Source organism: Sus scrofa, chromosome 9, assembly GCF_054392235.1.
Source record: "Sus scrofa isolate SSC_HxYL_T2T_F1_AM1 chromosome 9, Sscrofa_HxYL_maternal_Yorkshire_Landrace_v2.0, whole genome shotgun sequence".
In the NCBI taxonomy this organism is placed as follows: domain Eukaryota; kingdom Metazoa; phylum Chordata; class Mammalia; order Artiodactyla; family Suidae; genus Sus; species Sus scrofa.
In genome coordinates this window covers 5869151-6439097 of record NC_139391.1, presented here as the reverse complement: position 1 = coordinate 6439097, position 569947 = coordinate 5869151, and the positions used below count along the sequence as shown (strand labels likewise).

The following is a 569947-nucleotide window of genomic DNA, read 5'->3' as shown; positions in this document are numbered from 1 at the left end:
AGCAATGCCAGATCCGAGCTGCATCTGCAACCTACACCACAGCTCACAGCAATGCCGGATTCTTAACCCACTGAGCCGGATCCTTAACCCACTGAGTGAGGCCAGGGATCCAACCTGTACCCTCAAGGTTACTAGTCAGATTCGCTTCCCCTGAGCCATGAGGGAACTCCTCTACCTCTTGACTGAGTATATACATATGTCAAAATTCACTGAAATGAAATTCAGGGCCACACCTGCAGCATATGGAGGTTCCCAGGCTAGGGGCTGGACTGGAGCTGTAGCTGCCAGCCTACACCACAGCCACAGCAACGTGAGGTCCGAGTAGTATCTTGGACCTACACCAGAGCTGATGGCAATGCCGGATCCTTAACCCAGGATCGAACCTGCATCCTCATGGATACCAGTCAGATTCCTTTCTCCTAAGCTACGATGGGAACTCCTGAAATGAACACTTGAATTCTGTGCGCTTCACTATATGTAAATTGTACCTCAGTTAAAAAGGGGCAAGAGGGAAAGTAATGACATCTGTCAACACCCAACACAGAAAAAAGGCAAAATTTAAGCATCTGATCGAGATGCTCTACTCTTGTAGTTTATACTAATTATTTCATGGATTAGCTGGGAAGAAATGATCAGTTCAATGTTGGTAACAAACAAGAAAAGCACAGAACTGAGGCGATAAGAACCACAGCGACCACTAACATCTGAATACCACACTGGTTCGGCATGGTGGTCTATATATTAACCTATCAAACCTCCAACCTCATAGGATACTTATCACTATTATTTTAACTAAAAAACTAATAGGCAATCTATGTCAGTTTATAAATCGAGGAAAGGTTATGAGGGTAGTCTCTCTGGCTACAAAATCTGGGATATTTTAACTATACCAAGATAACTAATGAAATGAATTTTAACTACTCCAAAGGTACACAAAAATGTGAATTACAAATCAACCAAAGCATGAGTGAAAGGGTTTAAATGTTCACTTTCATAAAATACAATTAAAAAACACTTAAAAGTTCAAACAGCTGAGTTCTATCATGCTGAAAATCTGGGACAAACGAGGTCTCGAATGACTGGTAGGGGATTACCCATGTGCCAACTGGCATCTGACCTGCAGGATGCATGTGGTAAGCATTATTTTCTAGCTCTTCGCGGTCATCCTGCAGTGACTCCTCATGAAAAGAGGTTTCCTCACTGCTTCCTTCCAGCCCATTTCGCAAGGCAGCACGCATGTTTAACGCAACAATGGTGTCATCCACGCTGTTGCTGCTGTTGTGTTTATTCCCAGCACTCTCTGGGGTTTGAGGAATGGGTTTGGCAACTGGGTTAGTATAAAAACGTGACACCAGAGAATCGTCATCTCCATCCTGCTGATGGTTCTCTTCCACTGGTTTGCTCATAAAATTGAATCTAAAAAGAAGAAAGTAAACAAAATCTCAGCCCCGCGTGCTAAGAGCAAGAGCAACAACGGTAACATTGGTAACCATTACTAAGCCTTTCCTAATGATCTGGCATGGTCTGAGGTAATTATATCTACTAAAACTTCAGTTAGTACTTAAGAGAATCCTGTGAAACAGGCTGCTATCATTTTCCTCTATTTCATGGAAAATTCGGACATAGAAAAATAACTTGCCCGAAGTCACAAAGCTTTAAGTGCTAGAGTTGGGGTTTTAACCCAAAGCATCTGGCTGTAGATTTCATGTCCCCAAATTTTCAATTGGGGCTGCCATACTATGTGGGGTCAAGGAATAAGTGGCGAATTTCAAAATAAGAAACAAAAAATTTTTATTTTTAATACAATCAGTAAGGTATTAGAAAATACTTCATTAATGAAAAATCATACTAAAATTGTATCCAAAGAGGGAAAAAAAAAAAAAAACAAGCAAAGACACATATGTAAAGATTTCCCACTGAAGCATCTTTTTTTTTTTTTTTTTTTGGTCTTTTTAGGGCTGTATCTTCAACACATGGAGGTTCCCAGGCTAGGGGTCAAATTGGAGCTATAGCCATTGGCCTGTACCACAGCCACATGGGATCCAAGCTCCTTCTGCAATGCCGCGTCCTTAACCCATTGAGCAAGGCCAGGTATTGAACCTGCATCCTCATACTAGTCAGATTCATTTCCACTGAGCAACAGGAACTCCCTGAGGCAGTATTTTGAATACAGGAATACCAAAATAATCTAAATGTCCTCCAAGAGAGAACTGATTGAATTATCTCATGGTCTCAGTAACTGTTACAGCATCATTAAAAAAGAGGAGGCAAGGGAGTTCCCATCATGGCGCAGCAGAAACAAATCTGACCAGGAACCTTGGCGTAGGCCGGCGGCTACAGCTCCAATTAGACCCCTAGCCTGGGAACCTCCATGTGCCACTGGTGCGGCCCTAAAAAGACAAAAAAAAAAAAAAAAAAAAAAAAAAAAAAAAGAGGAGGAGGCGGCAAGATGGAGTTCCTGTTGCGGCTCAGTGGGTTAAGGACCCAACATTCTCTCTATGAGGGTATCGGTTCGATCCCTGGCCTTGCTCAGTCCGGTTAAGGATCTTTTGTTGGCATAAGCTGCAGTGTAGATTGCAGATGCAGCTCGGATTCAGTGTTGCTGTGGGTGTGGCACAGGCCCTAGCTACAGCTCTGATTTGACCCCTAGCCCACTTCCATATTCCACAGGTGCGGCTGAAAAAGAAAAGAAAAAACAAAAACAAAAAGAGGAAGCATATTATTCATATAGATATGGAAAGGTGTTTGTAGTAACTGGAAACAAGCAGGTTACAGAATATCATTTGATGCATAATCTCTATGATATATAAGAATATATTTATAGATAAATTTGTAAACTGTAACTATTAAGGATTACTGTATATACATGCATTTCCTCCTTCATAATTTTTTTTGGTTTGGTTACAACTATGTATCACTTTAATAAATATCACAAATAAAATATCCCTTATTTTAAGGGGGGGGGGGAGAGTTGTCATATGCATGCTAACCCTGTCCAAAATAACATACATGGAATACCAAAATAGTTTTGCAGAACTGAATCAGAAAAACAATGAGTTTAGGGTCTAAAGTACTCAAGAAGCAAAAACAACCAAAAATGTGACATAATTTCTAGGTGTACACATGATGCAATACTTCGAATTTCATATATTTTCAGAGGATGATAAATTCTAATTTCAGAATCTCTTCTAAATGAGAACAAAGCTCTCTATTAGAAATAACCCAAAATAGAATTTAGTTTACCTCTCTCCATTTTCTGGGTAATCAGATGGTGAAGCCAGATCTTCTGAATCACGATTAACGGGAGAGAAGAGATTGCTACTGTTAAGGTTTTTCAAAACCAACTTCTTAATGCTCTTCCTATAAACAGAGACCAAAAAGACAAGGAACTCAAGTACGTCAAAGACATTATCTTAAAACCTGGAGTAGAAAAGGGCACTCTTAATTCCCGCTGTATATGTCTGTATGTACATACATATATATGTCTAAAATTGATCAAACAAGTTCAATTCACAAACCCATCCCATAAACATATAACCAGACCACAAGGTCTCAAATATATTACACTCTGCTACTTCTAAGAAGACGCTAATAAGCACCTCAAAACCAAGTAGGAAATCATCTTGAAAACACTCTTTTCTGAACTTCCTGAGCATTTTGTCCAGACACTAGTTTACTCATCACACTGTCATATATTTCAACTCTGTCTCTACAGTTTTTTTTCTCTCTTTAAATATTTTTTCTTTTTTAGCAGTCAGGATTTTTGACTGCTTCTCCACAGAACTTGGCATGCTGCCTTGAAGGAAAATAGGTATTTGTTGATTAAATGAAGATTTCTTTAAAAAAAAGATAAGAAAGAGGGAGTTCTCTGATGGCCTAGTGGGTTGAGGCTCCTGCATTCTCACCGCTGTGGCTCTGGTTGCCACTGTGCGGCGTAGGTTCAATCCCTGGCCCAGGAATTCCCACGTACTGCCTGTGTGGCAAAAAAGAAAAAAAGAAAAAAAAAAAAAATAATAAATAAATAAAACAAGAGAGAGCCTGAAATAAACGTTGCAACTCTCATTAAAAAAAAAAAAAGATAAGAAAGAGAAAGGAGTTTCCTGGTGGCTCAGCAGGTTACAGATTCAGCATTGTCAGGTTTGATACCTGGCCTGGGAAATTCCACATGCCACAGGTGTGGCCAAAAAAAAAAAAAAGGAAAGAAAAGTAAAAGCCCCTGATACCCAATGATGCAAATGATCCCGAACACCTAAAACATTCAAGTTGGTATACAGCAGATTTACTTAAGAATCCCTACAGTATATTGGCCTTAAGTAGAAAAATCATATAAAAGATCTTAATTGTCACTTAAAAAGTCACTGGACTGGAGCTCCCCTTGTGGCTGAGTGGTTAACTATTTCGACTAAGATCCATGAGGATGCGGGTTCGATCCCTGGCCTTGCTCAGTAGGTTAAGGATCCAGTGTTTCTGTGAGCTGTGGTATAAGTAGCAGATGCGGTTTGAATCCCACATTGCTGTGGCTGTGGTGTAGGCCAGCAGCTGGAGCTCTGATTTGACCCCTACCTAGCCTGAGAACTTCCACATGCCACAGGTGTGGCTTTGGGGGGAAAAAAGAGAGAGCGCGAGAATGCAAATTATAAGCATTCACACCCACTAAGACGGCTACAAACCAAGCAAACAATAAGTGCTGAAAAAGACATGGAAAAAATGAAAACACTGCACTGCTGAGGAGCATGTAAAATGGCGCAGTTGCTGCGGAAACAGGCGGGCAGTTCTTTAAAGGGTAAAATTAGAACTGATACGTATGACCAAACAACTCTACTCCTAGGTATGTACCCCCAAGAACTGAAAACAGGGACAAGTGTTTCGGGCAAAGATGACGTGCTCAAGACCTGAGCTCAGGGGCATTCCGGTTGGAGGTATGCCGGGAAGGGCAGGCGCCACCAAGGAAGACACAAGGTGCGCCCTGTACGGTAGGGATGAAGCCGGAAGAGTGTGGGGTTCCTGCAAGCCCACTAACCTCAGCAAGGAAGAGGGAGATTAACTGCGCCAAGTGCTTCGGATACCGTAGGTAAAGACTTTTAAGAGCAACACCACAGCATTAACAGAAAACGAGTGTCTTGCCACTCCAGCAACTGTTTCCATCTGCCTCTCATAACCTTAAACCCGGAAAGTTGGTGATCTGGTGACTGGACTGAAAAGGGTGAATCCAAGCCCTTTTAATCTCCTGTCCACCAGACAATCTGCTAAATGCGGAGACATGAACATGAAGAATACACAGATCCCGGCCTTCAAAATAATCCAAAGATGTTCTAGGAAATGTATAAACTTGGACTCTCCCACCTTTTCTGAAGTAGCTTATCATACTTTGAAGGGGGAAAAAAAAAAGGAGTGAATTATTTTTTTTAAACTATAACATTCACAAAGAACAGCAAATGATGAATTCCCACTTTTCCCTCAAAGCTTTAAAAAAACAAAACTTTCCTGATTAGGAAAATACTTGGTGTTTAAAAAAAACACACAAAAAACCTGTGTGCATGTGTGTATGCATGCAGTTAATACAGCTAGAAAAAAAACTTAGAGATGAAATTACATCGTGCCATATGTTAACTACTGTTAACATTTTGGTTTGTATGTTTCTTCAGTTCTCTTTCCCCTTATCTCTCTCTCTCTTTTTTTTTTTTTTGGCTTTTTAGGGCCACACCCTCGGCCTATGGAGGTTCCCAGGCTAGGGGTCTCATCAGAGCCACAGCTGCTGGCCTACACCACAGCCACAGCAACGCCCGATCCTTAACCCACTGATCAAGGCCAGGGATCAAACCCGTAACCTCAAGGTTCCTAGTCGGATTCATTTCTGCTATGCTACAATGGGAACCCTTCCCCCTTATATCTCAACACCCTAAAACATACTTTTGCTCCAATGCATACTTTACCTGTAATTTTAAATGTTTAACAAAAAATCTTGGAGTTCCCATCGTGGCGCAGTGGTTAACGAATCCGACTAGGAACCTTGAGGTTGTGGGTTCAATCCCTGCCCTTGCTCAGTGGGTTAACGATCCGGCATTACCGTGAGCGGTGGTGTAGGTTGCAGACGCGGCTCGGATCCCATGTTGCTGTGGCTCTGGTGTAGGCTGGCAGCTACAACTCCGATTCGACCCCTAGCCTGGGAACCTCCATAGGCCGCGGGAGCGGCCCAAAGAAATAGCAAAAAGACCAAAAAAAAAAAAAAAAAACCTGCATACTTTCAATTTTCCATGTAATTATTTTTATTAATATCTGTGTTGTAATAATTAAAACAAGTATGTGTGTGTATATATATATATATATATATTCTTAATTGGTTTGGCAAATTTGAGTTGTAAGAAAATAGTGTCTTCTGCTTAAAATAAAATTACGTAAGCACTAACATCTCAAAAACAAAACCGAGTAAGTAACATGCATATACCAAACTAAAAGTGTATTATCCAAACATTTTTATATTAACCATGTTTATCACTGGGACTGATCAAGTCACTTTTCATTTTTCTTTTCTTTTCTTTTCTTTTTGCTATTTTTTAGGGCAGCGCCCACGGCATATAGGGGTTTCCAGGCTAGGGGCCAAACCAGAGCTGTAGCCACTGGCCTACGTCACAGCAATGTGGGGTCCAAGCCAAGTCTGTGACCTACACCACAGCTCATGGCAATGCCGGATCCTTAACCCACTGAGTGAGGCCAGGGATTGAACCCACATCCTCATGAATCCTAGTCAGGTTCGTTAACCACTGAGCCATGAAGGGAACTCCTTTTTTTTTTTTTTTTTTTCTTTTTTTTCTTTTTGCCACTTCTTAGGTCGCTCCTGCGGCATATTTTTCTTCATGATAGACTATATTTCTCAACTTAAAAACAAACAGTAACATTTTCCGCAGAGTCAACAGCTTTATACTTACGTTACATTAGTATTTCACACTTAATTTAACGAAAACTCACTTGGGCATGAATGCTCCATTGGCTAAGGATGGCTCGTCGTCATCCAGCCCATCAAAGAGTTGTGACTTGGCTGTGCCTGTTGTCTGCAAAGCCTTCGGTCGGACTCTGGTGGCAGGGCGGGGAGTCAGTTTATAGTGAGTAGGAGTTGTGAGAGCCTTCTGGGCTGCTGGATTTGTTGGTTTCAATCTCTGAAAAATGACAACAACACAACAAAAAATCAAGGAAAGTTCTAGTCTTACTCAAATGTACGGTTTTGGCCTTAAAAATCCAAAGATCAGAGTTCACACCTCATCTCGCCATTCATCCACGAGACACCTACTGGAGTCTCATTTATTCTCCAACCGCAAGTTTAAAGCTCAGTCTCCCTCACTTCTTTCTTTCCTTCCTCCTCCCACCTCCCTCCCTCTGAAAACTACTTCTTTGTTCTCATACCTACGACCATTTGTTTTGTTTGTTAGATTTCACATATAAGTGAAAAGTAAGTGAGTCTCGGGCATGAGATGCACAGTGTGGGGAAGAGAGTTAACACCTGTGTAAAATCTTAGTGTGGCGACGGATAGGAACTTACTTACTATCACGGTGACCGGTTTTGACACATAGAAATATTGAAATACTATGCTGTGTAACAAGTAGGTCAGTTATACTTCAAAAACGTAACACTCAGAAAAAAAGAGATCAGAGCTGCGGTTGCCCAAGGCAGGCGGTGGAGGGATGGGAATTGAGAGGGAGACCTTCAAAAGGCAGAGACTTGCAGGTGGGAGGTAACTGAGCACTAGGGATGGAACGCGCCCGCGGTAAACGCGATCCCCACTCCGGATGCGGCACGTGAAGGCGCCAGGGAGAACAAATGCTGAGTTCCCACCACAAGGAAACACTTTTTTCTCTTTAACCTTCTATCCGTGAGAGGATAGACAGTCACTAAACTTACGGTGATAATGACTTCATGATGTGTGAAAGTCAAATCATTACGCTACACACCTTAAACTCAGTGCCGGTATGTCCACTACCTATCACTAACACTGATACAGAACCAGCTGAGGGATAAATGAGATGACATAAATAACTGAATAGGAATTCTGCACACTGAGCAACTTAAATTCTCAATACATATATCACTACTCCCATTTTACAAAAGAAACACATTGAGAGAGACAAAGAGAGATGCCCGGCATCTCACAGATTCGAAGTGGTAAAACGAGGGTTAAACAGACAAAAGACTGCTTTAACCCCACGCCACAGCACAGCGAGTGGAAGATCCTCTCTAGAGCATAAGAGATTAAGACAAAGCTATACAGGAATTGAGAGAGGAGTTCCTGCTGTGGCACGGAGGTTAAGGATTCAGTGTTGTCTCTGCAGCAGCTTGGGTTGTTGCTGAGGCACAGGTTTGAACCCTGGCCTGGGAACCTCCATGTGCCACAAGTGCAGCCAAAACAACAACAACAACAACAACAAACCCAGAAAAAGAAATCGTAAGAAAAAAATTTTGATTCGTCACTCAAGTCACGTTGTTAGGAAAATCAGCCTCTGTGCATCTTAGTTTGCTTAATTGTAAAATGGGTATAAAACTGGAGTACCTCATTGCTGTGGCTCTGGCGTAGGCTGGGGGCTACAGCTCCGATTCGACCCCTAGCCTGGGAACCTCCATATGCCACGGGAGCGGCCCAAAGAAATAGCAAAAACAAACAAACAAACAAACAAACAAAAAAACAAAAATAAAATAAAACTGGAGTTCCTGCCATGGCACAAAATCTGACTGCAGTGGCATAGGTCACTGATGGTGTGGGTTCAATCCCTGACCTGGTGCAGTGGGTTAAAGGATCTGGCACAGGTTGAAGCTGTGGCTCAGATTCAATCCCTGACCCAGGAATTTCCACATGCTGTGGGTGTTGCCATAAAAAACAAACAAACATAAAAGGAGGATAATATTTGCCTTATTTCGGGGCTGTTGGAAAGTCTCAACCTTCACTTCCTATCCAGTGCTCGTTAAACTGTCATGCTACCTTCCAGATACAAAAAGAATTCGTCCCCTGGTCTAGTGAAGAGCATCACACATTCCCGAGAACAGAGTTTATAGGAACACCCCCAATTTACCTCTTCCTTCTTCTTAGGGTCTGACATAGGGTTCCGGAAGAGAGGAGAGTCTCCAAAAGGTGAGTATGTCAGACTATTGATGTGCTGCTGGAGGACTGCCTGCTGTGCAGCAGAAGCATTTGGATCCGCTAAAGCTTTTAAAAAAGAAAAGGCAAGATGTCAGTCCAAGGATCCAGTGCCTTAAATCAAGAGAACTCAAGACTCTTTCTGGAGATGGAGTCTTCAAAGTGTTCAGATTCACTCAGTGGCATTATTACTGGTAGAGAGCAGAGAAGCAGACTATGAAGAAATTCAACAATCAAACAAACTAAGATGTCAAAGACATAAGGAGGCATTTCCTAAGAGACAAGACACAAAAAACTCCAGTTAGGTATTCATTACTACAAATAAGAAATCCTGAAGAAATCAAAACAATCTTGAAGAAATATTTTCTATTTATTTACTTCATTATCTATCAATGGCACAGTTGTATAAAAAGCAACACAGGAGTTCCCTATGGCACAGGAGGTTAAAGATCTGGCATTGTCACTGCAGCGGCTTGATCCTCTGCTGTGGCATGACTTAGATCCCTGCCCCAGGAACTTCCCTATGTCACAGGTGTGACCCCAAGAAAAGCAAAAGAGTCTGATTGCTAGAAACACTGCAAATTGGTTTAATCTGTCTAGAAGAAACACTATGATAGTACATAGAGCAAGTACTCTTCCTCTATTTTTTAATCTAATAATTTCAGTCATGAAAACTTAACACAAGGATTTAATTAAAGTAGAAAGAAAATAAAGAAATGCTTGTAAGTGTTCACTGAACATATCTGTAATAGTCGACACTGGGAAACAACTTACGTCCAACAATAAGTTAACAATTGTAAAAATCATGATTCATCAACATGGTGGATTAAGTAGTTATTAAAAATGACAATGTGGGCGTTCCCTGTTAAGGATCCAGCGTTGCTGCTGCTGTAGTGCAGGTTGGGACCTTCCTCACGCCTTGGACACAGACAATTAAGAAAAAAAGTGATAGGAGTTCTCGTCGTGGCTCAGCAGTTAATGAACTGACTAGGAACCATGAGGTTGTGGGTTTGATCCCTGGCCTCGCTCAGTGGGTTAAGGATCCCGCGTTGCTGTGGCTGTGGTGTGGGGCACAGACGCGGCTTGGATCCGGCGTTGCTGTGGCTGTGGTGTGGGCCAGCAACTATAGCTCCTTTCAATCTCTAGCCTGGGAAACTCCATACATATGCTGCAGGTGTGGCCCTTAAAGACAAAAAGACCAAAAACTAAGAAAAGAAAACCTGGGTATTTTCAAAGAACTCTAATATTCACTAGTCAGGCAGTTTGTTAGATGACAGCCAATTATACGTTTAAAAAACAGTGACCAGGAGTTCCCATAGTGGCACAGTGGTTAACGAATCTGACTAGGAACCATGAGGTTGCGGGTTCGGTCCCTGGCCTTGCTCAGTGGGTTAACGATCCGGCGTTGCCGTGAGCTGTGGTGTAGGTTGCAGACGCGGCTCGGATCCCGCGTTGCTGTGGCTCTGGCGTAGGCCAGTGGCTACAGCTCCGAATCGACCCCTAGCCTGGGAACCTCCATATGCCGCAGGAGCGGCCTAAGAAATAGCAAAAAGACAAAAATAAATAAATAAATAAATAAAATAAAAATAAAAAACAGTGACCAGGAGTTACTGGTGCGGCTTAGTGAGAACGAAACTGACTAGTATCCCTGAGGATGTGGGTTCGATCCCTGGCCCTGCTCAGTGGGTTAGGAACCTGGTGTTGTCATGAGCTGTGGTGCCTGCAGTGTAGGTCAAAGATGTGGCTCAGATCCTATGCTGCTGTGGCTGTGGCTGCAGCTGCAGCTTCAATGTGACCCCTAGCCTGAGAACTTCCATATGCTGTGGGTGTGGCCCTAAATAAAAAATAAAGTAAGAAAGAAACACTGAGCAGCACCAGCTGACCCTATCATTAACAAGTACAGGTCACCCCACCTTGGCTTGAGAAAACAAAACCTCCTTCAACAAAGTCAAAGCTAATTAGGAAAGTGTGTGAGGATGTTTTTATGTCTTTTTTTTTAATGTTTAAATATGAAATATTCTGTTAACTGTGTTATTTCAAAATACAGGAGATGCTAAGTTCGAAAAATAAGAGAAAAAGCAAGCATAAACACTAGTTAAGCTACCATTGTGTTATATTTCAGTTCTAGTCGTAATAATTTGAAAACATACTAAAAAAACACATCTGAAGAAATAGAAAAAAAAATTAAAAATCAAGTCTGAGAATGGAAGAAACTGAAGATATTTTATCTGAAAGAAAGGCATTATGGTTAACACAAAGAAGCCGTAGGAGACTGACTTTGCTTGGCTCTAGGAGGTAGAAGGAGAACCACTGGGTGGAAATTCTATAAAGGCAGGTTTTGGTTTCTCAACAACCTTAACAAAACAATGGACTGGACTGACGTGTAAAGAAGCCACCATAACTGAGGGTTTTAAGACAAGTAAGGGACTCCCACAAGCTCTAAAGCATCTTCTAACTAAGATCTTGTGATGCAAAGACGTGCTTTCTCAAAGTCAGTACCGGCTACAGTGTATGCAACTGTAATGTCAAATTCTTGTGTCCAGAACTTCTAATTGGCTTTTGGAAAAGCTGGATTATTAAAATTCATTCAAAAAGCTATCTAGGAGTTCCCGTTGTGGCTCAGGGGTAATGAACCCAACTAGGATCCATGAGGATATGGGTTCGATCCCTGGTCTTGCATCAGTGGGTTGAGGATCTGGTGTTGCTGTGAACTGTGGTGTAAGCCACCAGCTGCAGCTGCAATTCGACCCCTAGCCTGGGAACTTCCGTATGCCGCAGGTACAGCCCTTTAAAAAAAATAAATAAATAAAATAAATAAAATCTATGTAAGTGATAAACAGCCGGTTACAGTATTTATGCTACCTCCTACTGAAATGAAAACTAAGGAAAAGAAAAAATGAAAATATTTTTTATGATAAAACTGATTCTAATTTTCACACAAAAATTAATTAGAATCTAATTCACCTTTGCTATCTCCAACGAGCTAATTAAAATCTATGGTCACAAACAAATTAAAATATACAGATATACCCTACAATGGCAAAGAAAAGGAAGGTATTAAATGACCAGATAGGAGAAAGAAGTGGACAGTGAGAAAGCAGGAGAGATCAAGCAATACCTTAGAGTTCACTCTCAGGGGCTTCGAGCCAAAGCTAAAGGTGGGGGACTAGCTGCCTGAAGCTCAGAAAGGTCAGGGATTCAGGAACTCAAAATGAAGAAAGACAAGAAGAGAAGAACCTGTGAAAAGTACATACACAAAACAACCACTAACCTTGTAATCCTCCTAATCCACCACGTTCAACATATAAGCCAAGAGGGCAGAGTGTGCCTCTGATGGAATCAAGATAACATATGGGAAGAACAAGGGCCCCTATTCTGAGTCCCTGCATCGTCCCAGAGCTAAGAACGTGGCATTCCAACATTCAGAGGGTCCCGGGCTACGAGCTGGTTCTTGGACTATTTATCAAGTGAAACCTACTGATGAAAAAGCTCTACCTAGATACACAAGTTGCCAGTGATGATTTTAACGATTTTATTCTCAAAATATGAATGGAAAGTATCACTGAAGACTAGGAGTAAAACAAAAATTATTCTAAAGAGTTAAAGTGCAGAAGTTCCTGTCATGGCTCAGTGGTAACGAGCCCAACTAGGATCCATGAGGATGCGGGTTCGATCCCTGGCCTTGCTCAGTGGGTTAAGGATCCGGCATTGCTGTAAGCTGTGGTGTAGGTTGCAGACGTGGCTCAGATCTGATGTTGCTTTGGCTGTGGCGCAGGTCGATGACTACAGCAACAATTCCACCCCAAGCCTGGGAATTTCCGTATGCTGCAGGTGTGGCCATTTAAAAAAAAAAAAAAAAAAAAAAAAAAAAAAGTGGGAACAATAAGAATTCCGTCCCCCACCAATTTTTTTTTTTTTAATGTCCATTAACAAATTCACTTTCAAGAAAAAACTGCATCTAAGAACTGGATGCCTGAAAAAAAAAACTTTCAGAGAATGAGAAAGAATTCTTTTAAGGTAAAAATTCCAAAAAGATGGGTTAGAAGCCAATGAAAAGATCTAGACACAATACTGTAGATGAACTCTACTTTAATAAGGAATTTTAAAATAACATAAATATGCTAAATAGTCAAAAAAAGTCCCCTAGAAAGTAAAAACAGACGAAAAATCAAATGTTGAGACAGAAAAGGTCTAAGCAAATCACTAAAATTTCAGAACAAAGGGATAAGCCAAAATGTTTGTTTGGGTGGGGGGACAGTCTCAAGAATGAGAAAGGCATCAGAATTCTCATCAAAAACGGCTCATGCAAGAAGCGATATGGTCAAAAATCTAAGCGTGAATGCTTTCCACACAGAATTCCGCTGCACTGAAGTGTGCGGAATGAATGGAGATGTTCTCAGAACGGTAAGGAGTCCACGTTTACTTTCCAGGTACACTTCACCTGGACAATGAAGAACATTTAAGAACCAGATCAAGAGGAAAACATCACCATTCCCACTGAGCAGACCTGAAGAGAATACCCCAGAGTGACGCTGAAGCCCTAGGAATAATCAGTCCATACTGCTGCAGGCCAGAGACATCAAAGAATGAGCTACCCAGGATAAAAGACTTCTGGTACCACGCGTAAGAATGTGGGCTAGTTTGGGAAGGTGCTGATAATGCAGGGGAAACAAATAGTGAGAAGTTACAGGAGAAAGAAAAAGCTGCCTGACAAAGGTGGACTCTGATAAGTGGCAACGTTTTTTTTTTTTTTTTTTGTCTTTTTTTTGTCTTTTGTTGTTGTTGTTGTTACTGCTATTTCTTGGGCCACTCCCGCGGCATATGGAGGTTCCCAGGCTAGGGGTCGAATCGGAGCTGTAGCCACCAGCCTACGCCAGAGCCACAGCAACTCGGGATCCGAGCCGCGTCTGCAACCTACACCACAGCTCACGGCAACGCCGGATCGTTAACCCACTGAGCAAGGGCAGGGACCGAACCCACAACCTCATGGTTCCTAGTCGGATTCGTTAACCACTGCGCCACGACGGGAACTCCCCGTGGCAACGTTTTCACAGTTACGATAAAACACTCATTTACATTTGCAGATATACATTATTCTTCACCCAAACAAGAGAAGACAGTAATAATGAGCTGAGAGCCCCTTATCAACATTATCCGTACAAAAACATAAAGAGGGCAAAGAAATCAGAGAGAGAGAAGGGTAAGAAAGGACACTTACCGGACAAAGAGGACCCACGAAATACTAGCTCCTAGGAGTTCCCGTCGTGGCTCAGTGGTTAACGAATCCGACTAGGAACCATGAGGTTGCGGGTTCAGTCCCTGGCCTTGCTCAGTGGGTTAAGGATCCGGCGTTGCCATGAGCGGTGGTGGAGGTTGCAGATTCGACTTGGATCCCGTGTTGCTGTGGCTCTGGAATAGGCTGGTGGAGACAGCTCTGATTCGACCCCTAGCCTGGGACCCTCCATATCCCATGGGTGCAGCCCAAGACATGGCAAAAAGACAAAAAAAAAAAAAAAAAAGAAATACTAGCTCCTAGTGGAGAGAGTAAGAAAAAGGATGTAAAGACATGGTTTAAATCTGCAAAGGTTTCTGGAAACGTGGGAGAGCGTGACAGCACCGGAGACGAATTTAATGCTACACAGACCAACTCCTTCCTTCCTCCCTCCCTCCCATCTGTCCATCTCAGTCACTTTATTTCTGCCAGGCGATGGTGACTGTTATTTTTGATAAAATATAATTTTCTTTAAAACTATTTTTTTTTTTTTTTGTCTTTTTGCCATGTCTTGGGCCGCTCCCGCGGCTTATGGAGGTTCCCAGGCTGGGGCTCTAATCGGAGCTGTAGCTGCTGGCCTGCACTAGAGCCACAACAACGCAGGATCTGAGCCGCGTCTACGACCTACACCACAGCTCACGGCAACACCGGATCCTTAACCCACTGAGCAAGGGCAGGGATTGAACCCGCAACCGCATGGTTCTTAGTAGGATTTCGTTAACCACTGCGCCACGATGGGGACTCCTAAAACTATTTTAAAAAGTTAATTTTAAGTTAGAAATAATACTAAAGGTGACAGGTAGATATCACAAAAAATGAATGAAGTATGAAGAGCACTTTAATAGATTAAACTAAACTTAGGGAATTTAGTAAACATAAGCTATGCTGGAGAAGTGAATGAAGAAAAGAGGTGATAACTAAATTCTTATCTACCAATAACAAGTTAAATATACATAGACTAAAGCAAAACACAGCAATATGAGCACATAGAGACATGAACTTACTTATATACCAGATGAATTAAAAGCTGGTTTCTTTGGGGGAGCAGGCCCAGGATCTATGAGAAGCCCTTCTGCACTACGTGACTGCTCAATGACCTGAGTGTGTGCACTGCTGTGGTAGGGACAGGACAGGATGGGGTGGAGAGGGAAATCAAGTATGAGCAAGAAAAAGACGGAGTAAAGCTTTCTAAAGTGACTGACACTTACCTACTGGAGCCTGGGGGGCTCCAAAGCCCAAAGTGGCTGTCGTAGTATTAAATCCAGGGGCCCCAAAGGCTCCTGTACCAAGAGGCCCTCCGAGCTTAGGCTGGTTGTTCCCAAACAAAGATGCCTGTCCAGCACCAAGAGCTATGGAGACAAGAGGAAAGAAAAAGTGCCACAGAAGAGCCTTTGAATGTTATGCCAGAGGTCAGTTACTTACAAATACAGTACATGTGGAAACTTCATAAAAACCATTCATTTCAACACAGAAGCTGATACTGTAAATGCTAACTATAGGTACGGCACCATGCTGAGCACATTGCTGTATCTGCATCATAAGCAAAATACGCAACCTCTGTGCTTCATTTTCCTCCATTATAACACAAGGTAATAATACATAGCTTAGATATGACTCCTAAGATTAAAATGAATAGACAGATATTAATTACTTAGAAGCGGTCTGGTAGGTACTAACACTCATTAAGTATTAGCTAGTATCATCTCATTTAATCTTCACAAGGCTGAAGCCGGAACCATGCTCATTTCATAGAAAATGGAGGGTTGAGTAATTAGCTCAACGTCACACATGTATTAAGTGGTGAAACTGCACTTCAAACCTCAATGCATCCCCACAACACAACCAGGGCTCTTAACTGCTACCCTATAGTAACACATTTCAAAAGAATTTTTAAATTGGCAGTTCTCCTTAAATTTCAGTATGTGCAAATCAAAATACTCAAGTGAACCAATTACCATGTCATCTTTTTGACTAACATATAGGCCATATAAAGTCAAACCCAATGTGTCTTCTTTGAAGAGCAAAAAGTAATATTTTCAAGTATACCATTCTTTGACAACTATCTCAAACGAATATCTAATTTTTTGCTTTAACAAAGCCAAATGTCTTGTGATGATGTTACTAAACAGATTCAAGCTTCAGCGTGAATCAGTGGATGGAATAAGAAATTATTTTCACCAGGGGGAAACCTTTTACAGAAAACGGTTAGGTTTTAAAGCCTAATGAATCTTGTTTTGGACCATGCTGTTGGCAGTGACTTTTAAAGTGTAAAATGATAGGAATTTAGTTTAGAATAGGTTAAATAAGCTATCGGCACAAATTAAAAACATTTTTCCAGAGTTCCTGTCATAGTTCAGTGGTTACCGAAAAACCCGACTATTATCCATGAGGACGTGGGTTTGATCCCTGGCCTCTCTCAGTGGGTTAAGGATCCAGCATTGCTGTGACCTGTGGTGGAGGGTGCAGATGTGGGCATGGGTCCCGCACTGCTGTGGCTGTGGTGGAGGACAGTGGCTACAGCTCAAATTGAAACTCCAGCCTGGGAACTTCCACATGCTGCGGGTGCAGCCCTAAAAAGACAAAAGACAAAACAAACAAACAAAATTTTTCCATCCCTGCTCCTCAAAAATTTACTGGCAGTTTAGAAGATCTGAAGTTCCTTTTAATGAATCAATGCTTCTTGACAGACACATGGTTTACCAGGAAAATCACTTCAAACATAATACTTCCAGGTCAAAAATATCAAATGGGAACTGCTTTGAGATCACAACCAAAAAAAAAAAAAAAAAAAGTACAGAAAGTTTATACTCAGAGAATACACACAATATAAATTAGTGAGGGTATCTGGCTGTATAGCCCAGGGAACCATATCTAATCACTTGTGGAACATGAAGGAAAATAATATGAAAAAAAGAATATATAAGTATATAACTGGGTCGCTCTGCTATACAGCAGAAATTGACAGAACACTGTAAATCAACCATAATAAAAAAATTTAAAAATGAATAAAACACCTCCTTACCCCCAAACAAAAGCTTAGGTGAAACCCAAATATATAAGAAGGACAAAAAATTCTGTTCTGAATGAATGTGAATTTGCATTAGCCCTGAAGGAAGAACCCTGAAACAGTCTAAAAATCACTACATTTCAATAACCTACAAAAGAATAAAAACATGTATTTTTTCTAGTTCTGCCTTATATTATGCACAGATTGCCTTTTTTTTTTTTTTTTTTTGGTCTTTTTGCTATTTCTTGGGCCGCTCTGGCGGCATATGGAGATTCCCAGGCTAGGGGTCGAATCGGAGCCATAGTCACTGGCCTACGCCAGAGCCACAGCAACGCGGGATCCGAGCCGTGTCTGCGACCCACACCACAGCTCACGGCAACGCCAAATCGTCAACCCACTGAACGAGGCCAGGGGTTGAACCCGCAACCTCATGGTTCCTAGTCGGATTCATTTCCACTGTGCCACGAGAAATCCTAAAATTTAATAATTACTAAGTAACTATCAAGAAAAGGACATACTGTTGATAGTACTAGTGATAGTATCACTGAGAAACAAGAAACTGACGCACCCATGATTTAATGAGTGTTCCTAATCTGAGCATATTGAGAGAAAAAAGTATCATTTGCTAAAGAATAGAAAACATTTTATAGTTTGAGTGGTCACTTAAATCTAAGTGTATAATAATTTTATGCGTTTGTACATTTAAGATTCTACAGTTGACTACTCCTGAAGGCCTGTGTTACATGAAAATTTACTTCTACTGAGGTTTGAGTTTGAGTCTCTACCATTCAAAACAAGAAGCTAGACAGGAAAACCCGCTCGGCTAACGCCCTTCCAAAACAAAGTTCAAAGCGACAATGTTATTCTACTTGTGATACCATGACATGTAGAATTCACTAATGCAAGTATTTATACATAATAGTCTCCAGACACACTCCCCTCAAAGCTAAGTCTGCTTAGCAGAGGTGATCATCAAAGGGTGTTAACTGTGTACTAAGTGACTCACGGATTTTCACTTCCCTAGGGAATCTCTTGCTACTAAGGTTAGCGGTGCAAAGTTCTTTATTAATTGTATTTGGCTTTTAGTGTATATCGACAGGGCATGAATTAGGAATATACAACATCAACAAAAAGGAGATTCATTGTCTGTCAGGTACAATTGTTCAAGGAAACCAAAACTATTCAAATAAATAAAAAAAGGCTGAGATATTACATTATTGTGGAACAGAAGACAAAAGCACCAGGAAAAAAGTTACAGACCATTTTATGATATTAGACTAAGAGGAGAAGGCACTGCTAATCGTAACCTGCAAGACCCAAAAGCAAAAAGGGAAAGGATGATAACTCTGCCCACGTGAAAATAAAACTCGTATATGAAGATACCGCAAACAAAATTAAATGATGAGGACTGGGTGGAAATACCTGTAACAGACAGCAGAGTAGTATCTAACCTGGGCTTAGGTCTATGGTTCATAAGCTGTCCACACTCAGAACTACCTTGAAAAAGTCCACACCAAAGCTAACTTTTCTTCTGGGATTAGAAGAAAATACTTATGTCAGATGCTATATTCTGCTTAAATTTAGGGATCACACTTTACAAAAAATGAGAGCTTTTTAGATTTTATTTTTTGAAAAATATATCTGGTAGAATTTGAATAACCTAAAAAGCTCAAAGTCTGCCATGCAACCAAAAAGAATACCCTCAATATATAAAGGATTCTCAAAAATAAACAATGACCAAATATTATGAATAGAAAATTTAAAGATTCACATGGCTGATAAATATATACAAGGCTATCCTTCACCAATAATCAGGGAAGAGCAAATTAAAAAACATACCAACATCTACCATCCTGCACACGAAGATGAAGAAGCCCAAAATATAAAACATATGAAAAAAATGAGCATTTTTATAAAATATAAATGCAGCAGTTCCCTGGTGGCACAATGGGTTAAGGATTTGGCTGTCACTGCTGTGGTTCAGGTTTGATCCCTGGCCCAGGAACTTCAACATGCTGTGGGCACAGCAAAAAAGAAAAAAAAAAAAAAGCAAACTGGCATTCATTTTGGAAGGCAAATTAAAGTTTAGCAAGACTGACCCAAACTCAAAAATTGTGTATCTTCTGAAATCATTTCCAATTCAATCCTACAGAGTGGCCTACCACACACACACTCATGTAACTCTTCACTACTGCATTGCTAGTAATATCGAATAACTCAAACGTCCATCAAAAGCTAAAACAATTATGGTGTATGTAGGTACTCATTTGTTATGTGTGTATATATATACACAATGGAATAGTACACAGGGATTTGTCTTTTTAGGGCCATATCCTCAGCATACGGAGGTTCCCAAGCTAGAAACTGAATTGGAGCTGTAACCGCCAGCCTACGCCACAGCCACAGCAACTCAGAATCTGAGCCGCGTCTGTGACCTACACCACAGCTCATGGCAAAGCTGGATCCTTATCCCACTGAGCGAGGTCAGGGATGGAACCCGAATCCTCATGGATACTATCAGACTCATTTCCACTGAGCCATGAGGGGAACTCCTAAACAGTTATTCCTAAAGAAATGAGTTAGAATTACACACACTGATGTAAGGAAAAAATGTGCCAAAATGTTACGGAAAATGAAAAAATGAAAAGAAGAATACTAAGGCAGGCAGCTACTTTCAGTTTGAAACTTTTTTATTTGGCTGCATCTGCAGCCTGTGGAAGTTTCCGGGCCAGGAATCAAAGCTGAGCCTCAGCTGAGACCTGCACCACAGCTGCAGCAATGCTGGATCCTTAACCCACTGCACCACAAAGGAACTTCCTGAAATATCTGACTATATAGTACATACTATGAAACAGACTGAGAACTATAACATACATATATATAAGTAAAAGTTAAGTAAATTGATACTTAACCTCACAATGAACAATGATTTTTAAAATTCTAGTGTTAGGTTGCGGGTTCAATCCCTGGCCTTGTTTAGTGGGTTAAAGATCTGGCATTGCCATGAGCTGGGTAGGTTGCAGACACGGCTCGGATTTGGTGTTGCTGTGGCTCTGGTGTATGGGGGGCAGCAAGAGCTCCAATTAGACCCCTAGCCTGGGAACCTCCATATGGTGCGGGTAATGGCCATAAAAGGACAAAAGACAAAAGACAAAAAAAAAAAAAAAAAAAAAAAAAAAAAATCCAACTGATATATACCTCAGTCTTTGGTTTAAAAAACATTCATAAATAATATGGCTTCCTTTTAAGACTACCACAAAAATTCTATATAAAAAATACACGTGTACATTTGTATTGTGTATACGTGTATGTGTGTGTGTGTGTATATGTGCATATACACACACACAAACATATAAATATACACACACAAGGAGTTCCCTAGTGGCCCAACAGTTAAGGACCTAACATTGTCAAGGCTGTGGTGTGGGTTTGATACCTGGCCAGAAACTTCCACATGCCATGAGCGCAGCCAAAAAAAAAAAAAGTACATAAGGCGGTCTGACAAGACACATGCCAAACTTTCCATATCTGTTAGTTCACTGCTGAAAAAAATGTGAACTTTTCACGATACTTCCACAAGGCCGAATTTTTTAAAAAGTATCTTTTATCTTAAACATTAAACAAAAGAAATAGCTCACAAAGTACAAAATTAGGTTCTACTAAAAGGAGATGAGAGATAACTGAAGAGTAGAAGCAGAGACATGGAAATAAATGGTTTCCAACCAAATGACTGCACCATGGTCAGGTGAACTGGGATAGCAGGCCAAACAGCAGGCTTAAACCGCCTTATCGAACTGTAAGGCACTCACTCCTTTTATGACCGCCACCCCCTCTAGTTGTTTAAAACAGCTAGGCAGACAGAAGGGACAATGTCTTTAAAGGCCTTTTAAAACAATTATCAACAGCAGAAACAGAGACAAAGGCTTGAGATTTTAGCCCCATAAAAAGGTGAAAAGAACTGAAAAGCTTGCACAGTCCTTGAAAAACACCAGCATATTTGCTAACTACTTCAGCATGTGCTCTTACTGCTGCATTATTATTAGGATAATAAGGCCTTCTTAATTAACAGTTCAGGGTCTCAAATCCCTGTTACAAAGACAACACAGGGGAACCTCAAGTTAATAATGTCATCATACTGACAAGTCTGGCCTTAAGTACTAAAAATTAAAAATCCCAGGTAGGCCAGGACTATCAGAGGACAAACGTTTTGTAGAAAGGGAACAAATATAGCTTCTAAGATAAATGTACCAGTGTTTAAAAAATAGTAAAGCATATGGAAATGTTTTATAAAATCTGTGAAAATGAAAATCAGGGCCTCTTATTTCCATGTATATGGTCGAAGAGCAATCAGAAAGCCAAGATGTATTACTTTCTAAATCTTGTGGTACATACAGTTCCTTACCTGTTCCAAATCCTGCACCAAGCCCAGGTCCCAGAGTTCCAGGTCCTGGTTTACTTCCGAAAATACTATTCCCACTGGTATTTGTGCCGAAACCTAGAAGGACAAAAGTATGAGTGAACCATGCTTTTAACACAACTCTCAATTTCCTGTACAAGGGAATTTAAAACAAAGCAGCCTGACCCTAAGCTTCACATCTCTTCAGTTACTGAGAATCAGAAATCCTCAATGGTAGGCCAACTTAACTTTTTTTTTTTTGGCCACACCTGTGGCGTGCAGAAGTTCTAGGGCTAGGGACTGAACCCACACCACAGCAGTGACCCAAGTCACAGAAGTGACAATACTATGCTGGATCTTTCACCAGCTGAGCCACGAGGAAACGCCTTAACCTTTTTTTTTTTTTTTGGTCTTTTGTCTATTTAGGGCTGCACCCACAGCATATGGGGTTCCCAGGCTAGGAGTCGAATCTGAGCTGTAGCCACCGGCCTACACCACAGCCATAGCAACACAGGATCTGAGCCACATCTGTGACCTACACCACAGCTCATGGCAACGCTGGATCCTTAACCCACTGAGTGAGGCTAGGGATCGAACCTGCAACCTCATAGTTACTTGTCAGATTCGTTAACCACTGCGCCACGACGGGAAAGGAAACTCCTAGCTTAACTTTTTTAAGTTTAATTCTGATTACTGAAAACAGACCCCATGGTGTTTACTTAATTATATTTCAGACATGAAATATCAATTCAGTATAGGGTAATACCCAACATTAAAGCAAAGTGACTATTCTTGAGCTTGGGGACTATCCCCTATGCAAGGCTCAAAGTCTCCATTCCATATTTTGTGTTTAATTATTAGAAGAAAAACTAAGGCCCTCAAACTTTCACTAAAAAAGAAGAATGTCAACAAGATACTCTACTGAACCTGTACGTTCTTGCTAAGACAAAAATTACCTATAAAAATCTCGACAGCCGCTTTTGTTTTGAACAGATGTACCGTGAATGAATATTAATGTGTGTGGATCACACATGAGAAGCTTTCATGGTGTCAGATTTGATCAGCTCAGAGGAGCACTCAAGGACACAGCTAATCGATCAATAACTTTTATTGAGATGACCTGCTTCATTATCAGAGATGATGGAGAACTGAACAAACCATCTTCCTTCGCTGTGACCCACCATTTAGAGAAAATGCTATGGTTTCCCTATAAAATCCACAGGAGTCCCTGCAGACACCTACACATCGCATTACTGCTATTATTTCTCTTCTGTTCAGTTTCTGCACTCCTTTTTTTGAGCTAAATATCAACAAAATAGCTGATGAACATATCATTAATCTCTTGGGTTAAGAAGAAATCAACCAGGGAGTTTCCATCATGGCTCAGCGGAAATGAATCTGACTAGTAACCATGAGGACGCAGGTTTGATCCCTGGCCTCCCTCAGTGGGTTAAGGATCCGGCATTGCCTTGAGCTGTGGTGTAGGTCGAAGACATGGCTCAGATTCTGCGTGGCTGTGGTGTAGGCCAGCCACTATAGTTCCCCAAGCCTAGGAACCCCCACATGCCGCAAGTACAGCCCCAAAAAGACAAAAAAAAAAAAAAAAAAGAAAGAAAGAAAAGAAGACGTCAATCAATCACTGGCTAGCAAATCCTGTTTGTTGAACACCTGAAGTCTTCTTAAAAGGTACCATGAAGGGACACAAGCTCAAAACGTAACAGAGTTAAGGAAGTGTCCTAGAATATATACCATTATTACCAACTAAATATACTGAAGTTCCTGTTGTGGCTCAGCAGGTTAAGAAAGCGATTTGTCTCCATGAGGGTGCCGGTTCAAGCCCTAGCCTTGCTCAGTGCGTTAAGGATCTGGTATTGCCGCAGGCTGTGCCTGTAAGTTACAGATGCAGCTTAGATCTGGTGTTGCCGTGGCTGCGGCACAGGCCTCAGCTGCAGCTCTGATTTGACCCCTAGCCTAGGAACTTCTATATGCCACACATCCTGCCATTAAAAAACTTCCAAGTAAGTAATCTGACTTAAATATGTTTATTTCATGGATTCATTAAATCTTTTATTTTTATTTTTTGGCTGCAGGTGGAAGCAGCAGGTGGAAGTTTTCAGGTCAGGGACTGAACCCACGCCACAGCAGTGACCCGAACCACAGTGGTCAAAAAGTGACAATACCAGATCCTTGTCACCACTGAGCCACACAGGAACTCCTTTTAAATCTTTTCTTGCATTGTGCTAATTAATAGCTATGCCACAAAAATGGAGAACTGCTTACTCAAACACAATCAATTTCCCTAAAAAAAAAAAAAAAAAAAAGAAAAAGAAAGAAAATATTCTTGGATATGTTCTTGGTCTTTCTGAGTGAAAATTTAACCAAAATTAACTTAGCCACATAAACAACAGAAAACACAGTACTTGTGAACTATCTCAAACCCACAGGAGGGAAGTAAGTCCCGCCTTACACTGCTTATACCACACATTTCCTCAGATTCTTATCTGAAAATTTCAGAACAATTTTAAATTAAAATTAAGAAAAACGAATTAACGGTTAATTAATTTATGATAAAGGAGCCTAGAATACACCACGGAGAAAGGACAGTCTCTTCAATCAATGGTGCTGGGAAAACTGGACGGCCACATGCAGAGGAATGAAACTAGACCATTCGCAAAATGGATTAAAAACTGGAACATAAGATCTGAAACTAAAACTCCTAGAAGGAAAGGGTAGGGTAAGCTCATGACATCTATCTTGGTGATGATTTTTGCATCTGACACCAAAAGCAAAGGTGACATGTGGGACTATTACAAAACTAAAAAGCTTCTGCACAATACAGGAAATCAACAAAAAGAAAAGGCAAGGTACTGAAGGGGAAAAAATATTGGCAAATCATGTATTATTTGCAAATCATGTATCTGTTAAGGGGTTAAAATTTAAACTATATAAAGAATTAATAATAATAGCTATTAATAATTTAATAGCAAAAACCCCCCAAACAATGCAATTAAAATATGGAATGAGGATCAGAATAAACATCTTTCTAAAGACGACACACAGGGGTTCCCCTGTGGAGCAGCAGGTTAAGGATCTGGCATTGTTACTGAAGCAGCTTGGGTTACTGCTGTTTGATCCCTGGCCCAGGAATCGCCACCTGCTGTGGGTGTGGCAGAAATAAAGAAATAAGACACACAGATGGCCAGCAGGTACATGAAGATGGCCAACCTCACTCATCATCAGGGAAACGCAAATCAAAACCAAAAGGAAGTATCGGGTCACACTTTTCAGAATGGCTATTATTCAAAAGACAAGTAACAAGTGCTGGGGAGGATGTGGAGAAGAGGGAACCCCTGCACCACTGGTGGGAATGCACAGTGCAGCCACCATGGAAAAGAGTACAGTACGGGACGTCCTCAAAAAATTAAAAACTACCATACACTCCAGCAATTCCACTCTTAGGTATGTATTCCAAAGAAATGAAAACATGAACTTGAAAAGATACATGCACCTCAATGTTCATAGCAGTATTCTATATAATAGCCAAGATACAGAAGCAACCTAAGTGTACATTAATGATTAATGGCTAAAGAAAAACAACGTATATATCCACAACATATACATGTACATATACATATATGTATATCTATGTACAACATGTAATATTTACAATGTATCTAGCTACAAACATAATGAAATTTTTGCATTTGTGCAACATGGATAGACCTTACAGACATTAGTGCTAAGTGAATTAAGTCAGGCAAAGAGAGACAAATATTCTATGACTTCACTTATCTGTGGAACCTAAAAAAAAACCACCAAACAAACAAACAAAAAAACCACCACGAAAAATAATGAGCTCATAAAACAGTTCACCAACAACAATAAAATAAAGAGCTCATAATGGCTCAGTGGGTTAAGGATCTGGCGTCATCACTTCAGTGTCATGGGTTTGATCCCTGGCACAGGGAACTTCCACATGCCGCAGTTGCTGCCAAAAATAAAAAAAAAATTTCTTAAAAAAAAAAAACAAAAAAAAGAGGAGTTCCCATTGTGGCTCATAGAAAATGAGTCTGACTACCTAAAAAAGAAAAAAATAAGTTGCTAACAGTAAATCTTAAAATTTTCATCATGAGGAAAAAAAATTTATCTATTATATATGATGACAGCTATTAACACTTAAGGTGGTTGTCATTTCACAATATATAAAAATATTGGACCATTATGTCAATTCCATCTCCAATTTTTAAAAATCGGCTTCAAAAAAATCAGATTTTTATGTACACAAATTAATGTTACATGTCAATTCTATCCAATTCTTAAAAATTGGCTTAAAAAAACAGATGTTTATGTACGCAAATAGCTCAACTGTCTCCTTCCACGAAGCATGAAGAACCAATAATTTATTACCCAGTACAAGCTTATCAATACCCAAAAGATCTTCAACCTCTTTAAACTGTTGCTCACAAGTGCTGACAACCTGCCTGTAATTTCTCTCCCTAAACAATCCTATTCTATTTCATTCAGAAATTGATACTGTCATACACTCAACCTTAAACTCATTTCTATTAGGAATAATTACTAAGAAAATGAACTGATGATCTAAAAAAATGACCTAAGGATGTGGCAACATCAATTGTAGCAAGTACTCCAACACTTAACTCTATGGATATTCACCACCATTAATGAAACACAATCCCATGCTGCGTGATATGCACCTAACAGTAACATAATGATGCTACAGATTTTTGTGTAACCTTACTCTATTTTCAGATTTGTTATATGACTTATTTCCAAATCAGAAGATTACCCCTGCCCACGACATCAAAGCTGACTGCTTTCCAAGAAAATACAAACATCAAAGACAAAGTCTTAGCAGATTCGGATCCCTCTAGGGTAGTAATGGAATGCTAAGTTCATCCGAGAGTGAAACAAAATTTGCCATTCTGAAACCACTGATTCATCCAGGGCCCCATTTACTCCTTCTTTAATTTATTAATAAACTTTCAGTGAGCAATTACTCTACATTAAAGATTAAAAAAAAAAAGAGACAATTCAAATTCAGCACGTAAGTTAATAAGCCTTATCCAATAAAGATGAGAATTTTCATTTTCTAATCACTCAACATGAGTATAACTATATTTATATAACAAACAAACTCTCTAAACAAATAGAAATCTGAAACCATAGAATAACATCAAATATTATTCCGGTCCAGCAAATTTTATCAAGCACAGCCCATACAAACACCTTGTCAGAATGAAAATATATTTAACTATGAACATGAAGCGTCCACCAAAAAAACATGCATTTTCAAAAGGAGCAAAACTAGCTGTTTGGGGTTTTTTTTGGCCACACCTGCAGCATGTAGAAGTTTTGGGGCCAGAGACTGAACCTGGGCCACAGCAGTGACAATGCCAAATCCTTAAGCTACTAGGCCACCAGGGAACTCCCAAAACTAGTTCTTAAGGGGCAGAAAAAAATCATAGATATAAGATGGTTTATGACTTTCCAAAGGGCCACTCTGCATTAACAGATACACCATATATGTGCAGTATTAAAATCTCATGGGGTGAGAAAATGGAAAGGTCCACAAAGGCTCTCTGGGGAAGAGGGAAGACAGTGATTTAAAAAAAAAAAAAAAACAAGCTGGGGTTCCTGTGGCTCAGGGGTTAACGAACCCGACTAGAATCCATAAGGCCGTGGGTTAAATCCCTGGCCTCAGTGGGTTAAGGATCGGGTATTGCCATGAGCTGTGGTGTAGGTCACAGATGTGGCTTGGATCCTCTGATTGGATCCCTAGCCTGGGAACATCCATAGGCCACAGGTGCGGCCCTAAAAAGACCTAAAAGTTGAAAAACACTGCTTTAACCATTAAGTATCTTTCTCGTCTTATTTCACAAACAAGAAACAAGTGCATGGAGTTTCCCAGTGGCTTAGCAGGTTAAGGATCCAGTGTTGTCACTGCCTGGGTTTAATCCCTGGCCCAGGAACGTTTGCATGCCATGGATGCAGCAAAAAAGAAAGAAACAAGTACACAAAACTGATATCCATGCTGGAGTTCCCATCATGGCTCAGAGGTTAACGAATCCGATTAAGAAGCATGAAGTTGCAGGTTCAATCCCTGGTGGGTTAAGGATCCAGCGTTGCCGTGAGCTGTGGTGTAGGTCACAGACACAGCTCGGATCTGGTGTTGCTGTGGCTCTGGCATAGGCCAAGGGCTACAGCTCCGATTAGACCCTAGCCTGGGAACCTCCATATACCAAGAGTGCAGAGAAAAAAAAAAAAACTTACGGTTTCTCAATTGCTGGTGAGGTAATACAAAGAAAATGATGTTTTCTCATTTCAAAAAAATATTTATCTCCATTAGAGAATCAATATTCTGTAAGGTCCTACTGCATGTGCTAAATGCCCCATTTTATCCAAAGCAGGGAGTCAAGAGAATATAAATCAGGTTAAGGCAATATACATCTCTTCTAAACATCTCAACCCAAGTCCTTGATTTTAAACCTTTCCCTCCAGGACCTCATATCAAGCCACCGCTTACCTGAGAATTTTTAAATATTTCAATCATATGAATCAGGAGGATGATGTGTGGTATAGTCAGTGTAACTGTAAGAGAGTCAAACCTGCTTTTTATATGTACCAAAATTGGAAGTGTTTGTATTGGTTCCTAAAGTCAGGGTTGGTTTGTTACCAAAGAGCCCGCCACTGGTTGTACCAAATGAAGGCGCACTGGTTGTGCTGGTTCCAAAGGACGTAAGCTTGTTGCTGCCAAACAGGGTCTAAAAAGAACACAACACAGGCGAATGTAAGCAGTGTAAAGATACGCTCCCAACACAGGAAACAGAGGCTACCGCAGGTATCCCAGACTGGGTTTGGGCTAAGGAAGAGAAGAGGCCATCATTTTTACGAAAAAGGTATGAAGAAGGATGACTAATGGTCTCAGAAAAATAAACTAATGTAATCAAGATTAACCTTATGGAGAATACTCCTAGCTGGAGAAGTTAATGGTAGCCCCCCAACAAACATAGCTCAGTGAGACAAAGGAAAAAAACAAGGCAAATATTTTTTACCTGGTAAAAGAAATGTTATCATGTATTGAATTTGTCAGTACAAACAGCTACAATAAGAAAAATTTATTTTTTATTTATTTATTTATTTTTATTTTTTGGTCTTTTGTCTTTTTTGTTGTTGTTGTTGCTATTTCTTGGGCCGCTCCTGCGGCATATGGAGGTTCCCAGGCTAGGGGTTGAATCGGAGCTGTAGCCACCGGCCTACGCCAGAGCCACAGCAACGCGGGATCCAAGCCTTGTCTGCAACCTACACCACAGCTCACAGCAACGCCGGATCGTTAACCCACTGAGCAAGGGCAGGGACCGAACCCGCAACCTCATGGTTCCTAGTCGGATTCGTTAACCACTGCGCCACGACGGGAACTCCAGAAAAATTTAAATATGCTACAAAATGGATGAATCTTCAAAGCATCATGCTAAATGAAAGAAATCAGTCACCAAAAATATCATTCCATTTATATGAAACGTCCAGAACAGGTAAATCCATAGGTGGCAGGCCTGTTGTGATTTAAGGGAATGAGAGGTGACTACTGATGGGGATGAGATTTCTTTTTAGGGTGACAAATATGTTCTGAAATTGACAATGGTGATAGCTGTATAATGTGTGACTGCGCTAAAAACTACTGGATTTTAAACTTCAAAAGGGTGAACTATATATATATGGCAAGTCGATTATAGCCCAATAAAACTGTTTAAAAATGAGAACTTTCTGGCGTTCTTGCTGTGGCACAGTGGGTTAAAAATCTGACTGCAGAGCCTCTGGTCACTGCAGAGGCGTGGATTCAATCCCTGGCCTGGCGCAGCAGGTTAAAGGATACAGTGTTGCTGAAGTGGTGGCTAGGATTCAGTCTCTGGCCCCGGGAACTTCCACGTGCCATAGGTAAGGACATTAAAAAAGAGAGAAATTTATGAAGCATCATATAATTTTCTAAATTCTCACCTCAGTTAGCAATCCAAAGTTAAGAAATAATGGAGTTCCCATTGTGGTGCAGCAGAAACAAATCCAACTAGGAACCATGAGGTTGCAGGTTCGATCTCTGGCCTTGCTCAGTGGGTTAAGGATCCGGTGTTGCTGTGAGCTGTGGTGTAGGTCACAGATGCAACTCGGATCCTGCGTTGCTGTGGCTCTGGCGTAGCCTGGCAGCTGTACCTCCAATTTGACCCCTAGCCTGGGAACCTCCATATACTGCAGGTGTGGCCCTAAAAAGCAAAACAAACAAACAAACAAAAACAAAAACAAAGTTAAGAAATAACAGATCTCAATTTCCATGAAAACAGCCACATGACTTAAGGGACTTTTCTTTCTTATGCCAGATCCTTAACTTGCTGCACCACAAGGGAACTTCCCTAAGTAGTAATTTTTTACCTACATGACTTAACAAGGGAAAAAATTCAGTTAAGTCCCAACAGCATGAAAACTGTGAGAACACTAACAGTTTTTTTTTTTTATTTATTTTTTCCATTAACGGTTGGTTTAAACTAACAGTTTTAACAGCTTAATCACCACTAAAAATATTTAATTAACAAATATCATACCAATTTATCACCCAAAATAGAAATAAGAAATTACCTGATTTTAAGAGCAAAACCATCTCAATTCAGATGCAAAATTTAACTAGAGTGATATTTTGCTATCAGAAGTAAACTGATTTGAGGCACACAAGTATTGAGGCAAAGAAGTTTAAAAAAGAACTTACTATTAGAAAATAAACCTATTATAAGTTATCTAATTTTTTTTTTTGTACCAGCTTTCAGTTACTATCAGTATCAACTAATACAGTATACACAATAAAACTATTTGAAGGACAGATGTTTCTTAGAAATTCCTTTAATAAAGTTACACACATCGGTACACCACAGTCAACTGTAAAAACCTACCGAACCAACGGCACCAAATCCAGTACTGGTCTGCCCGAAGAGACCTGTTCCCGTTCCAAACGCTGTCCCAGTGCTGGTGTTCGTTGCTGTCCCAAAAAGTCCTCCTGGCTGCGAAGCCTGGGTTACTCCAAATAGACCCTGCAAAAAAGGTAATCCAGATTATAAGATACCCTATAATCGTCAGTTGTCTTTAAAAAGTCTTAGATGAATAGTTGCCATTTTTTTTTTCACATTTACATGACAGATATTACGCTGAATGCTTTACATGGAACATTCCTTCACAACAACCCAGAAAAGCAAGGCCATTTTCCAAAAGAAAATAAAGCTCAGAGCATTAAACACTTGCCCCAGATGTAATATATACTTTACAGCTCCTGGCAAGATCTGAAATCTGTGTCTATCATCTAAGCCTACTGAGCGCCCAAGCCATGGACACTGATAAAGACTACCCTAACTCTTGTTCTCTAAGAAATAACAAGGTTGCTACAGGAAAAGAAAATGGCATGACAGGTGCTTCATTTTCAGAGTTATGCCAAAAGAACTTATTATTAATACTGAGCTGAAGGGAGTTCCCATCCTGGCTAAGAAGTTAGGAACCCAACTAGTACCCATGAGGAGAGGGGTTCAATCCCTAGCCTTGCTCAGTGGGTTGAGGATTTGGTGTTGCCGTGAGCTGTGGTGTAGGCTGACACAGCACAGATCCCATGTTGTCATGGCTGTGGTGTAGGCTGGCAGCTGCAGCTCTGATTCGACCCCCAGCCTGGGAACCTCCATATGCCGCAGGCACAACCTTAAAAAGACACACACACACACAAATAAAAAACTACATACATTTCAAATACGCAAAATTTGTGTCATCTAATGTTTAAGATTTTAAAATATTTATTTATGTATTCTTTTCTTTTCAGGGATGCAACTGCACCATATGGAAGTTCCCAGGCTAGGAGTTGAATCAGAGCTGCAGCTGCCAGCCTATACACAGCTACAGCAATGCCAGATCCTTGGCCCACTAAGCAAGGTCAGGGATCAAACCCACATTCTCACGGAGACTCTGTCAGGTTTCTTAACCCACTGAACCACAATGGGAACTCCAAGATCTTTTTTTTTAATGCACTCACCAATCAACAGAAGAAAAATATTGCACTGATAAAGATGAATTGAGAATTCACTGCAGTGTTTTAAAGAGCTTTACTGAGACATAATTCACATACCCTAACATCTACCTCAGGTGGACTTTTCAGTGCCTTTTTTCTATGTTCAGTGTTGTGCAACCATCCCCACTCTAAATTTAGACCATTTGTTACTCTGAAAAGAAACCCTGGGCCCATTAGCAGTCACTCTCCACACCTAGGTAACTAACCACTCATCTACCTCGTTTCCACAGACTCGTCCCTTCTCTCACATGAATGGAGTCAGACAAAATGTGGTCTTTCTTTTTGAGTGGCTTCTTTCACAGAGCATGTTTAAAAGTCTATCCACGTTGTAGCATGATCAGCGCGCCCCGCTCCATTTTATGGAGGAATAACAGTCCATTGTGTGGATGTACCACATTTGTTTATACATTCAACACTGATGAACGTTTGGGCTGTTTCCACCTTTTGGTTATTGTGATCAGTTGTATAAAAGTCCCTGTATTTTCATTTCTCTTGAAGAAATGCCAACGTGGGCAACTGCTGGGTCAAATGGAAACTCCATTAATTTTGAAGAATCGCCGAACTGTTTCCCAAAGTGGCTGCACTATTTATACTCCTACCAGCAATGTATGAGGCTTCCAATTTCTCCAAATACTGTTTTTTCGGGGGGGGGGGGGGCAGGGGGAACACCTGCAGCATGTGGAGGTTCTCAGGCCAAGAATCAAACCTGCACCATAGCAGGGACCCAAGTCACTGCAGTGACAATGCCAGATTCTTAACCCACTGTGCCACAGGGGAGCGCCTCCAAATTTTTGAAAACACTCATTACTGTCTATGTTTTGTTTACAGCCTTCCTAGTATGGATATAAATGATCTCACTGTGGTATCGATATGCCTTCTCTGATGCCTAATGATACTGAGTACCTTCTCATGTGATTAGTAGCTATTTATGCATCTTTGGGAAAATGTCTATTCAAGTGTTTGGTCCATTTTTGTAATGTGTTATCTTATTACTGAATTATAACAGCTCTTTACTGTTCTAGATACAAGTCCTCCACGAGATGTATGACTTGAAAATATTTTCTCCCATCTGTAGGTATTCTTTTGGATTTCTTTCTTCTTTTTTTCTTTTTAGGGCCACACCTGAGGCATGTGGAAGTTCCCAGGCCAGGGGCTGAATCAGAGCTGCAGCTGCCAGCCTAGGCTAGAGCCACACGGGATCCAAGCCACGTCTGTGACCTATGCTACAGCTCACAGCAACGCTGAATCCCTGATCCACTAAGGGAGGCCAGGGATAAAACCCACATCCTCATGGCTATTAGTCGGACTCCTTTCTGCTGGGCCACAACAGGAACTCCCCATTTTGGATTAACTTTTATAGTTATCACAACTGTGAGGAAAGGGTCAACCTCATTCTTTGGCATGTGGAAAATCATCAACCCAGCACTATTTGCTGAAAACATTACTCTTCCCCTACTGAATTGTTTTAGTACTCTTGTTGAAAATCAATCAACCTCAAGGATTTGTTTCTGGATTCTCAATTCTATTCCCCTGATTTGCATGACATTAATATGAAAATATGTTGAACCAACTTTCCTAGGATAAACTCCACTGGTCAAAGTGCATAATCTTTTTTACTTTTCTAAATGTTCTTTTGTCTTTTTAGGGCCACAACTGCAGCATATGGAGGTTCCCAGGCTAGGGACTGAATTGGAGCTGTAGCTGCTGGCCTACACCAGTCACTCTAACACCAGACCTGAGCCACATCTGTGGATTACACTGCAGCTCACACCAACACTGGACCCTTAAGCCACTGAGTGAGGCCAGAAATCAAACCCGCATCCTCATGGATACTAGTTACGTTCGTTACCAGAAAGCCACAATGAGAACTCCTGTATAATACTCTTTATACGTTGCTGAATTCAGTTTGCCAGGGTTTTTTTTGGGGGGAGGGAGGCATGCCTTTGGCATGTGGAAGTTCTTGGGCCAGAGATCGAACCCATGCCACAGCAGTAAGCAGCCACAGTAGTGACAATGCCAGATCCTTAACCCGATGAGCCACCAGGAAACTCCTAGTGTGCCATTAGTTTTTGTGGGATTTTTTTACTTTTCAGGGCTGCACCCAAGGCATATGGAGGTTCCCAGGCTAGGGGTCAAATCGGAGCTGTAGCCACTGGCCTATGCTAGAGCCACAGCAACGAGGGATCTGAGCTGCATCTGCAACCTACACCATAGCTCACGGCAATGCTGGATCCTTAACCCACTGAGCGAGGCCAGGGGTCGAACACGCAACCTCATGGTTCCTAGTCGGACTTGTTAACCACTGCACCACGGCGGGAACTCCAGTTTCATTTTTTTTAAATCAAAGACAGGGTATCTAATTTTAAGACCAGGTAAATTTCAAGGATTCTAATCAATAAATCATACCTCAAATTAACCTTTAATTTTATACTTTCCTACAAGAATCGCTAGAAAAAAGCTGTTAACGACTGTTAAGGACTTTCTTACTATCTGGACAGAAGCAGCAACTATCCAATATGGCTCTGAACTGTAGTTCTCCCTCTATATTTTAATGAACTAAACTTCTTTGCCTGACTCTGCTTAAGGGAATGAGCTGAAAGAACATTCTGAAATACAGCCAGCAGTTAATATTTTCTCCCATATTCTACAGATTGGTTGGAGCCGATGTCCTAAGGTACAACTTCAGTACAGCCAATTCCGACACACTAAGCAACTCCTAGTGGTAAGAAAACATGCTCAGAAAAAGGTTAAGTGACTTACTCAATAGCTTCTCATCAAATACAGAGTCGAGCCTAGACTGGAATCTATGTCTTAATTATTCAAAACTTCCCTCTCTTCCCTTTACTACATATACCCGTCAACCCTTAAGAACTGCAGTAGGGACGAACTTTCTAGTTGGACATAATTAAGAGCCTCGTTGCTTAGCTCTACAAATAAGACCTGTTTCCTTACCATGGTGTTGGTGCTCGGCTGTCCTAGTGTGCTGGTATTACCAAAGGAGAAGCCGGTGGTCTGAGTGGTTATGGCCTGGGCAAATGGTTTGCTAAAGAGGCTGGTGTTCTGCTGATTCTGTTGGCCGAAGAGACCCCCTGGATTTGTCCCAAATCCAGTTGTACCTTTCGGGAAAATAAAGAAAAGAAAAATAAATGAGGGAAAAAAGAAAAACAAAAACCCTCCAAACCTCATATTACCTTGTTACTGCAACAGTCTATGTTAGAGATTACATATCTAAATTACCCAACATTCATTCACTATTCAAACTAATAACCATTTCATTTTCCATCTTTTTTCACCTAACTCCAGATTTGGTTCAGACTTTAATCCCTTCGGCAACACTCTGACCTCAAGAATCTGGGCTGGAAAAGAAACAAACTCATGGACATGAAAACAGACTTGTGGTTGGTGAGGGAGGAGGAGGATTGGGAGTTTGGGGTTAGTAGATGCAAACCACTGCATTTGGAGTGGAAAAGCAATGAGAGCCTGCTGACTAGCACAGGGAACTGTATGCAATCACTTGTGATGGAACATGATAAAGAATAACGTGAGAAAGAGAATGTATATGTATGTATAACTGTCACTCTGCTGTACAGCAGAAACTGACAGAATACTGTAAATCAACTGTAATTAAAATTTTTAAAAAATCATTAAAACAATTGAAAAGCTTTTACGATTATAAAAAAAAAAAAAAAAAGACTCTTGGCTGGGCTAAGTAAGCTTCCTTTGCAAGCCCACACCTTTTGTCTATTTTACAAGACATCATACTACACTTAAATTCTACGTGTGTGTTTTAACCTTGTTAGACTAAGGTTTCTTGAAAATGGGGCTTTCTCTTTAAAACCGTATATCCAGCCAAGGGTGTGACAAAATAATAGTACTTAATAATGAATATGTAGCTAAACTAAATCACAGAAGACCAAAATTGAGAAGAATGTAAATGCCATTTAAACATGAATCAATTTATGTATTTGTGTGTGTGTGTATATATCTCTATAAGGCAACAAAAAAAAATCTAACTTTTGCTTGTTTCTACAGAGGCAAACTGGTGGCTAGGGCTAAAAAAGAAAAGACTTTTGCACTTTTTTGCATTTCCTAAACTTTATATCATATATGTAGTATCTTTGCAAAAGCAGTATTTTTACAAGGTAATTTAGTAACCATCCTAGAGTCCCCTCATGCAAATCCCACATCAGGAGTTCCCGTTGTGGCGCAGTGGAAACAAATATAACTAGGAGCCATGAGGTTGTGAGTTTGATCCCTGGCCTCGCTCAGTGGGTTAAGGATCCGGCGTTGCCATGAGCTGTGGTGTAGGTCACAGACACGGCTCAGATCCTGCATTGCTGTGGCTGTGGCGTAGGCCAGCAGCTATAGCTCTGATTCGACCTCTAGCCTGGGAACCTCCACATGCCGCTAATGCGGCCCTAAAAATCAAAACAACAACAGCAACAAAAAACAAACCCACATCAATTCAATCCATCAATAAATCCCATCAACTACATTCAAACTGGGTCCAGATTCTGACATTTTTATCATCTCCATAGCACCACCGTTCTCTCTAAAGCACCACCATCTCTCATGTGGACAGGGACAGCTGTTTTTCTAACTGATTTGCTTCCATCCCTGCCCCTTACAATCTACTCCTAATACAGCACGCTTTAGAAAGATCCTTTCTTCATAATCGCATGACTTCTCTTTCTAAACCCACTAATGGTTTCCCATCTCAAATAAAAACTCACATCTTGACACCAGCCCTACAAGATAAGTATTATAGTCCCCACATCCTCCAGTACATCCCTTCGTCCTCTTCACTTTGGCAGAAACTCAGGATTTTTAGGCTTCTAGTTCCCTCTAGCTGGACTGTCCTCCCCCTCAGAAATCTGCACAGCCTCACTTTCCTCAGTTTACAGCACAGATGCCACCTATCGGTGAAGCCCTTCCTAACCATCTACACTTAACACTACATTTCTACACACACACACACACACACACACACACACACACACACTCCTTATTCCTCCAGCATCCCCACATCATTTTTCTCCAAAGCACTTAATCACCAAATGACAGTTATATTTCACTCTCAGGTGTCTCTCCCTCCTTGATACGGCCCAATATGATGCCAAGTGCTTACTGGTTCCAAAGGCTGTTTTGTTCTGACCATACGCAAAGCTTGAATTTGTGGTCGAAGAGCTGAAGAGTCCTGCCGCACTGGAGGTGGCCGGCGAAGACCCAAACAAGCCAGTCGCAGTACCTGCTCCCACCTGGTTCTGTGGGCCCTTCCGGTTGGCTTGATAGTCCTCCAAGCGAAGTTCCTGGAGGGAGAGAAAACGTGGCCCAAATTAACGCACAGCCAAGAAACATTCAGGAGATTAAATACTTGCATTTAGTCTTCGATCTCTATGTTCCCACAGCAACTATGACTAAAAAACAAAAAACGGCTAAATGGTTAACTTAGTATCCTTACAGAAAAGTATTTTCAATAGTGTAGAATGGACATTTAAATCTATGCTACAACTACTGCAAGACTACAACTACAGGCCAAGGGATATCTCAATTTCAATTTTTTTTTTACAGACAATAATACTTTCCTTTAGACAATAATTTTGCCCAGTCTTACTCCAAATGTGAATATTAGCTGATTGCAACATGGAAGATTCTGTAGAATTCAGAAAACTTAGGAAAAGAAGGGACAAAATCTTTTAATTAACAATTTTGTCTCACAAGTTAGGGTGTTTCTATATACTCCATTGAAGCAGGCACATTTGGGGATACAGAAGAAGCAACAGCAGCAACAACCTGACAGTCAAAATGTACAATGACATCAGCAATGATAATGCACAACCTATAACTTCATGCAACATGGATAAACCAATGTTGACAGACAGACTTCAGAGTATGTAACGTAAGACTGCATCTACACAAAGTTAAAAAACGGGCAAAACATGAGCAGCCAGGACACCTTGGCTACCTTTGGAAAGTGAGGACGGTGACTATGGGGCAGAAGCCAAAGAGGATATCGGGGATGCCGGGGATGCTTTCTGTTTTTGATCTAGATCCTGATTACACGGCTGTGTTATCTTAGCAAAAACTTACTATGTTGCATACTCATGACTTTACTAAAAACACATGCACGAGCACACACTGCCCAGTCGTACGAGCAAGAGCCCATCAGGACAGATCATTAACAGAACTGTACTGGTACACGCAAGCTGAATATCAGCGCCAGCTAAAACAACAGATACCTACAAATAATACACTAATTTTATTTTTTCTATTTTTTTACATTAATTTTTAAAAATAATTTGACATTTTTGACATAAATCCTAAAAAATAGTTAAATATTTTAAAAGCTGCTTTCCAACAGAATCACGTTAGGGTGACACCCTGCATTTTACTGACCTCTAGTGACTTGCTTTCATACTCCTTCATAGCAGTAATGCACTGGTGCTTGGTACTGATGTTAGTGCTAACTCCAGCCTTAACCATAGTATCTGTACCAGTTGGAGGCTGCAAAAGATAAAGGCAAATCTGAAAGGCTAAAGCAAAAATGCAAATTCAAGCTTTATACCCCTAGAGTTCCCTGGTGGCCCAGTGAGTTAAGGATCCAGGGCTGTGGCACAGGTTCCATCCCTGGCCTGGGAACTTCTGCAAGTGCAGCCAAAAAAACCAAGGCTTTACATCTCTTCTCTTATAGACACAATTCTTCAACCCACTCAACGCTATAAGCAGTCCGCCAAGTCTTTTACTAAAGAGACGGTGTCAAGAGTATTTAATTAGGAGTTCCCACTGTGGCTCAGTGGTAACGAACCCGATTAGTATCCATGAGGACACAGGCTCGATCCCTGGCCTTGCTCAGTGGGTTAAGGACCCAGGGTTGCCATGAGCTCTAGTGTAGGTCAAAGACGAGGCTTGGATCTGGTGTTGCTGTGGCTGTGGTGCAGACTGGCAGTTGTACCTCTGATTAGACCCCCTAGCCTGGGAACTTCCATATGATGCAAGTGTGGCTCTAAAAAGCAAAAAAGAGTACTTGATTAAATACACTTCATTTCTGATCTCTTCTTACATCAAGGTTATATGCCTAAGTCAATCTCAGCAATAACAGGCATCAAAAACCTAGAAATTAATCCCATAACCAAGCCATCCAATTATCTATTAAAATACACTTTATATGCCCAATATATACATTTAAACCTCCACTTCTGAGTTCTACCTCCTACTCCGCTCCGAAGTGTTTACTTTATGACTACTGTTGCATTTAAGTAATATGGGAGCCAGGTTTTCATCCCTTATAAGCATAGGAGGCAAAAGGCACTGGTAACTGGAGATTCCTACTTGTATTGTTGGTTTTCTCAACTGTTGTACATTCTAAGAAACAAGACATGGTATTTTTCATTACAATTACATTTAACCTTATTTTAAATTCATGATTCTAAATTCAGTAAAATGAATTCACCACCTTGCCTAAGAAATTCTTCACTGTCTGGAGTAAACTTTAACAAGTTTCGTCAATTCCTATTTTTGCAGATTTCCATTACACCAACTGCACTGCCAGCCTATCCTAGAGTAACTCCCAAACAATCATATCAGGTGTATCTTACATCAAATGGTTATCCATACATTTTCACAAACTCTTCCATTCTAACCCTCTATCCAACTTCTCAAAAAAGCTACAGAACGAGTTCCCCTGTGGCTCAGTGGGTTAAGGATCTGGCACTGGCACTGCTGTGGCTCTAGTTACAGCTGTGTTGCAGATTTGATCCCTGGCCTGGGAACTTCCACATGCCAAAGGAGTGGGGGGAAAAAAGGTGCAGAAAACATAAAGCTTTATTTATTTTTCCATTTCACCAACAAATGTTTTATTTCTTTTTTTTTTTTTGTCTTTTTTTGCTATTTCTTGGGCCGCTCCCGCGGCATATAGAGGTTCCCAGGCTATGGGTCGAATCGAAGCTGTAGCCGCCGGCCTACGCCAGAGCTGCAGCAACGCGGGATCCGAGCCGAGTCTGCAACCTACACCACAGCTCATGGCAACGCTGGATCGTTAACCCACTGAGCAAGGGCAGAGACCGAACCCGAAACCTCATGGTTCCTAGTTGGATTCGTTAACCCCTGTGCCACGACGGGAACTCCAAAAGTTTTATTTCTAACTGGCACACAGAACATTGACTGAGTTATTCCATTTATCTCCTTAAAGAGGCCCTGTTTTCAATGATTTTTATACAGTTTACCCCATACAATTCTATGGCTTGACCATTCAGAGGCCATTTACTATGAAAATAGTAAATACAAGCTCAACCTTATACTAGCTGTTGTAATCAAACACTGTGAATACAAATATAAGTAATTTGAGCATAATTCAAATATACATTATCATCGAGATTTATGATTCATGCCTTTACTTATCTACTGTACAACTATTCACAGATTTTGTTCTTAACACATCTTTCAGGAAGAGTAAGACTAAGCTGTGCAGAACTGTAAAGAGGAGAAATTTTATGATTCATTCTGCAAAGAAATATATAGGAGGGAAACATACTCCACAAAGACTTAAAAGAAAATACTTACGTTAAATTTAATAGTAGTCCCAGTAGGAGCCGCTGTAAAACTACTTGGCCCAAAGAGGGAGCCAGATGTGCTACCAAAAGGATTGGAGGTGGTATTTGTAGTTCCAAAAAGGCCCCCACTGCTAGTACTTGTTCCAAAATCTAAATATTAGAAAGAAAAATGGGATGGTAGGAGAATTTAAAAATTCGTAAGTGATCTCAGGATTGGGCTGTGGCCCTAGAGTACATTACTTTCACATCCTCAAACTTTCTATCTTTCAAATCTCCCTAGCAAGTACCTTCAACCAGATAGTTCCTACAGACATACACATAGTTCTAGGCTCACAACGCTGAAGTCAAACACAATCTCAATCCTGTAGTCAGCTCAGTGTCCATGAAGTCCCCCTTCTTGGGCATATTTAGAATACGAGTTAAAACAGAGCCCTCTTTCATCATCTGTTTTATCTCATTTTTCTTGGTAAGACTAGATGCTGAACATGTCTTTCTGAAAATATCACAACGGACTTAGATAAAGATCACAGTATCTTTTATTTACATGTTACTAGAAAACCCACATATAACCAAGTTTAAAACATACAAATGGTCCCATTAGCACAACCAAACATAGGTTAATATGAAATTTCACCCAGAAAAATAAGTGAGAAAAATTAGTAGGGGAGTTCCCTGGTGACCTAGAGGGTTAAGGATCTAGCAGTGTCACTGCTGTGGCTCGGGTCACTCACTGCTGTGGCATAAGTTTGATCCCTGGCCTGGGAACTTCCACATGCTGTGGGTGAACCCCTCCCTCCCAAATAAAAATATGAGTAGGCATGTTGATCATTTTATAAAAATAAATTTATTTTCCAAAAAGTTGATTTTTTTTTTTTTTTGCTGTTGTTTTATCTTTTTAGGGATGCACCCATGACATGTGGAAGTTCCCAGGCTAGGGGTCAAATCAGAGCTGCAGCTGTAGGCCTTCACCAGACCACAGCAATGTCAGATCCAAGCTACATCTAAGACCTACACCACAGCTCACAGCAACGCCAGATCCTCGACCCACTGAGCAAGATCAGGGATTGAACCCGCATCCTCATGGACACTAGTTGGATTTGTTTCTGCTGAGCCACAACAGGAACTCCCAGTAAGCAATGAAAAGTTACCTGCCAATATTTAATATTAAGCAACATCCTAATTACTAAGAGGAACTGATTTCTCACTGACAGTCAAACTATTTCTTTTCTTATTTCTCTGTTTCAACATCTCCTCAAACAACTTTCCCTTTGTAGAATACTGAGAGCTGTCTATCGTCCTCATTCTGCCATACTCTTGCAGGGAATGGTATCAACTGACAAGGCACACCTGTGCAAACTTCAGTGGTTGCTCAAAGAACTGTGTGGAGAACTATCCCCAGGCCACATTTAAAGAGAAAGAGGCCATAGATTAAACACCTGCCATCCAACAGAAATAAAAACAAAAATAAAAAAATAAAGTGAAATAAAAATAAAATAAACCAAACCAATGGGACCTAACCAAACTTCCAAGCTTTTGCACAGCAAAGGAGACCAAAAAAAAGTGAAAAGACAACCTAAGCAATGGGAGAAAAATAGATGCAAACGATGCAACTGACAAGGGCTCCAAAATACACAAAGAACTCGTACAACTCAGCAAAAAAAAAAAAAAAAAAAACCAACCCAATGGGAAAATGGGCAGAAGACCTGAATAGACATTTCTCCAAAGAAGATATATGGATGGCCAACAGGCACATTAAAAAAAACGCTATAAAACCACTATTAGAGAAATGCAAATCAAAACTACAATGAGGTACCAACTCACACCGGTCAGGATGGCCATCATTAATGAGTCTACAAATAAAAGCTGGAGAAGATGTGGAGAAAAGGGAACCCTGCTACACTGTTGGTGGGAATGTAAACTGACACAACCGCTGGGGAAAATAGTATGGAGGTGCCTCAGAAAACTAAATATAAAACTACCACATGATCCAGCAATCCCACTCCTGGGCATATATCCAGACAAAACTTTCATTCATGCACCCATATGTTCACTGCAGCACTATTCACAATAGCCAAGACGTGGTGGAAACAGCCTAAATGTCCATCGACAGATGAATGGATTAAGAAGATGTGGTACATATAGGAGTTCCCATCATGGCGCAGTGGAAGGGAATCCGACTAGGAACCGTGTGGTTTTGGGTTCTATCCGTGGCCTCGCTCAGTGTTAAGGATCCAGCGATACTATGAGCTGTGGTGTAGGTCACAGATGCAGCTCGGATCCAGCATTGCTGTGGCCGTGGCATAGGTCGACAGCCATAGCTTCAATCTGACCCCTAGCCTGGGAACTTCCATATGCCACAAATGCGGTCCTGAAAAGACAAAAGACAAAAAAAAAAAAAGAAAAGAAAGATGTGGTACATACATACACAATGGAATACTTCTCGTCCATAAAAAAACAAAAATAATGTCATTTGCAGCAACATGGATGGAACTAGAGACTCTCATACTGAGTGAAGTAAGTGAGAAAGAGACAAATACCATATGATATCACTTCTATCTGGAATCTAATATATGACACAAAAAAAACCCTTCCACAGGAAAAAAAAATCATGGACTTGGAGAACAGACTTATGGCTGCCAAGGCAGAGGGGGAGAGAGTGAGATAGACTGGGATCTGGGGTTAACAGGTGCAAACTATTGCCTTTGGAGTGGATCAGCAATGAGATCCTGCTGTGTGTATAGCGCTGGGAACTATGCCTACTCACTTACGATGGAACACGATGGAGGATAATGTGAGAAAAAGAATGCATGTGTGTATGTGTGACTGGGTCACTTTGCTGTACTGCAGAAAACTGACAGAACACTGTAAATCAACTATAATGGAAAAAATAAAAATCATTTTAAAAAGGAGTTCCTGTCATGGATCAGTGGTTAATGAACCCAATTAGCATCCATGAGGACATGGGTTCGATCGCTGGCCTCACTCAGTGGGTTAAGGCGCCAGCGTTGCCATGAGCTGTGGTGTAGGTTGCAGACACGGCTCAGATCCCAAGTTGCTATGGCCGTGGCGTAGGCCGGTGGCTACAGCTCAGATTAGACCCCTAGCCTGGGAACCTCCACATGCCTTGGGTGCAGCCCTAGAAAAGACAAAAGACAAAAACAAAACAAAACAAAAAAACCACCATTAAACCAACCAACCACCTGCCATGGACGAAGAGTGAAGGAGTCGCCCTGTCACATCCAGTATTTCTCATTCCTGTTTCAGTCTCTCCAAACCGAAAGTGAAACAGAGGCAGGGAGGTGCCCCTGTAGGCTTCAGTTAACCGCCCACAGTCCTCCCTGAAACTCTCCTACCCTGACACCCATGACACTACTGGGACCTGGCTCTCATCCTATTCTCTAGTCCTTCTCTGTCAGGTGCTTCTTTCTCTGCCTGTCCCACTAACACCTGTGCTCCTCAGATTTCCATTCTTGGAGAAATGTACATACCCTCTCCTTTCCAGTCTACTAAACTTTCTGACACCTCCTGAAGTTCCCCTCTCCCCATGTCTTAGCTCTCTGGTGGGAAAAGGAGACGGGAGAACACACTCAACAAGCAAATCACATTGTTAGATGCAGAAGCCCAATGATTTACTACTTACTCCCAAAGCCTGTTGGTTTATTTTGTGCAAAGGCATTGTTTTGGGATGAGAAAAGACTGGTCCCTGTGCTTGCAGTTCCAAACAAGCTGTTTGATGTTCCTGTTGATGTGCCAAACCCAAAGCCAGTGCTTGTGGAGGTGGCTGGCTGGCTAAAGGAATTGGTACCAAATAATCCTCCTGGAAAGATGGAAAGGGGGGAAAAAAATAAACAGTTAAATGAACAGATTGGAGCCACTAAGTGAAGTCCTATACCAGCGACAAATAAATCAACTGTGTTCTATACAAAACCCCTACCTGGTTTGGTCTGTGAATTTCCAAAAAGGCTTCCAGTATTGTTGCTGGAACCAAATGCAGATGTTCCAAATGCCCCTCCACTAGTAGTGCCAAATCCAGTATCTGATAAAGCAAAATCCAAGGTCAGAGTAAAATCTAAACCAGGTGACCCAATAAAAAAGGATTTTAATTTTTTTTTTTTAACATTTACCATTTGAACAGAACCACTAGTCTAATCCAAAAATTTTTTTTTCAAAATTCCATCAGACTACTCACTACAGAATTAATATTAAGCCACAGATATTTTAGTCGCTGTCCTGGTAAAGTAAGGAAACAAAGTAAAAAAGGTTATGACTTTTCAATGAGTTAAAAATGTTGGTAGATTTTTTTTAAAAGAGTGCCAATGTAATTAGCTACTATGAGCTACAGACAAAAGTAAAATTATCAAAATAAAAGTGTTAAAATTTTCTCCAGACTCCGTACACTCCATAATCACTGGGATGAATGATCCTTAATTAGAGGAGCGCATCCGAATGATCTGGGAAGTTTTTCAAAACACACATGTTCAAATTCTCATCCCAGAGATTCTAATTCCCTAGTTCTAGGATAGGACGTATGTACTTCAGGAAAAAACCTCCGAAAGTGACTCTGAGATAAACAAGGTCCTACTGTAGAGCACAGTGAACTGCATTCAATGATATGGCAATAAATTATAATGGAAAAGAATCTGAAAAAGAATATATTTATGTATAATGAATCGCTTTGCTTTATACTAGAAACTAACACAACATTGTAAATAACTATACTTCAATAATTTTTTCTTTTAAAAAGTGACTCTGGAGTTCCCGTCGTGGCGCAGGATTTAACGAATCCGACTAGGAACCATGAGGTTGTGGGTTCGATCCCTGGCCTTGCTCAGTGGGTTAAGGATCCAGCGTTGCCGTGAGCTGTGGTGAAGGTTGCAGACGCGGCTCGGATCCCGAGTTGCTGTGGCTCTGGCGTAGGCCGGTGGCTACAGCTCCTATTCGACCCCTAGCCTGGGACCCTCCATATGCCGCGGGAGCGGCCCAAAGAAATAGCAAAAAGACAAAAATAAAAAAAAGTGACTCTGACATCTACACTGCAGCTCACGGCAATGATGGATCCTGCCAGGGACTGAACCCACGTCCTCATGGATATTAGTTGGGTCCGTTAACGCTGAGCCACAGTGGGAACTCCCCAGGATGTGGGTTTGATCCCTGACCTCATTCAGTGGGGTAAGGATCCGGTGTTGCCACAAGCTGCAGAGTAGGTTGCAGATGTGGCTCGGATCCAGTGTTGCAATGGCTGTGGTGTAGGTCTGCAACTGCAGCTCTGATTTGACCCCTAGCCAGGGAACTTCCATATGCTGCAGGTGTGGCCATAAAAAGAAAAGAAAAATTCCCCCTATTATTCTTGTTAGGAATGTCTGAAGTTTGGTAGTTACGCTTTTTTGCGGGGGGGGGGGGGGGCAATTTCAGTTCCTGAGCCAGAGATTCAACCCATGCCACAGCAGTGACAATGCTGGATCCTTAACCCACTGTCCCACCATGGACCTCCAATAGTTATGCTTTTAAAAACTTTCCTATGTTAGAGAAAGTTTCTGTTCTGAGATTTCCATTAAAATATTCTTCAGGAATTTCTGCTGTGGTGCAACAGGGACTGGTGGAATCTTAGAAGTGCTGGGATGCAGGTTCAATCCCTGGCCTGGCACAGCGGGTTAAGAATCCTGTGTTGCTGCAGCTGTGCTTAGGTTGTGACAGCAGCTCGCATCTGATCCCTGGCCCGGGGAACTCCATATGCCGTGGGAAGGCCAAAAGTGGAAGAAAAAAAACCTCTTCAGATGCTTCTCTCCCTTAAGAGAGGGATAAAAACAAGACAGGGAAAATGCTGATTGCTGAAGCTGAGAAATAAGTACATGAAAGTTCTTTCTGCTTATGCGCCAAGTGTAAATTTTTAACAGAAAGTTTAAAAATGAGTGAATAAGGGTTGCTACAGGCAACTAGTGTCATGTATAATACTGAGTGCAAGGGGAAATCTCAGGAGGGCTGGTGGGCTTAGGGACTGATATTTTAACAGCTATGTTCCTTATTCACAGAGCAAATCTCAGAGCTGTTATTCAATAAGTGCATTTTAGACTTATATTTAAAAAGGTATTTCTTGGAGTTCCCATCTTGGCTCAGTGGTTCCCGACCAGGAACCACGAGGTTTCTTTTGGGTTTGATCCCTGGCCTTGCTAAGCAGGTTAAGGATCCAGCATTGCCATGAGCTGTGGTGTAGGTCGCAGAAGCGGCTCGGGTCCCTCGTTGCTGTGGCTGTGGTTTAGGCCGGCAGCTACTGATCCAATTAAACCCCTAGCCCGGGACTCTCCACATGCTGCGGTGCAGCTCTAGAAAAGACAAAAAAAAAAAAGACAAAAAATAAAAAATAAACAAAAAGGTATTTCCTGGTCTGAAAATTAGTAGCTTTATAACTTTCTGCTAAAAGAACCAATTAATAAAAACACTTTAAGTACTTTCTACTGATAACTAAAAAACCATGAAAACTCAGAACTTCTATATTTTTAGGAAACTTTTAACAAGATCTTCTTCTTAGATGGCCATTTTTCAAAGAGACTTTATTATAAAGACCAAAGTATGAATTAATTTCTATCTAAAACTATCAGAGTGGATTTGTTCTTAAGAATAGCTTTTTTCTTCCTCTCGTTATTTTTTAAACTTACTCTGCCCAAATGTTGAAGTTGTGCCAAAGCCACCTGTGCCACCCCCAAAGGGGGTTCCAAATGACTTATTAAACATCTTCAAAATGAGTCTGCTTCAGAAAGCTGAAAAGAAGGAAAAAAATTATCACTTTTTAAAGACCACAGAATACAATGGAATCTTTTTTCAGAAAATGCATCATTCTACAATTTAGTTAGCGGGCTCAACCTAGGGTGTAATGTTCACACTCATTCAACATCCTCAAACTCTATATAATAAATCAGACTTTGTAAAATTGTGCTGAATTGAGTTAGTACCATAACTTGAAGTTAAACTTCAGATTATACTCACAACCACCCCTTTAAAAACAATGTTTTTTGACCTTTTTTTTAAAACCTAAGCCCCCTTTTAATAAAGACTTCAGGTCTATTATGCCAGATTTTGGCATTCCTATGTAGGAAGTTTATGCCTAACACACTAAAAATTACAATGATATTCTGTTCTCCCAACCAATCTAAGAAGCTAAAATTTTTGTCGGCTTTTCTTTTTCGGCTTTTTTTTTTTTGGCTTTTTAAGGCCACACTGGTGGCATATGGAGGTTCCTAGGGGTCAATTCGCAGCTACAGCTGCCAGCCTACACTACAGCCACAGCAACGCAGGATCTGAGCTGCATCTGTGACCTACATACACCACAGCTCACAGCATCACCAGATCCCTGACCTGCTGAGCAAGGCTAGGGATTGAACCTGCATCCTCATGGATACTAATCAGATTCATTTTCGCTGCACCACAGTGGGAACTCCCAGCTTTTATTTTCTATAGTTTGCACAGTAAAAAGTTTACCCCTTATTTTTTGTATACAAAATGTTATAATACTCTTCTTCGAATTATGCACACCCTCTCCACCCATCTCTAAACCCCGGAGATTCGGTGCCCTGACATCCTTTTTAAGATTACTTTCTAAACACTATGCTCTATGTTCCCCTAATCCATCTTCTACTACTTCTGGGAACATTATAGAAAACCTTTGGTCAAAACCCCCACCTCATATGAATGAGTCCCCTCCAGTATCTAAACAATGCACCAAAGTTCCACCAAGTACAAAAGTCAATCTCCATTCTTCCCCTCTAGATTTGAATGAAAACAAGGTAAAGGTAGAGTTTTCTAAGAATTAAGACTCCCCCAATAAATGTTTCTTAAACTTAAGACAGTCTGCTACCACTTACCTGCCGGCAGACAAGAAAATGAGTAAACTACTTCCAACATGAGAACTCAGTCAATCATGCTTGTTTAGATTTTACGGCAGATATGACAGTTTTTCTATTATTTATACATAACAAGCAGTTTTTTCTTAGAGTAAAATCATACACCTCATTCATATAAGAGAAATTACTGTAACACGCTGAAGTGTGCCCCACAAGAACCAGTGTCCCATTAGCACTTTGGTATTCTAACACTCAACACATTTTGTGTAACATAGGAAGAGATGAAATACAAAACGCTTTTACAGAAAGCAACACTCTGCCCCTCTGAACTCTCCTAGAAAAAAAATTCCAACATTGAGTTCTTTATCCCAACAATAAAATTAATAAAGCCTTCAGTGAAACAAAGCTCAATGAAACCAGTGATTCAAGAGGGCCACATCAGAAATAGATGGCAAGTTTTTCAAAATATAAACCCCTGGGCCCCATTCTGGAATTAAGACACCAAAATGTCCAGGGTTGGGATGCAGACATTTCTATTTGGAAAGGATCCTCAAGTGGCTCTCACGCATCCCCTTGGAACTGGAGGCTGGCTGTATTTCAAGTAATCATCATTTCTCTTTCAGTTATGAGATCTGCTTGAAGTGTCCTGCCTTCCCAATTTATCAGATGTCGCAAAGTGACAGACTGGACTTTTACCGTATTAACTGGTGACTCTCCCTTCCAGGGAAATATTCTAAGTATTTAGCACAAGTCTAGATCTCTTTGGGTTTATCAATGTATTTGCTTTTCAACAGTTCATTGAGAACTGACAGCTGTGCTAGGGGTCAGATGTCTGGACCAATTTATTGGATTGTACCCCCTCTCACACCGCAGTCTTGAGTCACAGCCTCTATTAAATCTACTTCCCTGCACCTGTCGACTAAATTTTTTGATCCTTCACTAGCAACGCAAAAGTATAGTTGAGTTATAATAGTTACCATGCTAAATTTGCCATTCACTTTTTTTTTTTCTCCACTTTTCTAGGGCCGCACCCGCAGCACATGGATGTTCCCAGGCTAGGGGTCTAATCAGAGCCAAGCTGCATCTGCGGCCTACACCACAGCCCACAGCAACGCTGGATCCTTAACCCACTGATCGAGGCTACAGATCGAACCTGAAACCTCACAGTTCCTAGTTGGATTCATTTTCGCTGCGCCACTACCAGAAATTCCCCATTCATTTTCTTATTCATCCCCACAAATAGCAACCTATGTACTCATGGAAATCTGACATCTCCTATACAGCACATGTCAGGATTCAAAAGCCAAATAAAACAGTTTTCTCTATGAAACTTGTCCTCATATAGAAGATTTGTGTTAATTCAAGTTTTAGTGGCACTACGTTCCAGAGACAATATCCAGAGCTTCTAACAAGCAAAATTTGATTTTTCATAATCTTATTCTAACACAGAAAACCAGCATCACATGTACATTCCACAAAGGGATTTTAAGTAGTAAAAAAAATATTCTGAGAAACATCTCAATGTTTATAAGCACTTAGATGTTTTGTTTGTCTTTTTGTAATTTCTTGGGCTGCTCCTGTGGCATATGGAGGTTCCCAGGCTAGGGGTCAAATTGGAGCTGTAGCCACTGGCCTATGCCAGAGCCACAGCAACTCGGGATCCGAGCTGCGTCTACAACCTACACCACAGCCCATGGCAATGCCGGATCCTTAACCCACTGAGCAAGGCCAGGGATCGAACCCGAAACCTCATGGTTTCTAGTCAGATTTGCTAACCACTGAGCCACGACGGGAACTCCAATAAGCACTTATATGTTATCTCAACAATCTTAAAAGGATGGTATTATGCACCACCACCTAGACTTTACAGATGAGACAAGATCAAATCTTCAGTAAGTTTCCCAATGTCAAAGTAGTGATAAGCAGTGGAGCCCCAGTTTAACCTCTGGCTTTGCACGGACACGCTCAATCCTAGAATGAAGGATACTAAGCGACAAGCAAGGACATATGCAGTATATTAAGGAAATCCATGTGTTCCAGATCCAAGGACAAGATCTATTACAGAGGCCAAATGCAATTTAGACTCCCTGGGCGGTAAGGGGTGGGAGCTTCTCACTCAAGCTCAGCCTATCTTTTTGATTCTGGCAAGGATGAACTTGCTTTGGCTCAAACCTGGGATTCTGGGTTTTTGTTTTTGTTTTTTAAATATCACCGTGGAAGTGAACCAAAATTGTGGAAACAGTCTCATGATTTTTTATCATGATTTTCAGAAATTAAATAATGGATAATACACAAAACCCTTTGTTCTTCAAAAAAATCAATTTCCTGACTATGCTATGAAGTGTCAGTGATTTGACCAAAAATGCCCCTCTCTCTACTCTTGCCCCCTACCAAACAATCTACAAATTCATTCTTCAAAACCCAGCTCACAGAGTTCCTGTTGTGGCTCAGTGGTTAACGAACCCAACTAGCATCCATGAAAACGTGGGTTCGATCCCTGGCCTCACTCAGTGGGTTAAGGATCTGGCGTTGCCGTGAGCTGTGTGTAGATTGCAGACGTGGCTCAGATCCCAAGTTGCTATGGCTGTGGTGTAGGCCAGCAACTGCAGCTCTGATTCGAAACCCTAGCCTGGGAACGTCCATATGCCGCCAGTGCGGCCCTAAAAGACCAAAAAAAACCACACAAAAAACCACAGAAATGGAGTTCCCGTCGTGGCGCAGTGGTTAACGAATCCGACTAGGAACCATGAGGTTGCGGGTTCGGTCCCTGCCCTTGCTCAGTGGGTTGACGATCCGGCGTTGCCATGAGCTGTGGTGTAGGTTGCAGACGCGGCTCGGATCCCGCGTTGCTGTGGCTCTGGTGTAGGCCGGTGGCTACAGCTCCAATTCAACCCCTAGCCTGGGAACCTCCGTGTGCCGCGGGGGCGGCCCAAGAAATAGCAACAACAACAAAAGACAAAAAAAAAAAAAAACCACAGAAAACACCTCGCTCAGATATCATCTCTTCTATAAGCCCTCCCTAAGGCCCTCTATCAGTGAGTGGTCACTCCTTTGGGCTTCCACAGAACACTGCATGTTTACTCGTACCCATCTCGACTCCCTCTACCCTGCGCCCTGTGATAACATCAACTACACAGATTTCCCTTTAGGACCGGGGAGCTGTCAGCCCGATGCTGCGAAGTTCTGCCGAGAGGCCTTAGCTGTCCGTCCCCTCAGCACGGTCCCCGCACTGCCCCCAATGAAGAGAGCGACCTCATCCAGGCTCTTATCCACAGCCAGGCCCCTCCGAGTCAACTGAGGGTAACTCTCGGTAACCCCAGCTTCACATTCCCCATGGACTGGCTGGGACGTTATCACAACTCCGCTTCTCCCCCAGCCCATTTCCCCTCCTCCACAGGCGGTGATCCCAAGTGCTCTTCAGTAAAACTCATGCAGGACCTTCTCCAACTCGGAGGCGGCTTCCCAAGGAAATCAACCTCTCAAGCTCCCCAGCGCTCTCCCCCCACTTCGTCAACTGTCCAGGGTGGAGACGGTACCCTTTGTTTACTATCCTGGAACCTAACCAAGGGTCCACGTTCTAAATTAATGACAATCATCACGAGTGTGTTTTAAAGCAGTCTGAATGACCAGGTTACTTGACCAGTAACTTCAACTGGAAAATAAAATTATGCTAGATTAATTCTAACAACAAAGGAAGCCATGAAAGGGAAAGATTCTTGGTAGAATTTATCATCTAATTCAGAAACGATCACAATGGCGGATACGACCAGCAGACACTGCTTTGCCGAGCCTTTACATACATATATAAAATCGGATTCTCAACCTGCTGAACCAACCGCACAGGAACTCCCCATATGTATGAATGCTGAAATGTTTAGGTGTATGTATATATTGCCTTAAACTAGCTGACAATATTTAAAATAGGGATATGGGAGAGTTCCCGTCGTGGTGCAATGGAAACGAATCCGACCAGTATCCATGAGAATGTGGGTTCAATCCCTGGCCTTACTCAGTGGGTAGGGGATCTGGCGTTGCCATGAGCTGTGGTGTAGGTCACAGACATGGCTTGGATCCCACACTGCTGTGGCAAAGGCCCACAGTTGCAGCTCTGATTTGACCCCTCACCTGGGAACTTCTATATGCCACCGGTGCGGCCCTAAAAAGCAAAAATAAATAAGTAAATAAATAAAACAGGGATATGTCAGAGTTTCTGGATGGCCTAGCAGGTTAAGGACCTGGCATTGGGGAGTTCCCATTACGGCTCAGCGTGTTAAGAATCTGACTAGTATCCATGCGGGTTTGAATCCCTGGCCTTGCTCAGTGGGTTAAGGATCCAGCATTGCTGTGAGTTGTGACATACGTTACAGATGTAGCTGGGATCCTGCATTGCTGTGGCTGTGGCACAGGCTGGCAGCTACAGCTCTGAGTTGACCCCTAGGCTGGGAACTTCCATATACTGTGGGTGCAGCCCTAAAAAGCAAACAAACAAACAAACAACTGTCACCACTGTAGCTGGGGTCAGTACTATAGTGTGGATCTGATCCCTTGCCCAGGAACTTCCTCATGCCACGAGCAGAGTCAAAAAAACAAAAAAACAAAAAAAACAAAAACAAAAAAACAAAAAAAGGATAGCTCCTACCGAGCCCCAGACTGTTACTGACATGAAATGATTACAGTCCTAGGCTGCATAATCATTAGGTTTTTCATGTGAACCCGTTCCTACCGCACGCAGAAGTTCCCGGGCTAGGGAATTGAACCCACGCCTCAGCAGTGACCCAAGTCACAGTAGTGACAATAAAAAATCCTTAACACTAGGACACCATGGAACTCCAGGAACTGCTCCTTTTGGTCAGAGTCATATTCTCCAATGTGCTACAATACCCACCCATTATCACTTATCACCATCAGTTGCCTCGCCCTAACAGGTTGAGTTTGTAACTTCTGATATAATCAGAGAAAGGAGCCATACATTAAAAACTCAAAGAGCATGTACGTGACAAGAAACAGGAAGTCAAAGTTAGGTCAACAAATGAGCAAGGAGTTCCTGTTGTGGCTCGGCGGTAATGAACCGGAATAGGACCCATGAGGATGTGGGTTCAATCCCTGGCATTGCTCATCAGGTTAAGGATCCAGTGTTACCATGAGCTGTGGTGCAGGTCGCAGACGAGGCTACACCAAGTTGCTGGGGCCTCTCTGCAGTTCGATCCCTCACCCAGCACAGTGGGTTAAAGGATCCGGTGTTGCCTAGGTGGTGGGAACTCCATATGCTGCAGAGTGGCACCCCACCCCCAAAAAGTGAACCAGGCCTTGAGGAATTAGAAAGTGAAGAGAGGGAAAGCCTAAGAAAGGAACACATGGAAGTTCCTGTGTGGCACAGTAGGTTAAGGACCCTGTGGGGCAGGTCACTACTGCAGCACAGGTTCAAACCCTGGCCCAGGAACTTCCACATGCCAAGGGTTTGGCAAAAAAAAAAAAAAGAAAGAAAGAAAGAAAAGAAAGGTATACAAGTTAGAATGGGTTATTTGTGCACCATCTTGTCTGGCCTTGTATCTAAACACCAAGTCCAGTTTTGCTCACGTGATAAGCATATAATAAATGTACTTATCGGTTTATGACGTAGTGATATTGACCTTAAACTGCCCAATTAAAGGAATGGCTCAGAGCACTCTAAGTCTGTACCCAGGATATCATATCAAGAACAAGGCATTACCACAACTTTTACACAAAGTTACCCTAAGGGAACTATTTCAAGTAAAAGATGTTTAGGGAGTTCCTGTTGTGGCTCAGTGGGTTAAGAACCCAACTAACATCCATGAGGATGTGCGTCTGATCTCTGGCCTCACTCAGTGAGTTAAGGATCTGGCTCTGCCCACAAGCGTGGGTCACAAATAAATGCAGCTCAGATCCGGCATTGCTGCGGCTGTGGCAGAGACCAACAGCGACAGCTCTGATTCGACCCCTAGCCTGGGAACCTCCATATGCCACTGAAGTGGCCCTAAAAAGACAAAAAAAAAAAAAGATGTTTGATGAAAAAAAGCAAGTTACAAAAAGATATACTTGGCGGATTCTTTATATAAAATAGAAAAGATAACACTGTTTTTTATGGATACATACATAATAAAAGTAAAGAGGGAGAGGAGTAAAATACATGAAAGTGGTTGCCTCTGGAGAGGAAGGGAAATGACAGAGGGGCAGAGAATCAGAGGACCCAAACACTTCTGTAGTGTTTAATTCCTCTACTAACAGCAAAAGATTTAGGATGCAGATATTTGCACTAACTCTATTTCACTTAAAAAATCTATTCAAAAAAGAGGACAAAGGAAGTTCCCATTGTGGCTCAGTGGTAACAAATCCAACTAGTAACGTGAGGATGCAGGTTCCATCCCCGGTCTTGCTCAGTGGGTTAAGGATCCGGTGTTGCCATGAGCTATGGTGTAGGTTGCAGACACAGCTCAGAGCTGGCTTTGCTGTGGTTGTGGTGTAGGCCGGCAGCTGCAGCTCTGATTCGACCCCTAGTCTGGGAACTGCTATATGCCTCAAGTGTGGCCTATACAGACATTTAAAAAAAAAAAGGGGAGTTCCCGTCGTGGCGCAGTGGTTAACGAATCCGAATAGGAACCATGAGGTTGCGGGTTCGATCCCTGCCCTTGCTCAGTGGGTTAACAATCCGGCGTTGCTGTGAGCTGTGGTGTAGGTTGCAGACGCGGCTTGGATCCTGCGTTGCTGTGGCTCTGGCGTAGGCCGGTGGCTACAGCTCCGATTCAACCCCTAGCCTGGGAACCTCCATATGCCGCGGGAGCGGCCCAAGAAATAGCAACAACAACAAAAAGACAAAAGACAGAAAAAAAAAAAAAAAAAAAAAAAAGGAAGACAAAGTCTTCCTGGAGACTGAAATGTACATGACTTCTGAATCTGTTGAAGTTTATAAAGGCTTATCATACACACATTCAAGTCTATCCTTTTATATATAGTAACCTGGCCCCAAATGAAACCCTCCTAGAGTAAATAATACTAGCTAACAGTTGAGTTCTTATTTTGTCCCAACCACTGTTTTAAGTGCTTTTTATGAATTATCTCATATAAACCTCCCAAGAATCCAATGAGGTAAGTATTTTTATCCCTATTTCACAAATGGTGAAATTGAGACTGAAGTAACATGACCAAGATCACAAAGTTACTATGGACTCTCGAGATTACGCTCGAGTCTGGAGTCCAGACCTCCTCAGGAACAAACACTGACAACTAAAGGGAAATGACTCTGCATTCACTTTCAACAGGAAACCTATAAACCCAAAATCTGGCAGTATTGATCCAGCACTATCAGGAGAGAGAGAAACGTCTCCGGCAAACAGGGGAGTTCAAGTTCCCAGAAAGATAATCTCTCCTGCCAGATGACAGACAATTTACATGGTTTCACCCAGCCTGGAGGAACTTTCCTACCAAAGTTAACCACTTCCTTTATGGACGGACTGATTTACACTTGCTGCAATTTGGGGGGAGGGTATAAGACATACTTAGGAAAAACAAAAAAGAAATAGTGTTATACAGAAAGAGACAATGCCCTTAAATTTACTCTGCGCTCTATGCTTCGCTCCTAATTGATAATTCAAACTGTCAAATACAAAAAAAGAGGTAGCTGTAATAACACACCAGTAGCCCAGCAGCCCCTGCTGTCCAGACTCGAGCGCGACAAACTGAGGTCCAATTTTTGTGAGCTTTATGAACCCTGTGAAAAATGACAAAACTCAGTTTTCTCCCAGAAAAGTGGACAGACCCTGAAACACCCAGTCAACTGCCAACTTTAAGTGCTATCTGAATGACTAAGCAAGCTTGCTACTCTCTGACAACAGAAAGTTACACAAATGGCACGTTTTTCATTTCACTTCACCAAGTTCCTCTGTATCAAACTCAGTAAAGAGCAAAAAACACTAAATATTTGTTAGATGAATGGAACAGTACAGTTAGTTACTTTCCAGCTTACAAAGTACTTTTTTTATATGCTCTCTTTTCTCATCTTCACAAAAGTACTAGGGAAGGCAGGAAATATCACCCACAGTTCAACTCAAGAGAAAAATGACTGCTAATTTTTGCCGTAGGTGGGAAGAGTGGTATGGGAGCTGGGGAGAATCCCAGGTGAAAAACATTGGCCTGATCTTCACACCTAGTAACATACCCAGCAAATCATCCACTCCCCTCTTGTTTCACAGTATCCTTGTGACTGACCCCCAGATCAAGTCATTCCCTTTGTTAGAACTTTCTTTTCTCCTAAAAAAAACCCGTCCTCCTTTCTAAAAAGTGCTGCTCAAGTCTCACCTGCTTCTCATCGGTCCCAGATTAGACCCTTCACTCTTATCAGTATAAAAATACTTCTCCTTCCCCTCCCCCTTTCCAAGCCCTATTACATAAACCAATGCCACCCAGCTGTTTTCAGTTACGCAATGTATCTGCCACAGTACCTGCTGCTTGAGTTTATGAGCTGTGTGCTGCCCTGGTAAACACCATCTTGGTTGTGCTCAATTCCTCCCACTAGTGTGTAAATTAATTTGACATAATCCACAGTATCTAATACAGCTCCCTCCTCATAGCACTGCATGGCATTTCCTTATCCCCTTAAACCTAACAGTCATTTTACAAACTCAAGGAGTGAAAAGAGCACATGAGTTTTAGAGTGAGACAAATCTGTGTTTAAAACTCTCTGCCATTTAGTATCTCTGTATTTCTGTCAATCTAAAATTAATTCAAAATAGTTAAAAGATGAATAAAAAACTGTGTAACTGTAGTAAAGTCATGAATCCAACTTTAGACCTCAATTTCTGACAATAGGGTTTATACAGCCTATACCAAAGGACTGCTAGGACAAAGATGCCTCAAACTAGAGCTCTTCAAAAGCGGGTTTTGATTTAGTTTTACAGTATTTTTTTTTTTAGAAAAATGTATTTCCCCTTACTCTCAACCTTGATTGATCAACGCCTAGCTAGAACTCCATACATAATAGGACTTATTTTCCAATACTTCAGTGTCACCTGACTATTTAACACAGCCATAAAGCACCACTGCAAACAATAAAAACAAATATCCCTTCCTCACACACACACTGTACTAAGGTCACTCTGACCCTTCCCTCACTTCTGCTCATCTCACATCTCTAGCCTCATCCCCAACTACTCACCTTTTTCACAAACCCTTGTGCCTGTTTCTCAAGAAGTTTATTCCAGCAAGAAGGGTTAGGTATGCAGATCCTAGCAATCTTTATATAAAAGCAGCACATGGATGTAGAACTGAACAAAAGTGTGAAGTGATGAGTGACTCCAACACATGCCCATGGAGAGGGCTGAACAGACTAATTCAGGCATTCCATTATCTTCCCCCGATCAGTGGCTGTCAAATAGTTATAGCTATGGAAACCTATATATAAAACAGACATAAAGCACGAGCTGCTCTGGCTGAAGGAAAGAAGGGTGAGGGGCACAGCACCACCAGCTGAGACCTTTCAAAGCAGCTTATGGCTGTAGGAAGGAGTGTGAAATTCATTGTCCGAGATCAGTGGTTCTCAAAGTGTGGTCCAAAGGCTCCTAGAAGCCCCCAAGACCTTTTTCGATAAAGTCTAAACTGTTTTCAAAATATCCTAAGACATTATTTGCCACTCCCCCCCCCTCTTTTATTTTAACTGTGCTGACCTCTGCATGGCTCAGCAGAAACAAAATCTGACTAGCAACCTTGAGGACGCAGGTTTGATCTCTGGCCTTGCTCAGTGGGTTAAGGATCTGGCGTTGCCCTGAGCCGTGGTCTAAGTCCCAGACGTAGTTCAGATCCGGCATTGCTGTGGCTGTGGTGTAGGCCGGTGGCTACAGCTCCGATTCGACCCCTAGCCTGGGAACTTCTATATGCTGCAGGTGCGGCCCTAAAAAGACAAAAATAAATAAATAAATAAATTTAAAACCACTAGAATCTGAGCAAGAAAACACCCAAACTGTATATTCACTGACTTCTTCACTGCCACCCACTTTCATGTGAATGTCCTTGATAAAGTAGTAAAAATTATTCCTGTTACTGATGAAGTAGTAAAAATTATTCCTGTTATTAATTCTTGACATTTCAGTACAAAGCTTTTTAATACTGTGTAAAGAATAATGATTCTTTGGGATGAAATAGGAAGTACTCAAAAGAACTTCTACATATTGAAAACATGAAGGTTGTCCCAAGGAAAAACACTTGTGTCACAACAGTCAAGGAGAAAGGTAAAGAAACTCGGCTCAGATCTGACATTGTTGTGCCTGTGGTGTAGGCGGGGAGCTGCGGCTCCCATTCGACCCCTAGCCTGGGAATTTCCATATGCTGCAGGTGGGGCCCTCAAAAGACATTAAAAAAAAAAAAAGAAAAAAAGATAAAGCAACTGATTTTGTTTTCATGGAGCACCATTTTTATCTCAAAGGATAAATGACAAACTATGGTTACTTAGATTTGAAGTGAAAATTGGAATCTTGAAAATCTGTGTATGCTGCCAGGAGCTTGTGAGTTTCCCAATTCTTTTTTTTTTTTCTTTTTAGGACTGTACCAGCGGCATATGGAGGTTCCCAGGCTAGGGGTCAAAGTGGAGATACAGCTGCTGGCCTACATCACAGCCACAGCAATGCAGGATCTGAGCCGTGTCTGCAACCTACACCACAAGCTCAAGGCAATGCCAGATCCTTTACCCACTGACCGAGGCCAGGGATCGAACCTGCAGTTTCCCAGTTCTTAAAAAGACTTATCTGATGAAACAGGCAGAAATATTAGCAACTGCTAATTTGTCAACTTTTGGAAGAGCTGCGTAAGTCAGTGAACCAGTGATTTCTAAATGACCAATGTATGATGTCATGAAGTCATGCACGGGTAAATACCCAAAGTGCAAGACCAATGAATTTTAATGCAACCTTGTAACAAAGTTCAATGATATGCTTTCAGATTCCATGTTGCAACAAAACTTTAAAAAGGTGTGAGCAGTGTTGAAGGAAAACAACTGCCATTATTTGAAAAGGCTTTCATTAAAACACTGCTTCCAGAGTTCCCGCTGTGGCGCAGGGGAAAAGAGTCCAACTAGGAACCATGAGGTTGTGGGTTTGATCCCTGGCCTTATTCAGTGGGTCAAGGATCCCGCGTTGCTCGGCTGTGGTGTAGGCTGGCAGCTGTAACTTCGACTGGACCCCTAGCCTGGGAACCTCCACATGCCGTGGGTGCGGCCCTTAAAAGCAAAAAAAGAAAAAAAAACCACTGCTTCCTTTTCCAACTACTATATATCTGTATGAGGCTGGATTTTCTTCACATATTTCAACCAAAACAACATACTAACCATGCGGATGCAAAAGATCTGCGAATCCAGTGGTTTTCTAGTAAGCCAAACATTTAATTTGCACAAATGTAAAGCAATGCCACTCTTTTCATTAAACTTTTTACATAATTTTTCCTAGTTATCTTTATATTAACAAACTTATTTTTTTAAATCAATAAATCTTTTAAAAGTTGGTTTCAGTTTCTAGTGCAGTAAAAATGAGTAAATATAACCCACATAAGCAAAAGCTGCTTGTAGCCTTCAGTAATTCCTAAAGGTATAAAGGAGTTACAAGGCCTCAAACTGAAAACTTTGAGACCATCGCTATAGCCTCCCTCTAATTTGTCTGACCAGTATCACACTTCCAATTTACTCCATTCCCTTCTCAGCCTAAAATCACCCAGCATCAGAGTTAGCTAATTAGACCTATGTTTTAAGAAATAATTTTTATCTCTCTACTAAAAAATTACAGTTACTTCACATTGCATTGAATTAAGTAAAAATGCTTCAATGTGACAAATAATTTTCAGTGTTTATTAAATTCTCAAGAGTCAGGAGTTCCCATCGTGGCTCAGTGGTTAACGAACCTGACTAGTATTCATGAGGATTCAGGATAGATCCCTGGCCTAACTAAGTGGGTTAAGGATCTAGCATTGCCATGAGCTGTGGTGAAGGTCAAAGACGCAGCTTGGACCCTGCTTTTCTGTGGCTGTAGTGTAGGCCATCAGCTTCAGCAAAGACTGGACCCCTAGCTGGGAACCTCCATATGCCTCAAGCGGGGCCCTAAAAAGAACAACAACAACAAAAAATCTCAGAGTCAGTACAACTGGCCAAGGCCTCTGATTCACGTGGTATCAAGTACATCAGTGAAACGGAGAGATAATGGAATCAACAGCATCACATTTAATTACATCAATTCAACTACAAGCTCTTTCGCCCTCTTCCACAAAACTTCAATAGATGTTGCTCTATTTACCCAATGGCCTATCCCCTTTCCAACACGACTTTGATTTCTCCTATCCCAGAGGAAGGGAGGCTACCACAGAAATGAAAGAAGAAACTAAAAGTGATTCTAGGACTCTTAGCTTTTCCGCTTCCCACACCAGATTTCAAGGACAAGGGTTTTCAAGGACAATCTTAACCAAATGTACCTTATTAGCTGACTCCACAAGCACTGACCAGGCAAGATAAAGATAAAAAGATTTTTTTTTTTTTTTAAGCTAAAATACTGGGAACATTTTCTCTAGAACACTGGTCTCATTCAGAGGCAGTTCTGCCTCCCAGAACACCTGACAATGCTCAGAGACATTCCTGATTATTACAACTTGGGGGGGAGTGTGTTCAGAGTATCTAATGGGTAAAATACTGTTAAATATCCTACAATACACAAATGCCAAATACTTAGGTTTTCTTTTTTTTTTTAAGTGAGGCAAATAAACTGTCAAAAGAGAAGAAGGCAAGGGCTGGCTCAGGTGAGGTGGGGCCAGGGGAGAAAGAGACTAGGTTCAATTCTAAACGCAAAGAATGCAGGAATTCCCCCTGTGGCACAGTGGGGTAAGAATTCAACTGCAGCAGCTCGGGTCTCTGAGAAGTACTGGTTTGATCCCTGGCCCAGGAACTTCCAAACACCTTGGGTGTAGCCATTAAAACAAACACACACACACAAAGAATGGGCCAAATTCTCAAGAAACAATGGTTAGAGGCATACCTTGTCTCTAATACCTATTGTTAAATCTCTAAACTTCTTAGTCTCCTAAGCTTTCAACAAATTGCATAATTACAGATGTGCTCTTTACTGGAAATTAAACATCAGTACTACCACCCTCTACTTTCTAAAGTTAATTGCTATTATGAAAATAATATCCCAGGAGTTTCTGTTGTGGCTCAGGGGTAACAACCCCAACTGTATCCGTGAGGATGTGGGTTCAGTCCCTGGCCTCGCTCAGGTGTTGATCTGGTGTTGCTGTGGCTGTGGTGTAGGCCGGCAGCTGCAGCCCCGATTCAACCCTGTCTGGGAATTTCCATATGCCTTAAAAAACAAGAATAATAATAACAGTATTACAGTAAAGTATATCTTTTCCAAGCTATGAATGTTTCCCTAATATTTGTGCCTATTCTTACCTACCTAAGAGCAAGTGGACATGAAATAAAGTCTGGTATCAAAGAACTGTGTAACCGTGAGCAGTATGGGTTCTCTTATCTGGGACCCGTATTTCAGGAGTACACAAATACTCAGCTACTTTATAGACTATTTTTAAGCTTAACTCCTCCATATTTGTTTATTCAGACAGGCAAGCACACTTACAGGGGGCCTGCTATGCGCCAAGTTATCTGAATATAAAGGTAAGACCACAAATATTTCACCACAATTTAATAAAAAGACACATCTAAAATACAAAATGATTTGTGCTATAAATAGAAGTATCAAACAAGTGTCATGGAAGCTTGCAGTGGAGAGAATGCCAAGAAAGACTTCCCCAGGAGAGGGTGATGTTTGTTGAGAAAATGTCACAGAAGACACCCCATTCACCTCTTAAGAGTTAGGACTACAGTTCTGCGCTCACTTACACACTACTGTTTTTCAGTTTTTGCTTCGTCATCAAAACAAGAGTAAAGTGACAGTCTGACTGATGTGAACAGACCCAAGTGTCAACTAATTCGATTTCAATAAATCTCAATGAAGAGTCAAAAAATAATTCTATCAAAGTATTTCCCAGCACCTCCTTCCTATCCACCTCCTGGTTTTGTTTTTTAAAGATCCAAACTTCTTTCACCAAGAATCCAAACATGCCATCTGTCATGTTAACAAGTGTTTCTTTCTGAATTTATAAGACTCTTACAGGGAATGATCACTGCTCTTTTTCTTTCTTCCAGTTAGATTCTCCTCCGAAAAGTTTAATTTTCTCACCTTTATCTACTACAATTTTCAAATTCAGTAAAAGCTGAGTTCCAAGGTACCAGAAGCACAAAATGACTGCAGTGTACCTTTCTAAATCTTGTCCATATTTCCTGTTTTCTATTCCAATACTGTTGCAGGTCACTAAACTGGACTCTCTTCCGAGTCCCCAGAAGCTGATACTAATAAAAATTTAAGATCTGGAACAGGAAACCAGTCAATAACACGTAGTTTTATTGATTCATTTCCAACATGACATCAGTGACGTTCTTTTTTTGTGTGTGTGTCCTTTTTCGTGTTTTCATGGCCTCAGGGTTGGCATATGGAGGTTCCCAGGCCAGGGGTCTAATCAGAGCTGTAGCTGCCGGCCTACGCCACAGCCACACCAACATGGGATCTGAGCCGTGTCTGCGACCTACACCACTGGTTACAGCAACACCGATCCTTAACCCACTGAGCAAGGCCAGGGATCGAACCTGCATCCTCATGGTTCCTAGTCGGATTCGTTAACCACTGAGGCACGACGGGAACTCCATAACAAGTGGCCGCACCTGCGGCATACTCTAGGTCCTGAGCTAGAGGTGGAGCCACAGCCACTGTAGAAGCAACGCTGAGTAGTTATGTTGTGAGCCACAGGGGAAGTCCTTTATTTTTTATTTTTGTCATCACTGACATTCTTTAACCAACTTTTTTTCCCCTGCATCTGCGACATGCAGAAGTCCCTGGGCCAGGGATCCAACCCCACAGCAGCATCCTCTGGAGCCACAGCAGTAATAATGCCGGATCCTTCAGCATGTGCCTTACCATGAACAGAGCTGGTAGCAACTCAATCAGAAACGCTACTGAAGACTATGTCTGCTTCTAACTACCCAGGGTCCCCACCTTAACCCCCTCCACCATTCCAAAGGGAGTCCTCAGTACTGGTAGGCTAGAACCCAGGAAGGGTGGTGCAGGAGAAAAATTTCTAGACTGAGTCAGACCTGATAATTGGTTAACTCTGTTTCTTCTCTGAGCCTCAGTTTCTCCACCTAAAAAACTTGCACGTGACTTACGGTAAGGGGATTGGCTTAATTTCTAATGTCCTTATGTCCATAGTAATCCAGACACCTCAGATGTCTCCTCGTCAAGCTTCACAGGGAACACGTGGGAGAACAGAAAATAAGCTTTCACACCATTAAGCCGACCTTAGTTCTCATTGTTTGAAAAAGCTAGAAACTCCCGACCCACTCATCCTCCCCTAGAGCTGCAAATTTCCCCTCGGAGGAACCAAGGCAAATAAAGTCCATCCCTCGCGAGGGTCAGGGAAGTGCTGGGGGAGCCGTATTCAGCGTTTCAGGGCGCTGCCCTCCCAAAGGGCCGGCCCACCTAAACACCGCCGGGCCAATGAATGAGTACAACCAACTGCAGGTTCGTCCCCTCCACGCAGGCTGCAGCGCGGGACCCCTGGGCCCAGACCCCACCGACAGCGACTCCCTCCCGGAGCCCCGAGCGCGGACCTCGGGGCCCCGCCCCCTCCCTCGGGGCCGAAGGTGCGCGCAGGGGCGCGAGACTTCAGCGCAGCGAGGGCCTGGGACGCCCCGCGCACCGGCCCGCCCTGAGGGGAGGAGGAGCCTGCGGGTCCCGGCCACCACCGCCACCCCGGCTCCCGACTTACCGCGGTGCTGTGGGGGAGGGGAAGTGTCAGGAGTGAGGGCCTAGGCCCGTCCGCCACCCGCCGCTCCGAGAGCAGCGCGCGGCCGCCACGAAACCGTCGCCGCCTCCGCCGCCACCACCGACACCGACCGCCGCTCGGGGCGCAGCGCGCAGAGGGCCCGACTGCGTCACACGCCGCCCGCCGTCAGAGGCTCGCTGCGACCGCTCCGCCCCCGCTGTCTTCCCATTGGTAGATGCCGCCGCCACTCTAGGGCCTCCCTGTTACTCATTGGACCACGGGCCTTTTGAAACCGAACGTGAGGGCTGTCTTCGGGAAACTGGGAGAGGGGGAAGAGGAGGGACACAGGAACTAGGGGGAGGAAAGGGGAGGGGCGGTGGGAGGGACCCAGAGTCCCGCCCCTCGTCGCTGTGGTTGGCTGGGAGCGAGTCGTGACGTCACACAGGGCTCCTCGAAGTGGGCTGGTGAGTGGCTACATCGGGCGGGGTTGGGAGAAGAGTGATGACGTTATACCAAGGCTCCGCCCCCTCCTTTGGAGCAGAGAGACTCCGGCGGCTGAGGCTGGGGCCAATCAGAGTGAAGACTCCAGGATGGCATGGTAACTATTCTACCCTTTCCCTGCCCCAGTCAGCCGGAGGTGATGGGAAAGCACCCCAGTCGTCCTGCCCTCATTTCCTGGCCAGACCACGTGCGCAGATGGAGGGCTCTCCTAGGAGGTCTGTCGCGCGTAGTTCACCTGCAGCTGCTCCGAGGCCCCGAAACCGGGCCTCCTTGTCTGCTGACCCATGCTAACCCCAACACTACCGTCCCCTCCTTGTTTCCCTAGAATAGACGTTAGCATTAGAGATGCCATAGGGCATGGCTCAACTTAAGGTTTGGTACAAAGAACAGTTCTGGTACTTGTTTCCCACCTGCACTTTAGGAAGCTCTACTTATTCATAAAGTCCTGGTTGAAATGTTCCCACCTTCTCTGGGATACATTTGCCTATCTCTCCCAGTGAGTTGGGGGTAACGCTTGGGCAGGCCTCTGTTACAGCCTTGTTACTTTGTATTCTGTTATTTACTTTCCTATCTTTTGTGCAGGGCTCTTGAAGGTCAGTTTTATTTTCACACTGGTGTTCCTTTCCTCCAGGGCCTAACTTGCAGCAGAAGCCTGCAAGAGGGTGGGTAGAGTCTGTTCTAGAAAGTAGATCTAGTGACTAAGGGTCCCACATAAAATAGCCGAGACTGTGCTCAGAAAGCAAAACCTTGAGATTTACCACGCGGCCACCCCCTTCTGGGACATTAATAGATTGAAATAGGCGCTGCCCAAAACATACATAAATCACTCTGTGTTTTCAGTGGTGGCAAGGGATTAGTCAAAAAGTGGCGTGGTCCTAAAGATAAAATAATGGGTAAGAGAAACGAAATAAATGTTCAGTAGATGCTTGAGGGGACAGAGAAAGAAATCTATGGATGGTCAAATAGTAAAGCTGAACCTCTGACTCCAGACACCTTCCCCCAACTCCTCCAGCTCCTCCATTCAAACCTCAGTCCCTACCCTCCACCCTCTCTTGCCTGTGCTCTGCATCAGAAAGTCATAAGCTCTCCTCCCTGCCCTCATGGACTCTTGTTTTCTCACCTTCCCCGCCTCAATCCTCAGTCCTTTCAATCCTATGTTTGAGCTTTTCCTCTCCTTATTTATTCCGATGTTCCTAGGCGCGCAGCATAGCTGCACATTAAATGTTTCATGCATGAGTGAGTGAATTTCTCTCTCTCTCTCTTTTTTTTTTTTTTTTTTTTGTCTTTTTGCCATTTCTTGAGCCTCTCCCGCAGCACATGGAGGTTCCCAGGATAGGGGTCTAATAAGAGCTGTAGCTTCCAGCCTACGCCAGAGTCACAGCAACGCGGGATCCAAGCCTCATCTGCGACCTACACCACAGCTCACAGCAACGCCGGATCGCCAACCCACTTAGCAAGGGCAGGGATGGAACCCCCAACCTCATGGTTCCTAGTCGGATTTGTCAACCACTGCACCACGACGGGAACTCCTGAATTACTTTCTTAAGTAGAAGAGAAATATGGGACTTTTGAGTCAGAGGACCCTGGGTTTTAAATCTGAGCCCAATCATGTATTAGCTATATGAGCGTGAGTAAAGTTCTTAACCCCCCTGAACCTTAGTTTCCTTGTCTGTAAAATGGGAGTAATAACTGTACTTGCCTCACAGAGCTGTGAGGATTAAGTGGATAAGGCCCTTGATGTGGTATCTGGTGCACAGCCCTCAGTAAATGCTAGAGAGTGTTTGTATTCCTTAACGATGTTAAGGAATTCCCATTCTAAATATTCTAAGACATGGATTCTGTCCCAGAAAATGAGCTCAGAAATGTGTCAGTCCAGAGTAGTAGTGGCAGGTGTGCAGGAGCCAGTCTTCTTAAGTAGTGTATACCAATGGGCCAGCTGGAGGGGGAGACATCGGACAAGGCGTGCTCCAGGGAGAAATGTCTTGTGACCACGGTGATTTCTAAGTCGAAGGACCTCTTATGAGGTACTCTGGTAGGCATGCGGCCCACGAAAGATTTCTCTGTGGGCCAGGGCTTCCTGGGCCTGCACACTCTTACTCTGCCTAATTCTCATAAGCCCCTTGGATTGCCATCGTCTTCCTTCTTCCCCTCTAAAGCCAAGGAGTTGGGTGCATATTCACAAAAGCTTGATGAGCCAAACACTCTCCGGACATCAGGAGCCCAGAGATGTCCACAGCTCAGTTTTCTGCCCGAGACAGAGCTAAGTGAAATCCAGTTCTGTCCTGGGAGCTCCCAGTCTCTCTCACACATGGCCTGAGATCTCAGTTTGTGCAGCTCTGGAGAACCGATGCCCAGGGAAGAGACTGACCTCTAAGTACTACAGAATCATCAAAGGAATAGATGATTCTAGATTTGTTTTTCTTTGCTTTTTTTTGCTTTTTGGGGCCACGTATGGAGGTTCCCAGGCTAGGGGGGTTGAATTAGAGCTATAGCTGCTGGCTTATACCACAGCCACAGCAATGCCAGATCAGAGCCACATCTGCGAGCTACACCATAGCTCACAGCAACACCGCATCCTTAACCCACTGAGCAAGGCCAGGGATTGAACCTGCAGCCCCATGGTTCCTAGTCAGATTTGTTTTTGCTGCACCACGAGTTGCTGTGGCTCTGGCGTAGGCTGGTGGCTACAGCTCCGATTCAACCCCTAGCCTGGGAACCTCCATATGCCGCAGGAGTGGCCCAAAAAATGGCAAAAAGACAAAAAAAAAAAAAAAAAAAGAAGCTTCTGTTTTTCAGTAATAATAATAATTACCATTTATTGAGGCCTAGCTCTTTGTCAGATCTTTTTTTTTTTTTGGCTTTTTAGGGCTGCATCCGCGGCATATGGGGGTTCCCAGGCTAGGGGTCTAATCAGAGCTGTAGCTGCCGGCCTACACCACAGCCACAGCAATGTAGGATCCGAGCCATGTCTGTGATCTACTCCACAGCTCGCAGCAACACTGGATCCTTAATCCACTGAGCGAACCTGCAACCTCATGGTCCTTGTTGGATTCATTTCCACTGCACCACGACGGGAACTCCTCTTTGTCAGGTTTTTTAAAAAATTGGGATATAATTCATATAATATAACATTCATCCATTTAAAAGTACCATTCAGAGGGTTTTAGTATATTCACAAGGTTGTGCAACCATCACTACTGTACAATTCCAGAACATTTTCATAATCCCAAAAGAAACCCCAGCCCATTAGCAGTCGTACCCCATCTCCCCTTCCACCAGCTCCTGGCAACTGCTGATCTACTTTCTCTCTCAGTGGATTTGCCTAATCTGGACATTTCATATAAAGGGAATCATACAACATGTGGCCTTTGTGTCTGACTTCTTTCACTTAGCGTAATGTTTTCAAGGTTCATCCATGTTGCAGCATGTATCAGTACTTTATTCCTTTTTATAGTAGAATAATATTCCACTTTGTGAGTATACCATATTTTGTTTATTTATATCTTCATGAGCTGGATGGCATTTGCGTTGTTTCCACCATGAATAATGATTGTTCCATAGTTCCGCTATGAATAAGACTGCTGTGTACCAGTTTTTTGGTGGACATGAGTTTTCAGTTCTCTTGTATTTATACCGAGGAGTGGATTGGCAGGGTCGTGTGGTGACACTGTGTGAACTTCTGGAGGAGCTGCCAAACTGTTTTCCAAAGTGGCTGCACCACTTTACATTCCCACCAGCAGTGTGTAAGGGATCCAGTTTCTCCACATCTTTGCCAATGCTTTTCATTTTCTTTCTTTCTTTCTTTTTTAATCATAGCCATGCTAGAGCATGTGAAGTGGCATCTCTTTGTGGGTTTTTCTTATACATTTCCCTAGTGACGAAGGATGTTGACTGTCTTTGCTCATGCTTATTGGCCATTTAAATCTCCTTTCTTGCAATCTTTTGAATTACTTCATTTTTCCTCCTGTGTCAGTTTGGAAATTAAATTATTTCTCTGTTTTTTGGTGATCTCCGTAGAAATTACCACATGCATTCCTAACTTACTAAAGTGTCACGTGCTAACGAAATACCATTGTAGGAAGGGTGGAGTTTGCTGAGACAAGGAGAAGATGTGAGCAAGGAAAACAAAGATATGAAGCCAGGGAAGAGCTCAGTGTAGCCATGGGTGCAAACTGGGACTTCATCTGGAAGAGACAGGGGAGCAAAGGATATTCTAAAGAACAATGAAGATGTAATTGCTATTTGAGGCTGAGTGGAGCCAGAGCAAGATGGGTGAGCCTGGGGTGAGAGTTTAATGCCATCCAAGAAGGGGGTCTCTGCCACGAAAAAGATCTCTGGGAAGAACAAAGAACACTCCTTAATCCAGAAAGACTTTCCTGAGGCTGCCCAGGAGGCAGGGCAGAGTTTGGCCCCAAGCTGGATGCTTTTAGCACTGTTTCTGTCCCTGCCACTTTACCTACTCCCTCTGACCCCACCTCCACCCCCAGCAATCATTCTTCAAAGGCTTTTCTTGCATTGCTAAATCTCTTCTTGATATATCTAAATCCTGCCCATCTTGCAAAACCCAGTTCAATTAAATCAATCCAGCAAATGTTTCTGGGCTCCTACTGTATGCCTGCCCCTGGGCTAAGGTGAGATATTCAGAAATTAATGGCACAGGGGAGTTCCCATCGTGGCTAATGAATCCGACTAAGAACCATGAGAGGTTGCGTGTTCGATCCCTGGCCTCACTCAGTGGGTTAAGGATGTGGCATTGCCATGAGCTGTGGTGTAGGTTGCAGACGTGGCTCGGATCCTGCATTGCTGTGGCTGGGGTGTAGGCCGGCGGCTATAGCTCTGATTAGACCCCTAGCCTGGGAACCTCCATATGCCTTGGGTGCGGCCCTAAAAAGACAAAAGACAAAAGACAAAAAAAAAAAGAAAAAAAAAAAAAAGAAAGAAAGAAAGGAATGTCACGGGTAGAGGCTCTGTCCTTAAATGAGCTCCCAGGGAGGTGGGGAAAACGGGCAAAAAAGTATTTTGCTTCATCGTGGTCAGAGCCCTAATACGGGTGTGACGGAAGGCCCTCCGAGGCTGCCTGTGGGGTGCGGAGGGGGCAGATCTTGGAGGATAGGGAGAGAGAAGGAGAAAGTTAAGCGACCCTCCGTGGAAAAGTGTGGATAACCAGACGGCAAAATATGTGGTTGCTGGAGGAGTAGAGGATGGCCAGATGATGAGAGGTTTTGAATACCACACTGAGGAATTTGCTCTTGATCCTGGAAGCCATGAGGAGTTATGAAATAATTTGGCACGAGGGCAAGATATGATCAAAATGCCTTGTAAGAAGAACCAGTATGGCCATAACGGGGAAGGATGGCGAGACAGGAGGGCAGCGAGGGAGACCTCCCCCGGGAGCCTTCCTTGGCAGGTACATCCCCCCTTCACTGCCCCCTTCTTCCCCTCACGTCTCTGCTGCGTTCATGCTCCTAGAACACCCCTGAAAACACCTGCTCTGTCAGCTTGGACGATCTGGAATGTGTATGTGGAGAGGGGAGGGAGCAGTGGTGGCTCAAGCTGGAAGGTGGAAGGGCACAGGCCTCTCGGGGGGGAGGGGGTACGACCAGGGTCCAGGCAAACTAACTGGGACGGAGGAGACCTGGAGGGCTTCAGCAGCAGCAGCCGCTCGGACAGTGGACAAAGGCCAGTGCAGCAAGCCCTGGGCACCTCCTGAATAAGGGCGAGACTAAATACTCAGATGCTTGTTCAGTGTCTTATCTATAAAATGGCTTTCATCAAATTTACCTCATCGGATTATTAAGAGGATGAAGGAAATAAATGTGCATAGTCCCTGGCACGTGGCAGGAACCCATTCTTCTTTTGCACTTTTCCTCACAGGAGTAACTGATAGTCTTTCCACCTGACGGTGGAGGGAACAGACTCGGGGGGGCCAGTGACAGCGGAGGTCAGACCGTTCAGAAGAGGCTCCGTCAGGATGAGTTCAGCCGGTAGCGGATACATGGCGTTGTGATCAGTGTGGTGTAGTGAGTACTTTCCTCACGCCCTGGCACACTGCTGTGTCACCTCATCTCACCCTCACCACCCCCATTGCGTGGGTGTTCCCCAAACCATTTTACAGATGAGGAAACTGAGGTCCAGGACTGGAGGGTGAAGAACTGCCCAAATTACCAAAGAATTAAAGGCCAGTTAGAGGAGTTCCCGTCATGGCTCAGGGGTAATGAACCTGACTAGCATCCATGAGGATGTGGGTTCGATCCCTGGCCCCACTCAGTGGGTTAAGGATCTGGCAGTGCCATGAGCTGTGGTGTATGTCCCAGATGCGGCTCAGATCCTGTGTTGCTGTGGCTGTGGCGTAGGCTGGCGGCTACAGCTCCAATTAGACCCCTAACCTGGAACCTCCAGATGCCACATGAGCGGCTCAAGAAAAGGCAAAAAAAACAAAAAAATAAAAATAAAGGCCAGTTAGAGCACCTCAGGTGTGAGGCATTGGAGGTGGTATAGAGGCAGGGAGAAGGGCCTCAGACTCAGGAAATGGTATTTAGGGCCAAAGGAGCAGACAAGGGGTTAAGACAGGGAACAGGGGAGTTGCAGTTGTGGCTCAGCAGGTTAAGAATCTGATTTGTATCCATGAGGATTCAGGTGTGATCCCTGATCTTGCTCAGTGGGTTAAAGGATCCAGTGTGGCCGTGAGTTAAGGCATAGATCAAAGACGAGGCTCAGATCTGGGGTGGCTGCGACGAAGGCCGGCAGCTGCAGCTCCGATTTGACCAGGGAACTTCCTTGTCAAAAAAAAAAAAAAAAAAAAAAAAAAAGTAGTTTTTAGAGTAAGACACCTTCCCTGCAGACTTGGAGCCCCCAGGAATGAGCAAAATAGCTCTGGGTCCTCCATCATTGCCTACCACAGAGGGGGCCTAGGTTGGATGCATGCAAAAGGGTTCTGACAAATAATCCGTTTGGGGCCTCTGTTTCCCCATCTGCAAAGCGGTGATTAGAAGTGCCTTGGGGGATTAACAGTATATAGTGGTTGAGGGAATGACCGCCAGTGCCAGACCTGGATCCCGATTCTGACACTTACTAGCTGTGTACGTAGGTAAATTTATCTTTGTTTTCCATTGGTGAAATGGGGATATTAATGGTACTATCCCACAGTAAAAGCATTTTAATAGGGCTTTTGTGAGGATTAAATGGTAAAACATAAAAAGTAGAAAAGTGCTAAATGTGCTAATTATTACTGTAGGGGTTTAAATGCAAAAAATGTGACTGGTAAAGTGTCTGGCTCCTAGGTCCTCCACCTGCTGCGGGCACCAACCCCGCACATAACTGTAGGAGGGATTCCGGATCCCTTCATTCTTTTCGTTTGTTTGTTTTGTTTTGTTTTGTTTTTTGTCTTTTTAGGGCCACACCCGAGGCATAGGGACTCGAGGCATAGGGATGCGAGGCATAGGGCCACTCCCAGGCTAGGGGTCTAATCCCAGGCTAGGGGTCTAATCAGAGCTGTAGCTGCCGGCCTACGCCAGAGCCACTGATCCCTTCATTCTTCTTCCCTCTTGAGGTAGGACGGTCTTTACTAAGTCGCCAAGAGTCCCCTCCCCTCCTTTATGGGTCGGTCAGGGAGGGGAAGGAACCCTGGCTGGGGGCTGGTTTCTGGAGATGATGGCGAAGAGGGACCCAGGGCGCGGGGCAGGAGATCCGCTCCCTGTGCTGCGACAGTCGGGACAGGGCGCCCTCTCCTGATCAAAGGCCGGAATAGCTCTGGCCCAGAGTTTCTGGGTGGGCCCCACCGGATTTCACTGCCTGGAAGGAGCTCTTGCCTTTGCTGAAATGCCCCGATTCGGCTCTAGGGAGCAAAGTTTGGGGGAGGATCGCCAAGGCTGGGGCCACACTGAATTAATGTTTCAGAAGTCCTCTAGATTAGAGGTAGGAGGAGGGGTAGAGACTGCGGTCTGGCAATGAGAGAATTCGGGGCCCTGTTGTATTAATTCTGTGTTCTTTCAACAGGTGATGGAACGCCGCTGAGAGGTAAGGTGACAAAGTGGCTTATCCAAAGTGTCAAATCCCGGTGTCCAGGGCTCTTTCGCCCGCCCCCACGCAGCTGGCATTAGTGGGGGAGACCAGGGCTGGATCGGCGAAGGCCTGAGGGGGGACGCTCAGTTAAGGGGTCAGAAGCGGGGCGGGGCCAGTGGAGAATTTGTGCGCAGTTTCCTCCCCGAGTCCCGCCCCCAGCGCGCCGGCCCCGCCCCCGCCGTTCCCGCTCCGACCGGCCCCCCGCCGCTCGCCCCCGGGGCCGGCCTGGGCCTCCCTCGGGCTCCCCCCCCCCGCTGGCCTGCGCCCGCACGCCCGCACGCCCTCCTCGCCGCCACAGCTTGGGTGAGTATGGGCATGGGTGTGCGGGACTGTCGGGCAGCCCCACTCGGGGGCGCTCGGCCTGGCGGTCTGGCCGAGCCCCGCCCCAAGCCGTGGGGCTCCGGGTGCGGGCCCTGGAGCTGCTGCTGTCCTGACCTGCGGACCTGACCCCTTTGCCCTCTGCTCCCTGACATGGGCCGGGTGTTGGGCGGGAGCGCGCCCTTCACTCCGCAGGGACTCCTGGTCCAGATTCTCCCTCAGGTGCCCGAGGATGGAGGTGTGAGTGGCCTTGGGACCCTAGAGATTAGGTTCAAATCCCAGCTCTGCCAGCTATTAGTTTGTGATGTTGAACAAGTGTCTTTAACTTCCCTGAGCCTCCCTTTCCTCTTCTGTAAAATGGAAATAAAATGGAAATATACTGGCTTTGGCCCCTACCTCCCAGAATTACAGTGAGGATTAAAAGAGACAGGTATTTCTAGTGCTAAACAGGGTGCCTGGTCCTCAGAAGGCACCCAGTAGGTGTGGATTTGGGGTGGAGGCTGAGAAGATCTTTAGGGATCTTCAGAAATAAGGTAGGGATACTCCTAAGAAAGCATTTTTGAGTTAAGCGGTACCTGGGCGGAAGTTCACGTTGGCTGGGGCTGCACAGCTGCCCTTCCGATAGTGAGCTCCCTGTCCCCAGGCCTGGGAGGGCAGAATGGCCAAGTTGGAATGGCCTTCTTAGTAATCCACACCACGTGGGCACCATGTTGTGCCGCTGTGAAAACAGGTCCAGAGTGGTTAGGTGACTTGCCCAAGGTCACACAGCTAAAAGGGAAATTAGGCGTACTTCCAAGAAATGGAGCAGACGGTTCCCTCACACCTCCTTATCAGCCCCTGCCTTGGGCACTGCCTGTCCATTCCTGAGGATCTGGTCTTCGAAGTGAGGATCCCAGGGATTCCTGAGGGATCCAGAGCAGCTGGCTTTAGGGAGGGATGCTGGAAGGGACGACGGATACCATTACAACCACAGAATCTGGGTTTGGGCTGCCTGGGGGAGGTGTTTGGAGATATCCAAGGAGTGCAGGACTGTGCTTGGTTTGAGAGGGCCGCCAGAGCCACTCCCACCTCCCCTGGGAAGCCCTGGCCCCCAGAGGGAGAAAGGAGCTTGAGCAGTTGGCCCGGCTGCGTGATGGAGCCTGCAGAGAGGCGGGTGAAGACCTTGGAGAGACACAGCCTCCTGACTTGTTCCGGATTCCAGGAGGCCAGCCTCCCAGAGGACAGGGTTCCTCCTGAGGGCGGGACCAGGAAGAGCCGGGACTTGGTTTGCCGAGGCCCTGGAGTCCAGAGGGCAGGTTCTTTGTGTGTCTGGAGCCAGAGCTCTTTTGGCAACAGGAAGCCTGAACTCGGAGGATGGCTTTCTCTCTGGCTCAGCATGTGGCTTTCAGGAGGAACCTTCCTCTCTCTGTGTCTTGGTTTCTCTGTCTTTCAAATGGGCACAGGGCTGAGTGACGCATCTCTCGAGGACTTGTTTTTTTAGCTTTTTTCCTTCTGCAGACAGGTTCCCCCGACTTTCCCCTCCTAACCTGACCTAACCTAACCTTTCTGCCCAGAGAGGAAGGGGCCAGGAAGGCCAGAACTGCAGTCTGTGACCTGTGAGCCCCACACCTCCCGCACTGCTGGCCCTCCCTCCTATGGGCTGTGCGGCCCCGAGCAGGGTCCTGCCCCTTTCTTGGCCTCAACGTCCCCTCCTGCACACTGAGGGGTTGGGCTGGGATTGCTGGGATATGTGGCTATTGCCGTACCTGACCTTGGATAGCCTCACCTGTGCAGGCCTGCGGAGCCCTTACCTAGTATCTGGAAGGGGGGGTGGGTAGACCCCTGGGCACAGGGAAGCTTCCAGAAGCTGACCAGGCAGCTCTCTCCAGCAAACAGCAAGCCCAGGCTAGCCCTAGGCCTGATTTTGCAAAGCCTTTTACTCTCAGAGCACGTGAGGCAGCAGGCCTGGACAAGCAGGGTTTGGAGGCTCTGCTGGCTTCCATGGAATCCCTTCTGGAATGTGGTGCAGGCACACAGAGCCTGGGAAGGGACCAAAGGTGCAGAAGGGCCCTGGGCCGGTGGGTGAAGCAGTGAGAGCTGGTGGGAGGTTCTGCTCCGAGGCCTGGCGGCGGAGATGGGCCATTCTGTCTGTTGAGAGGTTTTAGGATTCAGTCCTAAAACAAGAGAGACTCGTTCTACCAGCTCCTGGAGTCCTAGGCCTGTCAGGGCAGGCCTAGGCTGAGGATCTTTCCCAGTGTCTTCAAGCTTCATCTTATCACCGATTTGGCTCATTGTCTTTCCTCTGAAATTGAGGGTGAATGTCTCCTGGGATGCTGAGTCCATCTTCCTTGTCCGGGGCAGTGGCTGCCTGGGCTTAGGGGCTGGATGGCCTCCTTCTCAGACTCCCCACCCCCGTAGTAGAGCCAAGCTGAGGACTGAGCACGCAAGCCGCCTTCGCTGCGTGCCAGCCCTGCTCCCTTTGGCCCTGACATCACACCCCTCCATCCCCAGGTCTGACAAGATGTACCAGGTCCCACTGCCGCTGGACCGGGATGGGACCCTGGTCCGGCTTCGCTTCACCCTGGTGGCCGTGGTCATGGTCTGCTGTCCACTTATCGCCTTCTTCTTCTGCATCCTCTGGTCCCTGCTCTTCCACTTCAAGGAGACTACGGCCACACACTGCGGGGTAGGGCTCGGGGGAGGGGGGGGTGGCACCAGTACCTCTGAGTCAGGCCCAGTCAGATCATTTTTAGGTCCTGATTCTATTGTAACAGGATTAGCCAGCAAACATACTGGGCTGCTGGAGGGGCGGGGGGGCGGGGGTGCCTGCAAATTGAGGTCCCAAGGACTTGTCTCCCTGTTCCTGCCCTGGAGGTCACTGGAGGGGGGCAGGGTTCCAGAAGCTGGGCAACCCCAGAACCCAGAACCCAAACCTTCCTTCGCAGAGGGGCATATTCAGCAGCCCCAGGGCCTTCTGGGGTTAAAGAGAAGACCAAGACTAGGCTGGCAGACACTTGGGCTGCTTAGTGCGGCGCAGGGGCTCTGCCTGTCTCTGTGGGGATGTGAGTGTGAGTGTGTGTGAGAGAGAGAGACCGTGAGGGACGTGACTCTACTGGCTGTGAGTTTGGAAGAGAGACTGCCTCTGTGCCCGCCCAGCTGGGGACCTGACTGTGTGTGCGTGCACGTGTTTTCTAGGGTAGAACCCACGACCTCTGAGGTTCCATAGGTGGATCCTAGCTCTGGACAGGATGCTGGGCCGGAACGACATTTGTGCGAGTTCTCTATTGGAATGCGGCCTGCTTGGGCCTTTGTTACTACCCTCCTGGTCCATCCTCTGACTGTATGGCCTGAGACTCAGAGACTGAGCTGCAGTTTCCCCAAATCTAAGACAGGGCCGATAATTCCCATCCTCCTCCTCCTCCTCCTCAGGGTTCGCGTCGAAGTCCAGGTAGAGGAAGTAAGAGGACGGTCTGGGAGTGTGAAGGGTGGGGAGCAGGAGGAGGAAGAGGACTTTCAGACTGGAAGGCAGGCCAGCAGAGGAACGTGGCCTAGGGTCTCGGGGCGGGGCGGGGGGCAGAGCCTGGATGCGGGCCCTTGGACCAGCCTCGCAGAGAGCTCTGAAGGTCCCCAGTCAGCTGGGCGGCCCGCCTGCCTATAAAGAGCATCTGCTCCAGGAAAAGGGGTGCAACTAGGTGTGGGATCCGAGTGGCACGGGCGAGGGTGCGCTTCTTTGGTTCCTATGACTTGAAGTTCTCCGTCGTCTCCATTTATCAGTGCCTAGATGTGGGCCTTGAGTTGTGGGCAGCCAGTTTGATGAGACCCAGGGCTGGGAGCTGTCAGAGAGAACAGGACTGGAAGAGAAGGACAGACTGGTGACCAGGTGATCTGAAGGGAGGAATCAGAAAGGGTCCATGCAACAGCCTCTCCTGACCTAGCTCTCACCTTGGAAGTGCACCAAGTGTTCCATTACCCTGGCCAGCTCCTCTTCATACCTGCATCCTGCAAAGTATTGCTCATGTGTCTCCTCCTTCAAAAAGCCTTCTCCAGCCGCCTTAGAGCAAGCTTAATTACTCCCTCCTCTGGGGTGCCCACAATTCCCTAGGTTCTCTCTTGTGCAGTTTTTTTTTTTTTTTTTTTTTTGCCTTTTTGCCTTTTCTAGGGCCCCACTAGTGGCATATGGAGGTTCCCAGGCTAGGGGTCGAATTGGAGCTGTAGCCACCAGCCGACGCCAGAGCCACAGCAACACAGGATCCGAGCTGCATCTGCAACCTACACCACAGCTCACGGCCATGCCGGATCCTTAACCCACTGAGCGAGGCCAGGGATTGAACCTGCAACCTCATGGTAACTAGTTGGATTCGTTAACCACTGAGCCATGATGGGAACTCCCTGTTTTTGTTGTGTTCTTGTTTGTCTTTTCTAGGGCCGCACCCACAGCATATGGAGGGTCCCAGGCTAGGGGTCTAATTGGAGCTGTAGCCGCCGGCCTGCACCAGAGCCACAGCAACTCGGGATCCGAGCCGTGTCTGCAACCTACATCACAGCTCACGGCAACGCTGGATCCCTAACCCACTGAGCAAGGCCAGGGATCGAACCCGAAACCTCATGGTTCCTAGTCGGATTCGTTAACCACTGAGCCACGACAGGAACTCCTGTTGTTGTTGTTTTTTTAGTACTCTTTTTTTTTCTGTCTGCACCAGGGATGGACCCTGTACTGCAGCATCACAGGATCCTTAACACACCATGCTCCGCCGGAACTTCCTCTCTCACAGGGTTCTATCACATCGTACTTGTGTCTCTTCCCTGCTAGACTGGGAGTTCTTCACGGTGGGCATTGCATTTAAATAAAGCACGTATTTGCCGAATAGATGGATAGGAACCCCGCCCCCCCACCCCCGCCACACACACACACCAGCCCAGAGCCTTAGGAAAAAGGAAAGCACGACGTGATGCAGTCATAGCCCATACAGAAAATTATAACATTTGTAAGGCATATGGAGTTGGATGGAGCAGGCTCTAGCCTTCGTGGCTGGCTCCAAGGGCTAATGGAATCAATAACCTCAGCATACTTGTAACCCATTCTTAGTCCGCTACTTAGGGGCTAAGGCAAAGGTAGTTGCTGGAGGTGTACCTGGCCCCTCTGGGGCAGGGTTAAGTCCCTAGTGATCCCAGGAGTTTTTTGTCCGCACTCCCTGGGACTGTTATGATGAATCACCTGGGCAATTTCATATATGCTTTGAATTTCTTACCCAGAGTATCCCAGGAATGGCCAACCTCAGAAATAAAAAAAGTAGCCTTAGTCTAATATCTCTATAATTAGATGATGTTGGCTCTGCCTGCATGTCCCCAGGATGGGGGCCACCTTTTCTCCCCAGGCAGCCTATTCTTTTTTTTTTTTTCAGGGCCACAGGTGTGGCATATGGAGGTTCCCAGACTAGGGGTGGAATCAGAGTTGCAGCCACCAGCCTACGCCACAGCCACAGCAATGCTGGATCCTTGACCCACTGAGTGAGGCCAGGCATCAAACCTGCATCCTCATGGATACTAATAGGGCTTAAGCCCCCTGAGCCATGACAGGAACTCCACTTAGGCAGCCTGTCCTGAGGATACCTAATAACTAACAGATAGCAAGGTCTTTTTCTTTCTTTCTTTCTTTCTTTTTTTTTTTTTCGGCTGCCCCGCGGCACATGGAGTTCCCAGGCCAGAGATCAGATCAGATCTGCACACAGGTGTAGCAACGCCAGGTCCTTAACCCACTGTCCCAGGCCGGGGATCAAACCTGCATCCCAGCACTCACAAGACATGGCCGATCCTGCTGTGCCACATCGGGAACTCCAGCAAGCTCTTTCGTACAGTGAGCATACACTCTCTTTCTGGTGAAGCTCTGTCTTGGCTCTGGCTCTGCTTCGAGACCCCTGGAGCTTCCCATCTGGCTTCCAGCCAGCCCTGCAGAGATGGGAAGGCAGTCGGGGTGGGGGAAGGGAGTCCCCGGCCTTTACTCTTCTCAGGTAGCATAGTTGCAATTCCTTCAGCATAATTCCAAGCTGGCTTGGCCCAGCTGATCACTGTTCTCTCCTAGGCTCTGATAGGGTACAGGACTTCCTATGGCCTGGGCGGTACAGCCAAAAAGCAGGACCATTCCTAGCACTAGCCTTTAGACCTCTGTTAATCAGCCTGAGCTGCTCCCAGCTGTTTCTGCGCAGATATAAGCTGGACACCGATACCTCACATTCAGGTCTGTCTAGATCTCTTTTGGATCCTGCATCTATTGTCTAAGCTAATTCTGAATCTAAGATTAGCTAGCTCTCTATTAGCTAGCTCTCTAACGGGGCCCAGCGAACATGCTCGATCCTGCTCCAACAAAAAGGGGCTAAATCCTATTCTGCTATCTCGCTTTCCCTTCTAGAAACCTGCCTATATCACTGGATTCAAGCCTCAGAAAGGTCCCCACCCCCGTCTCTGGCAAGGAAGCTGCTGGAGGCTGACCGCAGCCACTACTGCTTCTTACCTTTGCAGACTGTTCTGGGATTATGACATGACCTTTTTGGTCCTGGGAAGGCTGTGTGCCTGAGCAGGCGTGGAGATCTGGGCTCTGTGGGCGGGAGGCAGGCACTAGGGAACTGGGGGTGGGACCCTCATTTTAGAACAGTCTCAGTCTGACCAGAGCCCTCAACCCGAGCCCGGGATCCTTCAGCACCCAGTGTGAGTGTCGCGTAGTGCAGCCCCCCCTCCCCGATTCCTTGATGCTGAGCTCAGCCGGTGGACTAGGTTCCCTTAATGGAGGGAGGTCTGAGTACCAAGGGGAGCTTGGGTCCTAGGCCTTTTAGCATAAAGCCGTCTCTATCTGTCCTCCAGAAGGGAGCCCAGCTTGATGTGTCGTGGTGGTCGGGGCGGTGGGGGTGCGGAGGGAGTTCTCTGCCTTGGGGGCCGGGGGGGAGAGGGAGCAGAAGAAGCCACCTCCTTAGTCTAGGTCTGTCATTCCTCGGTCCGGCCCAGCACATAAGGCTCAACCTGGGTGGAGAAGGTTCCCATGACCCTCTGATGCCCGAAAAGCTTGGACTGGGTGACGTGGTCTTAGGAAGGCGCGAGAGGTCTGGGCTTCTTGGAGGGACCCTGGTATCTTAAGGTCAGGGTACTGCTGGCCTGAGGCTTGGATCATTCTGAGCCTGGGGCTGAGACGGCTGGCAGCCTGCGGTCCCACTGAAATCGATTTGGGGGTTCTCCCACTGTTCCTCGTCAACCTTGGGTGAGGAGCAGGAATGCGGTCAGACAGGGTCCGCGGGAGGGCTTGGGCTCGTCTGAGCCAAGCGTCGTTTGTCTGGGTTTCTTGGCCTGAAGAAAGCCTGATGTGGAGCCTTAAGCTGTTAGGCAGCAGGCCTGAGGCCCGATGTTTGATCCTGGCAAAGTTCTGGGCCTTCATCTTCTCTTCCGTGGAATGGGAATAACACCCCTTCCACCTCTGACCCTTCTCCTGCGCGGGTATCAGGGTGAGGGGAAGGAGGAGGGCCGTCGGAGCCCCCATGTCCAGGCCACCGGGAGCCTCTTTTCTGCAGACTCCGAGAGATGCACCTAAAGGACCAGTGCGCCCAGGGGGCGCCTGTGAGCGACCCCGCCGCCCTCTGCTGTCCCTGCCCGGTTCCCTCCGCACCTCCTGCTCCTCTGCGTCGTCGCTGTCCTTTCTCTCTTAGGCCCTTCCTTCGCCTTCTGCACTGGCTCTTCCCTAACCCGAGAAGCCAGCTCTGGAAAAGGCCCGCTTTCCGAGGCCACGGTCTCCCGCCAGGCCTCAAGTCACGTCCCTCGCCCGCCTGGGCACCACTCCCTGCAGGATGTTCTCTGCGGCCTCCCAGCCCTTGGACCCCGATGGGACCGTGTTCCGGCTCCGCTTCACCGCCATGATCTGGTGGGTCATCACTTTCCCCGTGTTCGGCTTCTTCTTCTGCATCATCTGGTCCCTGGTGTTCCACTTTGAGTACACGGTGGCCACTGACTGTGGGGTGAGTGCCAGGCTCCCCAGCACCTGGGTCAAGGCCAGGTCAGGAGATGGTGATAAGCTGGAATCAGAGAATAGGAGGAGAAAGTTGGGGGATGGAAAGAGGGGAGAGGGGTGGGGGGGTAGTCAGAGGTCGGGGGGACTTGGGAAAGTCGGTCCCAGTCTTCCAAGAGTAGCAGAGGGTCGGAGAGGGTGCAGGGAGCCGAGGGGGTGTGGCAGACGGGAAGGGTGAGAACAGGCAGGCAAGATTGGGAGAGGGAGAAGGGGCTGAAGAAGGCCCAGACTGGGCGGGAGGCCAAGGCTGAGGAGAAGGATGAGGCCAGGAGCCGGGAGAAGTAACAGATGGCTTTGCCCAGACGAGGGGCCTGACCTGAGAGGACCCCTAGCTCTGCGCCGGGTTCTTCCAGCTTCGCTTCTCCTCCAGCAGCCTCAGGCCCCATGACCGTGCCCACTCAGGGCTCTGCCAGCTAGAAGCCTAGGAGGAGTTCCTGCCTCTAGCAACTCTGCTTCTCCTAAGGGCCCAGGGCTGGAGGTTCTGGGTCAGGGGCATGGAATTGGACACGGACAACTAGCGTCTTATTCTTTTTTTTTTTTTAGTTGAAGTGTAGTTCATTTGCAGTGTTGTGTTAGTTTCAGGTGACAGCAAAGTGATTCAGTTATACATGCATATCGATCTATTCTTTTTGCAGAGCCTCTTCCTTTTTAGGTTATTACAAAATATTGGTGTAGTTCCCAGCGTCTTATTCCTACAAGAGACAGACCTAGGCACAGATAGTCACAGTACTGTGAGATGAGATTCCTTTCGTGATAAAAGGGAGCAAAGAGGTGGCGGGGCCCAGGAGAAGCACTTAACCCAGCTTGGCTTCCTGGAGGAGGGAGAATTGTTGCTGTGGAGGCGAAGAAGGATCTTTGTGTCCTCATTTATTTTTTATTTTTTTTATTATCTTTTTCAGCCGTGCCTGGGGCATATGGAAGTTCCCAGGCCAGGGACCAGATCTTAGTCTCAGCTGCAACCTAAGCCACATCTTCAGCAACACTGGATCCTTAACCCACTGCACCCAGCCAGGATCGAACCAGCGCTGCTGCAGAGACAAGCCAGATTATTAACCCACTGTGGCACAGTGGGAACTCCACAGAAGGATCTTTATGAATTCCATGCTGACAACTTCTGATTTTATCTAGAGGGCAATAGTGAGCTTTGGAAAGATTGTAAGCAGGACAGGGCCATGATCAGATTTGAGCTTTAGAAGACGGTTTTGGCTCCTGAGTGGAGAACAGATTTAAGGGCAGGGGGTGAAGTTCCTTTGTGGTGCGGTGGGTTAAGGATCCAGCACTGTCACTGCGGCAGCTCGGTCAGTGCTGCAGCATGGGTTCGATCCCTGGCCCAGAAACTTCCACATGTCCCAAACAAACAAACATACTCCCCAAGAGTAGGGAGACCAGTAAGGAGGTTAGTGTAATAGCTCGCGGTACAGGGGGGACCGGAGCCAGGATGGCGACCATGAGGATGGAGAAGAGGGCATGGAGCCCCGAAGCCAGGAGCCAGTAAGACTGATAGGAATGGCAGTTTTTGTCCAGTTGGCAAGGGGCCGGGGTGGATGGGGTCGGGGGGCGGGTGGGCAGTAAGTTATAAAGAAAAGTGATCCATAATTTTAGGGGACTTTCATCTGAGGCCCAAAGAAGGGGTCTCTAATGGTGAAATGGGAGGAGCTAAGATAACAAGTAGAGAGGATCCCTGCCTTTAGACCGTGTGCGTTGCTAACCCACTGCCCTGCCCTGTCCTCCAGGCCAGAGTTTCCGGTCTTGGGGAAAAGGGTTGTGTTCCGGTCTCTCCGTACTCTTAGCCCTGGGCTTGTGGAGAGTTTTGGGGTGAGCTGTGTACCTGGGCTCTGACAGCTCCTGATGTTGCTTTTTTTTGGTATAGTTGGTGAGTGTGGAACCTATGTACTTGGGATGGCAGGGGTTGTGTGTGTGTGTGTGTGTGTGTGTGTGTGTGAGAGAGAGAGAGAGAGAGAGAGAGAGAGAGGGAGAGAGGGAGAGAGAGAGAGATGAGGGAGACAATTCCTGCTCTTATTTTTTTTAAATTTTATTTATTTATTTATTTATTTATTTGCTTTTTAGGGCCATACTCGTGGCACCTGGAGGTTCCCAGGCTAGGGGTTGAATCAGGGCTGCAGCTGCTGGCCTACGCCAGAGCCACAGCAACGCAGGATCCAAGCCGCGTCGGCAACCTACACCACAGCTGACAGCCCTGCTGGGTCCTTGACCCACTGATCGAGGCCAGGACTCAAACCCCCGTCCTCCTGGTTTCTAGTCAGATTCGTGTCCGCTGCACCACGACGGGAACTCCCCCATCTCTACTCTTTACCTGTTTCCCAGCATTGGTCTGGGCTCTCCCAGCCACGCTTTAGATGCTGGTACTCTTCCCCCTAAGGCAGCTGAGACTGGGGCTGGATTTTTCAGAATGAACATTCCAGGAAGTGGCGGCAACATTCCTGCTGCTAACTACTCAGGGACGTACTCAGAGGGGCAGAAAAGCTCAGTAAGGAGGCTCGGAAGTCTCAGAAGTGTCCAGTGAAGATAGGATTTGCACCTCTCGCCCCTATGTTAGCCTTCCCACGTTACAGCCACCTAGCTACGGCCGATTTGCAGGCTTTTCAGGGAAGTTTGTCTTCTGAAAGCCCTCTGTACCCGCTGCGTACCAAAAACGGTAGATGCCTTGTACACATTATATTCGGGATTCACCATCACCCTGCAAGGTAGGTGATATCATCCTTACTTTGCCAATGAACACATTAAAGCTCAGAGAGGTGCAGTGACTTGCCCAAGGTCACCCAGCTGATAAAAGCAGAGCTGGGACGCAGACCCAGGTCTGTGTGGCTCCAAAGCCTCCAGGCTGCCTCTTCACTGATTGCTCAGAGCCAATGTCTGAGCCTGGTCTCAAGGTACCACATCTTAAGCCATGGCCTTGAGAGCATCGCCCTCTCTCCGAGAGCTCTGCACTTAGCTTCCTCTGACAGGGCTGAGGGGGAACGCATCTCCTTTTCTGTGAGGCTGTGAAGGCCCTGGCTGGTCCTGCCTCCATCACTGCCTGTCTCCCCAGTCACTGCTGGGACCCATTCAGCAGCCCCACTGGGAGAAAGGGATCTTCCAGAAGTCCGTCTCTGAGGACTGGCCCTGCCGTGGTCACAGCAGGCTCATCCCCTCTCTGCGTTGCTGGGTTCTGGCGCTGTTCTGGCTCTTGCTGAAAATCTAAAAAGTCCATAGAAAGTGGGGCCACAGACCGGTAGCTTCCGCAATCATAGAATCTTTTAGAAATGCAGATTCTCAGACTCCACACCTGCATTCTCTCACAACCCAAGGTGAGTCGTATGCATATTAGTTTGAGAAGCACTGCTGTAGGCCCCCCAGTCTAAGAGATTCCTGGCTTCCCTGCCCCATTGAAACTACTGTTCACCCATCCCCAATTCTTGCACCTTCCCATATAAGCAGCACACCAGTCCTGCAGCTGTGTGATATTATCTTACTTCCTCTGCTTTAAAGAATGATATTCCAGGAGTTTCCGCCATGGCTCAGCAGAAACGAATCTGACGGAACCATGAGGTTGCAGGTTCAATCCCTGGCCTCGCCTAGTGGGTTAAGGATCTGGTGGTGCCATGAGCTGTGGTGTAGGTCATAGTCGTGGCTCAGATCCTGTGTTGTGGCTGTGGTGTAGACCAGCAGCTGTAGCTCCAATTCGGCCCCTAGCCTGAGAACTTCCATATGCTGTGGGTGTGGCCCTACCACACACACACACACACACACACACACACACACACACACACACACTCCAGTTCCTAGAAGAATAAGGAGAGATGGATGAGAGAGATGCATAAGAACAGGGTTGGAGGTCCCTCATGGCTCAGCCTTTTTAGGGATCCAGCATTGTCACTGCTGTGGCTCTGGTTACAGCTGTGGTGTGGGTTCCATTCCTGGCCCAGGAACTTCTGCTTGCCACAGGTGCAGCCAAAGAAAAAAAAAGAAAACGATCACTTTCTTAGATGACCTCAGATTAGAAGCACCCTTCTTTCTTAAACATGATCAGAGTGGGGGTACCTTCTGGCCCAGCCCCCCCAGCGTCTCACAGCACCCTCTGCTGCCTTGGCGCCCCTGAGCAGAACAGGTGCAGCTGGGAGCAGTCAGGAACAGCTCAGCTGGGCAGTGAATCCAGTGACCTCCCAGGGAAGTTCAGATGGTCTGTGACTCTTTTCTGTCCTTGGGACTGAATCTGGGGTGCTGGCCTCCTGAAACCAACTGCAGGGCGTTATGCAGGGCCCAGCCCTGAGCAGTGGCTGGGAGAGCATCTGCACCTGTCTCCAGCTTTCCCCGCCCCTGTAGGGAGATGGAGCCGGTTCCACTGTGCCCCGCAGGCACCCCGGGCTGGCTGGGGAATGAGAACCAGGCACCTTGGGGGCCCAGAACCTGGAGGGAGGGGTGGGAGCCGGGCCTTCTGAAGGTCAAGGGGATACAGGGGTGGAAGGACTCACGGTGGGCGGGCCAGCAGGGGGCCGGCACCCAGATGGCTCACACCTCTCTAGGTGCCCAATTACCTGCCCTCCGTGAGCTCGGCCATAGGCGGGGAGGTGCCCCAGCGCTACGTGTGGCGCTTCTGCATCGGTCTGCACTCGGCGCCCCGCTTCCTGGTGGCCTTCGCCTACTGGAACTACTACCTCAGCTGTGCCTTCCCGGGTCCCTGCTACCGCCAGCTTTGCCGCCTCAACTTCGGCCTCAACGTCGTGGAGAACCTGGCGCTGCTCGTGCTCACCTACGTCTCCTCTTCCGAGGACTTCAGTGGGTGCCCAGAGGCGGGCCGGGAAGGGCGGGGGGGGGGGGGGGACCTCCCCGCCCTCCCCCCTTCCCCTCCCCCCCGCAACCCCCCTTCCCCCTCCCCCTCCCCCCCACTGCTCTCCCCCCGCGGGGCCCTGGTGGCCCCAACCGCCCTCTCTCCCCGCAGCCATCCATGAAAACGCCTTCATTGTGTTCATCGCCTCATCTCTCAGTCACATGCTGCTCACCTGCATCCTCTGGCGCCTGACCAAGAAGCACACAGTAAGTCCGGAGGTACGGTCTACCCCTGGCGGGGGGGGGGGCCCGGGCGGCCCCGAGGAAACTCAGGGACGCTGGTCCCAGGGATGCCGGTCCTGGTGAGGCGGGAGCGCGGGTTCTACTGGACCGAGCGCTGGGGCGGGGCTTGGGGCCACGGGGAGGGGGGCTGGTCCGAATCCAGGGCTGCGTTTGGGTGGCAGCCTGGAGAAGAGCAGAGATGGAAGCTGCGGGGGCGGGGGGGGGGGGGGGGGAGAAGGAGGGGTCGCCCCCAGGCAGCGCCGGGTTAGGGACCCCGAGTCAGGGGGCTGTGGTCTGTCATAACTCCAGTCCCCCCCCCCACACGCTCTCCCCACAGTATCTAGAGGTGGAGGGATGGTGGGAAACTCCAAGTAACGTTCATACTCATCCCTCTGCAGTGGGAGGGACAGGGACCCCCTGCCCCTGGGCCTTATTACACCCCCAAGTGTAGGGATATGAAACGCCCATCACTCCTGCTGCCCCCGCCTGTGCCCCCTTCCAAAACCAAGGGAGGTCAGACTCGGCCCTTAGGAGTTGGGGCCGAAAGGGGAGGCTGCCCACAGGGACCCACAGGCTGCAGGGTGATCAGAGGGCCCCTCCCGCAGGACCGCAAGTCCTACAACTGGAAACAGCGGCTCTTCATCATCAACTTCGTCTCCTTCTTCACGGCGCTGGCTGTCTACTTTCGGCACAATATGTACTGTGAGGCTGGAGGTGAGAGCGCGCTAGGACCTGTAGGTGGCCCCAGGGGCTCTGGGGCAGTTGTGGTGTTCCTGCCGTGTAGACAGTGGTCTCGGGGTTTGCTGCCGCTGTGTTCTCTGTGTGGCGATGCAGTGGGGGTGACGCACGGAGGCCCCTGACGGGCGGGGAAGGAGGCTGAGCATGCCCTGTCCCTGTGTCCTTGCCACAGTGTATACCATCTTTGCCATCTTGGAGTACACTGTTGTCCTGACCAACATGGCATTCCACATGACGGCCTGGTGGGACTTTGGAAACAAGGAGCTGCTCATCGCCTCCCAGCCTGAGGAAAAACGGTTCTAAACCCTTCTCTCCTGCTGGGCGAGAGGCCCACTGCCCCGACACCAGGAACAAGATACCACTCTGGCCGTCCTCTACCCCCTGTGTCCTCTCGGGGCCCTCCTGAAGCTGGGCAGAGGGGAAGGGTGGGCGGGCACAGGACACGGCTTTACCCGGCCCTGCTGGGGTCTCCTCTCCCCCGCCCACTGGAAGGCACCAGGGCCTTCAGACAGCACCACCTGTACTTGGGAAGCCCTGAGAAGCCGAGTTGGCAGGAGAGCTTCACCGTCTGGTGCTAAAAAAGTCCTGAGGTTCTAACCACCATCCGGTTCTTGGCCTTTACAGAGCCACCTCGCGCTGAGGTCAGGGACCACTGAGCAGCGGCTGCTACCAGAAAACCACAGCCATCTCGCCCCGTGAGGTCATTCACTTGACTAATGTGTCTAAGAATTTCCTCTGCACAGTCAGGCCCACGGCCACGGTCCCGCTAAGGCTGCCCAGGTGTCCTAGGCCTGACCTCACCTCTGACTGGTGTGCGCCCTTCTCTGTCTGGGCCTCCGCGTGTCCGTGTGGATGGTGGCGGGTGGGGGATCTATGATTTCCAAGGGCTCTGCCAGCCTGTGCGTCTCCCGGTGGAGGTGGGGGGGTTCTGCCTTCTGCCCCCCAGGGATAAGATCCAGAAAAAACACTGGCACAGCTCGTCTTTCCCTCCCCTTCCGAAATCTCTGGCTTACAGACGCTTCCTCCTTGGCACAGGTGTCAGGTAGAGGGGTCAGAGGCACAGGTTCCCACCCAGAACGGGCTCTCTGGTGTCCCCCCACCCCATCCCATCCTCCCCACTGCCTCAGGCCCTCTGCTCTTGGGGTTGTACATTTTATTTCAAAGGAAAATAAAATTTTTTTTTTTTTTTTTCCCAACAGTCTGCGCTAGGCTTGTTTGGGGGCTCATCTCTGTTTAATGGAACTGAGGTGAGGGACAGGCCCCTGGGATGGAGGGAGGAAGTCCATGCAGCGTGCGATTCCATGTGGCAGCCTCCTGACCCCCTTAGGCTGGGCGTCTCCGAAGGCTGGTCCAGGCCTGGATTCTGATGAGCAGGAGTGACGGAGCTAGCCCTGTAGTGACTCCAGGCCTGGAAGCTGGGATGCCTGGGGGTCTTGGGTTGAGGCAAAGGCCTGAGTTCCAGACCCAACTCCGTCAGTGAAGGGTTTTTCCCCTTTGGCGTATAAGGGGACCGCTCTCAGATGCACGTCGGAGAGCACCTGCCTGCAGGCTGCTGGCTCTCAACCTCTCCCTTGCTGAGGCCTGGATCAGGGTTTTCCCTCATGCTTTGTATCCCAGTCTGCTCCGCTCAACGGGCCCCTCTGAGGGAGCCCAGCGCTTTGTTAGGGAAATTGGGGGGTCGGGACCACAATGAAGCCTATTGTCTCCTGTACCCTCTTGCGGGAAACAAAAGGCTCCCAGTCTCTGGGGAGCCCTAGCTCAGGCCCAGCCCCTGCCCAACCCCCAATGCCTAGCACACAGGGAGGAGCCAGGGCCACTGGAGACAGGAGGTTTTATTGATGCTGATGGGGGTAGGAGAGGCCCCCAGGAGCCCGGAGGGGGTGGGGTGGGGGCCAAGTCAGTCAGCGGGCGCAGAAGGCCTGGGCACAGGGGCGTAGGGTAGGGCACATGGATCTTCTCAGGATTCCGTGGCTCCTTCTTGGGAAGGGAGAGCATCTTGAGGGGAGCGATTCCAAGAGCAGCGGGGAGAGGTCGGGGACGGCCAGAGCTCCAATCTGAGAAAGCACCACAACTGGCAGCGACATCTGCGTGGACAGCGGGATCAGCTGCTCAGAAGGGAGGGGGCGCTGGGTTGGCTTCTTGGGGAGGGGTCCGACCTCGGCCTGGGGGAGCTCTCAAGAATACCTGGTGCTCCCAGACGGAGTGGGGTGGGGCCCAAAGCCCCTCTCCCCATGGGCCTCCTTAAGGAGCGAAAGGCATTCGGGGAGCCCCCTGGCAAGGGGTGCCAGGATTAGTCCTTAAGGCACAGCTGGGGGCAGACAAGGCGCCAAGGCACAAAGGCACAACTGGTGGGGGGCAGGGGCAGCCTCCAAGCTGAGTGCCAGGGTCACAAGAGGACGCAGGACCGCCCACGCTTGATGGGCGTGGGGTTGAGCACGGCCCGGACGGCCTCAGCAAACACTTCCTTGACGCCGTCCTGCTGCAGGGCCGAGCACTCGAGGTAGCGCACAGCGTGGATCTGCTTGGCCAGCGCCTGGCCCTGCTGCGGCGTGATGGGCGCCTGGCCCTGCTCCTTGAGGCGCCGTAGGGTGTCAGGCTGGGATCTCAGGTCCTTCTTGGTGCCCACCAGGAGGATGGGCACGTCGGGGCAGTGGTGGCACACCTCTGGATGCCACTTGTGCCGCACATTCTCATAGGAGGGCGGACTGGCGATGGAGAAACAGATGACGAAGACGTTGGTCTGAGGGTAGGAGAGTGTGCGGAGGCGGTCGTACTCCTCCTGGCCCGCTGTGTCCCACAGGTTCAGGTTCACGGTGCGCCCGTCGACTGCGCTCTGGGCGCTGTAATTGTCGAACACTGTGGGGATGTACTCCTTGGGGAAGGCGTTGGTCGTGTAGCAGATGAGCAGGCACGTCTTGCCCACGGCGCCATCGCCCACCACCACGCACTTGATGCTCTGCATCGCGGGTGCGGCTGCTGCAGCGGAGGCTGTGCCTCCCTCCCCTTCTGGCCTAGGGACAGACGAGAGGGACTCGTGGTTAGGGAGTCCGCCATCCACGGGCAAGAAAAGATGGCATACAGAGGGAAACCAGGCGTTCCTGTCGTGGCGCAGTGGTTAACGAATCTGACTAGGAACCAGGAGGTTGCAGCTTCGATCCCTGGCCTTGCTCAGTGGGCGAAGGATCTGGCGTTGCTGTGGCTCTGGCGTCGGCCAGCGGCTACAGCTCCAATTCGACCCCCAGCCTGGGAACCTCCATATGCCCCAGGAGCGGCCCTAGAAAAGGCAAAAAAAAAAAAAGAGGGAAACCCATTCTTTTTAACCTGACACCATCCCGAAATCCTATCAAGAGAGACTCAGAGAGACAGACACATGATGGGAGAGAGTCGTCTGAGACCAAGCGGAGATGCTCGGAGGTACGGCGGCTGGGGCTGGGGCGTGTGATAGAGCAGGTGAAGCATCTGAGTTCTGAGGCCAGACCGCGAAGGGCAAAATCTGGTTCTGCTGTCTCCTAGCTGTATGACCCCAGACAAGCTGCTTCACCTCTTTATGCCTCATTGTTCTAATCTGTAAAACGGGAGTAAAATAATAGCTCCCCCAGTGGGTTGCTGGGAGGAGTGTGTAAGTCTATATATATAAGTCAGCACATGCAGAGCATTTGGAACAGGCCGGGTCATAACAAGCCGTCAGTGATCATGCGCTGCTTTTCTTTTTCCTGCTTTTTATCTAAGTGTAGATAAAAAGGAGGGGGATAAGCGTAGAGACCGGCCAGATCCTCCGTCAGCCGCGGAGCCCCCGTGCTGAGCAGACTGGGGAGGGCTTCCGGCACAGGACAGCCGTCCGGGTCCCTAGGAGATGCAGCCATGGATGGAGCCCCTCTCAACTCAGGGCCAGCCCCGCCTAACACGCTGATGTTTCAGTTCTAAATCTGACACCCTGGCAACTGAGGGCAACCCAAATGGTGCAGGGAGAAACCTGTTGAGTAGGAAGCACAATTCTCTAGACAGCGGCCGTATCTCATCCCGGGTACCCTGCGCGTGGGGAAAAGGAGGAAGAATTCACCCCCTCGTTCCTGGAAGCACAGGAAACCCCATCTGGCCACACACAGCCAGCCTGGCAACTCAGGGCCGGAGACCACTGGCGACTGAGCCGGGGCTGGGACTGGGTCTGGAACCTTGTACATCACGATGGAAGGAGGCAGAGGCTGTGGCTCCCCGATGTCTGCATCCCGTCTCAAGGTGGAGTGAGGCCGACCTTCGATTTTCCCCTTAATTCCCTTTTCTGAGACCACGGCCTCTGCCTCTGAAGAATCCGAGGGGCTGGCAGACTCGTGGGTAGAGAATGAAGTACCACAAAGCACGAGTGCTGAGAACACACACAGGCTGGAACAGACTGGCTTGGGACTCGAACCACAGCTCCCCCAGCCGGTCCTGTATGGTCTCAGGCAACGTGTTTATGTTTCCTGAGCCTCAAATCTTCTCCTCCGTAGGACACGGATAAGCTTGCCTTCGGGGCTGGGGTTGGTCGGAATAAAACACGTAGGAAGGGTCTGCCGGGAGGCGTGGTGCGCGGGAAGTGCCCCGTAAACGGGCTGCTGTCATTGTCAGTGGGGCAGGTGGAGAGGAGTCCAGCCCCAGCCATCGCCCTGGTCCCCCCTGCATCTCACAGGGCCTGGAGGTGAGGCACCCTCTTCCGAGTTCGGGAACAGATCAGCACTTCCGGAAACCTGTGACTATTTATACGGCTGTGGCAAGGGTCCTCGAATTGGCTACTTCCTCTCAGCCATGGGGGACTTTTTCTGGCTAGAATGTGACTTCCTTTCCCTGACGCTCTCTCACAGCCAGGTCCCTGCTCCGGGGAGGGCGCAGCCCTGTTTCAGACACACCCAGATCTCGGAGTACCCCGGTGTCACACAGCTAGAGAGCCTGGGAGGTGGGATGCAAACCCCAGGCACCGTCACCACGGACACAGGTCCTCCGTTTCACTTCATACTCGGCCAGACTGCACCCTGCTCTGACCACCTCTCACCCCTCCGCCTGACCTCTCCACCACGGGCTCCAAAGCCTCAAAAGATCAAATTTGGAGGCGGTAGGGGGGCGGGGGGGAATCCACCCCTGGGAAGCGGAAAAGGAACCCTGGTGGCGTGGAACCCGCATAGGGCCCAGGGCTCGGTCCCAGCTCCCTCCCAGGCCCCAGCTTCCCCTCGGGCCAGCTGGGAGGGAAACGGGTTCCTTCTATGAGACTGCCTCTCTGTTTCACATTAAAAATATTTCCATCTTATTTGCATGAGTAAGTGTGTGTATTCAATCTCAGGAGAGGGCTTCGGGTATGGGTCCAGGAAGATAAGGACCCTCTAGGGCAGCAGAGAATTTCAGACTGGAGGTCAAGAAACCTAACAAGTCTAAGCCCCAGCTCTGCTCTGCTGCTGACGCCGCAACCAAGCAGGGGACACTTGGCCTCTCAGGGCCTTGGCTCCTAACCACGCCATGGAGAGCAAAAAGCCTGTGCAGGGCCCACTGGCTGAAAGGAGCCCTGAAGAGCCCGGGAAGCTGAGGGTAGTAGCCTAGGCCCCCGGGAGTATGGGCTGGGGGAGGTGAGTGAATTGGCAAATGCACAAGACTAGGCACGTGGGGGCAAGTCAGGGGCGTCCATCCTCCCAGGGCTGTGCGGCCTCCCCCTTGGGGAGAAGGAGGGGGTCTTGGGGGGAAGGTGTTGCTGCCATTACTTCTGACCACTGGATTCACCGGGGACCCCCAGCATCTCCAGAGCAGAACTCTGAGGCCTATACACGCTCAGTTCCACACACAGCAGGGGAGTGGGCAGGACAGAGTGGCTGGGCGCTCTTCCCCCTCAAGCCCAGCACCAGGTTGGTCCAGGCGGGAAGGCGAGCGGGGAAGGCTGGCCGGCAGTCACAAGGCCCAAGAGACTGGAAGCACAGCTGGCTCCAAGGAGCTCTCCAGGGTGGGGTTATCAACGGGCAGTCAGTAGACCAGCCCTCGAAGGAGCGAGAGGGAGAGGGGAGCTTCTGGGCTGCCAAGGGAACAGGGACCGACACCAGAAAAGGACCCTGAGTGAGGCTGTGTCCAGAAAGAGTCCGGGCAGAAGCAGTGTCGCATCAGGCAAGGGCACTAGATACCCGAATCTGGCCTCCTGGGTTCACCTGCTGACTCTGCCCCTTGATTAGAAGCCCTCACGACGTACCACCCTTTAGCGATCACATGCTGTTACATTATTCGATCCTCCCAACAGCCTGATGGTACGATTCCCATTTCCAGATGAGGAGACAAACTCAGAGCAGTGACAGTAACCCAGTGTCACACAGCCAGACAGCCTGGGAGGCAGGACGCAAACCCCAGTTTTGTGATCCAAAGTCCCTTGTTTTCCTCAACGTGTCACACAGCCTCCAAGTTACCTCGTACCAACTGACGGTGTGACCTTAAGCAAGTAAGTCATTGTCCTTCCTGGAACCTCAGTTTCTTCATCTGCACAGCAGGCGTGATAAAGCTCACCCTCCCGACCGCGAAGGGCAGCGAGGAGGATCCGAAGCCTGAGAATACACGTGCTTTGCAAACTGGGAAGTGCTGTGCACACACAGGAGGTGGCGAGAGCAAAGCTTTTCACGGCAGGAGGCAGGAAGCACTGGGTGCGCGGGCGTCAGAGTGGTGCAGCAGCCCGATCCTCCTCCCCCTTCGGCTCTAATTCAGACCCTTACCCTCTGTCCCAGGACAACGCTTGTCTCTGAAATCCCACAGCCTGAACCCGGTCAAATAAGCTGCCACAGCGCACTTAAGGAGGCTGCTCAAAGGTGGGGCCAGCCTGTACCCCATAGGACGAAGGGAGTCAGTGAGGCAGGCGGTCAAACAAGGAGTGTGGCTGCCTGGGGTTGGGGGTCAACTGTGACCTATTCACTATATCACTTAAAAAAAAAAAAAGAATATTTGTTGAGTAAATAAATTAATGTTTGCAGATCAGTATAGTATTAGCCGTAATAAAACGACTTGATGAGGCTTTCTCTTCCCAGCTTAATAAGTGATCACGCCTGGTCCCTCATCTTGGCATTCAGAGTTCATCGTAATCTGACAGGGGTTCTGCAGTCAGATAGACCTGGGCTGAAATTCTAGCTCTGCCACTGGGAGCTGGGTAACAGGCCCAACCTTAGAAGGCGGTCACACGAATGAAGTGTGGTGATGGGCAACGCACGCGCCCACAGCAGGTACCCCTGCTCCAGAGGGGTCTCCGCGGTCCTTTGTAGGCATCAGGATGATTCTCGCCTCTGAACTTTCACTCTTGTTCTTCTCTCTGCTGCGTTCCCGCTCCCTTTTTGGAATCTTCCTCACTCGAGGCCAGGCTGAAGTCTCACAGTCCCACGAGGCTACGGAATTCTCCTTCCTTTGAACTTCCACAGCAAGGCCACCCTTTCAGTCCTTCTCTGGCTCTGTGACTCCTTCTCCATGGCCATCCGTAAGTTCCTCAGCTTGCAGGTGGCCCCCTCCCCATGAGAAGCTTGTGCCTCTGGACCCCCCCTACAAAAAAGCTGACTATGGGGCCAGGCAAGCAGGCGTGTGCCCCCACGGCCTTCTGGTTTGCCGGCTTCTGTCCCTGTTTCTGGGATCCAGGGAGACAGGTCAGAAGGCCATACATAGCTGGACCCACACCCCCACAGCCAACAGTGCAATGCTGAATCTTTCTGGACAGCAGTGACAGCCAAAAGCTTTGCCTGGGATGGGGAAAACAAACAAAAAAAAACCCTCTCTTCTCAGGACCAGCTTGACCTGGTTCCTGCAGGGAGCACAAGCCACGGGGCTCACCCCGTCTGAGTGTGCTTCCGAAGTCCAGCTTGTCCCCAGTGGGGACTGGTCTTGGGGTGTGGCCCAGGCAGGCCCAGAATGGGGGAGGGAAAGGAAGCAGCAGATTGCCTGATTGCCAGCTCGCTGTGGCCGTTATAGCAGGGGAAGTGTCCCAACTGGGAGTGGGGGTGGGGGTGGGGAGGAATAGCCCTCAGAGATGGGGGAGTGTGGAGGCAATGGGAACTTTCTATAGCCTTCCAACCTGCTTCCCTGAGATGAGGGCTCCCCCTCTGCAGCCCTCCCTGAAACTCATTCCCACTATAGTCCATCCCTCTGGCCATTCTGAGGCTAAGCTCTGGCCACATCGTCCTGATCCCTTCTAGAGGCAGCCTCACGTGCTCTTCTCCAAAACACATCAAGCAGCGCTATTTGCTGTCCTGGAGGGAATCCAGCATTTCTCCCCCATTTCCATCCTTCACCCCCCTGCCCCCCGACCCAGCAGCTCCAGCACCACTGCCACCTCCTCCAGGCAAGTTTCTGTAAATCACCCAAGTGACAAGTGACTTATCCCATCCAAGGTCTGGCCCCCGACTCTCTCCCAGGTGCGGTCTATCTTAGTCACGTGGCAACTGATCTGAATCTTATCTCTTGTCAGCAGACCAGGAGGTCCTAGAGGGCAAGGTCCCGGCTGATCCGTCTCCCCGGGCTGAGCACAGCACACAGTGGCCGTCACAAAGTAGCCGAGTGAACTCAACTTGTCCTTCAGCGCCGTGGCACATGGGAGGTGCTCTCCCTGGAACTCTGCTTCCCTACCTCAGCCCCAGCCCAGAGCCCCCTAGTCCTTCACAGCTCAGCTCTGTCCCCAGCAACTCTAGGACACCACAGCCACCCCTTCTTCTGCCCTCCCTTCCCCAGCACTGCTGTTACTGTTCATTGTGCTGAACTGACTGGACGTCCCATGAGCAGGGCACTCTGTCCTGCTTACGTGCAGAAACCCAGCAGAGGGCTGAGCAAAAGCTGCAGCCTGACACACGTCTTCCCCCATTGATGCACAGACCTTAATTCTGGGAACAAGGAGGGCCTCCAGGCCCAGAAGACACCGGACAAGGGCAACCAACTTCCTCTCCCCGAGGTGTGCAGTTTAGGGTAAAGAACACGCAGACGGGACTGCCCTGTCCTCAGCCGGCAGGGCACGAGAGGTGCAGCAGGCCCAGCCGGCCCAGTGGTGACGAGGTAGCTGGGAGGACAAGTGGTCCTGAGGAGGCCAAGGACTGGGAATGTCTGGAGACTGGGACTGCTCAAGGATGAGGCCAGGGTCAGGGTCAGGAGGAGGGGTCAGAAGCTCTGCCCATGGATCTGCCTGTTTTGCAGGGAGGGGTGAGGAGCGCTGGTACCAAGAGGCTCAGGGGGCTGCAGCTGGGCGAGGAGGAGGAAGCTGGGGGAGACATGCGGTCAGCGTGGGGCTGGGACCAGGCCAAGGGCTGAGTCTCTCTCTTTCTTCCCCTTCTCCGATCAGCAGGGACAGAACCCAAGAGAACCCCGTTCCCAGCCTTAAAAAAACTCATCCATGCTGGCGGCTTCTCCGCCCTTCAGCCCCTGGACAGGATCCCGCCCTCTGCAGGCAGGGTAAGAGGCACAGCAAGCTGACTCTACCCACGAGGGGCCGGAGAGCAGGAGCAGACAGGACAGCTGAGCCCGGGGACCCGCTCCCTCAGGCCCGCGGCCGTCCTCCTCTAGGCGGCCCAGCACGTGGGGTGCTCCACGAACCCCAGGGCGGGGCAGCTCTGGCCGGGGGAGCCAAGGAGGCTGCCCTCCCCCACCAGGCGGCCCAGAGGAAGGCTCAACACTGGCTTCCTCCTGCCTTCCTCCTCCCCGCCTACCAGCAGCTCAGCAGTCCCAGGGCCCCACGAAAGGCCCGACAAGTGGCACTTCCTTTGCCGTGGCTCATCCTGCACGAGGCTGTACAGAAGTGCCATCCTCCCGATCCTGCCTCCCCCAGCTGAAAATACCCACAGAGGCCCAGGGCTGCCCGGGCACTCCGGCCCCGCCCTGGCCCCCGGGGGGTTTCCACAAGGGAAAAACACATCAGGGAGGAAAGTCCGGCATCTATTTTCCACCGCCAGTGGGGCAGAGCTGGAGCCGGCACGGTCTCCTCCCCATATGGCCGCCCCCCCCGGGAAACTTCCCGACGCTCTGCCCTCTTCCCTTGTGCTCTGGGGCAAGGGCCACAGCTCGTGGCCCTCAACAGATACTCGGACGGTTCAACGCTGGGCCCGGGGTCAGGGGGTCCCGCTGCGTGGAGCCGCTGGGGGAAGGCGAGTCAGAGACAGCAGTGTTCTGGGCGATCTCCGGCGGCACCGACGGGCACCTTCTCAATGCTGAAGCTGAGCCCAGGACACAGAGCTGCCTTGGGTTATACTGAGGGCTGGGCGCAGATCAGGGACAAGGAACCAGGCCTCCTAACCTCCACCCTGGGGATGGGCCTGTCTCCGTGACCTCTTTCAAGACGACCCTCCCCTGATTTATCCCTTCAGGAAATGGGCCACATGGATCAGGCTGGTGTCTGAAACCTTTTTGCTTCTGGGCCATGACGCCTAGCCCACAGCGGGCAGCCATGATGGAGAAGTGACATTACTGGACTGACGGCCACCCCGTCCCAGCTGAGGAGTGACTGGGCAGAGGCCTTTCCCCCAATGCATGAGGACAAAAGAGGAAGCTGGACCCTGGACAGGAAAACCGGTCTGTTCTGGGGAGGTGGCCCAGGCTTTGTCTTCGGTTTCCCTCCTCCCGGACCCCTTCAAGCCTCACCTCTAGTGGGTCTACACTGGATGAAGGAGGGGTCTTCAGCCTGGACCTGGGCTTCCGTCTTCTTCCCACTTGCCTAGCTACTCTCATTCTAGTATCTTCCCAACTGTGTCCCTCCGGCCACAACCTTTCCGACCTTCCTGCTGAGGACCCCCCAAAAGCTTGCACCAGTCGCCTCATTTGCCCCAACGCTGTGCCAGAAACAACTCTCCACATCCTCGACTCGCCCCCAGGATCTGTGACCACATCACATTAGCTGCTTCTGTTCATGTCAAGTCCTTGACCGTATTTCTTTAGCCAAGACCTCAACGGCCGCCTCCTACAGTAGCAGACAGACACATCTCCCTTGCCCCCCTTCCTATTTCCCCACTTAAATTCCTCCTATTCTGGTCATATTTTTCCAGTAGTGGCTTTCACGCAATTAGCGCAAACCTGTAGGAGGCCCAGATCTTAGGGGGGAGGAACCCCTGGGTCTCATCCATCCTGTCTTCACTCAGAGCCGTGTGAGTTCCTCAGTTATCTAAGGTAAGTACTAGTTTGGCAGGTGGGAAGTCGGGGCTCCTGGGTGGTTTTTACCGAGCCCTGATGCTGGGAACGTGTCTTGACTACTCAGCTTCCCTGAGCTGGGATTTTTATGCTGGTCCCCTGGGATTTCCTCCTGGGGCCAAACTCCCCACATCTCCCGGAATGAAAGGAGGAGAGACAGGAGCACAGCGAAAGGGACAACAATTCATGGGCGAGGGACAACTGTGAGAAGGAAGACGACAGAGTGGGGGATGGTGCTAGACTTGAAACCTACTCTGCTTCGAACCCCACAAAACCTGCACTTGGCTCCGCTCCACTTCTTTTTTCCTCCAGTGGAGAGAAGTAAACAGAGCAGACCTGAGGAGGTGGACAGAGGCGGGATTTCTCAGGATGCATCCCAAAGGCTTGAGGAAGGAGCTCTAGAATGGGGACAACAAGAGCTTATAAAGCCAGGCTGAACTGCAATTAGACTCGGGAGAAATTCCCCAACAGAGGGAGGAGGGGCTAGGAGAGCCGGGGAGTACCAAGGATGCCTGAAGGCTGGGGGGTGGGCAGAACTCCAGAGGGCTACCCACTCCAGGGAACGTGGGCACTGAGCTTGGGCAGGCCCTGAGAGGCAGCAGGGGGGAAGGGGCTCATACCCCTCCTCTTTCTCGGAACTGGAACGAAAACGCTTAAAGCTGAAGTTAGACCAGCTGTGGTCTTCCCTCCAGAATCCTGCCTTGACTGCTCCCTTTCCTTCCATCACACTTAGCTGGCCTGGGCCCATTCTCCCCACCAGGTGGTACTGGAACCACTGAGCCCTGCAGTCAGGGACCTGGAGGCTGTCCCTGAGCCTCCAGGCCTGGCCTCTTGATCAAGCAGCCAAGGGTCTGGGCGATTTTGATTTCCCACGGCCTCTTTCACCAGTCCTGTTCCTGTGTCACTCTCCACCCTGATACCCTGACTGCTACAAACTGCTTCCTCCTACTAAACCACAACCTCACCCACTGCAGGTTCCCTTCATTCTGCTGGCTTCCCCTGCTCTGGGTCTTCTGAAGGCTGAAGGCAGTTATTTTGGCTTCAAAAGATAAAGATGTAGACACGCAGACACTTGCACGGGCACACACACACACACACACGCACACACACACACAGGTTTTCCAGCCCTTTCATCATCTCTGTCACAGGGAGCCTGCAACCTGCCTCTCTGAACTAGGGAGGTCTGAAAAGGCTCTCACACTCACCAAAGATCCTGACCCCAAAGCTGGAGATAAGTGGCTGAAAGAAAAGAGGACAGAAAGTGATCCAGGGGAGTGGGGGAGATGGAAGGAGCAAGACGGTGGATCTGTGCAGAAGCTGGGCAAGGACGTGGAGGGGCAGGGAGAGGACAGAGATGGCCAGAGAGGCAGGGCAGGCGAGAGGTCAGGGGCCGGGAATGACTGCATTTTGGGAAGGGAGGATACAGGAGAGGGTGATGGAAGGTCTGTGGGTAGAGACTGAGGAAGGAACCGAGGAAGGCAGAATGAGCACATGCAGAATTCAGGGACTAACAATGGGGGGGGGGGGTGGTTAGGGGATTAGGAGCCTCTCTGCTGCCTCCCAGAAGCCCTATTCTCTCCATCTCCTGAATACAGTACTGCTCTTGTGATGCCATCTCACCAAGGACTCTCAGTGCCTCTGAATAAGAGTCCTACCACTTCTACTCATAGGGCAGGACCAGGCCCCTGCCGTCCTCAGTTCACCCCACAAAGGGCAAAGCCAGGCACAGGTCAACGAGCACAACCCAGGTCTGCTCACTAAAATACCTGTTGCTCCGTCCCAGGGATGAAGAAGCCGGGCCTCGGGAAAACAGACTTCCAGCGAGGGCTGGGGTCGGCGGGGCTCCCCCACCCTCCTCCTGAGCGCCGAGGACCCTTGGGCTGCAGGCGGCGAGTCTGGGTCTGGACGGGCCCGATCTTCCTGGGAAAGAGCTCTTCCTCCCCAGCCCAGAGCTTCAGAGGCAACACACACGGCCCCTTTCACAACCTCACAGGTGTCACAACTGCCAGGGCACAGGCAGCGCCTTCTCCCGCTCAGAGCCCCCTCCCCGCACACGCTTCGGAACAGCCCCCACCTCCGAGTCCCCCCTCTGAGCTCTTCCACTCGGAGACTTTTCCCTCGGAGCAAGAGCCCCTCCGACCTCGGGAGTCCCTCGCGGCTCCCGGGAGCCGGGAGCGCCGCGGTCCGTCCGGAACCCGCCCGGCCCGAGCCGCCGCCGGCTCGCAGGGGCCCGTCCCCGCCCCGCCCGGCCGGCCGCGCCCGCCCAACTTGGAGCGAGAGGAGCACCTCCCGCTGGGGCCTCCTGCAGCCAAACTTGCCGGGCCCGCGCCCGCGCCCACTCCCGGGCCGGCCGGGCTCCCCTTCCCCGGACCCCCAGCCCGCCGGCCCGCGCCGGGCCTCACCTGGTGCCCTCCCCGCTGCGGGGGAGCTGGGGGCGGCGGCAGCGGCTCGGGGCTCGAGAAGGAAGTGAGAGCGGGAGGCCGGAGGAAGTGGGGGGGGCGGGCCGGCCGGCGGGGCGGGGCGGGGCGCGGGGGCGGGGCGGGCCGGGGCGGGGCCCGACGAGGAAGTCGGCGGGTCGGTGCCCCCACCCTCGGCGGCCCCCCGGCGGGGTGCGGGGCCCTCCCGACCCCGGCCCTGTGCCTCGGAGGCACTGAAGGTCGGGCCTCGGAAGGGCAGTCCTCCCAGTCTCCTTCTTGTCATCCCCGCCCCAGCAGAGGCCCCGGCCTAGGCGCTCGGCTGTTGTACCCCTCCCCGTATCTCGCCCCCACCCATCCCCGCGGGAAGATGCTGAGAAACGGCGCCTCGAGGCCTGGTGCCTTCCGTCAAGCCCAGGGATCGAGTGATGGCCTGGGCTGGGGGTTGGCCAGAATGGGTCCGCCTGGGACAGTCCCCACCCCTGCCCCAAGTCCCGGGGGAGCGCAGGGTGGCGGTGATTCAGCAGCGGGAAGGCCCCAGACCCCTGGGAAGGGTGCGGAGACGGGGGGAAGGGGAGCTAGCGTCAGCACCCGGGGAAAGACAAGATCAGCAGAGGCGCAGGCGGAGCCGCGGGCCCCCAAAACAGGATGTCGTGTCGTCGTTCCGCACCCAGCGGCTCCGCGCGCCCGGGCTCTGGGGAGGGGGCGGGGCGGAGCCAAGTCGTGGGGCTCCCTTCGGCCCCTTTCCTCGCCGGGGCGCGCAACTGCTTGGGACTCAGGGACCGCACCCAGTCCTGAATCCTGCCGGGGCCCTGGGTTCAGGCGGGTGGGTGGACTCGTGGGCGCCCTCTGGTGCGTCCGCGCCCCGGCTTTGGAGCTCTGACAAAGATATTCTTGGTGGGACCCAAACTTTCTGAGCACCTACCACGTGGAGAGCTGCGTGCTAAGCGCTGTGAAGGAAAGCAGAGGCGTTTACGAATGGCTCCCTGTCCCCAAGAGGCTTTCCAGATAAAGAGGAAGAACAACTCCAAGACTAAATAGTTGAGTCTCTCTGAGCTTCGGTGCTGTCTTTGGCAAAATGGAACAGCCTCCCCTTCCTCTAGTAGTTGTGAGGACAACACGGGAATGGATGTGAAAGACCTGCCGCCAATGCCTGACTCAAACACTCAACAAATGCTTCTTTTCGTCTTTTTTAGAAATTATGCTACTGGAAGAATGACTTCCCTAAACACCGTGTGCCTGCCTCCAGCTTCGGGTCTCTGCTCATTCTCGTCCCTTGGCCTGACGTCTTTCCTGTCTTGGCTGCCAGGCCAAACCCACTCCGTTACGATCTGGCCCTAATAGACTCTTCCATACCTGACTGCCTCCAGCAATACACACACACACACACACACACACACACACACACACGCCTCTGCCACGCACTTTATAGTCTTTTCCAGAGCTGTCCAGTGGAAATATAATGTGAATCACATATGTAACTCAAAATTTTCTAGTGATGACTTTTTTTTTTTTTTTTTTTTTTGTCTTTTTGCCATTTCTTGGGCCGCTCCCGCGGCATATGGAGGTTCCCAGGCTAGGGGTCGAATCAGAGCTGTAGCCACCGGCCTATGCCAGAGCCACAGCAACGCGGGATCCGAGCCGCGTCTGCAACCTACACCACAGCTCACGGCAACGCCGGATCCTTAACCCACTGAGCAAGGGCAGGGACCGAACCCGCAACCTCATGGTTCCTAGTCGGATTCACTAACCACTGCGCCACAACGGGAACTCCTAGCGATGACATTTTTTAAAAAGTAAAAAGCAGGTAAAAGTAATTTTCGTAATCTTTTTTACATAGCCTAACATATCCAAAATATTATCATTCAACATATGATTGATATAAAATTATTGATTATAAAAACAAATAGAATATTTTACATTCTTTTTTTCTTTCCTCTTTTTAGGGCCACACCTGCGGCGTATGGAGGTTCCTAGGCTAGGGGTCCAATCGGAGCTACCGCTGCTGGCCTACACCACAGCCACAGCCACAGCCACAGCCACGCCAGATCTGAGCCGCCTCTTCAACCTACACCACAGCTCACGGTGACGCCGGATCCTTAACCCGCTGAGCAAGGCCAGGGATCGAACCCACAACCTCATGGTTCCTAGTCGGATTCGTTAACTGCTGCGCCACGACAGGAATGCCTTTCTTTTTTTTCTTTTTCTTTTTTTTTAATGGCAGCTTCTGTGGCGTATGGAAGTTCTCAGGCTAGAAGTCTAATTGCAGCTTCAGCTGAGGCCTATGCCACAGCCACGGCAACACCAGATCCAAGCTGCACCTGTGACCTAGGCTGCATGATGACAATGCAGGATCCTTAACCTGCTGAGCGAGGGTAGGGATTGAACCTGTATCTTCAAGGACACAGGTTCAATGTCAGATTCTTAACCCACTGAGCCACAATGGGAACACTTTCTTTTTCTTTCTTCCATTCCTTCTCTTTCTTTCTTTCACACCCATGGCATTCAGAAACTCCCAAGCCAGTGATTGAATCCAGTGCCCAGCTGCAATAACACCATATCCTTGAACTCACTGTGTTGGCCAAAGATCAAACCCTTGAGCCTCTGCAGTTGGATTCTTAACTCACTGCACTGCAGTGGGAATGCCATGATATTATACATTCTTTTTGTACTAAGTCTTTGAAATCTGGTGTATTTTTTTTTTTTTTTTTTTTTTTTTTTGTCTTTTTGCCATTTCTTGGGCCGCTCTGCTCTCATGGCACATGGAGGTTCCCAGGCTAGGGGTCTAATCAGAGCTGTAGCTGCCAGCCTACGCCAGAACCACAGCAACACAGGATCCGAGCCGTGTCTGTGACCTACACCACAGCTCACGGCAAAGCCAGTTCGTTAATCCACTGAGCAAGGGCAGGGATGGAACCCGAAACCTCATGGTTCCTAGTCGGATTCGTTAACCACTGCACCACGACGGGAACTCCTGGTGTATGTTTTACACTTAGGATACGTCTGAATTTTGGCTAGACCGAGTTCAGAATCTCAGTGGTACATGCAGTTAGTGGGTATGGTACGAGCCAGAGATGTTAAAGCCTCCTCCATCAGATTCCAGCTGGTAAAACTGAGTAGATGAATGCATTCCCCATGATCCTTCTGCACAAGCTTCCCCTGATCCTCCAGAGTCTGAGCCTCTTTCCTCCCTCCGCATAGCACTTGGGACCTACTCCTCTCTGTGGAGGAGAGGAAGCCAGGAAAGACGTGGGGAAATAGGATCCCTCCATACTTTGCTGGGAGATTGGCATCTGATGACGAAGAAAGGATTGCGAGTTTCCATTAAAGACAGGGTTCAATGGAGGATCATATACTAAAATGGCTTCTATGAAGCCATTAAAAATTGTGGGCTAGGAGTTCCCTTGTGGCTCAGAGGGTTAAGGATCCAGTTTTGTCACTGCTGTGGTGTGGGTTGCCTCCCCGGACCAGGAACTTCCACATGCCACAGACGTGGCCAACAAAACAAACGAAGACACTATTGAGTTCTAGAACAAAGATTTTTTTTTTAATAATTTTTTTTATATTCTCACTGTACATCAAGGGGGTCAGGTTATCCTTACATGTACACATTACAATTACATTTTTCCCCCACCCTTTCTTCTGTTGCAACATGAGTATCTAGACAAAGTTCTCAATGCTATTCAGCAGGATCTCCTTGTAAATCTATTCTAGGTTGTGTCTGATAAGCCCAAGCTCCCGATCCCTCCCACTCCCTCCCCCTCCCATCAGGCAGCCACAAGTCTCTTCTCCAAGTCCATGATTTTCTTTTCTGAGGAGATGTTCATTTGTGCTGGATATTAGATTCCAGTTATAAGTGATATCATATGGTATTTGCCTTTGTCTTTCTGGCTCATTTCACTCAGGATGAGATTTTCTAGTTCCATCCCTGTTGCTGCAAATGGCATTATGTCATTCGTTTTTATGGCTGAGTAGTATTCCATTGTGTACATATACCACATCTTCCGAATCCAATCATCTGTCGATGGACATCTGGGTTGTTTCCATGTCCTGGCTATTGTGAATAGTGCTGCAATGAACATGCAGGTGCACGTGTCTCTTTTAAGTAGAGCTTTGTCCGGATAGATGCCCAAGAGTGGGATTGCAGGGTCATATGGAAGTTCTATGTATAGATTTCTAAGGTATCTCCAAACTGTTCTCCATAGTGGCGGTACCAGTTTACATTCCCACCAGCAGTGCAGGAGGGTTCCCTTTTCTCCACAGCCCCTCCAGCACTTGTTATTTGGGGATTTATTAATGATGGCCATTCTGACTGGTGTGAGGTGGTATCTCATGGTAGTTTTGATTTGCATTTCTCTTATAATCAGTGATGTTGAGCATTTTTTCATGTGTTTGTTGGCCATCTGTATATCTTCTTTGGAGAAATGTCTATTCAGGTCTTTTGCCCATTTTTCCATTGATTGATTGGTTTTTTTGCTGTTGGGTTGTATAAGTTGTTTATATATTCTAGAGATTAAGCCCTTGTCAGTTGCATCATTTGAAACTATTTTCTCCCATTCTGTAAGTTGTCTTTTTGTTTTCTTTTTGGTTTCCTTTGCTGTGCAAAAGCTTTTCAGTTTGATGAGGTCCCATGGGTTTATTTTTGCTCTAATTTCTATTGCTTTGGGAGACTGACCTGAGAAAATATTCATGATGTTGATGTCAGAGAGTGTTTTGCCTATGTTTTCTTCTAGGAGTTTGATGGTGTCCTGTCGTATATTTAAGTCTTTCAGCCATTTGGAGTTTATTTTTGTGCATGGTGTGAGGGTGTTAGAACAAAGATTTTTGAACTGTGTTCTTAGATTTCCTACCCCAGAACTAGACGGCGGAATAGAGTAGGGCTTTGGCCTTTCTTCCCTTCACATGGAGTTGATTTGCTTTTATTTGATTTATATACTAGTATTCTAGATAAAGGGCTCATTTTTTTAAAAGTTATCTGCAACCATATTTGAAAAGTTGGTTTTATTTTAGTTTATATATTTATATATTTATTTATTTATTTTTGTCTTTTGTCTTTTTGAGGGCCGCACTTGCAGCACATGGAGGTTCCCAGGCTAGGGGTCTAATCGGAGCTGTAGTTGCTGGCCTACACCACAGCCACAGCAACACCAGATCTGAGCCACATTTGCGACCTACACCACAGCTCATGGCAATACCAGGTCCTTGACCCACCGAGCGAGGCCAGGGATCGAACCTGCGACTCATGGTTCCTAGTTGGATTCGTTTCAGCTGCGCCACAATGGGAACCCCTGGAAATCAGTTTTAGAAGCATAGTGGTAAAAGTAGGTGCAAAAGACCAAAAGGCTGCATTGGCAGTCTGGGGTCAGACCATATTTCCCGAGCCCTTAGTCTCGGGTATGTCTGGTCCTGGTTCAGCTTGCTTAGGTGGGAGAAACTGACTTGGTCTTGAGAAGGTCATGGTCTGATGGGGATGGGACTGCTGCATGTGGCGCTACCAGCAGAGGAGGAAAGGGCTGGGCTTCTGAACACCTGAAGCCTTGTCTTGGTTCAGCCAGACCGGCCCATGAGACTTTAGAAGAGGCCTCGCCCTCCTCTGGGTCTCAGACTCCACGGAAAAACAAGGGCTTGAGCCAGCTGAAACCTTTGAGCTCTGACCGTCTATGACACACTCTTCAGAATAATCATTAAGTAATTACGGTTCATGCATGTAGCATATTGCTCATAGTTTTTAATACCAGTTAGGTCATCTCGCTTTGTGCCCCAGTTAATCGTATCTGTGCCTCATGTCTGTCTCTGCCGCTGAGTATCAGTCCTTTGAGGTTGGTCTGATTCACCTCTGTGTCCCCCGTTGGGCCTGGCACAGGCAGGTCTGACCACACGTTTGCCTTCAGTATACATCTGTGGAATTGAACTGCCTTCAGAGATCCCGAATGTGTGTACGATTATCAGAGGTCAGGTGACTTGGAGCCACTTTTATGGCACAGATATAGGAAAGACCAATCGGGCCAGAGGCGAGGGAGAGAGGGAGAGAGGTGGGGCTGTCTGCAAAGGCTTCTTGGAGGGGAAGATGCTGAGCTGCAGCGGGTAGGAAGAAGGCATAACCCTGATGGGTTGTTTCTTCTTCCTACTCGTTCATTTGCTGTCCTGGAATTGGTGGGTTCTTGGCAGGTGGTGTCCGTAAGCGGCGGAGACAAAAGGTCACTGAGAAAGGACGTTTAGACGTGAGACAACGGGTGCACACACTCAGTGGGGGTAGAAGAGAGAGACCGGAGGTGAGTTCTAGAGCCAGGCGGTCCAGCATTCAAACCTGGTTGTACAGCTTACACTGGGACCTTTGACAGGTCACGTGAACTTTCTTATTTATTCCTTGAACGCGTACTTATTGAAAACCTCTGGGCCAGGTGGAGTGTCATAGGCCGGTGATGCAGCAGTGAAAACAAACACAAGCCCCTATCCTGACGCAACTAGCCAGGGAGATAAATCTTAAACAGGTTGTCATACAAAAGTACAGAGCGCTCTAAGAGCATGTAACAGAGTCATTTAGTGTCATTTTAAAATTGGAATGACAGTACCGTGTGCTTTGTGGGATCGTGAGCATTAAGTGAGATAAGCAAGCCAAGAGTCTAGAAGATTGCCAGGGTACAGCACGTAAACATTAGTTAACGTCGCCAAACACTCAGGTTGTTTTCAGGTTTTTCACCCTGACAATTCCTCTCTCTTTCCCAAGGTCGAAATGCTACAGCTGACTCAGTTCATCTCAAAGAGCAGGATGGGGACAGAGAGGCGGAGAAAAGCCCTGAACGGATCTCACCCCTGCCCTGGTGTTTTCCAGGTGGGTCCTCCCAGCCTCATTCTCGCTGAGCTCCAGCTCCCATGGCTCACCAGTGGTCCACAGGGGCTTCTGCTCGGTCCCAGCCCCAGCCTCTTCGAGCTAACCCTAAATCTGAGTTCTCCTTTGTCTCTGGCTCAGCCTTCCCGGGTCTCCCCTTGAGTCCCCGGGGTCCCCTCGCTCAGCTTGCCTGAGTAGAAGTAGGAGTCTCCCCCTCACTATTGCCCTTGTAGCCACCCTCAGCCACAAGCCCCATGGACCATTTTGTGACCTGGGAAGGTGATGGGCAATATAGGAGACAGCAGAAAGAGTGAGCAGGGGAAGTGACAAAGTTCTGGAGTTTTCGTCCTTGGATCCATTATTCCTGATTCCCTCTGAGGAAATAATGGGATTGGGGCGTGGTGGGGGGCGGGGGTGGGGGGGGACCAAGCACCTGCCCAGTCCCTCAGGAGGGCCCCCTCCTCCCAGTCCCACAGAACAATACGTGTCCTGTTGGCCTCCAGGACACATTTGCTGCTGCTGCTGCTGCTGCTTCTTTTGCTTTTTAGGGCTGCATCTGTGGCATATGGAAGTTCCCAGACCCAGGGTTGAATTGGAGCTACAGCTGCCTACCTACACCACAGCCACAGTGACGCGGGATCCGAGCTGCATCTGCAACCTACACCACAGCTCACGGCCATGCCGGATCCTTAACCCACTGAGCGAGGCCAGGGACTGAACCTGCGTCCCCATGGATCCTAGGGGGGTTCGTTAACTGCTGAGCCACGAAGGGAACCCCCACCTCTGCATCTTTGAGGTTCTCTGAACTGAGTGGACGCCAGGTCATCTGGCTTGCTCTCCTCTGGGAAATTCCTCTCTCGTCAACTCTAATGCATTTCAGGAGCATCTCAGCTTACCCAGAGTCACGCAGCAGAGCCAGGAAGCGAATCCAGGGAGCCTGATTCCAGAGCCCCTCCTCCATCCCCCGTCCGTCCGTGTCCATGTGCACCACCTCTCTGACTGCTCTAGGCAGGTACTTGCCCCTCCTCTGTGTTCCCTCACCTGCCCCTCCACCAGTTCTTCTCAAGACATTACCAAGTACTAAGTACTGTTCATCTATGTATTTCTCCTAAGAACCAAGCTCTTGGAGGGTAGGAACTGGGTTGTTACAAACTGGGGCTAAAGTGGATGGGAAATGAATGAGTGAACTTTGGCAGTAAGATTCCAGAACTGAATCTGGGAAGGGAGCTGATTCTCTTTGTGACACTAGCCTGGGGAGAATCGTTAGAAACCAAGATTTCTCTCCTCATTCCCTGCCCAGCCGGACCTTATTCTTAGCGATAGCTGTATTTGCCATTTTTGGACACCAGGGAGCACCACTGGTAACACAGCCTCAATTTTTCGGAGCAGATTTCCCATTCTTCCCTACAATTCTACCCAAGAGTCTCTCACTTTCCAAAGGAAAGCTATTGGCAGTCCCGAACTGTGTGGTGTAGAGAATGGATGGCTAGGCTACTCTACAGAGTGCCTAGCATTCACTCATTCTTTTTTTTTTTTTTTTTTTTTTTTTGGCTTTTTAGGGCCTCACCTGTGGCATATGGAGGTTCCCAGGCTAAGGGTCCAATTGGAGCTGCAGCTTCTGGCCTACACCACAGCCACAGCAACATCAGAGCCGAAGCGCATCTGCAATCTACACCACAGCTCATGGCAACTCTGGATCCCTAACCCACTGATCGAGGCCAGGGATCAAACCTGCCACCTCATGGTTCCTAGTCGGATTCGTTTCCGCTGTGCCACGAAGGAAACTGCTCATTCACTTTTATTGAGTACCAGCTCTGTACTGGGTAAAGTCCTAGCCCAGGAAAATACAAAGATGAATGAAATGAAGTCCTTGATGAGCTCACAGGCTAATGGGGAAGAGAAATACTTATTAGATAATCACAACCCAGTTATATAAGTAGTCCAAGGTGTAGCAGAAGACCCGGGAGAAAGAGTAAGTCAGAGAAGATGCCAAAGGAAGGAACAGGTGACTTTTGAGCTGGGTCTTTCATTTATTTATTTATTTTTAAACCAATTGTAACTTTCGGTTCACGCTGTGCTGTCATCACGTGTCAAGACCTGGCTGGATTTATTTCACTTGAACTGAGACTTGAAGGATGAGGAAGAAATCCCAAAGGAGAAAGACAGCTTGCTGTGGTTGTCACTTCATCACCTCAGACTCAGTTTCCTCATCTGTAAAATGAGTAGAGTCTCTGACTTACTTAGCAGAGCTCTGGAGAGCGAGAGAGGAGATAATAGATGTGAAAGCGCTCGCAAATAGTGGAATAGAGGCATACGAATTTTTGATCCAATTTAATTTAACCAACATCTGCAGAATATCTATTAAGAGCGAGGCCCTAAGTGTGATGCAAGGCGCATGGTAAAGGCTTGGTGTATCGGTTTGAAAGAGATACAGAGATGAAAGAAAGCTCTCTGTTTTCTCCTGGGACTCACGGTGTTGTGAGGGGTTCTTGCTGAGGCTGCGTTTAGACAAGGACCCAACCCAGGGTTTATCGGGGTGAGGCACAGCTTCTGATCTAGGAAGATCCTGAAGTCTGAGGATTTTCCTATCTTATAGAGTAGCTACCCATTCTGCAGTGGGGAAGACTGGATCCAGAGGGGAAATGGCTTTTCTTTTCTTCTTCTTTTTTCTTTTTCGGGCTGCACCCGAGGCATATGAAGGTTCCCAGGCTAGGGGTTAGGTTGGAGCTGTAGCTGCTGACCTACGCCACAGCCACAGCAACGTGGGATCTGAGCCACATCTGTGACCTACACCACAGCTCACGGCAACGCCGGATCTTTAACCCACTGAGCAAAGCCGGGGATCGACCTACATCCTTGGGGATACTAGTCGGGTTTGTTACCACTGCACCATCATGTGAACTCCGGAACCGGCTTTTCTGAGGTGACACCACAATCTTAGAGTCACAGAAGAGACCAGAATGTGTCTTCTATTGTCCAGACCATAGCTTTGGCTCCCAGACACCATTTATTTTTATTTTTAAGTGTGGTAAAATACACATAACATAAAATGTACTTTTTTTTTTTTGGCTTTTTAGGGCTGCACCTGCGGCATATGGAGGTTCCCAAGCTGGGGTTGAATCGGAGCTAGAGCTGCCAGCCTACGCCAGAGCCACAGCAACTTGGGATCCGAGCTGTGTCTGCGACCTACACCACAGCTCACGGCAACGCCAGATCCTCAACCCACTGAGCGAGGCCAGGGATCGAACCCGCAACCTCATGATTCCTAGTCGGATTCATTTCTGATGCGCCGTGACGGGAACTCCAAAGTTTACATTTTTAAAGTGTGTTCAGTACACTCACATTTTTTTTTTCCTCTCACACTCGTGGCATGAGGAAGTTCTCGGGGGCCGGGGATCAAACCCGAGCCACAGCAGTGACAACACTGGATCCTTAACCTGCTGCGCTACAAGAGAACTTTGTATTGACATTTTTTTTTGGCCAGAACTCTTTTCATCTTGCAAAGGGGAAACAATATTCATTACACAACAATCCCCTATCCTCCCGACCCCAGGCCCTGATGACCGCTATCCTACGCTCTGTCTCTGTGAGTGTCCCTACTCTAGGAACCTTATAAAAGTGGAATCATAGTAGTTGTCCTATTGTGACCAGCTTATTTCACTTAGCATAATGTCCTTAAGGTTCATTCGTATTGTAGCCTGTGGAAGTTTTCTTCCTTTTTAAGGCTGAATAATATTTTACTGCATGTATATGTGCCACATTTCGTTTATCCAGGCATCCATCCATCCACGGACACTTGGGTTGCTTCCACCTTTTGCAGTTGTGAATGGTGCTATGTCCATGGGTCTACAAATATCTCTTTGAGAACCTGCTTTCAATTTTAGGGAGCAGGTGCCCAGAAGTGAAATTGCTACAGCATATGGTAATTCTATTTTTAGTTCCCAGACACCATTTTAGCCTCACAGGAAATGCAACAGGCTCTGAGAGATTCAAGGCCTTGGTGTGAATTGGTAACATACCCTTGCTTCCTGCCTCCAAGACCCAGGCTCTTTTGGACCAAATGCGTTTTGCACCCATACCCCCAAAGAAATAGCATGGGGGCGAAGAAGAGAAATGATGCACTCGAGCTGAAAGGAGGTTGTTTTAAGCGTGCTTTCCTTTCCTTTTGTCTTGTGTGTTCTCTCAGACAAATGAGTGCACCAGCAGGTGGACTGGCTTAGGCAGAAAGGATAAACTAGTAGTCTGAGTTATCAATGTAGGCTGCAAATGTGTTTTATGTGGCCTATATAGGGTTTTATACCTTTAAAGGGCTATGTCTTTTTTTTTTTATATTTAATTTTTTGTCTTTTTAGGGCTGCACCTGCGGCATATGGAGGTTCCCAGGCTAGGGGTCTAATCAGAGCTGTAGCCGCCGGCCTATACCACAGCCACAGCAACGCAGGATCCGAGCCATGTCTGTGACCTACACCACGGCTCATGGCAATGCCAGATCCTTAACCCACTGAGCAAGGCCAGGGATCAAACCTGCATCCTCACGGATGGTAGTCAGGTTTGTTACGCCTGAGCCATGATGGGAACTCCCAAAGGGCTATATCATTTAAAAGTTCAGATTTTCATCTTCTCCTAAAAGTGATCCAACAATACTGAGTCCACCTTCCTGCCTACTCACCAGTGTGCCACTGTCCCCACCACTCCCTCTTACTTCCACCTACTTCTCTCGGTAATATTGGCTATTTCCCCATTTTGCTGTTTGAGCTTAAGACTCCTGGCTCAGAGTGTAGGTCTAGGAGAACCTAGATCAGGGGCTTATCTTCTGTTAGGGCCAGCTTCTCAGCACACCACTGTTACTTGAGAAAAGAGTCATCAGAGGAATTAACTTCTGCCAACCAGCTTTTATTGAACCCTGACTATGTATAGGGCCCATGACTGGATGGTTGTTTCCTAGACATGAGTAAGGCACAGCCTCTGATCTCTGAAAAGCCACAATCTGATGGAGAAGGCAGACGTGTGTACGGTCTGATTCTGGACCAGAGGTGTGTGTGTGTGGGGGGGGGTCAGAGCAGCAGTTTCTGAGAAGATCTGGAAGTGTATCTGGAAGGAGAGGCCAGCTATATGAAGAGGTGGTGGCACCGGGGCAGAGGAGAGTATTTCATGCAGACACAATGCCCTAGTGGGGCGGGGGGGGGGGGGCAGCTGAGGTTCCGTGCGTTTGAGGAACTTAAAGAGGGCCAGGGTGACTGGAGTTTAATGAGTGGGGTGAGTGGTAGTAGGTGATGTCAGATGTGTATTTTTATATCAACAGCCTAACCCTTAAGCCGGGCAGCTGTTGGGCAAATCCATGTTGCCGGTCTCCAGAAGCCTTGCTCAGGACAGGTAGCTGGCTTAGCAGTGTCAGAGGAGGGACCAGGCCTAATCCCTTCTCCTGCCTCTGATGCCAAGGACAGGGTAGGGCACAGAGCAGGTTTCAGTAAAGATCTGCTGACAGCATACTTGAGACGAGAACAGGAAGTGCAGGCTCTGTTGAAGGCGGCCCAGGGCGGCTCCCTCTTTATGGGGGCAGGTCGCTAACGCCCCTAAGCCACAGAGGGCTGGGAGAGTAAGATGCAGGGAGCAACGAGCCACAGGCCCTACCCGCGAAAATCTCGGAGGGGAGGGGACCTGAGGAGGGGACCAGGTGGGAAAACGCGCTGTGAGAGTTGAGGGAGGGCATCCGTTTTAGCTTAAATGAGTGTGTGGCGGGCGGTCAGGAAGGCAGATGGGGGCCCTTGAGCTGAGACTTAGGGGAGGGGTAGGGCAGTTTTACCTACAGTGGCTTGGACGCTTCATTTTGTTTTCTGGCATCATTTCCTCTTAAAACACCAACAGGCCCTAATGGGCCTCCGGCGGGGCGGGTCCTCGCTCCACTCCCCAACCCTCCGCAAAGGGGCAGGGCCACCCAAGGAGCCCGGGTCCCGACTGCAGCACCCAGATCTGCCCGCCAGGGGCCGCTGCGCACGGGGGTGACGAAGCGCGCGGGTTCCTAAGCTGCAGAGAGGAGGAAGCCGATTGGCTGCGAGGCGCGGCGGGAGGGCGGAGCTTCGGTTGCCTGTCCGGAGTGGGGGGCTGGGAGCGCGCCCCCGGCCGCAGCAGGCCCGGCGGTTGTCGCCGCCGCAGCCCCGGGCGGCAGTAGTGGTGCTGAGGGCTTCTGTCCAGCCTGGCTCTAGAGCTGAGGCGAGTGGAGCCAGAGATCCGGGCCGGGCTGCTACTGTCATCCTCGCAGCTGTCGCCGCGGGCCTGGGTTACCTGAGCGACTGCGTGCCGGGGGCCCGCCGGTCCCTCCGCCGGCGGTTGGCGCGGGGGAGACGCTCGCGGGGGACGGGGAGGCCGGGACCCGAGCCTTGGCGGGGGAGAGCGGTCCTGGCCGAGACCCGCGCGGGCCAGCGGCCGGGAGCGCCCGCGGGGGTCCGGGGGCGCCGGGCGGCTGCCTTGCCCAGGTTATTCCGGGAGAAGCCCGGCGCTGGGGCGGGCCCGGGCTTCGCTGGGGGCCGGGCGGCGCGGGGCGGGCCTGCCGGAGAGCACGCCCCCGCCCGCCCCGGGCCCGCCCCGCGCCGCCCGCCCGCCCGCTCCCGAGCCTCTGTCCCGGGCCTGGCCCGTGCGCGTCCGCCTGCTGAACCTGGGCACTGCCGGGCGCCTGGGCACGGGACTGGGCGGGGGCGCTGACCTCGGCCTAGGAGGCCTGGGATCCCCGAGCCACCCGCGGGGGCCTGGGAGTCGCACGCCCTCCTCGAACCTGTGCTGCTCGCTGCTGCTCGGCGGGGCGCGGCCAGGTGCCCCCCTCTCTCCCTCTCTTGTCTCCCTCCCCCACCCCGGTGCCCGCAGGTCGTCCTGTCCGCCCGCCCCGTCTCGCAGGGGTGTAGCCCGCTGCGGAGCTGACAGCCGCTCCGCGGCCACCCAGCCCAAACTCTCCGGAAGCGGCCCGAGCCGACAGGGCGCTCAGGCCGTCGCAGCTCCGGCGGACCCACTATTGGACCAGAGGCGCCGGCCCTCCTCCTGCGCCCAAACTTGGAGCACTTGACCTTTGGCTGCCAGAGGAGGCCAACTCGCGGGTGGCTGGACAGCTGCGGCACCTTGAGGGCATCTTGCCTGGGGTTCCAGGACCGTCGGCTGCACTCCGGGGCTCCCGGCTTTGCCTCTGGGATCCCGAGGTGGCCAGAGCCGGCGCATGGTGACTGAGACCGGGAGTCATGGATGTGTGCGCCCGTCTCGCCCTGTGGCTCCTCTGGGGGCTCCTCCTGCATCACGGCCAGAGCCTCAGCCAAAGCCACGGCGAGAAGGCGACCGGAACTGGCTCAGGGGCCGGTTCTGAGGAGTCCACTGCAGCAGGTAAGGCCTTGCCACGGGCAAGAACTGAGTTGCCCAAGTGGGGAAGTTGAACCCTGGGTCTCTGCATGTGCAGTGGATGGAGGCCCCACACATGGCACTGGCTGTTCTTAGTAGTCCAAGGAGTTCTTTCTGTTCAGGAGCCGTGACTACTGTCTCTCTGTCTCTCCGACAACTTCACTCATCCCTCCTCAGGGTGTCCTTTGTTGGCAGTGAAAGGAGGTCTGCCTTTGGGGTAGCTTGGCCTTGCAGGTCAGCAGGCCAAGACCCCTTCTCAGGACGACTTGACTGCGAGGGTGGCCTGCGCGGATGATAAGGCTGTTGCTCTTGGCCAGTTTCAGCACTTGGCAGCACAGGGAGGTTGAGGCTGCTTGGGTTGGTCAGGGAGAGCCAGGACCGGGCCAGCTCTGTTACTCCATAACGTAGTGTTGAGGTGTGCCGGGCTATTCCAGTAAGTGTGGGAAGCCAAGTCCCTCCCTTCCCCTAGGTGATCCGCTGTCTCCTAGCTGTGCCCCTTTGAAATAGCAAAGCAGCTCGTTCCTTAGATGGTTTCTGACTTACCGCCGTGGAGTTCAATGGCCTTTTCCTGAAACGGGCGTGATAAAATTCCTGGGACCACTTGTTGGCTTATTCTCTCTCTTCTGACTGATGAGGGTAGGAATTCTACGGTATTTTCGATCTGTCCTGGTTTTCCCTGTGCACCCAGGGAGCCTTGTCAAACAGCAGGAGCCCTGGAGTGCTGTGGCAGGAGAGCAGAGCACGTTTAAAATCCAGTTGTCGTATATGTGTGTGTGTGACTGGGTCACTTTGCTGTTCAGTAGAAAGTTGACAGAACACTGTAAACCAGCTATCATGGAAAAAATAAAAACCATTTGAAAAAAAAAATAAAACTGACTTGTTGTACATAAGGCTGAGAAGGAATTCAGTTTCGTATTCCCATGTCTCTCACCCTGTCACTGGGATTTGCCAGAAGCAGTGAACTCAGAGTGAGGAGAGTTTATAGCTGGGTTCTTTCTGTGGGTGGGCGAGCTGGAGTCAGTATCTGTTGATGACAGGGAGGAAAAGGAAGTGGAGGTCGTGGTGGCTAGGAAGTTTCGTGGACGGATGCAGAGGCTGGCTTTGGCCATAGACCCTTTCTTAGGAACCCCCCTTTTAAATTCCTTGACTGGGCTGGATATGATTGCAGGTACCCCAGGTGCTGGCTTCCAAGTGAGCCCAGCATTGCCCAATGTACCAGCATGGTACCTCGGCTGTTGCTTTGAAGATGGGCCCTTCTTGCCTGTGAATCCTGTTTCTCCAAACAGTGTCTCCTTGGCCCCTGACACCCAGCTCAATGCTTGGAAGGGGAGGACTGGTAGGCAGATGTAGGTCAAACTTTGAAAAAGACTAAAGGAGCATCTCTGCTGTTCCAGTGACATCCTTGTTTGTAATTGATAATATGTCCCTTTTTCACCCTGTAATATGAGCGCCTGACATAAAATGTGCATATATATACATATATTTTTTTTGGGGGGGGGAATGTGTTCTATATTTTAGACACACGCTGAAAAGGAAGACGTTTTGAAGTTAGATGTTGGCTAGCTATCAGGAAGATTTGTTCGTGTGTGTTCGTGTGCCTTCCGTAGGTCCTTCCAGCATCCCTTACAACGCTCCTGATTCGAGCTTATGGAAATAGCCCTCCATGTGTTGTAGGGGCCTGGCTGTGTGGATTATCCTACTTAGCCTTCTTTTTTTTTTTTTTTTTCTTTCTTCCTCTCAGTTCAGAAATTAGTTTGTCACCACCGTATACTGAATCCCAGGAAGTCTCAGAGACCCTGGTGCTGGAAGTGACTATGGTTTGGGGTAACCTGGAGGCCCCAGTTGCAGCTATTTGGTAGACTGTCCCCTTAGGACTGTCTGGGGCTTTGCCTGTGACTCAGATAGGAACTCATTTTTGCAAAGAGGTGGCCTAGGCTCATGAACTGGGCTCTGCTAAAGGGTTTGGTGAAGAGCTTCCTGTGCAGCCAGGAACTCTTGTAGCCTTTCCTGTCCCTCTGGAGCCTCAGAACACAGGTGTTTTACTTACCCTTAAAGCTGCCACCTTTTGGAATCAGATTCAACATATTTAGTCAATTTGTGTGTTCTCTAAAGTTTGTGTTTTACAGTCTCTCAGCTGGTTTTCCTACAAAAGTCTCAAAATTGTCCTTTTAGAATGAGGGGCAAGTGATGCCATCACCATTTTTGCTGGTGAAGAAACTGGATCCCGTGCTCATTTTTCCGATTCTTAAGTCCTAGACCTCTTCCATCTTCCATCTTCTTAGGGCCCCCCTCCTCCCCCATTAGAGGTGCACTGGGCAAGCCCAAGAGAACGTTGCTTCCTTCTGGCGAGTTAGGTAGGCCCCGGTGACTCTGCAGCAGAGATGCGAGAAAAGGGCGGGCTTTCTCTCCTCTGCAGAGTCTTCTGGGAGGGGGGGGTCCAGAGAATTTTTCTCTCTTTGGAGAGGTATATGCATTTTTTTCTCTCCTTGCATGTATATGCCTATTTTAAAGGTCTGCCCCTCCAGTGAAGGCAGATGCTCTGCGAGGAGACCCTCTCATTAGGCTGTGGAGAGGCCACTCCTGGCTCTTTGATGCCTGTACATGTAGCTGTGCTCAGTTACTTTCTCAGAAAAGATCTGTGCCTGACTGTGCTACCCTGAAGTCTGCACTTGTGAAACTGGCCTGGAATTGATGCTCGGAACTTCCCTTAGACGCTGGACTCACTGCCTGCAGAAACTCCACGTGTGTCCCGCAGAACGTGTGTGAGGGGTCGCAGGTGTGTCTGGAGTGGTGACTGCCAGAGCTGCTTGCGGGCCTCTCATCAGGAACTCTGCTTTGACTCAGCATAGCTCAAGCCGGGGCTCGGACGATAGATATGCTGGCAGTTTGCGGAGCGCGGCCGGACTTCTCATCAACCCCTCGTGGAGTGGGAGGCCGGAGTCCCGCCTGCCCACCCAGCTGGTTGCTCCTGCCTCCAGGGCTATAAATGGCCTGGCCATCTTGGTGGCTATGCTAATTTTAGCTGAGGGTGGCTCCCGGAACTGGACTGGGGCCAAGGGCAGGTGGGTGGGGCTTGGCCCAGGCTGGCATTGGGGGATGGGCAGAGGGGCCCACTAATCGTAGAGCAGCTAGGACAGCCTCTGCAGCCACACCCCAGCTTGGCCAGTCACCCTTAAGGTGGTTTCAGCATCGAATGGTGGACATCAGTTTCCTCATACGTCAAAGTAAGTGGGTTGGGAGGTCTGCTGTGGCACAGTGGGTTAAGGATCTGGCTTCATCACTGCAGCGGCTCGGGCTGGTGATGTCACCAGCTCCTGTGGTGTTTATTCAGCAAATATTTGAGTGCCTCCTCTGGGCCAGGCACTGTGTTTGGTGTTGGGAATTTAAGGATGAACCAAACAGTGACGTCCCCTGCCCTCATGAAGTTTACAGTCTAGTGGGAGCTCGACAAGCCACCAATCAATACCCCGTGGTAAGCGCTACGGAGGAAACAGAGGGTGGGGTGGGGGGTGATGGGAGGAGCGCAGGGACCCCCCTGCTAAGACGCTACTGACACCAGTGACATCAGCAGTCGTAACAACGTGCGTTTTTCCGTGCTTACCGTGTGGCCGGCACGATTCCAAACATTTTATTCCTTTTCATTCTTAGAACCATCCTGTGTGCTGGGTTGTACCCCTGGTTTATAAGCACGGAAATGGTCTTAGCGCAGTCAGGTGACTGCCCAAGGCTGTACAGACAGCAGGGATGAGCCCCAGAATTAGACCCCAGGCAGTCTGAGCCTTCTCCCACCTCCACCTCAGCCACTAGGCTGTACACTCTTTCAGAAGGGTGTGGTAAGCGCCGTAGTAGCGGTAGGATCCGTACATACAGAAGGCTGGGGAGGCCCAGAGCAGCAAGTGACTAACCCTGCCTGGGAGAGCTGGGGGAGGCCTTTCCGTTTCCCCCATAATTTTTCTCAGATCTGGAGGAGATCAAAAGTGGTTGCCTCGTTCAGAAATTGAGCAGTGGAAACATGAGTTAGTTTAACTTACTTTTTTGGGGGGGTCGCACCCTCAGCATGTGGAAGTTTCCAGGCCAAGAATCACATCTGCGCCACAGCAGCGGCCCGAGCTGCTGCAGTGATGATGCCAGATCCTTAACCCACTGTGCCACAGCAGACCTCCCAACCCACTTACTTTGACGTATGAGGAAACTGATGTCCAGAGAGGCTTCACAGAAGTTCCATAGTGGGTCACTGGTGGACCTAGGCAAGGACATTTGAGTCAGGGACCCTGACTTGGTTGGTTGTTCAACCCACAAGTCCAGTGAGGTGCTTGCTGCTTGCTACGTACTATGGAAGAACTTAAGGCTACCAAAGAAGTCTAGTCTGGGCGTGGGGGCGGGGATATATATTTAGAGAATATGAAATAAAACGTAATGGACAAGCTTAATGAAGCACAAAACCAAGCAGGGTGGATCCTGTGGGTTAAGGATTAAAAGAGCTCTGTGTGGGCAAAGCTAGGCTAAGGTGGCTGGAGAGGGCTTCCAAGAAGGAGGGCCTGGGGGGAGGCAGAGAGAGCTGGGTGGGGAGAGGTCTGACCTGAGAATTGTGGGAGGAAAGGGGGCACCAGAGATCCGAATTGCCCCTGTGAGCACAGGGGGACTGGCTCTTGGGCAGCTGAACAGTTACAGGGCTGAGTTGCTTCAGAGTTGGCCAGCTACCTTGCACGAGGGCCTGTAGACAGGAAGGATGCCCTCACGGGTGATCTGCAGCAGGTCTGACAACTACTATTACTCTAATTTTAAATTAATGATGAATGTAAATAATATTTGTAGACATCTGTCCTAATGTGACATGAAAATGCCTGTAATTTCTGTTGGTGAAAAAATCATATGATGGTGGGTTAGAATATATAATGAAAGGAAATGCTGACTTTCCGTGAGCGGTATTGAAAGTGTAAATGTAAATGAAAGAAAAGGTATAATTTCTTCCCCACCCAAATTCATAGGCCTCCCTGAATTCTTCTCATGGGTCCCTTAGGAATGAGGGGCCTTCATGTTAAGAATTGCTGTTCTTGGATTTCCCGTTGTGGTTCAGGGGTAATGAACCTGACTAGTATTCATGAGGTTGCGGGTTTGATCCCTGGGCCCACTCAGTGGGTTAAGGATCTGGTGTTGCCTTGGAACCTCCATATGCCATGGGTGTGGGCATAAAAGGCAAAAAAAAAAAAAAAAAAAAAAAAAAAAAAAAAAAAGGATTCCTGTCTCTGATAAGGAAGGATGAGGGCTTGAGGGGAGGCTTTCCTAGGTCTCCACAGGCCTTGGGGTTGAGCCCAGAGGCCCCTCATTTCCTGCTGGGTAGCTTTGAGATCCATTGCTGAGTGACTTGATGGGCATGCTGTGGTTTATTTCCCTTTGAGGGAAATGATTCTCCAGGAAACGCAGCCGCTCTGGCTGTCAGACTTTTTGGGAGAGAGAAAGATACCAAACTGGGTCTCCAACAGAACTTTTTTTTTTTGGTTACTGCTGGTAAAAAAAAGTGAACTCGTAAGATACATAACTAAGTATAAAGAATAATACAATGAATACCCAGTGTGCCCACAAGACAGTTTAAGAAATCAAGTAATAACAATACAGAGCTTTCTTTATTACCCCGGATACTTTGTATCAATTGCTAATGGAACACAGAGCACATTGTGCATAGGCTTTTGCTCTCTTGCAAGTGTAAGCTCCTGCTGAAAGAAGGGAGGAAGGGTTGTACTTTATTAATCTCTGCTTTTATGGTGCCCAGCCTCAAACCTCTGTTAAGGTTTGTTGGAAAAGCTGGAATCAGGGCCTGTTTGAATGGATTATATTTTCTCTCTTGCTTTCAAACCTTCTCATACATCTTGGTACACCTTCTGGGCTTTTCATCAACCCTTGGAGGTCTTGCTCACTGAGGGCGCTTTCGTATTTTCATTCAAGCTCAGATCTGCTTATCCGTTTTCAGTCTATTCTTTTATCCTTAACTTTGGAAGTAGGTAGAGCAGGTTTTTTTTTTTTTTTTTCCTCTATGTCCATTTTATTGTATTATTATTATTATTTTTTGCCTTTTTACCATTTCTTGGGCCGCTCCTGCGGCACATGGAGGTTCCAGGCTAGGGGTTGAATCGGAGCTGTAGCTGCCGGGCTATACCACAGCCACAGCAACTCGGGATCCGAGCCGTGTCTGCAGCCTACACCACAGCTCATGGCAATGCCGGATCCTTAACCCACTGAGCAAGGCCAGGGCTCGAACCCGTAACTTCATGGTTCCTAGTTGGATTTGTTAACCACTGCGCCACGATAGGAACTCCTCTATGTCCATTTTAAAGGTGAAGAATTTATAGCTGAGAAATTTGTGTTCTTGGTCACAAAAGCTAAAAAAAAAAATGTGGCAGGATCAGAACCATAACTCTGGGGATCTGTATATCAAGCCTATGCTATTTTTTTTCTTTCTCATTTTTTTTTTGGCATGTGGGAGTTCCCTGGCCCAGGGATGGAACCTGTGCCTCAGCAGTGACAACGCTGGCCAGCAGGACCTCCTTTCTCTCTTTTATTTATTTTTTATTTTATTTTATTTTATTTTATTTTATTTTTTGCCTTTTCTAGGGCCTTTCCTGCGGCACATGGAGGTGCCCAAGCTAGGGGTCTAATCGGAGCTGTAGCCTCCAGCCTATGCCAGAGCCACAGCAATGCAGGATCTGAGCCATGTCTGCAACCTACACCACAGCTCATGGCAACACCAGATCCTCAACCCACTGAGCAAGGCCAGGGATCGAACCCGAAACCTCATGGTTCCTAGTCGGATTTGTTAACCACTGAGCTATGACGGGAACTCCCCTTTCTCTCTTTTAAAACTTGAAGTATAAGTCCTTGATTTTGTGTGTGTGTGTGTGTGCCTCACCCTTGGCATATGTAAGTTCCCAGGCCAGGGGTTGAATCAGAGCTGTAGCTGCTGGCCTATGCCACGGCCATAGCAACGCCAGATCTGAGCTGTGTCTGCATCCTACACCACAGCTCATGGCAACTCCGGATCCTTAACCCACTGAGCGGGGCCAGGGATCGAACCTGTGTCCTCATGGATACTAGTGGAGTTCCTATTCAATGAGCCACAATGGGAACTCTTTTTTTTTTTTTTTTAATAATTTTCCTATCCCCCCCAGGGCTGATTAGTTTATTTTGCTTTTTAGGGCTACATGTGAGGCATATGGGAGCTCCCAGGCTAGGAGTCAAATCGGGGCTGCAGCTACCAGCCTATACCACAGCCACAGCAATGTAGGACCTAAGCCGCGTCTGAGACCTACACTGCCGCTCACAGCAATGCCAGATCCTTAACCCACTGAGCGAGGCCCAGGATTGAACCCGCGTCCTCTGAATGCTCGGTGGGTTTGTTACTGCTGAGCCACAGCGGGACCTCCCCCTTGATGTTATTTTATCAGCACATTCATTACCTGTCCGTGATTCCCTCACCAGGCTGGCGTGCAGCGCCTCAGCCCCAGTGGTCCTGCTCTAGCCCTTGTTAACGAAGGTGTTTAAATAGTCTAGTCCCCTGCCGCAAAGAGCTGCCCTGGAGGATGGTGGAGTTACCAGTATATGTGCCTGCCTGCCTGTCTTGATAGAAACTCCTCAAGGGTTAGGACAGCAAGCTCCCAGCACAAACTTGGCTTGTGGTCTACTTTACATACTGTAGAGTTTGTAAAAGTGAATCGAAGGGGATTTATTGTCTGGTTTTGATCCTACTGTAGTTTACTAGGCCCTTGTTTAGAAGTTGAAAAAAATTTTCCTTCGAAAGGGCTAGGTAAAGTAGAAGAAGTTAAGTTTCACTTATTTAGAAAGGTCCTTGCTTGTTTGTTTTATTTATTTACTTACTTTGCTTTTTAGGGCGACACCTGTGGCATATGGAAGTTCCCAAGCTAGGCGTCGAATTGGAACTGCAGCTACTGGCCTACACCACGGCCACTGCAGCTGCTGGCCTACACCATCATCCTGGATGCAGGATCCGAACTGGTCTGCAGTACACCAGAGCTCACCGCAACGCCAGATCCTTAACCCAGTGGAACCCAGATTCGTTTCCACTGCGCCTTGATGGGAACTCTTAGAAAGTTCACTGTTTTAGAATTTCTCATGTTTTTTGTTTGTGTTAAAAAATTCGCCCAGAACAGTTTGAGTCCAACAGCCTCACTTCACTTGGAAGAAGTTTGTCTAGGATTTTAAGGAAACCAAACTCGTCTTGTTGCAGGCCCTATCAGGAGAACGCAGGTAAGAGTACCTGGAGGAGGTCGCATAGTGGCACAGCGGAAATGAAACCGACTAGGAACCATGAGGCTGTGGGTTCGAACCCTGGCCTCGCTCAGTGGGTTAAGGATCCGGTGTTGTCGTGAGCTGTGGTGTAGGTCCCAGATGAGATTCGTATCTGGAGTTGCTGTGGCTCTGGCCTATGCTGGCAGCTACAGCTCTGATTAGACCCCTGGCCTGGGAACCTGCATATGCTGCAGGTGTGGCCCTAAAAAGCCCCCCAAAAAAGGCAAAAAAAAAAAAAAAAGGAGCTGGGAGACTATCTAATCCCACAAAGAACCTGTGTGCGGTGGGGAGGAGAGTTGAGCAATGAGTGGGTGGGGCTGGGTGGAAGCTGTGATGAGATGATTGGTTTTGGTTGGCAGAAGGGTTTGAGTTGGCCACAGCCACAGACGTAAATATCCGGATCTGGGGGGGCTGAAGAGTTCCAGCTCCTTTTCTCACTCTCAGTGCACCCTTTGGAGGGTAAGTCACCGCATCTCTCGGCCTCGGTGTTTCATTTGTAGAGCGGGCATGACACTCACGCCTGTCTGCAGCGAGGATGACGTGAGACAACTGATGCGGGGCAGGGGCTTTATAAACTCCGAGGTTCAGCACCGCTGGGGAGAGTTGGGTCCTCTCAACCTTTGCTCTCGTGGACCTGAAAAGCCTCGGTCCAAATCTCAGCCTCTCCTTGTGGCAGCACCTTTCCAACGGAAGTTGCTTCTTGAACCTGCTACCCTTGCGTTGTTTTACTTCAGGGGGCCCCATGGGGCTTACGTGGGACTCTGGGTGTGTTCAGGCTGGGCTTTTCCTCATGGCTGACTCTAGGCTGCAGGGAAGCTGTTGGCGAAGGCTGGGTGCTGCTGTTTCACTTGATTTCTGGTCCATATCCCCTTCCTTTTACTGGGTATCACCACTTCCCTGGCCCCACCTGCAGACCTGAAACGGCTACCAGAGGGGCCTGGTTCCCACCTGCATTGGTGCGTAACAAAGTATCCCCCAGTTAGTGGCTGCAAATAGCAAACACTTACTATTTTCAGTTTTTGTGGGTTGGGAATCTGGGTGCTGCTTAGTGGGGTGCCTCTAGCTCAAGGTCTCTCGTGGAGTTGAAGTCAGGCTCTTGGGCTAGGGCTCCAAGGCTTAGTTGGGGGGTATTTGACACACTCTCTATTTTTTTTTGGCCATGCCTGTGGCATGTGGAAGTTCCTGAGCCAGGGATCAAACCCGTGCCACAGCAACAGTCTGAGCTGCTGCAGTGGCAACGCCAGATCCCTGGCCCACTGTGCTGTAAGGGAACTCCTGGGGGAGGGTATTTGCTTTCAAGCTCATATATGTGGTTGTTGGGAGGCCTTGGTCCCTTGGCACATGGGCCTCCTCACTGGGTGGCCTCATGACCTGGCAGTTGGCTTCCCCCAGGACAAGTGAGCCAGGAGCGCACAACGGGGAAGCCGCATCTTTTTACTGCCTAATCGTGTAGTTTGGATGCCACAAATGCTGCCACCTTCTGTTTGTTAGAAGCAAGTCAAGGGAGTTCCCTGGTAGCCTAGTGGTTAAGGATTTGGCATGGTCACTGCCGTGCTTCAGGTTTGGTCCCTGGCTCAGGAACTTTTGCATGCTGTGGGTGTGGCCAAAAAAAAATTAGTCTAGCCCCCACTCAAGGGAAGGGATGACTCACAGGCATGACCTGCAGGCGGGCAGGGGTCACTGGGGGCCCCCGTAGAGGACGCCTAGGATAGGATAGCATTCTAGGGCCACGATCTTGGGAGCGATGGCTGCTAGGTGCTACATCCTCTTAGCTTTTCTCCAATTTCCTTTGCTTGCCTCCTGGAGTCTGGTGGAGTCTGTCTTCCCTCTGGTATTGTGTCCTCTGGTTCAGTTCACGTGTGACTTCATTGCTTTGACATGGAGAGTTGATGGCCCTTCCTTCTGTACTCCTCCCCTGTTTTAGACCCAGTCTGAAACTAGCTTTTTAGCCTGGGTTCTGGTCCTGTCTCCCAGCTCCTTGTTGGTACCTTCCATGCTGGAGCACAGTGTGTAGCCAGTGACCTTGGAGTTGCTACGCACCGGTTTGGCTAATGAGAGCCAGACTTACAAGGGGCCCTGGGACTTACACATGGACAGTTGAAAAACTTACTCTGAGCTTTTGGGCTCTTGGTGCTGGCTGCTAGGGCTTAGCATCCTGGTAGGTCAGAGCTAAGAGGGCGTTCAAGTACCATCTCTCCTCAACTCCTCCATTTGCACACGACAGGAACACATTTGTCCAAGGTCTCTGTTGAGGCCAGAATCTCATTTTGTCTGATTATCATTCACATGCTGTTCCCACACTGTCATGGAGCCTCTTTCCCCTAAAGTAGCCGGTGTGGGTTGTTAGGGGATCTGAGGCCTGCACAGAGGACGACCAGAAAGCAGTCAACAATACCGTCTTGTGTTCACAGCCCTGGGCTGGGCCGAATGGGAAGTATGCAAAGTCAGTGTCAAGGGGTGCCCAGCGAGGGAGCCTTTGCATGAGGCACCGGAAAAGACGCCCAGGACTGTCTGTGGCGTATGGTGGCCCACATCTGTATTCTGTGCTCCCTTGGCAATTTCATTTCAAGCAAGGAGAGGCCTGTTTGTTGGCATGCACAGAGCAGGCTTCCTGCAGAGCTGCGTCAGAGCGTTGTACTGCTGTCTCACTGGTGTTCGGCTCAGCTGGTTGCATGATGTCTAGATTTGGGGGCCTCTATAGGCGGGTAGATGTGTCTGAAGCCCTGTAGGGTTACTCATGGCTGCCCGAAAGGTGCCAAGGGGAAGCTTTACTGGACACTGAGAATTTGACAAAGCCTTGCTTGTGTTGGCACAACTTGCTAGAGCAGGGCTTGAATAGGGACGGCTCTGGCCCTGTCATGCTAATCAGAGTGGAGTAGATTTTTTCAGTGAGAAGCCATGCGAAGAAAAACCTGACGTGAGCCTGCAGCACTGTACTTTTGTTTTCCGCTGGGGAGCTTGGAATAGAGATGCTGAGGCTCTAAAGCCCTTTGTGGGTAGGAATTTCCTCCCTGACCCAGGGTTCTGGCCCCGGACCACTTTGCCCACTTCGTCTTCCTCTGTCCCCCTCTCTGTGTCTTGGCCCAGCCAGGCTTTTTTTCTTTGTCCTGGTCTGCAGAACATACTGTATTCGGCTTCTCTTTTGTCTTTCTTGCCTCCCAGAGTGTCCTCCCTTCTCTTCCTTCCTTCCTACCTGGCCTCTCCATCCTCTGCGAAGTGTTCGTGATGTCAGTGCTAGCTGCAGGTTCTTCTCGTCTCTGATCAGACGCCAGTAGCACTTGCTGCACCTGCAGTACCCTGTGCCCAGCACACCCTGCTCATGCCTCGTAAAGCAAGAGGTGGCTTGATGGGCCTGAGCCCTTACTGACAGTATGACCCAACCTACATTTTCCTCACTTGAAGATGGGATTAAAATTTCTCTGAAAGGGGAGTTCCCATGTGCCTCAGCGGTAATGAACCTATTATCTGTGAGGACACAGGTTCGATCCCTGGCCTTGCTCTGTGGGTTAAGGATCTGGCATTGCCGTGAGCTGGGGTGTAGGTCGCCAGAGGGGCTGGGACCTGGCGTTGCTGTGGCTGTGGTGTAGGCTGGGGGCTGCAGCTCCAGTTTGACCCCTAGCCTGGGAACCTCCATGTGCTGCGGGTGCGGCCCTAAAAAGACTAAAGAAAAGTTATTTGAAAGGGTTGTACAGCTTTTCAAGCCTTTTCCTCCGCATGCTTTCCTCTCTCCCGAGGGCAAGAGCCACGTCTGTTTTCTGACCATAGCACCATCCTTGGTTATCGATCCCGGTGCTGGTCCAAGAGCACATGCCTGGTGGGTATTTGTTGGATACAGAGATGAGTAATAATGCGTTGCCCCTGGATTGAGGAGTCATGGGGGTGGGTGCCAAGTAAATTGATGCCAGTTCCTATGAAAAGCTTTGGGCGGAGGGGTGGAGTTCACGTTGCAGGTGATTTCTGAGGCATCCTGTGGGCACTATTTTTTCTGCTGCCTGGTACTTCGTCCCTATTGATTGGGTACCCGCTGAAGCTGCGCTCAGAGACAGTTGTCCTCACTGGGGGATGGTTCGGCCCTGGCCTCTGGCCGGCAGTCTTTGTTTGCCACAGTGGCTGGCTGCGGTAGGAATGGGGTAGGGCTGTGCTGGCGGAGGCCTGACATGAGACTGGAGGCAAGGCTTCCTTGGGTCCTGCTGCTCCCTGCCTTTGGTTCCGTGGCCCACACGGGTTCCCCGGAGGTCAGATTTGAGGCAGCCGGTTGAGCAGCACCGTGTCCCTTAGCCTGGCTTGTGGGATGGCGGAGGGGCTTGGTGTGCAGCAGGGAGAGAGGACAGTCCAGAGTGGGGATCGCTGGCGTTCCGAGTGTTGTCTCGGATGCTGAGCCTCCCTGGGCCGCAGGGACCTCTAGCCTGGCAGACGTCACACCAGCTCTCCTTCAAGGCGTTAGGGAGACGCAGCAGGGAGACTGGGTGAAGGGGGCAAAGGTATCAGACAGCGGTGACAGCATGGCCCACCTGGGACAAACCCGTCCTTTTCCACTGTGAGCCACACTTGGAGAGCTCCTGGCTGCCTAGTGTTGTGTTCTGGCCTAGGTAATGGCCAGAAACCTCACCCACAGCCGGGCAGGCGGGCAGGCGGGCGGGCTTCCAGGTCTCACACGCTTCTCATTTCTCCAGTGAGATTCAGTAGCTCAGCTCCTGATTGGCCTCTCTGGGTTATCTTAGCGCTCTCAGAAAGCTCTTAGAACTCTCATCACTACAATGTACATTAAAACAAATGTGCCTGTGTTTGCCAAGTTCCCAGAGCCAGCATCTGGAATGTAGGACCAGGGGAGCTGGGTGCCCTTCGAGTGTAACACATACACGGGTTAGGAAGCAGCTTGTGTCTGTGTGTTTGTGCCTGTGTGTTGCTGGGTACTCAGACCTGTGGAGGTCTTGCTGCAAGAAACTTTTGCTGACAAGAGCAAAGTTCACTGGAACTCATACTGCGTATCGCTAAAGAGATCAATATGTAATTAAGACAACTCACACGACTGTAATGATAAGAGTGACATGAGAGCTACCATTTATTGAGCACCTGTATCTTCTAGGCACTGGGCTAGGAGCTTTGCATCTGTGTAACAACCCTTAAAGGCGGACATTTTTTTCTCATTTTATAGATGGGGAAGCTGTAACTCTGAGAATTGGAGTCATTGTCCCAAGGTGACTAAGCCTGGATTTGAATTTAGGTTCATCTGACCCAGAGGCCAGTGCTGTTCCTATTTTTGTTTAATAACGTTGAGAGGGAGGAAACAGCTCTGTGGACTTCAGTATAGATGTGCATTTGGGTTAAAAAGCAGGCACCTTGTCAGACTGTTAGCGGCATTAGTTTGTTCTGTCACCTCAGTGGCCTGGAATCAGCTGGGATTAGAACTTGGGGCTTGGGGAGGGGAATGGGAGAGCGCATTCCCCTAGGAACTCTGCGTGGGAGTGCCATGTGTCCCCACGGCATCTTCCACAAGCAGCGTACGGCTGAGCGCTCGTGGGTACGGGCTTTGGGATAAAGTGAATCCACGCGGCGTTTTACCCTTCATTTAACCTGTTCGTCGGGTGAACACCGAGGTCCTGCTGCAGAGCACGGGGAACGGTGTTCAGTACCCTGTGCTAAACCAGAAGGGAAAACAGTATGAAAAAGTACGTATGTGTATAACTGAGTCGCTTTGCCGTGTAGCACAAGTGAAGCTGTGCTCCCCTTCCCCTGCCCGGGGAAGCACTGAGTGGGATTGGGAAGCCAGGGCGCGTACTGACATTGTCCTTGATTGTGAGGCCCTGTTTATTGAGCACCTGCTGCACGTGAGGACTGAGCTAGCTCCTCTGACATACACGGTCTGGTTTCATCCTCGCAGTGGGTCTCCCGTTTTATAGCTTCTCGCGCAAGGCAATCTAAGGTCTGTGCCCTGTGACTGGTAACCTGCGGTCCTGTTGGAAAACGAGGCCACCTCTGCCCGGAGAGATCAGGGAAGCTTTATGGAGGAGGAAGCAGCTTAATAGGTCTTCAGAAATAGAAGGTAGATTGCAGGAAGCTTCCCAGTCAGAGGACGTGCCTTGGATAAAGGCATGGAGTAGGACAATGTGAAGAGTCTTTAGGGGACATTAGGTGGCCCAGGTCGGCTGGAGAGGGGCCTCTCTGAAGGAGAGAACTCTAAATAAGGCAAAAAAAGAAAAAAAGATGAATTGAGGACAGATAATGGAGGGCCTCAGTGTCAGGCGAAAGAGTTTGGACTTGCCTTTGTAGGCCGTGAGTAGTCCCTGCAGGTCTTGAGCAGGGGAGAGTCGTGACCTGACCTTTCCTTCGGGAGATAATCTCACGGAATGTGCATGATGCCTTGGTAGGGAGCTTGGAGGCAGGGAGTCTAGGCAGGGGCCTGCGGTTTTTCACGAGCAGAGCTCAGGTCTGCATGGTGGAGGCAGCATCAGAAGGACCTAAGCGTTTAAGTGTAGGGAGGGAAGGAAAGAGACACCCATGTTTTGGGTGTGGGGAACGAGGAGCCTGGGGTGCCCTCAACAGAAAATCCGTGGCACTCAGAAGGAGGCCAGGCTGGGGCTGATGCCTAGAGGGTGGCTGACTTCTTCGGAAGGGCCGGGCAGGGACTGCTCTCACGGCACTCTCTCTAGGAGCCCATCAAGTCTCTTCTTTCCCTGCCCGTTTGGCGTCTCTCCATTCCGGATGAGTTTTCTGATGCCAGTGAAGGGAAAGGATTGGCCTGAGGTCGCACGGGAGATCCTTGGTGGATTCCGAGTCTGAGAGTCCAGGTCTCTTGCTTTTAGTTATTAAGCTTTCTATCAAAGTTGGGCCTTCACTGTAGGAAATTCAGAGGATCTCGGAGGTAGGAGAACCTGGGATCAGCTCCAGGCTTTGCCATGTTCCGTTCATGAGGTCTCGAGCAGATGGCTTGTTCTCTCTGAGCCTTTCGTTTCCAGCTTTGCAGCGGCTGGACTCTTAATCTCTACCTCTCGGAGGCAGCGGAGGCCAGGGCGTTTTGTGAAGCGCGCCACAGCTGTGCGGGGTGTTACTCCGCGATCACGGCTTGGGTTGGGGCCGTATGTATAGTGAATATTTTGGCCCAATAAGAGCGGACTTAAACTCACAGTTTTGCATGGAAGAGCTTTCTCTTTAGGCCACGCAGTCACCTGCAGTTGGGGCTTCAGGTCTGGGAACACACGCCGTTTTCCACAGTCACACATGTCTGATTGTCTGTGCTGGAACAGAGGTGCCGAAGGAAGCCCGAGCGATGCTACCCTGTCAGGTGTCCTTGGCTGAGAGAAGGTGATTCCCATCCCTCTCCCCCGGGGCTTCCTCCAGCCCCAGCTGGCTCGAGGTGGCGAGCAGAGTGGTAGCCGGTTTAGGCTGTGCTTTGGGGGGAAGCTCCTGCTAGGCTAGAGTAGCTGTGTCTCGGGACAGAGGCACCAGGGCGCCCTGCTGGTCACAGCTGGTGCCTGGAGTCCTCCTGTGGTCCCTCTTCGGTTTAGCGTCCATGTTCCTGAGCCCTCCTGACCGGGGAGGAGGCTGCTCATGTATTGTCACGTAGCAGGTCTGGGGTTGTCTCAGCTCATTGTCGAGGGGCAGCCTGAAACTGCTGTCGGGTCTGATGTCTTGTCACACACCCTCTGAGAGAGTGGGAGGGTGATTGCAAGAAGGTTTTTTTTTTTTTGGTCGTTTTTAGGTCGGCACACAGAGGTTCCCAGGCTAGGGGCTGAATTGGAGCTGTAGCTGCTGGCCTACACCACAGCCACAGCAACCTGGGATCCAGGCTGAGTCTGTGACCTACACCACAGCTGATGGCAGTGCCAGATCTTTAACTCACTGAGCGAGGCCAGGGATTGAACCCGTGTCCTCATGGATACTAGTTGGTTTCGTTACCGCTGAGCCACAATGGGAACGCTGCAAGATTTTCTTTTCATTTTTTGCCGCCCCTTGGCATATGGAGTTCAGGGCCAGGGATCAGATTCGAACACAGTTGCGACCCAAGCCTACAGGAACACTGTGCTGGGCCGGGGATAGAACCTGCGTCCCAGTGCTTCCAAGATGCCACCGATCCCATTGTGCCACAGAGGGAGCTCTATAAGAAGATTTTCTGATTAATAAAATAGCTGCTTACTGTTTTGTAGCTTCTGTCTTTTTTTTATTGTCTTTTTGCCGTTTCTTGGGCCACTCCCGCTGCATATGGAGGTTCCCAGGCTAGGGGTCGAATCAGAGCTGTAGCCACCGGCCTACGCCAGGGCCACAGCAACTTGGGATCCGAGCCGCGTCTGCAACCTACACCACAGCTCACGGCAACGCCGGATCCTTAACCCACTGAGCAATGGCAGGGATCGAACCCGCAACCTCATGGTTCCTAGTTGGATTCGTTAACCACTGCGCCACGACGGGAACTCCTGTAGCTTCTGTCTTAATGCATTTTCTTTCCACTGTTTCTCTTGAACCTTTCTCCCCCCTTTTTCTTCCCTCTTTCCAGCTTAGTTCTCTTGAGTCTTCATGGCTTTCTTTCTGAAATAGCTAGTTTTTAAAAAAAGAACACTAAATACCCTGGTTCTTCCCCTCTCTTTACTATCTTATGTCTCCCCTCTCTTTACTCTCTTGGGTCTCCTAGGTTCTCGCTTTTTCTTACAACCTTGTTTTTCACCTCTCAGTGACAACTGGAGAAGTGTGGCTACCCCTGGAACAGTTGTCAGGCAGAGGACTGAGCCTTAGGAAACATGATGTTTGTTGGCTTTTAAGATCTTTTTTTTTTTTTTTGGTCCAGATCCATGGCGTGTGGAAATTCCCGGGCCAGAGATTGAACCTGTGTGGCAGCAGCAACCCAAGCTGCTGCAGTGACAATGCCGGGTCCTCAACCCACTGTGCCGTAGGAGAACTCCTGTGTATAATATCTTGTCATTAACTTGAACAAGGCTCCTTCCCCCTTCATGCCTCAGTTTTCACGTTTGCCCCCTGGTGTACCATGCAGCTCAATTCTTACGAGCCCCGAAGTCATTTTCACTTTGGAAAACCCCCCTTTAAAATACAAGCATTACTGGGTTGAGGGTACTCTGGACTGGGAATCAGAACTAGCCTTCGGGAGTTCCTGCTGTGTCACAGAGGGTTAAGGATCCAGCATTGCTGGATAGGTCACAGCTGCGGCTCAGATTCTATCCCTGGCCTGGGAACTCCATGTGCCTTGGGGGTGGGGGTGGCGGTGGCGGGCGGGGAGAAGAACTAGCCTTTGCTAGCTTTTCAATGTGGATTTGGTGGTTAGGGTTCAGCCCCGGGAGGGTAGGTCCCAGTAGGACACTGGGGAGGGGCTAGGACCCGGCAAGAGGGGAGTTCTTGGTTTACTGATGTAGCGGAGGTGTCGGGGTCTCATGCTTGACGCTGCCTCTCTAGCAGCCCGCACCCAGCTGCTCTTCCTGAGCTGAGCACGTGCCTGTGCTCTCAGCCAGAAGTCAGAGCTTGGCGAGGCCGGACTCCCCCCGGAATTCGGTGATGAAAATTAGGGCACTTGAGCAGATCTAATTGGCTGAACTGAGTGGAGGGCAGAGGCTTTCCCTGGGGGCTCCTTTTAATCTCCGTGGTTGCACACTTTTAAGGTTGGACTAATTAAAATCCTGGCAGCTGGACCCAGTGGTTTCCTTGCACTAGGTCCCGCTCCAGCCTCCTAGAGACCCGAAGTCAGCATAGGGCTGTCTTTCCCGAGGAGCTGAGGTGGGGGCTTCCATTTCCTCATCTAAGTCCATGATGATGTACTGTTTGTCTAGAATGAGCTGCCACACAGTTCATGCTGGAGAGAGATGTAGGCTGAGACCTGGATCCAGATGTATGCCTGGATTTCCTACTCTCCAGACTCTGCAGGTACCCTTTCGGGTCCGTTGTCTGTTTTATTAGCCCCCAAAGGGCTCTGCTCTGTTAGCTGGCAGGTGATTCCCATTGCCCTGGGGTATCCTTCCCGGATGCGTGTTCCTGTTCTCAGCAGAGAAAGGGATGTTGGTTAAGTCCCATCATGTGTCCAGGTGGGACCAGGGTTTTATATAGTTGTTTTTTGAGATATGGCTGCATCTTTTCACAATGCCTGTTTTATAGAGGAGAAAATGCTCATAAAAGGAAAATAATTTGCCTGATTATCATTACAGCCTATAAGCAACTGAACCAGAATTCAAGTATGGGTCTCTCGAAATGTATGGTTACATTCCTAGAGAGGCAGTACAAATGATTTCATATTCTCCTGCCTTTCTAAGCTGAGCTAATTCCCTGACTCCAGAAAGACCTCTTCAATTCCTACAGCCAGAATTCTTTTCCTTTTTTTTTTAATTTTTTTTTTTTTTTTTTTTTTGGTCTTTTTAGGGCCATGGTCACAGCATATAGAGGTTCCCAGGCTAGGGGGCTAATTGGAGCTGTAGCCGCCAGCCTACACCACAGCCACAGCAAAGCAGGATCCGAGCTGTGTCTGCGACCTACACCACAGCTCATGGCAACACCAGATCCTTAACCCACTGAGCAAAGCCAGGGATTGAACCCCTGACCTCATGGTTCCTAGTCGGATTCGTTAACCACTGAGCCACGACGGGAACTCCCTCTTTTTTTTTTTTTTTTTTTTTAATGATTTTTTTTTTTCCCCATTAGAGTTGGTTTACAGTGTCCTGTCAGTTTTCTAAGTGACCCAGTCACACACACATGTAACATTCTTCTTCTCCCATTATCCTCCCAGAATTATCCTCTGACCCGCCTTTCCAGAGCGCTCTGCCCCCTCCAGTCTGCCGGACACCCACCGAGGCTGGCTCTTCCTCTGGCGCTCGATCTCCCCGCACTCCTGCAGGGTGTGGCACTTAGGACGGATTCACTCACTAAGGACCCGAGGGAAGTCATGGTGCTGGAATTTCAGGCATCATGACGGGCTGGTCCTGGAACGGTTTGGGGCGTTGTCTCTGCTGGTTCCCCGCCGAAAGCCTGGCCTGGGTTTGCTTGGTTTGCCGCGTGTGCTGTGCTGTCCTGGAGGCAGCAGGGGTTTCTAGGCAAGAGGACCTTTGGGTTCCCGGCCTCTCTCCCCTCAAGTCATTTTCCTTGCATCTGGCTTTACAATTAAAAAAAAAAAAATAGCCCTCCTGTGATTAAAAGAGTTAGATCAGGGATCCCTGGAGTAGAGCGGTGTGACAGAGCCCTCAGCCTGGCCCTGGTTGCTGGAATATTCCGGATGACTGCAGGTGCTTGGGTTATTTTTGCAAAGAGCATGCTTGGTTATTAACTCTAAGTTATTAGCCCTGCATTTGGGTGTTAGGCTTTCCGCAGCCTCTGCCTGTTGGTGTGCCTTACTTCACAGGATGAAGGCTTCCCTGGAAATGGGAGGCCTGTGAAAGTATTTTTATAAGTTGAATTATCTTTCTCATTGACTTGAAAAAAATCGTTAAGTATTTTCGTGGCTTTTTCTATGACTATAGCATATTCACTTAGTGTTTTTAACATCAAAAGTTTGTTCCTTTGGTAGGAGGTCCCTGCTGGCCGAGTGGTTAAGGATCGAGTGTTGTCGCTGCTGTGGTACCAGTTTGTTCCCTGGCTCATGTTCAGGTGTGGCAAAAAAAAAAAAAAAAAAAAAAAAAAAAAAGACAGGAGTTGTTGTTTGTCTTATACACTGCTGTGTATTCACTCAAGATTAGTGCTTGAGGGAGTTCCCTTGTGGTACAGTGGGTTAAGGATCTAGCATTGTCACTGCAGTGGCTCAGGTTGCTGCTGTAGTGAGGGTTTGATCCCTGGCTCTAGAACTTCTACTTGCCATGAGTGTAGCCAGAAAAAAAAAAAAAAAAAAAAAAAAGATTAGTGCCTGACACATAGTAGGCACTCAGTAAATATTTGTGGAAAGAAGAGGCCCAGTTGTGGAATTTGATAGACTGAGTTCAGATCCAGGCTCTGCCGCTTACCAGCCCCTTTTCTGAGTAAATTGCTTAATCTCTCTGCTGCTCAGACTCCTCATTTTTAAAGGGAGACTAGCTTCAGGGTTGTTGAGCATGAGCCACCTATTTCTCTTTGCTTGGCCCTGCAATACATCTTTCTCTGCTCCAAGGTAAAATGAAATAAAAAAATAAATAAAAGTGGGACTAGGATTAGCTATCATATAGAATTATTGGGAGGATTTTTTTTTTTTGGCCATACCCATGGCATGCAGGAGTTCCCCAGGCAGGGATCAAACCTGCGCCACAGCTGTAACTAGGGCCACAGCAGAGATAACACTGGGTTCTTAAGCCACTGAGCCATGAGGGAACTTCTGGGAGGATTTTCTGTTTTTTATTTTTGTTGGTCTTTTTAGGGCTGCACCTGCGGCATCTGGAGTTTCCCAGGCTAGGGGGTGAATCAGGAGCTGTAGCCGCCAGCCTACGCCACAGCCACACCAGATCCTAGCCGCCGCGTCTGTGACCTCTGCCAGAGCTCACGGCAATGCCGGATCCTTTAACCCTCTGAGCAAGGCCAGGGATTGAACCTGCGTCCTCATGGATGCCAGTCAGATTTGTTTCTACAGAACCATGGCAGGAACTCCCTGGGAGGGTTTTTTAAAAAAGGAAAAGTTTAAAAAATTTTGTACCAGTCTCGGTAAAAGATGGTTCCTTTTGTTTTCCCTTCCTGGTTTGCAGAGTGTGATGGAGTTAGCAAGGGTGAAGCAGACCTGCTTGGGGCAGCCTGGCCAACGGCTTCACGGGTTTGATCGGACTGTGCCTTCCTAATTTGCGAGACTAGAATTCCTGGTATTATTTCCTCACAAACGGAAGCTCCAGGGATTGAGCAAGAGTGTTGGAATGAACACGCGCCGCTTCCCTGCGTCCCCCGTGTCTTTGCGGGGGGCTGGCTCTTGTCTTGGAGGGCAAGATGACGTTTGCACTGCAGGTCTGTGCAGAGGTTGTTCCCCGAAAGAGCAGCGTCCCCTGGAGGGACGACCCACCTGCTCAGGAGTGGGCTTTTTTAGCCAGCTGTCGCCCCCACCGCAGGCACGCCCCTCGGTAGTGGTCAGTTACAGCTTTGAACGGCCCTCGCCGCTTGACTTGTGTCCCGAATCCGTTGTAAATTCTAACAGAACATGAAGCAGAGTGTGTTCGCATGGGTTAATCAGGTATGTATGAGCTGCCCTTTGCTAGTGAAAACCTAATTATCCCTCCTGCCTGGGTGACTCCAGCAGGCTGGGGGCCTCGTTCCGAGACATTCCTGCAACTGTTGGAAGTGGCAGCAGCTTTGCCTGCCCTTGTCCTGAGTGCACAAGACCAGTGGGATCTTAAGACCCTGAAACACCACTCTCCTTGCTTTTGTTGACATTTAGACTTCGGGCCTTTCTCTTCTGGTGCAGTTTCTTGGAGGATGGGTCCGCAGGGGAGCTGCCTGGCGGTCAGATGGTAACATTGAAGCCGCCTGGCAAGCAGTGTGCAAAGGACACCTTCCTGGGTGGGGGTGTTGGGCCTTGGGGTAAGTTAGGGTGAGTCTGGGGGTTGGGGGCTGGTGCCTTCTCGAAGCAGAGAGGGTAGATGCTCTTGTGGGCTCGGTCCCCGCCTTTGGGAGCTCGCATCGCTACCAGGGAGACCCCAGATGCGGGCTTAAGCAAGGAGACAGAGGGGAGGGAGGGAGTTCTGCTGAGCTGTCGCTTCACGCCAGGTGCTTTCGAACAGTTATTCCCTTTAATTTTTACAACAACCTTTTGACGTTTACAGATGATGAAACCAAAGCCCAGAGAAGTTAAGCAGCCTTCCCAAGGTCGCAAAGCTGGTGAATAATGATAATAGTTATTATTTGTTGTGTGTTGAGCTGGCACACGCCAATTTGCTTTTTTAACTGCTTTATATAATTTCCTACTCAACACCGTTCCTATGAAAGATTATCATCGCTTCTGCTTTGCAAAGGAGGAAACTGCTAATCAGAGAGCTTTGGTTCCTTGATGAAGGTCATTTATGTAGCAGTGGTGGCGCAGGGACCTGAATCCAGAATTCTGTGGTTATAAATAAAGCTTGTACTTTGATGTCTGTGTCACCGCAGGCGGAAGAGTAGGATTCAGACAGAGTCCCGAGGTGCGTGTCTCATTCCATCTCTGGCTCCTCATAACCTGTGACAGCGCCTGCCACATCATTAGTGCTCAGTCCATGTTTGCTGTGAAATCCAGCTCTGCCCACCCCACGCACGGCCCCCTGTGGCCACCTGCATCCTTTTCTAGCTCCTTGGCTGACCGGCCTCTCCGCGATCTGGCCTTACCCCACCTGCGCCTCCCGGCCTCCCTGACCTTGGCCTCCCACCACCCGGCGTCTGATCCCGCCCCGCTATGCTCCTATTGCGAGGCCGCCCTTTGCCCTCCCTGGCTACAAGCTTTTGCTGCCGTGTTGCTCTGTATCCCCTTCAGCCCTGGCCTTCTTTCTATGCAGTGTCTCTGACCAATCCCAGAGACGACCCCTCTCCTGACCGTAATCTTCTTAGTTTGTGCCATGTAACCGGGCACTGAATTAACTACTCTTTCCCCTTCTAATTGTTTCATGGGCATGAATCTTCTCTCCAGCCAGCCTGTGGTAGTCATGTCATAATGACCCCTCAGATTAATTTGTGCTTTGCACTTTTCAAAGCACTCTCACCTTCAAGACCTGTTTTGTGCTTCTTATGTCCATAGCAAACCTGTGAGGTATGATGGGAGGGAATTGTTATTTGCATATTATAGCAGAGAAAACAGATTCAAAGAAGGCAGATGACCTCCCAGGGTCATATAAGTAATTAGGGGCAGAACTGAGACTGGGTCTCAGGTTTATTGATTTTCTTTTTTTTCTTTTTTTTCGGGCAGCACCCGCGGCACTTGGAGGTTCCCAGGCTAGGGGTCGAATCTGAGCTGCAGCTGCTGGCCTACACCACAGCCACAGCGACCTGGGATCTGAGCTGCATCCTCGACCTACCCCACAGCACACGGCAACACCAGATTCTTAACCCACTGAGTGGGGCCAGGGATCGAACCCATACCCTCATGGATACTAGTTGGGTTCGTTTCCGCTGCGCCACGACAGGAACTCCTGGCATGGTGTTTTGTTTGCCATGCCTTCCGCAATTGTGTTTCTCCTGGGCGTTTCTCCTCTTGCCTTCAAGGGCTATCCAAGGCAGAGCACAGATGGTTGGGTTTTCAGGAAGCTAGATCGGTGACCTGGAGAAGGGTGGAGTGGCCCGGATAGCACTCTCAGGTGCCTCTCGGGGTGTCGGTACTCTGGGTTGTTACTGCCTGTTACTGTCTCTGAGAATTACTGTTAAATTAATGTTAAACTAGAAGCATTGATTTATTTTGAGTGATCAGAGCATTTTCTCCTGGACACACGGACCTGTTGGGGCGGGATTCGTGGTGCTGGCCTGTGCGATGGCGTGACGTTTGGAAGCACGCAGACCAGAGTTTAAAATCTGGCCTTGCCTTTGTGTGTTGGCCTCGTGGCCCCGGGCAAGTCCTTATCAAGCTTAGGGCTCTGGCAAGAATGTGCTTAAGGGCCACATAATGGCCCTGGGTGAAAGGAAGTACCTGTGGGTGGACTTTATTGTCAGTGTGGCTCTAAGGCATGAGGAGCCTGTGGAGGAGGTGCCTGTGGCCCTGGCAGGTCACTCCCTGTGGCGTGAGTGAGCTCGGGGCTTCAGTGATGATGTGTCTGCTGTATCGGAGCCTTATGGCTGAGCGTGAAAGCTGGGCCCAAAGACTCTGGCCTCCAGGTCTGCCTCCCAAGGGCAATGAAAACAGCATGTGGGCTGCTGAGGCCTGGCCTCCGTGTCAAACTTGGGGAGTAAAGTCTTTTATGTTCTTCTGAAAGACGTGGGCATCAGAATTGTTGCTTCTGAAAGGTCAAGAACCCAGTTATTATTGAGGGAGTTTAGTTAGTTCGGAAACCAGATATTGCTTCCGAGTTGTTTGTTAAATACTTCTCTGTTTCTCTTGAACCCCCACCCTTTCCCCAAGGAAAAATAAATCTGATTCAGGCCTTGTGTGAGGCGTGTGTCTTTGGTCTCCCTGGCCACTCAGACTCTGACTCCCTACGCAGACAGCTCCAACCTGCTGCTTCAAGGGAAGGCGTGCATCCTGCTCTCTGCCTGTGACCTGCTCTAGGGGAAAGGGAACAGGTACACATGGACCTGTTTCAAAGGGAGTTTGCTTTCTCATTAGCGACTTTACATGGCCTGACCTAGGAAACGATTTGAAAATGAGAGCAAGGCAACATCCCTGTTGCTGTGATGGCAGGACGGGAGGACAGGCTCCCCGGAAGGTCAAGAAGGAGCAGGTGGATAGGGAAACGCCAGGTCGCTTTGAGTTTTTCCTTTCAGAGTATAATGCCTGAGACAGTCATCTTTTGAAAAAAAAATTGATGTGAAATTCACATAACATTGACCATTCACACGCATGATTCAGTGGTTTTTAGTGCCTTCACAGTGCTTTACAACCACCGTCTCTATCCGATTCCAAACCATGTCCAAAGGAAACCAATACCTTAAGCAGTGGTTCCTGTTGCCCCCAGCCCCATCCCCGTCTCCTTGCAGCTACCAAGCTGCGTTCTGTCTCTGCGGATTTACCTATTCTGGATATTTCTTATGAATGGAATCCCATATTTGTGTCTGGCCTTTTTTACTTAGCATAATATTTTAGAGGTTCATCCATGTTGTAGCATGTAGCATGTAGAATAAAGCAGTATTTCATTCCTTTTTATTGGCAATGTATTTATCCACTCATCTGTTAATGGACATTTGGGCTGATTCTGCCTTTTGGTTATTGTCAGGAGTGCTGCTGTGAACATGTGGGAACATGTACTTGTTTGAGTATCTGTTTTCACTTCTTGGGGGGTAGATACCAGGGGTAGAATTGCTGGGCCATATGGTAATTCTATGTTTAAATTTTTGAGGAACTGTCAAACTGTTTCCCATTAGGGCTGAACAATTTTTTACTTGTACCAGCAATACACAGGGAGTTCAGTTTCTCTGCATTCTTCCCAACGTTTGTTTTTTTTTTGTTTTTTTTTTAATTTATTTTTTTAATGATTTTTATTGTTTCTATTATAGTTGGTTTACAGTGTTCTGTCAATTTTCTACTATACACCAAAGTGACCCAGTCACACTTTTTTTTAGTTTTTTGATTATAGCCATCCTAGTGGGTATGAAATGATATCTCACTGTGGTTTTAATTTGCATTTCCCTGATGACTAATGATGTTGAGCATCTTTTCCTGGACTTGTTGGCCATTTGTGTATCATCCAGAGAGAAATATTTAAATGTCCTTTGTCCATTTTTATTTTTATTTTTATTATTTTTTATTTTTTTATTTTTTATTTTTTTGTCTTTTGTCTTATTGTTGTTGTTGTTGCTATTTCTTGGGCCGCTCCTGCGGCATATGGAGGTTCCCAGGCTAGGGGTCCAATCAGAGCTGTAGCCACCGGCCTACACCAGAGCCACAGCAACGCGGGATCCGAGCCGCGTCTGCAACCTACACCACAGCTCACGGCAACGCCGGATCGTTAACCCACTGAGCAAGGCCAGGGACCGAACCTGCAACCTCATGGTTCCTAGTTGGATTCGTTAACCACTGCGCCACGACGGGAACTCCATTTGTCCATTTTTAAAATGGGTTTCGTCTTTTTGTTTTTGAATTGTGTGATGGTTAATTTTATATGTCAACTTGGCTAGCCCATGGGATGCCTAGATAGCTGAGCACTCGTGATTTCTGGAAATGTCTGTGAGGGTGTCTCTGCCTCAGTAACTGATTGGAGAAGATCACCCTCACCCGTGGTGGTAGGTGCCATTCAGTCTGCAGAATATGCCTGAACGGGGCAAAGAGGGGCGGACGGGGCGAGTCTGTTGTCACTGTTTGCGATGGGACACCCGCCTCCCCCCACACTCACGCTGGAGCTGCTGGTTCTCAGGCTTTGGGACTCAGAGTGGGACCTGTGCCATCACTACTCACACTCCCTCACCCCACCCCGTTCTCAGCCTTGGACTTGGTCTGAATTAACCACCAGCAGTCCTGGTTCTGGAGATTGCAAATGGCCGACTGGGGGACTTTTTGGCTCATGTTCCATAATCGTGTGAGCCAGTGTCCATAATGAATCTCCTTTTTAATATGTCTACGTATCTACGTGTTATATTGGTTCTGTCTCTCTGGAGACCCCTAATACAAAACTTGGAGTGTGTATATATATGTATATAAATATATATACATATATATATATGTATGTATCCCCCCCCCTTTGGCTGCACCTGCAGCATATGAGCATTCTGGGCCCAGGGATCAAATTGAGCAGGAGCTCTGACCTACGTTAATACCTGCAGCAAAGCGGATTTCTTAACCCAGCGTACCATAGTGGGAACTCCGTCTGTATGTGTTTTGGATACTAGCTCTTTTATAAAAACATAAATTTGGGAGTTCCTGCTGTGGCCCAATGGGATCGGCGGCATCTTGAGAGTCCTGGGATGCAGGTTTGATTCCCAGCCTGGCACAGCGGGTTAAGGATCCGGTGTTGCCACAGCTGCAGCTTAGGTTGTAACTTCAGCTTGGATCTGATCTCTGGCCTGGGAACTCCCTATGCCCCAGGGTGGCAAAAAGCAAACAAAACCAAAACTAAAACAAAACGTGATTTTGGGCCAACCTTCCTTGACTTAAAAATTACTCACTAATTGCAGGTATAGAGAACAAACTTTTGGTTACCAAAGGGGAAGGGGCAGGGGGAGGGATAAATTGAGAATTTGGGATTAACATACACATTACTGTATATAAAATAATAGGAGTTTCCCAGTGGCTCAGTGGGTTAAGGACCTGGCATTTTCACTGCTATGGCTTGGGTCACTGCTGTGGTGGAGGTTTAATCCCTGGTTGGGAACTTTTGCATGCTGTAGGTGTGACCAAATAAAACAACAACAGGGTAAACAAAAAGACCTATTGTATAGCACAGGAAGCTATATTCAGTATCTTATAATAATAACCTATAATACAGAAAAATCTGAAAAAATGTGTACATTGAATCATTTTGCTGTACACCTGAAATACTGTAAATCAACTACATTTTTTATTTTATTTTATTTTATTTTATTTTATTTTATTTTTTTTAATCCTTTTTTGTTTTTTCTAGGGCCGCACCCACGGCATATGGAGGTTCCCAGGCTAGGGGTTGAATTGGAGCTGCAGCTGCCAGCCTACACCACAGCCACAGCAATGCAGGATCTGAGCCGCATCTGTGACCTATACCACGGTACAGGTCACGGTAATGCCAGATCCTTAACCCGCTGAGCGAGGCCAGGGATCGAACCTGCAACCTCATGGTTCCTAGTTTTATTCGGTAACCACTGAGCCACGTTTGGAGCTCCTCAGCTATACTTAAATAAAAAAAAAATCACTTATTAATCTTTCAGTATTCCTAGATCTTTGATGTCTTTCAGAAAGCTTGTGGTTTTCTTTTTGTCTAGAATATCCCTGTCTTCTTCTCTGGTGGCTAAGATTGTGATTGTTTTCCCAGGTCAGGTCAAATGTCAGCTGCCCTGCAAAGGTCCCTCAACCCCCTTCTCCTTCTTCCATTAATTAGGCCCTCCCTCCCAGGGACATCACTGTCACCACTGTCACTTCTTCATTGTCTATGTGCTTCGAACCACGAGGTCGTATTTCTGGAGTCGGGGATCGTGTTTGGATTCCTTTCTGTCTGTGTTGTCCAGCGTACTGCCTGCCATGTAGTGGATGTTAATAAGTGCTGAGTGAGACAGACATAGATGGGAATTTTGACTGTAGACTGGAGGCTTACTCGGCAGAAATGATGTAGAGGGGATCCATGGGGGGCTGCACTGTATTTGTTTATTCATATAATAAATATTAAGGCCTTATTGTGCACTAGGAACTCTGCAAGGCATTTGACATGCCGCAGATAATAAGAATAACAGTCCCAGAGTTCCCATCATGACTCAGTGGTTAACAAACCCAACTAGTATCCGTGAGGATTCGGGTTTGATCCCTGGCCTCGCTCAGTAGGTTAAGGATCCAGTGTTGCCGTGAGCTGTAGTGTAGGTTGCAGATGCGGCTCCCATCCAGCGTTGCTATGGCTGTGGTGTAGGCCAGCAGCTACAGCTCCGATTCAACCCCTAGCCTGGGAACCTCCATATGCCACAGGTGGTGTAGCCCTGAAAAAAACAAAACAAAACAAAGAATAACAGTCCCTATTGTCTTGTTTATTTTTTTTGGCTGTGCCTGCGGCATGTGGACGTTCTGAATCTAGGGATCAAACCCACACCACAGCAGTGACCCAAACCACAGCGGTGACAATGCTGGGTCCTTAACCTGCTGAGCCACCAGGAAACTCTGTCCCTGTTGTCTTATATTCAAGTAGAAAGATAGTTAGTTAACAAGTAGTCATTTAATATAATTTTAGGCAGTAATAAATTCTATTTTTTTATATTTTTTTCCATTTTTTTATTACTCAGATGAATTTATCACATCTGTAGTTTTAAAATGATCATAACAATCTGATTTCACAGGATTTCCATCCCACAGCCCAAGCACATCCCCCACCCCCCCAAACTGTCTCCTCTGGAGACCATAAGTTTTTCAATGTCTGTGAGTCAGCATCTGTTCTGCAAAGAAGTTCCGTCTGTCCTTTTTGCAGATTCCACATGTCAGTGAAAGCATTTGATGTTGGTGTCTCATTGTATGGCTGACTTCACTTAGCATGATAGTTTCTAGGTCCATCCATGTTGCAAAAAATGCTGGTATTTCGTTCCTTTTAATGGCTGAGTAATATTCCATTGTGTATATGTACCCCATCTTCTTCTTCTTTTTTTTTTTTTTTTTTGTCTTTTGTTGTTGTTGTTGTTGTTGTTGTTGTTGCTATTTCTTGGGCCGCTCCTGCGGCATATGGAGGTTCCCAGGCTAGGGGTTGAATCGGAGCTGTAGCCACCGGCCTACGCCAGAGCCACAGCAACGCGGGATCCGAGCCGCATCTGCAACCTACACCACAGCTCACGGCAACGCAGGATCGTTAACCCACTGAGCAAGGGCAGGGACCGAACCCGCAACCTCATGGTTCCTAGTCGGATTCGTTAACCACTGTGCCATGACGGGAACTCCTACCCCATCTTCTTGATCCACTCCTCTGTTGATTTTCATTTAGGTTGTTTCCATGTCTTGGCTATTGTAAATAGTGCTGCAATGAACATTGGAGTACATGTGTCATTGCGAGTTGTGGTTTTCTCTGGATAGATGCCCAGGAGTGGGATTACTGGATCAAATGGTAGTTCTATGTTTAGTTTTCTGAGGAATCTGCATACTGCTTTCCACAATGGTTGCACCAATTTACAATCCCACCAACAGTGTACTAGGGTTCCTTTTTCTCCACACCCTCTCCAGCACTTATTGTTTATAGACTTTTGGATGATGGCCATTCTGGCTGGTGTAAGGTGGTACCTCAGAGTGGTTTTGATTTGCATTTCTCTAATAATGAGTGACGTTGAACATCTTTTCATGTGTTTCTTGGCCATCTGTATGTCTTCTTTAGAGAATTTTCTGTTTAGATCTTCTGCCCGTTTTTGGATGGAGTTGTTTGTTTTTTTGGTATGGAGCTGCAGAAGTTGTTTATAAATTTTGGAGATTAATCCCTTGTCCGTCGATTCACTTGCAAAGATTTTCTCCCATTCAGTGGGTTGTCTTTTTTTGTTGTTTAGGGTTTCCTTTGCTGTGCAGAAACTTTGAAGTTTGATTAGGTCCCATTTGTTTATTTTTCATTTTATCATCAATACTCTGATAGGTGGATCTGAGAAGATGTTGCTGTTGTTTATGTCAGAGAGTATTTGGCCTGTGTTTTCCTCTAGGAGTTTGATAGTGTCTGGTCTTATATCTAGGTCTTTAATCCATTTGGAGTTTATTTTTGTGTATGGTGTTAGGGAGTGTTCTAATTTCCTTCTTTTCCATGTGGCTGTCCAGTTTTCCCAGCACCACTTATTGAACAAGCTGTCCTTTCTCCATTGTATATTCTTGCCTCCTTTGTCATAGATGAGTTGGCTGTAGGTGCGTGGGTTTAATTCTGGGCTTTCTATCCTGCTCTACTGATCTATATTTCTGTCTTTGTGTCAGTACCATGCAGTTTTGATGACTGGAGCTTTGTAGTATAGTTTGAAGCCTGATTCCTCCAGCTCCATTTTTCGTTTTCAGGATGTCTTTGGCTATTCTGGGTCTTTTGTGCTTCCAAACAAACTTTAGAATATTGTGTTCGAGTTCTGTGAAAAATGTCCTTGGTAATTTGATAGGGATTGCATTGAATCTGTAGATTGCCTTAGGTAGTATAGTCATTTTGATAATATTAACTCTTCCAATCCATGAGCATGGTATATCTTTCCATCTATTTGTGGCAGTAATAAATTCTAGAAAAGATGAAAAACCAGTACAAAGGGTTAGAGTGATGAGAGTGCTATCTTAGGTAGAGTGGTCAGAGAAAGCCTCTCATTGGATGGCTCCATAGTGTCACTCCACCAGGGTCTGGACCAAGAATCAGAAGACCTAGGTTCTTCTGTTTCTGTACTTAAATTTTAAGGTTGGAGTTTCTTTGTGTATAAAATGTAGGCAGGAATCCCTGTTTTGAGATTATGGGGTGTTGTAAAGATTCAGTGAGTTAATAATGGACATTGAAAATGCTTTCTTAAATGGTCACAGCGTGGTGCCTGGCTCTCCCTTTCCTAAGTCAGGAGGTTGAGTGAGCAGGGTGGGGGCCCTCCGGATGTTTTCAGCACCTCAAAGACCAAGGAACTGGCTTTTACTAGAAGCTGCCTTGTCACCTGATCTGGACACTGACTGATGCAGCCCTGATTCAGGTGTTGAGAATGAAACCCATGCTCCAAGTGCGGCTCCGTGTAAACTGGCAAAAGGGAAGAGCCTGGGGGAATTTGGAGCCTGTTTATTAGCTCGGCCCCCAGGAGGAAGAGTGCGATTAGCCTCCTGTGCAGTGAGGCGCTCATGTTTGTTTGCTCACTGTCTCTCGTTCTCGCTCTCTCTCTCATTTTGGCTTTATTTCCTGCTATGTCTGAGTCCAACATGAAGGATTAATAGTAATCAGCAGCCCTCCAGAAACCTGAAGATTTAGTACTTTGAGTTCTGCTCTTTGTTACACTGAAGAGAGGAGACTAAAACGTGGTCTCTATTCTTGTCTTTGGGGAACTTGCATGTCAGATAATTTCTTAACTAGTTAGAGATCAGCGAAATATAAAACAGAGCAGGAGGAATAGTGTGGCCTGCAGTAATCCAAGGAGACTTTCTTTTTTTTTTTTTTTCCCACTGTACAGCAAGGGGGTCAGGTTATCCCAAGGAGACTTTCTGAAGGAGATGGTGCTTGGATGGGCCAGCCCGGAGTATAGAAAGAGTAGATTTAGATTAGTGCTTCTTTTTCATGCTTCTTTAACGAAGTCTTTTTCTTTCTTTTTATTTTATTTTTAATTTTTTAAAGTGATTTTTATTTTTTCCGTCATAGTTGATTTACAGTGTTCTCTCAATTTCTACTCTACAGCAACGTGACCCAGTCTCTTTGGAACCTTTTCCTCTATCCTGTTCCATCACAAGTGACTGGATATGGTTCCCTGTGCTGTACAGCTGGATCTCATTGCTTATCCACTGCAAGTGCAATAGTTTGCATCTGTTAACCCCAGACTCCCAGACCATCCCACTCCCTCCCCCTTGGCAACCACAAGTCTGTTCTCCAGGTCCGTGATTTTCTTTTCATTGGAAGGGTTCATTTGTGCCGTATATTAGATTCCAGATATAAGTGCTTTCATATGGTATTTTTGTCTTTCTCTTTCTGACTTACTTCCCTTAGTATGAGAGTCTCTAGTTCCATCCATGTTGCTGCAAATGGCATTATTTCATTCTTGTGATGGCTGCGTAGTATTCCATTGTGTGTATATACCACATCTTCTTTATCCATTCATCTGTTGATGGACATTTAGGTTGTTTCCATGTCTTAGCTTTTGTGAATAGTGCTGCAGTGAACATATGGGTGCATGTGTCTTTTTGAATGAAAGTTTTGTCTGGATGTATACTTGAGTGGGATAGCTGGGTCGTATGGTCTTTCTTTCTTTTTCTAAATCCTAATGTGACTTCTATTCTTTGGAAATCCCTTACCTCTCTCTCTCTCTATTTTTTTTTTTGTTGTTGTTGTTGTTGTTGTTGTTTTTGGCCACCCGTGGCATAGGGAGCTCCTGGGCCAGGGATCAGATCCAAGCTGCAGTCGAGACCTAAGCTGCAGCTGCAGCAGTGCCAGATCCTCAACTCACTGTGCTGGGCTGGGGATCGAACCCTGGGCCCAGTGCTCCCAAGATGCTGCCAATCCCGTTGCACCACAGTGGGAGCTCCTGAAGTCCCTTAGCTCGTTATCTGAATCTCATTTGTGCCATTAGCTCATCTTGCCGTATTATAATCATTTGTGTGTAATATAGCAGTTAAGAAGACACACATTGGGAGTTCCTGTAGTGGCTCAGTGGTAATGAGCCTGACTAGTATCCATAGGGATGCGGGTTTGATCCCTGGCCTCACTCGGTGGGTTAAGGATATGGCGTTGGTGTGAGCTGTGGTGTGGGTCGCAGATGTGGCTTGGATCCCGTGTTGCTGTGTGGCTGTGGTGTAGGCCGGCAGTTGTAGCTCTGATTTGACCCCTAGCCTGGGAACGTCCATATGCCGAGAGCGGGGCCCTAAAAAGAAAAAGAAAAAAAAAAAAAAAGATAAGCTTTGGAGTCAGATTTTGTGGGTTTAAACCGTGGCTCTATTTACTAGCTGTGCACCTTGAGGCAAGTTGTTTAACTCCTAAAAGCTTTGATTTTCCCACTGTATCATGGGAATGGTACCTGGGGTTGTTGCGATGATTAGAGGCTAATCGCTGTGTAGGTCTTGGCGCCGCGTCTGACCTGTTGTAAACATCCGTCATGTGTTAGCTGTCGCTGCTCCGTGTCAGCACTGTCCAGCAGGACGCTCTGCGGTGGTGGGACTGTTCCGTATCTGTGCTGTCCAGGCCGGCAGCCGCTAGCTAAGTGGCAGCTACTGGGCTTCTGCACGTGTGCTGGAGAATGGGCCTGATCACGGAAGGTCTTGACACGGAGGGAGGCAGAGGAGTGAGTATTATAATTGGGGAGTTCCCTGGTGGCCTAATGGGTTAGGGATCTGACATTGCCACTACTGTGGCTTGGGTCACTGCTGTGGTGTTTGTTTGATATCCCTGGCCTGGGAATTTCTGCATGCTGTGGGCACAACCAAAAAAAGAAAAAAAAAAAAAAAAGAAAGAAAAAAGAAGTAATTTGGCCTTTAGGTTAAACAGAATTACCCAGTAATTCCACTTTTAGGTATATACTCCTAAGAACTGAAAACATACTTAGGCAAAAACTTGTACATCTATATACATAGTAGCATTATTCATAACAGCTAAAAAATGGAGATGACCCAAATGTTTATCAACTGATGAATAAATAAACAAAATGTGAAGTTCCCGCTGTGGTGCAGTGGATCAAGAATCCGACTGGGGGGAGTTCCCGTCGTGGCTTAGTGGTTAACAAATCCAACTGGGAACCATGACGTTGTGGGTTCGATCCCTGGCCTTGCTCACTGGGTTAAGGATCCGGCGTTGCCGTGAGCTGTGGTGCAGGTCGCAGACATGGCTTGGATCCTGCGTTGCTGTGGTTCTGGCATAGGCGGGGGCTACAGCTGCAATTAGACCCCTAGCCTGGGAACCTCCGTATGCCGCAGGTGTGGCCCTAAAAAGCGAAAAAAAAAAAGAATCTGACTGGAGCAGCTCGGATGGCTGTAGAGGCATGAGTTCGTTCCCTGCCTGGCACATTGGGTTGGGCATCTGGCATTGCTCCAGCTGTGGCGTGGGTCACAGCTGCAGCTTGGATTTGATCCCTGGCCTGGGAATTTCCATGTGCTGCAGGTGTGGCCAAAAAAAAAAAATGTGATAGACGCATATAATTGAATATTATTCAGCCATAAAATGGAATGAGGTACTGATACATGCTACGATGTGGATGAACCTTGAAAACGGGCTAGGTGAAAAGGCCACATATTAAATGCTTCCATTTATGTGAAGTGTCTGGAATAGGCCAATCTATAGCGAAGGAAAGCAGATTAGTGATTGCTGTGGGCTACCAAGTGGGGATAATGCAGAGTGACTGCTAAGGGGCATAGGGTTTCTTTTTGGGGTGATAAAGATATTCCAAAAGTAGATTGTGGTGATGCCTGCACAATTTTGTGAGTATGCTGAAAACCATTGAATTTCTGTACTTTAAATGGGTGAATTGTATGGTATGGGAATTATATCTCAATACAAAGATAATTTGGGTTTGCTAAAAACGACTGGCTTTCACACAGTTGTAGAAAGTTGTGACTTCTTGTCTTTTCTGATTGGAAGTCTGCCCCTGGGACTTCAGCCCTCAAAGGTGAGGACTTAGGGGCCCATTCCCTGTTTGAGAAGTGAGCCTGGACATGCTGTTGGGCTCCCCGGTAGGTGGGCAGGCTGGAGGACGCAGCACTGTCCTGCTTTGGTTCAGGGGACGTCCCCTGCCTTTGGCTGGGATTGGCACAGATGAGTCACCCCTGTAGCGGGAGGGATGTGGGATGTGAAGAATGAGCTGTCATCTCTGTTCTGATGACATCTTGAGTATCACAGTCGTAGGCCAAATATAGGTGCTGAACCATTTGGCCTGAATTCTTCATAGAGAATCCCCTGGGAATCAGCTGAGGCCATGGAGAGAGAGAGAAGCTAAGCCTGTGGGAGCAACCAGGTGAGACCAGGTGAGACCAGGTGAGAGATGCTGGTGCAGATGTTTTTTTTACCTTTTCACAGATGAGCAGTTGAAAGCTCAAGGGAAGTAGACTTTCTTTTTCTTCATTCTGTAAACATTTATTGGAGGATTACCCCCTGGCTGGTCCTTGGGCCAGGTCTTCAAGGAATTCCCAAACACACCCAGAGGATGAAACAGACTTCTAGGATGTTAGGAACCATCCAGGGGGTGGTTCACTAGGATGGTGCACAGCCGAAGGAGGGAGAGATGGCTGGGGGCTTGGTGATGAGAGAGGGAGCCTGGAAACCCCACTGAAGCCCAGGGCCAGAGGGCAGCAGGCACTGGGCAGGGGCTTCAGGGAGGGTAAGGCAAGGTCCGTTCCTGTCCTTACGCTTCCTGTCCTGTTTCTGTGCCTGCTCACTCTTGCTCCATAAAAAGCAGGCCTTCGTGCTCCTCGTCTCGCATGTCCCTGTTCTGGGCAAAACTGGAGACACAGGCATTGGGAGACCTGGGCCCTGCCTCTAGAAGTGCTTAATGTGTTGGGGAGACAGACGTGGAGACAGGTGGCTAATGGCACGGACCAGAGTGTGTAACAGACAGGGACGGACTTGGCGTGTCAGACCGCAGACGGACCGACTCTGACTTGGGATTACCAGGCTGCTCTTTAACAGGCATCGAGACAGGGCCTTGACAGAGAAACTTCTCGTGGTCATTGCCAAGAGATGAAGCAGGGGTGCAGAATGCTGCTTTCTTTGGGTGTGGGCTGCTTTGGGGCTTCTTGCTGTGGCCTCAGATTTGATGAAGGACTAGAGGGTCTGTGTCTAGAAGGAGCTTTCTCTCCCGGCCACCCCTTCACGCAGTGCTGGGCTGACTGCTGAAGGCCTTGCCTATCCTGCACTTGTTCTCTCGCTGTTTTGGAAAGCTGAAGCCTGAGAGGTGCCAGAGCAATGCCAGTTGCCATGGGGCCGGAAACAGGTGAGGCTTCTAGGCCTGCTTGAGTTGAGGAGTGAGGGGTTTGTTCTCTTCAGCCAGCCCAGGGCCTGCCTTTGCAGTGAAACTGGATAAGTAGTCCACACAGCTTGTTTTTCATTTGGGGCTATTTTCAGCCCTGGAGCCCAGCAAGGTGGAATGACTGAGATGCTTTTGTGGGGTTCAAGCTTTTGCCAGATCCTTTTTGCCAGGGTATGGGCCCAGCCATTTCCCAGGAGATGAGCTTTTCTAAACAAACAGTGCAGGAAGGAAGCAGAGTTTCTCCCCCTTCTCAGTGGGGAGTGTGGGAAGTGTAGTGGTGTGTGTTCAGTTTAATCTTCCAGCCCAGGTCCTGAATGGAGAGGCTGTGTCTTTTGGAAGGTTGTCCTTGGTCTTTCTAGCAGTTTCGAGGACTTCATCTGGTGAACTCAGTGGCCAGGCCCTCCTACGGGAGGGGCTCGGTACACCTGCAGGCTGGGGACCTGAGCTCTTCTGTGTCTGTGTGTCTCTAAGGCTAGCAGAGCAGATGGCCTGGCCTCGCTGCCCTGACAAGCGACCCATCAGTGGTCTGTGTGCAGTCGTCTTCCCGGGAGCTCCCTGTTTAGCAAGTGCTTACTGGGTGCCAGGCATCCGTGGAGGGCACTGTGCTAGATGCCGAGGTCCCATCAGAGACACCTGAGATCATTGCCTTGCTCCTGATAAGATAGTAGATATCTGTTTGTCCCATAGAGAAATACGTGTGATTTAATAGATGTTGGTGTTTTTTTGATAGGAATTCACACAGAGTTTATATGCGAAGGGCGCTGGCAGTCAGTGCGTGCCTGCTATGGTCAGGGATTGGGTTAAGTGCTTTCACAGACATTTACTTTTAATTTAATTTAATTTAGTTAGTCTTTTTCTTTTTTTTTTTTTTAGGACCGAGCCTATAGCATATGGAAGTATCCAGGCTAGGGGTTGAATAGGAGCTGCAGCTGCCGGCCTATACCACAGCCACAGCAACACTGGATCCAGCCAGTGTCTGAGAACTAGACTGCAGCTCACGGCAACTCTGGATGTTAAAACCGACTGAGCGGGGCCAGAGATTGAACCCGCGTCCTCATGGATGCTAGTTGGGTTCGTTATCGCCGAGCCACTGCGGGAACTCTGACTTTTGCTTTTTAATACAGTCTTCCTAGATGGTGATTGCTCTCAGTATCTTACAGATGAACAGTTAGGAGGTTAAATTAGGAGCTCCCTTGTGGCTTCGTGGGTTAGAGATCTGGTGTCATCTCTGCTCTGGCGTCGGTTGGATCCCTGGCCTGGGAACTTCCACATGCTGTGGCATGGCCAAAAAGAAAAAAAAAAGAGGTTTAATTACTTGGCCTAAGAAACTTCCTTTTAGCTTCTTTCTTGAGGGTCGGGCTTCTTCCTCTGGTAGACACCTGGTAGGATATACCTGCCATGTTTTTAGTGTTGTGGGGGTGAGTAGGGCTGGGGTGAGTCTTCTCAAAGTCATCCGGAGGTGCGGCTGTATGCTTGGCCTGGGTGTTGATAATATAGATAAAGATAATAAAATGTGGGGAGTTCCAGTTGTGGTGCAGTGGAAATGAATCCCACTAGCATCCATGAGGATGGGAGTTCGATCCCTGGCCTCATTCAGTGGGTTGGAGATCCAGTGTTGCCATGAGCTGTGGTGTAGGTCGCAGATGCAGCTCAGATCCTGCGTTGCTGTGGCTGTGGTGCAGGCCAGCAGCTGTAGATCCGATTCAACCCCTAGCCTGGGAACTTCCGTATGTCCCAAGTGTGGCCCTAAAAAGAAAAAAAAAAGATAATTAAATGTGTATAACCTTGGGGAACGACCATCTAATGGGAGAGATGGGTAAACAGATATTATAGGTAGCAAGTATTATAGAACCGGCGCGGCCAAAAAGAAGAAAAAGATTGTCCTTGAGATTCGGTGCCTTTTTTTTTCTTATCCTCTTAGATATCTAACCAGGGCTTTGTCACTTACCCTCTCTGGACCTCAGTTGCTTTATCTGTAAAATGGGGCTAATGACAGGTGGGTCTCTTACAGTCTGAAAGTCCAGGTGGGGGTCTCCAGCCACCACCTCCTTCTCCCACTGCTAAGATTTCGGTGACCTCACCCTTCTGGTCCTGATAGAGGGCTGGGCATCCAGGAGGCTTTGAGTAAAGTCTGTCACAGAGATGGCCGAGAGTGTTTTATGGCATCTCAAAAGTCTAAGACTTCTCTCCATCACCCCTGCGGTGCTGACGGGAGCTCTTGGCCCGTCTCTCTTGGACTGAGTCAGCCCTTCTAGGCTGGGGGTTAAGGTCTCACTTGGATTTTAAGCTCATGGGGATATTGTATTTAAATGTGTTTTCTGGTGTGGTTTCTTTCATTATCCGCCGGGTCAACTAGAGGTAGTGGTTTCCTGATTTTGCTTCTGGAAGTCATGGCTTAAGCAGGGGTGGGGGGTGGGGACCCCACCCGTGGGGACCCCACCCTTAGGACTTTGACTTCTCCAGGCTGTGGGCCAGAAGTCTAGAAACACTCACTTTATGGACAGTCCCCACTTGAACTCTGAACTTGGTAAAACTTGGGAAGGGTGGTGGGGGCCCCAAGGGGTCAGGGGGAGTTCCGGGAACAGTGAGCTCTAGCCAAGTCCACCACGGACCCAGCAGTGAGTAATAATAAAAATAATGCTCTTCATTGTTAGGAGAGGAACCACATGTGTATCGAGTACATATGTGTCAGGTACAATTATGTATTTATTTAGTTCTCACAGCGGCCGGTAGGATAGATACTGGTACTCTCATTTCGTAAAAAGGAATCTAGGGTCGCATATCTGGTAACTGGTGGAAGTGGGACTCAGCCTAATTAGAAATTGCATGTTCTAATTCCAAAAGTCTGTGCTTTTAACCATTTCCCTGTGCTGCCTCCCCAGTGGTCTGGATGTATGCTGCTGTTTCTGTGGGCTGGGCTGCCTCTTTGGGAGGAAGGAGGTGTGGTCACAGGCTGTCTCTTCCTTAGCTCTTGAGTCACTTATTTTTAGAATGTCTTCTTAGTACCAGGCACTATTTAGATACCAGGGGTACTAATTTTATTAATTCACATTTTTATTCAATAAAAAAGGTAGTGTAGGACTTCCTATGGTGGCTCAGTGGATTCAGGACCCGACATCGTCTCCGGAGGATTCGGGTTTGATCTCTAGCCTCTCTCGGTGGGTTAAGGATCCAGCATTGCTGCAAGCAGTGGTGTAGATTGCAGATGAGGCCTGGATCCGTTGTTGCCGTGACCGTGGTGTAGGTTGGCAGCCGCAGCTCTGATTCCAGCCCTAGCCTGGGAACCTCTCTATGCCACAGGTGCGGCCCTAGAGAGAAGGAAAAAAGGTCGTATGGCGTTGAGCTAGATCCAGAGTCCTGGCTCCACTTCTTACTGGCTTTGCAACCTTAGACATGCTATTCAGTTTCTTTTCAATTGGCTAGAGTGTTTAAAGCTCTTAGAATAGTAGGAGTGAGTGGTCGATAAATGTTAGCTATTATTAATATGATTTCTAAATTGAGGGCTAATAACTGTACAGGATGTGGGAATACAGTGGTAAAAAGATAATCTCAACTCTGTCTGTGAAGAGTTTATAATCTAGTGAGGCAGATGGGTTTTTAAACAAACCATTAGAACTCTGAGGAGCGCTGTGAAGAAGAGTCAAGTGCTCTGAGTCCCTGTACAGAGGGGCCTCATTCCTACGGGGCCCAGGATTCTCCGAGTCATGGGTTGGGGAACAGCACAAACTCTGCCGGGATTCAAATACTGGCTCTCTTCTTAGCTGTGTTACTTTGGGCAAGTTACTTAATTAGCCTGTGCCTTTTATCTGAATAATGAGGGTAATAATAGCATCTATCTCACAAGGCAGTTATAAGGTTGAAGAATATTTGCAAAGTGCTTAGGCAGTGTTTGGCCCATAACTGCTCTGTGTCTATGTTAAATGAATAGATGAAGTACACTGTACATACATTTTATTGGAGTATAGTTCACTTAGAAAGGGGTGTTAGTTTCAGGTGTATAGCAAAGTAAATCAGTTGTACATTCACACACAGCCGTTCCTTTTCAGATCCTCTTCTCATGTAGGTGATTACACAGTATCGAGACAGTTACCCTGTGCTGTGCAGCGGGTCCTGGTTACCTACCGGTTTTATGTATAGTAGTGTGTGTGTGCCAGTCCCAACCCCCTAATTTATCCTCCCTGCCCTCCCGTGTTTCCTCTTGGCAATCATGAGTTTGATTTCAAAATCCTTGAGTCTGTTTCTGTTTTGTAATTTGTTTTGTATCATTTTTCATTAGATTCCACATATTAGTGATCTCATATGATATTTGTCGTTGTCTAACTTACTTCATGTAGTGTGATAATTTCTAGGTCTATCCATGGTTCATCCTTTTTTATGGCTGAGTAATATTCTACAATACAGTACAATACAATACAATATTCTATTGTACACATGTACCATATTTTCTTTTTTTTTCTTTTTTATGGCTATACCTGTGGCATATGGAAGTTCCCCGGCCAGGGGTCAAATGAGAGCTGCAGCTGTGGCCTGTGTCACAAACACAGCAACACCAGATCTGAGCTGCATCTGCAACCTACACTGCAATTTGCAGCATTGCTGGATCCTTAACCCACTGAGTGAGGCCAGGGATCAAACCCGAATCCTCACAGAGACAACGTGTTGGGTCCCTGACCTGCTGAGCCACAAGGGAAGCTCCTGTACCTCATCTTCTTTCTCCTCTCCTCTGTCTGTGGACATTTCGGTTGCTTCCATGTCTTGGCTATTGTAAGTAGTGCTGCAGTGAATATTGGGGTACATGTATCTTTTCGAATTATGTTTTTCTCCAGATAAATGCCCGGCAGTGGGATTGCTGGATCATATGGTAGTTATATATTTATTTAGTTTTCTGAGGAACCTCTATACTGGCCTCCACAGTGGTTGCACCAGCTTACATGCCCAGCAACAGTGTAGGAGGGTTCCCTTTTCCCCACACCCAAAGTACCCACGAGGTACTTCTTAAAGCAGGCTGCCTGTTCATAAGTCATTGGTAGTCACAAGGGAATAAAAATGTCATCCTTCCAACACAGTTTTGGTGGCTTGTGGTCTGTGGAAATTTAGAGATCTGTGAAGGCAGTAAAGGAGTTTATTTGTGTGAATCCCTCATGGTCCCTTGAGGCCATGGGCTAGTGCCTAGCTGGTATAAGGTCTTAGGGATGCTTAGTACGTATTTGTTTTTGGATTAATAATTTGACTTCAGCATTTCAGTAAACCTCATGGAAATTGTGTATTTACCTACAGTTAAAGTGTCTCTGCTTTTGGTTTTAATTGTGCCAGTGCCATGTGGTAGCTCTCGTTTGCTCGTGCTGATTGGTGCTTTGGCTGGCAGTGGATGGCATCACAGGACAGAAACCTGTCCAGCGAGTGAATGACCTTGGACACGAGCACGGAGCCCAAATAAGCAGCCGGTTGAGTGTCTGCTTGTTTACTTTCACTTTCTCGCTCATTTAGCATCAAAGCCGCCTTGGAGAGGTGTCTCATTGCTCAGTATTGTTAGGAAGTTCTAAAGCTTGTATATGCTTGGTTAAAATCTGGATCAGCGTTTTGAAAAGAAAACCTGGTGATAATAAACACAGCTGAGAATGTCGAGTTATTTCTCAATAAATGACCTTTATTTATAGGCAGAATCATCCAGAACATGAGGAACTGTGAAAAGAAGATAAAGTGTTGATGAAAAGGGAGAGGTCCTGTTATTTCTGAGTCAGGATTAGGCGGTCACACTCTGTCATTAACAGAGTTTTCCCGGTAATGGGCAGCCTTCATCACAAGGAGCTTTTTTTTTTTTTTTTTTTTTTTTGGTCACTTGGGACTTATAGTTAAGAGACCTAGATCCCAGGCTGAGGATGAATTTGCCATAATCTCTAGGGCACTTTCCCAGCAGCTGTCCCCCTCACATCCCCCTCCCCAAGCTGGTGGGGCACACAGCGGTTGCCCACCGAGAGAACCTTACGTCCTGCTGCCTCTCATGTCTTCATAGAATTTTCCGTGTATTTGCTGAGGATTGGAAGAGACTGGCTTAAAGACTCTGGTGGGCTGAGGGTGGAGCGACTGCCGTCAAGAATAAAGGGCACGTTGTCTCCATCACGGTCCCGATAATAACGGTCCTGTGTACTTTTAGAATATAAGGGATTTCAACCCCGTTTTTTCTCTGATCCTCGTCGCTATCCTGAGAGGTAGTCCTGTCTGCGCAAGAGTGAGCTGGAGCTCAGAGGGCAACTTTTTTAAGGTGTCACACTGCTATTAAGGCAGTCAAGATGTGAAGCCAGGTCCTCTTAACATCAGGTGTCTGTATTCCTTGTCATTCAGGAGTGGTTTTCAGACTGTTTCCAGGTGTCCCAGGGTTGATCTGTTCATTCAGATACTTCCCATCCGCTTTTTGCCTAATGATTTTAGGAGCCACTGATGTTTACCACCTAGATCCATTGTTAGAGATTAGACCTAATTAGACACCAAGACTCCTCTTTAGGTTTCACTTGAGCTGCCTTTGGAGAAGAGGGTTACATTGTTTAAAATGTAAAAGTTCGGGAGCTGTTGGACCGTAGCTATTCTCTAAGCGCAGCAGTTACAGCAGGAACCGGGAACTGGGAAGCGGGAACTTGTGACTGTAACTAACTTGTAAGACTTTTTAAACTTCGTTACTTCCTCCTGGGTATTGTTTAAGGACTGTAGTCCTTCCCCACCCAGCAGTTCAACCCTTACAACAAAAAGGGCCCGTGTGTTTGACCTGTTGAGGAGCGAGGTGGATGGAGTGACAGTTTAACTCTAGGCGCAGGCGTGGGGGCGGTCGCCCCGAGGGCCGGGTGAGAGTTCTGCTTCCGTGAGCAAAGGAAGTGGTGAAGTCCCTGGGGCCTTTGCAGCCCGAAGAGCCTGAAAACGGCCTTGGGAGCCTCTATGACTGAAAACGGCCTTGGGAGCCTCTACGACTGAACGCTTCCAGCTGCGAATGGGAAGACCCGTTTCTTCGCCTTTGCCCTGTTCTCCAGCATCCGGAGACACCCTCGTCTGCACAGAGGGCCTGGCTGCACTGGCTTCAGTTGTGACACATGGGACGTGGTCCAGACCCAGGGTCCTGGTAGCCGTGTTTATTAGGGCTGCTCTTAGGAATCCTAAACTCATAACCCCAGGACAGGCCGAGGGCTCTTTGCTAGGCCTTTAAGGAAGGCCAAGGGCAGGAACCTCTTAGCAGAAGCTTTGGCTGGTCCTTAGCTGGCAATACCTGGTCACTCTGGCCAGGAGAAGCGCGTCCGCGGAGGACTTGGTGTTCTCTAGCCTTTGCAGAGGTCACAGGCAGACAGGCAGGGGGTGAGGCCTTAATTAGCTGGGGACTGCTGGAGCAAAGCCACTTGGCAGCGTCTTCCCTCGGCTCCTCGGTGCAGCTGGCTGCTTCCCCTGGTGACAGTGCAGATACGCCCTCCTTTTATGGTTTTAGGTCTCTGAGAGCTCACGCCTCTGTGGGCTTCGGGACCCTCGTATGCAGTGGGGCTGGTTAAACGCTGGGCGGCTGGAGTGACCGAAAGCCCTCCTGTCTGTGAGTGCTTTTTAACCCTGAGGCACATTTTATTTCATCTGTTCCGAACCAGCAGTTCTGTGCACTGTGGATGAGGAAAGTGAAGCTCAGAAAGAAGTAACTAAGACGATAGCTAATTAGAGTCTATATTCCCAGACTAGGGCTCTTTCTCCAACACACGGAGGCCAGCGGGAAGGAGGATGATGGTAAATGGAACGGAGTGACTTTTATGTGCAAAAGGCACTAAGGGGCTTAACTTAGTTTTCTCTGAAAGTTTTTCGGAAAGAAAATTTTACCAGTCTGAGTCTGAGAGCGGTCAAGTGATAGCTAAGACCACATAGCTCGGAAGTAGCTGTGCCTGAATTCCCATCTAAGTCTGTTTGACCTTGAAGTCTGTTTCTTTCCTTCCATCATTACTATATTCTTTGACAGTTGTTTCTTTCTTTCTTTATTTTTGGTCATTTTGTCTTTTTAGGGCTGCACCTGCAGCATGTGGAGAGTCCCAGGGCAACGCCGGATCCTTAACCCACTGAGCGGGGCCAGGGATTGAACCCGAGTCCTTATGGATGCTAGTGGGGTTCGCTAACCGCCGAGCCATGACGGGAACTCTGGCAGTTGTTTATTCTTAAAAAAATCATTATTGAGCTGCAGATGCAGTGCTAGGTACCAGGGATGTAAGGAAGCTTAAGATTTAGTAACCTCTGTTTTCCCGAAACCCATAGTTTGGTGATGTTCGCAGCTATGATAGAGGGAGTGGGGACAGAGGGTAGGGGGATGGGGCGGTAGGAGCTGGGCGCCCTGATTTTTGGTGGTAGGGCGAGTTGTCGGGGGAGGCTTCCTGGAGAAGTGGTTTGTTACCTTGGCTAGTCTAGCGATGAAGGACCTGAGCCCTGGGTCCCATCACATGCTGGTCATACTTGGGTAAGTCAGTAGCCTTGCTGAGCCTACTTCCTTGTGTCGGGCAGAGATAATCGTATTCTCCACCCCACAGGGCTGCTGTGAAGGTTAAGATGAGATAATTCCTGTTGAACATTTAGCTCCTTGCCTGACTGATAATAAACTCGCATTAATTGTCAGCCATGATAATTGTCATTGTCTAACTCGTGTTTCTTCCATATTCAGCTTGTATGGACAAATGAAGCCAGGCGCTTTCAGGGTCTCTTATCATCAGGGAAGTTTCAAAGTTTTCCTTTCAGGCCTAAGGTTCTGTCAAAGTAAAAACTGCCAGGTTGTTTCCAGGAAGGCAGCCGTCGAGTAACTTGGTCTCTGGAGCACCCCGACCCGGTGGGCTCCCTGAAGCCCCTCTGGCTGGCCCTTGGAAACGCTGAGGCTGATAAACACCCCTCTCTTCTCTGTACATCTTCGTTGGATAGGCTGGGAGGTGTCCTCCTGTAGAAACCGGTCCCCCTTTCTGGAGCAGGTCCTGCAGGTCTTCTTCTTCTTCTTTTTTAATCTTTTTAGGGCCGCACCTGCAGCATGTGGAGGTTCCCAGGCTAGGGGTCAAATTGGAGCCATAGCCGCTGGCCTATGCCACAGCCACAGCAACGCAGGACCCGAGACGTGTCTTTGATCTACACCACAGCTCACGGCAATGCCGGATCCTTAACCCACTGAGCGAGGCCAGGGATTGAACCTGTGTCCTCATGGATGCTAGTCAGATTCGTTTCCGCTGCGCCACCACAGGGATGCCGAGCAGGTCTTCTTCATCACTAGACTAAGGGAGGCACCAACTTCTCTGAGAAGCCTTCCCTAACAGTTTCCCCTTCCGAAATGACTGGGGGGGGGGCCCCCTGAGCTCCCGAGGCTCCCCCACCCCCTCTCTGTTCCTGCTTCCCCATTCCCTCTGTCAGGTAGTGAGTATCACCAAATACTGCGTCCGTGGAGGCAGAGATGACTAAATCTCATGCTTCCTTGTATTGCTTGGGCCGCACATGCACCTGCAGCTCCACAGAGGCGTTGTGAGTGAGCAGCTGTCGAGGGACGAGGTGTAATAATGGATGGAGACTCACAGGCTTCAAGTCAGGCAGACTCAGATCCGAATCCAGGCTGACCTGCCCGCAAGTTTACTCTGATGGAGAAAACAGTGTCATTTCCGTAGTTCACGTAGCCCTGCATTCTCTCCTACTTCAGGGTCCTGTCTATTTTGGGGTAGCAGTAACTTTATGTATTTTATAGTGTACTCTCTTTTTTTTTGGTCTTTTTAGGTCCCCCCCACCCGTGGCACATGGAGGTTCCCAGGCTAGGGGTCTAATCGGAGCTGCAGCTGCCAGCCTGCACCACAGCCATGCAATGCCGAATCCAAGCCATGTCTGCGACCTACACTGCAGCTCACGGCAACACCAGATCCTTAACCCACTGAGCAAGGCCAGGGATGGAACCCGCGTCCTCATGGATGCTAGTTGGGTTTGTTTTTGCTGAGCCTCAACGGGAACGCAAGTGCACTCTTTTAAAATAAGTGTTCTGGAATTCCTGCTTTGGGTGCAGTGGGTTAATGACCTGGCTTGTCTCTGTGGAGGTGCTGGTTTGATCCCTGGCCCTGTGCAGTTGTGCTACAGCTGTGGTGTAGGTTGCAGCTCTGGCTTGGATTTGATCTCTGGCCTGGGAGCTTCCATATGCCATGGGTGTGTCTGAAAAAGCAAAGCAAAGCAAAGTGTTCTTTAGAACATTCATTTGAAAAGACAATAGGTATTAGTCTGTAAGAGGCCTTTGAGATCAAGTTTGGAAAAGCTGGGACCATCTAATAGGGTAAGGAAAGGTATGCAGGATTTTCTGCATTTAAAAAAAATGGAAGTATAGTTGATTCTACATTTTTTGATCATGGAAACCTGCCCCCCCCAAACAAAACCCCGTCCATTGATATGTCATAAAACACCAGTGTTCCGTGGGACGCAGTTTGGTAAAAGGAGCACAAAGGGGGTCTCTGGTTTTCTGTTAGTTGGGCTTGAGGAGGTAGGCGGCAGACTCTCCGCTGGCGGCAGAGCCCCTTCAGTGCTCCCCTTCTTTCCACAGACGGGGGGTTGTCGTAGAAGCCGACGGTCTCGGTTCATCCACCGACCGGTCTCTGGTGGTGCTCCCGACTCATCATCCACCAGTCTCTGGTGGTGGTCCCGACTCAGTGGTGGATGTAGCCGGTGGAACCTCTGTAGTCGGCTTCGTCGGCTGCTTCTGGAATGGGGCGGGATGCGTGTGCAAATGCTCTGCTTTGAGAGGAGAGCGTTTAGTCAATCAGAGAACTGTCTGCTGCCTCTCTTGTTAATTGCAGCTGGCCCAGAAGTGGGTCGGGCAGGAGGGATTGTGTTCAATATTTCAGTCTTAAGGAGTTCTGGATTCCAATTCTAGTCCTCGCGTTGCCTTTTTTTTCCCCATCTTTTTAGGGTTGCATCTGTGGCATATGGAGGTTCCCAGGCCAGGGGTCCAATCGGAGCTGCAGCTTCTGGCCTACCCCACAGCCACAGCAGCTCGGGATCCGAGTCGAGTCTGCGGCCTACATCACAGCTCATGGCAATGCTGGATCCCCAAGCCACTGAGCAAGGCTGGGGATTGAACCCAAGTCCTCATGGATGCTCTTTGGGTTTGTTAACCACTGAGCCATGATGGGAACTCCCTCACTTTGCTCTCAGTGAGGTACCTCTATCTTCTGAACCTTGGTTTTCTTATTTAAAGATGCAGAAATTGGGTTTGGGAATTCCCTCCATGGCTCAGTGGTTAATGAACCCAACCAGTATCCATGAGGAGGCGCGTTTGATCCCTGGCCTTGCTCAGTGGGTTAAGGATCCAGTGTTGCCGTGAGCTGTGGTGTAGGTGCAGTGCTAAAAAGACAAAAGACAAAACAAAAGAAAGAAAGAAAGATGCAAAAATTGCCTCAGATTGATTACATTCAATAAATATCTATTAAACATTTAGTATGATCCAGTCACTGTGTTACAGTAGTGGGGATATAGCGATGGAAGCCTAGACTCTGCCTCAGGATCTAAATTCGGCAGAGATGATAGGACGAGATGAGTGTGGACGTGTATGTTATACCTTAGGATTTCAGCGGTTGAGGAAGGCAGCCCTTCGTTGGAGCCCCTGCAGTCCAGCAGGCTTCCTGGAGAGGGCGTGACAGTCTGCAAAGCTTTAAATTCAACACCTTAGGACTGTGCCCATGGCCGGAGTGCAGGTGGGGGTGGATGCGGAAGGCTCAGGAGAAGGCGCTGTCCTGTCCTGCTCCAGGGGGCCTTCTGCCGGGGGGCCGCCCGGCTGGGGCAGTTGAAAGTAGCCCTGCCGGAGAATTTGCAGCTGAGGACCGGGGGAAGGGCTGGGCGTGTGGACGGTCATCGTGGACGAGGGAAGGAACCCTAAGTGAGGAGGACAGAGGGTAAGAGGTTTGGGAGCCTGTGCGCCGACGAACGTGACGTGGGTCAGGGCAGCAGTTCACGTCTCAGGCTGGGAGTGACAGAGGACCTGAAACCCGGCTACGTTCATGTGTCATGTACAGAGTTCTTTCCATGTGCCAGATGCTGCTGTTAGCATTTCGAATGCTAAGCTTATTTAATTCTCCTTAATTCTTCTTCTTAATGTATTTCATCTTTATGCCAACCCTAAGAGGGTTGGGACTGTTAGTTTCCCATTTTAAAGGCGAGAAAACTGGAGTTGCTGTTGTTGCTCAGCGGAAACGAACCTGACTAGAATCCATGAGGATGCAGGTTCAATCCCTGGCCTCGCTTAGTGGGTTAAGGATCCCATGTTGCCATGAGCTGGTGGTGTAGGTTGCAGACGAGGCTTGGATCTGGAGTTGCTGTGGCTGTGGTGTAGGCCCATGGCTACAGCTCTGATTCGACCCCCCAACCTGGGAACCTCCACATGCTGCGAAAGTGCGGCCCTAAAAAGACAAAACATAAAAAAGAAAGTTAAAGGTGAGAAAACTGAGGCCAGAGAACTTCAATAACTTGCTCAAACTCATACGGTTAATAAATGATGACATTAGGATTCGTGCCTGGGCGGTATCTTTCCAGAGTCCTTGCCCTTCACCACCGTTTTACACAGTTTTGGGCCATCATGCGTGTTATGCGGTGCGACGCCACCGCGGATCCCTGGCTAGCGAAGCACCTTGTTGCGCGTAGAGTGATGCAGGGCAGTTTCCCAAGGCGGGGGGCTCGCAGGCGGGAGGAGTCACGGCAGTTGGTTGTGGTAGTCACCTCAGTCCCTTTGAAGGTGTGGCAAGAACTTTAAGTTACTTCACAAATTACTTCCTGAGATAGACTTAATAGTTGCCAGTCCCGTCTGAATCTCAGCCCGTTTTAGACATCATTTTCCAAAGAATTTTAATCTACAGGAAGCTCTCCTGTCCGCTGCCTCTTCCAGGCAGAGGGACCTCAGGAATCAGGTCAGGGCGACCTCCGCTGGGGTCAGAGTCCAGGCAGCCTCTGGAAGCATCTGCAGGAGGGGAAGTTGAACCTTTGAAGACCTCCTGGAGTTCCCGCTGCGGCACAGTGAGTTAATGACCTGGCTTATTTCTGCCAGGGCTCTGGTGTGATTGCCAGCCTGGCGCAGTGGGTTAAAGGTCTGGCATGGCTGCAGCTGTAGGTGGCAGCTCCGGCTTGGATTTGATCCCTGGCCCAGTAACTTCCATATGCCGCGGGTGCAGCCAAAAAAGAAAAGAAAAGAAAAAAAAGAGACTTCCTGTCGTCATTAGAGTTTGTTCTCGTGTGTGTGTGTGGGGGGGGGGGTGCTAGTATCCTGTGTCCTAATTCATAGTGAACCTCGTTGCTTAGCTTGAGAGACTGGGCACGCGGGTCGGGGGACAGACCTGTGACACGGTCCTTGTCCTCGAGCAGTCCACAGATGACTGAGAAGTAAACACACGAGCAAGTACACTCGACATAGTGTCACACACGCGACATTAGAAGAACATAGAAAACATGCTGAGAGGGAAAGGGAGGCAGGTCTAAGTGCTCAGCAAGAGAGTCAGGGAAGGCCCTCGTCAGAGACGTGTACGCTGGGTCTTGCCGGGTGACCAGGAGTGTGCCAGGCAGAGAGGGCCCTGCCCGGTGCTCCGGGCACTGTGAGTGTGGAAGCGCATGGCGTCTTCAGGGCGTGGTGAGCTGTTCCTCGTGCTGGGCTGTTGGGCTGCTTGGGAGGGATTCTGAACCTCCCAGCGAAGCGCTGAAATCCGATTGGAGCTGAGCTTCCCTGTAGCTGTTTAAGATGCAGGGGTGAGGGGGACGGCAGGGTCAGAGTGGCGTTTCAGATGGCTTCCAGGCTTGGGCGCGGGAGACTGGGTCGGTTCAGCTAGAGGCGGGCGGGCCAGCCCGAAGCCGGCTGCCGCAGCAGGTGGTAAAGTGGGAGCAGGGCAGCGGCCACGGGTGTGGATTTCAGTTGTGCGACTGCAGGGAGCGGGGAGAAGCGTTTGGTGTCCGGAGGCTCCTGTGATGCCCTCAACACGGGGCACGTGGGCGGGAGAGGCTGCTGTGGGGAAGCTGGTGTTGATCTTGAAATGTCTACGGGTGACGTGCGGGAGAAAACATCTGGTACCTGGGGGAGAAGTTAGGAGTTCTGGAGCTGCTTGGAGAAGCAGGATCGGCTGCGGGAATGCTGACTTCTAAGCCAGAGTGGGAACCAGAGGAAGAGATGAGGTCGTCAGACTAAAATCCATGACGTGGGGGCTGGAGGGAGGTTGCGGAGAGAGTTCGGGGAACTCTGGTGTGAGTCTCCCGAGAGCGAGGGGCATCTGAGAGGGGCCCCTGGGAGGAGGAGAGCCTCGCAAAGGAGCTGGATGTTTATCGGAGCGGAGAGCAAGGGGGGCAAGCCCCGAAACGAGGCTGCTGACCCACTGGCGACCTGGCGAAGTGGGGTTCTGGGGGGGGGGCAGAGCTCGAGCTCTGTGGCTCGGGGAGGGACGGGGTGAGAACCCCGAGGCAGCAGGTGCAGGCTTCTCTTTGGGGAACAATGGTGGTGAGAGAAGGGAAGAAGAGCGTGTGTTTTGAAGAGGAACCGGGGAGGCAGTTTCAAAGACTGCGTGTTTTACAGTTGGGGGAAGAGAGTGGGGCCTTGAGCTGGTGTGGGTTGAGGGGCGAGAGGTGGAGGAGGGGGGCCAGCAAAGGTGTCCAGCCTCTCCGCCTGCCCCGCGTGCTGGCTGATTCGCAGTGAAGCCAGTTGCAGCCTAGGCCGTGAAACTGCATCGTGCGCTCTCTCTCCTCGGCAGTGGCGTCCTTTCCACGAGGAGTTCGGTGTTGAGACTCTAAAGGGGCCCTGGAAGGGATGGACGGGCCAGAGGGATGGAGGTAGGTTCTGGAGCTGGTCTGATCCTGGAGGAGCATGGCTTAATCTCTGGATGAAGTAGAAGGTCCTGCCTGGCCTGGCCCCGCGCTGCCTTCTCTGCTTAGCCAGTGACTTCGGTGACTGCAGCCTTTCACTTTATTTTTCTCCATCTTTCTGTAACTTCCTACCAGGGCTTCTGAGGTCCCAGATGCTGACTGTTATGGATGGTTTACAGAGAAAAAAGGATCCACCTCTGAGCCCAAAGGGCTTCTCCTTTCTGACAATCCACCTGCGAGGAATTGCTTAGCTGTAGGCCGGTACTCTTTGACATAGGGCATATGGTAGGCTTCTTGCTGATAAGTATTTCTGTTTGAATTGAGTAATTAAGAAAAAAATTTTAAATGAGAGTTGCAATGTTTATTTCAGGTTCTCTCCTGGTTGTTTTTTTTTTTTTTTTTTCACCTTTTTTTGCTACACAGGCAGTATGTGGGAACTCCTGGGCCAGGGATTGAACCTACGCCGCACAGCAGCAACCAGAGCCACAGCGGTGAGAACGCAGGAGCCTCAACCTGCTAGGCCATCGGTGGACTCCCTGAATCGAATAATTTTGTTTCAGTGGAAGGAGCAAAACACTGAAAATTGGAAAACGTGCTTTCCAGCCCAAGTGATCATCCAGGTTCCCTTGGGCAAGTCACTTGCTCCCTGTTTATTTACCTGACGTGAGGTAGGGCCTGTTTCACTCATCCCTGTGTCCCATGTACCTGGTGCATGGCCTGACCGATGAGGTCCTGAGTAAGTCTATTATGGAAGGACTTAATCCTCTCCTCTGTTAAATGAGGGAATTGGACTTTGTGAATTGAAAAGTCATTCAGATTCTAAGTGTGGTGTTTTATGAAGATTTATATGCTTTAATTATAAAACAATAAGTTCTGTCATTTATTTGGCCTCAGATATTTGCCCAGGCGCTGTGAGGCTATTTACATATTTATTTTATTTTGATGATTTATTTTCTTTTTTCTTTTGCTGTACCTGTGATGTGAGGAAGTTCCTGGGGCAGGGGTCGAACCTGTGCCACAGCAGCAACCCAAGACATAGTAGTGACAGCGCCAGATCCTTAACCTGCTGAGCAACAAGAGAACTCCTAGATGATATTTTTATTTATTTTATTTTATTTTTATTTTTATTCTTTGCTTTTTAGGGCTGCACCCATGGCACATGGAGGTTCCCAGGCTGGGGGTCTAATCAGAGCTACCGCTGCCGGCCTACACCTCAGCCACAGCAACACAGAATCTCAGCTCCTTCTGCGACCTACACCACAGCTCACGGCAATGCCAGATCCTTAACCCTCTGAGCGAGGCCAGGCATAGAACCTACAACCTCATGGTTCCTAGCTGGATTCTTTTCTGCTGTGCCACAATGGGAACTCCCTAGATGATGTTTTTAATTTAAAAATTGTGTCTGGTTGTTTGGGAATATCATGGTCCCTTGGGCAGTAAGCTCCATGAGAACAGTATCTGTGCCTGTTTGCTGCTCTAACTCTAGTGCTGAACACGGCCCTGGGCATGTGCTGAATGCTCAGTAAGTATTTGCTGAACAGATGCATGAGGAGATGTCTTATCATTATAACAGTCCTGTAACATAGGTCCTCTTAGCCCCGTCTTATAGATGATAATAAGGAGGTTGAAGTTCAAAGGTCATAGAATTAGTCAGTGGCTGAGATGGAGGGTTTGAACCCCGTTCTAACTCTAAAACCGGTGCCTGGGCCGCTCAGCACCCCAGAGCCTCCACTTACCTAGGGCTTTAACTGAAGGTTTGACAGAGAGGAAGGGAGTTGAGGGAAGGGGGGTGGGGCTGGAGGGAGGTCCCTGAAGTTTATTCACGGAAAGAACTGGCGGTAATTTCTAGCATTTTAAGAAAACAGAGTTACTCTGCACTGGACAGTTCATTTATTGAGTAATAAATAAATGGCATTTAGAAGCCACTTGAATAGTTTTAATTATCACCTGTTCATTGACAACTCACAAATTTATGTGTCTAGCTCAGGTGTCTCTCCTGGACTTCAGACTTTATTTTTTATTTTTATTTTTTTTATTTTTTGTCTTTTTGCCTTTTCTAGGGCCACTTCCCGCAGCATGTGGAGGTTCCCAGGCTAGGGGTCTAATCAGAGCTGTAGCCACCGGCTTACACCACAGCCACAGCCACGCAGGATCCTTAACCCACTGAGCAAGGCCAGGGACCAAACCCGCACTATCATGGTTCCTAGTCGGATTTGTGAACCACTGCACCACAACGGGAACTCCCGGAACTTCAGATTTTATATCCAACCCCCCCCGCCCCTTTTTATGGCCGCATCTATAACATGTGGATTGAACCTGCCCATAGGTGCCACCTGAGCCACAGCTGCAGCAACGCAGGATCCTACCTCTGCCACACAGACACTTCCGTTCAGCCCCGTCATCTAATTGGCATGTTAATTTCACAAGTTCACACTTAACATTCAATTTGTCTGCAGATCCTATTGGTTCCTTTAGAACCCGTCCAAAATTCCAACACTTTTTGTAGCCTCTGCTTCAGCTGCCGGGATCCAAGCTACTACCACTGTCTCTTACCTGGAGAGAGAATGGCCTCTGGATTGGTTTACCTGCTTCTGCCCTTGCCTGCCTTGTTTTAAACAGAGCAGCCAGCGGAGTCCTTTCAAAACCTCAGTCCCCTCATGTAGATCAGAATCATTTGGTACCTTCCCAGCTCTCAGCGCACAAAGCCGGAGTCCTCGGGGGGCGCTTGGCTCCCCGTTCCTGGCTCCCCTCCTCTCCTGTCCACCTGCTCCCCGGCCTGTCACCTTCCTCCCTGTCCTTTGAGCAAGGTGGATGTGCTCGGGCCTCTCTGCATTTGCTCCCCCCGCTTGCTCCTCTGCATGACTCATCTCGTTTCCTTCGGATCCTTTGGTCACGTGTCATCTTCTCAGTGAGGCCTTCTGCAGTCGTTCTGTTTGAAAGTTACAGGAGTTCCCGTTGTGATGCAGTGGAAATGAATCTGACTAGTGTCCATGAGGATGCAGGTTTGGAACCTGGCCTTGCTCAGTGGGTGGGGGTGGGGGGGTCCCGCGTTGTGAGCTGCAGTGTAGATCGCAGATGTGGCTCGGATCCTGCACGGCTGTGGCTGCAGTGCAGGCAAATAGCTGTAGCTCCAGTTCCACCCCTAGCCTGGGCGCTTCTGTATGCCACCGGTGTGGCCCTGAAAAGAAGAAGAAAAAAAATTGCAAACCCTCCGCTAAGCACACCTCAGCCTCTATTCTCTAGTTGATTTTTCTCTATAGCGTTTATCACCCTCTGACGTCTTTATTTGCCCCCTACTCCTTGTTAGTTCTAGAAGAACAGCGATTTTTGGTTATTGTCTAATCCTTAGACTGGCACGTGACGTATGTTAGTAAATATTTGCTGAATGAAATATGTTGGGCCAGGTACACTGGTAGATGTTTATATACATTTATTTGATTTATTTGCTTTTCTTCACAACAACTCTGCAAGATAGTCCCAGTTTACAAATGAAGAGAGTTGTGTGCCCAGGATTGCATGGCTGGAAAGTTATAAATCCTAGGTCTGTTCCACTTAAAACATTGCCAAACTCAAAACATAAAGTTTGGAGTCTAAATATTATTTCTTCGCTTCCGAATGGAGTGTTTTAAGCCACAGGCCTAGAAACAGAGCAAGGCAAAGTCCGAATGCCTCAGTCGGGCACTGTTTATTCACCTCCGTGGAAACACTGGTATCTGTGATGCTGCTGCGTCTGGAAGCCTGAAACACCTGGAAAGAGACAGATGTGACATCTTCCTGTGCGCCGTTGGGAACACCTCTGGCTTGTATATACAGGAAAACCAGAACAGTGTGTGACGACTTGGGTATTTTTTTCCCCCACTCCTCAGGAAAGACCTTCCTTCCCTAATTTGGAATAATATTAAGTTTACTTTGAGGCAGTTGCTTCATGTCGCTTTGGTTTCCTGAAGGTGAACGTCAGCCAAGGTCAGAGTTTAAACCATCTCCTGGGTGTTCAGCGGTGTGACTTCATGGCAGGGTGGTGGGGAAAGGCCTAGATCAGAGCTATTCCCAAAGTAAGGAGGCCGGGGTGTGAGTTATGTCCAGGGGAAAGTGTGGCTGGGCTCGAAATGCCATCCCAGTGGGGGGCATCATTCTTTGAGAAAAGAAGGAGTGGGAGAGTGAGCCCAGGATCCAGCTGCTCAGCTGTCTGGGATGCCCTGTGTCTCTCTCCCAAGTCCCAGGTACCAGTCCCTTCCCCCAGTTAAAAACAATTGTGGTAAAATACACATAACATAAAGTTTACCATCTTAATCATTTTTAAAATCGTGTAGCGATATTAAATATATCCACAATGTGGCACAGCCACCACCACCACCCGTCTCTGTTACTCCTGTCGTCTTATAAACCAGAAACTCTGTACTCATTTATTTATTTACTTTTTAAATTTGTTTTGCTTTTTAGGGCCACACTCTCAGCATATGGAGGTTCCCAGGTTAGGGGTCCAGTTGGAGCTCTAGTCACCGGCCTACGCCACAGCCACAGCAACACAGGATCTGAGCCCCATCTGTGACCTACACCACAGCTCACGGCAGGATTGGACCCTTAACCCACTGAGCGGGGCCAGGGATCGAACCCAAAACCTCATGGTTCCTAGTTGGATTCGTTTCCTCTGCGCCACAACGGGAACTCCTGCACTCATTTAAATAGTAATTCCCCACCCCCGATTCTCCCCAGCCTCGGGCAACCAGCAGTCTTTTTTTTTTACTTTTTAAGGCCACCCCCTTGGCATATGATTGTTCTCCGATTTTGACTCTGCTTTAAACGCACATATCACATACCAATAACTTTGCAGTGAGAGACCTGGTGAACCCCTGGGCTTCGAGGGGGCCCGGATTATTCAGGACCAAGCTCTTCTCGGCAGCGTGACAGCAGTGGAAGAGGGGGAGAAAAAAAGCGTCCTGTGCTGTGACATGGTCCGTGACGTATCCAGAGCACAGTGACTCGCCAGGGGTGGGTCCCCAGGGTAAGATGAGACTGGGGTCAGAGCTGTTCCCAGGGAATCGTGAAAACAGGCTGAGACCTTTCCCCAGGGGAAGATAAGCCTGGGGAAGAGTGTAGGGTGACAACCTCATTCTCAGCGGGAGGGAAAGGGGACTAGCACTGGGAGCGGCCTCCGGGAGCCAGGGAAGCAGAACGAGAGGAGCGAATTTAGGGCCACGCGTTTAGGAGAGGGAGCTGGGGAACAAGCAGATGCCAGGCTGGAGAGAGCCTTGCAGGCCGTGTTAGGGATTTGAAACTTTGTTCTTTGGGCAGTGAAGAGCCACCGAAAAGTTTCAAATAAGAGATAGGCGTGGCCTTGGGAATGAGGTCTTTGTTTAATCAGACAAATAATTTAAAAAAAAAAAGACTATTTGAAGTGGGTGTGACAGAGACTGCCTTTCTCTCTCCTTCTTTAAGGATAGCCTGTCTGAGTGTTAGCAGGGCGCCTCGCTGCCCAGCCTCCTTCGCACGTCTCCCAAGTTCTAACCCGTGGGATCTAAGTGGAAGCAGTGCGTCTCCCACCTCCGGGCCACGTGCTTGAAAGGGGTGGGTGGGGGCTTCTCTTGATGCTCTCTCCTTCCTGCAGCTGGAAGGCGGTGACAGCCCCGTGCCTGTGGCGAACGCAGTAGGCCGGGCGAGGGTGCCAACTTCCACTCTTAACTCCAGCCTGCTCACTGCTAAACCATTATATGAGCGAGAAAGGAACTTCCCTTTGGTTTAATCTGTTCTGGGTGGGGGTCTTTTAGCTTTCGCGGCGTTCCCGGTACCCTCCCTCCCCAGTGCAGGGAGAAATACCAGCGCTGCAGCACCGAGGGGATGCCTGCTGCTCTTTCTGGAGAGCTCTCAGAGGAGCCACTGGGTACCTGGGCTTGCCTTGTCTTGCCCCTAGGCCCTGATTCCTGCTTCCCAGATGATTCCTTGGGTTCTCTCGGGTACTTTTAAAACACGTATTGAAGTGAAAATCACGTAACATAAAACGGGCCACTTTAAATGGAACATTCAGTGGCATTCAGGACATCTATAATGTTCTACACACCCTGCCTTTGTCTCGTTCCAAAACGTTTCCAACACTCCAGAGCGGAACACCTTACCCAGTGTTAGGTCTGCCGAGGGAGGAACGCGCACGGCCAAGTTAGTAGAGCAAAAGAGATTTTTTAAGGCATCCGAGGGGCACGGGCTGAGCTCAGGATGGCGCCGGCTCTGACCGGGAGGAGGTGCTGGGTTGCAGAGGACCTGTGGCGGGAACCTGCAGAAACTGGTGGCAGGAATGAGAAGGAGGAGGGGAAGGTCAAGGGAGGGGTGGGGGTTCAAGTCCCAGGACAGAGGGCACTTCATCCTCGGAGGAGGTTGATCTCTGCAGGCAGTTGTCTTCCGCAGGCTGTTGTTTCTTGCTGCCCAATCTGAGCACCCCCATTCTGGGAGAGGGTGTCCCCAGCAGGTCTCCGCGGTGAACAGCCACGCTTGGGGGGTGGGGGTCTGTCCCCATCCTCCTGAAACCTCTCACCTATTGAGCAGTTTCTCCTCATTTCCCGCTCCTCCTGGCAGCCATCAATCGGTGTTCCGTCTCTGTGTTTTTTCTTTTTTGGACGCCCCACAGCGTTTGGAGTCCCTGGGCCAGGGATCAGATCCCAGCCACAGTCGAGACCTATGCTGCAGCTGCAGTAGCAGCGCCAGATCCTGTAACTCACTGCCCCGGGCTGGGGATTGAACCTGTGTCCCGGCACTGCACAGATGCCGCTGATCCCCTTGTGCTACAGTGGGAACTCCAAGTTCTGTCTCTATGGATTTGCCTATTCTGGGTATTTTATATGAATGGAATCATACAGTATGTGACCTTCTGTGTCTGGCTTCTTTAACTTTGCTTAATACTTTGTAGCATGTGTCAATATATCATGCTTTTTTTTTTAGATTTTTTTTTTTAGTCATGGTAAAACGTATAGCATAACATTAGCCATTTTAACTATTTTTAAGCGTATAATTCTGTGGCAATAATTACATTCTCACTGTTGTGCAACCATCACCACTGTTTCCAGACCTTTTTCATCACCCCAGACAGAAACTCTGTACCTGTGAAGCAATAACCCCCCATTTCCCCTCCTCCTAGATCCTGTTAAACTTTGATCTACCTTCTGTCTCCATGAATTTGCCTCTTCTAGGGATTTCATATAAGTGGAATCTTGAAAAATTTTCCCTTTGGGTCTCCTTATTTCACTAAGCGTCGTGCTCATATAGTGCCTCTGTGTGGTAGTAGGTGCGAGAAAACGCGTTCCGTTCATCTGGTGATGGGCGCTTTGGCTGTTTCCACCTTTTGGCTGTTGTGCGCAGTGCTGCCGTGCCGCTCTGGACATGCAGGGACATGCACTTGTTTGGGTACCAGTTTTCAGTTCTTTTGGCTGTTTACCTAGGAGTGGAATTATGGGCATATATGGTAATTCTCCGCTTAACCTCTGGAGAAACTGCCAAACCGTTTATTGACCACAGCAGCTGCACCATTGTACATTCCTGTCAGAAATATACGAGGGTTCCATTTCTCTACATCTTTGCCAGCACTTATTGTTATTATTATTTTTTCTTTTTTGGCTGCACCCAAGGCATATGGAGGTTCCCGGGCTGCAACCACGACCCATGCTGCAGCTGCAGCAACGCCTGATCTTTGAACCCATTGTGCCACAGCGGGAGCTCCCAGCCCTTGTTACTTTTCAGTTTGTTTGTTTTTTTTTGGCTGCCCGGTGGCATATGGAGTTGCCAGGCCAGGGGTCAGATTTCAGTTGCAGTTGCAGCAGCACCAGATCCCTAACTCACCATGCTGAGCTGGGGATCGAACCTGCATCTCAGTGCTCCAGAAACTTGGATCCCGTTGTGTCACAGCAGGAACTCCTTGTTTGTTTGTTTTAATTAGAGCTATTCTAGTGGGTGTGAAGTGGTATCTTATTTTGGTTTTCATTTGCATTTACCTGGTGGCTAATGATGTTGAGTAGCTTTTCATGTAGTTGTGGGCCATGCATATTTCTTTCTTTTTTTTTTTTTTTGTCTTTTTGCCATTTCTTGGGCGGCTCCCGCTGCATATGGAGGTTCCCAGGCTAGGGGGTGAATCGGAGCTGTAGCCACTGGCCTACGCCAGAGCCACAGCAACGAGGGATCTGAGCCCCTTCTGCAACCTACACCACAGCTCACGGCAACGCCGGATCCTTAACCCACTGAGCAAGGCCAGGGATGGAACCTGCAACCTCATGGTTCCTAGTCGGATTCGTTAACCACTGTGCCACGACGGGAACTCCCTGTATTTCTTCTTTGGAGCAATGTCTGTACAGGTCCACAGCCAAAATATATATTAGATTGTCTTTTTGTTTTCAAATTGTTAGACCTCTATATATATTCTAGATATTGGACCCATATCAGATATATGATTTGTAACTATTCCTTCCCATTCTGTAGGTTGATTTTCTACTTTTTTTTCCTTTTTATGGATGCACCTGTAGCATATGGGTGTTCCCTGGCTAAGGGTGAAATCAGAGCTGCAGCTGCCAGCCTACTCTACAGCCACAGCAAAGACAAGTCCTTAGCTCATTGAGTGGGCAAGGGATCGAACCTGTCTCCTCATGGATACTAGTTGGGCTCATTATTGCTGAGCCACAATGGAAACTTCCTCTTCTTCTTCTTCTTCTTTTTTTTTTTTGACTTCGCCTGCAACATGCGAAAGTTCCCGGGCCAGGGATTGAGCTCGTGCCACAGCAGTGACAATGCTGGATCCTTAACCCGCTGAGCCATGAGCGAACTCCAGTTTTTTACTTTCTTGATAATGTTCTTGATGCTCAGTAGTTTTTAATTTTTACAGAGCCCCATTTATCTATTTTTCTTTTGTTGCTCACACTCTTGGTGTATATGCATCCATTGCTGAATCCGGGGTAGTGAAGATTACCCCCGTGTTTTCTTCAAAGAGTTTTATGGTTGGAGTTCCTGTCGTGGCGCAGGGGTTAACGAATCTGACTAGGAACCATGAGGTTGCGGGTTCGATCCCTGCCCTTGCTCAGTGGGTTAACGATCTGGTGTTGCCGTGGCTGTGGTGTAGGCCGGTGGCTACAGCTCCGATTTGACCCCTAGCCTGGGAATCTCTATGTGCCTTGGGAGTGGCCCTAGAAAAGGCAAAAAGACAAAAAAAAAAAAAAAAAAAAGGAGTTTTATGGTTTTAGCTCTTGGGTTGTCACTCCATTTTGAGTTAATTTTTGTATATAGCTTGACCCTAAAGTGCTGTTATTGAAGTCTTAAATGTATGCTCTTGGGGTTCTCCCTGTCAGTAGTCACTTTTGGACCTTCAGAGTCCAGTAGTTAAAGAGATTGTATTAGTTGCTGTTGGTTGAAGTACAGCTTCTCATCACAGGTACATCTTCTTTATTTATTTTTATTTTTTAAATGTATTCTTCATTTTATGGCTGCACCTGCTGCATATGGAAGTTCCTGGGCCAGAGACTGAATCCTAGCCACAGCCACGACCCATGCCACAGCTGCAGCCACACTAGATCCTTTAACCCACCACACCAGGCTGGGGATCAAACACGTACCTCTGCCATGAACCGAGCTGTTGCAGGTGGATTCCTAACCCGCTGTGCCACTGCAGAAACTCCACCACAGGTGCATCTTAGAAGATGCTTCTTCCTCCTCACATCTTAGCTACTGATGTGCTTTTGGTAGTTCTCGAGCTACTTTGAGGATAAGGCTGTGACATTCAGGGTTGCCAGTCAGCTGAGGGACACAGCCTTATGTGCTGGCACTTGGAATCTGTACCATGGGTTTGTCTATATCTCAGGTTTTGTGGAAAGCGGGAAAGTGAGCAGAGTGAGGCAGAGGTGCCAGGGGTCCAGGGAACAGTGCCGTGAGGGAGCAGGTCTGTACTGAGCCCAGGCAGGGTCTCAGCCTTGTGTGTAGCTTGCTGAGAACAGTGCAAAGCAGTAATAGGTAGTAACAAGGGGTAATTTGGAGGCAGAAGCCTTGATTTCAAATTAGATAACTTATTAGTTACTTCTCTCTGGGGTTCATTCAGTATCTTTAAATATTTGGTATGAATGCTGACCTCACAGGCTTATTTTGTTTTGCGGATCAGGTGAGGTTATCAGTGGACACCAAGGCCCTGTGCCCTTTCGGGAAAGTAACGTGGAATCAAGGAGAAGATGAAGGCTTCTGGGAGGTTTTTTTTAAATTACTCAATGAATTGTATTACATTTATAAGTGTACACCAATCATCACAACCAAATTTTATAGCATTTCCGTCCCAAACCCCCAGCGCCTACCTTCACCCCCCAACCTGTCTCCTTTGGAAACCATAAGTTTTTCAAAGTCTGTGAGTCAGTATCTGCTCTGCAAAGAAGTTCCTTGTGTCCTTTTTTTAGATTCCACGTGTCAGTGACAGCATTTGATGTTGGTGTCTCCCTTTCTGACTGACTTCACTTGGCATGAGAATTTCTAGGTCCATTTTTCTTTTTTCTTTTTTTTTTAGATTCTCTCCCTGACTGCGTAAGGTTTGATGTATATTGCCCAGATAGACGTTTTTCCAGTTTTTTTTTTTTTTCCAAATAATTTTACATTTGTTGTGAGTTCTTTTTTTTGGCCATGTCTGTACAGCATGGAAGTTTCTGGGCCAGGGATCAAGTCCACGCCACAGCAGTGACAACGCCAGATCTCTACCCTTCTAGGCCACCAGGCAGCCCCTGTTGTGATTCTTTTGTAAGAGATAGAAATACAGGTCAGACTGACTTATGAGAGGGACTTATGGCTGAAGTAACTAAAAAACTGAGAAGTCAATTTCCCTTTAGACACAGCAAGATCTAGGAACTTGAATGATACCATTTAGGCCCAATTTCTCTCCTTTCGGCTTTGCTTTTCTTTATTTTGCTGTTAGCCAGGCTCCACCCATGTAGTGGCAAAGATAGTTATCAGCTTTGGGTGTGTGATCTACCAGCTCAGCAACCACTCTTGGGAAGATAATACCTCTTCCTGAGTGTGCTGGCAGTCTTGGGTGTGCCTTTGGCTTGGGTCATGTGCCCACCCTAAAGGAATCACTGTGGCTGTGAGAAGGCTGGACTTGCATTAGCTATATTAGCTTGCATATATAGCCCACTCTTGGAACCCAGGGATAAGGGGGAGCTCCCCTGGAATATGTGAACTTGGGGGGGGGGTGCGGAATCCGTAAGGAAGATCAAGGTGTATGTACTTAAAAGAGGGTTTGGGACGAGGGGGCGTAGTGTTTTTTTTTTTCTTTTTAAGAGTCCACCTGTCTTCTATTCAGACAGACATTGGAGAAATTTGCAGAAATGTAAAATGATGCCACTCTTGTCTTAAACATTTTTTGTTTTGGAAAACAGTTATTTTTCTTTTTTTTCATTTTTCTTTGTTGTATTTTTTTATTACTCAATGAATTTATTACATTTACAGTTGTAAGTGAGCTTCACAATCCAGTTTTATAGGTTTTCTGTCCACAACCCCAGCACATTTCCCCCCCCCCCCCCGCCAGGAACTGTTCCCTTTGGAAACCATAAGTTTTTCAAAGTCTGTGAGTCCGTATCTGTTCTGCAAAGAAGTTCCGTCTGTCCTTTTTTGCAGATTCCACTTCAGTGAAAGCATTTGATGTTGGTGTCTCATTGTATGGCTGACTTCTCTTAGCATGATAATTTCTAGGTTCATCCATGTTGCTAAAAATGCCAGTATTTCGTTCCTTTTAATGGCTGAATAATATTCCGTTGTGTATATGTACCACATCTTCTTGATCCACTCCCCTGTGGATGGACATTTAGGTTGTTTCCATGTCTTACTTAAAAGAGGGTTTGGGACAAGGGAACATAGTATTTTTTGGCTGTACTTGTGGTATGCAGAAGTTCCTGGGCCAGGGATTGAACCCCTGCTGCTGCACTGATAACGCTTAACTTGCTGCGCCACAAGAGAACTCCTAAGGGAATTCATTTTCTTTTCTTTCTTTCTTTCTTTTTTTTTTTTTTTTTTTTTTTTTGTCTTTTTTGGCTGCACCTGTGACATAGGGAAGTTCCTGGGCCTGGGATCAAACCCTTGCCACAGCAGGGACCTAAGCCTTTGCAGCGACAGCTCAGATCCTTAACCTACTGCCTCACAAGAGAATTCTGGGGAGATGGTTGCATCAGCAAAATTCAGGCTACAGAATTGAGCCTTTTTAATTTTTAAAAAATGTGTTTTCACTCTTTAAAGCTCCACAAAGTCAAGCTGCCCTGCTTGAGGAAGTAGATATTGCCAGGGGACCCCGGGGGCGGGGGGGAGGGGTCTGCAGAGCATAATGAACAACTTCTAGACCGTTGGTCCAGTAAATATTTGCCTGAGGCATGATAGTCCCCGAGTCCTTTCTTCCCATCTTTCTGGATTTATGTAGAAGGGATTATATTTTCCTTAAAATATGGGAGTGTGAGATAAGCAGCAGAGCTAGTTATTGCCTGGGGTTAAAGACACCAAGGACCTTGTTTGGTCTGGACACCAAACTGTGCTTTTTTATTATTATTATTATTTTTTTTTTTATAGAAGCCACGGGCCTTTCACATTTAAGTAGAGACTCCTAGAGAACAGGAAGAAATGGCTTTACAATGTATTGGGTAACGTGAGTGGCGCCATATATCTGTATCCTCACGTTTTGCAAGAGCTCCTTATGCTACAATGTATGATGTGCGCTGGACTGTGTATGGTGCATTGAGTGAGGCTGAGAGTTGTTCTCATGCATCAGCCAGCTCATCAGGCAGCCAACAACTCTTTGATTCTCTTTTTGAGATAAAATTCCTGTGACATAAACCTTGCCATTTAAAGGATTCGATTCAGTGGTTCTTAACGATTTTGTGCAACCGTCTCTACTCTCTCCTTCCAGAACATTTTCCTCCTTCCCAGAAGAAGCCCGTTACCCATGAAGCAGTCACTCCCTGTTCTCTAGCTCCTGGCAACCACTCATTCTCTCTGCGGATTTGCCTATTCTAGACGTTTCATATAAATGGAATCATGTCTGGCTTCTTTCACTTTGTACAATCTTCATGGACATGCATCTAATTACTTTCTTACGGTACTTTTTAGGAGTAGAATTATCCCACAGACCGATCCTCAAATGTCTAGCTGGGATGGACAGACTCAACGGTTGGGGTAGCAACCACCTTGAGCCATCAAATAAGAGCTCTCGTAGTGGAGAAGACCACGTGGAAGCTTTTGAAACTGCTGCTTGCTCCCCCAGCCGTGATAGTGAATCAAAACCAATATCCCATTTTGTGAGGGACGGGGGAGGTGAGTGCTGCCGTAGTATCTTAAGAACGCACGGCTGGTGGTCCCTGTTGTGTCTGCATGTGAGCCGGTCGCTTGCCCTCCTTGTAAAAACGGGACGGATTCTGGAGAACGTAGACGTTCGCAGGTTTAAATGCTCAACCCCCGCTGTGACTCCTGAGATGGTGACGTGTCTTTGCTCGAGCAGGTTCACATGGTATCTGGGCACTGATGGGGTGAATGCATTCTTTTCTGTCTCGGTCAGAAAAAAAGTAGCCCAAACTGCAGTCATGTGGAACAGATGGGACCACACCTTCACAGTTTCACCCGCGCCCACCCTTCTCCCCTTGGTCGTGGTGGAGCCGGAAGAGGCCTGGGCCGTCTGGCCATCTCATAGGAGCTCCCTTTGGTCTGTTACATTGACGACCTCGTGCTGGTCCAGGCGGTGTGAGTAAGAGGAGGTGAGCACGTGGGGATGTTGGCAGGTTACATGTGCTCCGGAGTGGGCACTGCCCTATCGTTTGCCCCAGGGAATGTATTTGGCTTTAAGATACGTCCACAGATTGTTTGATGCGCCTCCCATCGAGAGGGGGGACCTCATTCCCTCCCCTGGACCTGGCTAGACCCCGGCCCTCGATTCCAACGAAGAGGAGAAAACAGAGGGACGGTGCAGGACTTCAGAGTAGGGCCCTAAGAGGCGCGGCTGTTGGTCTCACGGTCTCTTGGATCCGTCGCTGTGGTGGAGGAACACGTGCATGTGGTCGGGCCACCCAGGCCGCCTGTGGAAAGGCCACCTGGAGGAGAACCGGGGCTTCCTGACCATGCGGGCACCGACGTGCCAGGAGTGTGAGGGCGCCGTCTTGGAAGCCGATCCTCTGGCCCCGTTTAGGTCTCTCGTGGACGTAGCCCTTCATGAACACTTATGGGGGTCCTGAGCCAGAACCTTCTGATCGCTGACCTTCAGAAACCGCGAGATCATAAATTGTCAAGCAACTTAGCTTTGGGGTGTTTGTTACACAACAGGAGAGACTACTGCACGGTCCCCCAAGCTGGTCCTTCTCCACAGCCAGCACGGCCCTGGTGTGTTATGTTCGCCAGTCTGGCGGGGGCATGGCCTCATCACCCGGGGTTTAATTTCGGTTTCCCCCGTGACTGCGGCAGCGGAGCACCCTTTCATTCAAATCTGCCCCGCTCTGTGAGTGCTGTCTGTGTGTGTAGACACACATGCACACACCCACAGTCTGGGTTGTTTATTTGGTGGAGTGTTCAGGCTTTTTGCCCACTTTTCTGCTGGGTTGCTTGCCATTTCCTAATTGGTTTGTAGGAGTTCTTCATGTGTTCTCGATACACGTCCTTTGTCTTATGCGTATTGTGAATATCTTTTCTCAGTTTATCTCAGTTTATCAATTTTTTTCCTTCGTTTTTAGTCCTTTTGGTGTCCCATTCAAGAAAACGTTGGAGGGGAGTTCCCGTCATGGCTCAGTGGTTAACAAACCCAACTAGGAACCATGCAGTTGAGGGTTTGATCCCTGGCCTCGCTCAGTGGGTTGAGGATCCGGCGTTGCCGTGAGCTGTGGTGTAGGTTGCAGATGTGGCTCAGATCCCGTGTGGCTGTGGCTGTGGTGTAGGCCGGCAGCTGTAGTTCTGATTCCACCCCTAGCCTGGGAACCTCCATATGCCGCAAATGCAGCCCTAAAAAAAAAAGAAAGAAAGAAAGAAAACTTTGGAGTTCCCTTGGGGTGCAGTAGGTTAAGGATCCAGCATTGTCACTACAGCGGCTGGGGTCGTGGCTGTGGTGTGGGTTCCTCCCCTCGCCTGGGAACTTCCATATGCAGTGGGTGTGACTGAAAAAAAAAAAAAAAAGAAAGAAAGAAAAAAGAAAACTTTACCTACTCCAGGATCATGAACCCGTTCTCCTATTTTCTCATTTAAGAGCTTCATTGTTTTACCTGCCATTAGATCTGTAGTCTATCTGAAGTTAATTTTTTTATGTGTGGTGTGAGGTGTACTGTCAGCCCTGTGCGGAAATTGGGTTGATCTAATACTGTCGTTGAAAAGGTCGTTCTTTTCCTTCTCTGCTCTGGTACCTCCCTTGTCATAAGTCAGGTGACCGTTATGCATGGCTCTGTTTCCAGGCTGTGTTATATTCTCTTGGCCATTTTTGTATCCTTGCACTGATACCACATTGTCTTTTATTTAATCTAGTTTATTTTTTGGCTGAGCCCACAGCATGCAGCAGTTCCTGGGCCAGGGATAGAACCCAGGCCACAGCAGTGACCCTGGCCACAGTGTGGACAGTGTTGGAGCCTTAACGGCTAATCCACCAGCGAACTCCCACACTGTCCGTACTATTACAGTAGGTTTTGACGCTGGCAGTGTAGGTCCATCAGCTTATTGTTCTTGAGGCCTTGGCTGTTCTTGGCCTTTTGTATTGCTATGTGGATTGTGGAGTCAGTTTGTCAATTTCTGCAAAGAAAAAAAACCTGTTATGATTTTGTTTGGGTTTGCATTGAGTTTATAGATCAGTTTGGGACAGCTGACATTTAACTACATGTAGTCTTCAGTTAATGAATGTGGTACGTCCCTCTGTTTATTTAAGTCTTTGAAGTTACTTTTCTGTAATAGTCTATAGGTTTCCTTATATTGGTCTATGTATTGTCCATTCATTTTTTTTCCCCCTCTAGATATTTAACATGTTTTGGATGTGATAGTAAATGATACTACTAAATTTAAGGGTCTTTTATAAAAATAAAATCAATGATTTCAATGAAATCTCTTAGTACTCATCACTTCCATCTTTTTTGTATCTTTGCTACAAAAGCTTGCTTATAAATGAGTCAAGAAAAAATTCTGTGTGTAGTGCTGTTTCTTTAATCTCACCAGAATCTTTTCAAAATTGTAATTAAAGCAGTTGCTGGAGTTCCTGTTGTGGCGCAGTGGTTAACGAATCCAACTAGGAACCATGAGGTTTCGGGTTCGGTCCCTGCCCTTGCTCAGTGGGTTAATGATCCGGCGTTGCCGTGAGCTGTGGTGTAGGTTGCAGATGCGGCTCGGATCCCGAGTTGCTGTGGCTCTGGCGTAGGCCGGTGGCTACAGCTCTGATTAGACCCCTAGCCTGGGAACCTCCATATGCCGCGGGAGCAGCCCAAGAAATAGCTACAAAGACAAAAAAAAAAAAAAAGAAAAAAAAAAGCAGTTGCTTTATCAGTGGTTGTACTCAAGTCATTTTCAAAGAAATTTTATTTATTATTATTATTGTTTTGTCCTTTTAGATCTGTACCCGTAGCACATGGAAGTTCCCAGGCTAGGGGTCCAATTGGAGCTGCAGCTGCCAGCCGACACCACAGCCCCAGCAACACCAGATCCGAGCCGTTCTGCGACTTACATACACCACAGCTCACAGCACCACTGGATCCTTACCCCACTGAGTGGGGCCAGGGATCGAACCTGCCCCTCATGGGAACTCCTTTATTATTCTTAAAATGAAAAATGATTTTTATTAAAGAAGTCTTATACTGTAGAGAATAGTTCTCTTCTTGTACATTTTTCCTTTAATGGCCCTTCCAAGGTTGTTCCTTTTGTATTTCAGCATTTAACAGAATGTTGCAACTATGTTTAACTGGCACTTGAAGGAAAACTTACATTCTGCTGTATAGCAGTCGCCCATGCTCCATAATTCGTAATATTTATTTTTTTAATCTTAAGAAATATTTTATATGTATTGTTCAAACCACATTTGCTGACAAATGAGTGCGGTTTTGAAAATATTTCTTTTCATGCACTCCTTAATCTTTTTTTTTTTTATTGCAGCAAGAAGGAAATAGTGTTTTACCAATGATTTGTGCCTTTTATTTTTCCCTACTAAGCAGAAGACCTAAAAAGAAACTTCTTCTTTTTTTTTTTTTTTTTGTCTTTTTGTCTTTTTTGTTGTTGTTGTTGTTGTTATTGTTGCTATTTCTTGGGCCGCTCCCACTGGCATATGGAGGTTCCCAGGCTAGGGGTTGAATCGGAGCTGTAGCTACCAGCCTACACCAGAGCCACAGCAACGCGGGATCCGAGCCGCGTCTGCAACCTACACCACAGCTCACGGCAACGCCGGATCGTTAACCCACTGAGCAAGGGCAGGGACCGAACCCGCAACCTCATGGTTCCTAGTCGGATTCGTTAACCACTGTGCCATGACGGGAACTCCTTTTTTTGTCTTTTTGCCATTTCTTGGGCTGCTCCCACAACATATGGAGGTTCCCAGGCTAGGGGTCGAATTGGAGCTGGAGCCACTGGCCTACGCCAGAGCCACAGCAACGCGGGATCCGAGCCGCATCTGCAACCTACACCACAGCTCACGGCAACGCCGGATCGTTAACCCACTGAGCAAGGCCATGGATTGAACCCGCAACCTCATGGTTCCTAGTCGGATTCGTTAACCACTGCGCCACGACGGGAACTCCCAAAAAAGAAACTTCTTAACTGAATTGAGTATCTCCAGACTATAAACATCACAGAAAATTTATAGAGGTTTAGATTTAATTTTTAGACATATTTTTAATCATGATAGCCTTATATTGTAGTTATTTAATACATCAGTTGGCAAACCACACTAACTCTTTTTTTTTTTTTCCTTCACTTTTTAGGGCCACACCCATGGTATACCGAGGTTGCCAGGCTAGGGGATGAATCAGAGCTACAGCTACCAGCTGACGCCACAGCCACAGCCGTGCAGGATCCGAGCCTCATCAGTGACCTACACAGCAGCTCAGGGCAACACTGGATCCTAACCCTCAGTGGGTTCTGAGCGAGGCCAGGGATCGAACCAGCAACCTCGTGGTTCCTAGTCGGATTTGTTAACCACTGAGCCACGACGGGAACTCCTACACTTGCTTCTATAAATAAAGTCACGTTCATTTGTTTGTGTATTATGTGTGGCTACCTCTGCAGGCTAGTGGCAGAGTTGTGTAGTTACAATAGAACAGGGTGTATGCATGGTCTCTGAGCCCGAGATGTTTACTACCTAACCCTTTATAGAAACGTTTGCTTACCCTTAATCGAATCCAGTCTATCAAGGACTGTATACACTAAGGATGCAGTTCATTGTTAATAATAAATGGATCGGAGTTCCCGTTGTGGCGCAGCAGAAATGAATCCGACTAGGAACCATGGGGTGGTGGGTTCGATCCCTGGCCTCGCTCAGTGGGTTAAGGATCTGGTGTTGCCGTGGGCTGTGATGTAGGGCGCAGATGCGGCTTGGATCCCGTGCTGCTGTGGCTGTGGTGTAGGCCAGCAGCTATAGTTCCGATTTGACCCTCAGCCTGGGAACCTCCATATGCTGCTGGTGTGGCCCTAAAACAAAAGCCAAAAAAAAATGTATAATAAAGCTAAATCAATCTTTCTAGTAGTTTTTTTGATAATTTTGAATTTTGGGGGCTAACTTATTATTATTTGAGCCCGTTAGATTGTGTTTATCCTGAAATGCAGTTGATAGAGAGCTTTTATAAGGAATAGAAAAGTCAACTCTGTCACTTTCTTATTATTTATTTTTGTGTGTAATTTTAATATTATCTTCAACCCATGGGGATTTTTTCCTTGTTATTTACTTACTTGCAAGAATCCTATAAAATCATTTATCTATGTGGTGAGGGTTGGTTTATTTGGGAAAAAATAGAAAGCGTAACTTGTAAGTTTATTTAGTCAGACATGTATTATTTACAGTCTGTCATGCTATCCTGGAAGCAAATGAGCGCCTGCCGACACTGTTGTTCCCCTGCAAATTCTGGGGACCCCCCCACCCTCATTCTCAGGACACCTTTTATGTGGTAAATGGTGTGGAAACATCTGACAGACAGACTCAGAGCGGGCATCATGGTTAGTCTGTACACTTAATACTGGTAAAGCGTAACTCTTGTATTTAAGATTAGAAAAAGGATGGAGTTCTTGTCGTGGCGCAGTGGTTAACGAATCTGACTGGGAACCATGAGGTTGTGGGTTCGATCCCTGGCCTTGCTTAGTGGGTGAAGGATCCGGCGTTGCCATGAGCTGTGGTGTAGGTTGCAGATGCGGCTCGGATCCTGCATTGCTGTGGCCGTGGTGTAGGCTGATTCGACCCCTAGCCTGGGAACCTCCATATGCCACAGGAGCGGCTCAAGAAATGGCAAAAAGACAAAAAAAAAAAAAAAAAAAAAAAAAAAAAGATTAAAAAAAGGATAAAACAAAAAAAAAAAGGATAAAACAAGGGTTTTAACTATTCTTTCTGTCCTTGCATTGGACAGTCTTGTGCCCCCCACTTTGGAGATGACTCTCAGGATATGTGTTGTTTGTGTGAGTCCTTTCTGGATGTCGAGGTGATCCCTGAATGTAAGTAAAAGGCCATGACGGGGTAGGAACTGAGCACGAAGCCTGGCTAATGGCACTGCCTGGTGTAGCAGCTCTGGTTGGACAGTTGGGAAGCCAAACCAAGCCTCACCCAGATGCGTCGTCTGTTGTTGTCCTCTGTGGATGGCCATCTCTCTTTCAGTGAAATTTTGTATCTGTAGCAAATTAAATCAAGAATGGAGCCTTAGAATGGAAGAGAGAAAGTGTTTCTGTAACCCATCAGCAGCAGCTCGTCAGTTAACGGGCTTCCTCAGGTGGGGATTTACTCTGGGTGGTTGACAAAAATACGGAGTCACACTACCTGGGTTCAAATTCTGGACTCCTCAAGTTTATTCGTTGCGTATTCTTAGGCAAGTTTATTAAGCTCGCGGTGTCTCAGTTTCCTCTTGTGTTAAATGGGGAGAATGGTATCCGATTTATAAGGTTGTTATGAAAAATGAATCCATAGAAAGTGCTTAAAATAGTATCTGGCACATATGAAATGCTCAGTGAATTTTTTTGTTAGTGTTTCACTTATTATTGTTATTTTTTAAATGGCTACAGTCTCAGCGTATGGAAGTTCCAAGGCCAGGAATTGAGTCCGAGCCACAGCTGCGACCTATACCACAGCTGCAGCAACACAGGGTTGAACCCATGCCTCTGCAGTGACCTGAGCCTCTGCAGTTAGATTCTTAACCCACTGTGCCACAGAGGGAACTCCAGTGTTTCACTTTTCGAAGGTTTGTATTTTGTCAGTACTCTGAGAATTTTTATCTCTTCGAGCAGAATCTCTTAACCAAGTTCACAAGGCTGATACATAAAAATCTCAAGAATGCCTGTGTTAGTATGACGAGTGCATTTCTGCCTTTTGGCAGTGGGGAACACCAAATCCTAATCATAAAAGTTATGGTGAACAGGGAAACTGAATCAGGAGCATTTGTTAGATGAATCCAGGGTTTTGTGGATAATGCCAGAGCTGCTGAAATGAATATTTATTACCCTTTCCTGTGTTTAGGAATTTTTCCACTTAAAATGCCAGGCATTTACTTTCAGCCTCTTTTGCAGCTCGCCCTGGTTCTTTTGGTCTGATCCACTGACCATGGACTTTGAAGAGCTGGTGATGCGGAAAGCAGGGACTGCGGTTGGTGGTGGAGCCTGTAGCAAGATGGGGTTCCCAGAGCAACAGTGGTAGTGGTATTGCAGTGGCTGGATCGTGGTGGCTGGGGATAGGGGAGGCTGGCAGAGGGAGCAGAGACGTGCTGACCAGAGCAGTTCTGCTACCTGATAGGAGGCGTTGTTCTTGGCATCCGTCCCTGGTTTTCACTTCTCCAGGTGAGTTTGAACTCTCGTACTAAGTTTTTTTTCCCCTGCTTAGATGCTGCAGAATCAGTTTCAGTTGTTGAACGTACAGACCCAGTTGTTTCTGGGACTAAGGACCCTGGCTGCTACGGACGCTGCCGTAGCCTGATGCATTCGTCTCACGGTAGGGATGGAGAGGTCATGGCAAAGCAGCTGGAGGTTTGAGCTTTGTTGACGCCCTTTCTTTTTGAGAGTGTTAGGATCACTCTATTCCTAGGGCCTCGAATTGTGCCTGGTACACAGTAGGTGCTTCGTAAACCTCTATGGGATGAGTGAGTGATGGGTTCGTTCTGCCAGTGAGCTCCGTTGTGTGTCTGCCAATATGCGGTTGGAGAGTCTGCTTTTTCTCAGCTTCTGGGGATGTGAGCAACCCTCCCTGATGAAATGCAGGTGTTTTCTTTAGGGATGTCAATACGTATATAATTCTGTATAATAGTTACATGTTAGGCTTGGAAACTGTTGTCTTTTAAACCTATTTGGCCTATCTGTGCTCTGTGGCTTTTTTAGTTTAGCCCTGGGATGTATGACTGTGTGAGATTGTGTGTGTGTGTTTGTGTGTGTGTATAGAGGGGCACCTCACAGAGCCCCAAAGTGCTGATAAGAACTTAAATCCCTGAGTTCACATTGTGGCTCAGTGGGTTAAGAACCCAACTAGTATCCACGAGGATGCAGGTTCGATCCCTGGCCTCACTCAGTGGGTTAAGAATTTGTCAATGCTGTGAGCTGTGGTATATAGGTCACAGATGTGGCTTGGGTCCTGTGTTACTGTGGCTGTAGCGTAGGCTGGCAGCTGTAGCTCCGATTGGACCCCTAGCCTGGGAACTTCCATATGCTGTAGATGCTGCCCTAAAAAGAAAAAGAAAAAAAAAAAAAAAAAAAAACTTAAATCCTTTCCTGGTGTCAGAGCTTTCCTGGCATTTTGGAAACTCACTTTTTGAGTCTTCTCATGAGGCTTACTGGCGGAATAAAGAAAAGGCCATATACCACAGCCATTTCCGCATATGCACGTGCGCGCGCGCACACACACACACAAATAGAGAACTGTATTTACATCTCAGATCTGCCACCTAATAACTTTATGACTTTATGTAGGTAAGTTTCCTACAGATGTCCTGCTTTCCCCTGATGGTGGTGCTAAAATTGGGAAACACAGAAAATACAGAGCTTTTCCAGGTCTTCCCTTAAAGAAACTTTATGGGAACTGACAGTTTGCACCCAGCTTCTGGTCATTTGCTCGTTCACTGAGCCCCTTCCTGGGTGCCATAGGATGGTGGCCTTCTGGGACTGGAGGTGCCCAGGAGCTGAGAGGTTGAGGTGGCTTGTTCCTGGTTCCATGTTTCTTGCCTCTCTTCCCCGTGGAGTGGCTGAGGCTGCTGGCAGAGGGCGGTACACTGGAGTTCCCCCTCTCTCTCTCCATCTCTAGAACGCAGCGTTTTAGACTTTGGGTTCCCAGAAATCAGGGCCGGGACTTGGAGGTGAAAATTTGCGAGCAGACTCGTCAAGAGGTAGGATCCTTGGCTTCCTTTCCTGAGTTTCGGGTGTGGAGACAAACTGAGAGGGCAGTGGGGTTCCGGGGGATGCAGTTGGCTAGGCTAGAATGAGTATCCAAAGATGTTTCCGAGGGCAGCTGACATCCTGGAAAGGCTGAACCCCCTCTGAGCTCTCCTGGCCCGTCCAGCTTGTGGGCTGGGGCGGAGGGAGGGGTTTGCTCTGCGTTTTCCTTCCCTGCATCTTGTGACGCTTCTGGTGGCTCTGGTTTGCACCCACATTTCATTGCTTAGAGTGGACCCCATGCTGCAGTCTGTGGTCTGGAACATACCTCAGCCCTAAGTTGCCTATCTTGGGCCATCAGTCACCAAGTTTACAGATAACAGTCCTGTGCCTCTGGAGCCACGTGACCGGGCTATTCATAGACCTGAAGTTCTGGGAGAGCCTCAGCTCTTCCCCCACCTCCCGGGTCCCCGCAGCCCGCCTGGTGGTAGTTGCCTCCGGCTCAGCCAGCCCGACAGAGGATGGAAACAGGGCAGTGTGCCCAGCCCGTTTTGGGAGGTAGTGCAGGCCCGAGTCTGTATAAGTAGCCTCTCGCCTCACGAGGCCTCAGGGCTGTGTCAGGTCAAGTGAAAGGGCTTAGTCTTTAGGAGGAAATAATAGCCCTGAGCCTTGAGTGGGATTTTTTTTTTTTTTTTCAAATAACCCTATGCTGGCTTCTCACTCTATGAAAGGCGCTGTGCGAAGCTTCTCCGAGTAGGTGTCTCAATCTGCCCTACAACCTTGTGAGATAGATACTCTTCTTATTTTGTAGCAGCGATGACTAAAATGCAGAAAGTTTGACTGAGTAACTCCTGTCACACAGCTGAACAACCCTTAAATCCAGGCCTTCTGGTCTTGTTTTTTCCAAATGACAGCTTCCCTGTTTGCAGCTTCCTTTAGTAAACTTGGGCGAAGGTAATTTGAACGAATTACCCTTGGGGGCATTTGTGTTACTGGATGATTCCATATGGCTCAGAGAGTTGGAGGTGAACCTGATGGGAGAGGAGGGGCTCTCTCAGTCTGCGGGCAGCAGAGGGAACTCAATGGATGGCTGCAGCAGGACAGTGCTTATTGTAGGCTGTGTGTCCTTGGTAAGCCCAGATCAGCCAGTGGCTGTCCTGCAGGCTGATGCATCATATTTCTTAGCATGGCATTCAGCATGCTCAGAGGTGGGGTTTCTGCTTTATCTCTTCTTACTTCCTATCACACAAACTGTTCTTTGTTCTTTTGTTCATCACATCTGCTGTCATCTTCCATGTGTGGGCACTTGTAGGCTCTTTTCAGATTCTAATCACAAAGTAACATCAGGAGTTCCCCTTGTGGCTTAGTGGTTAATGAACTTGACTAGGATCCATGAGGATGCAGGTTCAATCCCTGGCCTCGCTCAGCGGGTTAAGGATCTGGCGTTGCTGTGAGCTGTGGTGTAGGTCTCAGACACTGCCCAGATCTGGCGTTGCTGTGGCTGTGGCTGTGGCCGGCAGCTACCACTCCGATTTGACCCCTAGCCTGGGAACCTCCATATGCCACATGAGTACAGCCCTAAAATAGCACAAAAAAAAGAGGTAACTATTGAGTTCCCTGGTGGCTCAGCAGGTTAAGGATCTGGCCTTGTCACTGCTGTGGCTCTGGTTACAGCTGTGGCATGGGTTCAGTCCTTGGCCTGGGAACTTACATATGTGTGGGCATGGCCAAAAAAAAAAAAAAAAAAAAAAAAGAGTCACTTGACAGCTCAGGCCTGAAGAGAGTTGTGCATCTGCAGTTGCTCCAGAGTCGTTCTGGATCCACGGTTGCTCCAGAGTCATTCTGGACCGGCGCTGCCTCAATGCTTCATCCCTTCATTCATGTGCTCAGTCGTTCTAAAATATCGGGCATGCCCTCTGTGCCAGGTATTCGTACTAGGCCCTGGGAATCAGCATAGTGAACAAGACAGGGGTGGTTCCTGCTCTCCTCGAGCTTACAGTGTAGCCAGGAAGGTGATCACGGCGACATCTGGTGACTCATGGAGTGGACATGCAGGATGTGATGAGAGCGCAGATTGTCCAGGGTGTCGGGAAGGACCTCACGTTCCCTTGATAGGTGGCATTTAAGGTGAGGCTGGAGAAGTGAGACAAAATAGCTAGGTAGATGGGATTAAGAGAGGTACTTCCAGGCAGCAGGTGGAGCATGTGCCGAGACCTAGAGGCCAGGTGACAGGGATAAGGCCGCACCCTGATGGTTCCTTTATGCGGCCGTTGACAGCTGCTGGGTTATCTCAGGCACATGCTGGGGTCTGGGGGCGTAGAAAACAACCAAAATGTCCCTACCTGCTCTGGAGAAACTCAGGAGCAGTGGCGTTGCTTCTTGGGAGCCCAGGTGCTAAGGTCATCCTAAGTCTTGGACTCGGTCTCCTGGGACCCATGTGACAAGACCTAACACCTTTAGAGACACTGACTGCCCTTGAGTGGCCCACCTGTCAAGTGAGAGGACGTGGACCTCGGCTGGAAACCTGCAGCATTTGCTTTCATCCCTGGCCTAACACCCACCACATCCTTGGTGGATGGGATTCATCTACTGACACGAGGGTGGCGGCGGGCCAGACATGGCTCTTCCTCCAGTAGGAGCGGGTGGAGGCTTTCTTGCTGAGATGGAGTCGCCGTGGTTGTCGGAGCCCTATGTCCCTGGGGTCTCGTGTTTGTTAGTTGGATTGACTGTGTGGTCTCAGACCCATCATACACCTGTGATGGTATTTTCGCTCCGTTTTTCTGAGGTCTGGAACTGCTCATAGGCAGAAGTCTTAGTGGCTACCTGCCGTGGGCTGGGCATCGCCTACCTCCAGGGGGCGCTGTTTACACAGACTATTGCGAATGGGGCCACCCCTCCCTAATTGGGCAGCAGTGCATCTTTGTGCCTCTAGTTGAGGGGAAGGAAGTTCTTTAAACACTGACTGTGTGCCTCAGGCTGGTGGGTTTTATTTACTTCATTTAATCACCCCACTCATGCTCTGAGGTAGATACTCTTATTATTCTTGTTTACAGATGCGAAGTCTGCAGGTTCAGGGAAGCTGGCGAGCAGTGGCTTGGAATTAGAGCTTGGGTCTGACCCAAGTCCGTCTGTTTCCCAGTGTGGCCCCAGACTTCACAGTTTGTGTGTCGTCTTGTTGCCATGGCTTCCTTGGCCTTGTCCACTTTGCCTTATCTTCCCGGCTGCCCTGGGTCCGTGACCCAAGGATCCTCCGTGTGGCTGAGGCTCAGGCCTGTGGCCTGCTCGGGAGATGCGCTATGGAGTCGTTTTTTTCCATCTTACATTTATTTTGTGTTTAGCGTGAAACAATACCGTTAAGTGCTACACAAGTACTTTTAAGGGTAAATCAGCTCTGAGTTTGTGGGGCTCCCTTTAGCCCCCGCGGCGTTCTCAGCGGGAAGGAAGCTGGCTCGCTGCAGATGCGTTTGGGTGAGAAAGGCACTGGCTCTGGGCTGGGGTGACGGGACGGTCCCCTTGGCCTTTCTCGGTTGCGGGGCGGTCAGGCGTGGCTGGCTCTGTGTGTGCTCGTGCTTGATGTGCCTTTTCCAGGGGCCTGTGGCTCTCCTCTCTCTCTCTCTCTCTCTCGGGAGAGGACCTGCCTCTTCTGCAGGGGATTCTGGAACTACTTCCTGGAGCTGTCTGGGGGCGTGTGGGGTGCGGGGGCCGCACAGAGCGGAGTCCAGGGGAGGCGGAGAGGACAGCGCCTGGCCCCGTCTCACCCAGCCCCGCGGTCTCTGCTCCCTTCCTTTCTCCCTGCAGCTCCGCAGCCCCGTTTGAGAAGTAGGGTCTAAAGAACCCCAGACCCCTGCCCTCACCCGGCTCGTGCTCCAGCTCCAGCAGGCTGCTGGCTGGTCCCGAAGCCTCATATCTCAGGTCGCTGTCATTCTGTGCCCCTGTGCCTAGAGAAGAGGGGAGACGTCCTTTCTGGCTTCTCTGCCCCACGGACACCTCCTCATCCTTTCAGGACCCAGCGTAGACGTCCCCTTTTCGGGGACACTGCTTTCCCCCTCCCGTCTGTGAGGCGGGCACGCCCACGTCTGTGCCTCCACGAGCTCCCTGCGGCCCCGGACCCCCGCATCTTGAGCCTCTTGAGAGCAAGGCAGCGAGGGGGTTCCAGCTCCCTTTAGCAGGCACGGGGCCTGAGGGAGGCTGGCGTATGGGGACATGTTGAACTGAGCCACCCCGACGCCCGAGCTAGCAGGCGGTGGGGTGCACCATCCTATAGCTCCGTCAGCTGCAGAGGGCGCGCTCCCCACGCGGCCGCGTCGGGTGTCCTCCAGGTCCCGCAGGCCTTCCCCGCGCCCCGGTAGCTGACTTCCAGAGCACAGGGGGTGCTCCCAGAGGCGGCCTGGGCCTGCTTTGCTGCACCTCGCCCTGCGCCTCACAGGCTCGGCGAGGCCCTTGGGCCCGATACAGGGAGTGAGGAGGGAGGAAATGCCAGAAATGAGCTCGCTTGGCACCCGGGACCCTTCATTTGCAGGTTTGGCCTCGTGGGGCAGTGGAAGGTGAGAACGTGGAAGTGAACGCGTTCCCTGTAACAGCAGCTGGAAGGCCTCCCTCCAGACCAGGCCTGCCATCCTTGTCGCAGCGGCAGCTGCAGGGCGAGGCCCTCCCCTGTCGCGTTCTGGACCGAAGACAATGAGTTCTTCTAAATGAGCTCACTGGGCTCCCCGGGGATTTCTCACAGGGCCCAGAGCTCGAAACACGTCCTATTACACATGTTTTTCGACTGTGAGATTGCTTCTTCTCATCTTTTCACAGGGGAGGGAAGGGAGGTTTGCCGCAGGCCTGTGGCGGGGGAAGTGCCAGGCGAGGCTGGCTGCTGCTCTTGCCCCGATACCATTGCTCATTGCTCCTGCTGCCTGCAATTCCTATAGATTGTGAACGTGGTGAGGGCGAGGGAGCCGGGACTCTTGCTATCTTTTCCTCCTGTCGCCCCTTCCTCCTGCCTGCGCCGGGCCACGAAGGCGTTCAGGGGAGACTTGGCGAAAGACTGAGTAAAACCCCGAGCTGGCCCGGGAAGACCTCATAGGCTAAGCCAGAAGACCAAAGAAAGCAGAGCCCTCCCAGCTTCCCTGCAATATCTTTGGTTTTGATGATGATTCCTGTGGCTTGGCTTTCGTCGTGTCCAATGCCGCCCTGGCTGGAGCATGGACGAGGTGTGGTTTGTGACACTGGTGTTTATCTGGTGAGAGCCAGGTCTGGAATGAAGCATCTCGGCTAGCTGAGGATTCCTTTGGGTTTTCAGCCCCCTCCTTGCTCTGCAGCAGCAAGCACAGGGCACAGAGATTGTGTGCAGCCTCGGAGACGCCATCACAAGTCAACATTTCTTGGACTGTTTTAGGTATTTCAAAATTCTTTTAATCCTCACAGTCCTCTAAGAGTAGTTACTGAAATTTTTGGTTTTTTTTTTTTTTACCTTTCAAATTGATTTTATTGGGATAGAATTTATACACAGTAAAATGCCCTCATTGTAAGTGTGCAGTTTGAGTCCTGACAAGTGTAGACAGCTCTGTGACCTCTCCCCTGCAGTCAGGGCATCGGCATGTCTGTCAGTGGGCACCACTGCATTATCCTCCTTCCACAGAGCGGGAAACTGAGGTACAGAGGAGTTCAGCGACTTGCTCAAGGTCTCATGGTTAGTAAGTCGTAGAACCGGAATTGGAAGCCGGGCGCTTGGACTCCACAGCCCATCTTCTTAACTTCTGGGCTGTCCTGGTTTCGGTCTCTTCTCTGTGGTCCTGCCTTTGCCCACCTGGCCCTGCTGCACAGGTGCGTTAAGGAGCAGGATGACCCAGGCTCACAGTCTAAGCCCTGAAAGAGTCTTGGGGAGCGGGAGGCCCAGAGGTCGGCAGTGGGAAGGGATAACACAGCTCCCAGCGTCCCTAGGATCCCAGGGCCAGAGCGGGCAGAACTGCTTGCCTTAGGCGCAGGCCTTGCCGCTCCAAGCCTATGGAGACTGGGCTGGACCATGAGCCTCCTCGCAGGGTATAATGTCGGATCTGAAAAAGGGCCTGGCTCCTGGCTCACGTAGGGACATACGGAAGTACAGGTGGTGAGAAGACGCAGCAGTCCCCGTGGCAGGCTGCAGCCCGTTCTGGGCGAGGCACCGTAAGGGCATCATGGACAGGCCAGAGCGTAGGTATGCAGAGGAGGCAGGATGGAGAGGGGCCTTGAAATCTAGTCCTTTAAAGAGGGGTTGCAGGAGCCAGGTTGGGAAGCCCTGAAATGTAATCATTGTTTTCCTACTCTTGACAGGCCGTTCTTTGGAAGAGAAACATCAACTTGTTTTTCTTTGTGGCTTCAGAAGACATAATTAGAGCCCTGTGGGTGGGCCGGCATAGAAATTAAAGTGCGGTGGCTATGGCGGCGCTCATCAGATGGTCATTAGCTCGGAGTACAAATAAGGCCAATATCTCCATATGCAGATTAAAATCTCTTGAACGCGTGTGAAATTATTAGGGAATTCCATTTGTCTCTCTTGGGATGTTTCCTCCTCCCTCTTTCTGAAGTACTCAAGAAGTCTAAGCAGTCAGACTTAAATCCAGATAGAGGACTAGAGAATCTTACCCATCGGGTGATCGGTCGTAGATTCCATGTTTTGGATTCTGTTGATGATGACACAGTGTGGCTTTCTAGAAAGAACCTCTTACAGTAGTTTGTTTCCTTATTTCCTGTGGCCGTGAGGACTTGGCTCTGCAAAAGTGACGGGTGTTAGTGTTCCTTCTGTGTCACACGTGGCCTGGGCTCCCCTGTGCTTGAGCTCTCAGGAGATGCTCCTTAGTTTATATATTTACATATCCACATAACCTACATGTCTATATAGTCTATGTAGTTTATACACTTACTCTCTAGGCTCTATATCTGTATAGTTTATGTATCTGTCTAGTCTGTATGTCTGTATAGTTTATATGCTTATATAGTCTGTATATCTACATATGCTCCTTTATGGAGAAGGGAGCCCCTACAATTCCTAGTTGGCTGAGCCCAGAAATGTCTCTAGATTTAGCCGCATTTCAGTTCCAGAGCCAGCCGTCTTGGTAATCGTTTTGGTTGTGGTGTTGAGCTCGGCACACCCCTTCAGACTTTCTCTCTTCTCATCGTAAGCGCTTGCTGTAGGCTCTTACTGTCCCTTCCTACTTTGAACTTATCTTAGTATCTCTGTCAAAGAAATTCTAATAATATTGAACCTCAAAAGAAAGGGGTCTAGGTTTCAGTCTTTGTTCCTGGGAGGGAGTTGGACGCCGGGCGTATTTGCATTCATCTGCCGTAGTAGGTTTTCATACGCAGGGGTACTGGGAGCCAACTTGGCTGAGTCACCGAGGATTACCTTGTATCCTTTCCCCAAGGGGGGGGGGTGTGTGTGTGCCTGCTTGCATCGTATTTAGACAGTTAAAGGGGGTAAAAAGGCCCTCAAGGAAGCTCCTGTGGGGTGCGGAGGCTTAAGAATCCGCGTTGCTAAAGCTGTGGCGCATGCTGCAGCTTTGACTCGAGTTTGGTCCCTGGCCTGGGAACTTTCACACGCCCCGGGTATGGCACCCCCCAAAAAAGGCCCCCTCAATGACATACCTTCCCCAAGAGGACTTGATGTCTCTAAGACAGAGAGGGGCTGACAACTTTTATAATGGTGGTTTTTCTCTAATTAGTTTGAAAAAAAAATTTTTTTTTTGGCCCACCTATAGCATGCAGAAGTTCCTGGGCCAGGAATCGAATCCGAACCACCACCGTAACCTGAGCCACAGCAGTGACAATGCTGGATCCTTAACCAGCTGAGCTACCAGGGAACTCCCTTGAATTGTTATTTAATGTGGTACCCTGCTAATAAATAAGATTTTCATACTGCAGTAACTCTCTGTCACTGGAGCGGGCCACCCAGAGATAGGAGTGCTTTGGCATTACAACAGTTAAACAGAGACTGGCTGCCTAGGGCCACGGGGACGAAATGATAAACCTCCTAGTGAGACCGCCATGCAGACGAGTGAGGGTAGAATTAGCAGAGGTGAGAAGAGGCACCTCTGAACCTGGGTCTTGAAGCCCGTTCCTCTTTCCTCAGTATCTGTACTCCCACCTGCTAGCTTTGTAAAGTACTGCTTTCCCTTATATTTGGGTCTAATTTGGGCACAGGAGCTTTTCTGTATTGTCGAGTAACTAAGCCCTATGCAAAATGTTTACTTGTTTTTTATTTATTGTTTTGTTTTGTTTTCGTCTTTTTCGGGCCACACCCACAGCATATGAAGGTTCCCAGACTAGGGGTTGAATTGGAGCTGTAGCTGCTGGCCTACACCACAGCCATGGCAGTGTGGGATCCAAGCCACATCTGTGACCTGCACCCCAGCTCACAGCAACCCTGGATCCTTAACCCAGTGAGCTGGGCTGTGGTCAAACCCGCATCCTCATGGGTACTAGTCAGATTTGCTGAGCCACAATGACAACTCCCAAAATGTTTATTTTTTTATTAAAAATATTTTTTGCCTCGCCTACAGCATGTGGAGGTTCCTGGGCCAGGGATCAAACCTGCACCACCCCGAGCTGCTGCAATGACAATGCCAGATCCTTAACCTGCTCCGCCACAAGAGAACTTCTAAACAGGATGTTTAGACAGGGATTTTCTAAAGACTCAGAGACGGCATTAAGAAAATAAACAGGGTTGTTGAACGTCAGTAATCTGGCTTACAGAATGCTGTTTGATATGTATATCTCAGCAGGTATCCGTAGGCGGTGCACAGTTATCTGGTGATGAGCTGGAGCATGAGGAGAAACGGGCGGGGGTTAGGATGAGTTTCGTCCACAAGGCCCTTCCAGCTCTGAGACTCCATACGTCTTCTAGGTCCTTCCATCCTGAACATTCTAGAGCTGACTTTGTGCCGTGATTCCTGGAAATCTTGCAGGCCCAACAAGGGTCAGGAGAGTGGGCGACTGTGACGGAGGTAAAGGGACCGCTGCTCTCATTTCTGTATTTCTCCCCGGTGCGGCTCTTCTCTTAGGCCGGAGAGATGCAGACAGCAAACAGGGCCTCTTATATTGACCCCCACGGCCGTATACTTTGGCCGTGATGCTCCATTGCCCTTTCCTCGCTTGGCCCCTCGACGTCTTGTGAGATGGGCAGGAAAGTGCTTATTCAGCTCCTCTTGGAAGCGAGCAGATCGGCGTCCAGAGGAGCTGAGTGCCCTGCTTGTCTGAGTCGCACGCTGGACTGACTCGCGTCCTTAGTTCTCTGGATGAACACCGTGGAAGCGGTGAATGGATCAGAACCGGAGCCCACACTCTCTGTCCCTCGGCCCGTGTCTTGCGTCCGTATTATTCCGAGCCTTCGGGGGCTTTCTGCGAGCCTCCCTGGGACTGGCTGGTTGTGCTGGCCTTCCTCTGGGGCTCCCTGGCTGGGGAGCTGCCACTGCGTGCCCGCGGGAGAGAGCCTCGTCCCGACCGTGCTCCCTGCAGAGAGGGAAGGGCAGACACAGGCCGCCCACTGGAATTCTTTTTTTGTTCCTTGTTTTCTGGGATCTTCATATGATTGCTGACAGGAGTGACTCACAGACTTCACTGTGTGACTTTCTTGGTGGGGAGAACTGTTCCCTCAGCCCTAGAAGAACTCGGTTAAGAGGTGTGTGTGGTTGAGGCACTTGTGCTGAGCAGCTGTACCCAGCACCCAGCAGTTCTCTCTTCCAGCTGAGCCCCACCTACTGCTTTGGTTTGGTGACACGTGTGGCCACCCTGTGCCCAGGCGCGGGTCAGGTGCCGTGGGGAAGCCCTTCTCGAGCGGCTGAGGGTTCCGCTGGGGAGAGAAGGCACATATACCACAAACAGGAAGACAGCCTGAGATGGTTTTGAATAACGTGCCCAGTCACCTAGTGTGGCCGGGTTTAAAGTCCCGACGTGTCGAAGCGAGGGGTGGGGGTCCCGGGGCTGGGAGGTCTGGTGGGGGGCGCTTCCCGGTTGTGGGCCATCGACGAGGTGACCCACTGGACCACCTTTTCCTTGCCTGTGAAACGGGCGCCGGGGAGGAGGCTTACCAAGTTGTGACCACTGAAGGAGCCTCGTGTGCCCAAAGCCCGCCCAGAGGGGCCGATGCCCAGTAGGTGGTGAACCAGTGCCCGTTCTCTCCTTGCCTTTTCCAGGAGTTTTCCCAGAGGAACTCTGCCTGAGAGGGGGGTGAGGATTTGGGGGAAGGAAGAGTAGACGCGGGCGATGGGGAGCGGGAGGTGCAGAGGGGCAGGTCCCGTGAGCGTGGCAGTCTGGTGGGAGTGGAGGAAGAAGCAGTGAGAAGTAAAGCTAACGAGACAGACGTTTAGACTTTATTTAAAAGAGACGTTGGTGTTCCCGTCGTGGCTCAGTGGTTAACGAATTCGACTAGGAGCCATGAGGTGGCGGGTTCGATCCCTGGCCTCGCTCAGTGGGTTAAGGATCTGGTATTGCCGTGAGCTCTGGTGTAGGTTGCAGACTTGGGTCGGATCCCAAGTTGCTGTGGCTGTGGTGTAGGCCGGCGGCTACAGCTCCGATTAGACCCCTAGCCTGGGAACCTCCATATGCTGCAGGAGCGGCCCTAAAAAAAAAGAGAGATGTTATCATGGGAAGTGTGTTTTGAGCTCTGTGTACAGTTGTGCATGTACACATATGCACGCCCTTTTAGTACGCTGCAGGTTAGTGCAGTAGCTACGAGCTCGGACCCTTGAGCTGACTCCTTGTCTCTAAATGCCACCAGTTAGTTTATTTCTCTGCGCCTTAGTTTCCTGATCTGAAAAATGGAGATGAGCATAATGATACCTTGTCAGGCTGTCGTGAGGATGAATGGGACGACAAAAGGGAAGTGCTTAGAGTGGCTCCCGACAGTGCTCCATAAATGTCAGGTGCTGTAACCACTGTAACTGTTCTTTAAATGAAATAAGACCTTTATAAAACAGTGGATGCCCTTACTGGTAAATTCTGGTAATTGGGGAAAAAAAAGCTGATCCATTAACTGAGGGACTGGAATTTGTACTTTGAAGACCTCCGCTGTGGGTGATGAAGAGGCTTCAGTGTGACGAGTGAGGTGTGGCCTGCGTGGAGGGGTGCTGAACATTTTGAGGTTTGATGTGGCGCAGGCTTGATTTAGAGACGGAAGTTGGGCGCTGGGCTCTGGAGATGGGGCGCGTCTGTGCGAAATCATCCAGCGTGATACATTTGTTGCACTTGGAGGCAGTTCCTGGGAGGGTTGGGCAGGAGAAGTGCAGGACTTCGGCAGACTTGTCTGGGAACTTGAGTTCTGGTGAGGGAAATGCAGCAATACCACAGTACATGCTGCCACAGAAGCAGCCTTGCAGGAGTTCCTGTAGTGGCTCAGTGGGTTAAGAATCCGACACTATCTCTGTAAGGATGTGGGTTTGATCCCTGACCTTGCTCAGCAGGTTAAGGATCTGGTGTTGCCCCAGGCTTGGGCGTTGGTCACAGATGTTGGCTGTGGTGCAGGTCTGCAGTTGCAGCTCTGATTTGACCCCTAGCCTGGGAACTTCCATATGCTGCAGGTGAGGCTGTAAAAAGAAAAAGAAGAAAAAGCATTGCTGCATATGTTTTGAGTGAATAAATGATTGTCCAAATAAAATAGGCTGGTCATTGAGCACTGTGGGAGGCAGTACGGGGCTTGGGCTTGAAGGTAGGGTGGGTTTTGATCACAGGGGGACAGCCTGGAGGGGAGAAAGAACATGGTACATGATCACGTTAGTAGCCAAACTCCGACCCAATTTCTCTATCCAGAGCAACATTCCTTAAAAAGCAATTAATATCTAGGCTGCATGTGGCCGTCACGTCATGTGGGCATCACAGCTTTTGAAGCCCCGCAAGGGCCAGGCTGAGCTGGCATTCTCTGCGGTCGGGTGGGGTATGGGAAGGGTGCAGTTACTGCCTTCCAAGTGGATAGTGCTTCAGGAGGATCTGAGCACCTGCTCCCCTACCCTTCTTTCAGCGCTGCTGTGCTGTGTGCCTTGGCTGGGCCCAGCTGGAACGTGGGTTTGGTGCTGGCTGGGTACAGTGGCAGGGACTCCCAAATGTGGGGCTTGCACGGAATGGGCTGTGGTTTGGTATGAGCTATTTGCTTTGCTCTGTGTTGCTGCAGCATTAAAGGAGTTTTGCTTTTATCTTTGGCTCACTCAAGGTTAAACCACTAAAGATTGCCCTTGAACTGAACTGTTTCTCATTTGGGCTGGCTTAAGGTTTAAGTCCGAAGACCATTAATGGTGGTATCCACCAGCAGAGCACTTTGTGAGCTAAGGTGGCTCTGGCCATCCTGGGAGGCTGTGTGCAAGGCAGGAAGCAGAAGTGGTACGGGCACGATACCGAAGTCTCTTGTAGATTCTCAGGCTTATGCTCAAGGCTTTGGGTCTGTGTGAGTGCAAGGTTGAGCTGGGACTGTTGTAGAGTTGTTTTACATTTTTCATTGTTTGCTTTTTAGGGCTGCACCTGCGGCATATGGAAGTTCCCAGGCTAGAGGTAGATCAGAGCTGTAGCCACCTGCCTACACCACAGCCACAGCAGTGCCAGATCCAAGCCACCAGCCTACACCACAGCTGAAGGCAACACCAGATCCCTGACCCACTGAGCCAGGCCAGGGATCAAACCCGCATCCTCAAGGATACTGGTCGGGCTGGTTACCGCTGTGCCACGACAGGAACTTCCGTCCATTATAAAGTTCCCTGGACTTTACCTGGAGCAGATGCCCCAGAGGGGAAACATAATTTTTGAAGCACCCAGGGCTATAGCGTATTTATTTTGTCCAAGGCAACCCCTCTACTAGGAATCTAGGCCTCTCCAGTCTGCCCTGGAGACTTCTCTGTCCTCGTCTGTGCAGCCTTCGTGTTCTAGCATCCACATGGTCCATATTCTCTAAGGCCAAGCCGATGGCCAAGTCGGCCTTCTCTGGGAAGCCTTTCCCTGACCCTTAAAGGAGGATTAGTCATCTTGCTTCCACAGAACTTGGTATACCCCCCTTTTGTCCTTTATAGGGCGCACCTATGGCATATGGAGGTTCCCAGGCTAGGGGTTGACTCGAAGCTGCAGCCAAGGCCTGCGCCACAGCCACAGCAACGCGAGATCCGTGACCCATGCTGCAGCTTGCCACAATGCCGGATCCTTAACCCACTGAGCCACAATGGGAACTCCATATCCCTTTTTTTTTGAATCTTAAAACTTTATTGAAGTATAGTTGATTTACAATGTTGTGTTAATTTCTGCTCGTATATCCCTTGATTATAGCTCTTTGCTTATATCCTGATCACCTGCCTTCTCCACTAGAAGGCAAGGCTTTGTTTTTGTTTTTTTGGTAAAGCTATTGATTTTTTTTTTTTTTTTTTTTTTTGGGCCTATGGAGTTCCTGGGCCAGGGATCAGATCTGAGCCCAAGCTATGACCTAAGCCTCAGCTGCGGCCACATGGGATCCTTAATCCACTATACCAGGCTGTGTATCCAACCTGTGTCACAGGTCTCCGAGACACCGCCAATCCTGTCGCACCACAGCAGGAACTCCAAAGTTATTGATTGCTTTTTAATTAAAAAGATAATTTACTGCTGAGCATAATTTCCCCAAAAGAGCTATTGGCCAACTCAAGGTTCTTAAAAACATCTTGTGGAATAGATGAAAAAATACACCAGAAAATAAATGTAACTTTCATTCTTCCTCTCTGATTCCCACAGTCACATTACTAAGACTTGAAGAACACAAATTATCACTTGTTTATATAAAAATTACGTAAGTGGAGTGTCGGTTGTGGCTCAGCGGGTTAAGAACCAGACATAGTGTCCGTGGGGATGCAGGTTTGACCCCTGGCCTTGCTCAGTGGGTTAAGGATCCAGCATTGCCCCCAAGCTTCAGCATAGGTCATGGATGTGGCTCAGATCCGGCATTACTGTGCCTGTGGTATAGGCCTCAGCTTCAGCTCTGATTTGACTCCTAGCACTGGAACTTCCATATGCTGCAGGTGCGGCCCTAAAAAGAAAAAAAATTCACAGAAGTGATAGAAGCAAATGACTTAGTCCAAAAATGGCGTCATCCATAACAATGAAGCAGAAATGAAAAGTTAAGCTTTTTTTTTTTGTCTTTTTAGGGCCACACCCGCAGCACATGGAGGTTCCCAGGCTAGGGGTTGAATCGGAGCTGTAGCTGCTGGCCCCTACCATAGCCACAGCAACGCGGGATCCAAGCTGCGTCTGCGACCTACACCACAGCTCACCACAGCGGATCCTTAACCCACTGAGTGAGGCCAGGGATCGACCCCGTATCCTCATGGATACTTGTCGCGTTCCTTAACTGCTGAGCCACAATGGGAGCTCCAGAGTTAAGCTTTTTGAAGACAGAGGGGTGTGTGTGTGTATGTGTGTCTCTAGTACCTAAGTTGTATACAGGATAAACATCAATAATGAAGAATGAATGAATAATTTAATGGTGGATTTTTTTTTTAAGTCTTTTTCCTTATTAGGAGCTCAAGAGAGCAACTGAGTTGATTTGGTAGCTGGGCCTCAGGCTGGGGTAACTTTGATTTCTCCTGTGCAGACTGAAGAATCCTTTGAAATATTCCCCCCTCCTAGGGTGTTTCTCCCTGGCCTTTCCTTTTTCGGCCTTCCTCTCTTTTCTTTAATTGCCATTTAAAGCTGTGTCTGCTGAGGAGGAGCTGGTGGAGGGGAATGTTCCCTGAGGACATGGTGTCTAATGGCAGCCAAGGCTTTGCGCTTGATTAACTCATGGGTTGGCTCCCTGACTTTGAGGCATCAAGGGCGGGAGCATGAGAGCGTGTCAGCAGAGTTTCAAGAGTCTGTGTGCGCGCCAGGTCAGGGTGGAGGTGGAGGGAGGAGGTTGGGAGCCGTGCGGGATGGTCAGAGAAATCTGGAGCTGTAGACGCCTCCTCAGGACCGTGTCTTAGATTCTCCTTTGTGTGATCCAGAGTCAGCTCAGTCCAAAGAGCGGAAGTCCAGAGACTTGACGTCCTTCGGCCACCGCTCACATCTGCTACTGCTCCATTGGCCTCATTTTTTCTCACCTGTCAGGTGGGAGTTGGCGGTCTCTGCCCTGCTGGCCTCCTTGGCTGTCGTGAGGATCAGAGCCCTGTTCAGAGCAAGAGAAGAGAGTAATGCCTCCGGCCACTCACCCATCTTTTCTCATCAGAGCCTTCCTGACTCTGGAGGAATCGACTGCTGTGGCCCAGTCCCTCCTGCTCAGGTCCCTCTGACCTTTCTGGCTCTGCAGCCTCCAGATCGTCACTCATTGGTACAGGGGTCCCAGCAAGGCCCTCCGCTGGCTCTGACCGCCTCTGTCAGGGCTGTCGCCTTGCTGTCTTGACCTTGTCTGTTTGCAAGGAGCTATTACAAGAAGAGGCTCCGGCGTCAACCTTCCTGGGTTTGAATCCTTACTTGTACGACTTACTGGCTGTGTACTTTGGGGCAAGTTACTGAATGTCTCTGTGCTTTAGTTTCCTGTCCGTACGTGAGGAGAATGACCATAGCTGCCCCACTGAGTCACCGTGAGAATTAACTGCACCCGTGGATGCAGAGAGCTTAGACCAGCACCTGGCAGATGGCAAGCATTCAGACATGTTATGTATTGTTACGATAACTCTTCCCTAACTCACTAATCCCTGTGTGGAACTCGGGTGGGCTGCTGGCCATGTGTGTTTCCTTTTGTGCCCCCAGCTCTGCTCCACAGCCTCGGAACAGCAAGCTCTCGATAAGAATTTCTTGAATGGGAATTTAAGTTGAATCCTGGATTTGCCGTGGATGGGTCCTCACTTCACACCTGGGACCAAGGGACTTGCCTTCTCAAAGCCCTAGTTTCCACATCTGTTAAATGGCAGTTATAATCCTTGTCTGGCAGGGCTGCTGTGAGGACTGAATAGGCAGGAATTGCCGGGCATTGTCTAAATGTAGGTGCCCTCCATACCTGCCGGCTGCGTGGCGCGTGGGGCCTAGGAGTCTGCGAGGTGCTGAGGGCCCCTCGTGGCTGCTGGGTCCAGGCTGGCTTCCAGGGTGAACCTCTCTGGATCCGGGCCCAGGACAGAGGAAGGAAGCAGAACCCCTGGAATTTCTCTCAGCGTTTCCAGCCTTTTCTGTCTGCCTTCCCTGCGTGTTCTTCTTTGGAGTCTAAGTTCCTAGAATAGCCAGAATATTTTTCTGCCTCTTAGTTTCCCAAAGTGTCTTAAGCAACCAGACCACTTTTGTTTTGGCTTCTCTAAGCTTGCTCTGTTTGCTCCTTGTCATTCGTCATTAGCTGTTAGTAGATCCTGCCTGTTTTCAGTTTCCTGACCTGTTGTACTTTTTCCAAGGCCAAACCAGCAGCCAAATCCCTTTGTCCTGTTCACTCTAGCCAGTGGGAAGCGCCCTGGCCTTGAGGTAGAAGACGCGGTTCCGGGCCGGCTGTCATGGCCTAGCTGTGTGACCTTGGGCAAGCCCTCTCCCTCTCTGGGCCTTGGACACCTCATCATTAAAATGAAGCTTTGGGTGTTCCCATCGTGGCTCAGTGGTTAACGAATCCGACTAGGAACCATGAGGTTGTGGGTTCAATCCCTGGCCTTGCTCAGTGGGTTAATGATCTGGCGTTGCCATGAGCTGTGGTGTAGGTCGCAGACATGGCTCAGATCCCGTGTTGCTGTGGCTCTGGCGTAGGCTGGTGACTGCAGCTCCGATTCGACCCCTAGCCTGGGAATGTCCATATGCCACAGGAGCGGCCTTAGAAAAGTCAAAAAATAAAATAAAATAAAATGAAGCTTTGGAACCAGCTGCGTGATTTCTAAGGGTTCTTAAATTCTGTGTGTGCGTTTGGACAAGTCACTTTTCTTTTTGGGGAGGCGCTGCTTCCTCATCTGTAAACCTAAGCAGGTTGCCCTGAATAACTCAGAGTCAGTTCTCGGCCTGAGTGTTTCTCTTTCCTGTGGGCCTCGTGTTGCTTTCTGGAGCGTTTCTGTGACTGTTCGCGGCTGCAGACAGGAAACTCGAACACCTCTAACTTGGCAAAGGTGGCTGCTCCCTCTGAACCTCATCCCAGCTCGTTTCCTGTGTTTACAGCATCCGGGTTCTGCCCTTGGTGACAGGCCTGACAGGCCATACTCCAGTTCTGCCTCCGTGGCCTGGTGCAGAGGAGGCCAGAAATGAGCAGCAGCTGGGGAGCCGGGAGACAGCGTTTGCGTCTCTGCTCAGCTCTGTGACCCGAGGCAAGTGAGCCCCCCCTGGGGTTCCATGTCCTCATCTGGAAAAGCAGAGGGCTTACCCCGTGCCGTTTTCTGGCTCTGATGCTGTAGGCTATGAATACTTGCCTCTCTTTTCCCCCACCGAAGGGCTCTTTGTTTAGCCTGATTCTTTTACGTACTCCACCCTGGAAGGGACCCAGGGCAGCTCCCTTTGCATTTCCTCCTGGGACACAGTAAGAGGAAGAAAGAATAGCCGCTCTCGGACCCAAATTGGCAGCAGAGAGGAGTTGAGGTGGGGAGCTGGCGTGACTGAATTACCCAACAAATCAGCTGCATGGTTGGTGACCAGGCAGATAGCAGTATGTGCTTAGTCTTTTTTTTTGGTCTTTTTGTCTTTTTGCTTTTTCTAGGGCCGCTTCCTGCGGCATATGGAGGTTCCCAGGCTAGGAGTCTAATCAGAGCTGTAGCCACCAGCCTACGCCAGAGCCACAGCAACGCGGGATCCGAGCCACATCTGCAACCTACACCACAGCTCACGGCAACGCCGGATCCTTAACCCACTGAGCAAGGCCAGGGATCGAACCTGCAACCTCATGGTTCCTAGTCGGATTCGTTAACCACTGTGCCATGATGGGAACTCCAGTATGTGCTTATTCTTATCAAGATTCTGGAGATGAAAAAAAAGATTGTGGAGATAGACAGTATCTGAATGCTAGCCCTGCTTTCCCCATTTATGTGACTTGAGTGGGTCCATTGACCTGGGCCTCGGTCTCCTCATCTCACATCTGGAGTAGTAAAGGTACCACCTTCACAGAGTTGTAAAAGAGACGCTCTCTCTAAAAGTCCCAGCATGGTTCCTGTCGTGTTCATCCTCTCTCTCTCCCTTGGACAGTTGGAATGTGCTTAATTTTGTACCTGAAGAGAGAGCAGAAGGATGCTCAAATCCCATTCCAGAGATGCTAACAGGCCAGCTGGAGACAGAATTAAATTATGACTGGAAGAAACCTTATGAGGTGGTGCCTGGACCAGACTGGGCTCAGTTCTCTGACCTCAGAAGGGAACATTCCCAGGGCCTGGGATGACTCAAGAGGGTTTCCTCCTGGAGAGGACGTTCCCTGAAGGGCCAGCAGTCTTAACCAGGAGGAGCCGGGGGGACAGTGATCCTAGGTACCTGCCTACTGTTGGTCAAGCTGTTGCTTTATGTAAGTCAATTTCACATACATCTCTTCCCTCTCCCTTCAGCTAGGTAGTTATTATCCAAGGGGTAGATTTTTAAATTTTTAAGAGAAAAAATATAAGGCAAGGGGAAAACATAGCTTTTATCCAGCAAACACTTTGATCGATGGGTTAGGTAGTTCGCTTGCATAATCGTAAATGCTTAGGGTATTATGTTATTATGCCACATTTTACAGATGAAGAAGCAGTGCCTCCAAAAGGTTAAGCAACTTTTTCAGTTCAATATTAACAAGTTACAATGACAAATCAAAGGAGTTCTCCATAATAATTGAGTGCCGCCAAAACCAGTTGAGAAGATGCATATAATTGAGCAGCCCTTGTCTGTGTTTAGTTACCCAAGTTCTCAGTGATCCGTGAGCGTCTTTTGCGTTCATCCTTCGGGGATGGCGGCCTTATTCCTGGCTTCCCTTGTACTCGCCTCTGGCTCTTCGCAGTGATTCCCAATTCTCTAGACCCCCAGTTCTACCACTGACTTAAATTCAACCTCCTTACCTCAACCTTAGATCCCTCAATTCTCTTTCCAAATACTGATCAGGCGCCTGCCATATACCAGCCTGGAGATGGATGCAAGTACCAGTTCCTGCTTGGGTCTTTTAGTGTAGTGGTTAGACAGAACAGAAACAACTTGGTAGTAATTGAACACTTGCTGTGTGCCCGGCTCTATTCGAAGGGCTTTAGATATGTTCACTCAGTTAATTTGCACAATTTTATGAGGTAGGTACATACTGTTTTCTCCTTGTTTTAAGACAATGAAATGGGGCAGTGAGAGGTTAAGTGATTGGTCTAAGTGTGATGGGGAAGCACAGGGGCCACGAGAACACAGAAGAGGGGCTCCTAATCAAACCCCAGGAGTTTCAGTGTAGAGAATATTTATTGGGGGAATCAGAAGAAGCCTGAATAGACTCTTAACACTTGAGCAGGAATTAGTCGGGTGTAGAATGGGGCAGGCAGAGGGAACATCATGTACAGAGCCCCAAAGTGAATCTCGCACTGCGATCTTGCGTCTTGAATTGAAAGTAGTTTAGTTCGGTGGGAGTGGGGTGTGTGCGAGTGAACGGCACAGCGGAAGGCTGGAGGACGCGGGGGGACCGCCCTTGAAAAGCCTTGTAAGCTCAGTTACTTTATATTCATTATACAGGCCAAGGGTTTCTGCTCTTGGGAATCTGAAGCCCTGAAAATTCCTTGCGGGATGTCTTGTTTCCACAATCAATTTTCAATTGATGGATATTAAAAGCACAGCTATTATTATTACTGTGTTTTGACCGGGCCTGCAGCAGCTTGATAGGGGATCTCAGTTCCCAGACCAGGGATTGAAGCTGGGCCACAAGGGTGAAAGTGTCAAGTCCTAACCAGTAGACCACCGGGGAACTCCCAAGTACAACTATTATTATATGGAGCTTTTATGAACTACTCATTGAAAAAAGTTAGGAATCCTTGTTATAGGAACTTGGGAGCCCTGGGAAGGATTATTTTTGGGGTTTTTTGTTTGTTTTGTTTTTGTCTTTTAGGGCCATACCTGCGGCTTATGGAGGTTCCCAGGCTAGGGGTCGAATCGGAGCTACAACTGCCGGCCCAGGCCGCAGCCACAGCCACAGCCACGCCAGATTTGAACCGCATCGGCGACCTACACCACAGCTCACGGCAATGCCGGAAGGATTATTTTTAATTACAAATTTTATTGAGATAATTACAGATTTACCTTCAGTGTTAAGAAATATTACAGAGAGGTCACTGGGGAACTTGGTACGGTTTCTCCAGAGGAACATTTTGGAAAACTGTGCTGTGATATCACAACCAGGATATCGACATTAACACTGGCCTTGTTCAGATTTTCTCAGTTTACATCTGCTCGTGTGTGTGCATGTGCGTGTCTCTGTGTGAGGGCGTGTGCACATCTGTGTGTGTGTGTGTCTGAGGGTGTGCGCGCGTGTGCACGTGTGCACCAAGTTCTGTTCCAACGCCGTGAAGCTCATTCGTGTTTTTCTTCTATAATCGCTCCTTCCCTCTCACGTCCATCCCTGTCCCTCACCCTCTATCTTTCATTTCTAAAATTCTGTCCTTTCAAAAAATGTTACATAAATAGAAGCATAGAGTTTGTAACCTTTTGGAATTGGCTTTTTTTTTTTTTTTCTTGCTCAGCAGAATTCCCTGGGAATTCGCCCAAGGCTGTGTATCATCACCTCAGCCCTCCTCACGCAGAGTCGTGCGGAGGGACTGCAGTGCAACCCGCCACCCTTTGGGGGACATGGTGATTGAGTCCCGCTTTTGACGCTGACACAGAGACCTTCTCTCCACAGTCGTGTGCAGCTGTTTAGGTGAACCTGTGGAGGATTTTATTCAGCAGGGGTTGGTCTGGTCGGATTTGAATTTTAGAAAAATTACCCTGCCCGCTTTGGTAGAGGACGCGTTTGAGAGATGCCCGAGCAGGGCCACAGGGAGGTGAGCGGGGCATCTGTCCTCGTGACCCGGCAGGTTACCCCGAGACCTGAACTCGCGTCTCTGAGCTGGACTGTGCTTTGCCGCAGAGGCCTCGCCTCCGAAACCCCGTCGCGCTTGTGCCGATGAGGGAGCGGGGCCGGGGAGCGGGGCCGTCGGGAGGCCCCGGCTCTCCTCCTTCCGGAGGGTCCGCGCCCGCTGGGGAGCCGGCTCTGCCGCCGGAGCTGAGAGCCGCGCCGGGTGCCCAGGGCCTGCGCCCCTGCTTCTCCCGAGGTCGTCCTGACTGCCGGGTGTTTCGCCGACGTTCTTGGTTGCCTTCCGTCAGGAAAAGGAGGCGTGGGGCCCGTGAGCTTCCTCGCGTTGTTTCAGTGGAGGCCTCCAAGGGGCAGAAAGACGGTGAGCAGTTCTCTCCTGGTCCTGGGCTCTTTGGAGCCTCGAGCTGGGTTTGCTGCGAGGCCAGCCAGCCGTGGGCCTGGGAGGCTGGGGGTGACCTCTTGCCGCTTTGGAAACTGGAATCCACGTTGTTTTTACCCCATGCAGTCATGTGCCTGGTCCCTCAGTGTTGATGTCTTCAAGGCATTTCTCTCTGTGCGTGGGGCTGCTATGGGCGACACTGATTGCTGTGGGCAGCCCCCCTTCTGAACCCAGAGGGTGTAAAATCCTAGGGGACGTCTGCCCTGGGCACCGCGCAAAGTCCCTGTCTGGGCAGGTCCTTGGATGCCCACCCCGGCACTTTTAGAAAGCTCTTCCTAGCAGAAAGCTGTTTTGAATTTGTGTGTAATTATTTTTTGGCCATCCCAGACCCTGACAAGTGCTGGCCAGGACCCAGGAATGTTTGGGTTAGGCGCCAGATCAGGGAATTTGGGGTAGTTTTTGAACAAGCGTGTGTTGATGGAATTTTTCTTGGACTGCCACCCTTCTGGGCACAGACGCCTTTAGAATGTAAAGACCTGTGATGTTTGGGACTCCAGAGCTGAGGAAGTGCATCTTCTAAATCTGTGAGCAGCTTTCAGGTGTCACTAGGCCAGGTAGTGCGCTGCCCAGTCCTGGACCAGACATAGAGGACGCCGGAAAAATCAGACTCCTCCTGCTGTCGGTGGGAAGATTAGACTCAGAGGTAAAGCAAAGAAGAGAGAAGTGACAACAAGCAACAGCCCTTTCTATGGGGCCTCACTGTTTTTCAAAGGACTTTACTGATTTTTCGGGTAAGGAAATTAATCCTTAAGAGTAGTCAGGATATAGGAAGGTTGGATTTGAAGACCCACACCTACAGCTTCTGCAGTTCAGTGTGTGTTTTAGTAATTGGGAGGTAAGAGATGGAGGGGGCCCTGGAGGCTGGAGAGGTGTCTTATTTCCCTTTGTATTCCTACTGCCTTTAATTTGCTTACTGTTCAACAAAATAGCTGAAAGTCATAAATGAGTGTTAAAATGGCAGCATGTAAACACTGAACGTGAGGCCACATACTTGTAATTCAGTCAGAAAGGTTTAGGTTTAAAAGGGCAGGCAGGGAGTTCCCGTCGTGGCGTAGGGGAAACGAATCCGACTAGTACCCATGAGGTTGCAGGCTCGATCCCTGGCCTCGCTCAGTGGGTTAAGGATCTGGCATTGCCATGAGCTGTGGTATGGGTCGCAGACATGGCTCAGATCTGGTGTTGCTGTGGCTGTGGTGTAGACCGGCAGCTACAGCTCCAATTAGACCCCTAGCCTGGGAACCTCCATATGCCACAGGTGTGGCCCTAAAAAGATAAAGACAAACAAACAAACAAAATGGCAGGCAAATAGGATGTTAAGCAGGTGGGCCGGAACCCCAGGCTCTGCCGGAGACCAGAAGTGGGCGCCTGGAGCCAGCGCAGCCAGAAGGTGGCTGCACCGGAAGCTATTGAGGAGTTACTGAGGTCACGGCCTGCTTGGTGGGGACCAACTTTAGGGATTCACCATCCCTGAAGGAGGCTTCTTGTGAGGTCGGAGTTGGAAGAAAAGAATACTGACTGGAGGAAGACGGCAGAAATGGGACACAAAGAGGTGACCAAGTGCCCCCTGACTCAGCCCCGGGAGAGGCCTGTGCCCTCTGACTCAGCCCCGGGGGAGAGGCCTGTGCCCCCGACTCAGCCCCGGGAGGAGAGGCCTGTGCCCCCTGACTCAGCCCCAGGGGGAGAGGCCTGTGCCCCCAGACTCAGCCCCGGGGGAGAGGCCTGTGCCCCCCGACTCAGCCCCGGGGGAGAGGCCTGTGCCCCCGACTCAGCCCCGGGAGGAGAGGCCTGTGCCCCCAGACTCAGCCCCGGGGGGAGAGGCCTGAAGATTTCCTCCTCTAGCAGATGATTAAGTTGCATGTGCTGAAACAGTAGCACCTTTTTTGCTCTTTTTGCTCCTTTGTAACCTACACCAGGGACTCAGTGTTCCCCCTGGGTGTCTTTTTAACTTTCAGGACCTAATGAAGAAGCGCCTTTGGCTGGTGCTGGACACTGAAGAAATGAAGGCAAAACCAGGAAGTTGTGTTTCACCCTGCTGGGGAACGGCAGAAGCTCACTTAGCATTTCTGCGTTTTCCCCTAACAGACGAAAGGAATCTGCTGGATTCCTTCCCCGCCCCACCCCATTTGTTGGCCTTGGAGAGTAGGAGTCAGTGGTTGAAGGGCGTCCTCTTGTGCAAGCTCCTCTGGGTCTCCCAGCTACGGCCGTGCTGCAAGACACGGCCCAAGAAGTCAGCGAGGCTGCTGACCTCGTTCTGACGCTGCTCTGCGGGTCCACCTGGGGCCACACACCACCCATTTCACGGCCTCAGTTTCCTTCTCCAGTTGTAAGATGCCTTCCAGAGGGGCCCCCCCCCCGCCAGTTCTGCCGCTGAGAGTCTGAGTCTGATGAGGGATCCCAGGATCCGTCACTCCCATTCCATGCCAGCAGCTTCTGCAAGATTAGCCAGAAGGACCCTTTGCTTTTGGCTCCTTTGGTAAATCGGTCCATGGGAGATGGGCTGGCCTTGCTTGGGTGGCCTCCCCTCCTTCTCTTCTACCCGTCGTTCATGCTGTGCCATCTCCTGCTTCTCTGGTCTCTGGCCTCTAACCACATTCTACCTGTATCTTTGTAACTCATGTACTGTGCTCATTCTCGTGCTTTTTGTGGGCAAAGACTGTATTTGTGTGTCTCTGGATTTGCTCCTTCATGCAACAAGTTCTGGGGATTCATTTGTTTATTCAGCAAGTGTTTATTAAAGCCAAACTGTTGTGCTAAGGACTTGGCTAAGTGCTAGGTGTTGTCTGGAAGCCAGGATTCAGGCGGGAAGAAGCTAGCTAGCCATGGTTCCTGCTGCTGTGGAGCTTATAGTTTGGGGAAGAGACAGGTATTAAGCAATGTATCATACAAAGAATTACAGTTGTGTAGAGTCTTATAAATGAAAAATGTAGGATACTTTGGAGAATATATAATGTGGGCCTAAAGCAGTTTGGGAAAGAAGATGAGTCAAAGAAGATTCTTTGGAGAAAAAGTATTTAAGCTGAGCCCAGCAGTATGAGTCAGAGTTTGCAGGTTAAGAAAGAGAAGAGTCTTTTCATATAAAAGGAATTCTAGGTGGTTCTGCCCCTGGGCTGCACATCAGCATCCCCAAGGATAGGCGAGTATACGCGCATATGTTCACACAAAGACGTATATACAGATATGCATAGAACTTTATTTTTATTTTTATTTTTGGCTTATAAGCAATGGAAATTTATTTCTCATCATTCTGGACATAGCACTTTATTTTAAAAGTTAGAAACTGGTCGGTGGGTAAACCGCGTGGCATCCATTCGGTGGCCTGCTACTCAGCGATGCATCGGAACACACTGCTGCTTTGTGTGACCACATGCTTAAAATCTCAGATCTTGCAGAACAAAAGAAGCCAGACGCAACAGAGAACAGAGTGATGATTGTGTTTACCGGACGTTCTGGAACAGGCAAAACTAATTTCTAGCGATAGGAATCACCTCCGTGGTTGTTTGGGGAGAGAGAGAAAGGTTGGCGGTGAAGCCAAGTGGGGTCATTTTGTGGTGGCGGAAGGGTTCTTGTCTTTATTGGGGTGGTGGTTACGTGAGTGTGAATGTTTGTCAAGTGCACTTTGAACGGGGGCATTTTATTATACCCTAAGAATGTCCATGCTCCATCATTATAAGTGTCCAAAAAAAAGGAAAAAAGCAAAACCTATCTATGGTGGTCACCACTGCCAGGGTACTGCTGCCAGGGTACTGCTGCCAGGGTACCGCTGCCAGGGGAGGAGAGCTGTGGTCGTGGAATATTGACTGGGAAGGAGTGAGGGGAGCGAGTCTTCCGGACGCGCTGGGAATGTTCCCTGGCTGGGTTTTGGTGGTCATTACGCAGTATATGGGTCGGTAAAAGTTAATTGATCCTTATGCTTATTTATGCACTTTCTATGTGTTATTTCTCAATTAAAAAAAAAAAAAAAACCCTCCCCTAACCCAAATCCATACCTAAGTCCCATCCACAGAGATACTGACTTGATTGATCGCGGATGGGGCCTGGGCATCGGTAGTTGGCGAGCTCCTAAGGTGCTTGGGATGTGCAGCTGGAGCTGACAGCCATGGCACCGTGTGGAAAAGCGGGGCAGAACGTGCCATGTTCAAGAAGATCACACGAAGCAGGAGACGTTGCCGGACGCAAGACCAGAAAGGTAGCAGGTGTCAGATGTGGCCTGGCAGGCCGCATGAGCAAATGTGGACTTTATGTTAAGAATAATGAGAGGCTTTTGAAGGGCCTTTCGTAGGGGATGCCTTGGACAGCAGTGCAGCTGGTCTGTACAGCGCTGCGACACCTGCATTGCTGCTGCTGGCTCGTGAGGGCTGAACTATCCCCCTGACAGGGCCGGGCTGGGAACAGAAGAGCCTTGAACTAGGGTCAGTGAGTGATTCAGTGTGAGGAGTGAGGGTGAGTGAGACCCCAAGAGTCCCGACACAAACAACTGGCGAGGTAGGGAGCCTGGGGGGAAGGAAGTGCCTTTAGACTCAGACACGATGGGTTGAGGTGCCTTCTAGACCTCCGTGTCAGGAGGTAGCTGGATCTGGGACTTTCCATAGGCCAAAAGCGAAACTTGAACCAGAGGCATCGTTTTGTTTTTTGGGAGTTGGTAATAGCTAGTAAGTTTTTAAAAATGGGAGTTGAAGCTATGAGGAGATTACGAGAATGCTGTGTGAGATGAGAAGAGAGCCTAGGACTGAATTATTTAAAACTCCAGCATTTAGGGAGTTCCCATTGTGGCTCAGCAGTAACGAATCTGATTAGGATCCATGAGGATGTGAGTTCGATTCCTGGCTTTGCTCAGTGGGTTAAGGATCCACCGTTGCTGTGAGCTGTGGTGTAGGTCACAGATGTGGCTTGGATCTGGCATTGCTGTGGCCTGGGAACTTCCATATGCCGCGGGTGCAGCCCTAAAGAGACAAAAAAAAAAAAAAAGAAAAAAAAAAAAAAAAAAAAAAAGAAAGAAAAAAAAAAGTTATGTAGAGAGGAAAAATCTGCTTTGCACATTAGGGAAGACTCATTCATTCATTCGTTCAACAAATCTATATTGAACCCCTACTATGTGTCAGGCACTGTGTGAATCCCTGGGAATTCTGCAGTGAACACAAAAGTCTCTGTTTATAAACCTTACTTCTGTTGGAGAAAGATAGCAAACAAATCAGTCAACAAATACATCATGTGTGAGGTGGTAGTAGGTGCTGTGAAAAAGTGCACAGGGCTTGAGCTCTGCCCTCAGAAACCATCAAGTAACTGGACTTGTAAGCCGATTGCAGTAAAGCTGGTAAGAGGTACACCATCAGAAATGCCGGTGGAACTCAGCTGTATCTCCTTATGTTGCATACTGGAGGGTCTTTGTTTTTGTTTTTTATCTTTTGTCTTTTTTAGGGCTGCACCCATAGCATATGGAGGTTCCCAGGCTAGGGGTCCAATCAGAGCTGCAGCTGCCGGCCTATGCCACAGCCTCAGCAACGTGGGATCCGAGCCACATCTGCAGCCTACACCATAGGTCACAGAAACGCTGGATCCTTAACCCACTGAGGGAAGCCAGGGATCGTACCTGCAACCTTAAGGTTCCTGGTTGGATTTGTTTCCACGACGGGAACTCTTTTTTTTTTTTTTCCTTTTTTGCCACACAGGCAGTACGTGGGAATTCCTGGGCCAGGGCTTGAACCTACACCACACACTAGTAACCAGAGCCACAGAGATGAGAAGGCAGGAGCCTTAACCCACTAGGCCATCAGAGAACTCCCTCATACTGGAGCTTTATAGCTAGTGCTCTGGATTATTTTTTTTTTTCCACTGATGGTTTTCTTTTTTCTGGCCATGGCCTGCAGCGGCTTGATGTGGGATCTCTGTTCCCAGACCAGGGACTGAACCAGTGGTAAAAGGGCTGAATCCTAACCACTAGACCACCAGGGAACTCTCAGATGACTTTCTTTAATTATATTTAATATAAATTTAAAAAGTTGTTACTAAAGTATTGAGATCATGGAGCGAGAATATAATTATTTTACATTATAATCAACATATATTTTTAATAAGCCAGCTAAGAAGACTTGGAAAAACCTCTATCAGTCATACACATATTGTAGGCTATCCTTTTTTTTTTTTTTTTTTTTTTTTTTTTTTTTTTTTAAGGTTTTGTTTTTTAGAGCAGTGTCAGGCTTCCAACAGAATTGAGAGGCGGGTGCAGAGATTTCCCATATGTCCCCTGCCTCCACATGCATTGCCAACCCCATTATCAGCATTACTCACCAGATGGTATATTATTATTTCAGCCGAGGATGAGTCTGCACTGACACACTGTAATCCCTGTAACGTCTTCGGTTTGCACCAGGATTAACTCTTGGTGCTGTATGGGTTATTTTTTGCTGTGTTCTCCCTTGGAGCAGAAGTGAGTATGGTCAGCAGCCTCTCGGGTCGGTGCTGCTTGAGTAGTTGAAACCAGTGGCAGCTTTGTCCAGAGAGAAGGTTCTTCGGAGTTCCTGTCCCCACGCTGGGAAGGGACGATCCTCTTCCTGGCTCTGAGGGCGTGATGTTCTCACGGGGACGGGAAGGCTGCGTTTCCCGCAGCCCAGGGATCTGACTCCTCTTTCCTCGGTGGCTGGGCCTGCTCTCTGCTAGATTCCAGGGGACCTTTGCTGCCAGTTCCAGGTCCCAAGCCAGTTCCTCTTCTGAGCCTTCACACTTGTGTCTAGAGTGTCTCCTGACCTCCCCACAGCCGCCTTCTCTTTCTAGGTTCCAGGGTTTTTCTGTTTTTGTTTGTTTGTCTTTTTAATCTCTGGAACCTCCTGTTTCTTGGTCAAATCTGAACGTCTTCCCTGGGCTCAAGCTCACAGACCTACAGCCTTTGAGCCCTTTCTAAGGGTGAGGGTGGGTTCTGATCCCATCAGAGTCACTGCAGCGCTGCCAGTCCTGGCTGGGGGTGGAGAGGGAAGGGGAGAAGCCGTTTTCAGAGAGGAGGCCCCTGCTGGTCCAACAGCCCTCTCCTGATCCCCCTCAAGGACCGTCTGAGGGTGCCTTTGTCTCCTCTGTCTTCTTCCTGGATCGCCGCTTCTCTCATGTATTTCCCTCTAGGCTTGTTGCTCGCACCAGGCAGCCCGTCGCCCAGCTCGGCTGCGGCGGCTCTGCTTTGCATGCCTAGATGTGTGTTCTCCGGGATGAACTGATGTTTAGTGACGAGGACTGAGAGTGGCTGGAAGGGGAGAGGTATTAGGCCGACGGCAGATCTTGGTGCTGGGAACTGGTGGGTCGCACTCAGGAAGCACTTGTTTTTTGGGGAGATACGGTTTGGTATGAATCCATTCATTCATTCAGCCAGCATTTGCTGACTTCCTACTTGACCAAGCGGAAATGAGTGATGGTGCCATACTGGGCCCTGGGGGATGGAGTGAGGCAAATTTACTTCCTGCCCTTTTCTGGATGTGGCATGCCAACAGCTCAGAGCATGAGAATTCATCTAACAGAGGTAGGTGCAGAGTGCTTGGGAGCATAGAGCAGTAACTGATCAGCCCCGCCTGGAGAACGGAGAGGAGATTTGGACAGGAGTGAGAGACCTTTGCGGTTTTGTCTGCCAGTGGTTAACTGCAGACCACTGGGGGGGAGTCACCAAGATTTTTTGGGGGATTGTCTAGAAGGTCAAAGTCATTTTAATAAAAAAGGCTAATATGCTATCTGCTTTTCCCGTTGTTTGTACATTTGCACTGGTGGTGCAGAAGAAAATAGCAGATAAAACTGCTGGAATCAAAACAGTGGCCCCAATTTTACCAGTAATCATTGCATTCTTCACCTCCATGCAGTTTCAGATTTTTTTAAAGCTTTTAATAAAGAAATAAAAATTATCCCTTTTTTATTTTGGGGGGGCTTTTTAGGGCCGCACCCCTGCAGAATATGGAGGTTCCCAGGCTAGGGGTCGAATCAGAGCTGTAGCTGCCGGCCTACACCACAGCCACAGCACTGCAAGATCCGAGCTGCCTCTGTGACCTACACCACAGCTCACAGCGAACACCAGATCCTTAACCCACTGAGCAAGGCCAGGGATCAAACCTGCGTGCTCAAGGATGCTGATCAGATTTGTTTTCGCTGAGCCACGATGGGATCTCCAAATTTATTCCTTTTTTTAAGTTGTATGCCGTGAATAAATGTCTCTCTGGTATTCTGTGATAAAACAGGAAGCACGCATAAAGCACTTCGGCCACATTGGAAGGAAGCCTGCTGTTTATGTCAAGGAAAAGCATTTGTGTACTTGAGTTGCAAGCCAAACTACCTCCTTTTTTCAGGGAACACTATTTCGACTTGAAAGTGTAACTGACAAAACTGCCATTATTCAGACTTATGTTTCTGGTGGATATTTTCTTGAAAAACGGATGCCGTGAGGCTGCTACTTTAAGGAAAACCAACTGGTAGCATTTGTCGCCAATGATAAAATTTCAGCTTTTACTTGCAAATTAGCGTTTTTGGAGAACGTGTATTTGCCACTGTGAGCTTGATTTAAAGCTTCCTCAGATTTAAAGCTTTTCGATGAAATCAGTGGTGCTAGTAATTGTTCTGATTATTTCGATACTGAATAAATGATCGGTGTCAAATTTGGGAGCTCTGCTTAACTCATCACATCACTAGTTTACAAATGACTAACTGGTATATCATGTTACAAAATCACCCATGGGTAGAGATCCGTTCAAAGTGCCAGATAGAGGGATGGATTTGACTGTAATAGAGTACACAACGTTCATCTGTATAGTTTCCCATGCCACACAGTAACTCACCTTTCGTAAACCGGCTGCTTGTTGAGTTTTGGTGAAGTAGCTATCAGAGAAGAGTGACTGCAGTTATCTGAAAGGTTATTAAAATACCCCTGCCTTTTCCAACTGCCTCTCTATGTTTTGATCTTCAATCCAAACAACACACTGAATGCAGAAACAGATGATAACAAGGCCGCAACAGCTGTCTTCGATGGAGCCAGACGTTAGAGTTGCAAAAATGTGCAGCAGTCCCACTTGCCTCATGAATTTTTTTTCAGAAATCGATCATTTTTATAAAAACATGTTTATACTGACATATGAGATTTACGGTTTTAAAGTGAATTAATGGATACATGTTAGCATTTATATTTTCATTTCTGACATCATAAATATCACAGAGTGTGGGGATTTTCAACTTTTAAGTGTGAAAAGGGATCCTGAGGCCAAAAATGTAAAACCTGGTCCTATGCTATTCTCTCTACCTAAACTACTTCTCTTTTCTGCCTGCAGAAATCCCACACGTAATTGTGGAGTTGGTGTTTAGTTAGTCATTCAGGAAACACTCGCTGAGCATCTGCTGTTTCTTGTTGCTGAGGACATGGTCCCAAGCCCTCATGGGGACGACACTTAACCAGACAGCTAGAGCACAGTGTGATCAGTGCTACCAGTGACGGAGGCATAAGGGTTGTGAGAGAGGACAGGCTGCAGTCGGAGTCACTTGCCAGCTTACCTGGAACATATGTCCAGCAGTTTAATTGTGTTCCTGTCCGGGGTTCTTGGCCTCCTTAGTCAGTAGAAATTAATGAGGCCAGACAAGAAAATTCAGGCAAGGCGTTCCCACTAGTGTGGTGGGTTAAGAATCCCACTGCAGCAGCTTGGGTTGCTGCAGAGGCACGGGTTCGATCCCTGGCCCGGAGGGGTGGGTTAAAGGATCCCTCGTTGCTGCAGCTGCAGTGTAGGTCGCAGCTGCAGCTTGGATTTAATCCCTGGCCTGGTGGAGTCGTATGAGAAAAGAACATTCAGGCAAGGCTCTAGTGGGAGAGCAAAAACAAGCAACAGTTTCCCTTGCTTGCTGGCTCACTTGCTCCCCAAGTTTCGGGGTGGATGGTGAGCTGGTTCCTTGCATAGGCTGCGGGTGGGAGTGGGCCTGGGGTGCGGGTGGCTAGGGGGCTAGCCGAGGTGGTCTGCCCACTCCTTTGGTGGTGCTGTGTGCAGGGGGCCTGTGAAGTGCCCGGCTTTGCTCCCAACAGCCTGCTTTTGCTCTCAGCTCTTCAGAAGCGGCACTTGATCTTTTAGTGTTTTTTGTATCTTGTTGTCCATAATTTGCCCCAACTGCCCAGTTATTTCTAGTCTGTTGTAGTTTCTTTGTATTTTGTTGCTGGAGGGAGTTGTTTGTTTTGGTACAAGCATTGCAGCAAAGGGTCCCAGGTCCCAGCCTGTCTCAACTGGACTGTACCTCCTGTGTTTGATTCTTTAGGGTCTCCAAGGGCAAGTGGCGAAAGGTAGAAAGAACTGCTCGCTTGCTGCTCTGGGAGGAAAGGAGACTACGGATGTGTTTTATGTTGGCTTCATGCAGACCCTGTGCTAGGTCTTTTAACCAACACGGTCTGTCTTAACTCTCACAAAAACCCCATGCAGCAGAGATAATTATCCTCATTTTGCAAATGTGATATTGGAGGCTCAGGGAGGTTAAACAGCTTGTCCAGTATCACATGGTTGTAACTGATGAAGCTGGGATTTTGACTTATGTGTTCTGACTCCAAGCCCAGGGCTCGTTTCCTGCAGTAATAATGTGTTGCTAAGTGGTTGGATGTCTGAGGTATGTCCAGATGGGTCTGGGAAACCTGGCCAGATTGGACTAAATTAAGAGAATGCAGAAGAGGTCTCAGGAAGGAGAGAGAGACAGCCTAGGAAATGCTTGGTAGAAGGACTTATTTGTGAATTTTGGCTGACGTGATTTTTCTGGAGAGGGTTTGATGGCCATGTGAGACATGAAGATTTTCTGCTCCCTTAGCCTCAATCCCTTTAATCCTTCTCTGTGCCAGGTGATGCCAGCAGCCAAGGTCACCTGTCTGTCCAATCAGGTTACAAACTTAGAGCCTGGTCTTTGAAGCCCCACATCCTTGGATTTGCTGTAGGCCTTTGGGAAAGGGGCTGGCTGACCTCAGGCCAGTTTGACCAGCCTAGAGACCCCCAGTCCCTAGAGCTTGGTAAGCCCTTTCTATCATTTTAAAAAGCCTATTTGAGGTACTTTTCTTAGGATAAACCTGTGTATGGATGCAGACTAATGAAAAGATTACCTTTCTTTGTTTTGGGTCAGGAATCTGTTGATATGATGTGCTTCAGCTGTGCTACCTCTGGTCCTCTAGAACAGGGGTCAGCGAAGTATGGTTTAGGGTCGAAATCCAGCCCACCACCTGCTTTTGTAAATAAAGTTTTATTGGAACACAGCTAAGTTCACTCACTCATGTTTTGTCTATGGCTGCTTTTGTGCTCCGTGACAGAGTCAAGTAGTTGCAATAGAGACAGTGTGGCCCATAAATCCTAAATCGTTACCGGAAGTTTGCTGGCCCCTCACCTACCTTCAGTTCTGTCATGGCACTTAGCACACAGTGTTTAATTGCCTGTCTCTGCCACTTTTCTAATTGAGCTCCTTGAGAGCAAAGGTGAAGTCTCTTTCTGCCCTGTGCTGATTATAGAGCTTGACGTATGAGGAGTGCTCAATAAATGTTCAAGTGGCCCATTGTCTGCTGATCAGAAAGCGCCGATAGGCACTTAGCTCTGACATCAGTACCGTAGAGGCAGGAATGAGGGGGGAGAGGGCTATGTTGCTTATGCTCATCTCAGTCCTTTGTGCTTCATCTGAGAGCCAGTTGTTACTTGTTGCAGTTTGGGGAGACTCTAGAGTTCATGGTAGGCATCCATGAACCAAGCAAGCCATCATGCCAAGAACTCCTGTTGGTGCGGAAGTTGGGAAACAGTGCCTTCATTCTTGGCTGCATTCTCCTCTTTCCCTTCCGTGCCCACCACCCCTTACCCCAGCCTCCAGCTCCCACTCCAGCTCGGCAGGACCAAGGGAGAGGACCATAAGGTTACATGGAGGCATTTATGTCTTCTGTATGCATCCTGCTTACCTTACTGTGTCTTTTAGAAGCAATTTCTTTAAAAAATTTTTTTACTGAAGAATAGTTGATTTACAAGGTTGTGCTAATTTCTGCTGTACAGCAAAGTACTCAGTCGTGCATATATACACATATTCTTTTTAAATATTCTCCAGCACGGTCCATCCCCCGAGATTGGATATAGTTCTCTGTGCCTTACAGCAGGACCCTGTTGTTTATCCATTCTGAATGTAAAACTTTTTTTTTTCCCGTTTTGCTTTTTAGGACCTCACTCGCGGCATGTGGAAGTTCCCAGGCTAAGGGCTGAGTTGGAGCTACAGCTGCCGGCCTGCGCCACAGCCACAGCAACATAGGATCAAAGCCACGTCTGCCACCCTGCACCACAGCTCATGGCAACGCCAGATCCTTAACCCACTGAGCAAGGCTAGGGCTCGAACCCGAGTCCTCATGGTTACTAGTCGGGTTTGTTACCGCTGTGCCACAGTGGGAACTCCCTGCAGTCGAATTCTTAACCCACCGCGCCTTGGTGGGAACTCCTGTACAACCATGTCTTAAGTGTGCTTCCTACTGGTATGAGCGTCGGTGGCTTCTGGAGGATACCTAACCTAAAGCTGCCTGGCTGCCGCGGTATAAAGGCAGTCAGATGAGGTGCTGGCACAGGGTCAGCAGCCCTGGGCTCTCGCTGCCCTTTCCGCAGCCTTTGGCTTTGGGCACCTCTGTGAGCTCATCCAACATTTCTGTGGAATCGCATCTGAGACTTTAAACATTTCCTATTTAAACCCCTCCTCATTTTGAGAAGAATTCAGACAACTAGCAAGTGATAGAGGGGTGGCCTGTGCTTTCTGTCACTGTTTCTGACCAGCAGGCAGGCAAACAACTAGATGGCTCTGGGTGTTTCCGGTCTCTGAGCAGGGCCTTCGAGAAGCCTGCATAGCCTCAGCCTGTCCGCCCTGTCCTTGCGTTCTGTCCTGTGGCTGCTTCTGTTACCTGAGAAGTTGCAGTCTTCCTTCTAGCTTCTTTGGGTGCTATCACAATAGTATTTCATCTGGAAAGTAGTTATCAAGATCCAGGGTCAAATGGAAAGACGAATTTTATACTCTAAGAATTGGAAGAAATACTAGATACTTTTTTTTTTTTTTTTTTTTTTTTTTTGCTTTTTAGGACCAGACCTGTGGCGTATTGAAGTTCCCAAGCTAGGGTCTAATTGGAGCCACAGCTCCTGGCCACAGCCACAGCCACAGCAATGTGGGACCAGAGCTGTGTCTGCGACCTATACCACAGCTCACGGCAGTGCTGGATCCTTACCCCACTGAGCAAGGCCAGGAATGGAACCTGCAACCTTATGGTTCCTAGTCAGGTTCATTAACCACTGAGCCACGAAGGAAACTCCCACTAGAAACTCTAAAATGTCTTTTTCAAATAGTGAACTTGAAGCCTGGGAGAAGGGAAGCAACCTCCTTAGAGCCACATGGTAGAGCTGAGAGTAGATTCCAGGCTTTTTCTGCTGTGGGCCTTGGTCAGGCTAGGTGTTCTCCAGGTGTGTAAGAGGGGATTGGGTGTCGGGAAAGAGCCTGGGTGGGCTTGGCTCTTGTGCAGGTTTTGTTCCTGTTGTGACTGCACGGTGGTGGGCAGAGGAAGCTGCCCTCCAGAGCCCCCAGCTGCTGCGCAGATGTGCTCAGGGCCTGAGGTGTCTGAGAGAGATTTGCCGAGTGAAACTCTGCTTAAGATGTGAAGTTGCCCCAGACAGCCTGTGGCTGGTGGTAGATACACTGGCGGTGACAAAGTGAACAAAAAGAAAAACTGCCTGTCGTTTTGGCGTCGGACTATTTCTAGAAAGGTTGTATTAACTTACATTCATTTCTTGACTGACTAAAAATGACATTTCATTCGAATGTGTAATTCTTTGATTAGGGAGACTTTTTTCCTGTTTTCATTGGCTGTTTGTACTTTCTCCCACTTGTATTTTTCCTTTCCTTGTAAGCGCCTTATTCATGTCCTTTGTGTAGGTTCCAGTATATTCCCAGTCGAATGTTTGACTTCCCTGACGAGGAACTCTGGGGCTAATAAAGCATTGTCCCTCAATGGGGAAGACAGTTAATGCCAACCACTGTGCTAACAGTGCAGATAGGCAGCTCCGTGACCACATGAAGCGTCAGGTGCCATAAGTGGAGGCCAGCGAGACAGGCGTGGGGGTGGAGGCAGAGTGTCAGCCCCCGGTAACGTCGTCTCTTGCTTTTCCCGCGCAGAGTTTTGCCGGATTGACAAGCCCCTGTGCCACAGCGAGGATGAGAAGCTCAGCTTCGATGCCGTCCGCAGCATCCACAAGCTGATGGACGATGATGCCAATGGTGACGTGGACGTGGAAGAAAGCGACGAGGTGAGCTGCCCACCTTGCACGGCTCTCTTCTCCTCCTGTGCCAGCAGGCCCTCAAGTGGTCTACACAGGCAGTTCCCTCTGGGGAGAAGTTTTTTTGGCCACACCTGTGGCATGGGGAAGTTCCTGGGCCAGGGATGGAACCCGCGCCACGGCAGCACCCTGGGCTGCTGCAGTGACCGTGCCGGATCCTTAACCTGCTGAGCTGCATGCGCGCCCCTGGAGAGATGTGCTGGATACCGGTGTGTTCGCTGGCAGCTCGGCCCTGTCGGGGAAGGTGGTTCTCAGCAGACGGCCTCTAGGAGCCGGCCTGACAGCGTGAGGCCTTACGTCTGTGTCTGTGCCTGGACTGGCTCCTGGCTGTGCAGGCTGGAAGCTCAAGGCTGTGCAGGCTGTGCCATTTGAGAGGGAGGAGGAGCCCCGGGGCTGGTCTGTGCAGCTTCCCTGCGTCCTTACTGTGATCCTGCTGGAGGTGGAGGGCACCTGCCTCTCTCGCTCTGTGCTCAGCCCTGTGCTGCCATGTGGAAGAGAAGGCAGGACAGTCAGGTCTCTACACTCCGTCCGTGAGAAAGACACAGAGGTTTCTGGAAGGAGGCTGTAGTTGCTGGGAGCGGTTGGGTGCTCCAGATGGCAAGAGCAAGAGGAGTGTCTAGGCGGAAAAACCCTCTGTTGTTGCTTCCCCTTTTGGCATCGCTGCAGCCCCCGTTCCACCGAGTGAGGAGTACAAAGTCATCCTGAGCGAAAAGACGTAAAAGTTGCAGTTACGTTCAAGCTCAACGTGAGCCAGCAGTGTGGTGAAGCTGCCAAGTCATCGCAGCTCTTTAGCAGTGACGCGGCGCGTGTCGGGAGCGGGGAGGTGGCTCTGGTCTCTCCCTCATGGTTAGCCCCCCTTTGAGTTTTGAATTCAGTCTTGGCTCTCACGTTGTCAGACACATTGGGAACAGTGAAAGCCAGTACAGAGAGGAGGGACACGAGTGATGAAAGGTTTGGAGACTGTGGCATGGAGAGCGTTCAGTGCAGTTCAGTGTTTACGTGTCTAATGCACCTGGGCTGGGCGCTGTTCTAGACGTGGGATGCGGCAGTAAATACATCCAGCTGCGTCCTCGTATGATGTACAGTCTAGTGAGGGAACTTGAGCCTAGAGGAGTTTCAGAGAATATAATTTCTATTTTCAAATATATTAGAAGTGGAGGAATCACACTTAAATGAGGACGCGGATAACGAGGAAAACCGCAGCACTGTGTGTTGAATGCTTACTCTCCGGCCAGCACCGTGGTGAGCTCTTTGCACAGCTACTCTGTTAACTTTCTTAACACCCTTATAAAGTTGGTATCATCACCAAGGACTGGAACGTTGGGCAGGTTCCGCGTTTTGTCCAAGGACACACACGGTGTGAGCACAGATCTGATTTCAGAGCCCATGCTGTTAAGTGCCGCTGAGTCGTTTTTCTTGTTCTAAGGGCAGAACCAGGACCCCTGTGGGGAAAGTAAAATACACGTGAGACATAGGCATATTCTTCTGGAATAAAGAATCGCCTGACAGCACTGCCTCAGCGTAGAAGAGGCTTCCTTGGTGGGAAGGTAGGCAGTCATCTGTGTGTCCCTGAAGATGGGCGGGTGGGTGCAGCCCTCCCCTGTTGGGTCAGCACAGGGGACCTGCTGTCAGGATGCACTGGACAATGCCTGGGGAGTTTATAGGAGGAGAAAAACAGGACCGGGGTGGAGTGGGAGGGGTGGCAGCCTGAGCAGTAGGGACGCAGCGTGAATAGAGATGAGGAGGCAGCAAGAAGCAGGGTCAGACGGAGTGACCGTGCTGGAAAACTGCAGACTGGCCGGGCAGAGGGCTGGGTAACCAGGCTGCGGGGTGCCAGCTTGTTGAACCTGGCAATGGTAGATTCTCAAGCAAGGGCAGCAATGGTGATGAAAGGATCTGAAGGTTTGGTCCCATCCAGAAGTGTCATGACCCTCAAAGAACCCAAATTTTATTTGTGCTGGGGATGGAGCTGAGCTCCCAGTGGTGGGGGAGGCCCGGAGGTTTCCTGACATCTTTCCGGAGGCCTGGCCGCAAGACTGGGAGATGGGTGGCACCGTGGTCAAGAAGGTGACGGGACCCAAGACCCACGAATTCCAGGACATCTTTGTCATCTGCTCCTCCTCCTTTTTCACTTTCTGCTGAATTACTTTGTCAGGGAGGGAGGAAGAAAATGTTCTTTGAAAGGAATGTACCACAGCAAAAGCTCAGCAGCACAGACTGTGCCACAGTAACCCCGACGCTGTCCCCTGCTCTTCCCCGGGCCAGTGGTGAGCTGTTGCTGTTCGGTGTAGCTTCTGCCTGCCTTGGCTTCAGCTGCTCTCTCTGCAGTCCCAGGCCTCTGGAGGGCAGGTGCCTGCTAGCCTGGCGTCTCATGACTAATCACAAGCCACTGTCTTTGAACGAGAAAGGCACGGCAGCGACGTGCGTGTGCTTATGTCAGTGTCAGCACACACGGAGCTCAGGATCTAAGTTGGGGGACAGCTCAGAGCTTAGAATTTTGGAGGACAGATGGTGAGATACCAGAGGTGAACCCCCGTTGTGCTGGCGTCAAGGACCTGAGGTTTTTTGTGGCCCATTTGGAAGCATTGCTGAGTACCCTGGGCCTTAGGAGAAGTCAGAGGGCTACTCTGTTAGGGCCTCATTAATTCAGCCTCATATCAGTAAGTTTCTCAGATCACTGAACTATAACCTCATAATTATGTATTGTAAAATTTTAGCCCCCCCCCCTTTTTGTCTTCTCTAGGGCTACACCCACGGCATATGGAGGTTCCAAGGCTAGGGGTCGAATTGGAACTGCAGCCCCCCGGCCTACGCCAGAGCCACAGCCACACGGGATCCAAGCTGCGTCTGCGACCTACACCACAGCTCACGGCAACGCCAGATCCTTCACCCACTGAGCGAGGCCAGGGATTGAACTCACAACCTCATGGGTCCTAGTCGGATTCGTTAACCATTGAGCCACGACGGGGACTCTGAAATTTTGGCCCTTTTTGAAGTAGGACTTCCTTCCTACAGATGATTGTGAGCAGTGTCAACTTTCTTTGGAGAATCCAAAGCATGTCTTCAGGGCCTCTTGCAACAGTTACCCCCGTACCCAGATTCCTGTATGCATTGTTGTGATTCTTTTTGTCTTTTCCCTGCCTCTTCTTTGGTTCATTCTCATGTCTACTTAGTCTGTCTCTGCCGTGAGCTATGGAATTTGATTGATGGTATTCCGAGACTCAGCAGGAGTTTTATAGAAAATGTATAATCGTTTGCATGTGACAAATGCAGGGACAGCCAACTTGGCTTCTCGGGTGTCATCTTTGCTTGCTTCTCTCCTGGATCGCAGAGGCTGTGGGTTGTGGGACCTTCAGATGAGCAAGAGGGCACTATTGATGCCGGTGTCCTCTTTGCAAAGCTGGCAGGGAGTTCTACCCCCTGGCAGTGTGAGAATTCATGACCTGTGTCCCCTTGAGACCTCTGGTGGGGACACCGACCATGGGCAAATGATGTGCAGCAATGGATGGCACCATCAGCCTGTCCTGACGGTCTGAGGCGGCAGACAACAGCTTCCCTAAAAACCACTGTCCCCTCGACTGGACCAGACACTCTGAGAGCACTTTGATTTTCTTCTGTGGAGCCTATATGGGAAATAAAGGACATTTGCTCATCCATTCAACAAATTCTTATTGAATACCTGTTATGTGCCAAGCACTGTAATAGGGCTTGGACTCCATAGTGATTGAAGCAAGTAACATCCCTGCTTTCACAGAGCTTGCATTCTAGTTGTGTGTATGTCACAGGTGATTAGTGATAAGTAAACTTGAAATTAGGCATAACTGTGAGCAGATTATAGTTGTTTAGTGACTTCCCTTTGGTCTTCTCGGGGTAAGACTGTGGTTAATGATGTCTACCCTTGCAGGGTTGTTGTCAGAATTAAGTGAGAAAAGTGCTGTTAAAAGTTCCCAGTACAAGGAGTTCCCGTCGTGGCTCAGTGGTCAACGAACCCGACTAGGAACCATGAGGTTGTGGGTTCGACCCCTGGCCTTGCTCAGTGGGTCAAGGATCTGGTGTCGCCATGAGCTGTGGTGTAGGTCACAGACTTGGCTCAGATCTGGCGTTGCTGTGGCTGTGGTGTAGGCTGGTGGCTACAGCTCCTATTTGACCCCTAGCCTGGGAACCTCCATATGCCGTGGGTGTGGCCCTAAAAAGACAAAAAGACAAAAAAAAGAAAAAAAAAAGTTCCCAGTACAGGAGTTCTGTTGTCGCTCCGCCGTTAATGAACCCAACTTGGTGGGTTAAGGATCTGGCCTTGAGCCGTGTAGGTCGCAGACGCAGCTCGGATTGCACATGGTTGTGGCTGAGGCATAGGCTGGCAGCTGCAGCTCCAATTTGACACCTAGCCTGGGAAACTCCATATGCCTTGGGTGTGGCCCTAAAAAAAAAAAAAAAAAAAAAAAGACCAAAAAAGAAAAAGTTCTCATGTGACGCAGCAGATTAAAGAGCCAGCATTGCATTGTTGCAGCTGTGGTGCAGGCCTGCAATGGGGTTCAATCCCTAGCCCAGGAATATCGCATGCTGTGGGGAAAAAAAAGTTCCCAGTACAAATAAAAAAACTCTCAAAACTCATCAATACGAAACAGGCAAGTCAGTAAAAAATGGGAAAAGATTTGAACAGATACTTTTATCAACGAAGACATATGCATGACAAATAAGCATATGAAAAAATGCTCACTATCATTAGCCTTTAGGGAAGTTCCAATTAAAACCACTGTGAGATACCACCAAATGCCAATTTGAATGGCTAAAATTAAAAACTGGTCAGTGCCAAGTACCATGTGAGGAGGAAGAGCCCTAGAACCCTTGCTGATGGAGGTTCTTATAAAGTTAAACAATTCACCACATGTCTCAGCAGTTCCACTTCTGGGTATTTACACATGTAGATAAACAAAAATTTATGTTCATACTAAAACCTGTACACAAATGTTTATGGCAGCTTTCTTCATTATTGCCAAAAACTAGACACAAATCAAATGTCCTTCAATGTGCGAGTGGATTAAAACCAACTGGAAAACTACACAGCAATGAAAAGGAATGAACGACTGCTGCACACAGCACATGAATCTCAAAAGGGTTATGCTGAACGCAGGAAACCCTCTCAGATAGTTACAGACTATATGACTGCACCTAAGGACCTTCTGAGAAAGGCAAAACCGTGGGGATGGAGACCAGGTCAGTGGTTTCCAGGAGTTAGGAGAGTGGGGAGGGTTTGATTACAAAGGGGCAACATGAGGGAGTTGGTTTTTGTTTTTTGTTTTGTTTTGTTTTTTTGTAACAGAACTGTCGTGTCTGGATCGTAGGGCAGTTACAAGAATTTGCATATGTACTGAAACTCATAGAACCATATCTCCCCCCCAAATAACTTCATCTTATGTTAATTAATTAAGAAAGATGTTCCCAGCATGGTAATGACACACAAGTGTCATTGAAGGCTGGGTACTGCCCTTTCTATTTCCTCCTTATTTCAAAGAAAGCCGCATGTGTCTGACATTTGTGTTTGAGTGCTTGTGTGGAATGACTGGCCAGTTTCCCCGTAGCAAGCCTGGTGTCGGGCCGAATGGGAGTCTTATGCAAGGGTGTGATCACACACACAGGTGGGGCCTGGAAAGCTGCGGAATGTGCTTCTGGTAGCGTCTGTGGTGTCTGGTGTAGAACAGAGGACGGGGCGAGCGAGAGCTTGTGCTGCAGAGTCACGCAGACTCAGGTTTAAACCTGGCTCTCCCTTTCCGCGTTGTGGAAACTTTAAGTTACTTAATCTCTTTCAGCCTCAATTTCCTTATTAGATGTTTCCTCATTAGAAGAGGCGTAATAGTAGGTACCTCATGAGGTTGTTTTGAAGGTTAACTGAGACAATGCATGTAAAGTGCTTAGTGCAGTGCCTAGAACATAGAATAGGCTCAATACAAGTTAGTTTTTGTCATTATCGTCATCATCAGGAAGAGCTTACGTTTTGATGTAGACAGGCTTGTGTTCAAAACTTGGCTTTGGGGGTTTCTGTTGTGGCTCAGTGGTAACGAATGCAACTAATATCCAGGAGGATGCAGTTCAACCCCTGACCTTGCTCGGTGGGTCGAAGATCCAGCGTTGCCGTGAGCTGTGGTGTAGGTCGCAGACATGGCTTGGAACTGGTGTTGCTGTGGCTGTAGTGTCGGCCGGCATCTGCAGCTCCGATTGGACCCCTACCCTGGGAACTTCCATATGCTGCAGGTGTGCTGCCCCCCCCCCAAAAAAAAAACTGCACGAAAAAACCCTTGGCTTTGCCACTTACTGGCTGTGTGATACTAGGCAAGTAACTTCTCTGAGCCTCAGTTCTTCAGCTGTTTGAGTAGGGTAACTCTTTCTCTGCAGGCTTGTTGTAAGAATGTAATGTGTGCGAAACCCCAAGCACAAGGGCCGGCACGTGGGAAGTTCTAAACTCATGGTTTTCCTCCCTCTGCGTGTTGGTACAGACCGCGAGGGCTGGCCTGCATTGCAGGCGTTCCCCGTCAGCTCGCTCATTGTCCCGGGGCACCGCAGCCTTCTGCTCTGGGAGCCCCCCCCAACTGCCCCCCCCAGCAGCTTGGCTGCCGAGACTGGGGCCGGGATGCTGCAGGAGGCACGTCTCTCTTCATCTGAGATCTGATGTTGAGAGAGGTGGGCATGATAGAGCAGGGCCACACGTTTCTAGAGGCCACAACCACGCTGGCAGCTCACCCAGCCTCCTGCCAATGCCTTGGATTTGAAAAAAAGTTCTAGGTGAGCGAGAACTCCTGATGTTCCCCACCCACCTGGAGGCCTAGAGGGTTTTGAACCACAAAGCTGTATTGTAGTCGTGTCATCAGAACGGCTTGACTGAGTGAGGTGAAAGGTGACTTGTTTTTTTGCCTCTTTGTATTTATTTACTTGTATTTATTGACCTTTTTCCCACTCCAGTTAGACTGGGTTTTGACCAGTCGCCTTTGCTGATTGTCACTCCAGGTGGGAAATACTTGGAATTCATATTTACAAAGGTACACAGATGAGCATCTTTACAGGTAGACATACATACATGTGTACGTGCATATAAATATTGGAATCTACTTGGGCATTTTGGGACAGGGCATAGATGAATGTATTGAAGCTGTTACCTCTGGGGTTTGGGAATAAGGAATCAAGGAGAGAAGAAGGAGAGCTTTTAAATTTCACCCAATATCCTTATATTAATCGCATTAACATGAGTGTCTTAGTTTTTAATAAAGTTTTAATTAATTCATGGCCGTGGCATACAGACGTTCCTGGGCCAGGAATTGAAGGAGAGCCACAGCAGTGACAACACTGAGTCCTGAACTGCTGTTTTGTCTCTCTCCCTCCCTCTCTCTCTCTCTCTCTCTCTCTCTCGTTCTGCCAGAGACATGCTCGGTCCTGGGAGGCTGTCAGGGCCAGGAGGGTGGAATCCGGGCTGGGGAACTAAGCCCAAGGGAGTGGCCGGCACTTCCACTTGCACCGTCCGGGAGGCATTGGGCTGCCTGGGAAGGAGTGTATTGGGCTCTGGGTGCTTCTCCTACGCGGCCGGTGCCAGGGCCAGCATGGGCTGACATGGATGAGGACGAGTAGCTGCGTGAGGCTCAGAAAGTATTATCATGAGGAATAGTGCTTGTTAGTCCCTTCTCGGGCTTTGGGCCTCACTTTGTATCCACCTAACTGTAGGCGCCTCTCAGTTTTACCTTGCCTCTAATTTCTCCTCCAGCAGCACATGCCGTACAGGCTGCCAGTGACTTTCCTAAGTTGTATTTTAGTTTTCTTTTCTTATTCCATCTGACGTCCCATGCCCGGCACTCCATCCCTTCCAACCTGACCTCAGCCTTTCCTTTCTTAAGTCCGTCTAGGCCTCCTACCCCTCTGGCCCGGCTCTCGGTGTGTCATAGTCATTCTCTGTTTATTCTAGTCCCTTTCTAGTCACAGTTCAGGTGGTTCTCCTTCCTGGGAATTAACTTCCCATGTCCCTCCCGCCACCCTGGCTCTGTCTGCGTCAGTCCTCTGAGGCCCCAGCCTCGCTTTTCCTGAACCTGCCCTGCGTCTCACCCTACTCACCTCTCATCTCAGCACCAACTCCTGCATTTGGTGCTTAAGTAGGATGTCTTGCTTTGTACCCCAGTGATTTTGATTGTATTATCTTGCCTATAGTCTTTTTGCACCAGTGCTGGAATTACTAACGCACAGCTCTGATCGTTTGTCCTACCTTGTAAAGGAGGACGGTGCCAGCTGATGACAGAGCCAGTGTCACTTAATTCACAAGCACTTTGGGAACTAAGTGTCATTAACTGTGGTGGAGATGAGGACACTCTAGGAGAGGCTTACCGTTACTTACTAAGCCAATCCAAACTCTGACCTGCCCGTCGGTGCTCCGCAGTCAGACTTCAGTTCCCCTGCCCAGTTCACGCTGCCCTGCGTTCCTTCAGTCGATGCGCGGCCCTCTCAAGCAGGCCTCTGCTATCCCATCCGAGAGCCTTTGCTCCAGATAAGTCCTCCTCCTGGCTGCTCTCTGCCTCCCCCACCCCGCTGTTTTTGGCTGCTCCCTCGGCATGTGGAAGTTCCCAGCCCAGGGACAGAACCCGCGTCACAGCAGTGACCCATATCGCAGCAGTGACCCGAGCCACAGCAGCGACGACACTGGGTCTTTAACCCACGGCACCCCAGGAGACCTCTTCGGCCTCCCCTTTTTGCCTGTAAAAATTCCCCTTGTCCACCAAGGCCTAGATCAGGGCTTCTCAGCCTCAGCATTATGGGCATTTCGGGCGGGACTGTGGGATGTCAGGCAGCCTCCCCAGAGCTAACAGCACCGCGCCCTGCACCCCCCCGCCCAAGCTGTGGCAACCAAATTTTTTCTGTTAGCAATTGTCAGTTGCCCTGGGGGACAGAATTGCTCCTGATGAAAAACTCCTGGCCTGGATTACACGTTGCCTTCAGGAAGTCTTGTTCCCCTGCAGTGGGAAGTACCCCTTCCTCGTCCGTGCTCCCCGATGCTTGGCCTGGAGCTCAAAGGCAGCTGGCTCCTTGGGCCCAGGTTTATTTTTCCTAGATTTGCCTTGTGCTCCTCTGGCGTGTTGCTCGGCTCCGGATTGTGATCAGTGGGGTTCATCTTTGTCTGTCCTCCCAGATTGCGAGTGCCTCCTGGGGGCAGGAACTAGGTCTCAGTCATCACTGCTTCCCCCACAGGGCTTGTTGTAAGGCCTTAGACACAAAGGGGACAAGTTAACGTTGCTTTGAATTTGAAAGCAAAGCCTGGAGTTCCCGGTGGGTCGTGGCACAGTGGTAAACGAATCTGACTAGGAACCATGAGGTTGCCAGTTCAATCCCTGGCCTTGCTCAGTGGGTTAAGCGTTGCTGTGAGCTGTGGTGTAGGTCGCAGACATGGCTTGAATCTGGCGTGGCTGTGGCTGTGGCTGTGGTATAAGCTGGCAGCTATAGCCGATTAGACCCCTAGCCTGGGAACCTCCGTATGCTGCAGGAGCGGCCCTAAAAAGACAGAAGACAAAAAAAAAAAAAAAAAAAAAAAAAAGAAAGAAAAAGGAAGCAAAGCCTGTTTTATCGGTGTGCCCCTTACATTGTTTCTTTGAGCAGAGCAAGAGGGCAGAGTTGGCTGGTCAGTGGTATTGGGGTCGGGGTGCTTTTGTCTGGTGAGTTCCTGGCCAGGAGAGCAGCTGAGCTGGTGGTGGGCTGTTTCGAGGACTTGCTGGGGTCTGGGCTGCAGACGTGTTTGTGTTTGAGAGTGTCCGGTCTGCTCCGGGACCCCTTCCCTACTCCCCTGCCCTGTGCTATGAATCACACACGGAGTCGGGACGGAGATACAATCACTGTAGTGAGAGTCCTAGGAAAGGCTTAGAGCAGAGCATACGAGAGGGGTGTTGACGCAGAAAGGAGGAGGTGCTGAGAGTGCTGGGCGGCCGACTGGCTGAAGGGGTGCGCAGGCTTTGGAGCAAGAGAAGTGAGAGCCTCTCGTGTACTTTCAATCGATGGTTGTATGACCTTGGAAAGTTTCCTCAAGCTCTGTGCGTTTACCTTCATCACTGTCGGTAAGCCTCACCTTGAAGGGCTACGGCAAAGGGGAAATGACACTGTGTGTTGGCTCCTGGCAGTGGTGTTGCCACTTCTCCGTCGTGGTGCTCCGCCGCTGCCAGTGTGGTGTGCGGGGCCTGGGCTGCGGGCTTCACGTGGGGCCGCTCATGTTGTCTCTACAGGCAACCTCTACCGAGGGGTGGGTAGTGCTTTTTCCATGTAACTGATACGGAAACAGACTGAATTAGCCCGTAGTTATCCTTTTGTTTTTTGGTTATTGCAACTCAGATACGCATCAAGCTGATGAGAGTGCGTCAGACTTGTGGCGGTGGTTGTGCATCTCTGCGATTACGCCAAGAACCCTTGAGCTGAACACTCAACTGGTATGTGAATTACATCTCGAAAGAGATCTTAAAAAATAAAAGTGTTCTGCCTTGGTTGGAGCAGCGGTCGCCTCCCACTTGCCGTTCTGTGGCCCTGTCCGGAGGAATCCCAGGGCTGTGCGGAGGATTTGTTGAAAACCGTATTAGTTTCTGTCTCCATTCCCCCCACCACCACCGCTCTGCTTTGACGGGTATGCAGAGGCGCTTCCACGTCCGAATTACCGTGGTTTCTGGAGGCAGAGGTCCCTGGTTCGCTAGCTGACAGCGAGGTTGCCTCTGCTTCTAGCAGGTGGCAGGTGTAGATGGTTTTTGAGGACACCAGCCCGAAGACGCGTGGGGCTTTCTCCTGCGGAGAATTCCTTCCTTCTTCCTGGCTCCCTCCTGCCCTTCCTTCCTTTGTCTTTTTTGGTAGCTGTCACTTCTGGGGAAGCTAAGGGAGAACCTAGTTGGTAATTCCCTGTCACCCACATACCCGTGACCCGAGTCAGATTCTCACCCCTAAGACGGGGAGCTCTGTGGGGAAATGTCAAAGGCAGCTGGCTCCTTGGCCCCAGGTTTATTTTTCCTAGATTTGCCTTGTGCTCAGGGCCTCCCTCTGATGCCACTGCTGCCGCCATCCTGGCCCCTCAGAGGCAGAGTTCTCCCCTTGGTCCCTGACCCAATCCCGAACATACATTTTCCTTGCTTCCTCTTTTTTTTTTTTTTTTTCATTTTTAACTTTATTTATTTATTTATTTTTTTCCCATGCTTCCTCTTCGAACAGCTTTGACAGGGAGCTTAAAAAAAATTTTTTTTTTATGTTTCTTATATGCAAAGTAGAGCAAAAAAGAAATGATCGCTCACAGTTATTCAAATCACCTCAGCATAGGTTTTTCCATGTATACTTTTCTGTTGCTGCAGTAATTCTTCTTTGACCTAAAGGACTGTTAAGAGTTTGGAGGCATCTCGCTGGATTTTTACCTTCTAGCTCCCTGCCTATCTCCTGATGCAATCACCAGCTTATCTCCTGCCTGGCGGAACATTCTGACCTCCTGCCCTTAATCCAGACAAAGCATAGATTGAAGTCTGCTCAGGCCCTTTGGACAGTACAGAGTGACATACCGTGAATGGCATTATTCTTTAGGTAAATTCTGCTCTTGTAGGCAAAGGAAATGACATATCCCCATTTTTCCTTGTAAATACTTAATTTTAGGATGGCTGTAGCATTCACCTACCAGGAGTGGCTCTTAGCTAACAGGCCGCGACCCACACTGAGTCCGAGTTCTGTGGCCTTGCTCATGCCTTCAGCCCTAACTTTTATGAGGGCTTCATGGCATTTTGTGAGTTTCTTAGAATAAAGTTTTTGGACATTGACTTTTGAAGAGTCTAAGCATGGGCTTTGGAGTCTTGACCTGAGCTCAGATGCAGGCTTGGCAGGGTGCTGGGTAATTCAGAGCCTCACTTTCCTCACCTGTAGGGTAGAATAGAGACGAAGATGTGGTACTCTTTGCCATTGACCGGCCCTTGGGCTAGTGAGGGAGGCAGGTATGCAAACTGGTGAGGCCAGCAGTGCATCTTGGGAGCTGTCACGGACAGGCTCCGGGAGTTTCAGGAGGAATAGGGGTGAGGTGCGCTCACATGTGCTGGCGCAGCCGAAGATGCGTTGTCAGCTGGCACTCAGGGGAGGGTACCCGCTGGTAGACAAGCTGAGCACCACATCGGAGGGAGTAGGCTTAGTTTGCACTCTGTCCCAGTGCCTTAGCCAGAGACAGGATGAAGCAGCAGCTCCCCAGATGGTTCCAGGAAGACCCAGACGGTGGTTTGCTTTGACAGAGAGGGGAATTCTTTCTCCCTAAGCAGACTGTTGTTTTCCTTCCTTCCCTCTTTGTTGGTGCGTCTGCTTGGTCTGTTCTGGACGGCAGTCCTGTTGATGATGTACTCGTAAGGTTTTTCTGTGTGTGTGTGTGTGTGTGTGTGCGTGTGTGTCTTTCTAGTATCTATCTATCTGTCTGTCTGTCTATCTAGGCATATGTCTGTCTGCGCCTTTGTGTTTATTTCTTTGTATACATCATTTTGTCCTTCTGGTTTTGTATGTGTCTTTCTGTCTTTAAATGTGTCTGTGTGTATAAGAAATTGAGAAGGGGCTGAACACTGAGCCAAGGAAGCAGGTGCTGAGCGAAGGCCTGCAAACCGGGTTGCAGATGAAGCAGATTAAGAGCAAACGTGTGAGATGAAGTGCAGGGCAGTGTGCAGGACCTGGGGGTAAAAACAGAGCCGGAAGTATAGTCAGGAACCCAAATATGCTGTTAGTCCGGGCAAGATCTGGGCCGTACAAGTAGCAGGCAGAATGCAGGGGGCATCTGTGGTCAGCGATGGTCAAGCCAGTAGAGAGAGATCTGCTTCAGGTATTAGGTAAACGTCTGGATTTTCCTGCCTGAGGAGGGATCAGCCGCTAGCTCCTACGGTCCTGGTTGTCTTCCGACCTGTTTGTGTGTCTGTTTGTGTCCGTCTCTTGTGCGTGTCTGCATCTGCGTGGGCATCGCGTGCAGTGAACGTAATGGCCTGAGAAACACTGGGTTCAGTGCAGTGTCTGATTCACTTAAGGATCAGTGACCCCCCCCCCCCCAATTTGTCCTCGTGTTCCCCGCCCCTTTCTTTCTCTCCTACCCAAACATGTTCAGTGTCTGCTTTGTGCTGGATGCTGGGTAGGCAAAGACTAATAAGGAAGACAGATTTTCTACCCACAGAGAGCTCACGTATTAGGCAGAAAGACGTACATGGGAGTTCCCATCATAGCTCAGCAGGCTCAGAACCCAACTAGTATCCAGGAGGTCTCAGGTTCGATCCCTGGCCTTGCTCTGTGGGTTAAGGATTTGACATTGCTGGGAGCTGCAGCACAGGTCACAGATGCGGCTCGGATCTGTTGTTGCCGTTGCTGTGGCTGTGGTGTAGGCCGGCCGCTGCAGCTTTGATTCGACCCCTAGCCCTGGAACTTCCATATGCCGCAGGTGTGGCCATTAAAAAAAAAGACATACGTGTTCAGTTCTAATAGGTATTGTGATGAGAGACGAGCCGTGCATGCTCTGTAAGTGCAGAAGAGGGAATTTAACCTGCCCTTGGACGTCAGGAAAGGCTGCTCAGAAGAGGTGGTGCCTGGGAGGAGGTCTGACGGGGGAGGCTAGAAGTGAGGTTGGAGAGAGGGGCAGGAACCGGATTCTTGCCGTAGCGAAGCGCTTGGATTTTATCCCAAAGGCGATGAGCCGGACGGCGTGTAAACACAGATGACGGTAATTCTGAATGAAGGTGTGTCAGGAGCAGGCCTTGCAGAGCAGGTAAGACTGGAATTTGGTTTTTAAAGAGGAGCAGAGTTCGCAGTGAAGAAAGAAGGAGGCGCTTTCCCAGAAAGTGGACCTTTGTAAGTAAGGGCCGGAGGCAAAGGTGGGGGCAGGGTTGGGAAGACGTCAAGTAGGGAGGTGTCTAGAGAGTAATTTCTCCCTCTGGAAGATGGGGTACTGGTAATCCAGACCTCTGATGGCTGGTGGGAGGCGCAGCTCAGGTAGCAGGTGTAAAGGATCTTCATAAGCTGGGATGCGTGGGAGCCTTTCCACAGTGGTGGCTGGTATCCAGCTTCTTCTCTCTTCCCCACAGTACCCAGCAGCATCAGGCCCTCCCGGGCGTCGGTCGGGGGAGCTCAGCAGCGTGGCGTCATGGGGGGAGGACCAGGCCCTGTTTCACTTAACTACCCTGCATCTTGCCGCCGGGGCTAAGACTGGAGTTGCTGGGACCCAGAGGCTGAGTGCTGGGACACTCAGGATTCATCGTTTTGCACAGTCTGAGCCCTTTTGCCAAGGGGCCCGGGTTCAGAACAAACATTCACGCAGTGCCTTTGACATATAGGGACTGAGAGGGACCGTGCCTTAAATAATCGCATCTTTTCCACATTGTAACTGTGAGGTAGTCTGCATTTTACAGGCTTCAAGTGATACGGTGAGTAAGTGGCCGAGATGGGATTCCAGGCTGTATCTGTGAGATGCTTTTCCCCACCTGTCCCTTCACAGGCCTTCTGCTATCTCTGGGTGGTGAGCAAGCTCCCTGATCAGTTCAGAGTGGAGAACTCTGTGAGGTCTCAGGCCGTGGGGTTGAGAGGCCTGGAGAGAGTGTTCCGGGCTCTGTCTTCGGGATTGAGCCGAAGCCCTTTCTTCCACAGAGAACAGTGGTTCTTGCCTTTAAGGACTGACTCGCCTCCGTATATCTGACTCACCCGGTGCTCTCAGTGTGTTTGATTAATCTCTGTGTCTTCAGATCCTCGCATAGGGACATGCTGCACAGTCACTGTTGCGTAAATGCCGGCTCGGCAAATGAATCAATGAACCCCTCTGGACAGAGGCTTCTAGGGTCCCTCGTGCCTTCACTACCTCCTTCTGCCCTCTCTTAGGGTACCGTCATGCTCTAATACAAGATTTCATTCTTAAGGACTTTTATTTTTTATTTTATTTTATTTATTTATTTTTTTGTCTTTTCTAGGGATGCACCCAGGGCATATGAAGGTTCCCAGGCTAGGGGTTGAATCGGGATCTGAGCCTCGTCTGCCACCTACACTACAGCTCACGGCAACGCCAGATCCTTAACTCACTGAGCAAGGCCGGGGATGGAACCCGCAACCTCATGGTTCGTCGTCGGATTCGTTAACCTCTGAGCCACGACGGGCACTCCCAGGACTTATAAAATGTTGCTCATTGACACGTAAGCCTGAATTCTCCCTCTTGGAGTTGATTAAGAGCCACAAGGTTCTTAAAGAGGGGGTGCGAGTGTATCTTACTCTCCTATATTCTCTGTTTCCAAGGCTTCTTCTCCACCCACTCAGTGCCCACAGGGGCGTGGCATTGAGAAGGAACACATGGTGAGCCCTCGACTCCTTTATCGAGTTGGTGTAAGTGGTGTTCTGTTTTGAAAGTGGAGCCCAGGAGGTTTTCCTGCGGTTGGGTGCTTGGCTGGGTTTGTGTTTCCTAGGGTCTTGGAAAGCCATGCGTAGGGCTGGTGGCGTGGGGGGAAGGCTGAGAGGGGATCAGAGTTGACTTTTGTTCATGGGGTGGTAAGGGAGAGAGATTTCCTTAGTACTTGAAGCCCTAACGGAGGGAGGATCAGGTGCATTTAGTCCAGGGTCAACAAACTATCACCTCCTCCTGTTTTTTGTACAGTCAGCAAACTAAGAATAGCTTTTATATTTTTAAATAGTAGGAAGAAAAGTCCAAAGAAGAATTTTGTGATATGTGAAATCTGTATGAAATTCAAATTTCGGTATCCATAATTCAGCGGCACAGAGCCACTCTAGCTCATTTGCATATTGTCTATGGCCACGTTCCCCCTGGAGAGCAGAGCCAAGTTGAGTAGTTGTAACAGAGACTGTATGACCCACCAAGCCTAAAATAGTTACTGTGTGGCCCTTTACAGAGAGTTTGCCTGGCCCCTGGTCTAACCCACCATTAAAACACAAACGGCTTTATCGGGATATAATTCACATGCCATGTAATGTGCGCATTAAAGAGTAAAGTCAGTCGTTGCGAGTATATTCACAGATAGGTGCAAACATCACCAGAGTTCATTTTGGAACCTTTTTGTCACCTCAAAGAGAAACCCTCTACACATTAGCTATTAATCCCCGTGTCCTCCTGTCGCCCCAGCCCCTAATCTACTTTCTGCTTCTATTGAGAGGATCATATGGTTTTTATTCTTCAGTTCAGTTAATGTGGGCTAATCTCCTTTCTGTCTCTATGAAGATTTGCTTATTCTAGACATCTCATATTGGAATCATATATAACGTGTGGTCCTTTGTGACTGGCTTATTTTACTTCGCATGTTTTTCATGTTGTAGCATGTATCAGAACCTCATTCCTTTTTTAAAAAAATTCTTAAATTATTATTTTATTATTATTGTTATTATTATGTATAGCTGCACCTGTGGCATATGGAAGTTCCCAGGCTAGGGGCTGAATCAGAGCCAGTTGGCTCCTCAACCCACTGAGCGAGGCCAGGGATCGAACCTACAGGCTCACAGACACTATGCGAGGTTTTTAACCCCCTGAGCCAAAATGGGAACTCCCTCATTCCTTTTTAATGGCTGAATAATATTTTGTCGTGTAGACACTGTATTTTGCTAATTCACTTACCAGCTGTTGGACATTGGGTTGTCTCCACCTTTTGACTGTTGGGAATAATGCTGCTATGGTACAGGTTTTTGCAGGTTTTATTTCTCCTGGTATGTACCTAGGCGTGGAATTGCTGGGTCATGTGGTAACTCACTCTTTACCTTTTGGGTACCTGCCAGATTGTTTTCCAAAGTGTCTGAGCCATTTTACATTCATGCCAGCAGTGCATGAGGGTTCTCGCTATAGTTTTTTGTTTTGTTTTGTTTTGTTTTGATTAAGGGCTGCACCCAAGGCATATGGAAGTTGCCAGGCTAGGGGTTGAATTGGAGCTATAGCTGCTGGCCTACTCCAGAGCCACAGCAATGAGGGATCCAAGCCACATCTGTGACCTATACCACAGCTCACAGCAACGCCAGTTTCTTAACCCGCTGAGCAAGACCAGGGATGGAGCCTGCATCCTCATGGACACTAGTCAGATTCGTTTCCACTGTGCCACAGTGGGGACTCCTTCATTACAGTTTTTTGTTTTGTTTTGCTTTTCAGGGCCGCTCCTGTGGCATATGGAAGTTCCCAGGCTAGGGGTCAAATCGGAGCTGCAGCTGCCAGCCTAAGCCACAGGCATAGCAATGTGGGATCCGAGCTGCATCTGCGACCCGTACCGCAGCTCATGGCAATGCCGGATCCCGATCCACTGAGCGAGGCCAGGGATAGAACCTGCATCCTCATGGATACTGGTTGGATTCATTTCTCCTGTGCCACCATGGGAACCCCCAACTTTTACTTTCTTGATAGTGTCTTTTGAAGTACAAATGTTTTTAATTTTGATGAAATCCAGTTTATCTTTTTTTGTTACTTTGCACGTTTTTGATATCATATCTAAGAATCCATAGCCAGTTCCAAGGTCATGGCAATTTCCCTCACCTTCTCTTCTCAGAATTTTAAAGGCACATGAAGCTTCCTGTGAGCCAGACTGGGTTCTAAATGTCAGCTCATCCAAAACCAGCTCTCCCCATAGCCGGCCTTATCTCAGTTAAAGGCAGCTCCATCGTTGCAGTTGCTTGGGTGGAAAAGATACTCTGATCACCCATAATTCCTCTCATGCCTCTCATCCATTTATCCATTGGTAAATCCAGTGGGTTCTGCCTTCAAAATATGTCCAAATTCTAATCTCTTCTCACCACGGCTCCACTGCAGCCACCGACACTCAACAGCCTCCTAACAAATCACCACGTCTACAGTCTATTCTTAGTGTAGCAGCCAGAGAGCTTTAAAAAACACAACAAAGCCCGAAAACCAGATCATTTCATTCCGCAGCTCAGAACCCTGTTATAGCTTCATTTTTTGTTTAGTTTGAAAGCCAAAGTTAGCACGGGAGTCAGCAAGGTCCTGTGTGGCCTGGCTCTGCTCATCGCGAGGGTCTGTGCTCCTTCATCTGTCTCCCTTGGTGTTTCACCCCAGTCACACGCCACGCAGTTTCGCAGACACAGACACGCTTGTTCCTGTTTTAGGGCCTCGGTTCTAGCTCTCCCCTCTGCCTGGAATATTCTTCCAGATAGCCGCTTTGATAACTCCCTCATGTTTCCAACTCTTTTGTCTTTTCTCATACGTCTCCTCATCCATGAGACCGTTCCCAGCTCATCCTCTTTCATAATGAAATCCGCACGTGTACCCATCATACATCACTTTTTAAACAAAAAAATAATTGAAGGACTTATCACCTCTGGATTCTATTATTTAAGCTCTAAGGGCAAAAGCTCTGTTTGATTCACTACTAAATTTTTGGCTCCTAGGATAGTACCTGGCTCAATGTTGGTACTCAATAAATATTAAGTGAATGAATGAATTTATTTAAAAAGGTACCGATTTAGGAGTTCCCGTTATGGCTCAGTGGATAACAAACCTGACTAGGAACCATGAGGTTGTGGGTTCGATCCCTGGCCTTGCACAGTCGGTTAAGGTGTTGCCGTGAGCTATGGTGTGGTTCAAAGATGTGGCTTGGATCCCGTGTTGCTATGGCTCTGGCATAGGCCAGTGGCTGCAGCTCCAATTAGACCCCTAGCCTGGGAACCTCCATATGCCACAGGAGTGGCCCAAGAAATGGCAAAAAGACAAAAAAAAAAAAAATTACCAATTTATTTTTTTATGGATTCAAATTACTATCTGGTGTTACTTACTATCCTTAAGAACTAGGCGTGTCAGCAAGATTTTTTTTCAGTGTTTATCTTTATTTTGCATTTGCTTTTAAAAGTTAGTTTTGCTGGATGCAAGATTCTTGGTTGACAATTTTTTCCTCAGCACTTAGAGCCAAGGGTTGAACCTGAGCCACAGAAGTACAACATTGAATCTTTAACCCCCAGGCCACCAGGGAACTCCCAGTATCCATTTTTCTTTTTCTTTTTTGGCTGCCCTGTGGCATATGGAGTTACTGGGCCAGGGATCAGATTTGAGCTGCAGCTGTGACCTATGCCACAGTGCCAGATCCTTTAAGCCTCTCTGCTGGGCTGGGGATCACACCTGCATCCTGGTGCTGCAGAGATGCCTCCGATCCTCTGGTGCCACAGCACAAACTCCTAGCATTCATTGTTTTTGATGAGAAGTAGGCTGTTAATTTTATTTGACTTCCTTTGTGTGCAGTGAATCCTTTTTCTCTGGCTGCTTTCAAGATGTTCTCTTTGCTTTTGACTTATTTTCTGTAATGTGTCTGTCTGTAGGTCTCTTCGCATTTATCGTATCTTCTTAGAAGTTTGTTGAACTTTCTGAATGGGTCGATGAATGTTTTTCAGTGACCTTGGGAAATTCTCAGACGTTATTTCTTTGAAAAATTTGTTCTGCCCCTCTCTCTTTATCCTCGTCTTTTACTTCCCCCATTATGCGCACAGGCAAGGTTGTAGTCTACATCTCTTGGAAACTGCATTTTTTTCTCATTCTTCTTTCTCTCTGTTTTTTTGGATTGTGTAATCTCTTTCAGTTTCTCTTCAAGTTTGCTAATTCTATCTTTTTTTTTTTTTTAAAGGCCACACCTCCAGCATATGGAAGTTCCTGGGCCAGGGGTTGAATTCCTGCTACACCTGCAGCCTGAGCTACAGCAGCAATGCCAGATCCTTAACCTGCAGCACCACAAGGGAACTGCCTGCTAATTCTGCCTTTTGCTGGTTCGGAGCTACCATTGAGCTCCTCTTGTAAAATTTTCTTTGCAGTTATTGTACTTTTCAACTCTATGAGATCTATTTGGTTCTTTTTTGTAATTCCTGTCTATTGATTTTCTTTATTTGGTGTGACATTGTCATCACACATTCCTTTCTTCAGTTACTGAATATACTTATGATGGCTACTTTGAAGTCTTTTTCTGCTAAATGTGAAGTTTGGCTGCTCTCACAGACAGTTTCTGCTGTCTGCTTTTTTCCTCATGTCTGGGTCACACTTTCCTGCTAATTTGCATATTATATATACATTTCACTGTTGGTGACTGGATATTTTTGATAGTATTCTGTAGCAATTCTGGCTACTGGTCCAGCACCTCTGGGGTTTGTTTTTATTTGCTTGTTTTTTTGTTTGGTGACTGGAAAGATGATTTCAGTGATCTCTTCCCACCACATCCTTATAGTGGGAAGACTCTGATGTTGCCTCCCAGAGGGTGCGGCTTTGGATGTGCCCACAGTCGCCTTTGGATGACAGTGGTTTTGGCAGGGCTCTTTAATTGTCTTTTCCTGGCCGCACTCAGCCCTCAGGCTCTGTTTGTTGCTGTCTGATTTCTGTCTTATTTTCAACAATGCTCTGGGGTGTAACTTTTCTCCACAGACTGATCCAGTCATCGTGTGGCTCCTTGGACAGGATTGTCTCTGAGGTCCATGTTTGAGGTTTGTTTTTACCCCAGGAGGGCTCTTCTTAGCCGTCTCTTTCCCCAGTTCTCATCAGTAAATTCTTTTTTTTTTTTTTTTTGTCTTTTTTTGCTATTTCTTGGGCCACTCCCGCTGCATATGGAGGTTCCCAGGCTAGGGGTCTAATCGGAGCTGTAGCCACCCGCCTACGCCAGAGCCACAGCAACTCGGGATCCGAGCCACGTCTGCAACCTACACCACAGCTCACGGCAACGCCGGATCGTTAACCCACTGAGCAAGGGCAGGGATCGAACCCGCAACCTCATGGTTCTTAGTCGGATTCGTTAACCACTGCGCCACGATGGGAACTCCTCCTCAGTAAATTCTTTAGCTCACAGTTTATTGTACGTCTCCAATGAATCCGCCACTCTCCTCTCAATTGCATTTTTCCTTGACTTTCACTGCCTTTAAGAGAGCCCCGAGTCTTGACCTTCTTCCCATTCTGTTGCAAATAAAATAATTTCCTGTGGGAAGAGGTTCAAAACTTTCTGTTTAAAGCCTGCTTTTCCCACCAGGCAAAATCTCTGAGCCGTGGTTCTGGAGCTGAAACTGGGACAATGGTGTGCTTCTCTTTGAGTGACACCCCCACTTTAGGAGCTAAGCCCTTGGTGGTGTGGTGGCCACAGTCATGCTGTCTTAGCTTGTCTCTGCCCGAGTGTAATTGCTCTCTTACAAGCTAGGGAAATGGCAGTCAGGGCCCCAGTATCCTCATTGGCGCTGTGTCCAAGGTGATGGCCCTGCCCCAGGAGTGGGGACTGGGCGGAAGTAGAGAGGCCCACTTCTTGGCTGGATTCACCTAGAACTCAGCCTTAGTAACAGGTAACTGCAGACAGGAGACGTGCTGCCATCTGCACCTCTTGGGCAGATAGCCTTCCACCTGGGAGCTTGGGGAAGAGGGAGCCCTGAGTTCTTGGTGGTGCCAGTCTGGAATGGGGTTTCTGTCTTGCTGATCTGGAAGTGGGGAGGCAGAGAGGGAGCATGTGATAATTAAAATACTACAGACTCCCACTGTTCTTACTGAGTGTTAGTAGATCTTCTTGAGCAAATGTTTCTTCACTTGCTGTATGCCCTCGAACCATTCTAGAGACGTTACGTGGAGCTTCTCACACTGTCAAGCCAGAAGTCCCCTCTAACTCATCTGGTTTTTAAAATCTTCTTACCCATAATACATTCTGTGCAGTGAGGTGTATTCATCCTATGCAAATATAGCAGTATTGACCCCAGTTAAAAAGATAATCCTTTATCTCCAGGACGATGTTTTAAAATTAGTGATCCATTTTTGACCCCCTTTTGTAAGATTCCCCAGCCAGTAGTCCTTGGCTCGCTTTGATACTTTGGTCTTGAGAGTTTGCAAGACTGGCAATGTCTAAATTTCCCAGTCTTTGCTACTCTGGCCAGATACAGCTAGCAAGCTGCAACTTTATTTTATTTTTTTATCTTTTTGCCTTTTTAGGGCCACACCTGTGGCACATGGAGGTTCGCAGGCTAGGGGTCGAATTGGAGCTGTACCTGCCGGCCTACACCACAGCTCATGGCAACTCGGGATCCAGGCCGCGTCTGTGACCTACACCACGGCCACAGCAACGCTGGATCCTTAAGCAGAAAGTTGCAACTTTAGATGCTGCCTTGAGGATTTGATCTGTGTCATGTGACCAGTGTCATGGCCTGAGGACATCAAGGGTGATTCCACAATAAGGACTAAGCCTTCTCCTCGGCTCAGAGAGATTCTCGTACCTGCATTATGTGTTGAGTCCTGGATATGCAGGAGGTAAAGGAAAGGCGAAGCTGCTGCCTCAGAAGTTCCTGTAGTGGGAGAAAGAGCCATGTCCACAGATGCGGTTACCACCTTGGGATAAGTGGATGCTGTGATGGCGTCACAGAAGAGGGAGACCTGCGCTTTACCCACGTACCGAGTTGCTGATGTGTCGTTTGTGTCGGAAGAGATGGCCAGGAATAATCAAGACAAGGAGAGTGTTGTCGCTGAGGGACTAGTGCACGCAAAGACTTGAGCCTAGTCAAGAGCCTGGTACTTTCCGGGAACTTCAACTCGTTCGCTGTCATTGCAGATGGCAGGAAGTGGCCGTTGATGTGGCAAAGCAGGCAGGGAGGGTCTTGCCAAGGTTGTGAAATTTCTATTTTAAATGGAGTTAAAATCTTTCAAAGCAAGAATCTCAGCGTTAAATGGAAAGGCCCTCAGAGATCAGGAGACTGCGGTGCCGCGTCTGTTCCTGCTCTCTTGGCCCGTGGCCGTTACGCAGCCAGCACTTAGGAAACCCCTGTCTTCTCCCTCCTCTGTGTGTCTCCCTCGCACAGGGGAGCTGGGCGTCACGGTCGCAGCGGGCCTCGGAATCGCGTGTTCTTAGGGTCTTGATGTTCCCCTTACGGTCTATGAGAGGTGTGAATATTTAGGAGAGCTCAGTTCCTGAGCAGGAGAGCTTGTTTTGTACCAGGTTCTCTTCGAAATTCCTTCTGTGAGTCGATGCGTTTACAGCCCTCCCAATGTGCGGGTGTTAGGAGGTTTTGTACTGTTGTCTCCATTCTGCAAATGATGTGGCCGACACAGTGAAAGTAAGTGGTAGAACCAGGGTTCACACCGAGACAGCCTGGCTCTGGAGTCAAACTCTAAACCGTCATGTTACACCGCATCCAGCCCAGTGTCACCTTTTGGCCTCTAGCTGAATGCCTTTGTTTTAGACAGACTGGCCCTCTGGGGGCCTTTTTCCTTCCTCCGTCTGGCAGACATAATATGCACTGACTACCTGTTGTAAGCTAAGCATTCCTCTGGGTGTTGCAAGGCAAGCTTAAGTAAGAGACACTCCTTCAGTTATTTGATAACCACACACCTGCCCTGTGCCAGGCTCTAGGCTTGGAGGTAGGCTTACGGAGCTAAATGAGTGGTTTATTTAGGTGTTCCAGAGAGTTGGCAAGGTGCTGGGTTAAGAGATAAATGACAAATAAAATGCACTTTCTATATTTGAGTTGCTTGGGGGAGTTAAAGGGGGTAATTAAACAGTGATTAAGGTATCATGGGATAAGCGCTGTCATAGATGTGTATATACCCTGCGATGGAAGAGAACAAATCGTGCGGGGCAGGTGCTTGCTCGGGAGCGGTCTGGAAAGCTTCAGAGAGGCAGGGACTTTCTCTTCAGCAGACAGAGAGAAGGAAAAATATTTTAAAGGGAGCACCTTGTATAAAGGCTTAGAAGTACAAAAGATGGTTTGTTCTAGGAGGCTGGAGTGATCTGATGTGTCCAAAACAGATATTGACACACTTTTTCTAGGAAGGGCCAGATAGAAGATGTTTCAGGCTTTGCTGGCCATATAGTCTCTGTAGTGACTCCACTCTGCCTTTGAAGCATGAAAGCAGCTATCGAAAGTGCATAAATGAAAGAATGTGGCTGAAAACTTTATTTGCAGAAATAAGCAGCAAGCTGGGTTTGGCCCACGGCTGAAGTTTCCCGACCCCTGGCCTGGAGTGTGAGTGTCTGGATGGGAGGGAGATGGCCAGGAAGCTGACTGGGAGATTGGTCTCTGGCCGTAGCGTAAACGGCCCCGAAGGCGAGGCTGGGAAGCCAGGGCTTTATCCTGTGGCTGCTGCGGAGTCATGCGATTTCGAGGAGGTGTATTGGTGTGGTTAGATGTGTGCTTTACCAAGGTCGCTGTGGCGACTAGTGTGGTAGACGGACTGACAGAGCGAGACTGGACGTACAGACGGAAGAAGCGATTGCCTTCTCCCTGACCTTGAGCAGTAGCTGCTGCTGCCGCCGCCTCCTCCTTCTCCTTCGATCCGTGAGGATTCAACCCACGTCCTCGTGGATGCCAGTCGGGTTCGCTTTTGCTGAGCCACAGTGGGAACTCCCTTGAGCAGTAGCTTCTAGCCTCACTGAGGACGGATGCTTCACCCCCGAGATGTCCACATCCCAGCCTCCTGTACAGACGGCACTCAGAGCTCTGGTAGCCAAAATGTGGGTCCTGGCCACGTGTTCAAGGGGCGAGCAAGGGCTGGAAAGCTTCTCAGATCTGGGACGTGCGTGTTGTGTTTCTTTTCTTTTCTTTTTTTTTCTTTTTTTTTTTTTTTTTGGCTTTTTGCTATTTCTTGGGCCGCTCCTGCGGCATATGGAGGTTCCCAGGCTAGGGGTCGAATTGGAGCTGTAGCCGCCGGCCTACGCCAGAGCCACAGCAACGCGGGATCCGAGCCGAGTCTGCAACCTACACCACAGCTCACGGCAACGCCGGATCGTTAACCCACTGAGCAAGGGCAGGGACTGAACCCACAACCTCATGGTTCCTAGTCGGATTCGTCAACCCCTGCGCCACGATGGGAACTCCCGTGTTGTGTTTCTGACTGCTGTCTGTGCAGGGAGGCGAGAGTGGAGCTAGTGCGGACCCGTTTGAGAGACGCGGAAGGTGGGCAGTGGGGAACCAGTGGGAAGGCGAGCGAGGGGCATTGCCCCCAACGAAGAACCCAGGAGACCCGCCCAGAAGATGCACCGCTGCTCTTGCAGCTTAACGTCGGTGATTCTGCTGCCTGTGAAGGTGGCTAGAGCTCTTGGGTTGGGAATTCTAGAGAGGTCTTCCCTCCTGCCTGCTCTCACCCACACCCCATCACTGTGGCTTCACTTGGGATGCGTGTGCATGCTTTGTGTCACCACCAGGGAGATCACTTTTCTGAGCTCATAGAGCTAAATATACCGAGGACAACTGGTGCCTTGGCTCTTCAGAGAGCTGTTGAGCTGCAGCTCCAGCCAATGCCGCCTCTCCCGCGGGTAAGGCCGGGCTTTCAGGGAGCCTCCTTAGAGCTTCCCGAGAGAAGATCTGCTTGTTCTGAGTCTGAAATAGTAAATCTTCGTGGGAGCCAAAACTTGCCTCTTTGAATTTGTTTTGTTTTTGCTTTCTGTTGCTTTTAAACTTTTTCTTAAATCAGACTTGAGCCTTTAGCTGAACGTGGGCCCGTGTTCTGAGCGTGACGTGGAAATGGCTTCCCTCTCGTGTACCGGACTTTGGAGTCTAGTGCAGTGCAGCGTTCTCGTGTGCCATGCTCACGGCTGGGCAACTGGGACCTTCTGTCAAAGGGCCTGTGCTTTGGTCGGGGAGACAGACATACAACAAGACCGACGAGGGTATAGACAGGTGCTGTGGGAGAACGGCAGACTCCTCTTTGGCCAAGAAGCCCTCATCTCGCTCAGCACTAACTCACCCACCTCTAAGAGGCCCCAAACTGCGGCATATGTGTAATACCGTTTGATTTGGACAATTGATTTTTTCTTAGTTTTAAATAAAATATGAACAAAAACATCTTCATAAAATGTTCCATTATAAAATTAATTTTTAATGAACAATCCACATAAAAACAATGTGCCTGGAGTTCCCTGGTGGCCTAGAGGTTAAGGATCTTAACCTTTGTCACTGTCGTGGCTCAGGTTCCTACTGTGGCACGGGTTCGATCCTGACCCAGGAACATCCACATGCTGCAGGCGTGGCAAAAACAAACAACCACCCCCCAAAAGACCAAAAAACACTGTACTTGCTGTGCAAACACAACCTCATGACAAGTCCCTGGCCACCACCCTCCTTTCCAAATCAAATCCTAGTCCTTAAGCCTTTCCTAAATACAATTCTGGGAGTTCCCACTGTGGTGCAACGAGATCATCTGCGTTTGGGGGCCCTGAGACACAGGTTTGATTCCCCAGCCCAGCACAACGGGTTAAGGATCCGCCATTGCCGCACCTGCAGCTAAGGTTGCAACTGCCGCTCGGATCTGCAGTCCCTGGCCTGGGAATCTCATATGCCTCAGGGCAGCCAAAAAGAAAGAAAAAAAGAAAAGAAAATTCTAGAGTTGTCACTGGAGCTCAGTATTCCTAGATCTTTGGGTGAAATTTGATTTTTAAATATAGTTTCTATTTATAAAATGCTCTGTGGGCCATTAAAAGATGTGTGCAAAGCATTTTTATGACTTCTGCCTTCTGCAAACATGACTCATTTCATCCTCATCACACTCAAATGAAGGGGATAATTAGCCCTCCTTCTGAGGAGAAAACAGGCCCAGAGATGCTAAGAAGCTTGCCCAAAAGTCACACAGCAAACGGTCTGTTTCTGTAGGTTCTAAGCTTCTCATGTTTACGGTACGCTCCGTCTCCTGCTCCAACTTAGGCTGGATTGTTGTGGTCTCACTTCTTTGCTTTCTAAAGAACTTCCACTCAGCTCGAGGTCCTTTCTTCCGTAGAGCTTCTGTCAGCCCATGTTCCTGGTTTGGCACCAGCTTCTTGCTGGCCTAGTTTTCTTAATTTTTTTTTTTTTTTTTTTTTTGGTCTTCTTAGGGCCATAACCACGGCATATGGAGGTTCCCAGGCTAGGGGTCCAGTCAGAGCTGCAGCTGCCAGCCTACACCACAACCACAGCAACGCGGGATCCTTAACCCACTGAGCAAGGCCAGGAATCGAACCCGCAACCTCATGGTTCCTAGTTGGACTCGTATCGGCTGTGCCCCCACGGGACCTCCTGGCCTTGTTTTCTGACCACGCTTTCTTCCACGCTTTGTGGCGCCAGCAGAGCCCGAGGAGAGCCCCTGGGCAGAGCCTCCTGGCACTTTCTTCCCTCGTGTTCTCTGCTCTCCACACACCTCAGTGACCAGATTGGCTCTAAAAAGTAGTCGATTTCTTGTTGGCTCCCCGTACGTAGCGGGTCTGTCTCCTCACCTGGTTTCCGGGGGTTTGCAGGTAATGGTAGAAAAACCCCTTCCTAGAGGTTTGGGCACTTCTGCTCCTGCTGCCTGCATGTGACAGGGTTTCTCTAGCCTTAGATTAAGAGTCTGGGTTAGTGCCCGGGAGGGCTAACGTAGGGTATGCTTTAAATAAAGGGGCTGATGAACCAAAACTAAAAAACTATGAGGATGAGAAATTGGATGTCTGTAAAACCTATGCGAGACCTGGCAGCTCCCCGTTCCCTCTGCTCTGCCGCTGGGTCTCAGCCGCCGTGAGCACACACCCTCATCACCGCGGTTGCTGCCTGGTTTCCCTGCACCTGCCCCGTCCACCTGGGGTCTGCTGCTCAGCCCAGCGCCCAGAGAAACTCTCTTTCAAATGTCAGGATGGGAGTTCCCTGGTGGCTCCGTGGGTTAAGGATCACCCAGTGGGTCATTGTCACCGCTGAGGCTCGGGTCACTTGGCCCGGGAACATCCACGTGCTGTGGGCGAGGCCAGAAGAATGTCAGTGCCGTCACGTGGCACCTCTCTTCCAGTTCCTTCAGCAGCTCCCGTCTTCGAGCAGAAGGCAGAGTCCTCCTGATGCCTACGCGGGCCTTCAGGATGGACCCCCGGGGCTTCCCTGAGGTCACCGCCTGCTGGGTGCCACCCTACTCACTCCTCTTTGGCCACACGGGCCTCCTTGCTCTGCCTCGGACGTACTCGTTCTTGGCTCAGGGCCTTTGCGTTTGCCGTTCCCTATTCTCGGGGTCTTCTTTCAGTTATTCTGCTTTCTTTTTTCCAACATCTCCTTCAGATATTTGCCTAAAAGTTACTTTCTTATTGAGCCCTTCCTGACTCCTCCAATGAAGATGTTAAATCACTAATACCACGACTCGGCCTTCTCTGTTGCTCGTCCCTGCTTTATGCAAATTACTGTCTCTCAGCCAAGTTGGATGTTAGCTCAATGAGGACAAAGATTTTTGTCTGTTTTGTTTACTACTTACTGCATTTCTAGTGCCTGGATCTATGCCTGGTACATAGAAATCTTATATTTGTTGGATAAATGAATGAGTGAATTTCTGCCCCCAGACTGGCTGTCTCAGATTGCTTGTAACTGTGTCTTCCCTGAGATGTCCTTATGTCTGGTCTCGTCACTTTGGTCCCCAGGGAGAGCAGTCAGACTCTCAATAAAATTAGCAAAATTGTTTTAAGATTCAGTTTAAAAAATAAGCAACTGAGATTGACAAGAAATATTCTGAAATAAGAGCCATGGAAAAAGGGGATCAAGACATTAGAAAACTTTTAAAAGCATAAAATTAAATTAAACTAAAATTAAAAGTATAATAAGAGTTCCCATTGTGGCTAAGCAGAAACGAATCTGACTAGCATTCATGAGGATGCAGGTTCAATCCCACGCTCATTGGGTTCAGGATCCCATGTTGCTGTGGCTGTGGTGTAGGCCAGCAGCTACAGTTCTTATTCGACCCCTTGCCTGGGAACCTCCATATGCTGTGGTGTGTCCCTAAAAAGACAAAAAAGAAAATGCAATAACATAGTCAAGTGCTCGCACAAAATAGAAGTATGGTTTAGTGCAAAAGAGTGGAGAGCCTAGAAAGTGTACCCGAGTATATGTGAAGTTGTCATTGCTGTACATAATAACTTCTTATTAAATAACGTTTCCCAAAAAGGGATGGAAGACAGATAAATTTCTTTTAAGTCCCAAGGCATTTATTTATTTATCTGTTTAAGTGAAGTATAATTTATTTACAATGTTGTATTATTTTCTGGTGTGTGGCAAAGTGATTTGGTGTTTTTCCTTTTTTTTTTTTTTTTTTAGAGCCACATATGCAGCATGTGGAGGTTCCCAGGCTGGGAGTCAAATTGGTGCTACAGCTGCCAGCCTGCGCCACAGCCATAGTAATGCTGGATCCCAGCTGCGTCTGCGATCTACACCACAGCTCACGGCAACGCTGGATCCTTAACCCACTGAGCAAGGCCAGGGATTGAACCTGTGTCCTCATGGTGCCTAGTCGGGTTTGTTACTGCTGAGCCACAATGGGAACTACCCGGTTTTATATATATATATGTGTGTGTGTGTGTGTGTGTGTGTGTGTGTATTCTTCTTCATATTCTTTTCCATTATAGGTTTTTATAAGATAATGAATATAGTTCCCTGTGCTCTACAGTAGGACCTTGTTTATCTGTTTTATATATAAGTTTCTCTTTGTTAATCCCCAGCTCTTAATTCATCCCTCTCCGCCTTTCCCCTTTGATAACCATGTTTGTTTTCTAAGACTGTCAGTCTGTTTCTGTTTTATAAATAAGTTCATTTGTTATCACTTTTTAGATTCCACATATAAGTGATATCATATGGTATTTGTCTTTCTCTCTCTGATTTAATTCACTTAGTATGATAATCTCTTGGTCTATCTGTATCACTGCAGGTGGCATTATTTCATTCTTTTTTAAGGCTGAGTAGTATTCCATCTTATATACATACCCCTTCTTTTTCCATTCATCTGTCAATGGACATTTAGCTTGCTTCCAAGGGAACAGATAGTTTAATGAATGGAATTGGGATACTAGGTAGTACCTTGGGGAAAAAATGTTGAGAATCACAATATAGCATACAATACACTGGATGTAAGATGGCATAAAGGGCTATTTAAAAATCTGGATATGTAGAATACATTAGTCAGTTTACCTGTCTAAGATCTGATAAAACCTCCTGCTCTGGTCCCTTCACCACGTCACTTACTTAATCCTTATTATAAAGCAGATTTTCAGTTTCCGTTGTGGCTCAGTGGGTTAAGAATCCGACTAGTATCCTTGAGGATGCAGGTTCAATCCCTGGCCTCGATCAGTGGGTTAAGGATCTGGCGTTGCCATGACCTGCAGTGTAGGTCGCAGATGTGGCTTGGATCTGGCGTTGCTGTGGCCGTGGTGTAGGCCAGTAGCTGCAGCTCTGATTTGACCCCTAGCCTGGGAACTTCCATATGCCACAGGTATGGCCCTAAAAAGGAAAAAAAAGAAAAAGTAGATTTTCTCACCAGTTTCAAATGAGATATTGGGGAGCTGGAGAACCTAACTCACAAGTGTCAGAAAGGACCTGGATTTAGTTGTGGCCAGAGGACTGTAAACTTAAACTCAGGCGTGTGAGCCCTGGTCTCACGCCTCGTCTCCCCTGAGGTCTTGACTTCCCCACACCATTCTAGCCTGCGTCGGGGTGGAGCCAAGCATACCTCTACCCCAGGTAGGGAGTAGACTGCACTAAAGCTGCTCTCCAGCAGGTAGCTCTTAGCCACCGGTGGCCATATGAACTTAAATGTAAATTAATTTTTTAAGGATTTCAGTTCTTTAGGCACACTAGCCTCATCATGAGTGCTCCACAGTGGCAGTTGTTTGGACTGGACAGATGTCGAGCCTTTCCATGACTGCAGGAAGGTGTACTGGACGGCGTTGCATTACAGCCGTGGACATGGTCAAGTTGCTTGTGCGCGGCGGCCTGTATACCCTGGCTAGGCTGAGGGCTCCAGTGTGGACTCTCTTCAGACTGGTCTCCTGAGTCGTTAGGCCCAGATGTCTTATTGTCTGGAAAACCCAGGGGAGAAAACCATCCCTTGACCCTGGACATAGGGATCTGGACCCTCTGTCAGCTGTTGATTCGCTTAGTCAACGGCGTTTGCTGACATGACTCTGGGTCAGACGCTGAGGAGAACGAAAGAGGGATGAGACAGTTCCTGAACATTCTGGTAACGCGTGTTCTTGTGAGAGTAGTGGTCAGACAGAGCTCATAGTTCTTTGATGTTGGAGGCTCTGCGGAAAGCGGTGACCCCTGTTCAGTCTTGTGCTTAATAACGTGGTTTAGGATGAGGCTGAATGAATATCTGTGAAACTAATTACCGCGTAAATTTCTAAAAGCTTTGATTTCTTTTGCTTTTCTTTTTTCGTGTAAAGGTATAGTATGAAAAAAATCCGCATAGCTAAAGGACAGCATGTGCAATGCGGGGGATTTTAGACTCTAAGGTCAGATATCTTGGGTTGGAATACTGTCGCTTATCAGCTGTAACCCCAGGCCGATGCGTCAGCTGTTTAATGCTGAATAACCAACTTCCCCCCAACATAGTGGCTCTAAACAGCCGTAACACTTATTTTGTCATGTTTCTGCCATCTGGGCTTGGCTAACTGGCCACAGCTCCTCTGTTTCCCCTTGGCATCAGATGCGATTACTCCAAAGCTGGGGGCTAGAATCACCTGATGTCTCCGTCACTCGCAGGTCCGGCTCCTGGGCTGGAAGACTGACAGCTGGGGCTGCTCAGACACCTCTAACTCCATATGGTCTTTCCACATGATCTGTCCAGCATGATACCTTCCGGGTGGCCAAGCTTCTCACATGCTGGCCCAGAGCTCCCGAGGCATGTGTCCGGAAAGGGAGCGAGCCAGGTGGGAAGTGCGTTGCCTTTTCTGACCTAGCCTTGGAAGTCATCCGCCATCACCCTGCCACATTCTCTTTGTTCGATGCGTCACTGATGGTTGCCTGTGTTCAAGGGGAGGGGAATTCAACTTGTGTGGGAGGATCGTCAAGGAATTGTGGGCACATTTTAAAGTCATCACAGCAAGTAATTTAATCTCTTTAAACTTAACGCTTTGAGTACTTGGGGGCCAATTGTGTTCTTTGAGAGTATTGCTGTTCTCAGTTGTAAAATAGGTGTGATAATTCATTGGTTGTTCAGATTAGGTGAGAAAATTGAAGTTCTTGGAATGCTGCTTGGTGTATAGATAAATGCTCAAAAGTTGTTCATTCTTCCTTCCTTTTCTCTAATTAAAAAATTGGAGTTATCTGGTGGCTCAGTGGGTTATGGATCTGGCATTGTCACTGCTGTGGGCTTGGGTCACCACTGTGGCATGGGTTCAATCGTTGGCCTTGGGAACTTCTGTGTCCTGCAGGTGCAGCCAAAAGAATATGACAAAGGAACTTCTTATTCATGTTTTTTTTTTTTTTCCTTTCCCCAAGTGAAACATAACAAAGAAGAAAAGACAGTCTAGGCGTTCCTGTTGTGGCGCAGCAGAAACAAACCTGACTAGTACCCTTGGGGATGTGGGTTTGATCCCCAGCCTCACTCAGTGGGTTAAGGATCTGCTGTTGCCACAAGCTGCAGTGTAGATAGAAGATGCGGCTCGGATATGGCATGGCTGTGGTTGTGGCGTAGGCTGGCAGCTGCATCTCTGATTCGACCCCTAGCCTGGGAACCTCCATATGCTGCACCTAAAAAAAGGGAAAAAGACAGTCTAGTTGGCGGGTAGGACATAAGTGCGCAGAAGGTGCACGGACGATGGGATGCCCTGTGCGCCAGGCGGATGGGACAGGCTCTGGTGACTAGACGACCTGTGGGGAGACTTGGGCTGGCTCCCAGGCATCTCTTGTGACTTGTGTGCTTTTCCCTTGCAGTTCCTGAGGGAGGACCTCAATTACCACGACCCAACAGTGAAACACAGCACCTTCCATGGTGAGGATAAGCTCATCAGCGTGGAGGACCTGTGGAAGGCATGGAAGTCCTCAGAAGGTAACAGGCAGCCTGGTTGTCCATCCTAGTTGCTGGGAGGTTTAGAGAAGATGGGTAGCAGTTTGGCCTTTAAAGGACCTGAGTATAAGATGCTCGGTAGAGAACAAATTACTAAAATGGATCTACGTACAGTCACTGACTAGAGACTCTGCAGAGACCGAATGAGACGCTGGGCAGAGTCACTGTGCTGGGACTGGGAGAAGATGCTCCAGACGGAGCTGGAGTTGTTCTCCATTGGCATTCTCGCTGGATGCCATCCTATCCCTGCCCCGCCTCCTCACCAGCTCCCCGACTCCCCAAAGGAATCCCTTTGGTTGCTTCATCTCCAGAGAGAGGGAGCTGGCTGGACTTTTGAGGCAGCCCTTTTTTCTGAAGCTCCCCTCTTGGTCCTGGCTCTGCTGAGTCCTAGGTGGTTCAGAGGTTGAGTTGAAGTACAGATGGGCTCTCTCCTGAGTCTCTCTTCCAGGTTAAGTAGCTCTAGTTCTTTGGTGAAAACTTCTTTTCCCCCAGCCTCCTCCTCCTCTTGGTTTCCTGCCTGTGGACACGTGTCCGTGTCTTTCTCGGGTCTTGGGTCATGGCTCCTAGAATTGGGTGCAGACCCCCAGGTGTGGTCAGATGAGCGCAGGGCTGAGCAGGACCGTCCGCTTCTCAGTTCTGGACCCTGTGCGTCTGCTGACGCGCTCTGGTGAGACACCGGTGCCTCCAGCAGTCACGTCACTTTGCCGACTCATTTTGAACTTACTAAATGAAAACTTGAGCTCTTTGGACCTTTGCCATTTGTAAAACTGCCAAACTCTGAGTCCCTCGATCGCCCCTCTTCTTCTGGAGCATTTGCTTCAGAGTTCCGAGTGAAAGAGCAGGTCTCACTGTGTGAGACTTGACAGCGAAGAGAAGAGCAGTGCTTTCGGCTCCTCTCCATTCGTGGCAGCGGCTAGAGCTTCCTTCAACACTCAGAAAAACTGAAGCAGTCTCTCCCCTGGGGTCTCTCAGGATACGTCTTAATGCTAAGACGTGTTCAACATAAGTGACCCTCAGGGTCTCTGGCTTTTCAGATGAGGAACCTCGGGCCTAGATTTATATAAAGTTACTTGTTCTTTGTCATGCCTTTAACACATAGTGGAGCCGGGCCTTCTGCTCTCTAGGCCATTGCTTTTTGTACCACCTTAGTTGAAATCACTAGTCTGGTGGCAGAGAAGACCAGTTTTAGGAGGAATGAGGCAGTTTCTGTTTTTGTTTAAATTCTTACCTAGGATAATAGAATTTTAGTTCTGGAGAATATATCATTCTGTATTTATAGATGGATTTGAACAGGAAGACCTGGATTCTAATCCTGGCTCTGGGATGGACAGGCTGATGCTTCTTGTGGACTCTGTTTTATCAAGTTATTTTATTTTATTTTATTTTGCTTTTTTGAGCCGCACCCACGGCATATGGAAATTCCCAGGTTAGGGGTCGAATCAGAGCTGCAGCTGCTGGCCTACACCACGGCCACAGCAATGCCAGATCCGAGCCTCATCTGCGACCTACCCCACCGCTCACAGCAACGCCGGGGATCGAATCTGCAACCTCGTGGTTCCTAATCGGGTTTGTTTCTGTTGCGCCACGACAGGAACTCTTATTTTATCAATTTAGAAGAAGCATAAGTCAGCTCTACAGATTGCTTTCTGGAAATCTTTCGAAGCTGAGTTCCCTGCAGGGACTTCTGTTTAATAGCTCCTGAGCCACTCAGGCTGTCTGGGAGACCAAGCATAGACATGATCTTCGGAATGATTCCAGCAGTGCCAGGAAAAATCCTCCAACGGTACCATTTTATTTTAGTTTTCTTCTTTTTCTGTAATAACTTGAGGCCGTGGCGCCTGGGTTTTAAGAGTGGTGTCATAAGTAGGAACTTAGAATGAAAGATGGCAGGGAGAGCATTCCTGGGCTTCTCTGAAGGCCAAAGAGCAGTAGCCGGGAAGGGAAAGTGACCAGGAGAAGACAGGAATTGAGGGACTAAATCATGATGTTAGAAAACAGCTCGAGACAATTTTCTGCTTAAGAACTTTATTTTTGGACTCAGCAACGAACTGGAATACTTCCAAGCGTGTTCTAAATGACAGGAAGATGGAAGGCATAGGAGCGAGTTCTGCGGAGTCAGTGTCCATTAGGGATGAGCAGAGGAGAACATTTCAGCGCACAGTGATGTAGCCCTTAGCTACGCTGGAGGTGATGCATGTGCCCCTTTGGGGTTTGCTCACCACGGGTCGTGCCTGATGGTTTGACAGACTAAAAGGGAGAGTTTTTCTGGTGTCCTCTTTCTCCCCGAATCTGCTTCATTATTACAAGGGAGGCCCCTAATCTTTCTGGAGTGATGATTTGCAGAGCTGCGGAAGGCACGCACCACTCTGGCACTGGCTCACACTGCTGGCCTGGATTTTGCTGGATGATGTAGCGATCAGCAGGGGTTGTTTGTATTCAGAACGTGAGCTGACTCATGTCAGTACCATCCATGTGATGGGTGTTGTGAACTTTTCCTGCCTAATGTTGGAGCCAGTCTTTCCTCTGTGTTATTTAGATTTAAGCCGAAAAGCCTGATAATCTCTACATTAGCCAGACGTGGAATTTAATAATAAAAACAACAACAACTAAAAACTGCTCTAATACTTATATCCTATTTAGTATATGCTAAGCAGTGCTCTGAGGGCTTTACATGTATTAAGTCATTTATTTCTCATAAAAATCTTATGACGTATAAATACTATGATAATTTCCATTTACAGAGGAAGAAGATGAGGCAGAGAGAGTGATTACGTGAAATAATATAATGCAGTTCTGTCACTAACTATCCAGGGTTAGTGGAGACTTCATAAGAAGAGGGCACAGTACCCAACAAGGCCACTCTCACTTCAGGCTACAAACTGGCCTTGAGCTTTGGGTGCTCAACCTGTGCTCTGAGCAACTGGCTACAAGATCAGGGGTTCCCACAAGTCCCTCAGGTTTAGTAATTTGCTTTGGTAAATTACATTTATGAGTCTAAGAATTCAGGGAAGTGCTATGCCTGTGATCACAATTTTATTATAAAGGGTAAAAATTAGGACCAGCCAGAGAAGACACCTACGTGGCAAGGTCCTGTAGGGTCCTAAATGCGGAGCTTCTGTGTCTTCTCCCCATGGAGTCAGGACGTATCACCCTCCTGGCACATCAGTCTTCAGTGCAAACACGAAGCTCAACCAAGCGTCATTGTCCAGCCTCGTTTTTATTGGATTTCCTATAACTTAGTCCTGATTGATTGACCCCATGATTGAACTCGATGGCCAGCCCCCTCTTCTTCCCCAAAGGTTGGGCTGATACGACCTGGCTCAAAGCCCCCGTCCTTTCGTCACCTAGCTGGGCTTTCTGGTGACCAGCCCCCATCCAGAGTCATCTCATTAGCGTGAACTCGTGTGATTCAAGGGTCCCACCACGAATAATCATGATTCTTCTATCACCAGGGAACTGACCTGAAGACAAAAACCAGCCAAATTCTTTATTATACAGAACTGAGTGATTAAGGAAGGAATAGCTGAACTCGCAGGGCTGAGAAAGAGTCGAGAACAAGGACAACTCCAGAGGTCCCAGCAGCGGAAACTGGGGATTGGCCTCTTCGAGCTCGTTACTCTCAGACGTCTCAGCCACATTCGGTTTTCATGTCTCAGTGTCTTTGCTCAGGTGCCAAACATCGTGGAGGGAGAATCAGACCACCACAGTTTGGATCACAGGCTTACATAGGGTAGTGACAGTGAGACAGAGTGTGTAGATGGGGGGTGGCAGTTCTTTAAAGGAAGACATGCCAGGTAAATTTTGTAGAATCGCCGAGAAGTAGAATTGTTGTTTGCATATCTGAATCAGTGGAAATAGAAACAGTGGCCTTTGCAGGAAGGGGTGGTGGGAGGCACTAGGGGAGTCCCTTCTAGAGGATGGCTTCCATTCTTCTAACAAAAGGACGTCATTACTGTTTCTTCTCAGCTTCCCTGGATGTGAAATTTATTTATTTAAATTTTGTTGTTGTTTTTTCCATTACAGCTGGTTTACAGTGCTCTGTCAGTTTTCTGCTATACAGCACAGTGGCCCAGTCACACCTACATGTATACATTCTTCTTCTCACATTATCATGCTCCATCGCAGGTGACTAGATAGACGTCCCAGTGCTACACATCAGGATCTCGTTGCTTATCCACTCCAAATAGTTTGCACCCATGAACCCCAAGCTCCCAGGCCATCCCACTCCCTCCCCCTCCCCCTCGGCAACAAGTCTGTCCTCCGCGTCCATGAGTTTCTTTTCTGTGGAGAGGTTCATTTGGGCCTTATATTAGGTTCCAGAGATAGGTGATATCATATGGTATTTGTCTTTCTCTTTCTGACTTACTTCACTCAGGATAAGAGTCTCTAGTTGCATAAAAGCCCCCTTTATTAATTTTGATTCTGACTGAAGCATATGATTCCAGCTGAAAGCAAAAGAACCTGATATTATAGTGTTATTCTGAACGTTGTCTTGAGAAAATGTTTGTTTTCTACTAGGCTCTCAGAAATAATGATATAAGCTGACAGATCTCCTATTCTGTCTGTGCTGTTTTTCGTGGGACAGGAATTTTCACAGGAGCAGCAGAGCAGTACTGGAGAACCAGGAGGAGTTTACAAAGAAAACTCAGCAGAACTGGCCTCTTTGTTGACATAACACAGGGGGTCTAAACCATTTCAAAAATCAGATCAGTTTGGTGGCTTAGCAGTTAAAGATCCAGTGTCACTGCTGTGGCTTGGGTCACTGCTATGGTGTGGGTTCGCTCCCTGGCCCAGGAACTTCTGCATGTCATGGGTGCAACAACAACAACAACAAAAAAACCCCAAAAGTTAGATGAGTATAAAAGAGTTGACTTCCCTTAAAATATAAACAACAACAAGAGAAACCCAGTGAGATACCTGTTTAATCTGTTCTCCTAGTTATTTAAAAATTACTTTGGGAGTTCCTGTTGTGACTCAGTGGTAAGAAACCTGACTGGTATCCGTGAGCACGTGAGTTCAGTGGCACTTTGCCACACAGCAGAAATTCACAGAACTGTGTAAATCAACTGTAATAGAAAAAACCAAACTGTCAGTATGTCTTCAAAGTAGTTGTATCAATTTTACGTGCCCATGAGACTCTCTGTTCCTCCACATCCTTACCAGAACTTGGTATCATCTGTCTTTAAACATTAGCCCTTCTAATAGTGTGGCGTGGTTTTATTTCACATTTACCCGATGACGAATGATGTTGGGCATCTTTTCATGTGTTTAAGTTGTATTCATGTATCTTCTTTGGTGGATTATCTGTCCAAATCTTATGTCTGTCTTTTGTTTTGTTTTTTTTTTTGGCCACACCTGTGACATGTGGAAGTTCCCAGGCCAGGAATTGAACCTGCACAACAGCAGTGACCCAAGTGCTGCAGTGACAACTCTGGATCCTTAACCCACTGTGCCACAAGAGAACTCCTCTTATGTCTATTTTTTTTTTTTTTTTTTTTTTGTCTTTTGTCTCTTTAGGGCTGCACCCGTGGCATATGGAGGTTCCCAGGCCAGGGGTCCAGTCAGAGCTACAGCTGCCGGCCTACACCACAGCCACAGCAATGCCAGATCTGAGCCAGGTCTGCGACCTACACCACAGCTCATGGCAATGCCAGATCCTTAACCCATGAGCGAGGCCAGGGATTGAACCCACAACCTCATGGTTCCTGGTCGGATTCGTTTCCGCTGCGCTATGACAGGAACTCCCCACCTCTTGTGTCCATTTTTTAATTGGGTTGTTTTCTTTCTTATTGTTGAGTTTTGAGAGTTCTTTATATATTCTGGGTATAAATCTTTTATAAGATGTATGCTTTACAAAGATTTTTTCTCTTAATCTATGGCTTGTCTTATCCTCTTAACAATGTCTCTCTCTCTCTTTTTTTGCCTTTTTGGGGCTGCACCTGTGGCATATGAAAGTTCCCAGGCTCGGGGTCGAATCGGAGCTGTAGCTGCCAGCCTACGTCACAGCCACAGCAACACCAGATCCGAGCTGCGTCTGCGACCTATACCACAGCTCACCGCGATACCGTATCCTTAACCCACTGAGTGAGGCCAGAGATCAAACCTGCGTCCTCATGGATGCCAATCAGATTCATTTCCGCTGAGCTATGATGGGAACTCCAACAATATCTTTTTATTTTTATTTTTGGCCACACCTGTGGCATGTGGAAATTCCTGGGCCAAGGATTAAATCCACTCCAGAGCAGCAACCCAAGCCGCTGCAATGGTGATGCTGGCTCCTTAACCCACTGCACTGTTAGAGAATTCCAACAGTGTCTTTTAAAGAACAGAATGTTTTAATTTTTCTGAAGTCCACTTTATCAATTTGTTCTTTTGTGGATCATGCTTTTGGTGTCATTTATAAGAAATCTTTGCCTAACCCTAGCTTACACATTTTCTTCTGTATTTCCTTCTAGAGTTGTGTAGTCTTAGGTTTTACATTTTAGCCTATTATGTGTTTTTTATTAATTTTTCTTTTTGGCTTTTTTTGGGGGGCCAACCTGCGGCATAGGGAAATTCCCAGGCGAGGGGTCGAATCCGAGCTATAGTTGCCAGCCTACACCACAGCCACAGCAACACCAGATCCCTGACTCCCTGAGAAAGGCCAGGGATCGAACCTGCATCTTCATGGAGACTAGTCAGATTCGTTTCCACTGCGCCACAATGGGAACTGCTGTATTCATTTTTTTCTATGGTGTTAGACGTGGATTTTTGTCCTTTTCGTGCTTACGGATGTCCCAGTTGTTCTAGAACCATTTGTTGAAAATCCCGTCTTCTCCACTGCACTGCTTTGCACCTTTTGTCACAAATGATTTGTCCAGGAGTTCCCGTTGTGGTGCAGTGGTTAACAAGTCCGACTAGGAACCATGAGGTTGCAGGTTCGATCCCTGGCCTTGCTCAGTGGGTTAAGGATCCAGCGTTGCCGTGAGCTGTGGTGTAGGTTGCAGATGCAGCTCGGATCTGGCGTTGCTGTGGCTCTGGTGCAGGCCGGCGGCTACAGCTCCGATTCACCCCCTAGCCTGGGAACCTCCATATGCTGCGGGAGCAGCCCAAGAAATGGCAAAAAGACAAAAAAAATTTAAAAATAATAAAAAAATGATTTGTCCATATAAATGCGGGTTTATTTATGGACTTTGTGTTAGGATCTACTGATCTGTTTGCCTGTCTTTACGTCTATACCACGCTGTTTGGGGTGCAGTAGTCTTCTGATTCTTTTTCAGTCAGTGGAGTTAGCCATCGAACTTTGTTTTTCGGAGTCCAGAGTGCTCACCAGTACACAGGAACCTTCGCTAACTTTGTTTTTCATTTCCCAAAGTTGTTTTGGCTGTTTGTCCTTTAGTCACCTAGTGAATTTTTATTTAAAAAAACCTCCTGGGATGTTGACTTCGATTGCATCAGATTTGTAGATCAGTTTGAGGGCACTGACCTCTTAACAATATTTCATTTTCTGACCTATGGACAAGGTGTGTTGCTCCATGTGTTTAGGAGATACACTTTCTCTCAGGAATGTTTTTTGGAGTGTTGGGGGGTGTTTTGGTGTGCTTTGTTTTTCGGCCATGCTCGAGGTGTGCAAAAGTTCCCAGGCCAGGGATTGAACTCTTGCCGCAGCAGTGACAGCACTGGGTCCTTAGCCCTCTAGACCACCAGGGCACCCCTTGTAGTTTTCCGTGTATAGGTCTTTCATATCTTTATCACGTTTATCTCTAAGTATTTCACAGGTATTGATGCTATTGGAAATAGTATTTCTTAAATTGTGGTAAAGTGTACTGTTACTATTAAGTGGTTTTTAAAAAATTACTTCCTAATTGTTGTTTTATATAGAAATATGATCGATTTTTACATATTGTCTTGTATTCTACAACCTTGCTAATCTCGCTTGTTAGTAGGATACCATCGGATTTTCAGATCAGACCATCGTGTGCTAGTAAAGAAAGTTTAACTTTTTCCTTTCTAACCTAGATGCCTTTTTATTTTATTTTTTACATTTAAATTTTTTTTTTTGTTTTTTGCCTGCATCCATGGCATATGGAAGTTCCTGGGCCAGGAATCAAATCTGAGCTGCAGCTTCAGCCTATACTGCAGCTGTGGCAAAGCCAGATCCTTAACCTACTGCACTAGGCCAAGAAACGAACTTGTGCCTCCATAGCAACCTGAGCCGTTGCAGTCAGCCGTTGTATCACAGTGGGAGCTCCTAGATGCCTTTTAAAAATCTTTTTTTGGAAGCTTCTGTCATGGCTCAGTGAAACGAATCTAACTGGTATCCATGAGGATGCAGGTTCAATCCCTGGCCTTGCTCGGTGGATTAAGGATCTGGCATTTCTGTGGCTGTGGCCTAGGCCAGTAACTGTAGCTCTGCCTCAACCCCTCGCCTGGGAACCTCCATGTGCCGTGGATGTGGGTCTAAAAAAGACAGAAAAAAAATCTTTTTCATGTCCTATTGTCCTAGTTCTTATCTGCAACACAGTGTTGAGGAGAAGTGGTAAAGGACAGACATCTTTGTCTTGTCTCTGATATTAGAGGGAAAACATTTCGTCTTTCACCATTAAACTTTAGCTGTGGGTTTTTGTAAAACCTCTTTGTCAGATCAAGGAAACTACCCTCTATTCCTAGTTTGCTAGGAGCTTGGGTCAGGAACGGATGTTGGATTTTATCAAATGTTTTCTGTGTCTATTGAAATGTTGCTTAGTTTTTCTGTTTTGGTTTGCTAAAATAATTCTATTGACCGATTTTTCAGTGTTAAATGAACTCTGCATTCTGAGAGAAACTCCACTTGGTCGTCCTCTTCCTCTGCGGATGTTATTTGCTAAAAAATGTATTTTTATTTTTATTTAAAACTTTTTATTGAAGTGTAGTTGCTTTACAGTATTGTATTAGTTTCAGGTGTCCAGCATAATGATTCACCACTTTTTATAGATTATACTCCATGAAAAGTTATTGCAAGGGAGTGGCTATAATTTCCTGTGCTACACAGTGTATCCTTGTTGCATATCTATTTTTTCCTTTCTTTTAACATTAAAAAAAATTACAGTTGATTTACGCTTGTATATTTTATACAGTGGACTTTGTATCTCTTATTACCATTTCCCAAATTTCCCCTGTCTCCTTCCCGTGTCCCTTTGGTAACCACTAGTTTGGTTGGTATATTTTCTACTTGCTAAGATTTCGTTTCAGACATTGGGCACCTTTGTTAGTGAGGGATACTGGTTTGTTATTTTCTTTTCTTGTAATACCTTTGTTTTTGGTATCAGGATAATGCTGGCCTCATAAAATAGTTGGAAAGTATTCTTCAGTTTTTCATATGACTTCATAGATATATTTTCCCTTGATGCTTTGGTAGAATTCACCAATACAGCCATTTGAGTCTGGCTTTTGACCGGTGGGAAGGTTTTTCTTAAACTACAGTGTTTTCTTTCCTGTGCCTTCAGTGAACTTTTGTAGTTTGTGTCTTTGGGAATTTTTCCATTTCATTAAATTTTCAAATTTACTGGCATACATTTGCTCATAACATTCCCTTATTATTCTTTTAATATGTCTTAAACCTGTAATCATGTCTCATTTCTGATGTTGGTAATTTGTATCTTCTCTCGTGCTTTCTTTCTTTTTTTTTCCGCTAAACAGTCTTGTTAGATTTTATTAATTTTATTGATCTTCTCAAAGAACCAGTATTTTGTTTCAAGGATTTTCTCTCCTGTTACCTGTTTCATTGGCCTTACCTTGTAATTGCTTCCTTTCTGCTGCTTAGTTAGGGTTTGATTTGCTCTTCTTTTCTAATTTGTGAAGGTGGCAGCGCAGGCCATTGATTTGAGACCTTTTTTCCCCCTAATATACGATGCTGTAATGCCTTCAGTACTAATAATAATGCTGTGAGTTTCCCCTAAGCCCTGCTTTATCAGCATTTCAAAAATTCTAGCAAGTTGTGGTTTTTTGCTTTTTTCCAGCTGACTTATTGGTGACATAGACAGAGTGAAAATGTCTAAAAGGAAAACATAACTGCTGGTAAATGCTTATTCTCACCTTTTTTTTTTTTTTTTCCGGTCTGATATAGTCTTTAATAACTTAGCATCCCTAACTGTGTTCCAACTTGAGGGATTATTTTTGCCCTAGAAATGCATACCTCTGAAATCTGTCTTATATTTTCGTATTGGTTCTTCACGATGTTAGATGATATGTTTTATTTTTATTTTCATTCAACTTAAAATATTTTCTATTTCCTCTTTGTTGTCGTCTTTGATTCATGAATAATTGAGAAGCAGGTTGTTTAATTTCCAAATATTGGGGGATTTTTCAGAAGTTTTTCTGTTTTGTTTGTTTGTTTGTTTGCTTTTTGGGGCCGCACTCTCGGCATATGGAGTTTCCCAGGCTAGGGGCTGAATCGGAGCTATAGCCGCCGGCCTGCACCACAGCCACAGCCGATGCCACATTCGAGCCGCATCTGTGACCTACACCACAGCTCATGGCAACGCTGGATCCTTAACCCATTGAGCGAGGCCAGGGATTGAACCTGCAACCTCATGGTTCCTAGTGGATTTCATTTCCACTGCTCCACGACGGGAACTCCTTTTTTCTGTTATTATTTACACTTATATTTTTCATTGTGGTCTGAGGACATGCTTTGTATGGCTTGAATCCATTAAAATATTTTAGACTTTTTTTTAAAGCATACTTGAATATGATCTATCTTGGTAAATGTTCCATATGCCCTTGGCTTTTCTTTTTCTGTTTGTCTTTTTAGGGCCACACCCACAGCATATGGAGGTTCCCAGGCTAGGGGCCCAATCGGAGCTGTAGCTGTTGGCCTACACCATAGCCACAGCTATGCTGGGATCCAAGCTGTGTCTGTCACTTCCACCACAGCTTAAGGCAACACTGGATCCTTAACCCACTGAGCGAGGCCAGGGATTGAACCTGCATCCTCATGGATGCTGGTCCAGTTTGTTAACCGCTGAGCCACCACGGGAACTCCACCCTTGGCTTTTCTTAAGCAAAGTGTTATGTAAATGTCAGTCAGGGAGTTCCCATGGTGGCTCAGCGGTAATGAACCCTCCTAGTATTCATGAGGACTCAGGTTCCATCCCTGGCCTTGCTCAGTGGGTTAAGGATCTGGCGTCGCTGTGACTCTGGTGCAGGCCAGCAGCTACAGCTCTGATTCAACCCCTAGCCTGGGAACTTACGTATGCCTTGGGTGTGGCCCTAAAGAAAAAAAGACAAAAAAATAAATGTCAGTCAGGTTATGCTGGTTGATGATTGTTCACGTCTACTGTGTCTGTGCTGCTTTTCTTCCTCCTTGTTATGTCGTTAATGAGAGAGGAGTGTTTCAGTTTCCAAGTATAATTGTGGATTTGCCTATGTATCCTTGCAGTTAATTCTGTGAATTTTTGCTTCATGTCTTTTGAAAGTCTGTTAGCTAGGTACATACAGATTTAGGATTATTGTGTCTTCTTGATTAACTGACCTCCTCATTATTATGGAATGACCTTCTATATCCCTAGTCAAATTCTTTGCTCTGAAATCTATTTTGATATTACTATAGCTTTCTTTTGAGAATTGCTAGTTTGGTGTATCTTTTTGCATCGATTTATTTTTAACTTATTTGTGTTTTTCTATTTAAGGTGCATTTCTTACAGATAGCCTATGGTTGGGCCTGATTTTTTGCAATCTGACAATCTCTGCCTTTTAATTGGGTTGTTTAGACCATTAACATTTAACACGTTTATTAACATGGTTAGATTTTAGTCCATTACCTTGCTATTGGTTTTTGTTTTCCCTATTTGTTCTTTTTTACTCTTTCTATGTCTTCTTTTGGATTAGTGAGTATTTTTATGAGTCTATTTTATCATCTTTGTTTCCTAAACTTTTTGTTTTGTTCATTTAGTGGTGGCTTTAGGATATAAAGCTTACCACAGTCTATTTCTAAGAGATATTGTTATACCTTGTCGCATGTAGTATGAGACCCTTCCAATAGTGTATTTCCATTTCTGCCCTCCCAGCCTTAGTGTTCACTCTCTGCACAGTGGCCTGGGAATTTTCTCACAGCCGTAAGCTGGGGCAATTGTATGATTCGTGTCATTTGTTTACCGTCTCCCAAGGACCTGTCCATTGTAGACTGATGTCTAGTGTCTTAAAAACTGTTATTTCATACGTTTTGTCTTTTTTTTTTTTTTTTTTTTTTTGTCTTTTTGTCTTTTTAAGGCTGCAGCCGCAGCGTATGGAGGTTCCCAGGCTAGGGGTCAAATCGGAGCTATAGATACTGGCTGCAGGCACAGCTACAGCAACACCAGATCTGAGCCGTGTCTGTGATGCACACCACAGCTCACAGCATTGCCAGATCCTTAACCCACTGAGCAAGAGCAGGGATTTAACCTGTGTCTTCATGGATATTAGTTGAGTTCATTACTGCTGCACTACCATGGGAACTCCTGTCTTTACTTTTTTTTTAAGTTGTTTCAGGAGGGAGGGTAAATTCCATCCTATTTACTTCATCTTGGCCTGAATCAGAAGTCTCAGCTTAATCATCTTTAAAAATTTTTTTTTAACTTTTATTTTTTTTAGAGCTGCACCTGTGGCATATGGAAGTTCCCAGTCTAGGAGTCAACTCAGAACTGCAGCTGCTGGCCTACACTACAGCTACAGCAACTTGAAATCTGAGCCACAGCTCACGGCAACGCTGGATCCTTAACCCACTGAGTGAGGCCAGGGATCGAACTTGCATCCTCATGGATACTAGTCAGATTCATTTCCTCTGAGCCACAATGGGAACTCCAGCAGCTTAATCATCGTTTGCTTTGCTTGAATGCTTTCATACTTTGCTTCTTAGCCTAGTCTAGCTCTACCGCAGTTTGTCCCTCAGGTGGTCCCAGAGAGATCTTTCTAAAATAAATCTGACCAGGTCTCTGCTTACATTTTTAGTGGGTCGCCATTTTTTAACTTTTTTTTAAAATTTTTACTTTTTTGTCTTTTGTCTTTTTAGGGCCACACCCATGGAATTTGAGGTTCCCAGGCTATGGGTCTAATTGGAGCTCTTGCTGCCAGCCTATACCAGATCTGAGCTGTGTCTGTGATTATACCACAGCTCATAGCAATGCCGGATCCTTAACCCACTGAGCAATGCCAGGGATCAAACCCGCAACCTCATAGTTTCTGGTCGGATTCCTTTCCGCTGCGCCATGATGAGACCTCCCCCATTTTTTTTTATAATAATGAAACGGTTATCTAGGACACTAAATTTCGGGATGGAAGAGTTATTATTAAATGGAACCTAGAGAAATGAAGATATTACTAAAAATATCACAGGTAAATTCCTCTGTAATCATATGTAACCATATATTATTTTGAAAAGATAGTGACTTTTCTGTTGGTCAGGCAACACTTAACTCGTGTAGAACTAGCATTTAGTTGACGTCATAGCTGTGACTGAGTCCAAGCAAGTACTGCTCACCACACAGCAAGGCAATGAATTGAGAGACTATTTGTTGGGGCAAAGGAATAGCGACTTTATTCAGAAAGCCAGCAGACTGAGAAGGTGGTGGACCCCTGTCCCAAAAAACCATTTTGCCCGAGTTGGATTCAGTCTGCTCGTATACCAAAGGGGGGTGGGGGTTAACCGTCAGTCGTGTCCTGGCCCCAGTACAGCCCCCGAAGGGGATGCGGTAATTTCTTCCCACCTGCAGCCCTTGACAGGTGGTCAGGATATTTCCTGTGAGCTAAACAAAGGTATTTTAGCTAAATGCTCATTCCTTGGGGAGCAGGGTCCCCAGAGATGGGCCGTTATGTATAATTTAAGGTTATAGGCAACATCCCTTCAGTGATTAACTTGTAACAGAATCAACCTCCTTGCTGCAACTGCCCTCTCATTTGAAAAATCATCAAAATAAAGTATTGAAAGCTTCATTGTTGTTGATGAAAGAAATTATTGTAGAAAATGCCATTGTTTTTTTCATGTTTATCTATGTGGTGTTAGATGCACTGAATTAAATGTCCATTTGTTATCTCAAAATGAATTACCTCAGGAAGAAAAATCAGTATGTGCATGTAAATGAAAATCTGGCTTTCTTTTATATTCTGAGAGTTTCCTCATATTTGGATGCTCTTGTTCCTTACTCACCTCTGTAGCATCGGCCCCCAAAGTTACTGTTTTTCTCCTCCAATTAGTGTAAACATGCCTGCATTTGAAACAAAATTAACCGAATTCCTTCTATATACAAGGCATTGTGCTAGAGTCCTTTTGCATACCAGGCTCGTGCTTATTTCTGTGCTCCACTTGTTTTCATATTTTCTATGGGTCTTTTATTTTATTTTATTTTATTTTGCTTTTTTAGAGCCGCACCTGCGGCATATGGAAGTTCCTAGGCTAGGGGTCGAATCAGAGCTGTAGCCGCCAGCCTACACCACAGCCACAGCAGCGCCAGATCCGAGCTTTGTCTTTGACCTACACCACAGCTCACGGCAACGCCGGATCCTTAATCCACTGAGCGAGGCCAGGGATGGAACCTGCAGCCTCATGGTTCCTAGTCGGATTTGTTTCTGCTGCGCCGCGATGGGAGCTCCTCTGTGAGTTTTTATTATCTTTTCCATGGCCCTTTCTCTGTAGCTGCACTGGTTCACCTGCAGTTACTAGGATATCCACTTGCCGTTCTCTTCCATCCTTTGATGCTCTCACACATACTGTTCCCTGTTCCTTCCTTCTTTGTTGATCTGGTTAAATCCTACTTGATATTAAGACTCAATTTAAATATCTCTTTCTTTAGGAAATCTTCCCTGAAAAACCACAGGCTGGGTTAGTGCGTTCTCTGTTCCTCTAGCCTCTTTGTATTTATCTCATCACAGCACCTAGACACGAATTGCAACTGTCTGTTCCCTCGCCTTTTTATTTCCCCGACAGACTGCTCAAGGGCGTTATCTTATATGATTCTATCTTTTTTTTTTTTTTTTCTTTTTGGCTGCACACACAGCGTGTGGAAGTCCCCAGACCAGGGATCGAACCTGCACAGGAGTTGCCACCTGTGCCACAGCTGCAGCAATGCCAGACCCTTAACCCACTGTGCCACAGCGGAACTTCCTGATTCTATACGTTAAGGCACAGGACCTGGCCCAGAACAGGGATGCGGAAGACAAGAGTTTGTCCTTGAGTCTGCCATTGTGTGTGTTATGGAAGTTGTTTGGCTCAGTCAACATTCCAAACTCCAAGTTGCCCGGCTCCTCTGCAGCCACGCTGCTAGTCTTTCTCTAACCTGGTCTCTGCTTTACAGGTGGTCTTCACTGTATGTCCTTTCGGGCTCTGGCTGACCTGTTTTGTTGCCAGATAGCCTAGTGGGCCTGTCTCGTGGGGCCTGGGTGAAACGGCCAGATTCTTTTTTGCAGTGACAGCTTAGAGCTTGGTATTGATGCCGTGTTGGCACACTGGCATGGTGTCTGCCGCCCTCTAGGTCAGATGACAAACTGCTGCTGAGAGCCGGAAGGAAACCACTCAGAGAAACAAACCACAGGCCTCAGCTGCAAACTGTCCTTGGGGAGTGCTGCTTTGGTAAGACTGTCGGTGTCTTGGAGTGTTCTCTGTCCAGAGTTGCCAGATAAGAGGCTAGGCTTCTTGATGGCTTTTCTGACTCACTCCGGCAGTCCGTCACTCCGTGTCGCCGTACATCCCTCTTACCTAGCCCTTGTCACACGGCGTGGCTCGTGTTTAACTCCCTGTCTCCTCTCCAGAAGAGAGCCTTGGTGCTGGAGGTCATCCAGATTGAGCTGGGTATCTAGAAACGAGTCAAGGATCTGCTAGGCTAGAAGCCCGTGAGAGCTTAGCGAAGGAATGAATGGCGAAAGCAATAGCAGCTAATGTTTGCTTAGCACTTCCTGGGTGCTGGGAGCTTGTCCTCTTTTCACTGCACTCTTGTGATGTGAGAACCCGCCTCTCATCATTTCATAGGTGACAGAACGGGGCACAGAAGGTTAAGTACCTTGTCCACGGTCTTACGTCCAGTAAGTGGCAGGTCTTGAACTCAAGCCAAGGCACTTGGTTCCCAAGTCCAGATTCTTAACCACTGGACTCTGTCTGACCAAAGGCTGACTGTGTGACCAGCTTACTGACAGATGCATGAAAGAGACAGAGAAGGTACTGGTAACCTTTCGGCCAGACGTAGGTCTTTTGGGATGCAAGTTTGAAACGACAAAAGTGAGGGCATTATCTGGAGGCACCACCATTAGGGGAGGGACATACTGATTCAGGAGCCTACTTCTTAACTGCTTATTCTTTCTCTGACAAGAAAAAGAAATGGCCAAGGCCAGGCATCTGTTCTAGCCGATCCCGGGAAGCACCGCTGCAGCTCATGTGCTAGGCAGTCACACCTAATGTTCCATCGCCCAAGTATCCACGTGGCTCATGTCCTCATTTTCTCGGCAGATGTTACCTCGTCAGAGAGGCCTTCCCTGATCTGATCTGACGTAGCACTATTCTTTATCCCCTTACCCTGCTTTATTTTTCTTCCGGTATTTATTACTACCCAACGGATAATTATTTGTTAGAGAGTTTTCATTTGTCTCCCTCTACCAGAATATAGGCACCAGGGATCTGTGACTGTTTTGTGTACTGTTATATTCCTAGATTTTAATTTTTTTTTTTTTCTGGCCACCCCTGTGGCACGCAAAAGTTCTTGAGCCAGGGATTACAGCTGCACCACGGCAGTGACCTGAGCCATAGCAGTGACAACGCCTGATCCTTTACCCACCAGGCCTCCAGGGAACTCCTCTATTCCTAGTTTTTAGAGTGGTGGCCTGGCAAGTAGTAGGTGCTCAATGATGTTGGAATTTCAGGCCACCTGCTTTCAAGGGCTTTTATCATTTGGCCTCAGCATGGCCTCACTCTGCTTGTCCCTATGTGTAACCCTTGGACTCTGGACAATCTGGAGTCAGAGTTCACTGAAAAGGCCCCACACATTCCAGCTCTCTGAATTGCTCATGCTTCTTTCGTTGCTGGAAATCTCTGTCCACCCAGATTCTGACCAGTCCTCAACATCTACCTCATATAAAGAAACAGTTACTACTGAGGTTGTATTAAATCCTAAGCATTTTCAAATATATGGACTCATTTAATTCCACAACTCTTGAGAGAGGTGTTGCTAGATTGTTAGCAACGTGGCTATAGGATCTCTGTCTTGTCCCCAGCGCCTGGCCCAAAGTCGTGTACCATGAATGTTTTGAATAACTGGGTGAGTATTTTATAGAAGGGGAGGTTGAGGATCAGAATGGTTGTGTGATTTACCCAAGCTGGTCCATGACGGAGGCAGCATGCAGGGTAAAGCAGCTCATTTGTGTTGAGCTGAGCTGGACTCTTAGTCCAGTGGTTTCCAACTGCACAAGACAATCCCCTGGAGTGCCACAAGAAAATATAGTAACTTGTATTTATATTGCATTTATTTTTGTCTCATTCTTTAATGTTTATGTATGTTTTACAATATTCCTAATATCAGTACAGAGGTCTAATTTATAAATAGGTGCTTGTATATTGGCAATATGTGCTCTGATTTCTTTTACAGGTAGATGATGTCATTAAAAAGATTGGAGCCTATGAAGTTAGTCAACTTGTGCATTTCCTCCCTCCTCTCCCCTCCCTTCTCCTCTCCTCCCGCCTCATGGCACATGGAGTTCCCAGGCCAGGGATTAGATCCCAGCCATAGCTGCGACCTATGCCGCAGTAGCCAGCAATGCCAGCTCCTTTAACCCACTGTGCCAGGCCAGGGATTGAACCTGCAACCTGGTGCTTTAGAGACACAGCTGATCCCATTGTGCCACAGTGGCAACTCCTTGTGCATTTTTCTTGTAAAGGACTCTTGGTTGCAGAAGACTCCAGGGGTTGCCCTTCTCCAATCCTGTGTAATACTTTTTGTTGTCTTAACACGGAGATGTGGTCTTTGATGTCTCTGGGAGCTATAGGGACAGGCTCAGGGGATGAGGGAATCAAGGCTTTAAAGACTATCTCTTGCTTGAATGTCCTCCTGGGATCTGGTCACGTGAGTCCGTTGGCGCTGTCTCTTCTAAGCTCTCCTGGCCAGATTCTGTGTCTTTTCACTGACAGCCACAGCCCTCTGTACCTGTTACTTTTTCTCTGCTTTGGCCTGGGGATTCTGCCTGTTTTCTCTTTTGGAATGAGGAAGCAGAACAAGACTTTAACTTTTAAGTACTTAGGGACAAGGGGGCCCTGATATCTCACCTTGACTCTGGAGTGAGAGCTTCGTGCTGGAACACAGGGTTGCCGTCTGACAAGGATGCCCCTTATCCTGGCTTACTTTGTTCAGACTGCAGTGCCTCTGAGTGGGCAACGCCAGTGCTGCCAGGCCTTACCTAGGTAGGGCATCTGCCAGGTAACAGAATGATACATGGAGCACAAAACCCAGAAACACCTGCCTTGAGGTTTGCCCTGACATGTGAGCTCATCGTCCTTTTGCCTCTAGCCTAGCCAGGCAGGGACTGACTATGTTCAGAGTCCATCCTCACTGAAGTGCCAGACTGGGTCCCCTCATAGGCCTCAGCCTCACTTAACGTAGTGTTCAGAGCAGTCGTTCTCAGCCAGCGATGGTTTCGTTCCCCGGGGACCGTTTGGAAGTATCTGAAGATATTTTTGATTGTCATGACTGGCAGCATGCTGCTGGCATCTGGTGGGGAGATGCCAGGGATATTGGTAAACGTCCCACAGTGCATGAGACAGTCCCTGCAACAAGGAATTAACCTGTCCAAAACGCCGTGGTGCAGAGACTGAGAACGCCCAGTCTAGAGTGACTCCCCCACGACAGTGGAGGTGCAGCTGGAAGAGTTCCTGCCTGCCCAGGGTCCATGCTCAGGCTTGTGTCAGGGCGTCTTCCCTTCAGACAAAAGGCCCTTGTGACCCGCTGGCCTCAGGCCTTTCGAGCAATGAGACATGACGTGGCCTTTCCACTCCACTCGCCGTGCTGGGTGATGCCAGGCTCCCTCGAGAGTAGGGCAGGAGCGTGTTGTTCTCTCCGCGCTTTGCAGGCTGGCACTTGCACGTCTGCCTTGCATCTCGTGCCCCTCTGCCAGGCCTTCATTACCTGATACTCCAGACCACAGCAAGCGCTCGTGTCTGTAATGTGTGGGGAGATGTGGTCATTTTCAGGCCCGTCCCTTCTGCTTTCCTCGTGCCAGTTCATCCGTCCTTTCCTAAGCCCTAGGATTTGAACGTACCTTTCGGAAATTAATCTCTCTCTTCCCTCTGATGTATTCTAGCCTGGAAATTAAAAACGCAAGCAGGCAGTGACTACGCACCTTCCACCCGGGCGTCTGGGACCCTGTCTTCTGGGATGCGGTCCGAGCGCACGGACCTTCCTCCCTCCTCTCTGGGTCCTTTCCTGGGCCCCCGCAGCTACTCTCTCGGCCTCGGGGCTTCCCTCCCGAGCTCCAGCAGCTTCCTGAGGACATCGAGAGACTAGAGCGTTTTTGCCTTCCATTGTTTCATCCAGGATGTCTTATGAGCGTCTGTCTGCTTTGTACCGTGGGTGGCTCCTCTGTGGGGGAGGCAGGAGGATGAAGGGACAGGGCCCAGCCTTCCACCTTCTCTAGTTCACGTGAGAGTGACAGGAGCAACCCAGGATTTGAGGGGCACTCCTCAGGGGTCAAGCATTGCAGAAGTTAACCTCCACCTGAGCTGCGTATTTGTCTAGGCAGATGGTGGTTGCTGTTTGAAAGCCCCACTTTCAGAGCATGTCTGGAACTCCTCAGTTGGGGTAGTTATTCTCTGAGTACATTCTGATGGATGCCACTGCATACAAAGCACTGTTTTAAAGACAAAGGGATGAGCAGAAATCAGCAGGTCATGGTCCCTGACTTCCGGGCAGCTGACTGTTCAGGGGAAATGAGGCAGCATTCCGATGGAGGTCAGTTCTAGGGAAGGACAGGGGTCTTAGGAGAGGCGGGTAATAAGTCTCACCATTTCATTCTGCTTCAAAACTTTTTTGGCATCTTGCGGCTCACAGCAGTAGTTTTCAAACTTGAGGAATGTTCAAATTCCTTTTAAGGGAAATACTTGATCTTGGACCTGTAAAGCTGACCTAACTTGTTTTTATTATCATGGTGTTTAAATATGTACAAACACAAAATGGAATTCCGGTTGCTATATAAGATGTGTTTATAAGCATAAACAAAACCACGCTGATGCATCAAATCAAAGCATGCTTTGCATCCAGGAAACGACCGCGTGTGGCTGAAACCCAGCTGCTCGCAGGCTCTTTGGGTTCCGCAGGGACTCAGCCCTCCCACCACCTTTCTCTGCTCAAGCTCCTGTGAAACCGTGATTTCTGGAGCACCCCGTGATGTCCTCTGCCCTTTCCCGGCTTGAACACGCTCCTCGTTTATCACGTCTTTATCGTTGACCCTTGACAGAGTACGGAGATACGTTTGCTATCTATGTGCCTAAACACCACACGAATATTAAAATTACTTTAAAGGACTATTTTTATGCTTGTCTGTTTAAGAAAAAAAGTCCCGGGAGTTCCCGTCGTGGCGCAGTGTTTAATGAATCCGACTAGGAACCATGAGGTTGCAGGTTTGATCCCTGGCCTCGCTCAGTGGGTTAAGGATCCCATGTTGCTGTGAGCTGTGGTGTAGGTCGCAGACGTGGCTCGGATCCCGCGTTGCTGTGGCTGTGGTGTAGGCGGGGGGCTACAGCTCCGATTCGACCCCTAGTCTGGGAACCTCCACATGCCGCGGGAGCGGCCCTAGAAAAGGCAAAAAGCCAAAAAAAGAAAAGAAAGTCCTGTTCTCACGGTGCTGAAGAAGATGATGAGGTGCGAGGGCCGCAGATGGTAATGATGCGATTTGCCGGGTGGTGACGGATCATTCCGTCATTGTTTCGGTGAGAACTGGCTCCTGTTGTGACAGAAAATCCTTCAGTCTGATGGGACCAAAGGGGAACATTTAGGAGTTCCCACCGTGGTGCGGCGGGTTCACAATCTGACTGCAGCAGCTTGGGTCGCCTCAGGGATGCGGGTTTGATTCCCAACCCGGCACAGTGGGTGAAAGGACCGGCCCTGCTGGCGCCGCGGCGTAGGCCACAGCTGCAGCTGGGATTCAGCCTCTGGCCGAGGAATTTCCACAGGCCGCGGGTGTGGCCATAACAGGTAAAGGGGGGAGGAGTTTACTCTTTGCCCAAAACTGAGAGATGAAGCAACAGGGCTGTCTACAGCTACGCTCTGACTCGTCTGGATTCATCTCTTGGCTCATACTCGCCTCTGAGTGCAAGTTTCCGGCAGCGTCAGGGAAGATGTTTATGTATGTATGCAATACACACACACATACACTTTGGATAAATTAAAAAACGTGGGGAGTTCCTGATGTTGCTCAGTGGTTAACGAATCCAACTAGGAACCATGAGGTTGCGGGTTCGGTCCCTGGCCTCACTCAGTGGGTTAAGGATCCTGCGTTGCTGTGGCTCTGGCAAAGGCCGGCAGCTATAGCTCCGATTAGACCCCTAGTCTGGGAACCTCCATATGCCTCAGAGTGCAGCCCTAGAAAAGGCAAAAAAAAAAAAAAAAAAAAAAAAGAAAGAAAAAAAAAGAAAAAAAGTTGTATATATGATATTTGTGACATAATGGCTAGGGCAAGGGCTATGGAGCCAGACTTCCTGAGTCCAAATATTGGCTTTACCGATTCTTGGCTGGATACCTTTGGGGAAGTTATATAACTTTTTTGTGTCTCAGTTTCTTCATCTGTAAAATAGGGATACAATGGAATATATCCTTCGCCTGTGGTTGCATGGATTAGTGAGCATTAATATCATAAAAACATTAACATATGGGAGGTGCTTAGCTCAGTACATGGTATATGGTAAGTGCTGTATAAATGATGGCTTCTGTTAGTATCATTTTGTTGTTACAACGTTACAGCTCAGGATTATATCATCGCAGTTACCGGTACAGTAGGAGAAAAAGTCCATCGAACAGAAAGTGCAGTACGTGCTCCCGTCATCCTTGGGCTTTTCTGGGAGAGGGAGCCAATAAGCACATGGCCGTGTGGCGAAGGCGTCGTAGTCGGTGTGACTGTGACAGCAGGGGCACGCAGGGCTTGCCTTCTGGAGTCATGGCTTTGTGTGTCTCTCCCCGCAGTGTACAACTGGACCGTGGATGAGGTGGTGCAGTGGCTGATCACGTACGTGGAGCTGCCTCAGTACGAGGAGACCTTCCGGAAGCTGCAGCTCAGCGGCCATGCCATGCCGAGGTCAGGAGGCAGCTGGCTCCTCTGCCCGGGGCTTCGGGGAGGGGGCCGGGCTTGGCTGGCCTTCAGGTCGCTCTCACCTGCTAAGTGACGTTTCACCCCCTTTAGGGCAGAATCTGTGGGCTTCTCTTCTGACATCTGCTGTGCACTTGCTGTAAAGCGTAATGGGCCCTCCTCATCTATTATTTAATATTTCTGTCAATCCCGGGAGTAGTGCTGAAAGCTGCCATTTATCGAGTGCCGAGTACATGCCAGGCACTCTCCTTAGCACTTTCTGTCCCGTCTCTCATATAATCCTTCCATCAATACTGGAAGGTAGGTGTTATAATATAGAGTTGATGAACCTGGCTAAGTAATTTTTCCAAGGTCACATGGCTGGTTAGAGGCAAACTGTGATTTAAACCTAGATCTGGGAAGACTTCAAATCCTGTGCTGTTTCTCTTTTCTTTTGCTGTCCCCCACCCCCGCCCCCCAGCAGCTACCTCTTTGACTGCCCAGGAATCTCAAGGCTCTTTTAACCTCCCCTGAATGATCCCTATACACTTGAACTCCTCTGAAGACACGGTGCAGAGGTGGGGGCCACCTACCATTGGCCCCAGCCTCCTCTCTGGAATAATTCTTCCAACACCGTTGTGGCCTAACTCTGCCCCCCTTACATAGGGCCCAGTGTGCCAGGGCTTGGGGTGGGCGTGGGGAGGGGTTGGAGTACTGCATTGATTTCTTTTTTTTTTTTTTTTTGTCTTTTTTTTTTTGCTATTTCTTTGGGCCGCTCCCGCGGCACATGGAGGTTCCCAGGCTAGGGGTTGAATCGGAGCTGTAGCCACCAGCCTACGCCAGAGCCACAGCAACGCAGGATCCGAGCTGCGTCTGCAAACTACACCACAGCTCACGGCAACGCTGGATCGTCAACCCACTGAGCAAGGGCAGGGACCGAACCCGCAACCTCATGGTTCTTAGTCGGATTTGTTAACCACTGCGCCACGACAGGAACTCCAAATGAGAAGACTTTTTTTTTTTTTTGTCTTTTTATCATTTCTTGGGCCACTCCTGCAGCATATGGAGATTCCCAGGCTAGGGGTCGAATTGGAGCTGTAGCCACCCACCTACGCCAGAGCCACAGCAACACAGGATCCAAGCTGAATCTGCAACCTAAAACCACAGCTCACGGCAATGCCGGATCCTTAACTCACTGAGCAAGGGCAGGGATCGAACCTGCAACCTCATGGTTCCTAGTCAGATTTGTTAACCACTGAGCCATGATGGGAACTCCTGCATTGATTTCTTGTTATGTCAAACGAGCGCCACATGTCCATCAGTCATCAATCCATTTACTTCTTCCACCGGTAGTTACGGTGCCAAGCACTTGTGCTGGGTGCTGGGGATAAAGATGACAACAGCGTGCCCTTGCCCTCCAAGGGCTTACCGTCTGGTAGTGCTGATTATGAATAATCCGTCATCTTATTATGTGGGTGCATCCAGTTGTGAGCTTCGGCAAAGGGGAGAGGGCAAGGTGCAGCTTTGGGGTGCCCACACCTTGCAGCCCCAGCCAGAGAGCTGCCGGGCACTGCTGTCCAGGCCCAGCTGAGCGGGCTGTCCCCTTCTCTGCTGCCCGCTTGCCCCTCTTCTGGAGAGAGCAGTAATCCTCATGTGTGCGCATCCCTTCGGAGAGTAATTTCCTGCCTGTTCCCTCCGTTGATCCTCACAATTCTGGGCGGAGTTACGCTTCCAGCTTTGTGGGAGCAAACTGAATTTCAAGTATTTTATGATTATCAAGGCTGGTAAGTGGCTGAGCTGGGATCTGAACTCAGGTTCTGAGGGCCTTGCTTTTCCCCCTGCGTTTTCCTTTTGCCCCATGTGGTTGAAAATAGGCTTCCTGGAAATACTCCGTTTAGTTCTATTTAACAAAACTCTACCAAGCACTTACCATGTGCTGTGGTCTCTCTTGGGCCCTGAGGACAAAGAGATGCATTCAACCTGACGTTTGCTTTGTAGAACTCAGTGTTTAGTGGAGGAGCGAGACAGTTAAGCAGGTGACTAAAGAGGTGATTGACCACGACGTTCCAGGATTTAGGTTTCTTTCCCAGGGACCTTGTGAATCCCTGGCCGATTCCATCTCGACAGATGGCTTTGGCTTGGATTAAAACTGTGAAACGTAGGATAAGGAGTCAGTTCTCAGGTAATGAGCTCCCTTGGCCCTTCTGTGACCAGAATTAGATTTAAGACCAGAGCCAACCAGGCAGGGCACAAGAACAGAGGAAGCTGTGGCACCTTAGTGATAGCAGGAAGCACAGAGCCTTCAGAACATGGGGTGTGGGGTGGAGTGGGGTGCTTCTTGGCCCATCACAGGCAGCATGGTTTAATGGGGTGAATCTAGCAGATTTGGGTTGTGTCCTACCTTTGCCACTTACTTGCTATGTGGCTTTGGGCAAGCTCCTTATCTCTAAGTCTGTTTTCTTCTCTGTCAAGTGGAGCTAAGAGCAGACTTGGGTTCTTAAAGCAGGAGGACTGAATAGGTATTACAGGAAAAGTGTCATAGCAGTAGAGATATGCAGCATCTGGTTCAGTGTTAGCTCCCTTCTCGTTGCTTAGAAGCTCACAGGTTTATCTGACAAATAGACTGGAGAAAACATGACACCTATTTCCATCAGTTAGACGAAGGCCAGTATACTTGATAGAAGTGCTCTGAAGAGGAGCCCCAGGAACTCTGGGCTTATAGGAAGCATCCGACGTATATAAGTATACACAGAAGGCCCCTGAGGGCCCAGAAGCAGCTTATGGTCAGACAGGTGAGTCATGGATGGAGCTGGGACCAGAAGCTCCATCCTCTGACATCCCCACCTCCGACCCCCTGTCACAGCGTCTCACCGCCTGTCTCGTGGAGGGCTGCATTGCTTCCCAGGGCTAGGGAGGAAGTGGCTGCTCCTGCATGCCCAGGCGGGAGTAGGAATGACACACGGATGGCAGCAGCTTCTTTCCTAGCTAGGGAAACAAAGCTATGAATCAGGAAGGAGCAGCAATCCTGTGGAGTGGTGTAATAGTTCGTGCTCCTGCAAGACCCACCCCAGTGGTTTTTCAGCCTTTCCTATCTTGTACCCCTTTCATCCTATACCCACTTCGTCCCAGCAGAAGAGAGGCAAAGTCCCGTTTTTCCTACATCATTTCCTTGTTTACAGGTCCTCTCTTATTAAGGTATCATTAACATTATGGTTGGAGAAAATAAATGATGATAATCTGATTGGGAATAAATCCCTGTGACTCAAATACAAGATAACAAGACTAATGCAATGCTTGTTGTCAGCAGATTTCCCTCTCATGACGATGCGTTAGGATTAGGATAATTCAGAGGTCCCCAGAATCACTGAGTCACATGGCCTCATGTTCCGACCCGGGCTGGGCTGGAGAATGCATTTACACATGGTAAAAGTGTGGGGCCAGGTAGCTAGCGGATGATCCCTGGCAGGAGAAGCTCAGCAGAAAAGTTGCAGCTGAGTGTGGGAACCGTCACAGGCGGATAATCCTTAGAGAGCAGAATACTCGGGACACAGTGGACCTGGAGGGAAGGGCGGCCACGTCCTCGGGGAACGTTCCGTGTCCTGCTTACTCGTTGTCGAGATCCACTGGCCCAGAGCCGTGTTCGGGGGTGCAGAGGGGAGCAGTCCCCGGGAGCGAGACGCCACGGAAGTGTCCCCAGAGGGGTGGGTGGTCCTACCCGGATCCGTCCTGCTGTGCTGGGAACTGAGCCCTGCTCTTCACCCCCACAGACTGGCTGTAACCAACACCACCATGACGGGGACCGTGCTGAAGATGACAGACCGCAGCCATCGGCAGAAGCTGCAGCTGAAGGCCCTGGACACGGTGCTCTTCGGGCCTCCTCTCTGTGAGTCCCGTGGAGAGGAGGGCGGCGGACGTGCCTGGACCCCGAGGCTCTCGGAGCGGCTGGACTCAGGTCCCGGCTCTCCGAGGCCCAGCTGCAAGGCAGCGCCTCCGCTTTTGAGATGTGAAGTGGTCTTGCCTTTGAGTCAGCCAGGGGTCAAAATCCATTCGTTAAATGCATGAAGGACATCCCGGCTTTGTGCCAGGGCTGTGCTGGGCCCCCTAGGAAGATCTGGATGACTCGTGTTCCGCACGAAATGTTTAAAATGAATGTTCTAGAGAGGTACACCGTGCTTCTGAGGCAGGGCATCCTGTAGGAGAGGCGGTGTGTGGCTTTGTTCCGTGGAGGTGGCTGGAGAGGGCATTCCAGGTGGGGAAGGAACCTGAGCAACAGTCCAAGGCTCAGACATGCGGGGTGTGTTCAGGAACGCTGAGGGGCTGAGTACCACTTAGCTGCCCCTGCTCTCGCGTGGATGAGCAGAGGGCACGAACCGACCGCTGACCGTCTTTTGTCCTTAGACAACCGAACAGGACTAAGTGGGTTTTTACTGAAGCAGTCAACACACCCAGGCCTCAGGAAGGCTGGTCCCTTGTGCTCAGGGTTAGTGGAGAGAATTAGGTGCTTCAACTCTTGAAGGTCCGTGGGGTGGGAATGGCCAACCTTGCCGTCCCTTTTTGTTCTAAGGGGATTCAGCACAAACGTAGTAGGGTTTCTTAGAAGAGGAACCTCGACCAAACAAGTTCTTCAGGGCCTCCTCTCTGCCCTTCGGCAGCTGTTGGCATCAGCTGCGGATGCCAGCGGCAGAGTGCTTTAGAGCCAAGAACCAGGCCAAGAAGCAGCTGGCAGGCAGGGTCAAGGGCAGGATAACATTCCCTTGCCCGGGCTCTCGGCTTGACAGGTGCCCATGCCGATGTCCCGGGAGCGGTGAACGGGCCTGTGCCTTTTTTGGTTTTAAACGTGTCTAATAGGCTTTATTTTTTAGAGTGGCTTTGGGGTCACATCACGATTGCGTAGCAGGTACAGAGGTCTTCCATGAGCCTCCTGCTGCGTGCCCGCACGGCCTCCCCGTCTTTGGCCTCCCCCGCGGCAGTGGTGTGCTGGTGACGACGGAGGACCCTCCACTGACACGCGGTTGTCACCCGGAGTCCACAGTTTATACTGAGGGTCACTCTTGGTGCTGTGCTGGCTGTGGGTTTGGGCAGCACCACGTGTCCCCCTGTACGGCGTCACACAGAATGGTTCACTGCCCTAGGGGTCCTCTGTGCTCCACCGGTTTCTCTCTCTCTCCTTCTCGAGCCGTGGCAGCCCCTGCTTTTTCTTAAACTTCTCCATCGTTTTGCCCCTTCCAGAAGGTCTGTATCTTTTGAAAGTGTGAAGCGGGGCAACGGGACAAGGCCACTGCCATGTCCTTTGCCGCCTTGTTTTCCCCCGATCCTGGGACATGTGTTTTGCTACCATTTACTTATGTTTTTAGTAAATGACATAGGGAAGGCCCTGCTCTTTATATGAGGCTCCCCCTCTGGACTGAGCACTGGCCTTCCATTCGTCCACTGACGTTTACTGAGCACCTAGTGCGCCGCTCTCAGGGGCAGGGTCCCTGCTCTCGAGAAACCGCCTTTACACGGAGATTGGAATGTTCACAAATGCAGTGAATGGTGAGCAGATGCAGTGGTAGACCTGCCCTGTACGTCTCTCCAGAGTGGGAGTGGGAGCACCGAGTGGGGGGGTGTCCAGTCGGAGGCCAGGAGGCTTAGTGGCCAGGATCAGTCTTGAGCTGGTCCTTGAAAAATGGGACGTGGCCTTTTCAAACGCTCCCTGTTAACGGCTCATCCCCCTCGCTCTGTATACACCAGCAAAGGAACCAGAGCCAGCAGCGAAAGCTAGGCTACTTTTGCGAAGGCTCTCCTCTGTCAGCCCCAAGGAAGGGGAGCCCTGGGCAGGCTGAAAGGCTTCCTTAGTCTGCTGAGAAGTAATGACAGAGACCGGTACATGTTCTGTATCAAAATAGGATTTCCCATATCCAAAAATGTGCGTTTGAAACTGCAGGTTGAAGTGGGCAAAGAGTCTATGTGGAAAAATCAGCTAGGGCAGGACAGCTTGGGAACCAGAAGCCTGGGTCCATGGTAGTCGGTCTTGGAGGTCAGTGCCAACCAGAGGAGCCCTAGTGAAGCAGGTCAGGCTGATACCAGGACAGGAGTATCTTCTAGACGCATTCCAGAGCCTGTAGGTGGCAGGTGACCTAATCTAAGGGAGGTCAGAGGTCCGCAGAAAGCCTGTTTCTGAGATAGGCAGAACAGAAGTACTAGCGCTCAGAAGATTCTTCACACCCGCTAGGATAGCTGCAAGAGAAACAAAAACACAGAAAAGGGAAAGGAAGAGCTGGCAGGGGTGTGGAGAAATCAGAACATTGTACATTTTTAGTGAGAGTGTAAAAATGTTCAGACGTTGTGGAAAATTGTTTGTTGTTCCTTAAAAAGTTAAACATAGTTATTGTGTAACTCAGAAATTCCACACCTAAGAATGTACCCAAAGAATTGAAAACCGGTCCGAAACAAGTCCATGTATGCATGTTTGTAGCAGCATCATTCACAAGAGCCAAAGGATGTGAGCAACCCATACGTCCACGAATGGATGAATGGATAAATAGTTCCGGTAAAGACATGCAATGGAATATTACTCAGCCATAAAAAGGAATGAAGTTCTGATACATGCTACAACATGGGTAAACCTGGGGAAAAAAATGAAGTGCCATAAAAAGGAGAAAGGAGTGAGTGAAAGAAGCCAGTCACCAAAAAGGCCATATGATTCCATTTATATGAAATACTTACAGCAGATAAATCCATGGAGACCAAATGCAGATTGGTGGCTGGCAGGGGCTGGAGGGAGTGGGAAATGGGAAGTGACTGCCAGTTTTTGCTGCCAGACATGGCTACCTTGCCTCATCTTGAGGAAAGTCCTGCCTTTGGTCTGAGGCTCGAGAAATCTCAAACCATAGGTTTGCTGTAGTAGCCAGGAGGGCCCACGGAGTGAGCAGGACCCCCTGCCCACAGCAGCCTCAGAGCTGGGGAGGGAAGAGGAATCGGCTGAATCTGCCCAGGGCCACCTCAGGCTCTGTTTCCTTCCTGCCCGCCTTCCTTCCTCTCTCTCTCTCTCTCTTTCTTTGTCTGTCTGTCTGTCTTTTTAGGGCCGAACCCATGGCATATGGAGGTTCCCAGGCGAGGGGTCAAATTGGAGCTATAGCTGCCCGCCTACACCACAGCCACAGAAACATAGGATCCGAGCCGAGTCTGGGGCCTACATCACAGCGCACGGCAATGCCGGATCCTCAACCCACTGAGCGAGGCCAGGGATCAAACCTGCGTCCTCAAGGACACTAGTGGTGTTCGTTACCGCTGAGCCATGGCGGGAGCTCCTGGGTCCATTTGCTGACAGTGGAAGGCAGCCTGGTCCTCCTCATGCGGCCACAGAGCAGCCCGAGTGCCTTCCGGTCTTTTCCACCTGCAGAGCTGGCTCCAGGCTGGCCCGCCTGGGGCTCTGCTGACAGCACCGGGAGGCAGGGCCCAGGTGTGCTCCGAGCACGGAGGCCCCCAGGCCGTGTTCAGGTTGGGGTCGAAGCTGCTGCCTCCCCGCGGCAGCTGGTGATGTACTGAGGGGCAGACTGAGGCTCAGGTGATGCGGAGGCACCAGAGGTGGAGGTTTTAGAGGTTGTTCACCTTTTAAATAGTGGAGCCCTGACACACTCCTAAGTCTTTAACTTAGATTTCAACGCTCTTTTCTACTGTGTTATCCTGCCCTCCACTCTGGGTAGAGGAGACAAGATATAAGGGTTCCGGCTCCGAAATCAAGCAAACCCACGACCCCATGACCTCAGGCCGGTTCCTGAGGTTCTCTCCGCATTTCCCCTGCGTGCACGGCCGGTCCTGTTGGCATAGGCCCCCTGAGGCCAGTCCCGGGCTGGGCCTGTGTGCACTTTGTGCTTCCAGCAGGGGTGTTGAGAAGGGGTGGAGAGAGGCCTGCACGGTAGTTCTTGGGTGGGGGGCAGTGGTGAAGGGGAAAGGTGGCCACACCTTGTGTTCCTTCCAGGGTGGCTCAGATGTGAGGCAAAGCTCTCAGGACGTAGGAGTGGCTGCCTCTGGCAAGCGGGCTCTGGGCTCTGCCAGCTCTGCCTTCCCTCTTTCTCCCTCTTGTCGTGTTCGTCTGGCCTGCCCTTCAAGCCTTGCCCAGGATGCCGATCTAGCCCCTTCCTGTCCTCGGGGGACCTGCAGCTCTTTGTTGCTGTCGTTTCGGATGCCCCCGCCCCTGGGAAGCAGATGGGCTTATGGGCGTGGTGTTAGTTTCCGGTGCACAGCGAATGATTGTACCTGCTGTCTTTCTAACAATCTGTTTCCCCATCTGTTACTCTTTACACTGGGAACTCCTTGACGGTGGAAATGTCTGATCATCTGTCATCAGCCCTCAGCCCAAGGCCTGGCAGGGAGCAGGTGCCAGGAAATGAATGCTAGAAGTTATCCCGAAGGAGGCTGGGCCTTTCCGGGGCTGCGGGCTTGGGGCAGGTGGGAGAAAAGTGTGGTCCAGCTTGGTTGTGGGGACAACTGCTTCCTATGGAGGGTCGTGGATGGGTGAGGCAGCTAAGGCTTTTTTTTTTTTTTTTTTTTTTTTTTGGCTACAACCGCCAGGGAGTAGAGCCCAGTCTGTTTACAAGTTAAACAGACTTCTCAGCCCAGAAGGCTGTATAAATGACAAAAGCCATTCCTAGCACATACTTTGGCAGTAAGGGGCGCGTGGCTCTATCTGCCGGACCCGCGGTTCTGTGGGCAGTGGAGAGGTGGAGGGACCAGGTCGGAGAGGGCATTCCAGAAAGTGATCATGATTTGGAGGCCAGCTGGCACCCTGCACGTTCTCACCATTACCCCTGACTCTGTTCACACGTCAGCATCTCATTTGTTTACACCCTCCTCCTGCGCCTGAAGCCTGATTGTGCTAACAGTTGACCTCATTTTGCTAAAATCTATTTGTAGCACTCAGGCTGGGAATTCTGCCACCCTCTGGCTTCCCAGGTCCTAACCAGCTTCCCCTGGTTAGCGCTGTTCACCTAGCTAGCCATGTCTGTGTTCATGAGAGCACCGTGGTCTCTGTTACCCTGGCTGTTTTTTTTTTTTCTTTTTGTCTTTTTAGGGCCACACCTGTGACATATGGAGGCTAGGGGTTTAATCGGAGCTGTAGCTACCAGCCTATACCACAGCCGCAGCAACACCGGATCCGAGTTGCGTCTCCAACCTACACCACAGCTCACGGCAACGCCGGATCCTTAACCCGCTGATCGAGGCCAGGGATCGAACCTACAACCTCATGGTTCCTGGTTGGATTTGTTTCCGCTGCACCACAATCAGAACTCCTACCCTGGCCCTCCAGTGGTATGAGGTGGGTTGTGAGAGCCGAGCTGGTGCGGGGGTTGTGCAGGACAGCTAGCTTACTCCTCTTGATCCCAGGGGCTGGTATTTTCCTTCCCCATTCATTTTATATCTTGCCCCCCTTTCCTGCTAAAACCTCCCTTTCCTCTTCCCCTTTCCTCTCCTTTCTACCTTTGCTGAGTACCTGCTCCGGTCAGGCTCTAAGCTAAGGATGAGGCTACAGGGATAAATGAATCTCGTGCCCTGGCACCGAGGAACTCGCAGACTACCAGCAGGTGACGGGCAGGAAAGCTCAGAAACACACAGGGCAGCCCTTGAGAGAGCCTGCGTTTTCAGCTGTCAAAGAGTGACTTAGAGGACCCGGTTCAGAGGAGAAGGAATGGGCGCATCTCTGTAGACGCGGGTAGGCTGCTAGAAACTGAGGAATGGCACCGGGATCACGGCAGCAAGAAGTACATCATGAATAAAGCGTGACCAGCCTCTGAATTCCCTTCCCTCTTTCTTTCTGGCTCAGTAGTTTATACATCCTGAATTAGTCAGGTTCTCCAGAGAATCAGAACCAGTAGGCTGGAGTTCCTGTTGTGGTTCAGTAGAAGCAAATCCGACTAGGATCCATGAGGAGGCAGGTTCGATCCCTGGCCTTGCTCAGTGGGTTAAGGATGCGGTGTTGCTGTAGCTGTGGAGGAGGCCAGCGGTTCAACCCCTAGCCTGGGAACTCCATATGCCGTGTGTGCGGCCCTAAAGAATCAAAAAAACAAAACAAAAACAGAACCCATGGGCTCTGTATATCAATATGCATGAGGAAATGTATCGTGAGAATTGACTCATGCAATTATGGAGGCCAAGAAGTCCCACGACCTTCCGTCTTGAGCGGAAGACCCAGGAGAGCCATCGGCGTAGTTCAGTCCGAGTCCGAAGGCCCGAGAACCAGGGAACTGATATGTGAGCCCAGGTCCGAAGGCCGGAGGGTGCGAGTCCCCGTCTGCATCTGGAGACCCGAGAGCCAGGAGTGCTGGGGGAAGAGGGCAGGAGACGATGCCAGGCTGAGAGCGGATTTGCCCTTCCTGCGCCTTTAGTCGCGTTGTGTCCCGTAGCGGCACGTGGACGGCTGGAGATGCCCCCATCAGTGAAGATGACCTTCTTGTGCAGTCTGCCGAGTCAAATGCAGTCTCTTACGGAGACAGCTTTGTAGACACACCCAGAAACAGCGTTTCACCCGCCGTCTGGACGTCCCTTAGCTTAGTCAAGGTGACACATAAAATTAGCCCTCACGGATTCCCCTAGGACTGTGGGGTTTGGCCCTGAGCCCCACCGAAGGGACCTGACAATTCTCATATCTGCTTCTCCAACTCCTCCCTCTTCCTCAAACCCCGCATCCGCATGCTTCACCACCTGTGGGATATGGCCATCCGAGTATTTCCAGACACCTCAAGGCATGCTCATTTACAGCTATGCTTTTTTTGGGTTCCTTCTGTGGCTCATGGAAATTGCAGGATCAAACCTGAGCCACAGCAGTGACAACACAGTTAAATCCTTAGCTGCTGGGCTACCAGGGAACTCCTACACTATGCATTTGATCTCTGTAGTAATTCTGTCATGATGTGTTTTGCAGCTGAAGAAGCTGAAACGCAGACGGGGGAAGTGAATTGCATAACAGGTTGGGGCAGAGGCAGGTGCAGAACCTAGGCTCCCTAATGGTTGACACAAGATGCTCCCTTTGATGAAACAAGAACGTCTCTTTGTGAAGCCTGTCATGTGACCTCAGAGGCCTGGCCCTTTGGCCTTCGGGTCTTCACTGTCCAGAGGGCAGCACCACAGTCAGCTCGCAGCAGGTTGTTTGGCGGGGACACTCAGGCCTTGGAATTCTTGGAGTCACACTCAGCCTAGATCGGGGATAACAAAGCAGGAACAGTACCTGCTGCCTGAGTATGAGGGAGTGGGGTTCAGCAGGACCATGCAGTCAGGCACATCTGGATTGGAATCCTAGCTCTGCCACTTTGTATGGACTTTGGCAATTCAGTGTCCCTACGAAGCCCCAGTCTTCTGGTCTACAGAATGGGTGTGCTCATGCTTACGGACCAGCATGCCCCCCTTAAGAACTTTGGGGCCTTGGAGGCCACAGGAGGAGGGGGCTGGGTGCCTGGGGTCATGTGCGAACAGAGCGCCTTTGGCATTTGCTGAGAACGTGAGGGGGGGGGTGCTGGACGTGAGAAACCCTGGGAAGCCAACAGTTGTGAGGGTTGTAATGTGAATATACATGCCTGACACATTTTGTATTTTCTCTGTTTCTCTTCCTTACGTGGATTAAGGAGAGGGCGATGTCACGCTTGTGGCTTATCAGTTAAGATTCAGTCCCACAAATAGGTACTGAGGCCCTTCTGTGTGCCGGTCGCTGCAGACAAGTGATGACCAGTCGGGGCACAGAGTAAATCAGCCAGGTTGGACTGACTGCCCTCTCCCCGCAAGCCTGGTAGCTCCTGGGTATCTGAGCTTCAGCTATGAATTTGATGAGGCAGGGGACATATGGGCTGGATTTTTTTTGTTTGTTTTGTTTGTTTGTTTGTTTGTTTGCCTTTTCTAGGGCCGCTCCCGCAGCATATGGAGGTTCCCAGGCTAGGGGTCGAATCGGAGCTGTAGCCGCCGGCCTACGCCAAAGCCACAGCAACGCCAAATATGAGCTGAGTCTGCAACCTACACCACAGCTCACGGCAATGCCAGATCTTTAACCCACTGAGCAAGGCCAGGGACCGAACCTGCAACCTCATGGTTCCTAGTCAGATTCGTTAACCACTGCGCCACGATGGGAACTCCGGGCTGGATGCTTTTATATAAGTGGAGTCAAAACTGGCTGAAGAGCTCCAGAGGGTACTGATAGGTAGAACAGTGTTACCTTAGCGGATGGTGACTGATAGAGCTTTTTCTTGTCCTTGCTCATTGAGTATTTTTATTCATAAATTGGATGGGAATATAAAGCTGGAAAAAAAATATAGGATCTTGTTCCAAATCAGTCTGGACAGGGTAGAACGAGGGACTGAACAGAACAGAGAGGCGCTGATCTGCACACCCCCCCCTTAAGAACGTGGGGCCTTGGAGGCAACAGGAGGGGCTGGTGCCTGGGGTCACGTGTGAACAGAGCACCTTTGACATGTGCTGAGAACCTGAAGCGGGGATGTTGGACGTGAGAAACCCTGGGAAGCCAGGATGAAAAGTCCTTAAACAGGGGAGATGCACTGCACCCCAGCCTTTGGAAGAGGCCGAATAGGAGGGTTCCAGAAGGGAAGGAAGCTGACTGTGCTGCAGAGATACTGCCTCCTGGGACCTAAAGGGCAGGAGAGGGGGACTCGAGTATGGCTGCAAGTGTAGCCTGGCCCGGAGGCTAGAGGACGGCCGCTGGAGGCCCCTCCGTTTTCTCTGATGTACACGTGTCAAGGACACGGCCACACCCTGGACCGGGTAATGCCCCTCCCTCCCCCTTTATTTATTTATTTATTTACTTATTTATTTATTTATTTATTTATTTATTTATTTATTTATTTATTTATTTTCTTATGGCTGCTCCTGCAGCATATGGAAGTTCCCAGGCCAGGGAGAGAACCTAAGACGCAGCTGTGACCTGCATCACAGCTGTGGCAATGCCGGATCCTTTAACTCAATGCTCTGAGCTGGGGATTGAACCCGCGCCTCCGCAGCAAACGAGGCCTCTGCAGTTGGATTCTCAACTCACCATATCGGAGTGGGAACTTGTGCGCTCACCTGTCTTGGGTCGCACCCCATCCCTGCTTCCTGCTGCTCAGCCTTTCGGGGAGGAGCTGTGAAGAGCCTTTCAGTGAGGGCCTTTTTGCCAAACTGGGCCTCGGCTTCATGCAGTGGAATTCCAGTTACCTGTGTCTCTTCCAATTGCCTAGACCCTTTCTCAACCTGCTGGCTCCACGGGGTCCTTTCGGGTTCCTCTCAGCCCCCCTTCCTTTCCAGGCACCAATACCCCGTCAGTGCTGCCAGCTCCCTCCCCAACCCAGGTGAGAGCCGCACTGGGCAGCAGCACATTCCCTCGTTCCCTTGGCGGGGGCTCCACGGAGCCACTGCTGCTCTGTTTCAAGTGCAGGGCTGTGCAGGCAGGGCCTGCGGTACCAGTCTTGTCTGTTCATGGTGTCTCTCCCAGGCTCCTGGGCTGTGGCCCTGGGCCCAATCTCAGGCCCCAGGACTGCCCCTCTTCGGGCTGGCCCGGTTCTTAGCACAAGGCTTTGGCTCGTGTCTGGTGTTACTCCTTGCAGAGCGTCTCAGTTTTGCTCTGGAGCCTGAGCATTGATTTGAACCCCAGTGGTGGCCCGGGCCCTGGCACTTCACCAGATTGCTGCCAGGCTTTCTCTAAAGGTGGATCTGTCCCTAGATTCTGGCACATGTAATTTCTTCTATGTTCCTTCTCTCTCTTTTCCATTTGGCACCGATATTTAAAAACAAAATTTATTAGGGTATAGTTGATTTATAATGTTGTGCCAATTTCTGCTGTACAGGAAAGCAAGCCAGTCCTATGTGAATATACATTCCCTTCCTTATATTATCATCCATCATGATCTATCCCAAGACACTGGATATGGTTCCCTGTGCTGTACAGTAGGACCTCACCGCTTAGCCGTCCTAAATGTAGTAGTTTGCAGCTACTTTCCCCAGACTCCCGGCCCATCCCACTCCTTCGTCCCTCCCCCTTGGCACCCACACGTCTGTTCTCTCTGTCTGTGAGTCTGTTTCTATTTTCTAGGTTGGCTCATGTGTGCAATATTTTAGATTCCACATATAAGTGATATCATATGGTATTTGTCTTTCTCTGTCTGACTGACTTTACTTAGTATATAATCTCTAGTTACACAGATGCTGCAAATGGCATTATTTCGCTCTTTTTTATGGCTGAGTAATACTCCGTTGTGCATACATACCACATCTTCTCAAATCCAATTATCTGTCAATGAACATTTAGGCTGTTTCCATGTCTTGGCTTGGCACCAATATGTTAACATCAGATCTTAAGGGGCCACCAGAGCTACAAGACAGAGAAAGCAATTCTTCAATGGCTAGTGTAGCTGCCATAAGAAGCACTGGTTATTTCTGTGTCTCCTGGTAAATTCGGAGATAGTCTCTCAGTTGTGTACCAGTCTCTTAATGTGCCTTCTGCTCTGCCTGGTCTCTGGGTGGAGCCGCAGCCTGAAGTGCTCTCCATAAATGAGCCTTGCAGACCCTTACCTGCTCTGGGCTTTGTGACACTAATGACACTGCTCTAAGCTCTAATGACACTGCTTTGTACCCTTCTCCCTCCTGGAGCACCTGCCATTGCTTACCTTGTAGGGCAGAGGCCACCACCCTCTGGGCCCATGGCCTCGTCACAGCCCAGTCTGGGCTGTGTTGAGAAGGCACTCGTTCTCTCCACTGCATGTTAGGAAACTGTGTCCAGGAAGCTTTCTGTATGGCTCCGAGGTCTCTGATCATGTCCAGACGGGCCTTGACTTAGCCGAGACAGCGGCACAGGGGTGGCGAGGGTGTATCTGAGAAGAGAAGCACATTCCTCCCGAGGGGGCGGGCTCCATGGAGGGGCGCAGCGGAGGCCCCTCCAGGCACCGGACTCATCGTCGCTCCCTCCCTGACTCGCAGTGACGCGCCACAACCACCTCAAGGACTTCATGCTGGTGGTGTCCATCGTCATTGGCGTGGGCGGCTGCTGGTTTGCCTACATCCAGAACCGATACTCCAAGGAGCACATGAAGAAGATGATGAAGGACCTGGAGGGCTTACACCGAGCCGAGCAGAGTCTGCACGACCTGCAGGAAAGGTAAGGCCCTGCCCTGTCTCCCCAGCCCTGGTGCTGCCAGCTCTTGGGAGCCTCCCGTTTCCACCTGGGCCGTGGGCGGCCCGGCCTCTGAGACTCTGCTGCCTGGCTGCCCGGGCTGTGTCATCCGCACACAACCGCATCTGAGCCTTCGTTCCTGCCATTCCCGGCGCCCAGGCAAGTCTTCCTCCCAGGGCACAAGCGGATTGCTGTCTTCTCTCCCTCAGAGCTTCAGGGGGAGCACAGACGGGGAGCTGTCAGCAGCCTCAAGCTTTCCTGGCTGAATGGCTTGTTCGGGGCCGTTCTGTTCTCCATCTTCCTCTGGCCTGCTTCCTGTGGCCTGCGGAAGTTCCTGGGCCGGGACTGAACCCGAGCCACAGCAGGGACAATATCGGATCCTTAGCTGCTAGGCCACCAGGGAATTCCTTAAGGAACTGTCTTCACTGTTCCCTGAAGAAACCTCCCAAATCTGTCTTCCTGATACCTGCACTGCTTTCTTGTATAGAATCTAAATCTCAAAAGTACTCACTTGTTGTATGACTTTGGGTAAATGCCTATTATTTATTTATTCATTCATTCGTTTATTTTTTTATTCATTTACTTATTTGCTCTTTAGGGCTGCACCTGCGGCACATGGAGGTTCCCAGGCTAGGGGTCGAATCGGAGCTACAGCCACAGCAACGCGGGATCCGAGCCGCATCTGTGACCTACACCACAGCTCACGGCAACACCAGATCCTTAACCCACTGAGCGAGGCCAGGGATCGAACCCACAACCTCGTGGTTCCCAGTCGGATTTGTGTCCACTGTTCACGATGGGAACGCCTCCCTTTCCTTTATAGGACTTATTTCCTCCCCAGTACTGCAAAGGGCTTGAACTAGGTGATTACCGAGGCCTTCTAGCTCTGATGGTTTGAGATTCTGCTTGACTAAAACTGGCTTAAAACAACTATTGTAGAAGATCTTGCTGTGAAGAGAAGGCGCCAGTCAGTCAGCCAAGCTCAGTGCTTCTTGACACCTAGGAACCAGCTCTGCGCAGGGAGCTGTGAGGAAGCCAGGGCTCCTGGGGCCGCAGCGCGCCCCCCTCAGAAGGAGCAGTGACTCAGTGCCAGCTTAGAGGAGACAGGTCCAAGGACGGGACGGGCACACAGGCAGGAGATGAGTAGGTGTGGTGTGTGAGGAGGTGGCCCTGAAAGGTGACTGGGAAAAAGATGGACAGGAAAGATGAAATTTGGTAGTTCAGGTGGATATATAGAGCGAGGCCCGCGCCCTGGGCCCTAAGGCTCACAGAGAGAAGGTGAGTAGGGTGCAAGAGGCATTTGAGAGTCCGAGCAGGTGTTTGGCTTTTTTGCTTTGGTTTGGTTTTGAGAAAAGGAGAGGCCTACTTCAGGACTGTCTTTTAGACAGTGGAGAAGTCTTTTCAGGAGTCCATGTAAGAGGAAATGGGATCTGGCTCTTTTGTGTTCTTTTTAAATGGTAGATACTATTTTCTTTGGAGGGATGGGGAACGGACGTCTTCAGCCAGGTATTGTTGAACGCCTTTGTTTTTCATCACCACGACCCTGTTCGGTAGGTACTGTACCTCGACTGTAGAGCTGAGGAAGTGAAGCCTCAGAGAGGGTGAGTGCCTTCTCTGGGGTCACACATCACGAAGCTAGGAGTGTTGACACCCTCAGCCTGCTGCCTCCGTAAAGGCAGCCCGAGCAGATTCATTTCGGCGGGCTGAGCTTGGGGGGGCCAGAGGAGTTTTATCTTTGAGCCGATTCCTGGCTACTTTGCTGGGCCCCTTATTCCTGGGCCCTCTTCCAGCTGGGGGCTAAATGCTGTTGTGTGGGCCGTCCCCATTCTTCACTTGTCTGAAAAGCATGTACTGTTTTCATTCCAAAGGCAAAGAATCTAGGCAGGAGACATTCCAAGTTTGGGGATAAAACTAAGCTCCCCGCCCTCCCTGCTCCCCAAGGCCTCCAGAGCGAAAGGACCTGTGGCCCTTGGAGAAGTGAATGTACACACCTGCCCAGGGCCAGCCTTGCACCCGTGCACACGCACACCCTCTGACGGACGGTGTCCAGAGCCCACGTGCCTCTTGTCCCTCCTGGCTCAGCAGGCCTACACTGCCGGCCACTATGGTTTTTTTTAATAGAGTTCCTGATATTTCGGATGACTACATATCATGCTACATGTGCATTCCAGCTAGGATTTCATTTGGTTCAAGATAAGTCTTTGAAGCAGGGAGGAATTTTGATTCCCACTTGAAAATGAAGAAATAGGCCTTGTCCAGGGAAGAGACCTGTCCATAGTCACACAGCTCCTTAGAGGCAGGGCTCGCAGTCAGGCCGCCTAGTTTTCTTACTCGTATGTGCCGTCAAGGTGCTCAGTCTTCTGTTGAGGCGGCGGCGCGGGGCAAGCTTTCAGTGTACGTATGTTTGCTCATTTCTGCGCCCAATAGCAGTTACGGATGCTCATCTCTATAGATGCTGTTAAGACTCTAATAAACGTGGGTCAGTTTAGATTCTGCTTTAAAGAGCTCCCGATTGTACAGAGAAGACAGGCATATTATAGGCTTTTTGGAAGAGGCTGCTTTCGGAGGAGACTGTTCGGTGGAGAACTGAATCTGTAATGGTGTAATTTCAAGCAGTCGGGTCAGGGACTGACTGTTCAGTGAGAGAAGGAGATGGGCCTGGAAATGGCGCCTCTGGTTTGTTTTCACTGTGCCTCTAGCGCCACCTGCTGTGCACATATGGGGGGGGGAAGTGGGGGGGTAAAGTCCTTGCGGCTCCAGGGGCCGGAGACTGCGAGTTGTCAGCAGTAAGCTTGCAGCCTAGATGTTTTTCCTCTTGTCACCACATCTTTTGAGGCTTTGGTCACCGACACATCCGGGCTTGGGATTTTTCAGAGGTTTAGTTCAGTTTCTGCCTCTTCTGTTTCACCCACGGGATTAACTCACTCGTCAGTGCTCTTCTTTCTGGACTGCTCTTGTTCTACAGCCTGGCCTTCCTCTTCTGTAGCTCAGGGCGAAGCCGTATGTCACTTGTCTTCCTCATCATCCTTTTCCCTTCCCATCCTGGTCCCCTGGTCGCGTGGTAGTTACGAGGGTAGGAAGAGCTGACAGTGGCTAGGTCCTTTCCCTCTCCTGGAGGAAGGAGCAAACTCACTTTTTCTGCTGAGTCCGCCCAGGCCGTCCTGTGCCCTGAGTCCTTCCAGGCAGAGTCTGTCACCCCATCCTTTGGGCCTATCCAACCCCTTGTGTGTCTCTCTATTATAGAACCTGTCACACTGTGTGCCGCTGACTGTTTACGTGTCTTTATTGGACTAAATCCTGACTACCGGAGTTCCCGTCGTGGTGCAGTGGTTAACGAATCCCACTAGGAACCATGAGGTTGCAGGTTCGATCCCTGGCCTTGCTCAGTGGGTTAAGGATCCAGCATTGCTGTGGCTGTGGTGTAGGTGGCTACAGCTCCGATTGGACCCCTAACCTGGGAACCTCCATATGCTGTGGGAGCGGCCCTAGAAAAGGCAAAACAGACAAAAATAAACAAATAAATAAATCCTGACTACCTCAGTGGCACTGACGGTTTTCTCATTCGCGTCAGTATATCTAGGGCTCAGCCCTGGACTTGTCATTTTGTGAACCCCCTTAAGTACTTGGGAATGAGTGGAAGGATGCCTGACTGAATGAACATAGATGGGTCTGTGGAGGAAGCTTGGTTGGATGCGTTGAGTTTTTTTTTTTTTTTTTTTTTCCAGTGAGCAGAGGGAATGCGTGGGTGGGTACAAGGGTATTTTCGTTATAACTGAGGCCCCTGAGCTCTTGCCCACCATGGAAGATACTTAGGAAGGGAGCTAAGGGCTGGGAGCAACAGGGGGCCCTTCCAAGCCCTGCCCAGCCCCTTTGGCATGAATTTCATTTTTCTGGGCTTCTGAGCACAGGTCCTCAGGAGTCCAAGAGGTACAGCTCAGTCGTTCCTTCCTCCCCTTCCCAAATCTCTCCGCTACTGCCACCCCAGTCGTGTCTCAGCCATTGGGCTTTCTCTGGGCCTTTGGTCTGGCTTGCAGGGTATCCTACATTTATTGCACCTTCCAGATACCTGAGTGTAAGGGGAATGGTTATGAGCTTTGAGGTCGAACGGATGGGAATTCCAGTCTCAGCTCCACCTGCCGTTAATGCCCCTCATGTCCCTACCTGTCCCAGGCTGATAGTGATACAGTCTGTCATTATCTGCAGAGAGGACAAATGTGAAATACCCCCCAAAACTAGTAGTTATGATCTTAGTATGTGAGACACCATAGAAAGAAGGATTCAGATACCCAGGAATCTAGCTTCGTAGCCTTCATTACCGACAAAATGATGGCCAACCTGAGAATTAGGGTAATGGGAGTTCCCATCATGGCTCGGTGGTTAATGAACCTGACTGGCATCATGAGGACTCGGTTTGATCCCTGGCCTCACTCAGTGGGTTAAGGATCCGGCGTTGCTGTGAGCTGTGGTGTAGATCGCTGATGCAGCTCAGATCCCCCATGGCTCAGGCATAGGCCGGTGGCTACAGCTCCAATTGGACCCCTAGCCTGGGAGCCTCCATATGCTGTGGGTGTGGCCCTAAAAGGCCAAAAAAAAAAATTACGGTAATGACGATGGATTCTGAGCGCTGGAGCCCTCGTTTTCCTCTTCAATGCCACGGCTCATGGCGGGGCGGCTGGTGCCCCCTCCCTGGCCTTCTCCAGCTGCCTGCCTCGTCCCCAGGCTGCACAAGGCCCAGGAGGAGCACCGCACAGTGGAGGTGGAGAAGGTGCACCTGGAGAAGAAGCTGCGTGACGAGATCAACCTTGCCAAGCAGGAAGCCCAGCGGCTGAAGGAGCTGCGGGAGGGTACGGAGAACGAGCGGAGCCGCCAGAAGTATGCGGAGGAGGAGCTGGAACAGGTGGGAGAGTGCGGAGCCCCCTGGGGGCGGGGCCACGGGGCGGGGCCAGAGGTCACGTGGGAGGAACGCAGCGGGCTCCGAGAGTACCTTTGGGTCACCAGACTCTTACTCGCAAGCGCGGTGGAAACGTTGCAAAAAACGGTCACCGTGGTTGTCAAAGAACAGCGACTAACAGATGGTACTAGTTATTTTGTCCCTTTTTAGTTGAGGTATTTACATCAAGTATGCAAATCAAAAGTATACAGCCGACAAGCCCTTACCCGTGCGTGTACTTGTGTCGCCACCATCCGGATCAAGAGCCAGGATCTTTTAAGCGCTGAGAAAGCTCACTTTTGCCTCCTCCTCTTTTCAGTATTCTTCCCAGAGGGAAACTATGGTCGGAAACGCTAAGCCAAATTAGTTTACCTGATTTTTTTTTTTTTTTAATCTTCCCATGTGTTTATTTTGGATTTGGGTTTCTTTTTCTTTTTCCTTTTTTTCTTTTTTGCTTTTTAGGGCCTCACCCGCAGCATATGGAGGTTCCCAGACTAGGGGTCAAATCTGAGCTACAGCTGCCAGCCTACACCACAGCCACAGCAACACAGGATCCGAGCCGCGTCTGCAACCTACACCACAGTTTACAGCCACACCAGATCTTTAACCCACTGTTCGAGGCCAGGGATGGAACCCACAACCTCATGGTTCCTAGTCGGATTCATTTCCACTGTGCCACGACAGGAACTCCAAAGAGAAGTTCTTGATTTTAATGAAGTCCAATTAATCTTTTTTTATGGTTGGTGCTTTTTGTGGCCTGTTTAAAAATCTTTCCCTAACTCCAAGATATTTTCCTAACTTTTCTTCTGAAAGTTTTACTCTTTTACTTTTCACATTTAGGGATATGGTTTATTTCAAACTAACGTTTGTGTGTGAGATGAGGTAGGAGATGAAGGTTTTTTCCCCAGGCAGATACTCGATTCTCTTCTCTGGTGTGTCTGTCTGTCTCTTTACCCACGTCTCTCACAACAAGTCTTGGTATGTGATGGTGTTCGCTCCTCCAGCTTTGTTCTTCTGTGAGATGCCCGTGGCCATTCTGGGTTCTTCGCCTTCCCAGGTCGGCTTGTCACCCTGTTACACATGCTCCCCTGGGACTGCTACTATTTTTACATTGAATCTATAGATTAGCGGAGGAGAAAACGAACATTTTCAATAATTATTCTAACTCGGGAGCATTGTTTATCCTGTCATCTAGTTAGGTCTTTTAAAGTTTCTCTCAATAATGTTTTGTAGTATTTAGTGTGGAAGTCTTGCCCTTAAAAAAAATTTTTTTTTTAAAATTGCTCTTATTTTTCTCGTTTCCTGAGATAGAAGATTAGGTTATAGATTTTAAACCTTTAATCTTTTATAATACATACCTTTAGAGCTATAAATTTCCAAGTCAGCACTGCTTTAGCTGCATTGCCTAAGTTTTAATATTTTAATTTTCACTGTCATTCAGTTCACAATGTTTTCTAATTTCTATTGGAATTTCCTTTTTGACCTGTGGTTATTTAGAAGTGTGTTGCCTAATTTTCAAATACTTGGGAACTTTGCTATTTATCTTTCTCATTGATTTCCACTTTAAATTTTTCTGTGGTCAAAGAACATGTGCTGTATGGTTTCAGCCCTTTGTTGAGCCTTGGTCAATGTAAACAAACTGCACAATACAGTTGAAAGGCAAGGAGTGTCTGTGGATAAAAAACAAAACCCAACTATTTGCTGTTTGCAAAAGGTACACTTTAAATAGAAGCATACAAAACGGTTAAAAGTAAAGAATGACAAACTGTTACACTTAGAATGGATAAGCCATGAGGTCCTATTGTATTCCCCGGGGAACTGTATTCAGTCTCTTGGGATAGACCGTGGGTGACGATAATATAAGAAAGGAGATTTTCAGATATATAAGTATGACTGGGTCACTTTGCTGTACAGCAGAAATTGGCACGTTATAAATCAACTACTTTAATTTTAAAAATGGAAGAAAAACGTAAAAGATGAGAAAAGATATACAATAAACACTAAGCAAAATAAAGCAGCGGTAGCAGTATATTAATATCAGACAAAGTAGACTTTAGAGAAATATGTATTAATAGAGATAAAAACAGACGTATATATTGGAGTTCCCGTTGTGGCACAGCAGAAACTAATCTGACTAGCATCCGTGAGGACACAGGGTCGATCCCTGACCTTGCTCAGTGGGTTAAGGACCCGGCGTTTCCTGTGAGCTGTGGTGTAGGTCGCAGACGTGGCTTGGATCTTGCATGGCTGTGGCTGTGGCGTAGGCTGGCAGCTACAGCTCTGATTCCACCCCTAGCCTGGGAACTTCCTTATGCCACAGGTATGACCTAAAAAAAAAAGACAAAACAAAAACAAAAACAAAAAAAACCCCAGTAATATATAACAACCCTTAATTTGGATACACCTAATATTATAGTTAAAAAACACGTGTACATATAAAGCAAAAGTTGAAAAAACTAAAAGGACAGTAAACAAATTCATAATCAAAGTTAAGAGACTTTACGTGCCTCTCTCAATAATAAGCCGCCAAAACTATGGGTAAGGATACAAAGCATTTAAACGTGACTCATCCGTTTGACCTGGTCCATGCACACAGAGCACCCTCCCCGACAGCTCAGCTCGGGACACGCACTCTCTGCGGGGCTCCACGGTGCTTCTGCTCCGTTTCCTCCTCCCCTTCTCGGAATCCAGTGTGTAGGCGAGGCCTTTTAACTCTTTTCCACGTGTCTCTTATGTTTAGTTGTGTTCTTTTTTTTCTCTCTATGCTTTGGTTTGGTCATTATATGTATTTCAGAATAGTAAATTTTGTTTTTTAACAGCAAAGTATAGTGATTTATCTTGGGCATTGTGTTTAATATGCATAGGTAGTTAATAAGGGTGGAGAAGGAAGGAGAAATTGAGCCTGGTGTTGTTTGGTGACTTTATATTGACCTGAGTTCCCTAGTCCTGTGCCCTGCTGTGAACATTGTCCTCGTCAACCCATTCAGGGGAATCCTGCTCTCAGATAATGGATTTTTCTCGAATGCCTATTTCACTCTTTGTAGATTCTTGTCCCCTGTCCAGAGGTTCCCTGTTTTCATGTTTTGTGTCCATCTTTTCTCATATTTTCTTTAACATTTCAATCATAGTTGTTGTAAAGTCAACATCTGGATCATGTGTGGGACTGCTTATTTTTCCTCTTGATTATTGCTTATATTTTCCTGCCTCTTCTCATGTCTAGTAATTTATTTTTTATTTTATTTTTATTTTTGGCCGTGCCCATGGCGTATGGAAGTTCCCAGGCCAGGGGTTGAACCTGTGCCACAGCAGCGACCTGAGCTGCTGCAGTGACAGCACTGGATCCTTAACCCACTCACAAGGGAACTCCTGCAGTAATTTGTTTTTATTAAAAGCTGGACAGTGTGGAGTTCCCGTCATGGTTCGGTGGTTAATGAATCCGACTAGAAACCATGAGGTTGGGGGTTCAATCCCTGGCCTTGCTCAGTGGGTGAAGGATCCGGCGTTGCCGTGAGCTGTGGTGTAGATTGCAGATGTGGCTCGAATCCCGAGTTGCTACAGCTCCGATTCGACCCCTAGCCTGGGAACCTCCACATGCCGTGGGAGCGGCTCTAGAAAAGGTAAAAAGACAAAAATAAAAAATAGTAGAGGCTCCAGATGATTTTATCTCCCATAGATGCAGGGTTCCATGAGGCATGTCATGGCTCTGAGGACCTCAAGCCAACGAGAGACTAAGCTATGTTGGAACTGGGCTGTAGTTTAGTAGGACTTGGTCCAGGGCTCACTTGTCCAAGTTTCTCAGGGCTGCTCTTTCCTTTTTACTGAGCTCTCCTGGGTTTCTTTCTCCTTGGCCCTGAAAGACTATGAGAGATTCATGTCTGCCCCTTGGAGGTTTTTAATTTAGCTCTTTGGCCTTCTCCTCCTCAGAGCTTCAGTGCTTTGCAGCTCTCTTGAGGGTAGCACTGGCCGTGTGTTTGAGTCAGGTCCCCTCCTCCTTGCAGTGCTTTGTCTCCTAGGTGTGGTGACATCATGGGAGATTTCATGCCCCTCTTAGCTACCTATTCTGCACAGCTGCAGGGCGCAGGAAATGCTCCGTAGAGAAAACAAGTGTGTCTGTGTCTGTCTCTGCCTCAGCTCTCCCCCATTCCCTGCTTTGCAGTCGTTTCTGTCCTTCTCACGCAGCTTTTAAGCCTGTTTGGCCAGCCCTCTGCGGGCCGCCCCGACCCCCGCGCTTCTCCGCGGGCTCTCTCTTCGCCTTCTCCCTCCTTCCTCCCCTTCTCAGCCCACCACCCCATTCCTTCAACTGCCTTTAAGGAGAACGAACGATCCTACATTTTCAGACTGGGTGTGTTCGTCTCCGAGGCACCTGCTCCTCATTTTAAGTCTCTAAAGCCAGGAGCGGGCCATTTTATGGTTTCTTTTTCAAGGAGCAGAAACCACGTGGTCCTCTCGTTGGCTCTCAGAGGATGAGTGAAGGTGTTCTGACCTGAGTTGAGGCTGAAGGGAGGACCTCGGGCCTGCTCTGGGTACTTCCCTCTCCTACTGGCTGAAGTTGGCCGGGTGACCGCTTTCAGCCCTTTTTCTCTGGGGCTCTGGCCAGCTGAAGGTCCGCATCCGGCCAGGGGAGGTGGGGAGCATTGGTCCTGGCAGCCTGGGTGAGATCGCAGAGAATCGCTGCATGTAATGGACTCTGTGTGTGTCTTCAGACCTTTCATGCCCAAGTGCTTTGGGATGGTGTGGCTTCCCTGTGTGCTTCTTGCTGAGAAGTCAGCGCAGAGGGGCTGCTTACACATTGGGCCCTCCGTCTGTTGGCCTGTATTGGCAATGCCCACGTTAAGTGTCAGCTCGCTTGCTGTTTTCCTGCCCTGGAGAGAGTTCCTTCACAGCCTGCCTGCCCTGCTCAGTGGGAGAATCACAAAGTCTCTGGGCTAGAGGAGACTTTGGAAAGCATTCAGGCCAACCCCCCTCTGGAGTAGCCGTTGTTTTTAAGGTCCTTCTGACGTGAGGTTTTTATATACCTCCCATGATGGGGAGCTCACGCCCTCTTGAGATCACCCCTTCATTTACAGTGTGGATTTGCGTGAGAGAAAGCCTTTTACTGAAGTGGGATCTTCTGTATGAAGGACGTGGTCGCAGAGCCAGCTGAGTAGTGGACCAAAGACCAGATCAGCTTTCCAGACTCCCAAACAAGTGCTTTTCCTGCCGCATTGTGATGTCTTGAGCCCAAGAATAGGCCCCAACTCTCAGAAAGAACATGGGTCATTGCGGTGACATATACCTCTGGAGAGCAGGGAAGATTTCTGAGATTGGCTCTTTGACCAGGAGAGGCAGCTAAAATGTGGGCAAAGAATGTCCTAGTCTGGCAGAAAAAAAAAACAACAAAAAAACTCCATTTGAGTTCTGGTTGACACTACTGACTGTGTGACCTTGAGTAGGTTACTTTTCTTCTGTGAACTTGCTTTTTCTTTTCTTTTCTTCTTTTTTCATCTTTTTTTTGGGCCACACTCGCGGCATATGGAGGTTCCCAGGCTAGGGGTCAAATCGGAGCTGTAGCCACCGGCCTACACCAGGGCCACGAGGGATCCAAACCGCGTCTGCGACCTACACCACAGCTCACAGCAACGCCGGATCCTTAACCCACCGAGCGAGGCCAGGGATCGAACCCACAACCTCACGGTTCCCAGTCAGATTCGTTTCCCCTGCACCACGACAGGAACTCCTGCTTTTTCATATATAAAGCATAGAGGGTAGTCTTTGCCGTTTCTCCCGCTTGGGGGAGTTGTAGAGCTCACAGGAGATAAGAGAACCCTGAAGCCGCAGACAGAGGCTTTGGAGGGGGTCTTGGTGGTAGTGAGTGCTGCCCGTGCCCTTGGCTGCAGGTCCGGGAGGCCCTGAGGAAAGCGGAGAAGGAGCTGGAGTCTCACAGCGCGTGGTACGCCCCGGAGGCCCTGCAGAAGTGGCTGCAGCTGACGCACGAGGTGGAGGTGCAGTACTACAACATCAAGAAGCAGAACGCCGAGAAGCAGCTGCTGGTGGCCAAGGAGGGGGTGAGCCCTGCCCTTCGGCCGCCCTCCGCCCCGGCCCGCGCCCCGTCCTTCCAGCCACCCTTCTTCCTCGTCGCTGCCTCTCCCGGTCTGAGCCTTCCGGGTGTGGGCTTCTTCCCCTCATGTTGCAGCTCCTAATAATGTCCTCAAGCCCCCGGAGGAGGGGGTGTGGCTGGGGGTCCCTCGCACCTGCTTTCCGGGAAGCAAGTGGAGGCAGGTGGCAGGACGGCCCTGCCGGCCCTGGACGGCCTGGGGGCAGGATCCTCCTGGGGCCAGGGTACGGCCGGGGGCTCCCTTTGCTCGTCTCGTTCCCTCTCTCTTCTGCCTTCTCCTACCTTTTTCTCCTCCCTTTCCCTTTTTCTTCTCCTTTCTCTTGTGCAGCCTAAGCTGTGCTAGGAGCAGGGGACCCAGCCACAGAAAGGCATTTCTCATTTTTCCAACTGTTAATGCCTACTCTTTTGAAGCTGTGGGCCTCATCTTTGCAGGCTGAGAAGATAAAAAAGAAGAGAAACACACTCTTTGGCACCTTCCACGTGGCCCACAGCTCTTCGCTGGACGATGTGGATCATAAAATCCTAACAGCTAAGTAAGTGGCACCTGGGGTCCAGATCGGTGATGTCAGCCCATCTTCAGAGTGTGAGGGTGTCCAGGGCCTCCAGCCCAATCCTGCTTCTTTGCTGGTAGAGGTACAGCTCTGGGCTCCTGCCGCAACCCTTCCCTACCTGCACCTTGTTCTTAAGTTTATGATTTAGTTGCGTTTCTTTCTTTTTCTTTTTTTTCTTTTTCTTTTTTGGTTTGGCTGTGCCTGCAGCATGTGGAAGTTCCGGGGCCAGGAATCAAACCCACACCACTGCAGTGATCAACACTGGATCCCTAACCCCTGCACCACAAGGGAGCCCCTAATCGATCGTGATTCTTACTCACGCATACCCCCCCGCCAGCGTGCTCCTCAGAGAAGAGTCTCGTCCCGTCGGGGCGCACCCCCAGCCCGTGCCGTCATCCTCTTTCCTCTGTCTCCAGGCAAGCTTTGAGCGAGGTGACAGCAGCGCTGCGGGAGCGCCTCCACCGCTGGCAGCAGATAGAGATCCTGTGCGGCTTCCAGATCGTCAATAACCCCGGCATCCACTCCCTGGTGGCTGCCCTGAACATAGACCCCAGCTGGATGGGCAGCACGCGCCCCAGCCCGGCCCACTTCATCATGACGGACGACGTGGACGACATGGATGAGGAGATTGTGTCGCCCTTGTCCATGCAGTGTAGGTGACCCCTCGCGGGGCGGCTGAGGGAGGGGCCCCGGGTGTGCGCCCTTGAGCAGCGTGCGGGGCGGGTCCCAAGGAAGGTGATTCCACTCATGACGCTGGTTGCGAAAGCCCGACTGGCATCAGGACGTGTCTTTACAGTCGTCCTGTCCCGTGGGTGGGTTTCCTGGCCCTACGCTCCGTCTGCCCTGCGGGTCTGCTGTGTTAAGCGTGTCTCTGTGCTTTTTTAATCCCTTTATTCTCCTTGGTCCTCCCGCCCGCCCATCTACCTGTGTACAAATAACCTCCGTGAGTGGCTCGTAATATAAAAATGGCTTCATTTTGACTCCTTGTTGCTTTTGTCTGTGGTAATTTTGCATTCCTTGTTTGTAACTGCTGGAGGGGATGAATGGAGCCATGTCCCCCTCTGCTTGTGTGCGCGAGGCCGCAGGAAGCAGTGTCCCTGGCGGGCGGGCGGGCGTCCTGTCCCGGAGGGTCTCCTGCACAAGCGTATCTGGCTCCAGCTCGACCGCGGGGTCTCCCCACCGTCTGCCCAGGGGCTTCCCTCTCCCTTTTCTCCCTGTGAGTGGCGAGTGGCGGGGCTGAGTGGAGCGGAGTTGAGAGGGCCACTGCTCCGTGGGACTTCCTCGGTGAAGGAAGGGGCCTCGCCCTTACTGGCCCATTTGAATTCTTCTCTGGACCCGAGGCTGTTTTAGAGAAGTAGAATAGCCTTGTATGGAGAAGCTCTTGTCCTGAGCCCGTACCCCCTGAGTGCAGAGGGGATGGCAGGAAGCTGGCCGGGGTTAGGGGCTCACTTCTAGAAAACCAGATTCCTCGGCAGGCTGATTCCAGCTCCGGACAGGATTTATTTGTAAACATCTTCGGGATAGTCTACCCCGGGCCAAGCTGCTTTTTCTCCCCTGGGTGGTATCTGGCAGGGCTTTATCAAAGGTCCAGCAAGGTTCGGATCCCTGGCAGGTGGAGCTTGGTCCCGTGAAGGCTCCTGTGCTCTCCGGGTTGGGAGGGATGGGCATTAGCTCTGAGCCCCCCAGCCCTTGCCCCCCAGCCCTTCCCTCCTCCACCGAGGCGCAGGGTGAAGCCCTTGGTAAATCAGATTCTCTTCTCCTTTTGGCCTGGCTGTTGGACCCTAGATGCTGCCTGGTTGATGGGGCGTAGGTTCAGTGACCGCTCTCTCTGCTCAGCATCCGCCGGCTCGGATGATCAGTCCCTCTGGAAATACCCGGGTTCGAGGAGCCCCTTTGGGGCTTTTGTTTTTCCGACTTTGGGGACTAAACCAGCACTCCCACCCCACGGGCCCTCGTCCTGCCTGCGTCACTCCCTGCCTGCCCCCTCTCTTCTCTCACCATCATCCCTACTAACTTCAGGGAAGGGCCCCGGGGTGAGAAGAATCAGCCCGCACAGCTGAGGCCTGGAGAGAGAACCGCCGTGGTGATGGAAGGCTGGGCTTCTCCTCCGAGCCCAGCTCGAAGGACCAGGATGTCCTGCTGGTCCTTCGAGCGGGGCTGAGACGGAAAGAGGGAAGGAAAGGTCCTGCTCTTTCTCTTTCTGTCCCCTCCTCTCTCCCTCTTCCTTCCCCAGTCCCTGCTTTCTCTTCCATTTCCGCCCCCTTCATGCCTTGGAAGCCCCCAGCCGTGGGGGCCCGCCCTCCCCAGCTCTCCACCACCGTGGAACTGCGCTCTCTCTCCGGTGGCCGTTCCAAGGTTTCTGCCATCCTGGCAACCCGGCCCTTTCTCCCATCTTGAGGGAGAAGGTAGGGAGGCCCACCTGTCAGGGTAGAGGAGAAAAAAACAAAGGTGTGAATGCTGTCTTAGCTGGAGGTGGACGCGAGTCCAAGACGGCTGCTCTGGCCCACTCCTGAGTTAGCCGGTTCCCACGTGCCCCTCTGGGCCTGACGGTCATCGTCTTCCAAGCGCCTGGCTTGTAGCATTGGTCCAGGAGCCAGTTCTTTGCTGGGCACATGCTTATTAAAGGAAATTTGCAAAGGCAAAACAGTAAATAGGAACATCAGAAAGGCACTGTAGTCCCATCATGTTTGAGCACCTTTTCTTTCCGTCTTTTGTCTGCATTTTTAAATAAGTTTTACGTGCTCAGGATGATAACCACTGCCATTCTTTGAGTGCACGAACTGTGTTGGGTACTTGAAAAACATTTTCTTGAAGCCTCCTGACAACCCTACAGGATTTTATAAATTAGGAGTTAAAACAGGGAAGCGAGTTGCTCCAGGTCACAGCTAGAAGTAGGAAGGCCTGGTTTCAGACGCCTCCCGTCCTTTGGATTCCATAGGCTCGAGGCATTTCTTTTACATGAAAGTTCGTAGCCTCTTGTTCACCCCGAGCATTTTTAATAGGCATTTTCCTATGTCTTAAAAACCCGTTCATAATCAGCATTTATAACAACTGTATAACCTTCCAGCAGCTAGCTCTATATTAATTTCCCCTTTGTTTACGTTCATACAATAATTAATGATGTGATGAATTTATCTGTGTGTCAACCCTTGTCTAAATGGTGAATTTTCCCCCGAGTTTGGCTGTCTAAGCTGGCTGGTTCTTCGTGCTCTCCCGGACCTTGGCCCAAACCCTAGCCTCCCTGTCCTGCCTGTGTCTCCCACTAACTGCCTTGCCATCCCCTTGACCGTGGCGTCGGCCCTAGGCCTCCTTCCATTTGAATTGTCCCTAAAGCGGACCTGGGCCCCTCATCTCCACCTTCCCCTTCCTTTCAGGACCCCGGGTGGGAGGTTTCAGGGGAGGGGAGGTGCCCTGTTCCCCAGATTGGGCACTAGAGGCCCAGGAGTGGTCTCCAGCAAACGTTTCTCCGCGGGCGAGGCTGCCTCCTCCCGCCCGGAGCAGGCGGGCCCTCCCTCACCCCCCTCTCTCTCCTTGCAGCCCCCAGCCTGCAGAGCAGCGTCCGGCAGCGCCTGACGGAGCCGCAGCATGGCCTGGGATCTCAGAGGTTGGTGGAGGGGGAGGCTGGCCACCTCTTGACCAGCCGGGTCTCTCTGCGGAGAATGCGCAGCCTTTCCTCCGGACAGTCTTTCAGTTCTGAAGGCCTCGGGACCAGCGCTCCAGCAGCCTCTGCTTCTTCCTCCTGCTCCTCTGCCGCCACCGCCACCACTGCCACCACCACCTCCTCCTCCACCACCTCCACCTCCATCACCTCCATCACCACCGTCCACGTGCACCCTGTCTATCACCACCACAGCACCTCCTATTTCCTCCAGACGGGGCCCTGCCCCGACCTGCCCCATCCTGACAGCGCCGCCGCGATGCCTTGGCACTCAGAGAGCTTGGGGTATCGGCGGTCTCTCTTCTCTGTCTTGCTGCCCTTCCTGGCCTCTCTGCTGCCTCTACCTTGGCCTCTGCCTGCGGGCTGCGCTTGGTCCGCTGTGGGGTGTGCAGCGGGCTGCTCTCCGTGTCCTGCCCCCTCCCAGCCTGGGACGCCTCCTCCCGGAGGTCGGCCTAACTCCGCACCCCGTTCCTCCCTCCCCTGTCTGGGGTTTGCTGACTGTGGAAGCAGTAACACCCGCTCCGTCACCGTCCTCTCGCACCCTGGCCGAAACTCTCCCACGTCCTCCCAGAGGGGGCCTCACTTCCTTTACTCCCTCAACAGACGCTTCCTGGCACCTGCTCTCTGCAGGGCTCTCCTGGGCACAGGGATCCATAGATGATAAGATCAAGAATTAGAGTCTGGTCTGGCAGAAGCACGTAAATAATTCTAGAGCAATCGGAGAAGCGCTCTGGGGCGTTGAAGAGGGAGTGACTCCCAGTGTGAACCTGGGGGGGGAACGCTCACAAGAGGGGTGCCATCTGTGCCAGCACCCCCAGTGCAGGAAACGGAGAAAGGGTCTTCCAAGGCAGAGGAAACGGGCACAGGCGGGTCTGTGGGTGCTTAGAGCATTGGGTGGGTGTTGCTGGGAAGGGAGAGTCGAGGAGGCTACAATGATAGAGGCTCTGAAAGGCTAGCGGCTGCGGCCATTCCCCTTTAGGAGACAGAGAACTGCAAAGGGGCTTCAAAAAGAAAGGGAGTCGGTCAGAGGCGCATTTTAGAAATAACATTTTCCCCTGTATAAGGGAAAGGAGGAGGTTTGGAAGCCGTCACGGGAGGCCAGTTGGGGAGTTAATGAGCAGGGTCTTGGGACAGAAAGAGGAGGATGAATCTGGTAACTGGTTCGAAGGGATAGAGGAGAGGGCGGTGTCTAGGATGATGCCTGGGCCTCTAGCTTGGGTGACTGCGTGGACGTGCTACTCCTCCTGGAATGACTCTCCAGAAGGAGAGGGGACAGATGGAGGGGTGTTGGCCCAGTGAAGCTTATAGGTCGAGCAGGCATTAAAGACTCCTGTTCACAGTGCAAGTTCGGGTTCTGAAAGGTTGAGTGATTTTCCCCGGGTCCCAAAGCTAATTAGCAGCAGAACACAGACTGGACCTTAGCTTTCCGTTCCGGGACACACTGTGGGGTGTTTTTGTCCTCCTCCCACGTGCCAGTAACTGAACTAGAACTGGTGAGAGGCCTTCTCCCACAGCCTGGTCCAGCAGCTGGGGGGCTTTCCCTGCTAATAACTCAAGACAGCAGGCAGGGTCAGAGATAGTGGCCTTGACGTTGCCTGGAACAAGCGTAGAGCACCCTCCGAAAGTCTGACTCCCCTAGAGGGACCTCTCCCCCCTGAGGTTGAGGCCACAGCCGTGCCCTGGCCTCTGGGTTACAGCCTGCTCACCGCGTTGCTTCCTTTTGGTCCTCCTCCCTGTGGGTGCCCATCTCTCTAGCGCTGCCCCTCGAAGCCCTGGATAGTTACCCCTGAGGGCACGAAAGGACAGCCTTGACCAATGCCGTCACTCCGCAGAACTGCTCATCTTCATGCTCATCCTCATCTCATCCAAAAGCCTGGGCAGCAGGACCGCCCTTCCTGACATGGACGGGGAGGCCCGCGGTGGGTGGGGGCACTAGAGATGCTGGAGTCTCCTGTTCCAGGGCCCGGACTGAAGGCAGAGGGGAGGGGGGTGGGGAGGAATCCGCACCCACCTGGGCCGTTCACTGCTCCATTTTCTTTTGCTCCATGCATCAGAGGACCGTCTCTAAAGGCAAACAGGCTCTCTAGTAAGGTTAGTAGCTTGGGGCGGGAGCCCATGGCAGCCCAGCCTTGGGGGAGGGACACCCCCGGCCTGAATTGTCTCCAGGATTCAAAGGGGGAAGGTGAGCCTTTCCCTCCCACGTCCACCCGGGCTTCCTCCCAGGCTCACTTTTTGCTTTAGAAGTCTCAGCTTCTGTTTATGACGGAGGCAGAGAGGGCTGGGACTCCTGACCGAGTGGGGCAGTGGGCCAGGAGGAGTGAGGCTGAGTGGACCCCGACCTCTTCATCTCTCTTGCTCCACTGGCATTAGAAAGGTAGGCTCCCAGGGTCCTCACGTCCCCAGCCCAGCGGGCCCCTCGTCCTGGGGGGCTGCTCCCCAGCACTTCCGTGGCACCTTCCTCAGTGGTTCAGATATGTGTAGGGAAGGCAGGATATGGAGCAGGTTGTCTTGGGTCTTAGAGAAACGAGGTCACATTTAGATAGAAGCAAGGACACCGTCAGAAATAGGAAAGCAAACATGAGACAGAATTGGTCGTCACCAGAGGAGGTGGCTGAAATAGTCTGTGGGATGGAAGCCGGCGCTGAGATTGTTCTCGGCTGTTCCCTGGCTCCAGGAAGGTACTGGCCCATGGCATGGCTGCTTAGTTGATTGTTTGCTACTGAGAATCAGCCCTACAGCAGCTGTGAGCCCGCCGCCTGCTTTTGCCTGTCCTCAGAGCCTGGCGCCTCCCTAACTTGTCACGCACAGCCTCCTCCCTTCCGGGGCCTGCTGCGCTCTCCTCTCCTACCCGTGACCCTTTCTTTTTGGTCTCCTGAAAATTGGCTGTTGAAACATTTCCCTCAGCCCTCTCCTGAGCCTCTGCCATGGGTTCCCAGGCCTCTGGAAAAGCGGAGGAGGATTCAGGGATTGGCAGGGACTCCCGTATCTCCCCTTTGTCGTAGAGGCAGGAGGGTGCCTCCAGAAGGGGTTCATGGTCTTCTTAGCAGCAGCCAGCTCATCGGGGTCTGGGTAAGGACAGTGTGCAGGTCCAGCGTGCAATGCCATGTCTCCAAACTCAGCCTTGCAAAGAAGCCTCTCCTGACTTGGCCCATGACTGGGTCATCTTGCTTCACCGGCCTCATCATCTTCATTCCCACCATACTTGCTGCATTTTCAAGTGCTCTGCCAATACATTTGGTCCCCAAAACAGTCTTGAAAGGTAACGGAATTGGTATTATCTTCATTTGCCCAAAATTGAGGACCACCGGCGTTAGATGACTTGTCCAAGGTCACACAGCAAGCCTCAGGCAGAGACGGAAACTGGAATAGACCCTGGGGCTGCGGGCGCTGCGCTCTTCTGAAGCACCGCTCCTGAAGGCCGCGTCCTGTCTCTCTGCGCCTCCCTTGCCTACGTTCTCCCTGTCCGCAGAGGTCTAAGAGACACCCCGGCCTTCCCGCTGCCAGCCGGCTTTGGTCTGGACTCTGAAGCGCTTCTCTGAGACCCCCTTTGAATCCTGAAGAGGCAGCATCTCAGCCTTTGCCGGTGGGGGAGGGACTGTTTGCAAGGCTGCTGTAGCCTTCTTCCCCCCAGGCTGGGTCAGGCCCCCTTCCCGCATGTGCCCTGTTGCATGTGCCCTGTTCCCGGGGCCTGGCCCAGGCTGGAGGAATCCTGGGCGTGCCCAGAGTCCGTCGGGGAGGAAGGCGGGGAAGGTGGTGATCAGAGCAACGCGCGGGTTCTGTGTTAGCCCAGGGTCGAGTCCTCGGAAATCCAGGCAGCTGTGGAAGCAGAGGTCTTATTGAGGAAGATGCCTGTGGCAGTCGAGTCCCTGGCCGCACCCGTTTAGGGCCTGGCCCTTCCTCGGGGTGGGGCGCAGGCATTGGGAAGCCCTGGCCCGACAGAGAACGGCGCCCTAATGACCAGTGTTTTTGCTTCTTCTCATCTCTCTCCGTCCCCTCCCCCTCTTTCTTTTTCCCTCCCCTTTGTCCTCCTTATTTCTATCTGATTCTCTTTTTGTTTTTCTTCCTCCCCAACGTTGCTCCCTCCTCCTGGCCGCTTCTCCCATCTGCCCTTCCTCCCCATCCTGCCTCCTCTCTAATCCTGTCGGCCTCCTGGGCTTCCGTCCGTCTCTCCTTCTTCCCTCCGGCCTGTTCACCCCGTTCTCTCTCTCCTGCCCCTCCGTCCGTCCCCGCTTTCCTACCCTGGCCTCGTCGTGGGCCCTCTCGCCTCTCCCCCGTCCCCTGCCCCCGTCTCGCTCTCCTCCGTGTGTGCCTGTCTCCCTCTCTGCTGTGTCTCGCAGGGATTTGACCCATTCCGATTCGGAGTCCTCCCTCCACACGAGTGACCGCCAGCGTCTGGCCCCCAAGCCTCCTCCGATGGTCCGTGCTGCAGACGAGGCGTTCAGTGCCATGCCTTCCAACGGCAGCCACCGGCTGATGGAGGGGCTCCACCCTGGCGCGCTGGTGGAGAGACTGCCCGACAGCCCTGCCCTGGCCAAGAAGACACTGCTGGCGCTGAATCACGGGCTGGACAAGGCCCACAGCCTGCTGGAGCTGAGCTCCTCGGCCCCGCCGAGTGGCTCTCCACCTCTGGATTCCTCCCGTTCTCACAGCCCCAGTCCCCTAGACGCAGACACGCCGTCGCCCGCGGGGGACAGCCGGGCCCTGCCAGCCAGCCGCAACACACGCATTCCCCACCTGGCTGGCAAGAAGGCTGCGCCTGAGGAGGATAACGGCTCCACTGGTGAGGAGACAGACTCCAGCCCAGGCCGCAAGAAGTTTCCCCTCAAGATCTTTAAGAAACCTCTTAAGAAATAGGCAGGAGGAGGGTGGCAGTGGCGGGACAGCTCGTCCTTCCCGGGTCTTCTGCCTCCCCTTCCCTCCCTTCCAAGACACCGAGCCCCCAGGTGGGGGCACGGGAGGGGCTGGCCCCGGGGCCTGGGCACTGTACAGACCGCCCCCGCATCCTTGGGGCCTTCCACGTTATTTATTACCCGACCACCGCCGCCTGCCTGCCCTGCCTCCCTCCCAGCCAGAGGCTGCTGCTGTCACCCCCTCTCCACTTCAGTGCATGTCTTAGTTGCTGTCCCCGCAGCTCCCAGCTCCTCCTCGGGGGTCCGGCTTCTGTCTCTGCTGTCCCAGTTTTGAGGTTTGGTTTCTCGTTTCTCTCTGTCTCCTGCTTTCAGGCTCCTCCCTCCCACCCCTCCCCGACTTCCCCCAGCAGCTGGGGGAGGAGAGGGGGCGTAACTTCTGACACCTGTGCCTCAGATCTCTTCCACCCCATCAGGAGGGTTCTGTTTGCCCCAGACCGGGGCCCAGGACCTGATATTTGAGGTTTGTTCTTTGGGAGAGGGGTGGGCCAGAGGGAACCTTGGTCTGGAGTTCACTCAGGCCTCCGGCGGCCCACAGGGGAGCGAAACCAGTTCCCAGACAACAGGCCACTAGAGGGCTTGGAAGAGAGGCCAGGCTAGGGGCCAGGTCAGGAGAGACTTGTAGCTGGAGGATGAGTGGAAGCCAGAGATGTGGGCTACGAGGCAGTCACCTTCTCTCTCTCTCCTCTCACCCACACCTGCCTCTTTCTCATCCCTGCTCCCCACCCTGCAGGATGGTTTGTCTGTCAGAGGTGCTGCCCAAGTGCTCCCTAGGCATCAAGACTCCTGAGGCTCTGGATAGTCGGCTCCCCTAGTCATGGGAGCCTCAGCCACGACTCAGGGGCTGTCACGGGGCCTTGGAGCTGCTGGGCAGCATGTTGTCGCATTTGAACCAAAAGACAGTTTCAAATTGAAAAGTGAAATAATCTGAATTTCCCAAGTGCCTGCACCATGCACTCCCCTTGTCAGAGCCCGTTTTCATGTTACGGCATAGCCTGGGCCAGAGGCTCAGAAGGGACACAGCCAGCTTAGGGAAGGGGTGGCCAAGGAAAATGGTATAGGTCAAGGCGGCTGTGCGACCACCTCCCCCTGCCCTTCCCACCCCCAGACACCTCTCTCCCTCACCTGTTTTTGCTGTGGCTGTAAAGGTATTTCCCCTCTGCCCTACTCCCTGCCATGTCTTTACCCCGGGATCCTGTTTGGGGCCTGGGGTAGGGGTTCCTGGGGCTGGTCTTAGGAGGGTGCTGGCTGCAGACTGCCTTGTACCCCCTGGACACCCTCACATGGGTTTTTCTGTGTTATTTCATAAGACTCTTTGAAGTCCAATAAAGCATGTAGGAGATTTTAATCTCTGCTGGCCTTGATTCTCATTGTGTTTTCTGTGCTCTTTGTGGCATAGCAGACAGGATGAAGAGACATTTTGCCTTTGCCAAGGGAAAATGAAACTAATACACTTACCCAAGAGCCCTCTGGGTAGAGCTGCCAGATGAAATACAGGAAGCTCAGATAAACCTGAATTTCAGACAAGTACCTTTTTTAGTATAATTATGTCCCACGCACTATTTGGGACACGTTATTTTTATTTGCTAAATCTGGCAACCCTATCTCTTGCCTGTCCTATGGCTTCAGCTGTCCCCTGTGACTCTTAGAATTAGGAGCAAACCATTTGACTGTGCTTCCCAGGTACTGCGTTTTTCACACATTGAAGGTTTGTGGCAAGCAATGCAGTTTTTCTATCAGCATTTGTTCACTTCATGTCTCTGTGTCACATTTGGATGCTTCTTGCGACATTTCAAACCCGCCACGGGAACCAAGTTGATGGCTCGCTCAAGGTTCAGATAGTAATTAACATTTTTTAGCAATAAAGTGTTTATTGAGGTGCGTACATCTTTTTAAAGACATAATGCTATCGCACACTTAATAGACGACGGTGTAATGTAAATATAACCTTCCTATGACTTGCAGCATCGTGGCAGTCTCTGTGTTGTGATGGTCTGGAACCAAAATGCTAGTGTCCTCCAGGTATGGCTGTACCTCATAGGAAGCCTGGACCACGTGGAGAGCAGTAAGAAACCGATGAAAGGATCCAGGGAAGGGATGCCACTTCAGATTTCATAGATGGCAGTTTGCCTAGCCCACAGAAACTTGAGCCTCCTGAGTCACGTCTCCTCCATTCTTCCTCCCCACATTCGGTCTCCAAGTCCTGTCCATGCTCCCTCCGCAAGGCCGTACTGCTGACCCTGTCTCTGCCACCATCCACTAGGTAATTCGAAAAGCAGTACTTTTAGTACTTCTGGTAATTCCAAAAAGCAGCACTAAAAAGGTCAGTGCTCCTGCCCCGCTGAAAACCCCGGCAGGGCTCGTTCCTCTTGCCCAACGCCCTTGGCCTAGCAGGGCTCGCTTCCAACACTGCGCGCTAGGCTCCAGGCGACCTCACAAAAGGTCGTGGGGCTCCCGAATGCCTCCGGCTGCGGAGCTCAGGCCCACGGTGGCAGTCTCGGGTTATCCTAGTGTAACAGTCATCAAGCCGAGAAAAAGCCAACCCGAGGGCTTGGTATTTCAAATGTTCCTGAACCGTCTCCACCCACGCAGGGCGTGCCGGCGAGAGGGGCGGGGCCAAGCCTGGCGGGCTCGGCGTGCTACGACCCGCCACAGGGCTCCAATTCGTCTTTGCCCACACTCAACATGGCGGCGACAGAGCGACGTTCCCGCCAGGCGTGCCCACACACGCGCCTTCTCCTGGGCCCTGCCCACACTCAACATGGCGGCTGCGGGACCAGGCCGACTCTTTGGCCGCCGTTACGGGCGGCGTCGCGTAACGTCATCGGAGCTCCGTTGTGCGGCTCCTGCGTCGCGGCTGGCGGGAGCGGGAAGGGGATTCGGATCGCGGTACTCGGCCCTGAGGGGAAAGTGCGCTCTGGCCTGGTTCCTGGCCCTGCACCCGAGCAGCCCCTGGAGCTCGACCTTCCTCCGCGCTCTGCGCCGTCTGGATCCCGCCGACGCTTCGGAGTTGCAGCCGCGTCTCGTATCCGTCAGCACCTCGTCCACCAGCGGCGATGCATGTAATCAAGCGAGGTGAGAGGCCGGCGGATGAGGGACGCGGGCTGCCCGCCCGCCCGCCTCCGCTGTTTCCCGCGCTGCCCGCCCCGGCCGCCGCTCGGCTGCTGCCCTTCCTCGGTTTGCCCCCACGCCACCCGGGCCTCGGCTCTGCGCCCCGCGGCTCTGCCCTCCGGCCGCATTTCCCTGGAGTAACCCCTTCTCTTTAGCAGGCAGGTGGCCGGGCGCGCGCTGCACTTGCTTCCCCAGCGCGGGCCGCCAGGGACGGATTTTAGCTCCTTTCCGCCCGTGAACAGCCTGAAGCGCGGAGGTTGGCGGACCGACATAGCAGCCGCCCGGTTTCAGAGGATAGTGAGGCCGGGGCTCGAACCCATAGCCAGCAACGGAGTTTTATTTGAAAGGCTTGGTCACCCGTCCTGCGCGCCGGGGGAGCTAGGAAAGAGGGGGCTCTGCACCCCGCACGGGCGCCTGCCAGCTCGATCTCTGTCGTGGGGCGAAGAGCGCCAGACGCAGGCCCAGGCGTCTCCATGGGGTTCGCCCTTTGTAGGGGATGTGCTGCCAGCGGCCTGAGTCCCAGACGAGTTTGGGGTCGATACTGGCAGGCCTTCCCCTTGATGGGAAGAGCTATGGCATCAGGAGGGCGGCCCAGACAACCTCTGACAGAGGGGGGCCCTCCCTGTGTTTCCTCAACGCTTATTTCCCGTTATGCTCGCTGAGTGCTTGCTTTGTGCCAGCCTTTTGCTTGCTTCTGTGAAATTCATTCCAAAAGGAGACAGCCCTGCCTGGGGAAAGGTTTAATCAGGTTGAAACAACAAGAGCAAAACACACTTGCAGCAGGGAATCATATGGGACAGGTACGAACAAGTTTTGAGTCGACTCCCTCTGCTTCTGTTAAAGCATTGACGTTCTTGCAAACTTGTAGGCACTTAGGAAGTAAATACGGGCGGTTGAAGTGTTCTGTCCGCTAGGCTGTGAGTGTTTCAAAGTCGGGGACTTTATGCCCACACTTCACGCAGAACCTGCCATGAATAGGTGCTCAAAGAGTGGGTGAGAATAATTATTTTATTTATTTATGTAATGTCTTTTCAGGGCTGCACATGGAGGTTCCCAGGCCAGGGGTCCAGTCGGAGATGTAGCTGCCAGCCTGCGCTGCAGCCGCGTGAGATCTGAGCCCGTCTGGGACCTGCACCACAGCTCAGGGCAACGCAGCTCCTTAACCCACTGAGCGAGGTTAGGGATCCCCCCGGAGTCCTCACGGAGAGCAGTCAGATTCGTTAACCACTGAGCTACGAAGGGAACTCCGGGAATAATTACTTTAAAATACAGGATATAATGAGTGATGTGGAAGGCAGGTAGTTGACTTGGTTGTAGCTGGGTGGTTTACAGATGGAGAGGTGCCCAGTGGGGGCCCTTCTTCCTGGCATTAGCATCTTAGAACATCATTCTCTGAATTTCCTGTCTCCCACTTTAGCTGAGGAGATGAAAGACCAAAATACAGGGTGTATTTTTATCAGGTCATTCCTATGAGCGAGGGAGGCTCATTCAGTTTCGTTTTTGATTTTTCTGTTTTTTTTTTTTTTCTTCATTTTGTGGCTGCAGCCACGGCATATGGACGTTCCCGGGCCAGGGCTTGAATCCCAGCCAGAGCTGCAGCCTACAAATCCCTTAACCCACTGCACTGGGCCAGGGATCAAACCCTGCGCCTCTGCAGCAACCTGAGCCGCTGTAGTTGATTCTTAACCCACTGAGCTGTGGAGGGAACACCAGCATCCAGGTTTTTTAGACCTTAAACATATGGAAGGATGAGGCGCTCTTATGATAAATCTGTAACAGATGATTTGAAAACCTGTAGACATATTTCTGGGGTGAGTAACACCTCTGTGTTGCATTTTTAACCTTTGGGTCCACTTTCAAAGACTGTAGTTTAGGAGGTCCCATCATGCCTCAGTGGAAACAATCAGATTAGCCTCCATGAGTATGCAGGTTTTGTCCCTGGCCTTGCTAAGCGGATTAAGGATCCGGCTTCCCTTGAGCTGTGGTATAAGCTCAGACTCAGCTCCCGTCTTGCTATGGCTGAGGTGTAGGCCAGCAGCTACAGCTCCGGATTCGACTCCTAGCCCGAGAACCGCCATATACCATGGGTGCAGCCCTAAAAAGAAAAAAGAAAGATACTGTAGTTTAAAAAGTACTACCTACAACAAGCTCTAAGAGGCAGATCTTTTTTGTTTTGTCTTTTCTAGGGCTGCACACGCGGCATATGGAGGTTCCCAGGCTAGCGGTCTAATCGGAGCTGCAGCCTCCGCACAGCAACGCCAGATCTGAGCCGCGTCTTCGGCCTACACCACAGCTCACAGCAATGCTGGATCCTTAACCCACTGAGCCAGGCCAGGGATTGAACCCGCAACCTCATGGTTCCTAGTTGGATTCGATTCAACCCCTAGCCTGGGAACCTCCATATGCCGCGGGAGCGGCCCAAGAAATAGCAACAACAACAACAAAAGACAAAAAGACAAAAAAAAAAAAAAAAAAACTTGGCTTCCATACTCTCCTGGAGTAATTAATGGTTTTGAATTTACTTCACCCCATGTAAAGAAGTACTTCTTTCTATGTGAAACTCCAGATAATCTTCCAGAGGCAACCTCTTAGTTTTTATTTGGGGGATATGGAAGCAAATACGTGTAGACCCTACCCGGTTAGTCCTTTTACGATTTTGGACTTAGACCCTATTGCTCTTCATTCTCCCCAACAAGAAGTCCTGGCCACCTGAGGTACGTTCTCAATTGTTTGATGCAGAATCAATGAACAATAAGATACCACTAGTAATCCCTCATCGACCGAAGAAGTTATTTTTTCGTGAACACCGACACATTAACTAAAACAGCCCTTCTCTTTCTGACCATCCCTGGGACCCCTTTTCTAGCCGGACTCACGTGTGCAGTGTTTAACTCTGAACAGAGTTAACTGGCCCACTCTGGGCCTGAGCCCTCAATGGTCTACCAACTGGTTAGGCAGACAGGGGCCACCAAGCAGGATTAACAAACTGAGAATTCTGCAGCTGCCAACTTAATCAGGAAACGGACAAAAAGCACAACAGCAAGTGTCTGGACTCACCCTAGAAAGAGGAGGCACACGTGATCAGTGATCCACTGGTCTCTGGCCTCCCATCATTCCACTTGGTCATTGTGTTCAACCCACACGCTGATTTTATCAAACCACGGATCCCTGCTTCTCACTGCGTACATCCATCTCTCTCGTCATCCTCTTCTCCCAAACAGGCCTTCCTTCACTTGGTCTCACATCTCTTCTACGGTCCCAGGAAATATCCTAAGTCCCAAGAGGACCTTCCATTCCCACCTCCGTATCACTGCTTAGACCTCTCTCTGCCTGAAAGCCCCGCTTCCACCTTCCCAAACGTCTAACTCCTACCCACTCTCCAACTCTCGCACCTCCAGCAACCTGCCCCAGCCACTGCGACTCACGTGGACCTTCCCTTCCGGGAAATCCTAGCACTAACTGTCCGATTTCCTCTCGGTTATTAGCTGCTGTCTTCTTTAATTCCTCTCTTCGGGGAGACTGCTAGCCCTGAGCCACTAAGGACATGTCTCTTTTACAAGACAGGAACCTCCTGTTCCTCTACCGGCAACGTTCGGCCCATTCAGCCCGGGATCTTCACAGAGCTGATTCTTAGCACCCTTCCGGGCTCAGCTCAAACGCCAGCTCCCTCCCTGAGGATCCAACCCAAGATCGTCTTCTCACTCAACTTTATCACATCGCCCTGTTTTACTACCATCATCTCACTAGTCACATCTGACATGATCTGACTCTTACAGTTAATTTACCTGTTTCTTGCATACACTTAAGTTCTCTCACCTACATCAGAATGTAAGCTCCATGGAAAAAGGGATTTAGCTTGTTTGGTTCTCTGCTGAATCCCATTACCTAAAAGAGTTCCTGGCACAAAGAGATGCTGAATATGGGTAGCCCTCTGTACCTGCTGGTTTCACATGCACAGATTCAACCAACTGTGGATTGTGTATTATTTTGGAGCCAAGGCTGGATGAATCCGAGGATGCAGAACCATGAGACAGTGAACCCACAGAGAAAGAGGGCCAGCTCTGGGACGTAGCATACTTGCCATGTGGTAGCCCCAGCAGCTCCTAGAACCAAATGCCCATGGATACCAAGGGATGATTGCAAATAGTTTCTGAATAACTGAACGAATGGGCTTCTATAGCCTGTTCGTTCTAATACCTATGAGAGTATTTTCGTATTTTACTGTATTAACATTTTGGTCTTTCTCAACCGACTCTAAGATCACTGAAAGCAAAAAACCATGCCTGCCTACTCACCACCGTAACCTCAGGGCCCAGCACCGTATCCACGCAGATGTGTAAAGTCATAACAGAGTGGGCTGGAAAGGGAAACACAAAGGATGGGAGGAAGACAGGAAGGCGAAGGAGGAAGGGAAAGAAGACGATCTGGAACAGAAGAGAGTTACCACACCCACACACACACACACACACACACACACACACACACACACGTGTGCACACTCAGTGATGACGTGAAATGTAATTTTCACTGCAGGTACAATGCCAAGTTGTGAAAACACGAAATTCCAGGGCACACTTCACAGCCCGGTTCTGCTGCATTAATTCTAACGGTTCTCGATCTTTTTTTGTGTTTGTTTTTGGCTGCATATGGAAGTTCCCGGGCCAGGGATCAAATCTGAGCGGCAGCTGCGACCTACGCCGAATCTTTAACCCACGGTACCACAGTGGGAACTCCTCAACTTTTATTATTATTTCTTTTAACCTTAATCTCCTTGAGCAACAATACATATTGTCTCATCAAGAAAAAATAGCCCAGGAGTTCCCGTCGTGGCGCAATGGGTGACGAATCCGACTAGGAACCGTGAGGTTGCGGGTTCGGTCCCTGCCCTTGCTCAGTGGGTTAACGATCCGGCGTTGCTGTGAGCTGCGGTGTAGGTTGCAGACGCGGCTCGGATCCCGCGTTGCTGTGGCTCTGGCGTAGGCTGGGGGCTACAGCACCAATTCGACCCCTAGCCTGGGAACCTCCATATGCCGCAGGAGCGGCCCAAAGAAATAGCAAAAAGACAAAAAAAAATAAAAGAAAAAATAGCCCAAGACAGCAGATGAGAAAAACTCATCTACTACTCTAGCATCTAACAATTTGAACTATTCCACGTCCCTGGCAGCCCTAGGGTCCTAGAATGTGGAGATGCCTTCTCCCCCTAAAGTTTTCTCCATAGTGCTTAGCTCACTAAGTGCTTTAGGTTGACTGCTAGTTGTCCTGAATATTACATTAAAGTCAACAAGAACTACAGGAGTTAGTCTGCTACTACACTGTCATGTCAAAGACAAGGGGGTTGGGGGGAATACCCTAAGCACATCACAAATCAAAAATAAAATAAACAAATCTAAGTACAATTTTGTATATTAAGCCTTGCTAAATGCTCACTGGCGGAATCTAGGAGCAAACCATCTGGATTAAATAATGTTCTCTGGCGGAATGAGACACAAAATAAGACCTGCCTTCTAGGAGTTCCTGTCGTGGCTCCTGTGTAGCAACGCGGGATCCGAGCCGCGTCTGCAACCTACACCACAGCTCACGGCAACGCCGGATCGTTAACCCATTGAGCAAGGGCAGGGACCGAACCCGCAACCTCATGGTTCCTAGTCGGATTCGTTAACCACTGCGCCACGACGGGAACTCCGGAAGCCAAGTTTTTGATGAAGGTGTTAGAGTGGAGATAGGTTTCTAAGTAATTTAGCATTCACTACGGTTTGTACTACGTGCTGGGCCTTGGTCCTTGGTATGGGCACTGGGGAGTACATTGGTAAATAAATAAACCATGGCAAAATTGGTTTCCTTTTGGAAGTTACATTCTAGTGGATGGGTGGGGAGAGTCACAATAAACAAATACATACATAAGATACAGAGTACGTCAGATGATCGTAGTGCTATGGAGAAAAATAAAGCATAGAAGGAGGAGGAGGATAAAAGGAGCAAGGCTGTGTTTGGGGCATTGCAATTTAAAATAGGGTGAGGACAATGGAATACTACTCAGCCATAAAAAAGAACAAAATAATGCCATTTGCAGCAACATGGATGGAACTAGAGACTCTCATGCCAGGTGAAGTACGTCAGAAAGAGAAAGACAAATACCATATGATATCACTTATATCTGGAATCTAACGTACGGCACAAATGAACCTTTCCACAGAAAAGAAAATCATGGACTTGGAGAATAGATTTGTGGTTGCTAAGAGGGAGGGAGGTGGGTGGGATGGACGGGGAGCTTGGGGTTAATACATGTAAACTATTGCCTTTGGAATGGATTAGCAATGAGATCCTGCTGTGTAGCACTGGGAACTCTGTCTAGTCACTTACGATGGAGCATGATCATGTGCGAAAATAGAATGTGTACATGCATTTGTAACTGGGTCACCATGCTGTACAGTAGGGAAAAAATATATTGGGGAAATAATTATTAAGAAAATAAATAAAATAGGGTGAGGAGTTCCCAGGGTGGCACAGTGGTTAACGAACCCGACTAGCATTCATGAGGACGCAGGTTCCATCCCTGGCCTTGCTCGGTGGGTTACGGATCCAGCCTTGCCGTGAGCTGTGGTGTAGGTCGCAGATGCGGCTCGGATCCCGCGTTGCTGTGGTTCTGGCGTAGGCCGGAGGCTACAGCTCCAATTTGACCCCTACCTGGGAACCTCCGTGTGCTGCGAGTGCAGCCCTAAGAAGCAAAAAATAAAAAGTTTGTGTGCTGATTACATTAGATTCTTTGACATCGCTGTCTTCGTAAGTACTGACGTGAGTTGTATGGTTTGGATCTTCAGATGGCCGCCAAGAGCGAGTTATGTTCGACAAAATCACATCTCGAATCCAGAAGCTTTGTTATGGGCTGAATATGGACTTTGTTGATCCTGTAAGTAAGTGGGGTTTATAGCTTGGATTCTTTGCTTCATGTAATTCTTTTTACTTGTCTCTTACCTCTGGCCCTTCACTCACTTTTTTTTTTTTTTTTTTTTTTTGCTTTTTAGGGCCGCACTTGCAGTACATGGAGGTTCCCAGGCTAGGAGTCAAATTGGAGCTACAGCTGCTGGCCATAGGCACAGCAGTGCAGGATCCAAGCTGCATCTGCGACCTTACACCACAGCTCACGGCAACACCCAATCCTTAACCCACTGAGCAAGACCAGGAATCGAACCTGTGTCCTCCTGGATGCTAGTCAGATTTGATAACCACTGAGCCACACCGCAAACTCCCCCTTCACTCACTTGAGACATGTTTTGGTTTGATGTTCTGCTTATGACCTTGGATATAAAATGTGAATTCATTGCTTGAAACTTTTTTCCCCTAAATTTTGGTTCTGTGCTGTGAGTTCTGACTTTTCAGAGAAGTGTCAAAGTGAGCAAAGAACAAAACTTGACGTTAACACTTCACATTAGAGACGTTGAGTAAATTATTTTATTCACAAAAGTTGAAAAGCTTTCAGTAAAGCGTGTTTTGGAACTGTGGTCGTTTGAGTAGGTGCTGGTTTGAAATTTACTTTCTTGTTACTGTGTAGAAAGAATATATTAAAGTAGTGTAAAATGGATTTCATGGTCAACAGTTAAGTCGCTGAGAGCCAGCTACTCACAAGCACGCTGCCCTGCTCTTCTCCTTATCTTCTGTAACTCCTCGACTCTAGACACGGCCTCCCTTGTCCAGACTGCTGTCTAGAGCCGGCTCTGAAGTGTCCTCTGGTCTTCTCTCATCTTGTCGTCTTCAAATACATCTTCCATGTGCCTTTCAGGGTGATTTATTAACATGGAGTTTCTAAGAACCTTTTTTAAAATTGTGTTTGTTTTTATTTTTGGCCACACCCACGGCACGTGGAAGTTCCTGGGCCAGGTATCAAACCCACACCATAGCATGCTGCCGTGAAAATGCCGAGTACTTAACCTGCTGAGCCACTCGGGAACTCCCAGAACCTTTTTTTAAAAAACCCACCCGTGTTGCCCCATCCTCATTTAGGTATTTCACTTGTACTACTGTAGCACTTGTGCTGGTCTCATAGCATTAACGTAGAAAGTAATTATATGTCTCTGTCCTCCCCTAGAACTGCTTGGAGGCCTGTGTCTTTTTCTTGTAACATCTGCAGTGTTTGGTGCATATATAATTAGATACTCAATAAATACCGAATTGACCAAAATGGTCACAAGAATATAATTTTATACAGCTTTAAAAGATGCTTATCAATTTCCTTTTACATGTAGAAATCTAGGTAATTAGAAGAGTAGAATATTAGAGGTGGGCGAACCTGGGGGACCATCCCCTTTCATCTTTCTTGTTTTATAGATAGGAAAGGTCCAGAGAGAAGGGGTGTGACTTGTACACGTGAGTGGGAGTGTCGGGGAACCTCGGTATCCCGACGCCTCGTGTTCCGTGGCCTCGTGCAGTACTGAATTTCAGTGTGCACGGGTGCTGGAGCTGACTTGAGCTTTCCAGGGAGACTGAGTTGAAAGAGTCTGTATGCGTTTAGATCTGGCACAGTTAGCACATAGATGTTCTTTTATTCTGAGTTTGATTGCTTTCCATGTAGCACGAGACGTTGTTTCGAAGACTTCACTACTCTACTGACTCTAACTTATCTACTGGATCTGAGAAGAAGCTGATCAGGAGCACTTTGAGCTTAGGTCTTGACTGTAATTGGAACAGGTTTTATATTAATAATTATATAGACAGTTTCTTTTTTGAGGGGGCCATGCTTTGGTCAACTGGGAAGGCACTCATTTTCTATTGGATACTTTTTTTTTTTTTAATAATTCAGTGAACACACACACATATATATACGTAAGCAATTTAGGAATAGTCTTTTTTGGCCACGCCCACAAAATCTGGAGCTTCTGGGCCAGGGATTGAACCTGTGCCACAGCAGTGACCCCTGCTGCTGCAGGTAACAACACCAGATCCTTAACCTGCTGAGCCACAAGGGAACTCCCTAGAATTTGTCTTTCTTAAAAATGTGTGGTGATGATTTGTACATTGTATGTTTTAGAAAGGGGTACCTCAGAGTTCCTGCTGTGGTGCAGTGGGTTAAGGATCTGGCATTGCTGCAGCTGTGATGTCAGTTGCAGCTGTGGCTTGGATTTGATCCCTGGCCTGGGAACTTCCATATGCAGCAGGTGTGGCTGAAAAAGAAAAAAATGTGAGGGGGTACCTGTTACAGTATGGTCTTGTAGACAGTGAAATAAGATTGAATGGGCTGTGGTGCTGAGGACTTAAACATTAACCTTGGGCAGGTCCCAATAACCTGAGCCTCGGTTCCTCATGTGAAGTGACAGTAGCAGTGATACCCATCTCACAGGTCATAGGGAAATGTCAGAAGGTTATCAAAGTTGGAGTATTTCGTAAAGTGTTAAAGAGCAGTCACTAAATTATTTGATGACTCAGCCCCAACTCTAACTTGTACCATTTTCTCCTTTCATTGGAATAATTAAATGAATTTGATTCACTTGCACTCCTTTACTTATGCTGAAGTAGAATTAGAGGAAAATGGGTGAGTACATACTTCAAACCCTGATTTAAATGGGGAGAATTTTAAAGAAAGATGGGGAAATGCTTATGGTATCATTGGTCTCTTTTCAGCTCTTTCCTTGTATGACTGTTAATCTTTGTAAAAGTTAGACTTTAAAACTTTATTTATTGTGGATGCTGCTTCATTGTATACATAGTATGCATTTTCTAGCAGCTCTATTAGCTTAGTAATGCGCATTTCTAAATTTTGCACAGCTTACCATTCTGAAAGGTAATTTTTCATAAAGGAAGTTAACTGTTTTATCTTGATATAAATTTCATTTTCTTCACTACTCTCTTGAGGAAGCTGCTGGTTCTCGGGAAAGCACAAGTAATTCTTGGTTTTGCTCTTATAGGCTCAGATCACCATGAAAGTAATCCAAGGCTTATACAGCGGGGTCACGACGGTGGAACTGGACACTTTGGCGGCTGAAACGGCTGCCACCCTGACGACTAAGCACCCTGACTATGCCATCCTGGCAGCGAGGATTGCTGTCTCCAACTTGCACAAAGAGACAAAGAAAGTGTTCAGTGGTGGGTCTAGAGGGAAAATTTAGAATTAGTAGTCTCAGAAAATTTATAAGAGTACCAGAATGAAACTTAAATGTCAAAAGAAAAGTTACAGCTTGTTTAAAAAAGCGACGTATCCAAGTTAACGGCAGAGAAGGGACTAGAAATTCCTCTTTCTCCATGCTGCTGATGGCTCGCTCTCTCTTTGTTAAGTCCCACCTTTAGGCTCTTAGTGCTGATGTGGTTGGAAAAAAGAATTAATATTTATGGGTAATTTCTGGGCCTAAAAAGTGTTACGGGCAGTCTTTGTCACCAGTAGCAAACCCTGCATTCCGTCGCTCCCATTTTAGGGCTCTGGGAATGTGGGCAAAGGAAGGCTAAGCAATTTGTCAGGAATAAAGAAGTGGTGTTTAACAAGTCAGTCGGTAGACGAGAGGAGCCGTCTTTTGACTTTCACTTCAGCTCTGTTTTGTGGGGCCTTAAACATTACATCTCCCTCTCGAGTAGATTTATCGTAAAGATGTCAGTTCTCCCCACACTGATCTGTGGACTCCAGTCAGTTTTAGTCAGAATGGCAGTTTGTGTGCGTAAGTCTCACACGTAAACGCAGAGGGTCGGATGCTGCTATGGTGTCTGCAAGGAGAACGGCGTGAATTTATTTTCAGTTGCCTTTCTGTTGTGTTAGGATTTAAAGAAAAACTTTGAGATTATAATTTCTATTTTCCATTAATTTCAACCAGTAATTCTCAGTGGATTTACTGGCAGTGGGCCTGTGCTCCCTCCACCTCTGGGAGATTGTCCCCATAAGGGTTTCCTCGTGGAAGGTTCCCCGTATGTATGTATTTAACATTTCTATGTTTGTTAAGCACTGTCTGTGCCAGGCACTGAGGCGAATTGGTTTGAAGAAAAGCACTGAGAACCCGTTTGCACTGTTACCTGAGGTCGAATTAGCTATTGAGCCGTTCTGATGCCTTGCGTTTCTGCTGTGCTGCTCTTAGATGTGATGGAGGACCTCTTCAACTACATAAATCCGCATAACGGCAAACACTCTCCCATGGTCGCCAAGTCAACGCTGGATATTGTTTTGGCCAATAAAGATGTATGTATCATGCTTTTCTGGTGGAAGTTTTTTTTGTAGATTGTATTTTATAAAGCAACAAGCACATTTTAAACAATTTGAACACTGCAAAAAATATAGGTAAAAAATAATTCTCCCTCCTCTGAATCCTCGTTTTCCTCTCTAGATACAATGTTTTATCATTTTAAAGTGTATTTTTCCAGAGCTGTTCTGTAATACACATGTGTGTGTGCGTGCATACATATATTTTTCCATTTAATGTTTGTGTTCTATGTGGACTATTATTGCTGATGCTTTTTCCACTTACAAGTGTATCTTAGAGATACTTCTGTGTTAGCATTTTCTAACTTACCCTGCCCTTTCTAACAGCTGCATAGCATTCCATTCTGTAGCTGTATCGTCATTGTGCATATATATAAGAATTGCTCCAGCGATAAATATTTGTTTTCCGTTTTTTGCTGTAGTGAATATCTGTATGTGGTGGTGTTTCGCTTGTAGATGAGTATATATCGGTAAGATAAATACATTAAGTGGAATTGCTGAGCCAAAGAGTCTGTGCATTCAGAATTTTAGTAGACATTGCCAAACTGACTTCCAAAAAGGTTGCTCAGATAAAATTTTGAAAGATCTTCTTGCTCAGCAACTTAAAAATTATCCACTTGTGTTTCAGTCCCTTTCTTAACTACATCCCAGAGGACAGAAGGGAAAAGATGGGTAGATCCAGCCAGCCCTTTTGTGCACAAAGTTTATTTACCATGGCTATTTGCACAGATTAGAAACCAGTTTTAAGTGTAGGTAATAAAATGATTAGTTGGCTGTCTCTCTAAATATGTATTTGATGTTAAAAGACTGAGTGAAAACTGTGTTGTTCAATATGTATAATCTTGAAGACAAGTGAAAAACAAAAATAAAATAATGGCAGCAAAGAAGTAAATATTGATAATCAGGTATTTCAGTTCCCCATTATTCATGTAAGACTCTACCTGCCTTTGCCTACAAAGATGCCCTTAAAAATTTAATAGAAAGGGAAGAATTTCATATAGACTTTTCACATCCTAGGTCATGGATTATTATACAGAAACACTGATGATATTCTTTGAAAGGCTGGCTCTGTTTTTCTCCGTCCAAAATGATTATTTGTACCTAATTGCTTTTGTTTTCTTCTAAATGGCTCTGTAGCAAGAGCTCTCTCTGTAGCAGTGGCTGATTCTGCTATAAAATCTTATTGTCCCAGCAGTAGTTTGTTTAAAACCTGTTAAAGGACCATGAACTTGACGAGCCTTAGAATTAACGTAATCCTACCATCTGTCATTTTTTTTTAATGTTACATATTGTTATGTGCAGTTTAAAATGGGCTAATGTTAAAACTATGTATTAGTAAGTATGTGGTTCCAGTACTTTTGGGTTAATAGCTAATCTAAAAACATGTTTCAGGATGATGGTATAGTCCCTTTCATGTTCTTTAGAGATGTACTGTAGACGTAACGGAGCAAGTTTGGAAAGTCACATTTACATTTTCACTTCTATACAACTTGACGAGTTTTCTTCTAGTCTTTATTTAATATGCATGTTTTTAAACCTAATCGGGGTACTCAATTTATAGAATTTTTTTTAACATTAGGTATGGATTTCTATTCTACAGCAGTCATGCTTACTGTTTTGTTTTGTTTTTTTGTTTTGTTTTGTTTTTTTAATTTTATTTTCCCACTGTGCAGCAAGGGGATCAAGTTATCCTTACATGTATACATTACAATTACATTTTTCCCCCACTCTTTGTTCTGTTGCAACATGAGTATCTAGACATAGTTCTCAATGCTACTCAGCAGGATCTCCTTGTAAATCTATTCTAAGTTGTGTCTGATAAGCCCAAGCTCCCGATCCCTCCCACTCCCTCCCCCTCCCATCAGGCAGCCACAAGTCTCTTCTCCAAGTCCATGATTTTCTTCTCTGTGGAGATGTTCATTTGTGCTAGATGTTAGATTCCAGTTACATACTTACTGTTTTATCTCTTTTGTATCCTATGTCATTTTAGTTCTGGAGTCAAGGCTGAAAGATTCCAGATTTAGTGAAAATGAGTCTAATTATCTTAAGTTGTCTTTTGTTTTTTTTTTTTTTTTCACTTCACCAGCGCCTGAATTCTGCCATTATCTATGACCGAGATTTCTCTTACAATTACTTTGGCTTTAAGGTAAGTAATGGGTTTCAAGTAAGTGGGAATTCCTTCTTCAATCAGGAAATAGAAATTTGTGTTTATGTTTTAGTGATAGCATTATAAAGGTAGTAACTTGTTGGGAGTTGGGTTGGACCTGAGGGATTAGTGGGGTTGGTAGTTGTTTGAATTAAGGAAGGATAGCTTATTCATTTGCAGTTTTCAAATTTTCCAAATATTACTTCTGGATGTCTGTGGAATGATGCAGGTAAATTGCCAGAATGATCCCGTATGATTCTACTGTGTATTTATGCGGCAGTTATTTATTGAATTCCTACTATGTGTGTGCTTTTCTAGGTACTTTGGTGTTGATAAACAGTATTGTGTAGCGATTGAGAAGATGAGTGTTGATGTCAGACCAGCTGGGTTCACATCTCTGCTCCCTTTCTTATTGGCAACTTACTTAATTGTGCTTCAGTTTTCTCATCTTTAGGATGGGGATAATAATAAAATTTCAGTAACATTCTCTTGAGGATTAAGTGAGTGTGTCTGCTGCTTAGATTAGTGTCTAGCCTATTATAAGCACTTTATAGATGGTAATCATTGTGATAGAATGGTGACTACCACAATTTTTGCTATTAACATACATGTTAATGTAGAGCTAGCTTTTTCCAGAAGTTTTCAGGCAGTCTTTTTCAAAACAAATAACCAGTTGATAATGTTCCAAGCTGAAGCGAGTAAAACTAAATATGCTTTTCTTCTCATTAAAAATTATATTAAAGACTGAGAAGATTTTTTTTTTGTCTTTTTGTTGTTGTTGTTGCTATTTCTTGGGCCGCTCAAGCGGCATATGGATGTTCCCAGGCTAGGGGTCGAACTGGAGCTGTAGCCACTGGCCTACGCCAGAGCCACAGCAACGCGGGATCTGAGCCGCGTCTGCAACCTACACCACAGCTCACGGTAACGCCGGATCGTTAACCCACTGAGCAAGGGCAGGGACCGAACCCACAACCTCATGGTTCCTAGTCGGATTCGTTAACCACTGCGCCACGACGGGAACTCCAGAAGATTTTTTTAATAATGATTTTTATTTTTTCTATTATAGTTGGTTTACAGTGTTCTGTCAATTTTCTACTGTAAAGTGACCCTGTCACACATACATATGTACATGCTTTTTCTCACATTATCTTCCATCATACTCCATCACGAGTGACTAGATACAGTTCCTGGTGCTGTACAGTAGGATCTAATTGCTTATCCATTCTAAAGGCAATAATTTGCATCTATTAACCCCAGACTCCCAGTCCATCCCACCCCCTCCCCCTCCTCCTTGGCAACCACAAGTCTGTTCTCCAAGTCCATGGGTTTCTTTTCTCTGGAAAGGTTCCTTTGTACCTTATATTAGATTCCAGATATAAGTGATATCATATGGTATTTGTCTTTCTCTTTCTGACGTACTTCACCTGGTATGAGAGTCTCTAGTTCCATCCAAGTTGCTGCAAATGGCATTATTTTGTTCTTTTTTATGGCTGAGTGGTATTCCATTGTGTGTATATATACCACATCTTAATCCAGTCATCTGTTGATGGACATTTAGGTTGTTTGCATGTCTTGTCTGTTGTGAATAGTGCTGCAGTGAACATACAGGTGCATGTATCTTTTTCAAGGAAAGCTTTGTCTGGATATATGCCCAAGAGTGGGATTGCTGGGTCATGTGGTAGTTCTATATATAGTTTTCTAAGGTTCCTCCATACTGTTTTCCACAGTGGTTGTACCAGTTTACATTCCCACCAGCAGTGTAGGAGGTTCCCTTTTCTCCACACCCTCTCCAGCATTTGTTATTTGTGGACTTACTAATGATGGCCATTCTGACCGGTGTGAGGTGGCACCTCATAGTACTTTTGATTTGCATTTCTCTAATAATCGGTGATGTTGAGCATTTTTTCATGTGCCTATTGGCCATCTGTATATCTTCTTTGGAGGAATGTCTATTCAGGTCTTTTGTCCATTTTAAAAAGTGAGATTTGAATAGATTGCCTTATTGTGAATGATAAATCCAATGTGTCTTTAAAACTATGCTCTGGAAGTGTTTTGGTTGCTTTGCTTTTTCTAGACGCTGGAGCGGTCCTATTTGTTGAAGATCAGTGGAAAAGGTGAGACATGAATGTGTTCGTGTGTTATGTTTTCTGTACATTATGTTGAAAATAGAACTTTGAGCTATTAGCCCTAACATTTGTCTTTAAACTCTTAAGTGACTTCTTTTTTTGGCTGCACTCATGGCTTATGGAAGTTCCTGGGCCAGGAATTGAACTTGAGCCATAGCAGCCGCCCAAGCTGCTTCAGTGACAATGTCAGATCCTTAACCCTCTGCGTTATAAGAGAACTCCTAAATAACATTTTTTTTTTTTTTTTTTTTTTGTATTTTTAGGTCCTCACCCACGGCATATGGAAGTTCCTGAGCTAGGGGTCGATTCAGAGCTGCAGCTACCAGCCTATGCCATAGCCACAACGGGAACTCCCAATGTAAGATTTTTTTTTAAATTTAATTTAATTTTTTTGCTTTTTGCTTTTTAGGGCCGTGCCCGTGGCATATGGAAGTTCCCAGGCTAGGGGTCTAATTGGAGCTTCAGCTGCCGGCCTACACCACAGCCACAGCAATGCCGGATCCAAGCCATGTCTGTGATCTGCACCACAGCTCATGGCAACGCCAGATCCTCAACCCACTGAGCAAGGCCAGGGATTGAACCTGAATCTTCATGGTTACTAGTCGGCTTTGTTTCTGCTGCGCCACGACAGGGACTCCCCAGTGTAAAATTTTTAAAATTTTCTTTTGGTGTTTCTTTTTTTGACTAAGTACATGTCTCAGCCTAGTTGTTCTGATATATCCCATCATGTGAAAATTCCCTTTGTTTTTAGTGGCCGAAAGACCACAGCATATGTTGATGAGGGTATCTGTGGGGATTCACAAAGAAGATATTGATGCTGCTATTGAAACATACAACCTTCTTTCTGAGAAGTGGTTTACCCATGCCTCGCCCACTCTCTTCAATGCTGGCACCAACCGCCCACAGCTCTCTAGGTATGTGCCATCTATCATTGCTTTTAATGTTCTGAAAGGGTCTTGACTGGGAAATAAACCTTGACCTGAAGAAGCTGGGCAGTTCATCACATTCAAGTTAATTTAATAAACCTTTGACTATTAAATGTAATACTTAATTACGTTATAATCCCACTCTGATTAAATGAGATTTACCTTCTGAAAAGATCTCATACTGCGACGTGGTGAATGAAGAAAAGCAAATGTTGCTGAAGAAATTTTAACCTTGATTGCGGTAATGGTTGTACAACTCTGACTTTACTGAAGGCCATTAATTGTACACTTTAAATGGGGGATCGTATGGTTTGTGAATTATAAAGTTTTTTCAAAAGTACTGATAACAGGACTCTGATCGTAGTCTGTACAAGGGATTATGGTATTTCAGCCTAGGGAGGTGAAAGTAAAGATTGGGGAAAATAGATTCAAGAGATTTGGGGGGTAAAGTTGACAGAATTTGATGATTTGGTTATGAGTCAAGAGTGGTTCCTGGGTTTATGAACAGAGCAGTAGGAATTACGGTGCTATTTTCCGAGAAAGGGAACACTGGAGCGGAATCTGGTTTAGTGTAGTGTTTGCCCTGGGATAGGCAGATAAACCACTGGAATGTAACCGAGCGTAGGAAGAGATTCAGGCCTGTATGGGACCTTGATGAATAGCAGGTGTTGTTGCATTTTGTTAGGAAAACAGTACTTAGGAAAATTGGTTATCCTATGGGGAAAAGTATAACTAAATTCCCCTTCTTTGTGCCTATATGGAAATAAGTTCAAGAAAAAAATTCTAAAAGTGGAACTAAAATCTTTTAGAATATACAGAGAAAATAGGTAAATATCCTGTTTTCCTCCCCAACTTTTTTTTTTTTTTTGTCTTTTTGCTATTTCTTTGGGCCGCTCCCGAGGCATATGGAGGTTCCCAGGCTAGGGGTCTAATCGGAGCTGTAGCCACTGGCCTACGCCAGAGCCACAGCAACGCGGGATCCGAGCCGCGTCTGCAACCTACACCACAGCTCACGGCAACGCCGGATCGTTAACCCACTGAGCAAGGACAGGGACTGAACCCGCAACCTCATGGTTCCTAGTCAGATTCGTTAACCACTGCGCCACGACGGGAACTCCTCCTCCCCAACTTTTTAATATGAATTTCAAACATTCAGAAAAATTTAAAGGACAATGAAATTCACCCATACATCCACCTCTACCAAGATCAAAATATTACTAACATTTTGCTGTGTGTATTTTTATTTTTAGCTTTTTAGGGCCGCACTTGTGGCATATGGAAGTTCCCAGGCTAGGAATCGAATTGGAGCTGTAGTCGCTGGCCTATGCCACAGCCATAGCAACTCGGGATCTGAGCCACGTCTGTGATGTACACCACAGCTCACGGCAACGCCAGAGCCTTAACCCACTGAGCAAGGTCAGGGATCGAACCTGCATCCTCATGGATACTGGTTGGATTTGTTTCCGCTGCTCCACAACAGAAACTCCTATGTATTTTTTTATTTTTATCTTTAACATAAAAAAATTTTTTTTTGGCTGAATCATTTGAAAGTGAGTTACAGACATCATGCCTGTCACCCTACATCTTGATAGAACATATATGATCTTAGAGTAATGAAGATTTTCTTTCTTCCATTTTTTGGGGCCATGCCTGCCACATGTGGAAGTTCCCAGGCCAGGAATTGAGCCTGTGCCACAGCAGCCACCCACCACTGCAGTGACCACACTGGATACTTAAACCTGTTGGGCCTCATGGGAACTCCTAGGATTTCTTAAAATAGATAAAATAAGCAAACAACAGAAAGGAAAAATTGACTACATTAAAATTAAACTTCTGCAAATGAAAAACACAGTGAAAAAATTTCAGACTGGGAGAGGATATTTGCAAGTATGTTAACAGTCAAAGGGTTATAAGAAAAAGATACAAAACCAAATAGAAACATGGCCTTATTTGTAGAAGAAGTTTGACCAAGAAACATGTGAGATTATGTTAAACTTCCTTGGTAGTTAGGAAAGTGAAAGTTAACATCATAATGAGATAGTTCATACCCCCACAATACTTACAGATTGATACAAGTTAAAAGGTTGAGGAGTTCCCGTCGTGGTGCAGCGGAAAGGAATCCACCTAGGAACCATGAGGTTTCGGGTTCAATCCCTGGCCTTGCTCAGTGGGTTAAGGATCTGGTGTTGCTGTCAGCTGTGGTGTAGGTCGCAGACACAGCTCGGATCCTGCATTGCTGTGGCTGTGGCGTGGGCTGGCGGCTACAGCTCCGACTGGACCCCTAGCCTGGGAACCTCCACATGCTGCCACTGTGGCCCTTTAAAAAAAAAAAAAAAAGAAGTTAAAAGGTTGAGAATACCAAGTTTGGTAAAAATGTGGAACACAGGCAAGTCTCATCCATTGGCGGCTAGAACATCCTTGTCCCTTCATTCTGGAGACTCTTTAGGAAAGTAAACACATGCACATCTTTTGACCCAGAAATCCTCTCCTAGGTTGACACCTTAGAGGAGTCCTTAGGCGTACGTGCAGTGAGATCTGTTGAAGACGTTCACAGCGGTGCTGTTTAGACAAATGGGAAATAATCCCGTGCCGCTCGCAGGCCAGTGGGCGAGCGTGCTGGTGCATTCACACTGCGGAGCACCTCACAGTGGTGAAAGTACCGTCGTCCCGTATGCATCAGTGGGACTGAATTTCTAACACACTAGCAAGCGAAATAAACGCAAGTCACAGAGGGGTAAATAAATATGGAACCAGAAAATTTTGAAGTGTAGAACATACGCAGATGCTAAAACAATGTAGAAATGCATGGACGTGGTGTACGATCGTAATTAGGCTGTATTTGTAGTGTCTGGTTCCTCGAGGCAGGTGGTAAGTACGATGTGTATGTTATATTATTCTCTGTACCTTTCTGAATGTCTGAATATTCATGGAAGAGAAGCGTCACCCGATAGAATCCATTCGATTGGCTGAATTTTCAAGATAGCGAAGGGATCGTTGGTGGCGTAAGTTCCTAGGGTCAGAGCATAAGAGCCAAAGCACAGTCTTCAAATGGACTGTACAGGATGTAAATTTTGGTCCATGTGTCAGACTTGGTTCACTCTTGGATAGGTGGCGTTTTTTTCCCATAAATGTTTATTTTTTTCCTGGCTTTCTAATAGCTTGAAAAGATGTTGCATATGCTTAGGAATTTACGTGAGAAAATGTAATAATGGCACATTTGTAGTCTGGTGAACATGTAAGCTAATATTGTAGACTTTAAGACTTCCTTCTAAGCTAAGCATCGAGGGTAAGCAGCAAGGTGATTTTAAAACAGTATATATTGATATGTCTTATTGTGTCATATCCAGTAAAAGTTTTGTTTCTTAAAACTCTTAGGAATTTTGTAAGCTTCAAGTTGTTTATTTGCCTAACTTACTGTCTTTGGATTATACAGTCATTTTTCTGACTCTGCTTTGCTTCATTTCTTTTCTGAATTGTGACTTTTTTCCCCTGTAGCTGTTTCCTTCTGAGTATGAAAGATGATAGCATTGAAGGCATTTATGACACTCTAAAGCAGTGTGCATTGATTTCCAAGTCAGCTGGGGGAATTGGTGTTGCTGTGAGTTGTATTCGAGCTACTGGCAGCTACATTGCTGGGGTAAGCTTCTGTTGTTTGACTGAGAATGTGTAGGCCAGAGGGATTCAAGCCTGCAAGCAACCAGGCTCGTGGTTGAGAGGGTGTGTGCTGGGGCTTAGGAGACCTGGATCTCTGTTAATTACTACTAGGCTGCGTGACTTGGGGTGAGTAATTTCACTACTGCTGGCCTCATTTTCATCTGTTTTGTTGGCAGTTTAGTTGGTCTATAGGGTCCTTTTTTAGCTCAGATTTTAGAATTCTTATTTATTTTATAAATAATAATAGCAGCTATGATTTATTCATTGCTTACTGTGTGCTGAAGCTGTCATAAAAGTTTATGTGAATTACACATTTAACCCTTACTGCCGCCTTAGGAGACAGATATCATTACAGACACAGTAAACGTCACTCCTTGCAGTGACTTAGGAGGATAGACACTCTTTCCTTGTTTTACAAGTGAGGAAGCTGAAGGTAAGAAAGTTAAATTACTTCCAGAGATTGGTTGCTTAATATGTGATAGAGCCAGGATTCAAGCTTTAGACACTGGCATTTTATGAAGTAAATTCCACATTTTTCTAGTTCACTGTTCACTAGGAGTCAAGATAATGGTTTGGGGTGGAATCTAAAAAATAAGACAAATGGATGTATATGCAAAACAGAAACACTCACAGAGAAAACAAACTTGTCATTACCACAGGGGAGAGGGAAGAGGGGATAAATTAGGGGGAAGGATTAGCAGATACAAACTACTAAATATACAATAGATATGCTACAAAGATATACTCTGTAGCACAGGGAATTATACCCATAACCTATAACCTTTAATGGGGTGTAATCTGCAAAAGTATTGAATCACTATGCTCTACACCTGCAGTTAGCATAATACTGTAAATCATGCCTACTTTAAAGAAAAAAAAAGGTAATGATTTTGGGTAAGACCTAGATTTAAATCCGGTATCACTCATTCCCAGTGGTTACTTTACATCTCCGAGTCTGTTTCCTCCTCTGTAAGGGAAGAAAATACCCAGCCCGCTAGAATACAGTTAGCACAGAGGAAACCCATTCCATTATGTGGTGTTCATTGCACAATAGTAGGGGGAGCCATTGCTCACTTATCTTTCTAGGCTGTTTAAAGGTTTGCCTTGGGGATAGAGGGATTATTTTAAAAATTAGATGACGAATCTTCTAAGCAGTTTCTATATTTTATCTTCACTTGAGAAACCGTTTATTGCTGAGAGTCTCCGTTTACCTTATTGCCTTGATTTATCCATTGCATATAATTCTTATTGTAAATTGCCTTGAATTCTTTTGGGAAAAAGATATTTTAGTAGCCTTTTTACTCTACCCAAAGTATTTCTTTATATAATGGCCTTTTGAAGGTGTGGGGTTTAAATTCAGTTATTCTGATTTTGGATTCTTTTGACTTGTAGTTGTCATTTCTCATTGTAAATTAGAGATGCCATGAAATAACTTTGCACATAATTGTAGTTTATTCAACAAAATTCAGAGTTGCCATTGTGGCTCAGTGGGCTAAGAACCCAGCATAGTCTCCATAGGATGCCTGGCTTTGCTCAGTGGGCTAAGGATCTGGCGTTGCCGCAAGCTGTGGTGTAGGTCACAGACGCGGCTCAGATCCAGCATTGCTGTGGCTGGCAGCTGCAGCTCTGATTCGACCCTTTGTATACTGCAGGTGTGGCCTTTGTAAAAAAATGTACTTTTTAATTTGGGCGTAATGTTTTTTAAAGAGGTAGAAATGGAGAAGCAGATAAAACTTTATCGACTGAGAAAGAGTCATTTGTCCACTCTTGAGCCATTTTGTTCTTTTCCTTGCTGAGCCCCCCCTTCCTCCTCCGGATGCCTTTATCCTCGTCTCTCTTTCAGACGAATGGCAATTCCAACGGCCTTGTGCCGATGCTGAGAGTGTATAACAACACAGCTCGATACGTGGATCAGGGTGGAAACAAGGTACGTTCTCGTCCTGAAAGGACTGGGAATCAGAACTGCGGATCTTTTGTCATATACGCTTATCATAAGATAGCTCGGTGTATATGTGTCTAACAAGTCTGCTTTTTTGTTTTTACGATCGATTTAATAGTGTAATTTTTACTTAAAGTATCCACACTTGAGGTGTACAGTTGGATGGTTTTGACAGATGTACACACTTGTGTGATCCCACCTGGCAAGCTTTAGCACATTTCCGTTACCCCATCATGTTTACGGTGCACCTTTGTATGAATCACCGTCAGCCTGACTTGTACGAACTGTACCCCCGGCTCCAGGCAGCCGGTGACCTAGTCAGCTTTCTCACGTGACAGTTCAGTTGCAGAGAATTTCTGAAGTTGTGACTCGTACTGACCCCTAACCTTGAAAGGGGGGTGTAATATGTTTGCTGGGTATCTCTTAAACAGACAGACCAAACTCTGCTTATTTTCCAGAGGAACGTGCAGCTGAGTGTACTGGGTCATTTATCCAGTGTTACCGGCAGGGTAGTTGGCTGCTTGAGCCTGTCTCTCGCGGATATGTAGGCACACTAATCACTTCTGAGTTTATGAATTTCTCTCTGATGTACTTAAAACAGTCTATGGGGACCTCGATAAGACCTCCCACCTTTTTGACCTTTAAAGAGAGCAAACTCATTACTGTCAAAGGTAAAGCGATTTTCTTTGGGCTTTGCACACATACATGTAAAGTGAGCTGGACGCCAACTGAAGAGGAAGTGCCATCTCTAGTTTACTGTGTCGCTTGGCATAAGTATTCAGTCTCTCTTATTCCACGTTTTCTTCATGTTAACTATTCTTTTTTTTTTTCTCACCCCTAGAATTGTAAGAAGAATACTACTACTTTATATTTTTATAGTACTTTTATTTGTATTATCTCATTAAACTTACTAATTGTAGTGAAGATCCAAGGAGATATTATTGAAGTGCTTTGGAAAGTACGAAGTTTCTTTGTTTCATTTTGATTCTGAAAAGAGTGATGATTTATTTACCATTAGCGACCTGGGGCATTTGCTATTTATCTGGAGCCTTGGCATTTAGACATCTTTGAGTTCCTTGATTTAAAGAAGAACACAGGGAAGGAAGAGCAGCGTGCCAGGGACCTCTTCTTTGCCCTTTGGATTCCGGATCTCTTCATGAAGCGAGTGGAGACGAATCAGGTGAGGGATAGGTACTGGGCAGTAGTGGCAGCTTGAGTCGTCCAAGTTTTCAGTCACCTTGGCCATGTTTAGCAGGAGTCCACCTATATGTTCTGCCCGGAAGGGCGTTCTGAGCAGGCTAAGAGACGCCACTCTTGCCTTGTTAGGTTTCCAGTCTCTAAAGTAGATGCTCTGACCTAAATGCTGAAAAGGTCATGAACTAACAGGTAGAACTAGATCTCTGGGTCTGAGCCCAAAATGATTATTTCTAAATGAAATTTTTTTTGTTTTTGTCTTTTTTTAAAGGACTGCACTCAGCACATGGAAATTCTGAGGTGGGGTTGAATCGAAGCTGCAGCTGTCAACCTACAGCCACAGCAATGCCAGATCCAAGCCACATCCGCAGCCTACTCTGTAGCTTGTGGCAGTGCCGGATCCTTAACCCACTGAGTGAGGCCACTGATGGGATCAAACCTGCATCCTCATGGATACTAGTTGGGTTCTTTCTATATTTTTTTTGCTTTTTAGGGCCGCACACCACATTATATGGAGATTCCCAGGCTAGGGGTGGAATCGGAGCTGTAGTTGCTGGCCAGTGCCACAGCCATAGCAACGCCAGATCTGAGCTGCATCTGTGTCCTACACCACAGTTCATGACAAACACCGAATCTTTAGCCCACTGAGCGAGGCCAAGGATCGAACCTTTGTCCTCATGGATGCTAGTTAGATTTGTTTCTGCCGAGCCACAGTGGGAACTCCTAAATCAAATTTTTAAGACAGTCTGTGGAAGCCACTCTATCCCTTGAGTGTTGCTCATGAGCTGTGTGTGATTGGTTATTCGAAGCTTCTTATGGTTGGTACTGTTCTTCCCTTTGCAGGACTGGTCCTTGATGTGTCCAAATGAGTGTCCTGGTCTGGATGAGGTCTGGGGAGAAGAATTTGAGAAGCTATATGAAAGGTATGAAAAAAATAGGAAAGTGATAATGTTTTGACCATGTTCTCTTATTTAGAAGATCCAGGTTTTTATCGGCTTTTTTTTTTTTCTGTCTTTTCTGGGGCCGCACCCGTGGCATATGGAGGTTCCCAGGTTAGGGGTCCAGTCGGAGCTGTGGCCTCCGGCCTACGCCACAGCCACACAGCAATTCGGGATCCCATCTACATCTGCGAACCACACCACAGCTCCCGTCATGCCGGATCCTCAACCCAGTGAGTGAGGCCAGGGATCGAACCCGTAACCTCGTGGTTCCTAGTCGGATTCGCTAACCACTGCACCATGACGGGAACTCCCGGATCCAGGTTTTTAAACGACCTCAGTCATGAGCCAGTTTTGAGGAATCTTCAGAAGCATCTAGAAGATAATGTAACTAATAACTTTATTTTGGTCATATTTTCTTCCTGATTCCTCACTAAAATTTTGGTTTCTGTTTTCTTGAAACTTTGGGACATGTGAATAGGTATTTGGGGTTCTTTAACTGATCCTTTAAAAAATTAATGCAGGGTTATTAATTTGCCCTGGAGTACATTTGATGAAATAAGTTATGCTTTGCATTGTACACAAGCATCAAGAACGACTAGGACACATTTTTTTTTTTTTTTTGTCTTTTTGTTCTTTTAGGGCCACACCAGCGGTATATGGAGGTTCCCAGGCTAGGGTTCTAATCGGAGCTGTAGCTGTTGGCCTGTGCCACAGCCACAGCAACGCCAGATCCTTAACCCACTGAGTGACACCAGGGATCGAACCTGCAACCTCATGGTTCCTAGTTGGATTTGTTTTCGCTATGCCATGACAGGAACTTCCAGGTTTTGTTCCTTTTTATTATGGAAGGTATTGTTGATTTAGTGGGATTGGCTTTAGTCAGAGTGAAATGAATATCATGTTCTTAATTTTATTCTCTTAGCAAAACAGTAAGAAATTTAAAAGTTTTCCTGATTTTATATTTTGGTGTTTCTTTTCATGCTGTCTGCAGTAAAGATTTTCTTAGGGAATATGAAAATGATGTTAGCTTTGCCTTTCAGTTATGAGAGACAGGGTCATGTCCGCAAGGTCGTAAAAGCTCAGCAGCTTTGGTATGCCATCATCGAGTCGCAGACAGAGACAGGAACCCCATACATGCTCTACAAAGATTCCTGTAATCGGAAGAGCAACCAGCAGAACCTGGGAACAATCAAATGCAGCAATCTGTGCACAGAAATAGTGGAGTACACCAGCAAAGATGAGGTAGGTAGAAGAACGTCTGCCTTGAGCACCGAGGCAGGAGTCTTAGGAGTTGGTGACCTGTTTGTGAATCCCTCGCATGCGTTCACTGGAGTCGGAGGAGCGAGCGTTCATAGCTCTCCTCTGTAAGCAGCAGAGCACTAAAATAGAATATAAAGGAAGGAAGAGGTGTGATGTGTGCCCTTCTGTGTCTTTCAGTCCAAGCCATGAAGAGACGGTCAGCTCTTTCCTAGACTCACGTTGTTGTCATGATCCTTACTGAAGAAAAATGGCAGTGTATAGTTACAGTGTTTTAGGACAAACGTGGTAATGTGTTAGGATGCTCCTTCAGTTTAAAGTGTGTAAGCATGTAGAGAGTCCTTTCAGCGGTGAGCCAAAATTCTCATCGTAAATATTTAAGCAATTCCCAGGAGAAGCAAGGCTAGGAATGGGACATAGATTTGGTTATTTTTTAAAAAGAAGTTTATGGAAAAGCTATCCATTTGGGAAGAACAGCCTGTATGAGAGATCAGAGGTCGGGATAGGTTTTGTGCAGTGAGTGTAAGGTCAGTTTGATTTGATGGAGCAAATACATTCAGGCATGTCTCAGAGGAGGGAAAGTCCTCGCAGATTTCTGGAAGAAAATAGCATCAGAATGCTAGGGTGGGAAGCCCAGCTCTTGCTTCTGGTTATAGAATGGCGTAGTGTAGGAAGAGACTAGAGGTACGCTTAGGGAGATTGTTGCATTCGTCAGATGACGGGCTGCTTGGAAATGGGATGTAAACTATGGAAAGGAGGAAGCAGATTCCAAATTCTGGGACCTAAAAAATATGACAAATGAAAAGTTAGAAAGAAATAGTGAGTTGAATAACTGCTAAAGTTGCAGTTGAATTTTAAAAAATTGATTGAGCACCAGCTATGTGTGAGACACAGTACCAAGTACTCTGGGCTATAAATGAGTATGGCTCGGCCCCTGCCCTCTGGAAACTGACATACCCTCAAATGATATAAAGTGAATTACAGAGAGTGAAGTGACTCTTTTTAGAACACAAATCAGATCATAGCATTCCTCTGCGCAGTACTCGTCTTTGACTTTCCAGCCCACCCTGAGTTCATTCATTCTTTTTAAATTGAGATAGAATTCACGTCATAAATCTCCCTTTTCTAAAGTGTACAATTCAGGGTTTTTTTAGTATATTCACAAGATTGTGCGACCGTCACTGATGACTAACTCTGGCGTATTTTCATCACCCAGAAGGAGATTTTGTGTCCATCAGCAGTCACCCCTGTTGCCCTTTACACGCAGTTCCCAGCAACCACTAATCTGTTCTCTCTCTCTGGATCTCGTTTTGTGGGCACTCCGGGTACCAGCGTCATTGTGCCCATGGTCCGTGCTATGGCATGCATTGGCACTTCCTTTCCATCCTTCGGTGCCCTGCGAGAGCCTGCACAGCTGAGCATCTGCACCTCTTCCCACTCTTACGTCCCCCCTTGCTCAGGGTGCTCCAGCCCTGCTGATTCCCTCGCTGTTTCTTGGACATCAGGCATACTCCTGCCTCAAGATTTTTAAATGTTAAAATGCTTTTAGTCCCCCAGAAAGTCACATACTTTCTAACTTCTTCAGTTCTTGGTTCATATGTTACGTTCTCAATGAGTTTTTCTTTGACAGCTCTCTCTCTTTTTTTTTTTTTTTTTAAGGCCGCATTCGAGACATGGAGGTTCCCAGGCTAGGGGTTGAATAGGAGCTGTAGCTACTGGCCTACATCACAGCCACAGCAATGCTAGATCTGAGCTGCATCTGTTGACCTACATCGCAGTTCATGGCAGCTCCAGATCCTTAACCTACTGAGCAAGGCCAGGGATTGAACCCACCTCTTCATGGATACTAGTTGAGTTCATAATATTAGCTGAGCCACAATGGGAACTCCCAGCAACTCTATTTATTTAATTATTTTGGCCATGGCGTGCATGCATGGCTTGACACCTGTTCTCAGTTCCCAGGCCAGGGATTGAACCCAGCAGTGATAGCACTGAATCCTGACCACTAGACCACCAGGGAACTCTTGACAATGCTATTGAAAAATGTCACTCCTGGAGTTCCCTCTGTGGTGTAGCAGGTTAAGGATCTGGTGTTGTCTCTGTGGTGGTGCAGATATGATTGCCTGCCCTGCCTGGTGTAGTGGGTTTCTGGATCTGGTGTTGCCGTAGCTGTGGCGTAGGTTGCAGCCGTGGCTCGGATTCCATCTCTGGCCCAGGAACTTCAGTATGCTGTGGTCACAGCCATCAAAAAAAAAGCACCCCTTTTATCCTTAGTCCCAAGACTCTCTTTTCCTGCTTTATTTTTCTCCCTAGCATTTATCAGAATTTTGTGATTTGAGCTATGTTTTAAAAATGGATACTTTGGCAGGAGCTCCCTGGTGACTTCGTGGTTCAGTATTGGTGCTTTCACCACTGTGTCCTGGGTTCAGTACCTGGTCTGGGAACTGAGATCCCACATCAAGTGGCTGCATGCCATGGCAAAAAAAAAAAAAAAAAAAAAAAAATTAAAAAAGAGTATTTTGGCAGCATAGGTAGAATCGAGTAGATGTGAAGGGCATGAGGGAGTCTAGGTGAGAGGAGTTGAGAGTTTGGACTCGATAATCGTAATCAGAATCGCAAAGAACACGTATTCATCAACGTTGTGAAGTGTTTACTATCTGCCAGATGTGGTGCTAGTACTAAAAACACAAGGATAAGTAAGACATTACCCCTACCTGAAAAAGCTCACCACCTCGAGTAGTATAGCAAGAGAATATCACCTGAAGAAGAGCTTTTTCAATTCACCAACTTGGATCTTGTGTTAAGGGCTTGTCAGGGTCTCCGAGAGGATGCGGTCGGCATGTGTGATTTGGAGGAGCTTTATGCAGTGGTGGAAATGTGTATTGGGTGGCTGCTGAGCACCTAAAGTAGGACCAGGACCATCGAGAAACTGAGTCTTCAGTTTCGTTTAATTGTAATCCAGTGGTTGATGTAGTGGACAGTGCACATCTACTGATAGATATAAATACAAAGTTGTGGCACAGTGGGACACATGTCTGGTGACAGAGCCGGGTACTCCGGGACACGGGGTTCTCATCTTACCTGTTTCACGGGTGAACGTTAACAGGCCACATAGGGGAATAGGAATTGGACTGAGGAATGAACTGGTGAATGATGATGAGGGAGACATCAGAGACAGAAATTTAAAATTTTAATGTCAGAGAGTGTGAGAGGCTGAGAGGTGGTGTCATTGACACAGGGGAAGAAATAAAAATTGTGTGATTCTTGACTCTTTCTTTACATTGCAGGTTGCAGTTTGTAACTTGGCTTCCCTGGCCCTGAATATGTATGTTACATCAGAACACACATATGACTTTACCAAGTTAGCTGAAGTCACCAAAGTTATTGTCCGAAACTTGAATAAAATCATTGATATTAACTACTACCCTATCCCAGAGGTACGGATAGATTTCTCTGCTGATGGATTATTGAAATTAATCATTGGATTAATTATGGAAATCCAAGGTGGAAGGAGTTTATCACAGTCTTCCGGTCATCGTTTAAATGGTTATCATTGGAATCCTATGAGCATCCTGAGATAAAAAGTATCATTTAAATGTTATCATTGGGATTATATGAGCATCATGAGATAAAAAGTATCATCATTTAAATGTTATCATTGGAATTATATGAGCATCCTGGGATAAAAGGTATCACCATTTAAATGTTACCATTGGAATTATATGAGCAACCTGAGATAAAAGGTATCATCATCATTTAAATGTTATCATTGGAATTATATGAGCATCCTGAGATAAAAAGTATCATTTAAATGTTATCATTGGAATTATATGAGCATCCTGAGATAAAAAGTATCATTTAAATGTTATCATTGGAATTATATGAGCATCCTGAGATAAAAGGTATCATCATTTAAATGTTATCATTGGAATTATATGAGCGTCCTGAGATAAAAAGTATCATCATTTAAATGTTATCATTGGAATTATATGAGCAACCTGAGATAAGGAGAGTGTGTCATCGTTTAAATGGTTATCATTGGAATCATGTGACCAGCCTGATACAAAGAGGTATCATCCTTTAAAGGCTGTCGTGTGAGCAACCTGAGATAGATATGTCATCTGGTACAGAATCTTGCTTTTGTTGTTTGTTAATGTTGTCTCCTCTCTAAATCTGTTGGCATGAAGGCAAGTTTATCAAATAAACGCCATCGCCCCATTGGAATTGGGGTACAAGGTCTGGCAGATGCTTTTATTCTGATGAGATACCCTTTTGAGAGTCCAGAGGCCCAGTTATTGAATAAGCAGATCTTTGAAACCATCTATTATGGAGCCTTGGAAGCTAGCTGTGACCTGGCCAAGGAGTATGGCCCCTATGAAACCTATGAGGGCTCTCCAGTCAGCAAAGGAGTAAGTATATGGATGAAGTTTTTTTTTTTTTGCCTGCGAGTGCCTGTGGTAGGCTGAATGGTAGCCTTCAGAAATAGATGTTCACGTCCTAACCTATGAATGTTACTTTATTTGATTTAAAAGGGATCTTTGCAGATGTAGTTAAGGGTTTTGAGATAAGATTATTCAGGCGGGCCCTAAATCCAGTGACACTTGTCCTTACAGCATGACCCTGGAGGCAGAGATTAGAGTGATGCAGACACAACCCAGGGATACTGGTGGCCACTGGAAGCAGGAAGAGGCAAAGCACAGAACCTCCTCCAGAGCCTCTAGAGGGAGTGAGGCCTTCCCAACATATTGATTTGGGATTTCTGGGCTCTGGAACTGTGAGAGAATAAATTATTATTTTGTTTTTTCTTTTTATGGCCACCCCACAAAATGTGAAAGTTCCCAGGCCAGGAATTGGGTCTGAGCCGGACCCTTTAATCCATTGTGCCAGGCCAGGGATCAAACCCTTGGCTCTGCAGTGACCCAGGCCACTGCAGTCAGACTGTGCCATAGTGGAAACTCCCAAATTTTTATTATTTTGAGCCACTAAATTTGTGGTAATTTGTTAAACTGGTCATAGGAAACTCATGTGGTACTTTGGACCTCTGGAGTGAAAAGGATACTCTGTTTTAATCTCTTAAAACAGATTTAATTATTGCTAAAGTGATGGAAGAAGAATGCCAACTGTGTTAGTTTTCTCTTACTAAACTCAGTGCATCAAAACAACATACACTCATTATTTTCTTTTCCATGGCCCAGGAGTCCAGGCTTGATTTAGCTGGGTCTTAGTCTCTGGGTCTCGAGGCCACAGTCAAGATGTTGAGGCTATGGTCTCGTCTGAGGCTTAGGGTCCCTCCTCCAGGCTCACCCGATTGTTGGCAGAATTCACTTCCTTGCAGCTCTAGAACTTATGACATCTTGTTTCTTCAAAGCGAGTAGGTGGGAGAGTCCCCCGTTTCTAGAGGAACCCAGTCCAGTTGCTCTCCTGAGGGTTTTCACTTGTTAAGTCAGGGCCATCCAGGATAATAATCTCCCTTTCAACTAAAAGATGAACTGACCTTCAGCCTTAATTACGTATGCAGAAACCCTTCGCATGTGTCCTAGTGACGTGAGTGGCATTCATCGCATTTCCAGGTCCTGTTCACAGTGAGGAGGAGGAGAGGGAGCTGGGCTCCTGTGCCTGGAGGTGGGAATCCGGGCGCTGTCCTCGGTTCCGCCTCCACGCTGCCTTGATCGTCGCTAGTGTGATTCTCCTCCCTAAATGAAGGTGTTATCTTTAGTTAAGGTAGATCCTGTCATATTTAGGAAATACAAATTATTTGAAAATAGGTGTTGACTAGCTTAGTAGATAGATGGAGGGGGCAGCTCAAGGCATTTGGAAAGATGGGGGCGGGGGAGAAGTGCTTTTACTGTGCAGAAAGAAAATGCATCTCAGCAACAGGCTTTGAGGAGTGTTAATAGGATTTGCTGGTTTGCAGCTGTGATTGGGGTCCTCTGAGAGGACTCACCGGGGATGTGGGAGAGAGATCAGCCTTAATCAGTTGTCTTAGCCTGCTTCTCATCAGTAGGATTACTGAGAAATTGGTCCCAGAAGATCCCTGGTCCTCGTATTCCTTACACAGCCTACGAGAAGGGAGCCCTCGTTAGGGTGTGGGGCCATGCAGTTAGTCATTTGCTTGATTTTTGTCATCGTTTTAAATTGTCATGGAATGTTTTATCATAAATTTGGGTTGTTTATTCCGTAGATCCTTCAGTACGACATGTGGAACGTTACTCCTACAGACCTGTGGGACTGGAAGCTCCTGAAGGAGAAGATTGCGAAGTAAGTAGAGATGGGAAGTAGCTCTGAAGGGAGGAGGGTTCAGGTTTTCATCCTGCCTCTTTTCTGCCAGGATGTGTCTGTCATCTCTGGATTAATGCATGTGCAAAGTGTTTAATGTTTGCAGAAGAAAGCAGTAGCTTTACAGTGTTCTTTAAAAATATTTATATGCCTTCAAATTGTTTTATTACTCACGTAATACATGTTAGAAAATTTAGAAAAACATACATGTGGAAAGGGAGAAAAATGAAAATTATCCCAAGACCACCTCCGCCCTAACTCCTGTCTGTGTCTTTTTGTCTGTCATCCTTCAGATTTCCTTCTGAGTTTGTGTATGTGTGTATATGTAATGCAAATTCAATTTTTACAAAAATGGACCCGTACTATAGTTTAGATGTTTTTATGTAACTTTTAAATTTCAAAATTAACGCATGAAGACACAGTCACTGTTAATAAAGGTCAAATAGAGAAGTAATGTAGCAGGTAAAAGCCTTTGTTTATACCTCTCTAGCAACAACCACCTGTCTCATGAAATGGCCAACTTACTCCTTTTCTCAAGAGATACACTGTGAAGGGTGCATGGGGACCTTTTTCAGTGCTTCTGCAGATACACACACGCAGTTTTATTATGTAAAGGGGATCAGGCTTGCTGTGTTCTGAGACATTTTTACTTAGTGATTTATTTTGGACGTCTTTCTCTTTTAGTACATGCAGATCTACCTGATGTTTTAAATGATGATAGACAATTTCATGGTTTGGGTCTATCACACATATATGACTTTTCAAAACATTTTCTTCCTCAGTAAAGTGTCTGTCCACTTTACTGAGGGGTAAAGACCTGGAGATAGTTGGGGCTTTGCCTGATGCCAACCAAGTGCAAAGTGACAGAGTGAGGTCGAGAGTCAGTTGTACAGACTCCATTAGGACACAAGGCTCTATGCTTAGTAAGGTGTGAATCCAGAGGTGCAGAGTGTAAGAAAGACGAGCTCTCGTATTTACAAAGTATGTATATAAAGGCACGCAGGTCATAGAAAATCGTTGCAGTGCCGCTGTTTGTGTTTGAGTTGTCTGACTGTCAGGAAAGATGGAGTAGATCTCGCAGGCTGAGCTCTGAAGGACATGCTTAGTCGGTGTTCAGATGGTATGTTTTAAGTACTTTCTTCGGCACTGAATCGAGTCAAGAGATGTTAGCATTCCTCCAGGAACTTTCATTGGAGAAATCGGGTATACTTGGGGCAGAATTTTCTCTGTTCACCCTCCTGTTCAGGGTAGTGGAGAAACGTGGATAGAGGTCTGGTTCTGACCACTTTCACATCGTTGTTTCCTGAAAGGGCCTAGCACGGTGATCACCTGGGTGCTTAGAAAAGAGGGAGGGTTGAATGAGTACACCCCGATACCGGCAGAATATCTCCAGTAGCCTTTTGAGTGTTTCCTTGGGCGAGATAGTATCAGGTGCATGATTCCTAAGTGGCCTAAGTCGTGACATGATTAGAATTGCCAGCGGTAAAAACTGCTAATTCTGTTTAGGAATCAGGCATTCAGGAGAGGAGCAAGCTGTATCACTCATACTGTGGAGTTGCATCCTTGTGGGATTAAATTCGAAAGTCAACATATGAGTCTAATGTGTGTATGATGCTGCTCACAGCAGCTGCATTTACTACGGTGACTTAAAGTAGCTGCCTTCCTGGCAGGTAGTCCTAGATCAGCACCTAATGACCTCTTTTTCTTTAGGTATGGCATACGAAACAGCTTACTTATCGCGCCGATGCCTACTGCTTCCACCGCTCAGATTTTGGGAAATAATGAGTCCATTGAACCTTACACCAGTAATATCTACACTCGCAGAGTCTTGTCAGGAGAATTTCAGGTGAGACGGTCACAACCAGGCCTACAGGAAGATCTTTCAAAAGCCTGATGTTGGGAATACATGCTGCTCATATTTAATGCCCCTTTATCTTAGCATGGGGCAGAGCTTCGATAAACTGGGTTGTCATCATCCCTCATATTGTTTATGTTATTTCAGCATATAATGGACATTTAATAAATACCTGCCAAAAGAATGAAGCATTAAGGGTTGAGTATGAAGGCAACTTGCTGATATTAGAGTTTCCATGATATTTAACCATTCTATAATCATAGCGACATACATATGCTGTGACCTTAGATGCTCAAGTTGATGACTCAAGATGTAGAGAAGTATCATTTAAGGAAATTCCTCTTGTGGTGCAATGGGAATGAACCCGATTGGTGTCCATGAGGATGTGAGTTGGATCCCTGGCCTGGCCCAGTGGGTTCAGGATCTGGCATTGAAGTGAGCTGAGGTGTAGGTTGCAAATGCAGCTCAGATCATACGTTGCTATGGCTGTGGTGTAGGCTGGCAGCTACAGCTCTGATTCAACCCCTAACCTGGGAACTTCCATATGCCTTGGGTGCTGCCCTAGAAAAAGGCAAAAAACAAAGAGTATTATTAAGATAGTGGTTCTCAACTTTGGTTACAAATTAGAATTTCTGGAGTTCCTGTCGTGGCGCAGTGGTTAACAAATCTGATTAGGAACCATGAGGTTGCGGGTTCGATCCCTGGCCTTGCTCAGTGGGTTAAGGATCTGGCATTGCCATGAGCTGTGGTGTAGGTTGCAGACGTGGCTTGGATCCCGTGTTGCTGTGGCTCTGGCATAGGCTGGTGGCTACAGCACCAATTCGACCCCTAGCCTGGGAACCTCCATATGCTGCGGGAGTGGCGCTAGAGAAGGCAAAAAGACAAAAAAAAAAAATTAGAATTTCTGATGGGACCAGTGTTTTTTTGTTTTTTTGTTTTTGTTTTTAAAGTTCCCAGGTATTGTTATATGCAGCTATGGTTGAGAACCACTAATTTAAAAAGTTTTTATTTATGGAGTTCCTGCTGTGGTACAGTGGGTTAAATATCCGACTACGGCAGCTTGGGTCACTGTGGAGGCGCGGGTTCAGTCCCCAGCTGGGCCCAGTGGCTTAAAGGATCCAGTGGTGCTGCAGCTGTGGCATAGGTCACAGGCTGAAAAAGGAAAAAAAAAAAGATTTTTATTTGTGAATTTGCAGATATTCTGAAATAAATTTCTAGAAAGTTTAGGGTAGATACGTTTCTAATTTCTCATCTTATGTATTTATTATATCCTTACTTAAAAAAGTATCATTTTGCATGAGTTTACCCAGTTTAGGTAATGTTACTTCTTTTCACTTTTGCAAATACCATACATTATGATTTGAATGATAAATACCAAGATTTTAGAGGAATATAGCTTTCATGTGGTGGATAGGCCTTTCAGTTTCATAAAAAATAGAATTTACGAAGCAATCGAATGTTAAATAATTCTTCAGTGATCTTACTTGAAGCTCCAAGTCTGTGATCTTGTTTAGGCCCTGTCATTGTTTATTCCCTCATATTTTTTCTGCTTTTTCTTTCAGATTGTAAATCCTCACTTACTGAAAGATCTTACGGAGCGGGGCCTGTGGAATGAAGAGATGAAAAACCAGATTATTGCATGCAATGGCTCTATCCAGGTACAGAATGAAAAAAAGGATGTGCTCCCAGGAGCTGAATCGGACATTGACACCCGCTCCCTTTCCCAGGCAGTGTAGAGAATGCGTGGTGGCCACGTGGGCGTACGTAGCTCCGTTCAACTCTGCCTTGTTGTGTGAGGGTTAAAAGGTGTCTTCACGTAGCTAAGCCTTACCCTCTGGTTTGTGCAGTAATACAAAGCAGTGGTTCGCAACTTCTCTGCACATTGGAATCAATGAGCTTTTAAAATCCAGAAGTTTAGGCTCCAGACCAATTAAATGTCTGGAATGAGAGCCCGGCATAACTATTTTTTAAAGACTCCCTTGGTAATTCTAAAGTACCTAAGAGGAGTTCCTGTTGTGGCTCAGCAGTAACAGTCCTGACTAGTATCCATAAGGATGTGGGTTCAATCCCTGGCCTCGATGTGAGCTGTGGTGTGGGTCGCAGATGTAGCTTGGATCCTGCATTGCTGTGGCTGTGGCGTAGGCCGGCAGCTGTAGCTCCAATTGGACCCCTGGCCTGGGGACTTCCACAGGCCTCAAGTGCAGCAGCTCTAAAAAGCCAAAAAAAAAAAAAAAAAAAAAGTGTGCAAGAGTTTGGGGCCACTGATACGTAGCCTGAAGTTGGAGTCAAACCTAAATTTAAAAGTATGATGGAGATTGAAGACTGATAGTCTCAGAGACAGAGCCACGAATAGCGTTTAGCAGTAAAATATTTGCAGCTGAGAATCAAGAAGCATTTATTTATTTGTAGATAGAGGCCTCTGGCTAAACATTGGTCTGCTTGGCAACACAGATAAAGATTCCTATGACATTTCTGTATTTGCTGTTAGAAACTGTAACATTAGCCATACTCTATTTTCTGGGGTTTTTTGTTTGTTTGTTTGTTTGTTTGTCATTTTAGGGCTGTACCTGCAGCATATGGAAGTTCCTAGGCTAGGGGTCAAATCAGCTGTAGCTGCCGGCCTACATCACAGCGACAGCAACACCGGATCCAAGCCGTGTCTGTGACTTAGACCACAGGTCATGGCAATGCTAGATCCTTAACCCACTGAATGAGGCCAGGGTTCGAACCCACGTCCTCATGGATGCTAGTCAGGTTTGTTACCACTGAGCCGTGATGGGAGCGCCTCTCTGTACTATATTTTGATGCAGGCTAACCCTAGACCTAAGGAAACTCATTTCTCTTGACTCCAAATGGATTTTGTGGAGTCCTAGCTTACCTAAAGGATTTTGTCTTGTTGCTTCCTTGGGTCAGGTCCCTGTGAGTTGTGGCCCTGAGTTGTATTTTCTGCAAAACTCAAGAGTTATTGATTGTTGCTTATCTCTGATTTTTCCTGCCTTTATTAAATGCCTCTAGCATAGTGATTGTTTAGGCCATTAATCAATTAAATAGGAATCTTAAATCACTACCTCCACAGTGATGTTTTGTTCATTAAATGGGGTTGTGTTGGACTTTGTAATCCAGAGGTGAGTGGTCTTGGGAAACTCAATATATTGTTTTTAACTGAATTGTTAGGATCAGATCTGGCTGGAAATAGAATCAAGACTGGACCCTTGGGTCATCATGCTGTTAGCCATACTGCTTTCTTCCACTAGGGTACAATAAACATTTGCTTTTCCTTCTTCAGAGCATACCAGAGATTCCTGATGACCTGAAGCAGCTTTATAAGACTGTATGGGAAATCTCCCAGAAAACTGTCCTCAAGATGGCAGCTGAGAGAGGCGCTTTCATTGATCAAAGCCAGTCTTTGAACATACACATTGCTGAGCCCAACTATGGCAAACTCACGAGTATGCACTTCTACGGCTGGAAACAGGTTGGTGGAGGAAGTCTGGGGAGACTTATTACCAACTTGGAACAGAGGTTTAGATTCTAGCTACCTGTTAATGCTGCCGCTTGGTAGTTCTTTAACTTTAAATCCAATATGTTAAAACCAGCCCATGGGTTTTATACCACATTAAGCTCTCACTTTGGATTTTCGTATTTCTTTTAGGTTTATTTTATTCTAAGCTTGAAACCTTGGAGCTCTCTGATCCTCTCTTTAATCTCCATGCAGTCACTGACTGTGTGCTGTTGGTTGTTCCTTTGTACTGTGTCTTGAATGTCTTCCCTTTATTCCACCATCCCTATTCTCAACTTTAACTAATCTCTTCGCTTTTGGCATCTCTGCTCTAGGCCATCTTATGTTTTGCTGCCATTCCTAAAATAAACCTTTACCCATATGTCAACCCACTACTCAGAAATATGCTGTTTCCCCCTTCTATCTACAGGATAAAAGCCAGTCACTTAGCTCGTCACTGCTGCCTGTAAAGACCTGTGATTCTGTATTATATTCTTATTCCCTGGCAACATTCTGGGTATTTAGAAAGAACTATGGGTTTATTTTCTAATTTAATAAACATTTGCTGAATGTATACTGTGTGCCAGGACTGGGGATACTGAATAGATGATGATTCTTATCCTTGAAGCAGTCGTATCTGTTCTTATACAGAGATACAGGCCAGCCCTCTAAATAGTTATAATTGAAGGCAGACATGTTGTCGTAGGCGGTCATCACATGAACACCAAAAACGGGGGCTTGGTGGCTCAGCAGGCTAAGGATCCCACTGTCACTGCTAGGGCGTGGATTCAGTCCCGGGCCCAGGAACTTCTGTATGGCGTGGGCACGCCTAACAAATAAAAGACCAGAGAACCAACAATACTTGACGTTTTCAGAGATAAGCTTGCTTTAGGGTGAAAAGGACAGAGTATACTGTCCGACCGTCTCTCTCTGTCTCTCCTTCCCTAAGCATTTTTGAGAGGGTTTCCTAAAGGAGATAGAATTCCAGGTTTGGAAGGCAGTCCGGCCTGGTTTATGGAAATGTATTTAAATGTTGGTCTTGAGTGGCTGGTGTCCTCACAGTCTCTCCTAATGAGTTGTCTCTACTTCCCTTTTAGGGTTTGAAGACTGGGATGTATTATTTAAGGACAAGACCAGCAGCTAATCCGATCCAGTTCACTCTCAATAAGGAGAAGCTGAAAGATAAGGAAAACGTTTCAAAAGAGGAGGAGAAGGAGAGGAACACGGCGGCCATGGTGTGCTCTTTGGAGAACAGAGATGAATGTCTGATGTGTGGATCCTGAGGTTCGGCTTTCGGGAGACCAGCGTTCCTTCAACAGCCAAACGCTTCTTTAGCATAGTTCTTTGTAGTGGGTTTGCTTGGAGCGGTGAGGCTTTGCTGGACCTTATTGAAGCAAAAGGATCAAATGATTTAAAGTATTGTTTCTATATAAAGCGTGAAAGTAATGATTTTTAAAAGTTGATATATTGGGCATCAAATAGATGTTTTAGGAATGCACCGGAAGCCATCTTGCAGACAGGGAGTGGTTAAGTAGGGCTTCATCACCCACCCAGCACCCCTTTCCTGGTGACTTCAGTTTTGGTAGGGAGACTTAGTTTTGCTGCTCTGACTGGCGTTTCCATAGAAGCAAAACTGAGTCATAACGTGTGAGAAGTGTTGACAGGACCTTTATCTGGATGAGGTCCTATTGGTCATTCTGAAATAAAGATACTCACCTATCCAAGCGATTGTGTGAGACTAATTTTGTCATTTATTTTCACACGAAGGTCAAATTTTCAAAAACATTTTCTGTTCTTGAGTTACTTAGACACCATATAGAATCTGATTTTAAGGTATACCTTTTTCCTCTTTAAAAAAAAAATTGTGGGAGTTCCTGTCGTGGCTCAGCAGAAACGAATCCCACTAGGAACCATGAGGTTACGGGTTCGATCCCTGGCCTTGCTCAGTGGGCTAAGGATCTGGCGTTGCCGTGAGCTGTGGTGTATGTAGGTCGCAGACGCGGCTCCGATTTGGCATTGCTGTGGCTGTGATGTAGGCCAGTGGCTACAGCTCTGATTAGACCCCTAGCCTGGGAACCTCCATATGCTGTGGGTGTGGCCCTAAAAAAGACCAAAAAAAATTTGTGGTAAAATATATATAACATAAATGTTCCCATTTTACCTGTTTAAAAGCATACAGTTAGTGGCATTAAGTACATACACAGTGCACAACCATCACCACAGTGTCTAATTTCTAGAACTTTTTCATCATCTCAAACAAAAAAATCTGTGTATAAAACAATAATTCCTTGTTCCCTTCTCCCATTCATCTCTGGTAACCTGTATTCTACTTTCTGTCTCTGAATTTCATGATTCTAGATTTTTTACATAAAAGGGACCATACAATATGTGTCCTTATCTGTCTGGATTATTTCACTTAGCATAATATTTTCAAAGTTCGTTTATGCATCATGTATCAATTTCTTTTTAAGGCTGAGTAGCACCCCGTGTGTGTGTACGTATCACGTTTTGTTTATTCATGTGTTAATGGGCATTTGGGTTGTTTCCACCTTTTGGAAATAAGAATGCTGTGAACATTGATGCCCAAGTATCCCTTCTGATTCCTGCTTTCAGTTCTTCTGGGTATGTATCTAGAAGTGGGATTATTGGAGTATATGGTGATCTGTTTAATTTGGGGGGAACTACCAAACTTTTCTACAGCGACTGCACCATTTTACATTTCTACCAGCAGTAGCTGGGAGTTCCAGTTATTCCACATCTTTGCCAATACTTGTTAATTTTTTGTATTTATGATAATAACTATCTAATGGCTTTTGACAATTTGATTATAATGTGCCTTGGTGTGGGTCTCTGAATTTGTCCTAATTGGGGTTTGTTGAGCTGCTTGGATTGATAGAGTCACATCTTTTGTTAAATTTGGGAAGTTTTCAGCCATTATTTCTTCAGATAATCTTTTTTGTGCTATTCCCCCTTTTCCTTCTGGAGCTCCCATGACACATCTTTTGGTCTCCTTATCAGTGTCCTATGGGTCTCTTAGACTTTGTTCACTTTTCTTCCTTCTGTTTCTGCGCCTTAGACCCTCTGCTTTCAGTTGTCTTATCTTCAAATTCATTGATCTTTATTCTTGCTCAGTTTTGCTGTTGAGCCCCTTTAGTGAAATTTTCATTTCAGTTATTATTTCCAGCTCCATTTTTGTTTGGCTCCTAATTTTTTCTGTCTCTTTGTTGATACTCTTATTTTGTTTATACATTGTTTTCCTGATTTCCTTTACTTGTTTTCCTTTAGCTCTTGATTTAATGTTTAAGACAGCCGTGGTTTTTGTTTGTTTTTGTTTCTTTTTATAGCCGCACCTGTGGCATGTGGACGTTCCTAAGCTAGGGGTCAAGTTGGAGCTGCAGTTGCCGGCCTAGGCCACAGCCACAGCAGCCACCATATCCGAGCCACATCTGTGACTACACCACAGCTTGCACCAATGCGGGCTCTTTAACCCACTGAGCAAGGCCAGGGATCGAAACTGCATCTTCATGGATACTAGTTGGGTTCTTAATCCACTCAGCCACAACAGGAACGCCAAGACATTTGTTTTAATGACTAGAAAGTCTGATGGCTGGGCTTCCTCAGGGGTGGTTTCTGTTCATTTATCTTGTTCCTTTGATGATCTGTGTTTCCTGTTTCGTTGGAATGCTTGTGATTTTTTGTTGTTGAAATACTCTTGTGACTTTTTCAAACTATTTTTGTAGTGAAATCTGCATTTTAGAGCATGCTCAGCTAATATTTTGACAGCTTCCCTTGATCTTTGCGGATTGGCTTTGTGCTAGGACAGTTTCAGACTTGGTTAGGCTTGGATCTGAGCCTGGGCAGTGTGATGATTTATTTTATGTGTCAGCTGGCAAGATATTTGGTCAGACAGCAAATAGAGCTGTGGAGATTTTTTTTGGATGAAATTAGCATTTAAATCATAGACTTTGAGTAAATTCGATCACCCTCCATAATGTGGGTGGCTCCATCCACTCAGCTGAAGTCCTTGAGAGAAAAAAGGCTGAGGTCCCCTGAGAAAGGAGGACTTCTGCCTCCAGACTGCCTGCCTCCAGACTGCCTTTGGACTTGAGCTACTGTATCAGCTGTTCCCTGGGTCTCCAGCCTGGGGGCCTGCTCTGCCAGTTTTGAATTTGCCACTTCTCCAATTGCGCGAGCCCCTGACTTCATGCCTCTCCCTCCCTCCCTCCTTCTCCCTCTCCTTCTAGATAGGGCAGTACAATATATGGTTGGCTGTCGAACAACGTGAGTTTGAACTGTGTGGCTCCACTCACACATGGATTTTTTTCAGTAAATGCCGCAGTACTAGATAATCTGGTTGGCTGAGTCTGTGGAGTGGAATCACAGATATAGAGGGCTCACTATGGGACTTGAGCTTCTGTGGATTTCAAGATTCTCAGTGTGTCCTAGAACCAATCCCCTGCATTATTCAGGGGTCAGCAGAGTATGTATAGAGTGTGTGTGCGTGTGTGTGTCGGCGTGTATCTGTGCGTATATCTGTGTGTATCTATGTGTATCTGTGCGTGTATCTGTGTATATAGCCACACACGCAACACCTATTGGCTGTTTCTCTGGAGAACGAGAACAGTGACTACAACAGGTTTTGGTACCAAAAATGGTTCTACAGGAATGGAATCTTCAGGATGTGTTTTCTAATTGGTTCTGGAACCTGATGGATTTAAGTGGTAGTAAGGGGGCCCTGGTGGTCCGTGGTGTGGTGTGATGTGGCCGTAGACATGCAGAATACCATCCCTGGATGCTCCTGGTGGAATGCACGGGGCAAGCCCCTGGGGGACCGTGTGTATGTTCTGCCTCAGGAGTTCGTCAGCTCTCCGCCCAAGTGTCATAGTTTAGTTCATCTTGACCGCTTTTCACAAACATTGCAATGCCAGTTGGACTCAGTGAGCAAGAAGCAGCAACTGCCCTAGACTTATGGGTAAGACCTTTGTGTGTCAAGAGGGAGGGAAATAAATCTGACCAAAATTCAAGGACCGCCCATCTCAGTAAATTTCTGAGGTCCAGTGGTGTGGATGAGGTTGAGATTGCTTCTGTGATGAGGGAGAAATTGTTCTATCTGGCTCCTACAACCCAAAGAGAAGCATAAGCCTAGTGGCCTCTGGATTTTAGGGGCGACAGGGCAATACTCTCCTTATTTGGGTGTGCTACTCTGCCCTCTTTACCATGTGACCCTAAAAGCTGCTAGTTTTGAGTGGGGCTGAGAACAAGGACGGCTCTGCGGCGGGTCCGGCGTGCCGTGCCAGCTACCCAAGTGGCAGTGGTGGGTAGGATGCTGTTTGGAGCATTTGAGAGGCCCTTAGGGTTTTGGAGCAAAGCCCTACGTACCATGCTCTCTTGATGACTAGTCACCTTTTGAGAGACAGCTTTTGGCTGCTCCTGGGCCTCATTAGAGATTGCTTGACCACAGTAGAGACTTGCTTCACCAAGTTACCATGCAGCCTGAGCTGCCTGTCATGAACTCGGTGTTGTCTGATGCACTAAGCTTTAAGTTGGGTGCATCAGTGGCTTTGCATCGTCAGATGGGAGTGGTGTATACAGGACGGGGCTCAAGCAGGCCCCGAAAGCACAGGCAATCTGAAGAGGTGGCCCCAATGCCCACAGTTCTCATTCCTGCTATGCCTTTTCTCTCCCAGTCTGCACCTGTCACCTCATGGGATGTTCTTTATGATCAAGTGACAGGAAGAGAAACCTTGGGTGGCTCACAGGTGGTGCTGCACAGTGTGCAGAGACCATAGCTTTTTCTGGGATATCCCTGAAGGACACTCCATTCTATAGATGACAGCTATGGAGGCCTTCCAAGTAGAGGTGACTTTTTATTTTCGATAATTCACAATGGCCATCGCGGAAGCCTTGTGGATCTGGGTCAAGCTCAAGTACAGATACGGGTCTAGACTGATCTTTGGGTGAGATTGTGAGACTGGGTCCCAGGAGAAGACCGGGTTGGGGTCTCTGTCAGACTGGGGGGCCTGGCAGGACCTTACCTGTCTGGGCTAGCCTGGATATCTGGAGTAGGCCTCACCTGCGTGCCTGCGTCCAACCGGGGATGCCCTCACCTGTGTTTGGGACTGAGTGGACTCGAGAACCCAAACTGCTTGGGTTAGACTGGAGGCGTCAAGGCCAGACTGGGCTTTCATGTCAAGTTTTACACTGCATTTGGGAGACTGGGCCCCAGGGAAGAGCCCAGCCTGTTGATTTGTTTCACAATATTTCACTGGGCTCTGCGAACAGTAATCTCAAAGCTTTGACCAGGTGTTTGTATAATTAAGAGCAGATATTTAAAGGTGTGTGATTCAGTATCACTAAATGTGCCCATGCCCAGGAGACCTAAATTCTACTATAATCTAAGTGTATGTTACCAATTGGCTGCCTTTCTCTTTGTCAGTCAGTTGACAATGCATTTTTTTTTTTTTTTTTTGACCATGCCACAGCATGTGGAAGTTCTCAGTCAGGGACTGAACCCACACCAGACCCTTCACCCTCTGAGCATCCTGGGAACTTCTGACAATGAATGTTTGAATTTGTAACTTATTGCTCAAAGTTTGCTAGAGGGACCATGTCTTAAAAATCTTAAATTGCTGGGGTTTATGGGTCAGAAATAATGAATCAGCAGTTTGTCAGAGGGTCAACCTAATACCTCAGTTTAACTGCGGCCCGTTAACCTTGGGCCAAAAGTAAAGCTTTCCTTCAAAAGTGAAGTGACTTCACTGGCAGCTGAAGGCACTCGAGTTGTTTTTAACACATAAAATATCCTTCCTAACTGCTTCATTTCATCTTCTCCCATGGCCAGATACTGAACTACTATTCCTATTAGAAAGGAGTAAGCTTGGAAAGTCCCAAGTGGAAAAATGGTTAAGAGCTCTGATCACGGAGTCAGATAGGTCTGCGCACATCCCTCCTTTTTGCATCATCTCGCCACTGTCCTGCCAGTTACTCAAATTACTCGAGCCTCAGTTTCCTCACCCATGAAGTAGAACATGCATCGTTTACCATCAGAGCTGCTGTGGAGACCACTTGGCACCTGTAGCAGGTGAAATGTTTTTACAAGGCCTATCCTGTCACAGACTGCACTGAATGATATTCTCTCTAAAACGAGAAGATGGGGGATGCAGGGCTGGGCCCACGTCCTCTCCAGGTTCTTGGGGAGCACCACTTGGAGGTGGTCGGGGTGACGACAAGAGGAATTAACACGTGTGCAATGTACGTGACGAAGGTAAAAAGAGCGGACACCTGTTTGGACATTGACCACAGGCCAGGCAGTGCTCTAAATGTTTTCATGTGTTAGCTTTTAAAAACCTTAATGTTACGGATGAAGCGAGGCTTAGAGAGATTAAGCCTCTAAGACCATACGGCTGGTAAATGGCAGAGCTGGATTTGAACTCAGACCGTGGCGTGCATTCTCCTGTCAACTTCAGGAGGATCAACTTGTCCTGGTTCGCCTGAGACGTCCCTGGTGTTAGACCTGAACAAGTCGTGTCCCAGGAAACCTTTCAGGCAAACCGGGTAGTTGATCACTTTACTATTGCTACCAATTACATTGAGGATTAGAGAAGCCTTATAAATTGTGGAGCAGCTAGGAAGAAATACCCTCCTTCCTTTTTTTTTTTTTTTTTTTTTTTAGGGCTGCACCCATGGCATATGGAGGTTCCCAGGCTAGGGGTCGACTCAGAGCTACAGCTGCCGTCCTGCACCACAGCCACAGCAACGTGGGATCTGAGCTGCATCTGCAGCCTACACCCCAGCTCAGGGCAACACTGGATCCCTGACCCACTGAGGAGGCCAGGGATCGAACCTGTGTCCTCATGGATCCCAGTGGGGTTTGTTTCCGCTGCACCACAAGGGGAGCTGCCTCTTCTTCCTCCAGGTTTGCAGGCACTGTCTCTGAAAGCCCTGTTTACACGGATGTTACCACAGCCGCCCCCTGAATCCGCCGCAGAGTAAGAGGGACATCTTGCAGTTCACCGTCGGGCCTCAAGAGTGGACTCGGAATTCCACGTCCCAGTCTGGAATGCGTTTCTGCAACTCTCAGAGCATTCTTTTAGACAGGATGACTCGGATTTGGGGAAATGCACTTTCGTTGCGGTTAGGCGGGGACCCGACAGCCCTCGTGGGGAGCTGGTCAGAATCCTCACAGCGGATGGGCTGCTGGCGGCGTCCACGGAGGAGGGCAGAGTTGAGAGGCTGGAAGAGCGTGAGGGGAGAGGGGAGAGGGGGCAAGGAGGGACCCACGCTCCTCTTTCCCAAATACCACAGGGCGCTCATCCTTGAGGGGCAGAAAAAGCTGGCACGGGCTTCCCCGAACCTCTTAACGTGGCCAGGGCTGGTCTGTCTCCATCACGGGGACTGTCACTTGCTCTCCTGTTGTATTTAGGGTTATCCAGTAAATCACACCACAAGGCTCGCTGCGCCGAGTCGCAGAGGAGCGGGGCAGGCAGGAGGGCCGAGATCAAGAGGCCAGATGTCGCCTGCTCTCGGCAGAAGGAGGCGGCGCCCCTCTGCCCGGCACAAGGGTTCCTCTGACGTCCCCGGCCCCACAGCGTGGCTGCCGTGCTCAGCTTTCGCTCTTCCATTCCCAGTGACAGGCACGTCCCTCCTCTCTCGTCCTCAGAATACTGTCCACTTCTCCCTTCTTAACCCGTCAGCATGTGGAGACGTTCCAGACCCGGTCATTGGTGGAAATAAACTTCCTGGACTTCCTGCAGCCCTCCCGCTTCCAGCCTTCCTCCTCACCGTTAACGCCAAGGCCCTGGACATGTGTTTACATGCAGCAATCACCGGCTTGCTGACCTACTTCCCCGCTCGACGGCAAGCGTTGCTGATGGGGAGACCATGTCTCACTCCTCTCCGCCCCGCTGCCCAGAGCAGAGCCCACTGCAGAGTGTATGTCTGCCCAGTGACGGTCGCGTTGAAGGAATACATGATGCACCAAGGGATCTGAATAAACATTCTCTCTTGCAACTAACTTAGAGTAAGTAGCCTTTTGAGGTGGAATGAATGAGTGAAGGAAGGAAAAACAAACCCCATCAAGGCTCAGAGATACCAAGTGCTTTGCTTAGTCTCACCAGCCAGAAGAGCCAAGCGTCAAATCCTGGTCGTCTTGGGCGCTTCCGTTGACACCACAGCTTCCCCCTCCCACCCCACACACGAGGCCACATCCGACAGGCTCCAAGCCGTCTCAGCAACAAGGCTACGAGTTAGGGTTTATTGAGTACGTACTACACGCCCGGCATGGTTTCAAGGGCTTCTCCATATAGTATCTCTGATATTCACAGCAGCCCTAAGAGATGAACACCGTGTATTAACCCAGTTTATAGATGGAAACACCAAGACTTTAAAAAGATAACTCATTTTCCTAAGGTGTCATAGATACTAAACGGTAGAGCTGGGATGTGAATGCAGGTTCGTCAGCGGTACAGGCGGTGTTCAGTTCCAGTCTCAGCTTTACCTGCCTCCAAATCCCCCATAAAAGTCTGGTCTTCTCATCACGTGGCAGCCTCCAGGGGACCCTCGATGGGTCGTAGCCTGCTGTGGCTTTGGTTTCACTCTGAAGAGGTGAGGCCTGTGGTCAGTGGCCGGCTCCAAGGCGCTGCTCGGTGAGGCCGAGGGGAGGAGGGCTAAGCAGACCCGTGCCCCAGGGCATTCCCAGCGGGGACGTGCCTCCGGGGACTCAGGAGGAAAGCGTGAGAAAGCCAGGAGCACTCGGGGAGGACCCCAGGGAGAGGGGCTGGGTGGAGATGACAGTGTGCTAACACTTCCATTTCTGTGGCTCCCGTATTTTCTCACAAAAGTCGCGTCTGCTGAGGGGTCTCCTCGCTTGAAAGATGCGCCCTTAGCGGCTCAGGGAGAGCAAGTCAGGTTCCTTCCCAGGGGCACTAACAGGCGGAGCTGGGTGTCACCGACTGGGCTGACCCGGGGCTCAGCCGAGGGGAAGGGGATCCTGCAACGTGGGGAGCACCCAGAGGTAGGAAAGAGCGCTGGGGTGACAGCGAAGGAGCCCCGCTGTTGAGACAAAGGCTTATGCACTGTGTGTGCCCGTGTGTGCGTGCGCGTGCGTGCACGTGCGCTTGATGGCACGATGCCTGCAGTGCGTGCGTGCGTGCGCGCGCGTGCACGTGCGCTCGATGTGCGCGGGAGCCCGCATGCGTACGCGCACATTGAGACTGATGGGCATTGGCTTCTCCAGAGTGGGCGCTTTGAGAGCCCGAGAAGGAGGCGGCTTTGGTGCGGACCCCGGGGACGCAGGAGGCAGGGGCCGCCTCCTCCAGGTAGGGAGGCATCACCTACTGGAATTTGAAGGCAGTAGGACCGAATAATTCTTCCTCTTTTTCTGCCTTCTTTGGATTAACTATTTTTTCCTGATTTCATTTCTTTTCTTTGTTGGCTTATAAAAACGGTGCCTCTCAGTGGTTGCTTTCGGACTTGTAGTACATCCGTCATTTTCCGTAGTCTGCTTTGAAGTATTCTACCACTTCAGCGAGGAGGAGAAGATCCTTGCAAGAGGACTCTAACATTTTCCCTCTCTCGTTATGGTGTGGCAAGTTGTATTAACTTGTCATATAATAACAAATTATTATTGTCATGTGCTTTATTTCCTCATAAATTATAAGCCCCACATATTTATACATCTTAGCTTTGTACAGTCGATTCGATTCTAAAATGTTTTAGAAAAATCGTTTGCACAATTCATTCATGTCGTATGTGACTGTAGTTTATTTTATTGCTAGCGTCCTGTGTATAAATGTACCATAATCTACTTACATATTATTTTGCTTTATATCTAGTTTTTCACAATTAGAAGCAATATGCTACCATGAATATTCTTGTACATGTATTTTGATGCCCATGTGCCCGAGGAGATTTGCTGGGTCTAAAGAGATGAGTGTATATCTTGAATTTTGCTGGAAAATGGCAAAATTTCTTCCAAAGTGGTTGTAGCAATCCATAACCTCAGTGGTGATGTATGAGAGTTTCCGTGGCCATCTGCTAGGACGTCGTTGTGATACATGTCAAATCTACCTGTCTACACAGAGGATGGTGTGAGATTGTACAGTGCACAACCTAAACACTGTACAGGAGAGCCTGGAGGGCAAATACCTTTTCAGATGCCTATTTTTTGAAGGGACTGTCAGGTCCTTTGCCGATTTTACCTGTCAATAAAATAAGTTATCTTTTTCTTACTGATTTGTAGTTATGCTTTATATATTCCGGATATATAGTTCTTTCTAAATATCTTTCCCAGTTCTGTGGCTTGCCTGTTCACTCACTTCATGGCACCTTTTGATCGAAGCTGTGTCTAGTGCACAGGATGCCTTTGTAGAAATTATGAAAAACTTCCTCTCCGACAGCTTGGTTCGTGTAGTGTGGGCTGAATTTTGTCTTTCACTTGCTTTTGGCAGATGCCTTTGCACAGGTGACGTCTATAATGTATTACATAAAAGTGGCAGCTCTGCTTTTGAGTACTAAAGATTCTGAATTTTAATGTAGTCAAATTTATCGCTTTTCTCTTCCTTTGTAAAAAAGTTAGTGCTTTTTATGTCTTGTTGAAAAAGACTTTGATTACTCCAACATTGTGAAGATACATTCCTTTATTCTCTTATAAAAGCTTTGTGGTTTGGATTTTAACACTTAGATGTCCCTTTAATAGTTCCAATAAGTAACCGAGTGTAGCGTATACTTTATATCATGTCCCTAGCCTCATCTGAGTTCACTTTGTCCTCATTTTTTTTTTTTTTTTTGGTTGTACCCGCAGCATGTGGAAGTTCCCAGGCCAGGGACTGAACCCATGCCACAGCAGTGACCCAAGTCACAGCAGTGACAAGCAGGATCCTTTAACTGCTAGGCCACCAGGGAACTCCTGTCTTTGCTCTTATGTTTGCTGCTTTCTTCGGTTTCTTTGTGGCCTTGTGATTGCTGTAGCCGTCACTGAGGGGGTTAGAGGGAAGGCCACACCACAGAGCACGCACGCTTTTGTCACGTCCTTTCTCGTCTTCCTTCTCTCTGGGAGCTGATCGCTTCTCTCCTTTTTCACAGAGAGTAGTTCTACTCACTCTTACAATTTTCTTTGTAATTTTCAATTTTGAAATAATTGTAGATTTAAAAAATGTTGCCATGACAATACAAAAAGCTTTCTGTGTACCCTTCACCTGGCTTCGCCAATGTTAGCCTTGTCCAAAACCACAGTACACTTACCTGTATTAAGAAACTAATATTGAGGCGTTCCCGTCGCAGCGCAGCAGAAATGAATCCCTCTAGGAACCATGAGGTTGGGGGTTTGATCCCTGGCCTCGCTCAGTGGGGGGAGGATCTGGTGTTGCCGTGAGCTGTGGTGTAGGTTGCAGACGTGGCTTGGATCTGGCATTGCTGTGGCTGTGGTGTAGGCCGGCAGCTGTAGCTCTCATTAGACCCCTAGCCTGGGAACTTCTGTATGCCGCAGGTTCAGCCCTAAAAAAAGACAAAAAAGCCTCCCAAAAAACCAAAAAAAAAAAAAAAAAAACAACTAATATTGATACAATACTATTGTCTAATTTATAGACATTATCCAAATGCTGCCATATGTCCCACTAATGTCCCTTTTCTGATCTAGGATCCAATCCATCATTGCATGTTTGCCTTTATTTTAAAAAAATTTTTTTATTGCGTTTTGGGGCTACACCTGTGGCACATGGAAGTTCCCAGGCTAGGGGTTGAATTGGAGCTGTAGCTGCCAGCCTATACCACAGCCACAGCAACTAGGAATTGGAGCCATATCTGTGACCTACACCACAACTCACGTCAATGCCAAATCCTTAACCCACTGAGTAAGACCAGGGATTGAACCCACATCCTCATGGATACTAGTCAGGTTCTTAATCAGACTGGTACCTTCTACTTTCAAGCAATTGTCAATGCATTTTCTCTAAGAATGACTTTCCTATTAAAAGAATAGTGTTTTCTCACTGCCCCACTCTGTTATCTTTATTTGTTTTTATTTTTATTTTATTTTTTTGTCTTTTTGCCATTTCTTGGGCTGCTCTCATGGCATATGGAGGTTCCCAGACTAGGCGTCTAATCGGAGCTATAGCTGCCGGCCTACGCCAGAGCCACAGCAACGCAGGATCCGAGCCGCATCTGCAACCTACACCACAGCTCATGGCAACGCTGGATCCTTAACCCACTGAGCGAGGCCAGAGATCGAACCTGCAACCTCATGGTTCCTAGTTGGATTCGTTAACTACTGCGCCACCACGGGAACTCCATCTGTTATCTTTCAAATACAGTTTCTACCCTTGTAGAATGCATCATTAAGCAGTTAAAAAGACATTTATCCAGCATATCTCACTATAATGTGATAAGGTAAAATTACAAATATTGTAGACATAATATGTATAAACCATTGTTTAGTCACTTTGTCAGTTATCTCTTGTCACAAAATTGCTGCAAAAGCAGCAGCCACAGAAAAATCAAGGGCATACACTTATCGTAGACATTTCTCATTTGCACACTGGGGTGTCAGCTAGGTGGCTCGGTGCCTTTGTCTAGGCTTGCTCACCTGTCTAGGGGTTGGCCATCAGCTTATCTAGGTTAGCATTGGGTGGGATGGCTACTCAGCTGTGCAAAATGCATCTTTTGTTCCTCCAGCAGACTAGCCCAGGCATGCTCTCATAGTTGCAGCAGAGATGCAAGAGCATAAGTGAAAAACTATAGACGAAAAACCAGGAGTTTCCTGCTGTGGTATGGGTTTGATACCTGATCCAGGCACAGTCAAAAAAAAAAAAAAAAAAAAAAAAAAGAGGGGGAGTTCCCATTGTGGCTCAGTGGTAAACGAACTTGACTAGTATCCATGGGGACTCAGATTCGATCCCTGGCCTCACTCAGTGGGTTAAGGATCCGACATTGCCTTGAGCTGCGGTGTAGGTCGCAGATGTGTCTTGGATCCCAAGTCACTGTGGCTGTGGTATAGGCCGGCAGCTATAGCTCTGATTCAACCCCCAGCCTGGGAACTTCCATATGCCTCAGGTGTGACCCTAAAATTAAAAAAAAAAAAAAAAAAAGAAAGAAAGAAAGAGAAACCAGAGCTGGACAATGAAGTGGTAAAAACAGTTTTTATTTAAAAAAATACATCAAGGAGTTCCCTGGTGGTGCAGTGGGTTAAGGCTCCAGCATTGTCATTGCTAAGGCTTGGGTCATTGCTCTGGCAAGGGTTCAGTCCTTGGCCCAGGAACTTCCACATACCATGAGTGCAGCCAAAAAAAAAAAAGAAAAAAAAAACCAAACCCAAAACATCGATAGGGGAGAGGAGACCTCAGTATAGAACCAGGCTCAATTACAAATACAATACAGGTGGGAATTTATAGCCAAGGAGCGGGGTGGGGGTGGGGGTGGTGTAGGTCAGTGGACGGAGGATTTACTAAGAGGGGATAACAGAGGCCAGGGGATTCAGGCTAAATCCACCTAACAGGATTCTTTGCTTGAGGACAGGCCAGGTGATCAGATGCTACCTGAGGGATGGTAGGGGATGCGGAACTGGATCAGACACTGAGGCTGGTTAAACTGACTTAGCAGGGTTCTTGTTGAAACTGGATTTTGTAAGGACAGGCCTTGGCGAGAAGGTTCAGGAACTTCACTGGAGTTTGGTCACGCAAAGAATTTTTGCCAATACCCAGGCACCATTTCAAGTCTTTGATTTGTCTCAGCTCTGCTTGCGTCTCTGTGGCCAAAGAAGATGCCGTGGTTTAGCTCAGAATTGGAGTTTCCTCTCTGTTTTTCTTGCCTCGGTCCACAGATCAGTCACATGTTTTAGATGTTTGTTGTCCAGCACCCTGCTCCTGCTAACATTATCTCTTTGACTTACGTATCACCGCAGAATCGCCCTTGACAAACTACTGCAAATCCTCAGTGGCACACATGCAACATCTTATTGGTTGACCAGGTAGCTCAGTGGGTTTTGACCAGCCTTGCTCACGTTATGGCTGGCGGTTGGCTTATCTACGCTGACCTTGGCTGGGATAACTGGGGTGATTTCGCTCTGCCTCATGTATTTTTCATCCTTCTGCAATTTAACCTGAGAATGGCAGATGCGCGAGACGACAGGAAAAAGACGCTTTGTCCAGATGGGCTGATGTCCCCTTCACCAAGGTGAGTTGTCACCGAATTGGTCCACTAGACCGGCGCTGAAGTCCTAGCCCAGGCTGAGACCCTTTGTCTCACCCAGGGTGGGGGGAGGGTCTTTTTCTGGTTGGATTTGCACAGCCAGGAATGAAACCAAGGCTGAGATAGAGCAGCACGAGCTTTACTGAACGGCCAAAGAATGAAGAAGGACCAACCTCAGTTGCAAGTCAACTTCTGAACCCAGTTTGGTGGAAAAGCCAAATATACAGGAGAGTCGAGGTGGGGGGGGGGGATTGGAAACAACGGGAGGCATACTCGTGAGTGATCCAAGAACAGAGGTGTGGTTTGGACCCAGAATTGATACAGTTCTTCCTTTGCATCCTTGTGTGGACTTGTCCTGTTGTCATGGCAGGTGTCACCTGTCATGGTGCTGGTGGGTGTGGCATTGAGCCTGCTAATGGAGACAGCAGCATATAATGAGGTCTACTGGAAGTCAGATCTTCTGCCATCTTCCACCTAGTCAGTGATAACTGGTTCTTGCTCTTTCTCTGTGTAGCTTCTTCCTAAAACTTGGGTGAGAGTAATTGATTTCCAATCAAGGGAGGGGCAGGGGTATATTCTGGGGCAGCAGCCTTGGTAACAAAGTTACCTGCTATAGTTACAGGAGCTATTGTGGGACTCTCCTAGGCAGTGTGCTTATTTTCCTGGCTGAACAAAATGTAAAGGCAGGGGGTGGGGGGTTCCCGCTGTGGCACAACAGGATTGCTGGCATCTGGGGGAATGCTGGGACGTAGGTTCGATACCCGGCCTGGCATAGTGGGTTAAAGATCTAGTGTTGCTGCAACTTCAGCTTAGGTTACAACTGTGGCTCAGATCTGATCCCTGGACTGGGAACTCCAAATGCCACAGGGCAGCCAAAAAAAAAAAAAAAAAAGAAAGTGTAGAGGGGGCCTTTTATGACCCTCTTGCAATATGTATAAAATACATAAGAAATAGGAGTTCCCGTCGTGGTGCAGTGGTTTACGAATCCAAGAACCATGAGGTTGCAGGTTCGATCCCTGGCCTTGCTCAGCAGGTTAAGGATCTGGCGTTGCCATGAGCTGTGGTGTAGGTTGCAGATGCGGATCAGATCCCGCGTTGCTGTGGCTCTGGCATAGGCCAGTGGCTACAGCTCCGATTCAACCCCTAGCCTGGGAACCTCCATATGCCATGGGAGCAGCCCAAGAAATGGCAAACACACACACACACACACACACACACACACACACACACACACAAATATATATAAGAAATAGACAAGAATTCTCTGCTTGCTTACATAATGGTTGGGCCAGCCCCGTGCAATATTCTCATTTTCTGTGAAACATTTTTTGCAACAATTTCAAAGTTTTTAAGCTATCGTGTTTCCCTCCAAACTCAACCTTCTACGCCCAGCTTTGTGGTGGTGGGGTGAGGACTCTACAAACTGCTTCTGTCCTTCTCCACATAGGCGTTGCTCTCTATTCTTCTAATAGTGGATATTCCTGAGGGTTTGGGGAAAGCAGGAGGGAGACAGCAGGGACTCCTCCTTCCTGGTTGCCTGTTGTTGCCACCCGTTTCCCTACCAACAGACCTTCTCTCTGGCAACTGCAGTTCGTGCCAGTTTATAACTTCTCTGGGCTCTCCCAGGTCCAGCCTCATTGTTTCTGCTCAGCAGTACATTCTGGGTAGTCCCCAACCCAATGAGAGGTCTGCCTCCCAGCCTCATGGGCCTTCAAAAGTACAGCACTAGCCAAGAAAGCACCTCCTTCTCTTAGATCCGTGTCCCAGCTCTGCACACCCCTTCCTGTGATTTCCTAAGGTGCCAGCAGCCTGCGGGCAGCGCCTTCTGCTCAGAGGTCTGAGTGTCAGCTTTTCGGGGCTTCTTCTCCAGGCTTCCAGGTTCTGACCATCTCAACCTCTCCCCTCTGTTCCCTGAGCCCCATGGCTGGGAGCTTCTTCCTGCTATCCATGTGTTACCTTTCAAGTCTCTGCCTTCTGTCTAACTAATTCCCCACATTAAATTCTCTGTTGAAATACCCAGTGTGGCTTCTGATTTCCTGAGTGGACCCTGACTGGGAAAAGTAGTTAGGAGACTATTCCTGTCTTCAGGTTGGTTTTCTCTTTAGGGAGATGTTAGGGCCATTTAACTGACACTGCGCAGGTGGAACTGGGAGCGTGAGATAAAATTCCAGGTGTTCATTTTGGTTTGATGCTTCTAGTTCTGTGAAACCTTCCCCTCACCGTAAGAGCAGTGAAGCAGGCTCAGAGAGGGCTTGCTGTGCTAGAATTTTCTTCTGTAGGTCTACTTTTGTTCTTTGTTCGTCCTGCCTACCAAGCAGCTCAACCTCCAGGCACAGCTGGGTGTTAAACCCAGATCTGATGGATCTTTGCTGCAGACCGAGCAGCATCCTCGGGGGCTAGCAGGGAGGGTGAAGGCAGGCCGTGAGGGGCTCAGTGGAGAGCGTGGGGGCAGAGTTGTGCTGTGTTTTGGAGTCATATCTGGATTCTTTGGACAGTCGTGAAGAGAGCAGCGTCTGACTCAGAAAGGAGAAGCCTCCTTAGAATGGAGAGGATTGTCACCCTCTGCCTCTTGAATATCTTCTCTGCGGTCATGACATGTGACCGAATTTAATCCAGAAACATGTATTGGGCTTCCTTGGAAGCTTGCCTGCTTCTGTCTGGTGGAGGAGCCTGGTGGAGCAGTCGCTGGCTAGTAGGGAGCACAGACTTAGATCAAGCGCACCCTGAAGGGGAGGGCTGGTCCCTCCTGCAGGATGCAGGCCAGGCCTCCTCCATCGTTCCTGAAAGGCAGGGACCACGACTCCTCCGTCAGCCCGGGAGCTGCCCCTCTGCGTTTCTCTCCGTGCACACTCCAGCCCGGGAAGGACGACTGCGTGCTCTTGCACTCCTGTTCCCAGGGACATTGTAGACACGCCTGTTTATTCTTCTCATCCGTTCCCCACCCCATGTTCTTCTAAGAAAAATCAAGGCATATGCCCTTCCCCAAATGTCTGCTCTACTTATTACATATTATTGGTTTGAAACAGAACTGATGGAAGCCGGACGGAAGTTGGCCTGAGGGAGACGAGGACAGGTCAGCCCTCATTGCACTCTCGCTACCCACGGGCTTGCACCGTCTCCCCATCCTGTCTGTCCTTTACTGGCCTTGGCGGGAGGTTGTCGGACTCTCCCTGCTATGTGCTGTGAAACAGTTGTCCTCTGCCCTGAAGGGCTCAAGCGCCAAGCCTGACACTCATGAGCAAAGGAAACCTTCCATTCTTCCATTGGATCATGAGCTTTAAGAAATAATCACTTGCAGGAGTTCCCGTCGTGGCACAGTGGTTAACGAATCCGACTAGGAACCATGAGGTTGCAGGTTCGGTCCCTGCCCTTGCTCAGTGGGTTAACGATCCGGCATTGCCGTGAGCTGTGGTGTAGGTTGCAGACGCGGCTCGGATCCCACGTTGCTGTGGCTCTGGCGTAGGCCAGTGGCTACAGCTCCGATTGGACCCCTAGCCTGGGAACCTCCATATGCCGCGGGAGCGGCCCAAGAAATAGCAACAACAACAACAATAACAACAAAAAGACAAAAAAAAAAAAAAAAAAAAAAAAAGAAGAAATCACTTGCAAATCATTCCCCTCTTTAATCTTTCTCTTAGAACCCTGGATAGCCCTAGCTGGACATTTTGGTCATTTTTAGAAAGTACGTCCCTAGTGTTGCGTCAAATGGTTGTTTTTCTACGTTTGTGGCCCTTCCTTCTTCACCGTTGTTACCCAACCGCTTCAAGGTCCTTTTCCCATTTTCATAGAGGACGTCGGCTCAGTCTGTCTTTCCTGCCCAACTCCTGCCGTTCTCCTGGACCGCGGCATCCGTCGTTCGTGGCAGCGGTCTATCTAGCATCCTCGTCCAGTGCTTCCTCGCCTTCTTGAGCACCAGCGACACGTGCTCCCTCCCGCCCAGGCCACACATACGGGACTGTACCCGAGATCGTCACCCGGAAGTGCCCTCCGTCTGAACTCGTCTGTTCTACTGTCTTTCTTTCAAGCCTTCCTATTCCTCCCTCCGTAATCCCTACTTGCGTGTCTCATGATGACCTCTAGGACTTCAGTATTTCTTCAGTTTTCCAGAACCTCCTATCTTCCTTGCCCTTCCCATGAAGCCCGTGGCTGTCAGGCAGCTCCGTGACTCTCTCTCCAGTATTCCTGTCCTGCTGTATGTACCCATCTGACAACTGGGTGAAAACTGTGCCTGGAGTTATCTGGAGAAACAGCGCAGCCTCTTCGCGCCTTCTTTATACATCAGAAGGAGGAGGTTCCTTCCCTAAAGAGTCAGCTTTTCTCTTGTTTCCATACGGCACCTCTTTAATGGATTATCCATTGGCTTTCTCTCAACTAGTCCTCCTCTCCATATTATGGCCTCCGTTTGTAGGTGAGGAAATGGATCCAGAGAGAATTCCAACATGGCCCCATGGTCCTTCCGACCCGTACGTGGCTGAGCCAAGACGCAAACCCAGGTCGTTTCCTCTCCGAGTCTCGCATTGTTTCCTCCCCGGGGAGTTCACCCACGTCCTCTCATCTGCCTTCCCTTCCCCCTACTGCCCTCTATCCCCCCCACCCCAAACTTCTCTCTCTCTGCGCTCAGAATCCCAGTACTTTGTCTCGGTCCCTGCCACTCCAGGGCACTCGTTGACTAATGCCTAGGTCTCCTCTGAACTATAAAGTCCACGAGGGCCAGGACCATATTGTGCTCATCATTGTATCCCCAGGGCCTCAAGAAGGCAGCCACCCTCGCTAAAGCACCATCAGCTGCCTGCGTCTTGCCGAGGCAAACCCCCCTCCTCGACCCGTCAGAGGATTTAACACCTCCGACCACGCCAACCTTCCTAAAACCGTCTCCTCCCTGGGCTTTGGGGAGGCCACTCCCTCCTTGTTCTCCTCCTGCCTCGCTGACTCCCACCCACAGATTCAGCCTTCAGAGGGCCTCTCATATCTCTCCACCTCTTGTCATCCCTGCAGCCACTACTTAGGTCCAGGCTCTCATCCTCTGTAGTGTCGCAGCCTCTGAGCTTGTCTCCCCCAGTCCACATCCTGCTGTGACTGCAGAGTGCTCTGAAACACAGGTACGATCTTGCCGCTTCCTTGCTTTAGATTCTTAAGTGGCTGCTTGGAGTCAAAACTTGATCTGCTCATCATGACCAATGAGGCCTTGTTACCTGCTTCCTCACCAGCCGCATTTCCCGTCAGACCCTCTAATCCCTCCGTGCTAGGGAAACACGGGCTTCCGAAGAGTTTCCAGGTCAGCTGTCTTTACCCAGGTCTCTGTGGCTTTGCCCATGCTGGGCCTTTGGCCTAGAATGCCTCTTCTTCTTTCTGTCTCCTTCCTCTCCACTAAACACCTTACCTTATCCTCAAACACGATCCAGTTTCACCTCCTCTGTGAAGTGTTCTGTGACTGTCCTTCCTCCACGGTTCCACAGAATTTGGTTCATAAAGCTATTATTGAACATTGCATGTCTTTATTGCTTGCTAGATGGGGCCCTCCTTTGGGGAAGACACCAATTTTTTTCTTCCTTTGCAGTTATGGGGCCAACATGAGGTATGCATATATAATAGATGTTTGATGAATGAATGAAAATCACATGCAGAAAGAAGGGGAGAAAGTTTAGAAGCCAGAGACAGAAGCTTACTTTGCATTTGGTTACTGTGTAACTCTGGATGAGGAGCCATTTTTCAGAATAGGCCTGAAAGATTCTGAGAGATGAACACAGAGAGCCAAAGCCAAGATATAGCAGACATGAATAACTTGCACATTTACCCCCTTGATAGTGAGAGTGATTTGTAGGACCTACAAGTCGGAGTCAAGCAGGAAGCTCCCTCTGGGGCTTCTTGCTGGGGACCTGTTGTTGTGGCCTCTGGAACAGCGTTGCCAGGTGCTGCCGGATTTCCTTGGTCCTGGCCCCATAGATGAGGGGGTTGACCAGACATGGAAGCAGCAGGTAGAAGGCGCTGAGCAGATTGTGCACGTCCTGGGAGGCCGTGCGGGCCACACGGTAGACGATGGACGAGGACATGGTGGAGGAGTAGACAGTGAAGATGACCAGCAGGTGGGAGCCGCAGGTGTCCAGGGCCTTGGAGCGGGCCCCAGCCGAGGCCATTCGAAGTGCGGCCTGGATGATGCGGGCGTAGGAGGCTCCGAGTAGCAGCATGTCCAGGACTCGGTTGAAGATGCGGACGGCGAGCCCCACGGTCTTGTTTAGGGAGATGTCCCCGCAGGAGAGCGTCATCAGGGCCATGTGCTCGCAGGCAAAGTGGTGGATCACATCGGAGCGGCAGAAACGAACCCGGGAGGCCAGTGCCACCACGGGAGCAACGATGCAAGTGCCCCTGGCAGCTGCCACCCCCAGCAGGCCAGCCAGCAACCGGCTCGTCACTATCTGTGGGTAGCGGAGCGGGTAGCAGATGGCGACATAGCGGTCCAGGCCCATGACCAGGAGGATATTGCAGTCAAAGACGATGAGGAAGTAGATGCAGAACATCTGGACCAGACAGCGAGCCAGAGAGATGCGGTTGAAGTGGGTGGAGAAGCTGAACAGCATGGCGGGCACCACGGTGGTGGCAGCACAGATGTTGACCGCCAGGAGCAGGGCAATGAGCAGGTACATGGGCTGGTGCAGGCTCCGCTGGGCCACCACCGTGCGGGTGACCAGGGCATTGGCGGAGACGATCACCAGGTAGAGGCTGAGGAAGGGCAGCACCAGGAGGGCCCGGGACTCCTGCAGCCCTGGGAAGCCCAGCAGGAGGAAGCTGGTGTAAGACACGGTGGAGCTGCCGTTGGTCCACCCTGACATGTTCCCTGGGCAGCAGGGTGGCTCTGGGGAGATGAGAAGGACAGGAGGCCCGGTTTCTGTGCCTTGGCCCCCACTAGGGCTGGCCCCAGATTGACCAGGCTTTGATCTTCAAGAGTCTCCAATATCCCTGTAGAAAAAATGAGAGATGAAAGCTCCTTATTGACTGGGAGATGCATCTTTCAGCACATCTTTATCCGGGAGTTCCTGTTGCGGCTCAGCAGGTGGAGGACCTGACGTTTTCTCCATTAGGATGTGGGTTCGATCCCTGGCCTTGCTCAGGGGGTTAAGGATCCTGTGTTCCCATGAGCGGTGGTGTAGGTCGTGGGTGCATCTCGGATCTGGTGTTGCCGCGGCTGTGGCGTAGACCCCAGCTGCAGCTCCAATTCAACCCCTAGCCCGGGCACTTCCATATGCCACAGGTCTGGCTGTAAAAAGAAAAAAAAAAAATCTTAGCATTTCAAACAAATTCTTCAAGGGAGATTTTAGATGTAAAATTATTGGGTCACATTATATGAACATTTTTGAGGGTGTCAAGTAGATGTCTGAGAAAGTTACATCAATCTTGTCACTGAATCACTTGTGCTAGTATTAAATGGCCATGAATAAAAAATTATTTTAGTATGTTGATGGTCGAAGATGCTATTGCATTTTAATTTGCATTCTCTCTTTTGTGACTTTTCGGTTTGTGTACTTTGTCCATATACCCTCAGAGACTATTTCTCCTAGTGGTTTAAGTACTGAGATCATTGTCCCTTTTATACTCATTGAAACAGATTTTCCAAATTTTGTTAGGATATTTATTTATTTATAATATTATTAAGGATAAGTGTTTTAAAATTACAAAATGAAATCTATTGCTATTTCTCTTTGTGAGTTCTTTTCTTGGTTTTTTATTTTATTTTTAAAAATTTTTGGAGTTCTCCTCGTGGCTCAGCAAAAAGGAATCGGACTAGCATCCGTGAGGAGGCAGGTTTGATCCCTGGCCTTGTTCAGCGGGTTAAGGGTCTGGCATTGCCATGAGCTGTGGTGTAGGTTGCAGACATGGCTCAGATCTGGCATTGCTGTGGCTGTGGTGTAGGCCGGCAACTACAGCTCCGATTGGACCCCTAGCCTGGGAACTCCCATATGCCGCGGGTGCGGCCCTAAAAAGACACAAAAAAATTTAAATTAAATTATAGTTGATTTACAATGTTTTGCCAATTTCTGCTGTATGGAAAAGTGACCCAGTCATATATATTATATATACACATATATATACCTATATACACACATATATGTGTATATATTCTTTTTCTCATATCTTTTCTTGGTTTTTAGCTTAGCAAGTCCTTCCTCATTCAAAGATCAAAAAGATAATATACTATATTTTTTCTCTAAAGTACAGCTTAATTTTTTTTTTTGCCCATGCCTGTGCCATGTGGAAATTCCCAGGCCAGGGAGCGAACCTGCACAACAGCAGTGACCCAAGCCATAGCAGTGACGGTGCTGGATCCTTAACCCACTGAGCTACCAGGGAACTCCCAGCTTAATTTTTTATAGTCAGTTTTGATGTACATGAAATTCAATTTGATATGTGACATGAAGTCATGGTCTAACTTGATATTTTTGCCCCAAGTAGCTAAATAGTCCTGCTTGTCCTGTTTTCTCTCTGCTTTGTGTTACTGTCTTTATCCTCAATTTAGCTCTTATATGTGAAGGGGTCATTTTATAGGTAGTGATGTTCTTTTTTGGGGGGCCAATACCATGCTATTTTAAGAACAAAACTGAGATGTAATTCACATACCCTATAGTTTACTTGCTGAAGTGTATAATTCAGTGGTTTTTAGTAAGTTTGCCGAATTGTGCAACCATCACCGCAATCAGCATTGTCAGCACCACAAGTAGAAACCCTGGCCCTTCCCCTCTTTCTCCAATCCCCTTGGCCCTTTGCAACCAATCACGAGTCTGCTTTCTGAATCAATGGATGTGCCTCCTTTGGACAGCTGATGTTAGCGGAATCATACAATGTGTGCTCTTTTATGGCAAGTTCTTTTCTTTTTGTTTCACTTACCATAATGTTTTTAAGGGTCATCCATGTTATAGCATGCACCGGTATGTCATGACTTTTTTTTTTTTTTTTTTTTTTTTTTTTTTTTTTTGGTGCTTTTTTTAGGGCAGAACTCATGGCATATGGAAGTTCCCAGGCTAGGGGTCGAATTGGAGCTGCAGCTGCCAGCCTACACCACAGCCACAGCAATGTGGGGTCTGAGCTGCGTCTGTGACCCACGCCACAGTTCATGGCAACTCCAGATCCTTAAACCACGGAGCTAGGCCAGGAATCAAGCCTGCGTCCTCATGGATACTAGTCAGGTTCATGACCACTGAGCCACAATGGGAACTCCTGCCATTCCTTTTTAATGGCTGAATAATATTCCATATATGACTATACCATATTTTATTGATCCACTCATCAGGTGATGGCCATTTGGGTTGTTTTCACTTTTGAGGTATTACGAATAATGCTTTCTGAACACTCATGTACAAGTTTTTATGTGAACATATGTTTTCTTAGAAATACCTAGAGTGGAATTTTGGGACCACCTCAATTGAGGAATTACCAAATTGTTTTCCAAAGCAGCTGCACCATTTTACGTTCCCACCAACAATGCATGAGGGTTCCGTTTTCTCCACATCCTTGCTAACACATTATTATCTGTCTTTATTATTCAAGATATACTAGGGGTTTTGACTTAGGTCTTTCTGAGGGTTGATGGTGTTGGGAATCTTTTCATGTGCCTGTTGGCCAATTTTTTTGGAGAAATGTCTATTCAAATTATTTGCCCCTTTTTAATTGAGTTGTCTTTCATTACTGAATCATAAGCGAGTACTGTACTGTTTCAATCACTGTAACTTCATCGTTTATTTTGATTTCTAATGAAACATTTCTGCAAGTACTTTTGGTAAAAATTTTGTTGTTATTCTCAAGTTTAATTCTTCCAACCTTTAGAATCGTTTTGACAATTTTCAAAAATAATTCCATTGTGAATTTTAAAAGTGCGGATTTCATTAAACCTGTGACTCAATCTGTGGAGGCCTGACATTTTGACAATATTTAGTCTTTCCATCCAGTACCCAAGTATCGTGTTCGAACTCTTCCCGTCCTGATTTAGATCTTTCAGTGGTTTCTCAGTTTTATTTGTACAGTTCCATGACAGCAGGAATACTGTCCACTGCACTCACATTTATATATCAGGAAACTAATACAGAACCTGATGCCTAGGAGACAGTCAGTATGGGTTGAATAAGGAATAGGTCTCCCACCTTTCTTCTTAAGTTTATTCCTAGGTATTTTGCTCTCCGTTGCTATTGAGAATACAATAATTTTCTATCATTTTTGAGTTGGTAACACTCTTACATAGGAAAATTATTGATTTTATACATCTGGCACATACTGCTGTTTTAAAAAATGGAAATACAGTTAATAAACAATGCTGTGTTGATTTCAAGTGTACAGCAAAGTGAGATATATATATATATATATATAGTTCAGGTTCTTTTCCATTATAGGTTATTGAATATATTTCCCTGTGCTATACAGTAGGTCCTTGTTGCTTACCTGTTTTATATATAGTAGTGTGTATATGTTAGTCCCTAACTCCTAATTTCTCTCTCTCTCTCCCACCTCCCCTGCTATCCCCTTTGGTAACTATATGTTTGCTTTCTATGTCTGGGAGTCTGTTTTTATTTTGTAAATCAGTTCATTTGTATCCTTTTTTAGATTCACCTAAAAGTAATATCATATGATATTTGTCTTTCTCTTTCCGACTTACTTCACTTAGTATGATAATCTCTGGGTTCATCCATGTTGCTGCAAGTGGCATTATTTCATTCCTCTTTATGGCTGAGTAGTATTCCATTGTGTATATATACCACTTCTTCTTTAGCCATTCATCTGTCGATGGACATTTAGATTGCTTCCATGGGTTCCCACTGTGGCACAATGGGATTGGCAGCATCTCTGCAGTGCCAGGATGCAGGTTTGATCCCCGGTCTGGCTGATCCCTGGCCAGGGAACTCCATATGCTGTTGGATGGCCAAAAAAGAAAAAAAAAATTGCTTCCATGTCTTGGCTGTTGTCAGTAGTGCTGAAACGAACACTGGGGTGCATGCATCTTTTCAAATTATTGTTTTGTCTGGATATACACCCAGGAGTAGGATTGCTGGATCATGTGGTTATTCTATATTTCGTTTTTTAAGGAACCTCCATACTGTTTTCCATAGCGGTTGCACCAATTTACATTCCCACCAGCAGTGTAGGAGGGTTCCCTTTTCACCACACCCTCTCTAGCATTTATTATTTGCAGACATTTTAGTGATGGCCATTCTGACTGATGCGAGACGGTACCTCACTGTAATTTTGATTTGCATTTCTCTAAGAATTAGTGATGTTGAGCATCTGTTCACGTTCCTCTTGGCCATCTGTGTGTCTTCTTTGGAGAAATGTCTATTTAGGCCTTCTGCTCATTTTTAGATTGGGTTTTTTTTTATATTAAGCTGTATAAGGTGTTTTACACTGCTACTTTTAAAATCCCTTATTAATTAAAAATACTTTTTTCAAGAGAATTATACTCTTCTGTTTTTCTTAAAAAAACCTAGATTTGCATTTCTAATTTTAATTAATAATCCTTTATTAATTAAAAAGACTTTTTTCAAGAGAATTATACTCTTCTGTTTTTCTTAAAAAAACCTGGATTTGCATTTCTATTTTATATCTTATTTCATAAACAGAACTTAGAATAATGTTATGTTAAAAAGTAGTGATAAGAAAAAGTATATATTTTTCCTCAATTTTATTAGAACTCCTGTTTCTATGTTGTGTATGTTGTTGCTTGTTGGCTTGAGAAAATGTTATTTTTATGTGAATGCTTCCTGCTTCTGGTTTTTAATAATGAAAAAAATCAAGCATTCGTGTCTGATGTTTTCAGATGCTTTTTTGGCATCAGGTAATAATGACCCAATGCTTTTAAAATTTGACCCATTGACAAGTAGATATAATACACAGTGGTTCTATTTTTAGATAGTGTCAAAATTGATTTGCTAGTATTTTATTTAGAATAAGTAGATTTCTAGGTTCCTCTTTTGGAACTACCTTACCTTTTTATGAGGTTATGGTATTGCAGTTATGCCAGCTCATCATGAATCGATTCAGTTCCCCTTTTAAATTCTGTTTTCTGGAATCCTTTGTGTAGCAAAGGAATCCTTGATGTGAGGGGGGGAAAAAAAAACCCTCAGAGATAAATCTGGGCACAGACCTATTTTGGGTGGTAGTTCTTTAGTGACACGTTCTAATTTCCTTCATAATACTTCCTCTACTCAGGTTTTTAGTCTTTTCTTACGTCGTCTTGGAAAAGGACATTCTTCTGGTGATTTGCCTGTTTAAAGTGCATCAGCATAGACTCCGGCAGGGGCGTGGGCATCTCAGTGTGGGGATGAGATACCCTGACCAAAGGATGCGTCTGAACACTGGTCATCTTTGAGTCAGGCTCCATCTAGCTTCTGTCAGATCGCTCTGTGGAGTAAGAGCCGCAGCACCTTAGGGCGCGTGTGGAAACGTGTTACACTGTCACCGAGATCCCGAGGGACTCGCGCTGGGGTGCAGAACCCCGCTTCTTCCGGAGACGCGGTTTCTCCGCAGACCGAATCCACAGCAGCGGCCGGGGGCTGCGCTCGCCGCTCTGGCTGCTCTCGCTGCCGGGCGGTGGCCTCACTCACTCACCGCAGAGCTCGGAAGACGAGGCTCCGGGCCCCAGGGAGGAAGCCCATCCCAGAAGGAGGGTTTGCGGTTTGCACACGAGGGGCCCACGAGGAAGATGGCACCTGCCGACCTCGCAGAATCTGGGGGTGTGGTGGACCCCAACGTCCAGCACCCGGGCAGGACCCCCCGCCCCGGGCCCCTCTGGGCTCCAGGACCGTGAAACACCTCAGAATCATGAATTCACAGCCACACACAGCAGAGGCCGAAGCTGCCATCCTGTCCGGCTGCCTCCCTGATACGCGTGCCCTTGGGCCGCAGAGCTGGGCATCAGGCAGCTCCCTACGGCCCTGCAGGCCATCAGTCCCACGGGCGGGTGGCTTTACCTAGATGTCTCTCCGAGGCCTGAAAGCTCTTTGTTTGGTGCCAGCTCTGTCCTCTGTTAACTCTTGAGGAATCGTAGTCTTCTTGAGGCTGTTTGATAGGAAGGAGCAGAAACAAAACCAGCGCCGTTCTCAAGACCTGCCATGGGCTGGGCTCTGTTATCTGCGTTCCCGTGTAGTGTCCCCGCATCCGCTGGCCTCGGGTCCATGAAGCAGGTGCTACAGCCGAGAGTCAGATACGTGGACTCACCCTTTGTTTGTATGCTCGACTTACTTTTGGACATTTATCCTGTGCCAGGCACCCTGCTAGGCACGGGGGCTTCCCGGGCGCCCAAGGAGCCTGGAGTCAGATGTGGGAAGAACCAGAGTGCCCTGCAGCTCAGGGAGATGCTAACTCAGCTTCAGGGGCCAGTGGGGGCCCCTCAGAGAGGCTGTCTAACCCGAGAGTCGGAGTTGGAGGCAGGGAAGGTGGGGTGCAAGTGGCCTGGCGACAGAGCCCGGAGTTGGTGGCCGTGGGATGACATCTCTAAAGCCCAGGTCCCTCTCACGGTCACCACACCTCACGGGAGACACCTACGCTTGGGGAAAGTCTCATGGAAGAACGTTATCCGAAAAACACGACAGGAGAGCAGAAGTGAAACCCTGCTGGTTTTCCACTGTTGGCGAGACTCAGTTTGAAAAAGGAGGGGTCCAGGTTAGGCCCCCAGAGAAGAGGCTTCCTCTCTGAGACCTGGAGCTGGCGTGGACAGAGAGAGTGGCTGATTGTCCGGAGGGAGGGCTGGCAGCCAGGGTACGAGGTGGATTGCCCTCCCTCCTGGCGCCACCCCATCGTCCCTCACTCCCGCCCATTCCTCCCTGGCAGGAGCTTCCACTGCAGCCCCCAGCGCCCTCCCCGGCTGCCCCCAGAGCTGGTACTCACCCAAGCACAGGCACCGTAGGGCAGGAACAGAGAGAAGCAGTGGGATGCCCTCGGTGCAGCTATATGTCCCCTCCGCCTCCTACGGGGAAGTGGGCAGTGCCCTCTGACTCCTCCCGGGCCTCCCCGAGGGCCTCCCCGGGCCTCCGGGGGACCAGCCTGGAGCCCGGGCTCCTGACGTGCAGGCCAGGCCCTTCCTATTCGTCTGGGCTGCCCAGTGTCCCTGCTCTGGAGCTCCAGGGAATAACTCGGCCCAAACAGGGGGAACGCAGGTCTAGCACCCCAACTCAGGCTGCAGCCCCACCGCCCCCCAAGGGCTGCTCTGCCAGGGCAGGTCAGAGGGTGGACAGCAGAGTGTGGCCCATCCAGCAGGCGGGCTCCGGGTGTCAGTGATGGGGAGTCAAGAGTCTGAGGAGGTGCAGCTTGTGTTGAGCACCTACTGTGTGCTCCTAGAGGATTTCTGAAGCATCGGGGGTACTTAGGCGCTGTTCATGGGGGAAGGGAGGCCTCGGAAGCAAGAAAGAGGTTGTGGGGCTGCCGAGGTGAGGACATTCGACTCCACGTCCAGCAGGACCACCCGGGGTAGGTACTTCAGGGCACCTCCCCGAGGTCGCTCAGCGGATCTGCGGTGCCACTGGCTGTCTTCACCTCACCCCTGTCCCTCGTCACTGCCGTGGGCCCAGTGCTGGAGAGGATGGGGTCGGGGCAGCTTCGTGGAGGAGAGGACATTTGAACCAGGCCTGGACGGTTTGGAAGCAGCCACAGGGGCAGAGAGGAAGAGGGGTCGGCAGCGGTGGTGGGCACATTGGATCCCAAGGCCTCGGCTACGGGGAGAGGGCAGGAACCCCTCGGGCTGTGCAGTCTGGAGCCCAGGAGCACCTCCCCCGCGGAGGGCATCTGGCTTGGGCTCGTTTCGCCCCGCTGGGTTGCGGTGGTGGCTGGGTAGTCAGAGGTGGTGGCAGGGGCCGGAGGGTCTCAGAGGCTTCAGGGGCCCCCAGCCCCAGGCGGGAGGCCTGCCTCCGTCCTCACTTGGGCTCTCTGTCCCTTCTCCCTGGGCCCTGCTGGCGCCCTTCTCAGTGGGATCCCTCCAGTTTGGGTGTGACTGTGCCACAGGGCAGGCCTGGGCCTGGAGGCAGAAGCCCAGGCGAAGGCCACCCTCCCAGGACCGAGGCGCTCCCCCGCAGGACGCGGTGCTCAGTTAGCTCGCGCCGTGGCCAGCACACACCTCTGCCACCTGTTTGCTTGCTGCTCTTAAGCCTCCACGTTAATGTCCCAGGGAAGCCACGCAAGCGGCCACCCACTGGGTGCCTTAAAACCGCAGTGCCAGGAGTTCCCGTTGTGGCGCAGTGGTTAGCGAATCCGACTAGGAACCATGAGGTTGTGGGTTCGGTCCCTGCCCTTGCTCAGTGGGTTAACGATCCGGCGTTGCTGTGAGCTGTGGTGTAGGTTGCAGACGCGGCTCGGATCTGGCGTTGCTGTGGCTCTGGCGTAGGCCGGTGGCTACAGCTCTGATTTGACCCCTAGCCTGGGAACCTCCATATGCCGCGGGAGTGGCTCAAGAAATAGCAAAAAGACAAAAAACAAAAACAAAAACAAAAACCGCAGTGCCAAGTCCTGGTCCGGAGGACAGAGGCCTGAGGTCCCGGCGTCTCAGGGCTGCGCTCCCTCCGAAGCCTCCGAGGAGAGTCCTTGCTCGTCTTGTCCGGCCCCTGGTGGCTCCAGGCACTTTCGTGGCTTGTTCTGCGGACCCCTGGTCTCCGCCTCCACCGTCACATGGTCGTTTCTGCCGTGAGGACTTTTGCCATTGGCTTCGGGGCCCGCGTGGGTGATCTAGCAGGAGCTCACATGAAAATCCTTCAGTGAAAGATGGCTGCAAGGACCCCTTTCCCTAGTAAGGTCCCTTTCACAAGCTCCAAGGTTAGGGTCTAGACATGTTTTGGGGGCCACCATTCAACCCACTGCAACCTCCATATGTGTGGGGTTCAGCAGAATGAGAGAGGAACAGTGAGCGAGGAGGGCCTTGGTCTGGGCAGCTCTGGGTGGAGAGGGGCGCAGTGTGACACCCAGGATGGGGGGCGAGGGGCTGCCCTCAGGGAGCCCGTCTGCTCTGCGTATGACGTCCTCAACTCCAGCTGACTCAGAAGAGCAGGGACTCAGGTCTGCGTGTGGGGCAGGCTACGCCGGGAAGGCTTCCTGGGGGAGGTGAGCTTCCAGCTTTGCCTTAGAAAAGAGAGAAGGGCTGGGGTGCGGCGTGAGCAGTGCAGGCTGAGGAGGTACCAGTCCAGGGGCCTTTTCACTCCAGGAGCTGCCCATCACGCCGCCCTCAGGGATGGGCCCCCCTTGTCCTGGGGCACCTTCCCAAGGGCCAGGGGGATGCCTCTGGGGCCCTGCACAGGGTCACAGGGACGCCCCCCCCTCCACCCCACCTGACTCTCCTCTCAATCCCGATCCCCAGGGAGTCCCCACCCCCACCTCGTGGCCCGGGCCAGGTAGGGGACCCCCCTCTGTCATCCTCGCTCACGCCTCCCATCCGTTTTGGCACCAAGTCCTGCTAACCCTGCTCAGCCTCCCCTCTGGCCTGGCTCCTAAAGCCGTATCCCCGCTCTCCCTGGGCCTCCTGCCTGACCTGGTCCCCCCGCCCTCCAGCTGGCCTTCTCCAGCCCCGCGGCCAGAGGAGCCCTTCGAGAAAGCAGGCCTGGCCCTGTGACCCCTAGGGTAAAACTTCCCTGCAGAGGCTCCCTGCTGCCCACCCCGTGAAGGCCAGGTGCCCCCTGGCCCCTTTGCAGCCCACACCCACCCTCCCCGAGGGTCAGCTGCCCCCAGGCCACACCTGCCCCCTGTGGGGCCGCTCTTCCTCCCCTGGTTGTCCTGGCTGCACCTGGGCTGGGCCGGCCACCTGGGCTGGCGACCTGAGGTGACCCCTCTGCTGGGGGCTCTCTGGCTGCTCTTGCCCTGGCTGCTGGCCCCGCAGCGCGAGGAGTCCCTGCCTCTGGGACTCGCACTGCCTCCCGCTGTGGAGGACACTTTGACCTTGGACCTTCCGGGTCCCCTCCCCCGCACCACCCCCTCCTGGGACTCTGGGGCCCTTGCCCGCTGTCTGTCCCCTCTGCCCTTCTTCCCCCTGGCATCCCTGCCGTAAACTCTCCTCTGCAGGTTTCTCTCCTGGTCAGGGCGCTCACGGTCCCTACATCAGGCAGGGGGGAGCCTAGTGGCGGCTCCAGGGGGCTCCCCGAGGAACGGGGTGGGGGGGCATCCCACGCGTGGAGCCCACGGGGAGGAGTCTCTCTGGACGCAGCACCTACCCTGGCCAGGGCTCCCCAGAGCTTCTCACCTGTGTCTCCTTCTGCCTGACCCCAGCCACGGCACCAGGGCCTGGGCGCCCCGGCGCACGTCCGCCGATGGGGGACGGGAGGCGGCGTGAAGCGAGTCTGAGGCAGGTGCAGGCCGGGCCCGCGGGCCTCCGTTGCCCCTTCCGTGGACGGAGGACACTGGGCCGCGTGGCCTCTCATGGCCTTTCCCTTCCCAGCTCCGACGCCCGTGTCCAGCAAACCGCGTCTAACTCTGGTTCAGAAAGCTTTGCAAAAATCACTTTGCTGAGGGGTGATCAACGCGCAGAGAGCGTATTTGTGGAGTCAACTTGGTGAATTTGGAGACGCGCGTAACTGGCCCTTGAGCCACACAGGCTTTCACCGTGCAGGACGCTGGCCCGTGACTTCTTCTTCTAGTCGTAGATGCCGCACTCTGCACAGGCTGCAGCTGGTTGAATTCATGGGTGCGGAACTGTGGATCTGGAGGCAGATTTATGTGGATTTGCTTTTTTTTTTTTGTCTTTTTGCCTTTTCTAGGACCGCTCCGGTGACATACGGAGGTTCCTAGGCTAGGGGTCTAATTGGAGCTGTAGCCCCTGGCCTATGCCACAGCCAAAGCAACGCCACATCCGAGCCGCGTCTGTGACCTACACCATAGCTCACGGCAACGCCAGATCCCTAACCCACTGAGCAAGGCCAGGGATTGAACCCACAGCCTCATGGTTCCTAGTCGGATTCGCTAACCACTGAGCCACGACGGGAACTCCTATGTGGATTTTCGACTCTGCAGCGGATGTGTGTCCTTCCTTCACTCCCGTCGTTCAAGGGTCGGTTGTATAGACCCGTGACCCCACCACCACCATCGGGGCCTTATTTATTGATTGCAGTTTTGTGATGTAACGTAAGACCTAGCATGAGGTCTGCCCTCTGTCATGATCCTCAGAGGATGTGACTTCCCCATCACGCCTGGGCCGTAGGAGGGACCCCTGTACAGCAGAGGGAGCTGAGCCTTGCAGCCAGCAGTCTTGAGGCCACTTGGTGACATACTGGGGCCTGGGTCTGGTCCCCTGACTTGGGCCCCTGCTATCAGTCGCAGCTGGAGGGCTTCAGCCTCCTCTGGGCATCCTCGGCGCCCCTCCCCTGCCTGGCCAGGGGCTGGAGGGAGGGAGCAGCTCATCCACCTAGCTCCTGCCCTGGCCAGGTCCTGTGCCTGGGCTGTTAACGTGTTGTGTCTTATTTAAAACAACCCTTTGCAAGGCGGTAATCTTTTTTTCGTAGGTTTTTATTTTTTCTATTATAGTTGACTTACATTGTTCTGTCGATTTTTGCTGTACGTCGGAGTGACCCGGTCATTCATATATATGCATTAAACCCATTTTACAGATGAAGAAACACACATATATGAATGACTGGGTCATATATATATATACGTTCTTTTTCTCACATTATCCTCCATCATGTTCCATCACAGGTGACGAGGTACAGTTCCCTGTGCTGTAAAGCAGGACCTCATTGCTTATCCATTCCAAATGCAATAGTTTGCATCTGCTAACCTCAAACTCCCAGTCCCTCCCACTCCCTCCCCCTCCCCCTCGGCAACCACAAGTCTGTCCTCCAGGTCCATGAGTTTGTTTCTTTTCTGTGGAAAGGTTCATTTGTGCCATATATTAGATTCCGTATAGAAGTGCTATCACATGGTATTTGGCTTTCTCTTTCTGACTCTCTTCACTCAGTATGAGAATCTCTAGTTCCATCCATGTTGCTGCAAATGGCATTAATTTGTCTTTTTATGGCTGAGTAGTATTCCGTTGTGCATATGTACCACATCTTCTTAATCCATTCCTCTGTCGATGGACATTTAGGCTGTTTCCATGTCTTAGCTTTTGTGACTAGTGCTGCAGTGAACGTATGGGTGCATGTGTCTTTTTCAAGGAAAGTTTTGTGTGGATATATGCCCAAGAGCTGGGATTGCTGACTCATATGGTATTTAGTTTTCTGAGGAACCTCCATCCTGTTCTCCATAGTGGCTGCACCAGTTTACATTCCCACCAACAGTGTAGGAAGTTCCTTTTTCTCCACACCCTCTCCAGCATTTGTTATTTGTGGACTTACTAAGGATGGCCCTTCTGACTGGTGTGAGGTGGTACCTCAGTAGTGTTGATTTGCTTTTCTCTAATAATCAGTGATGTTGAGCATTTTTTCCTGTGCCTGTTGGCCATCTGTGTATCTTCTTGGGAGAAATGTCTATTCAGGTCTTCTGCCTATTTTTCAGTTGGGTTGTTGGTTTTTTTGCTGTTAAGTTGTGTAAGTTGTTTGTGTATTTTAGAGCTTAAGCCCTTGTCAGTTGCATCATTCGAAACTATTTTCTCCCATTCCATGGGTTGTCTGCAAGGTGGTAATCATTAAACCCATTTTACAGATGAAGAAATGGAGTCTCTGGGAGGTTGCTGTTGGCCAAGCCTCAGCATTAGTAACTGGCAGAGTTGGGACTTGAGGTCAAGCCTGGTTCCGATCCCCAGATCTGTTTAAGGCCTGACCTGGTGGAAGCTCCCGCTTCCTGCAGGAATGGGAAATGTTAAGGGTACTTTGTAGACTGTGGGGCCACGAGGGCAGTCTCAGATTGAATGAATGCGTGTCTGAATCTCGGGACTTGCCCTGCTCTTTGGTTTGCAGGAGAAGGAGCTCCTTACTGAGAATCCACTGGCCTGACAGCCTGGAGGCCTGGGTGCAGGGCTCACCTGGCCAGGAACCATCCCCCTGTGGCCTCACTACACAAGGAAGGAGGTTCTTTCAGGCCGAGCATCCTAGTCCTGAGAAATCAGGCTGCAGGCCCAAAGCTCTCAGGCTGCAGTGGTGGGAAATCTGGCAAGTGGCCTGACAGGGCCCCTGTGTGTGTGGTGTGAGAGGGGCAGGAGGGGCCCTCTGGGGTGGGGACTCTAGAAAGTCCCTGCTGGACATGTGAGCACCCCTGCCCCCGTCTCTGCCTGACCTGCCCGTAAACAAGTTACTTGGCTCTGAGGACCCTCTGGTCTCTGAGAGCAGCTTTTGGAGCAGGCTATCCTTCCCTGTCCACGGCTGGGCTGGAGGCCTTGTCCAGGCTCTGGACCGACAGCTCCCTGCCTGCAGGACCAGCCTTCCTCCGCATCCTCAGAGGCCTCTTGGCCTGGCCAGGTGCAGTCTGCACTTCCCAGAGCTGCCACAAGGTGGCACCCAAGCACCACATCAGGCAGAGGCTGCCTGGCCTCAGGCTGGCGCTGCAGGGTCAGTGCCTGGCGGGGCTGGTTAGAGATGCATCTTTGGACATTCCTGCACACCCCTCCCTTCCCAGGCTGTGAGCCTGAGTCCGAACACACCGAACACACCGGCGTCAGGGCCTGGGACAGGAGACTTGTGTGGTCCTGGCAAGTTGCTTGCTCTCTTGTTGAGCCTCAGTGGGCTCTCCTGAAATATGGGCATAATAATAGCACCAATTCTATCTTCATTCGCTCCTTCATTCAACACATATCTATGAGCACCCATTCTGCTAGGCGTAGTGTAGAGCTGTGAACAAGCAAAGCTTCACAGGGGTGTTCTGAGGATCAAATGGGGCCGTGTCTATAACTTACTGAGCGCAGCTCCTAACGCAGGGTGGACTCTATAAATATCACCGAAGACTTTCTCTCTAATCCTCACGACCCCTGTGTGGTTGGCCCCCACGTTTTTTTTTTTTTTTTTGCCCCCACATTTTATAGATGAGGAAGCAGGCGAAGGCCACACACTTGTCCAAAGCCACGAAACCTGTAGGCAGCAGAGCGGGGACCTGAACTTAGGCTGTCTGACTCCAGGCACCACTGCTGCTGGTTCCCATGTTTAATGGTGTGTGTGTGTGTCCTCTGAGCTCCCTCCAGATCTCTCCCAGGGGACCTTGGACCAACCTGGGTCACCTCCTCGGACCTTCCATCCCGATTCTCAGCCTCCTCCCTCTCCCAGAGTCCTAGACTTCTGCCCGTTTGGTCATTTCTGCCGGGGGAAGTCTGTGGTCCCCGGTGATCCAGGGGCCTGAGAAGGTCCCAGGTCCAGCTCCCTTCTGCTTCCACCTGGGGTCAAGTCCTGTGGGGAGCAGAGGTCAGAGCTGTCGGGTCCCAGCCCTGGTCCCTCGTGATGGTCCATCAGAGCTCAGACCTTGTCAAGGGGCGGAGAACAGAGGGCCCTGCGAATTTCTGTACCTCTGACTGGAAGGGGCTGCGGGGCACATCTTGAAGGTGTGTGTCTGTAGCAAGAGCTTTGCTTCTGCATAAATTGTGGGGTTATTTGGGGGCAAAGGACACAGAGACGAGAGGGTCCTGGGGCTCATAGGTTACATGTTTGAGCAGCGAGAGGTGACAGAGGTGGCAGTCAGCCCCTACTCCGTCTGGACGCTCCGGGCTGTGTCCCCTTTCTGCGTATGTGTTCTGAGCATTTCCTGCTTGTCTTACTGACCCAACACTGTGAGTCTCTGGGAAGGGGCAGTGTCTGTGGCACACATCTCACCGGCTGGCTGGGAGTCCAGCTCTGCCGTGTATCAGTGGCCCTGTGGGCATGACTGCAGGTGGGAGGCTGAGGACGGCTGCGTTCCTGCCAGGGCCACGAGCACGCTCTGGGTTGAAAATCCCTGGGATTCATTCTGGGCTTGGCGGCCACCAGCGGGGTGACCTTAGGCAATGACTGGGGGTCCCCGGACCTCAGCTTCCTCATCTGTGAAACAGTAGGGATATTCCTCAACCATTCTGGAATGTGCCACGCGTGCTGGCTTTTGTCCCGACACCCAGCTCTCACGACGACCTCGCAGGGAAGGCATATATCATTTAACAAATGATGAAGCCGGGCTTGGAGAGGCCAAGGGACATCTCACCCTGACCCCTGACCTGTCACCCCCGACTCATCCTGCTGGGGGCGGGCAGGGAGAGCCTCTAACTGACACTGGAAGCTGCAGGCCTGGGATGGAGGCTGGCACGGATCGAGGGAGAAGACAGATTTTTTGCATTGCTGGCTCAGAGCCTGTGCTCTTCTCATTCCACTGAGCTAGTGGTCATTTAGGGACCGCCCACCTGGGCCAGGACCACGACTGGCATTTCACATCCGTTGTCTTTGACCTCCCAGTGTCACGAAACGGACATAACAACTCACAGATGAGGAAACAGAGGCTGGGAGGTTAAATCATGCGCATCAACTGACACGGCTAGTTCCGTGCAGGCATCTGAGCCCCGCTCATCTCACTCCAGAGCCGGCACGCTCACCCAGGGAGCACTTGTGGGAGGTGGGGAGCTTAACCTCTCAGAGTCTCAGCTTAGTTGTCTGTGAAATGGGGACAATGAGTCCCACCTCCCGAGCTTCTCTGAAGGCTCCGTGGCTGATGCACAGACGGCATCTCGCTCCGAAATAGTAACCTTTAGTTTGTCGCTGTCACCATCGTTACATCACCCGTCCTGCCTGCCCGTTGAGGCCGGTGCCAAGAGGCTCGCGCTCCCGGGGGGACGGCCTCTGTGCACGGCCTCGGGGATGGCGGCCAGGGTCACGTTGGCCACCAGACGTCTTTTCCCCTCCAGGACTGTGGTGCTCAGCCCTGGGGGTGCCCAGACCCTGCTGCCCTGGTGTGGAGGGGCTGCTGCTGCCCCAAGTGTCCCGGGATGGGGTGGGGAGAGGAGGAGGGGCTGGGGTAACTGGGGAGCCGGGAGGCGCCCGGGCGGCCAGGCTACGGCTGAGGGTTGCGCCAGCCCCACTGTGACAGCAGTGTGCCAGTGGTGACCTGGGCCTGGGCATCCCGGAGTAACTAGGCGCCAACAGGGACCTTGGTGCCCCTGGGGCTGGGAAAGTTTGGGCCACTGCGGAGAAAGTTGTGACGGCTCCAACTTTCCTCACTCTGAGCTCATCGCTCTTTGTCCCTGAGGCCCGCTGAGTGATCTGCCGCCAATTAGGCCATAATGAGCTGGACCTCGGTGGCCTGGGAGGCTTCCTGGGGGACAAGGGCTCAGCAGGACACCTGGGGCCCAATTACAGCAGCCCGAGCCTGCCCTGGGTCCGGTGGTGGCCTGAGCCCCGGGGTGCTGAGCCGCCCCCGGGCGCCCACTTTGCTCACTGGCCAAACTTTTAATGAGTGGTTTTAAGGGCTTCCCCCTGGGTCCTGCTTGCCTCCTCCTTAAAGAGCCAGAGCCATTTCTAGAATAGAGTTTGTGGCAGTTGGAACTGATGGGCCCATCAGCAGATGGGTCCTGTGTGACCCTGGGTGGGGCCCGGTCCCCTCTAGGCTTTAGTTCTGGGGCCTAATCATCACAGGTTGGCGTGAGACCAGATGGCCATGCAAACTGTAAAGTACCGGCTACCGGTGGATGGTCATTATTGCCCTCAATCATCGCCTCGCTCTAGCCTGGCCGGGACCTTGACCCTGACGCCCACTCCGAGCTGAACGAAGCCAGCTCTGACCTGGGTGCTGGGTGCTGGGTGCTGGCAGAGGCAGCAGTGGGCCCCGCCTCGCCCTCCCCGCCTCCCTCCTCCCCCCCTCCCCTCTCCGCCCCCCCCCACTCCCACCTTACCCCCAGCTTTAGGCCTGTGGACTCATCAGACTTACTGTGAGCATAAGTGCATTACCGTCAAGTTCAACCCTTGCTTCAAGATGGGGAAGCTGAGGCCTAGGAGCCAAAGGCCCCAAACCCGGGACTCCTTCCCTCTGAGGCTCTGCCTGACCACAAGCCTTTGTGCACACGGAGGGCTGTTAGTGTCTGTTGGCCTCTTCGCAGCCACGAGGCTAGGGAGGCGTCCGTCCGTTCACGAGTTTCCTGTGGCTTCGCCTTGAGGCTCCAGAGCCGGACTGACTGGGTTCGAGGCCTGTCCCCGTATTTACCAGACACATCTCTCGGTTTCCCCAAATGCCAAAACAGTGGTGCTCGCTCCTAGTGAGTTAGAATCTGGGTAAAATATTTGGACCAGGCCTAGTGCACCGTGGGTTCGCAATTCCTATGAGCTGTGTTTCTTGTTATAACTCGGCTCTTCACTCAGCACACATGAAACGGGCTGCTACTAGGTCTGAGCTTGGTGGTCTGGGCCCCGGGGATGTAGCTGAGAACAAGACTGACCTTTGGGGCTCAATTTTGTGAAATAAAACCATAATTTCAAGGACAGGAGGTGTGGCCAGTTGAGGCGGGGATAAGCGGGGGACACAGCAGAGGGGCCCTGACCTTGCCTGGAGGTGGAGGGAGGCACACACAGTCAGGGAAGGCTTCCTGGAGGAGGCGGAAGGGGGCCATCATGTATTGTAGTGGGTTGGGCCCTGTGCTAAGTGCTTTATATCCATTAGCTCAGCCCGTCCTCACACAGCCTGTGAGGGAGACGGAGTCCTCTTCTTTCTGAACAGAAAACTTTCTTGTCCAAGGTCCCTGTCAGTAAGCGCTGAGGCTGGGGTCCGGCCCAGCACCGTCTAACCCGGACTCTTGTCCCGTTTCCTCTCCCACGAGCGAGCGTTGGTGGTGGTTACAACAAGCAGATGGGATGGGCGGGGTGGGGGAGCTGGCCTGGAGAGAGGACACCTGCTGTCGCAGGCACTCCTGGCTTTGCCAGCCGGGGCCCGGATCCTGAGGGAGGCAGAATGTACAGTGGTTTCCCGCATAGACCCTGCCCCAGGCGGCCTGGCTTCCAATCCACTATCAAGGCACTGAATCTTTCTGTGTCTCAGTTTAGGCATCATAATTCTAAGTGCTTTCTTCTAAGAATTTTACACCGACTACTCAATCATTATGCTCTCATGCCGTGTGTGTGTGTGTGTGTGTGTGTGTGTGTGTGTGTGTGTGTGTAAAACACCCGGGTAGTTGCAAGGGAGTCAACACACACAAAGCACTTAGAGCAGCTGCCTGGCATGCAGGAGGGGCTCAGTGTCAGTTATTATTATTATCCAGCATTAACTAGTGGCCAGAAGGCTGCAGAGAGGTCCCTGAAAAATAATGAAGCATGATGATAAGATCAACAGCAAAAATAATAAGCCAGGCTCTCGTAGCTATTCAGCACTTCTCAGCATCACTTGGCAGGCAACTTTCTTTTTTTGGGGGGGGGGTCTTTTTAGGGCCACACCTGTAGCATACGGAGGTTCCCAGGCTAGGAGTGGAATTGGAGCTGTAGCCACTGGCCTACGCTACAGCCACAGCAACACCAGATCCGAGCCGTGTCTGTGACCTACACCACACACAGCTCACAGCAATGTCTGATCCTTAATCCACTGAGCGAGGCCGGGGATTGAACCCGCAACCTCATGGATATTAGATTCATTTCTGCTGAGCCACGCCGGGAACTTCTGCAGGCACTTTCACATCTGTCCTATCATTTGAGACTAGACCAGTGTGTCCCAAAGTGTTTTTCATGGAACACAATTCCGCAGGATGCTAATAAGACTATCTTTGAAAAAAGAGGTTTCCTGTTCACCTTAGTTTGGAAACCCTGAATTAAATCCAGGCCAACAGTTCTTTTCTCTGAGAGACTAACTCACTAAAATGCGTTGTCACCTCCCACAAAGGCAGAGGGACCTTGAGCACCCAGTGTCTCTCCAGATTCTTGGGCGGTGGAAGACCTTCTTGTGAGGGTTGTGAGGCCTGGAAGGCTCTTAGGCAACCGGGAGGGAAGAGGCTTGACTTTGAGTCCCTCACTGGCTGTGTGCCTTCGGGCGAGTCATGTGACCCTAGACCTCAGTGTTCCCATCTGTAGGGTGGAAAGAACGGTACACACATGACAGGTCCCATCAGCATAGGTATGAAGACTCAATGAGCTACCTGGTGCACCAGTGCACGGGGCATACTTCCTGGCTAGTGGGAAATAGACAATATATGCATTGTGGGTACAAATCCGCAGGGCTCAGAGAGGCTGCACGTAGCTCCGGAGCCCGTTCAATTTCATGAGCACGGATGGAGCACACAAAGCCCCGCTGAGGGCGGCACAGGCGGTCCCTCCTAGGGTCAGCGGTTTGGGTGGGGCCCGGGAGGGTGCCCTGTCCTTGCCGGTGGGTGGACTGGGTCCCAGCCCGGTCCTTGGCGGTGTGGGAGGGCTCCCTGTGTACCGCGCGGGGGCGGCCGTGGACGCGCGTGGCGGGAAGCGGGGCAAGGGCGGCCGCCGGGCGTCTGCGTTGCTAGGAGACGGGGCCAGGCCGGTTGCCCAGGCCGAGCCTCCCCGCCGCCGCTCTCCCGCGGGGCTCGTTAGCTCTGCCCGGCCGTCCTCCGCCGCCCGGGCCGCAGGGAGCCCCGCCGCGTCGCACACAGCGGGCTCGCGCGCTGTGACGAGGCCCGGGGGAGGCCGGCGGCGTCTCGAACCGCCCGCCTGGCGGCGCGCCCGCCGGCGCCAGGCCTCGGGGACTCCCCGCGGGGACCGCGGCGTCCGAGGCAGGTGCGCCGCCCGCATGCGGCCGCGCGGGGGCGCCCGAGTCCACGGAATGACGCGGGCGGGGCGGCCGGCGGGGGCTGGAAGCAGCAGGAAGGCCTTTTAGACGTTTGAATGCCTCCTTTCAATTTTTCCACCATATTCCCTGGGAACAGTTTATTTTTCTCAACGACTGTTTTCTGTTCTAGCCTGAAATCCAGTTAATCTTTCTCCTCCCTGACCAAAGGAGAAATGACGGAACCAACCCGGGATGGCTAAGCCGTATTTCAAGCTTGTCTATTCACTCGTTAGATGTATCGGTGGACGAAGCCGGGGTTCCGGGGTTCCGGGGTTCCGCATCAGCTCTCCAAGTAGCCTGACTTTCTCGGGGAGCAGAGCCTGTCCGCCTCGGGGCCAGCGCGGCCTCAGGGTGCATGTGCCCATCACTTGGTCGTCCAGGGCTGTGCTTGTGCTGCTCCGTTTGGGTTCAGAGGGGGGCCCTAGTGCCGCCTGCCTTCCGTTTTTGCTGTATCATTATCCCCTTGGTGCAGAAGGCTGTAATGCTGTCCTTCTGCAAAGCGCTCATCTTTCCGCATTCCCGAGCCCTCACTCTGCACTGTGCTGCCCCTCTGCTCCGTGATCCCTCTGCCTGGCCTGCTCCGCTGCTTTGGCTCGTGCTGGTGTCTGTCTGAGGATGGCCTCCTAACAGCTGCAACCTGTGTGCTCTGCAGGACTCCACTGTCACCATCCCTCGCCCTCAGCCCCACCCCAGACCTCTGCTCTCAGGATCGTGTTTGACACGAGTGGGATAGGGACAGTTTGGCTGCTAGGAAAAGGTTAAGAAAAGCCTTGACTAAAAATGAAATTTGGTCAGGAAGTTGCCTCTTCTGACTCTTTAAAATCACATGTAGGAGTTCCCTTTGTGGCTGAGCGGTTAATGAACTCGACTAATATCCATGAGGACACGGGTTTGATCCCTGGCCTCGCTCAGTGGGGTAAGGATCCGGCGTTGCCGTGAGCTGTGGTGCAGGTCGCAGACGTGGCTCAGTTCCAGCGTTGCTGTGGCTCTGGTAGGCTGGCAGCTACAGCTCCTATTTGACCCCTAGCCTAGGAACCTCCATATGCCGTGGGTGTGGCCCCCAAAAGACAAAAAAATAAAAAAATAAAGAAAATAAAATCTCATATGTATATTTATATTTGGCTGCACCTGCAGCATGTGGAAGTTCCCGGGCCAGGGATCGAACCTGTGCTGCAGTTGCACCTGCACCACAGCTGCAGCAACGCCGGATCCTTAACCTGCTGCGCCCCAAGGGAATTTCCCAAATCCTATATTTTAGAGAATGTTTTCTATTTCCCTTTAGAATGTGCAGGTCCACCTTAAAATGTGAGGTTCATAGATTACAGAGGGACTTCAGCTCCTTTTTAAATACCCACATCCTCACTGAAGATCAAGGCTGGCTGCTTGACGACCCTTCTGAACTGGCGACTAGGGCCGTGACTCTAAAGGGGAGAGTTCTGGAATTCCCATCGTGGCACAGTGGTTAACGAATCCGACAAGGAACCAGGAGGATGCGGGTTCGATCCCTGCCCTTGCTCAGTGGGTTAAGGATCCGGCGTTGCCGTGAGCGGTGGTGTAGGTTGCAGATGCGGCTCGGATCCTGAGTTGCTGTGGCTGCGGCGTAGGCCAGAGGCAACAGCTCCGATTCGACCCCTAGCCTGGGAACCTCCATATGCTGCGGGAGCAGCCCTAGAAAAGGCAAAAAGGCAAAAAGACAATAATAATAATAATAAATAAAGGGGGGAGTTCTTCGGAAAGGCCTGCCTGTGGGAGCAGACTAGCTGTTTTGGAATTCGGGAGTGGCTGCGGTGTGTGAGCAGGGGTGGCCGCCCCATTGTGGCTCCCGGGCAGAGGTTTGCTCTGTGGGGTGGGGGAGGCAGTTCCCTAAGTCCTCGGTTCCCCTTGGCCCCCGGCTCGCCCTGTAAGGTTGCCATCACTGGTACTTTTGATCCAGTTGCAATGAAATTAACTGGCTGTCGCAGCTACTCTGTTCCTGTTGGCACTGAGGAGGCAGTGGAGCCAGGCTGCTGTCTGGAGTCCTGCTCTGACCGCTCGTGCCCATCTGCACACAAAAGAGAACAAAGCCAGCCTCCAGGAGCCTCCAGGTAGCCTGTTGTACGTGCAGTTCTGCCCAGGACGGTCCTGTCTTTATCCTGTACTGTTCGCCAAGGGCTTCAGCTGGCCTCCGCCTGGTCAGGACCCAAGCCCTGGCAGGAGCTGAGGAGAGAGGCCTCCTTCCTGCTCAGAGGGAAGGGGGTCCCTGCTGGGTGGGCAGGCCTACACCCCACCTGTGCCGCAGGGAACACCACCCCAGACGGAGTCAGATGCGGTCCCACCTCTGCTCCCTCACTCACTCCCCAGGGCCTCGGTCAAGTCCGCTCTCTGTCTTACCAGCGTCTGGGGCAGCGTGGCCGGGAGAGATCTTTCAGCCCTTGAGTCTCTTCCGCATCCAGGCCCAGGGGAGGCTCTTCCGCATCCAGGCCCAGGGGAGGCGGGCGGGACCGGGGGCGACGTCTTGGTGTAGATTGTGTCGTGTGCTTCCCGGCGGGGCCTGTGTGCGGAGGCCTTGGACGAGAAGGTCCGAGGGAGAGCCTGGGAGATCCGGTGGGGGGACCGAACAGATAATGACCCGGGGGCCAGAAGAGAACCTTCTATTTTTTTTTTTTCTTTTCTTTTCTTTTCTCTTCTCTTCTCTTTCTCTTCTCTTCTCTTCTCTTCTCTTCTCTTCTCTTCTCTTCTCTTCTCTTCTCTTCTTTTCTTTTCTTTCTACAACTGCATCTGTAGCATATGGGGGTTCCCAGGCTAGGGGTCAAATTGGAGTTACAGCTGCTGCCCACAGCCACAGTCACAGCCACGCCCGATCCGAGCCGTGTCTGCGGCCTGTGCTGTAGCTTGTGGCAAAGGTCGGGTTCTTAACCCACTGGGCAAGGCCGGGGATCCAACTCGCGTCATCATGGACACTGTCGGGTTCGTGACCCGCTGAGCCGCAACGGGAACTCCTTTCAGATCCTCGTAAGGCTTTACAGAGGTGAGAGCTGGAGCTCGGCTGCAGCCGCCCCTCCTGGACTGGGGCTTAGTGTCTCCATTTTCCAGAACTCATCTGGCACCAAATTGGCTGTCGTCACAAGGCTCACGTGAAGTGGTGGCCGTGCATGTATAAAGCTCAGTAGAAGTACAGGAGGCGGCGTCTATCACGGACAAGGCTGCGGTGACGTTGACATGCAGGGGCCTAAGAAGTGGGCTGCAGGGGTGGCGGGTGGGGGGCAGGAAGAGCTTGGGAGGGGGAAGGGCAGGCCAGATGGTCAGCCCCTGCGCCCAGGATGGCAGTCCCAGCTACCACAGTACTGAAACGCTAGGTGTCACTTGGAGATGCCTGGGGCCCTCAGTGCGGGGACCCCCGGCTGCCTCTGCCCCCACGTCATGCTGCCGTTCCCGGGCTGACCCCTGTCTGCAGGTGTCCACTAACCAGGCTGAGCCCCTAGACCCCATGGGAAGAGTACTCCCCCAGGGACCATGCTCGAGTTCCCAGATGTGCTCGTGGGCCTGAGGCTGTGGCTGCAGGATGGTGCCAGCGTCGCTGTTACTAGGCAGCCTGTGGGAACGCCTGCCTCCGCTGCCGCCGTGAACTGTGTCTGTTGCTGAGTATTTTGATGGTGGCTGCCGCATAGGGAAGGGGACAGTGGGGGAGGGATTCTGTTCTGGGCATCTGGGCTGCCCACTGCGGAAGCAGAGTGGCCAGACCTGGCAGGCCGGTGGTCTTCCTTGGCCACGGTGAAGAGGGCTGTGAGCCTCAAATGCCGCCTCTGGGGTTCCCGCAGATGCTGGCATCTCCTCCCACCGGCAGGGCCATCTGTTTGGCACAGCAGACTCCTGTTCATCTGCCCTCCCTCCTCGCCATCCCTGGCACGAGGCCCTGCTTACTCCGGGGACCTGCGTCCCGCGGAGCTGAAGGCCGGGAGCCATTTCTTCTTCTGCCCCCTGCGGGGAGAGCAGGTGGCAGTCCCTGCTTCCCTGGGCCATTTCCTGCCACAGTCAGTCCCTCCCTGGGCCCGCCCCTGGCAGTGAGCCCTCCCTGGCAGAGCCGTCTCAGCCAGGCGGGCCTGCCTCCCTCGCTGGCGCTGGCCCTGTGGCCCCGCAGTCTCTCCTGGGTGGCACCGCCTTTGCCAAATTCTCCGAGAGCCTCTCCTGCAAGTCCGGCCCCCACCCTTCCGGGATCCCCCCTTAAACTCTCCCGCTGTTGGCAGGGTCCTTTACGCTTCACAAAGCACCGCGGTATTTACACCATCAGATGCTCAGAAGCCCCTCAAAGAGGAAGAGGAGTCCTAAGACCGGAGCCCCGGGGGACAGGCTTCCTGGCCGGTTTGCCCTGACTCTGCCCTCAGGCCTGGGACAGCTCCCTGGGAGGCCGGGTCCTGTGGGTCGGGAGGGCTGGGGTGGGGTTGTCCGTGGGGGAGGGGGGTGCAGCCTCTCCTTCTGAGGGAGCCTTCAGAGGGTCAGGAGCCTCTGCAGCCTCTGTGGAGCCCACGGCCGACCTGAAACCAGCGGGGAGGGTCCCTTCCAGGCACAGCAGCGCTGGGTCAGGTCCGCAGCGGTGGAGTCAGGGCGGCGTGGGTGCAGGGAGCGCGGGACGCGGGTGCTGTCCGGGGACAGAGGTGGGTGGGCATGGGGACGAAGCTGGGCTGGGCCAGCCGAGCGCTGTGGGAGGGCTGTGCAGCTCAGTGAGGGCTACATGCGGTCTTGAGCATCACAATTGTCAAAATTGGGGGAACGGCTCTTTTCCAAAAACAGAGGCAGGAACTGGTGAACTAGCTTATCCGTCCTGGTGGTTGACGGCCGCCGAGGCCGATTCAACCAGACTTTGCGACAACTCGGAGATGCCTCGGCTCCCTCACCTTGGCCGCCTGCCCTTCCGGGGGGTCTGCTTGGCCGAAGAGCTGAGGGGGCTGGGGACTCTGTGCCCTGGGAGTCCTTCCCTGCAGCCGGGAGCCTCGTGGCTTTGGGGCCTTCCTTCCACCGGGCCTTCCACGCAGGCCCGAGTTCCAGTGGCACAGTCTGTGGACTCTGGGACGTACTTGCGGAGGGGGCCTCCTTCACCTGTCACCCCTGCTGCTTCTTCGGGGTCTGGGGAGAACATCTCCTGGGCTAACTGATGCTCCTTCCTGCCCAGGAGCGGGGAACGGCATCCTTGTGGCCCGAGGTTAGCTGCTAAGAGGCCGAGGGGTGTGGCCCAGGCAGGTGCTGGCGTCCAGGCTGAAGACTCCACGGTCCAGAGGTCCCTTAGCAGGTGGTCGGGGGAGGTGACAGCTGGAAGGGAGCTGGGGCCGTCAGGATGCAGCTCTTTGCTGGAAGACGCTTCCCTCCTCCCGGGGCGTGGGCCCAAGTGGGACCCTTGGTGCTCTCCTGGGGCAGAATCCAGTGCCCGCTCCTGATTGAAGTCACCCCAAAAGGCCACCATGCAGACCCCGAGTGGCCTCTTTCTTCCTGGTGAGAGGGCTGGAGTCCTCCTTTGCCATGGCCGGGGCATTTGTTTTAGGCTTGCAGCAATGCCGGATCTTTAACCCGCTGAGCAAGGCCAGGGCTCAAACCCCACATCCTCATGGATACCAGTCGGATTCTTAACCCACTGAGCCACCACAGTAGGAACTCCCCCGCAGATTCATTTTGTGTTCACTCCTACTCTTATCATGGCAGCTCTGATTCCCTGTTATGCAGATCAGAGCCGGCAACTTTTCTTTTTCTTTTTTTCTTTTTTTTTTGTCTTTTGTCTTTTTGTTGTTGTTGTTGTTGCTATTTCTTGGGCCGCTCCCGCAGCATATGGAGGTTCCCAGGCCAGGGGTTGAATCGGAGCTGTAGCCACCGGCCTACGCCAGAGTCACAGCAACGCGGGATCCGAGCTGCGTCTGCAACCTACACCACAGCTCACGGCAACGCCGGATCGTTAACCCACTGAGCAAGGGGCAGGGGCCTAACCCGCAACCTCATGGTTCCCAGTCAGATTCGTTAACCACTGCACCACGACGGGAACTCCAGAGCCGGCAACTTTTCTAAGTTACGGAGCAACCGTTTCCCCTGGTCCTTCCGTCCTGCGTGTGGTGCCAGAGCCGTATGTTCTATGTGCTCCTTTTGGGGGCTGTCCCCTCAAACGCCTTTCAGAAGTAGGAGGAGTAGGAGTTATAATAAAAGATTCACGTTTCTCTCCCCAAGAGTTGACCCACCTCTGGGCACAGTGAACCTTTTCCAGCTGGAAGGGTGAGGTGCTCTAGAGGAGGTGATGTGACCCAGGCTCAGGTCTCAGCAGGGATGATTTTAAGGATGGGAAGGAACCTGCCTGGGTCAGGTATGAGCCATTTTAGGCAGTTTAGCTCACCGTTTTAAGCCTCTGTCTCCTGTTCTATAAAGTGGGGATCATAGAATTAAAACATGATGGCAAGGTTGAGAGAATTCCATGAGAAGGGCAGCCATTGTTCTGACGATAGCTAAAGGCTCAATAAACATCCCTTAGAAACTGTATCCGTCGCGTGTGCTGAAAGGACCGCCTCCTCTTTGGAACATCACCCAGGTGGTGCACCAGCTCGGGGCTCTCTCTCCACTGCACTGCTTCCTCTAAACTGACTGTGAAGATCGGGTCAGATTTAGACACGAGTGGGCTCTGGGCTGTGGAGGGATCGAGAAGGACAGCGGGAGATGCACGCGGGCCATCTCCAGCTAAGGGCTCTTTTCATCTTGATAACGCCTGCGGCCCCTGTGATGCCTCCTGGGCTGACCTGGCTCCAGGAAGCCCGCTAGCCCCAGGAGGGACGTGTTGGTGGGGTGTGATCCTCGAAGCGATGTTTTAAAGATGCCCTGGGGGAGGAGGCGCTGGAAAGAATAGGCTGCCGTGGAGAACTCCATTGCTGGCTCCCTGGGCCCAGTGCCACGGCCGCGATGGTGAGGGGTCAGTGCCTCACTGAAGCGTAGACCCGACTGCACGCGGAGCCGGTTCAGGGTCTGGAAAGCTCACGTTCACTTCCGGGGCCGCCGAGGGAGATCAGCCCACGCCAGCTCCCATCTTCTTTCCTTTTAAGCGTCTCCCTTTCAAGGCATCAACTGGATGCTGAAAAACATATAAACCCCAAACACTTGATACGTCCTTGGTTAGACATTCAATTGAACAGTAGATGCAAACTATTGCACTTGGAGTGGATAAGCAATGAGATCCTGCTGTACAGCACAGGGAACTATATCTGGTCACTTGTGATGGAACAGGATAGAGAATAATGTGAGAAAAAGAATGTATATATATATGTGTGTGTGATTGGGTCACTTTGCTGTACAGCAGAAATTGACAGAGCATTGCAAATCAATGATAATAAAAATCTTAAAAATTCAGTTGAAAATGAAGAAAACAAAATAAAATAACATTTCATGAAAAGCCTAAAAAGCAGAGGTTGTAGACGTAAGCGGTTTTGAAATACGATGCTCTGGGTTAGCATTATCCTTTGTTGTAACTATTAGAAAGTTCCAGATTATTTTAAAAATCGCAAAACACAACTACATTATTGAGATGGACAAAGGTCCTATTTAGATTAAATATCTGCACATTTGCTACCTTGTCATCATAAAATTGATTCCCAGGGGTTCCTGTTGTGGCTCAGCAGTGACAAACCCGAATAATATCCATAAGGATGCGAGTTGGATCCCTGACCTCACTCGGTTGGTTAAGGATCCGGTGTTGCCGTGAGCTGCGTGAGTTGTAGACACGGCTCAGATCTCGTGTTGCTGTGGCTGTGGTGCAGGCCGGCAGCTGCAGCACTTTTTTGACCCCTAGCCTGGGAATTTCCATAGGCCTCAGGCGCGGTCCTAAAAAGACAAAAAATAAAACAAAATTGATTCCCAGATTAATTTTTCTGCAGGAAGTTTCCCTGTAGACCTCATCTGCTGGGAACTGTGGCAGTTCATCTCAGGATGCAAAACTTGTATGGATGTTGGTAGGTGGATACTCCGTTTATTAAAAGTACATGTTACAGAAGAGAAACTGTCCTGGAAAATGAAACTTCCTCCCTGGTCACACATATTTTGCACTGATAATGATGACTTATCCTTGTGAAAGTCACTCTGACCAGCCTGTAAGTTGTGTGTGTTGTATTTTAGTGAGAAAAGTTTTTCATCTTTAAATTTAGATTTTTCTCCTTGCCGGGGTTTTGCAAATAAAACATCACCTCGATCACGGAGCAGAATCTACTCCCGCATCCCAGCCAGGGCTCTCTCGTGGCTGAGGGTTACAGGTGTGTCAGGACAGGAACCTCAGCTTCCTGGAATAATAAAACTGTTTCCTATGTGGGTGTTTCATCTTCTCCTTTAAAAAATACTCCTGGAGTTCCCGTCGTGGCGCAGTGGTTGAAGAATCCGACTAGCAACCATGAGATTGCGGGTTCGGTCCCTGCCCTTGCTCAGTGGGTTAACGATCCGGCGTTGCCGTGAGCTGTGGTGTAGGTTGCAGACGCGGCTTGGATCCCGCGTTGCTGTGGCTCTGGTGTAGGCTGGTGGCTATGGCTCCGATTCGACCCCTAGCCTGGGAACCTCCATATGCCGAGGGAGCAGCCCAAGAAATAGCAAAAAGCCAAAAAGCCAAAAAAAAAAAAAAAAATACTCCTATAGGAAGCTTTAAAGCTCAGTGGCAAGATAATTAAGTCAGTCAAAGTCACTGTATTTACATTTCTGGGTTAGCATGGGAATAATCCTGTATATTGCTTACTTTATCTTGTAATATGTAAGAGAATTTGGCAGACCAGAGTACTGGACAGATATAGTACTTAACAGATGCCAACGTTCATTTTTTTTTTTTTTCTTTTTAGGGCCGCATCTGTGGCACATGAAAGTTCCCAGGCTAGGGGTTTAATCAGAGCTATAGCTGCCGGCCTAGCAGTGCCAGATCTGAGCCATGTCTGCGACCTATACCACAGCTCACAGCAATGCCGGATCCTTAACCCACTGAGCAAGGCCAGGGATTGAACCCGTGTCCTCACGGATACTAGTTGGGTTCGCTACTGCTGAGCTATGATGGGAACTCCCCAGATTCCAACTTTTAAATGCATGTATGAGTAACTGCTGTAGAGTAATTTTTAAATTTTTTTATTATTAGAGTGTACTTGATTTACAGTATTGTGTCAATTTCTGTTGTACAGCACAGTGACCCAGTTACTGTGTGTGTGTGTGTGTGTGTGTACATTCTTTTTCTCATATCATCTTCCATTGTGGTCTACCCCAAGAGATTGGACATAGTTCCCTGGGCTGTACAGTAGGACCCCATTGCTTATCCATTCTAAAGGTAATGGTTTGCATCTACCAACCCAAACTCCCACCCCATCCCACTCCTTGCCTCCTCCCCACTGGCAACCACAAATTTGCTCTCATGTCCATGATCTGTTTCTGTTTTAGAGATAGGATCATCTGTGCCGTATTTTAAATTCCGCATATAAGTGATATCCTGTGGTATTTGTCTTTCTCTTTCTGACTTACTTCACTTAGTATGAGAGTCACTAGTTCCATCCACGTTGCTGTGAATGGCATTATGTTGTCATTTTTTATGGCTGAGTAGTATTCCATTGCATATATGTACCACATCTTCTTTTTTATTTTGCCTTTTTTTTTTAAGGGCCACACCCACAGCATGTGGAGGTTCCCAGGCTAGGGGTCAAATCGGAGCTGTAGCTGCTGGCTTACACCACAGGCCACGGCCACAGCAATGCAGGATCTGAGCCATGTCTGCCACCTACACTAGAGCTCACGGCAATGCCGAGTCCTTAACCCACTGAGCGAGGCCAGGGATCGAACCCATGACCCATGGTTACTAGTCAGATTTGTTTCTGCTGCACCACAACGGGAACTCCAGTGCCACATCTTCTTAATCAATTCATCCGTCCATGAATATTTAGGTTGTTTCCATGTCTTGGATATTGTGAACACTGCTGCAGTGAGCATAGTGGTGCATGTATCATTTTGAATGAAAGTTTTGTCCAGGTGTGGGATTCCTGGGTCATATGGTAGTTCTATATTTAGTTTTCTGAGGAAAATTCATACTGTCTTCCACAGTGGTCATACCAATTTGCATTCCCACCAACAGTGCAGGAGGGTTCCCTTTTCTCCACACCCTCTCCAGCGTTTGTTATTTGTAGACTCGTTCATGATGGCCATTCTGAGGTGTGGGGTGTTAACTCATGGTCGTTTTGATTTGTGTTTCTCTCATAGTTAGTAATGCTGAGCATTTTTTTCATGTGCCTACTGGTCAACTATATGTCTTCTTTGGAGAAATGTCTTTTTAGGTCTTCTGCCCATTTTTTGATTGGGTTGTTTGTTTTTTTGTTGTTGAGTTTTATGAGCTGTTTGTATATTTTGGAGATTAGGCCCTTGTCTAGTGCATCATTTGTGAAGATTTTATAGAGTGATTTTAAATTTAAGGGTATAGTAAAAGTCTAGTCAGTTTACTTTTGAGAGAACTTTCCATTTACCATAATTCTAAAATAACTTTATTAGATTATAGTTATTTTTTAGAACTCCATAAGACACTCTTAGATTCCAAAGCAATTTATGCACTTAAAAAGGAAATAAATCAAAACTCAGAAATGTATAAATATAGCTTAAGCTTTTTAGGGAAATTTAATAAAATAGGTTGTGTTGGCCCCTTAAGAGACTTGTAAAAGAATAAGTTCTGTCAGTTGAACTTAAAATATCAGAAGTAGTGAGATTTCTTAGTATGTAAAGACTTAATGCACTGAAAACTTATAATGAAAGAAAGAAGTTAAAGTTAGAAAAAGAAATGGAAAGACAGTCAGTGTTTATGAAGTGGAAGAATTAACGTTGTTAAAATGTCCGTGCTTCTCAAAGAGATGTGCAGATTCAGCGTAACCCCATCCCGATCCCCAAACCATTCACATAGATGCAGAAAACGTAATCTTAAGATTAACATGGGGAGTTCCCGCTGTGACACTGTGGAAAGGAATCCAGCTAGTATCCACGAGCATGTGGGTTCAATCCCTGGGCTTGCTCAGTGGGTTGGGGATCTGGCGTTACTGTGAGCTGTGGGGTAGGTTGCAAATGCAGTTCAGATCATGTGTCCCTGTGGCTGTGGTGTAGGCTGGCAGCTGCAGCTTGGATTTGACTTCTAGCCTGGGAACATCCATATGCCGTAGGTGTGGTCTTAAAAAGAAAAAAAAGAAAAAAAGATTAATATGGAACCTGAAAAGATCCTGAGTAGCCAGAGCAATTTTGAGCAAGAAGAATAAAGTTGGAGACGTGATACTCCCTAATGTCCATATATTACAAAGCTCCAGTTATGGTACTGGCAGATACTGTCAACTCATCTTTAACAAAGGGGCCAACAACATACAATGGGGAAAGAACAATCTCTCTTTCAATAGATAGTATTGGGAAAAAGATATCAATATCCAAAAAAAAAAAAACCACAAACAAACAAACAAACCAAACAAACCTTGGACCCTTATCTTGAGTCAACTATTGATGTTAAAAGGGTCAAACCATAGCACTTTCTGTTTTCTGTAAGAAACTCAAAGAATTCACATGAACAAATGTAGGTTTTAAAAAGTTCAGTTCATGGATTTCCTAGAGTACACTAGGTACAAATTATTGTCACCTGGGTTCTTGAAGTAATTTGGAAATAAACAAACTGCGTTTAGCCCCAGAAATACAAGGTCAAGTGTCTACTGATTTCACATTGAAAACGTGAAGACATCCTCTCGTGGCGGAGTGGGTTAAAGGATCTGGCATTGCCTTGGTCGTGGCTCTGGCTGTGCTTGGATTCAACCCCTATCCTGGGAACTTCGTATGCCGTGGGTGCAGCTATAAAACTAAAGTGGCGAATACATACTTTTTAAATAGAGGTCTAGAAGTAACTGAAGAAAGACATAAGAAAACTTTGAGGGCAAGAGATGTTTTCCAGAACAGCCTATAAAATATGGGAAAAGGTAGTAATGATAAAGACATTTAACATATTCAAAACATTAATGACTGTAGGAGAAAAAATCTTTTTTTTTTTCATTATCATAGATTTTACCTTTTTTTTTTTTTATTTTCCCACTGTACAGCAAGGGGGTCAGGTTATCCTTGGATGTATACATTGCAGTTACAGTTTTTTCCCCCACCCTTTCTTCTGTTGCGACATGAGTATCTAGACATAGTTCTCAATGCTATTCAGCAGGATCTCCTTGTAAATCTATTCTAAGTTGTGTCTGATAAGCCCAAGCTCCCGATCCCTCCCACTCCCTCCCCCTCCCATCAGGCAGCCACAAGTCTCTTCTCCAAGTCCATGATTTTCTTTTCTGAGGAGATGTTCATTTGTGCTGGATATTAGATGCCAGTTATAAGTGATATCATATGGTATTTGTCTTTGTCTTTCTGGCTCATTTCACTCAGTATGAGATTCTCTAGTTCCATCCATGTTGCTACAAATGGCATTATGTCATCCTTTTTTATGGCTGAGTAGTATTCCATTGTGTATATATACCACCTCTTCCGAATCCAATCCTCTGTCGATGGACATTTGGGTCTTTTCCATGTCCTGGCTATTGTGAATAGTGCTGCAATGAACATGCAGGTGCAAGTGTCTCTTTTAAGTAGAGCTTTGTCTGGATAGATGCCCAAGAGTGGGATTGCAGGGTCATATGGAAGTTCTATGTATAGATTTCTAAGGTATCTCCAAACTGTTCTCCATAGTGGCTGTACCAGTTGACATTCCCACCAGCAGTGCAGGAGGGTTCCCTTTTCTCCACAGCCCCTCCAGCACTTGTTATTTGTGGATTTATTAATGATGGCCATTCTGACTGGTGTGAGGTGGTATCTCATGGTAGTTTTGATTTGCATTTCTCTTATAATCAGCGATGTTGAGCATTTTTTCATGTGTTTGTTGGCCATCTGTATATCTTCTTTGGAGAAATGTATATTCAGGTCTTTTGCCCTTTTTTCCATTGATTGATTGGCTTTTTTGCTGTTGGGCTGTATAAGTTGCTTATATATTCTAGAGATTAAGCCCTTGTCCGTTGCATCATTTGAAACTATTTTCTCCCATTCTGTAAGTTGTCTTTTTGTTTTCTTTTGGGTTTCCTTTGCTGTGCAAAAGCTTTTCAGTTTGATGAGGTCCCATGGGTTTATTTTTGCTCTAATTTCTATTGCTTTGGGCGACTGACCTGAGAAAATATTCATGATGTTGATGTCAGAGAGTGTTTTGCCTATGTTTTCTTCTAGGAGTTGGATGGTGTCCTGTCGTATATTTAAGTCTTTCAGCCATTTGGAGTTTATTTTTGTGCATGGTGTGAGGGTGTGTTTTAGTTTCATTGCTTTGCATGCTGCTGTCCAGGTTTCCCAGCAATGCTTGCTGAATAGACTTTCTTTTTCCCATTTGATGTTCTTGCCTCCCTTGTCAAAGATTAATTGACCAGAGGTGTCAGGGTTTATTTCCGGATTCTCTGTTCTGTTCCATTGGTCTGTCTGTCTGTTTTGGTACCAGTACCACACTGTTTTGATGACTGTGGCTTTGTAGTATTTCTTGAAGTCTGGGAGAGTTATGCCTCCTGCTTGGTTTTTGTTTCTCAGGATTGCTTTGGCGATTCTGGGTCTTTTGTGGTTCCATATAAATGTTGGGATTGTTTGTTCTAGTTCTGTGAGAAATGTCCTGGGGAATTTGATAGGGATTGCATTGAATCTGTAGATTGCTTTGGGTAGGATGGCCATTTTCACAATATTGATTTTCCCAATCCAGGAACATGGAATATCTTTCCATTTCTTTCCATCTTCTTTGATTTCTTTGATTAAGGTTTTATAGTTCTCGGCATAGAGGTCCTTTACCTCTTTGGTCAGGTGTATTCCGAGGTATTTGATTTTGTGTGGTACAATTTTAAAAGGTATCGTATTGTTGTATTCCTTTTCTAATGTTTCATTGCTGGTATACAGAAATGCAACTGACTTCTGAATGTTAATCTTATATCCTGCCACTTTGCTGAATTTATGAATCAGTTCAAGGAGTTTTGGGGTTGAGTCCTTAGGGTTTTCTAGGTATAGAATCATGTCATCTGCATACAGTGACAGTTTGATCTCTTCTCTTCCTATATGGATGCCTTTTATTTCTTTGGTTTGTCTAATTGCTGTGGCTAAGACTTCCAAAACGATGTTGAAGAGCAGTGGTGAGAGTGGGCATCCCTGTCTTGTTCCAGATTTGAGTGAGAAGGCTTTCAGTTTTTCCCCATTGAGGATTATATTTGCTGTGGGTTTATCCTAAATGGCTTTGATTATATTCAGGAATGTTCCCTCTATACCCACTTTGGTGAGGGTCTTGATCATGAATGGATGTTGAACTTTGTCAAATGCTTTTTCTGCGTCTATTGAGAGGATCATATGATTTTTGACTTTTTTTTTGTTAATGTGGTGTATGATGCTGATTGATTTGCGTATGTTGAACCATCCTTGTGAACCTGGGATGAACCCAACCTGGTCATGGTGTATAATTTTTTTGGTATGTTGTTGGATTCGGTTGGCTAAGATTTTGTTGAGAATTTTGGCATCTATATTCATCAATGATATTGGGCGATAGTTTTCTTTTTTGGTGGTATCTCTGCCTGGTTTTGGAATGAGGGTGATGGTGGCCTCATAGAATGTCTTTGGGAGTATTCCTTCTTCTTCAACCTTTTGAAAGAGTTTAAGGAGGATGGGCACCAATTCCTCTTTATATGTTTGATAAAATTCACCTGTGAAGCCATCTGGTCCTGGACTTTTATTTGTAGGGAGTGATTTTATGACCTCTTCAATTTCATTTCTAGTGATCGGTCTGTTCAGTTGGTCTGTTTCTGCTTGATTCAGTTTTGGCAGGCTGTAAGATTCTAGAAAATTGTCCATTTCTTCCACATTGTCAAACTTGTTGCCATACAGTTGTTCATAGTATTCTCTTATGGTTTTTTGTATTTCTGCTGTATCTGTTGTGATTTCTCCTTTTTCATTTATAATTTTGGTGATTTGGGTTCTTTCTCTCCTCTTTTTAGTGAGTCTGGCCAGGGGTTTATCAATTTTGTTCACCTTTTCAAAGAACCAGCTCTTGGTTTTATTAATTTTCTCTATTGTTTTTTGAGTCTCTATTTTATTGATTTCTTCTTTGATCTTTATAATTTCCTTCCTTCTGCTGACTTTAGGACTTTTTTGTTCTTCTTTTTCTAATTCGTTTACGTGGAGGGTTAAGTTGTCAATTTGGCATCTTTCTTCTTTTTTGAGAAAGGCCTGGATTGCTATAAATGTCCCTCTGAGCACTGCTTTCGTAGCATCCCATAGATTTTGAGAGGTTGTGTCTTCATTATCATTTGTTTCAAGGTAGTTTTTAATCTCCTTCTTGATTTCCTCATTGACCCATTGGTTTTTTAGTAGCATGTTGTTTAGTCTCCATGGAGTAAGTTTTTTCTCTTTCCTTTTCCCATGGTTGATTTCTAATTTCATGGCATTGTGGTCAGAGAAGAGACTTGAGATAATTTCTATGCTCCTAAATTTATTGAGATTCGCTTTGTGTCCCAATATGTGGTCGATTCTTGAGAATGTTCCATGAGCATTTGAGAAGAATGTGTATTCTGATTTTTTTGGATGTAGTGTCCTGAAGAGATCAATTAAGTCTAACTTTTCTATTGTTTCCTTTAGGATCTCTGTTGCTCTATTGGTTTTCTGTCTAGAGGATCTGTCTACTGATGTGAGGGGGGTATTAAGGTCTCCTACTATGATTGTATTCTCATCAATATCTCCCTTTATGGCTGTTAATATTTGTTGTATGTATCTGGGTGCTCCTATGTTTGGGGCATATATGTTGATGATAGTAAAATCCTCTCCTTGGATGGATCCCTTAATCATTAAATAGTGTCCTTCTTTGTCTTTCTTTATGTCTTTTGTTTTAAAGTCTATTTTGTCTGATATGAGCGTTGCGACTCCTGCTTTTCTGTCATGTCTATTGGCGTGAAATACTTTTCCCCACCCTTTCACTTTCAATCTATATGTATCTTTTGTCCTAAGGTGAGTTTCTTGTAGGCAGCATATTGAAGGTTTTTGCCTTTTTATCCACTCAGCCACCCTGTGTCTTTTGATTGGGGCATTCAGTCCATTGACATTTAAGGTGATAATTAATAGATGATTATTTATTGCCATTTGAACCTCGTGTTCCAGTTGATTCTATGGTTCTCCATTCTTCCTTTTTTTTTTTTTTTTCTTTTTGGTTGGATGGTCTCCTGTTATTATCTGCTTGAGTGTATTTTTTTTTTCATTTTTTGCAAATGCAATATTTGGTTTTGGCTTGTGGTTGCCCTGTTTTTTAAGTATGCTAACCCCTTCCCATAATTGTGTGTTTTAGCCTGATGGTCCTGTAAGTTCAATCACTTCATTACTATATTAAAATTAAGAAGAGAGACATACATACAAACAAAAAGGGTTATTTACCTCCTAACATCCCTTGCCCACATTTTATGGTTTTGATGACTCTTTTATTTTTTTCTTTTTAATTTTACTTTGTTTGAAGCATGTTCATGATTACATCTGTATGCTGGCTTATTTGAGTGACTGCTCTCTGATTGCAGTTTCCTCAGTCCTAGTTCTTCCTCTTCTTCTTCTTCTTTTTCTTTTTTTTTCTTTTCTTTTTTCTTCCCTTTCCTTCCTTTCTTTTTGGTTTAGAGAAGCCCTTTCAATATTTCCTTTAACCTGGGTGTTGTGTTGCTGTATTCGTTCAGTTTTTGTATGTTGGAAAACATTTTTATTTCCCCTTCTATTTTAAATGATATTCTTGCTGGATAAAGTATTCTAGGTTGCATATTTTTTCCTTTGAGCACTTTAAATATCTCTTGCCATTCCCTCCTGGCCTGTAGTGTTTCTGTAGAGAAATCAGCTGATAATCTTATGGGGTTCCCTTGTAGGTAACATTCTGTTTTTCTCTTGCTGCCTTTAGGATCCTCTCTTTATCACTAACTTTTGCCATTTTTATTATGATGTGTCTTGGTGTGGGTCTGTTTGGGTTCAGTTTGTTTGGGGCCCTCTGTGCTTCTTGTATCTTGAACCCAGTATCCTTTAGATTTGGGAAGTTTCCATCGATAATTTCTTCAAATATATTTTCCATCCCCTTATCTTTTTCTACTCCTTCTGGAATTCCTATCATGCGTGGATTGGCCTGCTTTATATTATCCCATAGGTCTCTTATATTGCTTTCCAGTTTTTTGATTCGGTTTTCTGTCTGTTGACCGGATTGAGTGATTTCCATGATTCTACCTTCCATATCACGGATTCGTTTTTCTGCATGATTCATTCTGGTTTTTACTGCCCCTAGTTCAGTTTGCATCTCTGCAAATGAATGTTCTAGTTTTTCTTGGCTCCTCCTTATATTTTCTAGCTCCTTTCTGAGGGTATCTGCATTACTGTTCATATCTTCTCTGAATTCCTTCAGTATTTTCCGTATTTCTCTTTTGAACTCCAGGTCTGTCTGACTGCAGAGATCTGTTTCATTGTTGACTGTTTTAGGTGAGTTCTCCTGTTGGTTTGACTGGGGGTGGTTTCTCAGCTTCTTCATCTTGCTTGTTGTTTTCTTTCTCCTGAGGGAGTTGTACTCTCTGTGATCAGGCAGTGTTTGCCTTGTCACTGCCGTGGAATATTTCCTGAGGGCTGGCGTTGTTGGTCAATCTTTTTTGAGGCAGTGTGGCTTTTCTGGAGTGTTGATGGGGCTAACAGTGTTTCTTTGAAGCAAAGGAGGACTTCCTGAGGGCAGACAGGACTTGGAGGTCCACCCCACGATGGTAGCAGATTTCACCTGGTCATGCAGAGCTTGCTCTGGTGTTTTTAGGCTGTGGGGTTCTTTCAGGGGGTTGGCGGTGTTGGGCAGCTGCTCTTCAGGGGTGCATCACCCCCTGGGGGCTGGAGCAGCTATCTGGGTCACTGAGAACCTAAGAGGCTCTTCCCTAGGGCAGCCCAACTCAGAAGGACAGCCTGAGAATGTAGGCGGTTCTTTTCACAGTCTGGCCGAGCGTGTTGCAGCTTTTCTGGGCTGCAGGGGCTCTTCCAGGGGGCTGCTGGTGCTGAGCAGTTATTTCACGGGAGTGGGGCACCCCCTGGGAGCTTGGGCGGGTAGCAGGGCCATTGGAGACCCACGAGGCTCCTCCCCAGGGCAGCCCGACTCAGAAAGACCGTCTGAGATCTTTTGCCGACTCAGCCAGGCTTGTTGCAGCTTTTCTGGGCTGCAGGGGGTCCTGCCTGGAGCTGGCAGTCCTATGCAGCTGGTCCACTAGGTCTCAGCACCCCCTGGGGTCTTGGGCGGGTAGCAAGACCCTTGGAGACCCAAGAGGCTCCTCCCCGGGGCAGCCCGACTCAGAAAAACCGTCCGAGAATATGGCAGATCTATTCACGGCCTGGCTAGGCTTGTTCTAGCTTTTCTGGGCTGCAGACCTTTTCTCGGGGGCTGGTGTTGTTTGGTGCTGCTCTGCGGAAGTGTAGCCCCTCCAAAGGGCAACCAGGCCTGTGCAGGGACAGCCGCTGTGGTGGTAGGCTTCAGGCAATTGTTGAGGCCAGCCCTCCTGGATGGCAGGCAGCCCCAGGTCCGGCGAGAGCGTAGGGGGTGGCGGGGGTGGGGGGAGGGAATGCACTGGGAAGCACAGCTTTCTGCTAGCTAGCAGGCCTGTAAGCTTGCTGTGGTGTGGGGGGTATTCTATGGGGACCCACCCCTTCTTCTCTCCCCTCCCCAGCATGGGCGCAGACCAGACTCTTCTCCCAGGTTCCCTCTGAGGTGGCTTTCCACTTCCCCGTCCCTAGAGTATTGTTCCCTTCCTCTGCGACAGCTTTGTTTTCTAGTCTCCCAGGCAGTCTCTGCCTTGTCAAATGGTTTCGAGACCTCCCAAGCAGTTTCCGCTCTGCCCCGCCCCCCTAGCCCGGGGACTAATCTCTGGAGCCGAGGTCTCGGTGCCCAGCCCCCACCCAGGCGTCTCAATTTTTGGTGACTGTGCCCGTAGTTCAGATGGTCCATTGGGTTCTTGATCGGCTTTTCCGTACTCCAACTTACTGCTACACTCTTCTCTGCATCTGGGGATTCCTCTGGTTTGTTTGATCTTTCGCCCGGTAGGTGACTTTCCAGGGTGCGGGATCCCTTTCTCCTCCGCAGTTCCCTTTCGGGAGCGCCCGTCCCGCTCGGATTCACCTTCTCTCACTCTCCTCTTTTCTCCCGTTCTGCCCAGTAATGTCACGAACTTCTTGCCGTTATTGGAGTTTAGGTTCCTCTGCCAGCGATTGGTTGCTGTTCTGTGCGAGTCATTTCTTCTGTAGATGTGCTTTTTTTGTTGTGTTTGTGGGAGAGGGCGAGCGTGTCCCCCTACTCCTCCGCCATCTTGTCCTCCCCCCCAGAAAAAATCTTAATAAACACTAAAATGAAATTCATTTGAGGTTAGCTAAAAATGAAAACATCAGAGGTAGTGAAGAGTTTAATAGTGGTTGGACGTGGCAGAGAAATGAAACCCTACCTGCCCTCTAAGGTCTTTCTAGAAGCACTGCAGACACCAGGAGGGCCTGTGGAGCGGCCCCTTCCCACTTCTCTAGCTCTTAGTGTCTCCCCTGCGGCTGTCACAGTGCTGGCACAACTTGAACAAGACCTCCTGAAGGCTCAGAGATCAACAAAGAGAGACTTGGACAGGATCAGAAATACCGGTTTCCCCTGCTGTCTGAACGGAGAGGCACCCTATGAAGCCTTTTGCAAGCCTGAAAGGACATAAGGCAAAGAGCATCCCCGCTTTCTAAGAGTCCAAGTTATATCACTCTGTGCAAAGACCTGCATGAGTACCTGTTTACGGTCCTGAAGGAAATCCCAGGAGGATTTTCGCTTTTATGAAAAAAGCCATTCCTGTATGAATGCAGGTCTTTCCTAAAGGCAAAGTGGCATATGATCAACTATTTGAAAACCTGAGGGAAGCAGGGGACCTAGGTACCAGCTTGTAAAGAACTGCACTGTTGACTATCTGATGACAGGAAGTCCCGTCCTGGCAGGTCAGCTGTGAGGCTAAGTGTTTGGTCTAGATATTCCCCACCTTCAGAGGAGAGGGGCACATTTCAAGCCGTCACTTAAATCCAAGAGCTGCTTCCTCATATACCCTACCCCATGTACTGTCAACAGCTCAGAATTTCCTGAATGGTAGGGACGGTTTGCCTGGGACCTTGCTGGTGTTAGCACTGAAAGGCTGCATCCCAGGAAACCTCTCAGTCCTGGACAAGCTGGAATAATTGGTCACCCTCCCTGTGGGATAAGGACATCAAAGCCCAGAGAAGGGAAGTCCCTGGATAAATGGGGGCTGGCCGGGGGGGGGGGGGTTGAGGGAATAACTCAGGTCCCCTGTCTCCCAGGGAACAGTGATTTTCTTTTTTTTTTTTGTCTTTTTTTTTGGTCTTTTTTGCCATTTTCCTGGGCTGCTCCCGTGGCATATGGAGGTTCCCAGGCTAGGGGTCAAATCGGAGCTACAGCTGCTGGCCTACACCAGAGCCACAGCAACGCAGGATCCAAGCCGAGTCTGCAACCTACACGACAGCTCACGGCAACACTGGATCCTTAATCCACTGAGCAAGGGCAGGGATCGAACCCGAAACCTCATGGTTCCTAGTCGGATTTCGTTAACCATTGAGCCATGATGGGAACTCCCGGAACAGTGATTTTCAAGCTAAGCTGTGACATCAAGGAAATCCAAGAATAATGGGAAGAGCCCAGCTTGGGGATGTAGCGTCAGGCAGTGGAGAGCTGAGCCTCCTTATGCCCAGTGCTGTGGTTTTCTCAGGCAGGTGGTCACTTGTCATGCAGGTCTGAGGGGCCACGAAGGAAACATACAGCGGCTGCTGGTCCTCATTCCTCTAGTCCAACACTGCCTTCCAGCCAGCCCTGGACTCATTTCTGAGGTTAAAATCTGAACTGGGGACTAGAATTCACTTGAGAGTCTCGTGGACCTGCCTGGGGATGAGAGCAGCTGGAGCTCAGGAAGCTGGAGAGGAAGCAGAGAGAAAAAATAATTCTGAATACTCCCTGTAAATGGATTTTTATTCCTTGTACAGAATTACAGTGTTTATTATGGGAGGCAAAACTTTGGAAATTTCATGTAGAAAAAAAATTGATAGACTGATACACTGGTTCCTCCATTGGTATGTTCACAGCTTGTTTCACACATTCTTCATTTTGGGTTTTAAACATGTAGGGACATGTTTTTATTGCATGAAGACCTTGATTTTCGTGCACCTCTACTCACCGCAGTGTTCCAGCTGTATACTCGGTGGCATCTTAACATGGGAACTTCTCTTCCAACTCTCTGGCTGTCCTTCAGCTTAGAAGGTCAAACAAGAAACTGCTGTCAGGAGTTCCCATTGTGGCACAGCGGAAAGGAATCCGATTAGGAACCACAGGATCCGAGCCGTGTATGCGACCTACACCACAGCTGACCGCAACGCCGGATCCTTAACCCACTGAGCAAGGCCAGGGATCGAACCCGAACCCGCAGCCTCATGTAGTTATATTCGTTTCTGCTGCACCGCGACGGGAACTCCTCCTTTTCTTGTTCTGATAATTTTTTATCAGGACCTGTCATGAGTAACTCTTGAAGTTGTTGCTTCATCTTTATTGTCACTGCCTTACTTCAGACGTATATCATTACTTGCTTGGAACAAACAGTGGTTTTGCACTGCATTCGCCAAAGCTTAATACAGAACTGACTCAGGAACTAGTGGAAGCAGAAGGGACAGGCCTCCAAACAGCTTTTACTCAGACAGCCTACTTTTATCTGTATCCTTGGTTCTATGTAAAAATTGCATCTGAAAGTGTTCACTTTAAAACATAATTCGAAACCTTTCATGCATTCAGAAAATACTGACCAATGGAGTTCCCATTGTGGCTCAGTGAGTGAAGAACCGGACTAGTATCCTGGAGGTCATCCTTAGGTCATGGAGGAGGCCAGCGACAAGCCTGCCAGCTGGTCTTCTTTGTCTAAGAGCAATACAAGCGTCTGCCCCCTCCCCGCAACAGGGGACCAGGTTCAGTCCAACAGGAGACTCCAAGATGCTCCCCCACGGGGCGGGGCGTGGGTGGGGCGATAGGCGGTCCTTGCAGAGCAGAGGTTCCAGGATTTAATCACCGCATTGGTCACATGAGTGGACTCGGGCCTCTGATTAGAGCCCATTGTGAAAACCCAATCAAGACTTAAGCCAATCCTCCATCCAGAGTTCTCCGCCCAGCCGGGGAGGTGCCTCCATATAAACACTGGGTGAAAACCCAATCAAGACTTAAGCCAATCCTCCATCCAGAGTTCTCTGCCCAGCCGGGGAGGTGCCTCCATATAAACACTGGGTGAAAACCCAATCAAGACTTAAGCCAATCCTCCATCCAGAGTTCTCCGCCCACAGTGGGGAGGTGACTCCATATAAACGCAGTCCCTGGTCTTGGACACCTTCTGGTGGGAAGCGCTGGAGCCAGGCGGCGTCTCCCTGGCTTCAGAGAGCCCTCAGCCGCTGCAGCCCACCTGCCTGCCCGCGTGCCTGGGTCCCACGGAGCCGCCCGGCCCCATGCCATCCTCGGCCCCGCTCAGGGTGGCCGTGGTCTGCATGAGCAACATGAACAGGAGCATGGAGGCCCACAGCATCCTCAGCAAGAAAGGCTTCCGCGTCAGGTCCTTCGGAGCGGGCTCCATGGTGAGGCTCCCGGGACCCGCCCACCACCGCCCGGTGCTCTACAGCTTCCGCACCCCTTACCGGCAGATGCGCAGGGACCTCGCGTGGCTAGACCCAGACTGCTATCGAAGGAACGGCATCTTACATCTGCTGGGGAGAAACGAGCGCATCAAGCCATGCCCGGAGCGGTTTCAGGACTGCAGAGAAGCCTTCGATGTCATCTTCACGTGCGAGGAGAGCGTCTACGACAGGGTGGTGGGCCACCTGTGTGCCCGGGAACAGGAGACGTGCCAGCCCGTGCACGTGATCAACGTGGACATGCAGGACGACCTGGAGGACGCCACGCTGGGGTCGCTGGTCATCTGTGAGCTGTGCCAACGCCTGCAGCAGGCGGACGACATGGAAGACTGCCTGGCCGAGCTGCTCCTGGGGGTGGAGCGGAAAACCGGCAGGAGCTTTCTCCACACCGTCTGCTTCTACTGAGGGCCTCGGCGGGCGGGCTCGAGCTTCTTGGTCAGTAAGAACGTGTGCATGGACTTGGGGGCCAGGTGCTATGCTCTGTGAGACGTGTCTCCAGACCCCTTTCTGCTCAAATCCATTTGTATGATTTTTTTTCCAGGCCCACCCCCTGCCCCAGGGAAGGAAGTGGATGGGAAGAGCCTCTCAGGGGAACAGGAACCCGGACCCCCGTGGTGATAAAAACCCTCCCAGCGCTGAGGACAGTTGTCCAGGCCCTTTCCCCGCAAGAATCAGTTCTGGGCTCGCGGCGTCCCCCGAGGGAGTTCCCATCAGGGACTGTGCAGCTGCGCCAACCGTGGCTGATCCTCCTGTCCCCTCCCTTCACCCCATCCCTTCGGTGGCGCCAACCTGCCTGCTGGTCTTCGAGGGCTGGCCGAACCCAGTGCTTCTCAGTTCTTTTGGCACGTGGTCCTCCCCTCTGGTCTAGGTTATGGTTCAAGCCCAGGATCCTTCTCTTTGGTGTCTATTAGAGGCTTTAGGTCTGCGTCAATGTGTGCAGTGAAATTGTTTCTCATACTACACAGTATATCTTCATCCTGAGTTTTCTACACACGGTCCGCCTTTTCTGAGGCTGTGGCTGTTTTGGGCTCCTTTTTCAGTAGAACTTTTTTTTTTTTGGATTTTTTCAGTCATTTGTATTTTTTGAGATATGTTTCAATCCCTTCCACTAATTTCATTATGTATTCCTCTGTGTTATTTGTAAGGATTAAATAAAATGTTTACATTTTTATGTAGTCTAGGTTCATTTTTTCCTTTGTCCTGTCATCCTAGCCATGTAACTTTTTATAACATGGGCATACTTCCCCCCACCCCCGCCCGCCACGTAAGGTCATAGTGACTTACTCTTCTTTTTGCAGTGCTCACCTGGACTTTGCATCTTGCTCACCTTTATGTGAATTGTCAGTATGTCATTTTGATTTTAGGTCCTTTGTCTCAATAGCTTATATGATTGTGCCTTCAACTTCTAAGAGGTGGAACAGTTCTCAGAACTCAGGAGACTCTGTCTCCCAGGTTGTAATCATTAGTTGGCTGGCATTAAATTCTCTTTTTTCTTTCTAACGTGATTGTTTATTGAATTTATTCAGTATCAAGAAAATCATTTCATGGTAAAGTGGACCAGGAGTGTTAACAGTCCTAAAAACATGTAAGTGTGGGTGACATTTTTCTAGGTACTTAGGCAGAGGTAACAATTCACAGAGCGGACATTGCCGAGTAAGGAATTTACCTGCATTTTCAGATGATCAAACCAGAGTTTATATTGGAGTACTGAGGAGTGATTTACTGAAGGATAGGCAGTGAGCAAAGTTCCTTATACAGGCTGTCACGTCCTTCCCCGCCACCACCATCATTCTGGAGCCTGTAGGGGAGAATTAGTTTCTTGACTTTTCTAGCTTCGAGAAACTAGCTACATTCCTTGTTCAAGACCCTCTTCTGTCTTCAGCGTCAGACATGGAGGGTTAAGTTGTCACATGCCATTGGTCTGATCCTTTTTTTCCCTGCTTCTCTCTTTCATATTTTAAGCCCCTTGTCATTACATTTTGCCCGTGTAAATAATTCAGGTTGATCTTATGTTAAGTTCCCTGGATTAGGAACTTAATTTCATCCGTACTCTTTAATTTTAAAGTGCACCGCTTGCCCACACTTGGAGGCTGTTCCTTGTGGAAATATACTAGAATGAAACAACGGAGGTTACTACGAACATATGCCTGGTTACTTCTTCGTTGGCACAAAATTTGGGGACCTCCTTTGTACTTATTTTTTTTTTTTTTTTTTGTCTTTTTGCCATTTCTTGGGCCGCTCCTGCGGCATATGGAGGTTCCCGGGCTAGAGGTCGAATCGGAGCTGTAGCTGCCAGCCTACGCCAGAGCCACAGCAACGCAGGATCCGAGCCGCGTCTGTGACCTACACCACAGCTCACGGCAACGCCGGAACCTTGACCCACTGAGCAAGGGCAGGGATCGAACCCGCAGCCTCATGGTTCCTAGTCGGATTCGTTAACCACTGCGCCACGACGGGAACTCCCCCTTTGTACTTATTAATCACACAACATAGTATATCAAAGTTAAAATTATAGGCCATCACTCCTTTTTTTTTTTTTTTTTTTTTTTTTTTTTTTTTTTTGTCTTTTTACGGCCACATGTGCAGCATATGGAAGTTCCCAGGTTCTCTGGCTAGGGGTCAGATCAGAGCTGCAGCTGCCAGCCTACACCACAGCCACAGCAATGCAGGATGCTAGCCATGCATGTGACCTCCGCCACAGCTCATGACATAGCTGGATCCTTAACCCCCTGTGGGAGGACGGGGAACAAACCCCCATCCTCTTGGATGCTTGTTGAGTTGATTACTGCTGAGCCACAGTGGGAACCCCTAGGCCATCCCTTTTTAAAACTTACATGTTGCTCAATGTTGGTGGTATATTAAGGTTTTCTTTTTCTAATGTAAAGGAATAGAGTGTCTTTCTACTTGTGGATGGCTTTTTGTCCTTCCTTCCTTCCTTCCTTTTTTCTTTTTTGTCTTTTTAGGGTCAGACCCATGGCATATGGAGGTTCCCAGGCTAGGGGTACATACCAAACTGGCTAAAGAGCTCCCCCAGACTCTCATCATCTGCCTCTTCCCCCCAGTTTTTGATAGAAACATTGGTGAACGCCTTTGCTTTGGCTCCAGACTTGGCTTCCCACTCTTTTCCAGACTCGAATCTACCCACGCACACTCTGTGGTCTTTGAGGCGTAAGCCGTTCATCTTTGCGATGATGGCCTTGTCAGCAGCCTCTTGGGTCTTGCCGTGGCCGAAGGCAGACCCCTTAGCGGCGCTCTCCCCGCACACCACCTTGCAGGACAGAATGTTTCCGAAAGCAGCGGAAGTATCATACGGTGCCTTGTTACCTACGGATTTGTCCAAGTTCTGGAGGAAGACGTTTCCCATGCCAGATCTTCTCAAAGAGGGATCCCTCTGAGACCACAGGACACGGATTGGCTTTCCGTTAATGCCATCAAAGTGCCTGGTATCCAAGGCCCACTCAGCGTCAGGGTCAGCCGGCTGCTGGAGGTTGCTGTGGGCATAACCCAGGGAGTGGCGGCAGTGCTCTTAGGCCAGCTAGCTGGATGGACAGCACAGGCCCCGCAGGACTGAGCTTTCAGAACAGCATGGCCTCGCTGGTGTCCGAGTGGAGGTCACCCACGTACAGGGAGGCCATGGGGTAGCTGCCCATGGGGTAGCATTCATCTCGCCAGCCCCCCCAGCCCCCACCGCCAGGAGGGCTTCTTAGGGGGACCGCCCAGGACAAATGGGGCTCTGGTTCGAGACGTGGCCCGCGCTGCGGCCCACAGGTGGCAGTGACGCTCAGAGAAGCTGGACTGGGCTCTGAGGACCCGAGCGAGAGGAGTTCGAGGAGGGCCTGGAGACGCCAAAGCGCAGGCAAAAGGCTCTCAAAACCCACAAGGCCCTCCCTCTCGGGGAGTTTGGAATTTTCAGCTGCCCTGGTAGGAAGCCCCCAGTTTCAACCAAAGGCAAACGATTCTAACGGGGACTCCCCGCCAAATGACAGCACTTCTTCAGGAGGCACCCCCATGGTGCTCACGGTGGCCTCGGGACAGCGTTTCTCTGTAAATACAGGCCTGGGCTCTGGGCGGCGGGCGCTTTAAGGGGAGCGCGCGCGGGGGGCGGGGGTGCCGAGAAGGAACCCGGCTCTTTGCCCGGGCGATCTGGGGAGCCGGGGCGGGCGAAGGGCCAGGGGCCGCGCCACGCGGGCGCGGACGCAGATGCGCTGGGGGCGAGCCACGCACCGCCGGACTGACGGACGGGGACCGACGGACGCCCAGGGGCGGCGGAGGCGGCTGCGGGCAGGCGGGAAGCGGGCAGAAGTGACTTCCCCGCGGGTCCCCAGGAGCAGTCTCCTTCCTTTCCTCCCTGCCTCCCTCCCTCCCTTCTTCCCCCTCCCCTCCGGATTTTAAAGCCTGTTCTTTTCCTCCTTCCTTCCTGTCTGTCTTTCCCTCTCTCTTTCTTTTTAACCTTCTCTCTTGTTTTCTTCAGGATGCCAGGCCCGGAGTGGCGAAGGCTGCAGCGACCCGCCCTTCTACGGAGCGTGGCATCCACTTGAGACCAGAGTCCGTCTCCCTGGGCCCAGGTTGATGACAGGTTAAGGGACAAACCTTTCTGAGAGGCCTACTTCATCTTTGCAGGTACTTTCGTGGTAGGAACATGAGAAAATTCTGGTCCCTATATGTTTGCCATGCAGGATGCACTGCAAGTTTTTTTTTTTTTTTAAATTATGGGCTATGTTCCCATTTGTAATAGGTGTGATATTTTTAGGCCACGAAGTCCTGGGGGGGTAAAAAAAGTATTTTTCTATTGCAGAACCAATATATATGTATTGCTAATATTTATTAAGTGATTATTATGGGCTAACACCTTTGTAGGTACCAACCCTGAATCCTAAGCCCTGGAAGAAAAGATACTCTAGGCCGGTAGAGGAAATAAAAAGCGTCACAGGTGTCAAGAATCACAAGTGTTCTACGCATTGGGGCCTGGACATTTTTGTCCCCTTGGGAACAAAATAAAGACTCGTTCTTGATGATGCAGAAAGTGAATCTTACCCCTGCTCCAGGGTTAAGTATAACTCTCATCATCCTTCCCGTGAAGAACAAAAGTTTGAAAATCGTCTTTGCATATTGAACGTAGGCACCGATGGAGCAGAGGGAGCGTCACTTTAGTCGTCGTTCGTTCATCTCCGTAGCAATGGCAGTGGCGTCTTAAAGCAGGATGGTTGCCGGAAAACATCCCGAATGTAAACACTCCGTGTGGGACGGAGAGCAAAGCATGTGGGGAGGATGAGGAGAGAAACTGGCCAGGAAGAGGCCAGGGGGCGGGGGGCGGTGCCCTCAGGATGGACTGAGGACGGGGTCTGGGCTGTTGGGGCAGAGATGACTGTCCCTGGGGCCTTGATGCAAGAGCCGCCCTCGAGGGCTCTCCTGAAGAAGGATAAGTAGCCCAGCCCCAGCAAGCTGAACTTCATCACCAATGGCGCCACATGTTTCCGGAGACTCCTTCGAGGCGGGTGAGTGCTTTAGACACCTGTGGGAGGGGTGGGTCAGGACCAGGGTAAGGCGGGGCTGGTATTAGGTCCCAGGCAGGTCAGAGGGGACAGGCTTCTTAGAGGCTGTTGCAACGTGGGCTCAAAGAATGGTGGAGACCGAAGGCGTCCAGCTGGTGGGTTACGGCACCTGCAGAGGGCAAGGTCTGGGAAGGGAGGTGAGAGTGTGCAGGCAGCGGAGGTGAATGGAGTCGATAAATAAGACCAGTAATCCGATATATGACGAGTGTCCTGATACTGAGACTGGAGGTGAAGACCCGAAAAGAGACTGACTGCGACTGAAGAACCGTCTGTGATGTGATAAGAGCCCTGAGAGTGACAAGGACCTATGCTGGCTTCCTAAAGGGGGGGTGGGGTGGGGAGCAGACCCGGCCCTTTCAGGCAAGAGTGAGAAGACAGCTCTTGAGTGGAGGCATTTAGGATGAACTTGTGTCAGGCCCAAGTCGCTGTAACTTGGTCCGGGGACCAGTGGAAGGGGGCAGTCGTCTCCCTGAACTGCCTGGCCCCTCTCGCTGGCTCCAGTTTATAAAATTCCTCCGCGACTCCCCTTCCCCAGTCTCGGGTCCGTCACCAGCTTCCCTCATCTGCCCTCCTCCCCAGCCCTGCTTTAGTTGATTCCTCTTCATGACCTCTTCCTTCTTGCTGGTTTTCGTGTTTCCTTGCTGTGTCGGGTCCCTGTCCTCCGACCGCTCAGGAGCCGTCCCACCTGTTTTCCGATGGGAGGTCAGCTGTCCTGTCGCAGAGCAGCCGCGTACCCTGGGAGAGACAGGGCTGTGAGCTGGACGCGCTGCCTGGATCCTTTCGATTGGTGACTCAGATGTCAGGACACTTTCTCCCAGCACTTGGAGGAGGGGAGTAGGGTAGATTTTCTTCTCAGGAAGGAAGACAAGGGGCGCCAAGAGAGGGATTGAGTGGAAGAAATAATCTTAATGAGCGTGAGATACAACGTTGCCACAGAGCTAGAGATTTTCAAATACCCCTTTCTCAGGGGGAATTAACATTTGTTTCCAATTCTTCAACCTTTCCGCTTACAAACTTGGTTTTCCCTTAAACCAAGGACCTTAGGACTCAGGCCAATTCCCCCCCCCACCCCGCATATTCCCAGTTGATCAGAGGGGGACTGGGTTACTGAATGAATGAATGTACACTAAGATCTAAATGATAACATTCCCTGGGCAGAAAAATCTTCAAAATATCTCCCGTCTTGCCTCCTAGCAATAACGCCTTATTTTCCACTTCTAGTTGTTTCTAAACTTAGTTCCCTAATGTGTGAGCCTGAGCAGTGCTTCGCCTCAGGCACATAGGCTCTGTTAGTGTTATTCCTTACAGATTTCTTGACTCCTGGAGTTCCCTGGTGGTTCAGTGGGTTAAGGACCTGGCATTATCAGTGCTGTGGTGCGGGTTCCGTCGCTGGCCTGAGAACTTCTGCAAGGGCAGTCAAGTCAAAACAAAACAAAAAGATCTCTTGAATCCCTGCACAACTGTGCAAATCATGTGTGGTCAAGCCAGAGAGATTTCACGTCTCATTTCCATCAATTAGGCCACATACGCATGTCCAACCACCTGCACAGCTTGCTTCAGTATGTCTTCTGCTCAGTCACCTAGATCTGAACAAACACTGCATAAATATGCTGTACTTTGATTGGAATGGTCACACGTTTTTCTGTGGCCTCCTTTTGTTTTCATTCTTCTCCTTATGATACCCTATCCATCACACGTTCAAGTTGAAATTCAAGAAACATCTTGTTACAGTGTTTTAGGATACATGTAATGACTTCCTTTGTAAACTCATAACCCTCTGTTGGTGGAGGAAATTGTGTTTTGCTTCTTTGGAAATAGGCGTATCTTTTCATTAGACTGCTGCTCCTTGAAGCAGAGAACACATTCTCTTGACTTTTTACGTGTCTTCTTCTTTGCATGTTCAAAGAGGATGGAGAGGGTGAGAAGTGCCAGAGTCTCCGGGTGACTTCACAAAGAATGAAAATCTGTTTTCATCTCAGCCTGTGACCATGAGGTGACGTCTCTGGTGGTGCCCGCAGGTATGCTTTCCTTTAACCGCACTGGGGTCAGCCACACCGTCTTCTACTTGCTGGGCATCCCCGGCCTTGAGGACCAGCACCTGTGGATTTCCATCCCCTTCTTCATTTCCTACGTCACCGCCCTGCTTGGGAACAGCCTGCTCATCTTCCTCTTCCTCACGAGGCGCAGCCTGCATGAACCCATGTTCCTGTTCCTGTGCATGCTGGCCGGGGCCGACCTGGTCCTGTCCACCTGCACAGTCCCTCAGGCCCTGGCCATCTTCTGGTTCCGTGCTGGGGAGATCTCCCTGGATCGCTGCATCACTCAGCTCTTCTTCATCCATTCCACCTTCATCTCCGAGTCAGGCATCCTGCTGGTGATGGCGTTTGACCGCTACGTTGCCATATGCGACCCTCTGAGATACACCACTATTCTGACACCCCCGCTGATTGGGAAGATCGGTGTTACCATCCTTCTGAGAAGTTATTGTACTATTTTCCCCATCATATTTCTTTTGAAAAGGCTGACGTTCTGCCGAAGTAATGTCCTTCCACATACCTGTTGTGAACACATCGGCTTGGCCAAATATGCGTGTAATGACATTCGAGTGAACATCTGGTATGGATTTTTTGTCATCGTGTCAACGCTTGTCTTAGATGTCCTGTTAATTTTTGTGTCCTACATGCTGATTCTCCGTGCTGTCTTCCACATGCCTTCCCAAGATGCTCGTCACAAAGCTCTCAACACGTGTGGCTCCCATGTTTCTGTCATCATCCTCTTTTATGGGCCTGGATTCTTCACCACCCTGACTCAGCGGTTTGGACGCCACATCCCAGCTCATATCCACATCTTGCTGGCCAATGTCTGCGTGCTGGTTCCCCCGATGCTGAATCCCATCATTTATGGGATCAAGACCAAGGCAATTCGAGAGCAGGTGGCTCTGATGTTTTCCCCAAAGCAGAAATAACTCTGGAGGAGGAACAGAATTTTGAGCTTCTAGCTGTCTGTGCTGTGGACAGTGGATGTGGTAGATGGAGACACAAGTGGGAAAGTGACTAGTAGGAAACAGCTCAGTGAAATCAGTTTCCAGAGAAGGGTACACAGTAATAAGTCTTATTGCTTTGTGTCTTCTTTCCCTGGCTCATGTTGGTTTAATTCATAGGCTCAGCCAGAGACCCTAAGAGTGTGGAGGAGGATTTTTCCTGTCCTCTGGATTCCACTTTAGCGATGAGGAGGTCGGCCTGATGTTGTCAGGTGATGTTTGAGAGTGTTAAGAACTAGAAAGTCAGGGTGTGATTCAGGATTTAGAACGTGAGTGATCCTGATGTTGACTGTTAGGGTTTTGGTACATGGACTCAGACTGCAATGAACTGGATTCAGCTTTTGGATAGTGGCAGTGTCGCCAGTGTGTCCAACATTAAAGGCTAGTTGATAGCTGATGAGTTCCCACTGCCACACTTCTCAGTGCAGGGACTTTCAAAGAGTGAGTTTTATTACAGCGTTTATTCCAAGTATTTGTTAAAAAGAACCCATGTGCTGTTTCAAGTCATCAGGCCTCAAAAATCTCGCTTTTAATTAATCATTCAACAAATGCTTATTGGATGACCCTTAAGGCCTGGATATTGTGCTAGGCACTAGGTAACACTGCAAGCTAAAGCATCCGCAGTACCCACCCTCGAGATGTTTTAGTCTAATGAGGAAGATGAGAATCAGGTTTTCTCACCCATGTTTGCACTTCCATGAGCGCCTTAGGGTTTCAAAGGAAATGTTGGTAGGTTCTGGAAGGGAGCACGGGTTCCCTTGAAGGACATGAGTTCCGATAGCTGAGGAGACCATTGAGAGTGTGTTTGTGGATAAGGTGGAGACAGAGAACTCTGAAGGGAGCAAACACAGCCCGTGCAGAGACACTGAGGCTAGATAAAGCCTGGTACCTTCAAAGAACGCAACGATCCCTAATGTGCCTTTCTGACAGGTAGGATTAGAACCCTTTCCATGTTTCTTCAAACGAGGGGAGCCCTGGCCGTTTGTAGGCAAGGGCCCTTCCTGATGATTTGTGTGTTTTGGAAGCGGTCTTCCTTTCTCTGTCTGCTCTGAGTCCTCTGGTGGACGGGGCAGAGCAGCAACAGAGGCTTGAGGGCCTGTCAGGCAGGTGAGGTTGTGGAGTGGAAGGCCTTTCCTTTGAGAGATCTAATCTGGAAGCACGTCAGCCTGCACTGGGACCTGAACTGTCCTGGTGGTGGCTCTGTTTTGTGTAACTTCTCTGGCTTTAGTGTTCCAAGCGTGGGTATCAGTGTAGCTGCTTTGGCATCCTCTGGAAGCCTGTTGGGAATGTGCCATCTTGGATCCCCTTTGGTTTAATGAATCAGACATTGCCTGTCAGGAAGATTCTCAGGTTATGTGAATACTGGTGAATTGAGTGACGCTCCTTAAGGCAAACGATTCCTGACTTTGGTTGCATGTTCGGTACTCTTGCTAACTCGAGGAGCTCTTTCTATCTAGTTCTCATCGTCAGAGACCCAGACATAATATTTCCCTGAATCGAATGAGCTTTACCAGCTCTCCAGCCACTTCTAATATCCAGTGATGTACCTGAGAGTAAGGATGGGTCTTGATATTTTCAGAAATGTCTGCCTTCCATAAGGCAGTTGTTCTCAAGCTTTTGTGTGCATCTGAATCACCTGGGGGGGTTTTGATAACACAGATGTGGGCTCCAGCCCCCCGTGTGTCTGACTCAGCAGGTCTGGGGTCCCTATTTTCATTTTTCTCAAGTTACTACTCGATGCTGGTGTGGGGAGTGCACTTGTAGAAGCCGTGTTTCAGAGTGTGTAATGATTTAGGGAAGTTTGCCACTAACTATTACCTCCCATGAGAGAAGGATGAAAGATGCAGTCTAGGGTTTATAGATTTGTCACTGTACCAGTATAACGTCATGTTTATCTATCCTTTTTGTTTGATATTTCCTTTGTAATTTCTCCATCTATCGCATTCACTTGAACTTATGATACACATGAAAATTAAAATAATTTTAAATATATTACATTTCCATGTGCAGATGCTCAGAAATTGCTGTATTTGAAGTGATAAAAAGTAGGTAGAAGTTTGCATCAACTCCTCAGTGTTCTTTAGTGTCATGATTTTAAGAGCATTTGTCAAGAAAAAGGTATGTAGGAGGCTGCAAATAGGAAAGGAATTTATTTGCTGTCTTAACTGCAATTCTGGCGACACGGTTTGCTATAGCCTTAAACGAAACTGTTCCAGGGAAGTGAAAAAGTTTGGAGCTTTTGAAGACAAGACACTGTGAGGTTAGAAGTTGCCCGGGTGGGAGTTCCCTCTTCGCTGATCCCAACTCGCAATCCATGAGGATGTGGGTTCAATCCCTGGCCTGGCTCAGTGAGTTAAGGATCCAGCATTGCCATGGGCTGTGGTGTAGGTTGAAGATGTGGCTTGGATCTCACATTGCTGTGGCTCTGGCATAGGCTGGCAGCTACAGCTCTGATTTGACCCCTTGGCTGGGAACCTCCATATGCCTTGGGTGTGGCCCTAAGAAGCCAAAACAAACAAAAAATAAAAATAAAAAAAGACAGAAGTTGCCTGGGTAGAATGGTGATGGTCCCTGATGGGGGTCAGAAACTATTTGTCCTTAAGGCATCACAAGATATTATAAAGTAGGTTCTGCTCGGTAGATGGGCTGATAGGAGTTATTTCTAGAGTAAGGGTCCAATAAACCTTTCAGTGTTTGGCAGATATTGTGGATGACTCCATCAGGTCCAAAGGTCCGGTTCCATCCAGTCTGAGACAAGTTTAAGTCACACTGCCCCAGTGGCATCCTGGTTCCACTTTGGAATATTCTCTTAGCAATAGTGAGAAGATTCGGGTTCACTTCCACATATGAACTGCCTAAGCTGCTGTGGTGTTGGAAGTCTACCCTCCGCTCAGCAGGGACATACTCAGCGTGTGATGTCTGCAGTGGTGAACAGGTTTAGGAGTTCTGGCGTAAAACGTGCACAGTCTTCCTGTAACTTCCGCAAGTACATTTGTACAATATCCGACTGTGTATTAGATGTAGAGGTTTACACTGTGGAAAACAGTATGGAGAGTCCTCAGAAAACTAAACATAGAACTACCATTCGATCCAGCAACCCCACTCCTGGGCATCTATCCAGAGAAAACCACGACTTGCAAAGACACATGTACTCCAATGTTCATTGCAGCACTCTTTGCAATAGCCAGGACAGGAAACAACCTAAATGTCCATCGACAGGGGAGTGGATCCAGATGATATGGTACATATACACAATGGAATATGACTCAGCCGTTAAAAAGAACGAAATACCAGCATTTTTTTGCAACGTGGATGGACCTAGAAATTATTATGCTAAGTGAAGTCAGCCATACAGTGAGACACCAACATCAAATGTTTTCACTGACATGTGGAATCTGAGAAAAGGACAGACGGAACTTCTTTGAGAACAGATGCTGACTCACAGACTTTCAAAAACTTACGGTCTCCAGAGGAGACAGTTTGGGGGGTGGGGGATGTGCTTGGGCTGTGGGAGGGAAATCCTGTGAGATTGGATTGTGATGCTCATTATACAACTAGAGATGTGCTAAATTCGAGTCCTTAAAAAAAGTAGATGTAGAGGAGTAGTGGCTCTAATCACTTTCAGGGTTCTCATGATCGTATTACGTTCTCTGAGTAGATTGGATCAATACAGAACTTGATATTTCCCATGTACCATTTTTTTCTCATTCTTAAAGTTTTATAGAGGTAGAGTTGATTTACACTGTGCTAATACTTCCCCGAACCAGGTTTGATCCCTGCTCTTGCTCAGTGGCTTAGGAATCCGGTGTTGGGGTGAGCTGTGGTGTGGTTTGCAGATGAGGATGGGATCCTGAGGTGCTGTGGCTGAGGCGTAGGTCAGTGGGAACCTACCTGGGAACCTCCATATGCCATGGGTACGGCCCTAGAAAGACAAAAAAAAAAAAAAAAAAAAGAATGGGCTCAGCATGGATCATACTTTCTCCGTACTTTTTTCTTTTTTTGCTTTTAAGGGCCACATCCTTGGCATGTGGAGGTTCTCAGGACAGGGGTCTAATTGGTGCTACAGCTACCGGTCTACACCACACCACAGCTCACGGCAACGCTGGATTGCTGACCCACTGAGCGAGGCCATGGATTGAACCTTTGTCCTGATGGGTACTAGTTGGATTCGTTTCTGCTGAGCCATGATGGGAGATTGAGGGTCTCAGTGCTTTTGAAACGCCATCCTCCTTGCTGGTCTTGAATGCAGTGTGGATGCCCATATCCTAATTCTTTCCTCTTAAAAGAACACTTTACTTCTGGGTCAGACTCTAAGAACATTTTTTTTCATACCATTTTAAATGGTAAGGTCTGACTACCATTTCATTTACCCTGGGCATTTTCTCTAATTGATGTTTCTTTTACAAACACCCTGCTTCCCTTCTTTTCTTTCTACCCCCCACCCTTTTAAGGCCACATCCGTGGCAAATGGAGGTTCCCAGGCTGGCTGCAGCCTCTGGTCTACACCACAGCCACAGCAATACAGGATCTGAGCTGCATCTGTGACGTACACCACAGCTCACAGCAATGCTGGATCCCCAACCCACTGAGCGAGGCCAGGGATCAAACCTGCATCCTCACGGATCCTAGTCGGATTTGTTTCTGCTGCACCACAGTGGGCACTCCCTGTCCTTGATTCTTTGTTTTGTCCTTTCTATTGTTGAAGCAGTGCTTTTGCATGACTCCCCAGGCACCTCCAAGATGCACTCCTGTTTGCAAGACCTCTGCTTTGAGCCAGGTGCTCTCCAGCCTTGGTGCCCATGGCTGTCACGTGGAGGCCTTGGTATAACACATCCTGGGGGCTCCACTCCCTGAGGTTCTGATTTGGTGGTGTGTTTTGGGTCTGGATGTGCGTTTTGAACACCTCCTGGGCTGCAGTTGCTGTTGTGGGTCTGGAATTCACACTTGGAGAAGACAGAGTGTATTTACTGAGTTCAGGCCCTTTGCCATGGTACAATCACTGGAATTAAAATCCAGCACAAATGAACATCTCCACAGAAAAGAAAATCATGGACTTGGGAAATAGACTTGTGGCCGCCAGATGGGAGAGGGAGGGAGTGGGAGGGATCAGGAGCTTGGGGTTATCAGGCACAATTTTGAATAGATTGAAAAGGAGATCCTGCGGAGTAGCCTTGAGAACTATGTCTAGATCCTCATGTTGCAACAGAACAAAGGGTGGGGAAAAATGTATACATGTAAGGATAACTCGTTCCCCTTGCTGTAGAGTGGGAAAATAAAATAAAATATAAAAAACCCCCATTATTGGAGTGTCAGTTGACTGACAATGTTGTGTTAGTGTCAGGTGTACAGCAAAGCAAATGAGTTCTACATTTCCATCTATCCATTCATCGTCAGCGTCTGTTCCCAATGTGGGTGTTACATTAGTATTGAGTAGATTTCTCTGAGCTACCCAGCAGGTCCTTTGACCTAGCTCTTTGTGTCTTCATTTTTGCTGTGCCTGTGGCATGGGGGAGTTCCAAGTCGAGGGATGGAAAGCCACAGCAGTGACCAAGCCAGGTCCTTAACCCATTGAGCGAGCAGGGACCTTCCCTGATGTGTTTCAGGTAGAGTAGTGTGTGTGTGTTTATCCCAGCATCCTCATTTATCCCTCCCCACCACGTTTCCCCTTTGGTAGCCTCAAGTTTGGCTTTGAAATCTTTGGCTCTCTTTCTGTTTTGTGAATAAGTTCTTTTGCATCATTTTAAAATTGGATTGCACATATCAGTGGTCTCGTATGATATTTGTCTTTCTCTGTCTTAGTTCACTTAGAATGGTAATTTCCAAGTCCGCCCATGCTGCTGCCAAGGGCATTGTTTTGTTCTCTTTTATACCTGAATAACATTTGAATAGCTACATATCTCACATCTGCTTTTACACTGTTTCCCCTGGGACATTGAGCTTGCTTCCCCGCCTTGGCTTTTGGTTATCATACTGCAGTGTGGTGCATCTCTCTCTTCAAGTGTCATTTTGATATGCATTTCTCTAATAATTCGTGATGTTGAACATTTTGTTCAGTGCTTTTTGGCCCTCTATCAGACTTTGTTGGAGAAATGCCTATGCAGATGTTCTGGACATTTAAAAATGGGAATGTTTGGGTTTCTCCTTGCTGTAAAGCTGCCTGAGATGTTTGTTCATTTTGGAGGTTAATCCCTTGTCACTTGCTTCGTTGGCAAAGATTTCCTGCCATTCTGTGGCTTGTCTTTTCTTTTCTTTCTTGGTTTTCCTTTGCTGTGCAGATGCTTTCGAGATGAATTAGGTCCCATTTGTGTATTTTTGTTTTTATTTCCATGGCTGTGGGACGTGGATCCATGAAGAGATTGATGTGATTTATTTTCTGAGTCAGGCTGCCCTGGGGAGGAGCCTCTTGGGTCTCCAACGGCCCTGCTAGCCGCCAAAGCCCCCAGGGGGTGCTGAGACCTAGTGGACCAGCTGCATAGAACTGCAAACTCCAGGCAGGACCCCCTGCAGGCCAGAAAAGCTGCAACCAGCCTGGCCGTGTTGGGAAAAGATCTCAGATGGTCTTTCTGAGTCAGGCTGCCCTGGGGAGGAGCCTCTTTGTTTTCCAGTGGCCTGGCTACCCGCCCAAGCCCCCAGAGGGTGCCCCACTCCCACAGAATAGCTGCTCAGCACCACCAGCTCCCTGGAAGAGCCCCTGCAGCCCAGAAAAGCTGCACCAAGCTCGGCCGGACTGTGAAAAGGTCCGCCTACATTCTCAGGCCGTCCTTCTGAGTTGGGCTGCCCTAGGGAAGAGCCTCTTAGGTTCTCAGTGATCCAGATAGCTGCTACAGCCCCCAGGGGGTGCTGCACTCCTGAGGAACAGCTGCCCAACACCGCCAACCCCTTGCAAGAACCCCACAGCCTAAAAACACCAGAGCAAGCTCTGCCTGACCGAGTGACATCTGCTACCATCGTGGTATGGACCTCCCAGTCCTGTCTGCCCTCAGGAAGTCCTCCTTTGCTTCAAAGACACCCTGTTAGCCCCATCAACACTCCAGAAAAGCCACACTGCCTCAAAAAAGACTGACCAACAACGCCAGCACTCAGGAAACATTCCACGGCAGTGACAAGGCAAACACTGCCTGATCACAGAGAGTACAACTCCCTCAGGAGAAAGAAAACAACAAGCAAGATGAAGGAGCTGAGAAACCACCCCCAGTCAAACCAACAGGAGAACTCACCTAAAACAGTCAACAATGAAACAGATCTCTGCAGTCAGACAGACCTGGAGTTCAAAAGAGAAATAGTGAAAATACTGAAGGAATTAAGAGAAGATATGAACAGTAATGCAGATACCCTCAGAAAGGAACTAGAAAATATAAGGAGGAGCCAAGAAAAACTAGAACATTCATTTGCAGAGATGCAAACTGAACTAGGGGCAGTAAAAACCAGAATGAATCATGCAGAAGAACGAATCCGTGATATGGAAGATAGAATCATGGAAATCACTCAATCCGGTCAACAGACAGAAAACCGAATCAAAAAACGAATTAGAAAAAGAAGAACAAAAAAAGTCCTAAAGTCAGCAGAAGGAAGGAAATTGTAAAGATCAAAGAAGAAATCAATAAAATAGAGACTCAAAAAACAATAGAGAAAATTGATAGAACCAAGAGCTGGTTCTTTGAAAAGGTGAACATAATTGACAACCCCCTGGCCAGGCTCACTAAAAAGAGGAGAGAAAGAACCCAAATAACCAAAATTATAATTGAAAAAGGAGAAATCACAACGGATACAGCAGAAATACAAAAAACCATAAGAGAATACTATGAACAACTGTATGGCAACAAGTTTGACAATCTGGAAGAAATGGACAATTTTCTAGAATCTTACAGCCTGCCAAATCTGAATCAAGCAGAAACAGACCAACTGAACAGACCGATCACTAGAAATGAAATTGAAGAGGTCATAAAATCACTCCCTACAAATAAAAGTCCAGGACCAGATGGCTTCACAGGTGAATTCTATCAAACATATAAAGTGGAATTGGTGCCCATCCTCCTTAAACTCTTTCAAAAGGTTGAAGAAGAAGGAATACTCCCAAAGACATTCTATGAGGCCACCATCACCCTCATTCCAAAACCAGGCAGAGATACCACCAAAAAAGAAAACTATCGCCCAATATCATTGATGAATATAGATGCCAAAATTCTCAACAAAATCTTAGCCAACTGAATCCAACAACATACCAAAAAAATTATACACCGTGACTAGGTTGGGTTCATCCCAGGTTCACAAGGATGGTTCAACATACGCAAATCAATCAGCATCATACACCACATTAACACAAAAAAAGTCAAAAATCATATGATCATCTCAATAGATGCAGAAAAAGCATTTGACAAAGTTCAACATCCATTCATGATCAAGACCCTCGCCAAAGTGGGTATAGAGGGAACATTCCTGAATATAATCAAAGCCATTTAGGATAAACCCACAGCAAATATAATCCTCAATGGGGAAAAACTGAAAGCCTTCTCACTCAAATCTGGAACAAGACAGGGATGCCCACTCTCACCACTGCTCTTCAACATAGTTTTGGAAGACCTAGCCACAGCAATTAGACAAACCAAAGAAATAAAAGGCATCCATATAGGAAGAGAAGAGATCAAACTGTCCCTGTATGCAGATGACATGATACTATACCTAGAAAACCCTAAGGACTCGACCCCAAAACTCCTTGCACTGATTCATAAATTCAGCAAAGTGGCAGGATATAAGATTAACATTCAGAAGTCAGTTGCATTTCTGTATACCAGCAATGAAACATTAGAAAAGGAATACAAAAATACGATACCTTTTAAAATTGCACCTCACAAAATCAAATACCTCGGAATACACCTGACCAAGGAGGTAAAGGACCTCTATGCCGAGAACTATAAAACTTTAATCAAAGAAATCAAAGAAGATGGAAAGAAATGGAAAGATATTCCATGTTCCTGGATTGGAAAAATCAGTACTGTGAAAATGGCCATCCTACCCAAAGCAATCTACAGATTCAATGCAATCCCTATCAAATTACCCATAACATTTTTCACGGAACTAGAGCAAACAATCCCAACATTTATATGGAACCACAAAAGACCCAGAATCGCCAAAGCAATCCTGAGAAACAAAAACCAAGCAGGAGGCATAACTCTCCCAGACTTCAAGAAATACTATAGGAGTTCCCGTCCTGGCGCAGTGGTTAATGAATCCGACTAGGAACCATGAGGTTGCGGGTTCGGTCCCTGCCCCTGCTCAGTGGGTTAACGATCCGGCATTGCCGTGAGCTGTGGTGTAGATTGCAGACTCGGCTCGGATCCCACGTTGCTGTGGCTCTGGCATAGGCCAGTGGCTACAGCTCCGATTGGACCCCTAGCCTTGGAACCTCCATATACCGTGTGAGTGGCCCAAAGAAATAGCAAAGAGACAAAAAAAAAAAAAAAAAAAAAGAAATACTACAAGGCCACAGTCATCAAAACAGTGTGGTACTGGTACCAAAACAGACAGACAGACCAATGGAACAGAATAGAGAATCCAGAAATAAACCCTGACACCTCTGGTCAATTAATCTTTGACAAGGCAGGCAAGAACATCAAATGGGAAAAAGAAAGTCTATTCAGCAAGCATTGCTGGGAAACCTGGACAGCAGCATGCAAAGCAATGAAACTAGAACAAACCCTCACACCATGCACAAAAATAAACTCAAAATGGCTGAAAGACTTAAATATACGACAGGACACCATCAAACTCCTAGAAGAAAACATAGGCAAAACACTCTCTGACATCAACCTCATGAATATTTTCTCAGGTCAGTCTCCCAAAGCAATAGAAATGAGAGCAAAAATAAACCCGTGGGACCTCATCAAACTGAAAAGCTTTTGCACAGCAAAGGAAACCCAAAAGAAAACAAAAAGACAACTTACAGAATGGGAGAAAATAGTTTCAAATGATGCAACGGACAAGGGCTTAATCTCTAGAATATATAAGCAACTTATACAGCCCAACAGCAAAAAAGCCAATCAATCAATGGAAAAAAGGGTAAAGGACCTGAATAGACATTTCTCCAAAGAAGATATACAGATGGCCAGCAAACACATGAAAAAATGCTCAACATCGCTGATTCTAAGAGAAATGCAAATCAAAACTACCATGAGATACCACCTCACACCAGTCAGAATGGCCATCATTAATAAATCCACAAATAACAAGTGCTGGAGGGGCTGTGGAGAAAAGGGAACCCTCCTGCACTGCTGGTGGGAATGTCAACTGGTACAGCCACTATGGAGAACAGTTTGGAGATACCTTAGAAATATATACATAGAACTTCCATATGACCCTGCAATCCCACTCTTGGGCATCTATCCGGACAAAGCTCTACTTAAAAGAGCCACATGCACCCGCATGTTCATTGCAGCACTATTCACAATAGCGAGGACGTGGAAACAACCCAAATGTCCATCGACAGATGATTGGATTCGGAAGAGGTGGTATATATACACAATGGAATGCTACTCAGCCATAAAAGAGAATGACCTAATGCCATTTGCAGCAACATGGATGGAACTAGAGAATCTCATCCTGAGTGAAATAAGCCAGAAAGACAAAGACAAATACCATATGATATCACGTATAACTGGAATCTAACATCCAGCACAAATGAACATCTCCTCAGAAAAGAAAATCATGGACTTGGAGAAGAGACTTGTGGCTGCCTTATGGGAGGGGGAGGGAGCTTGGGGGTATCAGACACAAGTTAGAATAGATTTACAAGGAGATCCTGTAAATAGCATTGAGAGCTATGTCTAGATACTCATGTTGCAACAGAAGAAAGGTGGGGGAAAACTGTAATTGTAATGTATACATGTAAGGATAACCTGACCCCCTTGCTGTACAGTGGGAAAATAAAAAAAATATTAAAAAAAATTAAAAAAAAGATATTGTTGTGATTTATGTCAAAGTTTGTTCTGCCCATGTTTCCTTCTAAGAATTTTATAATGTCTGGCCATATGTTTAGGTCTTTGATCTCCTTTGAGCTGATTTTTGTGTATGGTGTTAGAGAGTGTTCTAATTTCATTCTTTTAAAACCCTTTTTCACATTAGACATATTTGCCGTACAATGTTGTGTCCATTTCTGGTGTACATCCAAATGGCCCAGTCATAGTATGATTTTCTTTTTCTCATGTTACCCGCCATCATGGTCTATCACAAGAGATTGGCTATAGGTTCTTGCTATTCAGTAAGACCTCACTGCTTATGCATCCTTGATGTAATAGTTTGCATCTAGTAACGCAACCTCCCATTCCATGCCACTCCCTCCCCCTTGGCAAGGACATGTCTATTCTCGCCTTCTTTGTTGAAGATTAATTGACCATAGGTGTCTGGGTTTCTTTCTGGGCTCTCTATTCTGTTCCATTGATCCGTATGTCTGTTTTTGTGTTGGCACACACTCTCTTGCTTCCTGTAGCTTTGTAATGTTGTCTGAAGTCTGGGAGAGTTATACCTTCTGCTTTGTTTTTTCGCTCAGGATTGGTTTGGCCAATCTGGGTCATGGATTGTTCCATCCAATTGTTGGATTATTTGTTCTAGTTCTGTGCAAAGTGTCATGGGTGTTGAGATAGGGCTGACATGAAATCTTTAGATTGTTTTGTGTGGTGTGGCTATTGTAACAATGTTATTTCTCCCAATCCAGGAGCATGGGATGTCTTTCCATTGCTTTGACTCCTCTTGAATTTCCTTGATGCAGGTTTTATAGTTGTCGGCATATAAGTCCTTCATCTCCTTAGGCAGGTTTAATCATACCCAATTTTTGTGGGTATGATTTTAAAAGGAATTGTTTTTAAAGTATTCCTTTTCTAATACGTCACTGGTAGTATACCGAAATGCAGCCAATTTTGGAATGTCAATCTTGTATCCTGCTACATTGTTGAATTTGTTGAACGGTTTGAGTAGTCTTTGTGTGAAGTCTTTAGGGTTTTCTCTATATAGTATCGTGTCTTCTGCATAGAGGGACAGTTTTACCTCTTCTCTTCCAATTTGGATAGCTTTTATTTCTTTTGTTTGTCTGATTGCTGTGGCTAGGTCTTCCAGTACTGTGTTGAATAAAAGTGGTGAGAGTGGGCATCCCTGTCTTGTTTCAGATTGTAGCAGGATGGCTTTCAGCTTTTCTTTGTTGAGTATTATATTGGCTTTGGGTTTGTCATAAAATGACATGTATTATGGTAAGGTATGTTCCCTCTGTACCCATTTTGGTAAGAATTTTGATCATGAATGGACGTTGATTTTTTCTGCATCTTTTGAGATGATCATGTGGTTTTTGGCTTTTGTTTTGTTAATGGTCTATGTGACATTGATTGCTTTGCATATGTTGAAACCATCCTTGTGATGTTGGGTTGAGTTGCATTTGGTCATGGTGTATGATCGTTTTCATGTGTTGTTGGGTTCAGTTGGCTAACATTTTGTTGAGACTTTTTGCGTCTATATTCATCAAAGATATTGGCCTGTAATATTCTTTTTTGGACATATCTTTGGTTTTGGTATTAGGGTGATGGTGGCTTCATAGAATGTCTTTGGGATGTTCCTTTGACAGTATTTTGGAAACATTTAAGGATGGGTGTAGGTTTTTTGTATGTTTGGTAGAATTTTCCTGTGAAGCCATCTGGTTCTGCCTGTTGTTTGTAGGGAGTGTTTTTATTATATACTTGGTTTCATTTCTAGTGATGCTTCTGTTCAGATTATCTGCTTGTTCTTCTCCTCATCCTTCTTTTTTACAGCCACACCTGTAGTAAATGGAAGTTCCCAGGCTAGGGGGCAAATTGGAGCTGTAGCTGATGGCCTGTCGCCCTGCAACAGCAGCACCAATTCCAAGCCACATCTGCAATCTACACATCTCTCGACATCTCTCAGCAATGACAGATCCTTAACCTACTGAGCTGGGCCTGGGATCAATTCTGTGTCCTTATGGATGCTAGTGGGGTTCATCACCACTGAGCCACAATGGGAATTCCACCCCCCTTCTTTTTCACTAATGTATTGAGATGTGAACTTTGATAACTGTTATAAGCTTTATTTTTTATGTAATGTATCTGTTTTGTGCCATAAATTTACCTCTGGGCACTGCTTTAGCAGTATATCCCATGTTTTGATATGTTGTATTTTCATGTGAGTTAAAAAATTTCCTTTTAGACTTGCTCTCTTATCTTCAGATTATTTAGAAGTGTGTTTTTGAGTTTCCATGTGTAATAGATTTGCTGGTACATTTCTTCTCTTTCTGTTTATTTGATCCTTTGTGTTTGGAGAGAGAACAGACCTCATGTGAAGCTGTTACACCTGTGCAGGCACTCTTGCAGAGGCTGGTGGTCAGAAAGAATGTTACCACCTGTATGCAAGAAAGCTGTGAATATCTAAGAAAAAGTGCAAGTGCATGTGACCCAGGCCATACTAATTCAAGAAGTCAACTAGAGATCTAGCAGTATAATTAGCCAACTGAAGAAGAGTGTGGGAAGAATTAAAAAAAAAAAGAGTTCCTCAGGTAGGGATGGAAAAACATCAAAATGTCTATCATGGGGAGTGGGGTTTAAAATGAAATAAGAAAGAATGGGACAGAAAGTATTTTTTAAATTTTTTTATTGTTATTTCCCTAATACAATTTTTTCCGAGTGTAGTTTGAAGAAGAAATTGTGAAAAATTTCCAAAGTAGTTTAAAAAATACTTACAGATTCAAAAACTTAGCCAACCTCAAGGAGAATAAAAATGGGAAAGCTATGCCTAGGCCCAGGCAAATCAACTTGAACCTTAGGATTGAGTGAGAACCGTGCATGTAGCCAAAGGAGGCAGCTGAAGGAAATATGAATGTGTCAAAATTATTATGACCCTCCTGTGCTCTAGGAACCAGGCAGCCCATGGGATCATATGCCCTTGGGCAGGAAACATTGTTCTTCACCACTCTGCCATTTGACACTCCTGGAGAAGCCGCAAGTGGGTGTAACTTCAATGTAAGCTTCTTCGTGAAGAAAAAATGTCGGTAAACGTTGGTTCATATTAATGTGTTGAGAGTAGACTGAACATCGATTAAAAGACACTTATAAAGACGAGCCTCAGGGTAATGTTCGTGACTAGGGAAATTCCATGTTTTCATTTGCCTTTGAGTTTCTGAACACAGTGGGGCCGAGTCATATTAGTTATTTCCCTTGGAATTGGTAGAGCAGAAAAGCACAGAGGCAAACTGGCACGTAAATGGTGTCTTGTCCGAGGTAAAGGCTGAAATAATTTTAGAGTAATTAGAATAGGGGAAAGTGGGGATCTAGTGGAGGTACCACATGGGACAGAGCTGATAAAGCTTGCCAAAGTCAACCGAATCTGAACTGTAGGGTTTAGCAGGAGGTTCGCACTGAGAGCCCCAATTCGGATGAGCATAACAGCATTTATCACCTGCAATCCATGTCCATTTGAATTTTTAAAACAAGTCTAGCTTAGGTGGCAGATGGATTTTGTATGAGAGCCCCTGGAGAGAAGCAGGAGAGAGAAAAGGAGCAAGAGGGAGTGAGAGAGATGAGACGTGGTCTTAGAGACCCAGCCCATTGGGAAGAAGGCGGGCCTGGTAGAGAGAGGACTGTCCCTGGGGCCCTGGTGTCAGGGCTTCCCTCCAGAGCTCTCCTGAGAGAGCATAAACAGCCCCCATCCTGCCGTGCAACAGGCTGGCTCAGCTCTCCACACTGGTGTCTAATTCCTGAAGACACCGTCTAAGGCCAGTGAGTGAATTAGACCTCTGCAGGTGGAGCTGTTTCAAGGCTGCAGGTAAGGGCTGGGCAGGTGTTACGTCACGGACAGGTCCGGGGGGACAGGACCCTTGGAGGGTGTTTATATGGATGGAAAGAGAGTGGCCAGAGGCAGAGACCTGGTTGCTTATAGCAGAGGTGGAGGAGGAGGTGTGGGAGGGAAGGTTGAGAATATGTGGTCTTGCTGGAGTTACTGGAAGTGAGGCAATGAGGCAATACCATCTATTAAATAACTGGTGCTGTCGAATGAGACTTGAGATGAGAAACAGAAAACCAGTGGACTTCCTGTAGATGGCTTTTGGGACAATGTGAGAAAGACCCTGAAACTGAGAGGGATCTGTGGTGGATTTCCCCAGGCAGGGTGTGGGAGAGGGTTTGGGGAGCTACCAGGACGACTTGGGCAGGTGTGAGAGGAGAGGTAGCAGGAGGCAGTGCATGGGAGAATCGAGATGAGTTTGGTTCAGGCGGACGTTTCTCCATCGGGACGCCAATCCCGCAGTGAAATGCCCTAGCCCTGGCTTCCTGCCCTCTGTCTATGGCTCTGATTTTAAAAGTCTCCCTGCTTGTTCCTGTCTCCAATTCACTGTTACAATGATCTTCTGCAGTGCCCTCCTCTCAAGCTCTGCCTCTGTGGATTTGTGCCTTCCTCAGCCTTTTCTTTCTTTTCTTTTCTTCTTTCTTTCTTTTCAGGGCCGCACCTGTGGCTTCTGGAAGTTCCCAGCCGAGGGGTCGAATCTGAGCTACAGGTGCCGGCCTACATCTCAGCCACTGCAGTAAGCCATGTCTGTAGCCCATTCTGCAGCTCATGGCAAGGCTGGATGGATCCTTAACCCACTGAGGGATACCAGGGATGGAACCCGTATCCTCATGGATATGAGTCGGATTTGTTTCCAGTGTGCCACAAGGGGACCTCCCCCAGCCTCTTCTTTCTTTCCTTTTTGGATCGAATTTGGTGCATAGGAGTCCCGTCATTTCCATCTGGTGCTGTCTTGCCTTCTGCTCTTCCACTTCCTGCAAGAGGAGGCTCCGTCACTGAAGAGAACTTTCTCTGGGAGCAGCATGTGTGCAGAAGGAGGCCGTTCCAGACCCAAGGCCAACTGACAGGACCTTTTCCATTTTGAGTCTAAGGCTGTTTCCTCCCAGCTCTTGGCCCTGATAATTGGAGTGGATATTCCTCAGCAGAAAGGAAAATTAGGGGCATGAAGAGGGTAACGGGAGTGGACAATATGAGGTAAATGAGCATGAGCTAAACCTCATACTCATCTCTAATTCTTAAGACTTATCCACTTACAGATTTCCCTCCCTTTAAACCACACGTATGTAGGATCCTAAAGACTTCCATTGTTTTCTCTCTCCCTGGTTTGTGATAAGGTGCCTAAAAATGGTTAGTGCCCAGTAGATGCTGGCTGAATGCCCGAGTTAATGCATGAGTCAAGGGATACTGAGAAAAAAGTGTTCAGTTTCTACCTGCAAAACCATTTTGAATATCATGCCACCCCTCCCCGGCATTCCCCACAGTGGTGAATCTCTTCTTTTTTCCACTTCCGTCCTTTCTGGACTCAGAGCCCAAGTAGTGAGCAGGAGGGGGCCTCAGCCCAGGCACACAGGCTGTGCTCCCTGTTAGCTTCTCTTGATTGTCTTCACAGGTGAGCCACCTGTATGTGATACCTTCAGAGGTCTCAACTCTCATTTCTCTCAAGTATTGATATTTGGCAAACGAGTCACATTTACTGAATGTGGTGATGACATCCAAATCCTGGAAGGGATAGTCAACATATCAATGCAAAAGTATTTAAGGTTTGACCCACGAGGTGACGGCTGCCGTCTCTGGCGTAAAGCAGATGCGTCACAGATGTTCGTTTGATTCCTCTGTGACCATGATGTTCAGATGGCTTTTACTTCAGGAACAGCACTGGCCATTTAGATGCCTGTCTCTTGGAATTCCCATTGTGGCTCAGCGGGAGTGTCTGTAAGGATGTGGATTCAATCCCTGGCTTCACTCAGTGGGTTAAGGATCCGGTGTTGACCCAATCTGCGGTGTAGGTCGCAGGTGTAGCTTGGATCTGGTGTTGCCATGGCTGTGCCATAGGCCCCAACATTAGCTTGGATTTGACCCCTGGCCTGGGAACTTCCATATGCTGCAAATGTGGCTGCAAGAATAATAAAAATAGAAGAATCCCATTGATTTAGTCCATTAGTTTTCCAAAGAATCCTCTACAGGTAATTTAAAAACTAGGTTCTAAACTGATCGCTTCAAGATCTCTAAGGGCTGCTCCCCGTGTAAATTATGGCGTTCACGTGTGAAGCTGTGATCAAGGTCCTTCACCGTCAGGAAACACCTGCCTGTGCCTCCCCTCTCGTGCCTTTCCAGCCCTCCCTGCCTGTCAGCCTCCCGGCCTCACAGGTAGCAGGAGCACGACTGCTCCTTTCTTTCCTCACCGTGATAAAGGACTCGCCTCGCATTCAGGGATCATCTTGCTGCTGCTTTCCCAAACACACCCCCTGGCTGCTCCTGCATATTGATAACCATCTGTTTGTAGGAGAGGACATGCAACGATGTCTTTTCATTTGGTTAGTTGGAAAAATGTATGTTTTGTTTTAAGGAAAAGAGAGGACTTTTTCCACCCTACATTGCCTATTCAATAATTTAATCAGAGATTTTATGAGGAGAATTTTAAATAAAAAAAAAACTTGGGCGTTCCCATCGTGGCTCTGTGGTAATGAATCCGACGAGCATCCGTGAGGATTCAGGTTGAATTCTTGGCCTTGCTCGTTGGGTTAAGGATCTGGCGTTGCCCTGAGGTTGGTGTAGATTGCAGAGGCGGCTCAGATCCTGTTTTGCTGTGACTGTGGTGTAGGCTGGCAGCTGTAGTTCCAATTGGACACTTAACCTGGGACCTTCCATGTGCCGTGGGTGTGGCCCTAAAAAGAAAAAGCGATAAATAAATAAATAAATAACATTTAGGAAATACTTGAAAACTATTTTGAGATACAATGGAACTAATGTTCTTTACGTTGAGGCAGAAATACTTGGTAGTTTTGGTTGTGACTATACAGTCCCTGGTTTTGGCAAGAGTAAGTGATTGTTAGGAAAGCAGTTATGTAGGTATAGTTGATTTACATTGTTGTGTTGATTGGTGCTGTAGAGCACAGGGATTCAGATATACATATTTTCTTTTTCATATTCGTTTCCATTATGACTTATTACAGGCTACTGAATATAATTCCCCATACTCTGCAGTAGGACCTAGTTGTTTATCTATTCTACATATATAATAGTTTGCATAAAGAGTAAGTCTTTTAACTGCCCCTCTTGGCTCCCATTCATCCTCAAACCACTGTCCGAATAACCTTTATAAAATACTAATTTCTTCATTCTTAACGTTGTTCAATAGCCTTCAGGATGAAATTCATATGTTTTATCTTGGATTCCACAGCCACTGCTGAAGTCTAACTTACTTTCTACTCTAATGTCACATGATCTGGATGCAAAGCTTATAATTGCCTGAAAGTCATATGCTCACTCTGGAGTTCCCCTTGTGGCTCAGCAGGTTAAGGTCTGATGTTGTCTCTGAGGGATGTTGGTTTGATCCCCAGCCTCGCTCAGTGGGTTAAGGATCCAGCGTTGCCTTCAGCTGTGGTGTGGGACACAGATACAGTGCAGATTTGGTACTGCTATGGCTGTGGCCTGGGCCGCAGCTGCCTTTTACTTAGAGCATCACTCTTGAGGGCAGAGAACATATCCTATTCACTCTTGGCGATGTCTTAAAATGTCCATGTTCAAAGAAGACGGAAGGGTGGACCATGTCCACATATCCTGGTGCCTTTGCCAAGAATATTACAGGACAATCTGTGTTTTCATCTCTGTCAGTGAATGAGAAGTGCTGTCTGGTCCTCTCCCTGGCATGACTGCCTTAAACCACACTGGGGTCAGCCACACCGTCTTCTACTTGCTGGGCATCCCTGGCCTTGAGGACCAGCACCTGTGGATTTCCATCCCCTTCTTCATTTCCTATGTCATCGCCCTGCTTGGGAACAGCCTGCTCATCTTCCTCATCCTCACGAGGCGCAGCCTGCATGAACCCATGTTCCTGTTCCTGTGCATGCTGGCCGGGGCTGACCTGGTCCTGTCCACCTGCACAGTCCCTCAGGCCCTGGCCATCTTCTGGTTCCGTGCTGGGGAGATCTCCCTGGATCGCTGCATCACTCAGCTCTTCTTCATCCATTCCATCTTCATCTTTGAGTCAGGCCTCTTGCTGGTGATGGCGTTTGACCGCTACGTTGCCATATGCTACCCTCTGAGATACACCACTATTCTGACACACACGCTGATTGGGAAGATCGGTGTTACCATCGTTCTGAGAAGTTATTGTGCCATTTTCCCCATCATATTTCTTTTGAAAAGGCTGACGTTCTGCCGAAGTAATGTCCTTCCACATACCGGTTGTGAACATATTGGCTTGGCCAAGTATGCGTGTAATGACATTCGAGTGAACATCTGGTATGGCCTCTTTGTCATAGTGTCAACACTGTTCTTAGACGTCCTGTTAATTTTTGTGTCCTACATGCTGATTCTCCGTGCTGTCTTCCACATGCCTTCCCAAGATGCTCGTCACAAAGCTCTCAACACGTGTGGCTCCCATGTTTCTGTCATCATCCTCTTTTATGGGCCTGGATTCTTCACCACCCTGACTCAGCGGTTTGGACGCCACATCCCAGCTCATATCCACATCTTGTTGGCCAATGTCTGCGTGCTGGTTCCCCCGATGCTGAATCCCATCATTTATGGGATCAAGACCAAGGCAATTCGAGAGCAGGTAGCTCACCTATTGTTCCCGAAGCAGAAATAAATTTGCAGGAGGCGCAGAGCTTTGAGCATCTCGCTGTCTGTGCTGTGGAAGATAGATGTGTTGGGGGGAGACACAAGTGGGAAACTGAGTCCTAGGAAACAGCTCAGTTAGTTCGGATTCCTGAGGAAGGGCCCACTGGGAGGTTCTAAGATTTCCATCTTCTGCCGTCAAGGCAACAGAGAGAGGTGCTTTGTTCTCCTGAGCATGAGCTATATTCTCTACAGAGCCTGTGAATTTCCAGAGTCATGAATCATTTATGTGACATTCTTGACTTGGTAATAGGTGAATTGGGTACAGGGTGCTGGTTTTGCATTTGTTCAGTGACTTCTCCCTGAGTTTCTCATCCTTTGCGACAACTTGTGACATTTTAGACAATCAGATAAAAGGGTACAATGTTTCAGTCATGCAGGAGGACTGAGTCCTGGATAACACTGTAGGTATGGTGAAGAATACTGTGTTGTACACTTGAACTTTGTCAGGAGATTTGGTCCTAGGTTTTGCAACACACCTCCATACATACACAGGTTGGAGGTATGAAAGGGTGATGGAGCTGTTACTTCACGTGATTTGGATTGATCATTTCCCTGTGTATGTACTCTATGCATCCAAACATCATGGTATACTCCTTATAAGTGTACCATTTCTACTTGTCGAATAGACCTCAGAGAAGCAGAACAAGGAGAATTCACCTCACATACAACCTCTCAAATGGTTAATCATTTGGTATGTGCTATTCCATATTTTTCTGTCTGTATCTCTTTGTTTCTGTGAAGAAGATAAATGTAGATGGGCACATATGACACTGTGTATTTAGAAAAGGGGGGTGATATTGAAATCGTAGTGTTTTAGTGTGTGGCATCCACTCAGTTGTCCATGGCTTCCACCAGCTGCCTGGGAGAGGGCTCTTCCATGTGGGTCCGTGTTAATCCCTGCAATGGCTTGTAGAACACGGGGTGAGGACACTGGAGAGGAGGCTTTTCTTCTTGGCCAAGCTTCATCCCCAGGTATGACCTTGACTCTCGGGTAGGGGAAATCCATGATGCTCTAGGGAGCTGCCCTATTGTAGCATCTCCTGAATGGAACAACCACCACATGCCTTTTTCCTGGTTCCTTTTTCAGCAGCATGTTATAGTGTTAGAATGGAGTCTGTGCTAGACATAGGGGATGTGACCAGAAACCTTTGCATGAACCCAAAGCAACACCATTCCGTTTGAAAGGACTGATAGACTTGTGCCCGGGAAAGACATTGCATAGAGATGGGGTCCAAGCTCCCCCAGGAGAGCCCCCTTGCATGGAACAGAAAAGCAGGACAAGCAGAGAAACGGACATGAGCTCAGGCTAAGGTCTCCATCCTGAGTAATAGCGAGGACGAGCTTGCTTTAAGAAGTTGTTCCAGATGAGAGAGGACAAGATGGCAGAGGAGTAGGGAGACACGCTCGCCCTCTCCCACAAACACAACAAAAACACATCTACAGAATAAATGACTCGCACAGAACAGCAACTAATTGCTGGCAGAGGAACGTAAACTCCAATAACGGCAAGAAGTTCGTGGCATTACTGGGCAGAACGGGAGAAAAGAGGAGAGTGAGAGAAGGTGAATCTGAGCGGGATGGGCGCTCCCGAAAGGGAACTGCGGAGGAGAAAGGGATCCCCCACCCTGGAAAGTCACCTACCGGGGGAAAGATCAAACAAACCGTAGGAATCTCCAGATGCAGAGAAGAGTGTAGCAGTAAGTTGGAGTATGGAAGAGCCGATCAAGAACCCAACGGACCATCTGAACTACGGGCACAGTCACCAAAAATTGAGACGCCTGGGTGGGGGCTGGGCACCGAATCCTCGGCTCCAGAGGTTAATCCCTGAAAAAGGGCCGGGGGACGCCTGGGTGAGGGCTGGGCACCGAGACCTCGGCTCCAGAGGTTAGTCCCTGGTCTGGGGGTGCAGGGCAGAGCGGAAACTGCTTGGGAGGTCTAGAAACCATTTGATGGGGAAGAGACTGCCTAGGAGACTAGGAAAGAAAGCTGTCGCAGAGGAAGGGAACAATACTCTAGGGGCGGGGAAGTGGAAAGCCGCATCAGAGGGATCCTGGGAGAAGAGCCTGGTCTGCGCCAGTGCTGGGGAGGGGCGAGAAAAGGGGTGGGTCCCCATAGAATACCCCCCACGCCACAGCAAGCTTACAGGCCCGCTAGCTAGCAGAAAGCTGTGCTTCCCAGTGCATCCCCTCCTCCCACCCCTGCCACCCCCTACGCTCTCACCGGACCTGGGGCTGCCTGCCATCCAGGAGGGCTGGCCTCAACAATTGCCTGAAGCTTACCACCACAGGGGCTGTCCTTGCATAGGCCTGCTTGCCCTTTGGAGGGGTTTCACTTCCACAGAGCAGCACCAAATACCACCAGCCCCCGAGAAAAGGCCTGCAGCCCAGAAAAGCTAGAACAAGCCTAGCCAGGCCGTGAATAGATCTGCCATATTCTCGGACGGTTTTTCTGAGTCGGGCTGCCCCGGGAGGATCCTCTTGGATTTCCAGCGGGCCTGCTACCCGCCCAAGCCCCCAGACGGTACCCTAGTGGATCAGGTGCATAGGACTGCCAACTCCAGGCAGGACCCCCTGCAGCCCAGAAAAGCTGCAACAAGCCTGGCTGAGTTGGGAAAAGATCTCAGATGGTTTTTCTGAGTCAGGCTGCCCCGGGGAGGAGCCTCTTGGGTCACCAATGTCCCTGCTACCCACCCAAGCCCCCAGGGGGTGCCCTAGTGGATCAGCTGCATATCACTGGCAGCTCCACGCAGGAACCCCTGTAGCTCAGAAAAGCTGCAACAAGCCTGGCCGAGTCGGGAAAAGATCTCAGACGGTCTTTCTGAGTCAGGCTGCCCTGGGGAGGAGCCTCTTGGGTTTCCAGTGGCCCTGCTACCCGCCCAAGCCCCCAGGGGGTGCCGAGACCTAGTGGATCAGCTGCATAGGACTGCCAGCTCCAGGCAGGACCCCCTGCAGCCCAGAAAAGCTGCAACAAGCCTGGCTGAGTTGGGAAAAGATCTCAGATGGTCTTTCTGAGTCGGGCTGCCCCAGGGAGGAGCCGCTTGGGTCTCCAAGGGCCCTGCTACCCGCCCAAGCCCCCAGGGGGTGCCCCACTCCCACAGAATAGCTGCTCAGCACCAGAAGCCCCCTGGAAGAGCCCCTGCAGCCCAGAAAAGCTGCACCAAGCTCGGCCAGACTGTGAAAAGATCCGCCTACATTCTCAGGCTGTCCTTCTGAGTTGGGCTGCCCTAGGGAAGAGCCTCTTAGGTTCCTAGTGACCCAGATAGCTGCTCCAGCCCCCAGGGGGTGCTGCACTCCTGAGGAACAGCTGCCCCACACCGCCAACCCCCTGCAAGAACCCCACAGCCTAAAAACACCAGAGCAAGCTCTGCCTGACCGAGTGACATCTGCTACCATCGTGGTGTGGACCTCCCAGTCCTGTACGCCCTCAGGAAGTCCTCCTTTGCTTCAAAGAGACCCTGTTAGCCCCATCAACACTCCAGAAAAGCCACACTGCCTCAAAAAAGATTGACCAACAACGCCAGCCCTCAGGAAACATTCCACGGCAGTGACAAGGCAAACACTGCCTGATCACAGAGAGTACAACTCCCTCAGGAGAAAGAAAACATCAAGCAAGATGAAGAAGCTGAGAAACCACCCCCAGTCAAACCAACAGGAGAACTCACCTAAAACAGTCAACAATGAAACAGTCAGAGAGACCTGGAGTTCAAAAGAGAAATAGTGAAAATACTGAAGGAATTAAGAGAAGATATGAACAGTAATGCAGATACCCTCAGAAAGGAACTAGAAAATATAAGGAGGAGCCAAGAAAAACTAGAACATTCATTTGCAGAGATGCAAACTGAACTAGGGGCAGTAAAAACCAGAATGAATCATGCAGAAGAACGAATCCGTGATATGGAAGATAGAATCATGGAAATCACTCAATCTGGTCAACAGACAGAAAACCAAATCAAAAAACAGGAAAGCCATATAAGAGACCTATGGGATAATATAAAGCAAGCCAATCTACGCATAATAGGAATTCCAGAAGGAGTAGAAAAAGATAAGGGGATGGAAAATATATTTGAAGAAATTATCGATGGAAACGTCCGAAATCTAAAGGATACTGGGTTCAAGATACAAGAAGCACAGAGGGCCCCAAACAAACTGAACCCAAACAGACCCACACCAAGACACATCATAATAAAAATAGCAAATGTTAGTGATAAAGAGAGGATCCTAAAGGCAGCAAGAGAAAAACAGAATGTTACCTACAAGGGAACCCCCATAAGAATATCAGCTGATTTCTCTACAGAAACACTACAGGCCAGGAGGGAATGGCAAGAGATATTTAAAGTGCTCAAAGGAAAAAATATGCAACCTAGAATATCCAGCAAGAATATCATTTAAAATAGAAGGGGAAATAAAAATTTTTTCCAACATACAAAAACTGAACGAATACAGCAACACAACACCCAGGTTAAAGGAAATATTGAAAGGGCTTCTCTAAACCAAAAAGAAAGGAAGGAAAGGGAAGAAAAAAGAAAAGAAAAAAAAAAGAAGAAGAAGAGGAAGAACTAGGACTGAGGAAACCACAATCAGAGAGCAGTCACTCAAATAAGCCAGCATACAGATTTAATCAGGAACATGCTTCAAACAAAATAAAATTAAAAAGAAAAAAATAAAAAAGAGTCATCAAAACCATAAAATGTGGGCAAGGGATGTTAGGAAATAAATCTTAATGTTAATATAGCAATGAAGTGATTGAATTTACAGGACCATCAGGCTAAAACACACAATTATGGGAAGGGGTTAGCATACTTAAAAAACAGGGCAACCAGAAGCCAAAAAAAAAAAAAAAAAAAGAAAGGAAGAATGGAGAACCATAGCATCAACTGGAACAAGAGGTTCAAAATGGCCGTACATAATCATCTATCAATTATCACCTTAAATGTCAATGGACTGAATGCCCCAATCAAAAGACATAGAGTGGCTGAGTGGATAAAAGGGCGAAAACCTTCAATGTGCTGCCTACAAGAAACTCACCTTAGGACAAAAGATACATATAGATTGAAAGTGAAAGGGTGGGGAAAAATATTTCACGCCAATAGACATGACAGAAAAGCAGGAGTCGCAACGCTCATATCAGACAAAAGAGACTTTAAAACAAAAGACATAAAGAAAGACAAAGAAGGACACTATTTAATGATTAAGGGATCCATCCAAGGAGAGGATGTTACTATCGTCAACATATATGCCCCAAATATAGGAGCACCCAGATACATACAACAAATATTAACAGACATAAAGGGAGATATTGATGAGAATACAATCACAGTAGGAGACCTTAATACCCCCCTCACATCAGTGGACAGATCCTCTAGACAGAAAACCAATAGAGCAACAGAGATCCTAAAGGAAACAATAGAAAAGTTAGACTTAATTGATCTCTTCAGGACACTACATCCAAAAAAATCAGAATACACATTCTTCTCAAATGCTCATGGAACATTCTCAAGAATCGACCACATATTGGGACACAAAGCGAATCTCAATAAAATTAGCAGCATAGACATTATCTCAAGTATCTTCTCTGACCACAATGCCATGAAATTAGAAATCAACACTGGGAAAAGGAAAGAGAAAAAACCTACTCCATGGAGACTCAACAACATGCTACTAAAAAACCAATGGGTCAATGAGGAAATCAAGAAGGAGATTAAAAACTACCTTGAAACAAATGATAATGAAGACACAACCTCTCAAAATCTATGGGATGCTGCAAAAGCAGTGCTCAGAGGGACATTTATAGCAAACCAGGCCTTTCTCAAAAAAGAAGAAAGATGCCAAATTGACAACTTAACCCTCCACGTAAATGAATTAGAAAAAGAAGAACAAAAAAGTCCTAAAGTCAGCAGAAGGAAGGAAATTATAAAGATCAAAGAAGAAATCAATAAAATAGAGACTCAAAAAACAATAGAGAAAATTGATAAAACCAAGAGCTGGTTCTTTGAAAAGGTGAACAAAATTGACAAACCCCTGGCCAGGCTCACTAAAAAGAGGAGAGAAAGAACCCAAATAACCAAAATTATAAATGAAAAAGGAGAAATCACAACGGATACAGCAGAAATACAAAAAACCATAAGAGAATACTATGAACAACTGTATGGCAACAAGTTTGACAATCTGGAAGAAATGGACAATTTTCTAGAATCTTATAGCCTGCCAAAACTGAATCAAGTAGAAACAGACCAACTGAACAGACCGATCACTAGAAATGAAATTGAAGAGGTCATAAAATCACTCCCTACAAATAAAAGTCCAGGACCACATGGCTTCACAGGTGAATTCTATCAAACATATAAAGTGGAATTGGTGCCCATCCTCCTTAAACTCTTTCAAAAGTTTGAAGAAGAAGGAATACTCCCAAAGACATTCTATGAGGCCACCATCACCCTCATTCCAAAACCAGGCAGAGATACCACCAAAAAAGAAAACTATCGCCCAATATCATTGATGAATATAGATGCCAAAATTCTCAACAAAATCTTAGCCAACCGAATCCAACAACATACCAAAAAAATTATACACCATGACCAGGTTGGGTTCATCCCAGGTTCACAAGGATGGTTCAACATACGCAAATCAATCAGCATCATACACCACATTAACAAAAAAAAAGTCAAAAATCATATGATCATCTCAATAGACGCAGAAAAAGCATTTGACAAAGTTCAACATCCATTCATGATCAAGACCCTCGCCAAAGTGGGTATAGAGGGAACATTCCTGAATATAATCAAAGCCATTTAGGATAAACCCACAGCAAATATAATCCTCAATGGGGAAAAACTGAAAGCCTTCTCACTCAAATCTGGAACAAGACAGGGATGCCCACTCTCACCACTGCTCTTCAACATCGTTTTGGAAGACCTAGCCACAGCAATTAGACAAACCAAAGAAATAAAAGGCATCCATATAGGAAGAGAAGAGATCAAACTGTCCCTGTATGCAGACGACGTGATACTATACCTAGAAAACCCTAAGGACTCAACCCCAAAACTCCTTGCACTGATTCATAAATTCAGCAAAGTGGCAGGATATAAGGTTAACATTCAGAAGTCAGTTGCATTTCTGTATACCAGCAATGAAACATTAGAAAAGGAATACAAAAATATGATACCTTTTAAAATTGCACCTCACAAAATCAAATACCTCGGAATACACCTGACCAAGGAGGTAAAGGACCTCTATGCCGAGAACTATAAAACTTTAATCAAAGAAATCAAAGAAGATGGAAAGAAATGGAAAGATATTCCATGTTCCTGGATTGGAAAAATCAGTACTGTGAAAATGGCCATCCTACCCAAAGCAATCTACAGATTCAATGCAATCCCTATCAAATTACCCATGACATTTTTCACAGAACTAGAGCAAACAATCCCAACATTTATATGGAACCACAAAAGACCCAGAATCGCCAAAGCAATCCTGAGAAACAAAAACCAAGCAGGAGGCATAACTCTCCCAGACTTCAAGAAATACTACAAGGCCACAGTCATCAAAACAGTGTGGTACTGGTACCAAAACAGACAGACAGACCAATGGAACAGAATAGAGAATCCGGAAATAAACCCTGACACCTCTGGTCAATTAATCTTTGACAAGGGAGGCAAGAACATCAAATGGGAAAAAGAAAGTCTATTCAGCAAGCATTGCTGGGAAACCTGGACAGCAGCATGCAAAGCAATGAAACTAGAACACACCCTCACACCATGCACAAAAATAAACTCCAAATGGCTGAAAGACTTAAATATATGACAGGACACCATCAAACTCCTAGAAGAAAACATAGGCAAAACACTCTCTGACATCCACCTCATGAATATTTTCTCAGGTCAGTCTCCCAAAGCAATAGAAATGAGAGCAAAAATAAACCCGTGGGACCTCATCAAACTGAAAAGCTTTTGCACAGCAAAGGAAACCCAAAAGAAAACAAAAAGACAACTTACAGAATGGGATAAAATAGTTTCAAATGATGCAACGGACAAGGGCTTAATCTCTAGAATATATAAGCAACTTATACAGCCAAACAGCAAAAAAGCCAATCAATCAATGGAAAAAAGGGTAAAGGACCTGAATAGACATTTCTCCAAAAAATGCTCAACATCGCTGATTATAAGAGAAATGCAAATCAAAACTACCATGAGATACCACCTCACACCAGTCAGAATGGCCATCATTAATAAAACCACAAATAACAAGTGCTGGAGGGGCTGTGGAGAAAAGGGAACCCTCCTGCACTGCTGGTGGGAATGTCAACTGGTACAGCCACTATGGACAACAGTTTGGAGATACCTTAGAAATCTATACATAGAACTTCCATATGACCCCACAATCCCACTCTTGGGCATCTATCCAGACAAATCTCTACCTAAAAGAGACACATGCACCTGCATGTTCATTGCAGCCCTATTCACAATAGCCAGGACATGGAAACAACCCAAATGTCCATCGACAGATGATTGTATTTGGAAGAGGTGGTATATATACACAATGGAATACTACTCAGCCATAAAAAAGAATGACCTAATGCCATTTGCAGCAACATGGATGGAACTAGAGAATCTCATCCTGAGTGAAATGAGCCAGAAAGACAAAGACACATCCTATGTGATACCACTTATAACTGGAATCTAACATCCAGCACAAATGAACATCTCCTCAGAAAAGAAAATCATGGACTTGGAGAAGAGACTTGTGGTTGCCTGATGGGAGGGGGAGGGGGTGGGAGGGATCGGGAGCTTGGGGGTATCAGACACAAGTTAGAATAGATTTACAAGGAGATCCTGCTGAATAGCATTGAGAACTATGTCTAGATACTCATGTTGCAACAGAAGAAAGGTGGGGGAAAACTGTAATTGTAATGTATACATGTAAGGATAACCTGACCCCCTTGCTGTACAGTGGGAAAATAAAAAAATTAAAAAATAAATAAAAAAAGAATAGAATCTGTGCTAGACATAGGGGATGTGACCAGAAACCTTTGCATGAACCCAAAGGAACACCATTCTCTTTGAAAGGACTGATAGACTTGTGCCCGGGAAAGACATTGCATAGAGATGGGGTCCAAGCTCCCCCAGGAGAGCTTCCTTGCATGGAACAGAAATGCAGGACAAGCAGAGAAACGGACATGAGCTCAGGCTAAGGTCTCCATCCTGAGCAATAGCGAGGACAAGCTTGCTTTAAGAAGTTGTCCCACCTGTGAAGAAAACGTGTCATCTGTTAACAAATTACAAATGCTGGAGTGGGTGTGGCAAAATAGGGCCCCTCCTGCACTGTTGGTGGGAATGTAAAGTGGTACAACCAGCATGGAAAGCAGAATGGTGGTACCTCAGGAAAGTAAATCTAGAGCTAGCATAGGATGCAGTCATTCCAGTGCTGGGCGTACATCCAGACAAAACTTTCATCAGAACACATCCCTGCACCCCTATGTTCATAGCAGCACTATTCCCAATAGCCAGGACATGGCAACAACCTCAGTGTCCATGAACACATGAATGGATTAAGAAGATGTGGTAACAGATACAGTGGAATAGTACTCAGCCTTAAAGAAGACAAAGGAATGCGATTTGCATCAAAATGGATGGACCTAGAGACTCATACTAAGTGAGGTAATTCAGAAAGAAGAAGACAAGTACTGTATGATGTCCCTTATGTGTGGAAACTGAAATATGGAACAGATGATCCTATCAAAATATCAGAAAGAGACAAAGAAACAAGAAGCAGAAACAGATGATGGACAAGAAGAGCAGACTTTGGGGTTCCCAAGGGGGAAAGGGCCTGGAGTGTGATGGGTGGGCCTTTGGGTTTTTTTGTGGTATCTGGAATGGATGGGCAATGGGATCCTATTGTAGAGCCCAGGGCAATGTGTGTGATTGGGTCACGTTGCTGTACAGCAGACCTTGGGGAGACATTGTAAATGAACTCTGATTTCATAGCAATAAGAATAAAAGTAACTCAAAGCAAAGAAAAGGTGTCTTCTCATTGCTGGTGGGAGATGGCTATTGCAAATTTAGCCCATTGGTTATTTAGAGTTGAAGCCACATGAGCTACTTGGAGGAAAGCATTCTTACCCAGGGAGCATTTTCTTCTTGACAGGTTCCTAGGGGGATGGTGGATGTGACTGTTGAGGTTGAAGCACATGGGACAAGGACATCTGGAAAGACGCTGACCAAGGATTGACTATCATGCCTGCTTACATCAATCTGTGCTGTTGGCAGGGTGGTGGCAAAGGTTGTGTGGACATGAGACCTGGAGAGGAGACCGAACTCCTTTGCCACACCCCTCCCCGAACATTGCCTCTGCTGCCGCCGCCAGGTTTTTCCTACCACCAGCCCTTTCTCAGCAGAATGGCTCCTCACAGTAGGGGCTGGTGCCATCTTGAGGTCAGCCCATCTACTTCAGATGCCTCACTGAATTTCTCTGGCTTTACCGACTTTGCCTCGTGCGTTCCTCCCTCGACAGAGCGAACATATATGATGGAATAGTTTCATTGTTTTGCATCGTGTGGTCCTCTGAGAGTGGATCCTCCCTCTTGGAAAGTGAAACCTTCTTGGTTCTGATCAACAGAGGCACCAGAGCCTGTGTGACTCACAGGAGCAAATCAAGCAGAGGTGGTTGGCCTGGTGGTCTTGGTTTAGGTGCTGTTGCCCCAAGTAGATGTCAGCTTTCTTTGTGGCCTGTAGGCAGGATGGAGCTGAGGTGCACCTGGAGGCTCCCAGCTGGTGGGGTCGTTCCAGAGGAGAGGAGCTGTCCTGGGAGTGAGGTGGTGGCTCTGGGCAGCTGGTGTGGAGGTGTGTGGAGTGAGACCTGCTCAAAAGGCTGTTTCTTGCTGTCTGTACATTCCCTGCTGTTTGCCTGCTTCACTCACCTCTCCCATGCCAGACCTGACCACCTGCTTGCCCTCAGCTTCAGCTAATGGCTCTTCTAGCTTTAGAGCCAACCCTCCCCTGTTCTTGCAGGTGGGGCTGTGAGGGGCGTGCCCCTCTCCTGGTTTTGTCTGGTAAGCAGTGAGCCAACCTGATGTCAATTTCCTCTCCAACTGGTAATCTCCCCCTCCCGTGGAGGGAGGCCTGGGATCGAATTCTTCTCCTAGTCTTCTGATGTGGTGGGGTTTCTTCCCAGGACCGTGCTTCAGCCATGGAAGCCCCCAGGATCCAGGAAGCCATTGACGTCTCTGTCACTGGCTGTGGGCTCTTTCTTCGGTCTTGAACCTGGGAATCAGGGCTTGGAGGCCTTTGTGGCATAGCCCACCAGGGTCAGATCCTATAGAGCTCTCGGAGTTGAAATGGCAGGACTTGCTGATTGGATTGTGAAAGGGGAGAATTTCGGATGGCTGTCAGTTTCCTGTCTTTATCGCAGGTGTCCAGGTCCACGTATCTGTGGGTGACAGTGCTGGTGGTAGCGTGGTTGGCTTTTCTTTCGTGGTAGTAGTTTGAATGCCTTTTAAGATAGCCTCTGAGTTGATGGTGGGTAGTCAGCACCAGAATTGGGAGTGAGGGGTTGATCCATTGAGATGATGGTTTCAAATTTATGGCCACACGGCCTGAAAGTTGATATTTAGGGTTTATTGAGTACCTTTTTGAAGTGAGAAACGATTGGTCTGGTTTGTAATTTTAACCATTAAATCAGTGGAGGTCATTTAGGAAATGGTGTTACCTGAGCTGTGTCTGTGTGGGTATGGAGAAGGGATTGACACGGAGAGACGTGAAATGCTGTATGTGGGTGTTACCATGGGGTAATTAGGGTGGTGAGTTACAAAATATAATGTGTGCGGAAAAATTCCTAGGGAATGGGACTGGGTTAAATCAAATGTGGGGCATGGTTTGTCGAAGAGCCCTTCGAGTTCACAAATGGACACAAGATTGGAAATTTAGAGCTTCAAGCTTGCTGGATTTCCTGATTTGGATTTAGATCTAGTGGAATTGTTGTAGAAGTTGATGACTGTGGTGGAGTCAGACCCCCACTGTTGAGGAAGTGGTTGAAACTTTGAACCATGTGTGTGTCATGTGGGTAACTCTTGTGGTTGCCAGAGCGGGTGAGAGTGAGTGCTGTCGCCGAGTAGAAGGAAAGCTGAGGGGCGGCCCTTCCCTTGTTTCTCCAGACACCTTTGCAGCCCTTGGGGCTTCCTTGCATGGAACATCTATGGCAGATTCGAGGTGAAGGTCAGAACTCTGCGATGGTTTTTGTGGAGGTGTGGATGTTACCCGCATTGTTCCCTAGGATGGTGAACTGCCCCTACATTCCACTGGTGTTTCAGGGTTGTCCTTGTGCTGAGCCCCGTCTCAGGATGGGAAGTGCTCAGCTTCATAACTGGTTGGCCCTTTTACCCTATGTCCTGATGCTCCTCCTTGTGGCAGTGCCTTTCCCTTGTGGTATCCGCTGAAATGAAGCCAGGGCTCAGACCAGATGGTGGCTACATTTTGTGTAGGTCTGACAATGCTGCGATGAACAAACAAAGAAAAAAACAAATCATGTTGCAGGGAAGCTGAGGCTATGTCAGGTGTTAGGTCAATAGGGTGGGAGAAGAGTTTGCAGACCATATCAGCACCTAGTGTTGTCCAAGGGGAGGGAAATGACATGTGGAAGTTGCAGTGGTAAGTTCTTATCTGACTCTGAGGAGGGGGAAATGCAGACTTAAGTGTATTGTTGGAAGTGTAGTATTTTGTTTTGTTTTCTGAGTGACAGTCATGGTTCCCATTGAGACATAGAGGCAAGTGGAATGTTGACAATGTGGCTGAAGATGAAACAGTAGCACTTGGACACCAGTTGCTACAAGTCATGCATATAAATGTGACCCCAAAGGTGAGGTTTTCGCAGTGTGGATCTGGGACTGGGCACAAGAAGAGCACCACACGTGTGTCTGACACGTTTGTATTTCTTGACCTGGGTGATGTTGGCCTTATAATTCGTTATTCCATTTGTTTTGTTTTCTCTGTGGGTGTGTGTGCTGATGATAACAAGTTTACAAAAATCCAAGCAAGAAGAGATAACTTCTTTCGGGTCCAAGAGGTAACAGTCTAAGTATATGTCAGTAGTTTCATTTGCAATTATTTTATTTCTTGTCTCTTCCTTCCCAAGTCCAATGTGTCTTGATGTTGATTCTTGGATATATGTTCACCTTCTTCCTGTTGCTTCTGTTTTCATTTCACTTGAAATCCACTGGGCAAGGATTTTCTGCAACCAACGTCTGTCCCTGGAGCCCTGGTGTAAGTGCTTCCCTCAAGGACTCTAATGAGAGAGGATGCAATGCCCCCATCCTGCCACACAACAGGCTGACTTCATCTCCAGTGCAATGTCTGTCCCTGGAGGCTCAGTCTAAGGCAGGTGAGGGCCTTAAACACCTGCCAATGGAGGTGGTTCCAAGACGAGGGTCAGGACTGTGCAGGTGCCATGTCCCAGACAGGCCAGAAGGGACAGACTCTTGGAAGGTCTTGATGTAAGTACACAAAGAATGGTCATGACCAGAGGCCCAGATCTCTGGTTTGAGCAGATGTGGTGGGTGAGGTCTGGGAAGGCAGGTGCGTACCTAGTCTCTCAGATGTTACTGCAGGTTAGTAAATAAAGGGACACCATCCTTACAATTACAGGTGCCTTTGTAATTCACTTGGACATGAGAAAGGAGAAACATTCACCTAGAAATTGCAGGTGTGTCTTGGGAGATAGGAGATCAGCCTTGAGATCTTGATGGGGCTCCCAAAGCAGAGAGGGAAAGAGGAGCCCTCCAGGTCTTCTTGGGCAGATGTGCGAAGATGGTATAGGAACGGAGGCCTTTGGAAGGAGATTTCTGGGATGAACAGGTATTGGCCCAAAGTCGCTCTATCAGGAGACCAAAGGGGCAAACACCCCTGAGGTCAGTGGCTTGGTCTTTGGCCAAAAAAAGAAACAGACATCACTCCCTTCTCCTCCTTTTCTCCTCTGTATATTGATAACCATCGATTTGTGGGAGAAAACGTATACCAGTGTCTTTTAGTTTGGTTAGTTGAAGCCACGTACCTTTTAATTAGAGTGTCCCTCATTGAGGGCAGAGAACATATCTTATTCACCACTGTAGGTGTCTTCTTCTTTGCATGGTCAAGGAAGGTGGAGAGTGTGAGATGGGCTAAAGGCTGCTGGTGACTTCACAAAGAGCATCCCCAGAAAATCTGTGTTTTCATTTCAGCTGGCGACCATGAGGTGATGTCTCTGGTGGTGCCCGCAGGTATGCTTTCCTTTAACCGCACTGGGGTCAGCCACACCGTCTTCTACTTGCTGGGCATCCCCGGCCTTGAGGACCAGCACCTGTGGATTTCCATCCCCTTCTTCATTTCCTACGTCATCGCCCTTCTTGGGAACAGCCTGCTCATCTTCCTCATTCTCACGAGGCGCAGCCTTCATGAACCCATGTTCCTGTTCCTGTGCATGCTGGCCGGGGCCGACCTGGTCCTGTCCACCTGCACAGTCCCTCAGGCCCTGGCCATCTTCTGGTTCCGTGCTGGGGAGATCTCCCTCAATCGCTGCATCGCTCAGTTCTTCATCACACACTGCATCTTCATGTCTGAGTCAGGCATCCTGCTGGTGATGGCGTTTGACCGCTACGTTGCCATATGCTACCCTCTGAGATACACCACTATTCTGACACACACGCTGATTGGGAAGATCGGTGTTACCGTCTTTCTGAGAAGTTATTGTACTATTTTCCCCATCGTATTTCTTTTGAAAAGGCTGACATTCTGCCGAAATAATGTCCTTCCACATACCTATTGTGAACACATTGGCTTGGCCAAATATGCGTGTAATGACATTCGAGTGAACATCTGGTATGGACTCTTTGTCCTGATGGCAACACTTGTCTTAGACATCCTGTTAATTTTTGTGTCCTACATGCTGATTCTCCATGCTGTCTTCCACATGCCTTCCCAAGATGCTCGTCACAAAGCTCTCAACACGTGTGGCTCCCACGTCTGCATCATCATCCTCTTTTATGGGCCTGCCATCTTCACCACCCTGACTCAGCGGTTTGGACGCCACATCCCAGCTCATATCCACATCTTGCTGGCCAATGTCTGCGTGCTGGTTCCCCCGATGCTGAATCCCATCATTTATGGGATCAAGACCAAGGCAATTCGAGAGCAGGTGGCTCACCTATTTTTCCCGAAGCAGAAATGACTTTGCAGGAGGCACAGTTTTCTGAGCGTCCAGCCCTCTGTGATGTGGATGATAGATGTCGTGTTCCCACACACGTTGAAAACTGACTACTAGAAACAGCTCAGGGAGTTTGGTTTCCGGACGAGGGTCCAGGGTAGTAAGTCTTATTGTCTTTCTGTCTTCTTTCCCTGGCTCATGGTGTTTTAATTTGGAGGCACAACCAGACACCCTAAGAGTATGGAGGAGGATTTTTCCTGTCCTCTGGATTCCACTTTAGCGATGAGGAAGTTAACCTGACTTTCTCAGGTGACTGTTTGAGAGTGTTAAGAACTAGAAAGTCAGGGTGTGATTCAGGATTTAGAAAGTGAATGATCCTGATGTTGACTGTTAGGGTTTTGGTACGTGGACTCAGACTGCAATTAACTGGATTCAGCTTTTGGATAGTGGCAGTGTCACCAGTGTGTCCAACATTAACGGCTAGTTGATAGTTGATGAGTTCCCACTGGCACATTTCCCAGTGCAGCGACTCTCAAAGAGTGAAGTTTGTTATAGCGTTTATTCCAAGTATCTGTTTAAAAGAGCACATGTGCTATTTCAACTCGTTAGACTTCCAAAATCTCGCTTTTAATTAATCATTCAACAAATGTTTATTGGATGACTCTTAAGGCCTGGGTGCTGTGCTATGCAGTAGGTAACACAGCAAGCTGAAGCACCCGCAGTACCCACCTTTCAGATGTTTTAGTCTAAAGAGGAAGATGAGAATCAGGTTTTCTCACCCATGTGTGCACTTCCATGAGTGCTTCAGGGCTTCAAAGGAAATTTTGTTTGGTTCTGGAAGGGAGCAAGGGCTTCATTGATGGAAGTGAGTTCTGATAGCTGAGGAGACCATTGAGAATGTGTGTGTGGATAAGGTGGAGACAGAGAGCTCTGAAGGGAGTGAACTCAGCCTGTGCAGAGGCACTGAGGCTAGATAACGCCTGGTACCTTCAAAGAAGGCAAAGATCCCTAATGTGCCTTTTTGACAGGTGGGATTAGAACCCTTTCCATTTTTTTTTAAACGAGGGGAGCCCTGGCCATTTGTAAGCAAGGGCCCTTCTCGATGATTTGTGTGTTTTGGAAGTGGTGTTCCTTTCTCTGTCTGCTCTGAGTCCTATGGTGAATGTGGCAGAGTAGTTTCAGAGGCTTGAGTGCCTATCAGGCAGTGAAGTTTCAGAGTGTAAGACCTTTCCTTTGAGAGATCTAATCTGGAAGCACCTCAATGTGAACTTGAGCCTGAACTGTCCTGGTGTTGGCTCTGTTTTGTGTAACGTCTCTGGCTTTAGTGTTGCAAGCGTGGTTGTCAGTGTAGCTGCTTTGGCATCATCTGGAAGCCTGTTGGAAATGTCCCAAGTCTTGGATCCCCCTTTGGATTAATGAATCAGAAATTGCCTGTCAGGAAGATTCTCAGGTTATGTGAATACTGGTGAATTGAGTGACACTGCTTAAGGCAAATGATTCTCGACTTTGGTTGCATGTTCGGTACTCTTGCTAACCTGAGGAGCTCTTGCTGTCTCGTTCCCACCATCAGAGACCTAGATATAATATTCCCTGAATCAAAGAGATGCAGATATAGTATTTCCCTGAATGGAATGAGTTTTTAACAGCTCTCCAGCCACTTGTGATGTACAGTGATGTACCTAAGAAAGAAAGATTGGACCTTGTATTTTCAGAAATATCTGCCTTCCATAAGGTAGGTGTTCTCAGGCTTTGGTGAGCATGCGAATCACCTGGAGGGCTTTTGATGACACAGATTTGGGCTCCAGCCTCCAATGTTTGTGACTCAGTCATTCTGGGGTCCCTAGTTTCATTTTTCTCAAGTTACTACTCGATGCTGGTGTGGGGAGTGCCCTTGGAGAAGCGGTGTTTCAGAGTGTATGATGATTTTGGATAGTTTGCAGTTAACAATCATCTCCCATAAGAGAAGCATGAAAGATGCAGTCTCGGGCTTCCTAGATTTTGTTGCTTCCCCACTATCATGTCATATTTTTATCTTTCCTTTTTTGTTTGGTATTTCCTTTGTAATTTCTACATCCTTAGCATTCACTTGAAATTAAGACACACATGAAAATTAAAATAATTTTAATATGTTACATTTCCATGTGCAAATGCTCAGACATAGCTCTATCTGAAGTGATAAAAAGTAGGTAGAGGTTTGCATCACCTCCTCAATGTTCCTGAGAGTCATGATTTTAAGAGTATTTGTCAAGGAAAAGCTATGTCGGAGGCTACAAATAGGAAAGGAATGTCTTTGCTGTCCTAACTGCAGTTCTGGAGACACGGTTTCCTAAAGCCTTAAACAATTGTTCCAGGGAAATGAAAAAGTCTGGAGCTTATAAAGACAAGCAGCCATGAGGTTAAAAGTTGCCTGGGTAGGAGTTCTGTTGTGGCTCAGCAGGTAAAGAACCCACCTTGCAGTCCATGAGGACGTGGGTTCAATCTCTGGCCTGGCTCAGTGGGTTAAGGATCCAGTGTTGCGTTGAGCTGTGGTATAGGTTGCAGATGTGGCTTGGATCCCACATTGCTGTGGCCCTGGCATAGGCTGGCAGCTACAGCTCTGATTTGACCCCTCAGCTGGGAACCTCCATATGCCTTGGTGTGTGGCCCTAAGAAGACCAAAAAAATTAAAAAAATGAAAATGGAAGAAGAAGACAGAAGTGGCCTGGGTAGAATGGTGATGGTCCCTGATGGGGTTCAGCAAATATTTAAGTCCTCATTAGATATGTGAAGGAAGTTCTTCCCAGTAGATGGGCTGATAGGAGTTATTTCTAGAGTAAGGGTTCAAAATACCTTTTGAGTATTTGGCAGATATTGTGGATGACTCCATCAGGTCCAAAGGTCCGGTTCCATCCAGCCTGAGACAAGTTTAAGTCACACTGCCCCAGTGGCATCCTGGTTCCATTTTGGAATATTCTCTTAGCAATAGTGAGAAGATTCGGGTTCACTTCCACATATGAACTGCCTAAGCTGCTGTGGTGTTGGAAGTCTACCCTCCGCTCAGCAGGGACGTACTCAGCATGTGATGTCTGCACTGGTGAACAGGTTTAGGAGTTCTGGCATAATACATGCACAGTCTTCCTGTAACTTCCGCAAGTACATTTGTAGAATATCTGAATGTGTATCAGATGTAGAGGTGTAGTGGATCTAATCACTCTCAATGTTCTCATGATTGTATTACGTTCTCTGATTAGATTAGATCAATACAGAACTCGATATTTCCCATGTACCATTTTTTCCTCATTCTTAAAGTTTTATAGAGGTAGAGTTGATTTACACTGTGGTAATACTTCCCCGAACCAGTTTGAAGTGCCAGGTGTGAGTCCATACTTTTTAAGCCTGAGTCAACTGTGCAAATGCCTAATAGAAAGTAATGAAAAATATGATAGTCTTGGTGTGGAGGCTGAGACAGAGCTGGCCTTGTAGACACGGCAAGAGGCAGGACTTACTGGCTCCGTCCAGGCTCCTTACGTATGCAGGAGAGGACATGGAGAAGAAGAGATGCCTTGACATCATCTTCAGGTGTGAGGAAAGCGTCTACGACAGGGTGGTGGGCCACCTGTGTGCCCAAGAACAGGAGAGGTGGCAGCCCATGCAGGTGATCAATGTGGACATGCAGGACAACCTGGAGGACGCCACGCTGGGATCATTGGTCATCTGTGAGCTGTTGCCAATACCTCCAGCAGGTGGACAACATGGAAGACTGCCTGGCTGAGCTGCTCCTGGCAGTGGTGTTGGTCTCAGACCTGGCTGGGATCCTGCATTGATGTGGCTGTGGCATAGGTCGGTTACTCCAGCTTCGATTTGACCCTTAGCCTCAGAACCTCCATATGCCATGTGTGTGGCCCTAGAGAGACAAAAAATAAAAACAAAAACAAAAAACAACTGGCTCAGCATAGAGCATAATTTCTCAGTACTTTTTTTTCTTTTTCTTTTTCTTTTTAAGGCAATACACTTAGCAGGGGTCTAATTGGAGCTACAGCTACCGGCCTACACCACAGGACAGCTCACGGCAACGCTGGATTGCTGACCCACTGAGCGAGGCCATGGATTGAACCTTCATCCTGATGGGTACTAGTTGGATTCGTTTCTGCTGAGCCATGATGGGAGCTTGAGGGTCTCAGTGCTTTTGAAATGCCATCCTCCTTGCTGGTCTTGAATGCAGTGTGGACGCCCAGAACCTAATTCTTTCCTTTTAAAAGAACACTTTACTTCTGGGTCAGACTCTAAGAACATTTTTTTCACACCATTTTTAAGGTCTGACTACCATTTCATTTACCCTGGGTATTTTCTCTAATTGATGTTTCTTTTACAAACACCCTGCTTCCCTTCTTTTCTTTCTACCCCCCACCCTTTTAAGGCTGCATCCCTGGAAAATGGAGGTTCCCAGGCTAGGGGTTGAATCAGAGCCACAGCCTCTGGCCTATACCACAGCCACAGCAACACAGGATCTGAGCTGCATCTGTGACGTACACCACAGCTCACAGCAATGCCGGATCCCCAACCCACTGAGCGAGGCCAGGGATCAAACCTGCATCCTCACGGATCCTAGTCGGATTTGTTTCTGCTGCACCACAGTGGGCACTCCCTGTCCTTGATTCTTTGTTTTGTCCTTTCTATTGTTGAAGCAGTGCTTTTGCATGACTCCCCAGGCATCTCCAAGATGTACTCCTGTTTGCGAGACCTCTGCTTTGAGCCAGGTGCTCTCCAGCCTTGGTGCCCATGGCTGTCACCTGGAGGCCTTGGTATAACACAACCTCTGGGCTCCACTCCCTTAGGTTCTGATTTGGTGGTGTGTTTTGGGTCTGGATGTGCATTTTGAACACCTCCTGGGCTGCAGTTGCTGTTGTGGGTCTGGAATTCACACTTTGAGAAGACAGAGTGTATTTACTGAGTTCAGACCCTTTTCCATGGTACAATCACTGGAATTAAAATCCAGCACAAATGAACATCTCCACAGAAAAGAAAATCATGGACTTGGGAAATAGACTTGTGGCCGCCAGATGGGAGAGGGAGGGAGTGGGAGGGATCAGGAGCTTGGGGTTATCAGGCACAATTTCGAATAGATTGATAAGGAGATCCTGCTGAGTAGCCTTGAGAACTATGTCTAGATCCTCATGTTGCAACAGAACAAAGGGTGGGGAAAAAATGTATACATGTAAGGATAACTTTTTCCCCTTGCTGTAGAGTGGGAAAATAAAATAAAATATAAAAAACCCCCATTATTGGAGTGTCAGTTGACTGACAATATTGTGTTAGTGTCAGGTGTACAGCAAAGCAAATGAGTTCTACATTTCCATCTATCCATTCATCGTCAGCGTCTGTTCCCAATGTGGGTGTTACATTAGTATTGAGTAGATTTCTCTGAGCTACCCAGCAGGTCCTTTGACCTAGCTCTTTATGTCTTCATTTTTGCTGTGCCTGTGGCATGGGGGAGTTCCAAGTTGAGCGATGGAAGCTGAGCCACAGCAGTGACCAAGCCAGGTCCTTAACCCATTGAGCGAGCAGGGACCTTCCCTGATGTGTTTCAGGTAGAGTAGTGTGTGTGTGTTTATCCCAGCATCCTAACTTATCCCTCCCCACCACGTTTCCCCTTTGGTAGCCTCAAGTTTGGCTTTGAAATCTTTGGCTCTCTTTCTGTTTTGTGAATAAGTTCTTTTGCATCATTTTAAAATTGGATTGCACATGTCAGTGGTCTCGTATGATATTTGTCTTTCTCTGTCTTACTTAGTTCACTTAGAATGCTGATTTCCAAGTCCGCCCATGCTGCTGCCAAGGGCATTGCTTTGTTCTCTTTTATGCCTGAATAACATTCGAATAGCTACATATCTCACATCTGCTTTTACACTGTTTCCCCTGGGACGTTGAGCTTGCTTCCCCGCCTTGGCTTTTGGTTATCGTACTGTAGTGTACAGTGAGGTGCATCTCTCTCTTCAAGTGTCATTTTGATATGCATTTCTCTAATAATTCGTGATGTTGAACATTTTGTTCAGTGCTTTTTGGCCCTCTGTCAGTCTTTGTTGGAGAAATGTCTATGCAGATCTTCTGGGCATTTTAAAATGGGAATGTTTGGGTTTCTCCTTGCTGTAAAGCTGCCTGAGATGTTTGTTCATTTTGGAGGTTAATCCCTTGTCAGTCCTTCATTGGCAAAGATTTCCTGCCATTCTGTGGCTTTTCTTTTCTTTCTTGGTTTTCCTTTGCTGTGCAGATGCTTTTGAGATGAATTAGGTCCCATTTGTGTATTTTTGTTTTTATTGCCATGGCTGTGGGGGGTGGGTGGGTCCATGAAGATATTGTTGTGATTTATGTCAAAGTTTGTTCTGCCCATGTTTTCTTCTACGAATTTTATAATGTCTGGCCGTATGTTTAGGTCTTTGATCTCCTTTGAGCTGATTTTTGTGTATGGTGTTAGAGAGTGTTCTAATTTCATTCTTTTAAAAACCCTTTTTCACATTAGACATATTTGCCGTACAATGTTGTGTCCATTTCTGGTGTACATCCAAATGGCCCAGTCATAGTATGATTTTCTTCTTCTCATGTTACCCGCCATCATGTTCTATCACACAAGAGATTGGCTATAGGTTCTTGCTATTCAGTAAGACCTCACTGCTTATGCATCCTCGATGTAATAGTTTGCACCTACTAACCCAAACTCCCATTCCATCCCACTCCCGCCCCCTTGGCAAGGACATGTGTGTTCTCCATGTCTGTGAGTGCATGTCTGTGTTGTAGATAGGTTCATCTGTGCCACATTTTAAATTCCACATATGTGTTATCACATGGTCTTTGTCTTTCTCTCTCTGACTTACTTGACTCAGTATGAGGGTCTCTAGTTCCATCCATGTGGTTTTAGATGGCATTACCATGTTCTTTTTTATGGCTGACTGATATTCCATTGTGTATATATACCACATCTTAATCCATTCATCTGTCGATGGTCGTTTAGGTTTTTTTCAGGTCTTGGTTATTGGGGAGAGTGCTGCAGTGAACACAGTGATGCATGTATCTTTTTGAAGTATAATTTTGTTTGGATATATGCCCATGAGTGGGGTTGCTAGATCATTTGATAGTTCTCTATTTAGTTTTCTGAGGTACCTCCATATTGTTTTCCCTAGTGGTTGTACCAATTTCTAGTCCCGCCAACAGTGCTGGAGGGTTCCGTTCCCTCCCCACCCTCCACATGGTTTGTTATTTGTAGAGTTGTTAATGTTAGCCATTCTGAAAGGTGTGAGGTGGTCCCTCGTAGCAGTTTTGATTTGCATGTCTGTGTAATTAGTGATATTTGCATCTTTTCATGTGCCTGCTGGCCACCAGTTTGTCTTCTGTGGAGAAATATCTACTTAGGTCTTTTGCCCGTTTTTTCAATTAGGCTGTTTTGTGGTGGTTGTTGTTGAGTTGTATGTGTTTTGTATTTTGGAGGATAAGCCTTTGCCAGTTGCATCAGTAGCAACTATTTCCTCCCATTCTGGAGGTTGTCTTTTAGGTTTTTCAAAAACGGTTTCCTTTGCTGTACACTAGCTTGTACATTTGAGTAGGTTCCATTTGTAGATTTTTGTTTAATTTCTCTTGTGTTGTGAGACTGACCTAAGGAACCCTTTTATATGGTTGGTGTCAGGGCATGTTTTGCCTGTGTTGTCTTCTAGGAGTTTTATGGTGTGACGTATCATGTTTAAGTCTTTAGGGCATTTTGAGTTAATGTTTGTGCATGGCGTGAGGGTGTGTTCCAGGTTCATGGATTTACCTGGAGCTGTCCAGGTTTCCCAGCAGCACTTGCTGGAGATTTTCGGGGGAAGGCTTTCAGCTTTTGTCTGTTGGCTGTGGATTTGTCGTAAATGGCTTTTATTATGTTAAGGTATGTTCCCTCGATACTCATTTTGGTAAGCGTTTTGATCATTTTATGTTCTCGCCTGCTTTGTTGAAGATTAATTGACCATAGGTGTCTGGGTTTCTTGCTGGGCTCTCTATTCTGTTCCATTGATCCGTATGTCTGTTTTTGTACTGGTACACACTCTCTTGCTTCCTGTAGCTTTGTAATGTTGTCTGAAGTCTGGGAGAGTTATACCTTCTGCTTTGTTTTTTCCCTCAGGATTGGTTTGGCCAATCTGGGTCTTGGATTGTTCCATCCACTTGTTGGATTATTTGTTCTAGTTCTGTGCAAAGTGTCATGGGTGTTGAGATAGGGCTGACGTGAAATCTTTAGGTTTTTTGGTGTGGTGTGGCTATTGTAACAATGTTATTTCTCCCAATCCAGGAGCATGGGATGTCTTTCCATTGCTTTGACTCTTCTTGAATTTCCTTGATGCAGGTTTTATAGTTGTTGGCATATAAGTCCTTCATCTCCTTAGGCAGGTTTAATCATACCCAATTTTTGTGGGTATGATTTTAAAAGGAATTGTTTTTAAAGTATTCCTTTTCTAATACGTCACTGGTAGTATACCGAAATGCAACCAATTTTGGAATGTCAATCTTGTATCCTGCTACATTGTTGAATTTGTTGAACGGTTTGAGTAGTCTTTGGGTGAAGTCTTTAGGGTTTTCTCTATATAGTATCGTGTCATCTGCCTAGAGGGACAGTTTTACCTCTTCTCTTCCAATTTGGATAGCTTTTATTTCTTTTGTTTGTCTGACTGCTGTGGCTAGGACTTCCAGTACTGTGTTGAATAAAAGTGGTGAGAGTGGGCATCCCTGTCTTGTTCCAAATTTTAGCGGGAGGGCTTTCAGCTTTTCTTTGTTGAGTATTATATTGGCTTTGGGTTTGTCATAAATGACATGTATTATGGTAAGGTATGTTCCCTCTGTACCCATTTTGGTAAGAATTTTGATCATGAATGGACGTTGATTTTTTTCTGCATCTTTTGAGATGATCATGTTGTTTTTGGCTTTTGTTTTGTTAATGGTCTATGTGACATTGATTGCTTTGCATATGTCGAAACCATCCTTGTGAAGTTGGGTTGAATTGCATTTGGTCATGGTGTATGATCTTTTTTATGTGTTGTTGGGTTCAGTTGGCTAACATTTTGTTGAGAACTTTTGCATCTATATTCATCAAGGATATTGGTCTGTAATTTTCTTTTTTTGGACATATCTTTGGTTTTGGTATTAGGGTGATGGTGGCTTCATAGAATGCCTTTGGGATGTTCCTTTGACAGTATTTTGGAAACATTTAAGGATGGGTGTAGGTTTTTTGTATGTTTGGTAGAATTTTCTGTGAAGCCATCTGGTTCTGCCTTTTGTTTGTAGGGAGTGTTTATTATATACTCGGTTTCATTTCTAGTGATGCTTCTGTTCAGATTATCTGCTTGTTCTTCTCCTTCTCCTCGTCCTTCTTTTGTACAGCCACACCTGTAGTAAATGGACATTCCCAGGCCAGGAGTCAAATTGGAGCTGCAGCTGATGGCCTGTGGCCCTGCAACAGCAGCAGCAATTCCAAGCCACCTCTGTGATCTACACCACAGCTCTCGGCAATGACAGATCCTTAACCCACTGAGTGGGTCCAGGGCTCAGTCTCGTGTCATCATGGATAATGGTTGTGTTCGTTACTCCTGAGCCACAATTTCAATTGCCCTCCTTCACTAATGTATTGAGATTCGAACTTTGATAACTGATATGAGCCTTATTCTTTTATGTAATGTATGTGTTTTGTGCCATAAATTTACCTCTCAGCTCCGCTTTAGCAGTATGTCCCATGTTTTGATATGTTGTATTTTCATGTGAGCTTTTTTTCCTAGTGCATCTAAAAATTTCCTTTGAGACTTGCTCCCTGATCTTTGGATTATTTAGACGTGTGTTTTTAAGTTTCCATGTGGAATAGATTTGCTGGTATATTTCTGCTCTTTGTATTTATTTGATCCATTGTGTTTGGAGAGAGAACACACCTCATGTGATGACATTTTGTTTATATATGTAATAAACATGTACACACACGCACATGTACAGACACACACACATATATGTGTATACATACCTACCTATATATGTGTATATTTTAAATTTAATTCAATTTATTTATTTGCTTTTTAGGGGCACACCCATGGCATATGGAAGTTCCCAGGCTAGAGTTGGAATCAGAGCTGCATCTGCTGCCTCTGCCACAGCCAGAGCAACACGGGATCCAAGCCGTGTCTGTAACGTACACCAGAGCTTATGGCAATGCTGAATCCTTAACCCACTGAGCGGGGCCAGAGATGGAACCCGCATCCTCATGGATACGCATTGGTTTCATTACTGCTAAGCCACAATGGGAAGACCAGTTTGGATGTTTTAAATCGAAGTACATTTGATTTACAGTGTTGGGTTGGTTTCTGTTGTGCGGCACAGTGATTCAATTACATTTACATTCTCTTTGATATTATCTTGCATTTTAGTTTATGGTAAGATACTGAATATAGGTCCCTTTGCTATACAGAGTAAGACCTTGTTGTTTATCTGTTTTGTACGTGAGTTCATCTGTATCATTGTTTTATTTTTTAATTTTATTTTTTTGTCTTTTTGCCTTTTCTAGGGCCACTTCCCACAGCATATGGAGGTTCCCAGTCTAGGGGTCTAATCGGAGCTACAGCTGCTGGCCTAGTCCAGAGCCACAGCAACTCAGGATCCGAGCCACGTCTGTGGCCTACGCCATAGCACACAGCACCACCAGATCCTTAACCCACTGAGCAAGGCCAGGGATCAAAGCCACAACCTCATGGTTCCTAGTCGGATTCGTTAACCGCTGCACCACGACGGGAACTCCTGTATCATTGTTTTAGATTATGTGCTATAACATAGAAGTTATATCATATGGCCTTTGTCTTTCTCTGTTGACTTCGTATATATTCTCTAGGTTCTTCCACATTGCTGCAAATGGCATTATTTCCTTCTTTTTTGAGTTTGTGGATTATTCCATTGTGTTTGTGTGTGTAGGTGTATATATATATTTTATCCATTTGTCTGTCAATGGCCATTCAAGTTGCTGCCATTCTTGGCTATTGTAAATCGTGTTGCTCTGAACATTGGGGTGCATGTGTTTATTTATTTACTTATTTTAATTTTACATATTTCTTTCTTTCTTTGGGCTGCACCTGAGACACGGGGAAGTCCTGGGCCAGGGATTGAACCTGTGCTACAGCAGTGACCCCAGCTGCTGCAGTAACAACACTGGATCCTTAACCTGCCGTGCCACAGGAGAACTCCCTGCATGTGTCTTTTTGGAAGCAGCCATGCACACCACTACAGCACCAACGTGCTACCCTGCACGTGTCTTTTTAAATGGGTGTTTTTCTCTGGATCTATATCCCAGCGTGAGATTGCTAGATCATGTAGTAACTCCTTTTTTAGTTATTCAAGGAAGCTGCACACTGGTTTCCGTGGTGGCTGCACCAATTTTCATTCCCACCAACAGGGTAGGAGGGTTCCGTTTTCCCCATATGCGCTCCAGCATGTATTATTTGTAGACTTTTTGATGGTGATAATGATAATTGTGGCCATTCTGAGTGGTATGAAGTGGTACCTCCCTGTGGTTTTGATTTGCTTTTCTCTAGTAATTGGTGAAGATGAGCGTATCTTCATGTGCCCTTTTAGCCATCTGTCTGCCTTCTTTGGAGAAATGTCTGTTTAGATCTCCTGGCCATGTTTGGATTGGATTGTTTTGTTCTGTTCTGTGTATTGAGTTGTGTGGGCTGTGTGTATATTTTGGAAATGATGCCTGTGTTGGTTGCACCGTTTGCAGATGCTTTCTCCTCTTCAGTAGGTTGTCTTTTCGTTTTGTTTGTGGTTGCCTTTGGTGTGCGTGTTTAGTGTTTTTGATGTTTGTGTTATGAACCAGGATATGGTTTTTTATTTTGGTTGCATGATGTCCAGAAACTTGGAAAGAATGTATTTTGCTGCTGATGGGTGAAGTGAGCTGTAAATGTCCATGAGAATTTGTTGGTGGTATGATCCAAGCCTTCTCTCTATTAACAGGTTTACTGTCTAGCAGTTGTAGCAGTTACTGAGAGTGGGTTATTAAATTCCTAAGTATAAATGTAGACCTGTCTATTTTTTCCTTATATTCCTATCAGTTTTCTCCTTGGGTACTTGAAAGTCCACTGCTTGGTGCATGCAGATTCCTTTTCACTTTTGCCTGGTGTCTCCTCTAATATAATATCTTTCCGATGAAAATGCTTCTGTTCTGTTTTCATTACGTTGTGAGGAGCACGAGAAGACTGTCAACGCAGGAGTAAATTTCAACCATAGTTTGGCTGCACGTATGAGGACTCAGCATTCTGCGAGAATGACTGGCTAGATGGAATGACACATAAAGTGTGTTTATCTTTATTTGTGAATGTGTGCTTGTCATGCTTTATACAATTTGTAATCATTTTTGTATGTGCATATTGGTTTAAAGCTAGTTGTTGAACCTGTACAGGCAGTCTCATACATTGCTGGTGGTCACAAAGAATGTTACCACCTGTGTGGTGAAATCTTTGAGTATCTAAAAAAGCTATAAGCACCTGTGACCCAGGCTGTAGTAATTCTAGAAGTCAGCTACAGATCTATCAGTATAATTACCCAAGTGAAGAAGAGTGTGGAGAGAATCAAAAAGAAGAAGAGTCTCTCAGTTCGCGATGGAGAAACATCACAATGTCTAACATGGGGAGGTGGGGTTTAGCATGAAATCCGAAAGAAAGGGACAGAAAGAACACTGTCCGTTGAAGAAATATTGTGAAAAATTTCCAAACTCCTTTAACAGTAACGTATAGATTGAAAACCTTAGCCAGCCTCAAGAAGGATAAAAATAGGAAAGCTATGCCTAGGCCCATGCACATCAACTTGAAACTTAGGATTGAGTGAGAACCGTGGGTGTAGCCAAAGGAGGCAGCTGAAGGAAATATGAATGTGTCAAAATTATTGTGACCCTCCCGTGCTCTAGGAACCAGGCAGCCCATGGGATCATATGCCCTTGGGTAGGAAACATTGTTCTTCACCACTCTGCCATTGACACTCCTGGAGAAGCCGCAAGTGGGTGTAACTTCAATGTAAGCTTCTTCGTGAAGAACAAAATGTCGGTAAACGTTGGTTCATATTAATCTGTTGAGAGTAGACTGAACATCCATTAAAAGACACTTATAAAGACGAGCCTCAGGGTAATGTTCGTGACTAGGGAAATTCCATGTTTTCATTTGCCTTTGAGTTTCTGAACACAGTGGGGCCAAGTCGTATTAGTTATTTCCCTTGGAATTGGTAGAGCAGAAAAGCACAGAGGCAAAGTGGCATGTAAATGGTGTCTTGTCCGAGGTAAAGGCTGAAATAATTTTAGAGTAATTAGAATAGGGGAAAGTGGGGATCTAGTGGAGGTAGCATATGGGACACAGCTGATAAAGCTTGCCAAAGTCAACTGAATCTGAACTGTGGGGTTTAGCAGTGGGTTCACACTGAGAGCCCCAATTCAGATGAGCATAACAGCATTTATCACCTGCAATCCATGTCCATTTGAATTTTTAAAACAAGTCTAGCTTAGGTGTCAGTTGGATTTTGCATGAGAGCCCCTGGAGAGAAGCAGGAGAGAGAAAAAGAGCAAGAGGGAGTGAGAGAGATGAGACGTGGTCTTAGAGACCCAGCCCATTGGGAAGAAGGCGGGCCTGGTAGAGAGAGGACTGTCCCTGGGGCCCTGGTGTCAGTGCTTCCCTCCAGAGCTCTCCTGAGAGAGCATAAACAGCCCCCATCCTGCCGTGCAACAGGCTGGCTCAGCTCTCCACACTGGTGTCTAATTCCTGAAGACACCATCTAAGGCCAGTGAGTGAATTAGACCTCTGCAGGTGGAGCTGTTTCAAGGCTGCAGGTAAGGGCTGGGCAGGTGTTACGTCACGGACAGGTCAAGGGGGGCAGGACCCTTGGAGGGTGTTTATATGGGTGGAAAGAGAGTGGCCAGAGGCAGAGACCTGGTTGCTTATAGCAGAGGTTGAGGAGGAGGTGTGGGAGGGAAGGTTGAGAATATGTGGTCTTGCTGGAGTTCCTGGAAGTGAGGCAATGAGGCAATACCATCTATTAAATAACTGGTGCTGTCGAATGAGACTTGAGATGAGAAACAGAAAACCAGTGGACTTCCTGTAGATGGCTTTTGGGACAATGTGAGAAAGACCCTGAAACTGAGAGGGATCTGTGGTGGATTTCCCCAGGCAGGGTGTGGGAGAGGGTTTGGGGAGCTACCAGGACGACTTGGGCAGGTGTGAGAGGAGAAGTAGCAGGAGGCAGTGCATGGGAGAATCGAGATGAGTTTGGTTCAGGCGGAAGTTTCTCCATCGGGACACCAATCCCACAGAGAAATGCCCGAGCCCTGGCTTCCTGCCCTCTGTCTATGGCTCTGATTTTAAAAGTCTCCCTGCTGGTCCCTGTCTCCGATTCACTGTTACAATGATCTTCTGCAGTGCCCTCCTCTCACGCTCTGCCTCTGTGGATTTGTGCCTTCCTCAGCCTTTTCTTTCTTTTCTTTTCTTCTTTCTTTCTTTTCAGGGCCGCACCTGTGGCTTCTGGAAGTTCCCAGGCGAGGGGTCAAATCTGAGCTACAGGTGCCGGCCTACACCTCAGCCATGCAACCAGCCATGTCTGCATCCCACTCTGCAGCTCATGGCAAGGCCGGATGGATCCTTAACCCACTGAGGGATACCAGGGATGGAACCCACATCCTCATGGATATGAGTCGGATTTGTTTCCAGTGTGCCACAAGGGGACCTCCCCCAGCCTCTTCTTTCTTTCCTTTTTGGATCGAATTTGGTGCATAGGAGTCCCGTCATTTCCATCTGGTGCTGTCTTGCCTTCTGCTCTTCCACTTCCTGCAAGAGGGGGGCTCCTGTCACTGAAGAGAACTTTCTCTGGGAGCAGCATGTGTGCAGAAGGAGGCCGTTCCAGACCCAAGGCCAACTGACAGGACCTTTTCCATTTTGAGTCTAAGGCTGTTTCCTCGCAGCTCTTGGCCCTGATAATTGGAGTGGATATTCCTCAGCAGAAAGGAAAATTAGGGGCATGAAGAGGGTAACGGGAGTGGACAATATGAGGTAAATGAGCATGAGCTAAACCTCATACTCATCTCTAATTCTTAAGACTTATCCACTTACAGATTTCCCTCCCTTTAAACCACACGTATGTAGGATCCTAAAGACTTCCATTTTTTTCTCTCTCCCTGGTTTGTGATAAGGTGCCTAAAAGTGGTTAGTGCCCAGTAGATGCTGGCTGAATGCCCGAGTTAATGCATGAGTCAAGGGATACTGAGAAAAAAACGTTCAGTTTCTACCTGCAAAACCATTTTGAATATCATGCCACCCCTCCCCGGCATTCCCCACAGAGGTGAATCTCTTCTTTTGTCCACTTCCGTCCTTTCTGGACTCAGAGCCCAAGTAGTGAGCAGGAGGGGGCCTCAGCCCAGGCACACAGGCTGTGCTCCCTGTTAGCTTCTCTTGATTGTCTTCACAGGTGAGCCACCTGTATGTGATACCTTCAGAGGTCTCAACTCTCATTTCTCTCAAGTATTGATATTTGGCAAACGAGTCACATTTACTGAATGTGGTGATGACATCCAAATCCTGGAAGGGATAGTCAACATATCAAATGCAAAAGTATTTAAGGTTTGACCCACGAGGTGACGGCTGCCGTCTCTGGCGTAAAGCAGATGCGTCACAGATGTTCGTTTGATTCCTCTGTGACCATGATGTTCAGATGGCTTTTACTTCAGGAACAGCACTGGCCATTTAGATGCCTGTCTCTTGGAATTCCCATTGTGGCTCAGCGGGAGTGTCTGTAAGGATGTGGATTCAATCCCTGGCTTCACTCAGTGGGTTAAGGATCCGGTGTTGACCCAATCTGCGGTGTAGGTCGCAGGTGTAGCTTGGATCTGGTGTTGCCATGGCTGTGCCATAGGCCCCAACATTAGCTCGGATTTGACCCCTGGCCTGGGAACGTCCGTATGCTGCAAATGTGGCTGTAAGAATAATAAAAATAGAAGAATCCCATTGATTTAGTCCATTAGTTTTCCAAAGAATCCTCTACAGGTAATTTAAAAACTAGGTTCTAAACTGATCGCTTCAAGATCTCTAAGGGCTGCTCCCCGTGTAAATTATGGCGTTCATGTGTGAAGCTGTGATCAAGGTCCTTCACCGTCAGGAAACACCTGCCTGTGCCTCCCCTCTCGTGCCTCTGCAGCCCTCCCTGCCTGTCAGCCTCCCGGCCTCACAGGTAGCAGGAGCACGACTGCTCCTTTCTTTCCTCACCGTGATAAACGACTCGCCTCGCATTCAGGGATCATCTTGCTGCTGCTTTCCCAAACACACCCCCTGGCTGCTCCTGCATATTGATAACCATCTGTTTGTAGGAGAGGACATGCAACGATGTCTTTTCATTTGGTTAGTTGGAGAAATGTATGTTTTGTTTTAAGGAAAAGAGAGGACTTTTTCCACCCTACATTGCCTATTCAATAATTTAATCAGAAATTTTATGAGGAGAATTTTAAATAAAAAAAAAACTTGGGCGTTCCCATCGTGGCTCCGTGGTAATGAATCCGACGAGCATCCGTGAGGATTCAGGTTGAATTCTTGGCCTTGCTCATTGGGTTAAGGATCTGGCGTTGCCCTGAGGTTGGTGTAGATTGCAGAGGCGGCTCAGATCCTGTTTTGCTGTGGCTGTGGTGTAGGCTGGCTGCTGTAGTTCCAATTGGACACTTAACCTGGGACCTTCCATGTGCCATGGGTATGGCCCTAAAAAAAAAAGTGATAAATAAATAAATAAAAAAAATTTAGGAAATACTTGAAAACTATTTTGAGATACAATGGAACTAATGTTCTTTACGTTGAGGCAGAAATACTTGGTAGTTTTGGTTGTGACTATACAGTCCCTGGTTTTGGCAAGAGTAAGTGATTGTTAGGAAAGCAGTTATGTAGGTATAGTTGATTTACATTGTTGTGTTGATTGGTGCTGTAGAGCACAGGGATTCAGATATACATATTTTCTTTTTCATATTCGTTTCCATTATGACTTATTACAGGCTACTGAATATAATTCCCCATACTCTGCAGTAGGATCTAGTTGTTTTTCTATTCTACATATGTAATATTTTGCATAAAGAGTAAGCCTTTTAACTGACCCTCTTGGCTCCCATTCATCCTCAAACCACTGTCTGAATAACTGCTATAAAATACTAATTTCTTCATTCTTAAAGTTGTTCAGTAGCCTTCAGGATGAAATTCGTATGTTTTATCTTGGATTCCACAGCCACTGCTGAAGTCTAACTTACTTTCTACTCTAATGTCACATGATCTGGTTGCAAAGCTTATAATTGCCTGAAAGTCATATGCTCACTCTGGAGTTCCCCTTGTGGCTCAGCAGGTTAAGGTCTGAGTTTGCCTCTGTGGGATGTTGGTTTGATCCCCAGCCTTGCTCAGTGGGTTGAGGATCCGGCGTTGCCTTCAGCTGTGGTGTGGGACACAGATACAGTGTAGATTTGGTACTGCTATGGCTGTGGCCTGGGCCACAGCCACCTTTTACTTAGAGCATCACTCTTGAGGGCAGAGAACATATCCTATTCACTCTTGGCGATGTCTTAAAATGTCCATGTTCAAAGAAGATGGAAGGGTGGACCATGTCCACATATCCTGGTGCCTTTGCCAAGAATATTACAGGACAATCTGTATTTTCATCTCTGTCAGTGAATGAGAAGTGCTGTGTTTGGTCCTCTCCCTGGCATGACTGCCTTAAACCACACTGGGGTCAGCCACACCGTCTTCTACTTGCTGGGCATCCCTGGCCTTGAGGACCAGCACCTGTGGATTTCCATCCCCTTCTTCATTTCCTACGTCACCGCCCTGCTTGGGAACAGCCTGCTCATCTTCATCATCCTCACGAGGCGCAGCCTGCATGAACCCATGTTCCTGTTCCTGTGCATGCTGGCCGGGGCCGACCTGGTCCTGTCCACCTGCACAGTCCCTCAGGCCCTGGCCATCTTCTGGTTCCGTGCTGGGGAGATCTCCCTCAATTGCTGCATCACTCAGCTCTTCTTCATCCATTCCATCTTTGTCTTTGAGTCAGGCCTCTTGTTGGTGATGGCATTTGACCGCTACGTTGCCATATGCTACCCTCTGAGATACACCACTATTCTGACACACCCGCTGATTGGGAAGATCGGTGTTACCATCGTTCTGAGAAGTTATTGTGCCATTTTCCCCATCATATTTCTTTTGAAAAGGCTGACGTTCTGCCGAAGTAATGTCCTTCCACATACCGGTTGTGAACATATTGGCTTGGCCAAATATGCGTGTAATGACATTCGAGTGAACATCTGGTATGGCCTCTTTGTCATAGTGTCGACACTGCTCTTAGACATCCTGTTAATTTTTGTGTCCTACATGCTGATTCTCCATGCTGTCTTCCACATGCCTTCCCAAGATGCTCGTCACAAAGCTCTCAACACGTGTGGTTCCCATGTCTGCATCATCATCCTCTTTTATGGGCCTGGAATCTTCACCGCCCTGACTCAGCGGTTTGGACGCCACATCCCAGCTCATATCCACATCTTGCTGGCCAATGTCTGCATTTTGGTTCCCCCGATGCTGAATCCCATCATTTATGGGATCAAGACCAAGGCAATTCAAGAGCAGGTGGCTCTGATATTGTTCCCAAAGTATAGATAACTTTTCAGGAGGCACAGAGCTTTGAGCATCTCGCTGTCTGTGCTGTGGAAGATAGATGTGTTGGGGGGAGACACAAGTGGGAAACTGAGTCCTAGGAAATAGCTCAGTGAGTTCGGTTTCCTGAGGAAGGGCCCACTGGGAGGTTCTAAGATTTCCATCTTCTGCCGTCAAGGCAACAGAGAGAGGTGCCTTGTTCTCCTGAGCATGAGCTATATTCTCTACAGAGCCTGTGAATTTCCAGAGTCATGAATCATTTATGTGACATTCTTGACTTGGTAATAGGTGAATCGGGTACAGGGTGCTGGTTTTGCATTTGTTCAGTGACTTCTCCCTGAGTTTCTCATCCTTTGCGACAACTTGTGACAGTTTGGACAATCAGATAAAAGGGTACAATGTTTCAGTCATGCAGGAGGACTGAGTCCTGGATAACACTGTAGGTATGGTGAAGAATACTGTGTTGTACACTTGAACTTTGTCAGGAGATTTGGTCCTAGGTTTTGCAACACACCTCCATACATACACAGGTTGGAGGTATGAAAGGGTGATGGAGCTGTTACTTCACGTGATTTGGATTGATCATTTCCCTGTGTATGTACTCTATGCATCCAAACATCATGGTATACTCCTTATAAGTGTTCCATTTCTACTTGTCGAATAGACCTCAGAGAAGCAGAACAAGGAGAATTCACCTCACATACAACCTCTCAAATGGTTAATCATTTGGTATGTGCTATTCCATATTTTTCTGTCTGTATCTCTTCGTTTCTGTGAAAAAGGATAAATGTAGATGGGCACATATGACACTGTGTATTTAGAAAAGGGGGGTGATATTGAAATCGTAGTGTTTTAGTGTGTGGCATCCACTCAGTTGTCCATGGCTTCCATCAGCTGCCTGGGTGAGGGCTCTTCCGTGTGGGTCCGTGTTAATCCCTGCAATGGCTTGTAGAACACGGGTTGAGGACACTGGAGAGGAGGTTTTCCTTCTTGGCCAAGCATCATCCCCAGGTATGACCTTGACTCTCGGGTAGGGGAAATCCATGATGCTCTAGGGAGCTGCCCTATTGTAGCATCTCCTGAATGGAACAACCACCACATGCCTTTTTCCTGGTTCCTTTTTCAGCAGCATGTTATAGTGTTAGAATGGAGTCTGTGCTAGACATAGGGGATGTGACCAGAAACCTTTGCATGAACCCAAAGCAACACCATTCCGTTTGAAAGGACTGATAGACTTGTGCCCGGGAAAGACATTGCATAGAGATGGGGTCCAAGCTCCCCCAGGAGAGCCTCCTTGCATGGAACAGAAATGCAGGACAAGCAGAGAAACGGACATGAGCTCAGGCTGAGGTCTCCATCCTGAGTAATAGCGAGGACAATCTTGCTTTAAGAAGTTGTTCCACTTGTGAATTTTCCCTTCAGCAACCCTGGGTCTTTGAATCTGTATTCAGGCTGAATGATGCTCAGAAAACCCAAATGTCATCCCACTTCCTGCCCCTGCTCCTTGCTAGAAACATGCCAAGGCACCACCACCACCACCACCACCGCAGGCTACTGAATGAGATACTTGTGTCAATGGATTCAAGTCATGTATGTAAAAACATTCTCAGGGTTAAAACATGGTTAGATAACTGTTTCTCAGTAAACACCCTGAAATCCAACAAAGCTGAAGTTTTGGGAAAAAAAGGAGGGCGTCAACTAACATTGGTTGATGCCCTTCATGGAAATTACCAGAACTAAGCTAAGGTCTGGTGATGAAGAAATACATCCACAGCCTCCTCTCTGAGGAAGTCCATCCAGTGGAGGAGACGAAACTAAGCAATTGAAACGCATTGTGCCAAGTGATGCAGAAAAGGCTGTGGGACAGTGTGGAACAGAGGACCGTCCCTCTGCCCATCTGGCACGTAGAGACCTTGTCCTACAGGAGGGGGTTGCCGAGCTGGATGTTGAGCAGCAGCAAGAGCCTGCTGGGTGAATGGCTTGGAAAAAGCAGGAAGCCCATCTGAAAAGTGGCAGCAGCGTGCCCGCAATGGTCCTTCAGAGACAGGCGGGGGGAACCAGGCAAGGCGTTGGAATTGAAGGAGCCCAGGCCGTTCCACCCCTGCATGGGCCACTTTGGAATATTGATGATTTAGAGTGGAAGGAGCCCGGAAAGCAGCAGTTGCAAGGGAGCTCTCCGACCTGATGCTTCCTACCTCACAAACGTGTCCTAGAGTTTCCCCTGAGAAAGGTGGCCTTGCTGTACCAGAAAGAGAGCATCCCAATCTCCAGAGACTGGGAAGTGATGCTGAAATGGGTTGGTACCAGCAAGGTGACGAAAGGGTATCTCCATTCGTTCCTCCCTCTCTCCACGATGTGTCTTCCAGTCACTCCCCCACAGTTTACTGTGCCAGCCCCAACCTTGTCTCGTCATTTCTTCACAAATTTATCATTTCTTTGTCTAAAGCACACAGAAGCATTTTTGCCCCTGAACACTTAGTCAGGGCTTCATTCTCTTGTGAAGGTCTTTGGGTGCATGTAAAAAGTGAATAGATCTTATTGAGTTTCCGTCCACTTGCTCTGCCTCATGTTGGTTAAATTCATAGGCTCAGCCAGAGCCCCTACAAATATAGAGGAGGATTTTTCCTCTCCTACGGATTCCACTTTAGCGATGAGGAAGCTAACTGATGTTCCCAGGTGGCTGTTTGAGAGTGTGAAGCAACAGAAAGGCATGATCTGATTTTGGATGAGAAAGTAAATTGTGCAGATGTTGACTATTAGGATTTTGGTAGGTGGACTCGGACTCCGATTCAATCCATTGAAGTATTGGATACTGGCAGTGTCAGCAGTGTTTATTCCATTAAAGGCAGTCAGTTGATCAGTTCCCAGTGGCATGCTTCCTAGTAGGATAAGAGACACCCAGATAAATGAGTTTTATTACACAGTCCCAAATATTTGTTAAAAAGAGCACGTGTGCTATTTCAACTCGTCAGGCTTCCAAAATCTTGCTTTAATTCATCATTCAACAAATGTTTACTGGACGAGTCTTAAGGCCTGGCCATTGTGCTAGGCACTAGGTAACACTGCAAGCTAAAGCACCTGCAGTACCCACCCTTGAGATGTTTTAGTCTAATGCGGGGAAGCTAAGAACCAGCTTTTCATACACATGTATTCCCTTTCATGCTGCTTTAGGGTTTCAACGGAAAAGTTGCTTGGGTTTGGGAGGCAGCATGGGGTTCCTTGATGGAAGTGAGTTTCAGCTGCGATCCGATAGCTGAGGAGACCATTGAGAATGTGTGTGTGGATAAAGTGGAGACAGAGAACTCTGAAGGGAGTGAACACAGCCCGTGAATAGACACTGAGGCTAGATAACTCCTGGTACCTTCAAGGAACGCAATGATCCCTAATGTTCCTTTTTGACAGGTGGGATTAGAACGCTTTCCATTTTTCTTTAAATGAGAGGAGCCTTGGCCATTTGTAAGCAAGGGCCCTTCCTGATGATTTGTGTGTTTTGGAAGCGGCCTTCCTTTCTCTGTCTGCTCTGAGACCTATGTTGCATGGGGCAAAGCAGCAACAGAGGCTTGAGGGCCTTTCAGGCAGGTGAAGTTTCAGAGTGGAAGGCCTTTCCTTTGAGAGATCTAATCTGGAAGCACCTCAATGTGACCTGGAGTCTGAACTGTCCTGGTGTTGGCTCTGTTTTGTGTAACTTCTCTGGCTTTAGTGTTCCAAGCGTCTTTGTCAATGTAGCTGTTTTGGCATCTTCTGGAAGCCTGTTGGGAATGTGCCATCTTGGATCCCCTTTGGTTTAATGAATCAGACATTGCCTGTCAGGAAGATTCTCAGGTTGTGCGAATACTGGTGAATTGAGTGACACTGCTAAAGGCAAAGGATTCTCAAATTTGCTTGCATGTTAAATCCATCTGCTAATTTGAGGACCTCTTTCTATCGAGTTCCCACCATCGGAGATCTACACATAATTTTTCCCTGACTCGCATGAGTTTTACCAGCTCTCCAGCCTGTTATAATGTACTGTGATGTACCTAAGAGTAAGGATGGGTCTTGACATTTTCAGAAATGTCTGCCTTCCATAAGGCAGTTGTTCTGAAGCTTTCGTGGGCATCTGAATCACCTGGGGGGATTTTGATAACACAGATGTGGGCTCCAGCCCCCAGTTTATCTGACTCAGTTGGTTTGGGGTCCCTAGTTTCATTTTTCTCAAGTTACTACTTCATGCTGCCCTGGGGATCACACTTGGAGAAGCAGTGTTTCAGAGTGTATGATGATTTAGGGAAGTTTGCAGTTAACAATCCGCTCCCATAAGAGAAGCATGAGAAATAGTCTGTGTTTTCTAGATTTTGTCCCTGTACAACTTGTTTATTTATCCATTTTTTTGGAATTCCCTGTGTAATTTCTAAGCCTATATAACGTTCACTTAACTATCGTACATGTGAAAATTAAAATAATTTTGAGTGTGTTCCCTTTGTGTATGCAAATGCTCAGAAATAGCTATATTTGAAATGATAAAAAGTAGGTGGAAGTTTGCATCAATTTCTCAAGAGTAAGGGTCCAATAAAACTTTTGAGTATTTGGCAGATATTGTGGATGACTCCATCAGGTCTAAAGGTCCCGTACCATCCTGTCTGAGAGAAGTTTAAGTCATACTACACCAGTGGCATCCTGGTTCCGCCTTGGAATATTCTCTTGGCATTAGTGAGAAGATTCAGGTTCACTTCCAAATGTGAAATTCTGTGGTGATGTAAGTCTACCATCCGATCAGCAGGGACATACTCAGCATGTGATGTTTGCAGTAGTGAAGAGGTTTAGGAGTTCTGGCGTAAAACGTGCACAGTCTTCCTGTCAATGACGCAGTTACTTTTGGAGAATGTCCGACTGTGTATTAGGGGCGATGTACTTGTACCTGAGTGTGTTACTGCATTGGATGTAGGTTCAAACATTTCAAGAGATTTTGAGGCAAATTCATGAAGAGTTCACTGCAGTGCAGTGACATTTTTACGGTTTTCCCAGGTGACCTGCTCCTTGCACTAACTGTGAAAATGTGTTCCGTCTCCACTCACACTCACCAATGAAAGCGGGGAGCCAACTCCAGGTTTCACAAAGTCCCAGTGGGTAGCAGAGTGTGGTTGAGAGTTAGTGGTTTTGTGGATCTGGTCACTTGCAGTGTGCTCACGATTGTCTTTCGTTCCCTAATGAGACGGAACCAATGGAGACTCAGCTATTTCCCCTGAAGGATTTTGAAGCACCAGGTGTCCATTCACAAGGTCTAAGCCTGTATCGATTGCTCCATCAAAATGGACATGCAGCATAGAACGTGATTCCAATATGATATTGTAATCATGGACTGTGGGACAGAGCTGGCCTTGAAGACAATGTAAAGGGGGCAGGGTCTGCTCAGCTCCCTCCCAGATGGCTGTCAGTCAAAGAGGAAATGGCGAGGAGGCCGTGGTGATGGACGGTGTGGACCAGCATCAGATGGGGTGTTTTCCAGAGACCGCTTTGGATGCAGGAGAATCATCTGAGGGATTCAGGGAGGACCCTGTGGATATCTTCCTATGACTCACCATGGCAACCCTTTGAGTGCATCAGCTGTCGGTGACAAAATGCACCAAACCAAAAGGGTTCTGTGTTCCATGGAATTAGCCTTAGGCTTGCCCGCACTTTTTTAATGTTTTTGATATCAAACATCTTTTCCACACACCTGTCCTCAGGTCATGGAGGAGGCGAGTGACAAGCCTGTCAGCTGGTCTTCTTTGTCTAGGAGCAATACAAGCATCTGTGCCCTCCCCACAACAGGTGACCAGGTTCAGTCTCACAGGAGACTCCAAGATGCTCCCGACGGGCGGGGGTGGGGGAGGGGTGATAGCCGGTCCTTGCAGAGGAGAGGTTTGAGGATTTAATCACGGCATTGGTCACATGAGTGGACTCAGGCCTCTGATCAGAGCCCAGCATGAAAACCCAATCAAGAGTTAAGCCCATGTCCATCCAGAGTTCTCTGCCCACCGTATGGAGGTGACTCCATATAAATGCCATCCCTGGTCTTGGACACCATGGTGGTGGGAAGCGCTGGAGCCAGGCGGTGTCTCCCTGGCTTCAGAGAGCCCTTAATCCATGTGCCTGGGGTCCCACAGGGCTGGCCGGCCCCATGCCATCCTTGGCCCCACTCAGGGTGGCCATGGTCTGCATGAGCAACATGAACAGGAGCATGGAGGCCCACAGCATCTTCAGCAAGAAAGGCTTCCACGTCAGGTCCTTCAGACCGGGCTCCATGGTGAGGCTCCAGGGACCCACCCGCGACTGCCCGGTCCTCTACAGCTTCTGCACCCCTTACCGGCATATGCGCAGGGACCTTGCATGGTGAGACCCAGACTGCTATAGAAGAAACGGCATCCTACATCTGCTGGGGAGAAACGAGCACATCAAGCCATGCCCGGAGCGGTTTCAGGACTGCAGAGAAGCCTTCGATGTCATCTTCACGTGTGAGGAGAGCATCTACGACAGGGTGGTGGGCCACCTGTGTGCCCGGGAACAGGAGACGTGCCAGCCCGTGCACGTGATCAACGTGGACATGCAGGACAACCTGGAGGACACCACGCTGGGATCGCTGGTCCTCTGTGAGCTGTGCCAGCGCCTCCAGCAGGTGGACGACATGGAAAACTGCCTGGCCAAGCTGCTCCTTGGGGTGGAGCAGAAAACCGGCAGGAGCTTTCTCCACACCGTCTGCTTCTACTGAGGGTCTCAGCTGGACTGGCTTCCTCGGGGGTCAGGAATCTGTGACTGGAATGTTGGACTAGTCTGTGTTGAGCCGTGCCTTAAAACCCTCCCTAGGAAAAGCCATTGGTGAGTTTTTTTTTTTTTCATATCCAGCCCCCGAGGAAGGACATGGACCTTTATGGGAAATGGAATATGGACTAGCACTAGTCCTAAAAACCATCTCTGTCTGGGGACAGTGTTGTAGGGACCTGACTTTGGAGAAATGATGCAGTGCTCAGATGGTTCTGCAAGCAAGTTAACAGGGAGGACTGGAATTTCCAGATGAAGCAACCTAGTCTTCTGAGAGAGTCCTGGCCTTGTGATTTTTGGAAGGATATTTGGAAGAGCCAACAGCAGCTTTGTCCAGTCCATCATTTAAGAAGAATCTCCTTTTGCTCACTTGGCATGGTATATTTACTGTAGACTTTTTTTTTCTTCTCTCTTTTCTATTTTTCTTGGTCTTTTTGCCATTTCTTGTTCCACTTCTGCAGCATATGGAGGTTCCCAGGCTAGGGGGTCTAATCGGAGCTGTAGCCAACGGCCAAGCCAGAGGCACAACAACACAGATCCAAGCAGCCTATGTGCACGGCAACGGTGGGTCCTTAACCCACTGAGCAAGGCCAGGGATCGAACGTGCAACCTCGTGGTTCTTAGTCGGATTCGTTAACCACTGAGCCACGATGGGAATGCTGACTTTTTTTAAAAATTTGTTTGTTTTTGTTTGTTGTTTTTTAATTGAGATATGATCATATGGAATGCCCGAACTTACAGATGTGTTTAGCTTCAGCTTGCATGTCTTTGTCTCATGGCAACTTCAGTGGAAACCCAGCATATATAATGGGCTCCAGTTAAGATGAAAAGCTAGGAATGAAATGTTGGACTAAAGAGCCCAGCAAATGAAACACCATGAAACAAATGAAACTGTCTTACTTAAAGAAAACATGTCATCTGTCAACAAATAACAAATGCTGTAGAGGGTGTGGTGAAAAAGGGCCCCTCCTGCACTGTTGGTGGGAATGTAAAGTGGTACAACCAGCATGGAAAGCAGAATGGTGGTACCTCAGGAAAGTAAGTCTAGAGCTAGCATAGGATGCAGTCATTCCAGTGCTGGGAGTACATCCAGACAAAACTTTCATCAGAACAGATCCCTGCACCCCTATGTTCATAGCAGCACTATTCCCAATAGCCAGGACATGGCAACAACCTCAGTGTCCATGAACACATGAATGGATTAAGAAGATGTGGTAACAGATACAGTGGAATAGTACTCAGCCTTAAAGAAGACAAAGGAATGTGATTTGCATCAAAATGGATGGACCTAGAGACTCATACTAAGTGAGGTAATTCAGAAAGAAGAAGACAAGTACTGTATGATGTCCTTTATGTGTGGACTCTAAAATATGGAACAGATGATCCTATCAAAATATCAGAAAGAGACAAAGAAACAAGAAGCAGAAACAGATGATGGACAAGAAGAGCAGACTTTGGGGTTCCCAAGGGGGAAAGGGCCTGGAGTGTGATGGGTGGGCCTTTGGGTTTTTTTGTGGTATCTGGAATGGATGGGCAATGGGATCCTACTGTAGAGCCCAGGGCAATGTGTGTGATTGGGTCACGTTGCTGTACAGCAGACCTTGGGGAGACATTGTAAATGAACTCTGATTTCATAGCAATAAGAATAAAAGTAACTCAAAGCAAAGAAAAGGTGTCTTCTCATTGCTGGTGGGAGATGGCTATTGCAAATTTAGCCCATTGGTTATTTAGAGTTGAAGCCACATGAGTTACTTGGAGGAAAACATTCTTACTCAGGGAGCATTTTCTTCTTGACAGGTTCCTAGGGGGATGGTGGATGTGACTGTTGAGGTTGAAGCACATGGGACAAGGACATCTGGAAAGACGCTGACCAAGGATTGACTATCATGCCTGCTTACATCAATCTGTGCTGTTGGCAGGGTGGTGGCAAAGGTTGTGTGGACATGAGACCTGGAGACGAGACCGAACTCCTTTGCCACACCCCTCCCCAAACATTGCTGCTGCTGCCGCCAGGTTTTTCCTACCACCAGCCCTTTCTCAGCAGAATGGCTCCTCACAGTAGGGGCTGGTGCCATCTTGAGGTCAGCCCATCTACTTCAGATGCCTCACTGAATTTCTCTGGCTTTACCGACTTTGCCTCGTGCGTTCCTCCCTCAACAGAGCGAACATATATGACGGAATAGGTTCATTGTTTTGCATCGTGTGGTCCTCCGAGAGTGGATCCTCCCTCCTGGAAAGTGAAACCTTCTTGGTTCTGATCAACAGAGGCACCAGAGCCTGTGTGACTCACAGGAGCAAATCAAGCAGAGGTGGTTGGCCTGGTGGTCTTGGTTTAGGTGCTGTTGCCCCAAGTAGATGTCAGCTTTCTTTGTGGCCTGTAGGCAGGATGGAGCTGAGGTGCACCTGGAGGCTCCCAGCTGGTGGGGTCGTTCCAGAGGAGAGGAGCTGTCCTGGGAGTGAGGTGGTGGCTCTGGGTAGCTGGTGTGGAGGTGTGTGGAGTGAGACCTGCTCAAAAGGCTGTTTCTTGCTGTCTGTACATTCCCTGCTGTTTGCCTGCTTCACTCACCGCTCCCATGCCAGACCTGACCACCTGCTTGCCCTCAGCTTCAGCTAATGGCTCTTCTAGCTTTAGAGCCAACCCTCCGCTGTTCTTGCAGGTGGGGCTGTGAGGGGCGTGCCCCTCTCCTGGTTTTGTCTGGTAAGCAGTGAGCCAACCTGATGTCAATTTCCTCTCCAACTGGTAATCTCCCCCTCCCGTGGAGGGAGGCCTGGGATCGAATTCTTCTCCTAGTCTGCTGATGTGGTGGGGTTTCTTCCCAGGACCGTGCTTCAGCCATGGAAGCCCCCAGGATCCAGGAAGCCATTGACGTCTCTGTCACTGACTGTGGGCTCTTTCTTCAGTCTTGAACCTGGGAATCAGGGCTTGGAGGCCTTTGTGGCATAGCCCACCAGGGTCAGATCCTATAGAGCTCTCGGAGTTTAAATGGCAGGACTTGCTGATTGGATTGTGAGAGGGGAGAATTTCGGATGGCTGTCAGTTTCCTGTCTTTATCGCAGGTGTCCAGGTCCACATATCTGTGGGTAGCAGTGCTGGTGGTAGCGTGGTTGGCTTTTCTTTCTTGGTAGTAGTTTGAATGCCTTTTAAGATAGCCTCTGAGTTGATGGTGGGTAGTCAGCACCAGAATTGGGAGTGAGGGGTTGATCCATTGAGATGATGGTTTCAAATTTATGGCCACACGGTCTGAAAGTTGATATTTAGGGTTTATTGAGTACCTTTTGAAGTGAGAAATGATTGGTCTAGTTTTTAATTTTGACCATTAAATCAGTGGAGGTCATTTAGGAAATGGTGTTGCCTGAGCTGTGTCTGTGTGGGTATGGAGAAGGGATTAACATGGAGAGTCGTGAAATGCTGTATGTGGGTGTTACCATGTGTTCATTAGGGTGATGATTTACGAAACATAATGTGTGTGTAAAAACTCCTAGGGAATGGGACTGGGTTAAATCAAATGTGGGGCATGGTTTGTCGAAGAGCCCTTCGAGTTCACAAATGGACACAAGATTGGAAATTTAGAGCTTCAAGCTTGCTGGATTTCCTGATTTGGATTTAGATCTAGTGGAATTGTTGTAGAAGTTGATGACTGTGGTGGAGTCAGACCCCCACTGTTGAGGAAGTGGTTGAAACACGGAACCGTGTGTGTGTCATGTGGGTAAATCTTGTGGTTGCCAGAGTGGGTTAGAGCGAGCACTGTCGCTGAGTCGAAGGAAAGCTGAGGGGCAGTGCCAGCCCTTGTTTCTCCAGATGCCTTGGCAGCCCCTGGGGCTTTCTTGCATGGAATATCTGGGCAGATTGGAGGTGAAGGTGAGCACTCTGCGATGGTTTTTGTGGAGGTGTGGATGTTACCTGCATTGTTCCCCTGGGATGGTGAACTGCTCCCACATTCCACCGGTGTTTCAGGGTTGTCCTTGTGGTGAGCCCCATCTCAGGATGGGAATTGCTCATCTTCATAAGTGGCCGGCCCTTTTACCTGATTCTCCTCCTTGTGGCAGTGCCTTTCCCTTGTGATATCCGCTGAAATGATTTCAGTGCTTGGACCAAATGGCTGCTAAATTTTGTGTAGGACTCAGAGTGCTGCAACAAAAAGAAATCATGGTGCGGGGAAGCTGGGGCCTGGTCAGGTGTTAGGTTAATAGGGTGGGAGAAGAGTTTGCAGACCATATCAGCACCTAGTGTTGTCCAAGGGGAGGGAAATGACATGTGGAAGTTGCAGTGGTAAGTTCTTATCTGACTCTGAGGAGGGGGAATTGAAGACTTAAGTGTATTGTTGGAAGTGTAGTATTTTTTGTTTTCTGAGTGACAGTCATGGTTCCCATTGAGACATAGAGGCAAGTGGAATGTTGACAATGTGGCTGAAGATGAAACAGTAGCACTTGGACACCAGTTGCTGCAAGTCATGAATATAAATGTCAGCCCAGTCTGTGGGTTGTCTTTTCATTTTGTTTAGGGTTTCCATTGCTGTGCAGAAACTTTTTAGTTTAAGTCCCATTTGTTTATTTTTGCTCTTCCTGTCATCACTCTAATAGGTGGATGTGAGAAGATGCTTCTCTCCTTTAAGTCAGTGAGAGTTTGGCCTGTGTTTTCGTTTAAGAGTTTTATAGTATCTGGTCTTATATCTAGGTCTTCAATCCATTTTGAGTTTATTTTTGTGTACGGTGTTAGGGAGTGTTCTAATTTCCTTCTTTTCCATGTGGCTGTGCAGTTTTCTCAGCACCACTTATTGAAGGGGCTGTCTTTTCCCCATTGTCTATTCTTGCCTCCTTTGTCATAGATGAGTTGACTGTAGGTGTGTGGGTTGAATTCTGGGCTTTCTATCCTGTTCCACTGATCTATATGTCTGTCTTTGTGCCAGTACCATATGGTTTTGATGAGTGTCACTTTGTAGTATAGTCTGAAGCCAGGGAGCCTGATTCCTCCAGCTGCATTTTTCTTCTTGAGGATGTCTTTGGCAATTCTGGGTCTTTTGTGCTTCCAAACAAGCTTTAGCATATTGTGTTTGAGTTCTGTGAAAAATGTCCTTGGTAATTTGATAGGGATTGCATTGAATCTGTAGATTGCCTTGGGTAGTATAGTCATTTTGATGACAGTGATTCTTCCAATCCAAGAGCATGGTATATCTTTCCATCTATTTGTGTCCTCTTTGATTTCTTTCATCAGTGTCTTAGAGTTTTCAGAGTGCAGGTCTTTAGTCTCTTTAGGTAGGTTTACTCCTAGGTTTTTTATTCTTTTGGATGCGATGGTAAATGGAATTGCTTCCCTAATTTCTCTTTCTGGTCTTTCATTGTTAGTGTATAGACATGCCATCGATTTCTGTGTATTAATTTTTTTCCCCTGTATTTATTTAGTTTTTTTTTTGTTTTTTTTCCATTTTCTCTCTCTCTCTCTCTCTCTCTCTGCATATATATATATATATATATATATATATATATATATATATATATATGTATTTTTTTTTCTATTTTCCCACTGTACAGCAAGGGGGTCAGGCTATCCTTACATGTATACATTACAATTACAGTTTTTCCCCCAACCTTCCTTCTGTTGCAACATGAGTATCTAGACATAGTTCTCAATGCTATTCAGCAGGATCTCCTTATAAATCTATTCTAAGTTGTGTCTGATAAGCCCAAGCTCCCGATCCCTCCCACTCCCTCCCCCTCCCATCAGGCAACCACAAGTCTCTTCTCCAAGTCCATGATTTTCTTTTCTGAGGAGATGTTCATTTGTGCTGGATGTTAGATTCCAGTTATGTGATATCATATGGTATTTGTCTTTGTCTTTCTGGCTCATTTCACTCAGGATGAGATTCTCTAGTTCCATCCATGTTGCTGCAAATGGCCTGATGTCATTCTTTTTTATGGCTGAGTAGTATTCCATTGTGTATATATACCACCTCTTCCGAATCCAATCCTCTGTCGATGGACATTTGGGTCGTTTCCATGTCCTGGCTATTGTGAATAGTGCTGCAATGAACATGCGGGTGCATGTGTCTCTTTTAGGTAGAGATTTGTCCGGATAGATGCCCAAGAGTGAGATTGCGGGGTCATATGGAAGTTCTATGGATAGATTTCTAAGGTATCTCCAAACTGTTCTCCATAGTGGCTGTACCAGTTGACATTCCCACCAGCAGTGCAGGAGGGTTCCCTTTTCTCCACAGCCCCTCCAGCACTTGTTATTTGTGGATTTATTAATGATGGCCATTCTGACTGGTGTGAGGTGGTATCTCATGGTAGTTTTGATTTGCATTTCTCTAATAATCAGCGATGTTGAGCATTTTTTCATGTGTTTGTTGGCCATCTGTATATCTTCTTTGGAGAAATGTCTATTCAGGTCCTTTACCCTTTTTTCCATTGATTGATTGGCTTTTTTGCTGTTGGGCTGTATAAGTTGCTTATATATTCTAGAGATTAAGCCCTTGTCCGTTGCATCATTTGAAACTATTTTCTCCCATTCTGTAAGTTGTCTTTTGGGTTTCTTTTGGGTTTCCTTTGCTGTGCAAAAGCTTTTCAGTTTGATGAGGTCCCACGGGTTTATTTTTGCTCTCATTTCTATTGCTTTGGGAGACTGACCTGAGAAAATATTCATGATGTTGATGTCAGAGAGTGTTTTGCCTATGTTTTCTTCTAGGAGTTTGATGGTGTCGTGTCGTATATTTAAGTCTTTCAGCCCTTTGGAGTTTATTTTTGTGCATGGTGTGAGGGTGTGTTCTAGTTTCATTGCTTTGCATGCAGCTGTCCGGGTTTCCCAGCAATGCTTGCTGAATAGACTTTCTTTAACCCATTTGATGTTCTTGCCTCCCTTGTCAAAGATTAATTGACCAGAGGTGTCAGGGTTTATTTCTGGATTCTCTATTCTGTTCCATTGGTCTGTCTGTCTGTTTTGGTACCAGTACCACACTGTTTTGATGACTGTGGCCTTGTAGTATTTCTTGAAGTCTGGGAGAGTTATGCCTCCTGCTTGGTTTTTGTTTCTCAGGATTGCTTTGGTGATTCTGGGTCTTTTGTGGTTCCATATAAATGTTGGGATTGTTTGCTCTAGTTCTGTGAAAAATGTCATGGGTAATTTGATAGGGATTGCATTGAATCTGTAGATTGCTTTGGGTAGGATGGCCATTTTCACAATACTGATTTTTCCAATCCAGGAACATGGAATATCTTTCCATTTCTTTCCATCTTCTTTGATTTCTTTGATTAAAGTTTTATAGTTCTCGGCATAGAGGTCCTTTACCTCCTTGGTCAGGTGTATTCCGAGGTATTTGATTTTGTGAGCTGCAATTTTAAAAGGTATCGTATTTTTGCATTCCTTTTCTAATGTTTCATTGCTGGTATACAGAAATGCAACTGACTTCTGAATGTTAATCTTATATCCTGCCACTTTGCTGAATTTATGAATCAGTTCAAGGAGTTTTGGGGTTGAGTCCTTAGGGTTTTCTAGGTATAGTATCATGTCGTCTGCATACAGGGACAGTTTGATCTCTTCTCTTCCTATATGGATGCCTTTTATTTCTTTGGTTTGTCTAATTGCTGTGGCTAGGACTTCCAAAACGATGTTGAAGAGCAGTGGTGAGAGTGGGCATCCCTGTCTTGTTCCAGATTTGAGTGAGAAGGCTTTCAGTTTTTCCCCATTGAGGATTATATTTGCTGTGGGTTTATCCTAAATGGCTTTGATTATATTCAGGAATGTTCCCTCTATACCCACTTTGGCGAGGGTCTTGATCATGAATGGATGTTGAACTTTGTCAAATGCTTTTTCTGCATCTATTGAGATGATCATATGATTTTTGACTTTTTTTTTTTGTTAATGTGGTGTATGATGCTGATTGATTTGCGTATGTTGAACCATCCTTGTGAACCTGGGATGAACCCAACCTGGTCATGGTGTATAATTTTTTTGGTATGTTGTTGGATTCGGTTGGCTAAGATTTTGTTGAGAATTTTGGCATCTATATTCATCAATGATATTGGGCGATAGTTTTCTTTTTTGGTGGTATCTCTGCCTGGTTTTGGAATGAGGGTGATGGTGGCCTCATAGAATGTCTTTGGGAGTATTCCTTCTTCTTCAACCTTTTGAAAGAGTTTAAGGAGGATGGGCACCAATTCCTCTTTATATGCTTGATAGAATTCACCTGTGAAGCCATCTGGTCCTGGACTTTTATTTGTAGGAAGTGATTTTATGACCTCTTCAATTTCATTTCTAGTGATCGGTCTGTTCAGTTGGTCTGTTTCTACTTGATTCAGTTTTGGCAGGCTATAAGATTCTAGAAAATTGTCCATTTCTTCCAGATTGTCAAACTTGTTGCCATACAGTTGTTCATAGTATTCTCTTATGGTTTTTTGTATTTCTGCTGTATCCGTTGTGATTTCTCCTTTTTCATTTATAATTTTGGTGATTTGGGTTCTTTCTCTCCTCTTTTTAGTGAGCCTGGCCAGGGGTTTGTCAATTTTGTTCACCTTTTCAAAGAACCAGCTCTTGGTTTTATTAATTTTCTCTATTGTTTTTTGAGTCTCTATTTTATTGATTTCTTCTTTGATCTTTATAATTTCCTTCCTTCTGCTGACTTTAGGACTTTTTTGTTCTTCTTTTTCTAATTCGTTTACGTGGAGGGTTAAGTTGTCAATTTGGGATCTTTCTTCTTTTTTGAGAAAGGCCTGGTTTGCTATAAATGTCCCTGTGAGCACTGCTTTCGCAGCATCCCATAGATTTTGAGAGGTTGTGTCTTCATTATCATTTGTTTCAAGGTAGTTTTTAATCTCCTTCTTGATTTCCTCATTGACCCATTGGTTTTTTCGTAGCATGTTGTTGAGTCTCCATGGAGTAGGTTTTTTCTCTTTCCTTTTCCCAGGGTTGATTTCTAATTTCATGGCATTGTGGTCAGAGAAGATACTTGAGATAATTTCTATGCTCCTAAATTTATTGAGATTCGCTTTGTGTCCCAATATGTGGTCGATTCTTGAGAATGTTCCATGAGCATTTGAGAAGAATGTGTATTCTGATTTTTTTGGATGTAGTGTCCTGAAGAGATCAATTAAGTCTAACTTTTCTATTGTTTCCTTTAGGATCTCTGTTGCTCTATTGGTTTTCTGTCTAGAGGATCTGTCCACTGATGTGAGGGGGGTATTAAGGTCTCCTACTATGATTGTATTCTCATCAATATCTCCCTTTATGGCTGTTAATATTTGTTGTATGTATCTGGGTGCTCCTATATTTGGGGCATATATGTTGACAATAGTAACATCCTCTCCTTGGATAGATCCCTTAATCATTAAGTAGTGTCCTTCTTGGTCTTTCTTTATGTCTTTTGTTTTAAAGTCTATTTTGTCTGATATGAGCGTTGCGACTCCTGCTTTTCTGTCATGTCTATTGGCGTGAAATATTTTTCCCCACCCTTTCACTTTCAATCTATATGTATCTTTTGTCCTAAGGTGAGTTTCTTGTAGGCAGCATATTGAAGGTTTTCGCCTTTTTATCCACTCAGCCACTCTATGTCTTTTGATTGGGGCATTCAGTCCATTGACATTTAAGGTGATAATTGATAGATGATTATTTATTGCCATTTGAACCTCGTGTTCCAGTTGATTCTATGGTTCTCCATTCTTCCTTTCTTTTTTTTTTTTTTTTTTGGTTGTATGATCTCCTGTTCTTATCTGTTTGAGTGTATTTTTTTTTCATTTTTTGCAAATGCAATATTTGGTTTTGGCTTGTGGTTGTCCTGTTTTTTAAGTATGCTAACCCCTTCCCATAATTGTGTGTTTTAGCCTGATGGTCCTGTAAGTTCAATCACTTCATTACTATATTGAAATTAAGAAGAGAGACATACAAACAAACAAAAAGGGTTATTTACTTCCTAACATCCCTTGCCCACATTTTATGGTTTTGATGACTCTTTTTTATTTTTTTCTTTTTAATTTTATTTTGTTTGAAGCATGTTCATGATTAAATCTGTATGCTGGCTTATTTGAGTGACTGCTCTCTGATTGTGGTTTCCTCAGTCCTAGTTCTTCCTCTTCTTCTTCTTTTTTTTTTCTTTTCTTTTTTCTTCCCTTTCCTTCCTTTCTTTTTGGTTTAGAGAGGCCCTTTCAATATTTCCTTTAGCCTGGGTGTTGTGTTGCTATATTCTTTAAGTTTTTGTTTGTTCGGAAAATTTTTATTTCCCCTTCTATTTTAAATGATATTCTTGCTGGATAGAGTATTGTAGGTTGCGTATTTTTTCCTTTGAGCACTTTAAATATCTCTTGCCATTCCCTCCTGGCCTGTAGTGTTTCTGTAGAGAAATCAGCTGATATTCTTATGGGGGTTCCCTTGTAGGTAACATTCTGTTTTTCTCTTGCTGCCTTTAGGATCCTCTCTTTATCACTAACATTTGCCATTTTTATTATGATGTGTCTTGGTGTGGGTCTGTTTGGGTTCAGTTTGTTTGGGGCCCTCTGTGCTTCTTGTATCTTGAACCCAGTATCTTTTAGATTTGGGAAGTTTCCAGCAATAATTTCTTCAAATATATTTTCCATTCCCTTATCTTTTTCTACTCCTCATGGAATTCCTATTACGTGTAGTTTGGCCCGCTTTATATTATCCCATAGATCTCTTATATGGCTTTCCAGTTTTTTGATTTGGTTTTCTGTCTGTTGACCGGATTGAGTGATTTCCATGATTCTATCTTCCATATCACGGATTCGTTCTTCTGCATGATTCATTCTGGTTTTTACTGCCCCTACTTCAGTTTGCATCTCTGCAAATGAATGTTCTAGTTTTTCTTGGCTCCTCCTTATATTTTCTAGTTCCTTTCTGAGGGTATCTGCATTACTGTTCATATCTTCTCTGAATTCCTTCAGTATTTTCAGTATTTCTCTTTTGAATTCCAGGTCTGTCTGACTGCAGAGATCTGTTTCATTGTTGACTGTTTTAGGTGAGTTCTCCTGTTGGTTTGACTGGGGGTGGTTTCTCAGCTTCTTCATCTTGCTTGTTGTTTTCTTTCTCCTGAGGGAGTTGTACTCTCTGTGATCAGGCAGTGTTTGCCTTGTCACTGCCGTGGAATGTTTCCTGAGGGCTGGCGTTGTTGGTCAATATTTTTTGAGGCAGTGTGGCTTTTCTGGAGTGTTGATGGGGCTAACAGGGTATCTTTGAAGCAAAGGAGGACTTCCTGAGGGCATATAGGACTGGGAGGTCCACACCACGATGGTAGCAGATTTCACCTGGTCATGCAGAGCTTGCTCTGGTGTTTTTAGGCTGTGGGGTTCCTGCAGGGGGTTGGCGGTGTTGGGGAGCTGTTCCTCAGGAGTGTAGCACCCCCTGGGGCCTGGAGCAGCTATCTGGGTCTCTGAGAACCTAAGAGGCTCTTCCCTAGGGCAGCCCAACTCGAAGGACAGCCTGAGAATGTAGGCGGATCTTTTCACAGTCTGGCCGAGCTTGGTGCAGCTTTTCTGGGCTGCAGGGGCTCTTCCAGGGGGCTGGTGGTGCTGAGCAGCTATTCTGTGGGAGTGGGGAACCCCCTGGGCGCTTGGGCGGATAGCACGGCCATTGGAGACCCACGAGGCTCCTCCCCAGGGAAGCCCGACTCAGAAAGACCGTCTGAGATCTTTTCCCAACTCGGCCAGGCTTGTTGCAGCTTTTCTGGGCTGCAGGGGGTCCTGCCTGGAACTGGCAGTCCTATGCAGCTGGTCCACTAGGGCACCCCCTGGGAGCTTTGGCGGGTAGCAGGGCCATTGGAGACCCAAGAGGCTCCTCCCCGGGGCAACCCGACTCAGAAAAACCGTCGGAGAATTATGCCAATCTATTTACAGCCTGGCTAAGCTTGTTCTAGCTTTTCTGGGCTGCAGGCCTTTTCTCGGGGGCTGGTGGTGTTTGGTGCTGCTCTGCGGAAGTGTAGCCCCTCCAAAGGGCAAGCAGGCCTGTGCAGGGACAGCCGCTGCGGTGGTAGGCTTCAGGCAATTGTTGAGGCCAACCCTCCTGGATGGCAGGCAGCCCCAGGTCCGGTGAGAGCGTAGGGGGTGGTTGGGGTGGGGGGAGGGGATGCACTGGGAAGCACAGCTTTCTGCTAGCTAGCGGGCCTGTAAGCTTGCTGTGGCGTGGGGGGTATTCTATGGGGACCCACCCCTTCTTCTCTCCCCTCCCCAGCACGAGCGCAGACCAGGCTCTTCTCCCAGGTTCCCTCTGATGTGGCTTTCCACTTCCCCGCTCCTAGAGTATTGTTCCCTTCCTCTGCAACAGCTTTGTTTTCTAGTCTCCCAGGCAGTCTCTGCCCTGTCAAATGGTTTCTAGACCTCCCAAGCGGTTTCCGCTCTGCCCCGCACCCCCAGCCCAGGGACTAACCTCTGGAGCCGAGGTCTCGGTGCCCAGCCCCCACCCAGGCGTCTCAATTTTTGGTGACTGTGCCCGTAGTTCAGATGGTCCGTTGGGTTCTTGATCGGCTTTTCCGTACTCCAACTTACTGCTACACTCTTCTCTGCAGCTGGAGATTCCTTTGGTTCCTTTGATCTTTCCCCCGGTAGGTGACTTTCCTGGGTGCGGGACCCCTTTCTCATCCGCAGTTCCTTTTCGGCAGCACCCGTCCCACTTGGATTCACCTTCTCTCATTCTCCTTTTTCTCCCGTTCTGCCCAATAATGTCACGAACTTCTTGCCGTTATTGGAGTTTAGGTTCCTCTGCCAGCGATTGGTTGCTGTTCTGTGCGAGTCATTTATTCTGTAGATGTGCTTTTTTTGTTGTGTTTGTGGGAGAGGGGGAGCGTGTTCCCCTACTCCTCCACCATCTTGTCCTCTCCTATTTGTGTATTAATTTTGTATGCTGTGACCTTGCCAAATTCATGGATGATCTCTAACAGTTTTCTGGTAGAGTCTTTAGAAAGATTCTCTAGGTGTAGTATCATGTCATTTGCAGACAGTGATGGTTGTACTTCTTCCTTTCCAATTTGGATTCCTTTTATTTCTTCTCTGATTGCTCTGGCTAGGACTTTATTTTTAGCAACATGGATGGACCTAGAAATTGTCATGCTAAGTGAAGTCAGCCATACAATGAGACACCAACATCCAATGCTTTCACTGGCATGTAGAGTCTGAAAAAAGCACACAATGGACTTCTTTGCAGAACAGATACTGACTCACAGACTTTGAAAAACTTATGGTTTCCAAAGGAGACAGTTTGGGGGGTGGGGAGATGTGCTGGTGTTGTGGATGGAAATCCTATAAAATTGGATTGTGATGCTCATTGTACAGCTATAAATGTAATAAATTCGTTGAGTAATAATAAGTAAATAAATAAATGTAACCCAAGAAGTTCCCATTTTGGGGTAGTGGAAATGAATCTGACTAGGAACCATGTGGTTGCAGATTTGATTCCTGGCCTTGCTTGGTGGGTTAAGGGTCTGGCATTGTTGTGAGCTGTGTTGTGGGTTGCAGACATAGCTTGGATCTGGTGTTGCTGTGGCTGTGGCTCCGATTCGATCCCTAGCCTGGGAACCTCCATATGCGGCAGTTGCAGACCTAATAAGAAAAATAAATAAATAAATAAATAAATAAAATGTAACCCCAAAGCTTAGGTTTGGCCACTGTGAATTTGGGACTGGGCACCCGCACAACACATTGCGTGTGACTGACACAATTCTTGACCTGGGTGATGTTGGCCTTATAATTCATTAATCCATTTGTTTTGTTTTTGTGTGTGTGTGTCTGTATGTGCTGATGATAACAAGTTTAAAAAAAATCCAAGAAAGAAGAGATAATTTCTTTCCAGTCCAAGAGGTAACAGTCTAAGTATATGTCAGTAGTTTCATTTGCAATTACTTTATTTCTTTTCTCTTCTTTCCCAAGTCCAATGTACCCTGAGGTTGATTCTTGGTTATATATTCACCTTCTTCCTGTTGCTTCTGTTTTCATTTCACTTGAAATCCACCGGGCAAGGATTTTCTGCAACCAACGTCTGTCCCTGGAGCCCTGGTGTAAGTGCTTCCCTCAGGGACTGTAATGACAGAGGATAAAATGCCCCCATCCTGCCACACAACAGGCTGACTTCATCTCCAGTGTAGTGTCTGTCCCTGGAGGCTCAGTCTAAGGCTGGTGAGGGCATTAAACACCTGCCGATGGGGGTGGTTCCAAGACTAGGGGCATGACTGGGCAGGTGCTGTTTCCCAGACAGGCCAGAAGAAACAGACTCATGGAAGCTCTTGATGTAAGTACATGAAGAATGGTCATGACCAGAGGCACAGATCTCTGGTTTGAGCAGATGTGGTGGGTGAGGTCTGGGAAGGCAGGTGCATACTTGGTCTGTCTGATGTTACTGCAGGTTAGTAAATAAAGGGACACCATCCTTACAATTACAGGTGCCTTAGTAATTCACTTGGACATGAGAAAGGAGAGACATTCACCTAGAAATTGCAGGTGTGCCTTGGGAGATAGGAGAGCAGCCTTGAGATCTTGATGGGGCTCCCAAAGCAGAGAGGGAAAGAGGAACCCTCCAGGCCTTCTTGGGCAGATGTATGAAGATGGTATAGGAATGGAGGCCTTTGGAAGGAGATTTCTGGGATGAACAGGTATTGGCCCAAAGTCGCTCTATCAGGAGACCAAAGGGGCAAACACCCCTGAGGTCAGTGGCTTGGTCTTTGGCCAAAAAGAGAAACAGACATCACTCCCTTCTCCTCCTTTTCTCCTCTGTACATTGATAACCATCGATTTGTCGGAGAAAACGTATACCAGTGTCTTTTAGTTTGGTTAGTTGAAACCACGTACCTTGTAATTAGAGTGTCCCTCCTTGAGGGCAGAGAACATATCTTATTCACCACTGTAGGTGTCTTCTTCTTTGCATGGTCAAGGAAGGTGGAGAGTGTGAGATGGGCTAAAGGCTGCTGGTGACTTCACAAAGAGCATCCCCAGAAAATCTGTGTTTTCATTTCAGCTGGCGACCATGAGGTGACGTCTCTGGTGGTGCCTGCAGGTATGCTTTCCTTTAACCGCACTGGGGTCAGCCACACCGTCTTCTACTTGCTGGGCATCCCCGGCCTTGAGGACCAGCACCTGTGGATTTCCATCCCCTTCTTCCTTTCCTACGTCATCGCCCTGCTTGGGAACAGCCTGCTCATCTTCCTCATCCTCATGAGGCGCAGCCTGCATGAACCCATGTTCCTGTTCCTGTGCATGCTGGCCGGGGCCGACCTGGTCCTGTCCACCTGCACAGTCCCTCAGGCCCTGGCCATCTTCTGGTTCCGTGCTGGGGAGATCTCCCTGGATCGCTGCATCACTCAGTTCTTTATGATCAACTGCACTTTCATCTTTGAGTCAGGCATCTTGCTGGTGATGGCATTTGACCGCTACGTTGCCATATGCGACCCTCTGAGATATACCACTATTCTGACACACCCGCTGATTGGGAAGATTGGTGTTACCATCTTTCTGAGAAGTTATTGTACCGTTTTCCCCATCATATTTCTTTTGAAAAGGCTGACATTCTGCCGAAATAATATCATTCCACATACCTGTTGTGAACACATCGGCTTGGCCAAATATGCTTGTAATGACATTCGAGTGAACATCTGGTATGGACTCTTTGTCATAGTGTCAACACTTGTCTTAGACGTCCTGTTAATATTTGTGTCCTACATGATGATTCTCCGTGCTGTCTTCCACATGCCTTCCCAAGATGCTCGTCACAAAGCTCTCAACACGTGTGGCTCCCATGTCTGCATCATCATCCTCTTTTATGGGCCTGCCATCTTCACCACCCTGACTCAGAGGTTTGGACGCCACATCCCAGCTCATATCCACATCTTGTTGGCCAATGTCTGCGTGCTGGCTCCCCCAATGCTGAATCCCATCATTTATGGGATCAAGACCAAGGCAATTCGAGAGCAGGTGTCTCACCTATTTTTCCCGAAGCAGAAATGACTTTGCAGGAGGCACAGGTTTCTGAGCATCCAGCCCTCTGTGACATGGATGATAGATGTTGCGTTCCCACACACGTTGAAAACTGACTACTAGAAATAGCCCAGGGAGTTTGGTTTCCGGACGAGGGTCCAGGGTAATAAGTCTTATTTTCTGTCTGTCTTCTTTCCCTGGCTCATGGTGTTTTAACTCGGAAGCTCAGCCAGAGCCCTTAAGAGTATGGAGGAGGATTTTTCCTGTCCTCTGGATTCCACTTTAGTGACGAGGAAGTTAAGCTGATGTTGTCAGGTGTTGTTTGAGAGTGTTTAGAACTAGAAAGTCATGATGTGATTTTTGGATTTAGAAAGTGAATGATCCTGATGTTGACTGTTAGGGTTTTGGTACATGGACTCAGACTGCAATGAACTGGATAGTGGCAGTGTCACTAGTGTGTCCAACATTAAAGACTAGTTGATAGTTGATGAGTTCCCTCTGCCGCACTTCTCAGTGCAGGGACTTTCGAAGAGTGAGTTTTATTACAGCGTTTATTCCAACTAGATGCTAAAAAGAGCACATGTGCTATTTCAACTCGTTAGGCTTCCAAAATCTCGCTTTTAATTAATCCTTCAACAAATGTTGAATTATTAAAATAAATGTAAAATTATTAAAATAATTTTAATATGTTACATTTCCATGTGCAAATGCTCAGACATAGCTCTATCTGAAGTGATAAAAAGTAGGTAGAGGTTTGCATCACCTCCTCAATGTTCCTGAGAGTCATGATTTTAAGAGTATTTGTCAAGGAAAAGCTATGTCGGAGGCTACAAATAGGAAAGGAATGTCTTTGCTGTCCTAACTGCAGTTCTGGAGACACGGTTTCCTAAAGCCTTAAACAATTGTTCCAGGGAAATGAAAAAGTCTGGAGCTTATAAAGACAAGCAGCCATGAGGTTAAAAGTTGCCTGGGTAGGAGTTCTGTTGTGGCTCAGCAGGTAAAGAACCCACCTTGCAGTCCATGAGGACTTGGGTTCAATCTCTGGCCTGGCTCAGTGGGTTAAGGATCCAGTGTTGCGTTGAGCTGTGGTATAGGTTGCAGATGTGGCTTGGATCCCACATTGCTGTGGCCCTGGCATAGGCTGGCAGCTACAGCTCTGATTTGACCCCTCAGCTGGGAACCTCCATATGCCTTGGTGTGCGGCCCTAAGAAGACCAAAAAATTAAAAAAATGAAAATGGAAGAAGAAGACAGAAGTGGCCTTGGTAGAATGGTGATGGTCCCTAATGGGGGTCAGCAAATATTTAAGTCCTCAGTAGATATGTGAAGGAAGTTCTTCCCAGTAGATGGGCTGATAGGAGTTATTTCTAGAGTAAGGGTTCAAAATACCTTCTGAGTATTTGGCAGATATTGTGGATGACTCCATCAGGTCCAAAGGTCCGGTTCCATCCAGCCTGAGACAAGTTTAAGTCACACTGCCCCAGTGGCATCCTGGTTCCATTTTGGAATATTCTCTTAGCAATAGTGAGATGATTCGGGTTCACTTCCACATATGAACTGCCTAAGCTGCTGTGGTGTTGGAAGTCTACCCTCCGCTCAGCAGGGACGTACTCAGCATGTGATGTCTGCAGTGGTGAACAGGTTTAGGAGTTCTGGCGTAAAACGTGCACAGGTTCATTTGTAGAATATCTGAATGTGTATCAGATGTAGAGGTGTAGTGGATCTAATCACTTTCAATGTTCTCATGATTGTATTATGTTCTCTGATTAGATTGGATCAATACAGAACTTGATATTTCCCATGTACCCTTTTTTTTCTCATTCTCAAAGTTTTATAGAGGTAGAGTTGATTTACACTGTGGTAATACTTCCCCGAACCAGTTTGAAGTGCCAGGTGTGAGTCCATACTTTTTAAGCCTGAGTCAACTGTGCAAATGCCTAATAGAAAGTAATGAAGGATATGATAGTCTTGGTGTGGAGGCTGAGACAGAGCTGGCCTTGTAGACACGGCAAGAGGCAGGACTTACTGGCTCCGTCCAGGCTCCTTACGTATGAAGGAGAGGGCATGGAGAAGAAGAGATGCCTTTGATGTCATCTTCAGGTGTGAGGAGAGCGTCTATGACAGGGTGGTGGGCCACCTGTGTGCCCAAGAACAGGAGAGGTGGCATCCCATGCAGGTGATCAATGTGGACATGCAGGATGACCTGGAGGATGCCACGCTGGGATCGTTGGTCATCTGTGAGCTGTTGCCAACACCTCCAGCAGGTGGACGACATGGAAGACTGCCTGGCTAAGCTGCTCCTGGCAGTGGTGTTGGTCTCAGACTTGGCTGGGATCCTGCATTGATGTGGCTGTGGCATAGGTGGTGGCTACAGCTTCGATTTGACCCTTAGCCTCAGAACCTCCATATGCCGTGTGTGTGGCCCTAGAGAGACAAAAAATAAAAACAAAAACAAAAAACAATTGGCTCAGCATAGAGCATAATTTCTCCGTACTTTTTTTTCTTTTTTTTTTCTTTTTAAGGCAATACACTTAGCAGGGGTCTAATTGGAGCTACAGCTACCGGCCTACACCACACCACAGCTCACGGCAACGCTGGATTGCTGACCCACTGAGCGAGGCCATGGATTGAGCCTTCATCCTGATGGGTACTAGTTGGATTCGTTTCTGCTGAGCCATGATGGGAGCTTGAGGGTCTCAGTGCTTTTGAAATGCCATCCTCCTTGCTGGTCTTGAATGCAGTGTGGACGCCCAGAACCTAATTCTTTCCTTTTAAAAGAACACTTTACTTCTGGGTCAGACTCTAAGAACATTTTTTTTCACACCATTTTTAAGGTCTGACTACCATTTCATTTACCCTGGGTATTTTCTCTAATTGATGTTTCTTCTACAAACACCCTGCTTCCCTTCTTTTCTTTCTACCCCCCACCCTTTTAAGGCTGCATCCCTGGAAAATGGAGGTTCCCAGGCTAGGGGTCGAATCAGAGCCACAGCCTCTGCCCTACACCACAGCCACAGCAACACAGGATCTGAGCTGCATCTGTGACCTACACCACAGCTCACAGCAATGCCGGATCCCCAACCCACTGAGCAAGGCCAGGGATCAAACCTGCATCCTCATGGATCCTAGTCGGATTCTTTTCTGCTGCACCACAGTGGGCACTCCCTGTCCTTGATTCTTTGTTTTGTCCTTTCTATTGTTGAAGCAGTGCTTTTGCATGACTCCCCAGGCACCTCCAAGATGCACTCCTGTTTGCGAGACCTCTGCTTTGAGCCAGGTGCTCTCCAGCCTTGGTGCCCATGGCTGTCACGTGGAGGCCTTGGTATAACACGTCCTGGGGGCTCCACTCCCTGAGGTTCTGATTTGGTGGTGTGTTTTGGGTCTGGATGTGCGTTTTGAACACCTCCTTGGCTGCAGTTGCTGTTGTGGGTCTGGAATTCACACTTTGAGAAGACAGAGTGTATTTACTGAGTTCAGACCCTTTTCCATGGTACAATCACTGGAATTAAAATCCAGCACAAATGAACATCTCCACAGAAAAGAAAATCATGGACTTGGGAAATAGACTTGCGGCTGCCAGATGGGAGAGGGAGGGAGTGGGAGGGATCAGGAGCTTGGGGTTATCAGGCACAATTTCGAATAGATTGAAAAGGAGATCCTGCGGAGTAGCCTTGAGAACTATGTCTAGATCCTCATGTTGCAACAGAACAAAGGGTGGGGAAAAAATGTATACATGTAAGGATAACTCGTTCCCCTTGCTGTAGAGTGGGAAAATAAAATAAAATATAAAAAACCCCCATTATTGGAGTGTCAGTTGACTGACAATGCTGTGTTAGTGTCAGGTGTACAGCAAAGCAAATGAGTTCTACATTTCCATCTATCCATTCATCGTCAGCGTCTGTTCCCAATGTGGGTGTTACATTAGTTTTGAGTAGATTTCTCTGAGCTACCCAGCAGGTCCTTTGACCTAGCTCTTTATGTCTTCATTTTTGCTGTGCCTGTGGCATGGGGGAGTTCTAAGTTGAGCGATGGAAGCTGAGCCACAGCAGTGACCAAGCCAGGTCCTTAACCCATTGAGTGAGCAGGGACCTTCCCTGATGTGTTTCAGGTAGAGTAGTGTGTGTGTGTTTATCCCAGCATCCTAACTTATCCCTCCCCACCACATTTCCCCTTTGGTAGCCTCAAGTTTGGCTTTGAAATTTTTGGCTCTCTTTCTGTTTTGTGAATAAGTTCTTTTGCATCATTTTAAAATTGGATTGCACATGTCAGTGGTCTCATATGATATTTGTCTTTCTCTGTCTTACTTAGTTCACTTAGAATGCTGATTTCCAAGTCCGCCCATGCTGCTGCCAAGGGCATTGCTTTGTTCTCTTTTATGCCTGAATAACATTCGAATAGCTACATATCTCACATCTGCTTTTACACTGTTTCCCCTGGGACATTGAGCTTGCTTCCCCGCCTTGGCTTTTGGTTATCGTACTGTAGTGTACAGTGAGGTGCATCTCTCTCTTCAAGTGTCATTTTGATATGCATTTCTCTAATAATTCGTGATGTTGAACATTTTGTTCAGTGCTTTTTGGCCCTCTGTCAGTCTTTGTTGGAGAAATGTCTATGCAGATCTTCTGGGCATTTTAAAATGGGAATGTTTGGGTTTCTCCTTGCTGTAAAGCTCCCTGAGATGTTTGTTCATTTTGGAGGTTAATCCCTTGTCAGTCCTTCATTGGCAAAGATTTCCTGCCATTCTGTGGCTTTTCTTTTCTTTCTTGGTTTTCCTTTGCTGTGCAGATGCTTTTGAGATGAATTAGGTCCCATTTGTGTATTTTTGTTTTTATTGCCATGGCTGTGGGGGGTGGGTGGGTCCATGAAGATATTGTTGTGATTTATGTCAAAGTTTGTTCTGCCCATGTTTTGTTCTACGAATTTTATAATGTCTGGCCGTATGTTTAGGTCTTTGATCTCCTTTGAGCTGATTTTTGTGTATGGTGTTAGAGAGTGTTCTAATTTCATTCTTTTAAAACACTTTTTCACATTAGACATATTTGCCGTACAATGTTGTGTCCATTTCTGGTGTACATCCAAATGGCCCAGTCATAGTAGGATTTTCTTTTTCTCATGTTACCCGCCATCATGGTCTATCACAAGAGATTGGCTATAGGTTCTTGCTATTCAGTAAGACCTCACTGCTTATGCATCCTCGATGTAATAGTTTGCATCTAGTAACCCAAACTCCCATTCCATCCCACTCCCTCCCCCTTGGCAAGGACATGTGTGTTCTCCATGTCTGTGAGTGCATATCTATTTTGTAGATAGGTTCATCTGTGCCACATTTTCAATTCCACATATGTGTTATCACATGGTCTTTGTCTTTCTCTCTCTGACTTACTTGACTCAGTATGAGGGTCTCTAGTTCCATCCATGTGGCTTCAGATGGCATTACCGTGTTCTTTTTTATGGCTGACTAGTATTGCATTGTGTATATATAGCACATCTTAATCCATTCATCCGTTGATGGACATAGAGGTTGTTTCCAGGTCTTGGTTATTGGGGAGAGTGCTGCAGTGAATACAGTGATGCATGTATCTTTTTGAAGTATAATTTTGTTTGGATATATGCCCATGAGTGGGATTGCTCTATTTAGTTTTCTGAGGTACCTCCATATTGTTTTCCCTAGTGGTTGTACCAGTTTCTAGTCCCACCAACAGTGCAGGCAGGTTCCCTTTCCCCCCCACGCTCCCCATGGTTTGTTATTTGTAGACTTGTTAACGTTGGCCATTCTGAGTGGTGTGAGGTGGTCCCCCATAGTAGTTTTGATTTGCATTTCTGTGTAATTAGTGATATTTGCATCTTTTCATGTGCCTGCTGGCCACCAGTTTGTCTTCTGTGGAGAAATATCTACTTAGGTCTTTTGCCCGTTTTTCAGTTAGGCTGTTTTGTGGTTGTTGTTGTTGTTGTTGAGTTGTATGTGTTTGTGTATTTTGGAGGATAAGCCTTTGCCAGTTGCATCAGTAGCAACTATTTCCTCCCATTCTGGAGGTTGTCTTTTAGGTTTTTCAAAAACGGTTTCCTTTGCTGTACACTAGCTTGTACATTTGAGTAGGTTCCATTTGTAGATTTTTGTTTAATTTCTCTTGTGTTGTGAGACTGACCTAAGGAACCCTTTTATGTGGTTGGTGTCAGGGCATGTTTTGCCTGTGTTGTGTTCTAGGAGTTTTATGATGTGACGTGTCATGTTTAAGTCTTTAGGGCATTTTGAGTTAATGTTTGTGCATGGCGTGAGGGTGTGTTCCAGGTTCATGGATTTACCTGGAGCTGTCCAGGTTTCCCAGCAGCACTTGCTGGAGATTTTCGGGGGAAGGCTTTCAGCTTTTGTCTGTTGGCTGTGGATTTGTCGTAAATGGCTTTTATTATGTTACGGTATGTTCCCTCGATACTCATTTTGGTAAGCGTTTTGATCAGTTTATGTTCTCGCCTGCTTTGTTGAAGATTAATTGACCATAGGTGTCTGGGTTTCTTGCTGGGCTCTCTATTCTGTTCCATTGATCCGTATGTCTGTTTTTGTGTTGGTACACACTCTCTTGCTTCCTGTAGCTTTGTAATGTTGTCTGAAGTCTGGGAGAGTTATACCTTCTGCTTTGTTTTTTCGCTCAGGATTGGTTTGGCCAATCTGGGTCTTGATTGTTCCATCCACTTGTTGGATTACTTGTTCTAGTTCTGTGTAAAGTGTCATGGGTGTTGAGATAGGGATGGCATGAAATCTTTAGATTGTTTTGTGTGGTGTGGCTATTGTAACAATGTTATTTCTCCCAATCCAGGAGCATGGGATGTCTTTCCATTGCTTTGGCTCCTCTTGAATTTCCTTGATGCAGGTTTTATAGTTGTCGGCATATAAGTCCTTCATCTCCTTAGGCAGGTTTAATCATACCCAATTTTTGTGGGTATGATTTTAAAAGGAATTGTTTTTAAAGTATTCCTTTTCTAATTCGTCACTGGTAGTATACCGAAATGCAACCAATTTTGGAATGTCAATCTTGTATCCTGCTACATTGTTGAATTCGTTCATCAGTTTGAGTAGTCTTTGGGTGAAGTCTTTAGGGTTTTCTCTATATAGTATCGTGTCATCTGCATAGAGGGACAGTTTTACCTCTTCTCTTCCAATTTGGATAGCTTTTATTTCTTTTGTTTGTCTGATTGCTGTGGCTAGGTCTTCCAGTACTGTGTTGAATAAAAGTGGTGAGAGTGGGCATCCCTGTCTTGTTTCAGATTGTAGCAGGATGGCTTTCAGCTTTTCTTTGTTGAGTATTATATTGGCTGTGGGTTTGTCATAAATGACATGTATTATGGTAAGGTATGTTCCCTCTGTACCCATTTTGGTAAGAATTTTGATCATGAATGGACATTGATTTTTTCTGCATCTTTTGAGATGATCATGTGGTTTTTGGCTTTTGTTTTGGTAATGGTCTATGTGACATTGATTGCTTTGCATATGTTGAAACCGTCCTTGTGATGTTGGGTTGAATTGCATTTGGTCATGGTGTATGATCGTTTTTATGTGTTGTTGGATTCAGTTGGCTAACATTTTGTTGAGTCTTTTTGCATCTATATTCGTCAACGATATTGGCCTGTAATATTCTTTTTTGGACATATCTTTGGTTTTGGTATTAGGGTGATGGTGGCTTCATAGAATGCCTTTGGGATGTTCCTTTGACAGTATTTTGGAAACATTTAAGGATGGGTGTAGGTTTTTGTATGTTTGGTAGAATTTTCCTGTGAAGCCATCTGGTTCTGCCTTTTGTTTGTAGGGAGTGTTTTTATTATATACTCGGTTTCATTTCTAGTGATGCTTCTGTTCAGATTATCTGCTTGTTCTTCTCCTTCTCCTCGTCCTTCTTTTGTACAGCCACACCTGTAGTAAATGGACATTCCCAGGCCAGGAGTCATATTGGAGCTGTAGCTGATGGCCTGTGGCCCTGCAACAGCAGCAGCAATTCCAAGCCACCTCTGTGATCTACACCACAGCTCTCGGCAATGACAGATCCTTAACCCACTGAGTGGGTCCAGGGCTCAGTCTCGTGTCATCATGGATACTGGTTGGGTTTGTTACTCCTGAGCCACAATTTGAATTGCTCCCCTACACTAATGTGTTGAGATTTGAACTTTGATAACTGATATGAGCTTTATTCTTTTTTTGTAATGAATGTGTTTTGTGCCATAAATTTACCTCTCAGCTCCGCTTTAGCAGTATGTCCCATGTTTTGATATGTTGTATTTTCATGTGAGCTTTTTTTCCTAATGCATCTAAAAATTTCCTTTGAGACTTGCTCCCTGATCTTTGGATTATTTAGACGTGTGTTTTTAAGTTTCCATGTGGAATAGATTTGCTGGTATATTTCTGCTCTTTGTATTTATTTGATCCATTGTGTTTGGAGAGAGAACACACCTCATGTGATGACACTTTGTTTATATATGTAATAAACATGTACACACACGCACATGTACAGACACACACACATATATGTGTATACATACATACCTATATATGTGTATATTTTAAATTTAATTCAATTTATTTATTTGCTTTTTAGGGGCACACCCATGGCATATGGAAGTTCCCAGGCTAGAGTTGGAATCAGAGCTGCATCTGCTGCCTCTGCCACAGCCAGAGCAACACGGGATCCAAGCCGTGTCTGTAATGTACACCAGAGCTTATGGCAATGCTGAATCCTTAACCCACTGAGTGGGGCCAGAGATGGAACCCGCATCCTCATGGATACTCGTTGGTTTCATTACTGCTAAGCCACAATGGGAATTCCAGTTTGGATGTTTTAAATCAAAGTACATTTGATTTACAGTGTTGGGTTGGTTTCTGTTGTGCGGCACAGTGATTCAATTACATTTACATTCTCTTTGATATTATCTTGCATTTTAGTTTATGGTAAGATACTGAATATAGGTCCCTTTGCTATACAGAGTAAGACCTTGTTGTTTATCTGTTTTGTACGTGAGTTCATCTGTATCATTGTTTTATTTTTTAATTTTATTTTTTTGTCTTTTTGCCTTTTCTAGGGCCACTTCCCACAGCATATGGAGGTTCCCAGTCTAGGGGTCTAATCGGAGCTACAGCTGCTGGCCTAGTCCAGAGCCACAGCAACTCAGGATCCGAGCCACATGTGTGGCCTACACCATAGCACACAGCACCACCAGATCCTTAACCCACTGAGCAAGGCCAGGGATCAAAGCCACAACCTCATGGTTCCTAGTCGGATTCGTTAACCGCTGCACCACAACGGGAACTCCTGTATCATTGTTTTAGATTATGTGCTATAACATAGAAGTTATATCATATGGCCTTTGTCTTTCTCTGTTGACTTCGTATATATTCTCTAGGTTCTTCCACATTGCTGCAAATGGCATTATTTCCTTCTTTTTTGAGTTTGTGGATTATTCCATTGTGTTTGTGTGTGTAGGTGTATATATATATTTTATCCATTTGTCTGTCAATGGCCATTCAAGTTGCTGCCATTCTTGGCTATTGTAAATCGTGTTGCTCTGAACATTGGGGTGCATGTGTTTATTTATTTACTTATTTTAATTTTACATATTTCTTTCTTTCTTTGGGCTGCACCTGAGACACGGGGAAGTCCTGGGCCAGGGATTGAACCTGTGCTACAGCAGTGACCCCAGCTGCTGCAGTAACAACACTGGATCCTTAACCTGCCGTGCCACAGGAGAACTCCCTGCATGTGTCTTTTTGGAAGCAGCCATGCACACCACTACAGCACCAACGTGCTACCCTGCACGTGTCTTTTTAAATGGGTGTTTTTCTCTGGATCTATATCCCAGCGTGAGATTGCTAGATCATGTAGTAACTCCTTTTTTAGTTATTCAAGGAAGCTGCACACTGGTTTCCGTGGTGGCTGCACCAATTTTCATTCCCACCAACAGGGTAGGAGGGTTCCGTTTTCCCCATACGCGCTCCAGCATGTATTATTTGTAGACTTTTTGATGGTGATAATGATAATTGTGGCCATTCTGAGTGGTATGAAGTGGTACCTCCCTGTGGTTTTGATTTGCTTTTCTCTAGTAATTGGTGAAGATGAGCGTATCTTCATGTGCCCTTTTAGCCATCTGTCTGCCTTCTTTGGAGAAATGTCTGTTTAGATCTCCTGGCCATGTTTGGATTGGATTGTTTTGTTCTGTTCTGTGTATTGAGTTGTGTGGGCTGTGTGTATATTTTGGAAATGATGCCTGTGTTGGTTGCACCGTTTGCAGATGCTTTCTCCTCTTCAGTAGGTTGTCTTTTCGTTTTGTTTGTGGTTGCCTTTGGTGTGCGTGTTTAGTGTTTTTGATGTTTGTGTTATGAACCAGGATATGGTTTTTTATTTTGGTTGCATGATGTCCAGAAACTTGGAAAGAATGTATTTTGCTGCTGATGGGTGAAGTGAGCTGTAAATGTCCATGAGAATTTGTTGGTGGTATGATCCAAGCCTTCTCTCTATTAACAGGTTTACTGTCTAGCAGTTGTAGCAGTTACTGAGAGTGGGTTATTAAATTCCTAAGTATAAATGTAGACCTGTCTATTTTTTCCTTATATTCCTATCAGTTTTCTCCTTGGGTACTTGAAAGTCCACTGCTTGGTGCATGCACATTCCTTTTCACTTTTGCCTGGTGTCTCCTCTAATATAATATCTTTCCGATGAAAATGCTTCTGTTCTGTTTTCATTACGTTGTGAGGAGCACGAGAAGACTGTCAACGCAGGAGTAAATTTCAACCATAGTTTGGCTGCACGTATGAGGACTCAGCATTCTGCGAGAATGACTGGCTAGATGGAATGACACATAAAGTGTGTTTATCTTTATTTGTGAATGTGTGCTTGTCATGCTTTATACAATTTGTAATCATTTTTGTATGTGCATATTGGTTTAAAGCTAGTTGTTGAACCTGTACAGGCAGTCTCATACATTGCTGGTGGTCACAAAGAATGTTACCACCTGTGTGGTGAAATCTTTGAGTATCTAAAAAAGCTATAAGCGCCTGTGACCCAGGCTGTAGTAATTCTAGAAGTCAACTACAGATCTATCAGTATAATTACCCAAGTGAAGAAGAGTGTGGAGAGAATCAAAAAGAAGAAGAGTCTCTCAGTACGCGATGGAGAAACATCACAATGTCTAACATGGGGAGGTGGGGTTTAGCACGAAATCCGAAAGAAAGGGACAGAAAGAACACTGTCTGTTGAAGAAATAATTGTGAAAAATTTCCAAAGTAGTTTAAAAAATACTTACAGATTCAAAAACGTAGCCAACCTCAAGGAGAATAAAAACGGGAAAGCTATGCCTAGGCCCATGCAAATCAACTTCAAACTTAGGATTGAGTGAGAACTGTGCATGTAGCCAAAGGAGGCAGCTGAAGGAAATATGAATGTGTCAAAATTATTATGACCCTCCCGTGCTCTAGGAACCAGGCAGCCCATGGGATCATATGCCCTTGGGCAAGAAACATTGTTCTTCACCACTCTGCCATTTGACACTCCTGGAGAAGCCGCAAGTGGGTGTAACGTCAATGTAAGCTTCTTCGTGAAGAAAAAATGTCAGTAAACGTTGGTTCATATTAATCTGTTGAGAGTAGACTGAGCATCCATTAAAAGACATTTATAAAGACGAGCCTCAGGGTAATGTTCGTGACTAGAGAAATTCCGTGCTTTCATTTGCCTTTGATTTTCTGAACACAGTGGGGCCAAGTGGTATTAGTTATTTCCCTTGGAATTGGTAGAGCAGAAAAGCACAGAGGCAAACTGGCATGTAAATGGTGTCTTGTCCGAGGTAAAGGCTGAAATAATTTTAGAGTAATTAGAATAGGGGAAAGTGGGGATCTAGTGGAGGTACCACATGGGACACAGCTGATAAAGCTTGCCAAAGTCAACTGAATCTGAACTGTGGGGTTTAGCACTGGGTTCACACTGAGAGCCCCAATTTGGATGAGCATAACAGCATTTATCACCTGCAATCCATGTCCATTTGAATTTTTAAAAAAGTCTAGCTTAGGTGGCAGTTGGATTTTGCATGAGAGCCCCTGGAGAGAAGCAGGAGAGAGAAAAAGAGCAAGAGGGAGTGAGAGAGATGAGACGTGGTCTTAGAGACCAAGCCCATTGGGAAGAAGGCAGGCCTGGTAGAGAGAGGACTGTCCCTGGGGCCCTGGTGTCAGTGCTTCCCTCCCGAGCTCTCCTGAGAGAGCATAAACAGCCCCCATCCTGCCGTGCAACAGGCTGGCTCAGCTCTCCACACTGGTGTCTAATTCCTGAAGACACCGTCTAAGGCCAGTGAGTGAATTAGACCTCTGCAGGTGGAGCTGTTTCAAGGCTGCAGGTAAGGGCTGGGCAGGTGTTACGTCACGGACAGGTGAGGGGGGACAGGACCCTTGGAGGGTGTTTATATGGGTGGAAAGAGAGTGGCCAGAGGCAGAGACCTGGTTGCTTATAGCAGAGGTGGAGGAGGAGGTGTGGGAGGGAAGGTTGAGAATATGTGGTCTTGCTGGAGTTACTGGAAGTGAGGCAATGAGGCAATACCATCTATTAAATAACTGGTGCTGTCGAATGAGACTTGAGATGAGAAACAGAAAACCAGTGGACTTCCTGTAGATGGCTTTTGGGACAATGTGAGAAAGACCCTGAAACTGAGAGGGATCTGTGGTGGATTTCCCCAGGCAGGGTGTGGGAGAGGGTTTGGGGAGTTACCAGGACGACTTGGGCAGGTGTGAGAGGAGAAGTAGCAGGAGGCAGTGCATGGGAGAATCGAGATGAGTTTGGTTCAGGCGGACGTTTCTCCATCGGGATGCCAATCCCGCAGTGAAATGCCCTAGCCCTGGCTTCCTGCCCTCTGTCTATGGCTCTGATTTTAAGTCTCCCTGCTGGTTCCTGTCTCCAATTCACTGTTATGACCAAATTCTGCAGTGCCCTCCTCTCAAGCTCTGCCTCTGTGGATTTGTGCCTTCCTCAGCCTTTTCTTTCTTTTCTTTTCTTCTTTCTTTCTTTTCAGGGCCGCACCTGTGGCTTCTGGAAGTTCCCAGGCGAGGGGTCAAATCTGAGCTACAGGTGCCGGCCTACACCTCAGCCATGCAACCAGCCATGTCTGCATCCCATTCTGCAGCTCATGGCAAGGCCGGATGGATCCTTAACCCACTGAGGGATACCAGGGATGGAACCCGCATCCTCATGGATATGAGTCGGATTTGTTTCCAGTGTGCCACAAGGGGACCTCCCCCAGCCTCTTCTTTCTTTCCTTTTTGGATTGAATTTGGTGCATAGGAGTCATTTCCATCTGGTGCTGTCTTGCCTTCTGCTTTTCCAACTCCTGCAAGAGGGGGGCTCCGTCACTGAAGATAACTTTCTCTGGGAGCAGCATGTGTGCAGAAGGAGGCCGTTCCAGACCCAAGGCCAACTGACAGGACCTTTTCCATTTTGAGTCTAAGGCTGTTTCCTCCCAGCTCTTGGCCCTGATAATTGGAGTGGATATTCCTCAGCAGAAAGGAAAATTAGGGGCATGAAGAGGGTAACGGGAGTGGACAATATGAGGTAAATGAGCATGAGCTAAACCTCATACTCATCTCTAATTCTTAAGACTTATCCACTTACAGATTTCCCTCCCTTTAAACCACACGTATGTAGGATCCTAAAGATTTCCATTTTTTTCTCTCTCCCTGGTTTGTGATAAGGTGCCTAAAAATGGTTAGTGCCCAATAGATGCTGGCTGAATGCCCGAGTTAATGCATGAGTCAAGGGATACTGAGAAAAAAGTGTTCAGTTTCTACCTGCAAAACCATTTTGAATATCATGCCACCCCTCCCCGGCATTCCCCACAGAGGTGAATCTCTTCTTTTTTCCACTTCCGTCCTTTCTGGACTCAGAGCCCAAGTTGTGAGCAGGAGGGGGCCTCAGCCCAGGCACACAGGCTGTGCTCCCTGTTAGCTTCTCTTGATTGTCTTCACAGGTGAGCCACCTGTATGTGATACCTTCAGAGGTCTCAACTCTCATTTCTCTCAAGTATTGATATTTGGCAAACGAGTCACATTTACTGAATGTGGTGATGACATCCAAATCCTGGAAGGGATAGTCAACATATCAATGCAAAAGTATTTAAGGTTTGACCCACGAGGTGACGGCTGCCGTCTCTGGCGTAAAGCAGATGCGTCACAGATGTTCGTTTGATTCCTCTGTGACCATGATGTTCAGATGGCTTTTACTTCAGGAACAGCACTGGCCATTTAGATGCCTGTCTCTTGGAATTCCCATTGTGGCTCAGCGGGAGTGTCTGTAAGGATGTGGATTCAATCCCTGGCTTCACTCAGTGGGTTAAGGACCCGGTATTGACCCAATCTGCGGTGTAGGTCGCAGGTGTAGCTTGGATCTGGTGTTTCCATGGCTGTGCCATAGGCCCCAACATTAGCTCGGATTTGACCCCTGGCCTGGGAACGTCCGTATGCTGCAAATGTGGCTGTAAGAATAATAAAAATAGAAGAATCCCATTGATTTAGTCCATTACTTTTCCAAAGAATCCTCTACAGGTAATTTAAAAACTAGGTTCTAAACTGATCGCTTCAAGATCTCTAAGGGCTGCTCCCCGTGTAAATTATGGCGTTCATGTGTGAAGCTGTGATCAAGGTCCTTCACCGTCAGGAAACACCTGCCTGTGCCTCCCCTCTCGTGCCTCTGCAGCCCTCCCTGCCTGTCAGCCTCCCGGCCTCACAGGTAGCAGGAGCACGACTGCTCCTTTCTTTCCTCACCGTGATAAACGACTCACCTCACATTCAGGGATCATCTTGCTGCTGCTTTCCCAAACACACCCCCTGGCTGCTCCTGCATATTGATAACCATCTGTTTGTAGGAGAGGACATGCAATGATGTCTTTTCATTTGGTTAGTTGGAAAAATGTATGTTTTGTTTTAAGGAAAAGAGAGGACTTTTTCCACCCTACATTGCCTATTCAATAATTTAATCAGAGATTTTATGAGGAGAATTTTAAATAAAAAAAAAACTTGGGCGTTCCCATCGTGGCTCCGTGGTAATGAACCCGACGAGCATCTGTGAGGATTCAGGTTGAATTCTTTGCCTTGCTCGTTGGGTTAAGGATCTGGCGTTGCCCTGAGGTTGGTGTAGATTGCAGAGGCGGCTCAGATCCTGTTTTGCTGTGACTGTGGTGTAGGCTGGCTGCTGTAGTTCCAATTGGACACTTAACCTGGGACCTTCCATGTGCCATGGGTATGGCCCTAAAAAAAAAGTGATAAATAAATAAATAAATAAAATTTAGGAAATACTTGAAAACTATTTTGAGATACAATGGAACTAATGTTCTTTACGTTGAGGCAGAAATACTTGGTAGTTTTGGTTGTGACTATACAGTCCCTGGTTTTGGCAAGAGTAAGTGATTGTTAGGAAAGCAGTTATGTAGGTATAGTTGATTTACATTGTTGTGTTGATTGGTGCTGTAGAGCTCAGGGATTCAGATATACATATTTTCTTTTTCATATTCGTTTCCATTATGACTTATTACAGGCTACTGAATATAATTCCCCATACTCTGCAGTAGGATCTAGTTGTTTTTCTATTCTACATATGCAAAAGTTTGCATAAAGAGTAAGCCTTTTAACTGACCCTCTTGGCTCCCATTTGTCCTCAAACCACTGTCTGAATAACCTTTATAAAATACTAATTTCTTCATTCTTAAAGTTGTTCAGTAGCCTTCAGGATGTAATTCGTATGTTTTATCTTGGATTCCACAGCCACTGCTGAAGTCTAACTTACTTTCTACTCTAATGTCACATGATCTGGTTGCAAAGCTTATAATTGCCTGAAAGTCATATGCTCACTCTGGAGTTCCCCTTGTGGCTCAGCAGGTTAAGGTCTAAGTTTGCCTCTGTGGGATGTTGGTTTGATCCCCAGCCTTGCTCAGTGGGTTGAGGATCCGGCGTTGCCCTCAGCTGTGGTGTGGGACACAGATACAGTGCAGATTTGGTACTGCTATGGCTGTGGCCTGGGCCACAGCCGCCTTTTACTTAGAGCATCACTCTTGAGGGCAGAGAACATATCCTATTCACTCTTGGCGATGTCTTAAAATGTCCATGTTCAAAGAAGACGGAAGGGTGGACCATGTCCACATATCCTGGTGCCTTTGCCAAGAATATTACAGGACAATCTGTGTTTTCATCTCTGTCAGTGAATGAGAAGTGCTGTCTTTGGTCCTCTCCCTGGCATGACTGCCTTAAACCACACTGGGGTCAGCCACACCGTCTTCTACTTGCTGGGCATCCCTGGCCTTGAGGACCAGCACCTGTGGATTTCCATCCCCTTCTTCATTTCCTACGTCACCGCCCTGCTTGGGAACAGCCTGCTCATCTTCATCATCCTCACGAGGCGCAGCCTCCATGAACCCATGTTCCTGTTCCTGTGCATGCTGGCCGGGGCCGACCTGGTCCTGTCCACCTGCACAGTCCCTCAGGCCCTGGCCATCTTCTGGTTCCGTGCTGGGGAGATCTCCCTGGATCGCTGCATCACTCAGCTCTTCTTCATCCATTCCACCTTCATCTCCGAGTCAGGCATCCTGCTGGTGATGGCGTTTGACCGCTACGTTGCCATATGCTACCCTCTGAGATACACCACTATTCTGACACACACGCTGATTGGGAAGATCGGTGTTACCATCATTCTGAGAAGTTATTGTACCATTTTCCCCATCATATTTCTTTTGAAAAGGCTGACATTCTGCCGAAGTAATGTCCTTCCACATACCGGTTGTGAACACATTGGCTTGGCCAAATATGCCTGTAATGACATTCGAGTGAACATCTGGTATGGACTCTTTGTCCTGATGGCAACACTGCTCTTAGACATCCTGTTAATTTTTGTGTCCTACATGCTGATTCTCCGTGCTGTCTTCCACATGCCTTCCCAAGATGCTCGTCACAAAGCTCTCAACACGTGTGGCTCCCATGTCTGCATCATCATCCTCTTTTATGGGCCTGCCATCTTCACCACCCTGACTCAGAGGTTTGGACGCCACATCCCAGCTCATATCCACATCTTGCTGGCCAATGTCTGCGTGCTGGCTCCCCTGATGCTGAATCCCATCATTTATGGGATAAGATCAAGGCAATTCGAGAGCAGGTATCTCTGATATTGTTCCCAAAGTATAAATAACTTTTCAGGAGGCACAGAGCTTTGAGCATCTCGCTGTCTGTGCTGTGGAAGATAGATGTGTTGGGGGGAGGCACAAGTGGGAAACTGAGTCCTAGGAAACAGCTCGGTGAGTTCGGTTTCCTGAGGAAGGGCCCACTGGGAGGTTCTAAGATTTCCATCTTCTGCCGTCAAGGCAACAGAGAGAGGTGCCTTGTTCTCCTGAGCATGAGCTATATTCTCTACAGAGCCTGTGAATTTCCAGAGTCATGAATCATTTATGTGACATTCTTGACTTGGTAATAGGTGAATCGGGTACAGGGTGCTGGTTTTGCATTTGTTCAGTGACTTCTCCCTGAGTTTCTCATCCTTTGTGACGTCTTGTGATATTTTGGACAATCACATAAAAGGGTACAATGTTTCAGTCATGCAGGAGGACTGAGTCCTGGATAACACTGTAGGTATGGTGAAGAATACTGTGTTGTACACTTGAACTTTGTCAGGAGATTTGGTCCTAGGTTTTGCAACACACCTCCATAGATACACAGGTTGGAGGTATGAAAGGGTGATGGAGCTGTTACTTCACGTGATTTGGATTGATCATTTCCCTGTGTATGTACTCTATGCATCCAAACATCATGGTATACTCCTTATAAGTGTTCCATTTCTACTTGTCGAATAGACCTCAGAGAAGCAGAACAAGGAGAATTCACCTCACATACAACCTCTCAAATGGTTAATCATTTGGTATGTGCTATTCCATATTTTTCTGTCTGTATCTCTTCGTTTCTGTGAAAAAGGATAAATGTAGATGGGCACATATGACACTGTGTATTTAGAAAAGGGGAGTGATATTGAAATCATAGTGTTTTAGTGTGTGGCATCCACTAAGTTGTCCATGGCTTCCATCAGCTGCCTGGGAGAGGGCTCTTCCGTGTGGGTCCGTGTTAATCCCTGCAATGGCTTGTAGAACACAGGTTGAGGACACTGGAGAGGAGGTTTTCCTTCTTGGCCAAGCATCATCCCCAGGTATGACCTTGACTCTCGGGCAGGGGAAGTCCATGATGCTCTAGGGAGCTGCCCTATTGTAGCATCTCCTGAATGGAACAACCACCACATGCCTTTTTCCTGGTTCCTTTTTCAGCAGCATGTTATAGTGTTAGAATGGAGTCTGTGCTAGACATAAGGGATGTGACCAGAAACCTTTGCATGAACCCAAAGCAACACCATTCCGTTTGAAAGGACTGATAGACTTGTGCCCGGGAAAGACATTGCATAGAGATGGGGTCCAAGCTCCCCCAGGAGAGCCTCCTTGCATGGAACAGAAATGCAGGACAAGCAGAGAAACGGACATGAGCTCAGGCTGAGGTCTCCATCCTGAGCAATAGCGAGGACGAGCTTGCTTTAAGAAGTTGTCCCCCCTGTGAATTTTCCCTTCAACAACCCTGGGTCTTTGAGTCTGGATTCAGGCTGAATGATTCTCACAAAACCCAAACATCATCCCACTTCTTGCCTCTGCTCCTTGCTAGAAACAAGCCAAGCCACTACCACCACCACCGCAGGCTACTGAATGAGATACTTGTGTCAATGGATTCAAGTCATGTATGTAAAAACATTCTCAGGGTTAAAACATGGTTAGATAACTGTTTCTCAGTAAACACCCTGAAATCCAACAAAGCTGAAGTTTTGGGAGAAAAAGGAGGGCGTCAACTAACATTGGTTGATGCCCTTCATGGAAATTACCAGAACTAAGCTAAGGTCTGGTGATGAAGAAATACATCCACAGCCTCCTCTCTGAGGAAGTCCATCCAGTGGAGGAGACGAAACTAAGCAATTGAAACGCATGGTGCCAAGTGATGCAGAAAAGGCTGTGGGACAGTGTGGAACAGAGGACCGTCCCTCTGCCCATCTGGCACGTAGAGACCTTGTCCTACAGGAGGGGGTTGCCGAGCCAGACGTTGAGCAGCAGCAAGAGCCTGCTGGGTGAATGGCTTGGAAAAAGCAGGAAGCCCATCTGAAAAGTGGCAGCAGCGTGCCCGCAATGGTCCTTCAGAGACAGGCGGGGGGAACCAGGCAAGGCGTTGGAATTGAAGGAGCCCAGGCCGTGCCACCCCTGCATGGGCCACTTTGGAATATTGATGATTTAGAGTGGAAGGAGCCCGGAAAGCAGCAGTTGCAAGGGAGCTCTCCGACCTGATGCTTCCTACCTCACAAACGTGTCCTAGAGTTTCCCCTGAGAAAGGTGGCCTTGCTGTACCAGAAAGAGAGCATCCCAATCTCCAGAGACTGGGAAGTGATGCTGAAATGGGTTGGTACCAGCAAGGTGACGAAAGGGTATCTCCATTCGTTCCTCCCTCTCTCCACGATGTGTCTTCCAGTCACTCCCCCACAGTTTAATGTGCCAGCCCCAACCTTGTCTCGTCATTTCTTCACAAATTTATCATTTCTTTGTCTAAAGCACACAGAAGCATTTTTGCCCCTGAACACTTAGTCAGGGCTTCATTCTCTTGTGAAGGTCTTTGGGTGCATGTAAAAAGTGAATAGATCTTATTGAGTTTCCGTCCACTTGCTCTGCCTCATGTTGGTTAAATTCATAGGCTCAGCCAGAGCCCCTACAAATATAGAGGAGGATTTTTCCTCTCCTACGGATTCCACTTTAGCGATGAGGAAGCTAACTGATGTTCCCAGGTGGCTGTTTGAGAGTGTGAAGCAACAGAAAGGCATGATCTGATTTTGGATGAGAAAGTAAATTGTGCAGATGTTGACTATTAGGATTTTGGTAGGTGGACTCGGACTCCGATTCAATCCATTGAAGTATTGGATACTGGCAGTGTCAGCAGTGTTTATTCCATTAAAGGCAGTCAGTTGATCAGTTCCCAGTGGCATGCTTCCTAGTAGGATAAGAGACACCCAGATAAATGAGTTTCATTACACAGTCCCAAATATTTGTTAAAAAGAGCACGTGTGCTATTTCAACTCATCAGGCTTCCAAAATCTTGCTTTAATTCATCATTCAACAAATGTTTACTGGACGAGTCTTAAGGCCTGGCCATTGTGCTAGGCACTAGGTAACACTGCAAGCTAAAGCACCTGTAGTACCCACCCTTGAGATGTTTTAGTCTAATGAGGGGAAGCTAAGAACCAGCTTTTCATACACATGTATTCCCTTTCATGCTGCTTTAGGGTTTCAACGGAAAAGTTGCTTGGGTTTGGGAGGCAGCACGGGGTTCCTTGATGGAAGTGAGTTTCAGCTGTGATCCGATAGCTGAGGAGACCATTGAGAATGTGTGTGTGGATAAAGTGGAGACAGAGAACTCTGAAGGGAGTGAACACAGCCCGTGAATAGACACTGAGGCTAGATAACTCCTGGTACCTTCAAGGAACGCAATGATCCCTAATGTTCCTTTTTGACAGGTGGGATTAGAACGCTTTCCATTTTTCTTTAAATGAGAGGAGCCTTGGCCATTTGTAAGCAAGAGCCCTTCCTGATGATTTGTGTGTTTTGGAAGCGGCCTTCCTTTCTCTGTCTGCTCTGAGACCTATGTTGCATGGGGCAAAGCAGCAACAGAGGCTTGAGGGCCTTTCAGGCAGGTGAAGTTTCAGAGTGGAAGGCCTTTCCTTTGAGAGATCTAATATGGAAGCACCTCAATGTGACCTGGAGTCTGAACTGTCCTGGTGTTGGCTCTGTTTTGTGTAACTTCTCTGGCTTTAGTGTTGCAAGCGTGGTTGTCAATGTAGCTGTTTTGGCATCTTCTGGAAGCCTGTTGGGAATGTGCCATCTTGGATCCCCTTTGGTTTAATGAATCAGACATTGCCGTCAGGAAGATTCTCAGGTTGTGCGAATACTGGTGAATTGAGTGACACTGCTAAAGGCAAAGGATTCTCAAATTTGCTTGCATGTTAAATCCATCTGCTAATTTGAGGACCTCTTTCTATCGAGTTCCCACCATCGGAGATCTACACATAATTTTTCCCTGACTCGCATGAGTTTTACCAGCTCTCCAGCCTGTTATAATGTACTGTGATGTACCTAAGAGTAAGGATGGGTCTTGACATTTTCAGAAATGTCTGCCTTCCATAAGGCAGTTGTTCTGAAGCTTTCGTGGGCATCTGAATCACCTGGGGGGATTTTGATAACACAGATGTGGGCTCCAGCTCCCAGTTTATCTGACTCAGTTGGTATGGGGTCCCTAGTTTCATTTTTGTCAAGTTACTACTTGATGCTGCCCTGGGGATCACACTTGGAGAAGCAGTGTTTCAGAGTGTATGATGATTTAGGGAAGTTTGCAGTTAACAATCCGCTCCCATAAGAGAAGCATGAGAAATAGTCTGTGTTTTCTAGATTTTGTCCCTGTACAACTTGTTTATTTATCCATTTTTTTGGAATTCCCTGTGTAATTTCTAAGCCTATATAACGTTCACTTAACTATCGTACATGTGAAAATTAAAATAATTTTGAGTGTGTTCCCTTTGTGTATGCAAATGCTCAGAAATAGCTATATTTGAAATGATAAAAAGTAGGTGGAAGTTTGCATCAATTTCTCAAGAGTAAGGGTCCAATAAAACTTTTGAGTATTTGGCAGATATTGTGGATGACTCCATCAGGTCTAAAGGTCCCGTACCATCCTGTCTGAGAGAAGTTTAAGTCATACTACACCAGTGGCATCCTGGTTCCGCCTTGGAATATTCTCTTGGCATTAGTGAGAAGATTCAGGTTCACTTCCAAATGTGAAATTCTGTGGTGATGTAAGTCTACCATCCGATCAGCAGGGATGTACTCAGTATGTGATGTTTGCAGTGGTGAAGAGGGTTAGGAGTTCTGGCGTAAAACGTGCACAGTCTTCCTGTCAATGACGCAGTTACTTTTGGAGAATGTCCGACTGTGTATTAGGGGCGACGTACTTGTACCTGAGTGTGTTACTGCATTGGATGTAGGTTCAAACGTTTCAAGAGATTTTGAGGCAAATTCATGAAGAGTTCACTGCAGTGCAGTGACATTTTTACGGTTTGCCCAGGTGACCTGCTCCTTGCACTAACTGTGAAAATGTGTTCCGTCTCCACTCACACTCACCAATGAAAGCGGGGAGCCAACTCCAGGTTTCACAAAGTCCCAGTGGGTAGCAGAGTGTGGTTGAGAGTTAGTGGTTTTGTGGATCTGGTCACTTGCAGTGTGCTCACGATTGTCTTTCGTTCCCTAATGAGACAGAACCAATGGAGACTCAGCTATTTCCCCTGAAGGATTTTGAAGCACCAGGTTTCCATTCACAAGGTCTAAGCCTGTATCGATTGCTCCATCAAAATGGACATGCAGCATAGAACGTGATTCCAATATGATATTGTAATCATGGACTGTGGGACAGAGCTGGCCTTGAAGACAATGTAAAGGGGGCAGGGTCTGCTCGGCTCCCTCCAGGATGGCTGTCAGTCAAAGAGGAAATGGCGAGGAGGCCGTGGTGATGGACGGTGTGGACCAGCATCAGATGGGGTGTTTTCCACAGACCGCTTTGGATGCAGGAGAATCATCTGAGGGATTCAGGGAGGACCCTGTGGATATCTTCCTATGACTCACCATGGCAACCCTTTGAGTGCATCAGCTGTCGGTGACAAAATGCACCAAACCAAAAGGGTTCTGTGTTCCATGGAATTAGCCTTAGGCTTGCCCGCACTTTTTTAATGTTTTTGATATCAAACATCTTTTCCACACACCTGTCCTCAGGTCATGGAGGAGGCGAGTGACAAGCCTGCCAGCTGGTCTTCTTTGTCTAGGAGCAATACAAGCATCTGTGCCCTCCCCACAACAGGTGACCAGGTTCAGTCTCACAGGAGACTCCAAGATGCTCCCGACGGGCGGGGCTGGGGGAGGGGTGATAGCCGGTCCTTGCAGAGGAGAGGTTTGAGGATTTAATCACGGCATTGGTCACATGAGTGGACTCAGGCCTCTGATCAGAGCCCAGCATGAAAACCCAATCAAGAGTTAATCCCATGTCCATCCAGAGTTCTCCGCCCACTGTATGGAGGTGACTCCATATAAATGCCATCCCTGGTCTTCGACACCATGGTGGTGGGAAGCGCTGGAGCCAGGTGGTGTCTCCCTGGCTTCAGAGAGCCCTCAATCCATGTGCCTGGGGTCCCACAGGGCTGGCCGGCCCCATGCCATCCTTGGCCCCACTCAGGGTGGCCATGGTCTGCATGAGCAACATGAACAGGAGCATGGAGGCCCACAGCATCTTCAGCAAGAAAGGCTTCCACGTCAGGTCCTTCGGAGCGGGCTCCATGGTGAGGCTCCAGGGACCCACCTGTGACTGCCCGGTCCTCTACAGCTTCCGCACCCCTTACCGGCATATGCGCAGGGACCTTGCATTGTGAGACCCAGACTGCTATAGAAGAAACGGCATCCTACATCTGCTGGGGAGAAACGAGCACATCAAGCCATGCCCGGAGCGGTTTCAGGACTGCAGAGAAGCCTTCGATGTCATCCTCACGTGTGAGGAGAGCGTCTACGACAGGGTGGTGGGCCACCTGTGTGCCCGGGAACAGGAGACGTGCCAGCCCGTGCACGTGATCAACGTGGACATGCAGGACAACCTGGAGGACACCACGCTGGGATCGCTGGTCCTCTGTGAGCTGTGCCAGCGCCTCCAGCAGGTGGACGACATGGAAAACTGCCTGGCCAAGCTGCTCCTTGGGGTGGAGCAGAAAACCGGCAGGAGCTTTCTCCACACCGTCTGCTTCTACTGAGGGTCTCAGCTGGACTGGCTTCCTCGGGGGTCAGGAATCTGTGACTGGAATGTTGGACTAGTCTGTGTTGAGCCGTGCCTTAAAACCCTCCCTAGGAAAAGCCATTGGTGAGTTTTTTTTTTTTTTCATATCCAGCCCCCGAGGAAGGACATGGACCTTTATGGGAAATGGAATATGGACTAGCACTAGTCCTAAAAACCATCTCTGTCTGGGGACAGTGTTGTAGGGACCTGACTTTGGAGAAATGATGCAGTGCTCAGATGGTTCTGCAAGCAAGTTAACAGGGAGGACTGGAATTTCCAGATGAAGCAACCTAGTCTTCTGAGAGAGTCCTGGCCTTGTGATTTTTGGAAGGATATTTGGAAGAGCCAACAGCAGCTTTGTCCAGTCCATCATTTAAGAAGAATCTCCTTTTGCTCACTTGGCATGGTATATTTACTGTAGACTTTTTTTTTCTTCTCTCTTTTCTATTTTTCTTGGTCTTTTTGCCATTTCTTGGGCCACATCTGCAGCATATGGAGGTTCCCAGGCTAGGGGGTCTAATCGGAGCTGTAGCCAACGGCCAAGCCAGAGGCACAACAACACAGATCCAAGCAGCCTATGTGCACGGCAACGGTGGGTCCTTAACCCACTGAGCAAGGCCAGGGATCGAACGTGCAACCTCGTGGTTCTTAGTCGGATTCGTTAACCACTGAGCCACGATGGGAATGCTGACTTTTTTAAAAAATTTGTTTGTTTTTGTTTGTTGTTTTTTAATTGAGATATGATCATATGGAATGCCCGAACTTACAGATGTGTTTAGCTTCAGCTTGCATGTCTTTGTCTCATGGCAACTTCAGTGGAAACCCAGCATATATAATGGGCTCCAGTTAAGATGAAAAGCTAGGAATGAAATGTTGGACTAAAGAGCCCAGCAAATGAAACACCATGAAACAAATGAAACTGTCTTACTTAAAGAAAACGTGTCATCTGTCAACAAATAACAAATGCTGTAGAGGGTGTGGTGAAAAAGGGCCCCTCCTGCACTGTTGGTGGGAATGTAAAGTGGTACAACCAGCATGGAAAGCAGAATGGTGGTACCTCAGGAAAGTAAGTCTAGAGCTAGCATAGGATGCAGTCATTCCAGTGCTGGGCGTACATCCAGACAAAACTTTCATCAGAACAGATCCCTGCACCCCTATGTTCATAGCAGCACTATTCCCAATAGCCAGGACATGGCAACAACCTCAGTGTCCATGAACACATGAATGGATTAAGAAGATGTGGTAACAGATACAGTGGAATAGTACTCAGCCTTAAGGAAGACAAAGGAATGTGATTTGCATCAAAATGGATGGACCTAGAGACTCATACTAAGTGAGGTAATTCAGAAAGAAGAAGACAAGTACTGTATGATGTCCCTTATGTGTGGACTCTAAAATATGGAACAAATGATCCTATCAAAATATCAGAAAGAGACAAAGAAACAAGAAGCAGAAACAGATGATGGACAAGAAGAGCAGACTTTGGGGTTCCCAAGGGGGAAAGGGCCTGGAGTGTGAAGGGTGGGCCTTTGGGTTTTTTTGTGGTATCTGGAATGGATGGGCAATGGGATCCTACTGTAGAGCCCAGGGCAATGCGTGTGATTGGGTCACGTTGCTGTACAGCAGACCTTGGGGAGACATTGTAAATGAACTCTGATTTCATAGCAATAAGAATAAAAGTAACTCAAAGCAAAGAAAAGGTGTCTTCTCATTGCTGGTGGGAGATGGCTATTGCAAATTTAGCCCAGTGCTTGTTTACTGTTGAAGCCACATGAGCTACTTGGAGGAAAACATTCTTACCCAGGGAGCATTTTCTTCTTGACAGGTTCCTAGGGGGATGGTGGATGTGACTGTTGAGGTTGAAGCACATGGGACAAGGACATCTGGAAAGACGCTGACCAAGGATTGACTATCATGCCTGCTTACATCAATCTGTGCTGTTGGCAGGGTGGTGGCAAAGGTTGTGTGGACATGAGACCTGGAGAGGAGACCGAACTCCTTTGCCACACCCCTCCCCGAACATTGCTGCTGCTGCCGCCAGGTTTTTCCTACCACCAGCCCTTTCTCAGCAGAATGGCTCCTCACAGTAGGGGCTGGTGCCATCTTGAGGTCAGCCCATCTACTTCAGATGCCTCACTGAATTTCTCTGGCTTTACCGACTTTGCCTCGTGTGTTCCTCCCTCAACAGAGCGAACATATATGATGGAATAGGTTCATTGTTTTGCATCGTGTGGTCCTCCGAGAGTGGATCCTCCCTCCTGGAAAGTGAAACCTTCTTGGTTCTGATCAACAGAGGCACCAGAGCCTGTGTGACTCACAGGAGCAAATCAAGCAGAGGTGGTTGGCCTGGTGGTCTTGGTTTAGGTGCTGTTGCCCCAAGTAGATGTCAGCTTTCTTTGTGGCCTGTAGGCAGGATGGAGCCGAGGTGCACCTGGAGGCTCCCAGCTGGTGGGGTCGTTCCAGAGGAGAGGAGCTGTCCTGGGAGTGAGGTGGTGGCTCTGGGCAGCTGGTGTGGAGGTGTGTGGAGTGAGACCTGCTCAAAAGGCTGTTTCTTGCTGTCTGTACATTCCCTGCTGTTTGCCTGCTTCACTCACCGCTCCCATGCCAGACCTGACCACCTGCTTGCCCTCAGCTTCAGCTAAAGGCTCTTCTAGCTTTAGAGCCAACCCTCCCCTGTTCTTGCAGGTGGGGCTGTGAGGGGCGTGCCCCTCTCCTGGTTTTGTCTGGTAAGCAGTGAGCCAACCTGATGTCAATTTCCTCTCCAACTGGTAATCTCCCCCTCCCGTGGAGGGAGGCCTGGGATCGAATTCTTCTCCTAGTCTGCTGATGTGGTGGGGTTTCTTCCCAGGACCGTGCTTCAGCCATGGAAGCCCCCAGGATCCAGGAAGCCATTGACGTCTCTGTCACTGACTGTGGGCTCTTTCTTCAGTCTTGAACCTGGGAATCAGGGCTTGGAGGCCTTTGTGGCATAGCCCACCAGGGTCAGATCCTATAGAGCTCTCGGAGTTTAAATGGCAGGACTTGCTGATTGGATTGTGAGAGGGGAGAATTTCGGATGGCTGTCAGTTTCCTGTCTTTATCGCAGGTGTCCAGGTCCACATATCTGTGGGTAGCAGTGCTGGTGGTAGCGTGGTTGGCTTTTCTTTCTTGGTAGTAGTTTGAATGCCTTTTAAGATAGCCTCTGAGTTGATGGTGGGTAGTCAGCACCAGAATTGGGAGTGAGGGGTTGATCCATTGAGATGATGGTTTCAAATTTATGGCCACACGGTCTGAAAGTTGATATTTAGGGTTTATTGAGTACCTTTTGAAGTGAGAAATGATTGGTCTAGTTTTTAATTTTGACCATTAAATCAGTGGAGGTCATTTAGGAAATGGTGTTGCCTGAGCTGTGTCTGTGTGGGTATGGAGAAGGGATTAACATGGAGAGTCGTGAAATGCTGTATGTGGGTGTTACCATGTGTTCATTAGGGTGATGATTTACGAAACATAATGTGTGTGTAAAAACTCCTAGGGAATGGGACTGGGTTAAATCAAATGTGGGGCATGGTTTGTCGAAGAGCCCTTCGAGTTCACAAATGGACACAAGATTGGAAATTTAGAGCTTCAAGCTTGCTGGATTTCCTGATTTGGATTTAGATCTAGTGGAATTGTTGTAGAAGTTGATGACTGTGGTGGAGTCAGACCCCCACTGTTGAGGAAGTGGTTGAAACACGGAACCGTGTGTGTGTCATGTGGGTAAATCTTGTGGTTGCCAGAGTGGGTTAGAGCGAGCACTGTCGCTGAGTCGAAGGAAAGCTGAGGGGCAGTGCCAGCCCTTGTTTCTCCAGATGCCTTGGCAGCCCCTGGGGCTTTCTTGCATGGAATATCTGGGCAGATTGGAGGTGAAGGTGAGCACTCTGCGATGGTTTTTGTGGAGGTGTGGATGTTACCTGCATTGTTCCCCTGGGATGGTGAACTGCTCCCACATTCCACCGGTGTTTCAGGGTTGTCCTTGTGGTGAGCCCCATCTCAGGATGGGAATTGCTCATCTTCATAAGTGGCCGGCCCTTTTACCTGATTCTCCTCCTTGTGGCAGTGCCTTTCCCTTGTGATATCCGCTGAAATGATTTCAGTGCTTGGACCAAATGGCTGCTAAATTTTGTGTAGGACTCAGAGTGCTGCAACAAAAAGAAATCATGGTGCGGGGAAGCTGGGGCCTGGTCAGGTGTTAGGTTAATAGGGTGGGAGAAGAGTTTGCAGACCATATCAGCACCTAGTGTTGTCCAAGGGGAGGGAAATGACATGTGGAAGTTGCAGTGGTAAGTTCTTATCTGACTCTGAGGAGGGGGAATTGAAGACTTAAGTGTATTGTTGGAAGTGTAGTATTTTTTGTTTTCTGAGTGACAGTCATGGTTCCCATTGAGACATAGAGGCAAGTGGAATGTTGACAATGTGGCTGAAGATGAAACAGTAGCACTTGGACACCAGTTGCTGCAAGTCATGAATATAAATGTCAGCCCAGTCTGTGGGTTGTCTTTTCATTTTGTTTAGGGTTTCCATTGCTGTGCAGAAACTTTTTAGTTTAAGTCCCATTTGTTTATTTTTGCTCTTCCTGTCATCACTCTAATAGGTGGATGTGAGAAGATGCTTCTCTCCTTTAAGTCAGTGAGAGTTTGGCCTGTGTTTTCGTTTAAGAGTTTTATAGTATCTGGTCTTATATCTAGGTCTTCAATCCATTTTGAGTTTATTTTTGTGTACGGTGTTAGGGAGTGTTCTAATTTCCTTCTTTTCCATGTGGCTGTGCAGTTTTCTCAGCACCACTTATTGAAGGGGCTGTCTTTTCCCCATTGTCTATTCTTGCCTCCTTTGTCATAGATGAGTTGACTGTAGGTGTGTGGGTTGAATTCTGGGCTTTCTATCCTGTTCCACTGATCTATATGTCTGTCTTTGTGCCAGTACCATATGGTTTTGATGAGTGTCACTTTGTAGTATAGTCTGAAGCCAGGGAGCCTGATTCCTCCAGCTGCATTTTTCTTCTTGAGGATGTCTTTGGCAATTCTGGGTCTTTTGTGCTTCCAAACAAGCTTTAGCATATTGTGTTTGAGTTCTGTGAAAAATGTCCTTGGTAATTTGATAGGGATTGCATTGAATCTGTAGATTGCCTTGGGTAGTATAGTCATTTTGATGACAGTGATTCTTCCAATCCAAGAGCATGGTATATCTTTCCATCTATTTGTGTCCTCTTTGATTTCTTTCATCAGTGTCTTAGAGTTTTCAGAGTGCAGGTCTTTAGTCTCTTTAGGTAGGTTTACTCCTAGGTTTTTTATTCTTTTGGATGCGATGGTAAATGGAATTGCTTCCCTAATTTCTCTTTCTGGTCTTTCATTGTTAGTGTATAGACATGCCATCGATTTCTGTGTATTAATTTTTTTCCCCTGTATTTATTTAGTTTTTTTTTTGTTTTTTTTCCATTTTCTCTCTCTCTCTCTCTCTCTCTCTGCATATATATATATATATATATATATATATATATATATATATATATATATGTATTTTTTTTTCTATTTTCCCACTGTACAGCAAGGGGGTCAGGCTATCCTTACATGTATACATTACAATTACAGTTTTTCCCCCAACCTTCCTTCTGTTGCAACATGAGTATCTAGACATAGTTCTCAATGCTATTCAGCAGGATCTCCTTATAAATCTATTCTAAGTTGTGTCTGATAAGCCCAAGCTCCCGATCCCTCCCACTCCCTCCCCCTCCCATCAGGCAACCACAAGTCTCTTCTCCAAGTCCATGATTTTCTTTTCTGAGGAGATGTTCATTTGTGCTGGATGTTAGATTCCAGTTATGTGATATCATATGGTATTTGTCTTTGTCTTTCTGGCTCATTTCACTCAGGATGAGATTCTCTAGTTCCATCCATGTTGCTGCAAATGGCCTGATGTCATTCTTTTTTATGGCTGAGTAGTATTCCATTGTGTATATATACCACCTCTTCCGAATCCAATCCTCTGTCGATGGACATTTGGGTCGTTTCCATGTCCTGGCTATTGTGAATAGTGCTGCAATGAACATGCGGGTGCATGTGTCTCTTTTAGGTAGAGATTTGTCCGGATAGATGCCCAAGAGTGAGATTGCGGGGTCATATGGAAGTTCTATGGATAGATTTCTAAGGTATCTCCAAACTGTTCTCCATAGTGGCTGTACCAGTTGACATTCCCACCAGCAGTGCAGGAGGGTTCCCTTTTCTCCACAGCCCCTCCAGCACTTGTTATTTGTGGATTTATTAATGATGGCCATTCTGACTGGTGTGAGGTGGTATCTCATGGTAGTTTTGATTTGCATTTCTCTAATAATCAGCGATGTTGAGCATTTTTTCATGTGTTTGTTGGCCATCTGTATATCTTCTTTGGAGAAATGTCTATTCAGGTCCTTTACCCTTTTTTCCATTGATTGATTGGCTTTTTTGCTGTTGGGCTGTATAAGTTGCTTATATATTCTAGAGATTAAGCCCTTGTCCGTTGCATCATTTGAAACTATTTTCTCCCATTCTGTAAGTTGTCTTTTGGGTTTCTTTTGGGTTTCCTTTGCTGTGCAAAAGCTTTTCAGTTTGATGAGGTCCCACGGGTTTATTTTTGCTCTCATTTCTATTGCTTTGGGAGACTGACCTGAGAAAATATTCATGATGTTGATGTCAGAGAGTGTTTTGCCTATGTTTTCTTCTAGGAGTTTGATGGTGTCGTGTCGTATATTTAAGTCTTTCAGCCCTTTGGAGTTTATTTTTGTGCATGGTGTGAGGGTGTGTTCTAGTTTCATTGCTTTGCATGCAGCTGTCCGGGTTTCCCAGCAATGCTTGCTGAATAGACTTTCTTTAACCCATTTGATGTTCTTGCCTCCCTTGTCAAAGATTAATTGACCAGAGGTGTCAGGGTTTATTTCTGGATTCTCTATTCTGTTCCATTGGTCTGTCTGTCTGTTTTGGTACCAGTACCACACTGTTTTGATGACTGTGGCCTTGTAGTATTTCTTGAAGTCTGGGAGAGTTATGCCTCCTGCTTGGTTTTTGTTTCTCAGGATTGCTTTGGTGATTCTGGGTCTTTTGTGGTTCCATATAAATGTTGGGATTGTTTGCTCTAGTTCTGTGAAAAATGTCATGGGTAATTTGATAGGGATTGCATTGAATCTGTAGATTGCTTTGGGTAGGATGGCCATTTTCACAATACTGATTTTTCCAATCCAGGAACATGGAATATCTTTCCATTTCTTTCCATCTTCTTTGATTTCTTTGATTAAAGTTTTATAGTTCTCGGCATAGAGGTCCTTTACCTCCTTGGTCAGGTGTATTCCGAGGTATTTGATTTTGTGAGCTGCAATTTTAAAAGGTATCGTATTTTTGCATTCCTTTTCTAATGTTTCATTGCTGGTATACAGAAATGCAACTGACTTCTGAATGTTAATCTTATATCCTGCCACTTTGCTGAATTTATGAATCAGTTCAAGGAGTTTTGGGGTTGAGTCCTTAGGGTTTTCTAGGTATAGTATCATGTCGTCTGCATACAGGGACAGTTTGATCTCTTCTCTTCCTATATGGATGCCTTTTATTTCTTTGGTTTGTCTAATTGCTGTGGCTAGGACTTCCAAAACGATGTTGAAGAGCAGTGGTGAGAGTGGGCATCCCTGTCTTGTTCCAGATTTGAGTGAGAAGGCTTTCAGTTTTTCCCCATTGAGGATTATATTTGCTGTGGGTTTATCCTAAATGGCTTTGATTATATTCAGGAATGTTCCCTCTATACCCACTTTGGCGAGGGTCTTGATCATGAATGGATGTTGAACTTTGTCAAATGCTTTTTCTGCATCTATTGAGATGATCATATGATTTTTGACTTTTTTTTTTTGTTAATGTGGTGTATGATGCTGATTGATTTGCGTATGTTGAACCATCCTTGTGAACCTGGGATGAACCCAACCTGGTCATGGTGTATAATTTTTTTGGTATGTTGTTGGATTCGGTTGGCTAAGATTTTGTTGAGAATTTTGGCATCTATATTCATCAATGATATTGGGCGATAGTTTTCTTTTTTGGTGGTATCTCTGCCTGGTTTTGGAATGAGGGTGATGGTGGCCTCATAGAATGTCTTTGGGAGTATTCCTTCTTCTTCAACCTTTTGAAAGAGTTTAAGGAGGATGGGCACCAATTCCTCTTTATATGCTTGATAGAATTCACCTGTGAAGCCATCTGGTCCTGGACTTTTATTTGTAGGAAGTGATTTTATGACCTCTTCAATTTCATTTCTAGTGATCGGTCTGTTCAGTTGGTCTGTTTCTACTTGATTCAGTTTTGGCAGGCTATAAGATTCTAGAAAATTGTCCATTTCTTCCAGATTGTCAAACTTGTTGCCATACAGTTGTTCATAGTATTCTCTTATGGTTTTTTGTATTTCTGCTGTATCCGTTGTGATTTCTCCTTTTTCATTTATAATTTTGGTGATTTGGGTTCTTTCTCTCCTCTTTTTAGTGAGCCTGGCCAGGGGTTTGTCAATTTTGTTCACCTTTTCAAAGAACCAGCTCTTGGTTTTATTAATTTTCTCTATTGTTTTTTGAGTCTCTATTTTATTGATTTCTTCTTTGATCTTTATAATTTCCTTCCTTCTGCTGACTTTAGGACTTTTTTGTTCTTCTTTTTCTAATTCGTTTACGTGGAGGGTTAAGTTGTCAATTTGGGATCTTTCTTCTTTTTTGAGAAAGGCCTGGTTTGCTATAAATGTCCCTGTGAGCACTGCTTTCGCAGCATCCCATAGATTTTGAGAGGTTGTGTCTTCATTATCATTTGTTTCAAGGTAGTTTTTAATCTCCTTCTTGATTTCCTCATTGACCCATTGGTTTTTTCGTAGCATGTTGTTGAGTCTCCATGGAGTAGGTTTTTTCTCTTTCCTTTTCCCAGGGTTGATTTCTAATTTCATGGCATTGTGGTCAGAGAAGATACTTGAGATAATTTCTATGCTCCTAAATTTATTGAGATTCGCTTTGTGTCCCAATATGTGGTCGATTCTTGAGAATGTTCCATGAGCATTTGAGAAGAATGTGTATTCTGATTTTTTTGGATGTAGTGTCCTGAAGAGATCAATTAAGTCTAACTTTTCTATTGTTTCCTTTAGGATCTCTGTTGCTCTATTGGTTTTCTGTCTAGAGGATCTGTCCACTGATGTGAGGGGGGTATTAAGGTCTCCTACTATGATTGTATTCTCATCAATATCTCCCTTTATGGCTGTTAATATTTGTTGTATGTATCTGGGTGCTCCTATATTTGGGGCATATATGTTGACAATAGTAACATCCTCTCCTTGGATAGATCCCTTAATCATTAAGTAGTGTCCTTCTTGGTCTTTCTTTATGTCTTTTGTTTTAAAGTCTATTTTGTCTGATATGAGCGTTGCGACTCCTGCTTTTCTGTCATGTCTATTGGCGTGAAATATTTTTCCCCACCCTTTCACTTTCAATCTATATGTATCTTTTGTCCTAAGGTGAGTTTCTTGTAGGCAGCATATTGAAGGTTTTCGCCTTTTTATCCACTCAGCCACTCTATGTCTTTTGATTGGGGCATTCAGTCCATTGACATTTAAGGTGATAATTGATAGATGATTATTTATTGCCATTTGAACCTCGTGTTCCAGTTGATTCTATGGTTCTCCATTCTTCCTTTCTTTTTTTTTTTTTTTTTTGGTTGTATGATCTCCTGTTCTTATCTGTTTGAGTGTATTTTTTTTTCATTTTTTGCAAATGCAATATTTGGTTTTGGCTTGTGGTTGTCCTGTTTTTTAAGTATGCTAACCCCTTCCCATAATTGTGTGTTTTAGCCTGATGGTCCTGTAAGTTCAATCACTTCATTACTATATTGAAATTAAGAAGAGAGACATACAAACAAACAAAAAGGGTTATTTACTTCCTAACATCCCTTGCCCACATTTTATGGTTTTGATGACTCTTTTTTATTTTTTTCTTTTTAATTTTATTTTGTTTGAAGCATGTTCATGATTAAATCTGTATGCTGGCTTATTTGAGTGACTGCTCTCTGATTGTGGTTTCCTCAGTCCTAGTTCTTCCTCTTCTTCTTCTTTTTTTTTTCTTTTCTTTTTTCTTCCCTTTCCTTCCTTTCTTTTTGGTTTAGAGAGGCCCTTTCAATATTTCCTTTAGCCTGGGTGTTGTGTTGCTATATTCTTTAAGTTTTTGTTTGTTCGGAAAATTTTTATTTCCCCTTCTATTTTAAATGATATTCTTGCTGGATAGAGTATTGTAGGTTGCGTATTTTTTCCTTTGAGCACTTTAAATATCTCTTGCCATTCCCTCCTGGCCTGTAGTGTTTCTGTAGAGAAATCAGCTGATATTCTTATGGGGGTTCCCTTGTAGGTAACATTCTGTTTTTCTCTTGCTGCCTTTAGGATCCTCTCTTTATCACTAACATTTGCCATTTTTATTATGATGTGTCTTGGTGTGGGTCTGTTTGGGTTCAGTTTGTTTGGGGCCCTCTGTGCTTCTTGTATCTTGAACCCAGTATCTTTTAGATTTGGGAAGTTTCCAGCAATAATTTCTTCAAATATATTTTCCATTCCCTTATCTTTTTCTACTCCTCATGGAATTCCTATTACGTGTAGTTTGGCCCGCTTTATATTATCCCATAGATCTCTTATATGGCTTTCCAGTTTTTTGATTTGGTTTTCTGTCTGTTGACCGGATTGAGTGATTTCCATGATTCTATCTTCCATATCACGGATTCGTTCTTCTGCATGATTCATTCTGGTTTTTACTGCCCCTACTTCAGTTTGCATCTCTGCAAATGAATGTTCTAGTTTTTCTTGGCTCCTCCTTATATTTTCTAGTTCCTTTCTGAGGGTATCTGCATTACTGTTCATATCTTCTCTGAATTCCTTCAGTATTTTCAGTATTTCTCTTTTGAATTCCAGGTCTGTCTGACTGCAGAGATCTGTTTCATTGTTGACTGTTTTAGGTGAGTTCTCCTGTTGGTTTGACTGGGGGTGGTTTCTCAGCTTCTTCATCTTGCTTGTTGTTTTCTTTCTCCTGAGGGAGTTGTACTCTCTGTGATCAGGCAGTGTTTGCCTTGTCACTGCCGTGGAATGTTTCCTGAGGGCTGGCGTTGTTGGTCAATATTTTTTGAGGCAGTGTGGCTTTTCTGGAGTGTTGATGGGGCTAACAGGGTATCTTTGAAGCAAAGGAGGACTTCCTGAGGGCATATAGGACTGGGAGGTCCACACCACGATGGTAGCAGATTTCACCTGGTCATGCAGAGCTTGCTCTGGTGTTTTTAGGCTGTGGGGTTCCTGCAGGGGGTTGGCGGTGTTGGGGAGCTGTTCCTCAGGAGTGTAGCACCCCCTGGGGGCTGGAGCAGCTATCTGGGTCTCTGAGAACCTAAGAGGCTCTTCCCTAGGGCAGCCCAACTCGAAGGACAGCCTGAGAATGTAGGCGGATCTTTTCACAGTCTGGCCGAGCTTGGTGCAGCTTTTCTGGGCTGCAGGGGCTCTTCCAGGGGGCTGGTGGTGCTGAGCAGCTATTCTGTGGGAGTGGGGAACCCCCTGGGCGCTTGGGCGGATAGCACGGCCATTGGAGACCCACGAGGCTCCTCCCCAGGGAAGCCCGACTCAGAAAGACCGTCTGAGATCTTTTCCCAACTCGGCCAGGCTTGTTGCAGCTTTTCTGGGCTGCAGGGGGTCCTGCCTGGAACTGGCAGTCCTATGCAGCTGGTCCACTAGGGCACCCCCTGGGAGCTTTGGCGGGTAGCAGGGCCATTGGAGACCCAAGAGGCTCCTCCCCGGGGCAACCCGACTCAGAAAAACCGTCGGAGAATTATGCCAATCTATTTACAGCCTGGCTAAGCTTGTTCTAGCTTTTCTGGGCTGCAGGCCTTTTCTCGGGGGCTGGTGGTGTTTGGTGCTGCTCTGCGGAAGTGTAGCCCCTCCAAAGGGCAAGCAGGCCTGTGCAGGGACAGCCGCTGCGGTGGTAGGCTTCAGGCAATTGTTGAGGCCAACCCTCCTGGATGGCAGGCAGCCCCAGGTCCGGTGAGAGCGTAGGGGGTGGTTGGGGTGGGGGGAGGGGATGCACTGGGAAGCACAGCTTTCTGCTAGCTAGCGGGCCTGTAAGCTTGCTGTGGCGTGGGGGGTATTCTATGGGGACCCACCCCTTCTTCTCTCCCCTCCCCAGCACGAGCGCAGACCAGGCTCTTCTCCCAGGTTCCCTCTGATGTGGCTTTCCACTTCCCCGCTCCTAGAGTATTGTTCCCTTCCTCTGCAACAGCTTTGTTTTCTAGTCTCCCAGGCAGTCTCTGCCCTGTCAAATGGTTTCTAGACCTCCCAAGCGGTTTCCGCTCTGCCCCGCACCCCCAGCCCAGGGACTAACCTCTGGAGCCGAGGTCTCGGTGCCCAGCCCCCACCCAGGCGTCTCAATTTTTGGTGACTGTGCCCGTAGTTCAGATGGTCCGTTGGGTTCTTGATCGGCTTTTCCGTACTCCAACTTACTGCTACACTCTTCTCTGCAGCTGGAGATTCCTTTGGTTCCTTTGATCTTTCCCCCGGTAGGTGACTTTCCTGGGTGCGGGACCCCTTTCTCATCCGCAGTTCCTTTTCGGCAGCACCCGTCCCACTTGGATTCACCTTCTCTCATTCTCCTTTTTCTCCCGTTCTGCCCAATAATGTCACGAACTTCTTGCCGTTATTGGAGTTTAGGTTCCTCTGCCAGCGATTGGTTGCTGTTCTGTGCGAGTCATTTATTCTGTAGATGTGCTTTTTTTGTTGTGTTTGTGGGAGAGGGGGAGCGTGTTCCCCTACTCCTCCACCATCTTGTCCTCTCCTATTTGTGTATTAATTTTGTATGCTGTGACCTTGCCAAATTCATGGATGATCTCTAACAGTTTTCTGGTAGAGTCTTTAGAAAGATTCTCTAGGTGTAGTATCATGTCATTTGCAGACAGTGATGGTTGTACTTCTTCCTTTCCAATTTGGATTCCTTTTATTTCTTCTCTGATTGCTCTGGCTAGGACTTTATTTTTAGCAACATGGATGGACCTAGAAATTGTCATGCTAAGTGAAGTCAGCCATACAATGAGACACCAACATCCAATGCTTTCACTGGCATGTAGAGTCTGAAAAAAGCACACAATGGACTTCTTTGCAGAACAGATACTGACTCACAGACTTTGAAAAACTTATGGTTTCCAAAGGAGACAGTTTGGGGGGTGGGGAGATGTGCTGGTGTTGTGGATGGAAATCCTATAAAATTGGATTGTGATGCTCATTGTACAGCTATAAATGTAATAAATTCGTTGAGTAATAATAAGTAAATAAATAAATGTAACCCAAGAAGTTCCCATTTTGGGGTAGTGGAAATGAATCTGACTAGGAACCATGTGGTTGCAGATTTGATTCCTGGCCTTGCTTGGTGGGTTAAGGGTCTGGCATTGTTGTGAGCTGTGTTGTGGGTTGCAGACATAGCTTGGATCTGGTGTTGCTGTGGCTGTGGCTCCGATTCGATCCCTAGCCTGGGAACCTCCATATGCGGCAGTTGCAGACCTAATAAGAAAAATAAATAAATAAATAAATAAATAAAATGTAACCCCAAAGCTTAGGTTTGGCCACTGTGAATTTGGGACTGGGCACCCGCACAACACATTGCGTGTGACTGACACAATTCTTGACCTGGGTGATGTTGGCCTTATAATTCATTAATCCATTTGTTTTGTTTTTGTGTGTGTGTGTCTGTATGTGCTGATGATAACAAGTTTAAAAAAAATCCAAGAAAGAAGAGATAATTTCTTTCCAGTCCAAGAGGTAACAGTCTAAGTATATGTCAGTAGTTTCATTTGCAATTACTTTATTTCTTTTCTCTTCTTTCCCAAGTCCAATGTACCCTGAGGTTGATTCTTGGTTATATATTCACCTTCTTCCTGTTGCTTCTGTTTTCATTTCACTTGAAATCCACCGGGCAAGGATTTTCTGCAACCAACGTCTGTCCCTGGAGCCCTGGTGTAAGTGCTTCCCTCAGGGACTGTAATGACAGAGGATAAAATGCCCCCATCCTGCCACACAACAGGCTGACTTCATCTCCAGTGTAGTGTCTGTCCCTGGAGGCTCAGTCTAAGGCTGGTGAGGGCATTAAACACCTGCCGATGGGGGTGGTTCCAAGACTAGGGGCATGACTGGGCAGGTGCTGTTTCCCAGACAGGCCAGAAGAAACAGACTCATGGAAGCTCTTGATGTAAGTACATGAAGAATGGTCATGACCAGAGGCACAGATCTCTGGTTTGAGCAGATGTGGTGGGTGAGGTCTGGGAAGGCAGGTGCATACTTGGTCTGTCTGATGTTACTGCAGGTTAGTAAATAAAGGGACACCATCCTTACAATTACAGGTGCCTTAGTAATTCACTTGGACATGAGAAAGGAGAGACATTCACCTAGAAATTGCAGGTGTGCCTTGGGAGATAGGAGAGCAGCCTTGAGATCTTGATGGGGCTCCCAAAGCAGAGAGGGAAAGAGGAACCCTCCAGGCCTTCTTGGGCAGATGTATGAAGATGGTATAGGAATGGAGGCCTTTGGAAGGAGATTTCTGGGATGAACAGGTATTGGCCCAAAGTCGCTCTATCAGGAGACCAAAGGGGCAAACACCCCTGAGGTCAGTGGCTTGGTCTTTGGCCAAAAAGAGAAACAGACATCACTCCCTTCTCCTCCTTTTCTCCTCTGTACATTGATAACCATCGATTTGTCGGAGAAAACGTATACCAGTGTCTTTTAGTTTGGTTAGTTGAAACCACGTACCTTGTAATTAGAGTGTCCCTCCTTGAGGGCAGAGAACATATCTTATTCACCACTGTAGGTGTCTTCTTCTTTGCATGGTCAAGGAAGGTGGAGAGTGTGAGATGGGCTAAAGGCTGCTGGTGACTTCACAAAGAGCATCCCCAGAAAATCTGTGTTTTCATTTCAGCTGGCGACCATGAGGTGACGTCTCTGGTGGTGCCTGCAGGTATGCTTTCCTTTAACCGCACTGGGGTCAGCCACACCGTCTTCTACTTGCTGGGCATCCCCGGCCTTGAGGACCAGCACCTGTGGATTTCCATCCCCTTCTTCCTTTCCTACGTCATCGCCCTGCTTGGGAACAGCCTGCTCATCTTCCTCATCCTCATGAGGCGCAGCCTGCATGAACCCATGTTCCTGTTCCTGTGCATGCTGGCCGGGGCCGACCTGGTCCTGTCCACCTGCACAGTCCCTCAGGCCCTGGCCATCTTCTGGTTCCGTGCTGGGGAGATCTCCCTGGATCGCTGCATCACTCAGTTCTTTATGATCAACTGCACTTTCATCTTTGAGTCAGGCATCTTGCTGGTGATGGCATTTGACCGCTACGTTGCCATATGCGACCCTCTGAGATATACCACTATTCTGACACACCCGCTGATTGGGAAGATTGGTGTTACCATCTTTCTGAGAAGTTATTGTACCGTTTTCCCCATCATATTTCTTTTGAAAAGGCTGACATTCTGCCGAAATAATATCATTCCACATACCTGTTGTGAACACATCGGCTTGGCCAAATATGCTTGTAATGACATTCGAGTGAACATCTGGTATGGACTCTTTGTCATAGTGTCAACACTTGTCTTAGACGTCCTGTTAATATTTGTGTCCTACATGATGATTCTCCGTGCTGTCTTCCACATGCCTTCCCAAGATGCTCGTCACAAAGCTCTCAACACGTGTGGCTCCCATGTCTGCATCATCATCCTCTTTTATGGGCCTGCCATCTTCACCACCCTGACTCAGAGGTTTGGACGCCACATCCCAGCTCATATCCACATCTTGTTGGCCAATGTCTGCGTGCTGGCTCCCCCAATGCTGAATCCCATCATTTATGGGATCAAGACCAAGGCAATTCGAGAGCAGGTGTCTCACCTATTTTTCCCGAAGCAGAAATGACTTTGCAGGAGGCACAGGTTTCTGAGCATCCAGCCCTCTGTGACATGGATGATAGATGTTGCGTTCCCACACACGTTGAAAACTGACTACTAGAAATAGCCCAGGGAGTTTGGTTTCCGGACGAGGGTCCAGGGTAATAAGTCTTATTTTCTGTCTGTCTTCTTTCCCTGGCTCATGGTGTTTTAACTCGGAAGCTCAGCCAGAGCCCTTAAGAGTATGGAGGAGGATTTTTCCTGTCCTCTGGATTCCACTTTAGTGACGAGGAAGTTAAGCTGATGTTGTCAGGTGTTGTTTGAGAGTGTTTAGAACTAGAAAGTCATGATGTGATTTTTGGATTTAGAAAGTGAATGATCCTGATGTTGACTGTTAGGGTTTTGGTACATGGACTCAGACTGCAATGAACTGGATAGTGGCAGTGTCACTAGTGTGTCCAACATTAAAGACTAGTTGATAGTTGATGAGTTCCCTCTGCCGCACTTCTCAGTGCAGGGACTTTCGAAGAGTGAGTTTTATTACAGCGTTTATTCCAACTAGATGCTAAAAAGAGCACATGTGCTATTTCAACTCGTTAGGCTTCCAAAATCTCGCTTTTAATTAATCCTTCAACAAATGTTGAATTATTAAAATAAATGTAAAATTATTAAAATAATTTTAATATGTTACATTTCCATGTGCAAATGCTCAGACATAGCTCTATCTGAAGTGATAAAAAGTAGGTAGAGGTTTGCATCACCTCCTCAATGTTCCTGAGAGTCATGATTTTAAGAGTATTTGTCAAGGAAAAGCTATGTCGGAGGCTACAAATAGGAAAGGAATGTCTTTGCTGTCCTAACTGCAGTTCTGGAGACACGGTTTCCTAAAGCCTTAAACAATTGTTCCAGGGAAATGAAAAAGTCTGGAGCTTATAAAGACAAGCAGCCATGAGGTTAAAAGTTGCCTGGGTAGGAGTTCTGTTGTGGCTCAGCAGGTAAAGAACCCACCTTGCAGTCCATGAGGACTTGGGTTCAATCTCTGGCCTGGCTCAGTGGGTTAAGGATCCAGTGTTGCGTTGAGCTGTGGTATAGGTTGCAGATGTGGCTTGGATCCCACATTGCTGTGGCCCTGGCATAGGCTGGCAGCTACAGCTCTGATTTGACCCCTCAGCTGGGAACCTCCATATGCCTTGGTGTGCGGCCCTAAGAAGACCAAAAAATTAAAAAAATGAAAATGGAAGAAGAAGACAGAAGTGGCCTTGGTAGAATGGTGATGGTCCCTAATGGGGGTCAGCAAATATTTAAGTCCTCAGTAGATATGTGAAGGAAGTTCTTCCCAGTAGATGGGCTGATAGGAGTTATTTCTAGAGTAAGGGTTCAAAATACCTTCTGAGTATTTGGCAGATATTGTGGATGACTCCATCAGGTCCAAAGGTCCGGTTCCATCCAGCCTGAGACAAGTTTAAGTCACACTGCCCCAGTGGCATCCTGGTTCCATTTTGGAATATTCTCTTAGCAATAGTGAGATGATTCGGGTTCACTTCCACATATGAACTGCCTAAGCTGCTGTGGTGTTGGAAGTCTACCCTCCGCTCAGCAGGGACGTACTCAGCATGTGATGTCTGCAGTGGTGAACAGGTTTAGGAGTTCTGGCGTAAAACGTGCACAGGTTCATTTGTAGAATATCTGAATGTGTATCAGATGTAGAGGTGTAGTGGATCTAATCACTTTCAATGTTCTCATGATTGTATTATGTTCTCTGATTAGATTGGATCAATACAGAACTTGATATTTCCCATGTACCCTTTTTTTTCTCATTCTCAAAGTTTTATAGAGGTAGAGTTGATTTACACTGTGGTAATACTTCCCCGAACCAGTTTGAAGTGCCAGGTGTGAGTCCATACTTTTTAAGCCTGAGTCAACTGTGCAAATGCCTAATAGAAAGTAATGAAGGATATGATAGTCTTGGTGTGGAGGCTGAGACAGAGCTGGCCTTGTAGACACGGCAAGAGGCAGGACTTACTGGCTCCGTCCAGGCTCCTTACGTATGAAGGAGAGGGCATGGAGAAGAAGAGATGCCTTTGATGTCATCTTCAGGTGTGAGGAGAGCGTCTATGACAGGGTGGTGGGCCACCTGTGTGCCCAAGAACAGGAGAGGTGGCATCCCATGCAGGTGATCAATGTGGACATGCAGGATGACCTGGAGGATGCCACGCTGGGATCGTTGGTCATCTGTGAGCTGTTGCCAACACCTCCAGCAGGTGGACGACATGGAAGACTGCCTGGCTAAGCTGCTCCTGGCAGTGGTGTTGGTCTCAGACTTGGCTGGGATCCTGCATTGATGTGGCTGTGGCATAGGTGGTGGCTACAGCTTCGATTTGACCCTTAGCCTCAGAACCTCCATATGCCGTGTGTGTGGCCCTAGAGAGACAAAAAATAAAAACAAAAACAAAAAACAATTGGCTCAGCATAGAGCATAATTTCTCCGTACTTTTTTTTCTTTTTTTTTTCTTTTTAAGGCAATACACTTAGCAGGGGTCTAATTGGAGCTACAGCTACCGGCCTACACCACACCACAGCTCACGGCAACGCTGGATTGCTGACCCACTGAGCGAGGCCATGGATTGAGCCTTCATCCTGATGGGTACTAGTTGGATTCGTTTCTGCTGAGCCATGATGGGAGCTTGAGGGTCTCAGTGCTTTTGAAATGCCATCCTCCTTGCTGGTCTTGAATGCAGTGTGGACGCCCAGAACCTAATTCTTTCCTTTTAAAAGAACACTTTACTTCTGGGTCAGACTCTAAGAACATTTTTTTTCACACCATTTTTAAGGTCTGACTACCATTTCATTTACCCTGGGTATTTTCTCTAATTGATGTTTCTTCTACAAACACCCTGCTTCCCTTCTTTTCTTTCTACCCCCCACCCTTTTAAGGCTGCATCCCTGGAAAATGGAGGTTCCCAGGCTAGGGGTCGAATCAGAGCCACAGCCTCTGCCCTACACCACAGCCACAGCAACACAGGATCTGAGCTGCATCTGTGACCTACACCACAGCTCACAGCAATGCCGGATCCCCAACCCACTGAGCAAGGCCAGGGATCAAACCTGCATCCTCATGGATCCTAGTCGGATTCTTTTCTGCTGCACCACAGTGGGCACTCCCTGTCCTTGATTCTTTGTTTTGTCCTTTCTATTGTTGAAGCAGTGCTTTTGCATGACTCCCCAGGCACCTCCAAGATGCACTCCTGTTTGCGAGACCTCTGCTTTGAGCCAGGTGCTCTCCAGCCTTGGTGCCCATGGCTGTCACGTGGAGGCCTTGGTATAACACGTCCTGGGGGCTCCACTCCCTGAGGTTCTGATTTGGTGGTGTGTTTTGGGTCTGGATGTGCGTTTTGAACACCTCCTTGGCTGCAGTTGCTGTTGTGGGTCTGGAATTCACACTTTGAGAAGACAGAGTGTATTTACTGAGTTCAGACCCTTTTCCATGGTACAATCACTGGAATTAAAATCCAGCACAAATGAACATCTCCACAGAAAAGAAAATCATGGACTTGGGAAATAGACTTGCGGCTGCCAGATGGGAGAGGGAGGGAGTGGGAGGGATCAGGAGCTTGGGGTTATCAGGCACAATTTCGAATAGATTGAAAAGGAGATCCTGCGGAGTAGCCTTGAGAACTATGTCTAGATCCTCATGTTGCAACAGAACAAAGGGTGGGGAAAAAATGTATACATGTAAGGATAACTCGTTCCCCTTGCTGTAGAGTGGGAAAATAAAATAAAATATAAAAAACCCCCATTATTGGAGTGTCAGTTGACTGACAATGCTGTGTTAGTGTCAGGTGTACAGCAAAGCAAATGAGTTCTACATTTCCATCTATCCATTCATCGTCAGCGTCTGTTCCCAATGTGGGTGTTACATTAGTTTTGAGTAGATTTCTCTGAGCTACCCAGCAGGTCCTTTGACCTAGCTCTTTATGTCTTCATTTTTGCTGTGCCTGTGGCATGGGGGAGTTCTAAGTTGAGCGATGGAAGCTGAGCCACAGCAGTGACCAAGCCAGGTCCTTAACCCATTGAGTGAGCAGGGACCTTCCCTGATGTGTTTCAGGTAGAGTAGTGTGTGTGTGTTTATCCCAGCATCCTAACTTATCCCTCCCCACCACATTTCCCCTTTGGTAGCCTCAAGTTTGGCTTTGAAATTTTTGGCTCTCTTTCTGTTTTGTGAATAAGTTCTTTTGCATCATTTTAAAATTGGATTGCACATGTCAGTGGTCTCATATGATATTTGTCTTTCTCTGTCTTACTTAGTTCACTTAGAATGCTGATTTCCAAGTCCGCCCATGCTGCTGCCAAGGGCATTGCTTTGTTCTCTTTTATGCCTGAATAACATTCGAATAGCTACATATCTCACATCTGCTTTTACACTGTTTCCCCTGGGACATTGAGCTTGCTTCCCCGCCTTGGCTTTTGGTTATCGTACTGTAGTGTACAGTGAGGTGCATCTCTCTCTTCAAGTGTCATTTTGATATGCATTTCTCTAATAATTCGTGATGTTGAACATTTTGTTCAGTGCTTTTTGGCCCTCTGTCAGTCTTTGTTGGAGAAATGTCTATGCAGATCTTCTGGGCATTTTAAAATGGGAATGTTTGGGTTTCTCCTTGCTGTAAAGCTCCCTGAGATGTTTGTTCATTTTGGAGGTTAATCCCTTGTCAGTCCTTCATTGGCAAAGATTTCCTGCCATTCTGTGGCTTTTCTTTTCTTTCTTGGTTTTCCTTTGCTGTGCAGATGCTTTTGAGATGAATTAGGTCCCATTTGTGTATTTTTGTTTTTATTGCCATGGCTGTGGGGGGTGGGTGGGTCCATGAAGATATTGTTGTGATTTATGTCAAAGTTTGTTCTGCCCATGTTTTGTTCTACGAATTTTATAATGTCTGGCCGTATGTTTAGGTCTTTGATCTCCTTTGAGCTGATTTTTGTGTATGGTGTTAGAGAGTGTTCTAATTTCATTCTTTTAAAACACTTTTTCACATTAGACATATTTGCCGTACAATGTTGTGTCCATTTCTGGTGTACATCCAAATGGCCCAGTCATAGTAGGATTTTCTTTTTCTCATGTTACCCGCCATCATGGTCTATCACAAGAGATTGGCTATAGGTTCTTGCTATTCAGTAAGACCTCACTGCTTATGCATCCTCGATGTAATAGTTTGCATCTAGTAACCCAAACTCCCATTCCATCCCACTCCCTCCCCCTTGGCAAGGACATGTGTGTTCTCCATGTCTGTGAGTGCATATCTATTTTGTAGATAGGTTCATCTGTGCCACATTTTCAATTCCACATATGTGTTATCACATGGTCTTTGTCTTTCTCTCTCTGACTTACTTGACTCAGTATGAGGGTCTCTAGTTCCATCCATGTGGCTTCAGATGGCATTACCGTGTTCTTTTTTATGGCTGACTAGTATTGCATTGTGTATATATAGCACATCTTAATCCATTCATCCGTTGATGGACATAGAGGTTGTTTCCAGGTCTTGGTTATTGGGGAGAGTGCTGCAGTGAATACAGTGATGCATGTATCTTTTTGAAGTATAATTTTGTTTGGATATATGCCCATGAGTGGGATTGCTCTATTTAGTTTTCTGAGGTACCTCCATATTGTTTTCCCTAGTGGTTGTACCAGTTTCTAGTCCCACCAACAGTGCAGGCAGGTTCCCTTTCCCCCCCACGCTCCCCATGGTTTGTTATTTGTAGACTTGTTAACGTTGGCCATTCTGAGTGGTGTGAGGTGGTCCCCCATAGTAGTTTTGATTTGCATTTCTGTGTAATTAGTGATATTTGCATCTTTTCATGTGCCTGCTGGCCACCAGTTTGTCTTCTGTGGAGAAATATCTACTTAGGTCTTTTGCCCGTTTTTCAGTTAGGCTGTTTTGTGGTTGTTGTTGTTGTTGTTGAGTTGTATGTGTTTGTGTATTTTGGAGGATAAGCCTTTGCCAGTTGCATCAGTAGCAACTATTTCCTCCCATTCTGGAGGTTGTCTTTTAGGTTTTTCAAAAACGGTTTCCTTTGCTGTACACTAGCTTGTACATTTGAGTAGGTTCCATTTGTAGATTTTTGTTTAATTTCTCTTGTGTTGTGAGACTGACCTAAGGAACCCTTTTATGTGGTTGGTGTCAGGGCATGTTTTGCCTGTGTTGTGTTCTAGGAGTTTTATGATGTGACGTGTCATGTTTAAGTCTTTAGGGCATTTTGAGTTAATGTTTGTGCATGGCGTGAGGGTGTGTTCCAGGTTCATGGATTTACCTGGAGCTGTCCAGGTTTCCCAGCAGCACTTGCTGGAGATTTTCGGGGGAAGGCTTTCAGCTTTTGTCTGTTGGCTGTGGATTTGTCGTAAATGGCTTTTATTATGTTACGGTATGTTCCCTCGATACTCATTTTGGTAAGCGTTTTGATCAGTTTATGTTCTCGCCTGCTTTGTTGAAGATTAATTGACCATAGGTGTCTGGGTTTCTTGCTGGGCTCTCTATTCTGTTCCATTGATCCGTATGTCTGTTTTTGTGTTGGTACACACTCTCTTGCTTCCTGTAGCTTTGTAATGTTGTCTGAAGTCTGGGAGAGTTATACCTTCTGCTTTGTTTTTTCGCTCAGGATTGGTTTGGCCAATCTGGGTCTTGATTGTTCCATCCACTTGTTGGATTACTTGTTCTAGTTCTGTGTAAAGTGTCATGGGTGTTGAGATAGGGATGGCATGAAATCTTTAGATTGTTTTGTGTGGTGTGGCTATTGTAACAATGTTATTTCTCCCAATCCAGGAGCATGGGATGTCTTTCCATTGCTTTGGCTCCTCTTGAATTTCCTTGATGCAGGTTTTATAGTTGTCGGCATATAAGTCCTTCATCTCCTTAGGCAGGTTTAATCATACCCAATTTTTGTGGGTATGATTTTAAAAGGAATTGTTTTTAAAGTATTCCTTTTCTAATTCGTCACTGGTAGTATACCGAAATGCAACCAATTTTGGAATGTCAATCTTGTATCCTGCTACATTGTTGAATTCGTTCATCAGTTTGAGTAGTCTTTGGGTGAAGTCTTTAGGGTTTTCTCTATATAGTATCGTGTCATCTGCATAGAGGGACAGTTTTACCTCTTCTCTTCCAATTTGGATAGCTTTTATTTCTTTTGTTTGTCTGATTGCTGTGGCTAGGTCTTCCAGTACTGTGTTGAATAAAAGTGGTGAGAGTGGGCATCCCTGTCTTGTTTCAGATTGTAGCAGGATGGCTTTCAGCTTTTCTTTGTTGAGTATTATATTGGCTGTGGGTTTGTCATAAATGACATGTATTATGGTAAGGTATGTTCCCTCTGTACCCATTTTGGTAAGAATTTTGATCATGAATGGACATTGATTTTTTCTGCATCTTTTGAGATGATCATGTGGTTTTTGGCTTTTGTTTTGGTAATGGTCTATGTGACATTGATTGCTTTGCATATGTTGAAACCGTCCTTGTGATGTTGGGTTGAATTGCATTTGGTCATGGTGTATGATCGTTTTTATGTGTTGTTGGATTCAGTTGGCTAACATTTTGTTGAGTCTTTTTGCATCTATATTCGTCAACGATATTGGCCTGTAATATTCTTTTTTGGACATATCTTTGGTTTTGGTATTAGGGTGATGGTGGCTTCATAGAATGCCTTTGGGATGTTCCTTTGACAGTATTTTGGAAACATTTAAGGATGGGTGTAGGTTTTTGTATGTTTGGTAGAATTTTCCTGTGAAGCCATCTGGTTCTGCCTTTTGTTTGTAGGGAGTGTTTTTATTATATACTCGGTTTCATTTCTAGTGATGCTTCTGTTCAGATTATCTGCTTGTTCTTCTCCTTCTCCTCGTCCTTCTTTTGTACAGCCACACCTGTAGTAAATGGACATTCCCAGGCCAGGAGTCATATTGGAGCTGTAGCTGATGGCCTGTGGCCCTGCAACAGCAGCAGCAATTCCAAGCCACCTCTGTGATCTACACCACAGCTCTCGGCAATGACAGATCCTTAACCCACTGAGTGGGTCCAGGGCTCAGTCTCGTGTCATCATGGATACTGGTTGGGTTTGTTACTCCTGAGCCACAATTTGAATTGCTCCCCTACACTAATGTGTTGAGATTTGAACTTTGATAACTGATATGAGCTTTATTCTTTTTTTGTAATGAATGTGTTTTGTGCCATAAATTTACCTCTCAGCTCCGCTTTAGCAGTATGTCCCATGTTTTGATATGTTGTATTTTCATGTGAGCTTTTTTTCCTAATGCATCTAAAAATTTCCTTTGAGACTTGCTCCCTGATCTTTGGATTATTTAGACGTGTGTTTTTAAGTTTCCATGTGGAATAGATTTGCTGGTATATTTCTGCTCTTTGTATTTATTTGATCCATTGTGTTTGGAGAGAGAACACACCTCATGTGATGACACTTTGTTTATATATGTAATAAACATGTACACACACGCACATGTACAGACACACACACATATATGTGTATACATACATACCTATATATGTGTATATTTTAAATTTAATTCAATTTATTTATTTGCTTTTTAGGGGCACACCCATGGCATATGGAAGTTCCCAGGCTAGAGTTGGAATCAGAGCTGCATCTGCTGCCTCTGCCACAGCCAGAGCAACACGGGATCCAAGCCGTGTCTGTAATGTACACCAGAGCTTATGGCAATGCTGAATCCTTAACCCACTGAGTGGGGCCAGAGATGGAACCCGCATCCTCATGGATACTCGTTGGTTTCATTACTGCTAAGCCACAATGGGAATTCCAGTTTGGATGTTTTAAATCAAAGTACATTTGATTTACAGTGTTGGGTTGGTTTCTGTTGTGCGGCACAGTGATTCAATTACATTTACATTCTCTTTGATATTATCTTGCATTTTAGTTTATGGTAAGATACTGAATATAGGTCCCTTTGCTATACAGAGTAAGACCTTGTTGTTTATCTGTTTTGTACGTGAGTTCATCTGTATCATTGTTTTATTTTTTAATTTTATTTTTTTGTCTTTTTGCCTTTTCTAGGGCCACTTCCCACAGCATATGGAGGTTCCCAGTCTAGGGGTCTAATCGGAGCTACAGCTGCTGGCCTAGTCCAGAGCCACAGCAACTCAGGATCCGAGCCACATGTGTGGCCTACACCATAGCACACAGCACCACCAGATCCTTAACCCACTGAGCAAGGCCAGGGATCAAAGCCACAACCTCATGGTTCCTAGTCGGATTCGTTAACCGCTGCACCACAACGGGAACTCCTGTATCATTGTTTTAGATTATGTGCTATAACATAGAAGTTATATCATATGGCCTTTGTCTTTCTCTGTTGACTTCGTATATATTCTCTAGGTTCTTCCACATTGCTGCAAATGGCATTATTTCCTTCTTTTTTGAGTTTGTGGATTATTCCATTGTGTTTGTGTGTGTAGGTGTATATATATATTTTATCCATTTGTCTGTCAATGGCCATTCAAGTTGCTGCCATTCTTGGCTATTGTAAATCGTGTTGCTCTGAACATTGGGGTGCATGTGTTTATTTATTTACTTATTTTAATTTTACATATTTCTTTCTTTCTTTGGGCTGCACCTGAGACACGGGGAAGTCCTGGGCCAGGGATTGAACCTGTGCTACAGCAGTGACCCCAGCTGCTGCAGTAACAACACTGGATCCTTAACCTGCCGTGCCACAGGAGAACTCCCTGCATGTGTCTTTTTGGAAGCAGCCATGCACACCACTACAGCACCAACGTGCTACCCTGCACGTGTCTTTTTAAATGGGTGTTTTTCTCTGGATCTATATCCCAGCGTGAGATTGCTAGATCATGTAGTAACTCCTTTTTTAGTTATTCAAGGAAGCTGCACACTGGTTTCCGTGGTGGCTGCACCAATTTTCATTCCCACCAACAGGGTAGGAGGGTTCCGTTTTCCCCATACGCGCTCCAGCATGTATTATTTGTAGACTTTTTGATGGTGATAATGATAATTGTGGCCATTCTGAGTGGTATGAAGTGGTACCTCCCTGTGGTTTTGATTTGCTTTTCTCTAGTAATTGGTGAAGATGAGCGTATCTTCATGTGCCCTTTTAGCCATCTGTCTGCCTTCTTTGGAGAAATGTCTGTTTAGATCTCCTGGCCATGTTTGGATTGGATTGTTTTGTTCTGTTCTGTGTATTGAGTTGTGTGGGCTGTGTGTATATTTTGGAAATGATGCCTGTGTTGGTTGCACCGTTTGCAGATGCTTTCTCCTCTTCAGTAGGTTGTCTTTTCGTTTTGTTTGTGGTTGCCTTTGGTGTGCGTGTTTAGTGTTTTTGATGTTTGTGTTATGAACCAGGATATGGTTTTTTATTTTGGTTTCATGATGTCCAGAAACTTGGAAAGAATGTATTTTGCTGCTGATGGGTGAAGTGAGCTGTAAATGTCCATGAGAATTTGTTGGTGGTATGATCCAAGCCTTCTCTCTATTAACAGGTTTACTGTCTAGCAGTTGTAGCAGTTACTGAGAGTGGGTTATTAAATTCCTAAGTATAAATGTAGACCTGTCTATTTTTTCCTTATATTCCTATCAGTTTTCTCCTTGGGTACTTGAAAGTCCACTGCTTGGTGCATGCACATTCCTTTTCACTTTTGCCTGGTGTCTCCTCTAATATAATATCTTTCCGATGAAAATGCTTCTGTTCTGTTTTCATTACGTTGTGAGGAGCACGAGAAGACTGTCAACGCAGGAGTAAATTTCAACCATAGTTTGGCTGCACGTATGAGGACTCAGCATTCTGCGAGAATGACTGGCTAGATGGAATGACACATAAAGTGTGTTTATCTTTATTTGTGAATGTGTGCTTGTCATGCTTTATACAATTTGTAATCATTTTTGTATGTGCATATTGGTTTAAAGCTAGTTGTTGAACCTGTACAGGCAGTCTCATACATTGCTGGTGGTCACAAAGAATGTTACCACCTGTGTGGTGAAATCTTTGAGTATCTAAAAAAGCTATAAGCGCCTGTGACCCAGGCTGTAGTAATTCTAGAAGTCAACTACAGATCTATCAGTATAATTACCCAAGTGAAGAAGAGTGTGGAGAGAATCAAAAAGAAGAAGAGTCTCTCAGTACGCGATGGAGAAACATCACAATGTCTAACATGGGGAGGTGGGGTTTAGCACGAAATCCGAAAGAAAGGGACAGAAAGAACACTGTCTGTTGAAGAAATAATTGTGAAAAATTTCCAAAGTAGTTTAAAAAATACTTACAGATTCAAAAACGTAGCCAACCTCAAGGAGAATAAAAACGGGAAAGCTATGCCTAGGCCCATGCAAATCAACTTCAAACTTAGGATTGAGTGAGAACTGTGCATGTAGCCAAAGGAGGCAGCTGAAGGAAATATGAATGTGTCAAAATTATTATGACCCTCCCGTGCTCTAGGAACCAGGCAGCCCATGGGATCATATGCCCTTGGGCAAGAAACATTGTTCTTCACCACTCTGCCATTTGACACTCCTGGAGAAGCCGCAAGTGGGTGTAACGTCAATGTAAGCTTCTTCGTGAAGAAAAAATGTCAGTAAACGTTGGTTCATATTAATCTGTTGAGAGTAGACTGAGCATCCATTAAAAGACATTTATAAAGACGAGCCTCAGGGTAATGTTCGTGACTAGAGAAATTCCGTGCTTTCATTTGCCTTTGATTTTCTGAACACAGTGGGGCCAAGTGGTATTAGTTATTTCCCTTGGAATTGGTAGAGCAGAAAAGCACAGAGGCAAACTGGCATGTAAATGGTGTCTTGTCCGAGGTAAAGGCTGAAATAATTTTAGAGTAATTAGAATAGGGGAAAGTGGGGATCTAGTGGAGGTACCACATGGGACACAGCTGATAAAGCTTGCCAAAGTCAACTGAATCTGAACTGTGGGGTTTAGCACTGGGTTCACACTGAGAGCCCCAATTTGGATGAGCATAACAGCATTTATCACCTGCAATCCATGTCCATTTGAATTTTTAAAAAAGTCTAGCTTAGGTGGCAGTTGGATTTTGCATGAGAGCCCCTGGAGAGAAGCAGGAGAGAGAAAAAGAGCAAGAGGGAGTGAGAGAGATGAGACGTGGTCTTAGAGACCAAGCCCATTGGGAAGAAGGCAGGCCTGGTAGAGAGAGGACTGTCCCTGGGGCCCTGGTGTCAGTGCTTCCCTCCCGAGCTCTCCTGAGAGAGCATAAACAGCCCCCATCCTGCCGTGCAACAGGCTGGCTCAGCTCTCCACACTGGTGTCTAATTCCTGAAGACACCGTCTAAGGCCAGTGAGTGAATTAGACCTCTGCAGGTGGAGCTGTTTCAAGGCTGCAGGTAAGGGCTGGGCAGGTGTTACGTCACGGACAGGTGAGGGGGGACAGGACCCTTGGAGGGTGTTTATATGGGTGGAAAGAGAGTGGCCAGAGGCAGAGACCTGGTTGCTTATAGCAGAGGTGGAGGAGGAGGTGTGGGAGGGAAGGTTGAGAATATGTGGTCTTGCTGGAGTTACTGGAAGTGAGGCAATGAGGCAATACCATCTATTAAATAACTGGTGCTGTCGAATGAGACTTGAGATGAGAAACAGAAAACCAGTGGACTTCCTGTAGATGGCTTTTGGGACAATGTGAGAAAGACCCTGAAACTGAGAGGGATCTGTGGTGGATTTCCCCAGGCAGGGTGTGGGAGAGGGTTTGGGGAGTTACCAGGACGACTTGGGCAGGTGTGAGAGGAGAAGTAGCAGGAGGCAGTGCATGGGAGAATCGAGATGAGTTTGGTTCAGGCGGACGTTTCTCCATCGGGATGCCAATCCCGCAGTGAAATGCCCTAGCCCTGGCTTCCTGCCCTCTGTCTATGGCTCTGATTTTAAGTCTCCCTGCTGGTTCCTGTCTCCAATTCACTGTTATGACCAAATTCTGCAGTGCCCTCCTCTCAAGCTCTGCCTCTGTGGATTTGTGCCTTCCTCAGCCTTTTCTTTCTTTTCTTTTCTTCTTTCTTTCTTTTCAGGGCCGCACCTGTGGCTTCTGGAAGTTCCCAGGCGAGGGGTCAAATCTGAGCTACAGGTGCCGGCCTACACCTCAGCCATGCAACCAGCCATGTCTGCATCCCATTCTGCAGCTCATGGCAAGGCCGGATGGATCCTTAACCCACTGAGGGATACCAGGGATGGAACCCGCATCCTCATGGATATGAGTCGGATTTGTTTCCAGTGTGCCACAAGGGGACCTCCCCCAGCCTCTTCTTTCTTTCCTTTTTGGATTGAATTTGGTGCATAGGAGTCATTTCCATCTGGTGCTGTCTTGCCTTCTGCTTTTCCAACTCCTGCAAGAGGGGGGCTCCGTCACTGAAGATAACTTTCTCTGGGAGCAGCATGTGTGCAGAAGGAGGCCGTTCCAGACCCAAGGCCAACTGACAGGACCTTTTCCATTTTGAGTCTAAGGCTGTTTCCTCCCAGCTCTTGGCCCTGATAATTGGAGTGGATATTCCTCAGCAGAAAGGAAAATTAGGGGCATGAAGAGGGTAACGGGAGTGGACAATATGAGGTAAATGAGCATGAGCTAAACCTCATACTCATCTCTAATTCTTAAGACTTATCCACTTACAGATTTCCCTCCCTTTAAACCACACGTATGTAGGATCCTAAAGATTTCCATTTTTTTCTCTCTCCCTGGTTTGTGATAAGGTGCCTAAAAATGGTTAGTGCCCAATAGATGCTGGCTGAATGCCCGAGTTAATGCATGAGTCAAGGGATACTGAGAAAAAAGTGTTCAGTTTCTACCTGCAAAACCATTTTGAATATCATGCCACCCCTCCCCGGCATTCCCCACAGAGGTGAATCTCTTCTTTTTTCCACTTCCGTCCTTTCTGGACTCAGAGCCCAAGTTGTGAGCAGGAGGGGGCCTCAGCCCAGGCACACAGGCTGTGCTCCCTGTTAGCTTCTCTTGATTGTCTTCACAGGTGAGCCACCTGTATGTGATACCTTCAGAGGTCTCAACTCTCATTTCTCTCAAGTATTGATATTTGGCAAACGAGTCACATTTACTGAATGTGGTGATGACATCCAAATCCTGGAAGGGATAGTCAACATATCAATGCAAAAGTATTTAAGGTTTGACCCACGAGGTGACGGCTGCCGTCTCTGGCGTAAAGCAGATGCGTCACAGATGTTCGTTTGATTCCTCTGTGACCATGATGTTCAGATGGCTTTTACTTCAGGAACAGCACTGGCCATTTAGATGCCTGTCTCTTGGAATTCCCATTGTGGCTCAGCGGGAGTGTCTGTAAGGATGTGGATTCAATCCCTGGCTTCACTCAGTGGGTTAAGGACCCGGTATTGACCCAATCTGCGGTGTAGGTCGCAGGTGTAGCTTGGATCTGGTGTTTCCATGGCTGTGCCATAGGCCCCAACATTAGCTCGGATTTGACCCCTGGCCTGGGAACGTCCGTATGCTGCAAATGTGGCTGTAAGAATAATAAAAATAGAAGAATCCCATTGATTTAGTCCATTACTTTTCCAAAGAATCCTCTACAGGTAATTTAAAAACTAGGTTCTAAACTGATCGCTTCAAGATCTCTAAGGGCTGCTCCCCGTGTAAATTATGGCGTTCATGTGTGAAGCTGTGATCAAGGTCCTTCACCGTCAGGAAACACCTGCCTGTGCCTCCCCTCTCGTGCCTCTGCAGCCCTCCCTGCCTGTCAGCCTCCCGGCCTCACAGGTAGCAGGAGCACGACTGCTCCTTTCTTTCCTCACCGTGATAAACGACTCACCTCACATTCAGGGATCATCTTGCTGCTGCTTTCCCAAACACACCCCCTGGCTGCTCCTGCATATTGATAACCATCTGTTTGTAGGAGAGGACATGCAATGATGTCTTTTCATTTGGTTAGTTGGAAAAATGTATGTTTTGTTTTAAGGAAAAGAGAGGACTTTTTCCACCCTACATTGCCTATTCAATAATTTAATCAGAGATTTTATGAGGAGAATTTTAAATAAAAAAAAAACTTGGGCGTTCCCATCGTGGCTCCGTGGTAATGAACCCGACGAGCATCTGTGAGGATTCAGGTTGAATTCTTGGCCTTGCTCGTTGGGTTAAGGATCTGGCGTTGCCCTGAGGTTGGTGTAGATTGCAGAGGCGGCTCAGATCCTGTTTTGCTGTGACTGTGGTGTAGGCTGGCTGCTGTAGTTCCAATTGGACACTTAACCTGGGACCTTCCATGTGCCATGGGTATGGCCCTAAAAAAAAAGTGATAAATAAATAAATAAATAAAATTTAGGAAATACTTGAAAACTATTTTGAGATACAATGGAACTAATGTTCTTTACGTTGAGGCAGAAATACTTGGTAGTTTTGGTTGTGACTATACAGTCCCTGGTTTTGGCAAGAGTAAGTGATTGTTAGGAAAGCAGTTATGTAGGTATAGTTGATTTACATTGTTGTGTTGATTGGTGCTGTAGAGCTCAGGGATTCAGATATACATATTTTCTTTTTCATATTCGTTTCCATTATGACTTATTACAGGCTACTGAATATAATTCCCCATACTCTGCAGTAGGATCTAGTTGTTTTTCTATTCTACATATGCAAAAGTTTGCATAAAGAGTAAGCCTTTTAACTGACCCTCTTGGCTCCCATTTGTCCTCAAACCACTGTCTGAATAACCTTTATAAAATACTAATTTCTTCATTCTTAAAGTTGTTCAGTAGCCTTCAGGATGTAATTCGTATGTTTTATCTTGGATTCCACAGCCACTGCTGAAGTCTAACTTACTTTCTACTCTAATGTCACATGATCTGGTTGCAAAGCTTATAATTGCCTGAAAGTCATATGCTCACTCTGGAGTTCCCCTTGTGGCTCAGCAGGTTAAGGTCTAAGTTTGCCTCTGTGGGATGTTGGTTTGATCCCCAGCCTTGCTCAGTGGGTTGAGGATCCGGCGTTGCCCTCAGCTGTGGTGTGGGACACAGATACAGTGCAGATTTGGTACTGCTATGGCTGTGGCCTGGGCCACAGCCGCCTTTTACTTAGAGCATCACTCTTGAGGGCAGAGAACATATCCTATTCACTCTTGGCGATGTCTTAAAATGTCCATGTTCAAAGAAGACGGAAGGGTGGACCATGTCCACATATCCTGGTGCCTTTGCCAAGAATATTACAGGACAATCTGTGTTTTCATCTCTGTCAGTGAATGAGAAGTGCTGTCTTTGGTCCTCTCCCTGGCATGACTGCCTTAAACCACACTGGGGTCAGCCACACCGTCTTCTACTTGCTGGGCATCCCTGGCCTTGAGGACCAGCACCTGTGGATTTCCATCCCCTTCTTCATTTCCTACGTCACCGCCCTGCTTGGGAACAGCCTGCTCATCTTCATCATCCTCACGAGGCGCAGCCTCCATGAACCCATGTTCCTGTTCCTGTGCATGCTGGCCGGGGCCGACCTGGTCCTGTCCACCTGCACAGTCCCTCAGGCCCTGGCCATCTTCTGGTTCCGTGCTGGGGAGATCTCCCTGGATCGCTGCATCACTCAGCTCTTCTTCATCCATTCCACCTTCATCTCCGAGTCAGGCATCCTGCTGGTGATGGCGTTTGACCGCTACGTTGCCATATGCTACCCTCTGAGATACACCACTATTCTGACACACACGCTGATTGGGAAGATCGGTGTTACCATCATTCTGAGAAGTTATTGTACCATTTTCCCCATCATATTTCTTTTGAAAAGGCTGACATTCTGCCGAAGTAATGTCCTTCCACATACCGGTTGTGAACACATTGGCTTGGCCAAATATGCCTGTAATGACATTCGAGTGAACATCTGGTATGGACTCTTTGTCCTGATGGCAACACTGCTCTTAGACATCCTGTTAATTTTTGTGTCCTACATGCTGATTCTCCGTGCTGTCTTCCACATGCCTTCCCAAGATGCTCGTCACAAAGCTCTCAACACGTGTGGCTCCCATGTCTGCATCATCATCCTCTTTTATGGGCCTGCCATCTTCACCACCCTGACTCAGAGGTTTGGACGCCACATCCCAGCTCATATCCACATCTTGCTGGCCAATGTCTGCGTGCTGGCTCCCCTGATGCTGAATCCCATCATTTATGGGATAAGATCAAGGCAATTCGAGAGCAGGTATCTCTGATATTGTTCCCAAAGTATAAATAACTTTTCAGGAGGCACAGAGCTTTGAGCATCTCGCTGTCTGTGCTGTGGAAGATAGATGTGTTGGGGGGAGGCACAAGTGGGAAACTGAGTCCTAGGAAACAGCTCGGTGAGTTCGGTTTCCTGAGGAAGGGCCCACTGGGAGGTTCTAAGATTTCCATCTTCTGCCGTCAAGGCAACAGAGAGAGGTGCCTTGTTCTCCTGAGCATGAGCTATATTCTCTACAGAGCCTGTGAATTTCCAGAGTCATGAATCATTTATGTGACATTCTTGACTTGGTAATAGGTGAATCGGGTACAGGGTGCTGGTTTTGCATTTGTTCAGTGACTTCTCCCTGAGTTTCTCATCCTTTGTGACGTCTTGTGATATTTTGGACAATCACATAAAAGGGTACAATGTTTCAGTCATGCAGGAGGACTGAGTCCTGGATAACACTGTAGGTATGGTGAAGAATACTGTGTTGTACACTTGAACTTTGTCAGGAGATTTGGTCCTAGGTTTTGCAACACACCTCCATAGATACACAGGTTGGAGGTATGAAAGGGTGATGGAGCTGTTACTTCACGTGATTTGGATTGATCATTTCCCTGTGTATGTACTCTATGCATCCAAACATCATGGTATACTCCTTATAAGTGTTCCATTTCTACTTGTCGAATAGACCTCAGAGAAGCAGAACAAGGAGAATTCACCTCACATACAACCTCTCAAATGGTTAATCATTTGGTATGTGCTATTCCATATTTTTCTGTCTGTATCTCTTCGTTTCTGTGAAAAAGGATAAATGTAGATGGGCACATATGACACTGTGTATTTAGAAAAGGGGAGTGATATTGAAATCATAGTGTTTTAGTGTGTGGCATCCACTAAGTTGTCCATGGCTTCCATCAGCTGCCTGGGAGAGGGCTCTTCCGTGTGGGTCCGTGTTAATCCCTGCAATGGCTTGTAGAACACAGGTTGAGGACACTGGAGAGGAGGTTTTCCTTCTTGGCCAAGCATCATCCCCAGGTATGACCTTGACTCTCGGGCAGGGGAAGTCCATGATGCTCTAGGGAGCTGCCCTATTGTAGCATCTCCTGAATGGAACAACCACCACATGCCTTTTTCCTGGTTCCTTTTTCAGCAGCATGTTATAGTGTTAGAATGGAGTCTGTGCTAGACATAAGGGATGTGACCAGAAACCTTTGCATGAACCCAAAGCAACACCATTCCGTTTGAAAGGACTGATAGACTTGTGCCCGGGAAAGACATTGCATAGAGATGGGGTCCAAGCTCCCCCAGGAGAGCCTCCTTGCATGGAACAGAAATGCAGGACAAGCAGAGAAACGGACATGAGCTCAGGCTGAGGTCTCCATCCTGAGCAATAGCGAGGACGAGCTTGCTTTAAGAAGTTGTCCCCCCTGTGAATTTTCCCTTCAACAACCCTGGGTCTTTGAGTCTGGATTCAGGCTGAATGATTCTCACAAAACCCAAACATCATCCCACTTCTTGCCTCTGCTCCTTGCTAGAAACAAGCCAAGCCACTACCACCACCACCGCAGGCTACTGAATGAGATACTTGTGTCAATGGATTCAAGTCATGTATGTAAAAACATTCTCAGGGTTAAAACATGGTTAGATAACTGTTTCTCTGTAAACACCCTGAAATCCAACAAAACTGAAGTTTTGGGAATAAAAGGAGGGCGTCAACAAACATTGGTTGATGCCCTTTATGGAAATTACCAGAACTAAGCTAAGGTCTGGTGATGAAGAAATGCATCCACAGTCTCCTCTCTGAGGAAGTCCATCCAGTGGAGGAGACGAAACTAAGCAATTGAAACGCATTGTGCCAAGTGATGCAGAAAAGCCTGTGGGACATTGTGGAACAGAGGACCATCCCTCTGCCCATCTGGCACGTAGAGACCTTGTCCTACAGGAGGGGGTTGCCGAGCCAGACGTTGAGCAGCAGCAAGAGCCTGCTGGGTGAATGGCTTGGAAAAAGCAGGAAGCCCATCTGAAAAGTGGCAGCAGCATGCCTGCGATGGTCCTTCAGAGACAGGCGGGGGGAACCAGGCAATGCGTTGGAATTGAAGGAGCCCAGGCCGTGCCACCCCTGCATGGGCCACTTTGGAATATTGATGATTTAGAGTGGAAGGAGCCCGGAAAGCAGCAGTTGCAAGGGAGCTCTCCGACCTGATGCTTCCTACCTCACAAACGTGTCCTAGAGTTTCCCCTGAGAAAGGTGGCCTTGCTGTACCAGAAAGAGAGCATCCCAATCTCCAGAGACTGGGAAGTGATGCTGAAATGGGTTGGTACCAGCAAGGTGACGAAAGGGTATCTCCATTCGTTCCTCCCTCTCTCCACGATGTGTCTTCCAGTCACTCCCCCACAGTTTACTGTGCCAGCCCCAACCTTGTCTCGTCATTTCTTCACAAATTTATCATTTCTTTGTCTAAAGCACACAGAAGCATTTTTGCCCCTGAACACTTAGTCAGGGCTTCATTCTCTTGTGAAGGTCTTTGGGTGCATGTAAAAAGTGAATAGATCTTACTGAGTTTCCGTCCACTTGCTCTGCCTCATGTTGGTTAAATTCATAGGCTCAGCCAGAGCCCCTACGAATATAGAGGAGGATTTTTCCTCTCCTACAGATTCCACTTTAGTGATGAGGAAGCTAACTGATGTTCCCAGGTGGCTGTTTGAGAGTGTGAAGCAACAGAAAGGCATGATCTGATTTTGGATGAGAAAGTAAATTGTGCAGATGTTGACTATTAGGATTTTGGTAGGTGGACTCGGACTCCGATTCAATCCATTGAAGTATTGGATACTGGCAGTGTCAGCAGTGTTTATTCCATTAAAGGCAGTCAGTTGATCAGTTCCCAGTGGCATGCTTCCTAGTAGGATAAGAGACACCCAGATAAATGAGTTTCATTACACAGTCCCAAATATTTGTTAAAAAGAGCACGTGTGCTATTTCAACTCGTCAGGCTTCCAAAATCTTGCTTTTAACTAATCATTCAACAAATGTTTTCTGGACGAGTCTTAAGGCCTGGCCATTGTGCTAGGCACTAGGTAACACTGCAAGCTAAAGCACCTGCAGTACCACCCTTGAGATGTTTTAGTCTAATGAGGGGAAGCTAAGAACCAGCTTTTCATACACATGTATTCCCTTTCATGCTGCTTTAGGGTTTCAACGGAAAAGTTGCTTGGGTTTGGGAGGCAGCACGGGGTTCTTTGATGGAAGTGAGTTTCAGCTGTGATCCGATAGCTGAGGAGACCATTGAGAATGTGTGTGTGGATAAGGTGGAGACAGAGAACTCTGAAGGGAGCGAACTCAGCCCATGCAGAGACACTGAGGCTATATAACTCCTGGTACCTTCAAAGAACGCAGCGATCCCTAATGTGCCTTTCTGACAGGTAGGATTAGAACTCTTTCCATTTTTCTTCAAACGAGGGGAGCCCTGGCCGTTTGTAAGCAAGAGCCCTTCCTGATGATTTGTGTGTTTTGGAAGCGGTCTTGCTTTCTCTGTCTGCTCTGAGACCTTTGGTGGCCGAGGCAGAGCAGCAACAGAGGTTTGAGGGCCTGTCAGGCAGGTGAAGTTTCAGAGTGGAAGGCCTTTCCTTTGAGAGATCTAATCTGGAAGCACCTCAATGTGACCTGGAGTCTGAACTGTCCTGGTGTTGGCTCTGTTTTGTGCAACTTCTCTGGCTTTAGTGTTGCAAGCATGATTGTCAGTGTAGCTGCTTTGGCATCCTCTGGAAGCCTGTTGGGAATGTCCCGTCTTGGATCCCCTTTGGTTTAATGAATCAGACATTGCCTGTCAGGAAGATTCTCAGGTTGTGTGAATACAGGTGAATTGAGTGACGCTCCTTAAGGTGATAGATTCTCGACTTTTGTTGCATGTTAAGTCCACCTGCTTAAATATTGAAGACCCCTTGCTATCTAGTTCCCACCATCGGAGACCTACACATAATTTTTCCCTGACTCGCATGAGTTTTACCAGCTCTCCAGCCAGTTATAATGTACCATGATGTACCTAAGAGTAAGGATGGGTCTTGATATTTTCAGAAATGTCTGCCTTCCATAAGGCAGTTGTTCTCAAGCTTTCGTGGGCATCTGAATCACCTGGAGGGATTTCGATAACACAGATGTGGGCTCCAGCCCCCCGTGTGTCTGACTCAGTAGATCTGGGTTCCCTAGTTTCCTTTTTCTCAAGTTACTACTCAATGCTGGTCTGGGGACTGTGCTTGGAGAAGCCGTGTTTCAGAGTATATAATGATATCAGACAGTTTGCAATTAACAATCAGCTCCCATAAGAGAAGCATGAGAAATAGTCTGTTGTTTCATAGATTTTGTCCCTGTACAACTATTATGTCCTATGTTTCTTTATCCATTTTTATTTTTGGAATTCCCTGTGTAATTTCTAAGCCTATATAACATTCACTTAACTATCGTACATGTGAAAATTAAAATAATTTCAGTGTGTTCCCTTTGTGTATGCAAATGCTCAGAAATAGCTGTCTTTGAAGTGATTAAAAAGTAGGTGAGAGTTTGCATCAAATCCTCAATCTTCTTGACAAGTGATTTTAAGCGCATGTGACAAAAAAATTATGCAGGAGGTTGCAAATATGAAAAGCATTTAGGAAGTTCTTTTTGTGGCTCAGAGGTCGTGAACCCAGCTGGTAATGATGAGGACACAGGTTGGATCCCTGGCCTTGCTCAGTGGGTGAAGGATCCGGTGTTGCATTGAGCTGTGGCATAGGTGGCAGAGGTGGCAAGGAGCTGGCATTGCTATTGCAAGGTGTAGGCAGGCAGCTGCAGCTGTGATTTGAGCCCTAGCCTGGGAACCTCCATATGCCCTATTGGGTCCCTGAGAAGACATGAAAAGAAAAAAAGGAAAGAGACAAAAGAAACGAGTTTATTGGGGGTCCTAAGTGCAATTCTGGAGGCACCATTTCGGGTAGCTTCCAACAGTTGTTCCAGGGAAGAAGAGGAGTCTGGAACTCATATAGACAAGAAGCCATGAGTTTACAAGTTGCCTGGATAAAATGGTGATGGCCCCTGATGGGGGTCAGAAACTATTTGTCCTTAAGGCCTCACAAGATATTTTAAGGTGGGTCCTGGTCAGTAGATGGGCTGATAGGAGTTATTTCTAGAGTAAGGGTCCAATAAACCTTTTGAGTGTTTGGCAGATATGGTGGATGACTCCATCAGGTCCAAAGGCCAGGTTCCATCCAGTCTGAGAGAAGTTTAAGTCACACTCCCTCAGTGGCATCCTGGTTCCATTTCGGAATATCCTCTTCCGAATCTTCCTGAGAAGATTCGGGTTTGCTTCCAAATGTGAACTGCCTAAATGCTGTGGTGATGGAAGTCTACCATCCAATCAGCAGGGACGTACTCAGCATGTGATGTTTGCAGTGGTGAACAGGTTTAGGAGTTCTGGTGTAAAACATGCACAGTCTTCCTGTCAATGACACAGTTACTTTTGGAGAATGTCCGACTGTGTATTAGGGGCGACGTACTTGTACCTGAGTGTGTTACTGCATTGGATGTAGGTTCAACCGTTTCAAGAGATTTTGAGGCAAATTCATGAAGAGTTCACTGCAGTGCAGTGACATTTTTACGGTTTGCCCAGGTGACCTGCTCCTTGCGCTAACTGTGAAAATGTGTTCCGTCTCCGCCCACACTCACCAATGAAAGCGGGGAGCCAACTCCAGGTTTCACAAAGTCCCAGTGGGTAGCAGAGTGTGGTTGAGAGTTAGTGGTTTTGTGGATCTGGTCACTTGCAGTGTGCTCACGATTGTCTTTCGTTCCCTAATGAGACGGAACCAATGGAGACTCAGCTATTTCCCCTGAAGGATTTTGAAGCACCAGGTGTCCGTTCACAAGGTCTAAGCCTGTATCGATTGCTCCATCAAAATGGACATGCAGCATAGAACGTGATTCCAATATGATATTGTAATCATGGACTGTGGGACAGAGCTGGCCTTGAAGACAATGTAAAGGAGGCAGGGTCTGCTCGGCTCCCTCCAGGATGGCTGTCAGTCAAAGAGGAAATGGCGAGGAGGCCGTGGTGATGGACGGTGTGGACCAGCATCAGATGGGGTGTTTTCCACAGACCGCTTTGGATGCAGGAGAATCATCTGAGGGATTCAGGGAGGACCCTGTGGATATCTTCCTATGACTCACCATGGCAACCCTTTGAGTGCATCAGCTGTCAGTGACAAAATGCACCAAACCAAAAGGGTTCTGTGTTCCATGGAATTAGCCTTAGGCTTGCCTGCACTTTTTTAATGTTTTTGATATCAAACATCTTTTCCACACACCTGTCCTCAGGTCATGGAGGAGGCGAGTGACAAGCCTGTCAGCTGGTCTTCTTTGTCTAGGAGCAATACAAGCATCTGTGCCCTCCCCACAACAGGTAACCAGGTTCAGTCTCACAGGAGACTCCAAGATGCTCCCGACGGGCGGGGCTGGGGGAGGGGTGATAGCCGGTCCTTGCAGAGGAGAGGTTTGAGGATTTAATCACGGCATTGGTCACACTGAGCGAGGCCATTGATCAAACCCACAACCTCGTGGTTCTTATTCAGATTTGTTACCCACTGAGCCATGACGGGAACGCTGACTTTTTTTAAAAATTTGTTTTTGTTTGTTGTTTCTTAACTGAGATAGGATCATATGGAATGCCCGAACTTACAGATGTGTTTAGTTTCAGATTGCATGTCTTTGTCTCATGGCAACTTCAGTGGAAAGGCAGCATATATAATGGGCTCCATTATGATGATAAGCTAGGAATGAAATGTTGGACTAATGGGCCCAGCAAATGAAATACCATGAAACAAATGAAACTGTCTTACTTAGAGAAAACATGTCATCTGTCAACAAATAACAAATGCTGGAGAGGGTGTGGTGAAAAAGGGCCCCTCCTGCACTGTTGGTGGGAATGTAAAGTGGTACAACCAGCATGGAAAGCAGAATGGTGGTACCTCAGGAAAGTAAGTCTAGAGCTAGCATAGGAACCATGAGGTTGCAGTTTCGGTCCCTGGCCTTGCTCAGTGGGTTAAAGATCTGGTGTTGCCATGAGTTGCGGTATAGGTTGCAGAAGTGGCTTGGATCCTGCGTTGCTGTGGCTCTGGCATAGGCCAGCGGCTACAACTCCGATTCAACCCTTAGGCTGGGAACCTTCATATGCCGTGGGAGCAGCCCAAGAAATGGCGAAAAGACCAAAAAAAAGACAAAAAAAAAGGAAGACAAAGAAATGCGATTTGCAGCAAAAAGGCTGGATCTAGAGACTCATACTAAGTGAGGTAATTCAGAAAGAAGACAAATACCGTATGATGTCCCTTATGTGTGGACTCTAAAATATGGAACAGATGATCCTATCAAAATATCAGAAACAGACAAAAAAGAAACAGAAACAGATCATGTACAAGAAGAGCAGACTTTGGGGTTCCCAAGTGGGAGAGTGGATGGACTGTGATGGATGGGCCTTTGCGGTTTTTTTCTGGGATGTGGACTGTGATATTTGCAATGGATGGGCAATGGGATCCTACTGTAGAGCCCAGGGAAATGTGTGTGATTGGGTCACGTTGCTGTACAGCAGACCTTGGGGAGACATTGTAAATGAACTCTGATTTCATAGTAAAAATAAAAATTAAAAAAACTCAAAGGAAAGAAAAAGTGTCTCCTCATTGCTGGTGGGAGATGGCTATTGCAAACTTAGCCCATTGGTTGTTTACTGTTGAAGCCACATGAGCTACTTGGAGGAAAACATTCCTTCCCAGGGATCATTTTCTTCTTGACAGGTTCCTAGGGGGATGGTGGATGTGACTGTTGAGGTTGAAGCACATGGGACAAGGACATCTGGAAAGCCGCTGACCAAGGAATGACAATCATGCCTGCTTACATCAATCTGTGCTGTTGGCAGGGTGGTGGCAAAGGTTGTGTGGACATGAGACCTGGAGAGGAGACCGAACTCCTTTGCCACACCCCTCCCCGAACATTGCTGCTGCCGCCACCAGGTTTTTCCTACCACCAGCCCTTTCTCAGCAGAATGGCTCCTCACAGTAGGGGCTGGTGCCATCTTGAGGTCAGCCCATCTACTTCAGATGCCTCACTGAATTTCTCTGGCTTTACCGACTTTGCCTCGTGCGTTCCTCCCTCGACAGAACGAACATATATGACGGAATAGGTTCATTGTTTTGCATCTTGTGGTCCTCTGAGAGTGGATCCTCCCTCCTGGAAAGTGAAACCTTCTTGGTTCTGATCAACAGAGGCACCAGAGCCTGTGTGACTCACAGGAGCAAATCAAGCAGAGGTGGTTGGCCTGGTGGTCTTGGTTTAGGTGCTGTTGCCCCAAGTAGATGTCAGCTTTCTTTGTGGCCTGTAGGCAGGATGGAGCCGAGGTGCACCTGGAGGCTCCCAGCTGGTGGGGTCGTTCCAGAGGAGAGGAGCTGTCCTGGGAGTGAGGTGGTGGCTCTGGGCAGCTGGTGTGGAGGTGTGTGGAGTGAGACCTGCTCAAAGGCTGTTTCTTGCTCTCTGTACACTCCCTGCTGTTTGCCTGCTTCACTCACCTCTCCCATGCGAGACCTGACCACCTGCTTGCCCTCAGCTTCAGCTAATGGCTCTTCTAGCTTTAGAGCCAACCCTCCCCTGTTCTTGCAGGTGGGGCTGTGAGGGGCGTGCCCCTCTCCTGGTTTTGTCTGGTAAGCAGTGAGCCAACCTGATGTCAATTTCCTCTCCAACTGGTAATCCCCCCCTCCCGTGGAGGGAGGCCTGGGATCGAATTCTGCTCCTAGTCTTCTGATGTGGTGGGGTTTCTTCCCAGGACCGTGCTTCAGCCATGGAAGCCCCCAGGATCCAGGAAGCCATTGACGTCTCTGTCACTGGCTGTGGGCTCTTTCTTCGGTCTTGAACCTGGGAATCAGGGCTTGGAGGCCTTTGTGGCATAGCCCACCAGGGTCAGATCCTATAGAGCTCTCGGAGTTGAAATGGCAGGACTTGCTGAAGTGGATTGAGAGGGAAGAATTTCGGATGGCTGTCAGTTTCCTGTCTTTATCGGAGGTGTCCAGGACCACATATCTGTGGGTAGCAGTGCTGGTGGTAGCGTGGTTTTCTTTTCTTTTGTGGTAGTAGTTTGAATGCCTTTTAAGATATCCTCTCAGCTAATGGTGGGTAGTTTGCATTAGTTTTGGGAGTGAGGGGTTGATCCATTGAGATGATGGTTTCAAATTTATGGCAACACTAAATCTAAATTGGTGTTTAGGGTGTATCAAGCACCTTTTTGCAGTGAGAAATGATTGGTCTGGTTTGTAATTTTAACCAGAAAATCAATGGAGGTCATTTAGGAGATGTTGTTAGCTGAGGTGTGTCTGTGTGGGTAAGGACAAGGGATTGACACGGAGAGTCGTGAAATGCTGTATGTGGGTGTTACCTTGGGGTCATTAGAGGGATGAGTTACAAAATATAATGTGTGCGGAAAAATTCCTAGGGAATGGGACTGGGTTAAATAAAATGTGGGACATGGTTTGTCTAAGAGTCCTTCGAGTTCACAATGTACACAAGATTGGAAATTTAGAGCTTCAAGCTTGCTGGATTTCCTGATTTGGATTTAGATCTAGTGGAATTGTTGTAGAAGTTGATGACTGTGGTGGAGTCAGACCCCCACTGTTGAGGAAGTGGTTGAAACACGGAACTGTGTGTGTGTCATGTGGGTAAATCTTGTGGTTACCAGAGTGGGTTAGAGCGAGCACTGTCGCTGAGTCGAAGGAAAGCTGAGGGGCAGTGCCAGCCCTTGTTTC

General features: G+C 47.6%; 12 protein-coding genes, 1 long non-coding RNA gene and 6 pseudogenes across 73 annotated transcripts in view; 14 read left to right on the top strand and 5 right to left on the bottom strand.

Annotated features, from left to right (window-relative positions):
• NUP98 (nucleoporin 98 and 96 precursor) overlaps positions 1-64302 on the bottom strand; it is a 100345-nt gene extending 36043 nt beyond the window's left edge. The window contains exons 1-16 of one of the 6 annotated variants that reach the window (XM_084975049.1): positions 64145-64302; positions 47105-47206; positions 44386-44487; positions 44092-44268; positions 40462-40601; positions 38299-38406; positions 37031-37211; positions 34855-35018; positions 30749-30886; positions 28441-28579; positions 21804-21896; positions 15603-15743; positions 9058-9191; positions 6967-7154; positions 3244-3360; positions 1118-1416 (exon numbers count right to left, since the gene is read on the bottom strand). In XM_084975049.1, the coding sequence (XP_084831175.1) occupies positions 1118-1416; positions 3244-3360; positions 6967-7154; positions 9058-9191; positions 15603-15743; positions 21804-21896; positions 28441-28579; positions 30749-30886; positions 34855-35018; positions 37031-37211; positions 38299-38406; positions 40462-40601; positions 44092-44268; positions 44386-44487; positions 47105-47180 (2197 nt within the window). In that variant the 5' untranslated portion in view covers positions 47181-47206; positions 64145-64302. The remainder of the gene's footprint in view (positions 1-1117; positions 1417-3243; positions 3361-6966; positions 7155-9057; positions 9192-15602; positions 15744-21803; positions 21897-28440; positions 28580-30748; positions 30887-34854; positions 35019-37030; positions 37212-38298; positions 38407-40461; positions 40602-44091; positions 44269-44385; positions 44488-47104; positions 47207-64144) is intronic. The other 5 variants (XM_021062427.2, XM_084975050.1, XM_084975051.1 and 2 more) reach the window with 5 other exon arrangements.
• A 332-nt stretch (positions 64303-64634) lies between these two features.
• PGAP2 (post-GPI attachment to proteins 2) lies at positions 64635-88027 on the top strand. Of its 27 annotated transcripts, none has more exons than XM_021062440.2 (9): positions 64677-64739; positions 70517-70662; positions 72638-72658; positions 75512-75686; positions 80826-80900; positions 85568-85820; positions 85984-86090; positions 86699-86807; positions 87004-88027. In XM_021062440.2, exons 4-9 carry the CDS (start codon positions 75522-75524, stop codon positions 87132-87134), a joined length of 840 nt encoding a protein of 279 aa, XP_020918099.1. In that variant the 5' UTR covers positions 64677-64739; positions 70517-70662; positions 72638-72658; positions 75512-75521; the 3' UTR covers positions 87135-88027. The 27 variants fall into 27 exon arrangements, with proteins under 27 accessions (XP_020918088.1, XP_020918087.1, XP_020918099.1 ...); XM_084975089.1 differs by having other exon boundaries at positions 80826-80994; positions 85984-86078; XM_021062431.2 differs by having other exon boundaries at positions 80826-80994.
• LOC110255393 (uncharacterized) lies at positions 74919-79512 on the bottom strand. The gene is made up of 2 exons (XR_014814548.1): positions 78798-79512; positions 74919-76851 (listed from the first exon to the last, which is right to left on the bottom strand). It is a non-coding gene; the product is annotated as an uncharacterized LOC110255393 (long non-coding RNA).
• A 618-nt stretch (positions 88028-88645) lies between the features above and the next one.
• On the bottom strand, positions 88646-100435 carry RHOG (ras homolog family member G). Of its 2 annotated transcripts, XM_021101938.2 has the most exons (2): positions 100370-100435; positions 88646-89842 (listed from the first exon to the last, which is right to left on the bottom strand). In XM_021101938.2, the coding sequence occupies exon 2, from the start codon at positions 89791-89793 to the stop codon at positions 89218-89220; it is 576 nt and encodes a 191-aa protein (XP_020957597.1). In that variant the 5' UTR covers positions 89794-89842; positions 100370-100435; the 3' UTR covers positions 88646-89217. The 2 variants fall into 2 exon arrangements, with proteins under 2 accessions (XP_020957597.1, NP_001116663.1); NM_001123191.1 differs by lacking the exon at positions 100370-100435 and having other exon boundaries at positions 89218-89793.
• Positions 100436-113817: 13382 nt separating this feature from the next.
• On the top strand, positions 113818-315139 carry STIM1 (stromal interaction molecule 1). 20 transcript variants are annotated; one of them, XR_014814225.1, is made up of 16 exons: positions 113818-114572; positions 223418-223548; positions 256153-256267; positions 278425-278536; positions 282295-282410; positions 293459-293636; positions 298371-298548; positions 304458-304625; positions 305108-305208; positions 305643-305878; positions 307012-307104; positions 308764-308830; positions 308910-309169; positions 310939-310975; positions 311126-311258; positions 313222-315139. XR_014814225.1 is itself a non-coding variant. In XM_084974051.1 (15 exons), the coding sequence occupies exons 1-14, from the start codon at positions 114434-114436 to the stop codon at positions 311252-311254; spliced, it is 1800 nt and encodes a 599-aa protein (XP_084830177.1). In that variant the 5' UTR covers positions 113818-114433; the 3' UTR covers positions 311255-311258; positions 313222-315139.
• Positions 315140-316661: 1522 nt separating this feature from the next.
• RRM1 (ribonucleotide reductase catalytic subunit M1) lies at positions 316662-355609 on the top strand. 2 transcript variants are annotated; one of them, XR_014814532.1, is made up of 19 exons: positions 316662-316866; positions 323721-323809; positions 326799-326976; positions 327951-328051; positions 330159-330218; positions 332293-332332; positions 333096-333258; positions 336766-336907; positions 338768-338851; positions 339882-340043; positions 340901-340980; positions 342039-342240; positions 345543-346106; positions 346158-346664; positions 348437-348513; positions 350242-350377; positions 351949-352044; positions 353673-353861; positions 354983-355609. XR_014814532.1 is itself a non-coding variant. In XM_021062424.2 (19 exons), exons 1-19 carry the CDS (start codon positions 316848-316850, stop codon positions 355166-355168), a joined length of 2376 nt encoding a protein of 791 aa, XP_020918083.2. In that variant the 5' UTR covers positions 316662-316847; the 3' UTR covers positions 355169-355609. The 2 variants fall into 2 exon arrangements, 1 of the variants encoding a protein (XP_020918083.2); XM_021062424.2 differs by having other exon boundaries at positions 345543-345692; positions 346443-346664.
• Positions 355610-364117: 8508 nt separating this feature from the next.
• Positions 364118-430670, top strand: LOC100524754 (olfactory receptor 52B4-like). 8 transcript variants are annotated; one of them, XM_084975103.1, is made up of 4 exons: positions 364118-364201; positions 422857-423005; positions 423243-423880; positions 425844-430670. In XM_084975103.1, the coding sequence occupies exon 4, from the start codon at positions 425958-425960 to the stop codon at positions 426900-426902; it is 945 nt and encodes a 314-aa protein (XP_084831229.1). In that variant the 5' UTR covers positions 364118-364201; positions 422857-423005; positions 423243-423880; positions 425844-425957; the 3' UTR covers positions 426903-430670. The 8 variants fall into 8 exon arrangements, with proteins under 8 accessions (XP_084831229.1, XP_084831233.1, XP_084831231.1 ...); XM_084975101.1 differs by lacking the exon at positions 364118-364201 and adding an exon at positions 422190-422429; XM_084975102.1 differs by lacking the exon at positions 364118-364201 and adding an exon at positions 422568-422687.
• On the bottom strand, positions 374903-375892 carry LOC100522023 (olfactory receptor 52K1-like). Its single transcript, XM_084978287.1, has one exon. It carries the CDS (start codon positions 375890-375892, stop codon positions 374903-374905), a length of 990 nt encoding a protein of 329 aa, XP_084834413.1.
• On the top strand, positions 418120-418790 carry LOC100524945 (RNA polymerase II subunit A C-terminal domain phosphatase SSU72 like protein 3 pseudogene; annotated as a pseudogene).
• On the bottom strand, positions 420398-422035 carry LOC146399695 (polyadenylate-binding protein 4-like; annotated as a pseudogene).
• A 14776-nt stretch (positions 430671-445446) lies between the features above and the next one.
• Positions 445447-446619, top strand: LOC100517905 (olfactory receptor 52B4-like). Its single transcript, XM_003129584.3, has one exon. It carries the CDS (start codon positions 445675-445677, stop codon positions 446617-446619), a length of 945 nt encoding a protein of 314 aa, XP_003129632.3. The 5' UTR covers positions 445447-445674.
• Positions 446620-459604: 12985 nt separating this feature from the next.
• LOC110255390 (olfactory receptor 52B4-like) lies at positions 459605-464487 on the top strand. Of its 2 annotated transcripts, XM_084975081.1 has the most exons (2): positions 459605-459900; positions 460854-464487. In XM_084975081.1, exons 1-2 carry the CDS (start codon positions 459720-459722, stop codon positions 461837-461839), a joined length of 1167 nt encoding a protein of 388 aa, XP_084831207.1. In that variant the 5' UTR covers positions 459605-459719; the 3' UTR covers positions 461840-464487. The 2 variants fall into 2 exon arrangements, with proteins under 2 accessions (XP_084831207.1, XP_084831208.1); XM_084975082.1 differs by lacking the exon at positions 459605-459900 and having other exon boundaries at positions 460059-464481.
• Positions 464488-479523: 15036 nt separating this feature from the next.
• On the top strand, positions 479524-480483 carry LOC146399694 (olfactory receptor 52B4-like). The gene has a single exon (XM_084978231.1). The coding sequence runs from the start codon at positions 479539-479541 to the stop codon at positions 480481-480483; it is 945 nt and encodes a 314-aa protein (XP_084834357.1). The 5' UTR covers positions 479524-479538.
• A 6018-nt stretch (positions 480484-486501) lies between these two features.
• Positions 486502-487332, top strand: LOC146399693 (RNA polymerase II subunit A C-terminal domain phosphatase SSU72 like protein 2 pseudogene; annotated as a pseudogene).
• A 9089-nt stretch (positions 487333-496421) lies between these two features.
• LOC146399692 (olfactory receptor 52B4-like) lies at positions 496422-504403 on the top strand. Its single transcript, XM_084978320.1, has one exon. The coding sequence runs from the start codon at positions 502234-502236 to the stop codon at positions 503176-503178; it is 945 nt and encodes a 314-aa protein (XP_084834446.1). The 5' UTR covers positions 496422-502233; the 3' UTR covers positions 503179-504403.
• A 14968-nt stretch (positions 504404-519371) lies between these two features.
• On the top strand, positions 519372-520330 carry LOC146399691 (olfactory receptor 52B4-like; annotated as a pseudogene).
• Positions 520331-526456: 6126 nt separating this feature from the next.
• Positions 526457-528334, top strand: LOC146399690 (RNA polymerase II subunit A C-terminal domain phosphatase SSU72 like protein 2 pseudogene; annotated as a pseudogene).
• A 7930-nt stretch (positions 528335-536264) lies between these two features.
• On the top strand, positions 536265-543620 carry LOC100521672 (olfactory receptor 52B4-like). Its single transcript, XM_084978319.1, has one exon. The coding sequence runs from the start codon at positions 542077-542079 to the stop codon at positions 543019-543021; it is 945 nt and encodes a 314-aa protein (XP_084834445.1). The 5' UTR covers positions 536265-542076; the 3' UTR covers positions 543022-543620.
• Positions 543621-559214: 15594 nt separating this feature from the next.
• On the top strand, positions 559215-560173 carry LOC100620193 (olfactory receptor 52B4-like; annotated as a pseudogene).
• Positions 560174-569947: the final 9774 nt, after the last annotated feature.

Bases quoted from the DNA above. Each gene is read 5' to 3' on its own strand.
- LOC100524754 (XM_084975107.1), top strand. From the start codon at position 425,958: ATGCTTTCCTTTAACCGCACTGGGGTCAGCCACACCGTCTTCTACTTG.
- LOC100522023 (XM_084978287.1), bottom strand. From the start codon at position 375,892: ATGTCAGGGTGGACCAACGGCAGCTCCACCGTGTCTTACACCAGCTTC.
- STIM1 (XM_084974040.1), top strand. From the start codon at position 114,434: ATGGATGTGTGCGCCCGTCTCGCCCTGTGGCTCCTCTGGGGGCTCCTC. The intron at 278,537-282,294 runs GTCAGGAGGCAG...TCACCCCCACAG, and splicing joins AGCGGCCATGCCATGCCGAG to ACTGGCTGTAACCAACACCA. The intron at 293,637-298,370 runs GTAAGGCCCTGC...CCTCGTCCCCAG, and splicing joins CTGCACGACCTGCAGGAAAG to GCTGCACAAGGCCCAGGAGG.
- LOC100517905 (XM_003129584.3), top strand. From the start codon at position 445,675: ATGACTGCCTTAAACCACACTGGGGTCAGCCACACCGTCTTCTACTTG.
- LOC146399694 (XM_084978231.1), top strand. From the start codon at position 479,539: ATGACTGCCTTAAACCACACTGGGGTCAGCCACACCGTCTTCTACTTG.
- LOC110255390 (XM_084975081.1), top strand. From the start codon at position 459,720: ATGTCAGTAGTTTCATTTGCAATTATTTTATTTCTTGTCTCTTCCTTC. The intron at 459,901-460,853 runs GTAAGTGCTTCC...TTTTCATTTCAG, and splicing joins TCTGTCCCTGGAGCCCTGGT to CTGGCGACCATGAGGTGATG.
- RRM1 (XM_021062424.2), top strand. The intron at 332,333-333,095 runs GTGAGACATGAA...CTTTGTTTTTAG, and splicing joins GTTGAAGATCAGTGGAAAAG to TGGCCGAAAGACCACAGCAT. The intron at 333,259-336,765 runs GTATGTGCCATC...TTTCCCCTGTAG, and splicing joins AACCGCCCACAGCTCTCTAG to CTGTTTCCTTCTGAGTATGA.
- LOC100521672 (XM_084978319.1), top strand. From the start codon at position 542,077: ATGCTTTCCTTTAACCGCACTGGGGTCAGCCACACCGTCTTCTACTTG.
- RHOG (XM_021101938.2), bottom strand. From the start codon at position 89,793: ATGCAGAGCATCAAGTGCGTGGTGGTGGGCGATGGCGCCGTGGGCAAG.
- LOC146399692 (XM_084978320.1), top strand. From the start codon at position 502,234: ATGCTTTCCTTTAACCGCACTGGGGTCAGCCACACCGTCTTCTACTTG.
- PGAP2 (XM_021062428.2), top strand. From the start codon at position 64,643: ATGACGTTATACCAAGGCTCCGCCCCCTCCTTTGGAGCAGAGAGACTC. The intron at 75,687-80,825 runs GTAGGGCTCGGG...CACTCCCTGCAG, and splicing joins CTACGGCCACACACTGCGGG to GATGTTCTCTGCGGCCTCCC. The intron at 85,821-85,983 runs GTGGGTGCCCAG...CTCTCCCCGCAG, and splicing joins CTCCTCTTCCGAGGACTTCA to CCATCCATGAAAACGCCTTC.